The sequence below is a fragment of the Sturnira hondurensis genome, unplaced genomic scaffold (assembly GCF_014824575.4).
Source record: "Sturnira hondurensis isolate 20B ecotype Veracruz unplaced genomic scaffold, ASM1482457v3 Scaffold0021214, whole genome shotgun sequence".
NCBI lineage: Eukaryota > Metazoa > Chordata > Mammalia > Chiroptera > Phyllostomidae > Sturnira > Sturnira hondurensis.
Window position 1 is genome coordinate 9,397,013 of NW_028093845.1, and position 519,994 is coordinate 9,917,006.

Consider the following 519,994-nt stretch of genomic DNA (forward strand, 5'->3'; position numbering starts at 1 on the left):
AATGTTTAAAGATATCCTGGAGGTTCCTAAGTCTCTCCTCATCCATACTTTCTTAACACACTCAGAAAACAAGGGTTTCCTACAGTCTCCCAGGAGTGATTAAGAAGGATCTCTGAGATAAGAGAATATCTCCAAGATGAAGGGAACTGCATGCAGCTTTTCTTTACCTTCTGCTTAATGTACATCCTTATCCAAAACTTGTCCTAGCTGTTAGCGTTAGAAAGAAAAAAACCATTAGCATATGTTCTATAATTTTGTAGGACTAATTTTTAATCTTGCATTTTATTACTTTTTGAATATAATCTTTATTGTATTTTTATAGTTGTTTGCTTCATTAGAAAAAGTTATTGGAATCAGAATAAAATGTCCTAAATTAACAAAATCAACACTAGTAAAAAAGGCTTTTTTCATTTATAATTTATGTCTGTTTATATGTTTACTTATAGCTTAACCTGCATTTCCATAAAAGAATTTGAGGCATATGTTTACAACCAGGAGATAGAAGAAAACTATGTAAGGCCGTGTGTGAAGGTGTGACATGTGTCACATGATCTGATCTTTCCTGTTGGTGCTGAATCTGTACCTCGCATTCATAACCTGAAAAGCATTATGATGTTGCCAATACCTCTGTCTCCAGTCATGTTTGCAGTATATACTCCCCTAATTAAAAAAAAAAGTCAAAACAAAAAGAAATACACATCTGGTATCATTAACAGTGCCTTTATTTACAAAGAATTATTTTTATTTGGTTGTTTGGAAAACCACTAACATTTTTCACTTTAGAAAACATTAAATAATAAACAAGATGTTATACAGTACTTTGGATAACTTCTTTCATCAGTTTAGTGCAATGTATTATTGGCACCTAAAAGTGAAATTTTCAATCTTTCCCCCTTTCATCTTCAATCATGCAGTTAACAGGACCAAAAAAGATAACAAATTAAAAAGACTCTAAGGCCATATTTTCTGGCCCCTACTCAAAGGCTCACTGATTTATACTCCCCTCCTGCCCCGCCTCCACCAAGTTAAACGACAAGAGGTATACATACTATTATACATATTGTTCTAAAAACATTATCATTGTGGAACTTGGGAGATTCAATTGATAAGAGAAACTGAATCAGACCAGCTGGTGAAGGGAAGGGCCTGGCTGGGCCTGGCACTCTCCATGGGCACCCGGGGTCAGCTGCCACACACTCTGGAGAGACCGCACCAGTGGACAGGCTCTGTACAGTCTGTTGTTACAGTCTTTTTAAAAATCTTGAGTATCATCCATTGGCAAGTGAAAGGGTTATACTTATTCAAGAAAAAAAATAAACACCACCACATTAGGACATTGAGATACTAAAACATCTGTTTATTATACTCTCTTTTTGGAATAAATATATATATATGTTTTTTCTTCTTTTTTGTTTTAATACTGCTAGGTTTGCCATAAAGGGAGAGACATTCTAGTGAGCCCAGCATTTGGTGGATTTCCCCCTTTTTGATTCCTCTCCCTTGGGGAGCCAAAGAGAAAGACGCCTAAATTAAATCTCGGCCTACTCCGAAGGGCCCAGTGCTGCAGATTCTCATTACGTGGTAATGTACCAAAACATCTTCCGGGAGGTTCTGTACTCTACCTTGAACATCATCAACCACCTGAAACAAAGTTTTATCTGATTTTTTAAAAGCCTCCAACAAGAGAGTGAGACAAAGTCACACTCCTTTATAAGGGATTCTAACTTAACCACTGTCCCTGCCAGAAAGCGCTCCCTCACGCTGCAGTCTAAGCCTGCTCGCTCTCATTCTATTCTTAGTGCATGTGGAGAGCAGCTGGCCACCATCCTGCCTGAACCAGCCCTCCGTGCACTTGAACACCAGCAACGATCTGCCCCCAGTCTTCTCTTCTCCAGGCCGAATAATCCCAGTCCCTTTCATTTTCCACCACAGATCTTTTTTCCAACCCTTTAATCATCTTTGTGATTCCTGGCAAAAGTAGCAGAAAATATTTTGATTACTTAATCAGAAATGAGGAAAAGCCTCAGTAGTAAGTTGCATTTTAAAAGTTATATACTTTTCTTATAAAGTTAAAATACTCAAGGAGGAAATATATTAGTTGAAGGTTCTTAGATCTTAGAATTCCAACCTTGTCCCATTGTTCTAGTGCATAATGGATCCTGTCCCAACACATTCAATACCTCAAAGCGTGTGGCCTGCTTCCTGTCCCACCCCGGCATGACAGCATGAAAGTTATCAGCTAGCTGCCTAAGTTTATACTGATTTAAAATTAGTAAGAAACTCTGTTCCAACGGGGCTGTTCCCATGCTTCTCCTCGCCCTGTTTCCTTAAACAGACTCTTTCCTCTGAAACAGCCAGAACTTTTACCAAGCTTCTTACAGTCACCAGAGGACCAGGCTCTCACGGGGGGAAGCTGTTGGTTTAAAGGTGTAACCGGAAACAGTTTCATACACTAATGTCAGCTTCTGGTCTACCTAAGTAAATGGTTTCTTCTCCTTCGTAGGGATCAAGCTCAAGTTCATTCAAACATTCATCCCTTCACTGCCACAACCTGACACTGCTTCAAATTCATCTTACTCCAATATAAGATCACAGAACGGGGCAACATTTCACCATGTATTTTTTAATTCAAAAGATCACAAGCTGCCTTTTCTCTTGCAACTAGAGTCTGTCTGTAAATATTAGGAACACGTAACCACTTAATATCAATAGCACATTTACACAAAACACAATACTACTAACAAAGAATTACGTGCCCACTTTACATAATTGTCTTTAAAAGAAAAATACAGATAACAAGAGTAAATGCATTTTCATATGTTGTGTACCCTTTCTTTATAAAGGGAATGGCAGGACAAGCGTTCAGGTCAGTCCAGGGAAGAGGAGAACCCAGTTTCACAAGCACATGGTACCACGTGTCTTTGGGGAAGTCAGTACTACTCAGGGCACAACACTGAACAGATAGCAAAATGCCACTTGCACAAATTTCTTTTGAAAACGTCTCCCGTTACTTGCTGCAAGGAACACCTCGTAACCAGGATGAAGGATGGCGTAGGCCACACATGCTGAAGGCCGGTTCCTAAAGGTCACACCCAAAGATGGACTGCATGGGTCCGCTGGTGCCCCTTCCATTCCAAGGAGAGTGTCACTTGTTCATTGGGATTGCACAGAAGCAGGCCGACAAGATGAGGGTCAGGGACCACTTTCTCTGACACACCCTTCTCCTAGGCCTGATCAAAGGGAGGAGAAGACAGGAGGTGACGATCGAAAAAAGAAGAGGGAGCAACATAGGAGTTCATCGCTAGTTGTGGAGTCGCGCGTGTTCTTCAGAGCAGTGGCCTTTTCTCAAGCTCACATCATCCAATCCAATCTCCCCGGTGTGACCACGCCTTTTTTCGCCTTTGAAGATGACCTAGGGAGAGAAGGCACACACCAGTCAGGCCTCTGCTGCCCTTCCCAATGCCTGCTTAGTTAGCAATATAAGGGCAAACTCCCCCAAAACTAAATAGTAAACTTACTTAACAGAAGGAAAGACTACAGAACAGTATCACCTGAGGCTTCCCATCTGGTAAAAACTTAGGTCAACTGTTATTACTCAGAATCGGTTATCCTTTAAAAGCCATTCTAAACTATGGACTACTTCACTTTAGGAATGCTTATGATGTGGACAGTTCTGCCCAGGATCCCCAAGGTCAGAGGCAAACAGTGTGAGGGAGTGTGAAGGTGCAGAAGTTGAGACCCAGAGGTCTCGAGGACACAGTCCTGCAGCCCGATGCGTCCCAACTCCTCCACCGGGTTCATACAGCTTTGCTGCAAAACAGAAGAGAATCAAACTCCATCATCTAACCACAGGGTTGTTTTTTGTGTGTGAAGACCAAGGACTTTCACTATCCTTGCATTTTATCTTTTATAGCATCCTTGCTCCTTTGTGGGGGTTCGGGTGAGGGTGGGCGGTGGAGGGATCCAGCCAATAGGAGGAAGGACTCGCGGACGTGCTGGGGGGAGGGGGACGGGGGACTAAATGGCAATGTAAAAAATAAAAAATGAAAGCTAAAAATAAAACAAAAGAAACCAGTCTCTTCTGTGAATTGAAATGACTTATCTTGTTTTTATTTCTCTAAAAATATGAATACTAAGAAAATTTTTAAGAAAAATCAGAGTAAGAAATCCAAGACTCTGATAAAAGCTGTATTAATGCAGGCTACGTTTTCTTTCTAGAAGAGTTTCTAGAAACTATACCTATAGACATAGATGCAGAATATAATGGTAAAAGTTTTATAGGCATCAACATAAAGAAGACACTTTTTCCAAATAATCATTTCGGTGAGGTGTTACAGATGCCCTGATTGGTACATATGACTTGATTACTTAAGATAAAATTTATATACTCAATCAAAGCTTTTCCCACATCCTGTCTTACTTAATAAGGCAAAGAGGGAAAAATGGAATTTAAAGAAACATTTTGGTACAAAAAACACTTTAGGGTAACTCGTGGTCAGAGTTTGAAGTATAAGGAGATACTCTTTGAAGTTTCTCTTAATGTTTTTACTTTTTCAGTTATTTTTTTTTTACTAGAAGTAGGGGATCTACCCTAGTAGGGTGGTGGGAGCGGTGGTCATGGGTTGTAATGAAGAGTTACAAAGATGCAAAAAGTGATTAAAGAAAGAGGCAGGAATGGGATCATCATATCCAGAAAAAACACTACCTTTTGTCTGAGCCCGAGTTAGTGAAGGGAACAAGACTTCTTCCAGTTCAGACCCCAGTTCTCCTATAACAGGGAAAGCTCCCAGTTTTCCTTCTACTCACACTCTTGACATCAGCCCCTCGCAGGGTGATCTGCGTTCGCCTCCAGCCACGGCCACCGTTTCTTCCCCACAGCGCTGCTCCGTGGGCACCGTGCTTTCTCACAAACACCTGGAGTGCGCCAGAGTGCAGCCCAGTCACCTTGTGCCTGAATGACAGGCACAGGTCCCCTGAATGCATGAGGTGGCCGAGTGGTAGCACCAAGCGAGCAGCTTTTCCCCCTGGGCCCTTGGCTGCTGAGACGGTCAGATACTGTCCACCTGCAATGGGAAAAGCAGGGCCGTGGGTGTACGTGCGGACATCCCTTGAAGGACAAAAGTATGGACAGGAGTTTCACTTTTTTTTGTTTGCTTAAATAAACTTCAGACTGTGACAGTCATTTGTGAAGAATTTCAGATTACTGAAGAAGAAAAATATGACTTCTTTCTATGCCTGTCTCAAATTCCACAGTTTTGTGTTTACAGAAAACATGCGCTCATGTGCTAATGGAGAGGATGAGCTATGCCAGAGACACACAGCAATTAGGAGCCCGAACACTGCCAACACTGCCGGCGGAATATGATCAGGCACAGACAGGCAGGCACAGACACACGCCTTCACCACCCCAGATCCTCCCCAAGTGATGATTATGTTGTCGGGCTGGCTGGCTGGCCGACGGGGCGGGGGACGCGGAGTTGCCCAGAGAATCTCCTAGGTGGATAATTAACCTCCAGGAAGCAGGGCAGGTGGTGGTTTAAAGGGACCTAAATCTGTTTATTATCTCTTCTGATTTCCTTTTAAATCGAGAGAGAAAACAGCCCTTTAAGAATGCCAGAGCTTCCTATGCCTCTCCCACCAAAAGCACCTCACCCCAGGAAAAGGCAGAGGTGCTCTGGAAAGCCTCCAGTTTCCGGGAGCATCAGTTTTATTTGAAGATAAGTAGTTTGCAATGTTTTTATATTGTAACAACTAGCTAATACCTAATGTAATATAATACACATGAACACAAAATGTTAATAAAACGGTCACTTTAGGCAGGTCCCTTTGTCCTCAGATCCTTTGGGCTATAGAGTTTGCCTTTTCTGTTGTTAGATAAGCTGCCATTCAGGGGAAGACAAGTGGGAGCAGCAGGGAGTGGGGAAAAGCTGCTTCTCAAGGGGGAAAGTTGTAGGCAGTATTTTGAAACTCAATCCAATACAAACAACATTCCTCTCAGGCTGTTTTCCTGTGGCCAACTGAAAAACACCCCGTGTTTCAACACTGATTTAGCTACAGGAAAATGGGGCTAGAACGCTGAACACATGCATCTGTTCTGGTAGCAACCCCACTTATTTTTCAATGAAAAGACAACCATTTTTCTTCTTAGATGTACTCTCTATCAGACATGATTAAGGTTTGGGGTGCCCTCCTATTTTTCAAGTGAGGTCTCTTCCAAGTGCTCTCAGAGCAGCCACAGGACTGAAGAGGGGATTTCTGGACACATTTCTTGACTAGGCAGAGCCGAGGGCTCTGTGACGGCATCCCATGGATGCTGCTCACAAGTCTATGAAGCGAACGAAGGCTTTGAGAGGTGAAGTCACCCAAGGTGTTACCCAGAGGCTGCAGGAGGAAGGTCTGAGTTCAGAGCTGACTGGCCCGCTATTCAGCACTTGCTACCCTCTGATTGGATCATTGGTTTGTAAGCTCCTCTCCCTGCACCCCCCTGAGATGTTTACTCTTTGATGTCAGAACCAACCGTTCCCCCAAGTCACCCCATTTCACTCCTGGTACATGGTAGGAGCTCAATGCTGTTTGTTGTAAAAAATGATCTTCTAAGAATTCAGAAAAAAAAACTTCCAAGGAAATAGGTCCGTGAGTCATATACTTGAATCATCAACAACTAACACAATTTCTTATCGTCATCCCACTACCCACATCCTCCCAAATTAATCCAAATGGTATTTTAGGCCAAAATACTTAGATGGATTTTATATGTCTCCCCATAAGTTAGCTTTTGAATCATCATGGGTATTTTGGCTAAGACTAAGATATAAGGTTATTACAGCTAACCTGCAAGTTTAAAGAAAACAAGGATTATCTTCAGTCTCTGTGGAATGTATACTAATGTCACTGCCAGACGCTGCCTGCGAGGGAGGAAACCTAACAAACTGAGGCACCCTGATCAAAGAGTCGACCCTAAAAAGCAACGCGTGTCAGAGAGGCCACGGTTGCTATTGCTCCATGAAGCGGCTCTGTGAATGCTTATTCGGTGTTATGACTTGCTTTTTTATAAATATCTTCAGCCATTTTTCTGTGTCAACAAATAGACATTTTTCATAGCTTCAACTATGCCATTAACAATTTAGCCATTTTTTTTTTGCTGAAGAACATTTAAGTTGTTTCCAAATTTTCGCTCCAAGATAACACTATAAAGTAGTAAGACAAGCCAAAAAATATTTGTGACACATGAAAATGGACTATGTTTCCTTTTGACACAGAGCTTACAAACCAACAATAAAGAGACACAAAAGACAAATACAAAGCATCTCAGAAAAAAATGGCTTAAAATGTGAAAAGATGGTCAAATTTTCACAATTAAATAAGTTAAAATGAGATGACTTTTTAAAAATATTTATTTATTTATCTTTAGAGAGGAAGGGAAGGAGAGAGGGAGAGAAATATCAATGTATGGTTGCCTCTTGTGAGTTCCCTGCTGGGAACTGGCCTGCAACCCAGGCATGTTCCCTGACTGGGAATCGAATTGTGATCGTGTGGTTCGCAGGCCCGCGCTCAATCCACTGAGCTACACCAGCCAGGGCAAAATGAGATGACTTTTTACTGATAAGCTTGGCAAAGATTTTTAAAAACAGTTGGATAAGATCTATTGTTGGGATGGCCGTTAAACATTTATTTGTGGATGTTTAAACTGGTATAACCATCATGGAGGGCAAGTCAGTGAAACCTATCAGAATTCAAGTGCAAGTTCCCTCTGATTTGGTGACCCACATCTAGGAATTTATTCCTACAGACATATTCTATTCAAATGTACATGAAGTGACATGTACATAAGGTTTTCACTGTAGTATTGTCCAAACTGCCAAAAGGCTGGAAATGACTCAGATGTTCCCCAGAGATGGCTGGTTAACTGCAAGGGCACATCTGAGGAATGATGGATGGAGTGACAGTCACGGAGACGAGTGAGGGTGTCCTGTATGACTGCATAGGACCGTCTTCAACAGCAATGGATGATGCTATTTTAATGGTCACTCTGGGACAGGCACTGCTTTCAATGCTTTACATATGTTGAATAGATACTTCTGATTATCTCCCTTTAAATAACTTGCTCAAGGTCAAAGCTAGTGAGCAGTGGTGCTGGGTTTCAGCCCAGGCATTTTGGTTTCAATGTCTTGTTCTTCATGTGAACTCTTAGGATAACATCCTTAAGTGACAAAAGCAAGGCATGTAAGAGGGTACACAATATTTGGAAAGCAGCCCCGATCCACTGCTTCTTCTCCAGAATAAACATGCTGGCTTTGCTTCCTGTCTTTAGCTTTGAGACATCTCTCCATCCAGGTCATTCTGTATGACCTGCATTTATCTCTATTCTTCTCAGACCAGAAAGAACCCACCAAAGTGGAGTTTCCATTCTGTACAAAATAGCCTATTTCTAGGGAAATAACCCAGCTTGTTGACAGCAACCACACAGGGTTCACTTACTGGTTTTTTAATTCACTAAAAATCCAGTCTTTCACACTTACTGCCGAGGCACTTTTTCCCCTCCCATGGCTGAGTAAGTGGTGTCCAGACCACGAGCCACGCTCAGGATTCATCCCCATTAGATTCCGTCCTCTTAAATGAGGCCCGACGATGTGATATGTGCAGCTGATTGTGTCAGCACTTCTCTGGCTTCGAGCTCTTCACAGCTCGGGGAGAACGTCTTAATAACCACGGCCAACATGCAGTCCATCCACGTTGCCTATGAAAACCCAGGACAGCAGCCCCAGAGCCATCACCGCGAGCTCTCTCCAGTCACGTCCAGGCAGCCACCACTTCCTTCCTGTGTGTTCTGCATGGTCACAGCCAAATCGCCACTTTCAACTTTTTTTGCCTGACATTTTAATTTCCAATTTTCTCATTTTTCCATCAGAGGGGAAATGGGTCCCAACAAATTTAAACATTCACAAATGAGGTGAATAATAAAAAGAGTTGAAAAGTACTAAATCGATCCTATAAAATAGTATGCGAATTCTAAAAATCAAGTATTTATCTACATAGACTTTCTACATGGATCTGTGACAAATTCTTCTGAGCTGATTTAGCATGAATTACTCTCTCCAGTGTACCTTACTTGAAAGAGTTATTCACTGTGACCGTGAACATGCATGGCTGCTCACGATCCTTCATTTGGTAGAAACTGCTCCAGGTGAGCAGCCAGGCCAGCCCACAGGGTGGAGACCAGCTAATTGGGGCCTGCACTCTACCACCAGAGACTTGGGTCAGGCTGTGGGGGAGTGAACACCCCGAATCCTGCTGATGTCCTGGACACTGAACGGCCTGGGAGGCTGCATGGGCAGCCCAGGGAGGTCTGGGCATGAAGTCTGCTCCTTCGCTCTGTGGACTTAGGAAATTTATGTAAACTCTGGGCCTCGGTATTTCCTTTGCAAAATAAAAACAATACTACTTGCTTCACAGGGTGGATAATAGGATAGTAAATAAAATTAGTGAGATGATGAATGACTCAAGACTATAGTAGGCATTAAATAAATGCTGGTTTCTAATTCACAGATATATGTGACACTAATAATAATGCTGTCCCAATAGCCACAGTGATGTAAAGTACAGCATAGGGAATATAGTCAATAATATTATAATAACTATGTATGGTGCCAGGTGGGCACTAGAATTATTGAAGTGATCACTTTGTAAATTATCTAATTATCTACTGCTACGCTGTACAGCTGAAACTAATGTAAAATAATAGGGAATGTCAACTAATTGAAGAATTAACATTTAAAACTATATAGCCCTGGCCGGATAGCTCAGCTGGTTTAGAGCGTTGTCTGGATACACCAAAGTTGCAGATTCGATCTCCGGTCAGGACACATAGAAGAGGCAGCCAAAGAACGCATGAACTAAGTGCAACAACAACTCGGTGTTTCTCTCCCTCTGAAATCAGTAACTACATCTGCCTGTCACAGCAACGTCGTGCTGCTCAGAGCAGCCCTCAATGCACGAGAGCTAACAGCAGAGCAAGAACGAGGGGGGCTGGCTCTCTTCTGTGTCTGCATGTTGTTAATTATTGTACAGCTAAGATACATCTAAAAAAAAACCATCTGAATCTGAAGAATATTCGTATTTTTGAAAGCTTACCTCAAATGTTTATTATAAAAGATCTGATATTTCAATCTTGGGGGATGTCATGAAATATTTTAGTCTAATATTGTATTTTAATACCTTGCTACTCAAAATGTCCATCAAGGATCAGCAGCGCAGTGTTTCCAAGAAGCTTGTCAGAAATGCGTCCAAACCTACGCTTTAACCAGGCCCCCAGCTGAATTGTACAAATGCTGAAGTTTGAGAATCACTGGTTTAACAGAGCGTATCCTCTCTTAAGTAAACTTTTGAGTGTTTTGTGTTCTTGTATATAATACCTGGGATGCTATTAAGAACTAGGCTTTTCGTGAACAACATACTTTTTAGTTAACAGTATACCTTTTCTTCACGTCGTGTCTCCTTCATTTCTAAATTTAAAACCAGGAGTGTAAAAAGGAAAAAAAAAAGAAACCAGACTCCTCATCCTTCCATGAAGTTGACATCATCCATAAAAGATTTAATTACTTAGGGGAGGGAAAAAACCAACAATATGTAGCTTTGCTTTCTGGAACAAGAAAACAAAACAGCTTGTAAGTATTAAAACCTCCAAGTGTGAAATTTAAAAGCCTATTAATTTTCCAAGGAACTATGTCTAAATCCACCTTACGAAGAACATTCTCTAGGAATAAGTAGTGGTAATTTAGAACTAATTTCTCCAACATCCAAATTAGATTAAATTTTTTTTCAGAGAGGAATTCACAACCTCACAGAAATGTCAGTCTCCTTCAACTGTGTCTCAAATATTTAAAAAAAAAAAAAGATGCGAAGGAAAATAGACTGTGGCTTCTACCATGGCTGATACTTCTCTTATGTTTGGGAACAAGGCACTACAAGTGAGATAAAATAGGTGAGAATAAGTCCACTTGTTTTATTTACCAAGCTTTTTGAGAGGTACTTACTGGCCTTTTAATGAACTACTCGTCTTACCATAGTACCATCCTTGTTGACAGTTAACATTTTTAGTTCCCTTAACAAATGGAGTATATGAAGGCTGGACAAGCTGTTCCTTTGCCCTCTTTATTAGGGAAACACAGAGATGAGATGGTACACTTGGTTAGCAGCACCAGGGTCTCCCTCCAGGATCAGATCGAGGGGTCCTTGAGTTACGTCACCGGTCTTACCTGCCGGGTCCCTCACTGGTTCCCAGTGCAGGTCACTGTCTTTTTCCCTGATCCACCCGCAAAGCCCATGGTCAAAACTGCAACTGTGTATGAGGACACCTGTGAGGAAAAGGCCAGAAAGACAAGTAAACCACAGACTGACAACAGCATGTATTTGTTAACAAGGTTATCTGGACGCGTGCTCTCTCCCGTCCGCACTGAACTAACCCGCCAGAACTCCTCTCCCGGAGATGGGAAGGAAACCGCATGGATCCTTCCTCAGCACAATCATGCCCATGTGCTGGAAAAACACAGCACACGAATGTTGCCAAGTTATGACCTTGTTACATCATCGCTTATACAATATGATTTCCTCCCCAGAGTTTCTATTAAATGCAGCTTAATATATTTTTAAAAAGATAATGATGACTCAGTTATTTGTGCCCAGCTGACTAAACTGCAGAGGAAATCAAGTTGTATAAAAAAAATCTAAAATTCTCCCAGGTGCAACCTCACAATTTCCAATGTAAAAGTTAGTTTCATGAAAAAAAGGGAAATAATACAATGCCACTCTAATGGTACTAAGAATAGAAGTGTCTACCTGGATCATCCTTTGCTTCATCCTCCGCACTGACTCCTCTTTCAATTTCAAACATTTCAAACACGTCATTTGAAGGGTGCCGTGGGACTGAAAGAGAGGGAGATGTTTTGATGAGGTTTTGACAAGGAGACATTACCTTTAATGGGGGCAGGGGAGAAAAACCTGGGCATTTGCTCATCTGAAAGAAGACAAACTACTTAACTACACTTCACATGAAGATTCACAAAGTTTGTTCTACAGTGATGTATACTGGAATATATATCTAGGTACAAATAAAACATGGTTTTCAAAAGTTTCTAATACTCAACATAAAATATATTAAAAGGCCTTTGTCTGGAAAATACATTTTAAAAGAGCTAACGGTTACAAATAAAATATTCATCTCTATGAAATTCAAAATTTCATCTCTATGAAAGACACACTATGAACTCTAGATTAGGGATATTTTCACTGAAATGCCAGGTTTGGCTTTCCGACCACAGCTTTGACCCCCCTCCAGCGAGCACTGCGTACTGGTGCATGCCAACCTGGGTCTCTTACCAGGCCCTGCCTTGCTTAAGCAGATGCCCTGGCTCCTCTAAGGTCAAATCCAAAGGCCTTGCTTCAGCATTTACAATCCCACCCCTCCTACCCCCAAGCGCACAAACCCATCATTTATGTTCAGTCTCCGACCCTGTCCCCAGTTCGAGACGCTCTTCCTGCTAATTAACCTGCCAAACTTCCCCTCTTCGTTCATGCCCCCGTGCAAACATCACTGCCTGTGTGAACACTTTCGTGCCCAGGCAAATTAAATTCTTCCCCCTCTAACTCATAAACTCCTGTGTCCACACCTCGATTCCACTTTTTCATAGATTTGCAGTTATTTACATACATGTGAGTCATACATGTGAGTCCTTCTGCCAGTCCCTGAGGTCCCAGAGAGCATCAGTCATGTCTTATTCACATGGCATTCCCACAGCATGAGCGAGTGTTCACTGAACAAAGCTGAAGATTTTGTCAAGAAACCCATGGAGTCTGGTCCACCCTTTTCCTCATGGAAACAAGTGGGGCAGAGCTTAAGTAGACCCTTTTTAAAATGTGGCTGAATTTAAATCATTAGCTTTTCATTCCTTTAATGTGTATTTGATTACCACCCATATGCCAAGCGCTGTGGGAGGCGGCGGAGGCGGGGTGAAAGGGGTGAGCAGGACCAACAAGGACCTGGCCCTTTGGAGCCTGCACGCTAACAGGAGGGGCAGACATGAGCTCGAAGCTCAGTGAACCCGAGGATTCTCACTGTTGGTAAGGGCCAGGGAGGCAAACACCAGATGATGGCACAGGGAGTGGCTCGGGTGAGACTTGAGAGTGTGGGAGCCATGGTGGGGGTGGGGGATTCTCGGCCAAAGACCAGGGAATACTCCCTTTTCTTCGACAGAACTTGAATGAATTATCTATTTTTATAAGGCAGAGAGTGAAAGATGTAGAACACCAAGCCACGGATATTAATCAAAAGGGTTCTTTTTCCATACTGTTCCTATTATTTTTAGCAAGGATTTTAAATGATCAATTCTACAATATTTACACTGATATTTTTTAAGCTTACTGCTTTCAAGTTTTTTCCTGCTTGTTTCACAAGTCCAGCCAGAAAAGCCCCTCCCACACACTCACTCATTCCCAGCCTGTGAGGGACAGAGAAGAGAAGCCAACTCAGAGAGAAGCTCTCGGCCACAACCTGATTGATCCCAGGTGCTCTAGGGCTGAGGCTTCTGCCTTCCTTCTTTCACACCCAGATGACTGACAGCAAAGACATCCAATTACGGCTTTTCTTTCTTTCTTTGGGCCTCTGAGAGGGTGACTGCCTTTTATCTACCAGAAATACTACAAAGTTGTAGGCAAGCATGCTTCATTTCTGATAACAACGGAAGTTAGAAAAACTCTATAGAATCATCATTTTATTTTCCCTTAATCTTGTAATTTATGCAGATTGTGTCTGGGTGGGAATAGCTCAAATCTTAAAGTGCCATATTTCGGGGATATTATGAGAGTTTGTCAGCTCCCTTTTTTTCCACGTGAAGAACTGTCAGAGGGCAAATGGGTCTTGGTGCAGGGAGATGAAGGAGGTCGTCTCCACAGAAGCTCCTTCTGCATGGAGAGAGGAAGAACATGGAGCCTTCCAAGCAAAGTCTTGGGATGGGGGAAGGGCGAGCACGTCAGGCCTCCGTGCCAAGGAAAGTGCCCAGAACAGTTGGGGAAAGGTGTTCACAGTGGCTGGAGGATTTGAAAACAGCAATCCAACGACTTAGTCATCTAACAACTTGCAAAGTGTCAGATGGTTCATTAGTCTTTTAAGCACTGGGATTCCCAGAACTATTGATTCAGCGGCGGATGATCATACACACCTTCACTTTAATTCACTGGGAAGCACTCCCAGGAATTTAGACTTGCAATGCTCTGCAGCTATTGGGTCTTACAACTGGGTGTGTTCTACTCTGTAAGAGTTCGTGTAATTAACTCTTTCCCATACACACCAGTTTGGATTGCTAACAGCGTCCCACTGCTGTGTCAGGAGAAAATACTAAGTGAAATAAGCAGTGGGAACAAAATCAAGCAGTTTGATCTCCCCTGGGTATGAGAGAAACGGACAAACCAAACATTTGGACGGGAAAAAAGAATGGTAAAAAATGCACCAATGTGCTGCCCTGGCCGGTGTGGCTCAGTTGGTTGAAGCACCGACCCGTAACCAAAGAGCTGCAGGTTCGATTCCTCAGGCCACATGCCTAGGTTGCGGGTTCAGTCCCCTGTACAGACACTCACCATCCCCAGTCCAGGTGTGGGCGAGCCCCAGCCCAGGCTACGGGTGGAGGGCACTGGAGTGAAGGGAAGCACAGTGGGTCTATGCTTCCCTCTCACAGTGATGTCTCTCTCTCCCTTCTGCTCTCCCTCCTCTCTCTCCAAAAAGCAATAAAAATGTCCTTGGGTAACAATTCAATCAATACATATAAATACACCAAAATGCTAAGAGTGGTAGTCTGATTATTGAAAAGGAAAGTGATATTTTGTCATTTGGTGGGGGGGGGGGTTGTGCTATCTTTTATGATTCTAAATTTTAAAGATTATTTAGAAAAAGAATTTCTATTATGGAAGAAACTTACCCTAAAATACTGAAAGCGAAGAGAGCTCCTTCGGGACGCATGTCCGTGCCCACCCCCAGCAGCTGTGTCTGCTGCCTGTGTTTGACTGCTCAGGGGGGCTCTGGACAGAGAGTTGATAGCGGTTGTTAAACATGAGGCTGTGAAACTAAAATGCATTTGTGTAATTTGAAAATACTCTTTAATCCAGAGAGCTAGTTGAATCAATGCAGAAAATTTTAATTAAAATAAATGACTAGCCATGCCCGAGAACACAAGTATAAGTAGGATAGAGGCTGATACCTGATTTTCCTCCTCATCCTTCCCTGCATCATATTTTGGCTAATAGCCAATTTAAACACATCTACATATATTTTATAAAAACAAATGCATATTAACTCTTCTCTGTGGTTGGACCATGAATTCTCGGAATTAGAATGGTATAATTCCAGAGATTAAAAAAATGGTGAGGAATCTACCAATACAGTTCCTCTCTTCAGCCACGCCCCTTGTCCCACCCACAGGCTAATGCCATCAATCAAGAAAGCGGCTTCCACGCATACCAGGCCCTGGGCTAAGAGCATGTCCTAAAGCAAAGCGCATACTCTTCTTGCCTTCATAGGATCTACCTTCCAGACGTGAAGCCAGACATCTAACCATTTCCCCAGGAAATGAATGCTTTAAATGTGAGGTAGAGGAAGCCATGAGAGCACAGGGGTGAGAAGAAAGGGGGCTGGCTGGCTGGCTGGGTTAGCAGAGGGGACTGAAGCCTGAAAACCTCTTTGAGGTGCTGCTTACAGGGTGGGTGGGTCACTGCGAGCTGGCCCCCTGGAGGATGATGGGGTGTGGGGCTGAATCCTCACCGCAGGAGTGCAGCTCTCGGGAGAAGAAAGGCACTGATTGACTGAGGCAGGCAGTCTGCTGGGCCTCTTAAAGCCCTGTAAAGATTTTGGACTCTGTTCTGGGAGAAACTGGAAGCCTCTGGAAGATTTTAACAGAGGAGTGCCAAGACGAGGTACACCATTCTGGCTGTGGTGTGGAGAATGGACAGGAGGAAGAGGGTGTCAGAGGACAGTTATAACCAAACATGACTTCAAGAATTAGTCTTGAAAACACGTATTGCCTATGGGTTTTTTTTCCATTGGCCAATGTTTTCACCTACTAAAAAACACCCGTTGCACACTGTTTCTTACAACCTTCTGCATGAAGGGACAAGGGACAGGGTATATAGGCAATGAAGGAGCCAGCTGGGTAAAAGTGGAGTGGGGATGGTTTTAGGGACCCAGGATGCTTCCTAATGCCTGGGAGCTCTGGGGCCTGCAAGAAGAATTGGCCAAAGCAAATAAGCAGAAAACTTAAAAGAAAGTCTGGCCCAGCACTTGCTATTAAATATATTTTCCCCATGAATATGATCATATTAATATATGACCTGAGTTCATAAATGAGGTTTCCCAAATGGTCAGTTGTATATTTTACTCAAAAAGTGCTAAGAGTAAGCACAGTGAGGTGAATGTAAATATTATCACAGGCCCCTCCCAGGGCGAGCCCACTACCACTGGGCAGCTGGGAAGCACTGTTACTAAAAGGGAGGCCTGCAAATTCTGTTTCTGTTCTCCGGGACTCTGTGACGTGACCCAGGCTGGTCTGGCATTTGCTGTTGAACTAAAAGGTTACAGATAACAGTGTTCTAAATTCTCTGCTTCGAAGTTTAATTCCTCCAAAGAGAAGGACCCACATTCCTCATTTTCTGACAGCACATTCTGGTGGCGAAACCCGGGGAGTTTTAGAGACTATAGTGTGGGGATGAACGACAAAAGTTTTATGAAGCAGCTTTGCTGCTCTCTTCCTCCCCGCTTTCCCCCTCTTTCCTTCTCCCACTTCCCCCTCTCCTCTCTTCCCTGCCCCCACTTCACCTCTCAAGATGAAGAACATATGTACTAAAGCTTTAAATGACCAGAGAGAAGCAAACAAAAGGGACTGGAAAAGAGTTTCTGAAATTTCCTTAACCACATTAGAGAAAATTCCTAGCTATCTACCGATTACAAGCACAACAGGAAAAGGGTGCTGAGCTCCACAGAAATAAGCCCTGTTTGCCAAAGCCTTCATCCACAAGAGACTCTAAGGAGTCCAAAAAACACCTGTGGGTGGAGGGTAGGTAGCAGAGCTGGCGAACAGTGCCACTGGAGAACAGTGGCACATGGACACAGCCATGCAGTACTGAGCCCAGTCTTTGCGACTCTCCCGTTTCTCCTTCAGTGAAGTTTCAGAACTGCCTCAAGTACTGCCCAGGAGAACAGAACATCTAAAAGATGGTTCTTCTGCAGGTATGAACATAGAGATGATTACACAACTCTTCCAGATTAAGGGAGCAGTTTCTCTCTTCTAAGCCAAAGCGAACCTTAGAGGTTCGCTTCTGCCAGGACCGCGTCCTGCACACCAGAACGCAGGTGGCAAGCAGAGCCCGGCGGGTCTGCTGGCACTGGGCGCAGCGTGGTCACCTGGGGTGTTCCAGAATCTGCCTGTGGAATGTCGGGGACAAGAGTCAGTGCCCTCAGGCCAAAAGAATCCCTTTAAAGGAAGAAAGGGGGCTTTGATTGCTGGTATTTGTTGGACCCATCATATAACTTCTGAACATTGTCTCTGAAAAGGCTGTTGTCATTATTTGTACAGCAAAGAAGTTGCGGAGATGGTGCCTTTAACACCACAGCTATTCACACATTACTAAAAACACCCAAACTAAGGACAGCCCACTTATTTGGTCATAAGAAAGGATATATGAACTTACAGCTTTCTATTTTCATCTTGTCTGCTTACCTAATAGCTTGTACTTGCAAATCAGCTTGTTTCAAAAGGACCTGGTTAGCCAAAATTAACATTAAAATCCAAATGAACCATAATAAAAAACATCCGAAAAATATAAGCATTTAGAATGACACAAAATAGGGCTGTGTTCTTCTGAGGTAAGTAGGAAATGCTATCATTACCATTTAAGTGGATTCAACAATGTAAGCGGAAGTCGTAATAGCTAGAACGCCCTGAGTCCTTATTATATGCCAAGTACTGGGGTAGGAGTTCTCGGTGTGCTCTCTCACCTAATTTCACAACATCCCAACGAGGCAGATGCTGTTATTATCCCCACGTCCAAATGAGGAAACAAAGGCACAGAAAGACTTAGTGACATGACTAGTATAGCAGAGTGACTATGAGCACGATACTTTTCATTACAACACTGCAGACAAATGTGCATACAACTTAAAAAAAATCTCATTTCTGCCTTTGGTCACATTCACCAAAAACTCAATTTATACTTTCCAGAGAGAACAATATTTTTTGCCAGGCACTACAGGATCCAATTAAAATATAAATCAAAAATCTTGAAAATGTTCAGAATTCACAGCACCAGATCCTGACCTATAAGCATTGCCAACTCAGTCCTTCAAAACACTAGCAGAAATCTAATCTTCAGGGCGATGACAGGCATCTGTTCAGGGTCTCTGTGGGCTTTGCTGTTTACTAGAAAGCAAACTAGTTTGAAGACCTCTCCGAACCCTCAGCAGAAACAATCTTTTTACTCATCACCGCCGAGAATCAGAAAAGAGACTGTATTTCCGGGACTAAGAACAATGTAATCACATCAGCCACAAACTCTTGTCAAATCTGCTGAAGGGCAATGAGAGACAGAACCTGTGGACAGCATGCTTGCAGCAAAGCAGCCGTCAGTGAAGAGTAAATGACGCTCTCCTTCCTGCACGGCAGTTGGAATTTCAACACGTCCTCCTGATTCAGGAAAACCTAGCAACACTGAGTCTGGTGTCCGAGAGGGCCGCTCCTGAGAACATCTGATACATGTTACATTATATTCTGTAAATAGCCTTTATCTGCAACACCATTTTCACTTTCTATGAGCCCGATGCCACACGGTACATTTTAGGAACAATTGCTACATTTAAAAAGTCTCACAGATGGCTAATCCTGTCTCCATTGAGGAGGACCCAGTTCTACTGGGTCTGGGCTGCCATTATGGTTCTTACAGCCCTGCTGTTCAAAATGGGGCGGGCAGGTCAGAGGCGGGACCTGTGAGCTTGTTCGACATGTGGAGTCGCGGGCCCCATGACAGCCTCACTGGGTGGGAGGTTTCCTTTTCACAAGACCCACACAGCACAGACGGAGCAATACTTCCCCAGACAGTCTGATGTAGTGTACATGTTGCAGTAATTAGGAACCTACACTTCAGGTCAGCGGTCTCCACCCTTTTCGGCACCAGGGACTGGTTTCGGGGAAGACAATTTTTCTGGGGAGGCGGGAGTGGGGGGCAGAGCTTAGGCTCTCACCTGTGCTCACCTCTGGCAGTGCATGAGCGGGGTGGAGTGGGGACAGGAGGCGGAGATCAGGTGAGGTTTTCCCACTGGTTCCTAACAGGCTGCTGACCCAGACTGGCCCCGGGGTTGGGAGCCGTGTTTCAGATAAGCATCCTAAATTACCTCGGTTTAAATGGGCTATGACAACACTGACAAAAATCTGCTTCATGGTCCAACTGATATCATATTCCTTGTAGTAATCTGAGCTTCCCCGCTAAAACCGGGCACTCCTGACACTGGAGTGCAAAGAAAAATTTGAGAGGTTCAAAATAGAAGTTAATAAAATCTTCAATGAATTTTTATTTTTATTTGTTTTTTGAACCCTAATCCTAGCAATAGTCCTTACCCTAATTTTGTTTCTTTTCTTTTTGTTTTTTTTTTTCCCTAAATTCTTACTGAGGACATGTTCGTTGACCCTAGAGAGAGGGAAGGGAGAATACAGAGAGGAGAGAAACACCGATATGAGAGAGGAACACTGACTGGATACCTCTTGTGCACGGCAACCTAGGCAGGCAGGCCTGTGCCCTGACCAGGACTCAAACCTGCTACATTCTGGTCTACAATGATGCTGTAAACATCTGAGCAACAACGGCCAGGGCCTTTTATAAATTTTTAAAGCCAGTATGTTGTTTTTAAATAAAATGAACATGATTAAGAATTAGAATCTATTAGTGTACTTTTTCAGAAAAACACACAAACACACTGCTGGAGAGAGTGGGATTCAAGTACCACGGGCCCCTCTCCCAAGGAATTAGTGCCGTACTGAACTACTGTGACTAATGGCAGTGCAGATGGGAAGATTAAAAAAATACCAACTCAGCATGAGGGAAGCAAAAAGACAATGAAAATCACCCCAAATATCATAAACTGGATAGACCCATGGTTACCATTTTGGTCTCTCTTCTTCCAGACTTTCAAATTCATTCAGACATATGTAGGCATGCATTTTATACCGAAATGGGGTCAAATGGAATATACAAATGGAATATTTTGTGTATTCTTTTAACCTAACATTTTTAGATTACATACTTGATAGATCAGAAGGAACACTCTATAAAGTGCATGACTACATAACCACTGTGCTGCACACCCCAAACGAATATAGAATGATATTAAATGTCAAATGAAAGTACTAATATCCATTTTTTAAAAAAAATCCATTGACTAGAATACCAATCTTCAAAAAGAAGGAAGAAAGGGAGGAAGAGAGTGAGGGGAAAATGGTGGAAGCATAATTAAAAAAAAAGCTCTCCAGAGTATAAAAATAAGTAACAATCAGAAAAGAATATATGTTTTAATTCTTAAAAATAGATGAATGCATTATTATAATAAACTAGGTTTTATATGGAAAATATAATTATATGATAACAATTTTTTATTTAAAAGGTTATGAGTGATCAATCTATTCACTCATCGCTTGGTTCCAGAAATAGTGTTTAAGCGCCAGTCATGTGCCAGGCATTATTCTAGGTTCGGGAAATGTACCAGTGAAGAAAATACATAAAGATCCCTGTCTCAAAAGCTTAGATACTAGTAAGGAAAGACACAGATAGACATAAATAAGTGAACAGTGCAGTATATCAGAAGGTGATTAATACTATTTAAAAAAAGAAGAAAGAGTAAAGAGCAGTGAGTTCAGGTGTGCTGCTGGTGGTTGGGGAGGTCGCAGTACTGAATGAGGTGGCAGTCAGGGTAGCCTCACTGATAAGCTGAGGTCTGTGTGAGGAGGTGAGAAAGTGAGCCAAGCTCATAGCTGAGGGGGGGGGCGCTGTTCAGGAAGAGGGAACAGCTGGAGTGCAAGCCCTTAGCTGGGAGAAGTGTGAGGAGCAGTGCGGAGACCGGAGTAGCTGGAGTGAAGTGAATAAGCAGAGTGCTAGGAAGTGAGACCAGTTAGGACTCTGTGAGACAATGGCGGGGCTTAAGCTCTTCCTAAACGAAGTGTCGCTAATGTAGAACTTGGAACACTGACATCTCACTGAACTTTCAAAATCTCATTCTGGCTGCTGAGTTGAGCAGAGACCACAGAAAAAGGCAAAGGTGGAAGCAGGAAGAAGCTGTTCTTCCCTATAATTCTGAAATTCAAAAGCTGTTTCTGTAGCACATTAGTGCAGTAACACACTAGTAGGTGGCAAAGCTCACCTACACTTAACCTAACCTCAGGGTCTTGAGTAGCCAAATTATTGTAAGTATTCATGTGTTTCACTGCAGAAACACAGACATGTATCAGTTATCTCATATATATATGTGTGTGTATATATATATATATATATATATACATACACACACATCTGATATGCAGTTTATCATATATCGTATATGATTTTATATATATATATATATATATATATATATATGCAGCTTCTTTTCTAAAATCTAAAAAATGCTCTATTGCACAATTCATATGGATCAAGGAATTGGGGCGTGTCCTCCAAGGCAGGAACAGCTTGGGCCAGGGTGGCAGCATTGGAGATGGCAAGCAGTGGGCACAATTTCGATATAATTTAAAGTCAAGGCTAATAGGGTTTTCTACAGACTGGATGTGGGTACAAGAAGATGACTCTGAGTTCGTTGGCTGTAGGATGACAGCACTGTGTCTCGGGGAGTGAAAGGCCATGGGTAGAATGTGCCTGGGATGACGGGGCGGCACAACGCAGCCAGGCGTCTGAACATCTAGTTTCACCCAACAGGGGAGGTCTCCTAGGCAGGAGACACGCGAGTCTGCAATCTGGGGAGACGTCTGGGCTGGAGTTATAGTCTTGTTACGATTTTTTCTTCCTTTTAGAATATCTTTAGTTTTTTCTCCAGAGAACAATAACATGCACACACTATAAAGAAAAGCACCATTTAACAATCTCTTCCCTTAAAATAATGTGTCTTTCAATGTAATGAAAAACGTCATTATTGAAGTGTGGGACTATCCGGAGCTAGACAGTGTCTGTAATTAACATCACCTGAAAGTTCATGAAATGAGGAGAGCCAAATTTTATTCTCAGACCCGTGTGGCAAATAAAAACATCTTAAATTCATCATGCCAGAAGTGAAGAAAATACTAAATAAAGAAATGGTGTTGAGCTAAAATAGTGATCAGGTTTCTTTCTGTTTTCCTGGCGAATTAACACCAGTTTTTGTCCTAAATTAAAAACCTGGAACACTTAGTTTCTTCAGAAGATACCCTACACTCACAAGACAGCGAATTAAGAAATTAAGAAGTGTCCGAAGTATCCCCATCCATGCTCGTGTTCACCAGCAGCTGGAGCCGAAGGGGAAATGCGAGGGGGTATACCTTCTGGCAGGAGTGACCAAAGGCAGCAGTGCTCTCCGTGGCACGCAACGGCCGTGGCACAGGATCAGGGCAGTTCTTTCCCAGGGCCTATCTTTAGGGTCCCACTCTCTTACAACGAGTGCCCCAACGTCACTGAACTCCACGTTTCCCCAATTTTACCCTGCTACATTCTGTTGGTGAACTTCAGTGTTATTTTTCATGCATATGAATGTTGGTATGGAGAAGAAAATTGGGGAGAGACCTTTTAAAAAAGAAAACATTCAAAGATTCAGAAAAGAGTGTTGATATCTATGTCAGACTAACTTTTTATATTAAATAGCCAAGTTTTTATGACCCTCCCTTAAGCAGCAGAATAATATAAATACTCTACTTCAGCAATCATTAATAAAGGATTATTTTAATAATAATATTAAATTATATTTAATTTATAATTAAATATTACAATTATAATATTATTATAATTACTGTGTGATCAGTAATTATAATTCCACTGTGTGATCACAAAGAAATAATGAAAGAATGGAGTGAGAAAAAGAGAGACAGGAGAGAGAGAGAGAGAGAGAGGGAGGGGAAGAAGGTAGAGAGAAGGGGGAAGACACAAAAAAGAAAAGGTGTGAGGATAAAAATTACAAAAAATGTGCTTTTCAAAAATAAAAGATACGTGCATATAAAATATATGATCAGATCTACCATCTAATCCATCTAAAAACTGTACCAAAACATACACAATTACAGCTATATCAAAATTAGAGAATATCAATTTCCTGTTAAATTGAGTCGCATATAAAGAAAAAAAAGCTTTCTCTCTTGAAAAATTACAAATGTTAGCATTCTTTTCTTATCAAAACCTGGTGAAAATTTGCAACTGTTCAATCTAAAAGGGGCAAAGTTTAGTTCCATCATGGGGGAATGGGGAAAGAAAAAGAAGAAACTAGTAACGTTGAAAGGAAAAGAGAAGGAGTAAATGCAAAAGTAGGTAAGAATAAACAATGTGAAATGTGACAAATGGAAAACTACAGGGAACAGATAAAGTGGTAACATTCCAAATTTTGGTCTGGTAATAAAGGAACAACCTTGTCTTCCTTCAAAGCTTGCTTGTTGCCTGTAGCCTTTGTCTCCATTGGTGGCATCACCGTTTACCCAGTCACCCATTAAAAAGCTGGGATCTTTTTTTAAATATTTTATTTATTTATTTTTAGAGAGAGGGGAAGGGAAGGGGAAAGAGTGGGAGAGAAACATCAATGTGTGGTTGCCTCTCATGTGTCCCCTGCTGGGGACCTGGCCTTCAACCGAGGCATGTGCCCTGACGGGGAATCGAACCAGTGACCCTTTGCTTCACAGGCCCACACTCAATCCACTGAGCTATACCAGCCAGGGAAAAGCTGGGATCTTTAATCTAGCTCCATTCCAGATCTAGCCACCAGTTTTCAGAAAGTACAGGGATAGCTGCGCAGTTTTTCTCAATGATCCCTAACTCAACCCTCCAGTGTGCTGGTAGTTTATCGCATACACCATGCTTCGTCCTACCACCGTGCCTGTGTCGTACTGTCCCTGTGAAACCTAATGCCTCCCTTTCCACATACTCTTTGCCCCATTTCACTCACAAAGCTCCCCACACCAAATAGTCCCTGCCCCCCAACTCACTAGGTCCCCTCCTCTCTACTCCCAGAATGTCCAGCACAAATCTCTTTCACTAACAAAGTACCACAGTTACCTTCTGGGTGACTGCCTCTTCTACCAGACTGGAACCCTTTCTGTTTTATTTATGTCAGCTCAATGCATAATACAGGCCCTGGCCTTCTAAAACTCAGTAAAAATGTTTACTGTAAATGAATGGACAGTTAAAGTTAAATGGCATGTGATACAGTAAGTCCTCTACCTCTGAGAGTTTTCATGCAAATCTGAATATGTTAGGAGATTCTCATCTGGATAGGAGATGTGATCTACTATATGACTGTGATAGTCTCTCCATTTGTTCACACATTCTTATTTGCCCAACCCTCTGACTTTTATTTAGCCCTTTATAATATTTAACAGTGTGGGTATATGACTCATGCTTTGTACAGCATGGCCTGTGGCTAAGATGTCATCATAAAGAGCAACATCATAAAAATGTGCTAACACAAAAGACAAAGCAGCCCTGAGAAAAAAGAACAAAATGTTAGGCATCACAATTCCTAATTTCAAACTATACTATAAACTATAGTAATCAAAACTGTATGATATTGGGAGAAAAAAGACAGAAGAGACCAGTGGAACATAATTGAGGGTCCAGAAATAAACCCAAGAATATATGGTCAACTAATTTGATAGGGAAAGGAAGAATATTTGATGGAGTATAGTGGAAAATTGGATAATCATGCAAAAGTATAAAACTAGCCCTGGCTGGTGTAGCTCAACGGATTGAGCACAGCCTGTGAACCAAGGGGTTGCCAGTTCGATTCCCAGTCAGGGCACATGCCTGGGTCGCAGGCCAGGTCTCTGGTACCAGGCACGTGAGTGGCAACCACACATTGATATTTCTCTCCTTCTTTTCCCCTCTCTCTAAAAATGAATAAAGAAAGTCTGGCAAAGGAAATAGACTTCCAGGAAATCCAGGAAGCTCAGAGAGTCCCAAAGAAGGTGGACCCAAGAAGGAACACACCAAGGCACATCGTAATTACATTAGCCAAGATGAAAATGAAGGAGAGACTTCTAGAAGCAGCAAGAGATAAGGGGACAGTCACCTACAAAGGAGTGCCCATCAGACTGTCAGCGGATTTCTTAAAAGAGACCTTACAGGCAAAAAGGGGCTGGAAAGAAGTATTCCAAGTCATGAAATCCAAAGACCTACAGCCAAGACTGCTCTATCCAGCAAATCTTTCATTTAGAATGGAAGGACAGATAAAGTGCTTCTCAGATAAGGTCAAATTCCAGGAGTTCATTATCACCAAGCCCTTATTATATGAAATGTTAAAGGGACTTATCTAAGAAAAAGAAGATAAAAAATATGAACAGTGAAAGGACAGCAAACTCATAGTTACTAACAACCAAACCTAAAACAAAAGCAAACTAAGAGGACAGCTAGATCAGGAGTGAAACCATAGAAATGAAGAACACATGGAGGGTTAGCAACAGGGGGGTGGGAGGGGAAGAAGGGGGGAGAAGGCACAGAAAATAAGTAGCATAGATGGTAGGTAGAAAATAGACAGCGGGGAGGGCAGGAACACTATGGGAAATACAGAATCTAAAGAACTTGTGACACATGGACATTAATGAAAGGGGGGAATGGTGGGGGGGGTGTGCAGGGTGGAGGGGAGTGAAGGGGGGACTAGAACAACTGTAATGGCATAATCAATAGAATATATTAGTTTAAAATATGTAAAACTAGACCCCTATCTTATGCCACTCACAAAAAATTAGCTGAAATAGATTAAAGACTTGGACATAAGACCTGAAAACAAAGGTGAAAAAGCTCCTTGGCATGGGTCTTAGTAATGATATTTTGGAGATAACACACAAAGTACAGCAACAAAATAAAAAATAAACAAGTGAACTACATCGAACTAAAAACCTTCTGCATAACAACAACAAAATGAAAAGTCAACAAGCCCTGCCTGTTGTAGCTAAATGGATTGGGTGTCATCCCACAAACTGAGAGGTCACCAGTTCGATTCCCAGTCAGGGCACAGGCCTGGGTTGTGGGCCAGGTCCCTGGTTGGGGGCGTGCAAGAGGCAACCGATTGGTGTTTCTCTCACACACTGATGTTTCTCTCCCTCTCTTTCTCCCTCCCTTGTCCTATCTCCAAAAATAAATGAATGAAATCATAAAAAAATAAAAAGACAACCTATAAAATAGGAAAAAGACCTGCAAACAATATATCTGGTAAGGGGTTAATATCTAAAATGTACAGGGAACTCATACAACTCACTAGCAAAAAAATAATAATAATCAACTAAAAATGGGTAAAGAACCTGGATAGACATGTGTCTGAAGAAGATATGATGAACAATAGGTATCTGAAAAGATGCTCAACATCACTAATTATTAGGGAAATAAAAATCAAACCCACAGTGAGATATCATCTCATATGTAGCAACAAAAAGACAAGTGGTAACAGATGTGAAGAGAAAAAAAAGAACCCTCATGCAATGTTGGCAGGATTGAAAACTGGTACAGCCACTACAGGAAATAGTATGGAGGTGCCTCCGAAAATTAAAGGGAGCTACCGTAGGATCCGAGAATCCTATTTCTGAAAACATATCCAAAGGAAATGAAGGCACGATGTCAGGGAGATACCTGCATCCCATGTCCCCAGCAGCATTATTTACAATAGCCAAGACAGGGAAACAACCAAAGTGTCCAGTGATGGATAAATGGGTACAGAAAACATGGTATATATAGAGATAGAGTTTATACAATGAAACACTATTCAGCCATAAAAAGAAGGAAATTCTGCCATTTGTAACAACACAGATGAACTTTAGGGGCATTATGTTAAGTGAAACAAGTAGAAAAGAAAGACAAATACTGTAAGATCTCATTCATATGTGGAATCTAAAAAAGAAAACATAGGAAAAGAGACCATATTTGTGGTTAACAGAAGGAACCAGGGGAGGAAGAATGGATGAAGGCGGTCCAAAGGTACAGACTTCCAGTTAGAAATAAGCACTAGGGATGGAATGTACAACATGGTGATTATGGTGAACATCAATGCTTGGTACATAGGGAAGTTAAGAGAGTAAATCCCAAGAAAAAGCTTTTCTTTTCTTTTATATTTATATGAGGTGATGGATGGTAACTACAGTTATTGTGGTAATCATATCACGACATATGTAAGTCAAACCATTATGCTGTATACCGTAAACTTATACAGGGCCGTATGCCAATCATATCTCAACAACACTGATAAAATCTCAAGAAGTATGCAAACGTCTGTACAACTTACTGAATACATCTCCTCTGGGTTTCTGAGGATCTGTCTGTATCCTGTTGTCAACCGTCACCTCTCCTAGAAACGTGGTGGCAGCTGGCGCTGTAGTCGTCGGTCTGAGGACTGGTCTTTCCGGGGTGGGTGGCGGTGCAGGGGTTCTGAGCTCTGTGGGTGGGGGTGGGGGTGGAGGTGGGGTAGGCCATGCTGTTGGCTTTGGTGTAGGTCTTGTTGTTGGCTTAAAAGTGGGCCTGTTAGTAACGACAGGAGGGATGTATGGTGTCTTCTGAGGCCATCTAGTACTTCCGACGTCAGGAATCCAATTACTGTGTCCTCCATCACCCTTTGAAATGGTACCATTTCCCTTTGGTCTATGAATTGGACCTGAAGGTTCAATCATGACTTTGGGAATATCTAAAAAAGTCAAAAGGTTTCAGTTAGTATTGAACCATCTCTTCCCCCCAAAGGTAAAACATCAAATTATAAAAAAAACAAACATATCAAAATATGTGCCAATGATGCTTGCTTTTCACATTTAGAATATTCCCCATCTGTAAGTCATGCTGTTTTCTAAATAACAAATATGCACATATATGACTCTGATACACATTCAACCAATTGATGGGTGAATACAAAAATTATATTTGTTTCTATAATGAATATGTATTATTTGAAACAAAAATTTGTAAAGTGGAAACAAATGGCAATCGATATTTTTAAAAATGCAGAGATATTATAAACTTTTTTTAAATGAGACATTTTTATAGAAAGTCTTTGTTAAGTATCCCTATGGTATATCTACATTATAAAATCAAGTTTAGAATTGTCTAAAGACTAATTTCTCTTCTTTACAAATATTTGACTCATATAAAACATTGTTATTCAATTTTCTGCATATTGTTTTAGTTGGTTTTTCTTTCCTGTTATTAATTTATATAATAGCTTTTTTAAAAATAAATTTTAAGGGGTCACCAAGATCAGCTGTGGAATACCTTGCCTTGATTATCTTCACCCAAAGAAATGAATATTTAATCTACTTGGAGTGATATACTCCTTGAGCAGCACAAATACATGACCTTCCAAAAATCCTTAGTCCACATGATTTTATGCCCCATGATTTTCAGGAAATATTTTACTCCATAAATTTAACAAAGTCTTGTTACATAAAATATATGCTAAATTATGGCTTTGGTTTGTGAAACTTTCATCTTGGAGGTTATTTTTTTCACATTTATCTACTAATACACACATACTACAAACAGAGCTTATAAAAACTGAAGAAAGCAAAACAGTACTAAATACAGGGAAAATAGATATATATGGAAAATTTTTAGAATAGGAGGAATAATAAAACAGGGGAACCAAAAATGTGGAATATATTCAGATTATCCCACCATCGTAATCTAATGCTAATGTCAAATGAACAATTTATTTCTAATTTTAAGAAAGGCAAGTTCTCTGGGAGGAATCTAAAATTCCTTGCCAGCTAAAGGAAAGCTGCTGAGAAATTTTAGCCAAGGAACTGAATGCTTTCAAGAATAGATTGTATTACTGAGTCTTTAAATTTTTTAAAGATTTTATTTATTTATCTTTAGATGGGAAGGGAAGGAGAGAGGGAGAGAAACTTCAATGTCTGGTTGCCTCTCATGCATCCCCTGCTGGGAACTGGCCTGCAACCCAGGCATGTGCCCTGACCGGGAATCGAACTGCAATCTTTTGGTTCACAGGCCCACGCTCAATCCACTGAGCTATACCGGCCAAGGCCCTTACTGAGTCTTTAATTTAAAAAATACTTGAACGAGTGACTTTATTGTTTGTAGAAAGCAAAGACTAATGTAAGCAGTTATGAAAATTGTACTTCTTTGATAAATTAAATGTGCTCCTCATCTCCCCTCAGCTCGGAGCTGGGAGACCAGCGTTACTCACACACGCAGCTCAGCCCGTCGCCGTGGTACCCTTCTTTACACTTGCACTTGTAGGACCCGTGCACATTGAAACAGCGCGCAGAGCTGCTGCAGTGGTGCTGACCAAGGGAGCACTCGTCTATATCTGTATCGGGGTATAGGAAAGGAAGAGCTTTATTTGTTAGATACATATGAAGGCATCACAATATACAGAGAGTTTCAAACACATTTTTTTGCCATGTGAATGTCCATGTAAAATTGTCAGGTAAACAGAAGAAGTCAAGTCCCTGTGTACCCGGAACTACTAGCGGTTGAACTGGACTTCTGTCTGCTCGATGCCAGCACCCTCCCCATCCCCCATCCCACGCATCAGCACAATGAAGAGGCCTTTCTACCCCATAGGAAGAGACGGCAAAATGCAATGACTGGGGTTCATTACCATGGCATTGGTATTTGCCTCCGATGTACATGAGGTCGAAGCCTGTGTGACACTTGCAGACGTAACTCCCGAAAGTGTTGACACACTGCCTAAACCGAGGGCAGGAGGCCCTTCCAGAAGCACATTCATCAACATCTAGAAACACAAGGCAGTTGTAGTTTAGGTGGAGCGACAACATGTTCCGATGGAGCATATTTTAAGATAAATAACTACACAGAGTTCCCTCGTGGCACACAGTGACGCTTCATAAATATCAGCCAGCTGTTGCCCCCAGAGGCACCATAAATTCCACAGCGCCACCCTTCACGCCATCGTCCCAGCCCAGGCTGCAGGCTCCTCCCCCACCACATCTCAGCACGCACTGCTCCTGCATCCGCCCAACTGCCTGAACCAAAGCATAAGTGATCCTTTACAGCCCTATTTCTCTTCACCCTAAACCATCAGGCCCAGTTAATTCTATCTCTGAAAAATCATTTGAATTTGTCTCCTCTTCTCTTCACCCACAGCCACTACCCTCGTCTAACCTGCCATCGCCCAGGACTCCTAACCTGATCTTTTTTCTCTGCCCATCTCCAAAGCATTCCCACCCACCCGTCGAAGTGATTTCATCACAGCACAAAATGGATTAGCATTATGCCTAAAACTCTTGTACTGTTTCTACTTGCTTTTTGGACGGAATCCTCACTCCTCGTCACATCCTTGAAGGCTCTGTAATAAACAGCCCCCACCTACCTCACTGGTTGTATCTCAAGCCACCACCCCCAGACTCCCACTTTGTTCTTCGTCACCTTGGCCTTCCTTCTTTCAGGACCCCAGGCAGGTCTTGTTGCCCACAGTGCCTGCATCGTTTCTGCCTGCTTGCTTGATTCCTCACATGGCCAATGGTCCAGGTCATAGCTTAAGGCTTTCCTGGTCCATTATTTTCTAAAATAGACTCTTGTTACTTTCTCCTGTAAGTCTTCATACTTAAAATTGTTTGTAATGTTATTGTTTTTTGTCTGCCCCATTAGAATATCAATTTTGTGAGGATCAAAATCTTGTCAGCTTTGTCCATTACTGCATATCCTGGCACTTAGCACAGTGCCTGGAATATAGGAAGTAACCAATAAAGTCTCTTGAATCACCAAATACCCCCATTCATTGAGTATTCACTACATGCTGGGTACCATGTTAAGCTGTTTCCATATTTGAGCCCCTTTAATATTCAAAATAGTTCAATGGGACATTACTCTCATTTTAAAGATGAGGAGATTCAAGGTCAAAGACAGGAAGTCTCTTACCTAGGTTACATATCATGTATATGGCAGAGGAACCCTGACTTCTGGGGCTCAGTGGGTTGGGCTTCATCCCACAAAGTGAAAGGTCACCAGTTCGACCCCTGGGCACATGACTGGGTCGCAGGCCCAGTTCCCAGTTGGGGTGTGTGTGAGAGGCAACCAATTGATATTTCTCTCACACATGGATGTTTCTCTTCCTCTTTTCCTCTCTCCCTTCCCCCCCTCTAAAAACAAATACATAAAATCTTTTTTAAAAGTATATGGTAGAGGCCACTTCGAAACCAGAGCCCTGCCTCTTAATGACAATCCTATACTACCTTCCTAATCTACAGGGGTAAAAAGTCTCCTGAGTGCAATATATACAATCTAGCCCCAGGTGCCTTTTCAGCTTTATCAGTCATTGCCCCTTACATGCCAGAAATGCCGAGTTCTTGTTTCCCTGAACACTGGGCTCCGTCCAACTTCAATGCCTTTGCACATGTGGTTCCCCTTGCCTGAAGCTTTCTCCTGCCCCCCCATTTTTAGAAAAAATAAGATTTCCATGGTCCATTCACAGACAGAGGTCCTCTTTTAAGACACCTGACAGCTTCTGAAGGACAGCTAATCACCTGATGCAAGCAACGGCCTTTATTTCTCACTCCCTTCACCTTTCCCTTTCCTCCTTTTCCGAGAGAGACTGCGGACAGAGACACTGGGTTTATAACTCACCCACACAGGTCCGCCCATCAGGAGCCAGCTGCAGACCAGGAGAGGGGCACTGGCACCGAACCTGTCCTTTGGTGACATCACAGCCGTACTGGCAGTTGGCCATGGAGCACGTCAGGGCACCTGGAATGAGTGCAACCGGCTGACTCAGGTTCAACAACGGAAATAACTGTCTCTAACTTGTCCTGAGATCTGTGTCACTTGGCCGGCAATGAAGACAAAAGGCCTCACTCATTCAACAGTCTAACAAAAGTCAAAAAACAGGGAGAGAGACGGAAAGGCTCTCCTCCTCCAGGGATGAAGAAGATTCAGGAGCGAACCAGCCCTGTTATCATCTGGGGCCGGCCTCGAACGCATTTGAGGACTTCAAAGGCAAGGGTAACACTTCATCTCACATAGATTATTCGGAAATGTTTCCAGTGGCCAAGGAGAGTGGAAAATGAAGGCATGTTTCCAGACTGCACATGCTAAGTGCTGATGGTAAGTGAAACATCCACCCGATTGTCTCAGCCTCACCTTAACTTTCCCGAGGGACAGCAGAACTCCCACTGAGCTGCGCAATGTTACAGTTTCCCAGCATCGCTGTCTCACATTGTTAAGCATGGACCACCTCACTTTAAAATGTTCCATGCTAAATATGCAATGCTAAATAAAATTAGCTAACCTTTTTCATTTTATAAAACGCAACCCAGTTAGTCATAACTAATCATTAACTGACTGATAATTAGCTAATTCAACTGATAATTCTATAAAAATGAAAATCAAGCCATCAATTGCTGGATATCCTATCAACACAACCTCAATGCAATGTTCAGCCCTTGGAGAATTTCAGGGCATCATCTGTCTAATAACAAAACCAAATGCTAGCAGGAGACACTGTGTATTTCTTTCCTACAAAGACACAGATGGAATCTACTTTTATGTTACTAAAATAATTTAATTTTTTTCCATTTGAAGTAGTTTTTTAAGAAAAGGGACATAAGTTAGTCCTTAGACTATATAATAAAATGCAACAATGAGGGGAGAAGGAATTTGTGAGCAGTTTATAATTGATCAGCAAGTATAATGGAATCTCTACCAGCCAACAGTTTACAGTCCATCTTTATGGACAGCTCACAGTCCTGAAATAATCACTAATGTTCTTTTTCTAGCTGGAATAGCTCTATGCTCACATTGATGAAAGGGAAACACATTAGAAAACACACTTACTTTTGTTATTCTTCTTCTAAAATCACATCCAAATCAATTTAAGACTAACGCCCATGATAAAAAGAAATGCTAGCCATCGAAAAGGGACAGCTCCTATTTTGATTTTCCATTCCTTAGGGACACATACTCTGCCCCCATACACACAGTTACATCCATCCTGTTCTGGGGAGGGCCTGGGAGGCCACTTTCATTTTCAAACTACCAGACCACAACATGAGAGACACCAAGCCCAAAGCACTCAGAAAACAGTCCGGATTCTTGACCTACTCGAGCAGGACCCGTCCGGCATGAGCATGTACCCGTTGAGACAGTAGCACTTGTAGCTGCCGTACGTGTTCATGCACCTGTGCTTGCAGGGACGCGGCTTCAGGCCACACTCGTTCAGATCTGAAAAGAGTGGAAGTTGAAGCCGAATAACTTTGAAACCTCTGCACAAAGGTAAACCATTAAAAATACTTCTCTGTATTGAAAAATGAAGGAGAAAAGTAGCTCAAGCTACACTAGCCAGTCATTTATACCAGAGAGAGAGAGCCTGTTCACACTGTCTTAATTTTAATACTGTTATGCCAGAGGTGACCAAGTTTTTTTTTTCCTTTCAGAGGTGACCAATAGCCTAATTACAATGAAGAGGCTGTATGAATTTCTGGAGCTTAAATTATATAGTAAATGGGATCTGTGCCCACTAAAGCCAGTTAGAATACACTGTGCCTGCTTCCTCATCCCTAGAAACAGCAGCATCCTGACTCCTCATGGTGCTGAACCTCAAGGTCAGACTTCAGTGCCCTCAAAATATCTGGGGTCTACCACCGGAGTCCCTCCTGACAATGTGTTCTTCCTCTACTGATTTCTTCCTCTTTCTGTTTAAAGAAGACACCAGAAAGTATCTGGATTTTAACATTAGACTGCTTTGATGTTCCCAAAATAAAGCTATCTTTTCAGAGGACCAAAGCTACTTGAATTAGAATGATCACAAATTATGGTTTTTCTTGTTCAGTCTTATAGATTATATACTGATCTAATATTAAAGAAGAAAATTTAAAAAATGCTTCAACATATTTTCATTCATTTGGTAGTTAAGAAGGACATATGAGAACACTAATGAGTAATACATAATTGACTATCACTATGTAGTTTAGGATAGTTGATTTAAATATCAATATGAAATGAACTAACACATTGCACATTATGAGAATTTTTCAACTCAAGTTGAACACTGCCTCAAGTGAACATAAAACCCAGAATGACATGTAAGTACTTCAACAATAATGCCCCAAATATAGACTTCACTAAAAAGAAATATAACCACATGTTTATTTGGACCTGCCAGCATGATTTAATTATCTATTAACCTACGTCATGGAAGAAGAAATATGGATAAATCTAGTTGCAAGTTCTCTTTAAATCTAATCAAATATAAACCTGACTTGCTGTTTATTAGAAATCTACATATTTCACTTAATTAAATCACCAAGTTACCTTGTTTTCTAAAATGTCTAAATTACTGAATCCAAAATTTAAAGAATATTTTACTGACTTCCCAGCTTGGTCTTTTTTCCTAACCTTAACCCATCTGGAAGCGGATCCCCAGCTGGGTGAAGTCCTAGAATATTGAATAATAAACATTTGTCATTTCCTATGCTTTATTCAATTTTATACTTTATTTTGTCTTGCCCAGTCAGGGGTATACAACACAGAATCACATTTTAAGATAAATCAAAATAATTTCCTCAAAGAAGGTGCTCTGCAGATTAGTCTCATCAAAATTTGATTTCTTCCTCTGTTAAATGAAGTAAAAAATTTAAACCAAGAAGGAAAGACAAAGAAATTCACTCCACTTCTCATACTCTTCTACTTTGTATTTCAATGTTTATTAAAAATTAAAATCAGAAAACTCTTTTCTCATGTTCTGGGAGGAGTGGAGTACCCTTGCTAATATTTCCCTGCCAATTCACACCTGGCTTTAACAAAGCCCTAATATTCTAGCATGTAGTTTTAAAATCTGAGCACACTGTTAGAGAAAGCCTTTGTGTTTTAAACATATTTCTGCACCAAGCGAAAATAAAGTAGTACAGTACAACAAAACAACACAGTTAGACTGATTTCTATATCTCAAGGGAAGGATACTGATGGATATAAAACATGCCAATTAAGAACCCTTAGGTTTGCACTGGCTGATGTGGCTCAGTGGATTAAGTGCCAGCCTGCGAACTGAAAGGTCATTGGTTCAATTCCCAGCCAGAGCACATGCCTGGGTTGTGGGCCAGGTCCCCAGTCGGGGATGTGCAAGAGGCAACTGATGGATATTTCTCTCACACATTCATGTTTCTTTCCTTCTCCTCTCTCCCTTCCCCTCTCTCTAAAAGTAAATAAATAAAATCTTTTTTAAAAAGAAGAAACCTGGGTTTATTTTAAAGAGCCACAAAAACTTCTATAGTCTTGTGGAGGGGAACTGGTCAGATATTTGTAGCTCCAGGCAGCTTGCATACAAAGAGTATTTATGCTGATGGACATTTCTTCAGACATTATTTCCTTCAGACAAAGGAAAAATGTGCATAATTGAGTGGGTAAATGTAGGGACATTTGTTGACTCTTTTACTGGTATGAAATTGACATGTAAGTATCCAAATACGTTGGAAGCAATCTGAGAAAGCTGTACTCTACCAGCTGCTGATGGAGTGGCTGATTCTGCTTGACAGGCCACTGGGGTTGATGGTCCCAGAACGGCCATTACTGTCCCACCTGCCACAGGCATCTGTCTCCTAAAACCTTCACAATAACCCTTACAAAACCCACTGCAGAAATTATAAAATAAGATCCCACCATCCACGATTATCAGTATTCACCAAATATCAGACTTTTGCTCAAGCAGAAAACTCCAAAAGATTAGAAGAGCCTAATATTCTGTTGATGAACTTCTTTTTCAATTTTCAACAGGTTTCTATGCTATGATTATTATACCTTATTTTCCCATGGATCTAATGCCTTATATAATTGAGTTAATATTGGCTGCTTCCAAAATCTCTTGGACTACAGAACCAGTAACACTTATATTACTGTCAAATTAAGTCAGAAATGCAAAAGTGACACTCTACAGTAAGTGGAACAATATAAAAAACATAAAAAGTCTCCTTGATCACATTTTAGAAATCAATCTTAAAAGTTGACAAAAGAACCTAAGAAAACAATCTTTCATGTTTTTATTTTAAATTTATTTTAGTCCTGCTCTTTCTCTAGGAATTTGCAGTATAATATAAATAGAAAATTTATAGCAAAAATTAATGAGCTGTCATGCACCTATCTTACCATACAAATAATAGAACTTTACAATTAAACCACTTACATTCAAATGCTTTAATTATTAAGTATACAATTCTTAAAGAGCATCTATAAGTCAGGAGTATATTTAAGCAGGTTGATGGATTCAGGAGCTTGGGGGAGGTAAGAGGGACAAAGGACCTGGTCCAGAACAAAAATGCAAGCTGCATAGCATTATACTGACACTTCAGGGGAAAAAGAGATTCAGAAATTTTATTAGCATGCAGACACTGAAAAGTAGCTTGAAAATTTGCAAGAGATTCATGGAATTAGACAACCCAATGGATTTTTTTTTTTTAGGGAAAAAAACTTCATTTGTTTAATGCACTTACAGACTTTTTTTTCCTTTGAGGCTTAAACTGGACAATATCTCAGAAGCCTAAGTTTTTACATTTTATCTGACCAAAGCAGAGGTCACAGGGAAAGAGATGTCACTATGTCAGCTGCCATAACTTTTACACTTTAGAGACAGCAGTGACACATGACTGAAATTAGTCCCTGGCCCTATTCTTTGTGCAGAAGAAACACAAATGAATCAAGGTCCCTTTGAGCAGAGAGTATGTCTAATTTATAGAGTTTGAATTCCATTCTATGTTCCTAAATCTGTCAGAGAGGAGGAAAAAAGGTGTTCAGAAGAACTGTGAAATCATGCTGCCCACTAACCTTCCTACAACGCTTTTCCAGCACAACGAAGACACTGATATTTCTGGTGTTTCTATTCTCACACAAGCCCTCCAGAGAAATAGGGCAGGAATTACTTTCCCCCTATTACTGATTGTTCTACTAACACCCAGAGGTTTTAAATGACTTGCTTACCTAAGGGCTGTAGTGGAACCAGAACTTAGGCCTTCTAATGTTAGAGAATGTGGCACGAAAGGAAGCTAAGATACGCTTTCATTTCTGGTAACCAGAACTCTACACGCTTTATCTGGTGGTGAAGAGGATTGATCCCATCTAAAATCTACTTAGAAAAAGCCATCAGAACCTCATTTCGGTTGCTTTGATATTCCTGACTTCACCTACGCATGAAAACAAAAGTTCTTCTGCTATCCTGTTTTCGGAAAACACTTTGAAACCCGGAGAAGAAGAAAAGCCACGATACTCGAGGCAGTGAAAGGACAGCGAGGCTCCAGGCTTTTTAGGGCACAGAGAGTCAGCACGGGCAACAGTCCCCCTGCTTGTTTCACATGCACATGGAGCGGAGGCGGGGCCCCCGGGGGGATGGGCGGGGCGGGGGGCGGAGCTCGTCTTCAGGACATTTGCGAGAAGTGACGAAAGTGCAGGAAGCCGTGCAGGTGGGAGGCGCAGGCCCCCTGAGATAGTGCAGGCTCACCCCTTGAAGGCAAACTTGTGGCTTGGTGGTCCTGGGGTTGGGAAAGAGGCTGCTCACTGCCTCGGTCGTGAGGAGTTGGGTAGGAGCGTTCGTCTTCACACCAGGAAGAAGGTAATAAGAGTCAACTTTGAACTGCTGTCATTTTTAGCCCTAAAAATCTTTATAAGTATATATTAAACAATTGCATAAAGTTGGTGGGGTTCAAAAAGAATGCTTTAGATAGAGATATTTTACAAAAAATTAGTTTCCAGTTCTTCCAGTTTCTCCATTTTTTAAATTTCTATTTCCCTGCAAATTTATCACTGTCATCTTTCTTCCCAAGAACACACACACCGTACAAGTCAACAATCCATCATTCTCTCATAAATTAAAAATAGGAACAGCAAAAAAAGGGATGGTCACTTTTAAAAGCATGATTTTAGTTATCAACAAAGATGGAAAACTAAAATAAACAGATTATATAAGTATTGATTATGACCAACCTGCTCTGTTTCAGGTCACTAAAGTCTTAACCGACCAACCTAAGACTTTATTCTTATTATTATGTGTACAATAGTTTAAAATACTCCAAAATTGCATGAAAAGTTATGACTTGCATAAATATATTATTTAAATAAATAGCATGATCAATGTTCCACTTAAATGTAAGAGCTTATGTTACATTTAGGTCACACTTAATTAGAAAATAAAGAGAAAGAAAGAAAGAAAGAGAGAGAGAGAAAGAAATGTTCCCATGCTTACCTTACCAAATATTGTCAGATGGGTAAGACGGAAGGATAGAGAGACAAAGGGGCAGTTATATCCTATTTCAAGACTATTATATGAGTAATAGTTAAAATTCCAAATTAGAGGAACATTGGTTTTGGGGGTTAAAATCACACAGCCTTCAAAAAGCAAGGCTGTAAGAAACTACCTGAGTATTACAGTTAAAGCACGTAGGCTGCTGGACATAAAAAAGTGATCCGCTCTCAGGTTTAACTTGTCCACCAGAGTTTACTGTCTGATTATGTGCTACAGGACTCTAATTATGTTCTTGGGATAAGGAATTCAGCATATGAAACACAAACCATGTCAACACATTAGTAACTGATACTTATGAATTGTTTCTTCTCAACTCATTACAAAGCACACCATAAATTCAAAAGAATATCTTGCATTCCTGAAAAAAATGCCATGATATATTAAAAATAATTCCCTAGTCGGGAAATTATAAAAAGATTATTATCTATAATAGTATCCTTTCTTGGCTGAGGGGAAAGGGGACTTGTAGGGGTACAGTGATTCGAGGAGGGAGAAAATATACAAGAATAAAATCACCAGAAAAAGTAAGGTGGACAAAAACAAAACCACCCAATCGTGTGTTAGAATTTTACCTACTCCGAAAGGTAGGTACTGCGTGTGTTATAGAATAATTTAATGACCAGTCTATGCCGATGATATTACACGTGCTCCATTTATAGCAAATCCAGAAGATGACTCAGTGGGGAGCCGCCAAGAGCAGATTACACGTATCTTGTGACAGGCTGTTAAATCGAGCCAGTTCCAAAGCGGGCCTGCCCTGCTATGCTGGCTGTTCCCCAGGCCGCTCTGAAAGCACCCAAGTGCTTGTCATTTACTCAAGCTGTTCACTCAGCCAAGCAAGTTTCCTGGGAGTGATTTCTTCAAGTACACAATTAGCAGCAGTATTTTTTTAGCAGATACTTGCCTTATACCCAAACCTGCTTTTTAATCAAACGCTACTATCCGGCTCTGCAAAATTACTTCAAAGGACCTCTTTTTTTTGACATTTCTCTCCTCAAGAAACCGGAAGCCTGTTTGCTTTCCCGTGTCTCTAAGGCACGGTTTCCACTTTATTACAATATATGGTCCAAATAAAATGTCTAAGTTAATTTGTGATGTAGATATAGAACAGATATAGACAACCCGCTGTAACATTTGGGGGGTCTCTTGACAGCTCTCCGACTGAGGCAGCTCATCCATGGCAGTGTCTCTCACCTGACAAATTCACAGTCCATGGGTTCGGAGACCAAGGCACTAGAAAACTCCACAGAACTCTTTCAAGAGCATGTGGCTCTCAGGACCAAGAACCATGACATGTAACAATCACTCAATAAATATTTAATGTGCACTGGTCGTGTGCAAGTTTAGTGGTTGTTTTCAGGGGCTCCACAAAGGACTTCTGCTCTCAAAGAACATAAGCATTTCCATCAGGAAGTGGCCAGATGGCTGTTTTGGTCAGGAAGGCAACAAGACAGTGAATTAAAACACACAGGTTTACTGTGAGCTGGAGTTTTCTGTTCAAGTTGGATCTGAAATTACATTTTCAGTGTCAACACTATTTTTGCAAGTGTAAAATCCCATTTTGCTACTAAAGAAATCCTTTGCCCCTAAGGAATATCATTTTGGGAGGCCAGATTTCAACTCAGTACATTTCAAGTTTTCTTCAGAGAAACAGGTATGTGCTACTGGAAAAACTGGTTTTCTGAACATAAGAGATACCCAGACATGAATCCTTGTTCCAATAATAGTGTATATGAAGCATATTAAAGTTGATGAAACTGTAAATAAACTCAACTGCACTTCTCTGCAATTCAACTTAGCTTCTTTTAATAATCTTCTTTGTATAAATTCCTGGCATCGGGACAAGCTTTATGGTGCTGACATAGTAATGAGACCTCTGCTGGTTTATGCTCATCACTTCAAAAAAGACGCATGCTGGGACTCCGAGAGGAACACCAGTAACTCAGTAGTCAGAACCGAACATGCTGCTACTTGAAAACTTAGATGGGAGAATGAAGATCAAATGGATTTTTAAAAGAGTAAACTAAGATAATAAGAACCCCATTTATTTTTTTTTACAAATACTACCCAGGTAAGTTAGAGAAATCCCAAGGTGGAAAATGTTATTAGAGAAGGAGCATTGGAAAAAACTCAGTTATCAATCAAATAGCAGATCATCTAGAAGACACGTTAGAGTGACAGTTTGTCCGACCACTGGACACGTCACCTTTCACGAACATGGCCTTCCTCTGACAGTGCAGGAACCACTGTACACATACCTTCAAACACCAGTGTTCCGGATTGTTCTGAAAACTGTTTCTACAAATCACCAGTCTACATGGCATACCTCCAGGGGTATCAGATATTGAAGAACAAGAGTATTTCAACAATAACATTTCTTTATCAGGTGAGGTCAGGTAAGTATCTGTGAGACAGTCAGACCCCCGTATGATTGTTTCATTCGACATTTAAAACAATGGGGAGCATTACTTTAAGTAATAAATAAAGCATTACCCTCTTATCCTTGTATCTTTCTAGTGAAATCTAACCATAGCTTTTCTTTTCTTTTTTTTTTTAAGATTTTATTTATTTATCTTTAGAGGGGAAGAGAAGGAGAGAGGGAGAGAAACAACAATGTGTGGTTGCCTTTTGTGCGTCCCCTGCTGGGAACTGGCCTGCAGGGAACTGGCCTGCAACCCAGGCATGTGCCCTCACTGGGAATCGAACCTCGATTGCCTGAGTCGCAGGCCCGTGCTCAATCCACTGAGCTACACCAGCCAGGAGCTTTTCTTAATTATAATAAATGCTCTACCTCCTGACATTGTTGTAATGATGAAAACAGATTATATATATATAAAATACCTGGGGCACTGTTAGTGACAAATAAAAGTTTGCTCTTATAAGCAACTGATCAATTAAAAGTAACTTACTAAGTTAATCGAAATCTTTATTTCTGAGAGGAACATTGCAAACTGCTCAACAGTTAAAGGAAATTTAATCACAAAACTGAAGGGCTCAGAGTTTGAAGGGACCTCGAAATTTCATATCAAATTTCCTACCCGACGTTGAGTATTAAAGCATTTTCATCTAACTGGTCCAAGCAGCCCAGCACTTTGTGGAGGCTTCCCCACCCTTTCTTTAGTAGATGAACAGGGAGTAACAGGATGTGAGACTTCTAACATTACTGATGCTGCAATTCTCTTTTTCAAAATGCATTTTAATTATTAGCAGTAAATATGAGGATGAAATTCATTTAATTGTCCCTCCATGAAATAGACTTTAAAAGATGTACCATTATTGTATTTGTATCTTTCAGCAAATGGCAGCTCAATCATGTAGAATAATAATCCTAGGAAAGTGGTTGGGCATGAGAACATTGTTACACCAGGCAGGAATGGAGGGGGGCCCTGATTCTTTACATGTGTCACACTGTCCCCTACCTTGATTGCAGGTTTTCCCGGCATATCCAGGATGACACTTGCACTTGTTTGGTCCGACACATTCACCGTGTTTGCACTGTGGTTGGCACACCGCTGTGACAAGAGAATACCGTGCATTACTTCTAGCTCAGCAGCACATCAGACATATAGTATCAATGTCACGTGCTAGATTAATAATAAAAAATCCCTAAGGATTTACAAAAGAGTAGCAGAAATATACAGAAACACTGTGTCCTGGAGGTGAGTATGTATTCTAGACACTGTCTAGAATACACACTCACACACATGTACTGTATATCGGTGTGCACATGTGTGTATCGCTTTGGGCTGGAAAATTTGCTAACTTGAGCACGATGCTCTAATAGTCAGAAGAACATGTAAAACTATGCATGAACATAACTGATGCTTGCCAATAGTGATAAACTGACAATGACCTATACTCATCTTTTCAAACTCATTTCCTCAAACGCACTTCAAAAAGGTGTTCTTAATCCAAAGAGAGTGTTTAACTCTGGATAAATTGTTTGAACTCCAGATAAATTTCCAATTAAATAATAACATACTATTTTCTTGGAAATAGTATTTCTAAGAATTAAATAGTTCAAAATAAAATTAACATTAAAGCTCAGTATTTTTGGAATTTCAACTTAAGAACACCTCCGTTGCATTGCTCTACCTTAACCTTAGGGGCATCGCAATTGCTCATCAGTTTCTAACGGCTTTCCTAGGGCCTATCCCAGCAAATAAAAAGATCTATCTTACATTTACTCTCTTCCATCAACTCAAGTCTGTCTTTCCTCAAGACCCCCAAATGCTAAGAAATTGTCCCACAAAGCTTTCCCAGTCTTTGATTCCTGCGAAGATACCGTTTAGAATTTTTTGTTCGCGTTACTGGTTCTCCACGGGGCAGGGGAGTTCTGCCCCCATGGATATTGGGTACAAATGGGGACATTCTGGTTGTCACCCTGGGGAGAGGGTGCTCCTGGCACCGAGTTAGGTAGACTACAGGAATACTGCCACACAAGCAACAATGCTGGGATGGTGCCCTGACCCCGCCCCCTCCAAATTATCCAGCCCAAACTGTGACGGTGCCAGACTGAGAAACCTTGCTCTGAACAAAACACGTGCACCGTGCTCTACCAGACACTAAAACGGACGAGAAAGCACTGTACGGTGTGGGCACTGCTATCAGAGGGCTTACAGTCCAGACGGAGACAAAACAGGCATGTTTTTAACTGAAGGCAACATTTATTTATGAGCAAAATAGGTAAATTTTGAGGTAAATAGAGAAATTTGTAAAGAAATCTTCACACACACATATCCATATAGATTTTTACAGAAAGCCTTACAGAAGAGACTTTAGTTGTATCCTGAAGCATGGGCAGACAAAAAAGGAAGAAGACCATCCTAAGGAAGGCGACATTTATTCAGGGGACACTCGGAGGCGTGTCAAGCAAAACAAGGGAGGGTATGTGCTCGTCGAAGAGTGAGAAGTAGACAGGCATAGGTGAGAGGCATCAGACGATGATGTTCCCTTGATTTCTGAGGAATGTACACTCTGTCTATAGGAAATGGAAACTTGATCACCATCCGTAGAACTAACTGATAAAAACCAACATGCCGGGATTATTAGCCTGATAGCAATATGTAGAAAGGACTAGAAAGAGTCTGGGTGATATGAAGAAGGCACGATACGTTTTTGCGACAGGAAGAGATGGGCTTCAGTAGCCACTGAGTGATGAGCTGGCGCATCTTGAAGACAAAGGGAACGGGGTCAGTAGTGACTCTGAGTTCTCAAGTCCCTGGCACCGGATCCTTCCCACACAGGCCCGGGCTGTTCTCTGTCCTGGGATGTGCTCCCAGTTTTGGACAATTCTCTCATATGCCTGTGAAACTGACATGCATATTATTTTTGGTGCTTTCTACATTTCCTCACTTAACCCTCACTAACCCTTCCTTCGCCTGGACTCCATAGGCTTGTTTGCCAATTTTACTTTCCGGCCTTTCTCCCCTATTTGCCACTCCACCTGGACCCTGTGCCACTACCAATCCTTGCCCAGGGCTGCTCAGATAGGATGTAATTTAAAAACTTGCCGAAATAAAGGCTGAGAAGAGTAAAAAGTGTAAACGGCAGAGAAAATGTGCTTGGAAAAGTCTTAAAATCTGATGATGTTAGACATTTCATAAAATTCAAAGAAAAACAATTTTTCAGCACTGTGAGAAAAAATAAACTATCTAGGAGTACCTTCCAATATAATTTTTCAGTCAACTGTACACCTTGTAGATGGTTCAGATGCAGTTTTTAACACAAGTCCCAGCAATAAGTCACTTTAAAATGTCATTCCCTGGTTCTCTCACTAAGAAATGCAAGTCAAAAAGAATTTTTTCAAACTTAAAAAAGATGTGCCCTAAATCTTAACAAGTACATATCAACTTACAAAAGGTACAGCCTGAGTGAATCAAGTAGCACTGAGGCACCCAGACTGCCATATTCCAGAAAAAAAGAGGAACTATCTCAAAATCAGTAAATGTAAGTCAAGGAAATCACTCCCCAAAATAAACAGAACTTGAAAATATGTCCACATGAAAAAGGCAGTTTAGAAAGCACCAGTTAAAAACATGGAAAAGTTTACTTGAAGAGGACACTCTGAAATAATGGGACCTGTGGTGCCCTGGGCCTCATGGCCTTCTGACCCCCGACCAGCTGGAGGACTATCCATTCATAGTGCTTTCAGGGACTTTGTAGAAACAGAAGTTTTTATTGTCCCCCTCCCTTTCTCGCTGTTAGTTCTCAGTGGAGCGCCCTAATCTCGGGACATCAAATGCACACACATTCCAAGAGGCCAAGGCTGTTGTTAATGTGTCTTACCTGTTTAGAGAGGCAGTATTTTCAAACTGCTGTTTGCACATCTGGCCAACATCTATTCACTGAAGTAACCAGCGACACGTTTATTAGTCAACGGCTATTAAGTGGGATAGGATACACATAATGTTGACATACGCAGTTGTTTCCTCTTACAAAATAAATGCCCTTAAAGTGCACAAAAGTACTTACTCCTACTATCTTGCCAGCATTAGGTGTGCAATGAAATTTAATAAATATGCATTGAATATTTGTTATATCTAATATATTCTACTAGCCAGTGTAACAAAATAGTCACAGAGGATATGAAAAATTAACTATGGAACTATAATATATTGGCCAAAACTTAAGAGCTGTGATACAGAGATGAGATCATGGAGAGGGGGAGGGGCAGGTAATAACAGTCTACAGGTTAGGAAATGTAATCTGAGCAATACCTTAGAGGTAGGAGGCAGAGACACTAGGGAGGCAAAGCCTTTGACAAAAGAAGCAAAATAAAGGGGAAGGACAATGAAGCAGGTTCCCAGTGAGTGCCAAGTTTTCTTGTTAAGCTGCGTGCGATGTGACGTGCTTGTAACAGTGACGAGAGCAAAAGACGGGCTAGAAAGATCATACAGGGCAGAAAGATACTGCTGAGTGCTCACCAGTTTCTGTTTTTCTCCTCTCCTTTCAGATAGAATGTCTGTCTTTCTGTCTCTCTGTCTCTCCCTCTGTGCATGGGGAATGAGTTGGCAATGGAATCTGCATTCCTCATCCTACCTGGCGGATGCGGGTAGCCGAGTGACTAAATTCTGGTCAGTCGTGTGTGAACAGAAGTTACTGGGTGGGACATTTGCAAGGCTAATTAAAAAGGTCCTGACTAGGATGCTTCCTCTGTTTTCTTGCCTGCAATAGATAAATCACGGTGTGCCACAGAAGCCACTCTGTGACCCTAAGGTAATCTTAAGAATGAAAAAAGGGCAAGAAATCCCAATATTAACCTCAAGTAGCAATCCTAGCAAGGTGGGGCACTGTGCCTGGTGTCACTGTTATTTGCAGCCAAATGCAATTCCTAACAGACTGTCCTTGAGCACAAGGCTGTGGAATCTGAACTCTTTATTAAGCCAGAAAACATTTATTCTGAACACAAACTTAGCATGGAAATGTTATGAGCAGATCTGAGTACAGAAATACAACTTGTCAAATTTATTTTATAGTTATAATGCCACAAAATTATAGAAGCCTCTAAAAACCTTCCTTTCTGCAGTTAAAGAATTAGATTAGAAAATCCACGTATATCCATACGGAGACTAGTGAAAAATGATTCCCGACCTCTGTGTAAACTGGCCCTCCTTCAATAACCTGCCATATTTTGCCATGTATAATGCACATGCACGTTTCTGGCCCAAATTTTTAGGGAAAAAAATTTCATTTTAATTTTTTATTTTAATTATTTATTTATTTCTTTACTTATTTATAGAAACAAAACTGATTATCATATTCCACCAGGGTATTATTTTGTGTAAGGATATTGCTCTTGCTTTCTAGAGTTATACTTTTAACACATAAGCATAAATAAAAGAATTAAGGACATGTATATAGATACAGAATTAGTACTGCCCATGTATAATGCCCATCCTTATTTCTCCCTCAAAACTTTGGGCAAAAACCGAGCATTAATACACGGCAAAATACGGTACTCCACGGTGATGTGAGCTCTCGGTAGCTAGCCAGCACACACCCACCTTACAACCTGCTGGGAGTAGTAAGCCAGGAAAAAGAACAGAGTAAATGCTCCCTTCTAGTTGTCTGTTTTAGAGTGTTCCTCCAAAAACACCCAAAATAGATTCGGAGGAAATAACATGGAGTGCTCCTCCGACCAGCACACTGGCCAGGGACAAGGACTGGGGGCCGTGTTTGATTGGCCTGTCGCCCCAAGTGATTTAGCAGCTCCGTAAAATAAGTCAGGAGAGGACCATAGCTAGTCAACGAATGACAGATTTTCTTACCCCCGAACTGAATGCCAGGATGCAACCAAAACAGGCAAATCACACTAAAAATTTACTAACATTCCTCCCGCATAATCTCCAAAGTGCCCTTAATATAACCTCTGAGTTGTTACTTTAACTAGAAAAAGAAACAAGTCTCAACTGGCAAAGCAAACAGAGCTCCATAAAGTCACATGTCCAAGCCTCTTCTATTTGCAATCTAATAAAATTTCACTCCTAAAAATTCATCCTAATGGATATAACTGGGGTTCTGAGAGTTGGACGTTTTCATACTGATGTAAGTGGTGAGTTATCAAATTAAGTTAGTGGGCAATTAGATACACATCAGATACACACAATACTTTTTTTGTAAACTAGCCACACTGGGAGGCAAGGGCCAACATTTGAAACCATATGGACATGTTGAGATGCCCAGGCAGATCACGGCTCGGGAAGGTGACAATGGGGAAGCCCACTCGACCTCACGTGTTGTTAGTAACTTGAGAAGGGTTTTCGTACAGTGAACAAGATTGTCCTTAGAGTCCTAAGAGTCACTTGTAATTGTGGCAGTCTACATCATGTTGCTATTCATACCTAGCCCCACTGAAAGCAGAACAAAGGAGCCTGTCCTCCAGGGTCTGTGGTTTAGAAACAGAGGTGACATTGAAGTTTGCAAGGGCGGGGCAGAAGAGTGAGTGGTCACAACAGTAGGAGATTTCAGAGAGGCCTCCTTACATCTAACAAGTTTCAGAGAACGCAGATATGGACAAACACATTTGAGGCAAACAAGAACATACAATGAGAAATCTCTTTTTCAAAGAGCAGCTGACCTTGGAAGAGAGAGAGTTGCTAAACGAAGCGTGAAACAACCCACTGGTGGATTCACGGACCTGGATGGAATGGAGGCAGAGTTTGCAGGGCTCCCTGAGAAGGGGCCTCGGGCCACCCCAGATCGTAGGTACAAGACATTCCAGAGGAAGGGATCCTACAGATTCCTGGGTCTCCAGAAGGAGACAACCCTCCAGCTTTCCTAACAGCCTGTATTCTAGTGCTGATTATCCTATTTTCAAATCTAAATTCCTGCTGCAGTATAAACTGAAATACAAGTGCCTCTGATTGTTATCACTCTAAAACAGTATCCATTAAATGCTCTCATGAATACATAACTCAAAACTATTTTATATGACTGATTAAATTTATCTTCACCATATCAGTATACAGCAGGAGACCCACATTTTCCTCATTTTACCAGCAGACCAGTGAAAACACAGAAGGTTAAGTGACTTGCTGATTCCAGTAAAAATTGCTTAGCCCGGTTCCACAGTCAACCAACTAGTTCAGATAAAGGCCTGAAGCCCAGCAATCTGAGCAGCTTGGAAAGGAGAGTGAGGTTATAGTAAAACACTAGGCAGGAAAGGATGAGACCGCTAGAGAATGTCAGTGGTAATTAACGGCATAATGGTATTAAAGCTACATGTCCAGGAAAGAAAAGTTGCAGTTAAGGACACAATCTACAATTTAAGGAAATTAGAGTAACTGCCAGAAATATTTCAGCACAAAATAATCTCTTTCTCCCTTGCTTGTTTTGTACCAAATCAAAAATAAAGTGTGTAATTGCTATCTCTTCTGAAGTATGGCTATATCTATGACTTTTTTTGCTGTCACATTTTATTTCACATTATTATTATTAAGAACTTAAACTATTTTTGAACTATAGTCAAATATTAAGCCGACCAATCGATTATTTAGATCATGAAGTTAAAATAAATGAGGGTTTCTGGTCTAATTGTCTTCCAAGAGCGGCCTGATAATGACTTAGTTTATTTTTCTTTTTGGGAACATCCAAATCAGACACATTCCAGTTCACACTCCTTAACTTTTAACTCCTGAGTAGCCCAGGAAAACGAGTGCCTGTATCTGCATCTTTGTATCTCAAAGCAACTTTTAATGGGTGGCCCAAAACATTTGTTTGGGTTTTTTCTGTAAGATGTCTCCAGTAGCACTTGGTTGTCTTTAACTTCATTCAAAACAATTTTGCTAGATTGTATCGTGACGGCGGTCATATCAGGGTGGATTTAAAAAAGCATCAAAATTGGTGAACTTCTGTGTATCCATTTTAATATTGAAGAAGGAAGAATACGTAACATTTTCAGCATATCATGCTTTATTATTTCAAGGAAAGCAAAAACACAAGTGAAACACAAAGAAAAGATTTGTGCAGTGTATGGAGAAGGTGCTGTGACTGATCGAACGTGTCAAAAGTGGTTTGCAAAGTTTCGTGCTGGAGATTTCTCACTGGACGATGCTCCATGGTTGGGCAGACCAGTTGAAGTTGACAGCAAACAAATCAAGATGTTAATTGAGAATAATTGAGAATGTTATACCATCCAAGAGATAGCCAACATACTCAAAATATCCAAATCAGTAAAGTCATTGATCAAAGTGAAAAATGTGTCTTTTACTTTGTGGAAGAAACCATAAGACTTTTTGGCCACCCCAATATTTATCAAAATTAAGCCCTATTCCTCTCTACTGAAAAATCTTCTTCTGAAGTGTTGTCATTTTCAATTTCCTTGGAAATTTAATTTTCTTTCTGTTTCCGTTGTGATATGAGTGGAATTTGTATTCATGCCCAATGAGGCTTTAAGAACACATAAGAAAATGTCAATACTTCTTTGGAAGTGCGAAGTAGCTTTTTGTTTAAGTTGGTAACAGCACCAATGAGCACACTTCGCACCCACACCTTTGTTTCTAAATACTATTCCGCAGCGAAAGAAATCAGGGCTGGAGTAGGGAGGCTGAAATATCTACTGTGATAAAAAGCAAGAATGCATTCAAACAATAATGAAAATAAGCCAAAAGGTCATAGGAGCTGGCTTGGAGGTGTTCCTACTGGCCAATTTGGGATAATTTGAGCACCAAGAAATATATTTTTTATAGGACTTAAATAAAAAAAAGAATCCACTGGTACAAAGTGATTCGAAAAGAAGAGGGCAGAGCTCCTCTTCACAGAAGGATGCCAGGGAACACGTGAAGGAATGACAGAATTTCAATGACACAATTTTACAACCGCCACTGAAACAACTGATCGATCAAAAAAGATCTATCAGGAGTTAAAAATTTCACTGATTGTAAGTTTACTGGAAAAAAGGATGCTCAGTTTCAATGCATCATCTCACAGATTACTTACTACTAATAAAAAGAAGTCACCTTTTAGTGGAAAAATCTGGTGGACAGAACTTGAATCATGTGATCAAACTCAACATCACCAATAACAGAACAGACTGGCATTATGTACAATGGGAGGGTCATAACATATGATCACCTATGTAACATGCTTTAAAAAAAGGAATCACCTGACTCTAATGATGATGAAGCCACAGACAAACTTAGATTGTGAAACATTCCACCTGTGACTCTTCAAAAATGTCACTGTCGGGAAGAAAAAAGGTGGTAGAACGGTTCTGCACTGAAGGAGACAGAACAGGAATGCCAAGTAAACGCAACATGAGATCTTTGATTGTCTCTCAATCAGAAAGAAAAAAGCATGAAACTAATTACTGGGACAATTGGGGAAACCTAAATATGGACTGTAGGTTACATAATACTTGTGTATCCACATGATCTTTCTTAAGTTTGATAATGTACTGTGGTTTGCATGTAAATGCCCTTGTTCTCACGGGTGCATGCTGAAGTATTCAGGCATGAAGTCCCATTACGTCTGCAAGTTACTCTCAGATGGTTCAGATAGACAGATAGACAGACAAATAGAAAGAAGGACAGAAAGCAAGCAGATGTGTAATATGTTAACATCTGCAGATGAAGAGTATAGGGTATTCACCTGCCACTCTTCTGTGGATTTGGAAATTTTCAAATATAAAAATGAGAAAAATTTGTAAACACAAGAAGGACAGAAGGTGTACCTTGGCAAAGACTACTGCTGGTGGGCTGTCCACTCCTCGGTGCACCCTGGGCACGAGGTGAGGGGCACAGCGGCTGGAGTGGGACTGCTGGGGCCCTGGCTCTGCCTCGTCGGACACATGTGGCCTGGGCAGGCCGCCTACTTTTGCTCTGCTCTAACATTGAACCAGGTGAAGTTGCCAGCACAGCTATTTTTTTTCAAAAATTGTCAACCCACATATTGCATATAGAGCTTACATACAATTGTGTTGAAAAGATTAAATAAAAAAATCTATTTAAAACAGTACCTGTCTCATATTAAGACTTCAAGAAAATGCCAGTTATAATGAGATTTAGAAGAATGATGAGAGAAAAAGCTCCAGTATTTAACACACCATATTAAGAACTGGGGTATAAAAATCAGTAAGATATCTCATCCTCGAGTAGGTAAATGAGATAAGGAGAGACAGAAGTAAACACAGATGTCCTAACAGGACATAAAAAGGGTGCATATGAGAAGGTGATCAGGTATCTAGATTTAAGAGCCAGAAGAGGGCCCTGACTGGTGTGGCTCAGTGGATTGAGCACCGGCCTGTAAACCAAAGGGTCACCAGTTTGATTCCCAGTCAGGGCACATGCCTGGGTTGCAGGCCAGGTGCCCAGTAAGAAGCAACCACACATTGATGTTTCTTTCCCTCTCTTTCTTCCTCCTTTCCCCTCTCTCTGAAAATAAATAAAATATTTTTTTAAAAAGAGCCAGAAAAGGTATTAGAAAAAACAGCAGTGCCAAAACATTTTTCCCCAGAAAAGCAAATTTACAACACATCTGTTTTCATCATGTAAGAATTTCTTAGGATATAATAAAATATATTAAAGTACTCCTTTTAGTTAAAAATTATCATATTTGTTTTAGCTGAAGATATGGTGCTCCAATTTTGAGCAGGTTTACTGGGCAATCATCAAAACGAGCAAGAAAAATTCTAATGTGACCATCATTACTTCTTTCAGCAACCAGAATCTCTATGTTTGAAGGAGTCACTGATACAATGAACTGAGCCATATATTAACTTTCAAAAAATAGAATCATTTTGTGACTGTGCATACACTTGTACGATGTGAAGCAACTGTCAGTCTGGTATACTGTTTTTTCAAAAAAAAACCATTAATTCATGAAGTGTTTTAAATGTATCTTACCAAGAACCTTAAATAAAAAACTGGAAGCAACCTAAATGTCCTTCGGTACAGGATCAGTTAAATAAATGACAGCACGATGGCCTTCTTGCTCCCACTCTGGTCCTCAGCAGGCCTACACTACCACTGAAGGGCCTTGACCATGGTTTTACCACGCCATTCTCCTCCTCACCCTCACTAGCTCTTCTTCATGTTCACTCAGCTCATCACAGGAGATCAATGTCCCAGCACGGCATTCAACACTGCATTTCAGGATCTGAGTCCCACCCTCCCCACCAGGCTCATCTCCAGTCACATCTACAAACACACCAACAAACAGAAGTTCTCAAAAATAACACCCTCTCTAATACCTCCGAACGTTTACATGGAATGCCATTCTTCCCCTTGTCTGCCAAACTAACACCTAGACAGGCTTCCATATTAGGCTTAAACATTACCATCTCCACGATCTGCATTGGCCCTGCATTCTGAGATGGAAGCCCTCCCTCAGTGCTCTCAGAAGCCTCTGTGTACCCCTGTCATATATTATTCATATATGTTTATATTCATAGGTACATACACCATACCTTATTATCACAGTTATTTTTCTTATCTAGCTCCCTCACTAGACTTTGAGCTAAGTACATAGCCCTTGCTCTGAAATTCTGAAATAGTGTACTGTCTCTTGACAAAGACAAATATGGCAGGTGTACAAGGTATTTAAAGAATATAGAAGAAGGAATTTCTCTGCAGAGAGGAAGGAGTAGGGAAAATGTCAGGAAAGGCTTGCCAATGGAAATATGAGCTGAATCTTAAAGGATGAGCAAAACTTCGCCCTGTGGATGGGCAAAGGGCCTTTTCATCAGAATGAGCAGAAGGGGATGAAGCAGCAGAACATCTGGGAATACAGCCCAGTCCCTGTGACTGGGTCCATGTAGCACACAATAGTCCTTCAAAGATAAGGCAGTTGTGGGCCTGGACAGCTTCGTACTCCGAGAATCAGGATTCTACCCGTAACTGTGAACAGCCAATGGACTGTAAGCTACAGATGACACAATCAGATTACATTTCATGTGTTTCAAGCATGTAAATTTATTTTTTGGTAGAATTTTAATCAAGATTAAGATCTATGATATGTAATAAGGCTATAAGATAGGCAAACTCATATTAATTTTCTTAATAGCTTATCTTTTCTGTAAAGCCCAATCTGCTTATTAAGATTGCATCTTCATCTTTTTTATCTCTTTTATAAAGAAGTATGTGTGTGGTCCTTCCACCTTCAAAAGTATACTGAACTGAACCGGACTAGGCATTGCAGAAGCTATTGCACTGGATATAAGGATGTGTAGGACACGGCCCCAGCTTCACAGAACTCTCGGTCTAGCAGAACAAATGGCACAGACCCACAGAGAAGCAGGCTGTGGAGCAGCGTGAGATACACTCCACGTCAGTGTCCCAACTAAATGTAGAGAAAGGAGAGGAGACTCCCTTCTGCTGACATAAGGGAGGCAGAGGGGAGGAGGTGGAATTTCAGATGGGACTTCAGTCAGGGCTGATTTTCAGTATGTTCAGTTAAGAGAGAATACAAGCTTCACAAAAATGTGGTCATTCATTCCTAACAATTATTCACGTTGGCGTTGAACCCAATCATGTATCAGACTCTCGACGTCACAGTCACAGAGCACTTCCATGTACCACATCCACCCCTGAGGTCAGCATCTGCATGTTCTTCTCTGCACTCTAGCTCACCCAGTAGTAACACACTGCAAGTTGGAAGTTGGACAACACACTGGTGGTGGAGTGAGGACTCCACAACCATCATCACCACAACTCAGTCCACAACTGAGTGTGAACTAAGAGGAGCCAGTTAAAGACCCTATGAGATAAGCCTCTTATCTACATCCTATCAAAGACAATACCACTATCCAGAAAGGTAAGGTGCGTTTCTCAAAAAGCACAGTTCATGGCAGGAGTCAAGTCTCTTGGTCTCCAGAGTCCACACTCCCATCCCTGTGCTGACGTATGCCTCTCCATCCTTTCTCTTTAGTGACTTTCAACCATTTTCCTTCTCTCTGTTCCCGCCACTACTTCTTAAGATAAAAACCTAATTTCTCCCCAGGTTTACCATAATAACCTCTAGCTCCAAGTTTTAAATGGCTTTTCTCTAAATTATCACTCGAGAAAACATTCAGAGATGGACCCTGGGATCTCAAAGGCCTACAGGCCCTACAGGCATTTGCCCTGAAGACATGAGCCGTGTGGTGAAATGCCCCACTGTCCCTTCCCAGTGGGGCAGCTGCTGAGCGACTCCAACCCAACTCCTTGCTGCAATGCAGAGCTACCGATTTTTCATAAAGCCTGACATCTACCCTGGGAACTGTTTCAAAAACTGTTACAATACTCTGAGCAGAACCAAATCCACCTATATACCAGATCTGACCCATTAGCCCCAGCTTATAAATTATGAAGTATAAATTTGATTATATAATGTCCCTGCTTACTCTATAGCTCTGAGATAAAGGCTGGGCTACTCAAGATGACTCTGGAGGCCTTCCTTAGGTCAACCCATCCCTACTTCTCCCACAGCCCTCTCAGCAGACACCCTGCACACACACACACACACACATACACACACACAGTGCTGGATTAGAGGTCTTACATTTCCTGGAATGGGCCCCTCACTCTGGCTCCTGAAGTTTTAATGCATTTTTCTCTCTGGTCAGGGTGCTCTTCATGTGACTTATCCCTCAAGATTAAGCCAGGCCACCGGTCCTTCATTCCTGGTCTGGGCTACAGACACACATCCCCCGCCCCCCCTCCCAGAGGTATGCTCTTGCAGGGTCCTGTCTCAAAACACACCTGTACTGAAACACATCTCTCATCAGCTTTGTCATCATCTGTGGGCCTTCAACGCTGACCATAAGTGCATGAATGCCCACAGCTTCACCTTATTGATGTGTCTGTAGTGGATGGCCCAGGGTCACACAGGTAACAGCACTCAAGATGTATCTGTTGAATGAATAAATCAGCTAAACACCACTAAGAGTATGCAATCTTCCTTGATCCTCTCCAGATGGAAGTGATTCTTCCTCTGAACAACCTGAACTCTTTATCTCTAACTCTTTCCTGTTTTAGAATCCGGGAAGGAATGAGAACCATCTCACCAAATCAGCTCCTTGCAAGCAAGAGTCTAAGTTTTACTAACCTTTGCCTCTCTCCCAACACCTGCCTTAACTCCTTGCCTCCAGTAAGCTCTCAAAAGCTTGTCAGATGAATCATAGTAACTCTAAAGGTAATTCAGCAATTCAATCCCAGTTCCTGCAGTTCCCTTTCCCTTGGTGACCAAAACCATACCACCCTCTGAGGTTTGCAAATGGATACTGGAGAAGTGGGAAAGGAACAGTTCAAAAGCACAGACAGCTATCCAACCAAAGTTCACATTGTAGAAATGAACAATTTGAGAATCTTTTTTTACTTCCAATTAATTATGTTCAAAAGATGGGCAAGGTAAACAAAATGTGTTTAAAACTATGCTACAGTATGGATGCTGCGATGGACCCTAGTAAACACTGTTCAGAGTTCATCTGCATTCTCTACATTGACCACACAGTAGTAACAGCAAACGTTTACCCAGAGCTATTGTGCAAGAGGTAAGCAGAGGCAGAAACCATCTTGCAAAGGGGGGGTTAAGGGACAAGGAATTGTGGCTCAGGAAAGTTAAATAAAATATCTAGTATCTCATGGTTGGTGACAGCAACAGGCCCTGTACCCAGATCTGTTGGTGACAAAGCCCACATTCCACTCTCTATGGCGCTGTCTCCCTAACTCAGCCCTAGCTCCGCGGGTTAATTCTGTGACTGTGTTACTATGAGATACCTACACTTTGACTCCTTAAGTCTCCCTGAAGAAATTCCTTAACTTTTATTTCTAGCCCTATCCGTTTTTATTCCCAAATGTTGTTATGAAAATCCTCTCTCTCCTCTATCAGGTGAAAGTAAGTTGTCTTCTTGGCACCAGTTTCATTAAACAGAATTTCAAATATTTCACCAAAATTTTCCACTGAAGTGTCTTTAGGGTGATTTGTCAAGTGACATTATTCACTTCCGGAACCCTTTAAGTAACAAAAGAATGGCATGAATACTGTAGGTGCTATTACAACATCTTATATCTTTTATACAATAAAAATACTTCTTACCTGGACTTTTCCATGAAGAATTAATATGAATACAATTCCCTCAGGTTAATGATAGGCTGGTGTTAGTAATTTCATTTGGTGAACTTTGGTATTTTTATTTTTTTATTTGCTTCTTTAAGTATTAAAAATATAAACTGTCCTTTAGGTTAGAAGGAAGGTCAAGTTATTAGATTCACAAAAGAGGAGAAAGAAATTACAAACTGAAAGGGAAAAGTTTAATATAATAACTGAACTAAAATTAACAGCATCATATGAACAAAAAAATCTCTGAGGAATATCATTTTCTCCCCCAAAAAGCAATTCAAAAAAACACAAATAAGGTTAAATTTTATTAATTTTGTGAAGTTATTATTTAGAAGTTATGCCTTTCAAGCACATATTAGCCAAAATATTTCAAGAAATATATTCATCTAACCTTTGAGCTGGCACCTTATCCTGGCTATTCTCTGCCTTAAGACGTAGAAAGCTGCAAAACAAATGTCCAAAAAAAGAAATTCCAGATCTTTTCTCTGTAAGGAGGCGGGACTTGGGTATTTATCAACTTGTTACATTCCCGGAGACTTACACATATTCAACTTTCAGTGTTTTTCTGAAACAAAAAAAAAATTCTAGGACATGTTTAAAATAGTAATATTTTAGTCATCATTTGGTCATTAGAAAACATTTTGTAGCAAAAATATTAACGAATAATTGAGTTGTGCTATTCTTTCATAGTCCAAATTCTAAATTAAAATATTGCAGACCTTCTGTAATGCTGTACCTTCTAATCCAATTTTTCATTTTCAGAATATTAATTTTGGGTTCCAAGAGACAGTATCCTTTTATTTAAATGGGTATTGGACAAAGTATCTGAAAAAAATTAAAACTTTTGATCAATCAGTAACCAGTGCTAATAACTTTTAAATGGATACATCTTTACTTACCTGTTTCTTACATACTGTAGGTTCCCTTTTTTTCTTCAACTTTGGGGAAAGAAATAATAAGGTCTGTTTTTTTCCTTTCCTTCCACAGCATTTTCTTCTTGCATGGCTGCTTTGGTTGTCAATAGCAACAAAAATTACCCTGAAAGCTCAGCCACTTCAATTGAAGATACATAAATAACCCAGTTTAATGAAAGTAAAAGGAAGAAATTTGACACACGAATAATAATGGTCGGCGTTCGACCACAGCCTAGAGACCCTAGAGGTAAGGGAGAAGATGATTTCATTACTTCTCTTCGAGATTAACATCTTCCCTCTTTCAAGCATAAAATACTCACTTGAACTTTTTATTTTTGTATTTATTTGTATAATTTAAAATTAGGTGGATGGAATGTTCTTTCAGGTAATAACCAGAAGAAAAAAATTCTAAGAACAATTTGATTCAGAGAAAGTAGTAATTTAAGTATCAACCCAGAATGACTGCTCTGTACTTTAAAAGGCACACACAACATTTACTTGTTAGAACTTTTGTTCACGTTGGTTAGGTTGTAAGAAATTAATGTTTTTCTTTGAATTGTTGTTGTTAACTTCAAATGAATTCACCATACCTTGATGTGGATACATTTCTTAAAAAGAGAATAATGAAACATATCAGGCACAATCTAAGTAAAAAGCTGAAAGTAAATCAAAACATAAACTAAAAATTAAATTCTAGATCATATGTTAAAGAAAACTATTTGTAACAATGGTTATATATGAAAAGGTAAAAATATAAAAGGATACCGTTTCTTTAGTACTCTTCAATTGCCAATTTTGAATAATCTAATTTATGAAGAAAAATATATCAAAGGATTTTAAACAAAGATGAAACAACTCAATAAAGAATAGCAGACATCATTATTTTCTAAGTAGCTGCATTAGTGCCAACAGCCAAACAGTTCTGTGTAGTTTATTTTCACTTTACAGGATCTTAAAGTTGCATCACATTTCTCCTCCTTAACGTAAGTCAGCCTTGACACACCCAGATTTAATGAGTTTTATGCTATTGACATCTATATCCATTAGTAAGACTCTCAACGTGACATTTTCACCAATGTTCCCTATTTTAGCATTTGCATCTTAAAACTATACAAAACTACATTTTAAATCAAAGGAAAGTTACACCTGGAATAGATTATTTCCAGGAAGTTTCTGGGGTCTATTTTCTATTGACACATAAGGAAATATTCATAGGCAACCATCACCACCATTTTGTGTGAAAGTTGCCAAAAATAAATGTCCTTCATATATTTTTCTGGGGTTCAGCACTGTGAGGAGCGCTAAAATAGGATTCATTAGTAGCACCTAATATAGAAGATTCTGCCCCATTTTCTCCTAATAATGTTTCTCCACGGGCAGTGTAAAACGGCCATGGCAGTAAATACACGCAACGTTGCTGGTCAGCCCGCTCCATCAGTTTACAGACTTAGATCCCTTTCCTACCACCGGCGCAGGGCTGCTGCTTATATCCATTGGAGCCCTCACAGTGACATGCGCAAGTCACTGAGGGTTCTCTGGGAGATTAGCTCAGTTAAAAATAATAAGCACTCTGGCGATTTCATGAAACCGGGACTAATATAAACCAGAGAGACAAAATTATTCGGGGATCACTCCTTGCCTGCTAAACACAGGTTTATAGATTTGGAGTCAAGCCTGGGCTTTCGACAGTGTTAAAGAAAAGGGGTGAGAAACCCCAAGGAACTGAGACCACTTGTGCCCCAAACGTATGCCTATCCATTGGCGTCAAGTTTAATTTACTGTAGAGGACTCTAAAACTGCCGCAATGTTAGGCCTATCACAACCTGTGAAAAGGAAATAATAAAGTGCTTCGGGCTGAGGTAACTGATCCAGTTAAGGCATAACTCAGCCAGGAGTTACACGGCCTCTAAAGCACAAGGCGCATTACACATGCCCCTCCTTCCAGGTGACCAATGCCAGGCGCATGCGCTGAGGGAAAGGTCCACCCTGACACTCTACATCTACCTCTTATTGTCAAAAGAGTTAGTGCCGGCCTGGCAAACACTATTCACAGACAACTGTTCAGCTCTGTACATTTGTAACACCACCAGGCAGGACAACAGATCCCAAGCAGAGCATTTGGAGTAGGAATTTGGATGGTCCCAACTTGTTTTAAAATTTACTTATTGTTCAAGTACAGTTTTCTCTTTTACTCCCATCCCAGCCCACCCCGCCCCTAGTGCTCCCGACCTCCCTCCCATTGCCACCCCCCCCCCCCCCGCGCACCTTAGTTTTTGTCCATGTGTCCTTTATACTTGTTCCTGTGAATCCTTCCCCCTTTCCCCTGAAATTCTCTCCCCTCTCCCCTCTGGTCCCTGTCAGCCTGTTCTGTATTTCAGTGTCTTTGGTTATATTTTGGTTGCTTGTTTGTTTTGTTATTTAGGTTCCTGTTAAAGGTGAGATCATATGGTATTTGTTTTTCACCACCTGGCTTATTTCACTCAGCATAATGCTTTTCCAGTTCCATCCACGCTGTTGCAAAGGATAGGATCTCCTAATCCACTACCCTGCACAGTAAGTATTAAAGCTGTAGAATTCACCAGACTTTAACAGAGATTAGAAAACAGAACTTTTCGCAAGTCTACAAAGTATTCCTTTGTAAATTTATGTTCTGTTCTTTCAATTTTATTGTTTCAAAAATAATTCTGCCTTATTTAGGAAAATAAACTATACATGAAAATGTCTTCATTCTTGGACATACATAGACATCAAGATACAATACATCTTTTCGTTCATCAATGACTTTAAAATTCAACCCAAGGGACAAAGGACCTTGAACCATTCATTACCCAGTAGAAACTATTACCAGTAGGTATATATGATAGAAAATCAATCGTAAACACCCACATACATTAAAAAAACACAATTAAGTGTGAGTTGCAATTTGTGTTTTTCTATTGTTTGCTATTTGTTGAAATGTAAGCATATGGCAGATAATTACCAAGTACCTACAAAATCTTAACACTGAAGTAAAATAGGAGGTACTGAGCTTTAAAACCATATTTTCAGTGGCAGGAATCTTATATTTGAAAAGCCTACGCATGAAGTTTTTCATAAATTTAGCAACATACACTTTTGACTATTTAGGGATCTTTCATAGAAACTGATTTTGAGAACTCCAATTTATGAAAACAAGGCTAAAAATTTTGAAAAACAACATTGTTTTTGGCAAAGTAACCCTAAATCCAGAAATTCCTAATTGTTTTTTCCTTTGTGTACATTAGCACAAATTTAAACCGTGATGACATATTTTCTAAAACTTCAGAATAAGACAATAATGCCTACAAAAGGTATTATTGTATACCTACAATAATAGGTATTGTATACCTACAATAATACCTAACCTTTTGATATGATGTTACAATAGGAAAACAATGTTTTGAAGAATTTATATCATTGATCTACAGTAGTGATTTTCAATTTTTTCATCTCGTGGCACACATAAACTAATTACTAAAATTCTGTGGCACACCAAAAATGTGTTATATTTTTTGCTGATCTGTCAAAAAATTGGTATAATTTTTTAAAATATTTATTTATTTATTTTTAGAGAGAGGGGAAGGGAAGGAGAAAGCGTGGGAGAGAAACATCAATGTGTGGTTGCCTCTCATGTGTCCCCTACTGGGGACCTGGCCTGCAACCCAGGCATGCGCCCTGACTGGGAATGGAACCAGCGACCCTTTGCTTCACAGGCCCATGCTCAACCCACTGAGCTACACCAGCCAGGGCAAAATTGGTATACTTTTGATTCATTCACACCAGATAACTATTGTTGTGTTGGCTGTTGTCATTCTCTTATTTGACAATCTAAGGGAAAAAATGTCAGGGTCCCTGACTAAATAGTGAGGTACTGCATGTTTTAAACATTTTTGCAGCACACTCATTGAAAATCACTGGTCTTAAAGAATGGTTAAAGAGATATTGACCAAATGAAGTGTTCGCCTTTAAAATTTAGTTGATTATCCACATACAAATCACTTAGTAGCAAATTCTTGATCTCAAACTGGCTCTCCCCTGGCATCTAGTACCTACCAGGGCTGTCTCCAGCTTTTAGGTAATGTATGGCAGGAAGTGAGGGCTTCTCATAAAATACAACTAGGAAAAAACTGTTTCTTCCCCAAATCTACCACCATATTCTAAAGCTAAAAAACTGTGTTGATTATTCATATTTTTTCTCCCATGAGAGTTAAGAGTAACAAATTGACTTAACAATGTTTCATCAGACTGAGTTAAAACTAAAATTCCTGAGAGAATCTAAGAATATGGAATGAACATATCGATATCTGACACTATTTTACTACACATATTAATACCTAACACTTTATCATATCTAGCTGTTAATGTACTCCTGATGCTTGCTTTACTAGAAATTTTATTATGAATTCTATTATGACCACAATTTTCTCTTTAATTATGCACTAGTAGTAATTAAATGATAAAATCAGAAAACTTTAAATAAAACTTTAGTGTACTAAAATGGAAAATTTCTTTACATTTAATACTTCTTAACAAAACTCTATGTCTTGTTACACACGAATTTTTTAGTAAATAGGTATATATTCTGCAACTTATTTGCCCTAGTAGATACTGAGATGCACTGACAATCATATTAGGCCTATGCTATCAGTATTTTTCTATGGCTGTTCAGTGATTAATATCACTTTAAAATTTTTTCAAGCCAAATTATCTTGGCTACGTCTTTGAGAACTGATCATTTATTTGTTTCCACGAAGAAGTGAAAGACCCTAGCCCTGCCAATGTACAATCCTCATCTCCCCTTCAGGTTGATAAGGGGCCAACACTCTTGGACAGGGTGACTCTTGGTTGGTGCTGAGCATCTAGAGCATGTGAGCATCGGAGGTTCGGGTTCCAGTGCCCCGGGGGCTTCAGGAGTGGATGGAATCAGCCCCTCCTCACAACACAGTGAAGAGGAGTTAAGTTTGGGTTTGGATGGGGACCAGATGAATACTTGCCACAGGCTCTGCGTTGGGTCTATTCATGTATAAGTGGCTTTTTTAGAGCAGCCCTCCATGAAACCCAGGAGAACTAGGGTAACAACTAAGGGTCAGGTGGGCTCCTCTGCATGTCTGTGACAATCAGGGGCTTTGGGAAAATGAGCACTGGTCAAGACTTTGTTTCTCCGGGGCTCACCAGGCCTTACTCCAGGTAACAGCATACACGGGATACATTATGCGTGAAAGCAGTGCTGTGCCTCACCTCTTACCCCAAGCCATGATTTCCATGGAATAGGAACATAGCAAAATGGTGATGAGCTAACATATGGATATCCAGCAAATATGAAAATAATAAACCATACAAAACTATATGAAAATTTTCCCCATTGCTTTCTTTGCAGCGCCTCATACTGGATCCTAGGAGACACCTATCTGCACTCCATTCTCAATGTGTCTACATACTGACTCCATCCGTTGATTGACTAGGGATGATCTTCAAAATATAGACTAAAAAGCAAAAATATATGGACCGGTCTTTAATTAATAATACAATAGATTCAGGAGTTAGAGATCTTAACTTGAAACTGTCCTATCTAACCTGGAAAGCTCCATAAAGCCCTAAAACAGTTTACCCATCACAGCTAAATATTCTGGCCTAGATCCACCTGAGGCATCAGAAAGCTAAGTGCATAGATAGTGCTTCTTAAGCTGCATGCAGAACAGCCTTCTGTAAACGGTACTTCTAGAGTGAGGGCCTCATCTGAGGCTGGAGGATCTCCTATGAAACAGCTTCACGAGCCAACCCTGGCCTCATGGTAGAAATGTCACTGTAGCCCCTTCCACTCTGTCACTCACTCCCACTCCACGAAGGACCCCCTGAAAGTCTTCTCTCAGAACTATATGTGGGAAAGGCCTTCATTTCCCCAAATAAATGCTTCACTTTATCCTTAAAAACAACATGAATTACATAAGAAATAACACTTCTCTTTCTTCTTTGGCTACCAGAAGTGAAGAGCCAAATTACAAAACAGATTGAGGATCCTGTGGCACATATACCTGTATTTTATAACTCTCTTCCCGACCTCTTACCTTTTATTCTGTCCTTTCTTTTTTCCCCCCACTAAACCCCGTTAATTCTAATTTCCTTTTTCATTGCATGCATTCCTGAAAGACACGTCACATCCTTCCCCACGTTAGGTAGAACATAAAGAAATTCAAACACTGTAATCAATTCTATTTACCTCTCAAGGTACCTTCTAAGAAATCAAAAATAGAAAGTGACTGAACAGAGGGTTTCCACTTTGCAATATTATCCATTATTTAATCTCCATGAAGTTGCATATTTTATTTTTTTAATTGATTTCCATACTTTTTAAAAGATTTTTTATTTACTTATCTTTAGAGAGGAAGGGAAGGAGAAAGGGAGAGAAACATTAATGTATGGTTGCCTCTCGTGGATCCCCTGCTGGGAACTGGCCTGCAACCCAGGCATGTGCCCTGACTGGGAATCGAACCGTGATCCTGTGGTTTGCAGGCCCATACTCAATCCACTGAGCTACACCAGCCAGGACTGAAGTTGCATATTTTATATAAAAATTATAAAAAATAAAATGAGAGCTCTTTAATTATGGTACTTACATAAAAATAGGATGTCTCTGGAAATCTCTCACATCTAAATGTATATAACAGTAATGATGAATCTGCAGATATTCACTGCAGCATATTTCATAAAAACAAAATAACTGAAAACCACCTAGTCAGGGCACACGCCTGGGTTGCAGGCCAGTTCCCAGCAGGGGACGCATGAGAGGCAACCATACATTGATACTTCTCTCCCTCTCTCCTTCTCCTCCCCTCTAAAGGTAAGTGAATAAAATTTTTTAAAAAGAAAAAGTATGCTCCTACAGTTTTAAAGTCAATTTTTAAATCACATTTTGAACATTTTATTTATTGATTTCTTAGAGAGAAGGGAAGGGAGGGCGAAAAAGGAGAGAAGCATTGATTGGCCGCCTCTCCAATGTGTCCTGACCAGGGACCAGACGCTCCACCCAGGCATGGGCCGTGACCCCGGGAACCGAATCAGTGACCCTTTGACTGCGGGATGATGCCCAACCAACTGAGCCACACCAACTAGGCCTAAAGTCACTTTTTAAAAGTATTTTAGTACAAAAAATATTTTACTATTTCCTGAAAATCATTTTATCCTAACAGGTGCCCCCCAAAACATTCAGATAACAAAATTCTACATAATCCTCCCTAATAGGTCATGGGCCGAGTGAAAAAGCAAACAGCATCTACACAGGCATAAAAACTATGGCTGGCCTATAAAAAAGAATAAAACGTCAATGAACTAAGCAACTCATAAAAAACAGTTTTGAGTCTTTCTTAAATATAAAAGCAATTCTCATCCATAAAAAATACAAAACTTTTATGTAAGAAGCCAAGTAGAAACCCTGGCAAATGGACAAACCTCACCCCACCCCCCAGTGTCAGCCAGGTGCCTCTGGCCCAAGAGGAAACAGGTGGAAAATGGGGGTAAGTGGCCCTTCACTAACTTGTCAGAGAGGGTTGAAGGAAAGAGCAGAGACTAGAGAATCCTTGAATTAAGCAACAGATTAGATTCCCGATAAAAGGTGGCCAGAGCCTTATGTCAGAATTGCAATCCAGTCTTTCCTATTACCCACGTACTGCCAAGCAAGAAACTACTGGCCAATTGGTTAGAGTTGGACCACATAGAAAAAAACTGATCTTGCAGAAATACTAGAACACATGCAAAACAACATTTTTAGGTGCTCTAAGTTGCTTATTTTAGAATTTCTAGTATGAATAAAAGATTACAATCAACGTAACTGTCCATATAGCCCTGGCTGGCGTAGCTCAGTGGATTGAGCTCGGGCCTGCAAACCAGATGATCGCGGTTCGATTCCCAGTCAGGGCACATGCCTGGGTTGCAAATCGGTTCCTTGCAGGCTAACTACCAGCAGGGGATGCACAAAAAGGCAACCATACATTGATGTTTCTCTCCCTCTCTCCTTCCCCTCTAAAAATAAATAAATAAATAAAATCTTAAAAAAATAAAAAACGTAACTGTCCATGGATAAAAAACTGGTTAAACAATGACAGCATAGCCATACAATGGGCTGCTATAATCCATACAAAAGTGAGCAGGCTCTTCATGTGCTGGTGATAAAGTCTTTTAAGATGTACAGTTATAAAAAAATAAGCACGGCACAGAATGGTGTATATACAGTGTGCTTTTATTTGTACAGAAGGGGTGGGGAAGGAGATGTGTAGGAATTTACCTATAAGTGTGTAAAATATTTCTAAAAGGTATACAAAGAAATTATAATACCCATTGCTTTGAGGTGGAATATTTAAGGATATAAATTCATTTTCTCTACAAAATAAATATTTTAAAACATCACTGAAAAAATTTTAAAACCTGCACAAAATTGGTGGGAAAGGGGCACAAGTACCTGTGTGTGGTGGTGGGGGAGGAGGAGAAGATAATGAGAACTAGGCCATTAGAACCCTTCTCTCCTTCCCTTTCATCCCCCCCCATGATGAAGGCCCAGCCTTGCAGTTGCTTCCATTACCCACTGAAGATGCTGCACGGTATCACTCACCATTGTTACTATGTACGGTGCCAATTGGGCTGGGTAGCCCCTTTGTACAGTGTATGATTATCTAACCACCATGCTGTATACCCGAAACTAATACAAAGTAATTCGTATTATAAACTATCATAAAAATAGAATAAAAACAGGAAAATATATATAACATGAATTCTACAGATAAAAAGCACCATAAGAAATGTTGCCCATTACACGTGCTATAATGGGGAAAAGGGGGAAGCACACCTATAGTTTTCAAAGCTTATCAAAAAGTTTCCAACTGGAAAACCAGGGTCATTTGTGGGCCCAGATATGGCAGGTGTTTGAGGGCAAATCCAGCAGCTGAATTTGGAGCGACTGGAGTGCTTCCCTTTACTGGGCCTGACCTCCCATCTCGGGAGGTACTGAGATTTTTAACCCACAGAGGTTAAAACCTACCCAGATTGACTTTATGAAGTGATCTTAGGAAATTAGTAGGTCTTAATAGTACTATATAAAGCTGAGTTCTAATGGAGGCAAAGAATGAAGGAACGAAGTAATTTGTGGTAAATTTAACTTTCAACACTGCACATGCTCAAAAACTACTTGCTTAAAAAGGTCAAACTTCTTCAACGCTGATTTACGTCTGGAATTTGCATTCCACGACCACTTGAAGTTACCTGAAGTACATGATGTTCTTAAATAGCCTTGCAGAAAGTGGTGGTTGAATAATCTTAACCAAAAATTTCACTCTCTTGCAGAGGGGTCAAGCAGGGAGAGGAGGAATTGGAGGAAGGTGGTCAAAAGGTATAAACTTCTGGTTATAAGATAAAGAGGTACTAAGGACTCGGTTACAACATGATGGTAATATGTAACACTGCTATAGGATATACACGACAGTTGTTAAGAGAAAAGATCCTAAGAATTCTCATCACAAGAAAAAATGTTTTCTTTTGTATCTACCATGTGAGATGATAGATACTAACTTATTGTGGTAGTCATTTCACAACATATGGAAACCAAATCATTATGTTGTATACCTTAAACTTATATGGTGCTATATGTCAATTATTTTAATAGACTGAGGGGAAACTACTGAAATTGAACTAAAAATGAAACAAAACCAAACTTCCTAAGGGTATGGAGATTTGGAAACTCAAAACACTTCTATGATTGTCCACCACCTTGCTTTTATTCCTACCTCAAAAAAAGCAGTTTCTGCATTCTCACCCCCAAATTAGAGGAGGAAGTTGATCAACAGTAAGATAGTGAAGCCTACTCAGCTGCATTAAGGAGGCCCGGGACCTTCCGGCAACCTTAAACACGCCTCTGGGCAGCACAACCCACCTTGAGACTCCCAGTTACCCCTGGAGTGCATGTGACTACACAGGTATAAAAAAGCTTCATCTATAAAGTACCAACTTGTGTTCCATGGAGACTGCCACGGCCGTTGATTGCAAATAAAAAGCAATTCATTAGATGGAACGTCTTAGATGGGGATCAATATATATGGCCTTCAAAGCTGATTCCAACATTCCTTATTTACTGTTTGTTAAAGAACATGTTCAAAATCTAAACAATCTAAGGTATAATCTACATGAATTTGTGACTAGGGGCAGGGACTCAATGGCCAGTATAGGGAGCAAAAATTAATAAATCATGTTCCATTGACAAGACTGAGTTTCTGAGGCAAGATACAAGACAAGAAGGAAATGGAACATGAAGTTTAAATGTTTCATTTTTCCAAATCAAAACTCTCTGCTTTTCGTTTGAAATACAGAAAGAATTCAACAATTTGCTAGTCATTCTTCCCAGTGATCCACAATCATTAGCCAGTAATATAGACAATCCAACTGAAATTGTTTGATAACTCCAAAGTGGCTTTAGAACGGATTACTGTTTCTCAGTCCCTATTTTGAACTAATCTGTAAATTCACCTAATGTTGATAAGAACACAAACATTTCACTTTACATGGCAATTGGACATTTGTAGTCTTTATTAACTACAAGGAGAGGCAGAAGAAAATGAGGTTTAAAGCTAATGAAGCCAAATCAAACTCTAGATGTCAGTTTCAGACCTTTCCAAAATCTCCAGAGGAACACAAAAACATCCGCGTTTTGCCTGGTGTTAAGTAAATTGATGCAAAACCACCCTGATTTACATAATTTCCTTCAGAAACCACAAATTGCTCGCGGACAGCCGAAGAACGCAGAAACCGAATCGCTTTGTTGAAACCTGGAACTAGTGGTATTTTGAGTTCTCCACTCCTCTATAAGGCTTGTCAACAGAACTGCTGTTGCCAGAGCCGCAAATACGGCCAAACCCCCAAGGAAACAGACAACCATATAAAAACGCCACATCTAGATCCTATTATACTCCTCTACACACGATGGAATCTTAGAAATCTACTGGCAAAATAAGAAAACTGCAGATGAGAAATGTTAAACAGCTCATCGGGTGGAGAAGCCAGGGCTGGCCTCATTCGTCCCCATTTGTCCAGTGCTTTTAGTCCAGTGCTTGGAATTGCTTCCAAGGCACACACAGCTTTCTAAAATAAAACACACAAACCCTGAGAAATCTTGAAGACAGAGAGCTCCACTTGGCTGGAGTAGAAAAATTGTTAAAATCACAAAAATGAAGTGTTCCTTAATGTGACAGGAAAGTTAAGGAATAGAATAATTACAGAGCAAGAAACAAATATTTTGTGGCAATCGGAGTGATTAGGTGCTGTGTACTTCACATAGGTCACCATCAGTGTGTTAGGAACATATGAAGAAACTTTATAATAAGGAGCCATATCAATAGTTAATAAGGCCCAAGACAATTAGAAAAATCAAGTTTGGAATCCTCAATATGTGGAGATCCGTTTATAAGTCAAGAATACAAAGCAAAGAACCGAAAGACAGAAAGCAAGATGGGGTATGACCTCTAAAAGAACTATGAAAACACAACCTGCCTATTTCTGGAATAGGTCACGGCTTCCCAGCTGGCGGGAATGTTGGGGTGGAGTACTGGGTGGCACAGGCAGGAAGCAGGAGGACAGCTCCTATTTCTGCCTGGGTAGCATCTCTGATCTTTCCTTCCTCAGGTCCAGATGGGAGGACGGGAAGTCTGGCTAAATGTAGCTTTGTGGCCAGACACAAGGAGCCAAGGGCAGAGGCTAAACAAGGCACTATAGTGCCCTGCAGCAGTGTGGGCCTCTCCAAACAAGTCAATGAAAAGGGGTAGCAGCAAGCAGAAATAAAATGCAGCCTGTTTTGTGTAAATACATATGAGGTCTGTCCAGAAGGTATCCAGCCATATAATATGAAAAGCAAAGGCATTTACTAAAGAAGATACAAGATACAAGAAACACTGTACATAGAACAGTGATGCCTCAGTCCCCTTCAGAGTAGGCACCTTGGGACCTCACACAGTTCTTCCAATTACCATCAGCTGCCCCATCATATTTTCTTGAATCTTACGGATGGTCTGAAATCTCTTCCCTTTCAAAGGTAATTTTAGTTTGGGGGAAAAGTCCGAAGTCACAGGGTGCCAAATCTGAGCTGTCAGGAGGCTGAGTCACCTGAGTTATTTGATGTTTCACCAAAATACTCTGCACGAGATGTGATGCGTGAATGGCACATTGTCATGATGAAGCTGCCAATCACCAGTTGTCCATAGCTGTAGCCTTCTTAATCATCCCAATAGTTTCCACCAAAAAATGTCCAAGCCTAATGCAAAATTTGGTGCACATTCATTGCTACTCGCTCAGTCATTTTGAATGTGACAGCCACACAGTTCACATGCTCACCCAATGGCATCTATTGCCCCCAGTGACTAGTTCAGTGAAGTCATCATTGTTCATGCATGCGCATTCCAGTCCACTCTCCTTGGCTGCCAGGTTACATTGATGTTGTACAAACCATTCTCATTCTATTGATAATGGCTGGAATTTTTCTGGACAGACTCGGCATATTTAATCCCATGAATATTGAATCAAAACATCTCACATATGTTCAACCAAATGGAATAAACACTGACCACAGGGTCCCAGCACTAGGGCACAAGATCTGATAAGTGGTATTCAATACATCAAGGCAACAGCCTCCCCAGCACACACGCACATCTTCTAAGTAGAAGAGTCGGACCTTTTGCCATCTTTCAGCCACACTGGAAGAAGATAAGTTGTCTTGGGCCACACATTAAATACACAAACACTAAAAAAACCCCAATGAGCCAAAAAAGAGGTTTTAAGTAAATGTACAATTTAGTATTGGGTAACAATCAAAGCCATCCCAGGCTACAGGTTGGACAACCCTGTAGGGATACATTGGGGGGTCCTGGGTACAGGTAGAAATAGCTTCCTTTTGTTTTGCTGTGTTGATTTGAAGGAAAATTCCAAAGCAAGTCATTCAGAGAAACAAGAAGCTGGGTACCCTTGATAAGAAAGGGAGAATGAAAATATACTCAACCTCACTAGCCATGAGAGAGATGCAAGCTAAAACCACAATGAAATATCACCTCACACTGGTCAGAATGGCCATCATAAACAAATCAACAAACAAGTGGTGGTGAGATTGTGGAGAAAAGGCAACCCTCGTGCACTGTTGGTGGGAATGCAGACTGGTGCAGCACTGTGGAAAACGGTTTGGAATTTCCTCAAAAAACTAAAAATGGGACTGCCTTTTGACCCAATGATTCCATTGCTGGGAATACACCCTAAGAATCCCGAAACACTGATTCAGAAAAACCTAGGCACCCCTATATTCATAGCAGTACAATTTATAATAGGCAAGTTCTGGAAACAGCCTAAGTGCCCATCAGCAGATTAATGGATTAAAAAACTGTGGTACGTTCACACAGTGGAATTCTATGCATTGGAAAGAAGGAGAATCACTATCTTTTGCAACCGCATGGATAGAACTGGAGACTATTATGTTAAGTGAAATAAGCCAGTTGGTGAAAGACAAATACCATATGACCCCACTTGTAAGAAGAATCTAATGAACAAAATTAATCAACGACCAAAACAGACCCAGAGATGTGGAAACAGGGGACGGACTGACAGAGGAAAGGGGTACGGGGGCAAATGGTAGAAAGAAGGGGAAGGGACTGGTCAAAGAACGTGTATGAATGATCCGTGGTCATGGACAACAGTGTGGGGATTGACCGTGGGAGTGGGGGGTGGGCTAGTAGGAAGAGGGCAAAAGGGGGAAATTGAGATTATTGTAACAGAATAAACAAGAATAAGTGAATAAATAAATAAAATGGAAAAAGTGAAAAAGGGAGAATGCTCCTTAGAAGAAAGAACACTGAGATTATCTAACTAAAGGCCAGAAAGGCAAAAACACTTTTCACATAAAATTTCTCAGAAGCTCTTTGGAATTTTTATAAGTAATCCATTACCAGATGTAACTGTTAAAAAAAACAGCAAATGCATTTTCCTTGAATAAATATAGTGACAAATATTTTAATTTCACAAAGACTTGCTTTAAAAACTAATCAGAAGTTTTCCATGTGTCCCTAAAAATCCTCTATCAGGGCAGTTCTTCCCACTTTGAGCTGACCTCTCGCCCCTGCGTTCCTCTACCTGTTTATAGCAAAACAAAGATGGTAGGTTCTCTGATAAGAGACATTTGGACCATCTGAGATTCTGGAAAAATAAAACACACACAAGGAACATCCATCTTTGAATGCCTTTTTACAACTNAAAACTAATCAGAAGTTTTCCATGTGTCCCTAAAAATCCTCTATCAGGGCAGTTCTTCCCACTTTGAGCTGACCTCTCGCCCCTGCGTTCCTCTACTTGTTTATAGCAAAACAAAGATGGTAGGTTCTCTGATAAGAGACATTTGGACCATCTGAGATTCTGGAAAAATAAAACACACACAAGGAACATCCATCTTTGAATGCCTTTTTACAACTTTGCCATCTACATTATTAATGGTAAAGATCCATCTGGTCCTTTGTAATTTAAAGGCACTTTATTTTATTGCAACAAAGAAGCGTGGGACTATTTTTTATTTTGGCAGTATAAATGCAAAATTCATATATCATGCCTAGAGAACAAAGACTCTGAGAGCATGGGCACAGCCCATCCCACAGCACTGTTTCAACAGCAGTATTCCTTTGCATTTTCTTAATTTCACTGAACACATATGTAGTATTTGCTGTGTGCCAGGAGTAATGTTAAGTGCTTTAGAGATAATTATTTAAGCATCACTATGGTCATACCTATGAGGTATACCTATGAGGTAGCACACTATTTCAGATCCAGTTTAGAAATGAGGAAAATAAAGCGCAGAGAGACTGAATGACTTGCTCAAGGTCACACAGCTAGTAAGTGGCAGAACTCAATTGAATCCAGATAGACATGCTCCAGAGTCCCTGTTCCCCTCCAATATTCTGGTCCACAAACTGTCACCAAATCTAAACAAAGATTAATTGTGATTTGTGCAGATCATCTAACACATTTTTATAACATTACCATTTCAATAATTAACTCATGCCATGTTGCAGCTTTCTCAGATTCTTATGGAATAACAAGAAGGAAAAGGTAAATACACCCAAATACTATATCTGATCACTTTAAATCTTTTGGGAACAAAAGGAAGGTATAGAAAATAATAAAATAGCACCCTGTATTTGTTGAGAAAGCTACTGTGCAAAAAGCGATACTTAGCAGGTTTAAATTCTGTAATGCCCCTGAAACTTTGAAAGGTCTTTACATTCAGAATCTCCAAGCTGGTGTATATTAGAGAAAATTTAACGACATGGCAAAAAGACACAGAACAGCTCCGCAAGGTTCTTTCTGAGGCATGTCTCTAAGAGATAGCGTTTTCTCCGTGCAATTCCTAGCACTTCTGGCAGAGAACTACGCACGGCTCTCCCCCTGCCCACTGCTCTGGCACTCGGCCTTGAGGGCAGGTGCACACCATTGTGCGCAGGGCTTTCTGCCAGCGCAGCCTTGTCCTGGCAGAGGTTGGGGGACTGTACCCACCCCAAAGCACTTCGTCACTTCCTTTGAGAGAGTCCTGAAAAGGCAGCAAAGAAGGAGGAAACTATCTCCATTCCTGCAAAGAAAGCACTCATTTTTCACCTGGGTAAGATGACCGTGTTGGGCCAAGAAAAGGGTCCTCTCTTTGCCATTTGATTTTCAAAGCCTGATTGAGCTTCAAATTCCACACCGGTGGCCTCCAGCTGTGCAAATACTTCTAAGGCAAAACTGGCATTAGACTATATCCCACCAGGTACCATTCTTCCTTTTGACCATCTTCCCTTAAAAAGTGTTGAATCAACTAAGTAGTGTGTATGTATGCATGCGTGCCTGCTGGTGGTAGTGGTGGGCGAGGGCGGGCAGGGTGCACAGCAGCTTTGCCAACTTCTCTTGTTTACTAGAAATTGGAGTTGCCACCATCTCCCTTTACAATGGAATGCAGTGGCCCGGCTGTGCAAAAAGCCGGGCCCAATGGCTGGCAGGTAGCAGGTAGGCCAACAGTAGTCCCCTTTACCACTCCATTCCCAACCACAGATGTCAGCCTGCACCTGGAATTACAAAGTCAACCTGTAACTGTCCCTCTGTTCCTCTCTTTCCTTCAGAAAGTTCAGAATAGACAACACATCCAATTCTCAAAGACTGAAATAGCTGAGGGAACGCCTAACTTTTTGGAACTTAAATTTACTCTATTCCTCTCCCTACCAACACATCTCTAAAACAGGCCCCTCCCCTTCCAGCCACAGCTTTGTTAACTACAGCTCTCTATTCCTCTAAGGCCCTTTCTTACTAGTAGTAAAACACTTGGATATAGAGAACCTGCTTTCACTCCCACCATCTCAACAGACTTGCCAACCTGGTACTCTAAAGATGCTCCTGAAATTGACTTAGTTATTTGGGGGGGTTGTTTTTGTTTTTCTTTTTCTTTTTTGGTAGGAGGAGTGAGGTAAAATTGAGATCCAGATAAAATTCTGGAAACAAATTTCTCAAACTTCTCTGATGTGGCTTTGATTTTCATTATAAAAGGTATCCATTTGTGATCACGGAAAAGGTAAAAACTCGGTGTTCTAACTTGACACTTATTATATAATTAATTATAGAGCTTAAAAATATGTATTTTTTGGAGGTGTCATTTGATTATACTGGGTGGTCCCTTTAGAACACAGTCAATACAACCGAACTTCATAAACCAAAGATTTACAAATAGGCCTCTTTACACAACAGCTATGGTAAGGATTTTATAAGTGCTATAAGGTTCAGAGTGTACTTAGTGTAAATACAGTCTAGACTCATTATCTTATCCCCATCTCTGAGCCTGGGGCAAAGAAAAGAATGAGCATGATGAGAAAACAGAAGCTGGAGATACTGGGGACAGATGCTGAAATGAGCATCCTGTGAGTAACAAAACCAGCTCCTTACTACATACAGGCGGCTCACTTTGGAAAGAGGCAGAATAAGGAGCTGGGGACTGTACCTGAAAACTCCCATGTCAGAGCCACCCCATCAAGCCATGCTTGCAATGAGCCCTCCAGTGTGCAGAGTGAGGCCCCGAATGAGGGTGAAGAGCCCCACCTCCCAGGGAGCTGCAGTCCCCAGGGTGGTGATACTCACGCTGACACTGTCCCCAGGACCGGCGGGCCCAGCCCCAGCAGCAGTCAATCCTCCCACCATAACGACACAGGCCAACTGATGACACCATTTGCCTGGGCCACCTATCAAACAAAAAGATGTCACATGAATAAAAACACTTTTGAAAGTAAAAGTAATTTCCTCTTTGTTATTATTTTAGAAAAAAATTAAATCGCATTCAACTTTCTATGAAGTCTTTCATGCCTGCACACATTTAAGGATAAAACGCCTTTGGGGAAATAGTTCTGCTGTGATCTAATTTCAAGTTTCAGACAATTAAACACACACACAACACACGGGAGCAGGGCAAAAAAAGAGGGAAGATCCTTTCTTAAATGGAAATAGCACCTGCTCAAACCAAGACTCTCAAGACTGCCACTCACAGGGTGGTTTCCAAAGCTTGAGATAAAACAGATTCCTCAAAGACCCACACCTACTGGGGAGGGGGAACACAGTTTTGACTGATTCATCATAAACTGAAAAGTAATAAGACATGTCAAAGTGGAAAGAAAAAAATTGCCTTACATAAAAGGTAGATGTGCGAAGGGGTGGAAGGGGGGAGTTTCCTCAAAATCAAATGAAACAGAACTTTTTGTGAACATGACTCTGGCAGAAAATGTTCCCAGAAAAAAATGTACTAGAAAAAGAAGTCTCAGTAAAACCAAGGGAGTCTAAAGCATAGCTAACATCTCAAGTGTTCTTGTGGTTTGAAACTTTCCTGGATCAACAATTCATGTTATCTTCCTCTGTAATGTAAATAAGGACTAAAGAAAATATTCGATTTCAGGGTTCTGATTCATCCACCAGATTCCACTTTAGTACCTTATTTGGTGAATTGTTTTCCTGTTTAGATACCTAGATGAGCCCCCCCTCAGAGGATCACTATTTTCACTGGCTCCTTTAGACATCTTTCTAAAGCTACATTAAAATCTTATGCTTAATCACGTGATGCAGTTCTTGCTGCAAATCTGCGTGTGCAAAAAATGAACAACATACTCGAATGTGGGAGATAACTGCTTCAAAAAGTAATATAGCTTTTGGCTGCTACCCTGAGTCTCCACTAACCATTTATTTTCTTTTATCTCCCCTCTCCCATGCCCTTGAGCCCAAAGAACAAAATAACCCCGAACTTTCTATTTCCTCCAACCAGGTGGTAAACAAGCCGTTGAGCTCCACTGGTTCCCTTCCACTGCCCTCCAGGTACAAGAAAGATAATCAATCAATCGTGGAATTGATTCGTTCCAGGATTGCCAGTAAAACAGGTGCGGTAGTCTTTAGGGCCCTGCAGGGAGGTAATTGGGGAGTAGGGGTCGCCGGAAGAGGGCAGCAGGATAGCGGTGTGACCCAGGTGAGGACTCTTCATGACGCCTCCTGCCGAGTGCGCCCGCAGCAGCGATCTGCGCTCGGGGCAAGTCTGGTGTTTAACTGCCCGGAGGTGGAGTAACCCAGCACGCCCTCCCGACGCACGCACACACACACACACACACACACACACACACTCGCGGAGCGCACCAAGGTGGAGTAACCCAGCACGCCCTCCCGGCGCGCGCGCGCACACACAAGCACACGCACACACACACACTCGCGGAGCGCACCAGGCGGCGCGGCGGTAGGAAGAGCCGAGTGACAGCGGAGACGGAGTCTAGTTGTTGGAACCTGTCTGAGCACGCCGTGGTCGGGCTCGCCCGAGGTCTCGGGGGTGGCTGTGAGTGTGTATGCGCGCGCGCACACACTTACACACCTTAGTCGTCATTTTGCGTCTTTCTAGAAAATCAAGTGGAAAGGCAAAGAGGTTTCCCCTGGAAGCCCAGTGGCTTCCTCATCGCCACCCTCGGTGTGAGCGGCCCTGAGAGCTCCAAGCCCGGAGGCGACCCGGGCCACTGGGAAGTTTCCCCACAGAAGAGCCGTCTAAATCAGGAGCGAGAGTTTCCCGGCCAAGGGATGTCCCGCGCGTCACCTCAGAGGCGAGATGCCGGGCTCCAGATTCCCTTCGCCCCCAGCCCGAATTCCCCAGCCGGGAGCCGCGGCGGGGTCCCCCCGGGGGTAGAGAGCCCCTCAACGACCCTCCTCCCGTCGAGGCGACGCGGTGGCCGGGCTTCCGCGACCGCGCCACCACGCCGGCAGAGGGACCTCAGGATTTCAGGTGATTAACGTGGGAAAGAAGGCGAAAGACAGGTCGCGCTGGGGCCAACTCACCTCCCGTCGAATTCAGCGGCCGCGGGCAGGTAGAGAGAGGACCCGAGCACCAGCGCCAGGAGGAGATCCATGTCAGGCGGCCAGGCCTGGCGGCGGCGCGGCTACACGTGGGGACCAGGTTGGGGTACTCCGCGCGGAGTGAAGGCGCGCTCGCCTTCTTGTTTCCCCCAGGAGCTGCGGCCACCCGGCTGCTACTGCCACCCTCGGAGGAGAGCGAAGCGGCGCGCCACGGGATCAGGTCTGCTGCACAGCGCCCGGAGCCCCTCCGGCTCCCTCCCTGCGAGGGAGGCGCTGCAGGGGGAACCGCGCCGCCTGCGGGGAGGGGCGGGGGCGCGCGTGCGCTCCACTCGCAGCCCTCCGGGCCCCGGGCAAGGGGTAAGGGCGCCTGGCTGGGCTGCGGGAAGCTCACGGGCGGGGGTGCTCCGAAAGGCAGAGTCTCTTGGGGGCCAGCCAAGCTGGGCAAGCGCCAGGCTGGGAGGAACGCTGTGCGCCTGGCCTGGACGAGTAAAGCAGGGTGCTCAACAAGAAAGGGTAAGCCTGAGACAGAAAAAAAAAAGAAAGAAAGAAAGAAAAGGAAAGGACTGGAGCTTAGTCTGCGGATTCCGCCCCAACAGGTGATGAACACCGGGAAGAGCCACAGCTTTCACCCGACAGCCGAGAAGTCCAAGACCAGAGAGGTTTATGGGGCTGGAACCGAGCAGCGTCTGCATTTAGCGAAACCACAGCAAGACTTGGGCAAATTAGCCAAAGGAAACCCCAGAAGTTTGCTTCTCGTACAGAGTTGGCAAAGGCATATTTTTTTATTTTGTAACCAACCGAAATAAACGTTTGGCTCTCCAGTCGAGTTTTGAAGAAGAAACGTGCAGACTTCCCGTCCCTGCCAGCTCAGCTCCCAAGGCATTCGGATAGCGACGGGTGCCCCTCCAGGAGCACGTGCCCGCCAGAGAGGAAAGGCTGCTACTACTTAGCAGCCTTGTGGTGACTGATCCGGCAGAGATCTTTTAGAAACCATCTTAATCAACCATTGCTCTGTTGTGGCAGAGGAAAACATACTGTACTAAAGAACTGCGCTCAAATGAAAACACGCAACCAGCATTCTAAAATGCACATTTAAAACATAAGTCCAATTGAGTCACCCCTCTTCCCAAAACCTACCCCTGCAAGACTCCCCAGGGCAGTGATCTGCCTTCTCCCAAACCTCTCAAATCCTCTCTCTCTTCTCCCAATCCTTGGCTACCTTGCCTTTCTAGAACATTCCAGTCATGCCCCTGCCTTAGGGCCACTGACCTATACCATTACTTCTCCCTGGACTCAGATGTCTGCCGGGCTCCCATTGTCACTTCATTCTGCCTTTGCTCAAATGTCACCTCTTTGAGGAGACCAGCCTTGAACACCCTATTTAGAACTGCAGCCTGGCCCCCTTCTGCTGCCTCCTGCCTGTTCCATTTCGTTTTTTCTCTTACCACTAATCCAGTAGTTTCCTATATAATTTGCTTATTTCTTTTTTGTAGGTTTTATTTCCGCTACAGTGCAAGCTCTACAAGGACATGTTTCTTTGTTTAGTGCATAAAACAGTGCCTGGTGAGTTGTAAGTACTCGCCAACATTTATTGAATGGATTTGTTACATTACAAACTACCCCCCCCCGTCTTTATTTACTCTCTGAGGTTTCTCAACATCAAAATTTTAGTGGAGAGCTCTGTGGCAGAGTGACCTCACTTTCCTGATCTCTTAGTGTGTATAAAAACAGGAATTTTCTTTGAGAGAGGAGAAAATAAAGGTTTTAACTCAAACGACTCTTTGATTTCCAAGTTGTTTTCTGTTAGCCAAACAAGTTTCTATTTTAATCTCAGGAAATATCCATGCCAATTCAGGCTTGGGACATTATTTTAGGCAAACAGCTTGGTGTCATCCATTTCAGATCTTTCTAATGAAGTCCAAAAATGTAAGAGTCAAAATATTTTTTTTGCAGAAAATCAAATTTTTGTAAGTGAAATGTGGTCTTGGCTCCAGGCTCCAGTGGCTACTCCTCAGCCATTTTCTTTGTTTATTGGTTCCTGGGTTGAATTTGCAAATATGCCTCACCAGAGCAATGGTGATTAGGGTAAAGGGGCCAATCCACAGGCTGAAAACTGGCAATAGAAGGAAAGGAAGAACAGTGGTGAGTGAAAACAGAACTACTTACTCTCTGGAATAAAAGAGCAATGCCCCATCTGCATGCCTCTTGTTTTTCCATATCTTTTCTTTGGCCTAGAAAACACTCCATTCGTCTTCCTTCTTCATTTGGACACTCTCCACTTACCCTTTTGGGTCCAAGCTTCGCTGACACCAGGGAAGCCCTTTGATTCTTTGCTTGCTTGAAAATTCTGTGGTACTTGTTTCTACAACCTTATGCATTTCCTGGAGTAACTCTCATTAAAAATATATTTCATTGATTATACTATTACAGTTGTCCCAATTTTTCCTCTTTTCCCCTCTCCACCTGGTCCTAACTAACCATTCCTTCCAGCAAGTCCTCCTTAGTCCATGTTCATGGGTCTTGCATACACATTCTTTGGTTTCTCCATTTCCTATACTGTACTTTACACCCCCATGTCTATCATGTATCTACCGTTTTGCACCTCTTAATCCCTGCACCTTTCCCCCCATTATGCCCCTTTCTCCTCCCAACTGCTACTCCTCCAAATGATCTCTGTATCTATGGTTCTCTTTCTGTTCTCTTGTTTGCTTAGCTTGTTGATAGTTGTGAATTTCCTGCCATTTTAATGCTCAGAGTTTTTATCTTCTTTTCTTAAATAAGTAAATCCTTCTAACATTTCATATAATAGTGTCTTGGTGATGATCCACTCCTTTACCTTTTCCTTGTCTGGGAAGCACTTTATCTGTCCTTCCATTCTGAATGATAGCTTTGCTGGATAGAGTCATCTAGGTTGTAGGTCCTTGCTTTTCATCACTTTGAATACTTCTTGCCATTCCCTGCTAGACTACAAAATTTCTTTTGAGAAATCAGCTGACAGTCTAATGGGGACTCCTTTGTAGGTAACTGTCTCCTTTTCTCTGGCTGCTTTTAAAATTCTTTATCTTTAACCTTTGGCATTGTAATTATGATGTGTCTTGGTGTGGTCCTCTTTGGGTCCATCTTGTTTGGGCTCTCTGTGCTTCCTGGTCTTGCATGTCTATTTCCTTTACCAAATTAGGGAAGTTTTCTTTTATTACTTTTATCAAACAAGTTTTCAGTCTCTTGCTCTTTCTCTTCTTTTTCTATCACCCCTATGATTTGAATGTTGGTACATTTGAAGTTGTCCCAGAGGCGTCTTAGCCTATCTTTGGGGAGGGAGGTTTGGATTCCTTTTCCTTCTTACTGTTCTGATTGAATGGTTTTTCTTTTCTCCTTTATGCTCCAAATCATCAATTTGGTTCTCAGCTTCATCCTCTCCACTGTTGGTTCCCTGTAAATTTTTCTTTATTTCACTTAGTGTGACCTTCATTTCTGCTTGGGCCTTTTTTTTGTGCTGTTGAAGTACCCAGTGAGTTCATTGAGCATCCTGATAACCAGTGTTTTGAGTGTTGCATCTGATAGATTGTGTATCTCTATTTTGTTTAGTTCTTTTTCTGGAGTTTTGTTCTGTTCTTTCATTTGAATCATATTTCTTTGTTCCCTCATTTTGGCCGTCTCCCTGTGTTTGTTTCTATGTATTAGGTAGAGCTTCTTTGACTCCCGGATTTAGTAACATGTCTGATTATAGAAAAGGGCACCCATAAATTGGATAGGACAGAGCCTTAGGTAATCACCAGGGCATGGCAACTTGTGTGAACCAGGTTGATGGAGTCTCAGATTTGGTGTCCCCACTCTATGGCTCTGTGTGGGGGAGGGCTCAGAAAAGGGACAGTGGTCACTGCCTGGCCACTAGAGTTCTGTCTTGGAGGAAGCTCTCCCTGGCACTTGCCCTGATGCCAGGCACTTCAGTTTCTCCCCATATGCTCCTGGTGCCCTTCCAGCTGCTGCCCCAGTGCTGGAGCCCAGAGGGAATGAGTCTGTGTAAGTCCTAAGTCCATTGTGGGCTCTTTAGGAGGAGACACCTGAGAATCCCACAGTTTCTTCTGCTGCCCCAACCCCCACTGGTTTTCATAGCCCGAAGTTATAGGGGCTTACCTTCCTGGCACTGGAACCCTGGGTTGGGTGGTCTAGTGTGGAGCTAGTATCCTTTGTTCTTGAGGTATGCTTCCCGATTTTTTATCTACCACATGTGGGTGTGGGACCACCTATTCTGAGTCTCTGCATCTTCTCGCCTCCTGCCCATCTGGATGAATGTGATTTCTTTAATTCCTTGGTTGTCAGACTTCCATACAGCTTGATTTTCCTATGATTCTGGGTGATAGTTGTTTTGTAATTAAGTTGTAATTTTTACTGTGGTTGTGGGAGGAGATGAGCCCTGTTTACCTACACCTGTGCCTCCCCTGGAGTAACTCTTAATGAATTGTTGTTGTTGCTTCTGTGCCACTCAGGGGTCCCATGAAACACTAATCTGACCAACAGGCAGGCAAGGGCAGTTGTCACTCTGTCCCTGTGCCCAGCCCAATGCCAGGTACAAGGCTTAAAATCAGCAAATATTAAATAGATTGGCTTAGACTGGACTGAATCTGCCTGGTGAGCTTTAGCTTCTCCCTTGAGTGATCTCTCCCTAATTATATCAGTTTTTGTTGAATCATGGGATGAGGAGACTCTAAATAAATTCCAAGCTCCGTCTGGTTAATATGCTGCAGTTTCGACCACCAGTGATCATTCCAAAACAGACGTGGAGTTCCCGTGGTAGTGACATTTCACTGCCTGGCTTAAAAACAACCAACAAAGATCCAGCTCAAAACAACTTGCTTTCAGCAACGTCCATACTCTTCTAGTAGGACAACCTTTTGTTTAGGTTTTGTACGAGGTAATGCCATCTTGCAAGTAGTAATCTCAATTTTCTTTCACACAAATAATCATCTATCACTGGTCACAATATAATACAGATAAACAACAGCATGAAGCCAAACACAACGTCCAATACTTGGGGATTAGAAGCTCTCAACTATTTGGCGTTTTTTCCCCAAAAAATGTTTATTGAGAACCTGCAATGCATTGGCCATTTCTAAGTGCTAGGACTTCGGCTGGGACCAAGACCAAGTTGAGTCCTGAAAGAGTTTGTATTGCAGTGGGGCAGCAAACCAGAAAGCACTACAGGGTAAAAGGGTAAAGAGAAGGTATAGGAAGGGTAAGATGATAGAAAGTGATGGGGTATGATTTTAGGCGCAGTGATTTGGTCACTCCTGGGGAGGTGATACTTGAGCAAAGACTGAAGGTAATGAGGGTGTGAGGTGGGGGTGGTGTCCAGGCAGGAGGGTGAGAGGTGAATTTTCTCTCTTAGCCATTGTCATGCTAACCATTAAGCGAGCTCTTACTCCCCATCTCATCTTGCAGTGGTGACCCAGATCACCACTGGGATAGGACTACTGCTTTAAAAGCTCTCATTAAGAAAAGAGAAGGACGAGGAACATGTGGCTGCTCATTCACAACAAAGGCCTGACTCCCAGCTAAGCAAGAACGAGGGAGCTTCTCTGCTCTGCCAGCAGAGGAGGCACCTGGGTCAGACAGGCCGGTTGCCCCTGCTTCTACCACCTGGTCCATTAATCTTGCAAAGCCTCATCAGAAGTCTCTGTAGGAGAATATGCTTTCCTTGGGGACTGTATATTATATACAGTTCTTTGCCTGCTGGTACAATTTTGAAGTCCTGAGTGTTGCTTTAAGGAGCTAACAGAGATAGGCATTTTCAGGCGAGACTCATAGTTTCTGTGAGTGCCAGGTATCTTTAAAACCCTAATAGGCTTTTGATCTAATTGCTTCCAGTCAGTTCTTTGTGCAGATAACCATACCCAAAGTCTTTTCTGATCCTAGTTTTTAAGCCTGCTTTATTTCCTTGCTTCCATATGCCCATACCTTACTCTTTCATCTTAATGGAGGCCACCTTGAGGCTAGCTGAAATAATAGGGTTGTTCACGAGGGCAACACCCTGACTCTGATCCTTGCCATAAGGTTTGGATCCCTTTAACTATATCAATGTTTAGGACATAAAAACAGTGTCTTTTTCAATTCTGGGACACCCAGAGTTTCTGGATATTCTCATTTTCTCCTGGTTCTGCTTGCAAAGCAGCTAGTTCTTGCCTGAACTCATCTCTTTCTTAAAAGCAACAAGGATCAGCCAACAGTTTCATTTTTTACAACAATACTCACTTTATCTGGATATATGTTGTGCCTTCCAAATGATCATAGATAATGATTTTATAAAATAGCATGAGTGTTACAAGCTTTCCAGCTCATATACAGCAGCTATAATTATACCACAATTAGACCATATCATTCCATCAAAGAACAGATCATTTCAATGCTATTTAAACTCTTCTAAAATATGAAAAGAGGAATGCTTAGAAACTATTCCTAAGAAGTCATTGCTATCTAAACCTGAAATAAATAGCCTTCTTGTCTGTGGGACATGCACACACGCACACAGCTCATTTCCAGTATGTGTATCAATACAGAAGCTCTAAATAAAAGATCAGCAAGTGTAATTTAGGGATGTATTAGAAGAACCCATTATAATCAAGCTGACAGAAAACCTTTATGTGGGTAAAGGGTTAACAAAACCCCTTCCCCTTCTACCGGAGAATGTGACCTGATGTTAACTTTCTAGCTCTGTTCCCCTGGCAACCTGATAAGGTGGTTTGTGAACTATGTTTCGGATAAAAATGGACCCCTGATTGATAAACTGCACTTAGACAAGGAGAGCCAAACACACCTGATAGCAAACCAGAGCACTGGATCAACCCGAGTCAAGGGACTCTTGTATGCAGAGACCTGGGGCACTATGCCTATGGTGCCGTCACCAGAGACGCTGATGCTGGCTCCGGAGGAGCATGAGGTTGTTAGCCAGAGCAGTCTCTCTCTCACCTGTTTCTCATCTTGCACCTGGGCTGTTCTGTAGTTCGAGGAGTTCCAGTTGAGCACTTGAGGTTGCTGTTCCAGCAAACTGTTGTCCGTGTCCTGTGTCCTCCTGAGTGAACAGATGCCGGATGTAGCCATTATTGTCTTGTGAGCTTGAATGTTCTGAATGTTTTCTTCACCCTAAGAAGACCTGAGGTTTTCACAGACTCTATGATCCGCTGATTCTATTGATTCCTGATTTAAAAAAAAACTATTGATAACATAAAAAGATGTATATCTCAAATTAAAAGCTAAAATAATGTATAATGTGATCACTGGGGGAATTATTAATGTCAGGAATGAGATGAGAATGCCATATCACTACTTTTTATTTTATAATGTTTTAGAAATATTTGATGCAATTAGTTGAGGGGGAAAAAGTGAATTTTTCAAAGTAAGAGGTAAAGTACTCTAAGAGGATATGCTTATGTAATTAGAATAGCCAAATAATAATTAAAAATGTATTGGGAAAATATAAGAACATTCATTAAGATAGCTACAAAAATTGGTGATTTAAGTATGAGGGGGGACCCCAAAGCAAAATTTATTTATTAAAAATTGTGTATTTATTCTTACATGTTTAAACTTCAGTCACCTTCAAAGTGCTCTCCATCTGATGCAATACACCTGTCAATAAGTTTTTTCCAATGCTCAAAACAATTTTTGAACTTGTTGATTTTGATGCCTTTTAGTGCTTCTACCATTTTGTTTGTTTGTTTGTTTGTTTTACTTGTTCCACATCCGCAAAATGTTTCCCTTTGAGGACTTTTTTCATCCAGGGAAACAAACACCATCACTCTAGGTGGGTGGGGCACAGGGGTCAGGCCGTTTTGTTGTTGTTGTCTTTTGTTTTTACTGAAACACTCAGCGTGATGTGGACAGATGTGCTCGAAAATCACCCATCATGAAATGGGCAAGGGTGTTGAAAGAGTCTTCAAAAAATGTTTAATGAAGCCAAACACAGCCTCTTATGACAATGCCAGCTGGCACACGGATACAGATGGGTTCCTAGAACACTCACCTAGTTGGGGGAAGCCTGTACTACAAGGGCTCCCCGCTCCAGAAAATAATTTCAGTTTTGGGGGGATGTCCCCTTATCTATTAACACACACCTATATGAAAAAGTTAAGGTACAATTTAAAAATTATCAATTTAAAAGATTGATCTTCTACTTCTTTGCTGGCTTTGTCTTTATATACTGAAGGTCTTGGTCTTTCCGGTTCAGTACAGCACACATGAGAAACCAGTCATGCACTCACATGAGTGAGTCCAGGCACAACTAATAATTCTGCCAAAGACGATGGAAGATTACATTTAAGGCTGTGATTCTTATAGAATCACCTGAAGAACGGAAATAGGCACCAATGACTGACCAACAAATTAGAAAGCAATTTCAAGTGTTATAAAATAGAGTTCTATTTTAGTCTCCTACCTTTCGGCCATTTAAAAGTTGTATTTTAGCCCTGGCTGGTGTGGCTCAGTGGACTGAGTACTGGCCTGCAAACCAAAAGATCACCAGTTCGATTTCCAGTCAGGAAACATGCGTGGGTTGTGGGCCAGGTGTCCAGTAGGGGATACTTGAGAGGCAACCACACACTGATGTTTCCCTCTCTTTCTCCGTCCCTTCCCCTCTGCCTAAAAATAAATAAATAAATAATCTTTAATTTTTTAAAAATTGTATTTTAATGCTCCGATGCAAAGTTTAAAGAAATTTTCATGTTTTATGCATAAAGGTAGAAAGCTTATTCAATGTTGACAGTAAGTTTTTAGTACTACAAAACACTAGCTAGCTGCTTTAACACATTACCCCCAATACCTTTGACTTAACACAATACAAATTCCTTTTGTTAGTGCAAAACTGAATGCAGGTTGGAGGGCTCTCCTAAGGGATACATTACCAATTGTCTATTCAGGGATCTGGGCTCCTTCCATCCTGTGGTCTGTCTTCTGGAATTCTCAGGTAGCCATGTGGACAGAGCAGAGAGACCGTGACAGCAGACCTGAGATTTTTGGCATTCTACTCCCTACTCACAGGGCTTCAACTGAATTGCAAGAAGAACTGCAAAATTTATTTTTCCAGTGTGCCAAAGAGGAACATGACAACTTCTAATTGAATACCCAGTACTATCTTTGCCATGGCCTCAAGAAACCAGTGAACGTATTGTTTTTTTACTGCTAGAGAGAAATCTTCACACAATTGACATCACTAAAGAAAGTCATTGTCTTTGAAAATCATTCTTTGAAATTCACTTAGCCAATGAGTTTCATCCAACAGCAACTCAATAATATCTTCTTTGGGAATTCTTTGCATATGCCTAGTCTAGCACACGGTACATGTAGTAAGAACTCAGCAAGCCCTGATTGCCTCCTCAGGCAAAGTTTTACTGCTGGGGTGAAATGCTTCTCTACCAAGGATTTTATGTGTCAAGAGCAGGTGACTGCAACATTTGCATTAACATTTCCATGCCTAAACCAGCTCCGACATGTTGTGTTTGTATCACTCATCTCAACTGAGCTTTCATCAAAGTATTTTTAGCAAATTCAAAGTTGCCTAAAATACCCTTGCATCCCACTGCCATATGGGAGATGAGATAGCTCAACTTTCACCTTTCATATTAAAGTCCCAACCTACTCTTCTGGCCTCTGGACCACGGGTGTGCTCTCAAACATCATGGAGAACCAGTTCTGTAGGCAACGCTTCCGTGCTTAGAAAAATCATTGTTAAAATAGATATTTATGGAAGCCAGTTCTAGAGAGGGGTTGTATATCCATCAGGTCCTCCGGATTTCCCAAACATAAACCCTGGATCGAGTTAGTCTGTTGAAACTCAACTTAGAACCAGAAAGAGCCTTTCCTTACTGAGTTGGACTTCCAGCTTTTATGAACTTGTTATAAGATAAAACAAAATAAGAGCTGCTCCTGCACATTTTGGAGGATTGTCGTATATGTTATCTGATATATCTATCTTGATCCATAAAGTAGTTTCTTACACAATTCAGGGCAAAGGAAAAATATATCTTTGAAAAAAATTTGTGTCTCTTATTTTCCAAATTCAATAACTTACTTTATTGAATTTCTTTTTAAAAATCAGCTGCCAGAAAACTACGGAGATATTAAAAGTTGAGCAGTTGCCGGGGTTAATAAGAGAGAGGGATACCCGGGGAGAGTACAGAGGATTTTTAGGGCAGTGGAACTCTTCAGTATTGCACTACGATGATGGGTACATGACATCCCACTTTTGTCAGAACGCCTGGAGTGCACAACACCAAGAGTGAACTCTAATGGAGACTGTGCACTTGGGTGGTTCTCAGGTATCAGTGCTGGTTCATCAGCCATAAGAAATGTGCCCCTCTGACAGGGGGTGTGGGTAGTGGGGACAAGGGGTACACAGGAAACCTCTGTCCCTTCAACTCAGTTTTCCTAGGAACCTAAAATTTCTCTAAAAAATAAAGTCTATTGAAAGTGCTTTGTAAGAAGAAATAATACATGTATTTTGTCAATACACTTTTTCAAATTTGTATTTTGTATGGCAGTTGTGTTTGTTACTTACTTAAAATTAAGGACAATTTATATATGTGACATATAATATATAAAATTATATGCAATATGATATATAACATGTTACATATAATGTATAAATATATAAATGTGCATATACAATGTATATAAGTATATATATATAAGTATTTTAAAGCATCTAACAGGAAGCACAGAGTTAAATTCTGCCATGAGAGTTACTTTAACTCTTAGGGTAGTGAGTTAGACTGTGTGCTCTTTTTCTGCTTTCACTGGCCCTGATTTTCTCTTTCTGTTTCATTATCTGAGGTGTTGTGTATAATAAGAAATATACATTTGGTCTTTGTCATGCTTCCTGGCACAGGGCTCCTAAAACCCTTGTAGTTTCCTGAATGATCCAGGTGCGAGGAACATCTTGGGTTATTTGTAAGAAGCCTGTTTCAAACATACCTGAGTTTAAATTGAGGTGACTCCTGATGGGCCTAGTAGCTCCTGATAGGGGCTGACTGCCAGAGGAAGCAATCACGGGATTAGGGGGTTGGAACTTTCAGCCCCACCCTGAGAGTTTAGAGGAATTATTAATTCCAATGATCAGTTTCAGTCACCAATGGCCAATGATTTAATCAGTCATGCCTGTTCAATGAAACCTCCATAAAATCCCTGAAGGGCTGAGTTCAGACAGATTCCAGGTTGGCAAACACATCCATGTGAGAAAAGATAGGAGTGGGACTGGACTCCATCTTGACTGAAAGAATTCCATCTCGGAGGCCCGATTATGACTTTTTGCTTTCAATAAAATTCCATGGTTGAAATTAGCCTAACTGCATTCTTGAAGGACAATAACATCCTCTCTTTCTCTGTTGTTTTTTGTTTCTTCTTTCTTTTTTTTTTCTTTGTCTTCTTCAAGCAAACCCTTTAACATGTGCTGCAGACTGGTTTGGTGTTAACAAACTCTAGCTTTTTCTTGTCCGGGAAGCTCCTATTTCTCCTTCATTTTGAATGATAGCCTCGCTGGGTAAAGTAGCTTGGTTGTAGGTGCTTGCTTTTCATCACCTTGAATGTTTCACTCCACTCCCTTACAATCTGAAATGCGTCTGTTGAGTAAATCTCACAACAGCCTAACTAGTGCTCCTCTATAGGTAACTACCATAATGCACATCCGCATGTTTGGCCCAAAGTTTCAGGAAAAAATATTTCTTTAAAGTTTCAGTTCAATATTTATTTATTTATATTTAGGTACTTGTGTTTCACATTATAAAGAAATTTTAGCATTTATTTTGAACATATTATGATACAATAAATTGTACATAACAAATAATTACAAAACACAAGAAAAGATACAAGATATTTCAGGTACTACCTATGTATAATGTGCATCCTTACTTTTCCCTCAAAAATTTGGGCAAAAAAAATGCACATTATACATAGCAAAATATGGTACCTGTTTTTCTCTCGCAGCTTTTAGGACTGTCTCCTTGTCTTTAAGCCTCATCACTTTAATTATGATGTATCTGAGTGTAGGCCTCTTTGGGTCTAACTTGTTTGGGATTCTCTGAGTTTCCTGGACTTGTGTATTTATTTCCTTGACCAAATTAGGGAAGTTTTCAGACATCATTTCTTCAAACAGTTTCTCCATCCCTTGCTCCCCCTCTTCCTCTGGTACTCCCATGATGCAGATGTTGTTACACTTCATGTTGTCCAAAATTTGTCTTAAGCTCTCCTCATTTTTAAAATTCCTTTTTCTTTTTCTGATTTGCCTAGGTGTTTTTATCTACTTTGTCTTCTTCCAAATTACTGATTTGATCCTTGGCTCAGTTAACCTACTGTTTATTTCTTCTAGTGTATTATTTATTTCAGATACTGCATTCTTTATTTCTGACTAGCTCTTTTTTATGGTTTCTGTCTTTTTTTCATGCTGTTGAGTATCCTTATAATCATTACTCTAAACTCTCTATCTGAAAAATTGCTTATATCCATTTCATCTAGTTCTTCTTCTGGATATTTCTCTTGTCCTTTTGTTTGGGGTCTGTTCCTTTATCTTCCCATTTGGGCTGGTTTGTTTTTTTCTGCCTTGGCTGCTACACTAATCAGTTATTAAACTAATCAGTTGTTAAACTAATCAAGCTATAATCACAACCTGCTTAAGCTCCACAGGGTGAGGCAGAGGAATTCCTGAAGGAGGAGCTACTGCTTCCCCTCAGGCTGATGCCACTTGGAAAAGAGTGCTTTGTCTGAGAAAGATGGCTCCTGCAGTATGGGGGATGACTCAGCACATGGATCCTGGTGGCTGCTCCTTCAGTTCTCTCCCCAGAGCCACAAACCCCAGTCATCCCTCAAGCATCTCTAGTCTACTCCGCACTCCCTCTGCCAGAATTCAGGTTAAGTGGCTGCAAACAAAATTTTGTGCATCGGCCCTTTAAGACACTCTCTGCATCTCCAACCATATCTCCCTGTCAGACAGAACCCTGCTTCTTTTCACAGCTGGATGTTATTTGAGTTCCTTTCTGACTCAGTGCTATAGGCTGGGAGCCCAGCTTAGGGTTTAGACCCCACACTTCTCAGGGGGAACACTGCTGGCCACTGAAATATCACTCTGAAACTTCAGCTGCTGTCTGTGGGAGCCCAGCCAGCCCTCTTGTGTCTCTGCCCTCCCTACCAATCTCCTTGTGGTGAAGTGGTTTCTTCTGTCTGTCCTAGATTATAAGGCTTCTCTCTAGCTACCATTCAATTGGTTATTCAGATGTTCCTCTACAATTTAATTGTAATTCCAGATTGCTCCTGGGAGGAGGTTAGTGTGGCTTCCACTTTCTCCTCTGCTATCTGGGATCTACATGTCCTTTCTTAACATTATGCTCTGCAAATTTGTTGTTTTGTCAATTAAAGGGTGACTAGAATATTTGCACAAGTGTTGATCTACAGGCCTTTGGAGTTGTGCAATGACCATGGAAAGCATCTTGTGACTATCCTGGGATCAACTGCTGCTACATGGTGATCATAGGACAACTGACCTCATCCTGATTCCCAAACACTACACCCCCCCTAAGGGCCCTACGCAAGCCATCCACAGGAGCCCCTTGGGGAGCTCAATTTCTATTTTCTGGTTGACTTCCTTGGCCACAAGCTCTGTTCATTAAACTCTATCTGCTTGAACTTGTACTGAGTTCAGTGCTCATTTCTATGACATTGAGACTGAAGAAGCTGGCATTCAAAGTTCAGTCACACATGTACCAGGAGGGTGGTGGCCTGGAGTGGGCATGGAAGCGCTTCACCCCTTCCCACCTATGTTGGCCTATACGTCTCTTCTATTGGCTGTTCCTGAATCGAAGCCATTACAGTGAACTGGTAACGGTAAGTAAAGTGTTTTCCTGAGTTCAGTGAGTTATTTTGGCAAGTGTTGCAGCTGATGGGAGTGCCAAGAACCACTGACTTACAGCTGGTCCGTTAGAAGTACCAGTGACAATCTGAGGCTTGTGACTGGTGTCTGAAGTGGGAACAGTCTTAGGGACTGAGTCCTTTACCTGAACTAACTCTGAGCAGTTGGTGTCCTAATTATTAAAATTGTAGGATACCCAGCTGGTGTCCTCAGAGAGAGGGAGAATTGCTTGGTGTAGAAAATCCACACATTTGGCTTCAGAAAATGTTATGAATTGGAAGTAACAGAGTTTTGTTGTTTTTATTTTATATTGTCATTTGTTGAGGTTTTTCCCAAGTCCATTTTGGAAAAAAGCAGGGCTAAAATAAATCCAGTAAAGAACAAGATGGAAAGATAGTCTCCCAATTATTAACTTTTAGAGTTTATCTAAAAAAGCTGTAGCTTAGTTGATTGTTTGTTGTTTTAGTATTTCCCATTAAGGTTTTTTTTTTCTCAATGCTTCTAACATTGAGTTCTGTTCTCCAGAAAAATCTTTAAATTTCTAATTGTATTATCTTTCCTATATGTGTTTAACTACATTCTTTATGACAGTTCACTTTTGCCCCCTCTGTTCAAACAATAAAAACTGTCTCCCATAGAATAGTCTTTTTCTAAATGAAGATGCAAAATATAGTTCTAAGACCTCAAAACTCCTTATTGAAAAGTTCCTGATGTATAACTTAAACCAGTTAAGACTACATTAACTTTGTTCCAGGAAGAAAAACAGGACACCATACTATACAGAGCTTAAACTATATGGTTTATTGAATGAACAAGGCCTTACTTTCCAGTGCAAATAAACTGAAATGTAAAATGCATTGAAACTGAACAGTTGGAGGATATTGGTAGATTAATGTTTTTGATTACAGAGTATTTTCAACTCTGGTAAATGTGCATAGTAACATAATTAATCTGTAAAATAATCTGTCAAGAAATTAAATCACTTTGGAAGTATTATGTCATTTTTCTAAATGCATGTCTAGGGATACAGTATGGTTTGGAAAAGCTTTACTTAAGGCAAGACCAATGCAGGATGGCACTTAGAGTGGGTCAGACTTCAAACTTCATCTCACTCTGATGAGTAATATCCTCAGCTCCGACTGACCCTCCCAGAATCTCAGTCACCACTTCTATTACACAGAAATACTAATAACATATTGTGTATACACAGTTTTCTATATACTGTATTAATGATGTTTGACATTATGAAAAGCCATTCTATCTGGAGAGGGATTGCCCCTTCCCGGGCTAGTTCATTCTTAGGGCAAAGGGCCCAGCCTGAGGCAAGGCATTGATATGCAAATTAACCAATCCTTTTCTATCAGGCCTGTGCATCTCAGAGGCAATGTTCCCCTGCCTTCATCAATCCAGGGTGGGGTACCAGACAACTAGGGACACCCCTATAGACCAAAGTAGCCAACCCTCAACTATTTACTTTGCCCTGCCTTGCTTTTCCCACAAAACCTAAGTGTCTCCTACCCTGCTCCCTCCTGTCTCCTGCCTCATGTCCACCCTGTCATTCTCCCTGTGACCCTGCAGGTGCACCTGCCTTTTGTGTCAGGGCCGTGTGAGTATATTAAATGTTTCTTGAGCCTCTCCCTCCATCTCCTTTTATGGCCACATCTGAATGGTCGTCTCATAAAAGAATGTATAACAACAAAGGTGTCTTGAAGAGTCACTGTGAAAATATAGTGAGTTAAAACCTAATGCAATCATATGATGCCTGGTACCAAGAAAACATTCAGTTAATGGTAGCTGTTCAAAGTCTAACAGAGGAGGTGTACTTCGACATGTATGATCTGGATAGTGGACCATGCTCTGGCATATCTGAATATAAAGCCATGAGATGTCTGTACCTCTGCCTCTTTCCACTGCAGCTGAGATAGGAAAAAATGCTGGACTGCGGCTGCATTCTTATGGATTTTGTGTTTGTTTGTTTGTTTGTTTGTTTTTGCCAGAGGGACTGCCTGTCTCTTACTGTGATGGAGGCTGGAAGTAGGGGCTCCTGTCTTTCAACAACACGTATGAATTCTGAATAGCAGTAAATACCAACAGAACGGCCAATTTGAGCTGAGAGAGGGGGGGATTCATCTGGACAGGAGACGTAAAGCATTTATTATTCATAATGAAATAAAGATGTAAGTGACACATACCCACTCAAAGAAAGGAAAAGAAATCCCTGACTGGATGTGACACCCAGGCTCGGTGTTGAGGGGCAGTGCCCAACACTCCCTGCCGGATGGGAGAGGTCTTCCCAGCTCCTGGCCATCCTTGGGGCAATCGGCTCAGATTTTTTCACAGACCAGAACAGAGATATTTTATCAATAAATAATTTAACAGGTGCCTATTGCATAACTCTATGTATAATGTTACTGTATTACATCTAAATCCTAGCCAATTTTCCTGGCTGTGATTGAAGCCAGTTTCACCCCTGTAGTCATTTAGTTTGGTGTTGGTTTCTCAAAAAACATAAAACAGATTATTGTCACTTTGTAGTTGCCCTTTAAAGGGTAATAAATCAATCTTTTTCTCATCAGAAGTAACCCTAGGGTGGGCTGGGAGAAGGATGAAAACCTAAAAGTTCAGAAATAAAGGCTCTCAAGGACTGTTGAAACGTTCTGACAACTCAGAAATCTCTGAAAAGATTTCTCAAGGTACTGAAAATATGATTTACAATGTAAAGAATGTGTTGGCCTTGCCATCTGGGTAAAGGTTTGGATCTCTTTAAGAGTGTTTTACAGCTTTCTCATTGACATGCCCAGGGCATTAAAACCTATTTTCCCACTAAAAGTTTGTTTGCAAGCTCTTTGGAACTCTCATTTATTTTATAGAAATCTGCTTGCTCCTTAAAATATGAAAAGTAAGGTCATCAGATATGCAACAGAAACATACGCAGAAGTTCTGCTTCTGGCCTTGATGGATGAGGATATTATGAAGTAAGCTTTTCTTCGAAAACCAGAAAAGCTATCGAGATGGAAAAGAGCCAGGTTTGTGGGTTCCAGAGACGAAAGCACAGGGGAGCATAGAGAATTGAACCTGAAATTGTCCTGCTTTTCTTCAGTCAACTGCTGATTGAAACATGGGAGCTTAGAGGTAGGCTCCTGAGCAAAGCTTTCAATAGATGCTTGGATCAGGGTAAGGAAAATTAAAGCCCAGAGCTCGCTAAGGAGGATGGGACCTGGGGAACTCCCCAGGTGTTCAGCTGGAGCTCTGAAGCAGTAAACCCAAGGAGGAGGGGCCTGCTGGACACTGACCAGCCCTCGCAAACGTCAGGGCCTGAGGGACTAGGTGATTTGTGTCTGCTACTTTCTCTGACCCACCTGCTTGCCAGAGGCAAAAAGAACTCTCTCTCGAGGAAAGTAACATCATCTATAGCCACATATTATCTCTAAATGTTTTATCTCAATGTCTGGCAATCACTTAAAAGGTATGTAGGGTAAGTGTAGGCAGCCTGGCTTCCTCACCCAGGTGCTGGGTAACTAAGGGAAGCAGTGTTCCCATAGCCTTGGAGGGGTCTGATAACCAGTGTTCTCATAGCCTTGAGACTGGGTCCGATAAATGGTTCCCATAACACAAAGTGGGCTTGCGTGTGCAAAATTATGTTATGTAATGTTCTGGCTGAAAGCTGGCTTTGCTTGCCTCCAGTACTTAAGCAGGTAGAGATCCCTGCTGGCTGCCATGACATGTGCCGTGCTGGGGAGCAAGGGGCACAAAGTGTGCCAGGCAGAGACTGCAGGGAGACACGCAGCTTGCAGAGTGCATGGCTCGCCCACTTGTGAATAAAGGCATGTCAGACATCCCAATGGCCCTGTGAGTATTCTTCCATCTGCGTGAATACCATGAACTTGTCTGGCCTTGAACGGTCGCAACACAACTGTCAAGCTGTCAAGCATATAAAATGAAATTGAAAGAAAAGCAGAAGATAATAGAAACAGGTTCGTAGAGAATTTAGATGTTGGAATTAGTCAACATAATTTTTAAAATTATGATAAATATATTTAAGAAATTAAAAGGCAAGATTGAATATTTGGGGAGAGAATGGAAAATTAAAATAAAAATTTTTAAAAGATGTCTGCAGAGAAAACCATACCTAGACAATGCCTGTGAAACCAAGGACAAAATCTTAAAGCACGATAGAGAAAAAAAAAAAAGTGTGCCGGCTCTTCCTACTTCCTTCCCCAGGGCGGTGCTTGAAGAGGAAGGTGTTGTGTGGGAGACTGTATACAACAGGGGCAACTGGACCGTGGTTTGCTTTACTCTGTGTTTCTACTGGCAGTTACTTCAGGGAAATTGAGTCAGCATTCCCCATGTTCAACATTCTTAGACCACTTACTTAATGACGATATGTAATCAGGTGGTACCTACACCTGCTATGCACTGTATATATAATTAACTTTGAGTGCTTACGGTGTGGTATGCCCTGTGTTATGACACCCAACTTTAGATGAGCAAACCAAAGACTTAGAGACGTTAAATAATTCGGCTAAGGTTATGAGGCTACTAGGATGTAAAGCCCCATTCAAGGTCCTTGCTCCTAACCCTCTGTCATCCAGTGGACAGAGTAAAGGACCCTGGGAGGATTCTAACTCAGCTTTCTGCTGACCCTCATGCTTCCAAGCCTCATGCCTAGTGACTTGCTCAAATAACACTAATAACAACACTAATGGTTATAGGGGACTGTTCCACGTGGCACTGAGGAATGTAGCCCAGCCCTTGATTTGGAAAACTGTTGGGCGTGAGGTCAACACATAAGATCCACACCAATGGATAGGTTCTTCCATGGGGAATGAAGCCTGCATTATACCTAGGCTGCTATAAGACTTGCTTTTGCTAAAACTCCCTCACCCTGAATTGAGATAGAAAATGCTTACTGCATATCTTGAAAGTAATTTCCTAAAATCTATGCTAAGCCTCCCAAGGATGAATGTAACCAGTTCAACCACTTTTCCCTTTGCATTTGCAAATATCCTTCTTTTCTGATGTAATTAGCAACATCCTCTCCTTTGTTTTCTATAAAAGGTAACCACCTAAAGCAAACCTGTGCATAGTAAATGAGGACCATGCTCAATGTAATATGCCCAGAAAACCAATTTCACATCCTTTCTGTGAGGTAGGAACCAGTATTATCCCATTTTACATATTAAAACACTGAGTCTCAGAGTGGTTACCTAACTTGTAAGGTCACACAGCTACTAAGCAGTGGAGCTGGGGTCCCAAACTAGGCAGTTTGGCTTCAGAGCCTGTCCGTAACCACTGCATTTGCTGCTCCCACTACATATTGTCCATTAACAAAGGAGGTCACGGCAGAGAGAATGGTCTGTGTCCACCAGGACGAGCTTGGGAGCATCCTAACTGTGCCCAGGAGCATCCTAATTGTGCCCTTTAACACAGTGCCCAGCTTGGTTGTGAAAGACCATATTTGTAGAGATGTCAGGAAAAAGCAAATGATCATGTAGGAAATGTAAATCTATTCCATTTGGCTCTAAGGACATTTTCCCAAACCTATGCTGTCACTTATTTTCTCCACAAGGTGGATTCTTAACTCATCTACTGACCTCAACTGTTTTTCCGGTTATTTTTTATTACCCTATTCTTGTATCCTCTCAAATTCATTTGACTCTTACCTTATCCCTTAGCTTAAGAAGGTAAATAAATTAGCTTTATATCAGAAGTAATCCTCTGCTGAGGCCCAAATAAGTTGAGGTTTAACAAAAATGCTAAGTGTGCAGGGTGGAGGGGAATGAAGAGGGGGAGGGGAATAGAACAACTATAATGGTATAATCAATAAAATATATTTTTAAAAACTGCTAAAGCCACCAGAGCTTGTTTGGCAGTGTTTAGAAGGAGAAAATCACCGTGGAAAGAACAGGCCTACTGCTTGGGGGAGATGGGAAATGTTACCAGGAAGAAAGTAAAGCCATTCAACTGCTACCATCCTTCTTCATGAAGAAAACAGAAGCATCTTCACATTGAAAAGAGCAGGGTGAATGTTAAATGGGTCATAAACTTTACAACTCACACTCAGCAAAGGAGTTGAATTACAAAATATGATGGTCTGATTCTCCCGAAGGCCATATATATTTAATCCAATACTGTAATTAACATCCAGTTTTAAATGTCGGCAGTCTCAGAAGAAGGAATCCACAAATCTTCAGTGGAAGTATTTCAAAGATGTCATTATCAAATACTCCTTTGCTTTAAATGGAGTTAGACGCATAGAATCTCTAAAAAATAATATGGTTTTGCCCTGCCTTGTGGCTCATTCAGTTGCAAGGAACAGAAACCCACTCTTGGTACTTCAGTAAAAAAGCATTTATTATACAGCAGCTCCTGGTCAGATGTAAGATAGGGAGGACAGCCAAGCCCCACAGAGAATCAGACCTGCAAACTGAAAAGTCTAAGAGCTATCAGCTTTTTTTCTGGGGCCATATGTTCTCTTGTCCATGTTTTTCTGTTTCCCCTGCTTTGCCTAGCCCCACTCACAGACCCGTTCTCACTGCCTGCCCTCACGCACATGGTCCTCAAACACTGTCACGGTCTCTTCTCTGAAAGAACATTGCAGCTCTAGTGACAGCCACCACCTGACTCACAGCCTATGTCTCTCAGTTAACATCTGAAGAGAAAAGTAGTCAGGTTGGTCTGATTCAGGAATCAGGTGCCCACCTTCTTACTAACCAAAGAGGGTTGGGTTTATTTGGTATAAACATGGGAAGGACCCACAGCTGATGCTGGAGTTGGGCCAGAGAGAGGTGTGTTCTGAAAAAAGCGAGAATAAGAAATCTGGACCCAGTTTTTCAGTGTCCTGATATCTTTAGCATATCTTTAATGGTGACCAAGGACAAATTGAAATATTGAACAGAATTTAGGAGAAAGCCATTAAAGGGGAAAATGGACGTTTAATATATATGTAAATTATTTTCTACTCAGTGAGTTTTAAGCTCATAAATTACTCTTCACCAATGAAGTGAAATTGAAAAATTGAGATAAAAACTTTTAGTGACACATTTGAACATGAACCAAATGTTTTTAGGTCAAACACCAATAAAGTTTGTATCTAAGATCGACATAATGGGATGCATTAGCCAGATAATATTCAATTCAGAGTCATGCAATAAATAATTATTAATATATGATTTTAAAGCAAAATGCCTCTTTATTATGTTGTAGCTTGACTTAGACTGTGAAAAATTTCAGGCGAGTCATCAGAGGATAGCAGTTTTCATTTTCCTCTGACACCTTCACCTAACTGGCTTGGAGTTGGCTTCTAAATCAGAGCAAATCCCAGATCAAAAGTTAATAGAGATCCGAGTTGGTGGCAGACTATGTGGATGTTACAGTTACCTCTATCCAGGACCAAACTGGAGTTGTAGCTAGAATATAGGGAATCGACCTGAATAACCAATGAAAGACTAGCTTAAGATGAACCTTATAACCAAGGATTTACAGAAGAAGGCACATGGAGACTGGTAAAAAGGGCAGAGAAAAGGGCTGTGCCCACTCCCAAGGGCAGCAGCTGAGGTTCTGGAGGGATATCTCAGCTGAAAAGGTTTCCCCTGAGAAGCAAAGAGTCTCAACCCCAAGCCAGCCTCCCCAGCCCAGAGCAAAAGAGCTGGGAAAAGACCTTGGCTGTGAAAAGCAGCAGGGATTCTTTCTGCCAGGGAGAGACAAGTGTCTTCTGAAGATACAGTGCCCTCTTAAAGAGCCAACACACAAAATCTTATTCACAGCCCCTTGCCCTGAGCTTCGCTGGATAGAAGGTGAAGTAAACTAGAGTCTATAGTCACGTGGAGAAAGACTGGGGTTTGTGGCTTTGGGGAGAGAGCTGAAGGGGCTGCCACCAGGATTCCTGTGCTTAGTCCCTCTTCCACACTGAAGACACCATCTTTTTGGGTGGATCCCTCACCTTCTTATGCCATCAACCTGGAGGATTGCAAAATTCCCATCCTCTGGACTCCCTGTCACCCCAACCTGTGGAGCTTACACCCTCCTGAGGAGTCAGCTACGTGGACCAGGGTGTAGGGGTCAAGGAAGACTCAGTGGGTGTCAGTGTCTGAGTTGTGCAGCTTTGGGGCAGGAGCCATTCCTCCCACTTTCCCCTCCAATGAACCTGACCAGGGGTATGACCCTCACAGAGGAGATCCACTAGCCTCAGCCTCCAGGCTCCCAGTGGCCCTATCCTTTGGACTCTCAGCTGCCCCACCCTGCTGAGCTCCATCTCCTTGCAGAATCTGGGACAGACTGAGTTATACAGCTTAAGGTGGGGACTATTTTTCCTTTGCACAATGACCAGTGCAGAACCTTCCCTTCACACAGCAAAATCTTGGCCTGTTTGGGTGTGATAAACTGCTGTCCTCACCCTCATGACTCCCTGACACTCTGCCCCACCACAAAGGTGTGTGGGCACCTGGAAGGGCATCAGCCAAAGTTGGTAGACCCTGGGATTTTGCTGAGTGGCCTAAGACCCAACACTGACACCCAGTTTCTATATCAAGCTGGCAAACACTATTTGCTCCTACCTCATGACTCACTGAAAACCTACCTCTTAGAACTTGAGTTCTGTCAGAGGGGCTTCTGTTGGCTGAGCATAACGGGCAGCCTGCAAGAGAAGGCAGGTGGAGGTGGATCTTAGGGTACCTTGGGCAATTTGCTGATCCACCCCCAGGCCCATTGCTGGTGGAAGTCAGCCATGGGGTGTAGCTTGGTTCTTCCCACACACATCAAGGCCCAGCAGAGGCAGACACAAAGTTTGGATTGCTTTGGAAATCCAAAAAGCATGTCCAGGGTCAGTTATAAGCAGCATCTGACACTGACCTACACCAGAGTCCCTCCCAAGACACCCCAGAACAGACAAACACAGTGACCAGTTCAGTTGATATCAGAGCAGGATCCAATTAGCTTTGTAAGTGGCGTATCCAAAAGGAGATCTTATCAGGCTCCAGACCCAGCTGAGGCAAAATCCATTCATGCGCTCAGCACCTGCGCAGCAGCTCACACTCTGTGGTTAGGGTTGATTCTCACAAACAGTCAGCCTGAAGGTTCTCCCCAAACAAATGGACCAATAGTAATCAAGATTCAATTACAACAGGAGGGCTAACATAACCAACACAAGCGACATTTCTGGCACACCCAGTTCAGGTGATCAAGGAGACTGCTCCACTGGGTCCCATAGGACCTACTACATAAAGCTGCCCTACCAAGACTGGGAGACATAGCAAATTAGGATTCTACCTAATATATAGAAACAAGCACAAAGAGGCAGCCAAAATGGGGAGACAAAGAAATATATCTCAAATGAACAAAACAGGGGAAATTTCGAGAAAAAGAGCAATATGAAATGGAAGCAAGAAATTTACCAGATACAGAGTTCAAAAATATTCTTATGAGGTTGCTCAAGGAATTTAGTGAAAACTTCAACAGCATGAAAAAGGACATAGAAACCGTAAAAAAGAACCTGTAAGAAATGAAGAATACAATATCTGAAATGAAGATATCTGAAATGAAGAATACACTAAAAGGTATAAAAAGTAGGTTAGATGAAGCAGAGGATTGAGTCAGAAGCAAAAATAAAAAAGGATTTGAAAAAATAACAATAGTTTAAAGGATCTTTTCAACAACATAAAGCAGAATAATATCCATATCACAGGCGTACCAAGAGAACAAAGAGAGCAAAAGATAAAGAACCTATTTGAAGAAATGATTGCTGAAAATTCCCTAACCTTGTGAAGGAAAAACACACAGAGTTCAGGAAGTGTAGAGTCCAAAACAAGATGAACCAAAGGAGGCCCACATCAAATACATAATTAAAATAGCAAATTGTAGTTATGATTAAATTTAAGATTGTCTGCTGATTTTTCATTTCAGGCTGAGCAATTTCTCAGAAACCTTTCAGGCCAGAAGGGATTAGCATGAAATAATCAAAGGAATGAAAAGCAAGGATTTACAACCAAGACTACTTTACCCAGCAAAACTATCATTTATAGTTGAAGGAGAAATTAAGAGCTTCCCAGATGAGAAAAGTCTAAAGGAGCTCATTACCATGAAAACAATATTAGAGGAAATCTTAAAGAATCTTATTTAAGTAGAAGAAGAAAAACAGAGGGGCATTGTTATAGAGAATTAAATGACAATAACTATGTACCTATCAATAATCACTTTACAGGCAAATAGCGTAAATGCTCCAACCAAGAAGACATAAGGTAGCTGAATGGATATAAAAACAAGACCTGTGCATATGCTCTCTACAAGAGACCCATCTAAGAACAAAGAGACACACAGATGAACAGTAAAGGGATGAAAAAAGATATTCATGCGAATGGAAATGCAAAACAAAAGCTGTGCATTGCATTACTTATATCAGATAAAATAGACTTTAAAGCAGACAGGACATAATGATAAAGGGAGCAATCCAACATGATGATATTATAAACATTTATGTACTCAACATAGGAGCATCCAAATCTATAAAGCATATATTGATGGACATAAAGGGAGAAATTGACAATAATACAGTCATAGTAGATTATTTGAATACCTCATTGATATCAATGGATAGATCTTGCAGACAGAAAATCGACAAAGAAACNTTTAAAGCAAATGCTATAGTAAGAGACAAATAAGGACAGGACATAATGATAAAGGGAGCAATCCAACATGATGATATTATAAACATTTATGTACTCAACATAGGAGCATCCAAATCTATAAAGCATATATTGATGGACATAAAGGGAGAAATTGACAATAATACAGTCATAGTAGATTATTTGAATACCTCATTGATATCAATGGATAGATCTTGCAGACAGAAAATCGACAAAGAAACAGCAACCTTAAATGACACACTAGAGCACATGGATTTAACTGAAATCTTCAGAGAATTTCACTTCAAAGCAGCAGGATATATACTCTTTACAAGTGCACATGGAACATTTTCTAGGATATACCACATTAGGACACAAAACAAGACCTAATAAATTTAAGAAGTTTGTAACAATATGGAGCATCTTCTCTGACCATAATTGTATGAAACTAAAAATCAATCACAAGGAAAAAAACCCTGAAAAACACACAGAGATATGGAGGTTAAAACACATGTTACTAAACAATGAATGGGAAATCAAGAGATACCTTGAAACAAATGAAAACAAGAACACAACAACTGGAAATCTGTGGGACACAGGAAAAGCAGCCCTGAGAGGGAAATTCATAGCATTACAAGCCTACCCCATGAAAAAAAGAAAAATTTCAAATAAACAACGTAACTATTTGAAATGTATGTGATCTTATTAAGCAATGTCACCCTAATAAATTTAATTTAAAATAAATAAATAAGTAAATACATATGACAATTTAACTTTACCCTTAAAAATACTAGAAAAATAGCCAAAAAGGAAGCCCAAAGTGAGAAGAAGGAAGGAAATAATAAAAATCAGAGCAGAAATAAATGAAATACATTCTAAAAAAAATCCCAAGAAATCAATGAAACAATGGGTTGGTTCTTTGAAAAGATAAACAAGATAGACAATTTTTTGACAGACTCATTAAGAAAAAAAGAGAGAGGACCCAAATAAATAAAATAAATGAAAGAGAAAAACTAATACAAAGAATTGTAAGAATTATTGCAAACAACTGTATGCCAACAATTTGGATAATCTGAACAAAAGGGTAAATTCCTAGAACATACAATTTTCCAAAACTGAATTAGAAAGCTTCAGAGAATCTGAAAACAACAATTACTACTAGTGAAATTGAAGAAGTAATAAAAAAACTCCAAACAAACAAAAATCCTGGAACAAATGGCTTCATAGGAGATTTTTGCCAAACATTCTGAGAACTAAAACTTATCCTTCTCAAACTTTTTCAGAAAGTTCAAGAGGAAGGAAGACTTCCAAGCTCATTTCACAAGACCAGCATTATGCTAACACCAAAACCAGACAAGGACACTACAAAGAAAGAAAATTATAGGCCAATATCCCTGATGAACATAGATGCTAAAATCGTAAACAAAATATTAGCAAACTAGATATTTGCAAAATATCAGCAAATAATTGAAAAGGTCATTAACTACGATCAAGTAAGATTTATTTTGGGTTACAAGGTTGGTATAGTATCCTCAAATCGATAAATGTGATACACCACATAAACAAAATGAAGGATAAAAATCACATGATTGTATCAATAGAACCAGAAAATTTTTATGGTAAAATCCAGCACCAAATTATGATAAAGACTCTCAGCAAAGTGGAAATAGAGAAAACATACCTCAGCATAACAAAGACCATATATGACAAACCCATAGCTAACATCATACTTGACAAAGCAAAAACTAAAAGTGTATCCCTTAAGATCAAGGCTAAGGCAGGGATGTCCACTTTTACCTCTCTTATTCCACGTAATGCTGGAAGTACTAGCTGCAGCAATCAAAGAAGAAGAAATAAAGGTATCCAAATTGAAAAGGAAGAAGTAAAACTTATTAATTGCAGAGAACACTATACTGTATATGGAGGATCTTAAGGATTTCACCAAAGAACTACTAGAACTGATAAATGAGTTCAGTAAAGTAGAAGGATACAAAATAAATATCCAGAAATTGTTTGCATTTTTATGCATCAACAATGAACTATCGGAAAGGGCAACTACAAAAACAATTCCATTTACAATCACATAAAAAAAAACCCCTAGGAATAAATTTGACCAGGAATATAAGAAAACTTTACTTGGAAAATTATAAGATACTGAAGAAGTTACAAATAAGTGGAAGCACATACTGTGTTCATGGACGGGAAGAAAGAACATCATTAAAATATGCATGTTACCCAAAGCAATCTTTAGATTCAACACAATTCCTATCAAGACACCAATGTTGTATTTCACAGAACTAGAACAAATATTCTAAAATTTTTATGGAACCATAAAAGACCTAAATGGCCACAGAAATCTTGAGAAAGAACAAAGTTGGAGGAATTGTACTACCTGGTATCAGACAATATTACAAGATCATAGTAATCAAAGCAGCATGGTACTGGCATAAAAACAGACACACAAATCAGTGAATGAGAATACAGAGCCCAGGAAAAAGCCATATCTTTATGGCCAATTAATATTTGACAAAGAAGCCAAGAACATACAATGGAGTTAAGACAATCTACTCAATCAATGGTTTTGGGGAAATTGGATAGACACATAATAAAATGAAAGAAAGAAAAGAAACAAGACCACCTTCTTACATGATATATAAGAATAAACCCAAAATGGATTAAATAGTGAAATGTTAGACTTGAAACCATAAAAACCCTGGAAGAAAACATAGGCAGTAAAACCTCAGAAATTTCTTTTAGCAATATTTTTTCTGATATATCTACTAAGGTAAGGAAAACAAAAACAAAATTAACTGGTGAAACTACATCATACTAAAATTTTTTGTGCAACAAAGAAAACAATTGATAAAATGAAAAGACAACCCACTGAATGAGAGAACATAGTGATTCATCTGGTCAGGAGTTAATACCAAAATTTATAAATAACTTATATGACACCCAAAACAAAATAAATAAATAAACAAACAAAAACAAGCAATCCAGTTAAAATCTGGCAAAGGACCTGAATAAGTACTTGTCCAAAGGGAACAATCAGAAGGCCAGTAGACATAGGAAAAGATGCTTCCTCAACAGCACTAATCATCAGGGAAATACAAACTAAAACCACAATGAGCTATCACCTCACACTTGTCCGAATGGCTGTCATTAGTAAATCAACAAACAAGTGTTGGAGAGAATGTGGGGAAAGGGAAGCCTCTTGCACTGTTGCTGGGAATGCAGACTGGTGCCACCACTATGGAAAATAGCACGGAGTTTCCTCACAAAATTAAAAATGAAGCTTCTGTGTGACCCAATGATTCCCCTTCTGGTAATATGTCCAAAGAAACCTGAAATGCTGATTCAAAAGAATATATGCACCCTTTGATCATTGCAGCATTCTTTATAATAGCCAAGATTTGGAAGCAGCCCAAGTGCCCATCAGTAGATGAAAAGATAAAAAAGCATTGTGTATCAGGGGAATCTTACCCTTTGTGACAGCTTGAGTGTACCTGGAAAGTGCTATGCTAAGTGAAATAAGCCAGCCAGAAAAAAAGAAATACCCACTTAAATGCGGAATCTAATGAACAAAATAAACTAGTCATAGAGCAGAGTCATAGTCACAGTGAACAAACAGAGCTGTTAAAAGTGAGCGAGGCTGTGGAACTGAGTGAAAAAGGTGAAGTGATTAAGAAAAAACAACCCCTCAAACCCACAGACACAGACAACAGTATGGCAATTACCAGAGGGAATCCGGGGTGGAGGGAGGTAGGAGAAGGTAGACAGGACAAATGCTGACAGTTGGTGACACAAAATACAGTAGACAGATGCTGGGGTATAGAGTTGTACACCTGAAACCTATATAGTTTTATTAGCCAATGGCACCCCAATAAATTCAGTAAAAAGTAAAAAAAAAAAAGGTTCTTAGAGAGGCAGCTTTTGGTGCCATCATATCTCTGAACAAAATCGAAGGTGAGAGTCAAGTCCTCACTCTGTCCAGACATTGGAGGCAGACAGAAGGAGTGTCAGGGACTGTAATCACCTGTCTTGACTTCACCTTTCCAGGGCCGTCTGTTCAGGATCAGAATTTATCTCTAGCAGTGGAATAGTTGATTAGCAAAATATTCTCATTTTAATAAAATATTGATATAATCGTTTTTAAATTAAAATGTATGATATGCAACCTTTTAAATATTAGAACGTTTACATCAATTTTAAAAATAAATGACATTTTTAAATATATTTTATTGATTATACCATTACAGTTGTTCTATTCCCCCCCCTTCATTCCCCTCCACCCGCACACTCCCTCCCCCACCATTCTCCCCCCCTTAGTTTATAACCACGTGTCTCAGGTTCTTTAGATTCTATATTTCCCCCACTATTCTCGCCCTCCCCCCTATCTATTTTCTACCTACCATCTATGCTATTTTCTGTGCCTTCTCCCCCCTTCTCCTCCTCCCACTCCCCTGTTGATAACCCTCCATGTGATCTTCATTTCTATGGTTCCACTCCTGATCTAGCTGTCCTCTTGGTTTGCTTTTGTTTTAGGTGTGGTTGTTAATAACTGTGTGTTTGCTGTCCTTTCACTGTTAATATTTTTCATCTTCTTTTTCTTATATAAGTCCCTTTAGCATTTCATATAATAAGGGCTTGGTGATGATGAACTCCTTGAACTTGACCTTATCTGAGAAGCACTTTATCTGTCCTTCCATTCTAAATGAAAGTTTTGCTGGATAAAGCAATCTTGGCTGTAGGTCTTTGGATTTCATGACTTGGAATACTTCTTTCCAGCCCCTTCTTGCCTGTAAGGTCTCTTTTGAGAAATCCGCTGACAGTCTGATGGGTACTCCTTTGTAGGTGACTGTCCCCTTATCCCTTGCTGCTTCTAGGATTCTCTCCTTCATTTTAGTCTTGGCTAATGTAATTATGATGTGCCTTGGTGTGTTCCTTCTTGGGTCCAACTTCTTTGGGACTCTCTGAGCTTCCTGGATTTCCTGGAAGTCTATTTCCTTTGCCAGACTGGGGAAGTTCTCCTTTATTATTTGTTCAAATAAGTTTTCCACTCGTGGCTGTTTCTTTCCCCCTTCTGGTACCCCTATAATCCGGATGTTGGAACGTTTAAAGATGTCCTGGAGGTTCCTAAGCCTCTCCTCATTTTTTTGAATTCTCATTTCTTCATTCCTTTCTGGTGGGATGTTTTGTTCTTCCTTCTGGTCCATTCCATTGATTTGAGTCCCAGTTTCCTTTCCATCACTATTGGTTTCCCAGTGCATCTCCCTTCATTTCAATTAGTTTAGCCTTCATATGTTCCTCTTATTTGTGACTATGTTCCTCTAATTTGTGACTATAATCTACCAGTTCTGTGAGCATACTGATAAATAGTGTCTTGAATTGTGCTTCAGAGAGGCTGGCAATTTCTCAGTCACTTAGAGTTATTGGCTCTGGGACTTTGAGTTCTTCTTGGACCATCTTTTGGGCTGTTCGTGCCTGTTCCGTAGCAGGATCAGAGCCCTAAAGTGTTCACTAGAACAGGGCAACTCAGTCGCTGGGTTGTGACGTTGTATGTGGGGGCGGGGTCAAAGAGGGACAGTGGCTTCCCGTCGGCTGCCTGCCGCCGCGCCAGAGCCACCACCGTCACCAGGCCCACAAGTTTCGTTCCACTGCACTCGAGTGTGCCACCGCCGTCAGCCCTCCACCACTGGGTTCGCCCCCTGGGGCCTGTGTGGTCCGTCTCACTGTGCGCGAATGCGCAACCGCGGTCAGTCTGCCCCACACCCCGACTGGTTCCGGGCTGCCTGCGTGCCTAGGTCGGGGGATCTGTCCTGTTGGACGCAGCTCCGCAGCTGGCTCTGCCTCTCTTACCGTCCCCGTTGTATGGTTCATAGTTGTCGGACTCCCATATAATTCCGTTTTCTGGTCTTTGGGTGTGTCCTAGTTCTCCAAACCTTTGTTGTGTTCAAACTTGGTTGTGGGAGAAGGCACAGTGTTTCCACCTATGCCTCCATCTTGGCGGAAATCTCTAAATGACATTTTTCTTACTTAAGAAAAATCATTTGAAAATGTAGTTGCAGGTACTTTTGATAGTTTTGAACTTGGATTTTTTTTAGTTTTGCAGGTGTAATTAAAGTTAAATTTTTAAATTTTTGCCATTATTTTGATTTTTATTCTGTTTGAAGCATGTATGATTGATTTTTTCTATTGAAATCCAGTTTCCATGTCACTAATGTAACTGTATTTTTTTAAGTTTGATTCCTTTAACGTTAAATTTATGTGTGTAACTGGGTAATTGTAATTTTTAGCAGAAAAAGCTTTAAAATACATATGGCTCTGGGCCCTGGCTGGCATAGCTCAGTGGATTGAGTGCGGGCCTGCGAACCAGATGATCGTGGTTCGATTCCCAGTCAGGGCACATGCCTGGGTTGCAGGCCAGTTCCCAGCAGGGGATGCAGGAGAAGCAACTATACATTGATGTTTCTCTTCCTCTCTCCTTCCCTTCCCCTCTAAAGATAAATAAATAAAATATTTTAAAAAATAAAAATAAATAAAATACATATGGCTCTAACACTTAAGGTTATCTTTTTAAAATCCAACTCTAGTTTTTTCAAGAGGGGAAAGAAAATGTATCTGTAATTGATTGGACATTAACACCAAATATAACCTTATTGCTTGGCCTTGATTTGCAGGGAGGGCAAGAAAGCTGGACAACTAAGCAGAATTTTTCATTTGCTTTTCCAGGAAAAAGAACCACCCTGGTAATTCATATTATCTATGGTTTTCAGATGAGGAACCTGAGACCTAGAGAGGTTAACTCTCCCAAGGTCACACGTCGGGGTAGAGTCTGGTTTCTAGTTCCAGTTCCCAAATCCATGCTATTTGTCCCACCCTGCAGCCTGATGGTTTCACAGACTATAGAGTTATAGCACATATTGCCAGGGCAGGAAAAAGTGTGTGCTTGAGTTAGTACACTGCAATTCAATTTGATGGCTCCATTTGAGGAGCATGCTTGGGTGTGGGGTGGGGAAAGAGATTAGCTCATCCCATCATTGCAAAATTATACTCTCTGTTACCTTATGACAACCCACTTTCTTCTGTAAAATGGGAGAAAATAGCTGATAATATATTGTCTATAGAGCCTTGTGCCCTAAACTCTCAAGAGATTTGAATTATTATAGCTAAAGGAAACAAAAGATGTAGTGTGATTACATGACTATAGCAACATAAAAACTATTCTCCTTCTGAGTGTTCTAAGGTTGGTAGTATTAAAGTTAGGGTAAAAGAAATGTTATTTTATATTTGGGGATTCTGGAGATTTTCTTACTGGGAAAATGCCTCAAAGTCATTTATACTCAGCTGACTGGGTAAAGACTGAGGCTAAGAATACATATATTACAGCATCTTCTCTGAAGTTAAGGCAAAGAGTTATGGCTGGAACTAGGTAAAAGCAGGGCATTCAAATGTCCTCTCAACCAAAATGTAACATATAAGTCACCACTGAAGTATTACATGAGACCCAGGAGGCTGGTGGTAGGAAATGCCTTACTCAGCATGCTGCAGGCAAGGCATTTGAGCTAGAGAACCAGTTTTTCCTTTGCTGCTCAGAGCCTAGCTCTAAGTTCTCCTGGTTACCCTCTCCTTTTAAGTAAAATCCCCTAGAGAGAGTGTGTGCACATCTACTTTTGTTAGAGGATGAAAAGCGGCTTTAGAGATGGCAAAGGCGCTGATGTAGAAGCTATGTGGAAAGAGTTCAAATACTGCTTTTCCCTTCCATGTTGACAGAAACAAATATTTTGAAGTTAATTTATAATTTTGTATCTATGATTTTAAGTAGTGAAGTTATCTAAACTGACAACTCAAATATTCTATATGTGTTTCTAGCTATTTCAATCATCTGAACCTCAAAAAGTTGATTTTCACAGGTGAGCAAAAAATCGGGAGAAGAAGCAACTCATGGAAACGTGGAATCCCATCATTCACCATTAGAAGATTGATTTTTAAGCTCTATTGGTTCAAATGTTTATTTCTATCTCTCAGTAAATCTTTCAAAGGGAAAATGATGAGAAAGGACTCTAAGAAAGATGATTATGATCATTTATTATTTAAGATGATTAAAGCCACAGGTAAATGAATTAGAGAAGTGAAGATCTGGACGGAAGCACGTTGTAGTACGGGGAGTTGGGGGGAAAGTGAGGCTTTCACGAACTTCAGCCAAGAAAAACCCAACCAGTCTCGGCAATGAAAGAGGTGTAGAGGATGGCATTAGAAATGCATGAAGAGAACGTGACCCCAAATTCAAGGACTGTTACTGGGGGAAGGTTTACAGCAGTGGCAGCACTAACACCCACCCAGCTCTCCTTCCCTTGGTCCTGGTTCTTCACGTGTCTGTGCAATTGAATATTGCTGACGGGGATGGGCGTGTCAGCTTCTCCTAACCAAGTAGGTTGTTACTTCCCCATGTAGTAGTATCGGAGTACCAATTTCTGCTTGATCTCTATGCCCTCACTTGAGAGAGATAAGAAGCCTGAGACATTAGAGATCTAAGGAGAAATGGGAGGAAGTGATGCATTCTCTGGCTAGACTAGGCTTCAGAAAACCGCACAAGCACATTCTGAATGAGGACTATAAACTTTCTCATTGTCTGACAGTTGTGAAATTGATGCTAGTGTCAATTGGGCTGTACAGATAAAGGTCCTTTTATGGGGAAACTCCACTGAGCACATTAGCTGACGTTCTTTGATGCTTCAAGTCTTCTTCCTCTTCTGGGTCAACATATCTACCTGGTAGAAATATCTACTGACTCATATTAGCCCCAGAGAGTGGAGGAAACTCTTCATTCATACTCTGCTGCTTTAGAAAGAACTGTGGGGAATGAAATAAATCACAACAGACATACTAAACTTCTCCCCTACAAACTCACACTTATGAGACCCATATGTACATTGTTTGGGAGGAATACAGTGCACACAAATAGTTTGGAAAGAAGCAAAGTTTGGCATTAAAATTCAGAGTTAGCTACCTGCACAGATGTTCCAAGTGATGGCATGTATATGTGTGTATGTCAGTGGGAAGGGCTCTGGGGTAGGTACTGTGGGCCAGTGAGACAGGTGCTGTTAGAAACATTATGGCTCTTAGCTTTCCCCAGATAAATATACCAGTTATTCAGAAATGCAATTAAGAATTAAATTTGTTGCTTTATAATTTTGAAAGTATTATTAAAACAAATTAAAGCAGCTCAAAAGCATATAAAATTAAAATGTTCATAGCAGCACAACTTACAATAGCCAAGTGCTGGAAGCAACCTAGCTGCCCATCAATAACTGAATGGATCAAAAAACTATGGTTCATTTACACAATGGAATTCTATGCAGCAGAAAGAAAGAAGGAGCTCCTACCCTTTGCCACAGCATGGATGGAACTGGAAAGCATTATGCTGAGCGAAATAAGCCAGGTGTTGAAAGACAAATACCATATGATCTCACCTTTAACAGGAACCTAAACAACAAAACAAACAAACAAGCAAAATATAACCAAAGACACTGAAATAGAGAACAGGCTGACAGTGACCAGAAGGGAGAGGGGAGGGAATTTCAGGGGAAAAAGAGAAGGGTTTTCAGGAACAAGTATAAAGGACACATGGACAAAAACAATGGGGGGTGGTGGAAATGGGAGGGAGGTGGGGAGGGGTGGGGGAAGGTGGGCTGGGATGGGAGTAAAAGGCAGAAAACTGTACGTGAACAATTAAAATAAAAATAAAATTAACTAACTAATTAATTAATTAAAAGCAAAAAAATAAAAATAAGACACTCTTCTCCCTTCCTGTACCCCCAATCTACTCCCCAGAAGTAACTATATCAGTCAGGAATGCTTTGCCTAAGTTATCAAGAACCCTTGCTAATAGAGGCAATTGTTAATTCCCATGAAGTTCAAAGGAAGGTGGTGTCGGAGTTGGTTTCATAGTTTGTGACATAATCCAGAAGTTACCCCCCATTCACAGTATGCCAGCAACAAACACGCCCCACTGTCACAGGGTGGCTAATGCAGCTTCAGGCAGCACATTTTTCAAATAAAAGGTTCCTGTACAGGAAGGAAAGGGGGGAAAGAGCTTCTACTCATGCACATCTTTACTTTCTGATATGGGGAAGCCTCCCAGGGTCCTAAGCAAACTTCCCCTATTGCTCTTTCCCCAGGCAAGAACTGACTCCAATTCCTGGTCCCACTGTGGGCAAAAGAGAATGAGGCCACTGTGCCTGGTTTGGGTCGATCACAGCTCATCCCCTGGGAGCAGTTGTGTGGCTGCCTGAACAAAACCAGTGTCCTGTTGACAAAAAAGAAGGGGATGGCTATTGGGTAGGCAACTGCCAGTGATGGCCACAACCCGAACAACTCACTGTGTCTTAATGTGTGCTCAAAATTTCCTGTATATATTTAAGTAAATATAGAAGTACTATATAACGTATCATATATGTACTATATTTATGTATATATGCAAATACACACAACATTCACCCATGACACTTGGCTAAGCATTTTTTTAGATAAATGAAGTACTCTGTACATAATGCTTAACACGTAACTACTACACAGTCAATTCTTTACCCAGGCTAATTACCATTATATTTTCTGTTGTAATTATTACTTGTAGTCTTTGACACAACATATGCCTTTTTTCCTTATTTTTTATAATTTTATCCTCACCTGAAGACATGCTTATTGACTTTAGAGAGAGGGGGAGGGAGGGAGAGAGAGGGGGAGAGAGAAACATTGATGTGAGAGGGGAACATCAATCAGTTGCCTCTCACATGCACCCTGACAGGGGACTAACCCACAACCTAGGTGTGTGTCCTGGTTGGAAATCTAACCCACAGCCTTTTGGTTTACAGGACGATGCTCCCACCAACTGAGCCACACCAGCCACTTTTTAAAAGAATGAGGATTCTTTTTAAAACATACACCATTTTTAAAAAGAATGAGGAGTATTTTCTACCAGATACTTTACCAGTACCTTTAAAACAACATGCCAGCAATTTTGTCTTGGTCTAGTGAATACTCTTGAAGGGAGGATGTTGGCTGCAAAGCTCCTTTAGAGAGAGATAAGAACTACCATGGTCAGCAGTACATTCTGTTTTAACATAGTGAAATAATTTTGTGAATAACAGCGAGGTGACTAAGTGTTTACTTTCCGATGATTATCAACCACAAATATTTTCTAATCATGTTAATATGCAGGCAGAAGGAAGCAGGTTAAGTATTAAATATTTCTGGTGTATTTGCACAAACTATCATGTTAGCAAGAGAATTTTGTAGTATTGACAGACTTTTGAGAAGAAAAAAATAACTCTGCTGCTATTTGCCTAATTTATGCTGCACAGAGGAGAGGAGAGTTATTTGAGAAATTCTCATGGAAGAAAGGAACAATACAGATATTTTAAGTAAAAGCAAAGCACTTCAAGTATTTGACATAATTGGATGGAAGCCTGTGGGAGAAAAAGGGGGCGGAAGAGGGAAGTCTGCTTAGTTACCCCCGAAATAGGATCCTAACCAGGGTCTCAGGTAGGTGAGTGTCCAGGTGGGTCTGGCTTCAGATTCCCTTTCAGCTGATCTCTAGTAGTCCTCAAGGCCTATTTACAAAATGGCTTGTCTTTAAGGCAAAAGCTCTACCTTTTAGTCCCCTTTTCTATTGTTTCTCATCATCTGTCCTAAAATGTGTTGCTAAGTATAAAAATATTAGGGGTGTAAATATAATAACAAGTTATTTAATCTCTCAGTCTTCATGTTCTTCCATTTTTAACACCAGTGGGTTGGATTAGATGATAGCTAAAGTCCCTAGATCTAAAATTCTAAGTTACAGGTCAGTGTTTCCAGAAGTGATTAGTCATCAGAATTACCTGAAAATATTTCTAAAAATAGTTCCCTGAATGAGCCCTGCCTTCAGACATTCTGATTCGTTCATTCAACTAATGATTATCCAGGACCTAGCGTTGGAGACGGGCACTGATGACGACCAGAGCAGGCACAGACCCATCCTGCCCCAGACTCTGCAGGACTGAGATTGAATCCAGTAATATTTTTCGAATATCACTCTCCAGGCAATTTTGATAACTGAACAGTTTAAAGAAACAATATTTTACACCAAATGCAAAGTAGAGGCTTTTCTGAGAGTTTTCATTTTATTTGGGATGAACTCAGCTTTACACTCTAGAAATGCACCCATTTTTTTACTGAAACAAATTTTGTCAGCTTCTCTAAAACATATACAGGGTGGGGGAAAATAGGTTTCCAGTTGTTTATGTGAAAAACAATACAATAATCAATAAATAGTAATATAAGAATAACCTATTTTGCATATTCACAACTGTTCACTTACTTTCCTCCCATTCTGTGTATGTGTGTGTATAACATTTATACATATGTAAAACATATATGCCTAGCTTAGATCGAAATATAAATGTTAATAAGAAAAAACACACACTTAACAGATGTAGCGTGCTGGTATTGGGTGAGGTTTTCACAAATTAGCATTGATGGTTGATGCATTAACTATGGAAATCTGCACAAAGAAAAGAAAGAAAACAATATTTGATTTGAAAGATTGAGAGTTAAAGTTCATATTGCTTATGTGATTTTCTCCTGGAGGAATTTTAAAGTCTCACATACTTTAATGTTCAAAAGTGAAACTTGCCGAGATTTACGAACAGACATTTTATGCTTGCTAGAGTTATCTTCCTCTAAATAATTCCAGACTGAGAATTTACCAGAGTGAAATAAATGAAAGAATCCCTATTTTTAGGCCACCAAATTATAAACACAAAGACAGTTTTACCTCTAAGAATAGCCAACCCTTAATTGTTTGATTGGTAAGTTAGACCATTTATCGTAAGTTTTTACCCCCATTAAAACCGACATTTCTGTTGGGCCAGTGAAAATTAAAAGGTGCCATTCAAAGCATCCCATGTCTGTTCATCTGTAGTCCCTCCGTGTCCATCAGAGTTCCAGTAGTTGGTTCAAAAGAAGACATCTTATTTGTTGCAGGGACCACAGGCAGGTATGGGCTGGTTGAAGGGAATGAAGAAGTCATGTGACTAAGAGACTAGCTGGTGTAGGAAGCAGGTAAACAGTCTTGGATGTAGTAGGTAGGACAAGAGGAGGACACTGTAGAGCAGAATAAAACCACAGAGGAAGGGCCCCTCAGAAGGAACTGTGGCTGTTAAGGTGCACAGACTACCAGAGGTCTCTTCCAGCAGGCTGCAGGGAGTAAATAACTTGTCCTTCTTTCCCTTTCTTTCTACCTTCCTATTTTTTGTGATCTCCTGTGAATGCTTCCCCCGTGTCAAGCTTACTGGGGGCAGAGCAAGAACATGTATCGGAATGCATGGACAGTGTAGGAAAAACCCCAGACTCTCTACATGACACTCTCTGAAAAGATAATTTATAGTGGGTGTGTAAAACTGTGCTCCCCATTCTTTGTACGTAGACTACTTACCCTGTGAATCCATGACTGTTTTTAAATCTTAACTCTGCTTTTAGTTGCAAACGACCTTTTATTTCCTATGTTTTTAACTAAATTCTAGCTGCAAGAATTACATGATTTTATGTTGCCTCCTCCTCTAATCAGTTACGACATGCTGAGTAGTAAATTGTAAGCAAGGAGCCAGCTCTAATACAAAAAAGATATTTTGGATTAGCTGTAAACTGCTCCTCTACTTTAATAAGGATTATCCAGAACTTGACTTTGACGATTAAAATAATAGGATTGAGATGCGATTCAGCTTCTGTGTGCATTGCCTCTTATAGTGGGAGTGGGCTGTGTGGTTGCAGGACCTCTATCCTTAGCATGGGTGTGGGCCCAAGTCAACTCGCACACTTCCTGAATACCTGTGTAATTGAAAATGACAAAATACCTCTTATAAATTCAGCAACAAAAAGTAACTATTGTTAATGGTGCTGCAAACCTGGATGAATAATTGGCTTTGAGCTGCTGCAAGATGAAGACAACAGCAGGTCAAATGTCAGTGTCTAAAGGAGGACACCAATGTCGGGCTAGCAGCCCCTCATGTGGTTTTGCAGACCGTTACCCAGAAGGGATGCCACCCACTTCGAGAAGCACAATGTTGTTGCCAGGATCATACAATTTTCAAATGCAGGTACCTAAAAGGACTAAAGGCAATCTGACCCAGGATGATAGATGGAGATCATATAAATGATTTCCATGTCCAGAAAGCAGTATGTCTTCCCCGAGAAAACACTTTACAAAGAGAGCATTAGAACATTAAAAAACTATGGTACATATACACAATGGAATTTTATGCTGCAGAAAGGAAGAAGGAGCTCCTACCCTTTGCAACATCATGGATGGAACTGGAAAGCATTATGCTGAGCGAAATAAGCCAGGCAGTGAAAGACAAATACCATATGATCTCACCTTTAACAGGAATCTAAACAACAAAGCAAACAAGCAAGCAAAATGTAACCAAAGACACTGAAATACAGAACGTGCTGACAGGGTCTAGAGGGGAGAGGGGAGAGAATCACAGGGGAAAAGGGGAAGTAGTCACATGAACAAGTATAAAGGACACATGAACAATAAATAAGGTGGGGTGCAGAGATGGGAGGGAGGTGGGGAGCACTGGGGGGGCAGGGCTGAGAATACAAGAAAGAAAACTGTATTTGAACAAGAGTTAAATAAAAAAAATTAAAAAAAAGAACATTAGTATCCAAGAGAAATACACTAGTTACTAGTTTTCAAAGGGTGCTTCATACATTCATGATTTTACAGTTGAAAAGCTAAATTTTCTGATTTTATTTCCTTTTCTCATGTGCCAATGAAGGTGTAAGCAGGGGATGGGCAGTGAAAACAGCCATTCAATTAGATTCATACATAATATGTGTTCATACATACACTCAGTGGTGTACACATTCAACTTTCTCAGGTGTTCAGCTGTTGCAGGCCTTCCAGAATGTGGATCAATTTCAACAGATTCTTGACCATCTTTGAAGCATTTGTGCTACATTTTTACTTGCACTGCACTCATTGTATTGTCCCCAAAAGCCTTCTGAATCATCTGAATAGTTTCTGTGACAGAATTTGCAAGCTTAACACAAAATTTGCTGCAGATTCATTGTTCTACTTGCTCAGTCATTTTGAATGTGATGGCCACACAGTACACATGCTCAGTCAATGGCGTCTACCACCCCTACTGACTAGTACAGTGAAGTCATCATTGTTCACACATGCGCATTCCAATTCACCCTCCTTGGCTGCCAGGTTTCATCAATGCCACGCAAACTCTTCTCAGTATATTAATAATATTTTTTCTTGACAGATCTTCATAGCTGTTTGAGATACTGATTCTGTTTTCTTCAGATACATGCCCAGAAGTGGATTGCTGAATGCTGTGGTAGTTCTATTTTAGTTTTTTGATGAACCATTACACTACTTCCCATAGGGGTTGAATCATTTTACATTCTCACCAAGAGTGTACAAGGGTTTCAGTTTTTCCACATCTTTTTAAAATAGTAATCATCCTAACAGGTGTGAGGTGATATTTCAGGGTGTTTGGTCCTTTTTTTAAACTGTGAGTTTTTAAAACATTTTATTTATTTGTTTTTAGAAAGAGGGAAAGGGAAGGAGAAAGAGAGGGAGAGAAACATAAGTGTGTGGTTGCCTCTTATGCATCCCCTACTGGGGACCTGACCCACAACCCAGGAGTGTGCCCTGACTAGGAATTGAACCAGCAACACCTTTGGTTCACAGGCTCAATCCACTGAGCTACACCAGCCAGGTGAACTGTTAATTTTTTCTAACTCATTCCACAAGCCTTTAAAAGAGCAAATAAAAAGCATTCACCTGAAGCATTAGTTCTTAATACATTTTTGGTCTTATTAGTTCTTAATACATTTAATAAAAGACCTCTTTGAGAATCTAATAAAAGCTGGAGGACCATCTTACCAGTAAAACACACACATGCAATGAATAATACAAATTGTTTCTTGGAATGATGGATCCCATATACCAATTTGCAAACCCCAGTTTAAGATTACTTGCCTTAGATTAAGGTATTCCCGATACCTACTGATTTCCTTTAGGGATTGGGAAGCTTTCACTGTAAAAAGCAAGAGAGTTCATATTTTCATTTGGGGGCCAGTATCTATTAAAACCACTCAACTCTGCATTTGCAGTGCAAAAATAGCCACAGAAAATACATTAAGAATATGAGCATGGCTGTATCCCAGTAAAACTTCATTTGCAAAAACAGGCCATAGGCTGGCTTTGGCCCTTGGGCTATCATTTGGCAATCCATGAATTGATTCTTTCAAAAAATTAAATAAATTGCAGTGGTTGTGAACTGGGAAATGCTTGAACACACACACACACACGGAAGGCCATAGGCATACACTGTAGAGGAGTAGCAGCTGCTAGATCCCCTTTCCTCTGGCGTTCCTAGGATAAGAAACCGTGGAGACGACCCTCCTTTCCCTTCACATTGGATAATAATCCTTAATTTGCATTTGATGGCAAATGGTGTCTTTGTTTTATTGTTGTTCAATTACAGTTGTCCCCATTTTCCTCCCAGCTCTCCCCTGCCCTACCTACGCCCAACCTTCCACATTCAATCCTGCCTTCTCCTGTTGTCTTTGTCCATGGGTCCTTTATATATACTCCTTAACTTGATCTTTCCTCTTCTTTCCCCTGATATTCCATTACTCCTCCCACTCTGGTTACTGTCAGTTTGTTCTTTATTTCTTTGTCTCTGGCTCTATTTTGCTCACTTGTTTGTTTTGTCGATTAGGTTCCACTTAGAAGTGAGATCACATTGTATTTGTCTTTTACTGCCTGGCTTACTTCACTTGGCATAATATTCTCCAGTTCCACCTATACTGTCACAAAGGGTAGGAGTTCCTTCTTTATTACTGCTGCGTAGTATTCCATTGTATAAATGTACTACAGTTTTTGATCCACTCATTTACTGATGGGCAGTTAGGCTGTTTCCAACACTTGGCTATTGTAAATAATACTGCTATGAAAATAGGGGTGCATTGGTTTTTTAAAAATTGGTTTCAGGATTCTTCGGGTATAATCACAACAGTGGAATCACTGAGTCAAAAGGCAGTTCCATATTTAGTTTTTTGAAGAAATTCCATACTGTTTTCAACAGTGGCTGCACCAGTCTGCATTCCCACCAACAGTGTACTAGGGTTCCCTTTTCTCCAATTCTTTCCTAGCACTTCTTTGTTGCTCTGTTTATGCTGGCCATTCTCACTGGTATGAAGTGGTATCTCATTGTGGTTTTAATCTGCATTTCTCTGATGGCTAGTGGTGTTGAGCATCCGTTCATATGTCTCTGGGCCATCTGTATGTCCTCCTTGGAGAAGTGTCTGTTCAAATCCTTTGCCCATTTTTCAATTGGGTTGTTTGTCTTCCTGCAGTGGAGTTGCGTGAGGTCTTGATATATATTAAAGATCAAACCCTTGGTGTTTTCTTTTAGTTGTTTTGGACATCATTAGAGCCATCCATTAGTGTTTCCTACCAGTGCATTTTAATTTATGATTGGGGAGAGAGGAAAACACTCCAGATGTAGCATTCATTTCTCTGTACCTGCATTCCACCATGTCTTTTTTAGAACAACAAGCCTCCTTAAATAACCTGTTCAAAGTTTTATATATTGCTTACTTTCCATTATTGTGTTTTTAAAATTTGTTCTTCAAAAGCACAAAATAAGAGCAATATGACTATAAATTCTATACAATATGTGTCTATACATTTTAAAAATCATTGGAGACAGATGGACAAAACCAAAGGAGGGTAGGATTGAGAGTGGGAAATGGGGGTGGCTGGATTGGGGGAGAATGGGGGCAGGATAGAGACAACTGTACTTGAACAACAATGAAAAATGTGAAAAAAAAAACAAAACATGACAGAGGCAACATGAAAGAAAAGAAATGGGGAAAACAATGAAAGACATGACTTCTTGAAAATTCAGGATGTTTCTCTTGTTCCTGAAGACTTAAGCATCCATTGTTCCAGTACAATAATGATAATACTGAACACAATAATAAGGTATATTTATTGAGGACTTAAAAAAGTCACTAGAAAAAAAGTTTGTAAGCAATTTGCTGGTAGCTGCCTGCAAGCTTTCATGAAAAGTAAATACTGTCAGACTAACCTGATCTACTGGGATGAAAGTCTCAGGTATCAAGAAAAAAGATAGTTCTAATTTTTCTTGGTTCTAGGAAAGTTAGGTGGTTTAGTTATATGAGGCAATAAATTCAGAGAATGTGGTCCAGACAGCATAATTTTTAGTTGAGAATACAAATTGCTAGAGGGTCAAAAAATAATGCAAGGTGTTTTTCAAATTCAGTTAGGAACTTAGATTTTTTTAAAAAAGTTTGTATCACCAACTTAAAAAAATCAATCCATAAAATGCCTTAGAAAAATACATCTTAGAAGAGCAATTCAAGAAGAAATGGAGAATCTTAATATACCAATAATCATCAAAGAAATTTAATAAGCAGCTTGAAACTGAACCCCTATTATCCTGTCTCCAGTATACTCCATGGTTTTACAGGCCAGTGAACCAAGAATTTGAGAAAGAAAATACCTATGTTGTGGAAACAGTTCTAAGAGAATAGAAAAAGCAATTTTCCTCTCAGTTAATGGTTGTAGAATAGCCTTGATCTTGATGCCTAAATCAGGTTGGGATAAGTATAGAAAAAGACAATCATTCCTCACTGGTGTGGCTGAGCTGGTTGGGCCTCGTACCATGGACTGAAGGGCTGCAGGTTCATTCCCTGTCAGGGCACATGCCTGAGTTGTGGGTTTGGTCCATTTGGGTTGCCTATGAGAGGCAACTGATCAATGTAGCATTGATGTTTCTCTACCTCTTTCTCCTCCCCCCCCTCTAAAAAAAAAACCTCCTTTAAAAAAGAAAGCCACAATCACATGGCAATAACATGTATGGGGAAAATGATAAAATTAAAAATAAAATGTTAGTAGTCCTGGCTGGTGTAGCTCAGTGGATGGAGCATGGGCCTGCAAACTAAGAGGTTGCGGTTGGATTCCCAGTCAGGGCACATGCCTGGGTTACAGGCCACAGGGGACGCTCAAGAGGCAAGCATACAATGATATTTCTCTCCCTCTCTCCTTTCCTTCCCCTCTAAAGATAAATAAATAAAATCTTTAAAAAGAACACTCAGAACTAATTTACTATTTAAATAAATAAATAAATACATACATAAAATGTTAGTATCTGCAAAAAATCCTATCTTGAGCAATTCCAGATTTTCCCAGGAATATGAAGACAAGTTAACAGTAAAATATATATTAATAAAAGTATCCTTATTAAAATGTAAAAAGAGAAAACTCAGATGATCTCCTCAGTGGACATAGAAAAAAACATTTTCTAAAATCAGAAATCTATACATGATAAATTTGGAATTGCAGGGAACCACCTTGTTCACACATACCTTGTTCAGAAATAAAAAGACTGAAACACTGTGAAGATGTTACTTCTTCCCTAAACAGTATCTACATTCAATACAGTTCCAATAAAGTCCTAAGGGCAGGAATAGCCAAGGTTATTTTGAGGGAAACAACAAGGCAGTGTTATCTCTGCCAGACATAAAAACTTAGACAACTTTAGGTAATTAACAGAGTAATTGGCATTAATTATTCTGTTCAGATTACTTACTTCCATAATGTATCCATGATGGAAATTGGACTAGGTTGGGAAAGGAGCCTTAGAAATATACAAAGATTTAAGAAATAAGACTGAGAAGGAAAAATTAAAAGTTTTCAGTCTGATGATAATTCTAACACTACTATACAAACAATAATAAAGAACACTCTGGTTAAAAGTTATGCTTTTACAGTATACTCAAATTTAAAACAAGACAAGTCAGTTCATAGCTATTGTTCCTTTCCCGTGATGTAATCACCCGAGATGCATTTTAAATGTAGCATGGAGAATTTGACTCAAATAAAAGTTCTTTGAGGTGAAATATGAAAAATACACTGAAGATTTACTGAGGAAGAAGGTAAAATCTCTTACTCTGTATGTCTTAAAATCATATTAACTTTAATCTTTCAAAAACTGGGGATTTAATTTATTAAAGGTGTTGGAATTCATAATTTGTCTACAGAAACTATTTCTAGCTATGTAATTCTAAAAATAATGTGAAGATGCTTTCTTATGATGAGATTCAGGGGGGAATCAAGCTATATTAATTTATATGCATTGTTTTCACTTCCCCAAATACACATACAGGTGCTGTCCCAAAGTAACTGTCTGCTATTAATTCAGCAGAAACATGCTATCCACATAGTCATTTAAAATCCCACTCAATGAATACCCTTGTTATCACCCTGGGTTGTGGCAATTCTAAACTCAAGATATAACAAGAGAAGAACAGTTGTCATTTACCCAGGAATGTACTTATATATTTTTAGTCTCATTAAATTCAAAGTAAATTGTGGAATGATGTTATGAAGGATCTAATATAAATGATAGGTTTCAATAAAATATTTAACTGAGATGACTATTAAAAATTTGCAGTTAATCTGGTTATGTACAAAATTCACCTTTATTACCTTTATAGGTATATATATCGTCACCTCCTGGTTGGTTATGTATATAAATTATAGGTTTTTCCTAATTACTGAGTACATCTTAAGGGATGTGATTGTTTTTCTCAAATGAAATGTGTGCTGAATTCCAAAATTGCACTGGGCTCTCTATTATTATTCTCAGATCATTGAGCTAGCTAGTTTATAAAAAGAAGAAAACAGCATACAGAAAAAATTGTCTTTGGGACTTCAAGGCCCCACATATGGTCCCCTTCTGATGGAAATGCATGCAGATGGTGAGCAATGATCTGTGACTGAGCCCAGTTGTCAGAAATGTGAAGAGCGAGCTTCCCTTTTCTCATGGAAGCAGCTCTAGTGACAGAGAAATGGCACCTCCTTATGGATTGCACCTTGGACTGTTTTATTTCTTTAGTGTTGATTCAGTGTGACTTACTCAACAAATATTTACAAAGCACCTCTCTTGAGCCATGTCCTATGCTGGGACAGGTTTACAATGGTAAATATCAAACTAATGTTTGTTGAGTACCTTATTTTCTTACTTTAGCTTAAGCATTTTGCCCTTTCTTCCATGGAAAGGGACAATCATTTGCCATTATCTTCTTACACTAAACAAAATAGACATAAGCATCCCATCGGGTACAGAGTTCAAAACACTGGTTATTTAGATGCTCAAGGAATTCATTGGGTACTTCAACAGCATAAAAAAGACACGGGCTGAAGATAAGTTACACTAAGTTAACTAAAGAAAAATTTATAAGAACCAACAGCAGAGTGGATGAAGCCAAGAATCAAATCAATGATTTGGAACATAAGGAAGAAAACATTCAATCAGAACACCAAAAAGGAGAAAGAATCCAAAAATATGAGGATAGGCTAAGGAGCCTCTGGGAGTACTTCAAAGGTATCGACATTCAAATCATAGGGGTGCTGGAAAGAGAAGATAAAGAGCAAGAAATTGAAAACTTATTTAAAAAGATAGTGAGAAAATTTCCCTAATTTGGTGAAGAAAATAGATATACGAGTCCAGGAAGCAGAGAGAGTCCTAAACAAGAAGGACCCAAATAGGGCCACACCAAGACATATCATAATTAAAATGATAAAGATTAAAGATAAAGAGAGAATCTTAAAAGCAACAAGAGAAAAGCAGAGAGTTACCTTCAAAGGAGTTTCCATAAGACTGCCAGCTGACTTCTCAAAAGAAACCTTGAAGACAAGAAGGGGCTGAAAAGAAGTATTCAAAGTGGTGAAAAGCAAGGACCTACTACCTAGACTACTCTGCCCAGCAAAGCAATCATTTGGAATGGAAAGGCAGATAAAGTGCTCCCTAGATAGCATCAAGTTAAAGAAGTTCATCATCACTGAACCCTTATTATACGTAATGTTAAAGGACTTATCTAAGAAAAAAGAAGATAAAAACCATGAACGTTAAAATGGCAATAAATTCTCAACTATGAACAATTGAATCTAAAAAACAAATAAGCGAACAAGCAAAACAAAAACAGAATCATAGATGTGGAGATATTTGGAGAATTATCAGATGGGAGGGGGAAGGGGGAAAATGGGAAAAAAGGTGCAGGATTAAGAAACACAAATTGCTAGGTACAGAATAAATAGGACTGTAAAATATAGTATAAGATGCATTTATATGCATGACCCATGGATGCTGGTGGGAATGGGGAGTACTGGGTGGTGGTGGGCAAAGGAGGAAATACTGGGACAACTGCAATCTCATAATCAATTACATATAGATATAGATATATAGATATGTAAATATATAGAGATATAGGGCCAAGCAGAAGCAACACCTGCTTGAGTGTGGTTGGCAGGATAATAAGATGGGTGTAATAACTTATATTTTTAGGTTGAATGTTTCACCTGAAATGTCATTTAGCATGCTTGTGTGATATTGTTACATTACAGAATCACATTGTTATGATTGTGTAATAAAAGAGTTTGTAATAAAAAAGGGGCATTACTTATTCTGGATGCCATATATATATAATTTCTCTAATACTCTATAGTAATAAAAGATCCTTTGAGTGTTTTTTTGGAATTTTCTGCCCCAAAGTGTGAGGCGTCTACAGAGCAATGACAGGAAATGCCTGTGGCACATGTGTCCCTTGCCTCTGATCTCTGATGAACCCAGTATAATGCCCTACGCCAGGGCGTTAGCACTCAGAGTCCATTTCTAAACTGAAAGACGCGGTGGCCTTTTCTTTCTGCCCCCTTCGGCCTTCTCTTCCTGTTCTCCCTCTTCTCTCCCATTTTTAGCTACATTGTTGGTGGTATATTTTATTATTGTTTGCAGTTATCGGCAACCGCCCCTCACCATAGTTATACATCCCACCCTGTTGGTCTCAGGAGGGGCTGTGTAACTTACTTGCCAACAGAATGGGGGATGTGAAGTGCATCACATCCGAGCAGAATCCGTGCGAGCTAGGAAGTTTGCAGTGTCTGTTTTTCCTTTGCCGTGAGATCAGCTATGTTTCTGATAGAGGTTGTTCGGTCAGTTGTGACTATAACATGGAGTAGAGTCATAGCTAACTTGGATGGATATATAAATATTAAGATTATATATACATAACTGTATATTATATAATTATATATATATATAATGATGCCTGGAAAAGTCCAGTCATTGTTAATATAATGAGAATGATTTGCATGACATAATATAACCTGTCAGCCAAGGAGAGAGGATTGGAATGCACATACATGAACAATGACAAGTTCACTGTACTCATCAGTGGTGGTGATAGATGCTGTGGAGTGAGCATGTGTACTATGTGGCTGTTGCTTTCAAAATAGCCAAGTTGAGCAATGAATCTACATCAAATTTTGCATTAAGCTTGGACATTCCTCCATGGAAACTATTTGGGTGATTCAGAAGGCTGCAGCTATGAGTAACTAGTGATTGGCAGCTTTGCCACGAACTTTTTGGCAAAATATCAAATCATCCAGGTGACTCAGCCTCCTTATAGTCCAGATTTGGTGCCCTGTGACTTCAACATTTTCCCCAAATTAAAATCATGTTTGAAAGGGAAGAGATTTCATACCACCCATGAGATTCAGGAAAATATGATGGGGCAGCTGATGGTAATTGGAACTGTGGGAGGTCCCAAGGTGCCTACTTTGAAGGGGACTGAAGTATCATTGTCCTATGTACAATGTTTCTTGTAACTTGTGTCTTTATTTTTCATAATGCATTGCTGGATATCTTCTAGGCAGGCCATCTGTGTGTGTGTGTGTGTGTGTGTGTGTGTGTGTGTGTGTGTGTGGAGAGAGAGAGAGAGAGAGAGAGAGAAGGAGAAACACACCTTTCTGTGTAGAACTTCAGAAGGCACAGAGATTCTGTCACCCTAACCTATCATACATATCCCAGCAAGATTGCTGCAGAGCCTGAATTCAAATATCAGCTGTGCCAATCACTGAGTTTAAATCTGAGTCTGCTCTTACTATGAAACATTGGCTTTAGTTTCTATAAAATGGGATTACTAATGGCATCCAACTCATATAGATTATGAAGATTAAATGGTTTTAAAAGACAAAATGAGTTATTACTTATAAAGTGGTTAGAATAATGCTTAGCAAATGTTAAAAACTGTATTAGTGTTTGTTAAATTAATTCATGCGTGTGTCTGTGTGTATATGTATGTAGAGCAAAGCCTAGGAAGGTATACAACAAAGTATTAACAGTGATTTAACATTTCTTCCTCTTTGTTTACCCACATCTAGTTTTTCTTCAATACATAGGTATTTTTGATATAACTTGAAAAAAATTATTTAAAAAACTCCCAACTACCATGCATATAGAGTCTGTTTTTTAAAAAGTGTAAGTTAAAATGCATTTCTTTATTATGATTTCATTATATCACTTCCACAGGAACATACCTGTAATTTTGTTATAAAAATCAATAGAAACACTGTATCAGTAACTGGAAGTTCTATTAATGGCAATTTTCTTGAACCATGGAGTGGGTAACACCTGCAGCCAAAATCTTGAGAATGAGATGAAATGTTTAATTATTCATATGTTATTTTGCATGTGTGCTCTGAAAATATTTTGATTTCTAACATCGTTGAAACTTGTCTCCCTAAATAAAATAAAGTTGCTTACTCATTAATAATTATACCCTTGCATCTGTGAGCTAGACTCCAAAGTCAATGAAAGACGAGTCTTGGCTTCTAGTATTACAGCCTTGGGGAGACAACAGCGAGGAGCAGCTTTGCTTTTGATGGGCAAGGGTAGGGGTGAGACCAGGTCATTTGCTGGGGTTGCTGTCATTGCAACAAACTTTTGCTGCCTGCATCCAACACCTTTTATTTGTCCTGCAGAGAAGAAGCCTTGGCAAGAATATACACAGAAAAATCATGATCCAAAAGCAACCAGGAACACCCACATCTACGACTAGCCACAGCCGTCACAGCTGGAGCTTTCCCTGCCTGAGACAAGGATTGGAGAACAGCGGGGTCACTTCCTTTTTTATTCTCTATATCCACTATATGGGCTTTTTTTCAGGGAGGAGTGTTGGGATTACCTGGGTAGTATGCAGAAGACTCCTCAGGATGGTCACATTCTTTAACAAGTACCCCAGGGGAGCTAGAAAAGGCTTTCATCAGAAGATACTGAAGACTGAATGAGAGTGAGCTGGTCAGAGGGGAGAGAGGAGGCTTACTCTGGTTGTGGAGACAATATGTATAAAGCTCAAGGTAATAGCATTAAAACTATCAAATAATAGTACATAAAACTAAATATCTACTTTGAATATTATGAAAGTAATTAAATAAAAACTAAATACATGGTAAGATACCTTATGTTCCTGGATTTTAACACTCAATGTTATTAATATGTTTATTTTTCCCAAATTGATCCAAAGATTCCAGGCAATACCCAAAATCCCAGCAGGATTTATTTTATGTATTTAAGAAATTGATCATTAAATCTTACAAATTCTATGGATATATAATGGGTCTAGAGTAGCCAAAACAATCCGAAAAACAAAAAATAGTTTTGTTTTTTTTCTTTGAAAACAAACTACCTAATTTTAAGATTAATTATACAACTGCAGAGATCAAATGGATTAATGGAACAGACTGGCAAATTCAGAAATAGACCCATACATATAAAAGAACCTGATTTTCAACCTAGGTGCCAAGTCAATCCAATGGGAAGAAAAAGGGTTTTTAAATAAATGGTGCCAAAACAATTGTATGTTCCTCAAAACCTACCTCCCTCTGTATGTGAATATGGGATAAATCATAGCCCTAAATGCAAAAAGCTAGAACCACAGTTTCTTTTTTTTACTCAATGTTTTATTGTTCTATTACAGTTGTCCCAATTTTCCTCTGTTGTTTTCGCTTGCGCCATCCAGTCCCCACTCTCTCGGGCAATCCCCACCCTCTTCTCCATGTCCATGGGTCATTCATACATGTTCTTCCACTAGTCCCTTCCCTTCTTTTTACCCTCCTCCCCCTCCCTCATCCCCTCTGGTCACTGTCAGTCTGTTCCTTGTTTCCACGCCTCTGGTTCTATTTTGCCTGTTCGTTTGTGTTCTTCATTAGGTTACACTTGTAGGTGAGATCACATGGTATTCGTCTTTCACTGCCTGGCTTATTTCACTCAGCATAATGCTTTCCAGTTCCATCCATGCTGTGGCAAAAAGTAGGCGCTCCTTCTTTCTTTCTACTATGTAATATTCCATTGTGTAAATGTACCACAATTGTTTGATCTACTCATTACTGATGGGCAGTTAGGCTGTTTCCAACACTTGGCTATTGTAAATAATACTGCTATGAACATAGAGGTGCACAAGAGTTTTTGAATTGGTTTCAGGATTCTTCGAGGATAAATTACAGCAGCAGAATTGCTGGGTCAAAAGGCAGTTCCATCTTTAGCTTTCTGAGGAAATTCCATCCTGTTTTCCACAGTGGCTGTACCAGTCTCCATTCCCACCTAACAGCGCACTAGGGTTTCCTTTCTCCACATTCTCACCAGCGCTTGTTGTTTGTGTCTTTGTTTATGATGGCCATTCTGATCAATGTGAGGTGGTACCTCATTGTGGTTTTAATCCGCATCTCTCTGATGGCTAGTGATGCTGAGCATCCTTTCATATGCCTCTGGGCCCTCCGTGTGCCTGGTTGGATCATTTTTTATTTTGATGATGTTTTCTTTGGCCATGGAAAGGCTTTTTTGTTTGATATAGTTCCATTTGTTTTATTATTTTTTCCTTATGTGCCTTGCCCTAGGAGATAGATATATCAGTGAAAATATTGCTGTGTGGAATAGCTGAAATTTTACTTCCTATGTTTTCCTCTAAGACTTTTATAGTACAAGGCTTATATTTAAGTCTTTTATCCACCTTAAGTTTATTCTGGTATATAGTAAGTTGGTAGTCTAGTTTCATTTTTTTTTTGCATGTACCTGTCTTCCAACACCATTCATTGAAGAGATTACTTTTACTCCATTTTCTTGCTCCTCCCCCTTTGTCAAATATTAACTGACCATGGAGACATGGACTTATTTCTCAGCTCTTTATTCTATTCCATAGATCTATGTGTCTGTTCTTATGTCAGTACCAAGCTATTTTGATCACAATGGCCTTGTAATACAGTTTGATATCAGGTAGTGTGATCCCTTCTACTTTATTCTTCTTTCTCAAGATTGCTGAAGCTATTCAGGGTTGTTTTGGGTTCCATATAAATTTTTGAAATATTTGTTCTAGATCTATGAAATATATCATTTGGTATTTTGATAAGGATTACATTGAATCTATAAATTGCTTTGGGTAGCATGAATGTTTTAATGATATCAATCCTTCCAATCCATTAACAGTATATACTTCCATTTATCTGTATCTCCCTTTATTTCTCTCTTCAGTGTCTGTAATCTCCTTGCTCTCCTGAACTTGATGCTCTTGGGATGCCTTTTATATCACTTCGGTTGGCTCTCTGGATGTGCGTGGGTTTTGATTGTTGTTGGGTGGTTCTTTGGTGGGTCCTTCCCTCTGCCTGGCTGACTGAGAGTCACACTGCGCACCATGTCTTGTGTGCTGTTGTGAAGCTGCTGCCAGAACAAAACCAAACAACCCAGGAAACAAACCCACACCTGCATGCATAATCTCCACTCACAAATACACTCCAAACCCAGAAAATGAGCAAATGTTAATAAAGGTATAAAGAGGTTAAGACCACTATAAGGAAGGAAGAATGAATGTGAGATGAGTAACTGAAATAAAAGTGATTTTTGAGAAGGTAGAGGAAGGAGAAATAATAAGAGAATGGCGATGAAAGAAACAAAAGAAAATTTACACTCTAAATAATAAAGAGATGGAAGAAGGCAGAATGGAGTGAGAGAAGGGAAGCATATAGTATTAGTTTTAATAAAAAAATGTTAAAAGACATAGTGAAACAAACAGGAACCAAGTTGGAGAAAAAGATCCACCACAGCAATAGCAACAACAAATGACCAAAGGTTGATATAAGTGGAATGGGGATAAGAAGAAAAAAAGAAAAGCTTCTGAGCTGTCTAGAGGAAACAAAGGTGATTTTGAGAGGATAGAGAAAGAAGAAACACTAAGAATGAGGAATTAAAACCAGGCTAAGACAGAGAAAAATTAAAATTTAAAATGAAAAAAAGAAAGAGCAGGAAGAAGGTAAGATTGGGTAGGAGAGGGGAATGGTAAAATTTGGATTGCAATGACAAAAATAGTGAGTATCTAGAAATAAAACTGTAGAAATGCAACAACCATCACCGCATCAATAACCAGCAAAGACTGATAAAGGTGGAGAGAGAATAAGGGTATTTTAAGAATGTGAAAAAGAATATGAAATGACTCATGACAAGAAAAATAGTATGGGGAGATCGGAGGGAAGAGAAATAGTAAGAGTGCGGAATGGAAACAACTGGTAGCAAGAGAAAAACAAATTTTAAAACAAAAAAAAGAAGAGGAAGCAAGAAGGCAAAATGGAGTAAGAGAAGAGCAAAATATGAGATTTGAAATAAAGTAAAATATAAAAACTAGTGACATAATAGACCCAAACTTGAAGGAAAAAGTGAATATTAAAAGGCTATGCAAGAGAGAAGATAATGCAAATCATGAGGAAGACCGAGGTAGAATTCGTCTCAGTAGAATTCAGTGTTCGTCACTGTCTTCTCTTCCTGGATCCGCCCCTGGTGATGTCAGGTGGTGTCCTAGTCTGGCCCTAGGCAGCCTGTTCAAAGGCTGCAAGTGATCCACAGTCTGTGGCTGTCTCCTTCAGATTTGGCTGTCCCCCACTGTTTTGCCCTGATGGCTTTCCATCAGCCCAGGGCCCAGGAAAGGTTCGTTTAATGACCTAAGAGGACTGCCAGTATCTCCTCCTCCTGCCTCCAGAGGAAGCCTCTGGTGAGATTGGGAGGGTGGGAACCATGGGTCGCCCCCAGGGGCCACTGTTCAGTCTTCATGGATAGGGTTGGAGTATTTCCCTGTCCTCTTGCCGTATATCTTGGTCTGTCCCAGATTCTTCCCAGTAATGTATGGCTTCTGGTGAATTCACTGTCGGTTTCCTGTGAGGGGCCAGTCTGTTTAAAAAGGGCAGCTCTTTCCTGCTTGGCTCTGACAGCAGCTCTGTCTGAACACCAAGGAAAGACAGGGCCCCCCTTCTTACTCCTGTCTCTAATCTCTGCTCTGCTGGTTTCAGTGGCTCAGAGTGCAAGGAACACTCATGGTGTCTGGTAAAGGGCCTTTTCAGAGCTTTTTCTTCTTTCCCCTGTGGAAATGCTCCTGACCCTGGCCTCACCAATCTACAGAGCCTGTACTCCTGCAGGTGGAGGTTTGGCTCCTCGGTCTGTAAGGGGGCAAGCCTGTCTGGCTGTGGCAAATCTCAGGTGCTCAGCTCCTGGCAGTCCAGTCTCAACCTGCTGCTCTCTTGCAGAAGGCTCAGGCCCACACTCACCACTCTGTATAGTCCCCTGCTCACCAGCTGTGCTGGGTTGGGTCCCACCGTCCCTTCAGTGTGACTCTATCTCTCTGAGTTCTTAGTCAGCAGAGCTGCTGTGCATGCACATATGTGCACGTGAGCACTGGGTCCGTGACAAGTCTTGAGTCTTGCCTGGGCTCCTCTTTTAAAATGGTTTCTAAAAAAGAAAAAAAAAGACTTAATGTGGAGTCCCCATGCTACAGCACCAGGCCCTGTGGAGCCTGATCTCCATGCACTCCGCCTCCTCAAAAATCACAGTCTCTCTCAGTCAGGGCTGGCCACCACCTGCCACAGCTTTCCACAGTTTTAGATAGCTTCTCTCTGGATCCTTCCCGAATGGCACTGGGAAGAGTGCTTCAGTGATACATGGAGCAGTGGTGCGGTGCTCTCCAGTCTCCCTCCAGAGATTCCCAGCTTTGGGAGGGCCTGCTCCTTCCGCACTGTTTCTGCAGCCAGCACCTCCCTGCCATCTCTCTCCGCCCCCCAGCTCTGGGCTCCTGAGGTGATCTGCAGCCACTCTGAATCTGTGCAGCCAGAAGTGCCAGGCTGGCCAGCAGTGGCGGCAGTTGCTCCACTAGGAGAGCCCAGGCACCCGCTCCTGAGTGTCCTGCAGGCGGGCAGGATCTTACCCACTCTCACACACTCCCCGCACTCATCCATGCACGCGTTCACTCACACACCCTCTCACTCATTCTCTGCTGGATCTTCCAGGTGATTGCCCTGTGGTTTAGCTGCAAGATGGGTCTGGTCTGGGAGCAAATGGACAGAGCTTTCAGCTACTCTGCAGCCACCTTGGATCCCTCTAGAACCATGAAGTTTTATAAGAAAATACAGGAAGGACCTTCATAAACTTAGCATAGGTAAAGGTTTATTAGAGAGGACACACAAACATATTTATGATAAAAAGATATAAATTAGGTTTTCTGAAAACTAAAGCATTTATTAGGAAAATGAGTAGGTAAGCCACAGGCCGGGAAAAATTTTTTCAACACATATACCTGACAAGGCCTCATACCCAGGACATATAAAGAAACCCTTATAGATTAACAATAAAAACACCCGATGGACCTAATTTTACAAATGAGCAAAATACCTGAATGACACTTTATAAATGATGAGTGACTATCACTACTCATCAGGGAATAGAAAATTAAAACCACGACGGAACACCATGTCACACCAAAGAAGACTGACACTATCATATGTTGGAGACAGGGTGTGGGAACTGGCACTCTCATATGTTGCTGGTGAGAACAGAAAATGCTAAAACCACTTTGGAAAATTGTTTAGCAACTGACATTCCTTTATTTAATGACCCAGCAGTTCCACTACTAGGTATTTATTCAAGAGAAATGAAAACATATATCCACAAAAGACTTGTACAAGAATATTCTTATGCCTCATTTATAATATCTTCAAAGTGGAAACAACCCAAATGAATACCAATAGGAGAGTGGATAAACACATTTTAATATATTTATGTAATGGACTACTATGTAGGAATAAGAAGAAATTATTGATACATATAACAATGTGAATACTTTTCAAAAAATAATGTTGAGCAAAAGCAGCCAGACACAAAAGACTATATACTAAATGAGCTGATTTATCTGAAGGACAAAAACAGGCCAACCAGATGCAGCGTGATAGAAATCAGACAGTGGTTACCGCCTTTGGGGTGAAGGATACTGAACTGAAAGGAACGTGAAACAAGTTTCCAGGCTGATGGAAATAGTCTGCATTTTATTTCTGATGGTGGTTGCATGGGTGCGTACAGTTGTCAAAAACTCAATCTGAACACTTAAAATTTGTTATTTTGTTGTCTGTAAATTATACTCTAATTAAAAAAAAAGAAAGCCCAGGATAAAAGAGCATAGTGTGTTTATAAGGTACAAATGACTAAAATACTCAAGGCTGATGATTAATTCTTTTCTCAATTTTTATCCCAGAAAACAAGTGTTCAGTGTCCCCCACCCCACCTTCCATAAATTATTTGTGTATTTTAACCCACAGTGATAAAAGATTTATTTATTAAAGTCCTCCCTCCTCATGGTATGTCATATGGGGTTGACATTATCAAAACTGATGAAATATATCTTATCTCAAATGGAATAACCTTGGACATATAAAAATTAATTAGCAGATCGTGAGAGAAGACATGCCGTCTGTCTTTAAAAACTTTGGCCAGTGGAATATGATTTGGATAAAGATAACTACTCAAATAAGCTCACATATTCTGTATTCCTTGCACCTCTGATTTATACTCAATAAGTTATGACCCCACATAATATGCTTGATACCTGAAAACAAATCCTGTGACCATACATTATATGATGATATAAATAACCTGACTAATTCATTACTCTTTCTCTTCTGGGTGATATTCTCCCACAGGCAAGGCATTGTGTCTACTGCAATTCCTCTTGTATCCTTATAAGGCTCTGGGTAGAGTCTTGAAAACAATGGATCTGCAATAATTATTTACTGAATGTATTTACTGATTAGTTAGAATTTATGTCCAAATTACATGTGCCCATAACGGGAAACTGACTGCAATTATTTTATAATGTCTTCATATAAAATGTCTGAAGCACAGGTGATCTCATTAGGTAATTTATGGGATATATATATATATATATATAAGATTTTATTTATTTATTTTTAGAGAGGGGAAGGGAGAGAGAAGAGAAACATTAATGTGTGGCTGACTCTCGAGCGCCCCCTACTGGAGATCTGGCCGGAAATCCAGGCATGTGCGCTGACTGGGAACTGAACCAGTTACCTTTTGATTCTCAGGCTAGCACTCAAACCACTGAGCCACACCAGCCAGGGCTTATAGGAACTATATTTAAATGGAGTGTATAAAATGATCCATAGTCCAACTCACTTCAACTTAAAAGTTTAACCATACTGTTATTACCTGACTAGATTTTTTCTTAAAAATATAGAAAAAGTACAATTCTTAGAAATATAAAAACAAACAACTCTACAGAGTCTAGTTTTGGTCTCCACTGGAGTATCTCAGTGATTATAAAGGCTGCAAGTTCATTGTTTTGAGTTGAACACCACATTGGCCAGATCAGAAAAGCTGTGAACTGAGAAGGAAATTGTTATTCCACTGATGGAAACTCCACTAGAGAGTATCATTCTCCTGGCAGCTGAGACGCCGGGGTTCTCACTGTGAACACCAGTGGTCTTTTAATCACACATTATAAAAGCATTTCGATGCTTTGCAGGCAGCTTTTCTTCAAAGATTTTCCTGCTGCTTTCCTTCCTGAGCACAATGGGTTCAAGATGGCTAATGCTGTTTCCTAGTTATGCCAAGAACCTCCTGAATGCCACTGGGCTTTCATCATGAAGACAAATGGCGAAACATCAAATACTCATTCTAAATGGGGACTCCCACGATCATGTTATTTTTGGGAGAGCAGCTCTCTGGCTCCATGGATATCACTTGAACGGAGTAGCCGTGTTCTTCAGCAGCTCTCGCTCGGTCCAGGTCCACCAGGCACATGCACTGTTTCCCTGAAATAGAGACAGCGGTATCATGAGACCATGTTCAGCTAACTGTGCCGTTTCAGGTTGTTTAAGGGACTGTGACAAAAGTCTATAGGAATATGGAGAATGTTATTTGCCCCCAATTTAATTCCTATTAAATTGGGAATGCTGTTTAGCTTCAATTTAATTCCCAATGAGCATGAAGAAAAAAAAATTACAAATAGATAACATTTCAAAGATTTTTTCTGCTAGTAATTTAAAGAATGTCAACCTTCTAAAATGTATTTATACATAAATCTCAAGTAAAAACTACAGACTCTATTTCCCACTATGGTTAAAAATCCATGTATTGACTTTTTCTCTGTCATGCACTTTGAAAACACAATATCTGTAATAGTGTAAAAAATTATATCTGTCTCTAAGAATATCTAAAATGACATGCAAACAAAGGGACATCTGAGAGAATGTTGCATTTTGCATCTGGAGTTTTTAGGACAATAATGAAGTGAGAAATAGAAAATATTTGCGAAAGTTCTCAATTGTGTGCCGATTATTTCGGTGGATGAGTAATGCTGATTGTAGCATAATCTTAATTTTCAGAGCTCCTGTACCCCTATGAAATAGTGGTATTCAATTTTCTCTGTAATCTTTGGAAAACAAGAGGAAACCTGACTGGCAAGCAAAGCAGCTAACTTGTGTTCTTTTCACAAATGCAAGCTTTTATTTCAAAAGTAGCTCAGGAAAAGAAAATGATTTGAGGTCGAATATATTCAAAGCTATGGCTTTTATACTTTAACTTCCTTAAATTCAATATATAAACTTCTTCCTCTTGGAAGAAGTTTACTGACTCCATATAAATTCATTCGTTCCATTTTTCTTCAATAGTTATAGCAATATGTAAACATTATTTCTAAATGACTTATTTAAATGATAGCAGAAACGGCTACATTAAGACAGTTTCAGAAGTGAAGACAGAACATTGAAATAGAAAAGGCCTTCTATTTCAAAAGACAAAAGAATCCTCACAGAATAACATTGGAAGGTGAAATCAGTAGGTAGGAATTGGTACCAAGAGGTTCAGATTTAAAATATTTTGTATATTTTCCTTAAAAGGATCATGCCAAAAAAAGATGAACTGGCTTAGAGTGATATAGAAAGAGATGTCTAGAATTCCATTTAGGCTACATCAGCCCCTGTTCCACAGCCATATAGCTAACATTTTTTTCCCTTAAAATATCATTCCTCTTTTAAGACAGCTGTAAATGCACCCCATCCCCATCTACTTTTCCATTTAAAATGAAACATTCTCTGTCAGATGGGATGCTCTACATTCCTTCAGTCCCCACCCTAGGTTTACACTGCAGCTCACTTAGCCTTGGCTTTGATCCCAGTCCAGTTAATTTTTCTTTTACATTACTTAGAAGAATCTCATGTTTTCACATATTGAAGCAGTGTCTTTACAACTAAAATCCAGTTGTTGGAAGTCTATCTTTTGGGAGCTTCCTAAAATGTTCACAGAACAAAACTGACCTGTGTGAAGTATAGATGTAGACATGTGATGGGACATGCCTTTGGACCGGACATTCCCTCCTTTCATGCCAGTGATCACGCCAAGTGCTTCTCATCCTCAACTAGCAACTTCCCTTCCAGCCATTCCCTTCTGGTTTAATGCCTAAAACATCACCCATGTACACCTCCATCCATCACACCAATTATGTCTCAGAGTGCAGTGAAGTTGTATCCAGTGTACCAGTATTTTGCTGTGTATAATACATATTTTTGCCCAAATTGTTGAGGGAAAAAATAAGGATGCGTATTATACATGGGCAGTGCTAATTCTGTATCTATACAAATGTTTTCAATCTTTTATTTATGCTTATGTGTTAAAAGGGTAACTCTAGAAAGCAATAACAATATCCACATGTAAAATAATACCCCAGAATATGATAATCAGTTTTGTTTCTAAATAGACATCAATCAATAAATAATTGAATTAAAAGTTTAAAACAAAAAAATTTCCTGAAAGTTTGGGCCAAAAATGTGGATGCACATTATACAGGACAAAATATGGTAATTTGATATGTATGTAAATTATAGCTCTCTGTATATTTGATTGTACATCAAATGTACATTCAACTAATTCGAAATGTTGCAAATGGGAAAAGGAGGAAGAGGGAAAGAGAATGAAAGGGAGAGAGTTGCAGGCAGAAAAGAAGCTTTTTCCACGTGTTTATGCCCCAGAGTGTGAGAAGGAAATGACTTGTTCCTTCAGCCTCAAGTTTCAAAACTCTCTCTAACTGTGAGTATCCTTCTATGCTGACTTTGATTTTAGAGTTTAAAGGTAACTAGTTCTCTTATAACATGGTCCCTGAGTAAAAGCTAATGACCACATTTAGTGCTCAGCCAAAGAAATAGTGATCTATTTTCCAGACCAGGATGGTCTTCAATGTGGGGCTTTTCTAAATAATTTTTAAGGCTAGTTTTCGCTCTGCTCAGTCATTTTAAGCCCTAATTTTGGAGCCTGGTTTTCCAATGATGTGATTCCATCACTGGTGGGCACGGCAAAGGTGGGTAAGAGCTTCGTGTCTGGAATCAAATAGTCTGAGCTCACAGTGTGGCTCCACCGCACCAGCTGAAGGGTCCTGGCCATGCTTTTGACCCAGTTCTCCTCTCTGTCTGATACAAATAATAGCATGTACATACTATTGTATGTACACATACAAATACTAGCACCCCATAACTATTTTTATAAGAATTTACTGAGATAATGGGCGGAAGGTATTCATCTCAGTTGCTTAAATGTTCAATAACTGTTAGCTGCTGTTATCCTTCTAAAAGTCATTTCTTTTTCTAAAGCAAACTCTTAGATTAATTTTTTAGTTAAACTTGAAATGCAATGGTAGGTCTTTCAATTTAGGTAATATTTAATATTATAAATGTCAAATATATTGGTCTATGATTAATAATACACAAGTATACTTTTTTCCAAGAAAGAAAACATTATCATCCTAGTTTATAAGTTTTTAATGCACTAATTTGGGTATGCATGGTTGACTTTTCCATCTTTATTATTTTCTTATGTGGCTTTTGATAGGTCCTTCAGTCTGTTTACAACATAATCATTCTCCTCAATGTACAAACACTGAAAATGCATTTAATTTAAAAGTAATGTTAACAAAAATGGAATAAAGTGTTGTCATTGTTACAAAGCCCTTTTCAATAAGGATTAAGTTTTCGGGGGAAAATTGAACTTTACTTTCTTCCTGATAGATGGACCGGCCCTTTCCACACAGAGCTGGTGCATTCGCCCCCAGGCATCTCCCACATAATCTACGGAACAGCTGCAGTGGAAACACACACCTACAAGCCTCCTCGGGGCTGGGAGCTGGACAGCTGTCTGATCTGCAAATCTGCACAGAGTCATGTGTTCCTAAAAGAAAAAGCAACAGAAAGTGGGCTTATTTTAATCTTTTGCTTTAACATTATAAGAAATTAAGGAAATTGCCTCGTTTTTCTGGAGTTCTACATCGATTAGTTGAATAAATTGCTGCACAAATTGTTTCATATAAGCAAATTTTCAGAAAATGGTGCTCAGTATCTTTTTTTCTCTCTGAATAGACAGCTCTTCAGATGTAGTTCACACGAACAGGTGCATGGAAGATCCCCAGGGCCATTTAACAGTTGATTTTGGCAGAAATAGAGTTACAATTTGTGATTATAACACGTGACACCAAGAGAGCTAAAATTTATTTACATTTTTCCTTTAATAAAATTGGAATCCAAGAAGACATTCTAAGTGGCTTTCCTTCTCACTACCAGAGGGAACGGAAATACTGTAGAAGGTCACTGTTCGTGGCTTCTGCCATCCTCTGGACACCCAGCAGAGTTCTGGTTGCTGTGCTGCTCTTCCCGACTGTCCTTTAACTCAGTCCCTTTAGAAGAGAGCAGGCTGGCTCTCTCACTTCCTCTCACTCCAAAAGGCTGCACCAGTGTATTTATTTCTGCTTTAAGAGGAACCATAGAGTAGCCCTCAGGGAATGGGAGGGAGATATTATATTATTGCTTCTTAACAATTTTAGGAAAGATTGTGTTAATAATAATAATAATAAGAAGAAGAAGAAGAAGAAGAAGAAGAAGAAGAAGACGACAGCTTTACAGGATGAGAGCTGATAAATCTGCACAGCACTGTTAAATCTGCAGGTGGACAAAGGTGAGTGATTTGTTGCTATCAAGACGCCGACAGGGCTCCCGTGACAGCTGTTCACTCAGAGCAGCTGCAGTTTCTAAGTGTGTAAATGATCTCACCTGTCAGCTTGGCCAGTGGGTTGAACTCAGATTCATCACTTGTCTCTTGGTCTTTTGAACATTCATTTTGCAGCCTCCATTTTTAAATAACGTAACTAAGATGACTGCGTAATGCTGAATCTTCTTCAAGGGTTAACTTTTTCTCAATTTTAATGTACTGTGAAAAATGCTTTAGGACTCATTATAAATTTTAGTGGCAATGTGTAGGGTACTAATGAAATAACTAAGTTTAAATAAATAACTTTTATTAAGCTTTCATACACTGGCATCATGAAGGGGCAGAAAAATAATTTAGAATTATATAATATGAAGGAAAGGCAAGAAAAAAGTATGCCCATTGTCCTTGTGGTATTTTTTAATTAAAGCTCACTTGAAATATAGATAATATTGAGGCACTCACAACCTCAGATAATGTCTGTTTCTCTCTTGTCCTGGTAAGTCCCATCCAAGCACAAATTATTGGAATTATTTGTGAGTGTGTTCTTCCCTATAGAAGTTAAATTCTGAAAGGGGGAGACACACAGTAGGTATTCAGGAAATGTTTGCGGGCCAGTTGTATGTGGAGAAGAACATTTCCTAAGTGACTCTCAAGATATTTGGCACTAAGTCCATGTAGTTCTGTCTGCTAGCCCACCCACCATAGTTAAGTTAGGAAACACTGAGATACCAACTTGCTACAGTATTCAAGAAGACCTCTCTATAGAGCATTTACAGTTAAGACCCCCACAATGAGGCTGGTGGCCAAGCAGCTTTGAGGGGTTTGGGAGAAAGAGGAGATAGAGATGAACTGGGTCCCAGAGAGTTTTCTGCTCTCTGGAAGAGCCTGGTGTCCTGTCTCTTTTGATTCCAGAATTTTTTTCTTTTCTAAGCAGTGGGGACTGGGACTGTGGTACCTGACCTCATCACTCTAGGTTTTTCCCATAAATTCTCTCAGAGTTGGCTTTACCTAGCATCACTCAAGGAGGCATTAAAAACAAGCGTCTAGTTTTTATTTATTTTCTATTTAGTTTCAATTCATTTTCTACTTTGTCAGCAGGGCCTTGAGATAGAAAGGTGAGGTGTTTTGAATGTTATGAAAATAAAGCTCCCAGGATCTTAATATTCCTCTCAAAATCTCATAGTTCCTTAGGATATGAAAACTTAAATCTAGTGGGCAAAGATGAGAAAAGCCCTGGTTTGAATAAAAGCATGAACATGAAAATTTCTCTTTTCTCTACAGTTCTCTCTGTACATGGATGTGTGGAGGTGGGGGCTAGGAGAGATGAGGGTAGGAGACAGAATTGGGGTGGGCATTTAAGAAGGGGAGGCGAAGGAGATATAGGTGCCAATGTGGGAGAATGAACATTTTTAGGTCACTATACTTTGCTATTTTAGCCCTGGCTGGTGTATCTCAGTGGATTGAGCTCGGGCCTGCAAACCACACGATCGTGGTTCGATTCCCAGTCAGGGCACATGCCTGGGTTGCAGGCCAGTTCCCAGCAGAGGACTCACGAGAGGCAACCATTCATTGATATTTCTCTCCTTCTCTCCTTCCCTTCCTCTCTAAAGATAAAGAAATAAAATCTNTTTATTATGATAATAAATGTTGTGATAAACATTAGCTTTAGTTCTTTTGTTTCTCCTCTTACTTTTAAAAGTAAAACATGGCCCTGGCTGGTGTAGCTCAGTGGATTGAGCGCTGGCCTTCGAACCAGAGGATCGTGGTTCGATTCGATTCCCAGTCAGGGCACACGCCTGGGTTGCAGGCCGGTTCCCTGCAGGCCAACTCCCAGCAGGGGATGCACGAAAGGCAACCATCATTGATATTTCTCTCCTTCTCTCCTTCCCTTCCTCTCTAAAGATAAAGAAATAAAATCTTAAAAAAAAAATAAAAGTATACTTCACTATTTCACTTTTGAAAAGGGAAGAGAGTAAAATTCCTAGAAGACAAGGGCTGGTATACAAAATGATACTAGACATTTTTGGTAGGTGTGTACAAGAATTGCAATTAACCAAACTAAAAATCCAAACTAAGTTATTAAATTTTAATAGGATTATTTGTGTATTTCTCTCATATATTATCATTTCCTAGATTTTATTATGCCATGCATCAATCATTTAATTAGTTGGCAGTATGTTCGGAGAGGGGGAAACCGTTTTGCTCGGGTGGGCAACTCAGAAACTCAGAACTGTGTCACGTGCAGGAAGTCAGCTCTGTGTATCCCCTGTGTCTCCGCGTCTGTGAGCAGAGGCACTGCCTTTGCTCCCGATCAGAGGCTGGCAAACTATGGCGTACTGGCCAAACCCAGCCTATGACCCAATTTTGTATGGCTCAAAAGCTGAGATTTTTTAAATTACATTTTAAAGGGTTGTAAACATACAACAAAGAGAAAAGACAATATAGAATATGAGGGAGATTTGTAAGTGTCTGGCAAAACCTAAACTATTACCTGTTACCAAAAATTTTGTCTCTGCTCTGGATTATCGTTTCAAAGATATTTGAAGAGCAAACTGCCTTGGAAACTATAAAGTGTCTTCCTCTGGAAGAACGAGCAGGCACACTTACTTAAAGATTAAATCTTAAAACATTTGGGTTTCCTAAGCTCGGGTTTCCTCTCCCGTAATGCAACTCTCTGTGTATGTAGGTGTCACCAGGCTCTTTTTGACCTGCCCTGTAGCAACTGGGGCTGGGGAAGTCAGCACCAGTCTGGCTTCTCCTATCACAGTAAGCAATAGCAGGGTTTGCCTCTGACTCAGGAGTCCCTGTCTTCTGTCAGCGCCCATGGATCTGTCTGTGGAAGGCTAACTAGTTGGCTTGCACATAGGGTGAACTTTCTAGAGGGTAAACCCTCTAGAAAGTCTTGTCAGCTACTTGAAGAGTAATCTTGATTTCAGAAAGAAAATCCACATTAAATGTTCATGAGTAATTCAAATATAATTAGAAACTGCATGCTCCATTAGAAATCCGAGAGGAAAAAATATAAAGAAGAGATGACAAGTATATTATAGGAATACATATCTAGATGTTTAAAGGTTACCTTGTATGATAAAGTTTTCTTAAATTGTTCACTGAAATAGAAAAGAAAAACAAATTAGTCATCATTTTAAATACCACATATTCACAGTAGAAATAGTCTTGAAGGAACTAAATCACAAACAAATAGATATATTTTATATGAAGAGTATATAATGCTATCCTGAACTAAAAACTCTGACAGTTTGAAATGTCTTTATAAAAAGGCAAAAGCATACCATCAGTATGTTATTAATTAAAAACATTCCTTTCAAAGATTGTTTACACTCTCAGAGAAGCACAATCATTTTTTTCCTCTTCCCATCATGAGTGCACACAGATTCAATCTGTTTTACAGTGTGGGTTTTATTGTTATTCAGGCATGGAGGGTCCAACAGATCAGGAGAGGACCACCATTAAAAAGATAGTTTGCTCCTCACTGTTTCGAAAAGGAGGGGCCTGTCATGCCACATGGGGCCACATGGGGAAGTGCCAGGGGGTCAGGAGGCAGAGGGAAGGCACCTTTACTGCAGATTCCCTGGGAAGGAGTGGCAAGGCCGGCGGCCGGGTGGGTGCACAAGCTTAGGATTGATTAGTGTGAGCAACGTGGGGAGTCTCTGGGGGGCAGGGGCTGTGCCTGTTTATCTGGTGTCTGGCCCTGGTTCTCCAATAACAAAGGGGGCCCATGTAAACTTACAGAGGTGTGATAAAGTAGGCAGATATTCAGACTTTGAAATCAGATAAGTGAGACTGCAGGCTAAACAACTCAGATTAGCATTCTTAAAAAAATTCCTAGCACTAGACTGAAATTCTTTGGTGGGTTATAAAATATGCATTTTATCTAAGTAGGTTTAGAATAAAATGAAATTTCAACTATTGAATAAGCCTCAAGTTATAGTTTATTTTTGGCTTCTCCATAGTTCCTTTGGTTTTTCTTCCAATTAGTTGCAAATTGTAGTGGAGAACAAAATGATTAAAGGCAAAGAATAAGAAGGCTATTATCTGTACTTTTAACTGTAAATTACTTAGATGGATGCTTTTAAGTATACATACTAATGACAAATAAATTACAAGGTTCCTAAAAAGTTACAATGCAAATGATGTCTTTTTTCTGATACATTATAGGACAGACTTTCCAAAACTAACACGTTTAATCGATTCTATAGTTAAAATGATCAGCATGATTCTCAGTAACTACGTCTCAGGGAATGAAATGTCATAAACACGGAGAGAATGGTCCCCCAATAAACCGAGTTAAAGTGATGAGAATTAAAACGGCTGCAGAACTTGCAGATTAATCATCACCACCCATGGGCAGTACTTTAAAAAGCTGCTATTACTGTACCTAACAACGACCTACATTTATTGAGTGCTTAACCCTATGCTGCTTCTGAGTGCTTTACATTATATCATTCAATTCCCACAAAAACCTTGGAGTAATTTGCTGTTATAAGCCCCATCTTGTAGATGAGAAAATGCAGCCAAAAAAGAGTTTAAGTGAATTGCTGGAGGTGAGACAGCGTATCCAAGAATGAGGAGCCAATGTGTGCCCCAGGTGGAGTACTTCTGGGTCCTAAGCCCTGAACTACTATACCTACTGTCTCTTGTGGGTAGTGATTTCCATTCAGAAGTACATAGAGAAGTGCTAAAGCTGTTATACTTCTAGCCATCTGACTCCTAGGTGGACTTGATTCTAAATTTCAGCAGGAGCTGGACCCAGGAGAAAAACCAAGGGCAGAGAGGAGATCCTCTCTTCCTCCCCTAATTTATATCCAATACTTGCCCTTATGGGAAGAGGAAATGAGCTCGAACCTGAAATCTCATTGTAACTTTATATCAAAAGAGTTCTGTGCATTGGTTTAATCCCCACATTGCTACCTTAGGTAGAACACTTTCACCTTTTTGGAAAATTGAACTTGGAGGTATTCTGAATGAAACCATAACAGCAAGGGCAGGTGACAAAGGCAGCCCGTGTTTTTACGCAGAGCTCGATCACCATGTCAGTTGCGACCCCACAAGCATGCAGAGCCACCTGGAAAACAAAACCAGACTTTACAACTCGGTTCTTTCCAAACAGTGCTATTTTAACATCTTTTAAAAAGATACTTTATGTGAGGACTGACCCTCAAGAGGTTTCAAGTTACCATAATATTATTCCATAATAGTTCTCATTTGGATATACCAGTGAACTAGTTAGCTATTCATATTAATTTAAAATATTAAGCAAGGTTGAAAAATTACAAATGGAATAACAAAATTACAAATGCAAATGAAACATAAGATTAATTTCATGGAGAATCTGAAATTATGTTTAGTACGGAAAATAAAATACGTATGCATTTCTCAACTACTGCTCTTGCTTTTATGAATTTAGTTCAGTTGTAGCATTGTTGCAAGAACACTAGACTGAAATCAGAATTTCTTCTAGTCTAGAACTCTAGTTAGCTGTCTGAGACTGGGCTACTAAAAATTTGATTTTGGGGGCCTTAGTCACCTCAACTATTAACTATGGTTAACATGACTGATGCAAAGATAAAATAAAGATGTAACTGAAGACACTTTCTCAAAAGCTGTATAAATATAATCTAATTAGTGCTTTGTAAAAAGTACTAAATCATTTACATAGCATATTTTCATATTAATATTATAACCATTCATAGCATTAAATGACTAATTACATGAACTACTTTCAATGGTTTAATTAAAAAATAAAATTAAAATTAAAATTAAAATTGAAGACATGACTGAGGCTTCAATAATTCATGACAAGAAAGATAATTCTATAAGTAATTTTAAGTAACAGGTGCACAAAGACAAAGAAATATGGATCAAATGAAAGAACAGAGCAAAACTCCAGAAAAAGAACTAAGTGACCAGGAGATAGACAACCTATAAGATGCAGAGTTCAAAACACTGGTCATCAGGATGCTCACAGAAATGGTTGAGTATGGTTGCAAAATAGAGAAAAAGTGAAGGCTATGCAAAGTGAAATAAAGGAAAATTTACAGGGAACTAACAGTGATGGGAAGGAAACTGGACCTGAAATCAATGGTTTGGAGCAAAAGAATTAAATAAACATTCAACCAGAACAGAATGAAGAAACAAGAATTCAAAAAAATGAGGGGAGAATAAAAAGACTCCAGGACAATTTTAAATGTTCCAACACCTGAATCATAGGGGTGTCGGAAGGAGAATAGGAAGAGCAAGAAATTGAAAACTTATTTGAAAAAATAATGAAGGAGAACTTCCCTAATCTGGTAAAGGAAATAGACTTCCAGGAAGACCAGGAAGCTCAGAGAATCCCAAAGAAGTTAGACCCAAAAAATCACATACCAAAGCACATCATAAATTCATTATTCAAGATGAAAGATAAGGAGAGAATCTTAAAAGCAGCAAGAGAAAAGGAAATAGTTTCTTACAAAGGTGTCCTCATAAGACTATCCGCTGATTTCTCAAAAGAAACCTTACAGGCAAGAAGGGACTGGAAAGAAGTATTCCAAGTTGTGAAAGGCAATCACTTACATCCAAGATTACCCTATCCAGAAATGCTATCATTTAGAATGGAAGAGCAGATAAAGTGCTTCCCAGACAAGGTAAAGTTAAAGGAATTCATTATCCCCAAGTCCTTATTATATGAAATGTTAAAGACACTTATCTAAGAAAAAGAAGATGATCAAAAATATGAACAATAAAATGACAACAAACTCACAACTATCAACAACTGAACCTAAAAATCAAAAACTAAACAAACAACTAGAACAGGAACAGAATCACAGAAATGGAGACCACATGGAGGGTTATCAGCAGGGAAGGGAAGTGGGGAGAATGGGGGGGGAGAAGATACAGGGAATAAGAAGCATAATTGGTAGGCACAAAATAGACAGGGAGAGATTCAGAATAGTATAGGAAATGGAGAAGTCAAAGAACCTGTATGTACAGCCCATGGACGTGAACTAAAGGGGTGGGGGATGCTGAAGGGATGAAGTTGCAGGGCGGAGGGACAACAAAGGGGAGAAAAAACTGGGACTACTATAATAGCATAATCAATAAAATACACTTTAAAAAGTAAAAAATGATTTTAAAGTGTTTTTAAATCAAATTCATTAAATCTATACTGTATTACAAAATAAAGTAGACTATTTTGAAAATGATTGGATAAACAAAAAAATAGGAGTGTATGAAGGAGAATCAGATGCAGGGATCCTGAAAGATGAAACAGTTTGTCAAAAAAAAAAAAAAGCCCACATTTCCAGTTTATTTTGTATAGAATCAAATTGTATTACATTATAATTGTCCTTTCTAGGGAAAGATCTCTCAACATTAGGGTAGGCAAGAGCATTTAGGGTGGAGAGAAGATTTTCTGGAAATTTCTGAATGTGAAATAGTAAAAGCCAGATTCCCCTTTTGAACTAGAAAACCAAAAACAATGCTGTATTGGGAAGAGAAAAGCAAGACCTCTGCTCTTAGTCCTTTCCCTGAATTCTCTCCTCCTTCTAAGCTTACACCAACTACGTAAAATCAACCATTCCTTGTGATTGCTGTCAACCCACAGTTTTTTGTTTCACTCCGAAAGTGGAGCCTGGAGAGCCTGCTGTCCAGGGGAGGCAGCAGCAACTACAGAGTAGCTGAGAGAATACAAAACATTGATTTCTCATCTGACCCTCTTATTTGATCAGCTTTGCAAGGAAAAATAAGAATAGTTCTTATTTTCGTGAGTAGCTGGGAAAAATCTCACAGTAAAAATGGTAAATGTGTTTTTCTCTGGAGGGAGAGAAAAGAGAACCAACACTCACTGAGGGCCCTTTATGTACTGGTGCTATGCTGAGTGATTGCATGCAAATCTTTCTATGCATCTTTCTATGTTAACAACAGCCCCAAAGGATTTTATTACCTCCATTTCAGAAGTGAGAAAACTAGGGGTCTGGGGAATTAAGCAAGTACCCACAAAAGCAGCACTTGAGAAGCAGGACCCTGACCCCAGGCACTAATTACACAGGCTGCTTTCCCACACAACCCTCCTAGGCTCTTACAGAAAAGTTTAGACAATTTACTTTCTTTTCTTTTCATTATGTTTTATTGATTATGCTATTACAGTTGCCCCAATTTTTCCCCCTTTGCCCCACTCCACTAAGCACCCCCACTCCCTCAAGCAATCCCCACTGTTCAGGTCCATGGGTCATCCGTATAAGTTCTTGGCTACTCCATTTCCTATACTGTACTTAACAGCCCCATGGCTATTCTGTAAGTGCCTATTTGAACTTCTTAATCACTTTACCTCTTCACTCATTCCCCCACAACCTCCTCCTATTTGGCAACCATCAAAACACTCTTCATACCCATAATTCTGTCTTAGTACTGCTTGCTTAGTTTCTTTTCTTTTTTAGATTCAATTGTTGATAGATATGTATTTATTACCATTTTATAGTTCATAGATTTGATCTACTTTTTCTTAAATTATAACATTAACATTTCATATAATATAATATTTATAAAATTCCCTTTAACATTTCATATAATAATGATTTGATAATGATGAACTCCTTTACTTTTTTCTTGTCTGGGAAGCTCTTTTTTCTACCCTTCCATTCTAAATGATAGCTTTGCTGGGTACAGCAATCTTGGTTGTAAGTCCTTGCTTTTCATGACTTTAAATATTTCTTGCCAATCCCCTCTGGTGTGCAAATTTTCTTTTCAGAAATCAGCTGACACTGTATGGGAACTCTGCTGTGGGTAACTAACTGCTTTTGTTTTGCTGCTTTTAAGATTCTCTCTTTATATTTAAGACACTACAAAGAAAGAAAATTAGAGGCCAATATCCCTGATGAACATAGATGGTAAAACCCTCAATAAAATATTAGCAAACCAAACACAGCAATGCATCAAAAAAATCATACACCATGATAAAGTGGGATTTATTCCAGGAATGCAAGTTTGGTATAACATTTGCAAATAAAAAAATGTGATCCATCACATAAACAAAATGAAGAATAAATGTCACATGATCATATCAGTAGATTCATAAAAAGCATTTGATAAAATCCAACACCAATTTATGATAAAAATTCTCAGCAAAATGGGAATAGAGGGAACATACCTAAACATAAAAAAGGCCATATATGACAAACCTATTGCCAGCATCATACTCAATGGGCAAAAACTACAAGTGCTTCCTTTATGATTGGGAGCAAGACATAGATGTTTGCTTTCAACACTTTCGTTCAACATAGTACTGGAAATCCTAGCCACAGCAATCAGACAAGAGGGAAAAATAAAAGGCATCCAAATTGGAAAGGGAGAAGTAAAACTGTCTTTATTCACATAAAACATGATACTGCACATAGAGAAACCCAAAGATTCCACTAAGAAACTAGTCAAACTGATAAGTGATAAATTCAGCAAAGTAGCAGGATATACAATTAATATCCAGAAATCAGTTGCATTTTATATGCCAATAATAAACTAACAGAAAAGGAAACTAAAAAAATAATCCCATTCACAATTACTTCAAAAATAATTAAATACCCAGTAATAAAATTAACCAAGACCCACAAAAGACCCAGTAATAAACCAAGACCCAGTTAAATACCCAGTAATAAAATTAAAAGACCCATACTTGGAAAACATAAAACACTAAAGAAAGAAACTGAAGAAAATAAAAATAAGTGAAAGCACACACTGTGTTCATGGATAGGAAGAATTAACATCATAAAAATGTCCACATTATCCACAGCAATCTACAGATTCAGTGCAACACCTATCAAGATTCCAATGACATATCTCACAGAACTAGAACAAATATTTCAAAAATATATATGAAACCACAAAAGGTCCTGCATAGCAACAGTGATCCTAGAAAGAAGAACGAAGCTAGAGGAATCACAGTACCTAATACCAAACCCTAATGCAGCCATAGTAATCAAAACAACCTGGTACTGGCATAAAAACAAACATATAGATGAATGAAACAGAATGGAGAACCCAGTAATAAATGTACAACTTTATAGTCAATTAATATTTAATAGAGGAAGCAAGCACATACAATGGGCTAAAGATAGCTTATTCAATAAATGATGTGGGAAAATTGGACAGATGTGCAGAAAAATGAAACTAGACCACCTTCTTACATCACACACAAGAATACATTCAAAATGGATCAAAGACTTAAATGTCAGAACTGAAACCATAAAAATCCTTGAAGAAAATATAGACAGCAAAATCTCAGACATTGCTCATAGAAATTTTTTATTGGATATATCTCCTCAAGCAAAAGAAACAAAAGAGAAAAATAAGCAAATGGGACTACATTATTCCAAAAAGTTTTTGCACAGCAAAGGAAAACATCAACAAAATAAAAAGACAACCTGTGGAATGGAAGAACATATTCCCCAATATACCCGATAAAGGCTTAATATTCAAAATTAAAAAGCACTTAGAAAATTCAACACACACAAAAAACCCAGTTAAGAAATGGGCAGCCCTGGCTGGTGTAGCTCAGTGGATTGAGCACAGGCCTGTGAAGCAAAGGGTTGCTGATTCCATTCCCGGTCAGGGCACATGCTTGGGTTGTGGGCCAGCTACTCTGGGGGACACGTGAGAGGCAACCACACATTGATGTTTCTCTCCCACTTTCTCCTTCCCTTCCCCTCTCTCTAAAAATAAATAAATAAAATATTTAAAAAAAAGAAATGGGCAAAAATCTGAATAGACACTTCTCCAAAGAGGACATACAGATGACCAATAGACATATTAAACAATGTTCAACATCACTAGTCATTAAAGAAATGCAAATTAAAACCATAATGAGATACCATTTCACACCTGTCAGAATGGCTATTATCAATAAATCAATAAACAAGTTCTGGCGAGGATCTGAAGAAAGGGAAGCCTGATTGCACTGTTGGTGGGAATACAGACTGGTGCAGACACTGTGGAAAGCAGTCTGGAGATGCCTCAAAAAATTAAAAACGGATCTGCTTTTTCACCCAGAAATCCCATTTCTGGGAATATATCTGAAGGAACCCCAAGCACTAATTCAAAAGAACAAAAGCACTCCAATGTTCAGTGCAGCATTATTTATAATTGCTAAGATAGGGAAGTAGCCCAAGTGTCCATCAGTAGATGAATGGATAAAACAACTATAGGACATTTACATAATTCAATTCTACTCAGCTGTAAAATAGGAGAAAATTTTACCCATTGTAACAGTATGGATGGACCTACAGAACATTATGCTAAATGAAATAAGCCAGTCAGAGGAAGACAAATACTATATGATTTCACTCATATGTGGAATCTAATGAACAAATCTAAGAAGCAAAACAGACAGATTCATAGATGGAAAGCAGGTGACAGCTAGTGGGGGTGGGGTTTGGGGGTGGAGGGATTATGCAAAAGGAAAAAGGACTCATGGACTTAGATAACAGTGTGGGGACTATGCAGAGAGAGGGGTATAAGGGACTAAATGGTAATGGAAAAATACAATAAGCATTAATTTAAAAAATATTCTTTATCTTTAACCTTTGGCATTTTAATTATGAGGTGTCTTGGAGTGGGCCTCTTTGCACCCATATTGTTTGGGACTCTCTGTGCTTCCTGGACTTGTATGTCTACTTCCTTCACAAAGTTAGAGAAGTTTTCTTTCATTATTTTTTGAATAGATTTGCAATTTCTTGCTCTTTCTCTTCTCCTTCTGGAATCCCTATGATACGAATGTTGGACCTCTTGAAGTTGTCCTAGAGGCTGCTTACACTATCCTTGTTGTTTTTGGATTTTTTTCTTCCTGTTGTTCTGATTGGTTGCTTTTTGGTTCTTTATGTTCCAGATCATTGATTTGATTCCCAGCTTCATCTACTCTATGGTTGTTTCCCTATAAATTGTCCCTTCTTTCAATTAGTGTATCCTTCTTTTCTGACTGGATCTTTTTCATGCTGTTGAGGTCCTCACTAAGTTTCTTGAGCATCTTTATAGCCAGTGTTTTGAACTCTGCATCTGATAAATTGCTTATCTCCATTTGCTTTTTTCTGGAGTTTTGGGCCATGTTTCTTTGTCTCCTCATTTTGGCAGGTTCACTGTGTTTGTTTCTATTAGGGAGAGCTGCTATGACTTCCTTCTTTGTAGCATGGCCTAATGTGGTAGGTGTTCTCTAGGGTACAGTGGCTAACCACTCCTATTGCCCAAGCTGAGTACTTTGGGTGTGCTCTTTGTGTGGTCTCAGTACACCTTCTTCTTGTAGTTGAGCCTTGATTGCTGTTGGCAGGTCAATGGGAGGGATTTACCCAGGCCAGTCAGCTGCAAGGATTGGCTGTGACTACTGACCACCAACCTCCACCCTCCATGGAGAATCAGCTATGCAGGGATGGGAAGTGGTGCTCTGATGTGGTCTTTAGCTGTCTACTAGGTGCACAGGCTCTGGGGTTTTTTGGGTGATACACCCAAGTTCAGCCCCCACCTATATTCTATCCAGGGCTACCCTGCATGGGCTATAAAGCAATCTGAGATGGCTCCTACTTGTGCTGGTCTTGGAGACTACCAGGTGGAGCCAAGCTATGAATCAAGGCTGACTACTTCTAGTGCCCGGCCTGTGGCCACTTGTAGCAAGAGGTATGGGGACTGAGGCTCACTGAGGTCAGCTGTTGCTTATTTGATATGAGTTAGGAATTGTGAAGCATGAGCCAAGACCATCCATTCATACAGAAAACTCTCCGTTAATAGCTTGGTTGGCCCATAAATTGGGTGGGATGAAGTCTCAAGTGATCTTCAGAGCAGGACACATAGTATTAGCCAGGTTAATGGAGTCTCAGATGGGCACCAGACTGCTGGCTCCGTGGCTCTATGGAGGGAAGGAGGGGGAAATAGCCTTTGCCTGCTTTTCTGTCTGGGAGAAAACTTCCCTCCAGTTCTTGCCTTGATGCCAGACACTTCGGTTCTTCCTTGTATGCCACTGGTGCCTTTCAAGCTGCTACCCTGGTGCTGGAACTCAGAGGAAGTGGGTCTGAGTAGGTGAGGCTGTGTGTGGGGGTTCTTTAAGGAGAACTGCTTGGGACTCCAGATGTTTCTTCCACTGACTTCATGTTTGCAGCCAGAAGTTATAGAGACTTATTTTCCTGACACTGGAACCCTGGGCTAGGGGGCCTGGTGTGGGACTTGAACTCCTTTCTCCTGAGATATCCCTCTGGAATTTTTATCCACTGCACATGGATGTGGGACTAGCCTGTTTCATGTTTGTGCCTCTCCTACCAGTGTGGGTGGATGTAGTTTCTTTAATTCTGTAGTTGTCAGAATTCCATTCCACTCAATCTCTGACGTGATTTCTGGGTGATGGTTGTTCTATAATTTAGTTGTAATTTTGATGTGGTTGTGTGAGGAGGTGAGCCATGTTTACCTACGCTGCTATCTTGACTGAAGTTCAACACTTCACTTTTCTGTATTTCTCTTTACTTATGTTCACATTACCATTGCAATATACAAGAGAGTGAGTTTATTTCCCTCATTTAAACAAAACGTCTAAATCTAAGCATTATTTACATGATGAATTTTAGGTCTAAAAGATTTTTTTATTTTTCAAGTACAGTTGTCTCCATCTTTCCCCCACTACTCCCCCCACCCCACTCACCCCTACCTCCCACCCTTGAGCCCACCTCCATTTGGCTTCTAAAAGATCTTATTGCATCACGTGCTCCTAATTTCCATTGTTATCAAATGCAGGTCAGAAATAACAGGACAATAATGAAGAGATATTGATCAATGAAACCATGTTAATATGAAAATTTAACATACAACAAAGGCAGTACTTCCCACCACCAGGGAAAACATGGACTTTTAAAAAGACATGTTGAATTAACCTGATCGGTATATAAAAAATAAAATTAGATCCTTTCTTTTCACTACACATAACAAATTTTAAATGGATTAGAGGTTTAAAATAAAAAAAAATAAGTAAATTCCTCCATGACTTAGGGGAGCGGAAATACTTTCCTAACTACGTCTGAAAATCAGCATACAATAAGGGGGAAGGTTAATAAATTTGACAAAATAAAAAAAATTTAAAGCCCTTTAAAATGGCAAAACTCCCCCAAAACTACATGTAAAAACCCAAACAACAAAGTGAGAAAAAGATTTGTGATTTACAGCATAAACAAAGTGTTAATATCCCTAATGTATAATAAGTTACTAATAGAGAAAAAGCCCAATAATCTGATAGAAAAGTGGGCAAGAGGTTTGGACAGTTCCCAAACAAAAATATACAAACAGGCCTTAAACCAAAATCTTTTAATACCACTCAAATTAAGAGACATAAGTATTTAGACATAAATATCAAGTATTAAGATATCACTTATCACCTATTAAAATAATAAAAATTCTAAAAATTGATGCCAGTGTATGGGTCAGGCTTTGGGGAAACAAAAATGCCCCATCCTTATAAGGAGGGTTTTGGTAATATTCAGCAAAATTACACATGTAATTTGTGATCTCACTTCCAAAAATGTATTCACGGGACACAATGGCAAAAACATAAAAGATTTATTCATTGAGGCAATATTTAAAATAACAACAAAATGAAAACTAGGCAATTTTCTACATATAAGGGGGCTGACAAATAAACATAATAAAGTACTCTGCAGTTCTAAACAGAGCTGAGGAGTATATTTATACATGGCTGTGGAAGATATTATTAATAAAAAAACAATGTTAAAAAACTCTCAACTACTTGCAGTAATCATAGTGCTTTTTTAGAGCTCTAATATATTGTGAGCTAAAACAAGAAATATGCTGATGTCATTAGGAAATAGATGTTTTTTAGCATAAGGGAAAGAAATATACAATAAATAAATGAGGCTAAGTTCAAATTCCATCATCCCGAATTTACATTGGCAGTATCAGTATGAACCTATGATGATTTTGTTAAAAAAAAAGTATTGCTTAGCTCAGATTACTGAGAAGCCTAGAAATAAAGACCAAACCAGTAGCAATGACTGTTCCTAGTACTTAGATTGTGGTAATCATTTTCCTTTCAAAGAATTTAGAGCTCCACGGAGAAATGGCTGATGAGGCAGGAAATACACAAGGTGAGCTGGAACAGCTTGTTGCAGGGAAAGCATAGATGCTCTCAGTACCACTGAAGCCTCATCAAAAAGACTCAGGGGCCAACCCCAACAGGCTCCCACTGAACAAAGATGGGGGGTATTTGAACATCAGTGATAATAGATTGAAGTATTTCAAGTATTAAACTGATGAGTCAATAATCAAACTGAAAAATACTAACTGGTTACTTCTGGTAGATAACCAACTCAGTTTGAAACTTGGAAAATATAAGAAAAGAAACAAGTTTTATCTGGCATTTCCTATGTGAACTACATCTCAGTATAACCAAACAGTTGGTAAAGAAAAGTAAATTAAGGCAGAATGACACAAGTAGAAGAATATTATCATTTCATAATGCTTACTGATGACAGAGCTAGGGGCGATGGTCAGGGATGCTGCTAATGTCACAGTGGCCAGCCAGAGGTAAGTGCCTGCACCACCACCTTGGATGTTGTCTTACCCCAAAGTGAACCTGATCAGATTACACCACTACACTCAATATCCAACTACCAATTCCTGGGTGATATAGGGAAAAAGTTCATATGTGAAACAACACCAGGGGCATGCAATCAGCAAAACTCACACTGTGGAAAACTCTAAAGGAGAAATGGCATGGTTATGTACACACATAAACTGCAAGAAAAAAAAGAGACAGCGATGATGGGGTAGTCAGGATGGTTATTCAAAGATGTTCACACTCTAGTATTTAGAACTTATCAACACGGCAAAAAAAAGGACTTTTTTTTTGTAGATGTAAGATTAAGCACCTTAAAACAGCATGATTATTCTGGATTACATAGGTGGACTCAATCTAGTCACAAGAGGCCTTAAAATATAGAACTTTCTGGCCCTGGCTGGTGTAGCTCAGTGGATTGAGCATAGGCTGCAAAACAGAGGGTTGCCAGTTCGATTCTCAGTCAGGGCACATGCCTGGGTTGCAGGCCAGGCCCTGAGTATGGGGTGTGCAAGAGGCAACCACACATTGATGTTTCTCTCCCTCTCTTTCTCCCCTTTCCCCACTCTAAAAGTAAATAAATAAAATCTTTAAAATATATACATTCAAATTAATTTAAAAAAATAGAACTTTTTCAGGCAGGAAGCAGGAGAGATGAGACTGAAGGAAAAGCAAGAGACTGGAAGCCTGAGGAGGACCTGATGCCCTAATGCTGGCTTTCCAGGACTGCTGGAGGCTGGGAGCCAGGGAACGGGGACAGCTCTATAGCAGCTGACAAGGGAGCAGAGACCTCAGTCCTACAACCACCTGGAAATGAACAACCTGAATGATCCTGGAAGTGGATTCTCCCACCAGAAAAAAAGCCAAACCAAGCCAACGCCTGACTTTGACCTAATGCCACCTGGAACAGAGAGACTAATTGAGCCCACCTTGATTTCTAACCTATAGGACTGAGATAATTAATTTGTGTTATTACATACTGCCAGATTTTTGGTCATTTGTTACAATAGAAATAGAACACCGATGCAGATGAAAACCTATCAATTTTAAGCCTTAAGATTCACATTATCTATTTAAATTTTTATATCTTATGGTAATTCTTACTAAAAGAAATACGCTGTAAAAAATCATCAAACACCTGATATAGAGAATTTCTGCAGGAATGTGGAGTTGAGTGATCTTGTCCAGGAATTTGTTAGTCTTTCTTTTTAATCACGACGGTCTATAATTACTGCTTTAGTTCTAGAAACTGCACAATTCATTCATTCATCATCCATCCATTCATTCATTCAACAACCACTGGGAATTTTCTGTGTATCAATATTATGAAAGTGGCTGGGAATACAAAAGTCAAAAATATGGTTCCTTTTCGATGCTCTATTAATAGTAATGATTGAATCCAAACTACTTAATACATTAATTCACTCAATGTGGAAATTGTTTAAATTTAAAAAACTCATGGAGTTATTTCCTGTGCCTAATGTGTGTGACTCGCTGGGGGTATAAGGGAATGTGAAACACTGCACACCACTCAACTTTTTGTTTCTGTGTGTATGACCACCCTAGATATCTCATATCGGTGGAATCATACAGTATCTATCTTTTTATGACTGGCTTATTTCACTTAGCATAATGTCCCTAAGGTTCATTCACATTGCAGCATATGATTGGATTTCCTTCTTTTAAAAGGCTGAGTAATATTCTGTGTTCCTGCATACGTACACTGCACTTTGCTTATCCATTCATCTGTCCATGGACACTGGGTTGTTCCCACCTCTTGGCTAATGTGAATAGTGCTGCTATGAGCATGAGTGTGCAAATATCTATTTTAAGGTGAGGAAATCGAGGCCCAGAAAGGTTAAGTAATTTGTTTCTCCTCATACAACATATTAAGGATCCTAACTCAGTTTCGGGCCTCCATTCTAAATACTCTACAAATACATTTTCGGTCATTTTATTCATCTCACTTGTCCAACTAAATATCTTTGGAAATTAGAGCATGATAGGGAATGAGCATGTATTCAGGATTGATTAGATGTCAAAATCTTTTACATAGATTTTTTTCCTTGACTTCATCATTTAATTTCCCCCCTTAATTTAATACTGTAAGTAGCTCTTATCATCTTCATTTACAACAACACCTCCAAGATCACCTAGCTAGAAAGCATTCCAGATGATTTCTAAGTCTGATTTAAAAGCTCACACTCTTTCCATTATATCATGAATGCAATGTCTTTCAACCAGCATCTTTGGAGCTGGAAGGAACCTTACAGACCATCTTTTTTAAATTAAGGATCTCTCTTAGGATCACCATTGCCTTATGAGAAAAAGGAATGAAATACATGTTCGTTGCACACAAAGAAAATGCCAAAATAAAAAAGATAAGTCTATATTTTTCTTAAAACATTCTAATCCACAGTATTATATGAAATCTAATTTCTAAAGTATATTTATTTATTTATATTTTAAAAAATTATTTACTTATTTTTAATCTTCACCTGAGGACATGCTTTTATTGATTTTACAGAGAGAAAGATGGGGGGAGGAGCAGGAGGAGGGGAGGGAGATGGGGGCAGAGAGAGAGAGAGAGAGAGAGAGAAAGACATCAAATGGCCACCTCCCATACATGCTGTGACCAAGGATCAAGCCCACACCTAGGCATGTGCCATAACTAGGAATCGAACTCACACCATTTGGTGCACCTGATGACGCTCCAACCAAGTGAGCCACCTGGCCAGGCTCTAATTATCTTTCAAGCATTGGACCCAGAAAATTTGTAACATAATACACACATGATAGATTTATTAATATAATACACACTAGATAGATTTGACAACTGTAGAAAGATAAGAAAACATCAACTATGAATACATAATGAAGACTAATGTGCTAGGGGAAAACACATTTAACCAATCTTTAGCTGACATCATAGCAAATCAGTGTTTCTCTGACTGACCCATGGAATTCAGAACTGTGGTCTCAATAAGTTTCTTAATATCTACCCCTTTCTCTGTATGTACAGCAAATTCTAATAAAATATAAAAATTAAGGCTATAAACTTATTGATTGGCCAAGGTCATCCATATTCCAAAGTAAATGTATTTTATATCCAGATATATGCTGCAGAATTCATGGTCTATAAATTAAGGGCCTTTCCCTTATATTTTCTTCAATTAGTATGTACATCATAAAGGTTCCAGATACAATACTTATTCTATAATGTAAGTTAGCAAAATAAAACTGAACAGCCAAAGAACTCCAATCCACACCTTTGTTATATGTAGTAGTAAATAAATGAAATTAACATCACTCATTCTCATATAGTCTTTCAACTGGCAGCCTCTAGACAAGGCAAGACTCTAGCTAAGCTGATGCAACATCTTTTCATTCTTAGGGATGAAAAAAATATATGTTGATGCTTCTCTAAGAGAATATATTAATAAATAAATATTCATTAATAATTAATAAATGCTGATAAAAACATGTTACTTTAAATATAAGGCACATTTTAAAATATAATAAACCTATATTTTATTCATACCCCAAAACTAAGTTTGTGTTAGATGTATTTATGACTCTGATTTTCCCTGCGATTCATTTAACATTTGTTATCCTTTGTTTCTAGCCCTAAGCATGCACATAGATATTATTATTCCCTATTTTACAAAATGGCTAAGTGGCTGGTGCAAGGTGACAAGTGATGAAGCCAAGATTTAGACTCTGTCTGACACCAAGCTTTATTCTAGTTCATGTTCCCATTTACTCCCTTGTATATGCTGTCCACTGCTGAGTTAAGTGTGCTGCACATTTTTTAAAAAACGCCCAAGACTTTCCCTACCTGCTCTTGCATTGGCTAACACTTGTTTCTTTTTCTTATTTACTCTTGCTCTTCCTTGGTGCTACCAAGGTGACAGCCATCTCCTACTTGGCATCATGGCTTCCCTCACACCCGCTGTGAAACCCAAGACTGTCACAAAGAGGACCAAGAAGTTCATCTGACACTGGTGTGTTAAAATTAAGCGGAACTGGCAGAAACCCAGAGGCATTGACAATAGGGTGCACAGGAGACTCAAGGGCCAGATCGTAGATCGTTATGCCCAACATTGGTTATGGGAGCAACAAGAAAACAAAGCACATGCTGCCCAGTGGATTTCAGAAGTTCCTGGTCCACAACATCAAGGAGATTGAAGCGTGTTGATGTGCAATAAATCTGTGTTGAGATTACTCATATCTCCTCAAAGAACCACAAAGCCATTGTGGAAAGAGCAGCCCAGTTGCCCATCTGAGTCACCAATCCCAATGCCAGGATGCACAGTGAAGAAAAGGAATACACTGATTGTGCACACATTGTATTTGTGTTAACAAAAAACATACAATTCTGGGGAAAAAACTTTCTTTCCAATTCCTATTTCTTTGCCTTTGTTTTTGTTCTGTTTTTTTTCAGATAATGTTCTACATTTCATTTTTTCGATTTCTACTTTTATATATATATATTTATATTTTTAATTCTCAAAAAGTTCTCTGATAGTTCACTTCATTTTTTATTCAACCCTTGTTTCATCAATGCATTATCTTTTCTGATCTCTCCCTGAATCGGAAGATCCTTTTTCATGTTTGTTGCTTTGGTTTCTATCTTCTATTTTAGAAGTTTTCCACATTTGATACTCCTTGGCTACCAATTCATATTAAGGAGCAAATCACTAAAAGTTCATTGGAAGCTCTGAATGAAAGGTTTGAAGACTTGAGGGCTTCACCAGTGTTTGATCAGGTGACCAGCTGGTTTCTGTTTCGATTACAGCTATCGTATCTGTAATTCTTTTCTCTGGGAACAGTTCTGATTCTGCAGAGGAGGATCTTTTAATCCATTTGATTAAGGAGATGATTCTAGCTTCTGAAGTTCTCGGATTAAGAGCAAATGGCAGCATGGGGAGGGAGATGTTTCCTATTGTTTGGTATGCAGATCCTCACGTCGTTCTCGTTCACAGTGCAGTGCACCGCCCTTGCCCTCCTTTGCGCCTCATATCCCTCTACATGGTCCAGTGTCTTCATAGAACACACTTGCAGGTTCTGTGGGAGTCGGGGAGAAACAGTTACTTGTCCACACAGGATGGGGGTGAGAATCTGGGTCCCAAATCTTTTTAATTAAATGTGATTCCAGCCCCTTTTCATCCCCTTTCTCTGTGGTTTCTGTTATCCTGAATTCCTGAAATTTTCTGGGATTCTGTGAGAGCAAAGTGACTTCTGATAGCCTCTTGCCAATCCCTCTCCCCATGTGCTTAATTTTGATCTTCATCTTCTTTATATAATAAGTTATCATTTTTCTTCCATCTGCTTTCTGCCTTCAGATACTGTGGTTCAAGTAACAGAGTGTTGAATGTAATTTCATTAATGATAGACAGCAATTTTTCTGGTTCTTGTTATTTGGGGGTATGATCTTTCTTGGGAAGAAGGGGGTTAAAATGTCTCTATCCACCCTCTTTACCTGGAAGTCCCCCATTTGCCTTAATAATTTTTCTAAATCATGTTTGCAGAATATATAATTTCTCAAGCTACTTATCTTTTTAAAAGGATTATATAAATTACCCATCAAAAGGGTTACTTAATTACATTCTATAATTGCATTAGCATCTTCTAATCATACACTAACATACATAAATAGAAATGAGCTCATAATTAAGCAATCAGCCTTGATAAATCATAATCATATTAAAATTTCTATGGGTAAAACAGAAAAAATTAAATACAGATAACTTGAAAATAAACTGTTCTGAGATATATATATACACGTATATATATGTGTGTCTCAGATCTGATATATATTTGTGTATATGTGTGTATATATCTTCTTTTTCTTTTCTCTTTTTTTAATCCTTCTGAGGACATGCTTATTGATTTTAGAGAGTGGGAGAAACAGAAAGGGAGAAATTTCGATGTGAGAGAGAAAAATTGATCAGTTGCCTCTTGTATGCTCCCTGACAATAGACTCAACCTGCAACCTAGGCATGTGCTATGACCAGGAATCGAACCTGTGACTTTCACTTTACAGGCCGATGCTCCAACCAGCTGAGCTATACTGGCCAGGGCAGTTTTGATATATGTATTGTCAATATAAAAATATTCAGTCTACTGTTAAAATCAATACCTTATTCCCTGGTTGAGGTCACTGTATATTTATTTCATTTCACTTATGTTATTTCATGTTTTAAATAATATTTATTTTTAAAAGCTAACAAGTGCATATAATAGGAAACTGAAAAACACAAGAAGCAAGGAAAAAAGTCATCCACAACCACAAGCAGTTTACAGTTCAACATGTCCTCAGTCTCCTATGTATCTACACAACTAAGCTTCCATTTTTGTGTAGTTTAGATTGTAAAGTTATAAATCATGCTTTTTTCACACATCAGGAATATTTACCATTTCAAAGTCTCAAAACCATATGAGTATGGCTGTATTTTATTGCTGGAATTATTCAACTAAAACATTTTGGATGGCAGGTTGCTTAGCACTGACAGTTTGTTTTTTTAATGCAAAGCATATTTTTCATAGTAATGGCCCTTTCTGTAATCTTACCTGACAACAATGTTTGTGCAATATTGAGAGCAGAGGTATTGATAAACATTGTAAATTAGGTCTTAAAAGTATAATCCAGTAAAATAAGTTTTCACAATAATGAGGATTATTTATCCCACACTAGCCAAGAAGGCAATAATAAACCTCCTTTAAAAAAATAGCCTTAAAAAGTCTACTTTTTAAAAGTCTCTCAACTCTCCACTCCTCTGGCAACCACCAGTTTGTTCTATGTATTTTTGAATCTCTTTCTCTTTTATTTGTTCATTTATTTCATTTTTTTTTTAGATTCCACACATAAGTAAAATCATATGGTATTTGTCTTTCTCTGTCTGATGTATTTTACTTAGCATACCCTCTAGTTTCAACTGTGTTATAAAAAATGGCAAGATTTCACCTTGATTTATGGCTGACTAGTACCTGACTAGTACCTTATTGTATGTACAGACCAAATTTTGATCATTTCATCAATTGACAAACAGGTTGCTTCCATATCTTGGCTACTGCAAATAATGCTTCAATAAACACAGAGGTGCATATATCTTTTCAAATTAGCGTTGTGGATTTCTTCCAGTAAATACCCAGAAATAAGATTGCTGGATTGCATGGTAGTTGTATTTTCAATTTTTTGAGGAATCTGCCTACTGTTTTCCATAGTGGTTGTACCAATTCACATTCCCACCAACAGTGCATGAAGGTCACCTTTTCTCCACAAGCTCCCCAACATGTATTGTTTGTTGTCTTTTTTTTTTTATAACAGCCTGTTGGACAGAAGTGAGGTGATATCTCACTGTAATTTTAATTTGAATTTCCCTGATTAGTGATGTTGAGTGTCTTTTCATATGCCTATTAGCCATCTGAATGTTTTCTTTGGAGAAATGTCTATTCAGGTTCTCTGTCCATTTTCTATTGGATTGCTTATTTTTGGATATTTACTTGTAGAGGTCTTTATATATTTTGGATATTAACCCATTATTTGATATATCTTTTGTAAATATCTTCTTCCATTCAGTACATTGCTTTTTTAAAAAAATATTTTATTTATTTATTTATCTTTAGAGGGGAAGGGAAGGAGAGAGGGAGAGAAATATCAATGTATGGTTGCCTCTCGTGCGTCCCCCGCTGGGAACTGGCCTGCAGCCCAGGCATGTGCCCTGACTGGGAATCGAACCTCGGTTGTTTGGTTTGCAGGCCTGCGCTCAATCCACTGAGCTACACCAGCCAGGGTGCTTTATTTTTTTTTTAAATGATTTCCTTCACTGTGCAAAAAAACTTTCTGGTTTGATGTCCCATTTATTTCTATTTTGTTTCCCTTGCCTGAAAAGACAGATCAAAAAAATATTGCTAAGGCCAACATCAAAGAGTTTTCTACATATATTTTCTTCTAAGATTTTACAATTTCAGGTATTATATTTAAGTTTTTAATCCATTATGAGTTTATTTTTATATACTGTATAAGAAAGTGGTCTAGTTTCATTATTTTGCCTGTAGCTGTCCAGTTTTCCAATACCATTTATAAAAGACTGTGTTTTCCCCATTTATATTCTTGATTCCTTTATCATGGATTAATTGACCATATAAGCAGGATTTATATCCGGGCTCTCTATGCTCTTTCACTGATTTATGTGTCTGTTTTTGTGTCAGTATCATACTGTTCTAATTACTATTTCTATATAATATAGTTTGACATCAGAAAGCATGATGCCTCCAGCTTTGTTCTTCTTTCTCAAGATAGCTTTGGCTATTTAGAGTCTTTTGTGGTTTCATAAAAATTTTAGGGTTGTTTGCTCTAGTTCTGCAAAAACTGTCATTCTTATTTTGATAAGAATTACATTGAATTTGTAGCTTGTTTTGTAGTATGGACATTTGAAAAATATTAATTCTTCTACTACATGAGCACAGGGTATATCTTTCCAAGTATTTATGTTGTCTCTAATTTCTTTAGTGTCATATTTTTCAGAGTAAAAGTCTTTCACATCCTTGGTTAAATTTATTCCCATATTTTATCCTTATTGAGGCTTATTTTAAATGGGGTTATTTTCTTAATTTGTCTTTCTGATAGTTTCTTATTAATGTATAAAAATGCAACATAGTTCAGTTTATTAATTTTGTATCCTGCAACTTGGCTAAATTTATTTATTAGTTCTAACAGTGTTGGTGGAGCTTAGGGTTTTCTGTATATAGATGGTATATATTATACCACCTGCATATAGTGACAGTTTTACTTCTTTCTTTCCAATTTGGATGCCCTTTATTTCTTTTTCTTGTCTAATTGCTATGGCTAGGACTTTAAATACTATTTTGACTACAAGCAGGAAGAGTGGACATCCTTGCCCTGCCCAGTGGCTCAGTTGGTTTGGTATTGTCCTGCAAAGCAAAAGGTCGCCAGTTTGATTTTCAGTCTAGGGTATGGGTTTGGTCCCTGAATAGGGCACATACAAGAGGCAAACAATTGATGTTTCTCTCTCACATTGATGTTTCTCTCTCTGTCTTTCTCCCTCCTCTCCCCTATCTAAAAATAAATAAATACAATATTTTAATAAGAGTGGGTATCTTTGTTTTGTTTCCAATTTTAGAGGAAAAGCTTTTAGTTTTTCAGCACTGAGTACGATGTTTGTTATGTGTTATAAAAGGTGTTTATTATGTTGAGTTATGTTCTCCCTATATCCACTTTGTTGAGAGTTTTCTGTGGGAGGGCATACACAAACATTCAACATATAAAACACAATTCAGGGTCATACAGCTGCATATATTGAAGCTGAAATGAAAAACACCTTCTTGGATGAATTTTACTTTTGAAAGCCTTTTATATTTTTCTCAGGACATTAAGAGTTATTATAATCAAAATCAGAATTAATCAATTAAAAGGTACTTATATAATAATAAAATACTTGTTTTAAAAGAAATCACACATATAATATTTAAATACTATATATATCTTATATGTGCAGAATTCTTTTAGATATAGTAATCCTTCTGACCCTATTAGCCTTTTTTTGGCTAAATAAGCTAACTATAAAATATTAAACATAAATATTTATTTCTTCTCTGTTGCTTATATTATTATGAATATAAAAGTAATAACATTAAATTTGGAATATTTTGAGAATACTGAAAATAATAAAGAACAACATTATTATACAGTGTATAGAGCTAGCCACCTTTAAAAAATACATATTAGCAAAATTTCTTCCCATGCTTACATTGCAGTTTCTACATGGCTCATAACACACTGCAGAGTAAGAAGAGAAGAGGCTCAACAAGCTGAGTATTTCCTAAGTGCCAGACAACCTGCTAAGTGCATTACATATATGGTATCAACATGTTATGAACCATGTATTTCCATTTAATAGATAGAAATACTAGGACTAGTTAGTTGCCCAAGGTCATATAGCCAGTAAGTAGCTGTTTGTGTGTTCAGAAAGGACCAAGCTGTGTGCCAAGGCCAGCTTTTACTTGCACTGTGGTTGGGGAAGGGTCAGCTAAAGTCTCAAAGCTCCAGGAGATCCACCCACACCAGCAGACTTTGTTTCACTTAATCACTGACACAGCCTCTAGCATTACTCCTCAGCAGCCCGGCTTAAGCTTTACCAGGTAGGTCAAGAGAGACTGCTGTGATTGGGGTTATTGCTTCCTCTAGTGCTGATGCTGCATGGAAGGGAGTGCTTTGCCCAAGAAAGATGGCTTCTGTAGTATGGGGAAGGACTTATCATAGAGGTCCTGGCTGACCCTTCAGTTCTCTCCCCAGATTCTACTCATGGGTCTCTAGTCTGTTCTGCCCTCACTGTGCTGGAGAGCCCAGGGTAAGTGGCTACAAAGAAAATTTTCTGTTGGCTCTTTAAGAGGCTCTCTACATATCTAGCCTTCTCTCCCTGTTGGACAGTAACCCCACTACTTTTCATAGCCAGATGGTATTTGTGTTCCTTTTCTGGTTTGGTGCTTTAGGCTGGGAACCCCAACGTGGGGGTTAGACCTCATTTTTCTCAGGGGGAGTCCCCCAGGCTCCTGAAATATCCCTTTGGAACTTCAGCTGCCGCCTATGGGAGTCCTGCCAGCCTTCTTGTACCTCCACACTTCCTACCAGTCTCGTGGTGCTGGTGTGGTTTCTGCCGTCTGTCCTTGGTTATAAGGCTTCTCTCCAGCTAGTGCTCAGTTGGTTATGCAGGATGACTTCTCTACAATTTAGTTGTAATTCCAGTTTGGTCCCAGGAGGAGGTTAGTGTAGCTTCCACCTACTCTTCTGCCATCTTGCATCTTTCATTATTTTATTTAGCATTGTAACTAATTTTTCATATCTTTAGCAAATCATTGCAAATATCATATAAATAAAAATTTTAAAGCTATTGTGTGACTAATTCCATCTCATTGAAACCTTGTAGTCAATGGATAACAATATTTCAAAAATCTTTGCAAACTTTAGAGCAAAAATGAAATATTGTTATTCAAATTGAAATGTATTTGGGTCAGACCAGTATGGCTCAGTTGGGCATCCTCCTACAAAGCAAAGGTCCCCAGTCAGGGCACATGCCTGGTTGCAGGTTCAGTCCCCAGTGGGGGCACATATGGGAGGCAACCAATCTACATTTTTCTCTCACATTGGTGTTTCTCTCCCTCTCTCTCTCCCCATCCTAAATAAATAAATAAATAAATATTTTAAGAAACAAATTAAAATGTATTTGGTTACTAGAGACTTTGAATGTTTTTATATGCTTATTAAGAATTTGTATTTCTAAAGAAATATATTTCTCAAATAAGCACAATGTAAATCAGAAACTACAAAGGGGCTGTTTGGAACAAACACAGTTATTACCTCATTGATTCTCATTCTCATTATAAGAGGGAGGTACATTAGGTGAGGGTGCTGGAAAACATTGTGGAAAGATCAGAAAATATTTACATTTCTTTCATTTTTTCAAATAAAGTAGTTTAACAAAATTAGTAAGCCTATCCATTTTTGCCTGATATGATTTGTTGTACTAATGGAGACACAAGTAATAATTAGTATTTTTGTCTTAAATATAAATTATTTGTTTATAATTCCTAAAGATAATTGGATCTAAGACTTTAAAATTTCCTCCTTAGAATCTTATTTGCACCATTAATTTTTACATCTAAACAAAAAGAGTAAGAGAAAAAAGTATTTACTAAATAAACATAATTGCCATCTAAACCCTTATTTGGAATATCACAAAATCAGGGATTAATGCAGTTTTTAAAAAAAATATTTTATGGATTATGCTGTTACAGTTGTCCCATTTCCCCCCTTCATTTCCCTCCACCCTGCACACCTTCTCCCACCCACATTCCCCGCCTTTAGTTCATGTCCATGTGTCTTAAGTTCTTTAGCTTTTACATTTCTCATACTATTCTTGCCTATTTTCTGCCTACCATCTATGCTACTTATTCTCTGTAACTTTCCCCCCATCTCCTCCTCCCACTCCCCTGTTGCTAACCCTCCATGTGATCTCCATTTCTGTGGTTCTGTTCCTATTCTAGTTGTTTCCTTAGTTTTTTATTTTAGGTGTGGTTGTTAATAATTGTGAGTTTGCTGTCATTTTACTGTACATATTTTTATCCTCTTTTCCTTAAATAAGTCCCTTTAACATTTCATAAAATAAGGACTTGATGATGATGAACTCCTTCAACTTGACCTTATCTCAGAAGCACTTTATCTGTCCTTCCATTCTAAATGAAAGTTTTGCTGGATAAAGCAATCTTGGATGTAGATCCTTGTCTTTCATGACCTGGAATACTTCTTTCCAGCCCCTTCTTGCCTGTAAGGTCTCTTTTGAGAAATCAACCGACAGTCTGATAGGAAGTCCTTTGTAGGTAACTCTCCTTCATTTTAATCTTGGCTAATGTAATTATGATGTGCCTTGGTGTGTTCCTCCTTGGGTCCACCTTCTTTGGGACTCTCTGAGCTTCCTGGATTTTCTGGAAGTCTATTTCCTTTGCCAGATTGGGGAAGTTCTCCTTTATTATTTGTTCAAATAAGTGTTCCACTTGCTGCTGTTCCTCTTCCCCTTCTGGTACCCCTATAATCCGGATGTTGGAACGTTTAAAGATGTCCTGAAGGTTCCTAAGCCTCTCCTCATTTTTTTGAATTCTCATTTCTTCATTCTTTTCTGTTTGGTCATTTTTGTCTTCCTCTGGTCCACTCCCTTGATTTGAGTCCCAGTTTCCTTTCCATCACTATTGGTTCTCTGTGCATTTTCCTTCATTTCACTTAGTGTAGTCTTCATTTGTTCATCTAATTTGTGACTAAAATCAACCAGTTCTGTGAGCATCCTGATCACCAGTGTTTGGAACTGTGCGTCTGATAGGTTGGCTAATTCTTGGTCACTTAGAAGTATTGGCTCTGGGGCTTTGAGCTGTTCTCCTTGAGCCATAATGTTTTGGTCTGTTCCTTCCTGTTACGTATGAGGGGCGGAGCCTTAAGTGTTCACCAGGGCAGTGCAACCCAGGTCGCTGGGTTGTAACACTGTATTTGGGGGCAGGGTCCAAGAGGGAACAATGGCAATTTCCCCGCTCACTGTTGTACCTCAGTTCCTTCCGTTGCCTCCCCCAAGCAAACTGGGCTTTTCTGGTGCTGATTCCCAAGTGGGTGGGCTTGTGTGCATTTTAGGACCCTGCGGGTCTCTCCAACATACTCTCCTATGAGGCTTGGAGTCTCTCCCTGCGCCTCATCACCCACAGGTGTTTTCAATCCATGTTTTGACGCTTTATTTCCCAGTGCTAGGACCCTGGGTTGCATGGTCCATCTCACTCCCCAGTTATCTGTGCGTGAATGTGGGACCACTGCCTAGTCAGCCAGCCACCTTGCACATGATGCCCCACTTCTCAATCACCGCTTGGCTGGATCTGCCCATTGCCACCCTACACCCGGGGTCTGCCAACCGCCACATGGGTGCCCAGGTTCTGCCCGGTGCTGGCTTGCGTGCCCAGTGTCACCACTTCCTGTGCCGCAACCCCTCTCCACTGGGTCGCTCGACTCTGCCCTGCTTACCAGTCTGAATGAATGTATCTATTTTAACTCCTTGGTTGTTGGACTTCCATACAGTTCAATTTTCTCTCAGGTTGGTTGTTATTTTGTTTCTAAATTGTTGTTGTCCTTATTATGGTTGAGAAGGCACAGTGTGTCTACCTACGCCTCCATCTTGGCCAGAAGTCCCCGGTTTAGTGCAGTTTTGATGCATTTCCAATACCTGGCTATTCTGATTTCCTCTCTAGCTGCACTACTTTCATTAGAACCTATTCAATACAAGAGTTGGAGTCACTGATGCATTCAGCTTGATTTATCCAGTGACAATACCTCAGTTATTGTCCCAGGGCACATCATTTTCTTGACAGTAAATCTAATTTTGGTTTAATGCTCCTCGAAGTAAGAGGAGCATTATATATATTTTCTATATATCCGGACAAGGACAAAGATAATTATGAAAGTAAAAGAAATCATGGATATATTATTATAAAATATAGAAACAATATCACTTCTAAAAGATATTTACATTTTTAGTTGTTGTTAGTAAATTATGACTTTGAAGTTTACAAGAACATGCCACAGTGATTTACTATCTATAAGTTACAGAAAGAAGAAGACACTTATGGTTATAAACTTTGGATTTTGTGATTTGAGGTGAGTAAACAGGCAGCAATGCTGTGCTACCTTATACATTCTGCCTGGTGTCCCATGACATAGGCACTGTCTTAGGGACTCATTTAATGGGAGAAGCTTTACTCTTTACCGCCATGTTTCTGTACAACTTAAGCTGCACGTAGATATACATTTAACTTGAGTTTACTGGATTAGATGTCTACATTTTCCTGAATTTCCTTATGAAGAGTTACCTCATTAATAGTTTTCTTAAAGTTCACTTTTCTTTTTATGGGCTCGAAAGAACCAATCTAGATCATGTCTACAAAGGACTTTTTAGGTTGTAAAAACTAACAAGACGCCCCAGAATTTTCCAACAGTTGATACTTCAGAAATTACCTTCATTGGACAAAAAATCATAAGTACTACAAAAAGTCTGAGCTTCTGAAACTGGACAAGAGTTCCAGCTAGAGAAGCATACTGTGTGTGTTATGTTCACATATGCAGCTGAACATGCACAATAGCACAACCTTCCTGGAAAGTGATTTGGCAAATATATTAAAAGTCTTAAACATTTTGATACGTAAGATATCCACCACTGTATTATAACAATTACATTGTAATGACATGAAAAGGGGAAAGGATTAATTGCTATGAAAAATTTTGTGAATTAAAGCAGGATCAATATAGTATAATCTCAACGATGTTAACATGTGTGTAAGTATGCATTTGTATGTGTGCATAAATATCTGAAGAGCAAAGATTTGGGGCAGGTATCCCTATTCATCTTTTGGTAATGGACGTATCAGTGGTTCTTCCTAATATTATTATGTGTTTTTCTCTAGTGAGCATATAGTCCTATAATAATCAGGAAAATGATTTAAAACAAATGTAAGGGACAGCAGCAACACTGATGTCTTGGTGAAACTCAAATTCCACTACAGCACACAATCTTGGATTTAAATGAGCTGCAAAATCACGCATCTTAGGTCTTTTTAGTAATGTCAAATAATACTTTGGTTTTAAGGCTATAGGAATATGATTAATATATTTTCTGTCTCTTAGAAGCTACAAATACATGCAGATATCAAATCCTAGCAAAAGTAAATATTACCTAATGGTAACTCTGGTTATCTACACATTACTAATATGTGTTTTTCATTATCTTCTTTGTTTTTCTTTTCTTTCACTGTCTCTGGAAAATGCAGAATAAATCAAGAGAAGTCATCTTCATTAGCATTCATTCATTCACGCCTTCAATGAATAGCTATATTTTAAGCCCTTGCTGTGTGTCGAACATTGTTTTTGGGAATGGGATTCTGCAGTGAGGAAAATAAAGTTCTTGTGTGGTTGAGGCACAAATGTTATCTCTGTCATGTAATGGCGAAGTTTTATAAATAAAATAATATCACTGGTATGCTGAGCTGTATAGATAATAGAAAACAAAAATTATAAATTTCTTTGTTTAGAAAAGAATATAAAAATATATCTTTTTCAGGCGTGTCTAACCTTTTGGTGTCTCTGGGCCACAATGGAAAAAGAAGAGTTGTCTTGGGCCACATAATCACACAAAATACACTGTGACACATAATCACAAAAAAATCTCATACTGTTTTAAGTAAGTTTAGAAATTTTGGGGGGGGCCACATTCACAGCCATCCTGGGCTAAACTGTGGCCCATGGACCACAGGTTGGACACCCCTGCTATCGGAGGCATAAAATTTTTCTTATTTATTTAACCAAGGAAATTGAAATTGCTCATTACTTACCCCAATATTAAACATTCCTGCAAAATACTCCATATTTGCTTGAATAAACCAAATGTTGCTTAGACCTAGCTCATCACTTCTCCTCTTAGCACGAATTAATGATAATTCCTTGTTTTCTATTAATGTAACCTAGATTTCACCGAGGAAACAAAGCATATTCAGGTGCATGGTTCAGACATTAGGGCAAAGTATTACTATTGTATTTCATAGCTTTATTAATATAGAATATATTACATTGACCCCTAACCTGTGCCGAGAAGTATGTCAGATAATCTGGTACAACAATGAACAAGGTCCTTGAACTCTTAAAAGCTTATAGTTGTAGTGATGTAAGTGAAACCAGCAATTACAATACAGTGATAAGCACTTAATAAAAGAAATATAATATGTTATAGAGCACCTAAACTTGCTGACTAAGCAGGTTTTAGTCAATTAATGTGGAAAAGTAGTCTATTAACTAAGGCTTGAACACTGAGTAGAAATTAGCTGGGGCACTGAAGGAGTGTTCCCAGCAGAGAGAGAAACGTATATGAAGGCTCAAGGTGGGAAACGTACTGAAAGTTTGAAGAACTGAGAACACAGGTATAGTTGGGGCACAGTATGTGATGGTGGGGAGTGGGGGGCAAGGTATAGAAGGTGGACACCAGGCTGGAGAGGCAAAAGGAGCCAGATCGTGGGGGATGGGAGAAGTTCCCCGCTGCAATGTATAGTATGAATTGATGGGGGTGAGGCAGAAGGCGGTGCAACCATTAGGAGTCTCTCCAATAACCTAGGCCAATGCAGATTGGAAAGGATCATTGGTTTGGATGGAGAAAAGTGGTCTGCACTGAGTCACTTTCATCACTATCTTCCTAGTTCTACCCAAATTTTGTCCTCATGCTTATCTTTATAGAAAAATCCTGGGTCCCTTTGTATAAAAAAGCCTGTCCAAGTGTACTTGGTGTCAAAGGCTCCCCCCTCTTTATTTTAGCCAAGACTTGCCCTTTTCAGTCGGAATGTCCGTTTCCAGGGTAACTGTTAGGGAGGGGAGAAAAGTCGGCATGTCCCTGATGCTGTTTCTCCAGGATTCTAGTCTGTGAGCTTTCTTCCTCTTCCTACAACCACATTGTTGCTTTTCTAAATAATAAAACAGACACCTGTCTGTTTCTCTCTGGGGTCCTTATTTACTTGACTCCTCATTTTCTAAGAGGGTAAAAGAGTTACAGCATCCCTCCAACTGCCATCATTCTGCGGCACGTCATTTGCACCCGTCTCTGAGTTCTTCCACATTTTCCTCCTGGGAGTGGAGTCAGACTGTAATTATTCTGCATCTTTTAGAGGCAAAGAATGTGCCCAAGTTCAATTGCAATTTTTTGAAAAAAAAGACATCAAATTCTAGATGTTTATATTTAAAGGTCACTGTAAAAAAAATTATGTAATATGGCAGAAGACTAAAAATAGCCCAAACTTCTAACACATGGCGGCAAAGATTGCATAAATTAGGGTGCACTTCCTTGAAAACACATCATGTGGTCATGTTTTAATGAAAATATTTACAACACTTATGATACAGTCTTGACTGAAAGCAGAAAAGTAAAACTGTATTTACACTTTTAGAATTTGCAACAATAAGTGTCCTCAAGGGCAGTGACAGTGAGAACACGGAGAAAGTCATTTGATTGATCAGTGTGGTAAGATTTTTTTTAACATTGTTATTGTTGTTATAATTTTGATGCAATGAATAAAAATAAGGTTACCGAGGAAATATGCTCAACAGGTTTCAGAAACCAGAATTTCTAGTGTAAATTATGTTGAAAATTAAACTGGTTTTTATCATTATTCTATTTAGCAGTGGAATGGTGATTTACTTTCAAAAGTATTTTAAAATATACCTCTTTTATAAAAGTTGAAAATCATTGTGATCCTACTTTACATTTTTTTCTTAAGATTCTGAATCTTAGAAATGTATTTCAAAGAAAAAAGAAAACGTGCATCCCACATAGGTGACCTGGGAGGATGATCACAAGCTCAGAGAGCAGGGCTAAGCCAGAGTCAGCTAACTGAATCAGGCAGTTTTCCCACATTTGCTTTCATCTCCAAACCAGACGTTACCTGGCATAACGGCAGCATATGAGCAAGCACAATCCCAACATGGCCCTGGAGGAAGCAGGAAAGGAAACAAGTTAAAGTTGGTCCCTAAGGCTTCTGCGATTTCTGAGACAACAATCTTGCCAAGTAAAAGCATGGCCTTGAATGTAATATAAAGTCACACAGTCTTGGGGAAGCTAGAGAGAATATGGAGAGATATCATACCCCACCGCTGCAGAAATCCACAATTCTGTCACCAGGCTTGGCCTGATTTGCCACCACATACACAAGGTTGTTCAGCTGCTGTTGCTTCCTCAAAGCTCGGTCACTGGACATTTTACCTGGGAAAGACGAGAGAGGGAGAAATGAAACGTGTATTGGGCAGGACTGAGAAGGTCCTGGTAGAATAGACTGCCAGCATCCAGGAAGAGGGATGAATAGATAAATGAATTACAAATTCCATATCATCTGCTATGAGAAGACTAGAGTCCTGGAACCCAGAAATGAACTCTAATTTGCTTACTTTTACTTTTAGTCATATCTAACTGTTCTTTCAATAGCCACTGGCAGAAAATCTATTAAAAAAAGTGTTGTAAAGAGAGAAAACAGTAAATGAAACATTAAGTTCAGAGTCACAAAGTAACTGTTCAATAAATATTTATTGGATGAAATGAAAACAGCAATGGTCTCTTTGTTCTATGCCTCTCAGAGACCTATTGGAAGAATTATCTAATTTCAGCACATTGCTTAAGCCTCCTTAGGGAAATGAGATCTATAATAAATAAAAACTTAAAAAAAATTTAACTGGCCTATCCTTAATCTCAATTCTTCTGGTTAGGATACTTGGAACATAGGCGTCACATTGAAATATATCAATGGTTATTATATTAAGAGAGAAAATGGATTTTCTCATTTCTGCTTTGAAGCTTTTTCCTCATGAGTCAGACACAGAAATTTAATGCAATTAGAGATTAAAGATAGGCATTTCCAAGTATGAAATGCCTTGGGCCTAACAGCATGAAAACATCTGAACTTTCAAAAGCCATTAGTCAAGCCCATGAATACATCTTCAGAAGAATGAATGAAATTAATTGTTTTTACATGTTTCAAATGTATTTTGTTGTAAGGGCAAGAGTAAGAAAATGTAAGAGAGCAGATTTCAGTGATATAGATTAAAAACCCAGATAATCTTTTTCACTTGATCAAATATTATTTACAGATACCAAGGTTTCCCTGCCCCATTGTCACAGAAAAATAGCATGTTTTTTCCTATTCTTCTCTTTTCTGTTTTTCTCCTTTCTAATGTTACTAAAATAAGAACACTGTGAAACTTTTATTTTAGGAAAGAATAGAAAATAGGGATAAAAATCTATATAAGAGAAAAAGACCCATGCTCTCAGAAGTCAGAGGTATATTTTTATATATGTTCTTCTATTCATGCCCTTAAATTCAGATTCTTTTAGAAAGCACATATATACTAGAAATCATTCCAGGTCTATGCATTTGTTTTTATACTATATGCTTTAATAATAGTTACATAGTATTTCATTCCCTGTATATATTGTACTTGTGTAATAAATTTCTTATTTCAGTGACGTGGTCACCATCATGCCACTGAATTCTTGTGCACATTCTCACTTACTTAGCATGGCTGGATGTGAATGTCAAACATGCAGAGCTTTTAAATCAATAGCTTGGCAACTCCATTTGTGAAGATAATTTCATGTAGCTCTAAAAAGAATTATTTTCATTTTTCTTTAATAATGTAATTGTTAAAAATTTAAACTCAGAGTAAGTGAAAGCCTCTGTCATCCGACCCCTGTGGATAACCATTCAGAAGAGATTTATGACAATTTTCAAGCACATGGCAAAGCTGAAAGAATGAACACCCCTATAAACTCTGGGTAGATGCTGCCCTCAACAAATTACTATGCTTGGTTTATCGCACTTGTATTTATCTATCCATGCATTCATATATCAAACTTATTTTTTATGGCAATACAGTCTTGCCTTGGAGGAGAAAGAATATGAACAAGAACAAGGAGGAGGTGGGGGGTCAGAATGCAAAAATGGAAAAGTGCTTTGAGCCCCTTGGGAGGGCTAGGGTCACAAATGCCACTGTGACGTGAGCCACCACCCAGCAAGGTGTGAGCACAAAGCGTTTCAGTCTTTGTTCTGTTTGTAGATTTCTTAACATTCTTCATAGGGATTTTCATAATAGAAAGTCAAAGGGAATTATCTTTTGTTAAGAACAGGAAACAAGAAAATTTATTTAACAGAATATCTAACAAGCTCTCTACTGTATTTCTACTTATTTAGAATTACCTGACTTTCTTAAGTCGGCTTCAAGAGCAAATGTTGATGAAGCTCTGTTTTTCTTGCTGACTATATCTTTGCATGTAAAGAATCCCTGATGAAATGAAGGCTGAAGGCAAAGAGCACTTTTCAGGGCTGTGTTTAAATAAAGAGACTATTGAGCTTCATGTACTATTCACAGAGTAAGCGAAAAATGATGCTCAGATACTTTATGGAAAAACTGCCTCTAATAAAACACTCCTCCCCGCTGTTCCAGTTTCATAAATGTTATGAAGCTCCTAGGAGCATGAACATTGAACAAAGTAAGAAAGTGGTAGGCTTTAATTAAAAATGAAATCCTACTATTGGTTTATATCCAATATTCTTGTACCTAAGACACCACATACAAGTATAAATTATAATCTATTTTTAGCTTGACTAAAAATTATCAAATGTTTTAATACAAATGACTTCATCTGTTCTGCGATGTAACTCTCCCACGCTGAAGTCTTCTTGCCCGATTCAAGGTAGGAGGAACCTGATGATTTGGACAACTTTTCTTTGCGCCAGAAGAAAGTACAAAGGTAAAGAAGCCAACTTTTAAGCTAAGAAAGAGCCATATTAGAAAACTAGCATTTTTGATCAGTTTGAAGTATCAGATGAGGCAAAACAAAACAAAAGAAAAACCATGGATGGAAACTGTGCACATGTCTAGCCAGGACATGCACTCAGCCTAATAAATTATCAAGAAGCAAAGCCTCTTAATTTTTTGTCTTTTAGTCTGAACCACCCAAGTAGCATGAATGTTATAACTTACTGGGGAAAGAAAGAGAGTCAGGCACTTTTATACACATTAGACTTCATCACGGAAGTCTCTGCTCTGCTTGAAGAAGAACTTTTGACTTCTTGGCAAAAAAAAAAAAAAAAAAGCCTCTAAAGCTCTGGGTCCTTTTGGTTTGCCAATCTCATCTTCTACTACCCTGCCATCTAATACGTATATCCATCCCTCGTGCTCCAGTTTTGTAAAGAATAGACAGAGAAAGAACAACAACATATGATCTCACATGTGGAATCTAAGAGAACAGGTTGGTGGTTGTAGCAATGGGAGGTGGGTAAAATGGGTGAAGGAAGTCAAAAAGCATAAACATCCAGTTATAAAATCAGTTAAGTTATGGGGATGCAATAATACTATATTCCATTTATGAAAGTTGCTAAGAAAGTATATCTTTCTTAAGTTCTCATAATGAGTCCTGGCTGGTGTGGTTCAGTGGAGTGAGAGCCGGCCTGATAACCAAAGGGTCGCTGGTTTGATTCTCAGTTGAGGCACATGCCTGGGTTGTGGGCCAGGTCCCCAGTCGGGGTCAGGCAAGAAGCAACTGCACATTGATGCTTCTCTCCATCTCTTTCTCCCTCCCTTCCCCTCTCTCTAAAAATAAATAAATAAAATCTTCTTAAAAAGCTTATCTGTAAATCTTATATTAAAAATTCTCATAATGAGAAAAATATAAACTGTGTATGGTGACAGGCGTTAACTTATTATGATGATTATTTTGCAGTGGTCCCCAATGTTTTAGGCACCAGGGATGGGTGGAGTGGGGCAGGAAACTCAGGAGAGCTTCCCTGGTTCTCTCTCACCTGGCCGGGGTTGGGGGGAGGAGACAGGAAATGGAACTCAGACAAGCTTGGCTGGGAGCCTGGTTCATAGCAGGCCATGGTACCTGTCCATAGCCCGGAGGGTGGGGACCCTTGTTTTATAATATATATAAATATTGAATTGTTATATGGTATAACTGAAACTAATAAATGTTAATTATATCTCAACTTAAAAACAAGAAAATATCAAATGATACTTAGGCACAATTAATTATAATATATTACAGAGAGAACCATTAGGTAAAATTGTTTCTGTCTCCCTGAAACAAATATAGATGATTTTCCTCCCTGGAACTACATAAACCTGGGTCCAGTTAAAGAGTATTAGGCGAGTGGGATCCAAGAAGGCGAAGGGGTGGGTGGAAGCTACACTAACCACGTCCCAGGACCGACCTGTAATTACAACTAAATTGCAGAGAAGTCATCCTGAGTAACCAACTGAACACTGGCTGGAGAGAACCTTATAACCACGGTCAGACATAAAGGGTACTAGGGGACTGATAGGCATGTAACAGGTGTTCAATAGAAGTTTCATGAAAGAATTTTCTCTGTAATCATGTCCAGTTGCATTTCAAGGCAGTAGGCTAACTTTTGAAGGTACTAAGTATGAAACAAGCTAGACGTGAATGCTTTGCCTATATTTGTTGAGACTTTAAAAATAAGTCAATATGAAACAGTGTTTTAGGTGGGAATTAAAAAGTTTCTGAAAATTTTTGTGAGGAAATAAGAAAGCAGCTGTTTTAAAAGTTTCATCAACAGCTAGAAAGGCAGAACAAAATTCCTAAAAAAATTTCTGAAAAGATACATGAACCTAAAGCAGCAACATAAAGCTTACACTTTAGGTTAAGGCAACTTTGTTTTAAACTTTGGAGATGAGTTCTTAGAAACACTAAAAACTTATAATAATTCCCTTGGTTCAATGTTTTTACAGCTGGTTGTAGGCTAGCACCATTAACCCTCTTAGCCGGGCTGACTCAACGGGCAGTATTCTCGCAACAGTAGATACTAACCTCTGATATGTTCCTTCCTGTGCTCCCCAACCCCCCCATTATTCACACATCCCATAATTCAGTCTAGGAAATCAACTAACAACAGTGTAACAGTGTGATGGTATTTTTCACCCTGATAGTTTTGTTCTACACATTATTTAAGCATTCAATAATTTTTACTGAAAACCCAAAATGCTAAAAGAAACCAATTCACTACTTTGCAAATTGAAGAATAATGGCTTCACAAATATCCTTCTCAATCAGTCATTCAGCCAATAAATCAACCAACCAACTTGACCTACACAGAACTGTTCTAGGCAATGTTAAAGACACAAACACTTATAATGCTTGGTTTCTGTCTTTAATAAAATTACATCTTGTTTAATTAGTATAAAGTATTATATTATATTATATTAATTATATAGAGCTCAGAAAGTATATCTTACTAATAATACTGTATGCTATATTTATAATGAAAATTTAACAACCATAACTTTTAAAAAAGTTATCTGTATGTTTTCACCAAAGCTTCTGAAATGAGAGATCATAATTTGTGTTTATAGGATGCTTTGCAATGTACTAAGCACTTGAATATTCGATATACCATCTACCCTCAGAACTCTGTCAGGACCCCGGAGTGGATAACACTTTCCCCATTTTACAAATGAGGACACTGGACGGTAAAGAGGCGCTCAGCCTTGGCACTTGCTCAGAGAGACGCGCACAGCTGGTAAGTGGAGAAGCTGGGACTCTCACCAAGGATTTCTAACCAGGTTCAGTCTTCTTTCCAATATGATCTGCTATTTCTTAAACAGCTGATTGATTAATTGCAATTCCAGGACTTCAGTGTTTGTGCCTTTTTTATTTGTGAGAGGTAAAGAAACTGAGGTGCTTTCTGACAGGAAAGTAAGGGATTTCCCTAGTAATCACATCTTGGAGGAAAAAAATTAATTCTTCAGAATCAGTCATAAAACACATTTTACTTCAGGTTTTCACCTAAGTAAAATTTCCAAGAGCAGGCCTACCAGTATGAAGGATTAACTTGAGTTTTGAACTCAACGTTTTGCAATGTATCTCTAATGCATTATTCGGAAGTCTCACAGGTCACCCTGTTTAGCGGACTGACCTTTGGGTGTCATCCTTTCTAGAAGAGACCATTTCCCCACCTGGTGACTATCAGCAACCTTTTTTATTTTACAGAAGAGTGACATGGAAAGGTGGGGCAACCGATCTGTTGAAAATCAGATTATCTAGGAAGAAAGAAATAAAAGTAGATTGGGAAGATCTTTCATGTGACAATACTGCAGACACTGACTAGAAATGGCGTGTTCTTTACCCCCTCATACCTAATTCTAGAGCATCTTTGAACAAGCCAATAACTAAAAGATATTTAGGGAAAGTGGGGGACCAAAGGTAAGAAAAGTGTAGTCATATTACTTGCCCAAACAAAACTTCTGCTTTGTTTACAGAACAGTTTAGATGCAATGAATAATGGAAATTTAAAAACCTTCTTTTTATTTTATTTTATTTTATTTTATTTTATTTTTATTTAACTCTTGTTCAAGTACAGTTTTCTTTCTTGTATTCCCAGCCCTGCCCCCGCCCAGTGCTCCCCACCTCCCTCCCATCTCTGCCCCCCACCTTAGTTATTGTCCATGTGTCCTTTATACTTGTTCGTGTGAGTCCTTCCCCTTTTCCCCTGTGACCTTTCCCCTGTAACCTTCTTATTCTTGCATGCTTTGTCTCTAAGATCAATTAAACATTCTGAATTCAGAATGCCAGATCCAAAGTTAATCAAATTCATATATTTTCGTTTCACTCAAATACTATTTATACCACACAAAGCAAACATTACTTTGCTCTAGAATTTGGTTTCAAAAGAAAGTTCACAATATCTCACAAGGTGCCCACAAGACCAAATTGAAATGCTTTGTTTGGAACAACAATGCTAACTCCGGAAAATAGTTTAGGTATTTCTTTCTTTCTTTCTTTCTCTTTTAGGGACTTGAGTTAACAATAAGGTATAATATTTTAGTAGTTTCATTTAATTTTTTGAGATATTCAGATATTCAAGTAATCCTCAATTTGACTTCCAGTTTGGTGTGGTTCACAGTATGTAGGTTAAATGGTGTATCCAGTAGCTCAAAATGATGAGTGCCAGCTTTTCCAGAGTAAGTTATTTTTAAAGCATATTTATTGATTATGCTGTTACAGTTGTTTCAATTTTCCCACCCTTTGCCATACTCTACCCGGTGCCCCCCTTTTCTCTAGCAATCCCCCTTAGTTCATGTCTGTGGGTCATGCATGTAAGTTCTTTGGTTTCTCCATTTCCTATACTATTCTTAACCTCCCCCTCTCTATTTTATACCTACCATTTATGCTTCTTATTCCCTGTATCTTTTCTCCCATTCTCTCCATTCCCCTCCTCACTGATAACCCTCCAGATAAGCTCCGTACCTATGATTTTGTTCCTGTTTTGGTTGTTTGCTTTTGTTTGTGTTTTTCAGTTATTGATAGCTGTGTTTGTTGTCACTTTAATGTTCCTAGTTTTTACCTTCTTCTTTTTCTTAAATAAGTCTCTTTAACATTTCATATAATAGGGGCTTGGTGATGATGAACTCCTTTAGCTTTACCTTGTCTGGGAAGTACTTTATCTGCCCTTCCATTCTAAATGATAGCTTTGCTGGATAGAGTAACCTCTAGGTTATAGGTCTTTGCTTTTCGTCACTTGGAATAATACTTCTTGCCAGTCCTGTCTAGCCTGCAAAGTTTCTTTTGAGAAATCAGTTGATAGTCTTATGGGAACTCCTTTGTAGGTAATGCTCTTCTTTCCCCTTACTGCTTTTAAGATTCTCTCTTCAGACAATTTAATGACAAGGAGTCTTGGAGTGGGCCTCTTTGGGTCTGACTTGACTGGGACTCTCTGTGCTTCCTGGACTTGCATTTCTATTTCTTTCACCAAATTAGGGAAGTTTCATTATTTTTTCAAATAAGTTTTTAATTTCTTGCTTTTCCTCTTCTCCCTCTGGCATCCCTATGATTTGGATGTTGGCATGTTTGGAAATGTCCTGGAGTCTTCTTATTCTCCCCTCATTTCTTTGAATTGTTGTCTCCTCATTCTGTTTTGGTTGACTGTTTATTTCTTCCTTATGTTTCAATTCATTGATTTGAATCCCAGTTTCCTCCCCTTTACTGTTGGTTCCCTATGGATTATTCTTTATTTCACTTAGTGAGGCTTCATTTCCTCCCTTATATTTTTGCCATACTCAGTGAGATCTCTAAGCATCCTTACCACCAGTGTTTTAAATTCTGCATCTGCCAGGTTGGCTGTCTCCATTTTGCTTAGCTCTTTTTCTAGAGTTTTGATCTGTTCTTTTACTTGGGTCATATTTCTTTGTCTCCTTAACTTGGTGTCCTCTCTGTGTTTGTTTCTGTGTATTAGGTAGGGGTGCTTTGACTCTCTGTCTTGGCACACCTGTTATGTTGTATGGGGTAGAGCCTTAGGTAGTCACCAGGGCAGAGCAACCCACTTCAGCACTTTGTGGCTTTGTATTTGGGGGAGGGGTCAGAAAGAAGGCATTGCCACTGCCTGACTGCTAGAGGCTTTTTCCATACTTTCCCCACTTCCAGTCACTTAAGCAACTGGTGCTCCTCTAGCTGTTACCCTGGTGGTGATTTCTAGAATGGGTGGGTTTACGTGCATTCTAAGATTGTGTGGGCCCTTTAAATGGACTCTCCTGAGAGACCTGCAGTTTCTTTCACTACCCCAAATCCCACTGGTTTTTACAGCCAGGAGTCATGAGACTTTATTTTCCCAACACTGGAACCCTGGGCTATGCAGTCAGGCCTGTGGCTCACTCCCCAGGTATCCCTAATCTGAGACTGCCGATCACCACTGCAGCCTAATTGCTGCTGCCTCACCACTGCCACACCACATCCTCTTTGCTCTGGCTCCTTGTCTCTGCCCCTCCTACCCATCTGGATGAATGTGTCTTCTTTAATTCCTTGGTTGTTGGACTTCTATACAGTTTGACTTTCTGACAGTTCTAGACGTTTTTTGCTTTGAGGTTAGTTGTAATCCTTCTTATGGTTGTGCAAGGAGGTGAAGCATGTCTGCCCACACCGCCATATTGACCAGAAATCTCAAGTGATTTTTATTTTTATTTATTTATTTTTAGTATTTTTTATTGTTGTTCAAGTACAGTTTTCTGCCTTTTCCTCCACCCCTACCCAGTACCCCAGCCATTCTCACCTCCCTCCCCTGTTTCTATCCCTCCTTGTTATTATCCATGTGTCCTTTATAATTGTTCCTGTAAATGCTTCACCCTTTTCCCCTATAATCCCCACCTCCTTTTCCTCTGGTTACTGTCAGCCTGCTCTCAATTTTAGTGTCTTTGGTTGTATTTTGCTTGCTTATTCATTTTGTTGATTAGGTTCCTGTTAAAGGTGAGATCATATAGTATTTGTCTTTCACTGCCTAGCTTATTTCACTTAGCATAATGTTTTCCAGTTCCATCTATGCTGTTGCAAAGGGTAGGAGCTCCTTCTTTCTTTCTGCTGCATAGAATTCCATTGTGTAAATGAACCATTGCTTTTTGATCCATTCATTTACTGATGGGCACCTAGGTTGCTTTCAGCATCAAGTGATTTTTAAAAATAGCTTCTTTTGTGCACATTATTCTAATTTCTACTATTATTTGACCACATTTTTTCTTGTTTGATTTTAATGTATTTTAATTAAATAAATGAAAATGGTGAATATCTAAGGTAACATAGCCCCAAATTCTTTGATAATATTAATATTGTTAATATCTGGTACACCCATAAAGAGCTATGTCTATTCCTTTGAATCTCAGCTCTAGGACTACTTGGTTAGTGTTCTACAGCACGGCACTGCCTGTTTCTGGCAGCTTCCACTTCCTGTATTTTGAGAGTCTTGCTCTTAGAACACAGCACCAATGTTTCAGGAAGGCAAGCTTCCCCAGCTAATGCTGTGAGAACAGGCAAGCTTTCCCACCAAGCCATACCTAAGTATAAGTAGCAGATTTGTGAGTAAAATCAGTGATTGCTTTTAAAGGCACTAAGCTTTGCAGAGGTTATTTATACAGCAATAGATCATCACAACGACATCCCACCATTCGCTTGTAAGTATTGTCATCCTGGAGTAGCATTTATTGGGACACCTACCTACATTCGAAGTAGTGGATACTATGACAATAACCAAAATAGAGAATCGTTGTTTCACCTAAGAGCTAACTATCCAAGGCAGAGGTATTCATTATAAGTTACATGGCATCATATAAACCTCAGAAGCAGTCCTAAATTCTAGTCCTACTGTTCCTTTTCTCTTTTTAATGGTCCTAAACCTTATGGGTCCAAGTATAAGGAATATTGAGGTTCAACAACAAGAGATGGTGGAAAGAAAAAGACTATGGGAACAAACCCAGCTATAGGCCTAGTAAGGGATGAGGACAGTGATCCAAATTAGTATTCAAAAGGGACCCAATTGGGACAAGATTTCTTATCCACACAGGTCAAGCAACAGTAGTCTACAGCAATGATCCAACCAGTAGGGAAAAGGGAAAGCGAGAACTAAAAAGCACCAAGAAAAGGAAAGTTGTACCAACAGGGACATGCAGGTGGCCAGAGCTTATTCTAAGTCACAAGAGATGACAGTTCTAAAAGAGCAAGAGGCTACACTGCAACTGCCCCAGTTTGGAGGTCTGAGATCCAGGACATGTGGACCCATCCTTCCGGGGCCTAAGAAGGGCAGGAAAAGGCAAGAGTGACCATTTTTTTCCCTAAACTGGCTCTTTGACTCTCGCTCCCTTTCTCTGATTCTTTCGTTATAACCTCTGCAGAGTAATTCATTTGTTAGCAAATATTTTTTCAGCATATATCTGCCCCGGCCTGATCATGGTGCTAAGGCACGATGGAGAACAAGGGAGATGCTTACATTTCAACGAAGGGGATTCGCCAACAAAAATTAAATCAAGTGATTAATTCTACAGAGAACATTCAAATAAAATGACGTGGTTGAGATGGACAGTGAATATTTTAGGTCAAGTAGTCAGGAAACCCTCATTGAGCAGGTAAGAAAACTGAGATCTAAATAAGAAGTGCCTTGCCCTGGCTGGTGTAGCTCAGGGGATTGAGCGCGGGCCTGCGAACCATAGGATCACAGTTCGATTCCCAGTCAGGGCACATGCCTGGGTTGCAGGCCAGTTCCCAGCAGGGGACTCACGAGAGCAACCATACATTGATATTTCTCTTCTTTTCTCCTTCCCTCTTTAAAGTCTAAGCTGTGAAGACACTGAAATATTAGTATTAATTGAACTTTGGCCATAACCAAAAGGAACACTTGCCCTGAATATACAATAACCAGCAAGACAAATCCTGAACAACATATTTTTACTAAATGAAAACCACTGCAGGTACATATGCTTCAACTCCAGTGCTAAAGATAAATAAATAAAAAATCTTAAAAAAACAAAAAAATTACCCTATAGTGTTTTAAATAAATAAATAAACAAACAAACAAACAAATAAGAAGTGCCTATGCAGTCTCTGTTGGAGCAGAGCTAGTGATGGTGGAGAAAAGGAATTATAATTGTATGTTTTATCCCCCTCACTCACATACATAAAGTCACTGAATGGATGTATACCTACTTGCTGGCATCAGCACTACTAAATAATTACTACGCACGAAGCATGTTTTGTTATGATTACAATCCTTTGTCCCAGGGTTGGCGCTGCTGCTGCATTGCCAGACGAATTGCCTTGGTCACGTGTTTACTCCACGGTGGAGTCAGGGTTGGAATCTGCCCAGTCCTACTCCAGGGCCTGTATTCCTCTCTGCCACCCCAGGAGTCACAAACCCTTCTCAGTAAAATAGTTTTGAACAGGCCCCAAATATATGTGGGACTATTAATTTGTGTGTTACACATGAATACAGTTTACTGTATCTTTTGGAAAAAAAATAATAGAACTTTTTTCTATTTTAGTGTGTACTATGCTTCCTCTCCTGCGTGGCATCCAGGTATGTTTCACCTGTATTTCTGACCCCAGTGAAATTTTCATCACTACTGAATATCATTCTTTTGTATTTTGATAACACACTTCATTCTGATCAACACAAAAGGCATGCAAAAGCCAGTTTTTCCGGGAAATTCATGTGGTGGAAGCACCGGAGTCAAAGTGTATGTACCTGCAGTGGTTTTCATTCAGTAAAAATACGTTGTTCAGGATTTGTCTTGCTGGTTATATTGTGTGTTCAGGGCAAGTGTTCCTTTTGGTTATAGCCAAAGTTCAATTAATACTAATATTTCAGTGTCTTCACAGCTTAGACTTCCAAGTGCAAAAGTCAATAGTTTCTTTTTCCTTTTTAATCCTTGAGGATATGTCCATTGACTTTTGAGGGGAGAGAGAGTGAGAGCAAGAGCGAAGAGAGAAAGAGAGAGAGAGCGATTGATGTGAGAAACCTGGATAAGTTGGCTCCCACACACCCTCCAACCGGGGATTGAGTCTGCAGCCTAGGTATGTGCCCTGACAGGAATCGAACCCACGACATTTTGGTGTGTGGGACAATGTTCCAACCAACTGAGCCACCCCAGCCAGGGCCTCAGTTCTTTCTTATTATTTCTCATTTTACTACTGCAGTCATATTTGAACTAAATACTCTGCCTTATAGTCTCACCCTTTCATGCCCATTCTTTTAAAAATGCAAATGTGTTTGTGCTACTTTCCTTCTTAAAAGTCTTCAATGGCTCCCCACCTCCGATAGAATAGATTTAAAAAACCGAGACTTTATTGTCTGGCTCAGATCACCTCCTTCAACCCTTTGGTCCCACATTCTCAGGGTTCTCTGGCCAGAATAACCACCAGTTAGCCTCCAAACACACCATGCCCTATCATCTTTCTGATGATTTAAACATTGCTTTGTCGGGAATACCACTGTCCCAGGAACTCCAATTGTTTGTGGAACACTAGCCCCCCAAAGCATAAAGAGATATTGGGAGGGAAAAAATCTCAGTTTAGAAACACAGTATTTCCAAAAATTGCTTGGCAACTAATGCTGCAACTAACTCTCTTTAGAAAATATTTTAGGAACTCTCTTTAGGAAGCATCGCTTTATCCTATCTTAAAAATGCCTACTTGTCCTTCCTTCACCTTCACTTCCAGTGAGTGCAGGGAACTGACAAACACACAGGTCAGATTCTTTAAACTACAACCATTTCACCTCAGAACAACCGTATTTCCCAGGGACCTCCAGAAAATACTTAACATAAAAATCCAGTCATGTGCTGGTTAGACTCATGTTGATGAATCAACAATGAAAAGAAACAAGAGGCATCAAAAGCATTTTTTCTTGAATGTTAGTTATAAAAGCTATGTTTTAAAGCTCAAAAGCATTAGCTATCATTATATTTCTTCTTGAATATTGTGTTAGTCCTTCCATATCCATGGGGAATATGTTCCAAGACCCCCTGGGGAAGGTAAAACCTCAGAGAGTATTGGACCCCATACATAGTATGTTTTTTTCCTATACATACATACCTATGATAAAGTTCTTTTTATAAGTTTGGCACACTAAGAGATAAACAACGATAACTATAATAAAATAGAACAATCACAATAATACACTACAGTGAAAGTTATATGAATATAGTTTCTGTCTCTCTCAAAATACCTTATTTCGCAGATGGAGAATTCATTCTTACCATGAATCTTAGCAACCTCAGCATATGATTTTTTTCTTACAAAGTGGAGAACTGTCACCCTTTCATGTAAATGAAGTACTTAATGGCTTCTCTTTGGTATGTATGAGTTGCTAGCATCACTGCTCTCATGCTTTGGGGTCATTTGAGTAAAATAAGGGTTCCTGGGACATTGCACTGAGACACCACAACAGTGGGTCTGCCGAGAGAGCCGGCTACTAAGTGACTGAGGGCTCACAGGCAGGTAGTATATCTGGCTTCCACGTGCTGGGCAAAGGGCTGGTTCACATCCCAGCTGAATGGAGCAGAACAGCAAGACATTTCATCACACTACTCAGAATGTGTGCAATTTAAAACTTATGAATTGTTTATTTCTGGAATTTTCCATTTAATGATTTTGGACTGTGGTTGACCATGGGTAACTGGAACCAGAAACTGAATAGAAAGTGAATAAAAACTGAAATAGAAAGTGAAACCACAAACAAGGGGGGCCTACTCTAAGCCGGAAAAAAATAAGTGACATATTAAATGTAAATGTTTGAAATATTTGAGGAACATAAAGTCATAATCACTGTTGGCCACAGTTAATTTAGATGCAATGTTAATTACATACTAAAACAGCTAATTGCTTATGAGAACTCTTGAAGGTAATACTTAAAATTTAACTTTTCCTGAATAGCCAGTGAAATATACAACACAAATTAGTATCTGATATAAATTAGTACATGATATAAATTAGTACACAATATAAATTAGTATACAATGTAACCTAAATATCTTCATATGAATAACCCTAAAATCTACCATCTAATGTTCAGAACACACACGTGGTAGCAAAGGGCATTTATCAGTAACACCGACATATCTGCATGCCCACAAAACAAACAGGCATGGAAATTTCTTCACTCTTTAAAACAGAAATGCACATCTTGGTCACTTGTGACACCAGCTAAAATTAGATTTTAAGTCTTATCTATTTTTTCTCATTATATAAAGCTCATATATATGATAGACAGAGAAACCAAACATATATTAAAAAACACCAGGAGATGGTAGTCAAAATTTTCCTCTATTTCCATTAATCTTGTAAACATGTGATTAGTTTTTAATTTCAAACTGATAAAAGAATCCAGAACTTTCTCCCTTTATAAGCTATTTAGAAAACAGGTAGGCTTCCTAGAAAATTATACAGGAGATTAAAATAAATACTGTTGTACTGACAGGCTTTAAGATTTATAAATGAATGATTCAGTAAGAAACTCCAGGATTTTATTTACAAGAAAAAAAAAATAGGTTAAGCTATGAGAATTTTAGTTGCCTTTTAAGGAATCATATCTAAACATTGAGAAAGACATATTAGGATTAGCAGTAAGAAGAAACAAAACTATAAATGACACATTAAAATTTATACAACCCACAAAAACATACTTTCTTTGCTAAAGTATACTATAAAACAATGTTTCAAGAGGAAAGGAGAGCAGTTATTAAACTAAAGCTTTTACTGGTGGTGGAAATACATCATTTTCTTTTCACTGATAATAGAATAATAAGAGGAATTCCAACCGACAATTAACACATATTTATTAGGTGCCCAGTAAGTGCTAAGCGCTGCTCGAAGGGCTGGGGCACAGCATTGTCCGGTTCCACCAAACACACATCTGAGTGAGGCAGACAGATGACACACACAAAACAAACATGCACTGCATTGGGCCAAGCATAAAGAAACAGAGAAGGGACACAACGCGTGAGGGAGGGGAGGCTTATTTCCAACAGGATATCTGAGGGGTCTTTCCGATAAGGTGACATTTGAGATATGAATGGAGCGATGTGCTCATATATGGATTATCTTGGAAAAGAGTTTTCCAGACAAAGACTGTTAGAGCAAATTGAGTTAGTAAATAGGAGAAGAGAAGGTCAAGGAAGTAGCCAGCAGCCAGAGTATGCAAGGCTTTAGAATCTGCATAAGAACTTTGAACTTTATTTTAATTAGATGGATTTTGTAACATTATTTAACTTTATAAAAAGATTTCTATAGGCAAGCAAGTATAGAAATCTGGCCAGGGCTGCAGTAGTCAAGGCCAGACTGGAGAGTCAGTCACTCAGATTAAAATAGAGCAACAGAAGTTGTGAGAAGGGGTTAGGTTTAGTATATGAGAAAAAAGTCCAGCCATTATTAATATAACGAGAATGGTCTGCATGACTTCCATGTAACCTGGCAGCCAAGGAGAGTGGACTGGAATGTGCATGAGGTTAACAACAATGACTTCCCTGTACTAGTCAGTGGGGGCAGGAGACTCCACTGAGTGAGCACGTGTACTGTGCGGCCATCACATTGAAAACTACTGAGCAAGCAGAGCAATGAATCTGCATCAGATTTTGCATTAAGCTTGAACCTTCCTTTATGGAAATTGTTCAGATGATTCAGAAGGCTTTTGAGAACAATGCAATGAGTGCAGTACAAATAAAAGTGTGGCACAACATTTTCAAAGATGGTCAAGAATCTGTTGAAAGTGTTTCATGTTCCGGAAGGCCTGCAACAAGCAGAACACTTAACATGTTGACTGCCTATGGGCTGTGATCAATCAAGATTGGCAAGCCAGGTGACTCAGCCCCGCTACAGCCCAGATTTATCACCCTGGGACTTCTGGCTTTCCCCCAAACTGGGGAAAAGCCCCACCTTTGAAAGGGAAGATATATCAGATCATCAGTGAGATTCAGGAAAATACAATGGGGCAGCTGATGGTGATTGGAAGAACTATGTGAGGTCCCAAGGTACCTAGTTTGAAGGGGACTGAGGCGTCATTGTCCTATGCACATTGTTTCCTGTATCTTGTAACTTGTTCAGTAAATGTCTCTATTTTTCATATCATATGGCAGGACACTTTTTGGACAGGCTTTGTATATATTAAAAGTAAAGCTGACAAAATATTCTGAAGAACTGGATGTAGAGGGTAATGACAGAGGTCAAACGTGACTCCAGAAGTTTAGGCCTGAGCAATCAGAAGAACCAAAGTGCCACAGGCTGAGTTGTCGTAGAGGTATGACCACTAAGTCCTGAGGTTTTTCCATGTTTACAGATTTGGAAGCCGAGGAAGAACCAAAAAAGGAGGCCAGTAAGGACTCATTCTATTGGTTTCTCAGAGGCCAAATAAAGAATGTATTTCAAGGAGAAGAGGTTGATTGATTTTGTCAAACGCAGTTGATACTTGTAGGAAAATACGGACTGAGACTTGCCCATTAGATTTAGTAGATGAAGTTGAAGTTGAAGTAGATGAAGGTGATCTTGACAACAGCAGTTTGGTGGGCATGATGAAGAAGAAGTCTGATCATCATGAGTTTGAAAGAGAAGAATAACAAGGAATCATAGAAACAGAAAATCATCATTTTATGATGACCATAGTAGTTATTGGTTTGGGTATGAATCATCGATGGATGCTAAAACCACTGGTGAAACACTACTGGGGAACAAGACAGTTTCAGAATAGCTTACCAGAGATGGTTTATTATTACAAAGGAAAATCAGTATTTTTACAATAGAAAAGTCTGAGAGATAACATCTTAACCAACTGATCAAACTTATCATGAATAATGTATCAAATTGGTATCTTGTACCTGCTAAGGTGTATGCAGAGGCGAACAATGTCAACCCTGCAGTATGCTTGCCAAAAATGTTTATGAGTCATTTTATGGTAGACTTGCCAGCAGTTTAACCTCTCTCTAGTAGAGGAAACAGATAAATCCAAATTGAGGACATTCCGCAAAATATTCAGCTTAAATTCTTTAAAAATAAAGCCAATGACATAAAAGTAAAAAAAAATATTTAAAGGCTAGGATTCTAGGTTAAAAGCAGCTAAAGTCATATGATAAATAAAGCAATGCGTCATCCTTAATAGAAAGTGAATATTAAAAGACAGAGAGAGCATTATTGAACAATCAGGAGAAATTGAATATGGTCAGTAAATTTGATACCATTATTATCTTAATGTCAAATTCCCTGTAATTATTGGATTTTTGGTTTATAGGGAAATGTACTTGCATTTACAAGTGCACAGATGTCTTCTTCAGACATCTGTGAGGAAGTATGTTGGGGTGACATGTCACAATGTCTGCAAGGAACTCTTAAGTGACTCAGGAAAAATAAATGTATTAAAGAGATAAAGTGAGTAAAACAAATTAGTAAAATCTGGTGAATCTATATGATGTTAGACGGGTATTCATTGTACACTTGTGCAACTTAAAAAATGTTTTGATGTTTCTCTCCCTCTCTTTCTCCCTCCTTTCCCTCTCTCTAAAAATAAATAAATAAATCTTAAAAAAATAGGTTTGCAAGTTTAAAAAAATATTGGGCGGAGAGTGGAGAAAGAGAAGATGGAAACACAGACTTTTATCACATACTGCTTTTAAAGGGGATGGGTAAATGGATGGCAGCTGCAGGACCAAGTCAGATAAAAGAGAATTTCTAACAAATGAAAGATAATTTAGCATTTTTGCTATCACATAGGCATGATCCAAGAGAAAAAGAAAAACTACTGGGAGCTCGAGGGGATGAGAGGCAGTGCTCAGTGAAAGGTGTGGGCTGAAATAGGATACGGCAGGGGACCTGTAGGGTGTGGGTGTAGAAGCTGGTATGTTGGTACATTTGCTGATGGAAGTGTGTAGAAGTGTTTTGATTGTTTTTATTTTTATTTTATTTTATTTTTTAAAGATTTTATTTATTTATTTATCTTTAGAGGGGAAGGAGAGAGGGAGAGAAACATCAATGTATGGTTGCCTTTCGTGCATCCCCTGCTGGAGGCTCACCTGCAGGAAACCGGCCTGCAACCCAGGCATGTGCCCTGACTGGGAATAGAACTGCAATCCTCTGGTTTGCAGGCCTGTGCTCAATCCACTGAGCTACACCAGCCAGGGCCTGACTGTTTTTATTTTTAACCCATGAATTATTGGAGAAAATACTGGAAATCTGAAGAGAAAAGATAATATGAAATGTTTATATTTGCTTTGTTGACTCAGAAAATCTTACACAAGGTTTAGCAGTACTAAGGACTCGCTTCATTTAAAAAAATCTATGAAATTATAAAGATGGAAGAAATTTTAGAATTCTTTGTCTAATTCAGACATTATATAAGCAAAAAATGGAGACTCAGATATCCTAGTATAATTGATAATTGAGAGTGGAAAACCAGATAATGTAGAGTTAATGAACATGGTTACCTGGCCAAAAACAACAATAATATTAGAATACGAACCATGCATTGGAATTCTCCTACTGGCATTACCATGCTAAATATGTTGTATACATTATTGCTTATACTGAAAACTATTTATGTAAGATGATATAAAAGGTACACATTTTATCTTTCATTTTCCACAGGAATAAAAGAGGTTCCCAAAATTTAGATAGTACCCCCAAAGTCACATTGCTGTTTCCATGAATGAATGAAATTTACATTTGTACTACAGTCATCACAAACTATTTTAAAGTATTCTTAGAAAATTTCAAACTCCTGTATCTTATCCAAGTCTGTAACTGGCCCTATAGCTTCTTGTACCTAATACATTTTCTAATGTGTTTATTGAATCAAACGCTTCAGTAACCTGAAGCCTTTTAAGAACCCTGAAACTATTCTGGTGATGGTGCTGATTGTCAGATATTTACCCTTAAATAGGAGAGGTGAATGAAGGAGAGGTGAATGAAGAAGGAACAGCAGTGAATAGTATGTAAAATCAACCTAAGTTTCTTCATTGATTAAATACACAGTGAAGCAAACTGGTCTCAGTGCTGACTGATATGAAAATATGTCTAACAGACACAATGGGAAAATTTCTAAGAAAACAATGTTTCATACCTATATGAACAATAAGGCCTTTTACATACTGAGAGGCAAGGGAGAGGAGGCAGAAGGAAAGGGTCTGAATTAACTAATATTTTATAAATTCTCATATAACAAGGGAGAGCTTAAAGAGTAAAACTTTCATTGCTTCACTTTAGTGCAGTGCCAGACTTTTAATCCCTTCCTGACCTATTTTCATCCAGCACTGAAAAGGGTACATTGTTTGATTTGGGTATTAGCTTTTAAGAAGATTAGTTTCCAGGAAAAGTAAAGCATTTTGCATATAAAGAAGGGACCCTCAGACAAGGCATCAGAGTGTACTCTGTTCCAAACCACCTGTTAAAAGTAGGAAGCAAAATAGAACAAATTTCATTCCTTTCCAAAATTACAGATGAAATTGAAAATCATTTTGTATGCAAAAAATATTTCTCAATGAGAAATATTCGTCTTACAGAGTTTTTATCACAGGGAAGCTAAATCCATTTTTTCATAAGCAAGGAGTAAAAATAGATTTTTCTTCTTAATCATGGATGTCAATCTGCATTAGATTATTAATTATGGATTATAATGCAATTAATATACAAACTGAGGAAATACATCAAGCTTCTTAAATCTTCATGTGCTTTAATTTTTCTCAGAGACTTCTGACTTCAACTTAACCCTTCACAAAAATTTGTCTATTCCAAGTGGGTAGAGATTTTTTTCTCAGTTCTAATAGTTCTAACACCTCTTTCATTACAAATATGTTGTAATATTCTCCTTAACCACACTGAAATGAAATTCAAAGACAATACAGTTTACCTACCTATGTAATCAAATAAAATAATCACTCAGCTATAATATAAGTGAGAAAAAAATAAATATTCTAGAATAGAATAGTACAGTAAGATAGGTACTTAGTCATAATTCCTAGAGAATCAAAATGCCCCCACATATTTCTAAAATAGCCTCAGGGCTTAACATTAAATAATTGAGTTGGCCAAAACATTCATGTGGTTTTTTTCCATTAAATAGAAGACACATTTTTCATTTTCTTTCTTCTTTTAAACATTTTTAAATTGTTGTTCACATACAGTTTTCTGCCTCCCCCCTTCCCTACCACCCCACCCCCTCCCCACCTCCCTCCCCTGTTTCTACCCCCACTTTGTTATTGTCCATGTGTCCTTTATACTTGTTCTTGTAAACCCTTCACCCTTTTCCCCCATTATCCTCTCCCCTCTCTTTCCTGTGGTTACTGTCAGCCTGTTCTCGATTTCAATGTCTTTGGCTATACTTTGATAGCCAAAGGTTCCTGTTAAAGGTGAGATTATATGACATTTGTCTTTCACCGCCTGGCTTATTTCACTTAGCATAATGCTCTCTAGTTCTACCCATATTATTGCAAAAGGTAGGAGCTCCTTCTTTCTTTCTGTTGCATAGAATTCCATTGTGTAAATGTACCATAGTTTTTTGATCCATTCATTTACTGATGGGAACTTAGGTTGCTTCCAGCACTTGGTTATTATAAATTGTGCTGCCGTGAACACTGGGGTGCATAGGTTTTTTTAATTGGTGTTTCAGGGTTATTAGGATATAATCCTAGCAGTGGAATTGCCTGGTCTTTTGACATTTTTTTTATTTAATTTTTTAAATTTAATTCTCGTTCAAGTACAGTTTTCTGTCTTACATTCCCATCCCCGCCCACCCCCCAGTGCTTCCCACCTCCCTCCCATTTCCACTTCCCACCTTAGTTATTGTCCATGTGTCCTTTATACTTGTTCATGTGAATCCTTCCCCTTTTCCCCTGTGATTCTCTCCACTCTCCCCTCTGCTCCCTGTCAGCCATTTTCACCAATAACTTTATTGAGTTGGATATTTCAAGTATGTCAGCTATCTCCCACATGGAAAATGTTAACTATTCTCAATTAATGTCTCAATTTGTTTGCTATCAACTTCAACTGGTCTACCAGACTGTGGAGTGTCATTCACTAAGAAACCGCCTGCATGAAACTTCATAAACCACTGTTGACACATTTGATCAGTCACAGCACCTTCTCCATACACTGCACAAATCTCTTTCGTTTTGATATTTCAGTTACATTTTTACCTTTCTTGAAATAATAAAAATAATAAAGCATAATATGCTGAAATGTTTATTTTCTTCCATTTTAAATATTAAAATGGCTACACAAAAATTCACTAATTTTGATACATTTTTAAGTTCAGTTGATATGACAGCTGTCACAATATAATCTAACAAAATCATTTTGAATGAAGTTAATGACAAAACTAAGCACTTCTAGAGCCATTTTATGAAAAAAACAAAACTTTTTGGCCAATTCAATACAATGACTTATAAATTCTCTGAATTAGGTGAGACTCTCCCTAAAGTTTAATGCAATGTTTTGTTCCTGGAATTTTGTTCTTACTAGTCCACAAAGCACCATAAAATTTAGGAAGATGGGCTTTGATTTTATCATAATTTATGTGATTTCACTTCTACTTTAAAAATTCTCCCTTGTAAAAGTCATCTTATGTACACTAGTACCTACCATTCCAACATCTAGGAATTTCTTTAGGTAAACAAATAAATATTATTTAAAAATGAGCTTCCTTATATAGCCATCCGGTTATTTTTATGTTTCTTTGTTAAGAGTAACAGTGACACATCATCTGTCTGATATCTTTGGAAATTTTTCTCATAAATAAAAATTTCTAGATAACTGAAAACAACCCGCTTAAGAACCAACATTTTTGTTATTAAATATTTCATACATATAAATTTATTTTACATGTTATAAATAGTAATATTCATCATAAAATTAATACAGATTATCCAATACCCAGTTTAAGAAGTAGAACATTACTGGTACTTTTGAAGTCCTGTGTATTGGTCCTTCCCCAATGGCACCACCTCTATGTTGCGCTGCCCTGAGACGGCAATTCTGAATTGTGTTTAGCATGATGTTGGTTTTCTTTATAACTTTACCCCATAGATATACAGACATCTAAAACTATACTATTTAGTTTTGAATCTTTTTAAATTTTTGATAAATTGAATCATATTGTATACATTTATTGCAACTTGCAGTTTCATTGTAAGATTCACTCATGTAGATATATTAACCTCAATTTTACTTTTACTACTGTATTTCATTGTAAAGCTATAATATAGTTCATCTGTTTTCTTGTTGATAGTCATTTGGAATATTTCAATATTTTTGCAATTACAAACAACTGAAAACATTTCTACTATTTTGAAATTTCTTAAGTTGGTTGTATATTTGTTAGCTTTCTTTTGAAAAGTTGGAAACAGTTTAATCATTCCTTAATTAATCCAAGGCATATTTATGAATATCAATTATATATGCAATACAATATTATAATACCCTCAGAGATTATAGAGATGTATATTATAATTTTTACTAGAATTAGTCAATTCAGTCTGCCTTTTATCATTCTCTCTCACTCTCTCTAGCTATTGGCAAGAATCTTCTTGCTGCTACAGTGTTTATTCTAACATTCCCTATTTTCAATATCTTCCCTGTAGACCTGGAGCCTAGCCAATGATATTTGAGTATAGTGCCAAAAAGGAGAAAAATAGATTGTGACTGAAGGGCCCAATGGGAGCTTTTCTCAAGGGAATGTGTACTGTCATGAGATAAAATGGTATTATGGAAGAAACAAAGATTTTGGTATTTCAGGTCTGGCTCAGACATTTATTAGCTGTCTGACCTTGTCAAGTTACCCAATCTTTCTGAGTATTTGCTTTCTCATCTGTAAAATGCACATAATAATCCTATCTGATAGGACTATTGTGAGAAATAAATCACACAGTAGCAGAGTTCCAGCTAAGCTGCTGCTGGCTTTCAGTTTAAATATAGACTGGTTCTTCACATCTACTCAGTTTGCATTGAAGGGTAGTGTTTGCCCAATACTTCAAGAGACCAGAGACTTCTTGGCTTACCTCCTGGTTCACAGATGTGTTCTACGTGGTTCGAGACTCACTACTTTTATGGAGGGACAGTATTATTACAACTTTAAAAAAAATCATGGCAGGTATCTCATTATAAAGGATAAAAAGCAGAATTACCACTTCAGAAAAACTGAATTACGACTTAAGAAAACTTCTCAAATGAGAAAAGGGGCAAAGAGAAAAGAGTTAAAAAGAAGAAATATGAGGAATGTGGTGAAGTACAAAGAAAAGTCCATTTATGGGCAACCAGTGTTCTTGAAGAGAAGACCAGAATAAAGGGAAAGAAAATTTTATTCCAAGAAACTGTCTTGAGGGCACAAAACTTTCCTAGGCAGAAAACAGACATCAATTATAGTTGAAAGAATTCACCTGCTATGGCAAAATTAATGAAAGGTCTACTGCCCTTTCTGAGGGGAAAAAAAAAACTGAACTTAAATACACAGAACTTGGTCAGATGGAACACTTCCAGTGTGATGGCATAAAAGTGGGATAACTGGTTATCTACTTAGATAAGAAAGAGGTTTGCCTCCGATTTCTCTATAGCATTACATGACACATACAACAGGGCAAAATTTTCAGAGTTTTGGCAGAAGAGAGTTGTGGCTTAATAATTCTTTTTTAAAATATATTTTATTGATTATGTTATTACAGTTGTCCCATTTTTTAATCCCCTTTACTCCTCTCTGCCCTGTACCCGCCTCCCACCATCATTCCTGCACTTTAGTTCATGTCCATGGGTTGTACATACAAGTTCTTTGGCTTCTCCATTTCCTGTACTATTTTTAACCTCCTCCTGTCTATTTTGTATCCACCATTTATGCTTTTTATTCCCTGTACCTTTTCCTGCTTTCTCCCTCCTCCCCTTCCCCTCTGATAATCCTCCATGTGATCTCTATTTCTGTGAATCTGTTCCTGTTCTACTTTGCTTAGTTCATTTTTGTTTTTGTTTTTTTCATGTTTGGTTGTTGATAGTTGTGTTTGTTGTCATTTTACTGTTTGTATTTTTCAACTTCACCTTTTCCTTTTTTAAAGATTTTATTTATTTATTTTTAGAGAAAAGGTGGGAGAAACAGAGGGAGAAAAACATCAATATGTGGTTGCCTCTCACACGCTCCCAGCTGGGGACCTGGCCTGCCACCCAGGCGTGTGACCTGACTAGGAATGAACTGGTGACCCTTTGGTTTTCAGGCCAGTGCTCAATCCACTGAGCCACATGAGCCCAGGTGATCTTCTTTTTCTTAGATAAGTCCCTTTAACATTTCATATAATAAGAGCTTGGTGATGATGAACTCCTTTAACCTGACCTTATCTGGGAAGCACTTTATCTGCCCTTCCATTCTGAATGATAGCTTTGCTGGATAGGGTAATCTTGGATGTGGGTCTTTGCCTTTCATGACTTGGAATACTTCTTTCCAGCCCCTTTTTGCATGCAAGGTTTCTTTTGAAAAATCAGTTGATAGTCATGGGTGCTCCTTTGCAGGTAACTGTCTCCTTTTTACTCTGGCTGCTTTGAAGATTCTCTCCTTATCTTTCACCTTGGGTAATGTAATTATGATGTGCTTTGGGGTGTGCTTCCTTAGATCCAACTTTTTTTAGACTCTGAGATTCCTGAACTTCCTGGAAGTCTATTTCTTTTGCCAGATTGGGGAAGTTTTCCTTCAGTATTTTTTCAAATAAGTTTTCCATTTCTTGCTCTTCCTATCCTTCTGCTATCCCTATGATTCGGATGTTGGAACATTTAACGTTGTCCTGGAGGTTCTTAAGCCTCTCCTCGTTTTTTTTGAATTCTTGTATCTTCATTCTGTTCTGCTTGAATGTTTATTTATTCCTTCTACTCTAAACCATTGATTTGAGTCCCGGTTTCCTTCTCTTCACTGCTGGTTCCTTGTACATTCTTCTTTATTTCACTTTTCATAGCCTTCACTTTTTCCTTTATTTTGCGACCATACTTAACCATTTCTTTGAGCATCCTGATTAACAATATTTTGAACTGTGCATCTGATCGGTTGGCTATCTCTTCAACCCTTAGTTGTATTTTTTCTGGAGTTCTGATCTGTTCTTTCATTTGGATCATATTTTTGTCTTGGCATACCTGTTACATAGTGAGGGGTACAGCCTTAGGTATTCCCCAGGGTGGAGGAACCCACATTGCTGCATTGTGGCACTGTGTGTGGGGGAGGAGACCAAGAAGTAACAATGCCTCTTGCTCAGCTCTTAGCCAGCTTTCAGTCACTTCCCTCACTACCCACAAGCAAATTGCACATTTCTGGTGCTGATTCCCATGTGGGTGGTTTTGTGTACATTCTAGGACCCTGTGGGTCTCTCCAATGAACTCTCCTGTGAGGCTGGGAGTTTACTCTGCTGCCTCAACCCTCACAGGTTTTGATAGTCAGAGGTTTTGAGGCTTTATTTCCCTGCACTGGAACCCTGGGTCATGTAGTCTTGCTCCCCAGTTATTCCTCCCAGTTGATCTGCATGCAAGTGTGGGACTACCTGGTCTGCCGGGTACCACCTTGCTGCAAGTCTTCTCCACCCCAGCTGCCCATCTTCCGCCCTCCCACCAGTCTAGATGAATGTTTCTTCTTTAACTCCTTGGTTGTCAGACTTTTATACAGTTCAATTTTCTGAAAATTTTGGTTATTTTTTGTTTTTAAATTTGTTATTGTCCTTTGTTGTTTATGCAAGGAGGCAAAGTGTATCTACCTATGCCTCCATTTTTACATGGCTACATTTACTTATGAAGGCATTAGAACTTCTCTAATATGCAAATATTTAGAAAATATACTCACCCTCTCTGAGGCAATTAAGAAACAAAGAAATCAATATCATTATATGTCAGATTCTAACTATTCTAAATAGTTTTAATATATTCACTCTTTTTGTCCTCGCAACACTATCTTCCTTCTACAACTGTGAAAATTATTCTCATTTTATAGTTGGGTATGTCCTTCCTTATCCCCATTTTACAACTGATAAGATAGCATGTTCATAAGAGTTCATTAACTTGCCCAAAGTCACATAGCTAGTAAGTACAAAAAAGAGGGACCAGAAACCACGTCTGCTAGACTTCATAAATTTGACTTTATAAGCACCCATGGAAGCACTCTTGGGAGAGAGCATTTTAAAAAGACGAGATAGAAAAGTAAACATAGGGGGAAAGATGGGGGGAGGGTGTAGTCAAGGAACATGTATAAAGTCCCCATGATAATAATGCACAACAGGATGGGGCTGACTGAGGGAGTGGGGGCGGTGGGTGAGGCAGGGGAGAGCAAGGGGAAAAATTGGGACAACTATAATTGAACAGTAATGTACATAAATAAATAAATAAGTAAATAAATATACACAATAAAAACTTGTGCATAAAAATTAAAATAAAAACCAAGACGAAATTTTTCAAAACATTTTTCAGAGTGCAAGTAAGTAAAAGTAGTGACCTTATTGAACACTTCTCAATATCAAAAAAAAGTAAATTATTCAAGGAAATGATAGCTGATTTTATGTAATCTTGGTGTGGATAATCTTTCTAAATCTGACATTAAGAGCTTACTTTTAATTTTATTTGCTTATATTTTTATTCCCAACACAACCACCCATTTTTCTTTTTGTTTAGAAAAAAATCTGAGAACGTGACAGGCTCTCTGCAACATAAAAGTGAATCAAATAGGCCTGGCTGGTGTAGCTCAGTGGATTGAGCACGGGCCTGCAAATCACAGGATCGTGGTTTGATTCCCAGTCAGGCCACATGCCTGGGCTGCAGGCCAGTTCCCAGCAGGGGACTCACAAGAAGCAACCATACATTGATATTTCTCTCCTTCCCTTCCTCTCTAAAGACAAATAAATAAAATCTTTAAAAAAAGTGAATCAAATAATGTATTGATAAACTTTATACAGAAGTCTTATAACTGTATAATAGATAACTATTTACTTCTTAATTCAACTTTATAAAATTAGAGCCTTACTGTTATTTTATTACATTAAGAAATTTTAAAGAAGAAAAAAATCACCTTTCATCCCTTTACCCAAAAATCCTAACACAATTCATTTAACAAGGTTTGTACTCATTCATTTAGATATTTCTAAGACCTAGACTGAAATGAAAAATGAAATAGCTGATTCTTATATTCACAGATTCTGTATTTGGATATTTCCTTACTTACTAAAATTTATTTGTAACATCAAAATCAGTACTTGTGGTATTTTTTTAGTCATTAGTGGACATGCACAAAGCAGCAAAAATATGAGTGGCCTGATACATTAGTTCCCCACTGAGGTTAAACAAGGCGGTACTCTGCCTTCTAGTTTTAGCACTCATACTGTAGACAAGTGTTCTTTTCATGGTCTATTTAGCCATGCTTTTTTAATATGTTCATGTTTCACTGGTGATTTTGCTGTTTAAAATGGTTGCCAAGGATATTGCTGAAGTATTGCCTTGTGTTCCTAAGTACAAGAAGGTTGTGATATGCCTTATAGCAAAAATATATGTTAGATCAGCTTCGTTCAATTGTGCATAGCCATGCTGTTTGCTAAGTTGGTGTTAGTGAGTCAACAATATATATCAAATAAGGTGTCTTGAAAAAGAGACACCCATAAAGCTAGCATTGAGCAGTTGTTGGAAACATGACTAGAGTCTTGCAGGAACCAAATCCTATATTTGCACACCAGCAAAGGTGCAGTACTTTCCAATTCAGTTTTCTCAGTGACCTTACAGAACATAACTACCATGAATAATGGGAATAACCATATTTATGGAGCAAACCTTATGCATCAATAGCAACTGGTGTCATTTTAAAAAACATTCCCTTCCACGCTTTGCCTTTGTGTGGAATAATTTATGATAATTTAGCATTTTGTGTGATGTGAGTTTGCAAAAGTCATTATTTTACTTTATGAGAGTGAAACTGATATCTATCATTTTTTCTTCATGCCCATACCTAGAAAAAATTTCAAACTCAAGATTCTTAAAGCCTAGAAATGTCCCCAAGACATCTTAGTGACATTAAGCAAAAGTTACTAAGTGGTATTTGTAAGTTTTTATATAATGTCACAAAAGAGGAACTTACCACCTTTAGTGGAACCCACTTCAATTGTTGGTCTCTCTTGCTTCCAACTGAAATGTATTTCACTAGCATTTATTTTATTTCTACCATGGACCAGGCACTGTGCTCTGTCCTAGAAGTCACAAAAGATGAATATGATACACTCAACTTCCTTGGGGTCTCAGTGTGCGGAAAACAGAATATGGGAATAAGCAAGTAAACAGACCATTGTAGTACACTGTGGTAAGTCCTAAAACACAGCTACACAAGAGTGTTGGTAAAGCATATATGAGAACTGCTCTCCTCTGGGTGTGTGTGTGGTGGGGAGGGTGGCAGGCAGTAGGAAGGAGCAAGAGAAAAGGAGGGAAATCTGGGAATGACTTCAGAGGATGATTAAACCTGAGCAAGTGATAGCTGGACAGAAAAGTGCTGGAAGGGATAGAGAAGACATGAAGAATTTGAGAAATGTTTGCAAAGTAGAATGGTTAAAAGAGAATGAGCGATAGTTAAAAACCAAACATCACCCTCACGTTTATGGATTGAGAAATTAAGGAAATGTTAACACTGATCTCTCGATTAAGATAGAAGAGAAAGTTTTGAGATCCTCTCAAAATCTTCTTTCTAAATTATTTGTTTTCTATATTTTGATACATTGCTTTTCTGTGCATAAATATTTACAATTTGCTGCATCCCAGTAGACAGAAAGACAGAGCACGGGAGTGGAACTGAGGAAATGAAAAAAGGAAAGGATGAGTTCAGCATTGGGCATGTCCAATTTTTGGTAGAGTGGTACCTGCAGCTAGAGGACCTTCAGAACACTCTTGGAGTCAGGAGCTCAGGAGAAAAGTGAATTGGGAACTTAGAAGCACAAGTGGTGACTGAAGCCACAGAAGATGAAGTGGCCAGGGAGGTGAGATTTAGAGAAGAGACTGGAAGACAGACCCTAGGTGATGCAAATTAAAGAGCAGGGAGAGGAAGACCATCACCAAAGAAGACTGAGGTGAAGTTACAGCCAAGACAGCATGCTGACACAGATGCAAGAGCCAGGGCTAGGATGGTTATCAAGGAGGGGCCAATAGTGATAAATAAATACTGCAGGGACGTTTAGTGAGTTAGGGACTGAACTGTGTTCAATGAATTTGACAGAGGAGAGGTCACTCTAGAGAGATGATTCTAGGCAGCTTAGTTTCAGTAAAGTGACATAGAAAGCTAGCGGACTATAGAATCTGAGTACATGAAACACGAGAAAGTAAAGACACAGGGCAGACCCCACTTTCAAAGAGCTAAGCTTTGAAACCAAAGTGGCATCATGGGAAAGAAGAGGATTGAAAGTAAAGACATTTCAGGAAATTATAGGGATGGCATTATGAGCCTATTTGATGGGATTAGCCTGGAACAGGAGACATTCTTTCTGAGCTGAGAATGACATGAAGTTGAGGGGGTTCCTGTTTCCAACGTGTTAATCTCATGTTCTGTACTCTTAGCAAACTTTCTTCAGAATTCCCTTCCTAAAGTACAGTATCCTAAGACAACTATCCTCATGTGGTACTACCCCAGTTATGTTTTTTACACATTCTAAAAGAAACAGAGAGAGTAGAAAAGTAAAAGACAAGAAATAAGTTGAAGTAGTGGGAAAGAATACGAGAGTTACATTCTCTAGCAAACTACCTAATAAGGACATCTGAGTACCAAACTCCCCAGAAATGTGCTGCTGTCTGTGAACCTATACTGACAAATCAGGTCTCCTTCACACACACACACACACACACACACACACACACACACACACCCTTCTTCTCTTGCCACCCTGTTCTAACTCCCCTCTATACATTGATCAGTCTATCGGAGGCTCCGGGAACCCCCTGCTCTGGCCTGAACTGGATCAGCACAGTGGGCTGTAGGAACTTCTCAGGAGCCAATCCTCTTCTGGGATGGCTGACAAGCACCCCACTGTATGCAGATGTAACTATAAGACACATAACTGTAGCCCCCAAATTCAAATTAAAATAGTCAACCCAACTTGTCAGTCAGTTGCAAAAAATACCCATATACAAATATTTGGCTTTAAAAAATTGACAAATAATTTTTAAAAATGTTTTAGCAGTGCATGGGCCTAGCACTACAAGGGTGTTGTTGTCTGGCTTAAGGGTTACCAGTTTGTGACCTTTAAACCACAAAACAAAAGTAAACAGGTAGGAACGAGGGCAAGAAATCGCCACCAATCTAGCAAAACTCAGAAAAGGAGTAAACTAAACATAGTAAGAAACCATGAAGAATAAAAGAAAAAGATGATTTAAGACCAGTCATAGTAAATGTTATATTTGGCTACCATTATAGTAATATTAATAATAATAAAGTCAAAAATTCAACTACAATAAAATGATATGGGAAAAATAAAAAGATGGATAACAATATTCCAGGTAAAAAGGTGGGAAAAAGAAATGAGTTGCAATATTAATATCATGTAAAAGAATTCAAGGCTAGCCCTGGCTGGTGTAGCTCAGTGGATTGAGTGCGGGCCTATGAACCAAAGGCTCGTGGTTAGATTCCCAGTCAGGGCACATGCCTGGGTTGCAGGCCGCTTTCCCAGCAGGGGACACATGAGAGGCAACCATACATTGATGTTTCTCTCCCTCTCTCCTTCCCTTCCCCTTTAAAGATAAATGAATAAAATTTTTTAAAAAAGAATTCAAGGCTAAAACAATCAGCACACTAATAAAACGTAGACTACTGGGATGCATCAAATTGTAAATATTTATGCACAGAAAAGCAATGTATCAAAATATAGAAAACAAATAATTTAGAAAGAAGATTTTGAGAAACCATTATCAAAGTGGATGCTCTAATACACATTTCAAAATTCAATCAACAAAATACAATTTAGAGGACTGAGTGTTAGAATAATGAACAGGGCAAACTGTCTATAGATATTTGTTTGTATGTGTCACACATAGGCAATTTGCTGGGGCCGAGAAACAAATGTCAACCTAAGTGTTTGACTTCCTACTCAGCTCCAGCCACTCACTGCCAGGGGAATTACAGGCCTAATGATTCTAGGTGTTTCAAAAGAATCTAAGATATTTTATTTATATACACATACACATAAATTTTGTGTCTGGCATAGATGTGATACACATTTTAAATGCACATGCACATTTACAAAATTGACTGTGTGCTGAATTAGATATTATCTTTTTATTTTTTATTGTTGTTCAATTACATCCCCATTTCCCCCCATTACTCTTCCCTGCCCTAACCACCCCCCACCTCCCACATTCAATCGCCCTCCACCACTGTCTTTGTCCTTAGGTCCTTTATACGTGATCCTTGACTTGATCCTTTCCCTTCTTTCCCTTGTTATCCCCCTCTCTCCTCCCCTCTGGTCTGTTAGTTTGTTCCTTATTTCCACATCTCTGGTTCTATTTTCCTCACTTGTTTGTTTTGTTGACTAGATTCCACTTATAGATGAGATAATATGATATTTGTCTTTCACTGCCTGGCTTATTTTACTTAGCATAATGCTCTCCAGTTCCATCCATGCTGTAGCAAAACTTCCCTTCTTTCCTTCTGCTATGTAGTATTCCATTGTGTAAATGTACCACAGTGTTTTGATCCACTCATTTACTGTTGGACACTTAGGTTCCTTCTAGCACTTGACTATTGTAAATTGCACTGCTATGAACAGGGGTACATAGGTTCTTTTGAATTGGTGTTTCAGGATTATTAGAGTACAATCACAGCAGTGGAACTGCTGGGAAAAAAGCAGTTCCATCTTTAGCTTTTTGAGGAAATTCCATACTGTTTTCAACAGTGGTTACACCAGTCTGCATTCCTACCAACAGTGTATTGGGGTTCCTTTTTCTCCACAACACTGCCAGCACTTGTTTGTTGATTTGTTTATGATGGCCATTCTGATTGGTATGAGGTGATATCTCATTGTGGTTTTAATTTGCATATCTCTGATGGCTAGCGATGTTGAACATCCTTTCGTATGTCTCTGGGCCCTCTGTATGTCCTCCTTGGAGAAGTGCCTGTTTAGGTCCTTTGTCCATTTTTTAGTTGGATTCTTTGTCTTCCTGGTGTGGAGTCATGTGAGTTCTTTATATATTTTGGAGATCAAACCCTTGTCTGAGGTATCATTGGCAAATATATTTTTCCATATGGTTTGGTCCTTTTTCATTTTGCTGGTGTTTTCTTTAGCCATGCAGAAACTTTTTAATTTGATGTAGTCCAATTTGTTTATTTTTTCCCTTTATATACATTGCTCTAGGGGACATATTGGTGAAAATACTGCTGTGTGAAATATCTAAAATTTTCCTGCCTATGTTCTCCTGTAGGACTTTTATGGTGTCATGACTTATATTTAAGTCTACAGCCAACATCATACTCAATGGGCAAGAACTAAAAGCTTTCCCACTAAGATCAGGAACAAGACAAGTGTGTCTGCTTTCACCACTTCTACCAACATAGTATCAGAGGTTCTAGCCACAGTGTTCAGACAAGAAAAATAAATAAAAGGCATGCAGATTGGAATGAATTAGATATTCACATCACAATTCAATAAAAACTGTCATAAAGTCTCAAAACAAACAAACACTAAATACCTGGAAACATAAAATACTTCATAAATAACTCTAGATAAAAATATTAATCAAAATTGAACAATGTACTGTTAAGAAACAACTAACAATAAGAGCACTATGTCAAACTTATGCAATATAGTCAAAGCAGGTCTCAGAAAAGAAGTCTAGGCAGAAATGCCCACATGCAGGCCAGGATGTCTACAAATGCAGCCCAACATAAAATTGTAAATTTACTTAAAATATTATGAAATTTTTGTGATTATGTGTCATAATTTATTTAATGTGTGGCCCAAGCCAACTCTTCTTCTTCCAGTGTGGCCCAGAGGTGCCAAAAATTTGGACACTCCTTGCTAGAGCTTTGTTAGAAATTCATGTACTAGAAAACAAGAAGCTTGAAAACATGAATGACTTATATATTTGATCAAAGAAATCAAGTAGTTACAACCACAATATATTCACAAGAAAATAATAAGAGAAGGGCAGAAATAATAAACTAAAAACAAGGGGACACAATAGAAATAAAAAATAATCCAACTCAAATTTTGGAAATGTGAAAGATTCCATTTTTTTTCCATATGACTATACTTTGCTAGTGAGGATATAGTTATCAATATAAGATATTCTATATTCTACAGATTTATTAGACACTTGAACAGTTTAGAAAAAAAGCACACTAAAGATATTAAAATGAATGGGTTTTTTAAGAAGACTTTTTTGAGCAGTTTCAGGTTCACAGCAAGTTGAGCAGAAACCATAGAGTTCTCATCCACCATCTGCCCCTCCCCCTGCACAGCCTCCTCCACTATCAACATCCCCCGCCAGAGAGGGGTGTTTGTTACAGGTGATGAACCCACACCGACAGGTCATTATCACTCGAAGTCCATAATTTACATTAAGGTTCACTCAGAAGTGTTGTACATTCTATGTACAATGTATGCACATTGTACATTTTAACAAATGTATACTGAGGCATATCCACAATTGCACTATCACACAGAATAGTCTCCCTGCCCTAAAAATCCTCTGTGCTCCACCTACTCGCCCTTTCTTCCCCTGAGACACCTCTTGTCAATCACTGATCTCTGTGCTGTCTCTGTGGTTTTACCTTTTCAGAACTTCATCCAATTGTGTTTTTAGTGTCATATATTTCATGAACATGAAATACTATATTATATTAATATATTGTATTACTATATTTATACTATTAATTTATTAAAGAGCAGTTAATATTATATTTATCTACTTTATATAGATTAACAGACATTATTATACAGATGAATAAAGATTAAAATATTTTATGAGCTGCTAATTTTCTGTATATTTCTCACATCCCCAGAGCATATACAGACAAGTCATTTTTTGACAGGGAGGGAAAAGTAGCTCATTTCTCTCCATACCAAATTACCCCACAAACACAGTTTCATAAGAACTCAACATATCTTCTAAAATTCTTCCACAGTAAAGTTAATTCTATTTAAATCCAAAATAGGGGCAGCATATGTTTCCAGGATCCAAGCTTTACAGCATTGTAATGTAATGGGCAAAACCTTGCTTAGTGAGCACTTAGTCCAACTTCAAAAAAATAAAATAAAAAGAGCACAGCATAGCACTGTCAGGGTGGGCTTCACCGTGCACTCACATAATTGATACAGATAAAAACTATCCAGAAACCCATTATCCCCTCTTACTGGCTTGTGGAAATGAGAGTTAGATTCTGTCCCACGTGGGTAAGCGTCGGGACTGAAAAGCAAGATTATGTAGTGTGCTGAGATTTGAGATAGAAGCTGCACGTGGTAAAATGCATCCCCTTAAATATGCAGGTAAGACATAGATATCGTGCTAGGAACAATAAATATGAAATAGAAGTTGAGTTTAAAATGAAGGCAAACATTTATTTGCAACTCAATTCAATAACACCAAAATAGTGTATGTGTTGGAATGAACTCTATTGGTTCTTCCCCCTCTGCTCTCTCCTTTACTTTTTCTTTCCGATATTTGTTAAGCTGCTAACCAGTAAGACAAGTACCATCTCTGATCAAGGTGCTTACAGTCTAATTAAAATATATTGTACTTCAAAATTTTCTTTTTCATTTTTTTACCTTTTTTTATTGTTGTTCAAGTACAGTTGTCTCCATTTTCCACCCTCTCCAGTCAAACCCACTTCCCACCCTTGATCCTTAGGTCCAGCAAGCCTACTTTGGGATATATCTTCTTAAAAAATGAAAGCACTTATATATAATGATGTATGTATAAGGGAGTTTATTACAATATGGGTTTTTTTTAAAGATTTTATTTATTTATTTATCTTTAGAGGAGAAGGAGAAAAGGAGAGAAACATCAATGTATGGTTGCCTTTCGTGCGTCCCCTGCTGGGAATTGGCCTGCAAGGAACTGACCTGCAACCCAGGCATGTGCCCTGACTGGGAATCGAACCGCGATCCTCTGGTTTGCAGGCCCGCGCTCGATCCACTGAGCTACACCAGCCAGGGCTACAATATGGTTTTTAAGGGGAAAAATCAATTAGACATCACATAAATAAAAGCACATCATAGCATAATGTGTACAATGTGATCTTGTTTTTGTAAAATAAAGATCATGGGTTTTATGAAAAATAAAATAAAATATATTGTACTTACAACTATGATAACAGAAATACTACTGAGAACCAAAGGAGCTCCTAGGAGAGTCAACACCCAAAGACAGGGTGAAGGGGAAGGAAGGATATTTCAGGCATGGAGCCCAAAACAGTTCATTATAGGTAAAGCACAGAGAGTATGGGGAATGATGAGAAAGTTAGGCAGGAACACATACAGAAGCCACTTTAAGGAAGCAGGACTTTATCTAAAGGCAACAGGAAGGCATTGAAGGATTTTAAAGCAGGGGAATGACGTATCCAGATTTGTGTTTTTAAGAATTGTTCCAGATGTGAAGTAGAGAATGAACCTGTTGCAAAAATTCTCATGAGACACGATGGTGGCCTACAACAGGGGAGTGACAAAGGACATGGGATATGAAAGGGCTTGAAAGATATAACTCAAAAACCAAACCAACCGCGAGATGCAGTGATTATGCGGACGGGGTTGAGTCAATGAGAGGAATGGGGACTCAAGGATAACAATTATGTTTCTCTAGTATCACCATGTGCCAAGAACTCTGTGCTTTGCACACACTGTCTCGTGTCAACCTGATGAGGCAGCTGTGATTACAGATCATTTGTCACAGGCTCACAGAGTCTCCCAACTTGTGTGGGATCTGGCAAGGGGCAGGAGGAAAAACGGTTTACAGAATTAGGGTTCTCAAAAAATGGTTTGAAAATCAAAATGGTTTGAATAGATCGTTGAGAAAATTGGTACGAGGAGCCAGTGCCATGGAAACTGGTACTTGGTCTAGAGTTCAAAGATCTGGCTGATAATACAAAATTGAGAGATTCATGAACTGAAGCCATGAAAGTGAATACAGAGAGAAAGCAGCTTGAGAAGTAAAGAGGGCCAAGCACAGCAGCCTGTGAGGGAGGAGCCCTCGAGAGACATCTAGAAGGAACCATGGGGGAGGCACCAGAAAACAGAGAAGAGCGACATCACTGAAGCAAAGGTCAACCCCATTGCAATGAGTCACTTGTTTCTGAAAGGCCAGGTATACTATTGATTTTTTTGGTCTTGGTGAAATCAGTTTTGGTACAAATTCTTATTGCCTGGTGAAAGATCTATTAAAGAAAGGGAAAATCTTGATAGGGTGGCCTTAGATGTAAGAATGCTGTATTTTGGCTTATATATTTGTATTACAATTCTCATGAGACTGCTTTAATGATGGGCTCCTTCAGAGCAGGGCTGATGTGTAAACTTGAAGTGTGAGCAGGTGTGCAATGCAGAGATTTTTCCTGAGGACTTGACAAGTTAAACTTATGAAAGGATATTTCATTTAGAAATTTTACCATAAAAGAACCTATGTCTTTAAAACCATAATGAGGTCAGTAAGGGAGCTGCAGCTCCCATGAGTCAGAGCAAAATTAATATGAAAAGACAAATAATTTTGTGTTTAATTTTTTCCATATAGTCCCTACTTCCTTTTATTGTACCTTCTTTGGCAGTGATCACTACTTCAATATTTTTGTATTTTTCTTAGGACAGAATAAGTAATGCTCCAGAGATGAGACAAGCAGCCGTCTTGTCAACATAAGAAGTAAAGTAGTTGCCCAAGGCAAATCTCAAATGTGGGCCACTGAGTCCTGTATCACACGGGTTCCAGTGGTATCCAGAGGAGGGGGGCTGCAAGCCATCTGACCCATGTAATATATTTAGGGGGCGGGGCTTTTATCTCATCTACAAGTACTGGGATGAGATCTTTCCAACCAGAGTTCAGCCTATGAAGTGGACATTGTACAGCAGGCACAAGGCTTGGTGTACAAAATAGAGCCTGATTCCACAGATTTTTACCCTTCCTTTGATCTTCTGTCTGTCGTCTTGCTTATGCACATACCCAGTTAAGCAAATATATTTTATATGAATTGGGTGTTAGAGTTAGTTCTAATAAGATATATTGAAACAGACTAAAAAGCTACTAGATACTCTTTAAAACCCAAAGCATAATTAGGCTCTGAGAATATGTATGCTAGCTTTTAGTCACTGTATTCATAAACAAAAGGTACTTTTGGGAGAGTCTGTGAGATTACAAAGAGTTTAAGACTTAAATATGAAAGATGCTAATAAGTGAAAAAAATTAGGATATGTATTTTGTCTGTATGACTGCATCATATGCAAATAAGAAGACTGGAAAGATGATGCACACATGTGATTGGTTGTTTGATTTGCATAGTATTTTCTCTTCAGAAAGTTTTCTGTTATACTGTTATGTCACTTTCCTAATTTTAAAATAAAATAAAACCTGACATATATCTTTAAAAAGAAAATATTTTTTTGGAAAGCATACAAAATAGCAGCTAAGCTTAATTTTTGAGCTGACTGTAGAAGGTCTTGGATAATAACTTCCACAATATTTTTATCACGTGTCTACCAATTATACCATATATGAATTTAGCTCCCTCATGAGAATTTTCTCCCCTGAAAATATAGTGACATCTGGTTTGGGTCAGCGATACCTGTGTAAATTAATTCCCATCTGTTCTCACTCTTCCTCCCCATGTTAACTATGATTTTGTCTATTTTCTATTTTATCTTGTTCTGTGTTATCTAAAATTAACTTGGAGAGGAAAAAAGACTACATGAAAATAAATTTTAGAAGTTACTTAAAAGGTGGGAGGGCATTTTCATATAGAGTTGATTGCCAGAATTTTTATTCTGTTTTCTAGCAAGGATTAGGGGGTTGTCAAAGAAAAAGTGGGCATTTTCTACAACACAGTGATAATGCAGCGAATCTGAGACAAGACTCTTTTAACCCTGAAACCACCCAGTGTCAGAACTAACTTTGCAACTGATAATCACCAACAACCATGATTTTCTTTTTCTGGGAGGAAGAGGCTAACATTGTGTCTCTTAACGTTTTTTTTTTTCAATTTAATATGGGGATTTAAAAATATAAACAAAATTAGAGAGAATAGCACAATAAAATTCTATGATATTTATTACCCAGCTTCAATAAATAGCACTATTTTTCAAATCTTATTCTCTCTATTCCCAACCTGAATTTCTCTCTTGGCGTGATCTTAAGGAAAGTCTGCGACAACCATATTATTTCAACTCTAAATACTTCAGTATGTATTTGTAACAGATAAGGTCTTACTTTCTTTTATTTTTTAGCATAATCAGTAACATGACCAATAAAGTTAGCAATAATTTCTTAATATCGCCTATTATTCAGTTTGTGGGCAATTACCTCAACTGTCTCAAAAATATATTTTTTTGCAGATAACTTACTTGAATGGACAGCTAAATAAGTTCTTTATATTGACTGAATCAGTATGTGTCTCATATACTTTGTTCTGTAACAGTTACCCCTTTTCCCATTCAATTTTTTTTCCTCACAAAAGTGGCTTTCCCTATTCAATTTTTATTCTGGATATTTTTAACTGACTTCTAATAAAAATGAATCATAGTTGGCCCTCCGTGTCCATAGACTCAGAACCCACAGTCAGAGAGGGCTGGCTAAGGGACTGGAGCACCCTCCAATTTGTGTATGAGCAGGGCGGAGGGGCGTCCTGGAAGCAATCCCTGAGGCCACCTAGGGATGATGTACACTGCTAAGAGAAATCAATGGACAATAACATCCCTTCCTTCTGCCATTCAGGCTTTCTAGTTCCCTGCCTCTTTCAGTACTAGTTTGTTGATCAGTTGGCATGAAACTGATTTGTCATCCAGAGAAGAAACAAAGACAAAATTTCAAACTATCATCAAATTCTCATACCTTTTGAGGTTGTTGTTCTCCAGAGGTTAACAATGGAGGTACTATACAGAAATTTTCTCAAGAACAGTGGAGTTGGAGCAAAGCTCTGAATTCCAAAGTAAAGACCTATGTGGAGGGGAAATGCTATTTTTCAACATCTCTTCATCTTTTCTTGCCCTATTTTATCAAGTTACTAGGCAGATTGAAAGAGGAATGCTCAGGGATCCCTGTGAGAAAAACATTCAAAATATATTTTTATGCTTGTATACATTTTGATCAGAATGAAAGCTTAGTAAATAAGCTAATAAAATACAAGGAACCCTTACTAAGACTCAGGAAAATTACAGAAGTCTGGTATGAGTATATACTAAATAAATAACAGATATCTCATTGCTATTTGTTGTTACAGGTCAGTGATGATTTAACACCAATTAATTGGTAGTGGCTGATCAGAAGAGGGTAAAGGTTTGATAAGAACTTAAAGTCTAACATATGGTAAGGAATTAATACACACCAGTGCTACTCTTTCATCAGTGCTACTCATCAGTGCTTTTATACAAAATAGTCATCATAAACTTAGCTATTTTAACAGCTTCTCATTTAGTGTTATATACTTTAAGATTTATTGAAACTGACAAAGTCTATTTCATGAAAACTGGGGGATATTCTTGTTCATATAAACAAGCTTTTGAGTGTTCGTGTGCCTGTGTCACCTCTGCCCACAAAACCGCCTGCAGGGCTAAGCATCAGGATAACTAGAATATGGTAGAGAAAACTTAGGAAGCTGATTTCTTGCTTTCCTTGTAGTACTAGGTTCACAAGTATTGCTGTGTTATGTAGGTCACTTTAAAAGAGATTTACAAGGGATCTTGTGGGCTATCTGGCCCAATCTCATTCTCAGTGCAGGGAAACCCTGTTGGATGTGATAAGGATACCTTATACTTAAGACTTCAGTTTTGATACTAAAGTAAATTTATATTAGCTTAGTTTGTTATAGTTCACAGGCATTATCTTGTTCAGTATTTCCAATAGTTCTATGAGAGTAGTATTAGGATGTCTATTTTACAGATGTAAAGCTGAAGCTAAGAGAAATAAAGGGGCTGGCCTGATTCACACAGTGAATTCACACGGTGGAGAAGAATGCCATGCCTCAAATTCTTCTAGATTCTTATTTTATGTTATTTGTACAACACAGCTGCAACTTTAAAAAATTAATGCACCAATCATTTCAAGTTACGTAAGGTAGGAAAACTATGGTTGATGAGAAAAATTATGCAAGTTTACAGCCTTGCCCAAGGTTACACCACTAATGAGCAGAGCTGGAGTAGGACATGGACTTTCTGTCTTCTACGATATTCTTTCTGCCACAGCAGTATGCGTTTGTCCGAAAGTTCTGATTTTGGAAGTTTTCCTTTTCCTAGGAAAAATATATTTAATACTTGACTCTTTGGGAAATAATTAAAATTATTTCACTTGCCTCATGCAGTTGAGTCTTTAACATACTCCATATTTATGAGTCATATTTTATCCTTAGAAAAGATACACATTAACTTCTACATTAACATAGATATTAAGATATACACTAATATAACCATTAAAGTCACTTCAGCAATTAAACTGTTAGAAGGGGAAGAAGTGAAACTATAAATAGCTGGGAGTGCTTTGAGCACAAAGCTGAATATTTATTTGACATTTTATTGAAATCTGAAAATTGAATAGAGACAAAAATATCCTGAAAATGTACTTGGTGTTGTACAGTGTTTAGAAATAGAAGCTATTTAACCCTGTTTTTTAAACAATTTTAATATGTATCTAGCATAATCCTCATTCTAAAGCTGAATCCTGAGCAAAACCAGGGAGCTGAACACTCTGGGGTGAAATATCCAGAGTCAGGGAACAGAGAGCCCACTAGGAGGTGAAATGCCAGGCATTCCTCTTAGGGGCTGATTGAAACACAAAATAAGCCCCGATTGTCTTTGTCAGGCAAAACCCAGTGAGTCTTCACACCAATCTATCGGATACCTTACATTACTGTATTTCATGTACTTCTTGACCTGACTTTGAGGTACTGATCTGTTCAGCAGCCTGACTCTGTGCCAGTACTCTTTAATATGCCCCTATTCTAAACTCTTACATATTTACTGCGATTGATTCCTCCATGGAGATGCTTCTGACTCTGACACCAGATTGCTTCCTGAACCCCTGGCTTCAAAGGAAGAGGTCGAGCCTGTTCCCTGATCACCCAGGCTTTTACTTTAAAGCATTCACAAAGATAAACCATTTTAGGTTACGGTTCCCCAAGGGACTACTGCATGTTCTTAGCAGTATTGTAAGATATTTTAACTTTTGGAAGGAAGCACAGCTCTACTGAGTACCTATTTGTTGGACTCCACACAAACTATGTTGGATGAGATCGTTCACAGATTCAACAGATTACACTACATTTACTTCATTGGTCTAGGGGAGCTGTGAAGAAATTACAGACACACTAAAGGTGAAAGCTTAAAATACTCTTTTGCTATATATGCTTGGACAACTGTATTTATTCATTCAACCTATAAATATTAAAATATCTACAATGTTTCAGGAGCTACTTTTTCAGTTCTGGGAATCCAGTAGTGAAGAGAGAGCATCTGCTTTCATGGTGCATGTGTTCTTATTAGGAGAGTAGACACAACAGACGATTTTAATAATGGAAAAGAGCTATGAACGATTAGACTGGAAGGAGTGAGTTTGGACAGGGTAGTCAGGAATGTCTCTCAGAAGTAACTTTTGCACTGAGAAATATCACAGGCAAGAGAGAGTCATTCAGAGCATTTAAAAAAAAATACCTCTTGCTCATCAACAACCAAATAGTTCTATATCTTAGTTTTTCAGACTTCACAGATGTATCACAGCAATGGTTGACTTCTGTTTTTGTCATGGACTGGTTTTTAAGCCATAAAATAATAATCACCTCACTTTTCCTAAATGATAGAATGGTACTTGAGTAGAGCCATAACAAGCCATTGTCTGCTAGGTATATACTAGCTAGCCATGCTTTATTTCAGGGGTAATGTAATGGGGTACAGCCAGGCCCCCCACAAGTCTGACGGGGGGGTGGGAGACATGGAGCTACTGAGAGTTACTTTGCATATCAGTAACAGCAGACTAGTCTTCCAGCCTGAGTGGAGCCAGGAAAGAATGCATGACTTAGACCCATGATGCAAGTAGGAGGCAGCTCTCCTTACTGTGCCTGTATGAGTGTTGAGACGGTTTGCTCTGCTCCAGGGGGCCATGCCTGCCCAGATTTACCATGGCAGCCAAGAAAGGTAGAAAACACAGGAATGCTGGCAGTTGTGGCTGATTGTGGGAGGAGTCAGAAATGGAGTTATGGAGGAGGTTATAGGCTGATATTTAAACTAAAGGCACGCCACCATGTGGGAAGGAAGGAAAAAGATGAAAAGACTGTAGCTGGTGGGCCATGAGGAGGTGCCACGTGGTTTTGGATTAAGAACTGGAAATCAGGGCGACACAGCTGATGGTGCTAGGGGCTGAGGGAGACCTGCCCAGCCAAGCACAATTACTGGGAGGAACCCGGAGTCTAGCCAAGCTTCGGACTTCTATTTCTTTTCCTGAGGTATGGTAGCCCTGACTGACATGACTAGGCAAAGGGGAAGACAGGACTGTGTGTGTGTTTATGAGTGTTTTAAAGGAACTTTGGGATTTTAATGGCATCATTCCACCATTACTCAAAACCTGTATAACTTTTGAATAAGTAGTTCCTTTCCTTTTCACCAAACTCCGGCATTGAGAGCCACAATTCCTAACACCTGGCGATGGGCAAGATGAACCATAGTACAGAAAGACCCCTGGGGAGGGGGCTTGTTTCCGTAAAAGTATCTGAGCTCCCCCCACAGGTTGTTTTTGTAACAATAAGACAAAAAGAATGATTGGATGTTGGTTATTATCCAACATCCTTTTGAACTTCCCTTTGAACTAACAACTTCTCCACGAATGTAAAATTTTGAAGGCAGTGGTGATAATCTGTGTGGCTTATTTCCTCATACACCTTTTTACGAACCACAGGATGGGTGTGTCTTCTCTGTACTCCACTCCCCACCCCTCTCTAGGGTTTATTCCCCAGCATGTGCTAAGAATAGCACCACCACTGGATCCCAGCACACTATTACTCATGTCTTTCACATTTAAAAATGACATCAATACCCCTATTTGGCTTTAACATATTTCATTTTAACCGTGATATAATTTAGGTAAGGATTTGTACAGCATACTACTGTTTATATCTATTATTGTCTTAAAAATGGGAGTTTATGATAGAAGCACTCAACAAAGAAATCCAGGTCTAGTCATGAGTTTTGAAGGCTTAGTTGGGAGATTCTAAGTTCCCCCTTACAGCCAGGCTTCTGTACTTGGCACAGATTTCCAGTGAGTAGAAACACAAGTCAGTAATGATGTTACACTACATTTCCCTCTCTGCATTTCCCCCCTCTTGCAATGTAAGTACTCTCATGGGTTGGAGGAAATTAAAAGTAATTTCTCCTCTCAAAGAGTAAGCATTATCGTGTCTGTCAACTACTTCAGCATGACTAAAAGGCAAAACATGGTGAGCTGGGAATGGAGAAGTCAGAGAGCTGACTTCGCTTTGCCACTTACAAACTGTGTGAGTTTGGGTACTTCACTTATCTGGTCTCTGTAGTAGGCAGCTTCCAAGACAACTCCCAGTGATCCCTCCTCTGGGTATTCACACCCTTCTGTAACCCCTTCCCCTTGCGTGGGCTGAAATAAGTGACTCCTTCCAATGAACAGAATATATCAAAGGTAACAAGACAGCACTGTTACCATAAAACAGTCAGTCAGAGCGCCGGGGGGTTTCCCCCATCGGCAAAGATGGAGGCAGGAGAATGTTCTTATGCTGAGTACCAGATTGGGGATGAGAGAAGGGGAAGGCAGTGTGCCATAGAAGTCAAAATGGCTCAGGAAAAAGTGCTGGACCCAAGAGGCCTGTCAGTCTAGCCTGGGAAAAGAAGGGATTGGTTGGGAGCTGGATCTACCTGAAGTTCACAAAATTTGGGAAGTTGATTGGTCATTTTGAGAAAGCACCTGGCCAGTCCCACACTGAAGCTAGTGTAATCCCGGGGAAACAAAGCAGCTGCCTCTCTCTGGCTCACAGCCTGCACTAGTGTGGTGTGCTCACCTGTTCTCTCAAGGGGCTTTTGCAGCCATGTGGCCATGGCCTCCAGGAGGGAGCTTCTCACTCTCTCTTGCCTACTTGGTGATGCACTAGAGTCTAGTGACTAGACTGTGCGTTCGTGTGCTCTCTTGCCTGGGAGCATGTGACCATGTGGCCCAAGCAACCACATGGCCCATGGCTATGTGGGCTCCACACACAGGCTCCAAGAGGGGGCCTGAAATGGACAGTGGCCAGGAACAAGCAAAGCTACCTGGATGGGGAGTAAAACAACGTAGCAGCCATCTGCGGGCTCCAGGGACTTATACTTCAACATGGAGCGGGAACTCTGGGCCTGGGCTTTTGTCTTGGCCAGAGGACAGCTGGACTTTTCCCATGGCAGAAAGAGGAGGCAGTGTTTGAGATGGGAGTCCACCATTCTCCCAGGTCGTGTCAGCACCTGAATAAAGAAAACCTCTTTCCTTTTGCACCAGCATCTGCCTCACAAGTTCAGCTTTCACTCTGACAGGCAGCTGAACCCGTTTTTGTTCAGTTACTGTACTTCGAAATTTAAGTCAGAAAAAGACTGATTTCCCTTTTCAGCTTGCTCTCTCCCTGGCTTGCTCTGAGGGGAGTGAGCTGCCGTGCTCCATCAGCCCCTCAATGAGGATGCCTGTGGGAAGCATTGCTTCCAGCCAAGAGTGGTGAGTACATGAGACCCTCATTTTAATAGTGCTTGAGAACTTAGTTCTGCAACAGACATACAAATGGGCTTGGAAGGGAAACCTGAGTCCAGCTTGAGGTGAAACCGTGACCCAGCTGACACAGGAATTGCAGCCTCGTGAGAGGCTCTGAGTCAGAGGACCCAGCTAAGCTTTGCCAGGATTCCCGAACCATGGAAAGTGTGAATTAATGAGTGTTAACTCTTTTAAGACACTAAGTTTTGGGGTGAAGCAGTTACAGCTAGTATAATCTCTGGGGTTTTTTTGTTAAAAATGTTTAGGTTAAATGAATTTTTGAGTCTCTTTCTAGCTCTCAGTAACAATGAATATGTAGCAAACACAGAAAGAGAAATCACACATTGACACGCGAACTCCAACTTCATGTTGTTAGAGTAAAACTCACAGTTCAGAAACCCATGGTATTTTGAAGATTCAATATGTGTTCATTTGCCCTTTGAGATGCTATGGCCCAAGTCTGCTTTAGTAGCAACACTGTAATTAAGAAGAATAACTTGAAAAAAACTTTTCCTTATAAAGTATGTATTGTTAATGGGAAAATCTATAAAGGCTAATTAAATAGCCCAAATTCACATTCGTCAGCTTCAGGAATTTGACGTTTGGTTTAAGGAATACAACAGGTTTGATAGCCATTGCATTTTTAAAAAGTCAGAAATGATATAAGAAATATACTTATTTTATTACTATAAATGTTAACAATGTACGAAATGTCTGTTAGCTATTGCCAAATCCAAGATATATTTTGTCAAACGAAATGTCTGTGTTGTACCTGAATTTATTTTATTCCAAAGCACTTGCTCAAAATAGTATTTGCATACAGCATGTGATAAACTGAAAATGTATATTTTAAATTTAAGGAAACTACCAATTTTTTTTAAACTGGGTAAAACCATCAATAGTGGAGATAAAATGAAATCATTAAAAAATACTCAGAATATACAAAAGCAGTAGAAAAACAGGAAAAGAGAAGCAACAAAGACCAGATGGGGAAAACAAAAAACAACTCAGGGAAGTGGCAGATTTATATCTAAAACTCTTTTTAGACACCCTTAAAATACGTAGAGAAAAGAGATCAGCATCGCGAAACCAGTGGGTCAGAGGTGAGAGAAGGGGCGTTAGCCCTCCCCCTGCCATTTTTTAACTATGTGACCTTGGAAAAGCAGTTTGATTACCTGTGAAACAGGAACGTTGAAATCAATGTTGGCAATTTCCACTTATAATATTCTATGGATTTAATGAGAATGTATGACCTGTAACTTCTAAATCCCTAAAAATATGAAATAAATGGTGATACAATTCATGGGTTATTCTTATAAAGTACACATAAAGCTATGAGCAAATGATTTATGACCAATAATCCAGAGGGAAAAAGAAATCAAAACTGTATATACAGAATCATTACTAATACAAAGTAAAGAAACAAGAAAGCAAGTAACAACAATAACACAACTCTGCACACACCTAAAACCACAAAGCACTGTCAAGAAATTCCCAAATTTTACAAGATAGCAGTTATTTTTTTCCTTTCATTTTGCTAAGATTTTTAGTCAATAAGTAAATGTATGTGAAGATTATATCCTAAAGTTTCAAATGTTTAGTTTTTAATATGTAATAACGGTACAAAAAAGAGTACTTTACGTAATATCTATAGTTCTGTTTTGCAAACAAAACTTCAAGACATCTCTCTCTTCCAAGGAGAAAGAAAATCTTCCAAATAATCCTCTTTTATTGAATGTTTCTCACTCACACATGTCTTTTCTATCCACATCCTTCCAGAGGGACTCTGAGGTGCGTTTTCCTGACTGAACGCATTCCCAGCCTGTGAGAGGACCTGCAGAACAGTTTCCCAGGTCACCCAAGGAGCCACGCAGCTTCTCCCTGCCTGGCCCCTGGCATCTTTTCACTCTATTCTGTAATCCCTGAAGCAGAATTTCTCAAAAAGCCATGCTCCCCAGGCCTGCCAGGTCAGAATCATCTACAGTCACCTATATTAATGCAAAATCGGAAGTCAAACCTGGGCCTACTGATTCATTAATTCCTAGGAATGGAGCCTGAAAGTGTGTGCTTTAACAAGTCTCCTGGGTAAGTGTTAGGCTAACAAGGACTGTAAACTCAGTTCTCAGAGGGTGGCCCCTGGAGCAGCAGCACTGGCAATCTCTGCAAAGGGGTTGGATGCAAACTGTCAGGCCCCACCGGAGACCCACCGCCCCAGAAATTCCGGGCTTGGGAACCCAGAAGTCTGTGTTTTAAAGAAAACTCTTGATGAAACTGGTGCACACAAAAGTATATGAACCATTGCTCTAAGGACATCACCTCCAAGATTTTTTGAACACTTACTCCTTATCATAAAAAGAAAATATTTTAAGCATTTTCCCAGTTTTTAACATACATATTTACATACATATTATTGATAATTAATATGTCGCATATATCACAGGTGGACATTCATGGTTCATAAGTTTTTATGTGAATATATGATTTCATATCTTGTGGGCATATAGATAATAATGGAATTGCTGGGTCATATTATTATGTTTATTTAACCTTTTGAGGAACTAACAAACTGCTCACCAGAATAGGTGCACCATTTTATGTTCTTGACAGCAGTGCATGGGAACGCCAATTTTTCCATCTACTCACCAACACTTGCCATTGTGTGTGTTTTTTGTTTGTAGCCATTTATAATGTTAGGTGGGAAGTGGCATCTTTGTGGTTTTGATTTGCACTTCCCTCATGGCTAACAATGTGAGCATGTTTTCATGAGCTCATTGGTCATTCATGTGTCTTCTTTTGAAGAAATGTCTACTCAGATCCTTTGCCTATTTTTTCTTTGTATGTTTTTAAATTGGGTTATTTGTCATTTTATTATTGAAATAATAGTTATGTCTGTATTCTAGATACAAGTCCCTTATCAGAGATATTATTTACAGTAATATTTTCCATCACGTGGGTTGTCTTTTGAACTTTTTATGCATTCTAATAAGCACACGTTTTAAAATTCTGATTATGTACAGATTACCTATTTTTGTTGTTGTTGCCTGTGATTTTGTTGTATTTTGAAGGCTTTGTATATTTCAGGCTCATAACTATTTAAGCCTATGTTTTCTACAAAAAGTTTTATAGTTTTAGGTTTTACTTTTATACTTTCACTCTATTTTGAGTAAGTTTTGAATATGATGTATTATAGCAGTTACTTTATTCTTTTAATGGTATTATAAATAGAATTGTTTTTAATGTCATTTCAGATTTTATATTGCTAATATATAAAAACATAACTGACTTTTGAAAATACCCTGAAACATTGGTGAAATTGGTTTTTAGTTCTAATAGTTTTTTTAGTGGATTTCTTAAGATTTTCAATATAGAAGATCACGTCATTTGCAAATAGAGATGTTTTTTCTTCTTCCTTTCTACTCTGGGTGTCTTTTTAGTTCTTTTTCTTCCTAATTATTCTGGTAAGAGAAACATATCTTTGTCCTATTCCTGATCTTAAGAGAAAAACATTCAGACTTTCATCATTAAGGATGATGCTAATAGTTAAGTTTTTTGTGTAGTCTTTTAATAGGTTAAGAAAGTTCCTTTCTTTTCCTAGTTTGCTGAGTATTTTATCATAAATCAGTATTGAATTTGTCAAATGCCTTTCTATGTGCATATCTGTTGGGACAATTTGAGTGTCAAAATAAATAATTACAATAATGGAGTATAATCCATTGAATACAGTACAAAGCTGTGACCCATTCAGACAAAAATAAGTGTGATTGTTGTGTTGTGTTCTATTGATATAGTGTATTACATCCATTGACTTTTGGACACTAAACCAAACTTGCCTTCTTGTGGGGCAGGTTGGGGGATGAATGCACCTGGTTATGACATACAATTCTTTTTAAAATCCTTTGCTGGGTTTGGTTAGCTAGTATTTTGAGAATTTTCACTTCTATATCTATATTTGTCTGTTTTCTTGCTTGTAATGACTCGACAGCAGGTTTACTCTAAAAGTGTTAAGAGTTAGCACTTCGAAACTTTCTGTGTATGCTAGGAATAAGCAAACATAGAATACAAGTGCGAACATGGGAGAATTAGAACGAACTAGATGCTACAACCAGAATCCTGCTAGTGGATTAGAAGTGGAAATACATTTGTTTGATCCAATTATATAGGTGCACACGCATAAACTGATACACATTTGTGTCCTAGCACTGCCCACTGAGAAGGCCGAGAATCACTGGTATTAAAGGGCTCAAACGATAATGGGGGCAGGTCAAAATGCTGTACAAATCAGTTTAGAGGGACTCCTATTGGCAAGATCTTAGACAATTTGAGTATGAAGTAAGTAATGACATTAATGAAATACAATTAATTAAACAATAATAATCTAGAAATTCATATTGATATAAATAAGAGAAGAATAATAAATAAGTGAACAAATGGGAGAGGAGAAGTCTTTTTCTTAATTTGACAATTAATAAATATGAAAGAAATGATAAGCATTAGAATATCACCAGTTTGTAAACACTATAGTAATTAACAGTAATTGATTCAGACAAGAATTGTCAATGGATGCTACATAAAATGTGATGAAGAACAGGGTACATAGTCTCAAAGTCCTGCCCTACAAATTATTTATTAATTACAAAGGGAAAACCTGGTTTACAGTAGAGAAACCTGGTATGTTCTATCTTAACCAGGCAATCAATATCCCCATTACCATAATGGATAAACTGAAATCATGTGACTTTTCATGTGGCACATTACTTCTATGGGATTCCTGCCCCAAATCTATAATCAAAATCTAGTTATGAAGAAATGTCAAACAACTCTAAATTTATGAAACTGTCACTCAAAATAATTTGCCTGATCTCTTTAAAAAAAGTCTCCTCAAAAAAAAAGGTCAAGTTTATAAATGATAAAGAAAAGTCTAGTAATCCTTCAGATGAAAGGAAATTAAGAAAACATGAATATTAAATACAACATGATCCTGGACTACATCCTAAATCAGATGAAAGTATAAAAAACATTATTGGAATGACTGATGAAATTTGAATATAGGCTATTGGGATAATAGTATTGTATCAATGTAAAAATTCCTGATTTTGATTTTTATACTGTGGCTAAATTAGAGAATCTTAGGACTAAAGGGGCAAAATGTCCACAACTTACTGTAACCAGTCCAAGAAAAAAACACAGTCCTATGTAAACAAACAGAATCAGGGAAAAAAAGGAGGGTAAAGATGTGAGCATGAAGGACAAGGCGAATGTGGCAAAACTTAAGCAGTTTGTGAATCTAGATTTTTTTGCCCTATTTTTGAAGCTTCTGTAAAATTAAATTATACTAAAATTAAAAAGATTTAAAGCACACATGTCAACAACAACACAAATGTGAATTTTACCAAGAACATGCCAAGAAATTTAATTTCACAAACTATACCTATCTTGCTAAGGCAATAGGAAACTGCTTTTTGTTTTGTAAAACCAAAAGGTTCTATGTAACAGAGTGAGGTTTAAAAAATGAATAATAAAAAAGCTAACACTGCCCCATTTCAGAAAGCTGTTTGTTTTAAAGGGTAAAAAGAAAAAGTTCAATTTCCTGAAGACATAATCTAGTATTATCTACACCAGGTGCAATATCCATCCAATCTCATCCAAATAAATCAGACCAAACTTGTGCCACTGAGAATAAAAAGGTCAAAATTTGAACAAATTGTTCATCTCAAACAGAGAGAAAGAATGTGAAAAGTGCTCTGTACAAATAAGGTGAAATTATGTTCTGGCACAGTTGCTATTAACAGTGAGATGGCTTTGACATTAAAGAAAAAAATTTACCTGAGGTTAGGCCAAAACAGTACTGTTATTTTTTTATATACAGCAAAAATACAATAAGTCTTTTCATATGACTTAAAATTAGAAATCTGAAATAAATTATTGTGTGTTTACTAAAACAAAAGATCTATTAAGACTCTGAAGCAATCATAATTCCTATCATGAAGCCACAAATGACTTTTTTTCGTTCTCCTTTTTTTCCATCTCCTTTTTTTCTTTCTCTTCCTATGTACCTCATTTTTTCTCTCTCTCTCATCAACTACCCTGCCTGTGCAAGCTTACCATAACCATCACTCAGCACTGCCTGTGCCACTCAGAGCCACAGGAGTTGCTGACCTTGCACATGGCATGCACCTGAAGTGGACGTTTATTCTGACAGGGCATTTAAATAAGGCAAAGCATCTCTCAAAGCATCCCACTGACACACAGATCCTGCAGGGAAGAGTCTCTGAGCTTCAGACGGTGAACTGCCCCCCTGGTGAGATGTTACACACCTTACAGAAACACTGGGGCCCTGAGAAGGGGCATTTTGACTTGGAGCTGCTTTCCCCAAACTTGTATTAGCCTTGTCAAAGAAAAAAGTTAAAATTTTTGAGAAACTATGAGACAGGTTTATAAATAAAAAAACTGAAAATTTAGATTTCATCTTTAACTATCTTACCAAAAATACATTTGTGTTTTAGTTCTTTTCTTCCCTTAGCAACAGAAGTATTTTTACTCTGCCCTGTTTGTTCTATTTCGATTGTGCTCCAGAATACTCCTTAAGAACGCTAGTAGGTCCATAGAGCCATTTCTAATATATAATCTTTATTATATTTTCTCCATTACCACTTAGTCCCCTTGTACACCCCTCCCCTATCCTGTTGTCCATGTCCATGTGTCCTTTTTATTTTTTGCTCAATCCCTCTACCCCCTACCTTCCCACCCCCACTAGTTGTCATCTGTTCTCCATCTATGAGTTGGTCTCTGTTTTGCTTATAAAGCCATTTTTTAACTTCAAAATAAAAAAAATAAAACTTAAGAAACTCAAACAAAATCAAAATCTCATGATAAAATAAAACACCACCAAGTAATGTTAACATTTCCCTTTCATTCTCTTTCTCAAAAAATATCCAAATAGTGGCCGAGAAGAAAAAGTAAAGTTAGGCAATATGCAAGATATTTTATATTTTATTTTACTTAGTGATGTGAGAAAAATATATTTCTTCAGGCTGAGAAATCTCACGTTTGAAGAATTTAGGTAATTTACCTGATTGTACAGCTGGGAAATGGCTTGCTTAAAAGCAAACATTATGCTTGCATGTCTTCTCCTGCCTTCCTGGAATTTTTCTACTAATACTACAGTAACATAATAGCTTGACTTTTCAAATAAACTAGGAGGAAAATAATTCTAGAAATGAATAAAAATTTCTAAAATGAACTTTAGAGATATATACTGTACTTTCAGACTCTGCCAAATTAATCCACATGTAATCTGACAAATTGAGCAATTTCATAAGTCAAATAAAAATGGTAAAAAATTAAAATTATTGAAAGGTGTGTTCAGATTTGTGTTAAGTGTATGAATCACTTTTAATTAATTGTATGAATTAATTTATAAAAGTTTTTATTAAAGGGCGTGGTGATACCTGTAACAGGAACCTGATCGACAAAACAAACAAGCAAGCAAAATACAACCTAAGACACTGAAATTGAAAACAGGCTGTCAGTGACCAGAGGGGAGAGGGAAAGGGATTACAGGTGAAAAGGGTGAAGGGTTTGCAGGAACAATTATAAAGGACATACGGGTAACAATAAGGGAAAATGGAAACAGGGAGGGCTGGGGTGGTGGGGAGGGGTGGGGGGAAACGGCAGAAAACTGTACTTGAACAACAATAAAAATATTTTTAAAAAGGGGGGGTGATAACAGTACAAAGTTTTCTCCTTTGATGCCCATAACATCTTCTTCAGTGATAGCTATGCTAACTCAACTATTTTATCCACTTTTCTCTGCCCAATCAGCATTTACATCACTCAGACTTCTTGTTACCAGCTGGGAAACAGGACGGTAAAATTTCCTAGAAGCTTTATCCCAGCAATCTGGTTACTAGCCAGATAACAGTAGTAGCACATATGTTCACTCAGCCAGGAAAAATTTTCCAGAGCATCATGAAGGGAGGTCTTAGGGGAAAGCAGTGCGCCAATGAACACAGCCCGTGGATATCGTAAGACAGCTCTTCCTCAGCCTGGGCAGCTCAGCCCAAATTCCCTGCAGCGCCCATCAATTTCACACCTTGCCGTCTAGAGCAGGTTGCTGTTAATAAGCCACAGGCCAGCAATGTGGGTGTCTTTGAAGCACCCCTGGGTGTGTCCATCATGGGAAATGGCAGAAACACATTCTGTGCGGCTTTTGTTAAGTAAGGTTGATCAGTCATTATTATTAACATGTATTTGTTGGCAAGAGACAATATGGAACAGGTAATTAGATCCAACATCTGTGCAGCAGGTTTTGCATTCAGGCAGTCCTTTTTTCTCTTCAGAGTGGAAAATAAGTAAAAAAGAAAGATCGGGTTTCAGAGTCTGAGGATTATGTATTTATTTATATAAAGAGCACCACTGATTTAAAATTAATTCTGACGTAACAGAAAACTTCCCTTGAATGTCTGAAAAGCTAACCAATACTAGGTGCATATCAGCAGGAGACGCCTCCATTCTTTCCCTGTCAGTGGCCCCCAACTTCAGTGGCAAAATTTGGCAAAACTAAATCTCTCAAACCTCCCAAGCTCTTTCTTTGTATCTCAAAAACAAATTTTAAAAAACTTGGTAAAAAGCTCTATTTCATCTCAAACCCATGTTATCATTTATTGCCACAGATAGTAAATTTCTTACTAAAGGGTCTCTTTTCTGTATTTACCTTCTTCGAGCCATAAGTACACTTGACAAATTGCCGTAATCTGACAGGGAACATTGCGGGGGAAGTGCCGTTCCATGGTGAATAGGCCAGAAAGTGAAAAACATGAAGTAAAAATAAGAGAATTCAGAAATGTAAATTTGCAAATATTCTGAAGAATTATAACAGTATATTTTTCCAAGCTAATATTTATCTTTTAGGATTTTTGTCCTCTTGACATAATGTACTGAGAAGAAAATAATATCACTTCTAATGTTTCTGCTCTAAGTACATCACCTGAATGTACTTATTTTAAAAAATCAGACAAGTCCAAATTGAGGGACATTCATCAAAGTGACTGGCCTGTGTTTTTCAAAGATGTCAAGGTCAAGACAGACTAAGACTGAGGAGGTATTCCAGATTAAAGGAGAAATGGAAAGATATGGTAACCAAATGCAATCCATAACATGGGATTTTTCTGTGGCTGCCAAGATCATTATTAGGACAAATGGAAAAATCTTAATAAGGGCTATGGTATTGTATCAATGTTAACTTTCTGGTTTTGATATTTGTTTTTGGTTACTTAAGGAAATGTCCTTGCTTTTTCTCATTTTTGAGAAAACACACTCAGATGCATGAGGAGTAAACAATGGGCATCATGTGGGAAAAGGGTAGATAAGAATTCTTAGTATTATTCTTGCAACTTTTCTAAGTTTGGAAAAGTTAACAAAATAAAAAATTTAAAGAGAATGTAAGGAAAACTCTTCTTTATGTTGCCACAGATAATGCTATAATTAAAAACATATATTTAATGCAAATAAAGTCAGCTTAGCCTTCACATAATATCCCTTGATTGTTTTCCCATATCAAGCAGTTTGCAGCTGTTGTAAGCTCTCACCTAAATAGCTCTCTCTCAAATTGAGCTAAACCAGTGGGGAACAATGGCATGATAATCCTTAACAGCTGATAATTTAAAAATCATTTGTGAAGTATTGTCTCATTAATTCAAACAGGAAGAATAATATATAGCTGAAATAAACAATATTTTAAAATAAGTGCTATCTTATTTTACTTTCTAACATATTGCAAACATAAATAAAAGGATCTGTTGCCATGCAGAGGTCTTCCAAGCTACTGAGAAAGAATGTGTATCACACACACACACACACACACACACACACACGAGTTTTTGTTATTTAACATGTAGTCTACATATATAGATTGTTAAAATAACAGCTAATATTTACTAAATTTCTACTACACCAGTACTTTAGGTGCATTTATTCTGAAAAATAACTCACAAAGTAGGTCCTATTATCATTAATACTAAGCTAAGTTAGCACTTATCTTGAACTGCATGCTATTCTCTCAGCTTCAAATGACCTTGTAAACTCATCTCTACTCATCAAAATCATACCTCAGATGTGAAAGTTCAAATGCCAACTATAATCAAGGCTTCATCAGTCCCATGATCAAAATTAATTACTCCCTCTTCTGAGTTTCGATAAGCCCTTATGAAACAGGATTCACACAAACTTCTCTAAAAGTATATATTAAACTCATTGCATTCAAGACACTGAGTTATTTCCAAAGTCACATGGTAGAAAAAGACTTAAAATAATTTTAATTATATAAAAAACAATGATATCATTATGAAGATGTTGAAATACTGGACACATCAATGTGCCAAGCAGGGTATTAAGTTCTTCACAGAAATGGTCTCATTTTAGCCCTATGACCATCCTATAAAGAATTCATTATTAACATTGCCCTTCTGCAGATGTGGAAACTGAAACTTAGAGAGAATGTGTGACTTGCCTGAGTGGGCATAACTGGTAGAAGGACAGAGCCTGGTCTACCCGACTCTAAAGCATATGCTTTTAAGTTACCTCTTTGAGGGTGACAGACTAGTGGAGAAGAAAACATGCCTCTAAGTAAATTATAGTACAAGGTGAAATTGTAATGTTCCATAAAAAGAGAAGGCAGAAGTTGAGAAAAGACTTCTAGGAAACATCTGAGTAGTAAAAGATAAATAAATATGTGAGCAACAGAGGAAACCATTCCAAACTGGCAGTGATGGAGAGATGTGAGGAATTCTGGGAATGAACATGAGAAACAGAAACTAGTTATGCTTGGAAGGCCCAATATTCTGCATAAGGGAAATTAACATTAGAAAGATAAGCATATTTACCAGTTACGAAGGTTAAACAAAAATTATAAGCGTTTGAACTTCCCCTCTGATGTGAAATGCATATATTCAGAATCAATTCAGTATCTCTAGATCTAAGAATGTATCAGACACAGAAATGCATCAACACATTTTTGTTTAACAAGTATTTAGTAGGCTTTTAGTAAATGGTAATTCACAATAATCCCAATGCATAAAGAAAGCTATTCACATTTTAGTCTCTTCTAACTCCAATACAGAGGCTAGATTTGATCAGTTATACATTATGAAGATTAATCTGGTAAGAACCTTAGACTGGGTTGGAGAGAATTAAAGAGCATAGATTGGGGAAGCAATTAGAAAGTGAAATGACTGTAGCATTTCAGAGATGGGTGGACCCATATGAAGAATACATATGGTCCAAGAATACATACATATACAAAATTTCCCTATCCTAGACATGAAGAAACCAAGCAAGAAAAATAAAATCAGAATCTTTAAGATCGTAAGTGGCAGATGGTTAAGTTTTTGTCAAGTAATTCTCAGAAAGGGACTCTGTGGGGAAACACTAAAGTAGAACAGTGCTCGGTAGAAAAGAAATATAAAAAAGAAAACAGAGAAAGAACATGTGTGAACTTTTAAGTCCTGCCTGGGCGTCATATTTAGTTCACTTTGTCACTCTGAGGTTAAGTTAAAATGGACTTTCACACAAACTTTTTCCCCCTTGGCAATCTTTGTTATGCTTTGTAAAAAATAAAAAAGCATTGAAGGATACAATTTCTGAACTGAAGAACACAGTGGAAGGAATCAAAAGCAGGATCGATGAAACAGAAGATCCCATCAGTGAGGACAGAGTAGAAAGAATCTCCCAGACAAAGAAAAGCAAAAGAGGCTCAGAAAGAATGAGGAGGGATTAAGAGAAATGCAAGACAATATGAAATGTAATAATATCCAAATAATAGGAATACCATAAGGAGAAGAGGAAGAACAAGGGATAGAAAAACTATTTGAAAAAATAATGAGGGAAAATTTCCCTAATTTGATAAGAGAAAAAATCACACAAATCCAGGAATTACAGAGAGTCCTAATCAAGAGGAACCCAAAAAGGCCCACTTCAAGACACATCATCATTAAAATGGCAAAATTCCAAGCTAGAGACAGAATCTTAGAGGCAGCAAGGGAGAAAAATGAAGTAACATACAAGGGAGCCCCAATAAGGTTAGCTATTGACTTCTCAATGTAAACACTTCAAGCAAGAAGAGAATGGCAAGAAATATTCCAAGTAATGAGAACCAGAGGCCTGCAACCAAGGCTACTTTACCCAGAAAGGCTCTCAATCAAGATAGAAGGCCAAATAAAGAGCTTCCAAGACAAAAAAAAAGTCTAAAAGAATATGCCTCCACCAAACCAGCTCTGCAAGAGATACTAAAAGGACTTCTCTAAGGAAAGGAAGAAAAAGAGAGAGACAGAGAGGAACACAGGTATGAAAATGGCAATGAATAAGTACCTATCAATAATAACATTAAACGTAAATGGAATAAATGCTCCAATCAAAAGATACAGAATAGCTGAATGGATAAGAAAGAATGACCCACACATATGCTATCTACAAGAAACCCACCTCAGGAAAAAAGACCTACACAGACTAAAAGTGAAAGGATGGAAACAAATTTTCCAAGCAAACAGACAAGAAAAAAAAGCCAGGGTAGCAACTCTTATCAGACAAAATAGACTTCAAAAAAGGGCCATAAAGAGAGACCCAGAAGGTCACTTCATAACACTCAAGGGAAGAATCCACCAGGAAGACATTAACATCATAAATATATATGCACCCAACATAGGAGCACCCAAATATATACAGAAAATCTTAGAGGATTTCAAGAAAGATATTGACAGTAACACAATTATAGTAGGGGATTTTAATACCTCACTATCAAAAATGGACAGATCTTCCAAACAAAATATCAACAAAGATGTTGTGGCATTGAACAATGCCCTAGATGAAATGGACTTAACTGATATATATATAGGGCCCTTCATCCCAAAGAAGCTAAATACACATTCTTTTCAAATGCACACGGAACATTTTCCAAGATAGACCACATGATAGGACACAAAACGAGACTCAACAAATTTAGGAAAATAGAAATCATACCAAGCATTTTCTCCGACCACAAGGGACTGAAACTGGAAATCAACCCCAAAGGAAAAAAACCCAAACACTCAAAATCATGGAGATTGAATGGCATGCTATTTATTAAACAATGAATGGGTCAAAAATGAAATTAGGGAAGAAATCAAAAAGTTTCTGGAAACAAATAAAAATGAACTCACAACAACCCAAAACTTACGGAACATGGCTAAGGCAGTCCTGAGAGGGAAGTTCATAGCAATACAGGCTTACCTAAAAAAGATAGAAACATTTCAAACAAACAAACTAACCCTACGCCTGCAAGAACTCAAGGAACAACAACAAAGACAGCCCAGAGCGAGTAGAAGGAAGGAAATAAGCAAGATCAGAGCAGAATTAAATGACATAGAGACTAAAAGCACAATTCTAAGGATCAATGAATCCAGGAGTTGGTTTTTTTAAAAGATAAACAAAATAGACAAACCTTTATGTAGGCTCATCAAGAAAAGGAGAGGACCCAAATAAACACAATCAGAAATGAAAGAGGAGAGATTACAACTGATACCACAGAAATAGAAGGGATTGTAAGAAATTACTATGAAGAACTGTATGCCAAGAAATTTGAAAACCTAGGTGAAATGGACAAATTTCTAGAAAAATATATTCTTCCAAAACTCAGTGAAGAAGAAGCAGAAAGCCTGACAGGCCAGTAACAGCAGATGAAGTTAAAGCAGTAATCAAAAAACTCCCATCACACAAAAGCCCTGGACCAGATGGTTTCACAGGAGAATTCTACAAAGCACTTAAGGAAGGGCTAACCCCTATTCTTCACAGACTATTCCAAAAAAATCCAAAATGATGGAAAACTCCCCAACTCTTTTTATGAGGCCAGCATCATCCTAATTCCAAAACCAGATAGAGACACAAGAAAGAAAGAAAACTTCAGACCAATATCGCTGATGAACAATGATGCTAAAATCCTCAACAAAATACTAGCAAATCACATCCAACAATACATTATAAAGATCATACACCATGACCAAGTGGGATTCATCCCAAGGATGTAAGGATGGTTCAATATACGCAAATCAATAAATGTAATACACCACATAAATAAAAGCAAAGACAAAAATCACATGATCATATCAATAGACACGGAAAAAGCTTTTGATAAGATACAACACCCATTTATGATAAAACACTCAGCAAAGTGGGAATAGAGGGAGCATTCCTCAATATAATAACGGCCATATATGAAAGACCTACAGCCAACATCATACTCAATGGGCAAAAACTAAAATCTTTTCCACTAAGATCAGGAACAAGACAAGGTTGTCCACTTTCACCACTTCTATTCCATATAATATTGGAAGTTTTAGCCACAGCGATCAGACAAGAAAAGGAAATAAAAGGCATCCAAATCGGAAAGGAGGAAACAAAACTGTCATTGTTTGCAGATGACATGATAGTGTATATGGAAAATCCTATAGACTCTACCCCAAAACTGCTCGACCTACTAAATGAATTTGGCAAAAGAGTAGCTTACAAAGTCAATATTCATAAATCAAAGGCATTTTTATATACTAACAATGAATCAGCAGAAGCAGAAATCAAGAAAAAAATCCCATTTGATATAGTAAAAACAAAATAAAATATCTGGGAATAAACCTAACCAAGGAGGTAAAAGACCTGTATGCAGAAAACTACACAACACTGAAGAAAGAAATCAAGGAAGACACAAGCAAATGGAAACATATACTGTGTTCATGGATTGGCAGAATTAATATCATCAAAATGTCCATACTACCCAAAGCAATTTACAGATTCAATGCAATACCTATTAAAGTACCAATGGCATATTTCAGAGACATAGAACAAAAACTTCAAAAATTTATATGGAACCATAAACAACCCTGAATAGCAGCCACAATTTTGAGAAAGAAGGACAAAGTAGGAGGGATCACAATACCTGACATCAAACTGTATTACAAGGCCACTGTAATCAAAACAGCCTGGTACTGGCATAAAAATAGGCACATAGACCAATGGAACAGAACAGAGAGCCCAGAATTAAACCCAACTCTCTACAGTCAATTAAAATTTGACAAAGGAGGCAATGACATAAAATGGAGTAAAAATAGCCCCTTCAACAAATGGTGTTGGGAGAACTGGACAGCTACATGCAAAAAAAATGAAACTTGAGCATACACCAAAATAAATTCAAGGTGGATAAAGGACTTAAATATAAGCCGTGACACCATTTAAGTCCTAGAGGAGAACACTGGCAGGAAAATATCAGATATTTCACTCAGCAACATTTTTACTGATACGTCCCCTAGAGCAAGGAATATAAAGGAAAGAATAAACAAATGGGATCTCATCAAAATAAAAAGCTTCTGCGCAGCTAAAGAAAACAGCATTAAGATAAAAAGAGATCCAACTGTTTGGGAAAACATATTTGCCAATGATACCTCAGACAAAGGTTTAATCTCCAAAATATACAAAGAACTTACTCGACTCAACTCTAAGAAGACAAGCAACCCAATTAAAAAATAGGCAAAGGACTTGAACAGACACTTCTCCAAAAAGGACATACAGAGGATCCAGAGACACATGAAAAGATGCTCAATATCACTAGGTATCAGAGAGATGCAAATTAAAACCACAATGAGATACCACCTTACACCGGTCAGAATGGCCATCATAAACAAAGCAACAAACAACAAGTATTGGAGGGGTTGTGGGGAAAAGGGGACCCTAGTTCACTGTTGGTGGGATTGCGAACTGATACAACCACTATGGAAACAGTATGGAATTTTCTAAGAAAACTAAAAATGGATGTGCCTTTTGACCCAGCAATTCCACTATTAGGAGTATATCCTAAGAACCCTGAAGCACCAATCCAAAAGAACCTATGCACCCCAATGTTCATAGCAGCACAATTTACAATAGCCAAGAGTTGGAAGCAACCTAGATGCCCATCAGTAAATGAATGGATCAAAAAACTATGGTACATTTACACAATGGAATTCTATGCAGCAGAAAGAAAGGAGCTACTACCCTTTGCAACAGCATGGATGGAGCTGGAAAGCATTATGCTGAGTGAAATATGCCAGGTGGTGAAAGACAAATACCATATGATCTCGCCTTTAATAGGAACTTAAACAACAAAACAAACAAGCAAGCAAAATATGACCAAAAACACTGAAATTCAGAACAGGCTGACAGGGACCAGAGGGGAGACAGGAGAGAATTTCAGGGGAAAAGTGGAAGGATTCACAGAAACTAGTATAAAGGACACATGGAGAAAAACTAAGGGGGGTGGAAATGGGAGGGAGGTGGGGAGCACAGGGTGGGTGGGCTGGGATGGGAGTCGGGGATGGAAAACTGTACTTGAACAAGAATTAAATTAATTAATTAATTAATTAATTAAATAAAATAACTTTCTGATTGTAAAAGTTGCATATACATACCAGTGGAATAAAATTTGAAAAACCAACCAACCAACCAGCCAAACAAATGGACAATCAACTATGAAATTCACAAACCAGAGACAGCTAGTACTAAAAATTTGGAGAGATGAACCAATAACAATTCTGGGGAGTCTACAAAGAGAAAATAACTGCAGCAAAGGCCCAGAGATACACAATCACATGGGACCTTCAGGGATCTGAGAACAGCAACCTAGAATACAAGTCTGGGGAAGATAGGGAGATGGTGGAACATTAGGCTACCGCAGATAATAAACTGCACATTCGAACTGTGGTTTCATAGAATGTGGTCACCAAGGGCACAGTTATTTAACCCATGCATTTCTGGCTGAGTCCTTCACCATCAAAAGCCCGTGGTTCACAGGCCACTTCTCTGTGGACCTCAATTTAAGATGACTTTCTCATGGCAGGAAGTAACAATTGGCTGTATACAATGTGTTCAAAAATAACTTGCAATTAATTTCTCTACTTAAATAGAAAAGATTGATAATAAAATTTGATTTTAATTACTTGGTATAAATCCTCTCCATATATCTTTAGTAAGTGTAAAATAATTTCCTCAAATAAAAATATTTTTAAAAATGTGTGTTTTTATACTTTGTGCTTTTTTGCTTTATATTTGTTTTATAGATTATATGAGCATAATATACTTAACTTGCTCATGAGAAGAATAAGTCATAAATAATACTTTATAACAGCCAATGGTAGAGAAAAATATTAACCATGTTAACATTTAAGTAAAAATCAGCATATCTTAGACATTTTATATATCTTACAAATGCTAATTATATAATTATAAATTTAGTTTAGAGCTTACTATCTAATATTTTCAGAATAAGAAATAAAAGCTTTTACAGGGAGATCAATTAAGTCTTTTATTAGTGTAAGCCTTCAGTATAAAAAAGATGTTTTATTTTGCTTTTAAAACTTAAGATATTTTCTGCTGTTAGTAAACATGCAAAAATATAACAGGAGTCCTGAGCATCTCTAAGATCCTTTCTAAGTTTAAAAAAAATTTGCACAACTACAGAATGCTAAGAACTATTTTTCAGAACCACAATAACACAATAGCCCATACTATGTGTAAAAATACAAACAGACTTAAGCATGTAAAAGCTATTATGCTATTTTCTATCAGAATACTTAAATTTCTCATTTGTAAATAAATGTTTTAAGTTCAAAGAAAAAGGTAAAGAGCTACAGCATTCTCTTATAAAAAGAAAAAACTTTCATCATTTTATCTAATCTTATTATGTGTTCAAATTTTTATAAAATATAAGACCAAAGTTCAAGAAATTAACTACTTGGTGTTTGAAAAAGTGACATCCCATCCTTTGGTTCTAAGGGAGTAGAAGATAAATTACAAAGGATGCTGTTACTGTGAACTGCCAAAGGAACCAGCCAGGCTGAATGTTCAGCAAATGTTCTTTAGGGGATCATTCAGGCGTTTGATTCCAGTCCACCACCTAGGCCACATGACCTAAGGACAGAAACAAGGCTTGTGGCTTTTTTTTTTTCATATTCAGCTTTTGTCTGTCTTCTTCAATCCACAATCTTAGCAAAGTTGTTAGAAGAATATTCAAGAATGGAAATAAACTACCCATGGAAAAAATGTATTTACTCAGTAAACATGAAAAATATATTCACCATCCTCATAATCAAAGAGCCAACAACTGAAAATCAGTTAATTAAACCGGGCAAGAAGATTTTTTAATGATGCTATTCCAACATAGACAAAAGCCACTAAAATTGATCGTATTGTATGTTGATACTAGTATATTGGGACAGTGTTGTAGAAAAGCAATCTAGTAATAAGTAACAAGGGCCATAAATCTGTTCATGCTTTTGGCATAGTAATCTATTTTCTGAGTATGTAACTTTTAAAATAATAATTAACACACTATGGGAGAAAGGATATATGCATAAACATAGTCACTGTAAAGTAATTTATAACAGCAAAATGTCAAATGCAACCAACCTCAATGTGCAACCAGAAGAAAATGGTGAAATAAATCATGGTATGTCTATTCAATGAGAACATGAGAGAAGACGTAGGTTTTCTTTAAATCCTGAAACTCGTTCTATGAGTCCATATGCAAAATGTGATTTATAACAGTACATTGTTATATAGGAGTCATGGATAAAATAAAATCAATCAAATGAGAATAAACAGATGTCTTAGTATCTGCACCAATTATTTGCTTGTTTGGTATTAGATCCATTCCCTGCCTACTGTACTGGCTCTATTCTCTATAGCAGGGAACTACATTCTGTTTCCCATGATCTCTAGCACTAGCATTTTTGACAAGTGGCAACGGCAGAAGACTGGATGGTAGGAAGAGGAGAAGCCAGAGCATTGCTTCTCTCCCCTCCCTGTTTCTACATGTGTCTCCAGCAGCAGCTGAACTTCCTCTGTGGCTTCAGCTCACCCAGACAGTCCTCCTCTCCATGGCTTCACTTTTGCCAAGGGACCCCATCTCCTGGGTCCTAACAACACTACTGCCTGCTCCCATCAGCTTCCAGTTATTGCTGTTCTCTGGGACAAGTCACCACCCCCGTGTTTGGCTTCTACAGCCTAACTAATACTCTGTATTAAATTCTTTGTTCATAACAGACAAATTTTTTTCTGAAAGGATCTTGAACAAATCAAATAAATGAATTCAATAAATCTCCAATTACTGCAAAAGGGACAAAGATGGTTGATGACAATGAACACATCAAGATAATGATTTGCATCACAGTGTGTTTGCATCTGATCCTCACTGGACTCTGGCTTTCAAGCAGGCCAACCCCAACAATATAGCAAATCACCGGGATTCCTTATTTGAGCTGTTTCCAGACTTGGAAGAAACTAGAGCACTCTCTAAATGCAGGTGTATATTTTGTAGAGTTTTCTTCTGGTCTTTGAGTGTGTGGTAATGGTTAACACTTCATAGAAAAGCTCTGCTAAAAATACAATACATAGTTACAGTCTAAGTAAATTATTAGAAATTCACACACAACATTACCACATTCTGAGATAATATTGGTGGAATTAGAGTTTTGACTTCTTAAGCAAACAGTTATCCAAATTATTGGTAGTGACCCATGAGTCTATTTAGTGAGGTAATAATGGTATAGATGGCCATGACTATAATTTTAAAAAAATAAATGAGAACAGAATATAAGAATGTAAAATAACAGAAAATATCAAGGTGCATTGCTAATAAGAGGGTAAGATTTGTAACATCAACTGCTTTCAGTTATACAGTACGTGTATACCGTACATGGTTGTATATACGGTACGTGTATACCTTACAGTTTGTGATAGACAATCTAGTATGATATATAGGTCACATTTTAAGATTTTTTACACTTTATTTTAATTGTTGACACTATTACAGATTTCCCCATTTATCTCCCTTTGTCACCTTCCCCTTCTTTTGTCCAGTCCTCCCTCCTCCCTTGACTCTGACAGCTGGCGGTCTGTTCCATGTGCCCATGACTGCTTCTACTTTCTTCGTCAGTTTATTTTTTATTAGATTCCACATGTAAGTGAGGTCATATGGTATTTGTCTTTCACTGACTGGCGTGTTTCACTTAGCACAACAAGCTCTGGGTCCATCCATGCTGCCTCAAAAGGTAGAATTTTTGAAAGTCACCACATTAGTATATTCATTGCCTAAATTTAAGAGATATGAAGTGATTACAAAACACCTCAAAGTTTTCTCTCAGTGGGATTAAAGAAACATATTCTCATGTCATGGGTCTTAATTATTTAAAAGGTCATGACTACAAAAGAGCCTAACACTCCTTTGTTAACATTAAAATTACTGATTATGAGACTATCATCAGTAGAATCTGGCAGTTCACCCATGTTACTGATGCTAGAAGTTATATTGAATTGTGTTCCCCCAAACTTCATACGCTGAAGGCCTAACCCCACAATGTGACTGTGTTTGGAGAATGGGCCTTCAAAGAGGTGATTAAGGTGGAACGAGGTAATAAAGGTGAGGCCCTAATCTGACAGGACCAGTGTCTACATCAGAAGAGAAAGAGACACAGGGCAGCTGACAGAGGAAAAGGCCCTGTGAGACACAGTGGGAAGCAGGCTGACTACAAGCCAGGAAGTAAGGCCTCACCTGGAACCAACGATGTAGGCACCTTGAGCTTGGACTAATTGACTCCAGAAATGTGAGAATATAAAATTCTGTTATTAAAGCTACCCACTTTGTGGTATTTTGGTTTTGGCAGTCTGAGAAGACTAATACAGTAATTACCCCATATCTTTCTCTGAACCTGTTTATACCCACTCATGAATGAACAAATTATTATACAGTTTAAAATAAGTAATGTCAACTGGAGAGATGTACAATAGTACAAATTGGCAGTTGTAAAAAATTATATTTAGCATATCTGAGTCACAGGTACAATAGGAACAAGATAAGTCAAAGATACTAAAATTCTAAATTTTTACTTTTTGATACATTGTCTTTTCTCTATAAAAATTCTTTCACTTTTTCACTTGATAATTAATGCATATACAAGTAAATAACTAGGTGACTGGCAGATACTGTATGTATACTTCATAGGCACACTGTTAAATTCCTAAAGTGATTCCTGTCCTAATTCTCTTTTCATTATAGCCCACCCCTTTCAGTTTTATCGCTCCCAGGAAAAAAGTTATTTGAGCGATGAGACGTAAAGAATATATGTGAGCAACCAAATCCACACAACTCTGACACTAGAAATATGTGAAGGCTTCTTTTTTTTTCAGCCAATAATGATTCTAACGTAACTTCAATCAGTGACCCTTGAAAGCAATGGAGTCACAACTGGGAAAAAAATTATTACTAAACCTTTATTTTTAATTCAAGGAAAATAAAAACATTAACAAAGTCTTGGAATGGTTTGGAATGGGAGAAATGTGGTCAGAAAACTCAAAAGAGTGCAACTCCAATTCTGAGTTCTAATGCAGCATACAGTTCTCTGGCACATCTCAGATTACACATTTTGGTCTTCTAGAAATACCCAAATAACTTTGTTATATTTATAACTGCTCCTTTGATAACACATGATAAAGTGCATGGTACAGAAGAACAAAGGAAATCGACATGCAGTCTATTATGTGTGAGCAGAGGGGCAGCGTACTGTAGCTGGTTATGACGGTCTGGCTCCAGAGGCCGTGTTTGATCATCACTGCTTCCAATCCAGGCCTGCATTTGCTAGCTGTGGAAGCTTGCACCCTTAACCTAATCGGTACTTTAGTTTTTCCATCTGTGTATTAGAGATAGTAACAGTGCACACAGCACTAGGTTGTCACATCAATTATATGAGTTAATATTAAGACAGTGCACATACTACTTTATCAATATTTTTTAAACATTTTAATTTATTTATCTTTAGAGGGGAAGGGAAGGAGAGAGGGAGAGAAGTATCAATGTATGGTTGCCTCTCGTGTGTCCCCCGCTGGGAATTGGCTTACAACCCAGGCATGTGCCCTGACTGGAAATCGAACCAGGGTCCTTTGGTTCGCAGGAATCCACTGAGCTACACCAGCCAGGGCTATAAATATTTTTTAAAACACATATATAAATGCTAGCTGAAAGCAAAATGCTCAACTCTTAAGTTCTGAAGTATAATTATTCCCTTTTCTTTTTTATTTATTTGTTTTATGGTGAACTAACAGTGAAGGGCTTTATAAAAAACAATGTGGAGGGAGGAATCTTAATATCCTGTGTATCCATAAATACTGATCTGCTTACGTAAAATTTTCAAGTTGAGGGGCCTTCTACAATAAAAGAGGAAGTTGTAACAGATTTGATACTGTACCAACATTTTGATGTTGGTCCATAGGTTTATCTTATTCACCAACGGAGATATTAAAGGGAGATATCTTATTAAACAAGGGAGATATCACGCTAGATATTTAACAGATAGTTATTCTTAAGCTCACTTAACTTTAGAACAGATATATGTGTGTATGTGTGTGTGTATCCATAGATATTTCATTGAGATATAACTGACATATAGCACTATATTGATTTTAGGTACACTTCATAATGACTTGATGTTTATATATATTGCAAAATGATCCCCACAATAAGTCTAGTTAACATCTGCAATGATACATAGCTAGAAAAAAGTTTTTTCTTTTAGTGAGAACTTCTAACATTACTCTTTCAGAAACTTTCAAATATGCAATACAGTATTATTAACTATAGCCACCATGCTATACATTAAATCCCCATAACTTACTTATTTTAATACTGGAAGTTTGTACCTAGAATACATATTTTTAATAAGACAGATATGCTTGTCTGGGATGCATTAAGTTTGTTCTTAACTGCAAACAGCTGAAGTGCCTAACCTTCTAAAACATAAAACTTCTTTTTATTTAGAAACATGCAGGAAAGAGTGAAATAGAAGACATTGCTCAATAGATATTACAGTCAAGAATAAAAACATTCAGGCAAATTCAAACAACCTTATCTGAAATGAAAGCATGAATCAATTTAGAACTGAGAATTTTTCAAATCTCCTGTGGGTCTGTAAGTGAAAATAGCAAAAAGTTCATCTACAGAAACTGGTCACTGTAAATGGCAACCCGGCGCTCTGAAATGTCAATTTCACACTGCACTGAGCATATCCTAGGAAACACGACTGAACTGCTGTTTGCAAAAACGTCAGCACCTGCTACTACACTCCGTGAAGTAATAGATTAGCTAGGTCAGGAACAAAAGTGCACCCACGTGGACCTACTCACTCCAGAATCACTTTCCATCTCTTTCACTGTTTATCATTTTTAAATCAGACGTGTTAATTGATCTGGAAAAAGCAACTAATCCCAAGTAAACTGTAGTTTGGCTTGGTATGAGTAAGTCTTCAGAATAACCTAAAAGAGCAGGTGGGGGAGAACTGAGTTAGAAAATACTCATCTAGAATTTCGGAGTGACAGCCGAATATATAACCTATTGCCACCACGTGCCACTCACCTGTGCTCTTCAGTCAGGTGCCCACCACGGGCGCTGACAGTCCCAATCTGCATTATCTACTAGGTGATAAAAATTATTCAGGAGAGGACTGAATATTTTCCATACGAAAAATTCCTTTGAGAAAACACTTGAAACCTGGCAGGGACTGAAGACACCTCCAATCTGACAACAAAGCAGAAGAAGGTGTTGCTGTCTTACTCAGAACTTCTCAGGAATTCTCCCTCAGGGAGTGGGGCTGGGGGCACTCCGCACTACCCAGTCCCTCTCTGACATGAGTAAATGAGGTCTGTCAGTTCCTGAAGTAGACAGCAACTCCAGAAATAGAATTTTCAAATTCAGGCAGATTTAATTGAGGGTGATAAAGCACACAGATGTAAATCAGTGACTTAGATTTAAAGCACACAAAGAGGCGAATGGACCATTAAAAAGTAATCGGTAGAATTCTTCCCACATGCTTTTAGTCAAGTTTCTTTCCATGGTCCAGGGGTGTCCAACCGTTTGGCATCTCTGGGCCACACCGGAAAAAGAAGAATTGTCTTGGGCCACACATTAAACACACAAACGAAGGCTGATAAGCCAAAAAAAAAAAAAAAGGCTTTAAGTAAATCTACTATTTTGTCCTGGGCTGCGCTCATAGCCAGGCAGGGCTGCAGGCTGGACATACCTGGACAGGCCCACATTGCTACAAACAACAGAACAAGCCCGCGAGCAGTCAACTGCACACCAACATCAGGCTTTTATTACATCTTGAAAATAATGGTGGTCAAAGAAGACAGTCTATAAAAAGGCTGTAGCCCTTTGGTAAAAGGCAACATGCAGAGTCAAATAACAGTTTGCTGAATCAAAAAGCCAGACATTCTTTATATTCAATAAATACAGCAAATACAGAAAGTTTGCTGCAGCCTTCTCTCAAGGAAAGTTGATCTATTCTGTTGTTGTCATTTAATTCACAAGTCACTGGTCTCTGGTACTTACACTCTAGAATGTCACTACTGTCCACAGCGCCGGAAAATTAATAGATTTTATCAGTACTGATGTTCTCCCCAGGAAGTTTATTTTCAGGAAATAATATGTAAAAGTATGAAGTGCCATATAAAATTATTAGTTGCTATTTGTCCTTATGAAGATTTCTGAAACAATTGAAAATGTTTTTAAGTCAAAACAAAATAGGAACCCAGTCTCCACCCACACAAAATGCTACAAAAAATTGGCCTTTATTATGAACAAAGAAAAAAAGCATAATTATGACCTGAAAGGTTCTCAAAGAGCTGACGCCACTTGACCAATCCACTATCCACCCGTAGTGGGCATTACGTCATAAAACTAGCTTTCTTCCATTTTAAATTCCCATTCCATATGCATTCTCTCTAGTCATTAGTGTTGTTCTCTCTCAATAAAACACTTCAGGTTCTTCTTTCTTTTCATCTAAAGTCTACTTAGTTTCAAGGTCATATTCAGGACTTGTTTGACATCTTTCTCAACCACAAACATTATCTTTCCTTTCTAGCCTTTTACAATACCTACTACTTCAGTCTTTCCAATTCAGTGATCTCTTAAATCACAGAAATTATGTTCCTAAAATGTAGTACAGTAGTTGCCAAAACCTAGCTGGTAAGATCAAAGTCTCATAACATAAGGGAGTAAAAAGTTATGCTTTTAATTCTATGTTCCTCCAAAAGAATGCTCTAGAAGGCATGTATTTCAAAACAATACAGATTTATTGGAGATATCTCCTCCTGTGGGTTTCAATTAGGAAACCCTACTGCTGAAGCAGATTCTCTAAGGTTAATGTTAGGAGCTATAATCTCTTGAAGCAGTCCTTACTACCTTGGAATTCTTGTCCTCACCATCCCCCTGCCTCCAGTTTTTTTCCCCCAAATCTTAGCAGAACACTTGGGCTATTAACTGGCCAAATTACTAGGCTGCATTAGAGCTTTCTGAATTGGTCTTCTTCATACTGTGAAAGTAGAGAACACACTGGCAGAGCTTCACAGACCACGGAGGTGGCTGGGATACAAGTATAAGACTGAGTTATCTCAAAACACTGGTTTTGAAGGGTTCATGTTTGCATGTCACTGATCATTCCATTGAAAAAATAAATCTCACTGTAGTAAGTCCATTTATGTTATAGCTTTGTATAGCTGTTCACAGATATTACTATTTTCAGTAAACTTAAAAAAAAACTGATCTTAGAGATAATCCTTAACTTATTTTCTTTTTCTAGGACACTCAGTAGTGAGTTTCAGTATTATATTTTCAACTCCCATTGCCTCTCACACTGTTTTCACCCTACAATTCATTCATTATTTCATTTAAGTATTCATTCATGCCTTCTTTGTGCTGGCCACTCAGCCAGGTACAAGTAAGACCTCCATGCTCTCAAGAAGCTCAGTCTATTGGGGAATGGGATGGGGAGGAGAGAAAGCACCTGGTAAGGGAATCTCCTTCTTTAATGAAAGTAGAAACCACTATGAACACTTAACCCTCAAGGACTAAGGGACAACTGGATTGAGTGTCCTCTACTTTGTCCCCTTAAGCTTTCCCTTTCAGGTGGGGCTGACTGAAATGGCCACATCTACCTTTATTCTGCCTTCATGGGGTATATTAGCTTCCACACATCTTTCTTGGGCTCCCATGCGCACAATGGAGAACACATTGGTCGTTTAAAAAGACTTTGCTAAATAGTTATGGTAGAACAAATAGCAAGTTAATAAAATAAAATACATGCAGCTTAAAAGTAATCTCAGATATCTGATCTCACTATTCTTAGCTGACTTCCAGAGCTTACAGGCTCTGTGTCATTATTGCTCAGCATTTCTGAGACGGTCACCCTTTTAGGAACCTAGACGGACTGCCCACTTCTGCTATGGTTTTCTACATACAAAATGGAACTAAAACATAAAGCCTGAGTTACTTCTCAGCTTGAAGAAAAACATGTTAACTAAATAAAAAAGGCAAACAATACTCTAAGAAAAATATTTTAGCAAGTGAACATAAGAGTAATATATTTATCTTATTAAGGAACTCATTCAAGTTGACAAAAACAGATATAAGCAAAATAAATGCAAATATTCAATCCTTCTATAATAAAATAATACAAAATAAAACAAGTTATCCCTATTAGCCTGTAAAAATTACCAACAATTGTGATGCCACCAGTGAAGGCGGCAGTGAAGCAGGGTCTCCTGAAGTTTCCTGAGGGTAAAATAAACTAGTTAAAACCCCTTTGGAAATTCATGTAGCTATATGTATCATAAGCAACAAAAGTGGTCATGTCCTTTGACCTTGTCATCTCTCTTCTGGAAAGTAATTCAAAGTTTCGGAAAAGCTATGAGCAGGATGTTTTCATTGCAGTGTTATTACTCTGTAATGGTTGAGAACAACTTTATATTCAACTGCAGATAATTAAGCAAAATGTATTAAATCTTCTTTTGAAATTTTTATGACACCATTAGAAATAAGGTAGTTATCCAAGGCAGTTAGCCTTATCAGGGTGGCTGAGGTCGTTGGAGTGTCATCCTGTACACCAAAAGATTTTGGACTTGAGATCCCTGGGCAAGGCACATCCCTAGGTTGTGGGTTTGATCCCGTCGGGCTGCACACAGGAAGCTACCAATCCATGTTTCTCTCTCAACACCAATGGTTTTTTTTTCCCTCTCTCTCCCTTCCTCTCTCTCCAAAATTAATGAATGTATCTTCAGGTGAGGATTTTCTAAAAACAACCAGTTATATTAGTAGGTGGTTGTATTGTTTCAAGGTTTTTTTAAAATTAATTTTTGTCAGAAGCAAACACTATAAGTATGTGAAGTAAGTGAATTCTTTAATATGGTTTGGTTAAATGCCAAGTGCTAGCACACTGATAAATATATATATGAAAAATATTAAAGATCCAATAAAAATATTTATAAAGCTAGAATATGCTTAAACTAATTACAGTTTATTGCTTTCTAAAAGGAAGAAAATTCTGCATTTTTGTTCATATAATTTTCTTTAAAAATTAGAAACTTTTACATTCTGTAGGTATTAAAACTTAACAAAGGCCTTTCACTATTAGAAAATCAAGGGAATGTAGCTCTTTGGGAAATACCGTGTATTTTGTCAAGGGTAATGCACACTTTTTTGCCCAGATTTGAGGGGAAAATAAGGATGCACATTATACATGGATAGTACCTAAAATACCTTGTATCTTTTCCTGTGTGTTTTTTTCCTTTTTTTCCTGTGTTTTATAATTTTTGTCGCATAATATTTCTTGTACCATAATATCCTAAAAAATACATGCTGAAATTCCTTTACAATATAAAAAACAAGTATCCAAACACAAATAAATAATTGAATAAGAAAATTAAAATGAAAGATTTTTTTCCCCTGAACATTAGGGCCAAGAACATGGGTGCGCATTATCCACGGGAGTGCACTACGCACAGCAAAGTATAGTAGGTTGGGTGCAATCTAGCGTTTACAATTGAATATTATTATAAACAGATGCAGCAGAAAAGCCTGGCTGGCACTGATCATTCCTACTCCTTAATATAGAGATATAAAAGGCCTTAGCAATGACTTAAATAAAATAAATACAACCGTTGTGGTTTAAGTGTCTACTCACTTTTGCTAACAACAGAAGCTACATGAGAGAGAAGAGACCTAGAATGCAAGGAGATCATTTACATGAGAAATGAATAAAATTTGCTGTTCACAAGCAAGATTTTTAATTTCAGAGCAAGCATTGTGATCAAGAGTCCCTGGGATGTGAGCAGAATTTGAAGAGATGCCCATAATGCCCCGTGCTTACCTTCAGTAGAACACAGGGGCAGTCCACAAGGAAACAATTGGTATAATATGACCAGACAGTATTGACAGCATAGTGAAAAGAATAAGGTAAGGAAACTGCTGAAAATGTTAAAAGTAAGCATATTCAACAATGAAAGGTAGAATTCATCTTGAGGATGGAAATTCTTAATGTGAGTTACATATGCTGCTTTTAATTGTAATCATATGAGTTTCAAATTTTAAGCCTCCTCAACTGACTCCAAAAGATAGAGAGCAACTCTAGGACATGAGAAAAATTACATTAAACAGTAACTTTCTATAATAGGTATAGCCATTGAAAGTAATTTTCAGGCAATTATGGTATGGTGTGAAATAAGTTTTGTGGGACAAACTACTATTCCAAAATATTTCCTCTAGTATGAGAAAAGCCCACCCCCAGGTTAATAAATTTCAAATTTTATTAACTTTGCTAAGATAGTAGCAATACAAATCAGTGTAGCTTCCCAGCCAAGATCTGCACAGATGCTGTACGGGGTGACTGAGGCATGATTACAAAGCAGAGATGATGGAGAGCTCAAGTTCTGGACTCAGCTGACTGACAGACAGTGTGTCTTGACTGTTACATGACTCACGTTGCTTACCCTCTCCATGAGCCTCCAATTTTCATATTCTAGATGATCTTTAGTTTGACACCTCTCTGCCCTGAAAGTTGACCTGTATGGCTACATCAACAGGCTTCTTCGCCCCCTGGCATCTGGAAGGGTTTGGTCCGTGAGAAGCCCCAGCAGGTTAGATAGATAGAGAGTGGGTACTGGTGAAGGAGAATGAGGGCAGGGTATATTTCCTCTCATTCTCACCCCTACAGTCACCTGAGGCTGCCTCCATCTCTTGCCTGAAGGTTACTACCTCTCTCAAAGCAGCTTAATATGCTGGACTTGCCTTTCTTTTGCCTCTTCGAGTCCAGCCAGGCCTAGAGATGGAAACAGCTCTGTAGCTACTAACCCCAGGTTCCCTGCCTTTTCCTTTTACGGTTCAAGACACCCTGACCACAACTTTGTGATATCTCTTTACATGCAAATCCTCCTGAAATTACCCCAATTTTTATTGTTGTTCAATTCCATTTATCCCCATTTTCCCCCATTACTCTCCCCTGCCCCACTCCCTCCCTCCCTCCCACATTCAATTCCACCCCACCCCCCACTGTCTTGGTCCTTGGTCCTTTATACACGTTCACTGACTGGATCCTTCCCCTTTTCTCTCCCGTTACTGAAAAGATCCCAATTTGAATGTACCATTTTTTCCTACTGGGAATCTGACTCATTTAATCACTTTTACAGGAGTTTGATCAGGTGTAAGTCAGAATCTAGTATGTAGTATCTAAGTAGCTATGTAAATTTATCAATGAGATTTAAAGTCACTTGAAAGAAACTTACCCAAAGTTCATCTTATAAACAAAGAAAATTATTTTAAAATATCTCATTGGCTAGGTCATAGATTAATACAACAATTACATGATTTTATAGTAAACCATCCAGATGAAAGCAGATAGGCATGACTGGAAAATAATTATCTAAGTAATTTTCTGCAGTGCTGCCTTTGGCAGCTTTTCTTTCCTTTCTTACTTTTTCTGAAAAACAAAGTGTGAAAAAGTCCCCAAAGGCATAAAACTATGTAATCAATACAGCTCTCAATAAAAGATGGGGGTGGCCCTATCCAACCTCCACTTCCCCCGAGCCCCACAGTGTTGGATGTCTGGTTTTCAGGTGTGCACATGGCCACAAGATCACCTCTGATTTTCATTGCAATAGCCATGTCAGAGTAAAGCTGTCATGTGACAAATTTGTTTTTAAGATAAAGAGTTGTGCTGGGAATTGAACTTAACTTAGTTTTATAAAATATTTGCTATGTAATCATGTGCAAAATTTTGAGGGTTTTTTTTTCCCTAGGAAGCACATAAGTTTGCACTTACGTGCACAGAATACAGTCAACTTTCTAATATAATCACTTGCTTCAACACAAAAACTAATTGAATAATTTCACACAAATAAGTATTAAAATTCACACTTAGAAACATTATGCTACTGATTACTAATATTGTATACTTATGCAATTTAAATAATAACAGTTTTCTATTTCTGACTATGTTTTTGTCCCATGGTTAAGGATATTTTTTTTTAATTCTTAAGACTATTCAATCGTGAACAACTGTATTATTGCAGAACCTGTGAGCTATTGTAATTGCATAGCTATTAGGGAAATTTCCTTGCTTCAGGTGGCTCTCCAATAGGCCTAATTAAATAAAAATAATGACTGGGCTTGGGTGCTGAGAGCAGCTGGTCCACAGTACTGAATACCACAGTCCATTGTATAGTCAGGCTTATTTTAATCATCAATGTCCAGAATAGCAGGGAGAATGACAATTTAAATTGAATGAATACTAATTAGTTTTCATTAGCAGAAAAATAAGGATCCACATCACTAGTTTTCCCTCTGTCTCCTACATGTGATTATGAATGTTTTTAATAAAAAATAATTCCAGAAAGTTTAGCAATATCAAGAGTTGTTAAGCTGAGCCCTGGCAGAGTAGTTCAGTTGCTCAGTTGGTTAGAGCATCATCCTGACATGCCAGGGCTGCAGGTTCGATCCCAGTCAGGGCACAATCACTGAGTGCATAGATAAGTGGAATAACAAATCGATGTCTCTCTCTCTCTCTCTCTGTGTGTGTGTGTGTCTTTCTCCTACCCTCTCTAAAATCAATCAATAAAAAATTAATTTAAAAAATTTTAAAGTGTTTGTAAGTTTAAAGACTAAGTTACTTAGTGTGAAATACTGAAAAGTATCATGGAAAGGCAATCCAGGAGCTAAATTATATGAGGAAACACCTCTTTGCAAACATGCAAAGTGGAATTAATACAGGGCTGGTTTTGCATTAAGTATAAACAGAAGTCACCTTCAGGGCTTTTGGAGCAGTTATATATGGTTTCCACATAACTCTGCAAATAGGTAGCTGCAAGTGCTTTGGGTTGTTTGTCCATTTGCCTTCACCAGAAATGATGTTAAAGGCTGGAACAAACCACTTTAGTGCAGATATCTTTGTTTTAGAGAAAAGGTTTTTTCCCGTTCTTCTCTGGCTGACACAAACAGTAAGGTTTGTTCCACTGAAAATGGGCACTTAGTGAAAATTCAACCATTAATATTTAATGTAAATCTCTGAATGTTCATCTGTAGCAGCCTTGTTCTAAAATATCAAGCCCTGTTTTTGTGGCATCCAATCACTGTGATCACTGGAATGGTTGGAAAAACTAATAAAGAAAGAAAGGTGAAGGAAATTCTTAGGAAAAGTCTTATCTCAAACTGGGTGCCAATCCCAGTCCTACGAGATGGGCGATGAGAAACACAGCAGCCCCAGAAGGACCCTCGCTCAGGTCTGCTCACCAGAAAGGCCTCGCTGAATTACCACGGCCCCGCCCCAACTGCATTTCAACACAACTGAGGAAATGAGAGCCCTCGCCCAGTGCTGGTTCTCAGAACTAAGTGTTTTGTTACATGAATCTTCTTTCAACCTTTGGAAGCAATGCATTCTCTGAGACACACTAACACTTAACAGTATTCACTCTTGAATCAATGATTCAGGTTTCTTATTAGGAAATTCGCAATATTCTTAAAACTAAACCTTGGTAACTTCAAACTTGCCTAGTGATATAATAAATGATTGAGCAGAGTTAGGAATAGACCCAAATATCCTTAATTGTTCAATAAATTCTCAATTCTTCATTTGTATACAGGCAGAAACATTCCAAATACTTATTACACCCTATACATAACCTAATTGAAATAAACTTCACATAAATTCATATAATCATGTAGACACTTCTCATGTCAAATGCTTTTATTTTGCTTTAAAGAGCAATACTCTTAGAAGATTCTACGTAATACATGCTAGATAACTAGCCATTAAAACCTTTCCTGGTAATGTCACCAAGAGCCCTGCTTACAAAGTGCTTAGAAACCTGGTCTACAAGTACAGTTCCTGAAGTCTAACCCTAGAGGGTGGAGCAAAGCACAGCCTAATGCTGGGTAGCAAATCTAACTAATCTAACAAATCTAACTCCAAGAGAGAGAAAAAACAGACTTTTAGCTTTTTGTCTTTAATCACATGCCAGAGTTAAATATACTTTAAAAAATGTAAAGGCATTGTATTTTTCCAAGAAGATAATCTGGTTCCATGGATTAAAAGCAGAAGAAAGCAGAAAAAAACAGCCCAGTAAGCCCAGTGCCATGTGGGTTTAAGTACCAACACTGGGAGACCATTTTACCAGTGCTCCACGTAGCAAAGAACTGCTGCCCTATGGTAGAGATGGGTCCTGTACTTATTTTAGTCTTGAAGGCTTTGAAGTAATTAAATTTGAATATAATTTTGTTACCCGCTTTAGGTCTTTTGGCAAGACCTAAATTGGGTTCTAGATTTAGTTAGCAGCACAATGTTATAGAACTGTGTCATTTCCACACCTGAGCTGATGTCAAGTTCAAAATAAACTCATTCACTCAACCATTTTGAAAGAGCAAAACACTCAGTTCTACCTTTCAGGACTTTGACATGCAAATATATAACTGAAGTTGGACACTGCTCAGCTTTCAGTATGAAAGAACTTTTTCTACTTCCCATGAATACAACATTCACATTACCACAACATAGAGGGTGCGCAAAGTAGGTTTACAGTTGTCCATATGGAAAATAATACAATAATGAATAAATGAAAATACAAGAACAAACTCTGTTTCTGGTACTCAGAACTGTAAACCTTCCTTTGCACAGCACTATGTATAACACTGAGACATTCTCAATGAGTCTTAGTTTTCTCTAGAGAGCAGGGGCCCCAGAGCAAACTATCAGCCGAGATTAACAGCTATTCTTAGACCATACTAATCACTATTTTGAAACAATGTTGATCTAAAGAAACTTAAATCATGCTATGTCAATTTGACTTTCTTAATTTTTCTGGGTGTTGGAGAATTGCAACTTATGAAATGAACTACTAAAAGTGAAAATAAGTGTTTATCTATATATATCTGCTTTACATTGCTATTCTTTACAAAGGAAATATATTAAGATATTTTTGAAGTTCTTACCTTGGATCAAACTATCATTCAATTTGTAAGTGATTTCCAGATTTCTGATAAATATTTTTGAAAAGAGCTGAGAAAATTTTCAATATTCTTTACTTTCTTGATTTTTTATCATATTTCTATTTCTATTGTATTTTTAAACATTTTACTTCTCAACAATTATAAACTCACAAAAAGTTGCAAAATAGTCTGTAGAGACCCCTGAAACCTTCACCTAGTTTCCCTGATGATGACATTTTATATAACTGTAGTATAATATTAAAACAAGACCTCAACAACACAGGCGTGTTATTTCTGCACAGTTAGAACTACAGTAGCATCACTACTCCTCGACAACCATTAATCTTCTCTCCACCTCTCTGGTTTTATCATTTTGAGAGTGTTAAACAAATGCAACCATACAGTATAGGTAATATTTTGAGATGGCTTTTTTCATTAATCATAATGCCCTGGAGATCTCTTGAAATTGTTACAAGTATCAATAGTTCATTTTTTTAATTGCTGAACAGTATTCTATAGCATGGACACACCAGAACTTGTTTAATCATTCACCCATAAAAGACACTGGCTTGTTTCTAGTTTGAGGCTATTAAGAATAAAGTTTCTATGAACATTCATATGCAGGGTTTTTTTTATAGGAATATGTCTTCACTTCTCTGGGGTAAATGCCCAGCTGTGCAATTGCTCAGTCTTCTGGCAACTGTGCAGTTTTGTAAGAAAGTGCTATTTCACATTTCTATCAGCACTGTATCAACGACTCAGTTTCTCAACAGTCTCATCAACACTTGGTGCTGTTACTTTTTTATTTTAGCCATCCTACTAGGTGTATACTATATCTCCCTAGTTTAATTTACACTTCCCTGACAGTTAAGAAGTAGAAAACTTTTTTCATGTGCACATGTGCCAACTGTATCTTCTTTGGTACAGTGTCTGTTTGTGTCTTTTGCCCACTTTCTAATCAGATTCTTCTTTTTACTGTCGACTTCTCAGAGTTCTTTATACATTCCAGATCCCAGCAAGTCCTGTATCAGATTTGCATACATTTATGACTTGAAAAAATTTTCTTCTAGTCTTTAACTTGTTTTATCGTACTCTTAACAGACTCTTTGTGAGAAAACAGTTTTCATTTTGATCAAATCCAATTTATCAAGACTTTTTAAAAAGACTCTACTTTTGGTGTCATATGCAAAAACGTTTTCTATCCCCAGCTCTTAAAGCCAGTCTACACTTTTTTTACATTGTCTACTAAATTTTTACAGTTTTAAATTTTACATTTAAATCCATGATCCATTTTGAGTTAGCTTTTATATAAGGTTTGGAATTTAGATATTTATTTACTGGGTCTGATAGATACAGAAATATTTGTTGAAAAGACTGTCTTTCTTTTGTTAAGTTGCTTTTATGATATTTTATTTTATTTTATTTTTTAAATTTTTTAATTTAATTCTTGTTCAAGTACAGCTTTCTGTCTTATATTCCCAACCTTGCCTGCCCCCCGCCCCATGCTCCCCGCCTCCCTCCCCTTTCCACTCCCCACCCCTAGTTATTGTCCATGTGTCCTTTATAGTTGTTCATGTGAGTCCATCCCCTTTTCCCCTATGATGATATTTTATAGGTTATATATTCTGTTCTATTAGTCTATGTCTGTCTCCCCAGTTACTATAGATATACAGTAAGTCTTAACATTGAGTAGAGTGATTCTAATTTATTATTCTTTTTAAAATTATTTTTATACAAAAAGTTTAGAATAAACCTGTGTAGATCTACAAAAATATGTTGTTGAGATTTTGATAGATACTGTATTAAACCTAGAGATAAACTCAAGGAAAATTTGATTAAATTATTTAAGTGCTACTTCATATGAGATTTTAAAAGATTTAAGATTTTTAAGGTTTAAATTTTAAAAAGGCTTAAATACCTAAAGAACAAAGTATTATTTCTATACAATTAACATAAAAGTGTATACTTCATGGTTCCTTTTTATTTAAACATCTAACATTTCATATGAAGACACTTTAAACATTTTAAAATTTCACATGAATAAAGCAACACTGAAAACCAAAAATATAAACTAAAAAGAAACCATCCACAAAAAAAGTCAGCAAACTGAGAGAAGATATTTGCATACAATACCTCAAAGAATGAGCTAATATCTAAAATATATAAATAACTGATACATCTGAACAACAACAACAAAAACAATACTAAAAAATGGGCAGAGGACCAAACAAACACTTTCCCCAAGAAGATAGACAAATGGCCAACAGTATGTAAAATAATGCTCAACTTCGCTGTCAGGAAAATGCAAATCAAAATAAAAATGAAATACCACCTCATACCTGTTAGAATGCCTATTATCAACAAGATAAGAAATAACAACTGTTAGAGAGGTTGTGGAGAAAATGTAATTCTCATACACCGCTAATGAGAATGTAAATTCAAACAGCCACTTTGGAAAACAGTATGGAGATTCCTCAGAAAATTAAGAATAAAGCTACCATATGATTTAGCAATCCCTCTTCTGGGCAAATATCTCCAAATTTAAAAATGTTTATTCATAAAGATACATGCACACCTAATTTTCATTGTAGCAGCACACACAGTGACAACCTAGGAAACAACCTACATGTTTTTTGATAGATTTTTAGATGAAGAAGATTCCATTTTATACAATGGAATACTGAGTATTCCATTTGTATTCCATTTATACAATGTATGAGTATACAATGTACTCATACTCATTGTATGAGTATTCCATTTATACAATGGAATACTATGCAATCATAAGAAAGGATAACATTGCCATTTGCAACAAACGGATGGATCTTGACCATATCATGCTAAGTGAAATAAGTCAGATAGAAAAGGACAAGAACCATATAATTTCACTCACATGTGGGATATAAAACAAAAACCAACACAGGCATAAAGAAACCAGACAAACTCATAGACACAGACAACATATGGGTGGTCACCAGAGGGGACAGTTGGTTGGGAGGAGGACAAGGAGGGTAAAGGGAGTCAAATTTATAGCGGTGAAGAGAAACCAAACCGTAGGTGGTAAGCAAACAATGCGACGCACAGACGATGTATTACAGAACTGCACACTTGAAACTATGTAATGTTACTAATATCATCCCAATAAACCTAATAAATAAATAAAAAAAGAAAAATACCTTTCTACTAGTTGCCTACCTCTTTATGTTACCTTCCTCTTCAATAAAGATCACAACATAGTACATTACTTCTTTAATGAAAAAATTCACCCAATGATTACTCCCTAACACTTGTATAAAAATATTCTTATTGCCAGTACTCTCTTGATTTCCAAGTATAATTAATTAGTATTGTACAAAAGACCAGCATTTTTATACAAGGAATGTCTAACACTATAGTAATTAGAAAAATTTTTCTATTAAAATTCTACCCACCTCTCCCCCAGTTTCAATTCATTCTACTATTCGTCTCACTGACTTCTCTAACTTTCTACTAGGACATGAGTTTTACATGTGGTCTGCTCTGTATCATTCATATACATAATACAATAATATAGTACACACATTATCTTTCTATCACCTCTCTATCGATCCATCATCTATCTGCGTGCCCGTGTGTGTGTGTTGGCACTGAATCACAAGTCCCACTAAGCCTATAACAAACTAGTCCTTCCTAATCTTCTTATTGTTTAAACCATATAATACAAATTCTGTTTATATATACTATCTTCTAGAGGCTTTTAGTTTCAGATTAAAATGCAATTTAGATAAAAGATTCTGTTACTTTTTGGTAAAGCACCAAAATGCTTGCAAAAACCTCATCCTTGTAAAAAGGGGAAATAGTTATAAGTGTGTAGAGTTTTGAGTCAAATATGGTCAGGTTTTGGATTACACAGCTAAATATAACTTAGAGAAATGAAAAACATTTATGTTTAAAATTTTTCCCCCAGAAAAGTGAAGAATAGAGAAACTTTTGATCTCATTCTCTTTGTGTGCTTTTAGTATTTTGCCAAAATCCTTCAAAATATAACAGCTTATAACATAAAGTTATTCAGTATAAATAAAAGAATGCTGGGCAGATTATATTCTTACACTTTTCACCAGAGGACAACTTATTAAAAGTTAAGAAGACAAATATGTAATTTTTGAGTCTTCTCTAGTGTGGTAAGCTAGAAAAAATAGGACTCTGAGACTTGTATTCCAGAAAAAAAAATTATTTTTATTTACATTATTAAGATACTTGTACTTCCATTTATGTTTGCTAGCATAATTAACTTGAAGTGGAAGTTTCCATTGTTACCAAATGGTTCAAAGGCATGTACATGCTCTAATATTTGATGTACCTCATTCTAAAAACCAAAAAAAATTCTTTTTAGGTTATAGAGAAAAATTTCAGAGAACTTTAATCTTGTTGTTGATCTCATTTTTATGGCAAAAGTCTGAAATTAAAACAGCCAAATCATGCACTCTGTCAGTTACATCGTTTGGTCCCCAAAGCAGCAGCAGCAGCATTAGCTGGATACTTCTTAGAAAAGCAAATTCGGGGCCCCATCTCAGACCACCTGAGGAGCTCTGGGGTTGGGCCCAGCAATCTGGTTTACCAAGCATTCCAAATAATTGTGACGGATGTCCTAGTTTGAAAAGCAATGGTTTAGGAGAATGAAGCATCCTTACACCCTGCCTACTCCCTAAAACAAGCCTTTATGTTTTAGATTTCCCAAAGGAGGGCACTACTTATATTGTGGGTGAGACAATTCCTGTTACGGTGAACTTTTAGCATCCTAGCCTTATGGAACAAATAGCAACACATAATGCTATTTACCATGTCCCGCAGGGCTGGTAAGAAGATGGTTAAGAAATAAATCACTGTTGGGGAGCAGGCTCAGGTTAGTCCTTCCACTGTCCACCTTACGTCCAACTCTCTCCAAAGACCTTGACCATGTTCTTCCCTTGCTTACCCAAATCCCTTCTGCTGGAGAGGAAACAGAGGTGATCTTGTTGGCTTATGGAGTGTGCAACCGGAGGGTGGGGTGAGGGCACAGACTTTGCATGAGGCCAATTGTTATATCATATATCACTATCTTGTTTTCTATATTTCCCTAATGTTAAAGATCAATTCATTCTTTCCAACCCCAAATGTCATACAGAACGTGAATAGAGGAAAACTGTATTATTTATATGAAAGATCCTTACCAGGATAAAGTTTTAAATGTTGAAAAGTTGATAAAAAGAAAATGTCTTGATACTAAGAGAGCATAATATGCCACTAGAATTGAAAAAGTATGCATTTCCTTAGAACCATAAAGTCAATCAATGATTTATATAAAAGGTAAAAGGTATTTATATAAAAGGTATTTTACTTATCCATAGTAAATACATTATGGATAAGTAAAACATGTGGTACTTGTAAAATTCTATTTTAATTCTATTAGAATAATTCTTATTCTAATTACTCCTACATGTCTATCACAAGCAAATAGAATGTACTGGGTTTAAAGCCCTCTAGAAGGGAGAGATCTTACAATCTCCTCCTAGTAAAACTCTTCCATTAAATATGTTTCTTTTTATCTCAACTAATAAGTATATGCTCTATACCAGGTAGCAGAGGGCAAGGGTAAATAGGCAGTGAAGTTCAAGGTTTTTGTGCACTACCTCAATATCAGTCTCCATCAGAGGTGGGGCTCTCACATAGCNTAAAGTCAATCAATGATTTATATAAAAGGTATTAGGACATGCCAGTTTATAATTCTTATTCTAATTACTCCTACATGTCTATCACAAGCAAATAGAATGTACTGGGTTTAAAGCCCTCTAGAAGGGAGAGATCTTACAATCTCCTCCTAGTAAAACTCTTCCATTAAATATGTTTCTTTTTATCTCAACTAATAAGTATATGCTCTATACCGGGTAGCAGAGGGCAAGGGTAAATAGGCAGTGAAGTTCAAGGTTTTTGTGCACTACCTCAATATCAGTCTCCATCAAAGGTGGGGCTCTCACATAGCTCAAAAGCAAATCCAAGGGCTTGAATGTACCTAATTAGGCCACATTTCTAAAACAGTGAAACTTTTGACTATAAGAATAAAACAGATTGTAACTATAACAACAACTAAGCCTCTTATTGTCTCCTTTATTTTCTATAAGGTCATCTTCTGACTCTCCCCTCTCCTCTATGACTGACATGATTCTTCCGGGCTAGGAGCAACTCCTAAGACAAGAATCTGCCACCTAAAAACTACCGGAGAACAGAGAGGACCATAGGGACACATTGTGTTAAGTGAGTGGCTCTACTCTAGAGCTTAAGGCAAAAGACTAGATCCATTTTCATCTTCATGCCCAGAAGGCAAACAGTCATGGGGCAAAACAGAGTTGCCTATTAACGAAAGGGAATCCTCAGGCTCACACATTATTTACCCTAGCTAATTAGAGTAGGAAATCACTGTTATTTGAGGACAAATAGTGGAGTATACAACTGCCTAGATCATCTCAGGCAGTAGGAGACTGTTGGTTGGAGATTTTCTATCAGTGGACATGATTAATATAACAAAAACCCTTTGTGCCTCGCTTTTATCATTTCTCTTATACAGAATCATCTGATCATGGCTATCTACATAAGAACTGTGCTTGAACAAGAATTAAATTTAAAAAAATAAAATATAGAATGTTGTTGTCTAACAACAACAACAACAACAACAAAGAACTGTGACTATATCCCCTCAATTCAAACACGAAAATCACTGCAAACAATCTAGCATTCAACTTAGCAGTTGTGTTTTTCATAGAGAAAATACAGTGATTCTGAATATAGCAATTTTGAAATTATTGCTCATATATTGTAGAACTGGACAAGTAAGCAAATACATGGGCTCACATGTAAGCCCACTTCATGTTATGGGAACAGTTTATTGGACCCAGCCTCAAGGCTATGAGAACACTGGTTAGCAGACCCCTCCAAGGCTATGGAAACACTGCTTCCCTTAGTTACACAGCCCCTGGGCCAGGAAGCCAGACTGCCTCCACTTACCCTATGGTATAAACTCATGTTGTTCAATATATATAGATAACAGATATAGATATATAATAATCAGTTATTTTAGCCTGTTAAATTTATATGAGACAAAGAATTTTAAAAGTTATTTGTTTAAAACAGAAACTTGGAAAGATTAAAAAAGATCTATAGTCTCAACTCAATTTAATAAAAATGTACTAAGTACTTATATAGAGAGAAATTCTGTGTTCAAAGAGTTCAGTCTATTGGAAAAGAAAAACATGCATATAAGTAATCATAGTGTAAGAGAAGCACACTGTGAGTACTAAAAATGAAGCATAAAAGAGTGCTAAGGGAATGTTGGAAGGGAGTAATGAACTTTGACTACTGTATTAGTATTATTTAACATTTACTATTAACTAGGCACTGTACTAAGTGCTTTATATACAGGGTGGGGCAAAGTAGGCTTATGGTGGCTCATATGGAAAATAATACAATAATTTATAAATAATAATACAAGAAAAAATTCTGTTTCATGGAGTCACAACTATAAACCTATTTTTATCCCACCCTGTATTAATTCATTGACTACACCAACAAACTCATAAAAAAGGCAGTATTATCCCCATTCTCCTGATGAGGCAATTGAGGCATAGAGAGGTTGAGAATTGGGTGCAGGTTATGTAGCTAGTTAGCAGTCCAGGTTTTAAACACAGGCAGGCAGACTTCATAGCCCATGAAGAAGGCTCAGTGAAGGAAGCAGTGTCTGAGTGATCCTTAAGAGATGAGCACAGTTTCAAAAGGATGGAAAGTAGAAAGAAGAATATGCAAAGCTGGAGGAAAAACAAAAGTGAACATATAAGATAGTAAGTATGGGTCATAAAAGGAAAAGATTGGAATGTTTGGGAAATGATATGTAAGATGTAGACAGAAAAATGGATAAGAGCAGAGGATAGAAAATTAGACAAGCTTAGGAAATATATTAGACTCCGTAATGAGTATTAACACAGCTTCTGTTAGTAAAGAGAATGATTTTTTACAATCTTGATGAAATTCAATGAATTCCACAAAAAGAGTCAGTCTTTGCAATAGCCAAATGAACCAAGTGCAAAAATAGTTTACCACAATTCAGTTGCTCCTAAAAGAAAGTACCAGAAGATGAATCATGACTTTCATGGTGACCTCCATACCCCCAAGTATAATAATTTCATTTCACAAAAATCCTATTACCGTGTGATATTTAATGCCAGAACTGAAAACAGAAAGTAAAAATGCCATAATTCTGGCTTAGTTTAACAAGACTATAATTTTTTAAGAAACAGTAAATGAAATGTGAGTACACTGTGTCTCTCTTATGTGATAACTTCACCTGTTTCATATCTATACAAAAAAGATGATCCATTTATAAGAATATAATGAGTGATTAATTCCATAAACCCCATATGCACTTCTAACCAGTAAAACAACCAGCCATAAATGATTAATGTCATATTCCTGAGTCAATTGATTGCTCATATAAATAAGTAAAAATGTTATTTTGGCCTCATAGTAAATACATTATGGATAAGTAAAACATGTGGTACTTGTAAAATTCTATTTTAATTCCTTTATAAATATTAATGAAAGGCTGATTTTTATGTAATAAGCTATAGGTTTAATCTGTTCAAAAATCTATACTATAATTAAAGAGTATATAAAATCCAATTACAAAGAGAATGAATACTTAATCTTTTCAAAATGTTTTCAAACATTTTAAGTTTTCAAAATGTCAAAAATATTTATAATTAGCCCTGGCTGGTATGGCTCAGTAGATTGAGTGCTGGCCTGTGAACCAAAGGGTCACCAGTTGGATTCCTACTCAGGGCACCTGCCTGGGTTGTGAGTCAGGTCCCCAACAGGGGAAGCGCCAGAGGCAACCACACATTGATGTTTCCCTCCCTCTCTTTCTACCTCCCTTACCCCTCTCTAAAAATAAATAAATAAAATCTTTAAAATATATTTATAATTAAAACATTAGCAGTCATTAGTTGCTATTTTCCATATATTTAATAAAAGACCAAAAATAAATTTTATTTTATATAATATCTTTGATATAGAGTCTTTAACTGACCAGCATAATCTTTTCCCATTCTGAAAGATTCTAAAATATTTCTTTGATCGAGAGAACAGAATGGATCAGTGAGATTCAGGCAACATTAGGAAGTGTCATAGAAGAGGGTAAGAAAGGCATATGATTACAAAGAACATTTGAAAATGAAGTTATATTTGGCTTAGTACAAAAGTAAAAAACACATGAACAATTAAATGTATAGAACACTGAGATATAAAAAAGTTCCCCACATAAAAATACTTAATATGATACTTAAGTTTCAACAGTCATCCTTTACATGTCTAACTGGATTCCCAAGAGTAAGAAAAATCTGTAAGAGCTTTGAAAAGGGTAAGGAACTGAAAAGCGGTGCAATAACCTTGAACTGATACCACAGCTGCCTGGAGGGTATTTGCTAATAATAGGGATCTAGGCTTTGACAGTAAGACAAAGAGAAGCTAGTCCTTGATTCCTACCCAGCATAGTGAGAACTGAAGCTAATATCACCACAAACAGAAACTTCGAGTTCCTTATGTATTTTGGAGATCAAACCCTTGTTGGAGATATCATTTGCAAATATGTTTTTCCATACAGTTGGTTCTCTTTTCATTTTAATGCTGTTTTCTTTAGCCATGCAGAAGCTTTTTATTTTGATAAGACTCCATTTGTTTATTCCCCTTGCTCTAGGGGACAGACGGTGAAAATATTACTGTGTGGAATATTTGAGATTTTCCTGCCTGTGTTCTCTCCTCTAGGACTTTTATGGTGTCAGAACTTATATTTAAGTCTTTTATCCTCCTTGAATTTATTTTTGTGAATGGTGTAAGTGGTGATCAAATTTCTTTCTTTTTTTGCATGTAGCTGTCCAGCTCTCCCAACACCACCTGTTGAAAAGGATATTTTTACTCCATTTTATGGTCCTGCTCCCTTCGCTGAATATTAATTGACCATACAGACTCTATTCCAGGAAGATGAACAACCCAATTAAAAATGGGCAAAGGACTTGAACAAACACTTCTTCAGAAAGGACATACAGAGGGCCCAGAGACATATCAAAAGATGCTCAGCATCACTAGCCATCAGAGAGATGCAAATTAAAACCACAATGAGATATCACTTCACACTGATCAGATGGCTATCATAAACAAATCAACAAACAAGTGTTGGAGAAGATGTGGAGAAAAGGGAACCCTAGTGCACTATTGATGGGAATGCAGACTGCTGCAGCCACTATGGAAAACACTATGGAATTTCCTCAGAAAACTAAAAGTGGAACTGCCTTTTGACCCAGCAATTCCACTGCTGGGATCATACCCTAAGAACCCTGAAACACCAATTCAAAAGTACCTATGCACCCCAATGTTCATAGCAGCACAACTTACAATAGCCAAGAGTTGGAAGCAACCTAGATGCCCATCAGTAAATGAATGGATCGAAAAAACATGGTACATTTACACAATGGAATTCTATGCAGCAGAAAGAAAGAAGGAACTCCTACCCTTTGCAACAGCATGGATGGAACTGGAGAGCATTATGCTAAGTGAAATAAGCCAGGCAATGAAAGACAAATGCCATAGGATCTCACCTATAAGTGGAACCTAATCAATAAAATGAACAAGCAAGTGAAATATAACCAGAGACAGTGAAATTAAGAACAAACTGACAGTAAACAGAGGACAGGAGGGAGGGGATACTGGGGGAGAAACTGGGGAGGGTTTTCAGAAACTTGTATAAAGGATACATGGAAAAAAACAAAGGTGGGTAGGGATCAAAGGTGGGATGGCTGGGGTTGGGGGGAATGGTAAGGGGAAAATGGAGACAACTGTACTTAAACAACAATAAAAAAGTTAAAAAAGATGTAAACAAACCAAAAAATAGGTGAGGTTTTTGTAATGTTAGGTTCTACCTTGATAAAGTTCTTTAAAAAAAAGAAAGAAAAGAAACCTTGAAAACTTATATTCCCTATGAAAAGGTATATTTTAAAAAATCTACTGAACAGCAAAAGAAAACGATAGTAACCTGTTCATTTAAACCTCAGGTCCTAATAGAAAAGGCTGAAGGAATTTCAGGCTGAAAAATTAATGCTGAATGGTCTTAAATTCTAATACCTTGAGATCCCCAGCAAAGCAAATATAAATCCTTTCTATGACAATTTGCTCTTTTTTACACTTATTATGATGTTATTTTTATATTAATTTTATTTTTCAAATTAATCTTTTTTCAGCCTTTTTGTTGATGTATAGTTCTGCAAGTTTTCATACATGTATAGGTTCATATAAATACTACCACAATCAGGGTATAGAATAGTTCCTTCATCCCCAAACATCTTTTTGTGTGCTTATTCATCATCTGCATATTCATTTTGTTTTTTCAAATATATTTTATTTCACTTCATTTCATTTCATTTTATTTATCATTGGTCAAGCACAGTGTCTCCACTTTCCCCCCACCCCCACCCCCTTACTTCTCACACCCAATCCTACCCACCTTTGGCTTTGCCTCTGGGTCCTTTATCTTTGTTCCTTGACAACCTTCCTTTTCTTTCTCCCATTATCCCCCTCTCCTAACCCCACAAAACCCAATAAGATTCCAACAGTTTTAGGTAACCTAAAATGAACGCACAATTTTAAATTACAAGATAACAGGAAAATGAGAAACAAGGAATAAAGTCAACAGAAATAACAAATAGCAGAATTAGATTTGACTTCGTCTGTTAGATTTGAATCCAACACAGGATTCCTCTGCTAGGAGCATGTTCTAGGAACCCATCTGTATCAGTGTACCAGCTGGTGTTGTAAGAGGGTGTGTTCAGCTTCAGTGAATATTTTTTGAAAGACTATTTCAAGACTATTTGCCCATTTCGTGACAGGCAATTTACAAGCGTACCTGTCCATACTACACTGAGTGTTCTATAGTTTTTGATCAAGAACAGCATGACCCCATACCCCATCCTCCCTATTCACCCAATCTCACTGCAAGTCACTGTTTTCGTTGTTTCTCTGGTTTAAAACAGTCCTCAGAAGAAAACATTTTGCCATGGTGGGAGAGGTGAAACAAAAAAATGGCAGGAGCTCTGAATGGTATCAAAATCAGCAAGTTGGAAAACTGTTTTGAGCAGCAGGGGAAAAAGTCTCGATAGGTGTGTTGCACCAAATGGAGAGTGGTTTGAAGGTGACTCATTTAAACATGTAAGAACACACAATTTTTTTGTGAATAAATTCCAGTTATTAGGGGTTCCCTCTCATACATACTATAAAATCACTGTTCAGAAAGTTATAAAAAGAAGAATTAAAATATGAGCAAGGAAAACATTATTAAAAACAAACCAAATATAATTTCTAGCAATGAAAAATATATTTACCTAAAAGCCTAACTATAATTATATATTTTTTCAAAGAATGTTTTAAATATTGGGGAAAATAATTATGGAGTAATTATTAGATGATCAAGGCATTTTTTAATGTTTATTATGTGTGATAATTACATGGTGATTATTTTACATGTAAATATTTTTTAGCTGTGTGTACTATATAGTATAACATGTTCTCTGGGTTTGGCTTCAAAATACTTCATCGAAGTAAAAAAGGAGTAAATGAAACAACTGTTAGATACATGTGAGAATATGAAATCTGAGTGATATGTACATGAGAAATTTTTATAACAATAAAATGAAAACTCACTGGATAGGATAGTCAGATTTTTAGATATAACAAAAAAAGAGAATTAGAAAATTAGGAGATGTATTTGAAATATCCATATTGAGTGAAATTTAAAGGTGAAAGAAGAAAGACAGAAAGAGACTCACCTTCCTTTGGGCTCAGTGCTGCGGGAAGATGGTCCCAGTCGAGGGTCCAGGCAGGGCACGGGTGCGGAGAGAACACTGCTTCAATGCCTTTCTCCTGGAAAGGAAATGGGTCCTTTACAAACTGAGGAATTAATAAAATTCTATTACATTCTACAAAGCCTAATTTCTATTTTCTATACTAAGTTCATAAATACGAACAATCAACAGGCTTCTTCGGAACATTGTGTTAAATAATAAATATAACACATTGAAATTTTTTGACAGCAGTTATTTTACTATTATTTTTAACACTGAGGTAAAAAAAAGTAATGATACAGTATTTAAAAATTATTACCTGAAAATACATAGAACTAAAGAGCTATCTAGAAATATATTGAGTGTCAAAGAGAAAAGCTACCTGAGGATAAAATTTTATTAAAAAAACCATCCACAAAGGGGTGATATAAAACTGACTCTGCATATATCTATCCATCAATATCTGTGTTTACATATACGGACACTGCCATACCTAGGAGCTATATTTTATAAGACCAAAAAGCCCCATTTCAATGTACATCCCAATAGATCGATCCTCCATACCAATCTCTTATGAGTGCCAGCCATGTCTCTAGAAAGGGATTCCTTTGGATTAACCAGTTGCCAACATATCCAAGGATGAGGACCACTTTTCAACATATCCAAAGATTCTCAGGCTTCTTTCCCGCGTCAAAAGCCGTACATTTCTCTATGGATCAGCAGACAAGTGGCATGGCATATGCGTGATTCCTAGACTCCTTCCAATCAAATTCTGGGTCCACAGCCCACAGAATAAACATCCATAGTTCATGGTTTATTTTGGGTTTTTTGCTTATGAAGTAATACTTTATTTTTTAATTAATCTTTATTGTATACTCGCTCCCCCAGCAATCACCACACTGTTGTCGATGTCCATGAATCCTTTATCCTTTTTGCTCAATCCCTCCACCCCCTAACCTCCACCCCACCACCTGCCCCAGCTGGCATCCCACTCTCCATCAGTGAGTATGTCCCCGTTTTCCTCGTTAGTTCAGTATTTTCATTAGATTCCAAATATAGGTTCGATCATACAGTACTTGTCTTTCTCTGACTGGCTTATTTCACTTGGCATAATGTTCTCCAGGTCCATCCATGCTGTCACAAGGGGTACTTTTTGAAATCTTTGGTCATATCTTATTCAAGAGAAAAATTCCTGAGAATTCTATCATTAACCTGTTCATATGTTAGTTCATGAGATTGCTTTCCTTTGTGAAAACTAGCTGAATTCCTGTCTCACAGGTAATAGTATAAAGATTACTTTTGTTGAGGCAAAGCTATAGCTATAAGGTCTAGAGGTCTAGAGCACTCACTTGCCTCCAGAAACACATACACATTATGTGTCTGGCATCATTTACCTTTCCCCTATCTTCCTTATTTTAGTTTAGCCATATTGAGCTTCTACTTACTCTTCATTTCACCAAACTCATTCTTATTTTAGGGTCTTTTAAGAATACTAGTACATTGACATACAATGCATATGTCATACAATTTACCCCTTTAAAACACTTCATTCAATGGTTTTTAGAATATGCACAGTTGGGCATCCATCACTACCATCTATTTCGAGAACATCTTCATCACCTCAAAAAGAAGCCCCATACCCACCAGCAGACACTCTCCATCCTCCTCCCCTCCTCCACTCAGCTCTCTGCCCTAAAAAACTACTGCTCAACTTGGCTTCTGTAGAGTTCTTTTGAGGAACTTTTTACTGGTGGAATCCTCTGCCTAGAACACTTTCTCCAAAAATCTTCCATTCCTTTAGGTTATCTGCTCAATGTCTTTATCTAACCAGATAAGCCCCTGGACCATCCTACCTAAAAAGGACTCCTCCCCAGTCACCTCCACTCTCTTAGCCTACATTATCTTTTTACAGCACTCATCATTACCTAATGTGTTTTTATTTACTTCCCCCACCGATATGGAAGCAGCAAGAGAACAGTTTGATTTTTTTCTTCATATATCCAATATTCAGACCTGGGCATTGTATTTAGTAGACACATGTATATTTTTTTGAACTGACTGACTAAATGTAAAATTTCTGGAAAATAAGAAAAATTGTGGAGATAGGAATGTGCTAAAACATATGGGGGGGGGGAAAGGTGAGATGTGAGTGTTCCTAAGAAATACTTTATTATTTTATACTTCCATTAGCACTAATTTAACGTGTCTGCAATTAGTACAAAATACTGTGACTATGCAGCAGTAAAAAGTTACTGTGTAATTAAAATCAATATTCTGATAATATATGAATTTAATATATTTACTGCCTTTCAAAAATAAGTCAAGAGAGAAATCTAGTAGTAAGTAGCAAAAATAATTCCCTGTTGAAAAATTTTTTATCATATCTATATTATATCAACAACCAAATTTGAGTTAATGAGTTAAATAAAATTTTTAAATTATTTTCATATTTGAGCATTCCTTTTTTCCAAATTATAAATGTATGGCCACAATTTTTATACAACTACAAGATTTAAAATAAAAATGAATCATGCAGAATGACTACTATACTCTCATGACTTACAAATGCAGAAATTTCTACCATTCAGTTTAATGACTATTGAAGCCAGTGTAGGGGCAAAGCTGAGATCAGCAACCGAGTCACCTGGTCCGTAGGGTTGTCTTTGCTCCCAAGTCAGTGACAGAGTGGCAGAGGTACTAAGGCAAACCCATTCACTAGAAATGTGAAACTTGCTGACAGATGAGTCAGGCTCAATGGTTCTCCATCAGCTTATGAAAACGTTCTTAGAACTACATTTAAATCTAAGAATTTGCAGACCCGACCTTCCTTCCTTTCCTACTCCTGCACTGGGGTCAAACCCACAACATGACTGACGGCTCCCCAGGCTCCTCACAGGTGTTTTCTTCAGCAGGCCCCTTGCACATCGAACTCAACCTTGGACTCTAACTCTTCTTGGAGGACCTGAACTAACGAATCATCCGTAAGTTAAAAATTCAATATTCCTTTGCATTTTTATATTGGTACAAAATGACTTATTTTTATAATTGATTATTAACTTTTTCTGAATTTAAATTTAAGTAATCTTCCTCTGTTTTAAATATTTTAAGTGTATTAAATGTAAAAGTCTTTCCTATTATCATTTTACTGCTGGGAAAGCACAGATCGAAGTCTGAATTACTAATCTTTCTTTCAAGACTCAGTATGAGTATAAACTAAAAGCATAAATTTTTGGTTTGTTAAAAATTTTTAATTTTAGTAGTTTAATACAAAGCAGATTACTCTCCTGATGATTACTGATTTAAGAACACTCCAGGAGTGAACAGTATAACCGTCTGATCAAGGCACGTCAATCTTGGGACATGCCTTGGTAGCTTCTAAAATCAACTATATACTGTAATGCTCTTTTATTGTTCCATCACTAGGCTAACACAGCTTAGCTAAAGAAATAAGGAACTGGTGTCATTACTAAAATCACCTCATGCTTTTCTAAATCTGCAAATTTTGTTAATTATAAAACTCAAATAATTCCTAACCTAAGTAGAAAAATATAATGAATAATTTTTCAAATTCAACTCAGATGAACAGCTCAAATTACTTCATGAATTCTCTATTCAAATAAATCTCCAAATAGTCTAGTTAAAAGCAGAAGAGTTTTGAGGTGTCTCGAATGACAGAGAAGAGAAAGTCTATCGGTGAAAACTTTTACAATTAGTACTACTAGAAACAAATTGTGCTGCAAAGAGAGAAAACTATAAGTTTTACAATCAAAGAATAAAATAAAAATAAAATGCAAAGAATTAAAAAATCTTAAATTTAGAAAAATTCTTAGAAATTAAATAGAGATATTCATCTTCATATTTCTTTATTTAAGTCACCATTTCAAAATTTTAAAAAACCCTTAGAACCAAATCTTTGCAACAGAAAACCATTAGGTAAAACAATAAACTTGACCAGGTGTTATATGACCTCGGTGTCTTGAATATTTTTTAAAAAACACTGTTTAGAAATATACATGTCCTTGGAGTCATAGGACTCCAAGGACACATAACATTAAAAATCTTCCGTTTACTATATCTCATATAAATGCAAAGGGTTAGTAGAAATACTAGTTGGTCAAAAGTGATATAAGTTAGCTACAAATAAAATTTATAACAAATAACATCAATGAAAGAAATGATTACAGGTTAGGGTAATAATATCACATGGAATTTTTCAAAGAAAATTTTAATGAAAACAAATGAAGTACCATTAACTTGGTCATAGTGGGTCTTGGTCCTCCTATAAACAAAGGTTCATTTTGCTCCTCTACACCTGGGGCCTCATTTAAATTTGGATGTGGCTCATCTGAGGTGCTCGGCAACTCTGGTAATTGGAAAAAGTGGATCCCACACTGAGAAGCTGCTGTTTTTACTCTTGGCACTTCCTGAATCCTCTGGTACCAAGCGGCTAGCAGTGGAAATTCTACCAGCTTTTCAGAAAGTTTCTTGCAGATAATTAACTAGGCAGGAAAAGAACAAAGCATATTATTATATTTTTTGTTTATGACAGCTATATTGAAGTAACTTCACATACATAAAATTTACATATATTAACTGTATAGTTCAGACAATGAACTTTAGTAAATTTGTACAGTTGTACAACCTCCACCATAATCTAGAACGAGAACACTTGAGTCACACGACAAAGTTCCCTGTGACCACTTACATTAAGTGTCTGCTCCCTCGGTGAGTGGCAGGTAACCACTATTTTACTTACCATGGGCAAATGTGTCTCTGGAATTTCATGTAAATGAAATCATAAAGTACATCTTTTTTTTTATCTAGCATTATGTTCCTGAGATTCATCAAGTAGTTGCATTTATCAGCAGTTTGTTTCTTTTCATTATGATATAGCACATAAAGGCTTTTATTTATTCAAATTAGAATAATTTGAAACCATTACTCCCGATGTAAATTAATATCTTTTTATTTTCTCTTGCTTTCTCCGTAGCACCACCACCAAACTTTAATTTCCTTAAAAATTAGAACATACTTGCTTCTTTGTGAGGCACTGAATGTTGTTTCCATGGAAACAGGTATAATGTCACAAATTATGATTAAAGCTTGTGAATAGATAAGTAAAAAGGTCAAGTTACAGAAAATTTTTACAAACACATCAAGCAATAATCAGTACCAAAGCAGGAGCCAGAAGGCACAGAAAATAAATTTTAAAAATTCCCATATGTACATATCCTTATTCTATTTTACCTGGGCTTTAAGTTTAAGTAAGCACACATAATGACAGGGTATGTTCAACTCATGGCACACAGCGGTGCTTAAAAAATACTGCCTTGCAAAAATAGACTTTTTGTGAATGAACAATTATCAAGGAACCATTTATTACCTTCAAAGAATAATCATGAATTTTCCAACTGCTTTCAATGAGCCATTAGGACATTGGGAAATCCACTTTGATTTTTTTTTAATGAAATAACCTATCAGAAACCAGATGGTGCCCACTTTCACTATTTCTATTCAATGTATTATTGGTATTATTGGGAGTCCTGAGCACATCAGTCAGACAGAACAAAGAAATGAAGGATCATAGCATCATAGCATCATAGCATCTGCTATGATGCTACAGAAAACCCTAAAGACTCTGCCAGAAAACTATTACAACTAATAAGTGACTTCAGTAAAGTTGCAGAATACAGAATCAACGTAAAGAAATCTGTTGCTTTTCTTACACCAATAATAAAAGATTGAAAAAAAATTAAGACAATAATCCCATTTACAATTACAACAAAAAGTATAAAATAGGAATAAATTTAACCAAAGTGGTAAAACACCTGTACTTCGAAAATTATAAGACATTAAAGAAAGAAACTGAACAAGATACAAATAAATAAAAGGGAATACCTTGCTCATGTATTGGAAGGATTATGTTGTTAAACTGTCATCACGATCTAAAATAATATATAGGTTCAATGCTATCTCTATTAAAATACCAATGACAATCTTCTCAAAATTACAACATCCGATCTTAAAATTTATGTGGAATCACCAAAGACCCCTAATAGCCAAACAAATCCTGAGAAAGAATAAAATGGGAGGTATTATGCTCCCTGATATAAACTATACTACAAAGGTACAATAATCAAAACAGTATGGTACTGGCATAAAAACATATATATAAATAAATGGTATGGAATAGAGATCCCAGAAATAGATCTTCATTTATATGGTTAATCAATCTAGAACAAAGGAGGCAAGGATATACAATGGGATAAAGACAGTATCTTTTACAAGTGGTGTTGGCAAAACCAGACAGATACATGCAAAAAAAAAAAAAAAAAAAAAGAAAAAGAAAAGAAATTGGATCACTCTCTTACACCACATAAAAATAAACTTAAAATCGGTTAAAGGCTTAAATGTTAGACCTGAAACCATAAAACTTCTAGAAGAAAATGTAGGCAGTAAACCTTTGACATTGCTCTTACCAACACATTTTTAGATATATCTATCTCCTCAGGCAAGTGAAACAAAAAATAAACAAATGGTACCATATCAAACAACAACAAAAAAAACTGCACAGTGAAGGAAACCATCAACAAAATGATAAAATGATAAATAACCTACCCTATGGAAGAAGATATTCACAAATGATACATTGACATAGGGCCAATATCCAAAATACATAAATAACTCATGCAACACCAAAAAAAAACCCAAAATAAAAAAACCTACAAACAATCCAATTTAAAAATAGGCAGAGCATGTCAACAGACATTTCTCTTAAGAACACACACAGGTGGCCAATAGACATATGAAAAAATGCTCAACATCACTAATTGTCAGAGAAATGCAAATTAAAACCACAATGAAATATAACTTCCCACTTGTTAGAGTGGCTATTATCATAAGTCAACAAATAAGTGCTGATAAGGATGTGGAGAAAAGGGGTTCCTTGTACACTGTTGGTGAAATTGTAAATTAGTGTAGCCACTAAGGAAAGCTGGTTAAAGATCCCTCAAAAAACTAAAAACAGAGTTGCCATATGACCCAGCAATTTCTCTCTGGGTATTTATCTGAAGACAACAAAAACACTAAATAATATATGCACCCCTATGTTCATTGTAGCATTACTAGTAAGAGCCAAGATATGAAAGCAATAACTGATACCTATTAAAAAAAGATATGAAAGCAAACTAAGTGTCCACCATTAGATCAATAGATGAATGGATAAAGAAAGTGGTGCAATGGAATATTATGCAGCAATTAAAAAGAATGGAATCTTGACATTGCAGAAACATGGATGGACCTAGAGGGTATTATGCTTGTGAAGTCAGACAGAGAATGACAAATACCATATTATCTCACCTATATGTGGAGTCTAATAAAAACAAATAAGTAAGTAAACAAAACAGAAACAGACCCATAGATATAGAGTACAAGCTGATGATTGTCAAAGAGAAGGGGATGGGAGGATGTAATAAAAACATGAAATAAAATAGAAAATATGAAAGTGTACTATGAATGTAGTAATATGAATTATATTGTGAACATATTTATATAAAGTATAACATAAAGATGTATATTTGTATGTATATGTTCAATCACCTTGGAAAATATATTATTTATTATGGAAGTAAAATTTGAAAAACAATGTCTGAATGGTGCTCTAGAAGCTAAAAAGTTTATAATTGTCATCAAAACTTTTAATTGCCTCCTTTAAGTGCTAAGGGAGCTGAGCTTAAGCCATTATAAATTAATCAAATAAAAAATGTTCTTATTTCCTTACCTTTCCTTAACTCTCCTTGGTAGTGATTTATTCTTATTTGCTAGATCTATATGGTATCTCTCCTTCCTTCTGAAAATAAGTTGTGATTACATAATAGTAATTCATGTGTAAAAGACATTGAAAGAGTTTCACTCCACAGGACAGATCACCAACCCATGTCCTCAGCATGCCAGGCTGCTCCTACAATATCCAGACAGCTCAGGAGGCACTGAACCACATTCATTCCACTCAAGAAGATATATTTAAGGAAGTTGCTAATGAAAAATATGTGAAATAAAAATGAAATCTGATCCTAAAAAGATATTTTCAAAAACCTACCTGAGTGGTAAGATCAAAGCCATTATAAATACCAGTTATTTAGGGACAAGAAAACAAGAGCACTTATTCTTAAAAATAGCAAAAATTACAGTACCAAGAGTAGAAAATGAAATCCTAGTGGCTTTAAAATAGGGGCAGAAAAACTTGTCTGAATAACAAGAAAAGCAAGATGTTACAGCTATCCAAAATATCTCCCTCTGCATTGCCTTCCTACATTACTTTCCACTCACTTATTATATAAAATATTTTGTACTTATTTTATATCATTTTCTTAGGTCTATTCTTTCAAAATATGTCATAGGTGAGCAGGGTGACAAGCAGGATAAAAAACTTTAAACAACTTATCTAAGTAGAAATATAATCACAGCTTTTTTTACTTACAGATTACAACCAATGGGTTAAAACTGAAAACTCTTAAGGACCTAATACATAGGAGAGAATATGGAAAATATAAATTAACCACTAAAAATGACATCCATGCTTTGTGCAATATGTCAGCCAATAGGGAGATTCTCATTTCTCCTGAATTTTATATCAATGGGGATACTTAAAGAGGTATTTAATATTTTGCTAAAATTTTTATTTCTGCAAGATTTCGCTTTTGCAATAACTAGGTGTTGTACTTTAAAAAAAAACGAATTCAAAGCATTAGAAGTTAAAATGCAGACATTAAATTGTAAGTGTTTGAATTAAAAAAAGATTTCATAACATGGCAACTTCTCTGCATTCCAGGAGAATAATCTTTTACGTAGTTCTGTCAAAGTTTACTGAAAACTTCGCAGAGGAGAGGGTTTGGTCAGGCACCTTCCACAGAGAAGTGCTGGGCCAATCAGGGCGTAACACTGCAAAGGCACATCCTCTAAAGAAGAAGAGGAGCTTCGAGCAGGGTTAGACGCAGCACCTCAGTGATTCTACCTGCTACTGCTCGTCTTTGTTATGTTTAGTAAAACTGGGTATTCCCTACAACTCTTTGAACCTCTGGAATTCCAAACCTTGACTTAGCAAAACTGACTGCTCTTTTATATCATTGGCCTTATTCCTGTGATTAAATATCCTGACTTAAGGTTCAGCTCTATGTTTCTGACCCAAACCTGGTAACCTGACCTTGATTCCCGATCAAGAACTTGATCCTAATCATCAGGATTGCACTCCATCACCTCCACATGTGTGAAGGCAAGCATGAAGTCTCAGCATCATAGCCACTGTCTGAATGACAATGACTGCTTCATAACCCAAGATGACTTAAAGGAGGAAAATAAATATAACAAAGATAACATCAAGGCTCTGGCAAAGAAAAATCAATTTCGGAAAGAAAAGGTACAGATCCAGGAAAAACACAAGCAAACAAAAGAAAATATTTTGAGAATTAGTTTACATATAAATGTTGACAGAAGAATTTAATCATAGAATACATGGAAGCGAGAAGGCCAATTGTACAAGTTTTCCTCTATTTGAAATGGAATGAAAACAAGTTTGTCTTTGTAGTAGTGGATAGATTTCCTCAGCTGAAGTAAATGTCCTGCCTGACTGGAGGGGAGGAAAAACCCTCTCAATTAGGAATACTTCAACCTCAATCGACCCTAATCAGGTGACTAGTAGTTAAATGACGCTAAAATCAAATGCAAACTAGTTAAAGATGGATGTCTGAATAATGATCTAAAATTACCTTCAAGCAGGTGCACCCACTTTTTTACGTTTCGTGGGTGTTTGAAAGCAAATACTCATCTTCTCTATCACCTTGTTTTATTTTCTTTGTATCAATTACATTATTTAAGTATGGTATATATGATTTATTTACATGCTCAGTCTGTCTTCTCCTACTAGAACATTAACTCCATGAGGGCTGGACTTAATTTCTCTTGTTCATCACTGTGTTCCTAGTGCCTACAGCAGTGCCTGGCATATGTAGTAGGCTTTCAGTACATTTCTCAGACGAATGAATTAATGGATGTGCCACTTTGGCTCCATTTTCATGAAATTAGAAACAAATATATATTCAAGACGACCAACAACGGTATTTTATGACATATCAAATGATTTCTCTAATGACTGAATTTGGTAAGAGGGAACAAGTCAATCATAAGAGAATTCATAAATCATTTGACAAGAAATAAAAACAGGTATTTTTTCCTCACCCAGCTCTATGGAAAATATTAATACATATGACACTTAAAATACCAATTAACATCTAAACATTCCTGAATCTCTCTTTTACATCTGAAGTTATTTTGGTTTCCAATCTTGTTTTGTTTCCACTTTGAAGAAAAGAGAAATATTCTTGAAGAAAATACCAATTGATTAATACTATCTAACTTAGTGAAGCTCTGGCCTCCAAATATATAGATTTTTCTTAGCAGTCTTTTCTCCTCTGTCAGTAGAGATACCTGAAATCTGGTATCTGATTCCTTAGTAGAGGAAAAGATGAAATACTTCAAAACAGGAAAAATGAAGCTCTTAAAAACCGACCAGAAAGCTGCAGACAGCTATAGATTCCCACGTTTGCTCTAACGTCATTTTTCACCTTGTTTTTTTCTGGCATACAGGGAGGGGGTGAAAAATGGGGGAGTATATACATCTATCAGTTACCACTCTACCAGGAAAGAAAGAAAACTTTCCATGTAGTCTGNCTGAAATCTGAAAAATACCTGATTTCAGATACCTGATACCTGAAATCCTTAGTAGAGGAAAAGGTGAAATACTTCAAAACAGGAAAAATGAAGCTCTTAAAAACCGACCAGAAAGCTGCAGACAGCTATAGATTCCCACGTTTGCTCTAACGTCATTTTTCACCTTGTTTTTTTCTGGCATACAGGGAGGGGGTGAAAAATGGGGGAGTATATACATCTATCAGTTACCACTCTACCAGGAAAGAAAGAAAACTTTCCATGTAGTCTTATGGACAACAGAGGGGCATACAAATGAGAATACAATATTTCTAATTTGATAATACTCAACATAATCAAATTAGTATTTTAAGTGACTACTAAATTATAAAATATAGCTGACGAGATTTTATAGTCCTTTAACAGTGGACTCTCTAATATTAGAAGGCAATCACAACGGCAATTTGAAATTATTATAACATTTTAGCAAATCAGAATTAAAAGTCACAATAATTACTAACATTTATTGACAGCTTACTATGTGCCAAACACTGTTGTCCACAACTCATACAAGTTATCATTAATTCCTCACATGGAACGTTACTATCTCTATGTTATAGATAAGAAAATGGAGACAGATGTTAAGACCTTGCCCAGGAGCATAGGGATAGTAAGAAGTGGACCCGGGATTTAACCCTCAGCAATTTTACACACTGAAGCTTACGGTAATATATCCACTCCAGATGCGCCTTACCAAAAAGTGGTGTATGCAGGGCAACAGCACGATATCTGTCAGAGTGAAGTACAGGCCTTCTGCAAACACATGCTCCAGAGGCGGCAGGTCGGAGGCCTTGGCTTTTCGGACGTGAGAAGGCTCTCTGTTGGGAGTGGCTGGTTCTTCCTGTACTGTGAGCTTTGAGAGTGCCACTTGCAGTTCCAGGCTCCTGCATGAAGAGTCCAAACCTTCAGGTGTTTCCTGTCCACGGACCTTGCTCTTTATTTTTTCCTGAGCAAGGGAAGGCCCCACTCTGGCGGCCTTCTGTTGCTTCAGCTTCTGCCGGCGGAGTTTGTCATCGTTATGCACTCTAACAGGCTCGCTAAGCTTTTTCTCCAGCTGTAGTATTTCTGCAGGGATGGTTGGATGCTGGTCAAAAGATTCTTTGAGAAAGTTCTCAATAGCTAAAGGGATGGTGATTTCACATAGCCTGGTCCACTGACTAACCTACAAAACAGAACAAGAAATGAAATCATTCTTTGCTTTCAATACAGCTTGAAAAGAGAGAACTTTCAACTGGGAGAATTGGTCTTGAGCTAAACCATCCCCGGGCTAGGCTTTTATGCTATGTCAGGACATATTTACGATGCTTCAGAAGTGATGACATCAAATCCTGGAGGTGTAGCATTCCTGTATCTGGAATGCATGCTATCCACCTGTGTCTTCTTACTGAATAAAATCTTACTTTCCAAAGCCTTAAAAGTACAAGCCCCCGCAGCCCCCAAATAAGATAGGTTTCCAAAGCATTGATACTTAAGCTCCTGTTCATATATAAAAGTTCCCTTTAAAAATCTTCGATGTGATTAAAATAAAATATAACAAAGAAGTCATTCTCTAAAATATCTCCAAACCTCATATATTAAAACTTAAATTCTTATTTTTCAATACTGCATTGAAATATTGGCCTACATGATGGGCTACTTTATATTTCACTGGTTACTATAGGTTTTTTTAAGGAAACAAAGTCCTAGTTTCCAGCAGAAAGTTAAAATGTTTAAGTGAATGTGTTATTGCTCTATGGCTTTAAATAACAGAAAAGACACGTTATACTTACTTCAGCACAGGCTTTCAAGCAAGTCTTTTTAAAACCCAGCAGTTCCAAAATCTCTTTCTTTGAGAGGTCTGCTTCGCATGATTTCTGGATTATGTGTCTCAGCACAACAGCAAGTCCTGCTCTACAGAAGTTGTCCGGCGTCTCCACAACTGCAGGTAAACGGCAATTCTGGACTATCGGTGGGAGTTCTTTTCTTGAAATAATCTGTATTTCAACATCTTGGGACAACACACTAAGTAGTGTAACATCCGTACTTTCTCTGGTGAGAACGAAGCAAACTTTAAAGATTTTGCAGTCGCAGTATAATAATAAAAATAAAGTGACAGATGTATGAAGTGGAAAAATGCATCCTTCTACTTGGTGAGAAAAGTCTAGGTATAGACATTCTTCCATAAGACTTTTCTTAATGCCTTTCATGTTCTTCTTTCATTGGATTATCTGAAGCATAAATTGAAGTGGTTATAGGCCTTAGACTGTAAGAATTTAGAAGCTAAAAGATGAATATTTTAAAAGAACACTCTACAAATCAGCAGGGATTTGTGACAGGTAAGATTCAACATGAATTTGTTCCTAGACTGAACAAACGGCTTCCAAAAGAAAGATCTGCCCTCCGCGCTATTAATGAGGCTTAGGGGTGATTTTACACCCATGCCTTTAAAATGAGCAACTCAGTGTGGTGATTGCTGGGGGCAGAGGGGTACAAGGGGACTAAAGAGTAATGCAAAAAATACAATAAAGATTAAATAAAAATAAAATAAAATGAGCAACTCGGGTGCTTTGCAGTAGAGCCCTCCCCATCAAGTACTTTGAGGTGTCATTACAGGAGAGAACAAGAAAGAAATAGGATGGGAAATAAGAAACCATCAAGAAGACTGAGCAGTGTCTTGGGCTAATAGCCCCGAGAAGCTCTGACATAGCTGGTCCTCTCACTCTGTTTCTGACTTATAACCCCGCAACGTAATCATCAGGGGTGATATATTTACTCCCTCATGAGACATGGATTTTCCTAACGTAAGTGGGTTTTCATATATGATCATCTTATAGCTTGCTGAAAAACAAGAGAAAAATAATTGACATTTTCCCATAACTTGTTATTGATAACTGAGATATCTCAAAGCAAACATATCCAAAATCAAGTTCCGTATTCTCTCGCACCCTTAAATCTGCTCCTCACGTATATTTCCCATCTCAGTCAATAGAACACCATTCTTAGAGGTGCTCAGGCCAAACGCCTGGAGAGCCATTGTTAATTATTCCTTTCTTTCACCTCCATAACCAGTCAATTAAAAAGTTATTTTGGTTCTACCTACAATATAGATCTAGAATCTGATTTCCAAACATCCTCACTGCTCCCGCTGTGACCCAAAGCACCATCACCTCTTCTTCAGGTCATAGTGTTCACCTCCTGACATTGCTTCCCAACCTACAGCCCTCCAGTCGTGTCTCAGCGCGGCCACCAGAGTGATCCTGTCAAAACTGAAGAGTATGCCACTTCTCTGCTCAGACCCTCCAATGTCTTCCCATCCCACTCAGAAAAAGGCAAAGTTCCGACAAAGATCTGCGAAGATTCTTCGATCTAATCCTCTTTTTCTGTCTCTGGGTTCATTTCAGCTCTCTTCCAGCCAAAGTGCCTTGTTACTCCCCTAAGATAGTAGGGATATTCCCCCTCAGGGCCTTCCAGTGCCAGGAACATGCCCTCATCTCCTTCAGGCACTTAGTGAAATGTCAACTCTGAGGTGTTCTGGGCTATTACATTTAAATCTTCTTTATAGCACTCATCACTGTTGTAATATGCTATATACTTATTTTGTCTATCCAAACTAAAATGTTCCATGACCAGAAATTTCGTTTTGCTCACTACTATGCCAGAACAGTCTCTGCTATATATAGATATCAAGAAGTATTTGTTGAATGGATGTATAAATGAATATAAACACTTATTTTAAAGATGTAAACATATGCAATTTTGAGGTCAAATTATTGATAGTATCTTCAAGTTACAGTCCTTAAGATCTTTGTCAATTATAACTTCTTGTTTGATTTTCACATTTCCTGGGTCTAAAATTCCCCATGTTCTTATTCATAAATCACAATTCAGAAATTGACACTAGATGGCACTCTTTAAAAGCATTCACCATGGAAACATGTAGTAATAGAAGACGGTATTATTAGAAGAAAAACTATTTTAAAAGCCCTTAAAATATACATGCAACTCTTTCTTTTAAGTACATGTGAAATATTAGTGGACCCTAAACTTTAAGAAAACTTGAACATAATAAATTTCCTTTAATAGTCTAAATTCCTTAGGTTTTTTTTTAATCAAAAGCAAATAGTCAAATATTCTTTAAGCTTTTTGGTCCTCAACTTTTCTATTAAAGAATTAATGATCTATTATAACAAAGGTATGTAGTTAGTAAGATACAATCTTAGAAAACCTCTTGATAATGTAAATTATCATTACTGTTTTATATTTCTTTTATTCAAACCCAGCAGACACACACCATAGTTTGTTGCTCCTTTAAGAGATCACCTATCTGAATTTTTTAGTTTTCTGTAATGATCATCACCATGAATGTTTACAAATGTATTAAATGAATGGAACATTTTTTGCCTGTTGTAGTCTAAAAAAATAAGACTATCTACAGGAAAACTATTTCATGTGATTTAAAAGCAGCTTTTTAACCCATGGAAACCATTTTTCCCCGAGCTTAAGTGCCTTTTTTTTAAACCTAGAACCGACTTAAAATTTTATATTTATATATATATATAGGCCCACAGGCAAAATAAACCAACATTTTCTAGGAAACTGACAGTCTCTCTGAGGGGCTTGCCCCTGTCAGCCTGTTGCTGACTGATTTACCAATCCCCGCGAGTCCTTCTGACAGTGGAATGCTGGAGAAGATCCGGAAGTGCCCCAAGAACCAGATTTAAAACATGATCAGCTTCATTTGCCCAGCAGTGTGGGAAACAGTAATTGTGAGACTGGTCCTAACACTTAAAAGAAAAAAAATAATAAACACACACACACACAGACCTGAAAACAGTATCATATTGTGTTAAAGCTATTCATTTAGAAAATGTAGAAATACTTTTTAAAGTTAAGGTGCATGTATATTTGTCACATTCTAAGGCACATAAGAACCTTGAGAATAGGCTTTTATATATTATATAAACTATTCTCTCCAGCAGCACTTATTATTGCTAAATGTCAATGAGATAGAGTAGCAATAACCTGCCCAGAAGGATATCTAAAAATTAATGAGATGCCTGGGGGAAAAATGCAAAGTACTGTTGATTAACAAAAAAATTTGTTCCAAGATAGATGTTGATGGTTTTTTTTTTCCCTAAAAGATTTAAAATGTTACTTAATGATCTTGAAGTTAAAAAAAAAACAACAAAAAAAAACCCTACTCTCCCTGGGCAATTTCTCCTCACAAAGTACAGATGTAATTTCTAAAATAAATGTTAAGTCTTAACAAACTTATAAAAATTTGATATGTTTTTGGCTTGCAGTGTGTCTTTAATGTTGCAACAGATCAGAACACAGTTTTTGCTTGAAGTTTTCAAATGTAATAGGCAAAGAAACCCTCCTTTTCCTTCTCCATTTCTGCCTAGAGAATTCCTTTGTTCATTAATGTATGTCATGAGCTTTAAAGAGGTAGGCCCTGCAGACTCATCTCCGGGGTCTCCAGAGCTCCGGGGACACCGCCCCTGTTCCTCCGTATTACATTCCTGACAGCACAGAAGGAGTGTCACTTGCTCCTTCTCAGCTTTGACGTGTGCCACCCAGAAACAAAATAAGACAGCAGCACACAAAAACCCAAACTTCGGGAGCGAACGGAGCTGACAGGGTGGGCATCCCTTCGCTGGGCATGTCGGTTTGCTTGGGAATGTTGCAAAGGGAATAAAGAGGTAAGAAGAAAATATTTAAGCTTTGGTCTCATTACTTGGAAATCTTCCAAGGGAGTTTAAACAACCAAAGAAGTCACAGTTTTAATATCTTAGCCATTTCAATGTATTTTTGCATTCTCATTCTAATTAATATATATAGATGTTGATAAATTGAAGCATTTCTTATATAAAAAGGGAAACGCATTTTATAGATGTTTTCTTATATAAAATCCACATGCAGACACACACACACAGAGGGAGAAAATGCAATAAACATACTGAAAATAAGCATATTTCTCCAGAAGCTGAAAAATAAGTTGGAAAGTTTTGTGCTCAAAATTTAAGTCTTGATCTATGGCAACTAAATATAACTTATTTATTTGTTCTCAAATAAGAAAATATCACTGTGCCTGGAATTTGACAGGATCTTAATATGTTAAGTGAACAAATAATAAAATCCTAAATAATATTATGTGCATTTTATTTTCCACCTCCATGTGCTGAGGACCGAGAACTTTCAGACATTACTTCTAATCTTCACAATCCTTAAAAGTACATTTTATTTCTAGTACATGAATGAGAACCATACATAAATCCCCCCCACCCCACAAAGCAAGTGAATCTATAAAGGGATCTTATTTGAAAGCATTCAGGAATTGTTATTTTTCTAATATAAATAGCACTATTTTATAAATTTATAATTTCATAAATTGAAGCATGTTGGAATTTGATTGCAACAGCAATGTCAGGTTCTTACAAATAGTGTCAAACAACAGAGTGTTTTATCTCCCTGTATAATCTCTATGTGGAACATGCTATATGGAAAACTGGGCTGGACTCAAAGGGAGGAGTGAAAACTGGTGGAAGAAATAGCAATAACTTAAGGAATGAAAAATGATGCCATCTCACTGACAGAAATTAGCAATGATTTGAACCAACTTTTAAAAATATATATTTTATTTATTTTTAGAGAGAGAGGGAGAAAGAGAGGGAAACATGGTTGCCTCTCACACTCCCCCAACTGAGGGCCTGGCCTGCAACCCAGGCATGTGCCCTGACTGGGAATCGAACCGACAATCTTTTGGTTCCCAGGCCAGCACTCTTATCTACTAAATCCCACCAGGGAGGGCTGAACTGACTTCTGATGAATGTGAAAGTAGTGCCAAAGCAGAAGGACTGCATTTAAACACTAAGAGGACAAACACCATTACTACAGAATAAATATACAACTTTAATAAAGGTAACAAAGACTGTAATTGTTAAAGATTTTTGCTTATCTTGGTTCAATCAATAATTCAAAGAAGACTGCAGCCAAGAAACCAAGAGAATGCTGAGATGGGAAGGGCAACTATAGAAGAACTAGGGAAAGATCTCCAAAAGCAAAGATGTGTCATTAGAGACCAAGGTTCATATCATCCACACCCTATTATTCCATTACTACCTATGGATATGAAAGTTGAACGGTGAAGAAGGCTAAGGGGAAAAAAATGCATCCACTTGAACTACGGTGTTGAGGGAAAGCTCTAAGAATACCCTGGACCACCAGGAAGATAAATAAGTGGATCTTAGAGCAAATTAACCCTGAAATACAGCTACAGGCAAAAATGACAAAACTGAAGCTGCTCTACTTCAGGCACATAAGGTAGGATTCCTTAGAAAATACACTAATGATAGAGAAAAATAGAAGGCAGCAGGAAAAGAGGAAGACCAAATATGAGATGGATGAATTCCATAGAAGAAACCATAGGTACGAGTCTCCAGCTGAGCAGAGCTATTGAGGACAGGACAGTGGGGACATCACTCATTCACAGGGCCAGCAGGAGTCAGAGCCGACTCGAAGGATTATTACGTATGCAACAACTTTACCATCGTAAAAATCATTAGAAATTATGTTATCTTAAGCAATCACTGGGGGAGAAAAAAACCCTGTTCTAAAGGCAGGGTTACTTAACCATTCTTAGCACTGGATTTGATAATGTCTTCTTCATTGTCTTTATCGGATCCTCCTCAAACCACTTAAGGACCCTTGGCTCAATGCTTTGCTCTATTCTCAATCTACATTCACTCCTTTGAGCACTGGCTTTCAAATGCCACACACGAAGAAATACATTTTATAATGCAACTTATTATAGACCGAATAAAACTGAAACAAAAGAATTATGGAGAAATATCCCACTACATGGGAGATATAGGGTATTTTTTCACTCTGTGCTTCTTTTTCCACTTTTTTTTTTAGTGTTGGTTAGCACTCACTAAACTGATTTTAAGACCTGTTAATGAGCCAACAACTCACAATAACAGCCCTGTTCTCCAGTGCCAGAGGTTTAAATAGCATTTACGACTCCTATATTTCTCACTTATATCCTTTCTCCTGAACATCTGACTCCTGTATCCTGTTTGACATCTCAACTTAGGCATTTTTCTAAACCTGCTCCTCTTACTTTAGTAGTCCAGGCCTCTTGGTAAAAAAAAAGCACACCACCACTCACCTAGATGTCTGGACCTGTAACTCTGAAGTCTCACTCATCTCCTCTCAGTCTCTCTCACAACCTACTATTTCTACCTTTGAAATATGTGCTGAATCCAACTTCTTAGCACCTCCATCACTATCATCTTAGTATCAGTCATCATTAGCTCTTACAAAGACCAGTGCAAAAGCCATTCTTAACTATTTCCTCTAGTCTCCACACAAACAGTGAGTACTCCGATAGTCAGGATAATCCTTCAAAGCATAAATCAGATCATGTTCCATGCTCAGAACTGTCCAACGGCTCCCCAGCACACTTAGACTAAAATCTAAATGTCCTAACAGTCTGTATAGGGCCCACTGTGACCCCAGCTTTCCTTTTTTTCTTGACCTCATCTCCTTCCCTTCCATCCTCTTGTTCACTCATCTCCAGCTTGCTCTCTTTGCTGTTCTTGGAAGATGCCAGGAATATGCACACTTGAGATTTTTTTGTACCTGCTGTTTCCTCTACTTAGAATGCTCTTCTTCAAGATATGCACATCATTTGCTCCTTAATTCAGCTGAGGCCTCAGGATATTAACTCAGAGCAGCCTCTCCTGACAACCTCAATTCCCACCATTCACTAGCCCCTTATCCTCGTCTATTTTACTTCATGAGTATAGCACTTATTACCTCACAGTGCATCTCCAATGCTTAAATTAACCATAGTAAAAACTTAGTTCAAAAAATAAATGAATGAATGTACATAAATGAGTATCGGTAATTACTGTAATGAGTACTATTGAGAACTTTAGTCTTAGCATGGCACAAACCCCATTCTTCTTAACACTATTCTTTCTCTCCCAAAAGAATACATCTATTTTAAGAGCCATCTATTTATTAAAGAACTAAGATCACCTCTGTGAGCTGAACTAGAAGAATGAATAACTAGAATTCATCCAAACATGTAAGTAAAACACAGAGGTTTTTATGTATGTTGATTTTCAGGCAAGAGAACCAGGAATATAACCAGATTCTTTATATGTACTGACTTAGGAAGTCAAATATTTATATACCAATAACTTTAAAATAATGAATAAGAGTCTAAACTCTGGAGCTAGCCAGATTCAAATCCTGGTCTTGATATTCAGAAGCAATATAAAACTTTTCTGTGCCTTAGTTTCCTCATTTATAAAATGGGGACAGTAGTAACAATAATTACCACACAGTGTGCTGTAAAAATAGAACAATGTTTATTATATTAATAAGTCCCTAAATATTGGCTATTACTTTTATAACTTTTCCCCAAAATTGCTCATTCATTGACACTATTAAAATATATAATTGTTTATGGGCAAGCCCTAAGTTATGCTATTTCCAAACTTCTCAGGGAAGGTAAGAGGTTCATGCTGAATTGAAAAGGTACTGCCCCAAATATTGAAAAAAATATTCTCTTAGGCTGAAAGCCTGGTCACAAAATGGTAGAATATAAATGTGATACCCTAAGTTTGCATGTATATAAACTACTTATATTGTACAAAATAAATAGGTCATCACAATTTATAAGCATGAAAAAATTGCAAACTCATTTTTCTTAGATTACAACTTAAATTTAAACCCCTTAAGTTCCTTACTACATCAAACACTCAATGTTATGGAGTTAGCTTGTGCTTTATACATTTCACAAAGTAACACTACTTGGTTGCAAATCTCACCCTATTTTATTACAGTAATATAGATTTTTTTTTAAAAAAGCTTGCCCCTACAGAATTAGGTAGCAGCTAATTACCTTAAATATTAAAGATTAACAAAAAAAAGAAAAAACAGCTATTTCAGTGCTCATCATATTTTGTAATGTGGAAATGCATATCGTTAAGTTCTAGAAAACAAAATCTACAATTAGCTGCTTTCTTAGTTGGGCAAGAAGTGAAAAAAAATGTTTAAAAGTATAAAAGCTCAGTGTAATCTTAATCATAAAGGAAATGTGCCATCTTCTTGAATATCAGGGAATCATTTGTTGCCAAAGATTCATAATGCTTGTAGCTAAGCCAGACCTCATAATTAATAGAGATTTCACAGCATGAAATGCTAACATGTTCAAAACATCAGCAAGCCTGAAATAAAATTACTGAGTCCCTACAACAAATAATACTTGTGTTGGTGTGATCTCGGTGGTTTAAATCTTTGCATTGCGAGTACTAACCATAACAGAATCTAGGAGGCTCCTTTGACAACTTAAGATAAGAACAACATATACTGGAGAACTGTGTGTATACCACAGATGTTTTAGTTGACTGGCAGCAGAATCTGTTAAATTTCAAGGTCTGCTAAATTGTTGCTGTTAGAAAAGCCATTGGCTACTCAGTATTTATTATTATTTCAAATCGCAGATGATACAAAAGCTACAAAGTTAAACACACTTAAAAAAAAAAAACTTGATGGGTCCACCACTGCTGAAATTTGAGCTTTGTTTAAAGCAGGCAAACAATTACAAGTGTTAAATAAAAGAATTGATAAAGTGATTCTCAAATCTGACTTTTTCACTTATTTTTGAAGTGAGACCTATTAAAATGCTGCCTTCAGGTATAACTCAAACACAATTTCCAATGACATGCTTAAGGCAATCCTGAGTAGTGTATATTCCCCACCGGGCGGTTAAAAAAATAAAACAACTCGCATAGATAGCTTCATGGTTTATTAAACATGACAGCAAATCACTCCGTTGTATTTATAACAGACCATTTATTTTATAATATTTAAATGATCATGTTTACAGGTTTAAAATTGTAACATTAGTTCTTGCCAGCTTTTGTTTTTTCCTCCTTTAAACACCTTCTATAGATAAGCTTAGAAAAAAGTAGCAGCCTACCTTCTTTATTAACAATTTAGCACGAGATATATTAAATGCTGGCATTTCCTTGACACTCAAGAACTTACGACAGGAATGAGATCTTGGCAGGGCAAATAAGAGGAAAGCCCTGGCTGAGTGGCTCAGTTGGTTGGAGCTTTGTACAGTACACCAGAAGGTTGCCAGTCCATTCCGGGTCAGAGCACGTGCCTCCGTTGCAGTAGGTCCCGGGTCTGAGCGCCTCCACGAGACAACCTATTCTACCTCTCACATTGACGTTTCTCTCTTACGTCCAATGTTTCTCCCTCTCTCCTTCTCCCCTACTTTCTTTCTAAAATCAATAAACATATCCTCATGTGAACATTTTTTAAAAATCACCTAATCCCCAAACCAGGTAGAGAGATGGCATGGGAAGTACGTGTATTAATTAGCAAACGTTTCTGAAGTCAAAGCAACTTTCATGCAAGTTAAACGCAAACTTTCTACAGAAGTTTAAAACCGAAGTGAAGAAGCGAATGGCCCAAAATGAAACAAGCAAGCCCTATGGAGCAATTGTTAAGCAGTATGCTCAGAAGAGGTGGAGTGGAAAACTAAGTGTCAAAGAAGAAAAAGTTAGAGCGTGAAGCAAGAGGTCTGAAAATTAGCAGCAAAGGGCAAACGACCCCCGCTGACTCCTGCAACTAGAAGCTGCTCCATCCACACCCCCCCCCGCCCCCTCAAGTAGTAGAGGAAGCCCGGAGCCCTCCACCCGCACCCTCGGATGCTATGGGCAATGAGGGCCAGAGAGAGAGAGATCAGGACACTAACTCATGTCCTTGACCTTTCCTTGCATCGTCAGCCCTGTTATCCCCAGATGCAAAGAGTAGGTAGACATTGGCGGTGGGCAGCCACTGAGTCGGCGGCAGCCTGAGCGCCCTCTTTACCTGGTCGCAGGGGCGCGGCCAGGAGGGAGGGTCGTGAACGTGTCAGCGACACGGGCCGCCTGCGCCTTCCCGCCCCGCCCCGCCCCGCCCGAGCTGGGATTCCGAGGCCGCTTCTGGATTCTCCGCGAGCAGAGCACTCGCTGCCAGAAAGGATGCGTGACAAACAACAGACAGCGTGTCTGGGCAACCGCAGCGCCTGCCGTCATTCATAATCCGGCGGACCGGAAAAAGAGGTCACGTCACTTCCTACCGTGTAACAACGAAAACGTCCCCCAGACTGTGCTGCGGCAACTTTTGTTCCCGGCTCTCAGAGGCCGTGGTACCGGGACCAGTTCGGAAGGGGCTACCGGGAAAGAACGGAGTAGCGGGGCGGAGCGGTGAGTTGTGACGAGCGACCCCCCTCCCTGCCGCCGCTGGGAGGCTCGAGACCTCCACGAGGGGTGAGGTGGGAGAGTAGTTCCGTGAACGAGTTTAGTTTCCCCGCTTCTTGTGAAGAAACCTGACTTAAGGGCGGTCGCGTGTCCCAGGCTGACCGCTCTCCTTTTTCAATGAGGGCTCGACTTCCTCCGCGGGTGTTGTGGGATCAGGCACGCGGGCGGAGGGTACGGTCCCAAGGGCTAAGTCCTGGAAACACTGTCTCGGACCCTCCTCACAAGGTTTCGGCGACTTTTCTATACAGCTTGCTGTTTCCGTGTCTTAATCTCCTTTCGGGCTCCCTTTCAGCGACCTTCCCTCGTGCTAGGCCTTTGGTATGCTATGCTTTGAGAAAAAGATAGACATTCCTTTGAGTGACTGCTGTCGCTTTTCAGGTTCTCTGTCACTTGGTTGGTTTGGAATCGGGGTGGGGGTGGGGCTGCTGCCTCTTTAGACGGGTCCCTACGATATCAATATAACCCAGGACCAGAGACTCAGTGGAGGAATGAAAAGGGCAATATCTTCGCAAGGGTGCTTCTTAGAAAGGGTTGCACGATCTTGCAAAGACATAAAGGGCAAAATTTTCTAGAGCCGTTATGAGATGGCAATCCTAATGTTTCACTATGCTTGAATAAGGTCAGTTTCCGTCCGGTCGTGTACGAGCAGATGGAAAAACTTAGGACTTTTTTTTTTAAGATTGGCATATAGGGTTGGGAACGAGATCTAGGGGAAAGCATATATTTATATATGCAGACCCACCCTAGATCGTAGATCTAAACCGAAGATCACTGAACCCTTAATAAGTCTTACTTAAGCAAAAACCGCTTCATTCAATGCACACTTTTGAATGCTTGTTAAGTTCCAAGCACTAGGTACAGTATATAACCGTGAATTTAAAAAAAAAAAAAGTCCCAGCTCTCATGGAGTTTACAGTCTAGTGGATTAATGAATTTAAGCCTGATGAAGGACTGGGAAGAGAGTATTGCAGATAGCAATATTATACAAGTACCCCGTTGTGTAAAAGGTGTTTTTGTTTCACTTTCGCTTTTTTTGATGTTTAGGGGTTTTTTTTTGGGGGGGGGTGATAGTAGGTTTGAGTTTCCTTTTTTAAAATATTTTATTTATGTATTTTTAGAGAGAGGGGAAGGGAGGAAAACAGAGAGGAAGAGAAACATCAATCAGTTGCCTCTTGCATGCCCCCAGCCGCTGAGCTGGTCAGCAACCCAGGCATGTACTCTTACTGAGAATTGAACTGGTGACCTTTTGGTCTGTGCTCGGGACACTGAACCACACCAGCCAGGGCTAATTTCATTCTTCTTAAATGAAATCATTCTTCTTAAGAATTTTCTTAAGAAAGAATCAGGGCTAATTTCATTCTTCTTAAACCACAAGTGGTTTATCCTAGAAAACATTCCTTGTGCACTTGAAAAGTATATATTCTGCTACTTTGGGGCAAAATGCTCTGAAGATATCAGTTAAATCCATTTGAGGCCATTTAAGGCCACTGTCTCTTTGTTGATTTTTCTGTCTGGAAGATCTATCCATTGAAGTCACTGTGGTGTTAAAATCCCCAACTATGACTGTAATTCTGTCTCTCCCTTTATTTTTATCAAGATTTGCTTCACTTATATAGGTACTCCTATGTTGGGTGTGTAAATGTGTACAAGGGTTATATCCTCTTGTTGGACTGTCCCCTTTATCATTATGTACTGTCCTTCTTTGTCTCTTACTATAGCTTTGGTTTTAAACTCTATTTTGTCAGATATAAATAAGTATTGGTGACCCAGCTTTTTTTTCCCTTTCCATTTGCATGAAATATCTTTTTCATCCCTTTACTTTTTGTCTGTGTATCTTTAGATCTGAGGTGGGTTTCTTGGAGGCAGCATATATGTGGGTCGTGTTTTCTTATCCATTCAGGTATTACATGTCTTTGGGCTGTAGCATTTAAGCCATTTACATTTAAGGTAATTATTGATAGGTGTGTATGTAGTGCCATTTTATTGTTAGACTATTTTCCTCTGTTCTTTTTTTCTTCCTATTCTTAAAGCAAGCCCTTTAAAATTTGTTGCAATACTGGTATGGCGCTAACAAACAAATTCCTTTAGCTTTTTCTTGTCTGGGAAGCTCCTTATTTCTCCTTTGATTTTAAATGATACTCTAGCTGGATAAAGTAGCATTGGTTGTAGGTCCTTGCTTTTTATCACCTATTTCACGCCACTCCTTTCTGCCCTGAATTGTTTCCTTTGAGAAATTAGATGATTGTCTAATTAGAGCTCCCTTGTAGGTAAATACCTGCTTTTCTGCTGCAGCTTTTAAGATTCTCTCTTTGTCTTTAAGCCTTGTTATTTTAATTTGGATGTGTCTCTGTACAGGCCTGTTTGGGCCTAACTTGCTTGGGACTGCCTGAGCTTCCTGGATTTGTGTGTCTTTTCCTTCACCAGATTANAGCTGGGTAAAGTAGCATTGGTTGTAGGTCCTTGCTTTTTATCACCTATTTCACGCCACTCCTTTCTGCCCTGAATTGTCTCCTTTGAGAAATTAGATGATTGTCTAATTAGAGCTCCCTTGTAGGTAAATACCTGCTTTTCTGCTGCAGCTTTTAAGATTCTCTCTTTGTCTTTAAGCCTTGTTATTTTAATTTGGATGTGTCTCTGTACAGGCCTGTTTGGGCCTAACTTGCTTGGGACTGCCTGAGCTTCCTGGATTTGTGTGTCTTTTCCTTCACCAGATTAGGGAAGTTCAGTCATTATTTCTTCAAATAGGTTCTTGATCCCTCGCTCACTTTCTTCTCCTGGTATTCCTGTGATGCGAATGTTGTTATGCTTCATGCTGTCCAAAATGTTTCTTAAGGTCTCATGTTTTAAAATTCCTTTTTCCTTTTGCTGCTGTGCTTTGGTATTTTTTTCTACCTTGTCTTCCAAATCAATGATTTTGTCATCTACTTTACTGATCCTCTAACCTACTGTTTATTCCGTCCAGCCTATTATTTATTTCAGAGATTGCATTCTTTATTTCTGATTGGCCCTTTTTATAGTTTTTATGCCTTTTTTCATGCTGTTGAGTATTCTTATAGTGATTACTTTAAACTATCTGATAAATTGCTTGCCTCCATTTTATCTAATTCTTCTGGAGAACTCTCTTGTTCTTTCATTTTGGGGTCTGTTTCTTTGTCTTCCCATTTTGGCTGCTGTGTATTTGTTTCTGTGTGTTAGGTACATCTGCAAAGGCTCTGGTGCATACCTGTGTTAGACACTGCCTATGATTGGCCTGGGCAGCCTGCTTGTAGCTATCAGCAATCAACAACGTGTAACTCCCTCTGCTTGGCCTGTTGTGTGCAGAAAGAATCAGGCTGCCCACCAAGGCAGGCTTTTACCGACACTCAGCCCAGGGGAGGGTCAGCTAAAGTCTCAGAGACCTGCCTTACTTGTTAAACTTAATCAATGATATAGCCTCAAGCTGTACTCATCAGCCAGGCTTAATCTCCACATGATGGGGCTGTTCCTTTTGGAGGGGAGCTGGCACTTGGAGGGGAGTTGTCTGCCTGGAAAGATGGCTCCTGCATTACAGGGAGTGACTTGCAGAGTCATCTGCCTAGATATTGATAGTTGAAAACATGATATATAAGTGTGGACATAAGTAGGTTTATAGTTGTGGGTCCAGGAAACACAGAGTTAATGGAGCTCCTGTAATAATCATAACCTGCTTGTCTTTTTCCATACAAACAAGTATAAACTTACTTTTGCCCCCTCCTGTATATAAGATTACCAAGGAAAAAATTGGTACAAGAACTAATGAAAATGGGCAAGGAGAGATACTTGGGCAGTAGGAAGAACAACAGGGATGAGAAGATGAGCCAGACAATGACTAGTCAGAAATAGAAGAGGAAAACCAGAAAAGCTGAATAGAAAAGAAATGAAGGAGGAGAAAGTTTTTGAAAATGGGAGTAAAAAACATGTGTTAACATGGCCAGCATTTACTGAGTACCTACCATCTGCCAGGCACTCTGCTAGACTTGTGGTAAGACCAGTCTAGTGCTGACCCTCATGGGATTTACATTCCAGTGACAATGACAAGCACTGTTTACATAATTAACAGTGTGGTAACTATTACAAATAACTACAGGATGTTTTGGGACCAGTAAGAATATGTGCAGGAAATGAGACTTGAAGAATGAATAAGATGGGGGATGGGTCACTGGACTGAAGTGCTGGGGTAGAAAAGATAGGTTGAAAGACTTGAAATAAGTTGTGTGGCGACCTCAGAGAGAGTGGGACTAGCTTGAGGTGCTGGGTATCATATAATGGGCATGTACTCGGTGCCAGGTACTGTCATGATTGCTTGCATGTCCAGATCATTTAGGGCATTGGAGACCTTGTTAAGAATCTTGTTCTTTAACCTTTGGACAGTGAGAAGTTTAAGGAGCATTTTAAGCAAATGAGTGATATGAGAAGATTTTGGGGGGGACAAGAGTGGTTGTGGGGAGACTGAATAAGTTACTGCTGTGGGCCTTATAAGGAGGATGGTAGTTCAGTCTAGGGGTGGTAGTGATGAGGATTGAAAAAGGTGGATGAATTTAAGATGTTTGGTGATTGAATGGGGGTGGAGAGTTGAAGAAGTAGGTTTCTGGCTGGAGCATGGTAGGTATCAGCTGAGAAAGGAGTATTAGAGGAAGAACTGGCTGGGAAACAAATCAAGAGCTTACGAGTGGCTCTGTTAGTTATGTTGAGTAGGAGGTACCAGTGACATATCCAACTTGAGCTGGCAATTAAATTTTGAAGAGACACATGGGCTGGAGAGATAAATTTATAATCTCTGGCAAAGGGTGTAGATCAAGTGGTCTAAAGCAGTATTCTCAAACTTTAGAGTGGATCGGAACATATGGAAGGTTTAATACAGATTTCTGGGCCCAAGTCCTAGAATTCAGTGGGTCCAGTGGTGGAGACCAAGGGTTTACATTTCTAACAGGTTCCTAGGTACTGCCTGTGCTGCTTGTCCAGGGGGTACATTTTGAAAAGGTTTCGAATGAGAAGAAGAGATCCAGAACCCAACCTTGAAGAACTTATTTTTGTGTAAGTGCAACAGGAGGAAGCTACCAAGACGACTGAAAAAAAGGAGGAGGAAAAAACAGTGTTTATTATATTTATTGGACTTAGGCTCTGAATACTTTGGTGAGAGCATTTTCATGGAATGCTGGGACAAAGGCCAAATTGCCAAATTGCACAAAATGCAGCATAAGTAGAAGAAATAAAGAGAAAGAGTATAAAATGTAGTCAACTTTCTTAGTATGTTTTGCCCTGAAATGAAGAAGATAGAAGAGGCCTGACTATATTTAAATGTTAATGAAATGACGGCAGTATAAGGAAGGAGATTGTGAGGGTGGGGGTGAAAAGACAGTAAATACAGAATCCACAGCTCAAGATTCCAGAGGGGTAAGAAAGAGATAGATCCAGGTACATGTGGCATTACATGGAGAGCCACCTCCTTATTTATGAGTTGGGAAATAGGAAAGGATGGTTGCAGGTAAGTTTGTAGATAAGGTAGCAGGAAATTGATTGATTTCATCTTTGACAGCATCTATTTTCTCCTTGAATTAGGTGAGGCCATCTACTGAGACAAGCAGTTTCAAAGAAAAGGGAGAAATATAACTGATCTTTCCAGGAAGTGGGAAAGTGAGTTGACTGGAGAAGTGTGATAGGATTGCTAAATTGTACCGAGTACCTAGCTGATACTGTTAACTCAGAAGATACAGAGTGAGTGTTTTATTCTCAACTGCATTTAGAGTAGGGATGTCAAACTCATTTTCACCAGGGGCCACGTCAGTCTCCCAGTTGCCTTCAAAGGGCCAAATGTAATCTTAGGACTGTATAAATGTAACTAACTACTCCTTAACCACGGGCATGGAGCTCAGCACTGCTGCAGGTAGACACAAGGTGCGGGACCGGATAAAACAAGGTTGGAGGGCGCGATTCAGCTTGCAGGCCTTGTGTGTGCCACCTGTCACTCAGAGTTTGGAGGCAGGCAGGGAGAAGGTATTAATGATAGGCTGTAAAGTGTGTGACGCTGTAGGGCTATGGGACATGGGTGCTTAGAGTACTAGAAAGGTCTGTGAAAGGCTGAACCATGGAATGTAAGCCGGGTAGTAAATAAATGGTATACTACAAATAAATCAAAAAGGAAAAAAAGGGATGGAAAAAAAAGAACATTGTTCACTAGAGGAAATTTCTGTTACTGTATGTATTTGCCATAGACAGTTTCTAGTATGAGCTAAGAATTTACTCCCATCCACTCCGCTTCTACCACTTTGCTAGGTTATTGGCATTTTTTAAGTGATAAATATTAATTTTTTGATTGATTGATTTAAGAGAAAGGAAGGCAGGGAGAAAGAGATTGAATCCACAATCTTGGTGTATCAGGACAGTGTTCTAACTGAGCTGCCTGGCTAGTGTGTAATTATTAATTCTATGGCTTTTTAAAAAGCAATACATAAATTTTAATTAAACCAATGTTGCATTAAATTTACTTTAGTTATCTATCTCTATCTTTACATACGCTCCCCACCCAACCTTGTTTTCTGAAATTCTAATCTACAATGAGAATGATATGGTTCTTTTATAGTCAATTTTTATCATAAGGTTTTAGAAGGGAATTGTACAGAAGTAATATGGTGGGTGTAACTCCAGAAAAAATATTTTTGGAGATAATAAAGGAGATAAATTGACAGAGTTATACCACAGTTGCTGACCTCTTTAGGACTTAAGTAAAAAGAAAATAAATTTCTTTCACTACATGTTCATTTGCCAGTAACAAACAAGAGAAGTAATAGAAACCAGGAAAGGCAAGAAAATGGGGAGGATAGTTCCCAACATGCTTTCCTCCCCGATCTCAGTTGATTTTCATTTCTATACTAGGCAGCTTAGTTGTTCTGGTTTCACAAATGATTAGACTGAGGCTCTCCTAGTTCTCTAGGAAAGCCTTGCTCAAGGCTCCATAAGTTACCCTGACTCAAGAGCCTGTCTTTCCTAAAGCAGAAAAACTCAGCCGTCTGTAGGAGCCAGGCTGATATAATCAGTTTACAGTAAAATACGTAAATAAATAGGATAAAACACATCACCATGAGTGCTTTATTTTAGGCCCAACTACTGTTTTCTGTCTGATGAGGGAGAGATGTTGGGCCAAGAAGGTGCCAGTAGGGAGAAAGCAAGAGGAACGGGAAATTGGAGGCCTCTCTAAATTCAAAGTACAGGTGGGAGGGAGTAAAGAGATGAGAAAAGAAAGAAAGACTGGCTTGGTGCCCTAAACAGGTCCCTGGGTCAAAGCGTTGGAGACATGGAGTGATGGAGAGTGTAGTCAAAGTGAGAGTTGATTATAGCTGAAGAGGAGAGTAGTTGTGACAAATTTCAAGTTTTATCAACTGAAGAGGGAGCTCCTTGGTGTTGAAGATCTGAACTGAGTGGAGGAAGTTGAAGAAGATGTGAACGTAGACACCAAAATTACCGGAGATGATGGCAGGGTGGAGAGGAAGATGAGCTTGGTGCAAATATTTTATACGTTAGCCACAGTAAAGATGCAGCTGTGAATTTCGAAGGAAGATGAAGAAAAATGGTGGTCATGGAGTATTTTTCCCAAAGCAGCAATATAGAGTGAGGTCATTGTAGCCCTTTTACTTTCTGAGTAGGAATAAGTCAAAGGAACAGTACTTGAGGGAGAGGTGATTGGAGGTGGGGTGGGGGGAGTAGTTAGAGGTAAACAGACAAAAGGAGTGCTTGGGATAAAAGTGGAAAATATATGTTGGTGGTGAATAGGATCTAGAAGATGATGACCGACCAGCAGTGAAGTTAATGTGGAGAGGGAGAAGGGCTGAACTGAATGAGAGCGCTCAGGGATTTGCATGGGGAAGGTAGTTTGTATCTTAAAGCAGCCATGTTGTAGAGACAGGTATAGGTATATAGAAATGGATATATGTACGTATATAGGAATAGAGAAACCAAAATATGCTAGGCATGCTAAAGCAGTCACCTCCAAACTTTCTCATCACTGATTAAAAAATGTTTGAACACATTTCCATGTATGAGTATTTATCAACTGTATGCATATGCTACTGTAACTGTATATTAACAGTTTATTTTCAATAAAAAATTAAAAAGAAAATCTAATATTTTTTCTCCTTGTATTCCTCTGTGGAGACCACTGGGCTTGAGTGTTAGTAATTTAGGGCTGGGGTGCGAAGCCTGTTTGGTTTTGTGATTGCAGAAACAGAACTGGCTCCAAGGTTCCAGCTGGATGTTGGTGTTGATAACATGACTTCTGTGGTCTTGTAATGGAGTTGCTGGCCCTGGTCACTAGCCTGGATTGTAAACCTTTAATCTCTGATTATGGAAATGCATGACCGTAAATACTTTGCTTCTCCTTTTTAGCACAGAATTTCCATGTTTCTTAATGGTTTTTCTAGGATATTATAAGGAATAGTCTAAGTATCAACCCTTTGGTCAGTATTTCTTAAAACATTGTTCTGGATAAGTAAACGATTATGCCCCTTAGCTATAAAAAGCTAGGTCAATAGAAAGACTAGGCTGTGTTTCCCTCATGTACTCAGGAAGAAAAGCGATTTTACCTTTTTTATTATGGACATTTTAACGGACAGCTGTTTTCTCCTCAGAATATATATAGTGACCAGCTTCATGAATGAATTTAAAAGCGACCTTTCTGCCCTGACTGGTGTGGCTCAGGGGATTGAGCAGCAGCCTGCGAACCACAGGGTCACCAGTTCAATTCCCAGTCAGGGCACATGCCTGAGTTGTGGGCCAGGTCCCCAGCAGGGGGCGTGCAAGAGGCAACCGCACAGTGATGTTTCTCTCCCTTCTGCCCTTCTCCTCTAAAAACATAAATAATATATTTAAAAAAATAAAAGTAACACTTCTGTACCTATTATTATATATAGGTGGTATATGTATTAATACATTCTTAAGAAATGACCAAGGCTGCTTCTCATTTTTTCATAAATTCTTATTAATATAACTGAAGTAGGTTATTTTTCTTCTCATAGGTGATTCATATATTTTAGTAGAGCACAGAATTTGACAACTATTTTGAGGCTATCGGATAGATATTCAATATCTTCTTGAAAACTTAAAAACAAAGCCTAGAGGTTGTGTGTATGTGTGTGTGTGTTATATGTGTGTGTGTGGTATCAAAGTTGGAGAAGCCTTAGGGGGTAAATAGATGGAGAAGGAACAAATAAAATCCATTTATCCATTTTCAGGCTAAGTTCTCATATGCCAAGATTCAACCTAAAGCAAGTTTTAATGGCTTTATAAACCTCTGAAAATGAAAGATTACTGTGCAATTGCTGACAAACCCTGAACTCCAGCAGTGCAAGCATGTTGCATTATTATAACATTAACCTAAAAGACAGAAGAATAGTCCAAGCCATAGAATATTGATCAAATGATTGAACACAAAGTATACATTTTCATTTTAATAATTCCTTGCCTGGAAGAAATTTGAAAAAGTGACAAGGAGAAGCAGAGCCACAGGAATAGCACTGGTATTGGGGCGGGGCGGGGGACGGACGACTCTTTTAATGTTTTGAAATTTCATAAGTCTTTAATGTATTTCTTGTTTTAAGCTCCTTAGGCCACAGAGCATTACCATACTAAGGGTGTGTATATTGTCATATACACACACATAAATTTTATATATGTAAATTTTACATTTATATGTAAGTATATAAATTATCTATAATTTATTTCATTTATTTCTTTATTTATTTTAGGTAGATATGACACCATCCCTTAGAATCCCTGCTTTTTAAAAATAGGTTAAGGTAATTGCCCTGGCTGGTGTGGCTCAGCAGATTGAGTGCCAGCCTGCAAACAAAAGGGGTGACATTTGGATTCCCAGACAGGGCACATGCCTGGGTTGCAGGCCAGGTTCCAGTTAAGGATGTGCAAGAGGCAACCACACATTGATGTTTCTCTCCCTCTCGTTCTCCCTGCCTTCCCCTCTCTCTAGATATAAATAAATAAAATCTTTAAAAAATAGGGTAAGGCATGAGATACCACAATCTAAATGTGATTCAATGAGATTATCATTAGTATGATATTGAGACATGCAAGATTGGAGATGAGAAATAAGGAGACGAAGATCGGAGGCAAAAGCTGCAGCAGTGCCCTTTTATAGGTCGTTACTTAGTGCATCCTCTAACCATTGGCCTCCTGTGATACCCTGCCCCCACATTAGATCTTTTTTCCCCCCATTGTGGAAATAAGGTTTGAGAAGGCATTTTGATATAAAGTAAACTTGACCTGAACACATCAGGTTCATGTGTACTGAACTGTAAGTGTGTATTTTATTTTAATATATATATAAAATCTTGGGCTGTTTTAGTCTAGAATGCAAAAACAATTTATGTTTTATTAACCATACCAAAGAATAGGAAAAAAGCCATCTTTAATTTATTAAATCAACTTGCAATGGCAAGCTCAAGTCAGGAAAATGTTCCTGTGTTTACAGGATAGTAATATTGTATGCTAAAGGAAGGCTAGTTACTTAGTCCAAGTAAGAAATTTTGATAATACCAGAAAAGGGTTTAAAGGATAATGCTTTAATTTTTTAGAAAACTAGCCAGCAACATTGTATTTTAACAAAATGTCTCTTATGGCTAAGTATCACTAGGTCTTAAAAATGAATGAAAATCATACTTTAACATTTTTCTTAGTATCTATTTTCACAAATTTAGATACCTTTTTCTTCACTGGTTCTTCCTTTGGGTTGTGCGGGGTGGTGGTCACTGATATTTTATGAGAGCTGCTCTCCCCGGGGGTGGGGGAATGTTTGCACATATGTAAGTGTGTATTTTAAATTGGAGTTAGGGAGGGTCTTTGTGGCAGCGGGGAGCTTGTCTGACTTTAAAAGTGGATGTGGATACACAGAAAACTAGTAACATTCTTGCTTCAGGGGAAAAGAACTAGATCTGCTAGTCAGTGTTCAGAAAGAAATTTGCTCCTGTCTGTAATAACAGTTTGGATGTTTTAAATTTTGTATCATGTGCACATTACTTGTTATAAACAAAATAACTTACAGATTTACAATTGACACATCTCTAGATTACCCTCCTTTTTTTTTCTTTCAGGTGTTTGTAATGGCTGCTGCTGTGAACTTGGAACTCGATCCCATTTTTTTGAAAGCACTAGGCTTCTTACATTCAAAGAGTAAGGATTCTGCTGAAAAGCTAAAAGCATTACTTGATGAGTCTTTGGCTCGGGGCATTGATTCAAGTTACCGTCCATCTCAAAAGGTACCTAAGTGAATAAAAAACTTAGAGGCAGTATTGTAAGCTCTGTAGTAGTACAGTGTTAATATTTAGACCGTCATAGAAGTCTCTCTGTCAAAGTAATCTTTTCTGTGGCATGCAGGAACTATATTCTTTCATTTTGTTTTCTTCCTTCAAGCTTTTAGAGAACTATACACTATGTAGAAAAGAAAGCTGGGTGTAGGGATATGCTATTCTACTACTTTATCTGTAGAAAACCCACCCGTTTATGATAAATTTTAATTTTAAATTCTTTATTATCATACTATGTTTTTTTTAAGCTGCTGAATGAAACTGCACCTTGTAATTATCTTCTAATGTTTTAGGGGGGAAAATCATGAAGTAGAAGGTCAGGGATTTTGCAGGGAAATGAATTGAATATGTATAGAAAAATTTAAAGGGAAAAAAAGGCATAGATTAACTATGAGATAGCTCCAATCCTGATTATAACAAAGTGACCAAGCACCTTTTTATTAAAAAAAATAGACATTTTGGAACCAGGCACACCTGTTTTAAATCCCAGCTTCCCTCTTTCTAGTTGTGTGGTAGTAGAAACATGTCCTGAACATTTAGTCTGCCCCAGGTGCTTTTCTGAGTGGTACATGTGTATAATTTTAATTGTGATAGGTATTAATTATTTTCCTCATTTTACAGTAAGGAAATGATTGTACATAGTAGCTTCATTTCATTAGCCTCCTTTTCATTATTAGTAAACTGGGGATAATAAGAACTACCTTGCAAAGTTGTGAAAATAAAAGAGATAAAGTATGTAAGTCACCTAGTGCACTGTGAGTGAGGTACACAGTAGGCTCTTAGTGAATGGTAGTTCATGTTATATTCTCTAATATCTTCTAAGGCATTCTTTTAAACCTTTGTAAACTTCTAGCCCTAGAACTCCCAAGTCACATGGGTCTGTGAACCCAGATACCAAACTGAAAAGGGGAGGAAAAAACTAAATGACCACCCAGTCTAAGCCAAAATCTCAAACTCAAGACAGGGCCAAGTGTCAGGAAGGGACCCAAGTAAATAGCCATCTCTTAGCATTAGCTCTGGTACTTTCAAGACTCTTTATTGTGACCTCATTTTTCTGCCATTCTCATTCTGGTCGGTTCAGTGAGTTCAAGCCACCCAAGTTAATACCACTCTACCAAACACACTGCCAAGATCATCCTGTTTCTAAGTATTGGTGTTTTCCAAATGGGAAAACCCTATTATTACTAAAGGAGCGGTATTTTGAGATTCTAAAACAAAAGGAAGTTTATCTATTAAAGTACAAAAAAAATCGTTGTTATTAAAAAGCCTGCTGCCCTTAGGTTTTTAACTGGAAGTTATTTCTCTTGCTCATTTAGAGAAAATACTCATTGGGGGGAAGCATTAGAAAAAGCACAGGTTCATTTAATTTTAGCCTTTGGCTGAACATTTCTATCTCTAGAATTGTGTGAGAATGATTTATAGCAGAGTTTTTCGAACTTCAGCATTCATAAGAATCACCTGGAAGAAGTAGTCTGCTTATAAACACTAATAGCTGGCTTTTTTAGTGTAGTTCCAACATAAAAATTGTTTAATATTTTTATTTATGTAAATAAGTCAAATGTGAAATAATGAAATTAGAACTTAACTCATCCATTGATGACCTGAGCATCTTCTTTGCTGAATTAGATAATAGTTTTAAATACTGCAAGACTGCATCTTCAATTTCTTACGTTGTAGACGCAATGCACTTTTAGGTTTAATCTGAATTATTAACATTTTAACAATGTTAATAATCTATTAATAAATAATTATTATCATTATTAACAATCTGCGTAAAAAGACATTTTTAAAAGTCTACATGAGTCATCACCAAACTTTCTGAAAAGTGTCAAATAGTAAATATTTTAGGTTTTGTGGGCCGGTTGGTCTTTGTCACAGCTATTTAATTCTGCCATGGTTGCGTGAAGGCAGCCATAGATACAGAGAATACATGCATGAGTGAGTGTTTCTGTGCTCAGATATAACCCTATTTATAAAAATAGCCAGATTTATCCTACAGGCTTTAGCTCTCCAACCCCCAGTTTAGATAATCAGCCCACCAGTAAAGCAAGCCTTGCTACCAGTAAGTCTAAAGCCCATTTCTCATTTCTTCCTTTTCTGTGATAATACTCTTCTGTGATAGTACATAAAACCACATGCCAATGTTTTACTTAGAATAGCAGGGAAATACCGTCCTTTGGGAGAAGGGGTGACAATTACAAGGAGCTGCTATATACATAAACTTTTTATACTGTTAATAATGATAGATGCTAAGTATATATATCAGCAAAACTATAAAGTAAGAATAAGGGTTAGAAGTTTGAAACAAAATGAAAGACTAGCCACAGACTTGGGAGAAGATATTTGTAAATCATGAATCTGATAAACGACTTGTGTCAAGAATCTGTGAACTTTTAAACTTAATAAAACAACAACCCCATTTTTAAAAATGGGCCAAAAATTTTATCATTTTACCAAACAAGATATGTGTATGGTATAAGTAAACACTTAAAATGCTCATATCATTAGTCATTAGGGAAATGTAAATTAAATTTACAATAATATACTAATGTATACCTATTAGAATGTCTAAAATTCAAAAGGTCAGGCATACACCTGTGTTGGTGAGGATGTGAAGGACCTGGGGCTCTCAGGTACCCCTGGTGGAAATGTAAAATGGTGTCCCATTGTGAAATATGGCTTGACAGTTTCTTAAAAAGTTAAAAACCTATACCTACCAAGTGATTCAGCCATTCTACTCCAAGACCTGTACTCTAGGGAAGTGAAAGTGTATTCCTACAAAAGACTTGTACATGAACATTCATAACAACTTACTTATAATAGCACCAAACTTCATACAACCCAAATGCCCATCAGTACATAAATGGATAAATGAATTGTGGTGTAGCCACTCAATGCACCGCTATTCAGCAGTGTAAGGTATGAATTGTTGATATGCTCAGCAAGATGGGTGAATTTCAAAATACATATGCCAAGTGAAAGAGGACAAAAAAAGAGCACATGCTGTATGATTCCATTTATATAAATGTCTAGGAAATACAAACTAATCCATAGTTACATAAAGCAGATAGTGGTTGCTTGACCATTGAAGGGCGTAGTTCCTATAGCATGTATACCTCTAGGAGTGATTACAAAGGGCCGCAAGGAAACTTTGGAGGATGATGCTATTGGTTACAGTGTGGTTTCACAGGTATGATTGATCAAATTTTATGTTTTAAATACATACAGTTTATATGTCAGGTTTTTTTCTCCATAAAGCTGTTTAAAGGAAAGGACATGAGTCACAACATGATGTCTTAATTTTCAACTGAAAATTCTTTGGATTTATAATATATTTCTTTATGATATGTTAGCCTAAATATTTAATTACAGGTATGTTTTGGGGTGTTTTTTTTTTTGAAGATTTTATTTATTTATTTTTAGAACAAGGGGAAAGGAAGGAAAAAGAGAAGGAGAAAAACATCAAATGTGTGGTTGATGTTTGCACACCCCTTACTGGGGACCTGGCCTGCAACCCAGGCATGATCCCTGACTGGGAATCGAACTGGCAGCCCTTTGGTTTCCAGGCCTGCGCTTAGTCCACTGAGCTACACCAGGCAGGGCTACAGATATCCTTTTATTTCAACTTTTAGGATGTGGAGCCACCCAAAACTGCAAGCACAAAAACTATTTCTATTAAGCAGGAGCCCAAAACATCATCCAGTCTTCCTTCTGGCAATAATAATGGCAAGGCTCTCACAACTGAAAAGGTAAAGAAGGAAGCTGAAAAGAGACCTGCTGATAAGGTAAGATTTTGTTTTAATCTGGTAAAAATGCAAAGCAAATTAGCCCATCATTGGCAAGAATCAATATTTTGTGCTTACTTCTTTTATGTAATAGTGGTAAAATGTACATAATAATCATTCAGTAAATATATGTTGGTAATTATAGATGTTGGATTGTTTTTGAAAAATGAGTAAATATACAAGTATTTTTAACTGTTTACTGAAGTCATTGTCAGCAAATACTTGGGCCCTAGGACATGTACTAATTTCAAGTATAAACTTGAATCCATGACTCAAATGTTCTAGATGGAACGGATGACAAGAAAAGATAGAAAAGAGTAAAGTAATAAATAAAGATAGAAAGAATAAAGACTAAAGCATAAATGACTAAATGTGAAATTTGTTACAAAATGGCATGTGCCTTAAAAGGACTGCAAGTAATTCTTGGGTTGTTTATTTCAAATGATTTTTGCACATCATCAATTTTTGAGATATTAGCACTTAGTAGTAAATATGTTAAAAATTTTATAATAACTCCTGCCCTTAAGGTGAGATATATGAGTCCCATATGTTTTTATAGTTTTTCTAAATATTTTGGCTATTTATAAACTTTATTGTATTGTTTTCTGTGCTTTTAAATTTATATAAATGCTATTCATATGTATATATGTGTGTGTGTGTGTGTGTGCGAAATTTTTCTATGTTGATACATGTAGATCTGAACATTTCAGCTACCATATAATATCCAGTTCATAAATAAACCAGTTTAGCGACTCCTCAACTAATGAGCAATTAGCTTATTTACCCCCATTCTCTATTATAGAGAAGTTTCAATAAGCTGTTCTATGCTTACCTCTGCACAAGTGGTGATAGCTGCAGTAGGCTGTATCCCTCTGTAAAAGGTGTCGTGGGACACGTACATCTTCCATTTTACCAGGCAAATTGCTATGCAGAGTGGAGGTACAACACCAAATTTGTACTCTCACCAATAAAGTGTAAGAATTCCAAATTCCAGATTATTTAATTTTTGCCAGTGTAACAGGTATATCTATAACTTTTTTATCTTAAAGATAGGAAACAGAATTTGCTTTGAACTAAATATGGTAATATATAAACTTTGGATAGCTTATTATTCTTTTTAATATATTTCATTTGTATTTTTTATTTTTTTCAATTGTAACTTATACTCAGTATTATTTTATATTACTTTCGGTTGTTCGTCATAGTGGTTAGATAACCATGTACTTTATAAAGTGTTCCCCCCAGTATTTCCAGTGCCCACCTGGCACCATACATAGTTATTACAATATTAATGACTGTATTCCCTATGCTCTATTTACATCCCCCTGACTTTTTTAACTACCAATGTATACTTCTCCATCCCTTCCCCTTTTTCATTCAGCCACCAACCCCTCTCCCTGTGACAACCATAATCTGTTCTCTGTATTTATGAGTCTGTTTCTGTTTTGTTCGTTAGATTCTACATGTTGTTCTTTGGGTTCCACATATAAGTGAAATCATATGGTATTTGTGACTGATTTATTATTTCACTTAACATACTACCCTCTGGGTCCATCCATGCTATTGCAAATAGTATGCCATTTTTATGGCTAATATACCATTGTATGTATGTACCATAGTTTTTTTATCCACTTGTCTATTGATGAGCAGTTGGGTTATTTCCATAATTTGACTATTGTAAATAACACTGCAGTGAACATAGGGATGCATATATTCTTTGAACTAATGTTTTGGATTTCTTCAGCTATATACCCAGAAGTGGAGTTGCTGGGTCCTAAGGCAGTTCCATTTTTTATTGTAGGGGGAAACTTCCATGTTTTCCATAGTGGCTGCACCAATCTGTATTCCCACCACAGTGCACAGGGTTCCCTTTTCTCCACATCCTTGCCAGCACTTGTTTTTTGATTTACTGATGATAGGCATTCTGACTGGTGTGAGGTGATACCTCATTGTGGTTTCAATTTGCATTACTTTGATGATTACTGACATTGACCATCTTTTCATATATCTTTGGCCATCTCCATGTCCTCCCTATAAAAGTGTCCATTCAAGTTCTTTGCCCATTTTATCCCTTATCAGATGTGCCATTAGGTGAATATGTTGTCCTGTTCAGTGAGTTGTCTTTATTTTATTAATGATTTCCTTTGCTGTGTAAAAATCTTTTTAGTTTGATACAATCCTGTTGGTTTATTTTTCTTATGTTTCCCTTACCCAAGGAGACATATTAGAAAAATCCATTTTGAGTTTATTCTTCTATTAGCTGTAAGAAGGTGGTCTAGTGTATTTTTTGCATGTATTTGTCTAGTTTTTCCTACGCCATTTATTGAATAGACTGTCTTTACCTTATTGTATGTTCTTGCTTCCTTCGTTAAATGTTAATTGATCATGTAGGCATGGGTTTATTGCTGGGTTCCCTATTCTGTTTCATTTACTTATGTCTATTTTTAGTCCAGTACCATGCTGTTTTGATTACTATGGCTTTGTAGTATAATTTGATATCACATAGTATGATGCCTGTAACTTCCTTTTTCTTTCTCAAGATTGCTGAGGTTGTTTGGGGTCCTTTTGTAGTTCCATATAAATTTTTGGATTATTTGTTCTAGTTCTGTGAAATACTGTTTTGATATGGATTGAATTCAATCTATAGATGGCTTTGGATAATACAATCATTTTAACAGTGTTCACTCTTGCTATCTGTGAGTATGGTATATGATTCCATTTATTTGTATATTCCTCAGTTTCTTTCTGCAGTATCTTAAAATTCTTTGAGTACATGTCTTTAAATCTTTGGTGAAATGTATTTCTTCTTTCTTTCTTTTTTTTTTAATGCAATCGTGAATTGGGATTTTTTTCCTAGTTTCCCTTTCTGATAGTTCATTATTGGTGTATAAAAATGCAACCAATATCTGGATATTTATTTTGTATACTGCTGCTTCACTGAATTTATTCATCAGTTCTTATGGGTTTTTTGGTGGAAGATTTGGGATTCTCTATATTTTCATGTCATCTGCAAATAATGACAGTTTTACTTCTTTCTTTCTCTTGGATGCCTTTTTTTTCTCTTGATTGCTGTGGCTGGGACTTTCAATATTAAGTTTAATAAAAGTGGTGAAAGTGGACATTCTGTCTTGTTCCTGATCTTAAGGAAAATGCTTTTAGTCTTTCCCCATTGATTGATACTAACTGTGGATTTGCCACATATGGCCTTTGCTGTGTCGAGACACACGTCCCCTCTATTTCCACTTTGCTGAGAGTTTTTATAAGTGGGTGCTGAATTTTGTCAGAAACTTTTTTCTGCGTCTATTTATAGAATCATATTTTTATCTTTCATTTTTTTATGCTTAGTAGTTCATAATTTAAAATATTTAAGGTAAAAATAGTCTTAATAATGCTATGGCTTTTCAATTGAAAATGTATCACAGGGGGGAAAAAGGTCAGTGTAAGTAAATTCCTTGAACTTCCAGAATTCTTTAATGGTGAAAGGAGTACAAAAAAAAAAAAAAAAACCAAAAAACAGATATGGACTAAACTGTTCTGATTCATTTATTTGGAAAACTTTGCTGGGTTTCTTTTAACATACTGATTATGAATGTACATATCTTTACTGTGTATATCTGCCCCTAACTTTGTAAAAATATCTATCAAGTGGACTTAGTCATTGCACCTTGTCTGTCTTGTCTCTTAGTTATTTCAAGTTTATTATAACATGTTACTTTCTGATTGGGTACTTTTTATAGATGAAATCAGATACCACGGAAGGAGTTGATATTCCAAAGAAACCTAGATTAGAGAAAACAGAAGCACGGTCCTCTCCCATTACCGTGCAAACCAGCAAGGATTTAGCTATGGCTGACCTTTCCAGTTTTGAGGAGACCAGTGCTGATGATTTTGCCATGGAGATGGGATTGGCCTGTGTTGTTTGTAGGTAAGTTGTATCTTGCTATACATTCTTTTGTTTCTTTCTAAAGAGCAAACAACTAAACAAAAAAAAAGGCAAACCAATTATTGAGTGTTTTTTATTTTGTTTTTATTATTTGTAGGTGGGTAGGAGATAAGTAGATTGTTCCCTGTGAACTGCCCATACAGCAATTTAACTTCTTGACAATTGTTCAACATTTTATTTTCCTGACTGGGGCCCCTTTAATCTGTTATGTTGTACTAATATTTTCTGCATTCTTGGGTTGTAGAGAGAAAGAAATCATTGCTTTATTCTTTAGTGAGGAAGAGTCTATTTAGCAGACTCAAGTTACTTTCATCCTTCTTTTTCAGGAAGTCTGTGTTGCTTTTTTCATCTCCTGAATGATGAGTAATACTTACAAAGTAAACTGCTATATATGACTTCTTAAAACATCATTAAATCTTTTCCTAAGGATAATGGGATGAAATAAATGGGTTGTGCAGGTTACTCTGAGTGTTGTTTTAAAACATTGATACATAGGTATAAAACATAGATAAAGTATGCTTATATACAGCAGTATACACATCTTTAAGGATAAGTGTTTTCAATATTTTCTGGTAGACAGAAGACGGATTTCTGGGTTGTACACCTGAAACTTGTATAATGTAATCAAACAAGTTTACCCCAATAAATCTACTTAAGTTTTTTTGAAAATCAGAATGATTAGATTTTAAGCTTTTTTCATGCCATGGGGTATATTTTTAATTGTTAATGGCTTTCACTGCCTAGCACAACAGAAAAGATTACCATCTTTGTTATAGTTCTCTTCATGAAAATGTTAAATTCTACAATATTAGGGCTGAGTAAATAACTATAAAGTTTTATGCACTTTATTTTTTATTTTTAAGTGATATTGGGATTTTTTTAACTTTTACTTATTTTTAGATAGAGGGGAAAAGAGAGAGGTAAAAGAGAAACATCGATCAGTTGCCTCTCCTATGCACCCTGCCTGGGGACCAAACCCGCAACCCAGGGCGTGTGCCCTGACCGGGAATGGAACCAACAACTGCTTGTTTTGCAGGCCAACACCCACCCAATTGAGCCGCACCAGTCAGGCCAACTTTTGTGAACCTTAGACCCATCCATGTTATATGTACTTCTGAACGGGATCGTTTTTTAGAGCGTCATTGTTTTCACATATATTTACTTCAACCTTTATCTGCTGCAAAGGTTATTATTTTTAAATAAAGAAATAAAGATGCTAAAATAGTAATGGAGAGAGAACTAGTACTATAACCTTCCGTCAAAAAACTTACTATTATACTCTGGTTTCTCTTCAGATCGTATAAATCTTTCGCCTATTACTAAAGAAAGCTTACTATGATGGTCTAAGGTTATGATGATTGCTTTTGTGCTATTGGAATTTATACTTTTTTTGATACACATTTTGCTACGTTCTATTCAATTGATAAAACATTTATGTATGCCCTGTCTGGAGTAGCTCAGTGGATTAAGCATGGGCTGTGAACCAAAGTGTCGCCGGTTTGATTCACAGTCAGGGCACATACCTGGGTTGTGGGCCAACTCCCAACTTGGGGGCACACGAGAGGCAACCACACATTGATGTTTCTCTCTAAGTATAAATAAAAATAAAATCTTAAAAAAACATTTATGTATGGAACACCCTTTGTACAGTCATGTGCTGGGTACCTTATGTTATGTCCAGGTTTCACCTTTAGGCAACTCATATATCAATGGGGAAGATAGATCAACATGTAGGTAACAAATATAAAGGAGTTAATAGAGGTTCAAAGAAGGTGTTATCAAGTCACTTACCTTCTGGGAGAGAAAGAAATAGTGCAAGAGAAAGACAAGGAGAATATTGCCAAATTTTATTACTGAGGCACCTTATATATTTATTAGTGATTGAGCATAACTTAAAAGAAATGAAGTCTTTGTATAGCCTACATCTTAGGGTTTTTTATTTTGCTCTTTTGTTTTCTGGAGTTTTTAGTCATCTTTAACATATCAAACTTTCCCAGAACAACCCTAAAATGGCTTTAAATTGTTTCATTCATTCAAATAAGTGCAATGTTTACTGTGTTATTTTCTTAGGCAAATGACAGTGGCATCTGGTAATCAGTTAGTAGAATGTCAGGAGTGCCATAATCTCTACCACCAAGATTGCCACAAGCCCCAGGTGACAGACAAGGAGGTGAATGACCCTCGCCTCGTGTGGTATTGTGCCCGATGTACCAGACAGATGAAAAGAATGGTAGGAATGGTTTTTGTTGACATGGCTTTTCAAAATAAAAATTTGAACTATTGCAGTATTGAAAAAGTAAATCATTTAAGTTTATTGTTTGTTTGTGTATATTGTATATATATTTGATTTATGTATCTATGCTTAAAGACCAGACTGTAATATGCATTTTTCTCTGTTCAGTTTTTACCTCATTCTAATATAGATAAACAGAATCAAGGCCCATAAAATCTGAATATTTTTACTAGTATTCCAGTGTGTTTCTAAACATTTAAAAATACTATAATGTGCTATGGGAAATTGTGAGAAACAAAGTCCCCGTTTTTGAAGAGTCTGGTAGAAAAATATTAAAAATGTCTATTCCTGAGTGAGCTCAAACCACCAAACTTACAGTTGTGTGCAAGGGCAGTGTTTGTATGTGCATCGCTGTCTTTGTATCTGTGTTTCTCTATTACTTGTTCCTTCTCGTTGTCCTGGAGGGACCACTTGTGCTGCTTTCCCAATGTACTTGCTTTGTGTGCAGCTCACTAAAATAACTGCCTTTAATGTCAGACTGAAACATGATTTCATGTGTTATATTGGATAGTTTTCTAACTTTCATTTAAAAAGTAGATAAATGAGCTTCATCATTTTCCTTTTAAAGAAATCAAGTTGTTATTTACTTTGGTAACTTCTTTAATTCCCCCATCCCTTGTCTTCTGACTTAGATTAGGGACTCTTAATAAGAGCTCTCATGTTTGTTAAATTAATTTCTACATAAATTTTTCTGACCAAATACATCTTTTTAAAGCCATAAGTACTTAGTTAATAGTGCAAAACCAAGATATCTGTTTTACTTTTTAATCAGTTAAATCAGAAATAAGAAATGCTTTTTCTTACTCCTCTGAAAAGTAGTAAATTTTTAGTACTAGTAATACTTTTTCATAGGACATTTCTGTGACAAGGTACAGGTATTTCTGCTCAGCCTGATTTTTATTTAGTTTATTATTTAAAATAACCCTCAAGGACCTCAAGCAAAGTGATTAAGGGTGTGCAGTACAGTGCCTTCCGGGGCACTGACAGATGTAGTCACTAAGAATTAGTAATAGAATAACTAATTGGTGACAGTAATAGTCTTTCTTTATATATCCTTAAAGTTTTATATTTTATTTCAGTGTCTCTTAATAAAGCAGGCACAGTTCTTTTCTAAGTCCCCCACCCCTATTTTTTATTACTTCTTTTACACCAAATCTATATTTATAGTTCTTACTCTTTCTGGAGTGAATTTTGGTAGCTGATCAGGTATCCTTCAGTTACTTTAACACCTCTAAAATTAAAAATGTTTTCTTTTCCACTCAGTTTTGCCCCCAATTGCCTCTGCTTATATCCTCTTCCTCCTTGCACTAATTTCTCCACTAGGTCAGGTTCTATAGTACACATTATTATAGAAAGTCCTAGATAAGAATGTTGTAATAGCGTGTGTCAGGGGCAAAGGTCATTCTTTGGTTCTGTAATTTTCTCTCTACCAGGAAATGGGCTTTGCCTCAGCACTAGGTAAGAGACTCACACGACTTACTGCGGTGGTTCTCAATCCAAGGTAATAACATACCCCTCCTCAGCAGCATTTAGGAATATGTGGTGCTTGTGCTTGCTGCTTTCCTGGCAGTCGTTGCCCTGAATAGAGAATTATGTACATTCTTGAGTGTGTGAGGCAGTCACTCAATGAAAAATTATAGTGCCTTTGTTGAGCAACAGAGTCAGTGGTAATATCCTGATGCTCTCAACTAGTACTACTAACAAACGGCAAAGACTTCTGGGTATTTCTTACTCAACTTCTAAGACGTCTGGGTGAAATAAGAGAAAGCAGAAGATACAGACATGCTCTCTTAGGTGGAGGTCCTTTTAGGGTTTCAGTGGTGACGAATCTTCGTCTGCTAAAGCAGGCACAGCGGTCTTCAGAGTCTAACTGCTGGAATAGTAGATGTGGGTGGAGAGAAGTGTAAATGGAAAGCCATGGTTATAGAACCTGTATTTCTGATTTATTCTGAGGGCTACAGTCTCATAACGTGGTTTTGCAATAGAGAGTAAGATGGCCTTCCTTTTCTGCTGGTAAGAGATGTTTTACCACAGATAATATTCCAGCATTCTTAATAGTGTTTTTGATCTGAATATTACTTCATAAATGATGTTTGAAAGTAGGTGCACTTTCATGTAGAAAGGATGTGATATAAAAATGGAAATGAATTGAGATGTTAAGGACCAAAATTATAAATAATACAGTAAGCCATAGCAAAAGAAGATTCTAGAAGAAGGTACAAACAAGGATAAAACAGTCTATATTCAAACCTCCAGAAATGGGAACAAATTATTAATAAATTTCTTAAATGACCTTATTAGGATTGTCAGAGAAAATGGAAATGCTTGGAGCACTTTTGCCATTTGGTATGGATGTATTCCTTATCCTTTGGATAAGACTCCTTATCCTTTGTAAATAATTACAATGAATAAATAGTAACTATTATTGTCAGCACTCAGCATATTTCAGATACTGTGCTAAACTATTATATAATTGTAATTCATTCCTATAATCCACATTTGAAACAAGCGGTAAAAGTATGTAGTTATAAAACAGGAGAAATTAATTATTGGTCAAAATAAAACTGAATATACTTGTAAAGGAATAGTGAATACAAATTCCTCTTTGATAACATAGAAATTTGTATTTGTGAACTTTCTCTAAGAATTCAGTGTACCTAGTTCTACAGTGCAGAAATACCTCAAAAAGCTTCATCATTTATCACTAATAGGTTTTTTTCTCCTAGTCTGTATTTAAAACCATGTAATTGAACTAAACTACCTTTTAACTTATTCTCAGTTACTCAGAGTCTTAGGCCTGAACCCCAGGAAGAAAACTAGTAAATCTTGGCCCAACCATAATTTTTTTAAAATGTACTTCATTACAGTTACAAATAGTCTGTGATTTTCCTTTGTTAAAAAAACAATTAGGATTGTCTTGTTAAAATTGGTATTTAATCCATCCTAATCTGCATAATTTCTACAGATATTATTATCTTTACTGTTCAGAAACTAATAAAATGTATAAAAACATTAATATGATGATAAAAATAATTCCTGCAAGTCTATATTTTTAGTGTGATCACAATATTTTTTAAAGTTCAACTATAGTTCAACTAAATGAAGAGTACTGTGATAGACTTTTTATTGTCTTTTTCTGTAGTCAAATAAGATTTTGTAACTAATTTAATCCTAATTGATTTTTACAGGCTCAAAAAACTCAGAAACCACCACAGAAACCAGCCCCCACAGTTGTTTCTGTAGCTCCCGCTGTCAAAGACCCACTGGTTAAGAAACCAGAAACGAAACTCAAACAAGAGACAACTTTTCTAGCATTTAAGAGAACAGAAGTCAAGGTATAGTACATTTATTCTTTTAAAGATTATCTAAGATTTCATTTTTATTTTAAATTAGTTGACTAGACAGTAGTAACTTGAAAAAATTAATGAGGAACTTTATATACTAATTGGCCGTATGTTGGAAGATAAGATTGCATTACTATTAATGTTAGGTAGAAAGGGAACATTTATACAGTTATTTAATCTCTGTGCTGTTTCTCCTCTCATCACAATTAGGAACTGTCCATGAGCACTGCAAGTTGGCATTCTTTACCATTTCTATGTAGTCAGACACTTATCTCTGTCAGGAATTTGATTTGAATTCTAAATACCCCTGCCTTCAGGGCCAACAATTTTGCTCCTCATATTACTTGTGCTGATTGGCCCCCTAGCCTTTTCGTCCCTACCCATTGGCTGTTGAAGAAGTTTTCTTGTTTTCTCTAACTTTTTTTCTTTAATTATTGTGAGTTTCTCTGGTACCTACCTCTATACTTAGGGGCCAGATTTATTTACTGAGAGTAGCACTTTTCTCGTTCACAGGTTTGCATCCTTAATTCATAGTACGTTATTTTTAATATCTTGGCATTTTGTCATGGAACAAAATATTTTTGTAGTCTAACTTTATAACAAAATGAATGTTTTTCCTGAGTTACACATTGTAATTTTAAGCAGAGTACCAAAGATGAAAGAAAAAAACATTAGCCCCAAATTTTCAGAGGATGACCCCAGAAAATTCTAAAGTTGACTATATAATTCTCACTGACTGTAAGTAACAAAGATCAAGAACTTTGGGGCAGTGATAAAGAACGTAAATGTGAAGTACTCTTGAGAAAGATACTAATTATTTTCATTTTTGATCATTTTTAAGATTTAATTTACTAGGAAGAGTTGATATCCAAGTGCTATTTATTATTGATTTGTAACATAGAAACGTGGTGAATTGAAATAGAAGAATGATTTATTGAAAATGATTAGAGTTGCTGTGTTCTATAGCTAAGTCACTTTTAGGTAGATTATTATACAAACCTGTTACTACTAAAGTTTATTTTTAGGGAATCCAATATGACATCGTTTTATGGCAGAGCAATTAAGGCCTTGGCTCTCCTGTTTGCTCCGCTTTCGAGGATTTGGTGTGTTTGTGATAAAAGTGAATACATTTTTGTACTTTGTGAAATACCGTTCTCATATAAAGAGCAAATGGCATTCTTACTAGGATAATGGACAAGAAAATGTATATGGTTAAAAAACAGTTGGAAAATTTATGCATTGAAGTAGTAAGGAATTACTTGGTGTCCATCATNAGGAAGAGTTGATATCCAAGTGCTATTTATTATTGATTGGTAACATAGAAACGTGGTGAATTGAAATAGAAGAATGATTTATTGAAAATGATTAGAGTTGCTGTGTTCTATAGCTTAGTCACTTTTAGGTAGATTACTATACAAACCTGTTACTACTAAAGTTTATTTTTAGGCAATCCAATATGACATCGTTTTATGGCAGAGCAATTAAGGCCTTGGCTCTCCTGTTTGCTCCGCTTTCGAGGATTTGGTGTGTTTGTGATAAAAGTGAATACATGTTTGTACTTTGTGAAATACCGTTCTCATATAAAGAGCAAATGGCATTCTTACTAGGATAATGGACAAGAAAATGTATATGGTTAAAAAACAGTTGGAAAATTTATGCATTGAAGTAGTAAGGAATTACTTGGTGTCCATCATTTGTGTTATTTTACACAAGTGTCCTCGTGGTATAGTAAGCCGTCTGCTGTTTGTTCGAAAAGCACTACTGGTAGCAGCAAGCCATTGAACTAAAATGCCATACACACAGAACCCGCTTTCTCATTTGTACTTCATAAGTGTTGGTCTTTTTAATTACTTCAGATGGGTTTTCTTTTGTGAAGTCTGTTGAAAGATGATCTAGCTATATGGTAGATGTTTTATGTTTAACAAAAAGAAAAGGAAAAAAATTTAGATCTTTCAGACTGATCATTGAAAGTTTACTACACCTGTGTCCTTTTGCTTCCTTGACCTTCTCGTTACGTGTATTCACTTCTGTAGATATTCAACTTATGTGGTTTATCTTCTCTGGATAAACTTATAAGTAGTTATTTATGATGTTATTGTAAAAAACCCTATCACTTTCAGAACATGTGAACAAAAATCTAGATTCCTCCTCTTAAAAAGTAAAAATCTCCAAGTATTCTATTTTGATTACTTTTCACATTGGTTAAAACATTCTGCATGTACAGAATGTATTAAAGGCTACTTTATGGAAACTGGATATACTTTAGATATTATAACTACATTTCAAAGTAAGATACTGCTTGTAATGCTTTATTTTTTACCTATGTATAAATTTAACACTTGGGAATCTTCTTAAGAATATGAAGGTAGAAAGAGGGCTAGTGGGCAGTTCAGTTCCTGATTAATTTAAACAGCCCAGATGTGAAGGTGAACAATTACTGTACTTGTGTGAGAGCTGTGTTACTTATGTAGTGACTTTGTTATCTCTGTTAGCTTTTGACTGGCCAAGAAAGTTAATTAGAGAAATTGAAGTGTTAACCTTTACAAATACATTGAGGAGTGAGTCAGACCTTCCCAAAATGGCATTGTACAGCTTATAAAGCTGTGGATAAAAATCCTTTAGACAGAAGCAGGGATACCTTATGTGACGGTTTCAGTGAAAACATGGGCAAGTAGTGAAAATAAAGTCGTGAGACCTTTTTAATGTATCACCGAAGTTGTACAATTCCAAGTAGTTAACATTGCATATCTGTATGTATTTTACAGTACAGTAACTGTTTCTAAGAGTGAATTCTGCTTTTGAAATTATCCATAAGTCATTTGGAACAAAGTCTAAAGAATTAGATGTTTTTACTGAGCTAGATAATACCTTTTGGGGTGAATACAAGTTAAAGCATTAAATCTGATTTTCTGATATGGCTTAAAACTGAATGTAAAAGCAGTTCTCAAAAAGGAACTACATCAGTGGAACAAGAATACGTAGTTAACATTGCATATCTGTATGTATTTTACAGTACAGTAACTATTTCTAAGAGTGAAATCTACTTTTGAAATTATCCATAAGTCATTTGGAACAAAGTCTAAAGAATTAGATGTTTTTACTGAGCTAGATAATACCTTTTTGGGTGAAAACAAGTTAAAGCATTATATCTGAGTTCTCAAAAAGGAACTACATCATTGGAACAAGAATATGGCATTCCCAAATTTCTGCTTTGGAAGTGGTAGATCCCATTAGCTATGGATAAGGTGTTTTTTTTTCTTTTTAATTGTTGTTCCAGTACAGTTTTTTGCCCTTTACCCCCATCCCAGCCCACCTCCCCCCACCGCCGGCCCTCCCCACCTCCCTCCCATCTCCATCCCCCTCTTGTTATTATCCCTGTGTCCTTTATATTAGTTCCCTCAAACCCTTCCTCCCCTTCCCCTGAAATTCTCTCCCCTCTCCCCTCTCCCCTCTCTCCTCTGGTTACTGTCATCCTGTTCTCAATTTCAGTGTCTTTGGTTATATTTATTGATAAGTTTTGTTGTCATTTTTTTTCCAGATCAGTTTTATAAGAACTTAATTTTAATGTTGTGATTTAAATTTCCCAAGTCATTACTTTTGTATAAAAAGTCCAGCAATTAAACTTGTTACGTATTTCAGAATATTATTTTAGGTGTTAATTGTATTTGGCTTTAATGTAATAAATATGTATCTTCTTTTTCATTTTTTAGACATCCCCGGTTATTTCAGGAAATTCTTCTAGTACCAGTGTTTCCTCTTCAGCGACTAGTGGACTGACTGCATGGGCAGCTTTTGCTGCCAAAACTACTTCTGCCGGTCCATCCACAGCAAAATTGAGTTCAACAGCCCAAAACAATAGTGGGAAACCTGCTACCTCATCAGCGAACCAGAAGCCTGTAGGTTTGACTGGCCTGGCAACATCATCCAAAGGTGGAATAGGTTCCAAATTGGGTGCCGGTAACAACACCTCACCCACTGTACCGTTGAAACCACCTCCACCTCTGACTCTGGGCAAAACTGGCCTTAGTCGCTCAGTCAGTTGCGACAATGTTAGCAAGGCCGGTCTCCCTAGTCCAAGTAGTCTAGTTCCAGGAAGCAGCAGCCAACTGAGTGGGAACGGGAACAGTGGGGCATCCGGGCCTAGTGGAAGTACCTCCAGCAAAACCGCCTCAGAGTCCGGCAGCTCTTCCTCGGCATCCCTTAAAGGTCCAACTTCCCAAGAATCACAGCTCAATGCCATGAAGCGATTACAGATGGTCAAGAAGAAAGCTGCCCAGAAGAAGCTCAAGAAGTAGTGTGGTTGAGTGGGTATTAATGTCATGTTACCCTAGAGAGTAAAATCTTACTGTAGGACATAAATTGTAATATACTAACTATAATTTAATAAAAATCTTCATAATGAAATGTCTCTTATTTCTTACCTTAAAATGCTAAATTTTATTTAGAAAGACTTGGACATCTTTATTTTAAATCTCTTTAACAGTTTTGTTTTAACAGTTTCCATGGTATTGGAAAACAGTAATTATAATAGCTAATTCTTGATGAGAACTTCCAGGTTTCCAGAAGACTGAAAGCATATGTAAATTAAAACAAAACAAAACAAAAAAAGCCCGAAGTAGTTTGTGTGTCCTCCAGCAAAGCCCCGAGAATTGATTCTGCTGAGGACGGTGCCTTCCAAGGTGGCAGGAACGGCCCACTATAAAGTGTCCTGCTTCCCCCGAAATCTTCCTCCTAATTAGTGTCAGTCTCCAGCTTCATCTCAATTGATCCCACGCCAGTATGTCATCTCTCTTCAAAATGAATTTTTCATAATTGATTCTTGTTACTCTGTATTGTATCTTTACCTTTTTATCACCTTATATGAACGATCTTTTTCAATAGGTTGTGATCTACCATGCCCTTTTTAAGATTTTTATTTTTTATTTTTAGAGACAGGGGAAGGGAGGGACAAAGAGGGGAGAGAAATATCAATATGAGAGAGAAACACTGATCCATTGCCTCTCATGCGTGCCCCTGCAGGACCAGAACCACAACCCAGGCATGCACCCTGACCGGAAATCAGCCTGGCGACCTCTCATTTTGCCGGACAGCACTCAGCCAACAGCTACACCAGTCAGGGCTACCATGTCCTTGCAATGCAACGCTTTTCTCACATGCCCACATCTCCTTACACTGCCACTGTAGCATGAACATAGTGTACCAGTATGTGTAATAAATTGTAAATTCTGATCTATCCTGATCACAAACATTTCTGAAAATTCTTGAGAAAACTACCCATTAAAGAGTGTGGATGGATAACATCTACTTGTTTATATCCTGATAGCCTCTTCCCATCCCATGAATAATAAGGCTGTTTTATTTTTGCTGCCCCCAAATGTTATAGCATCTTATCTAATTTAAATTAACTTTGTATAAAAGTATTGACATTGTTTTGGAGTATGCACATGTACATTGTTAGCTTGCCTTATTTGCAAGCTAACAAACTAGCCTGCCATTGTTTTATCTATAGATTCTGAAAACAGACATGAGGCTTTCTGGATCATAGAAACCATTTATTACAGCGAAATGCAGCAAGCCATCTTGTCCTTCCTGAGTATCTCATTTCATCCAAAACAGGCAGTCTCACAAATTCCCATATTCACTAGCCTGTAAACTGGAAATCCGAAAATTTCCCATATCCCTTCAAACTCTGATGAGTGCCACTAAATCTTTCTTTTAATCTTTACTATTCATTTATTTATTTACTGAATTTACTGGTATGGGTTTTAAACACACAACTCAATAAAACAGCTGCACACTGCATTATGGTCTGTCACCCAAGTAAAGTCTCTTGGTCCCATTCCTGCCACCTTTGCCCACCTCCACTTCCCCCCACCTGCCTTTCCATCTGGCTGTCACCACACTATTGTGTCTATGTGATAGATAGGGGTTTCTTTGCTTAATTCCTTTACCGCCTTTCAGCCAGTCTCCCAAGCACCCTCTCCTCTGACATCCATCAGTCTGTTCTATGTAATCATGTCTCTGTTTCTGTTTTGTTCATCCACATGTAAGTGAGATCGTATTTGTATTTGTCTTTCTCTGACTGGCTTACGTAATAATCTCCAGGCCCATCCATGCTGTCCCAAAGGTAAGACCTCCCTCTTTCTGTGTGTGCCACTAAATCTTCACTCTGCAGTCTCTAAAATCCTTTCCCCAGTTCCCTACATTTTTATGATACCATTATTCTAAAATATACTAATAAATGATGTAGGTGAAGATAAAGTTTTTTTAAATTAAGCTTGGCCTTTTTATAAGGAGAGATTAAACCTATGTGTGAAATTATGGGACTAAACTATTCATGGTAAATTAGAAATCAAGGCACTGATTCTGAGTTACTTACAAAGTGCAGTAAATATCTATTTACATGTTGAAAATCTGCCTGCAGATGTTTTTGTCTTGACAGATTGCTGTTGAATAAACATCAGCTTGGCATCAGTCTCAAATTTCCTTTAGGGTCAAAAGATTTTATATAAATTATTTGTTTACAGTTCAGGGGCAGTTTCTACTGAACTGGACAAAATGACCCAACACCAGCTCAGGTCAACAACGGTAACAGCTAACGTAGCTTCAGTCCCCATGAAACCTTAAAGCACACACAGTCTGCACATAGGCACTTGAAATGGAAGATGTTATCCCGTGTGTGCTGTATAGACGTGAGAAGCAATTATTTTAATTTCTGCAGTGTTTCAGAGAAGACTGTGAGACTTGTTCGGGAAGTCATTTGCCTTTTGTTGCATACTGCTCTTTTGGAGTACAAATATTTATATTTAGAATTTGTACATATGTATAGGTATTCATACATCTAATAATGTAAAGTTCAGATTGGTATTTTTACACATGTATATCTGGTGGTAGAGTTTAATTGTCTTCAAATAGCTGTTAGACCTTGGTTTTCCTCTATCACTCGGTGAGCTACAAAGGCTTTTTATCTGAGCATGTGATGAAATGGCCAGCTTTACATCAATCGTATTTATCTGGTTATGTATAATTTGTGTTTCTCACTAGAGCTGAAGATGTGTGAGGGCAGGGCCCATGCTCATCTCGCCCACCATGGTATTCCCACCGCGGCCATCAATGAATGTGTATCGGCTCAGTGAATGAATAGACATAATTAGGTGAGCCAGAAAGGACGCTTTTAGGATTGTAAGTTTAAATCCCATTTTAGTAGAAATCTGTTCGGTATCGCTTTTCTTTTTTGCATAGTATGCTTACTGCAAGATTATTTAATCATAGATTTTAGTGACTTTAAAGCAAGGGGGAACAAAGGAAAACATTGAAAGAATATTGGCCCAAAGTCAGGGGACCTGGTTTTGAATTCCTGTCGCTCCATGTAGAAGCTGAGTGATCCTTCGTTTTCTTCTCTGTAAAACATAGATGATTAATGAGATAAAATGGAAGACGCCTGATATTCAAAGGTTAGGTGATTCTGACTCCTAACGATATGTTAGTACTATGTGTTAGCAACTGATATTATAAATTGACCACAGGATATAGGAAATACATCATTTTACAGAAATTTTTATTAATGCAATAATTATAGAAATTATATAAGCAAGTAGAGAAAACCATAAATGCATTAACATACCGTGATGATTTTTAAGATAAGTTAATTTATTAGGAATACATCCTCTAGATTTTTTTAAAACAAGAACAGCTCTATTTGGCAGTACCACATGCTTAAGTGTGACTCGTTTTCCCAAAAATCTAAAGCGAATCTTGCTTCTTTGTAGAGTGTAATATTGTGAAAGCTGTAACTTGGATTCTAGTAACTGGGAGTGAAGATAAGTTATATTGGAATAATTTTGTAGATCACAGAAAATTGAATAACTATGTTTTTATATATTACATAGTATGTATCAGAGGAGAGAGATTTAAAAAAAATAAGACTCCAAACATACTAGCATTCCATGAATAGTAAGATATCCCTGAAAAGTATAAAATCTAATGTCCTTCCAGTCAATTAAATTTAATTGCTTTCTCATCAACTATAATGTAAACATGTATGTCCAATTTAGCTTGAATTTGTGAGGTCTAGAAGCATTCCATTCACTGGGTACCCTTAAGCCATAGTTCCGACAAACAGGATTTAAACAAAATGGGGCCGTTTTTTTGCCATTTTAGAATATAAAGATTTTTCTCTCTTTATTCACATACATTTAAGAGGCTTGTGCAATAGACTGAAAGAAGCTTAGGGAAAGCGAAATGTTTTTAATTCCATGTTTCAATATTGAAAACTAGTATTTATAAATCATCAGAACTATTCATCACAGATAGTGACAGGCACTTAATAGCACCTCTAAATATTCAAATTTTATTTTAGACAAAAATGTGTACTATACCAGTACTTATTTTCTGCAGTGCTGAATTCATATGATTAACAATGTGCATTATACATATCTCTTCTGGAAAAGTCAACCTTCATAGAACTGTTTTATACTAATGAATACTAAAATAAGATTATTTTTCTGAAATATAAGGACTGTTCAAACAGTGGTGTTGTAAGTTCTTTTCATGACTTAAGCACCCATGGTAATTTTGTATTACTGCATTTAAAAAAATAATTTCTAAACTTAATTATGTATATCATTAATTTAGATCACCTATTTAAAATAAGTTCTAGATAATATATATGTGTGTGTGTATATGCACTTACTTGTTTTACAAAAAAAATAGCCATAAAAATTCATTTTGTTTTTGGTAAAAAAAAAAAACCTATTTCAGAGAATTCTTTACTGTACAATAACAATTTAAAAAATGTAGAGAATAATTACATTGGCATATGTCAGTGACAGTTTTATTTTTAAAAACTTTTTGATAATGTACATACACCTTAACTGTCTTGGGATTTTATTTCCCTTGGGTCAAATCAAATGATGCCTAGCCTCAAAATTACAATTATTTGATTTTGAACAACATATTAAAATAATGAGGGTATTATATAATGTAAAAAATAAATTAATAAGTAAAGCCTAAATGCCACATGAAATGTAGGTTGTATTTTTAAAATAGCAACAACGTAGTTTCACAGTAATATACGTTCAGCGTAGGGGTGGGGGATCGCAATGGGTGGCTTCTTACAGCTCTCGCTCAGCGGCTGATGCAGCCATGAGATTAATGATGTGGTTTCTTCATACGTGAGACAGGAAGCATCAATCCTAGGGCCACACAGGGAGACTAAGCTTTTCATATATATTTAGTCAATATTTCAGCCAGAAAAGCAAACATGTTCTACTCGTATAGTTTTCCATTTTGTGGGAAATGTTAAGGCCACAATTTAAATTACATTTACAGGGTGTGGCAAAAGTAGATTTACAGTTGTTCAGATGGAAAATAATACCACAATGAATAAATAATAATATAAGAATAAACTGTTTCAGGTACTCACAACTGTAAACCTACTTTTGCCACACCGTGTGTGTGTGTGCGCACGCGCATAACATTTCCCCACCATCTTGGTTGTTGGGCACGTTCACTGTTTCCAACATTAACAAGTTTGGATTTCCTTTATGCTTTACCCTAGGAAAACTGGATTTACTTATATTTTATTGTTGGATACAAATGTTTCTGTATACAGAAAATGAGAAAAAGTCTATTTTTGGTGCCCAACTCAAAACAAGAAAGTATTTTATGCAAAAATGACTTACCAGGAGAACATTATAAAACCATATTGAGGTAAAGAATTTTAGGAACAATATGGTACTCCCTCTTATCCACAGTTTCACTTGGCCCCATCAAGCTCAGTCCAAAAATATTAAGTGGAAAACCCCAGAAATAAAGAATTTACAAGTTTTAAATCATGCTCCATTTTGAGTAGTGTGGCAAAATCTCACATCATGCAGCTCTGTCCAGCCTGGAACGTGAATCATCCCTTTGTCTGGCGTATTCGCACTGTATACTCTCACTTCCGCTTACTCAGCAAACTTTGAGGTCATCCGTTCCACTGTTGAAGTATCCCAGTGCTTATAGTAGCCCAATGCTGCATCACACTGCCTGTGATGTCCTCCACCTCACTTGATCTCACCATCTACCAGGGATGTCCAACCTTTTGGCATCTCTGGGCCACACTGGAAGAAGAGTTGTCCTGGGCCACACATTAAATACATTGTGACACACAATCACAAAAAAGTCTCATAATGTTTTAGGTAAATTTAGGATTCTGTGTTGGGCCACATTCATAGCCGTCCTGAGCCACGTGAGGATTGTGGGCCGCAGGTTGGACATCCCTTCTAGACATTTTCTAATCTTACATCATCACAAGAAGAATAAGTGTATTACAACAAGATATTTTGAAGGAGAGACCACATTCACATAACTTATCACAGTATATTGTTATAAATGTTCTAGTTGATTATTAGTTACTATTGTTAATCTCTTACTGTGTCTAATTTATAAATTGAACTTTATTACAGGTATGTACTTGTATATATAGGAGAAAACATAATATGTATAGGCTTTGGATACTATCCAAAGTTTCAGGCATCCCCTGGGGTCTTGTAACATGTCCCCTGTGGGTAACAGAGGACTACTCTCTCATAAAATAGAATGTTTTCTGTCATGTAAGTGTCTCATGAATATCTGTGGTGGCACATGTCACACATGTATGTTACAGTCAGCAACCCTCTGAAAAGCATAACTCTTTGTTATTTGACAAATAACAAATTTTGTTATTTGTCATCCTCAGGGGTATATGCAACAGTACGTATTATACAAATAAAATATTTTAAGTAATTTTAATTTTAATCTTAAAATTTGATGTCATATTAGCACAATTTATGTGGACAATGAAAGTCTGCCTTATTTTGGTTCTAAAAGAAAACTAAGTGGAATTTAATTTAATGTTATTTTTTTCCACTCAATAGAAGCGTCTTTAGTTCAATAAAATATCTCAACAAAATATTCCTGACACTTTAGGGACAGCTCTGAGCAATTCCCAAATTAAAGTTCTGTGTTCCAGGACATTGTGTCCTAGCAAAAATGTTCACCTCAGTGCCTGCCTTGTTGAAATACCAATTGTCAACTAAAAATATTTGCAGCTTGGCTCTGAGCATGGAACACACATTCCCCATTTATTATCCAAATAACGGAGTGATCCAAAATATTTCCTCATTAAAATATCATTAGCAATCATGTAGGATAGTTTTTAAACAAGTATGCTTTCAAAAATGTTTAAGCAAAACAATAAAAATAAATAAACCCAGATATTTCATTTCCTCTAGGCCAGTATCATGGAAGTTTTTATAGTCCTTGATTGCAAAAACTTCTCAGTACTTAAACATGGACCTGAGAGAGGAATGGGCCTCATCACTGTCCATTATTTGCCTCACTGAGTGCTCTGGGATAGCAAATGTGTACACCCGTAGTGGGTTAGCACCGTGCAGTGTCTAGGAGTGTGGACCCCAGGATCAGACCTCAGTTTGAAGTCCTGCCCTGCCACTTACTAAAGGTGGGGCTTGGGCTAACTTCGCCTCTTAGGGCCATGGTTTCCTCATGATGTTGTATCCAATACGTTACCACATATAAATCCTATCAAACAATGTCTGGCCTTTGATATGCATTTGGTAAATGTTAACTTGTTTTCATTATTTTGTTATTCAGTTTTTTTCATTCAAAACATACAGAAAGAGAGGCTTGACATCAGACTTTTAGTTGGCTATTAACTATCAGTTCCTATTGTTGTGTGTATTCAGTATACTCCCTGATTCATGCATATATGGTAGAAAATCCATACCACATAGCACACATAAATGTGTGTAAACCATGTAATGAATATGGTGTATATGTGTACATGTGCATGCCTGTGCAACAGACAGACATGAAAAACAGAACATTTCGAGGCAAAATACATAATACAGAAAAATAAAAAACAGTAAATTGAAAACACCTTGTCCTTAAGGCCAACTTTTCATGATGGTAAAGAACACACTCAACATATTTCCATTTTTAAGCAGTTCATAGTTGCAGCTTGGGCTGTCTCGGTTTGTTTAGTGTTTCCTTCAACATATATTCATAACACATTTTGAATAATCTTGGTAGGAAGCACAGCCTCCTTTAAAACCTGATGCAGTACCAGTTCGTGTAGTTTGGAGGTTTCTTGATTTCTAGGCCAACGTTGTAATGTCAGCCCTATGAGGTAGTCAATCAGCAACCTGTCAGAAAATGGGTCAAAAGGCTTATTTCCTTAAGCATAAGTCATCTTCCCAAGGTAGTTAGCTGGCACATATCCTTTTTGCCCTTGAGCTTCAGCTAACCACCACTCTTTATTGCCACTTAGGTCGCAGAATCTAAGTATATGGACTCGTTGGTATTCCTGAAGGCTAAGTTCATGGTTACTTCGTGCTTCAAAGGCGTGAACTGCATAGAAAATCTACACAAAGAAGCAAATGACATAATTAGAAGCAGAACCTAAAAATGTCGACAGACACAGTAAAGATTCCCAAGCTTTGAGAAGGAATGCGAGCTTTCTTTTTTTCTAAAGGGACATTTCCCCGACTTCCGCTAGATGTATTTTGTGAAAGTGTGGTCCACATAAGGATTGAGTGAAATAGGCATTTTTAGTGTCCTGTTGGGAGGGGTCTAAACTGTGCTGGAAGGCAGTTTGTCAGTTTCCATTAGAAGATTTTTTAACATTAATTTCTTATTCAGTAATAGCTGTTAGAATCTCTCCCACAGAAATAGAAACATTGACACATTTTGGCACAATACTGTTACTGCAATAGCCAGTTACAGGGTGAAAAGTGGGAGGGAAGGGAAAATTGCACTGAAGCTTCAGCAAGAGAATGAATTCTAGCCCATACACTAAGGAAATCTGTAGAAATTAAAAATCACTAATAACATGGGAAAATAATTATAAAACAGTAATTTATGTCTCAAAAAAAGGCATAAAATCAGGTGTACAATATAAGTCTAATATTGTTAGATTTTCTGGTAGAATTAGAGGTGATTTTTATTTTTACTTATTTGTTTTCTTATTTTCCAACTATACATAATGACAATGTATTAAATTTATAACATTCAAAATATTTTAAGTGACCTAGAAGAACCTAGTAAAACACATTTCAGTCAAAAAAATTTTGTCTAACATCAAAAGAATACTACATAAATATTAGAAGCATAAGAAGTCCCTAATAAGCCTTCAGTCCCTCTTCCACTAAAATTGTAAGACTGTTAATAAAAATGTTTAGTTATGGTATAAGATTAACCAATCAACTAATACATTGATTTACTCATTTAGTCAGAATTTATTAAGTATTTATTATGCACCAGATACTATGTTGTCAGAGAAGTTGTAACCCAGCTAGGAAAAACAAATATTTTACAACAAAGGCACACACAAAAACAAAACAAAACAAAAACACACCCTACACGCACAGGTGATATATCAGCATATCAGCTAATTGTGAGCTGGGCTGTGGAATAAGAAGTCTTTTATAGGTCACAAAGTTGATAACAGGGCTGAATATATCATTCAAGGTACAGAGACGAATACATGCAAACAGTATACGGGAAAGGCACGCAGATTAACTTTCTCAAAATTGAGGGTCAATGTAAGACAGGAGATAATGAGAAATAGGTGATTTTGTGGAGCAGGAAAGTGACTGGGACTATAGTTACAATTTAAGTTGTTCTTTAAATCTTCACCTGTTATTTAACTTTCGGTGAAACTCGAATAGCATTGATTTGTGTTTTGTCTCAACAACTCTAGCATGAGCTTCACCTCAAGGAGAGGAACCACATTTCAACTTCTCTCCGTGGACCACATTCTGGTGGTACACAGTAATGATTCAAATATTTGACTTGAAAGTTAGGCCAAAAGGCTTGGATATCATACAAGAACATATAAGAGGTCATACTGTATCATACAAGATACACAGAAGGCAGATTGTTGGACCTGGCTTATTTGGTAATTTAAAAAGTAAAGAAAACAAAAATGTTTTCTTTAGGTGCCATAAATTTTTGAGCAATGGAGTAACAGCAAAAATATCTACCTCTTACAGGGCTCATGACAATTTACATATCAAATGTGCTTTATCCTCAACAGCCCTGTGAACTGTGACTTGGAGAAGCAATGACATGCTCTCTGGATCACAGAGCCAGTGGGTGTTGCTAGGACCGTATCTTCCAACTCCAAATTCTGCGCTTGGTTCAGTTCTCATAAAAATTTAGGAACCAAACCCTTGTTCTAGCAAAGATATGCAGAGTGTATTCTTGTGAAACGTGACTGGACTCTCCAAAATGTTGCTGTTTCATTGTTGTTTAGAAAGTGAAGACACTGAGAAGATCTACAAGAGCAAAGTGGAGGATCTGATTTGCAAAAGCACTCAGAAATGTAACATACCATCCTAACATGACGTGTGAAAATAATCTGTAACAGCCTACATTAGCAGTTGTTAGCCATCTTTTGTAATTATTACACACCATTTTTATACATATTTGTAATTTTTATACATATTATGCAGTTTGAATCACCTACTAATATATTATTCCTAAACATAGTCGATCAATAAACAATGCCGGGGGGGGGGAGGTTACAATACCTACCACCCCCCCCAACAGTTGAAAATCCATGTATAACTTTTTATTCCCACCAAAACTTTACTGATAGCCTACCTTTGACCAGAAATCTTAACATAAATAGTCATTAACAAATATTTTATATGTTTTATGTTTATACACAGCATTTTTATAATAAGCTGAACTAGTGAAAAGAAAATGTTAAGAAAATCATAAGGAAGAGAAAATACATTTTCTCTATTTATTAAAAAAATCTGTGTCTAAATGGACATGCACATTTTTAACCAGTTTTGTTCAAGGGTCAACTCTACTTTGTGATTCTTTCTTTTTGGCACATATTCTCTTGAAGGGAATATATAAAATCTTCCACTTAGATCTATTTGGTCTGAAATTAGAGCTTATATTTTAAAGACTAAATATAGATTCTCATAAAGTTGTAAATTTAAACTACACAATTATAAGGTATACTTTCAATATTTTAAATGCTTGTGATCCAAAGTTAACTTAAGATGAGCCGTTTTCAGTTTTTGTATAATATGTTTATGTCTCCATTTAACATGAAATAGATACTCAAAATAGATACTCAAAATAGAAATATACCTACTTTTAATGAGACAACAGTTTGTAACATTAGACTATGAGTTAGAAGTTCCAACGTCTTGTGGATTTAAGAGTTAAAGGGTTTATTTTTAAATATTTTAATTATTCTAGGATGTATCTTTCTAATTTTCTATGCTAATATGTTTTGGTCCAGATACATTAAAATTTTATTAAGCCATAATTGTCTGCTTTTTTTCCTTGGCATTTCTTAAAATATATTTTTATTGGTTGCTTCTTTTTAAAGCTCTGGTTCATTTTATGCACAATATTCTATGAATGCTATCCAGTCCCCCCACAGCACTTACTTAATTTTTTTATAATACTCTGTATTGTTGCATTATTGACTCCCAGCCAATTCATTACCCCGTCGTTAGCACCACCAGATATTTCCCAGTTCAGCATTTCCGTGTTCTGTACTTGTGCATTTAATTATTCCTCCCCTAGTGACCACCTTACCTGTCTTCTCTGCATCTCATTTTGTTAATTTCATCCCAGTTCTTTGATTAACAACAAAAAAATCATAATGTTTTAATATACCTTTGCAAAACTAAAAAAAAACTTATAAACCACTATTCACAATATTATACAGAGATCAGGGAGCCAAAATAGTTACACTGAATTTTTGTAAATGTTCATTTTTCTCTCTTACTCTCCAGGGGCAGGCTTTCATATTCTTTAGTTAACAATTATGTATAGTTATTACTCAAGTAATTTTTACTTTAAAAACCAATTTTAAATAAAGGTAGGCAAAATTAAACAAAGAAATCAACTGCTATTAATGCTTTTCCTTCATTCCTTGCTTCCTGCCTTCCTGCCTTCATTTTTTACTTTGTCTTTTTTTTTTCTACCTACCTCCATGAAATGGTAATAAACATGCAATTAGAGTACACATAAATTTTTCAACCTGCTTTTTCACTTGAAAAAATATTTTAAAATCTTTCCATGTCATTAAAGCTTTCACAATCATCACTTTAACAGCTACTTAAACACACTGTGCTCCAGCTTGCTGACTTCTGAAGCACTTTCTAAACAATAACATACTAGAGCTATTGCTACTATTATTGTAAATAGGTGAAAATATAAAGATGAAGGAGCAGACAGTGAATGTAGAATTAGCAAAAACAACTAACTTTTAAGGAGTCAAAAATTATGTCCTTAGTATGACTTATGTGGAAAAAGGAAAGAGCACTTAACTTCCCTCTAGAACTGGGTTTTAGCCAGTATGAAACCTGGTTCTTTTGAGAAGCACCAAAGACTGCATGGCAGCAGCCCAACATCCTGCTAGCCACACGAGGCATCTTAGAGGCCGCGGTAAGCAGAATTCAAAGGCGGAACCCAAGATTACCCCTTCCTGTTAAACACCTCTGTAATTTACAATCCCCATGGTGAATATGACGTGCATTCCTGTGATTAAGTCACATCATATGGAGAACGTAAAGGGGTTTTGCAGAAGTGCCTAATTTGATCCCTAATTAGTTGGCTTTCAGTTAGGTAAAGATTATCCGAGTAGCCTGACATAATGAGAGTGCATTAAAAGAGAGTCTAGGCCTTCTCTGAAGGGAGAGATCTGAAGCCAGAGAGATGCTCACCTGCTGGCCCTGAAGAAGCAAACAACCATGTGGTGAACTGCTACAGAGATCACCACATGCAAGGATCTGAGAGCAGCCTCTAGGTGTTGAATTTTGTCCTTGGCTGATGTCCAGCGAGAAAATAGAGGCCTCCATCCTGCTGGCGCTGAATTCAGCCAAGGACTACGAACTTGGAAGAGAACCCCAAGTTTCAAAAAGGGCACAGTGTGGCCAGTCCAGGTTGCAGCTACGTGAGATGTTAAGCAGGGTGCCCAGCTAACCAACCTGTGCTTGGGTTGCTGCCCCCGGCACTGGTGGGGCCACACAGGTATGTCGTTTCAAGCTACTTAGTTTGTGATCATTTGTTATGCAGCACAGAAAACTAATACAATGCATGGTGTTGCTATTTGATGAGCAAAAGGGAACAGTACCTTACAACGGGAAGGCATGTTTGTTTGACTGGTATGCTTTTTGATATAGCACAGAGTAGCTAGGAAAGAAGCTGAGAAGTAAAAAAATTAAGTCTTTTACTGTAAATCAGTCCTGCCAGACTGGGACTATCCATTAGTTCATCCCATTATCCTACAGAGCCTCTGAATTATCATTCAAGAGAGCTTCCAAACATTCAGACAAAGTCCCTGCTTTCCATGTGGAATGCGCAGGGAGGGCTCTGAATGAGCTGGTCCTGGGGCCCCGATGAGTGCAGTGACCAGCCCTCCCGATTACACCTGGCCCAGTGTCTCATCTAGTAGGCACTCTCTGTCACGAAGAAAAGTTTCCCACTATAGGTGCTAAGTTACATTTTTACCCTACGTGTAAGACTCCTGATCCACTGTAACTGTCCTATAATATACTGGAGGCTCCTTATCCAATAACTTTTCTTCTTCCTTGAGTGGAAAAGTGGGTAAACAACTTAAGGCTCTAGAGCAGCGATTTCTAACCTAATTTTTAAATAGAGTTTCTCTTGGAAAATCTAGGGAAAGATATGGACTACTTTTACCCTCGTTACACTCATGAGCACACTATTTGCAGCATGTTTGAGGAGATTTGTGAAACCTCCCAAATCCCATTCATAGACTTTTTTCTTTTTTGAGTTCTTTCAGCTTAACACTAAGTTCTTTACACTAAGCTTAAAAACAGCTTAGTGTAAAAAAATCACAGAGCCACTAGATATTAATTCAGTAGGAACCTGTGTGTTTCTGATTGACTTTTAGGCCCCGCAGAACCCTCTGGCTGTCAAGCACAGGCCAAGGCTACCCATCCGTCTGTACTTCCTGGCAGGATTCACTACATCCATCCATAAGGCTCCATTACAGCCAATAACACCCCTCCCACCTTGGAAATGTGCTATTGCAGTTCTGGAGGGGAGCAGAAGTTTTGCTGCCATGGTAGGAAAGGGTAGGGAAAGAATTGCTGACCCAAAGTGTCAGCCAATTAAGCCAGTACAGGTTTCAGTTGATATTCCTAATAATAATATATAACCCAGAACAAAAGTCTAAATAGCCACACAGAAAATTGCTTTGTAGGGCAACTCAAATGTGCACATTACAATATACAGTGTATTCTCACTGTTCACGAAGACAATACAATTTATTCCCACTTTTCTTTTTTTTAAATAATTTTTTAATTTAATTCTTGTTCAAGTACAGCTTTCTGTCATATTCCCAACCCTGCCCACCCCCCGCCCCATGCTCCCCACCTCCCTCCCATTTGAACCCCCCACCCTTAGTTATTGTCCATGTGTCCTTTATATTTGTTCATGTGAGTCCATTCCCTTTTCCCCTATGATTCTCTCCCCTCTCCCCTCTGGACCCTGTTAGCCTGTTCCATAATTGAGTGTCATTGGTCATATTTTGCTTGCTTGTTTGTTTTGTTTAGATCCCTGTTAACGGTGATATCATATGGTATTTGTCTTTCACCGCCTGGCTTATTTCACTCAGCATAATGCTTTCCAGTTCCATCCATGATGTTGCAAAGGGTAGTAGTTCCTTCTTCCTTTCTGCAGCATAGAATTCCATTGTGTAGATGTACCATAGTTTTTTGATCCATTCATTTACTGACGGGCACCTAGGTTGCTTCCAACTCTTGGCTATTGTAAATTGTGCTGCTATGAACATTGGGGTGCATAGGTTCTTTGGGATTGGTGTTTTAGGGTTCTTAGGATACAATCCCAGCAGTGGAATTGCTGGGTCAAAAGGCAAGTCCAATTTTAGTTTTCTGAGAAAATTCCATACTGTTTTCCATAATGGTTGTACCAGTCTGCAATCCCACCAACAGTGGACCAGAGTCCCCTTTTCCCCACACCCTCTCCAACATTTGTTGTTTATTGCTTTGTTTATGATAGCCATTCTCACCGGTGTAAAGTGGTATCTCATTGTAGTTTTAATTTGCATCTCTCTGATAGCTAGTGATATTGAGCATCTTTTCATGTGTCTCTGGATCCTCTGTATGTCCTCCTTGCAGAAGTGTCTGTTCAAGTCCTTTCCCCATTTTTTAATTGGGTTAGTTGTCTTCTTAGAGTGAAGTCGTGTGAGTTCTTTGTATATTTTGGAGATTAAACCTTTGTCTGAGGTATCATTGGCAAATATGTTTTCCCATACAGTTGGTTGTCTTTTTATTTTAATGCTGTTTTCTTTAGCTGCGCAGAAGCTTTTTATTTTGATGAGATCCCATTTGTTTATTCTTTCCTTTATAGTCCTTGCTCTAGGGGACATATCAGTAAAAATGTTGCTGCGTGAAATATCTGAGATTTTCCTGCCAATGTTCTCCTCTAGGACTTTAATGGTGTCATGGCTTATATTTAAGTCTTTTATCCACCTTGAATTTATTTTGGTGTATGATGTAAGTTGGTGCTCGAGTTTCATTTTTTTGCATGTAGCTGTCCAGTTCTCCCAACACCATTTGTTGAAGAGGCTATCTTTACCCCATTTTATGATACTGCCCCCTTTGTCGAATATTAATTGACTGTAGAGAGTTGGGTTTATTTCTGGGTTCTCTATTCTGTTCCATTGGTCTATGTGCCTGTTTTTATGCCAGTACCAGGCTGTTTTGATTACAGTGGCCTTGTAATACAGTTTGATATCAGGTATTGTGATCCCTCCTACTTTGTTCTTCTTTCTTAACATTGCAGCTGCTATTCGGGGTCTTTTATGGTTCCATATAAATTTTTGAAGTGTTTGTTCTATGTCTGTGAAATATGCCATTGGTACTTTAATAGGTATTGCATTGAATCTGTAAATTGCTTTGGGTAGTATGGACATTTTGATGATGTTAATTCTTCCAATCCATGAACACGGTATATGTTTCCATTTGTTTGTGTCTTCCTTGATTTCTTTCTTCAGTGTTGTGTAGTTTTCTGCATACAGGTCTTTTACCTCCTTGGTTAGGTTTATTCCCAGATATTTTATTTTTGTTTTTGCTATATCAAATGGGATTTTTTTCTTGATTTCTTCTTCTGCTGCTTCATTGTTGGTATGCAAAAATGCCTTTGATTTCTGGATATTGACTTTGTATCCCACTGTTTTGCCAAATTCATTTATTAGTTCCAGCAGTTTTTTGGTAGAGGCTATAGGATTTTCCATGTACACGATCATGTCATCTGCAAACAATGCCAGATGACATTTGTTTCCTCCTTTCCGATTTGGATGCCTTTTATTTCCTTTTCTTGTCTGATCGCTGTGGCTAGAACTTCTAATACTATATTGAATAGAAGTGGTGAAAGTGGGCAACCTTGTCTTGTTCCTGATCTTAGTGGAAAAGCTTTTAGTTTCTGTCCATTGAGTATGATGTTGGCTGTAGGTCTTTCATATATGGCCTTTATTATGTTGAGGAATGCTCCCTCTATTCCCATTTTTCTGAGTACCTTTATCATAAATGGGTGTTGAACCTTATCAAAAGCTTTTTCCGCATCTATTGATATGACCATGTGATTTTTGTGTTTGCTTTTGTTTATATGGTGTATTACATTTATTTGCACTTTTCAATTGCTCTACAGGGACCTCTACAGTGTTTGGTCACTTAGACTCTCAGACCAAACTCATGGGAGGGTAACCATTTTCATCCCTCCACACTTTCTAAGAGCCAACAGAACAGAAACATCAACCCCATGGCAAGGTTCAGGAAGGTCGGATAGGCTTTCCCTCTGTTTCCAAGGGATGGACAGCAGTTGTATGGTGAGGGCAGTAAAAAATACCAGCCGTCTTCATCTACTGGCTGCAACTAAGGGAAATATTCCTATGCAGCCTTTTCTTCTTCTCTTCCTTGTACTGAGGTTTCCAACAAGTGTCCTCTCTTCAGCTTGTATTAACTTTATGGGGCAGACTTTGCCCACACACAGGAGCAACCTGCCATTTGGGCTGAGTTATTTCAACTCAGAGGGAATACAGGGGATTCTATGTGGCCAGGGAGCCAAGCTGCATATTTTCTAACCTAACTACATTAGTAACAATGCTAATATTTATATTCCTGACATCAGGCTCTATTTTCAGTTGGTTCCAAATTGAGAGGAAAAGAAAAGAACAAATAGCACTTTATGGAGAGATACCATCAATATACTTTCTGTTTTGAGCAAAAGAAAATGACTTCATTCTTTTCCTTTTGGTAAGGGAAACTTTTAATGGACAGATTGATAGGTTTACTCAAAGCCTTACTTTGCAGCTGGTAGTAACTGGATGTAGTTTTAGACTACAAATTCCACGCTGAACGAACCTAAGTGAGGTACTCACTCTAAAAGTAAAGCCAAGTTAGGACCCAAACTCAACATCAAGCCTGCTTTTGGGTGTCTTGCCAAATATGGTCCTCAAATTTCTTTGTAGGTTATTGGGATAAGGCAAGGTCTGCCAGGACGTTTAATTAAGTATATAGATTTCACTGATTCATGCATCCACTGGTATTATAATGCGGTATTCGATATTATAGAAACACTGAAGAAACTAAACATCTAAAGAAGCAATAGAAAAATTGTGTTTTGAAGGCTTAGGACCAAGACAGGAAAGTGATAAGAACACCAGTAGTTTCCAGAGAAGTTAAGAATCAGTTATGACTGGGAGAAAATGTTTGCAAATTTTATACATGGTAAAGAACTGCAGCCAGACTATAAAAGGAACCCTTGCATCAAATAATAGGAGGCAAATGACTCCATTTAAAAACAGATAAATATTTGAAAAGACAGTTCACCAAAGAAGATAGAGAAATGGCCAATAAGTACATGGAAGATACTCAACATGAGTCATATAGGGAAATGCAAGTTAGATCCAGAGTGAGATACCACCTGATTCCCGCTAAGATGGTTATAATAAAAAACACAGAAAGTAAGGCAACAATATGAAGAAACTGTAACCCACAATCCTCATACATTGCTACTGGGTATGTAAAATCAGGCAGTCACATTGAATGACAATCCGTCAGTTTCTTAAAAAGTCAAGCATGAATTTACTATACCAGCAAACAATTCCACTGCAAGGTATCTACTTGAGAGAAATTAAATTCACACAAGGCCCTGCACGCAAATGTTGATAGCAGAGTTATTCATAACAGGAATTATCCAAAATGTTCATCAGCTTTTAGTGGATGAACAATATGTGCTGTCTCCATAGAATAAAACACTATTAGATAATAAAAGCAAGAAAGTACATATACATACTATAGCATAGATGACTTTCAAAAAATTATGCTAAGTGAAGGAAGCCAGATGCAGAAGACCACATATTGCATGATTCCATTAGTATGAAATACAGAGAAAAGGCAAATCTGTGAAGGAAAAAAATAGATTGATGACTCTCTGGGGCTGGGAGTGGGGAAGAAGAGCAACTGCAAATGGATGCGGAGGATCTTCCGCACACAGGGAGTGTTCTGAAGTTGGGTTGAGGGGGTGGCCGCACAACCCTGGTGATAACACTGAGAGAGGCTGAAGTGCATACTCAGCATTGGTTAATTTTATGCGATGTAAGTAAGACCTTACATGAACCTGCTTTTTTAAAATAAAGATTTTTTTTAAGCATCACTCATGAGTTAGATGGCAATCCTTGTGTTGTCAACGAAAGAAACTGGATAAAATATTTTTTGGAGAGTAGTATGGCAATGTCTATCAAGATTTTAAATATACACATCCTTTGATATTCTAATATAATTAGAAATTTGCCTTACACACATATTCATATATGTGCAAAAAATAGATGAGCACAGGTCTCGCCTAAAATACTGTTTGAAATTTTAAAAATGCCAGATATTCTAAATGTCTGTTATTAGGGTAATAGCTTTACAAATTATGATACATCCACAAAAAGAAATGCTGTGCAGATTTGCCTTTCCAATTAAGGTAGATATTTAAGTACTGTTGTCTCAAATACATTTAGTGAAAAAATGTAGCGCATGTGTGTTCCTACTCACATATGTGTTTGCATGTGTGGTGCATGTGTGTTCCCAGTCACATGTGTGTTTGTATATGCACAATGTCTGGAAAGATATGCCTGAATATTGTTTCCGAATGAGAATATTGTTTCTGAATCTGGGAGAATAAAGACCTTTACTTATAATTTATATATATAATCTTTCTACTTTTTAAATTTTTCACAAATAACATGTATTATCCTCGTAAAAAACAAAATTAATAAAAAGCCACCATAGAAAAAAGCAAGTTAGAAAAAGCAATTAGTTGGTCACCAGTTGGGGATTAACAGTTAAATGGACCGACACTCTCTGGGGTCGAAGAAAGGAAGCCTACATTATAGTTAAACTGATTACTTTGCAAAAGGATCATCCCAACAGCCTTTGCATTGATGCAGTGAGGCAAAAGTAGCTCTTACCATTGCAGTATATAGTATATATTATTACACAAAATTTAAAATGTCCAATTCATAGATAACAATGGAAATATTGCTCTCAGAAGAGTCAGGAACAACTCTCCACATGCTGCTGGCAATCTGTTCAGTGCCAGCTGTTTCCCCTGGAGTACACCCAAACCACCTTCACTGGCAACATATCCCAGCAGGGCAGTAACAGTCACACTGCTGTTTACTGAGTGTCCACTCTGCCCTGCGTACTTCCCATGCACACCTTATCTCCAATCCTCACATCAGTCTGCAAACTAGGAATTACTGTCCTCTTTCCCGCATTCGAGGAAACAGTCTCAGAGAATGAACTCCTTGCAAAAACTTGCAGACAGTAAGTGCTAATACAGTTAGGTCTTCCTGATGTCGAACCTGATGCTTGTATACCAAGTCTTAAAGTACGAGAGAGCCCCATCAGCAAGAACATCATTCATGATTTGAACAGCCCAGCATTTTTACCTCAAGGTTGAAATTCTTACCTGTTCGTCTACCTCTTGAAAACTGTCAACATCAGTGCCGTTTGCCTCAAACTTTCCACCTGTGCCACTGAGAGATGAGCTGCTGTCACTTATGCTACCTTCCGGGGTGCTCGTGACACTGTCCCTAGCTGGCCGCGCAGACACAAAGAGGCTGATGTTATCAAAATCATCATCGAAGGACTTGCTCTCATCACCCTCCTTCTGTACTTTGGCTGGATTGTAGGGTTTCAGGAAGGAAGAGTACACATATCCTCTCATAACTGGGCAGGAATAAAAAGAAAGAAGAAACAAGGTCATTTGTGTACACCTGCCAGCGTCTGCGTGTAGAGAAGCACACACAAGTCCCGGGAGGACCGCAAGCAGAGGAGACGTGGCAGTTCCGTGCACCTTAGGCAGAACACTTACTTCCTGTGTCGACAAGCCACCTGCTCGTACTCCCCGACGGATCTTTCTGCTCCACCACAGCCACCAACTCCCCCTCTAGAAGGTTGATGTCGTGCTCTTGTGTGGCATTGCACTTGCGCTTAGCCTGGTAGAGTTCCTCTGTACTGTACACAGATAGAAGCTTGGAGCGGTGGGTGTCAGTCTGATGTGGCACTTCTGGCTGGGAGAAATAAGGAGACACTTTGGTTTAAATAGATGTATAATCAAATCCTCACTGGGTTGATAAATACTCTGGAAATGTTTTAAATGTTGAAGCCACACAGAGATTTGGGGTTATTTCAGTGTTGAGGCCCAGATTGGGTTATCATTGTGAAGTATTCAGGTGGGTTACACAGTGGAAAAAAATCTGTGGTAAAATCTTAGCACATGAGGGCAGTGTTGTAGAGAAGAAAGACAATTCAATGAAAATAAAAAGGCAGAGGTTCTAATCCCTCTTACATGTTGGACAAATTTTAGGTTTTTGTCATACTCTAGACAGTCCCTTGCATATTAAGCACTCGATAAGTAATATTTAATTAAGTAACTCATACATGAGCATGTCTTTTGAGGGGGAAAATAACACCAGAAAATAACACCTCTAGAGAGAGGTCAGGAGGTCTGGCTCCATCCCAGCTCTGCTGCTTAGTGACTTTGAGAAAGCCTTATTTGGAGAAAAATGAAAATTTTAAACTATATAGTTTTACTCCTTAAAATTATATTCATGTATTCAACAAATATTCATAGAGTGTCTACTTTATACCAGGGCACCATTTTAGTTGCTTGGAATACATTATATATACAAAGTAGAGAAAAATCTATAACCTTACAGAGTTCACAGAGAATAGAAATGGACAAAAAAAAAAAGTCTGTATAAAATAAGCCTGTAGCCCTGGCTGGTGTGGCTCAGTGAATGGAGGGCCAGCCTTCAAACCAAAGGTTCAATTCCCAGCTGGAGCACATGCCTGGGTTGCAGGCCAGGTTCCCAGTGGGGGGGTGCATTAGAGACAACCACACATTGATGTTTCCCTTTCTTTATTTCTCCCTCCCTCCCACTCTGTTTAAAAATAAAAAAATAAAATCTTTTTAAAAATTTAAAATAAGCTGTAATGGGAGGATATTACAATAAAATAAGCAATATGGAAAATAATATATTATGATTTTTAAAAGGCAAAGAATTGACAGCCATCACTGCCATGAATGTCACTGAACTCACCGGAATTTGCCCCGGCTTCTTCTTTTCAAAACTAAGTTTCCTCTCAATAAATGTGGCACTGTTATCCTTTACAAAATTCAGATTTTGAACTTTGTCTAGTACTTTAGTCTGCATTTCAGCGATGTTTGAAACCAACAGTGGTACCTATGGGTAGAAATAATATGGCATTGTTCCCAGGCAACTACTTAACCATTTAGGCACCTAATTTAGGAGAGCTGTGAAGGGCAGTTGAGAAAGTACACGATAGCTCCACAGTGAAAAATTACTCCAATGTTAGAACTTCCAGATAAAAGTGGTCTCATTCTCTGTCTCCAGAAATCCTATTAAAATGATAGAGATAATTTTTAAAGATTTAAGCCTAATAAAAGGAGAACAGAAAAAGGAAATAGCAATAATTTTTTTTTAGAAGCTCAGGAACTGATGGCAATAGTCACCTCTCATGTGCTGCAGTGGGATAGTGTGACGTTGAAAGAGGATAAGTCGTTTTAAAACAAATCAGAGAATTTTTTGACGTGCTTTCCACCAAGAGGCGGGTGGAATCCATGTCCCTTTCCCTCAGAACTGGGTGGGCCTCTACTCTCACCTCCATGAGGAGAATGCTGAAATGAATAGAACAATGGAAACGGTGCTGTCTGACTTCCAAAATCAAGCTAAAAAAGATCATGCAACATCTGCCTGTTTCTCTCGGGACACTCACCCTTGGGAGACTTTCATCACCATAGAAGAAGTCAAGTTGCGTTATGCCATGATATCAAAAGCCCATGTTGAGATACCAGAGAGGAGAGAAGGTGAGAGGGGGTGTATGGAGCCCCAGTATTCCAGGCCCCAGTGGTTTGACTCCTCTCGTCATCCCATCCTCAGCCTCCAAAGGCCTGAGTAAGTCTCTGTGACGACTTGAGCCCAGCTGTTATTTGACTGCAACCTCATGAGTGACACTGAGAATGACGATTGGAGCCCAGTGAACCCCCAGAACCGTGAGAGGCAATGATAGTAAATGACTACCAGTTGTTTCCCACCACCACATTCGGCGTAATTTGTTTCGTAGTTATGGACAATTGGAGCTGTTATGAAGCAGTCGGATCCCCAGATGCTCTCATATTTCAGCGGAGCTCGGTGATTGCCTCTTCCCTCCCCTTCCCCCCACCCCAGGATCTGGTAATACACTGCTGCACAGCTATGCGGTGGACAGGTATAAAAATGTAAAAGGGGTGACGCAGCTCTGTGTACGGACATGGACGCCTCCTCGGGATGTTAAAAGGCAAGTTGCTAGTTTTGTGTAGAAAGTAACAGTATGTATTAGAATGTACTTTTAATGTCATACAGGAGTGCTGGCTTCGGCGGCACATACACTAAAATTGGAACAGTACAGAGAAGGTTAGCCTGGCCCCTGTGCAAAGATGACAGGCAAATTCATGAAGTATTCCGTATTTTTTAACATTTAAGTCTTTAATCCATTTAAAATGTATTCTTGTGTGTGGCATAAGAAGGTGGTCTAATTTCATTTTTTGCATGTATCTGTTCAATTTTCCCAACACTGTTTATTGAATAAACTATCTTTAGCCCATTAAAAATAAATTTTAGCCCTGGCTGGTGTAGCTCAGCGGATTGAGCACAAGCCTGCGAACCAGAGGATCGCCGTTCGGTTCCCAGTCAGGGCTCATGCCTGGGTTGCAGACCGGTTCCCTGCAGGCCACCCTCAGCAGGGGACACACCAAAGGCAACCATACATCGATGTTTCTCTCCCCCTCTCCTTTCCCCTCTAAAGATAAATAAATAAAATCTTTAAAAAAATAAAAATAAAAAAAATAAATTTAAAAAATGTCATATAGGAGCCACAGGTGGGTAAAAATAAATGAATAATCATGGGGATGGGAGCAGGAGATGGGGTAGCTGGGAGACACGAGTGGGCGCTTATATATTTTTACATAGTTTTGCCTTTTCAACCATGTAAATGTAACACCTGATGATTCCATATAATTTAATTCAAAGGAAAAGTTGAAAGTTAGATACACAATAAAAAATAGATACAATTTTTCCAAATGCCCATTAACTATCTAGCTAGCTGAATGAGAACCAATACACTTGAAACGAAAAAAACAAGAAAGCAAACTGACTTTTAAAGTTGACCTTAGGTTGTAAATATCTTTCTTCCTTTTCAGGAAATAATTATAAAACCATATCCTAATGCAGTGATTTTCAGCCAGTGTACCATGGCACACTGGTGTGCTGCAAGCATGTTTAAAACAGGCAACACCTGACTGTGTAGTCAGGGGGCACTGACCTCTTCTCCCTTAGATTGTCAAATAAAATGACAACAGCCAACACAACAATAGCCATTAGTGTAAATGAATCAAAATTATACTAATTTTTTAAGATCAGCAAAATATATATATATTTTTGGTGTGCTTCAGAATTTTAGTAATTACATTTATGTGTGCCATGAGATGAAGAAGGTTGAACATGGCCATCCTAAATGGAAAGCTAACTGAGATGTGAGCACATATTCATGCACACACACCTGGGCTTCTCTTCTTTGGAGGAACACAAAAGCAAAGGACAACTAGTTTGTCAATCACCCTACTTCTGTCATTATACTGCGATGGCCTCCTTTTTGGGTCCACATCTTAGTCATGGTTAACACTGGAAAACTATTGAATGAGAAAAGAATGCAAAATATAAATTGAGAAGCTGAAACACAGCATCAGACAGGTGGAGCGAAATTGGTTTCATCGGCAAGAGGAGCAAAGCGCAAAGTTGGAAAAGTAATCTCCAAAGCAAACTGCAAGTGGGGAAGTTATAGCAAACCCGGATTAGGAAACTCTCTTTTAGCTTCCTATGGAGGATAGAGAGAAGAAGCAGAAGGCTATTTGGCTTCAGTTAAAGTGAAAACCACACAGCGCACCGCAATGGCGCAGACTCTGAACACGGCCGATTTGCATGGATGCGGTTTCTGATGGAGCCGCAGCCCCAGGTGGCTGGGTGCTGGCGCTGCGCTTACCGGCACCACGGTGGAATAAAGCCGCTGTACCCCCAGCGCCAGGTCCCTGAGGAGGGTGATGAAACTGCACAGACAGTTCCACAGGATCTTCCGCGCGGCCTGGTTGAACACCTGGAGCTCTTCCACGAGCTGGGCGTTGAGGGCCTCGTACTCTTTCCTGGCCAAGTCCGACTCTTCTCCTGCTGCCCCCTGCAGGTAGCTGTTGTAGTCCAGCAGTTTGTCATAGCGTTTCTGGATGAGCTTGTGAGGCCCTGGGAACAGGGACAGCAGGGCTGCCAGGGGCGTCAGGACGAGCTTCTGTAAATGAGCTGCCTGCCAAAGGAGGAAACAAACGGTCCTGTCACAGTGCATCCTCGTGGTTATCAGTGGGCTCACTCCTCCGGGCAGGAGCACAGGGGAGACAGGGAAGTGTCTAGCCACGTTCAAAGAGGACGTGATCATTTCTCCATCTAGCTAATCTGTTCAAGGACTTCAAACAGCGGTGTAGACTCTAACATTGAATCTGAAGGATGAGAAGGAAGAAGAATATATAAAAGTTGAAGCCTGCACACCCCAAATATGTTTCGCCTTTTTCTCTACAGCTGCTGTTTTTTTCATTGGGATCACCTCCTTCCACACTTTCCCGTTCCCCTTCTTTCTCATCCCAGAGCCAGCACCCAGGGGGCGGGGGGGGGGGGGGATCGCGGGGGGAGGTGATCTCTACCCTTTGACTGCCAAGACTGTAGGCCTGGCCGGGTAGCTCAGTTGGTTAGAACATCTACTGGATAGGCCAGGGTTGCATTCAGTGTTCTGTTCCTTTTACATGTGCCCTCATTTTGTGGCTACTCTGGCTTGGTAGTGGAATTGTATCCCTTTTACAGATAGTACCCCCCTTGTTATAGGTATTTTGCTCCTGTGATAGAAATGACCACAGAGTATTGCTTCCTCTTTAAATGCAGCGAAGGATTAAGCTGATGCTGACTGTGTCCTAAAGTGTTACGTTTTTAAGTCTGAGTCATTAAAAAGGAACTTAACGTTCATGCCCAATCCCATGCTAGAACCTGAGCACCTTGCATCCTCTACAGCTCCTTCCTCCCCTTCTAGTTCTGAAGGGCACTTGCATCCTGTTTGCTGACCACCAACTTGCCCCTCTGTCATACATGCTTGGGTTTTGTGACTATGTTATGGCCATTTGGAAGCAAGTTTCCTTCTGTGCCCCCAAAGATATCCTAGGGTACCAGATCTGAGCAGCAGCTGCTATTAACAGACTTAAATGAACTCATGGGAAATCTAGAAGAGGAGAGACACCGGTCTCTTATTGGTGCTAGCAATGGCCACCCCAGATTAAATTTGATGTCTAATTTATTAAGTAATCCATATATACTTGCAGACTGCTAAATGAGTCCTTTGAGTAAAGAATCTGTTTACTCTTCTGGGACAAACTCCTGTGTTTGGGATGTGCCTGGACTCTATGGGTGGTCTAGTTACATTATTACATTACAATTACATATGTGTCCTGTGAGCCATAGACATGAACAAATTCACCTGTGCACAGAAATCATAGTTGGAACAAATAAAAATTTATTTTATTTTAATATTTTCCCTATACAAAATGTACAGATAAGCATCTTCTATGGTTAGGTAAAAACTGCTGTGCCTTCAGATAGATGTTTGATTTTTAAGTAGAGTTTAAATATACATTATCTGTAAAAAGTTACTTTTATGTTGAATTTCCTGATAATCACTTAAAATTATCCTAATTTATCATCTTGTTGTTTTATGCAAGATAAGAAAGGACACCTTTCTTCTGTCAGATTCAGGAGCATTCTTAATGAGAAAGAAGCTATAAACCATGTTTTTACGTGGTGCTCAATAAATACTTATTGACTTAGTTATTGAATTAGAAGTAAAATAAAGAGCAAACCCTTATGGGCTTTTCCAAAACCTGCTCTGTGTAATTAAGCCCAGAAAATGCATAAGAACTGGCCACAGTATTTCCATTTAATATATGTCATAAAACTTCTCTCCCTCCCTCCATCTCTCATTCATCTGATCTATCATCTTAGTCAGATGTAATCCTGACTTTCTATTTTCCTGTGCCGGGAAAGCAAGATGCTTCTTGGTGTTTTCTACTGTTGTGGAGGCTCTATCACTTCCTAGGACTTGGAAATATGTGGGGCTGTTCAATGGATGTCATGACCCGAGACGGAAGGACATTACTGAGATTTAGAGCCGGCCAGGCCAGGCATGCTGAACTGCCTTCAATACAGGGCCACTCAGTGAAGATCTGTCTGACCCCAAATGCCAATAATGCGAACACAAAAATGCCACTTTCCAGGACCTTCCGGGTGATGAAGGAGACTATGATATATTTTATATATAATACTTAAAATGCTCTTATGAAATAACAATACCTCTGGAGCACAAGATGCTAAATTAAAAATAGTATTAGTCAGACTAGCTTACCTCACAAATATTTTCTTGGTTCAAGTATGTCTTTATGATTCCCAAACTATGTTTTATGTGTCTGTATATTTTATAGAACCCTTAGAAAGCAAGTATTTACCCCAGAACAGGAGACATAATATATGACTCTTACGTGAACGTGCTTTCCCAGTAAAAAGGCTTTACTTTGGAGTCTACAGTATGTTAATAAAAGCCACACCTTTGGAGAGGGTATTTGTGGCTCCTGTAAGGACTCCAGGTTTTTCCAGAGACTCCATTAAGAAAAACCACAACTTTCTCACTTAGTAAGTCCTTGCTCTATCACAGGCAGACTTCAGAAAGTGTTGATTTTAGTGGCACAGACACACCCCCAAGAAACACAATCTGGGGCTCCCTTAAATTTTTATTATAGTGAAATCTTTGTCAGTCCACTTTAAAACACTTAATGATAAAATCTCTTGTTTTAAATACACCAATTTTTTACATTAGTATTTGCTTTAGTGCATGTTTTATTTCTAACTTCAGACAAGTGGGTGAAAAGCAGTTTTTCCTTTATACCTATTATTTAATTTGCATTTCTCTAGGAAGATAAATGACTCACAAAGTCATCGCAGGGATTCGAGGCATGACTCAGGGCCTCCGAGTGGCCCCTCTCCTCCTCGCCCTTGGTGCAGGAAATCTCCCGGAGCTCCTTTACACTCTGCAGAGGTGAGCCCACTGCCTCCTGAAACCCAAAACCAAAGTCACACAAAGGGCAAAGCTCTGAAGTCAGTACGAGTTCACGCATCCCAGACGGACACGTCATCATCAGAGCTCTCCATTCCCACTGAGAGGTGTGAAGGGAAAAAGAGGGGAAAAAACTCATGAACACTTTGTACAGTCAGGTGACTTGTTACGAGCTATTCCTCACTTTCCACCATGCCTCACGCTGCTCCGGATGGCACTCCCTTTTATGAAATTGCCCCATGGGCTATGCTTCAGCATTCAATTCTTACAGATGCCTCATTTTTAAAAAATCACTCCTCTTTGAAGCATGTCTTCAGTTTCCCTTAGTGGATGTGATGCTCTTTTTAAGAGAAGATGCTCACATTGTTGTTAAAACAGTCAGTGTAAATGGAAGACTTCCCTGTAGATGTTCCCAAGAGGCATTTGCTCCTTAAAATGTGTAACTCCTTAAAATGCATAACTCCTTAAAATGTGTACTCCTTAAAAAGTGTCCCACTGTCCTCTGAGTAAAATATGTACCAAAAGCAGGGTTCCCACCGTCCTCTGGCTGCTAAAGATCAGTTTTGGTTTTCTTTTCACAGAAGGTAGTGCTTTAGGAAGAGACTAATAAACCTAAGTGTAAAAGCAAGCTTTGCATCAGTTAATGAATAAGAAAAGAATTTGGCTTTTTGGTTACATAGCATGGAACCTTGTCACAAAATGATTGTGTGCCTGTCAATTCTCTGGGGCTGTGATAATTCATCTAAATATGCAAACATTAGATTCCAAAGACAGATATTGAAGAGAAAAACTGGAAAACGGGATGGGGACCATTTATTAACTGGCCTACATGCACTTCTGCTCACCATCTCTGTTGCATAGTTATGATAACTGTCGGGATATTGTTTCTTCTATGAGAGCCATTAGAACGAACTCCAGGCTGGCATGCCCAAGGAATAGAATTACACTGTACTCCAACTGCTTTGTTTAAGTCTGCTTCTCAACAAGGGCAGCAAAACCTTGCGGTGGATGGGAAAGTTATGGGGTATTTTTGACATTTACTACGGTGGTGTGAGAGCATTTGCATATTTTAATTTGCATCATGATGTTAGAATTTATTTTCATTTATACTGATTTTCTGTTATGTATGCCTACCTACCTAAGGTTGAATTACCTATCAATTTTTTCCAGACCTGTAAAGGGGGCGTTACAAAATGCTGGTTGTAAAACACACCGAGGTGCTCAGAACTGTGATCGCACACTTTTCGGGGGGTCAGCTGCTGGGGAGCATACAGCTAAATCTAAACCCAGACCCAGATGTGGGCTGGGTTTCTGAAAAGGCCTGTATGTGATGCACTTTTTACTTTATAACTTCTAATTTTATTTTATGTCCCTCTTCGATTAACTTTTTTCTTTCAGTTCTAGTCTTAAATTTGCGAGTATGTGTTTTGGGTACTGGGAAGAGATGGGCTAGAATAGTCAAACGAAATAAACAAAGGAAATGTCTGCCTTGTCTGCAGTTACTGAACTCCTCTCCAGGAAAACATGCTGACAACTCACGCCCATCACACAACAGCAAACACCCCACAGTCGGGCAACTGGGGTGGAGAAGGGTTGAGCAGATAAGGGAACAGAGGACAAAATCTGCACCTTTATATTGGCTTTCCTCACCAGCAGCTGGCCGTCCCCCTGATTTGATGCAGTAGGCGTCATCATAAACGAGTGAACAGTCACATTTGCTCTTCGTGGTGACCACGGACATCAGTACCTAATAGTAGAAACACTGAAGACAGCTGTATCTCCCCTACCTGTACATGTTGAAGACAGAACGAAATGTTCTTCACACAGTGCCTCACGGTCTTTTCTAAAGATCTAAAGAGCTTTTCTTCTCTATTAAAGGTGTTGTCTTTCACCTAAAATATAGATGAAATTATGTATTTTTATGACTCAAGTGGATCTGATAGTTAAAGAAAAATATCTCAGACTGTATTGGCCCAGCACATCACCAGCACTCTACCTGTTAAGATGAAAGAAAACCTTTCACGATCACGGGACTCCCCATGGGCCAGCACAGGGCACGGCTGACAGGCAGCAAAAGCACAGGACACAGCTCCCTTCGCTGATGAGTTCTCACAGAGCTTCCCCTGTGTCCCAGGAGTGTGGAACATGAAACTTCTCTCCGTTGTTTTCAAGGGCATGTATGAGGCATGAACCCTTAAATTATGTTACATTTGTGGGCTTACAAAATAATGAGTAAAAATAAAGTGGAAATAAAAATAAAAGTTTGATCTATTGACTGGAATTTCTAGTTTTGCTGCTGTGACTCATTCCAATTGACTCCACAGTGGTTATTCAGAAAATTTTCTCAGGTTCCTGGCAAAAGAAATGTGATCGTTCTTTAGGAACTCAAAGGTGAAAGATGATCATCTTAGCAAAATGAGCCCTCTGTTAAGGAAACTGAGTAGTCCAGACGGTGATCACGTGTGTCCCGTTATTTTTCTGTTATCTCACATGTTCAGCATTCAGAAAAATATAGTTGTTATATGTTGTGGCAGTTTCTGGGCACACACACTATAGCTCAATGGCGAGAAGTGTTTCTTGGCGATTACAATGGCTGTGCCAGGTCAGAAACAGGCCTCTGCTGGCAGAATCTGTGTGAACACACAAACGTTTCACGTTTGGTGAGTATTCTGCAGTTTGGTGCTGGATGCTAACCGTAACTGTCTTCGGCTCACACATTTGTTAATTTAAGAGAGTTGACCTTAGAGCTGACTGGATAGAAAATGGTGACATTTTTATTTTTAAACCCCTTAATATTGTTTATCTAAAATTCTTGTTTAAATGGGCAGCATAGTTCTTTGTAACCCACTCAAAATTTAACCTCTTTGCTTCTTGAGGATGTCTATGCTCTCACTCAATTTTATGTGCATGACAATAGGCTAGAGTAGGTTTTTTTATAATGCAGTTTTCAAAAATTCATCACCAGCTATTTGTGCAGTATTTCTTGGCTAGAACCCAGATGATGTCTAAAGTAAGAGACTCGAGGATCACACTCTGAGAAATAGAACTCATGTCTACTTCTCTGGAGTCAGGCCACGCTGCTTTGTTTTGCCGGAATATGCTGCTGTCCCTTTTCTGCCTTGACAAATTCTGTTTATTTTTTAAGAACTTGCTCAACTGTCACCCTCTCGGTGAATCCTCCCTGGTTCATTATTTAAGCTACTCTCTCCATTAGTGGATCCCAAGCATTTGAGATAAAGCATTTTTATCTTAATTATAATAACTAACCTTGATTAAACATTACATCCCAGACACTCTGCTAAAATCTGTCTTCTATTGTCTCATTTTACTTCTGATACAACCCCATGGGATAGGTGCCGCGTTGAATGCCATTTTGGAGTCAAGAAATAGGTGTCAGGAGGTATGGCAGAGATTGTTAATGTTTCCCCGTTTACTGGTGGAACCCACGCCTCTAGTCTGAGGAAGACACACACTGGCCCTGTCGGTCACGACCGGTTCCAGGTTCCTTGGCAGCCGGCTCTGTCCTGGAAAGTGGGTTTGGGTAAGTAAGATGTAAGCAAAAGGGACGCATTCCATTGTTGAATCTCAGCTTTTTAACACCATCCTGGGGACTTGAATGAAGACCTGGCAGTAACCCAGCTTCCACCGGGAAGATGAAGACAATATGTTTAGGAAACTGCAAAGCACAAAACTGGGGAGAACTGGCTTTCTGAAGCGTGTCATGAGGAAGAGCCCATCTGGACTCACATCTCAAGACTATTATAAGAGAGAAAGGAATAAACGATGAGCTGTGTCAAGCTTATGCTCTGGAGTCGCTTGGTGACAGAAGCTTGGCCTTTCTCCTAACTAATATAGGAAGTTAAAGAAACTCGCCCATGTTAATAGGCGGGACCAGGATTCAAAGCCAACTCATCGGAATTCAGAACCTCTTTGTACTCTCAGTCTCTACACCGTGCCTGGCACCTGAGAGTCCAATACATGTATGATGAATTGAATCGAATCTTCCTCCTGGGCAACAGTTTTATCTGAACTTCACCAAATAGCTCCCTTGAGCTGCTGACAAATGCAAAATTGACTGATTCGAGATTTATCTCTTCTACAGTCCAGCCAATGCAGCTGATTTTCTGATTACCAGTGAGAAGCTTCATTGCTGACAGGACATCCTTTCAAAATATTAGGGGGGAAATCTAATTAATATCCCTCCAGGCCATTTTGACCATAATTCACTTTCAGTCCGCAGTTGAAAAATACCAGGAGCTGATGATAAATATGTTAAGGAATGTAACATCTTTCATAAAAGCCTGCCCAGAATTAAGATCAGTCTACTGTTTCACAGTAGAATCATCTTAAATCAGAAGCAACATTTTAAAGAGGAGGGGAGAATTCTTTGCACACACTTCTGCATGCCTCTGGAAGCTATGGTCTCTTCTCAAATGAATCCCCAGTTCAGTTTTATCACTGCTTTCTTTAGTTGAAACGTCTTGATTTTCCTTTCCCTGACCTATGACCACACACTGGGAATGTCCCAAACATCCCACATGGCAGCTCCACATTGAGAGGAGAGGCCTGGAGTTACCCCCTTTATGCAACGGGCCCACTGAGTTCCTGGAAGAATATAAAGAAGTAACCAAAAGAATAATAAGAAGCATGTGTTCCAAGAAAGTCCATATGGATATGGTACGGGAAAGTCATTGTGGCCAGAGAGAAAACAGCAACAAGCCTTGGACAAAGAGCGTTATGCTCATAAGTCCTGGACAGGGGCATCGCCACATGTGGTGCAGGGCCACAGAGGGGTCACTAGGTCTTGGTCAGGTGTCAAGACAGATCAAGGACAGAGTCAAAGCTGGAGTCTTTGTTGGGGCAGGGTGAGCAGTTCAGGACTGACTGGTCTGAATAAGTCTCCTGGGCTTGGGGACAGCTGGTGGCCTCTGAGTGCTCTGAGTGCTCCGACCCTGGCATTTAGGGCAGAGGAACGCCGGTGTGTGGATTCTGTAAGGAGGTGGTTGGGACTCTAGGTTCTGGATCGGTTGGTTTGCACATGAAAGAAGTGATCCCAGCTGAGCCTGTGGCCATCTCTAAGAACAGGCTAGCCCTAGGCTGGGCTGTCTCCTCAGTCAGCAGGCCTTTTAAAGATGTCAAAAAATCAGACAATACAGAAAGTAAAAGACCTGATTCGTACACCATGCATAAAGGCGTTATATCCACATGAGGTGTAAGGATTCTGCACATTAAAAGGTAAATAAGAATTCAAGGCAATGCTATAAAATAATGGTGATGACAATGACGAGGATGATGATACCAGCATATACTTTGAGTGCTTGCCCACCTGTGTTGGGTATACTCTTTGTATGCATCACTCCATTTAATCCTCGCAACCACACCATATGTAGGTCTTAGTATAATTCCCCAGTTCACAGAATATTATACAGAATTTAACTCATGTCCCTAAAGACAAAAATTAAGTGACTGGGGTGAAATTCAATTTCAGATTGAAATTGTCCAGATCTAGACAATTTAAAAGATTTTGTTCTCAATATCTGCCTGGAAATAGTGGCAAATATTAACAGTGCCACAGCCGGGATACACTCAGGAAGTTCATTAGACACCTAGAGGAGGAAGAGGCCGCTTGGAGCTCAGTGGTGGGAGAGCTGCAAAGACAATAGGAAAAGCAGAAAGGAGAACAGAGCCACTAGAGAGTGAGGTAAATGCTATCTCTAGTTCAAATTAAGAACCTTTGTTAGAGAAGTTAACATAATAAGGGATGAAATCAGTACCACTGTATTCTGCCCTGTGTAATGTGTACATTTTTGCCCAAATTTTTGTAAGAAAAATAAGGATGTGCATTATACATGGTGTAATGATCACATACCATTGGTGTAATAATGCACATAATAATCCCACATATAAAGTGCATTAAACATGTGTGTGCATTATACATGGCAAAATAGGGTATATAGGATCTAAAGAATCGTCTTACCCACATTTGGTTAGAAGTCCACTGTATTACCACCACCAGACCAGGAATTTCCTACCTTGCGATTCTTAAAGTGTGTCCAACTGATCACATACTCCAGGGTTATTTAGTTTCAAAACCCTTGGAGTCTTTGTAAAAATATAGACGTCTAGATTGCCCCCTTGAACCAGATGGAACCCCCAAGTCTTCTAGCAACCTACTCAGCTAATTATTATGCAAATTAAACCCTGAGAGCCTTTGCTAACCCATCTGTTATGTATTAGGGGTTGGGGTGAATGTGGTTCAAGTTTTGCTCACGCAAAGAAATTACCCAGTAATATAATGTATATCTCGGGGGTGGGGAGGGGTAGATGTAGTGGAGAAGGGGTAGGAAAATATCACAATAGTGTGTTCACCTAGACACTTTTTACTGTAGGTGAAAGAAAGATAAGATGAACATCAAGGGAACCTTAAAGGAAAGGGGGATTTTTCCAAAGCAGAAGTAAAAGGTGAAAAATTTACTCAATCTGATGTTTGCCAATGACACACTGGAAAAGGGGTTGATCTCCAAAATATATAAAGAACTTATCTGACTCAACACAAGGAAGACAAATAATCCAATTAAAAATCATCAAAGCACCTGAACAAACACTTCTCCAAGGAGGGCATACAGAGGGCCCAGAGACACATGAAAAGATGCTCAACATCACTAGCCATCAGAGAGATGCAAATTAAAGCCATAATGAGATATCACCATACATTTATCAGAAGCGCCATTATAAACAAATCAACAAACAACAAGCCCTGGTGAGGATGTGGAAAGAAAGGGAAAACTAGGGCACTCTTGGTGGGAACGCAGACTGGTGCAGCCACTGTGGAAAACAGCATGGAACTTCCTCAAAAAACTAAAAGGGGAACTGCCTTTTGACCCAGTGATTCCACTGCTGGGATCATACCCTAAGAATCCCAAAACACCAATTCAAAAGAACCTATGTACCCCTATGTTCATAGCAGGGCTATTTACAATAGCCAAGTGCTGGAAACAGCCTAACCGCCCATCAGTAGACAACTGGCTCAAAACACTGTGGTACATTTACACAATGGAATCTATGTAGCAGAAAGAAGGAAGGAATTTTTACTTTTGCGACAGCATGAATGGAACTGGAGAGCATTATGCTAAGTGAGATAAGCCAGGTGGTGAGGGACAAATACCATTTGATCTCACTTTTAAGAGGAATATAACCAGTAAAATAAACTAACAAGCAAAATAGAACCAGAGACATGGAAATAAAGAACAAACTGACAGTGGCCAGAGGGGAGGGGAATAATGGTGGAAAGAAGGGGAAGGGACTAGTCAAAGAACATCTATGACCGACCCACGAACATGGGCAACAGGGTGGGGACTGACCGTGGGAGTGGGGCGGGGGGTTAGATGGGGTGGAGGAGGGCAAAGGGGGAAAATTGGAACAACCGTAACAGAATAACAATACAGTTTTTTGAAACTTTGCACATTTACTAAAAACTGTTCGTAAATGAATTGTTCTTATAAGGATGAGTTTTGCAATATGTTAATTAAAACTCAATACAGCTGTTAAAATGAAAACACAAAAAGCAGAGGTAAGACAGGGATGAAAGGAGCCCATTGCTCTGGGTGAGACTATGTGCTGCTCGGTGGTGTCAGGACTCCAGGGACATCCCTTGCTGAGCCCCATCCTATGTACATCTCTCTCTTTGCCTGAAGTACAACAGCTAAGATAGTGTCAAACCCACCTCACTCTATTTTCCTCAAAAGTGGGGAGAGAGAGAGAAACAGCATAAGAGCATTGGGCAATCACCTTGATTCTCGGTGTTCCAGAAACAGCTGTGTAATGGCAAGACAAAATGTAACAAGATATCGGCGTTCATGTTCCCCAGGAAAATGTACGTGGCCCCAAAGAGAAATTACCTGTGATTCTCCTCTGGTCAGAATCTTTAGATAATTTGTCATTCGCTTTGATTTCTTGCTAATTGAATGAATATTTAGTTTAGACAATTTATCTTTAAATGTTTCATCCTCATCATTCTTCTTGTATTTTAGAACTGAAACAAAAGAATGCAATGATACAGCTGGACATGTGCAGCATAGAAAGTGTGCTTCATCCAAAGTATACAGGATTAATATTTATATTTAATGTAAAATGTGCATGATTTTTGGCTCTCCGCAGCAAACGCAATACGTTCCAGCCCCACTGCCCGGTCCTAACTCCAGCCACCCACCCCAGCCTCCTCAGACACTCTGCTGTCCAAGGCTGTGAGCTCCTCAAAGCCCAAGGTTCACTTATCTCCCACGATGAAGAAATCCAGATACCAAATAAAACCTCTTCCTCTCTTCTCAGATACGATATGTGCCATCTGCAGTCTCTAGAATAAAGCATTGAGACCTAACTCGTGAGGGGACATCCAACCTAAGGAGACAGCCAGTCCTAGAGGAGCTTTCCATTAGGAAGGAGATTTGGGGTAAACTGAGTCACCCTCTGAGCTTTACTTTTTTTAACTTAAAAAGCATTTTTACTTCTCATATTGTTCAAATGTTAAATATTCCTAACATTCTTTTTGGTAAGGGTCTGGAGAGATGAGCAATCTTATATACTGTTGGTGAGGATTAAACTAACATAGTTTTTATACAGAACAATTTGGTGGAAAGTTAAAAAATAAAATATTTGTAGTCTAGGACCTGGGCGTGCACACACAGTAATCTGTATTCCATAAGCTTACAAAGTTTGGTTTGCTACGGCACTCTTTTTTCTAACGGCAAAATGTTGGAAACAAGCTAAACATTTATCCTAGAAGAATAGTTTACTAAATTATGACTTACCCAGAAGTGGAATACTATGGAACAATTAAAAAGAAGGCCATATTAACTGAAAGAATGTTCATGATCTATGATTTCCTGTTACTGAAACCCCAACAGACTGTAGTACATCGTCCATGTCGCAGGAAGGAATGAGAGGAGAAGAGAGTGAGAGAGAAGAGAAAAAAAGCTAGAGAAAGTCTGAAGAACACTTGGTAAAATCTTACCTATGCAAACTAGAATCATGGGAAAGGAAAAGTTTTTCTCTTTCAAACTGAAATATTTTAAGCAAACAAAAAAAGAAAAAGAATATAGCATCTATTATCTATCTCCTAGCTTTGTCAAATCCTAATTTTGCCTTTTTTTCAATTAAAAAAATCACATAACAGGTGAAGCTTCTCTCAACTCCATCTTCAATCTCTACAGAGAATTGTGATTCTAAATAATGGGCTTGCTACATTTGCATCTGCTTTCATGCCTTTATTGACATGTATGCAGTTGTATAATACATAGTGTTATTTTGAATGATGTAAATCTTTAGAAAAATGGGGCCAAATGTATATATTCTTTTGTCACGTGATACTTTACTGTTAAAAAAGCTCAGCATTGTTTTGATTTATCCAATTGATACATATACTTTAATTAATGTTTGTAATTTTATGTTCTCAAGATATCACAGTATATAATATACAGTTTATTTATTATCTGAATAAATACACAAACCATTTTCTTGTCTCCCTTTCTTTTTTTTTGCTATTGTAAACAATACTAGTTACCAGTACACCTCTCTATGGACATATAGGCAAACGTTTCTCAAATATCTAGAGACTGGTTTTCCTAGTCTTCGTTGTATGAATCTTCAGCTTCACTACGTGTTGCCAAATTGTTCTCTAAACTGGTGATTCCAATTTGCATTCTTACCAGGAGATTGAAACTCAGCACTAACATTATCCATCAGAAATCTTTTTGCTAATCTGGTAGGCTGGGAATAATATGTCATTGTGATTTTAATTTGTATTTCCCTGATTATTAGTGAAGCTTAGCATTTAAAAACTTATTGGTCTTCTGGAGAATATTATGCTAAATGAAATAAGCCAGTCGGAGAAAGACAAATACCATATGATCTCACTTGTACCCGGAATCTAAAGAACAAAGTAATTTAACAAACAAAGAAACAGAAACATAGATACATAGAACAGACGGACGGCTGTCAGAAGGGAGAGGGATTGGATGGCTGGGTGAAAAAAAGGTGAAGGGATTAAGCAAAAATGTATATGTATATATAATCTGTATAATCACACACAGACACAGACAACAGTGTGGTGATGGCCAGAGGGAAGAGGGGTGGGGGGAGTGGAAGAGGGCAAAGGGGGATAGAAGGGGAAGGAAAAAGACTTTCTTTTGGGTGATGGATACATGATGCAATGTGCGGATGGTGTTTTGTTGATTTGAAACCTGTGTGGTTTTGTTAACGAGCGTCACCCCAATAAACTCAATAAAGAAAACCGTATTGCTCTTATTGTAAACTACTTATTTCTATTATCAACTTTTTGTATTAAAATGTTTTTATTATTAAGAAACTATAGAAGGCTGTTGTGAATGTTAGTTTAGCTGCTCCCTAGTCCCCAGAGCCTGTCTTGTGTGTTGGCTTTATTCTGTCCAGGCCCAAGACGGCTGCCAGTATCCTAAGGTGTCAGTGTGAACACAAGGACAAAATGTTTCTATTACTGATTTAATATCAATAGTTATATTGTAGATAGTAACCCTGTGTCCGTGGGCTGGCTTTTCATTTTGTTTATGGTGCCTTTTCTCTACTACTTTCACTTTTTACCCTATACCCTTCTTTATAATTCGAAGTTATTAATGCAAATACAATTTTTACATTAAAAATTAGAAAATAAAAATAACAAACATAAATGAAGTGGTTGGAGCACTCAGCTCCAAAGCCCTGCTGTTGCTTCAGTGTTGAGTTGAGATTGCATGTTAGAAGTGCACAGCTAATTAAAAATCAAGGGAACATTGCCACCTAGGGCAGACCCATCACCTCTGCCAATGCCCTGTTCACCCTGATGACGGGAACTGAGAACTGTGCCTTAGGTTTTGAAATCTACATTCTACTTATGACACCAATTTTACATCTCAGCTAACAAAGAGTTACCAATAATTTGTTGATTTGAGAAAAAATATGTACTCGCTCCCTTCAATGGAACAATTACTGCCCCCAAATCACCATTCTTTGTGTGCCAGACAGAACCAGGCAGGCTGGGGCGTTAGCGGGGCCCCTCACGGCGTCTGCTGCTTTCACCGCTTTTTGGCTCTCACTCCCCACTGCTCCAGCTCCCCAGCCTTCCTGTGTGTCCTTCTTACCCCGCACAGTGACAGGGACAGGAGGACTGTATGCGGTGGGTATCTTCAGCCCACAGTATGTACTCAGGCATACAATGGTCACAGGGCTGAGTATAGACCTGTTTGATTTTTTTTAATGGTCATTTTTTTTGTACTTCATGATCTTCTGAACCCAGAGGGCAAGACAAAGCCACACTCTCTTCCCCAGCTTCCAACTGGAGACGTCAAATGATCACGATTGCTACAACTGCTCTAAGTGCTCAGACATTCCGAGTCACAGAAAGGGAACAGGCCAGTTGTGGGGAGTACCCACCCAGTTCATGACATCGCTTCTTACCTAAATCTTTCCGTCGTTTGAGTTCATTGATGTTTACGTTAATGTCTTTGACTGCAGCGAAGGCGTCCTCCAGTGCTCTGAAGTCTGGGTGGGAGGGAGGGGTGGAGTTGCGAAGTTCGCACAGTAACAGGGGGTATTTCGTCACACGCTGAATGGGTTTGATCAGCAAGGAGCCCATGTTGGTTAAATTTGGTTTGCCTCTACAACAGAGAAAAACACTGTCGGTTTCATAAACACTTGTCTTAGTATCTTCTCTCAAGTTTTGTGATTTTTTTGATTACTCCTGAAACATTCGCTTCCTCACCTGGTCCATTTGGCTAAGCACAGTTTCTAAATGAAAGGCAGAGCTGTGAATGACAAAGAAGCAAGGCTGAACAACCCTACTGCTAAACAAAACCTACAAAAAAACAAGCGAGTATATCTGTCCACAAAAGGGCCTCAAAAAGCATGATTACCATCCATGTTCCATGTAAAGGTTTGGGTTTTTTTTAATAACAGGCTTTATAATAATACTGGAAAACAAACAATTTCAGAATGCATTTTCCAACGACAACCAAGAGAACGCTTTTTACTGATTGTGTTTTTGTGATTATTAGTGAGGAAAGGAAACTCACTATTCAAAAATTTAAACAAATAACTTAAGTATAGTCAAAAGAAAGCATTGTCGTCTCTCTTCTCCCAAACTGAGAAGTAGCATTTATATTGTTTCAGAGGTTCTGTCAGTCACCAAGAGAGATTTATAACAAATGCAATTGTTCTCTAAATACCATCACTATCCTTAATTATTGATATCATGTGATAACTTTCCATGACTTTTTGTGTGGAATTGTTCTTAGCTAGCAAATCTTTAAAGGGCCCACAAAAGGGAACTCATGCCGGACTTCAAGCCTGGTCATGACATTGTCCAAGCCACTGTCACTAGTTTTTCAGCCAGGTGCAATAGTTTCTAAAAGTCTCTTTATGCAAAGAGACAAGTGAAGAGACATTGTAAAAGAAAAATGGATGCCAATCATACTTTGAGTTCCTTATGGCGCACAGACGTATTTATTTGTTTCCCTTTAGGTTTTTACTTAGTAGCTAGCAAACACAGGAACTTTTCATGTCCCAACAGATGGATTTTTCATTCTTCAATTAGTATTTTTAAGTACTCATATGAATGGACAACAGATCACATAACTGGAAAAATGAAATGAATCTGAAAAAACACTGAACGAAATTAGAAAAGCTGCCTCAATAGATGAGATCTGAAGGCACCTCAGAGACTGTCTAATTGAATTCTTCGTTTAGAAAATGAGAAACTAAGAAACGTCACCACGTATACGTGCTCTCTCTCACACACACACACACACACACACACACATACACACTGTCACATCTTCCCGTTTTGTTTTTATTACAGCACACACCACTATCTGAACTCGCCTTCTGCTTACCAGTCTTTGCTCACTTTCTCTGTCACCACTGTTATCTCCAGCACGACATCTAGTATTCTCTCAGTGAATATTTGTAGACTGAAGTGGTAGGTTTCTTAGACATGTGATGTGTTTTTGTTTTATGCTGAACTTACCTACCCCCACCCGACCCCCAATTTCCAATGGTCCCAATAACTGAGGAATTTTCTTCAGGTGCTGAGCAAACGCTGACATTGTAGTAGAAACAAGAACTGAATGAGACCAAAAGGTAGTGTTTTTAAAAGAAAAACCAAAATAAAAAAGGTTTTCGAGGGTGTAAAGAGTTGCTTTATGTGATGTATCTGGTACTTTCTATCCATTTGCACCCAATCTACTAAGGAGGGGGGAAGCGGGGTGGGGGATGGGGGGTGAAGAAGGAATCAGGGTGAGAGGCAGAGAGAGATGTTATTGGTTTCCAAGAGGACTGGATGAAGCAGGTGGAAAAACTGTAAATATTATGAATACTGAAAAATAATAAGTAAATCAAATGATTCAAGCAAATAAAACTCCATTTTAATATGGCGGTTTTTCTGTGTGGCCCACTGTTGCATGTGTGTATGTGTGTATTTTATTTAAAGAAAATCCCTAAATATATTAAATGATACCCTTGATCTTTGAGCTGCCTTCCTTTCTTCTTTATTAAGATCTGTCAAAAACCAAACTAAGCCCTTTAGGTGGCGTCAAAGTTCTCTTCTTTTCCTGTTATGTTTCAAACGACAATAATAACTGTGATAAGTCGATTACTGTTTGTCTTAAAAGTATCACAAATGCAAGTATTACAAAGGTTCTCTCAACAACAAGAAATCTCCCAGACACTTGTCTTCAGACACGCACTTTGGACAGCTGCCCAAGTGATGATCGATGTGTCGATGCCCGCATCAACCACACAGACAAGCAATATGCAGACGAGTAGAGGATGTGGTATAAGGACACTCCAGGCATCCAGTGCCAAATCTCACCCATCTAATCCCTCCCCACAGAATTCAGTTCCGATAACTTCAAGGCAGATGAGTCTTATGGGTGATACAACCCAGCTCAGCCAAGCGGCCGATCACCACATGCCTCCCCTCAGAAAGTAACCAAATGTGTAACAATTCCCCATACATATTGGACTGAAAACTAAGGTGGTTATTAATTTGTAATCCTGTTTCATCTCCATTGTCTTATTGAGAATATTTTGGCAAGTATTTAGTACCATAAGTAGCTGAGCTAATCTCATTATGAATTATTATTGGGACTTTACAAAGTCAAGTAAACACAGCTGGCTTTGTTTTAGCAGCATCCAGTTTGGCTATAAAGACACTTCACATCAAGTACAAGAAAACAGTTTCACAATGAAACTAGAAATGATATTTATGCAATGTAAAAACCACGGTGGAAAGCACATGAAGTCAGATATTCAGCACCGAGGCTGAATACATTTGTATTTCTTAATTAGAGGTAGAAAATGAGAGAAAGGAAAAATAATCATGTGATTATTGATCATGTTACTTTGAATTTTCTCTATTTTATGACCATAAGTATTCTAAATTTAATAATTTACTGTAGTCACAAACCAATGGCACAACATTGATTTTTCAATGTAATCCCCCTTTAAAACCGTATGTTTCTACAAATAGTGAGCAAAGAACTGTTGCCATAAATTAAAAGTAGCTTTGACAATAAATACAGAACTATCAATAAACTTTAGACAATGTAAAGGAGATGAGTGAATAATTGATGTAGCAGGCCAGAGAGAATCAATAATATGGAGAGGAAATAATTTAATAACCCTTCCAAAAGTTTATTAATTAGAATTCCCAAGAGCCATTGTCGTGGAGAGGGAGGGAGATGGGGATTACAGTAAGAAGGGACTAGTTGAAAACCTGTTTAACAAACAGCCTTTATTTGCTACACAAATAAAAGGCTTCATCTGGGAGACTAGGAAAGACGTCTTGGAAATGAAAGGATGCTAACAGAAATAAAAACTCATAAGTGTTGGAGAAAATATTGAGGAAAAGTAGTGAGGAACTTTCTAGAGAGAAGAGTAAAAATACAAAGGGCTTGAAAATAAAAATACAGAAAATTAGACACCTGTTCCGGGAAGGCCAATACCAAAGCAAACAGAGTCCGAGAAAGAAACAACAGAGAAGAGAATCATCGGTGAAGTGACTGGAGGAAAGGACCCGAGTTAGCAGGAGGAGAGAACTCACTGAGTGTCCAGAGCAGTGGGTGAAATGGAATTACACCTTGGAATTCACGACAAATGAGACTTTGGGGGACAAAGAGAAGATCCCACAATCCTCCAGAGAGACAGATAAACAAGCAGGTACCACCAAATGATTAGGTATCAGAAAAAGCTTCAGATATTTTGTAGCAACACTGAAAACTAGAAAACAATGACAAATCACCATGAAAATCTGAAGATGAATGATTCTCCATTTAGAATTCAGTAGTTCAGAATTCAAACTCTAAATTAAGTGTGAGGGTAAAATAAAGGTATTTTGATTATAAAAGTTCTTAAAATGTCACTTCCCATGCATTCTTTGATGAATAGAAGGAACTATTGAAGGACACACTCAGCCAAAACCAGGAAACAGGCAGAGAATCTCCACGATGATGGGAGGGGGTCCCTGAGGGACAGGTGTCTCCAGTGTCCCCAGTCCAAACTCAACAGGTCAGAAGGCTCTGGGAGAAACTTTTTAAAAAAGATTTTATTTATTCATTTATTTAGACAGAGGGGAAAGGAGGGAGAAAGAGAAGGAGAGAAACATCAATGTGAGGTTGCCTGTCATGCAGCCTGCACTGGGGAACCTGGCCTGCAACCCAGGCATGTGCTTTGACTGGGAATCGAACAGGAGACCCATCAGTTTGCAGGCCTGCACTCAATTCACTGAGCTGCACCAGCCAGAGCTGGAAGAAACTTTTTTAGGGGGTTGAAATTGGTAGCATATACAGTGTATCTGGCCGTCTTGAAATATGATAAGAAGTGAGTTTGGCCTCAATGATTAGCACAAAGAAAATGAAAAAAAAAGATAATAGCTTCCAGAAAAACAAGTAATATTTTATTCTAACATTTAACTCTAAAAAGAAATTTACTAAGAATACACACACATAATAATTCAAACACTGATTATTGCTCTAATCCAAATTATAGTGTAACAACATGAGGAGAATGGAGAGCTAGGAAGAATGTGCGAGTGTGTGTGGGGGGGGGGGTGGGGAGATGGGGTAGGAAAGAGAAATGAATTATTGTCTTCTACTTGGAGGAGTCACTCCAAAACAGGGCGTTGGTTTTACCTGAAAAGGTAAAACCAAACACGTCTTTAGAGTCGGGAAGATAAATTCCAAAATAATCAAGTAAAAGACGTGCAAATGCTTGTGTTCTCGCGAGGAACGTTTAGCGGCAGGTAGGAGAGAAGAGCACTGCTATTTTTCTTAAATCCCGCAGAACGGTTGGGCTTTTAAAACCTTGGTATGTATATATTAATGAAAGAGAAACTTTAAAAGAAGGAAATGTGCATTCAAACAATACATTCCTGCTTTGGCCTACGACTGTGCCATGTGTTGCAAAGATACAAATATTAATTGTATCTCCTCCTGGCAAGTAATAGATAAACGGACAACTCATATATAGATAGTGAGGATATAAATTAGTTCACCTTTTCTGAAACTTTCTGGTAATAAGTATGAGATGCCCTTTGGTCTAGTAATCCCACTTTTAGAAATTTATCCCAGGAAAATAATCAAATTATACTACAGAGATCATGTATAAGAATGAACACACAGCAATAATCTCTATAAGGCAGAAAGACACAATGCAAGTATCTCTAAGGGGTTGGTAAACTAAGCGACGGTGGGGTGTATGTACATCAGATAGACTATTACGCAGCCACAGAGCAACAGGGATTTGTGCTTCCTGTGCAGAAAGATGTCTGGGATGCCCAGATGAGTGAAGTGACATGTTGATGTAGAAGAGGAACATAGGAAAGAAGAACAAAAAGAAAGAAAAAAATAAGAAATGCATATACAGTAATCCTATTTTAGTTAACATGTATATGTAGAGAAAAAATTACAGTAAAGTCAGAAACTTCACACTGTAACAATGTTACGGTAGTTAACTCTAGAATGTGACTACTCATGTCTTTATTGTCCTGATTTTAATTTTCTATATATTGCAGCGTTTCTTCAGTAGTCTTAAAAATACAAAGCTCAAAAGAGAGAGAGAGAGAAAATAACTTACAAATATTTTGCAATAACTAGAAATCCAGAGATCCAAAGTTAGAATAACTGGTCTGATGGAGAGTACATACAGAAAAGTTTAGAAACCTTAAAAACCCAATACTGCATTTCTGGAGATAGTTAAATTTAGAATAGGCATGTCTTTGTTGCTTTGGAATGTGGGATTATATCAGATGATTTTTTTTGTGGAGAGTGACTTTTCGTGAGAGATTCTGTGATTCTTGTCACTAATACTGTCTTCGATGTCTGCATAAGATTATAATTCAAAGTAATCATTTTAGAAGTTATAAATATCTTCAGTTTTCTCTATATTTAAAATGTACTTAGAAAGATTAAAAACAGAAAATTTTCAGTTTTCATAAGGAAGGCATTGTTTTCAAGCCATTAAAACACACGCCCCTCCTAAATGCACTGTTGGCTGCAACCAGACCTTAGCAGCTAAGGAGCCAAACAATGACACAGCACTTGACATTGCCTTTTACCCTTTGCAGCTTGTGTGCCTCATGACCCCAGTGAGAGAAACAGGAAAGATGATAGCTCAGGGCACACTGGGCTTTGATGTTCATCCAGCCTCACGCTGTGAATTCTCTTCCTCTTTTTTAGTTCTTGATGTATAGAATAGGCTAGAGATGACATACACAGCTTGCTGACTCCCACACCGCAGGACCGCTGCAAGAAAACTGGCGCAATTTTCTCAAGCAAATATTTCAATAAAATGTACTGTTTGTTGTAGGTATTTTGTACGGAGCAGCATGTGCATGTGAACTGTGCTACAGAGAAAGAATTTTATCTCTCTCCTCTGAATATCTCCCTTTCTCTCTCTCTCTATCCCTCACCTTTCTCTCTCATAAAGACCTGAGCTTTAAGAAAAAGAACCTAGGCAGAATTTGAAGCATACGAAGTTCCTCTTTAGTCATCCAGCTATGTGACTCTCCAGTCCTAGGAACAATGATGCCAGGGACACAGGTTTTTACAATGAGATGGCAGTCCCTACTCTCATCGCATCCTTATCAACTATCAGTGAAGAGAAGCCCCACAGGCCCTGGTGTGTGGAAGCCCCAGAAGGCCCTCTTCTCCTGTTGCGCACATCTTCAAATTCAGGTGATCCCTGGTCTGGGCACTCATTGAACAACCTACGCATGTCTGTCTGTACTGTAGGATTTTGTCCTTTTGAAAGAAAAGACTTGTAAAGTGAGAGAACTGGATGCTTATTTGGTATGTCAGAACTAACTTCTCATCCTGGCTTAGACCACAGGAGTCCTGGGTGGTGCCTGATTCTTCCACTCCACTTCTGGAGTTCGTTCTTTCCTCATGGTTGTTCTGCACCAAAGCATGAATGACAGGTATTTACAGGTTAAATTAATGTAATTTTTAATGTGTAAATGTTGTGTTCCTTAATGTCAAGTTTCCAGAGTAGGGCCCACATACACATACACGCAAACACACACAGACTGGGAACTCAGGACTTAGGCAGTTAAGGACTACCTCCCTTAACATTTTGGACCATGCTGAACCAGGCACGTGCTTTTTCAAGTCCTATAAGTTTGAGTTTGTGTTACCTCCATGGCATCCTTCCAATATTAGTCAGACTAAGCCTGCTTTTCTTATGTAAGAGTGGGTATCTTCCAAAGTATGTGCATGTGTGTGCTGTTTTTGTAAGACAACTAATATAGTTTTAGGGACTGACTCTCTCATCTTACTATTTCATTTTCATGTTAGATGTGTGGATGTGGTTTTTTTCTTTGTAAATCATACAAAAGTCCAAATGAGAAGAAATACAATATTTCACTCTGATGCATAAGGAGTCCTTTCTTTTGTACATTCACATATGGCACCTTCAAAAACCATTAAGGTATTAATCTGAGATGTTTTTAAGACTAATGTTGTTCTCAGGAAACTGGTTTGGACACATAAAGATTCCTAAATGTATGTGTGATGAGAAGTTCCTAAGAGTTCTTGGTACCAGAAAATGGGTGATTTAAGTAAATTATATTCCAGGATTCTTCTAAAAGTTTAGTAAAGTACATGTCATAAGAACTTAATATATACGATTATCTCAGACAAATTGGAAATAAGTGCACCAATAATGTCTATTGCAAATGCCTTCAAAATCTTGATTTATGTATTAAAAACAATAAACATAATTATAAAAACTAAAAATCCTGATTTGTACAGAAATATTCAACAGCTCTTCTTCATGATTTTTACATTTGATTTTTATTATTAAAATAAAAGTACTTACTCTTGAATGTATATTTTCCTGTAAGAGAGGGGGGGAGAAATAAATTTATGTAAATCCACCTATTTGAGGTAATATGCAAGCATTATACAAATTTTCAAATGTTATTGCATAAAATAGTTCTAAATCATTTTCATGAATATTTTATAGAATTGATCTCATTATTTTATGATCATACCCTTAACACTTTATTTTAGTATCTATTCACCATTTTTGTTTTATACTATAAATTATAAAATTAAAAACTGAGATTATAGTTAATAAATTTCCATAAGTTGAAAAAGGATTTAAAGGTCAACTTTTGTATATTTTTTTTAAAGATTCTATTAAACATAATAATAGGAGAAACCGAGATTATAAGACTACAAAGAAAAGTATGATTGACTTGCAGAAAAGAACTATGCTCTGTAATATCTTTGTATATAGTGTGATGCAGATTATAAACAATTTACCTATTCAATGAGAGAATTCCACAGAAACTTTCACCAGGTATTGTCAGCTTTCGTGCCTTCCCATTGCTCAAGTAAATCTGAAATCCTTCTAAGGCAGTGTGCTCTGCCTCTCCTTTCAGCTCCTCTCTACTCCCTTTCCTGCGGATGCCCTTCTCTCTCATCCGTGGCACCACGCAGGACTCCTAGCTCTTTGTACAGAAGCAGGACAGGCCCCTAGACAGGCTCCTGCCTGGAGGTCTTTGCACGCACAGTGCCACCTGATTGCTCTCCCTCCAGATAAAGCTCACTCCTTATCTCCTTTTGTTCATTGCTCAAATGTCCCTTCCCTGGGAAGACTTCCCTGACCAACCTTTAAAAAATTGTATCCCGCTTCCCACTGTACTCTTTATCCTCACTTTCTGCTTTATTTCTCTTCATTTTGCTTTATCATTTTTTAATATGCTCTAGATTTCTTCAGTCTATTGTCTACTTTGCCATCCCCTATCCCAATAACGGCAAGAATTTATGTCTACTTTGTTCTCTGCTGTAGCCCCAGGACCTGGAAAAGTGACTGGCTCATGGCAGGAGCCTCAAACATACTTGTCAAATTAATTAATTAACAATGAAAAAGTATGACTCATTCAAGTTAAATTTCAGGAATAAGGGTAATGAAGTTTTTCTCTAAAAGTCTCATGTGGTTATAGAGAAGTAAAGTAATAACTGGAGTCAATAATGTGAGCACCTTCATCTCTAGTTTTCAGTCTTTTGGAATGCAGTGAATATTTTCAAGATAGAAAAAAATTAACAACATCCCATAATATATGGTATTTTCATATTCGATGATTGTGAAAAATTCAATGATAAATTCCTATGCTGAATTTTCATTAACTTAAAATAACTCTTTTACTTCAATGAAAGAAATTGCGTCATTAACCCCTTGTCCAATGTTTCCTTCCATTCATTTCCTTTGGGTTCACATTCTTTCCCCAATTTCTATTCCCTTCTAATGAAGAATTGTATTTTTCCAGTATGCACTGTGGATCATACATCAGAAAATTTAGTGGAGAAGTTGACTAAAAATAAAAATGCAATTTTCTATGGCAACAAACAAATGAACCATGTGATCATTTCAGAACCAAAACACATACTTTGAGTTAAAAGAAAAGATTGTTCTTTTTACTCCTAGAGAAGACATAAAAAAATTTTTCCCTTCTATTTCATTTATATCAAATAAAATAAAACCTAGGTATTATAGTAGAAGTTAAAGGCTGTGTTTAATATAAGTATAACATTTTTTAAAGGGACCTGAGAGATCTTCAACAGGTTTTCCCTGTTGGCATGGTGAAAGAGAGGCAATATATTGTAACTGCTCCTCTTTATTTGCACATTATTGTTTTTTTTTTAATCTCTCTTTTAGGATAAAAGTTTTCCAGAAGTTAATCTCAACCAAGGACAATTCAGGAGGAAGTTAAATTGTGTTCATTTACCCTTTTATGGGATAAACTAACTCAATATATTCACAGCTCCATCTCCTACACTCGTGGGCTCATTATAATTTGACTAATAATTTTAAAAAGCTTTTATGTGGCTATTCTTTAAGGATTACAGTGTTTGTTCAAATGTGATGCCACATAACAAAGAACTGAAAGAATTTCCAAAAGTGATTTTTCTCAATTACAATAGTATTAAGAAGTACAAAATGTGGTAACCAAATTGAAATCTATTCTTTAAGAGTTTGTGTTGGGTGAACTTGTAGCTTCCTCCCTGAATGGAGAAGCTTTGGCAGAAATAGGAGCAGCTAAAGTGCCCAGATGACTGTAAGTCAGAAGTTTTCCTTCTATGGCTGATGGGCTTAGTTGGGAAGAAAAATGTAGATAAATTTATAACAACTAGACATGCAGCTAGAAATGTGTCTTTCAGCTACCACAAAATTTGGAAAAGTCCCTTCATTCTTTTTCTATTACAAAAATAAACAGATCTCTAGGGCCTCTGAAAAGCAGCAGGGATCTGGCAGTATTTATAACTAGAAAAAACAGAAAAGGGAGGCAGCAGACAGGCCATTCTAATTATAGTTGCACTGGCATTGATAGCTATTCTATTTTTCACTTTTCTCATACAGATGAAGAAACCTTAACTGACCCCAAAGAGGCTGAGTAACTAGATCTTTAGCAAATAAATTGCATAAATTTAAAGGCTGCATTAATATGGTATTTCCTGTAATCGTAGAGGTCACTGATGCGACGTGTAAACACTCCTTGCTGAACAAGTAAAAACTTGCAGATTTCCAATCCATACTCCACAGAGGCAGATGCAGTACTGTGCTTCTATACAGTTTCAGTCTTTTCTTTCTTAAGGTCTCCAGGCCCTGAAACTACTGCATAGATTATAGCTGTGGAGGGGGAGACCCATGCACTTCAGGGAAAACAGTGAGAGAGAACAGCAGACAATTCTCTCAAAGTAGTTTTTGAGTGTGTACCCACAGTCACCTAAGGGTGCTTTTTTGTGTGCTGATTCCTGACTTGGACCCTCAAACATTCTTTTTTTTTTTGGTCTGGAGCAGAGTTTATGAATCTTCACTTTTAATATGCATCCCTGGGTAATTTGATGCAGGGGAACACACACACCTAGAAACACTGACCTAATGTTTTAAAGGGATTCAAAATCATTTTCTGGATACAAATATTATTTTTCTCTCTTCAAAGATTCTGAGCTTTAAAGAATAGCCAAACATCATGAGTTCACATTTGTTATAAAAGCAAATAATCTCTCTACCCTCTTCTTGGAAATTAGTCCAGAACCTTACAGCGATAGCTTCTGGTGTGTTATTTAAATTAACTCTGGCATTTTAATTAAACTTTTGGGATGGTTTAGTTTATTTACCCAATTAGAAGATGTGTTCCTAGGAGGCAAGAACTCTGCATATACATATATGTATGTATGTGTGTGTATATATATATATGTATATATATATACACATATGCATTTTTAAATGTTTTCAACATTATCTAGCAATCTTAATAAATATTTATTTAGTAAGGCACCAGTAAACTTAATTAATTTTGGTTAAAATGCAACCTAAGTTGCTTTAAAATCCTCTTTAACTTTGGAAGCATGAAGTCAGTCACTTCTCTCGCAGATGTTGCTCCAGACCCACTTACTCAACCATCTCCTGCACCGGAGATAGTGGGGGCCACACCTCATGTGCACGGGTGATGGGCAGCTGTGCACCTGGCCCTGGTATTTAGCCACAAGGAAAAGGCAGAGCCACAGGAATAGCTGTGACTGATGACTTGGTGAGGGAAACCAAGCCCTTGGGCGTTCTGGACTCTCTCTGACCTATAAACCGGTTTGAAAACCTGTTTCTCAGAATTTAAAGCTTAGCTCAGTTGAGGTCAGTAGTGTCGTAATGTCAATAATTCTACTGCTCTCAGCTTTCAGCTTTCAGATCAGTACAATTCATCTTTCACTTTACGTTCATGAAAAGGCAGCTTTTAGGAAAATAACTAACTTAAGCTATTTTATTCTGATTTTCTTTTTCTTAAAAAAAACCATTCTGCCAATATTACTTCCTTTGGATTTTGTGCTTCCTAAACCTTAGTGACTTGCAGTGCCTGAAATTGTTTCCTAAAATCAGACTGGTGCTGAATAGACACGATTCGGGACGTCACCAGGGCAATAATTGGAGGCGTTCAGAAAAAGATCAAATAAACCACTGGGTGTGAAAGCAATTTTCAGTGATTTGGACTTCATAAAGTTGAAAATTGCCTCTGTCTTTAGTTCCTTTTTAAAGGTTATGGTATGGAGCTCGACTTGAATATTTTGACAGGGTCAGTTTCTTTCTCTTAGGAGCCAAAGTTCAGTGAATAATAAACTAATGTCCGTTCCCTCCGATTCCTGTCAGCTGTTAAGGGCACAGGCCAAAATAGTGACCTATGCCCTCCTCCCGTGTGGAACGCCATTCCTGGCGTGGGAGTTATACTGATTATCTAGGTGTTAGCTGTTGCCTTACTATAGGACTTTTCACTTTCATTCTGGGTCCAGAGTTCCTATAGACTGGGTCTAACTTTTATTTATTTTTGTGTTTTCAGCACCCAGAATGGTGCTTGCTACAGCACAAGCACTTAAATAAATTTTTGTGAATTAGAAACTTAAATATATGTATGTATCTTTTCCACAGCATGGGCATGAAAAATGGTTAAAGAAGGGTAATAACTTGGTGACCAGTAGAGGGCAATGAAGTTAGTTTTTAACATTTCTTCTGGCTGAGTTTAAACCCACTTTCAGCCCCAGTTCTCTCCTGGGAAGACTTTCTCTGGAGGAGACTCCTTTAGTCTCCTGATTTCACTGTAATTCAGCTACCAGAACTCTTGTATTCCACCGGGACCCCCATGTTGGCCTCTATTCTGTGGTATACAAGGGGGGTGTACCAGAGGGTCCAACAGGTTGGTGTGCATTGATTTATACATCACAGCTCTCTCTGTTTGGGTAATTCTTGGTCTCATCAAAACCATTCGACAATAGGTAATTCTGAGAAATGAAAGACCACAACAGAACCACTGGGTAAGATGTGGACTAGGGCAAGCATTTTGGCTTTAAGTTCCATGCGGTAGAAAATGATATATACAGTGAGATACCAATTCCATTCAAAAGAATCACCCTAAACACATGTCCATATATATGCATATAGATAAGATCAAAATGAAATGCAAACTATGGTTATTAATACATGCTTTAGTGAGAAATTAATACATGGAATAGCAAGAGCTGTTATTCATGTTTTTCATAATTTTCTTAAGTTAGTTATTTTCCAGATTTTTATAGTGGATAAAAATTTCTTCTAGATAAAAATGTATATATTATGTAGCACCACCCAGGAACAATTCAGGAAGGCATGACTAATGTTCCTGAAACAGACTCTGGCAGGGCCTGGCCTGTGTTCCCACTCTCCCCTCTGGGCGGAGGTGGGGGCAATTCAGAGAGCCATGGACCGCGCACTGACTCATTACTGCTCGCACTCCAGGGCTCTCCATGCCATGCCCCGTCTCCCCTCTTCCTTGATCTCTGTGGAGCAGGTAAGCAACAGCAGCTTTAAGGAGGGACTTTTCTTCCCCATTTCACTTTTTGATATTGCATTTTTCTATTTCTACAGAGCCCGGTATTTTTTTTTTCCTGTGTTATTTTTAGTTATCCTCACAGGAGGGAAAGAAGTCAATCAGGGTTTCTGGCGCATCAGCTTTTCATAAAGGGAACGCAACGCAGAGCTTTCCGCCAGGCTCATAAAACCTAGGATTTACGTGAGATCTTTCATCCACATCCAGTTAAAATGTCCCCTGCCAGGCAACTGTGAACACACAGAAATCATCCTTTGAAAGGCCTTACTTTAAGGACTGGATGCAGAGGCTCAAATGTTGCTTCAACTCCTCCTCCTTTTCATAGGACTCCAGTACACTGTGCGCTTTGTCATGGTGATAGCAGTAGGTTTTATAAATATCTTCCAGTGGCCCTTTAATCTGCAAGAATACTTCACCTGATAAATGTAAAACAAAGGCAAAATGACATCAAGTCAGACCCAACTGGGCCTTCACACATTTATTATTCAGCAATGTTGACTAGTGTAGTTAAAAGTTGGATGGGTTCCATTTTATCCCTGGGGTTATCAGACAGGGTGGAAGATATTAAGTGACCTTCCCCCCTCTTCCCCTGTTTCCTTCCTCTTTTTGCTCTCCCTCCTGTATTCCCTCCCCTCCCTCCCTTTCTTTTATAAAATGAAGGATAAAGAGCTTAAGGGATATAGGCAGCAAATGAAAGCTGGGTTTCTCAGAAGTGACTTTGCACTTGGCTGCAAAGTTACTTCTGCACTTGGTGTGCAGGAGCCTGGCTGAGGGTAGCATTTTAGAATGAGTCCCTCTGGGTTTGGCTCAGGCTGTGCTACAGACTTGGACAGGTTAAGACTTGGACAATTTATATATACTCTCTGAATCTATTTCCTCACCTATAAAATAGGAACAATAATAGGTACATCTTCCTAAGGTCATTAAAACTAAAGAGATAGTGTATGTGAAGTTCAGAGTATAGTATGTACATAGTGAATGCTCAAAGTGAAACAGTTATTGCTAATTTATTAAAATATTGGAAGTCAGATTTGAGGCCCTAAGTAAATTATTTTTTCATTAACATTTCCTGAGGTTATCTGAAAGACAAGCAATAGAGTTCAAAGAAATAAAGTACTTCCTTCTACGTGATAGTAAAAAGACTTGGGCATTATTTCTGGTAAAATAATGGATATAATAAATAACATTATTTCAATAATACTATTAACACAGGTTCTCAGGGTATCCAAACTTTTGGCATCTCTGAGCCACACTGGAAGAAGAAGAGTTGTCCTGGGCCACACATTAAATACACAAACAGTAACAAAAGCTGATGAGCAAAAAAAGGTTCTAAGAAAATTTAAGATTTTGTGTTGGGCCACATTCATAGCCATCATGAGCTGCACGGAGCCCGCGGGCTGCGGGTTGGACACCCCTGGATGACTGTCTTTTCATAAAACAACTTGAGTGTCTAATTGTGTCTAAGCATTTAAGCAATTATTTTGATAGGATGATAAAACTAAGTCTGTGACTGGCGGCTCACGGAGACACTGAAGAAAACTTTGAATTAAGCACCCACTCCTTCCCTTAAAAATGTGTATTAAGCACCTACTACCCACCCCTGCACCGTGTTAAAAGAATTCACAATACACACCAAAATATGTAATAGGGTCTGCTCTCAAAAGCACTGCAGGTCTGGATTTAATGATGATTGAGGAAGAGTTGGTTGGCAGTGATATGAACATCCTAATCTGGACAAGTCATTCTTCCTCCAGAAATACAAATGCTCTTTAGATTTTTAACATGTTTTGCACACAATAACTGCTCAACTCCCTATGTACATAGGCAGATAAGAAGTAATTTATCTTTATTACATAAGAATAGAAAAATATGAGCTTAAAGAAATACACGATTTTCCCAAAGTCTTAGCAACGAGAACCTAAATTTCCAGTCCAGTGCTGTACACTTGTGTTAGTGGAAGAATCAATGTGAGTAGTGTGATTATAGGTGGGTAGGCAATGTGCTTTTTTATTTCATGTTCTCAAATTGTCATTGATCTCATGTCATTTGTTGGCAAAGCCAGAAGTACATCCACACTTCTCTCATTGTCTTGTTAGGCTTCAGCCCTCCACACATCGGAGCCTTGCTGGGCCCTGTGCAATGGGATGCAGTTGGAAAGAGTCAGAAATCACTGTCATGTAGGGCTGCGCGGTAGCTTTGGGAACAGCTTTAAAAAAATTCTTTGAGCCTCGATTATATCATTTATAAACTGGGAGTAAGTGATAGTAACTCTGGTAATGAATTTGAGAATTAAAGGGGATGTGGGTGTAAACAGTGCCCAGCACTGAGGAGTCGTTCAGTGAATATCACTTCTCTCTTAATGTTGCTTTACTATCTCTAGAATTAAAACACCAGTACTTTTCTAACTTATATCCAGCCTCCAGCCAATAAATGAGAGGGGTTTTTTCCTTTTCATTATATGGGATTTCCCTATGATTATAGTTAGACTCTGTGTGTGGGCATATGTGTCTGTGTGCGTCTGTGTATGTGTTTTACCGGTGCCTTTTTTGGACTTGTTCAGAACCTCAGCAACTGTGAGGATCTTCAGAACTGAAGGGATGAGGAATTCTTGTTTTGTTCTGGAGATTATACTGAGCTGATCCCTCTAGCATTATAAGTCTTGTAGATCCGTCCTTCAAAACAGTGACACAAACAATAGGAAATAGGGTAGTTATAAGAAGAGAAAATAAAATAGAATAGTGACTAAATTTAAGGTTGGTATAAGATGAAGAGAGCTTCCCCGTGAGAGAGCCAGGTGGCGGATGGGAGAGAGGACCATGGCTGGGTGAGGGAGTCAAGGGCTGGAGTTGGCCTTGAGGTTCAGGCTCAGTGGACACTCAGGAGCAAGTCAAGGAGAGAGGAGCTGAATTCACACAGCCCACCATGAGATGAAGCTGTAAATATGTATGTTCGCTACAAAGCTGCTTAGATACAAGGAAAGAAGGCAGTGAAGACCCTCTCATAAACCCACAATAGGATCAAGTCAGAGAGTCAAAAAACAAAGGACGAAGACATTTATCTTACACACAATAAAACTATTAATTGTAAATTCCTTTGTATTTTCTTCAGCAGAAGTGGTCTCATTTGAAAGAATTTATATCTCCCCAACAGCAGAGTCAAAATTTTACTCTTTTCCAAGTAAAATTCTGTTGGGGCTCTAATAATAATTATTAAAGTCAAAAGACATTTAAGTACTCTAATTGAAAGTTATTTATTCACCCAAAGGCCAAGTATAACACTGGCAGGCAGAACATTTGATTTTCCTCCCAGCCTTACCAATGTATTCTGCTTTATAATAGTGCAGATGAAGGGATGTGTCTTGCAGCAAAAAAAAAAAAAATCTGTTTCCATGGTAACATAACTCTCAGCTGCATTTCTTCAGCGGTGAAGGGCAGCTGCTCTATCTAATGTAGGTGAGTTTGAAGGGATGATTAGAAGTGGCGAAGGGACCAGTGAAGGTAATTTTACTTCTCGCTGCCTGTCACAAAGACCCCAGAATCCTATAAAATAAATATAACTATCATGTGCTTCTTTTTAGAAAATTCTGCAACCTGGCTTTCTGCACTAGCTGACACAGAAAAGGCTAAAGAAAAAGAATGCACCCTTTTTAAATGTTCTTAGTTACCTCCTTTAAAAACAAGTCCCAAGAATATTGAACTCACGTTACATCCCGGTGTCACTACTCCTGTGGTGCACCTTGTGCCCCTCACTAATGCACATGTATCCATGTCCTCTTGATGGCTCCCCTCTCCTTTGCTTCCAGACCCTCATCTCCATGTCTAGGATGTGCTGTGCCTTATAACGAGGCCTCTGAATTATTCTGAGCCCACTCCAAGATGAACATCTCCTGCAGGTAATAATCCAGGGTAAACCAATGATATTCCAGCAATCTCCTTGTCCTAGGCTTTTTTTTAGGAAAATGGCATACGAGGGCAGGAAGGAGTTATAGTCTCCTTATTTGGCAATAACTCAATGAGTGATGATTATGCACCGAGCACTTTGGTAGCTACTATAGATGTGAAAATCCAGCACTCCCCTCAGGTGACTTCTGAAGGGAAAGTATATGTCAATAGAGATATAAAACACAGCGGGTCGAGAATTCTGCTCTTGAGGATCTTGAGCTATTTCCCTAAGAGTCTGCACTTGAAATAGGGGCTATGAGTGAGGCACGTTGAGGGAGCAAGATCTGTTCAGAAGCTGCAAGCCGTCCCATATGGCTGCCGATACCAAGCCTGTGGGGACGGTCCAGAAGGGGCTGTATCAGTGGGCAGCCGCCAGATCCTGGAGGACCTTGTGTATCCAGGAGGAGCTTGTGTATCCAGGAGGAGCTTGTGTATCCAGGAGGAGCTGGAGCTTCCGCCTGGAGGTAATGGAGAAACCTGATGGGTGGGCAGCAGACTAATATGAGTGGATTGCCTGTGTTTCAGAAACATCCCTCTAGGAGTTAGCCATACGAGAGACAGAATTTAGAAAAGGAGTTAGGGGGGCTGAAAAAGAGAAACCATTTGAAAGGCTTCGATAATAACGTATGAAATTACTAATGAGGGCTAAAATAGGAAGTCATAGTAGTGAAGAGAGGGTACTGTGATATCAACTGCCTGGTTTCAAGTCCAGGTTCTACTGTTTACTCTTGTAACGTTTGGGAAACTGCCTTGACTGCTCTGTTTCTTACTTTCCTCATCTGTAAATTGGAACAGCGACAACAGAAGGGCTGTTTGAGAGTTAAATGAGTTAAAATATGTAATGAGTTTCTATCAGCCGCTAGCATATGCAAATGCTCAACAGACATTCGTTACAACCACCAAAGCAAAATCAGGGAGGGTGGGAACGAGGGAAGGGAAATGGACAGTAAGTGCACGTGAGAGATGAAAAGGGTAAGTCCAGGTATGTGTCTCGGGAATCGCATCTCGGTGACCCCATGGATAGACAGAAGTGACAAGATAAGGGGGGAGTTTAGGTGGAAAGACATGGTTTACTTGTAGATGTACTGAGTTTGAGTCACCTACAGTATATTCTAGTGAAGAAGTCCTTTGTGGAGATGGACACATGAGTCTGGGATTCTGGGCAAAAGGTTTGGGAAAGAGATGTAAAACTTGGGTGGTAGAAGTTATGAATCTGACACGGTCACACAGGAAAGTTCACAGGCTGAGAAGAGAATGCTGGGGAGCACGAACACTGAAGGGAGCCTAGAAGAGAAAGAGTCTGCCGACAAGTGTGAGAAGGCACAGGCAGAGAGAAGAACACTAGGATTGGTGTCGGCACAGCCAAGGGCAAAGTGGTGAGAAAGACTGCAAAGAAACTGCTGGTAAAAAGCCTGCTCTTGTCTCCCAATGGATATGTACAAAATGAAACAATGTGTGTGAAATGAAATCATGGGATGTAGCTAGAAGTCCCTGGGAAGGCCTTCCTTCTGCCCCGCCCCCTGCCCCAATGAAAAAATCCTGGGAAGAGGTGGTTTTGTTCTTATTTCCTGCAGGAAGCGTGATTGGCAGCAGAGTAGTCATCTTGAGGCCACGAGACCAAATGCCACACGTCAAATACAACGAAGGAAAGAGCTGCAAGGAGACAGCAGGCGGCTGCCCCAGGCATGAACTATTGAATTATAGATTTCTTGTTTTCCAAGGGAAGACAGCCGTTTTTAGTTAAGTCCTTTTGCTGAGGTTCCTGTTCCAAGCAGGAAAGCGCAGCCCTCCCTGACCCTCCCGGTTTGTCCTGTGCTGCTGCAGCACCGGGAACAGAGCCAGAGTTAAGGCAGAGCTTCTTCCCCCACAGGCAGTGTGCTCTTGGGCTACTGTGCACCTTCAAGTCTGCACCTCTGCCCTTTTTGCTTCCTGGTGGTTGGGGAAGTATTCAGGGACTTGGAGAACTCTTACACTCGTAGAATTTAGGATTTTATCCCCATGTGTTTTTGTGAAGCATTTGAATTTGACTTTTCACATCTCCATCCACATGGGACTGCACAGAGAGTGCGCTGACCTCCACCAGCCAACTCCACCAGCAGATCACCCTAGCACTTACCATTCTCCTCAGAGAGAAGAACTGTAGGACTTATGACTAAGCCACCCTACTTTTATTTTTATTACGAGAAATAAGTTCTAATAGTCCTAGGACCCATGTCGACCTCAATCATGGGCCTGGAGGTCCAGCCTCCCCACAGTGTCCTGGTGCCTGCTGCTGCTGATGTTCTCTTTCCTGTGTAGATACATGTCCTTGACCCTGAAGCCTTGTGCTCATTTTTTCTCCTATTCTCTGAGGCCGGTAGTTTGCCTGTTACTGGAATAAAATGCCCTGGCCTTCCAGCTGCCGCATGTGGGTCTACCCCTGCGAGGCTCATATGTTTCAGTGTGCAGGACCCTCCAAACCTGTCCTAGGTGGACAGAACACCCTGGGGCAAGCACCCATCTGTGTCCTGAGTAAAACATACACAATATAACAGTAATACGACTAGAAAAATTGTGCAGGTGAGCTACTTTGTGGCACTTCCCACACAGCATCACAGCGTGAACAGTTGTAACCCATGCTCTTCTCAAAAAATCTGCTAACAGCTCAGGTTCCTGTTTCAGGCACATACAAGACACGCTGCCTTAGGAGAACAGAGCACTGGTATGGGACCACCGGACAGCAGCTACTACACCTTCAAAGATCAGAAACCTCTCTCTCAATTGTCTTTCTCAGGATAAACTCACCCTCAGGAAAGGCCTATGACAAATTGCACTTCTTTTCCCAAAGGCTTCTTCCAGCTCTGCTTCTAGCCCAGCATACAAGAAGCAGGCACATAAGGTAAACTTCTAAGTATTTATAACTTAGCCTTTTCTTTAATGTTTTGGAACATGACAACATTGTTGCAAATGCATAAGGGGGGCGCAAGCCCTGTTTTGCTGATCTATTGCTACGTAGCAAAGAACTCTAGAACTTGGTGCATTAAAACAACTGCATTGATTTTTCTCTTGGGAGTCTGTGGGTTGGCAAGGATCAGCTGAGTGGCTCACCTGCTCCCTTTGATGTCTGCTGGGGCCATAGTCATCTGAGGGCTTCACCAGCTAGATGGTCCAAGATGGCTCATTCACCAGTCTGGTGCCTCACCACGGAAGGCTGGCCTCAGCTGTGATACTGAAACAACTGGGCCACATTCTTACTCTGCGTACTTTCAGGTCCAATCTCTCTTCACATGACCTCTCTGTGTAGTCCAGCAGGTTAGCTGGACTTCTTAAATGTCACGTTCCCCAAATCACAAAAGTAAAAACTGCCAACCTTTCTTAAGGCTTAGGTCCTATCACTGCCACAGGAGTCGGAGGCGCTTTTTAAAGTCAGTATGGGACTAGACCACATTGCAGTGTGATGACCAGCCAGCTTGGTCCCCAGAGGGCCATCTTTGGAAAGTGGCTACTGCAATTGCTATACACTCTATTAAGTGTGGAAATGATATTCAACGTGTTAAATCACCCTTCAGAGAAGAATATGTCTTGCCTTATTAGATATATGAGTCATCAAGATGCATAGATATTGGGAGCATTTAGAAACCACACACAGCCAGTGAATCCAATTTGTTTGAAAAACATGATCAGGATCTCTGGGGGGAAATTCACACTTTATTCACTTTATGTTACGTACATAAAAATCAAGCTTTGCAAATAGGTAAACTTAATATTCTCAGGATAACAACATGCAAGTAATACTATGTACTGCATGTTTATTAAGGATAGGAGCTGGGCTATCATTACTCATACACGATTTCATTTAACCCCTACGGGCACTCTGTGGGGTAGCTAATACAGCCTCAGATTTCAAGAAAAATTGAAGTTCAATGAGACTTTGCAAGTTGCCTAAGATTGCCTGTCGAGTGAGCCAGGATGCAAACTGAAGTCAACCAGATATAGAAACTCTTGCATTCTTAAACTCTATGCTATCCTCTTACTGGTTTTGTCCTTGCTCATGATTTTCTTAAATTGTTACAGACTGATCTTCAATTTAAACGGAAACAAGAGCCACATCTCATAGCCCCATCTCTGAAGATCTAGAACCCATTTCCTATTTAGACAGCGTGCTTCAGTCAAGATTCTACAATCCAGGTTCCATCTTGACATGATAGTGCAGACAGGTCCCCGGAGCTCTCATCTCTACAAACATAGGCCTCATCCAAACACCAAGGTTACTGTTGAGTGAAATCCTCCTGATTTATCTCCCCTTGATGCTAGAGCTGTGACTCGCAAACTCTCATTCACGCCATCTAAGGACAGAGAAATAGGACACCTGGTGTTTTTTCATTTTGTGGTAACATGATTTTGGAGTTAAGGAATGAGTGTGTGTTGTGAAGGGTAAGAGCTTTGGTGGAAGGAGTTTTATTGAAAGGCATTGAGTGGTGGAAATTGCCACTGAACTGCATGGACACAGCTGCTATGTGTGGGTGGTGGAGCCCTCCTAGGCACAATGCTCGGCCACATTGGATTGCTGTGCTGTTTAAGTATTCCCCATACTTTCCTGCCTGGAGGCCTTCATGCCATTTGTCATTTAGAAAGTCATTTGTCCCAATATCCACCTTTCTAAATCCTTCAAGTCTCAGCATAAAACATACCTTCCAAATCAACCTTTTTTCTCATCATCTGAGTTGAGTTCATCTCTTCTCAGTGAAATTGTATTACTTAACTATGGCTGCAGATCCTCCCCAAATCACCTCGAAATGGAAAGGCTTAAAACAAGACTGTCTGCTCACAATTCTCTGGGCTGACAATTTGAGAAGGGCCCAGCTGGGATGGCATGTTCTGTGTGTGTGGGGGGGGGGGGGGGGGGGTGTTTAGTTNGGGTTATTCATGTGCTTGCAATCTGTGGCTGGAGGCCAGCTGGCTGAGGAGGGCTTTACTCACAGGTCCAAGGTCTTGATTGGAACAAATGGGTAAAATGAGCCATCTCTCTCCTTCTGCAGACAGTGGATGTCACAATGCTGTTGTAGAACATCATTTTTGCCACATTTTATTGGCCAAAGCAAGTCACAAGGCTAGCTTGGATATAAAAGGCCAGGGGGTGAAAATAGGACTCCAACCCTTTATTTTTCATATATAGCCTTTCTGTTTTAATTATAATCTTCTTCAAGTTGCAATTCATAATTAGTAAGTTTAAAACTGTGGCTACCTTTAATTGTTTTCTCTGTAAACCATAATATTTAAACACAGTTTCAAACTATTTTTATACTTATAGAAAAGTTGCAAATACAATACCAATAGCTTCCAAATATTTTTCACCCAGCTTCCCTGATGCTAACATCTTGCATAACCATAGTACAATTGTCAGAAAAAGGAAATGAAGTTTGCTTCAATACTACTAACTAAAGTAAACACCTCATTCAAATTTCTTTTTTTAATTAATTTTTTATTTTTGAATTTACTTTATTATTGTTCAATTACAGTTGCCTGCATTTTCCCCCGCTACTCCCCCCTACCCAGGCCAATCCCACCTCCCTCCCTTGCTTCCACCCTCCCCCTTGGTTTTGTCCATGTGTCCTTTATAGAGATGTTCCTGAGAACCCTTCTTCCCTCTGTCCCCTTCCCCCTCCCCTCTGGCTATTGTTAGATTGTTCTTGATTTCAATGTCTCTGGTTGTATTTTGTTTGCTTTTTTTCTTTTGTTGATTATGCTTTAGTTAAAGGTGAGATCATATGGTATTTGTCCCTCACCACCTGGCTATTTCACTTAGCATAATGCTCTCCAGTTCCATCCATGCTGTCGAAAAGGGTAGGAGCTCCTTCTTTCTCTCGGCTATGTATTATTCCATTGTGTAAATGTGTCATAGTTTTTTGATCCACTCATTTACTGATGGGCACTTAGGCTGCTTCATCTGCACTTAGTGTTCCTTCACTATTCCTTAGTGTTCCTTCACTATTCCTTAGTGTTCCTTCACTATTCTAGAATCTACCCAGGTTCCCCTTGCATTTACTTACTACTTGGTGGAACTAATTAGACTCCTGCAACCTTTAAAAGACTATACCTTCTCAGCCTTTAATGACTTTGACATTTTAGAAAAGTACTGATCAGTTATTTTGTTGAGTGGCCCTCATGTGAGTTTGCTGGTATCTAATGTTTTCTCATGATTGCACATACTTTGGGCAAAGGTACCACAGATATGATATCACATCCCCCTTGCATATCCCAAGTTCACTCTGTAACTGTGTGTCCTTTCCTAGTATTGTGACCTTGATCACTTGAATAAAGTCTTTTCTGTCTGGCTTCTTACTGTGAACTTCCCACCTACCTTTCCCTTTGAGTTTAATCATTACTTAGGAGATACTGGGAAGACTACAAAAAGCATGTATGTCCTCAAACTTTCAACCACTACATCTAGCACTGATCAATGGATTTTTGTCTGCAATAATTATGACTATAGTGTTTGCCTGATGGTATTTCTATTTCCCTCTTTCCTTCTACATTTATTCATTGAAATCTACTGTAAGGGAGATCTTTCCTATCTCTTTGTTTATTTATATTAGTATGGGCTCAATATTTATTTTATCCTATGAGTTAAAATCTAATACTAGCTTTATTTCTTTTGCTGTTAAATATGTAAATCCTAATATTTTTCATTAGGAAAATACTCCCCGGTGAGCCCAAAGGCCCCTAATAAGCTCAGATAATTCTACTAAGTGGGAGATATTAACATTATGATTATAAATCTCTATGTTGAAATGTGTAAATATTTGGGTGCAAATATCTTCACAGATAATGCCTTTGCCTCCATTTGTATTCTTTTAGTTTTTTGTTTTTGTGAAATAAGCTTTTATTTAGGGTTTACGCAATATAGATATTGCAAAACCTGGTGCAGGATATAATTTTATATTATTAAATAGGAACTCTATTAACAGCTTCTTTCCATAAGTCAGGTTTTCCAAGATATAATTACAGAATTTCAGAATTAAATATTTCATACAATATGAACTCCTATTGTTTAATTTTTTTAGTTAATTCTTTGTTTTTGTAAAGGTAAATTTTTGTGTCTCCCATTTGCATTTTTTTCAATAATTGCAATTGTAAAGATCGAAAAGCTGAAATTACTCTTTTTCTTTGTGTGTTGACTATTTCACCCAATATACTTCAAATGATCTTCAACAAAATGTAATTTCTACAAGCTGATTAGTAACCAGTAGCTAAGAAACTGTACTGTTATGCATAAGATTATTTTTTAAATTAACATCAACTCTATCCTCCAAATACCACATGTAGCTCACTCTAACTCTGTGCATCTAAAGCCAGGTATGAGTTTTGACTCGTTACCACTTCAGCTAATAGGATAGTACAGCTTTACTGCATGTGCACCATTGCCTATCCCAGTACATTTCTGCTCGATGGATTTCTTTTTATAGTAAAAACATTATTTCACTGTCAAGCTGAGCGCCATCAAAATATATATTTGTATTATTATCTGAGTCACAGTTTACTTTTTAAAGTTATAGTAGTCTTTACAATAAGGTCATAAAATTCACCTTTGACACAGTCAACTTCCAAAAGCTTTTCTTTGATTCTGTAAATTGAATGAAACACTTTTCAACTTTTATTGGAATTAATTGATTTTCTATTTGATTCATTGGATCACACCGTTATAAAACTGTCATAATGGAACTGTTTGCAAATTCTTCTACTTACGATGCCAACGCATTAAGAGCCATTGCTTTATATTGCTCACAGGCCCAAGGAAATCAATTTAAGGTAACTGTCACTTGACCTAAATGAAGTCAAGCTACATGCATTAGATCATGTGCATTTGGGCTTGAAGGTGCAGGTCAGATTTCAACAAGGGGGGTCCGTGTTGAGAAGATTCAAAGTGGAAGTAGCAACAGGAACAAAAAGCATGGAGAGCAAGTGACAAATGCCAAGGATGTTTTAAAATAAGGGGCACCGTTTTTTAAAACAGTGACGATTTTTTGATGCTGCTGCTTCTCCAGCAGATTTCTGTCTTCTGCTTATCTATGGTCAGTGATAGCAGTAAGAATCCCATGTGGATGGTGAGTATTTTGTGTGTTGTATGTTTATCGTCAACTTTTCTTGAGAAACAGAACCTCGATACTTCATTTTATTAAACATGTGTACGTTAAACCCCTGTTTCTGAATTGGTCTATTGCAAGGTAAAATAGGTATAGATTTCATAGACAATAACATGTTATGGATTTACATCAGATGTAAGCTACTGGAGCAGCAGCAGCCAGATGCTCTGCAGCAGGGCAGCTCAGCCTCTACCTCCCACACATGCTACACTGTCTAGTCTTTCGTTCTCTGCAGTCCCACTAAACCCATCGACTATCCTGGTGATTTGATGCCTCTCACAGGTCCTGGCACGTGCCACCCAGCATGGGCCATGACAGACCAAGTGGACGGCAGGATCTGTAGCATCATATATATCTCCTAGCCTCAGCAGGACAGGTTGCAGTTAGCTGCTGCGAGCTGCCCATGTTCCAACGTCAGCATTTTACCAGCCAATGCCCTGCATGCTCTCCTTTAAAGGAAGTTGTGAGTTTCCTTGAAACTAGGAAGGATGGAAGAGGAGAGATGGGCTGTCTTTCAGCATTTATGTTGCTGTGAGAACTCCAGCAAATGCACCTGACTCTTATGCTCTACTAGGAGACACTGTATCAGAAATTGAAGTACAGTGTAGAGGTTTTACCAGGTCTCTTGAAACACAGCTAGCAATAATGATCCTTCTTTAAAAAGGAGAAAATCAGGGCAAATGCTAAACTGGACTGGATGATTGAACAAGAGGCTAAAATTAGGATGTTCTCAGCAAGTCAGGTTACACATCTCCTTAAACCTGGAGTTGTCTTTGACTCCAGCGCATGTGGCCAAATGAATCTTTTTTATGCTTTCGCCCATGCTTCTCTTGAACCTGGCCCTTATTTCTAATTCTTACTGTTTCCACCTTAGCCTAGATGCCTGTCACCATATACCTGTGTTATACCTGCTATCCATTGGTGTAGGACTCCTTTTCTCCTATCCATTCTCTTCATACCTCCCATAGTTTTCTTTCTCCAGAAACTTTTGTGCCTCATCACACCCTTGCTGAAAAAACTTTTAGCGGTTCCTACAGAGTAAATTCCAAACTTTGATTCCTAGTATGGTCTGTCCCTATCCTATACTTCCAGGTTCATTTTTCATTCTCCCTTCACATAAGTCCTTCACTGCAGCTTCCCTTGGTCACTCCCCATTTCCGGAACACGTTGGCATTTGCCATCCACACCCATGTTCATGCTGTACTCCTACTTAGTCTTCCCAACCTGCACCTCCCTTGTTGAAATCTGACCTACACCTCTAAGCCCAAGTAATATCTTCAAGAATCTTTTTCTGATTCTCCATTTAGAAATATTCTCTTTATCTTCTGAGGGTCTGCAGCTGTGTAGAAACTACTTAGTTTCTGATGGTATATTATACAAATATCTTCAATTCAAGGAGCTGTTTGCCTGCTTGTGAAGGATGGAGATGAACTCTTTCATCTGTTGGTACCCGACACTGTGAACATGCTGCTGCTAACAACTATCCACTAAGTGAATTAATAAATGAATGGCTAATAAATCCAAACTAAAGATGTAATGAATAGAATTTTCCCTCTAGAAAATATTTTTACAATGTATTGGAAACTATATTTGTCAACAACCCAGGCTGCTATAGCAAAATGACAAGGACTGGGTGGCCTACACAACAGATATTTCTTTCCCACAGTTCTGGAGGCTGGGAAGGTGCCAGAGGATTCGATTTCCAGTGAGGACCTCCTTTCCTGGCTTGCAGAAGGCCATCTTCTTATTGTATTCTCACATGGTGGAGAGGGACCGAGAGAGGGAACTCTGCTCTCTCTCCACTCACTAGTAGGACACTGATCCCTCCACAGGGGAGCCCCCCTTATGACCTCATCTAACCCTAAATCACGTCAGAAAAGCCCCACCTTTCAGCACCATCACTTTGGGGGTTTAGGGCTTCAACAAATACATTTTGGGGGAACACCAACTCAGTATACAATGAGGATATTTAATTACAAAAAGTGATTGAATTTCAAACCTTTCTGTGGGAGAATCTTTTTGAGTGAATTGGCATTTTGGTCTGTGAAATACTACACATAGCCAGATTGAGTCACCTCTCATGGAAGATCAGCCTTGCTTATTAATCTTTGGGTCACCCATAAATACGAAACAAGATCAATATCATACCATTTTTATAACTCTATTTCCATGAACAAATAAAGACATAATGAATAAAGACATAAGGTGTGAAGGTGTATTTGTGTCTCTGTGCCCGTCCTCAACAAAAAGATCTACGTCACACATATAACAGCAGCTTTTTATGGGAAGGCAGTGTCGTTGTATGCATATATTACCCTGTGTGCTCCTAAACTGTCTTAATATTTTTGTAATGAGCATATATTGCATATTATGTGTGAAATAAAAAAGGATAAAAATGGTTTTAAAATATTCTTGGCCTATTTGGTGCTATGCATTTGAGATCTTGATGTGATAACTGCCTTCACAGATTTCACACACAATGTTCCTTTGCAACTCCCAAGAAATGAAAAGAATAAAAATTTGGCTTAACACATTTCCAATGATATCTCTATTTTTTTCAAAAATCTTACCAGAGTAAGAAAGTAATCTATGGGTATTTGGGAGTGAAAACATATATAAAAAGAAAATAATATAGAAAAAAAGAAAAGCATGGAAAAAGTTGAACTTGTTGTCTTATGAATCATATAAACCCTTCACACACAAAAAATTTATAACCCCAAAAATCAATGGATTTGTAGGCATAAATCTAAAAAACGATGTGACTAAAATCAATAAGGCTATTAAAGTATTTAAATATTTAATTCTTTAAGGATCAAGTGCTAGTCATAAAATAAAATGAAAACATCTGGAAGGCAAAGAGTTTGAAAGATTAAAAACTAAAAAGCAAATGGTTGTGCTTACACTGAGAGACTTCAGCAAATGGATATAAACCCATTTCAAAATAAATACTGAGTTTGTATAATTACAATGAGCCTGAAGATGGGTTTAGCATTAATATATCTCCTGGGAAATTTGGTGAGTCAGAAATATAAAACCAAAGCAAATGGAGGCTATTGAAATATTACTTCCTGTTGCATTGTAGGAGAACAAACATACCGATGACTTGCATGGCCGGTTCCACGTCTGCCGTGGCCTCTTCCAACAATGACAGCAGCTTGGCGGATATCTGGTGCACGGATTCAATGTTGCTAAATAAGCTATCCACATCCAGCCCATCAATCTAAAAAACAAGTACAAACACTGAACAGCAGCTGATGGAGAGAGACACATTGTATTTAGGATGTTTTCCCTTGCTAAACAGTGAGCATTTCATATGACAGCTCAGCTGCTTTTGTCCACCATTTCTGTAAACACCCTTATTTAGGATTTCTAGAGGAAATGTGCAGCTTTTCATGCAAGAAATTGGGATGTGCACCTGTTACCTCTGTCTTTTTCTTTGTTTTAACTCAGTTGTGTGTGTGTGTGTGTGTGTGTGTGTGGAGTGTACATCTACATATTCCTATAAGAACCAGAGTGTGAAGAAGTGAGCCAGCTAATTGGTACCTCCATGAACTGCCCTCTACGAGGGTATGTACCTGTGTATATGGATTTAGAATACTTTACTGCTTACACAGCAGAAGCCAGGTCTTAATCTAGGCAAGTAACTATTTTCAAAGCTGTTTTAAAACCACAGATGTTCTCAAATTGATGACAAGTAGATGTGCTAAGTTGCTTCCTGATTATTTTTAAAAAGAAATATGAATAGGAATCTTCACCAAACATATTCTGCTAATTAAAGATTCATCGTGTTTTGCAACTTCATGCACATGCTCAAAAACCAGTGTAATCATTCCTAGGTCTTATAGCTGGTATTTATAATAATTTACCTATTCATTCACCCATCCGTTTATTAAGTATTTCCTGAGGACATTCTATGTTCCAAGAATTGTAATAGAAGCCAGTCTGTCAGAGGCAGTGGAATGATGGCCAACTATCCTAGGCAATCTAAGTGAGGTGTGGTGATATACATACTTTTACTCAAAAGCTTTTACTCAAAAGCTTTCTCTTGAGTTTAAGTCAGATCTTTCATAATCAAGCAGTGTCCAGTTGGGTCATAACAGATTGGTACAGGCCCCACTGCACTGCAACAGGGCATAGGAGTAGGTACCTCTTCCCCACGGTGTACCATGCATGAGGTCGTTGGAAAAAAAGTCCCCCAAAATCAAATCATGGAGGTGGTTCAAAAGTGAAAAGCAGCGCTCAAAAACCCAAGACAGCAAAATTAGGAATCAGAGGGAGACAAAGTTGAGCTAAGGATCAGAAAACAAGAGGCTGAAAAATTCAGGGAAATTGGCAACAGGAACATAGAGTAAGAGACAGACTCAGAGGAATTCTGAAGATGAGGTCTAACAACTGCAGCTCCTTTCTCACGCTCTCAGCATCAGGCTCACTAGGTGTGCCAGGTCCGTTTAGAGGGGAGAAGGGGGGGCAAGCACTCATCTTTTATCTTGTCCTTTTTGACACTGACCCACCCATCGTTCCCCGTATGGGACATGGATAATATTTTGATAAGGAGATTCTGTTATCAAACATAGAAGCATGACCTTATGTTGCATATTCTTTAAAATTTGGTGACTATGTCAGTTATTTCTTATGCAATATGGTCTGGCTGTATACATTTCTTTGAGCCATTTTGGGAAATTCTTCACCTTTCCATTACCGGTCTTGTTCTAGAAAAACCTTCCAGCCTCATTTGTAATCAGATTCCATGTGATCATATGTAATGGGTTTGTTTCAATGTAGCACAATGCTATACAACTTTTTTCTATTTTTATGTATTCTGAACTTATCGTTATCTCTGTAGTGCATCATTATATTGCAATTATTACTGGCTCTTAGGGTCTTTAATCCAGTATCTCACAAAATGTTCCTTTGTGAAGCAGGCACTTAAACAGGACAAGGTATATGTGGCCCTTCTGCTTGAAATCTATGATATTTAATATTATAAAAACATCTAAAAAGCAGATAACAGTTGTATGGCTCTTTTCTTAATAATTTTAAATGACTCAAATGTTCCATATTTCTGAGTACTACTGATTGAATGAATCATTCTAAGGAATTGCTTTATGCATTGCTTATTAATTAAATTAAAAAGATGTATCTTAGACTAGTGCAAAATATTTTCTAAAAGTTGTGTATGAATCAAATTTTGGTAGATTGAGTTATTTTAGATGTACTATCTACATGTTTCTCAAAATCATCTTTTGAAAAGAATCCTTCTAAAGTCTAAAATTTCAGCCCTAATTTACTTGCTTTGTAAGATAAAAGATTAGATGTAATTCATATGGTGAATTATTTCATTTTGTTGTGAAAAATTGACTCTGAGAAACTGGAAGTGCTTCATACCTACTATTGCATACATCATTCCAACTTCTCTGTGAACTATGAACCATTTTGGAGATGTGGAAACTCAGGCAGAGTGAGGAATGTGCTGTGCTTAAAATTAGGAAGATCAGAAAGGAACCAGAACCGGAACTGACCGTTTAGTGCTATGCCTGAGCACATTACCAGAAAACACTATTAATGTAATACTTTGCCAGCTCTATCTGGATTTTTTTTTTGCTTGTTCCTGAGTGTTCATTAAGTTGTCACTTCTACAATTTATTTCTCAAGGGGGGAATCTTGCATATCTGTCTAATTTAGATTTTAAATTCATCTAGCAAGGAACTAATTCTATATCTACCTATAATCTTAGCTCAATACAACAAACACTATATAATAAAAACATGGCTTTTAATTTCACTTCGGTATGAAAGACAGAAAAGACAAAAACATCAGTTGGTTTAGTTTCCACCTCCAGGATCACCACAGGCCCTGGGGATTCTGCCTCGTAACATGAATTCACATTCAACCGCTGCTGTGCCAGTGAACAAACAAAGGTTTGGTCCAAATAAGCTTTTAAAACTGGTAGATGATTTTATAATTATTGATATGAATACAAAGAATCATTTGTGTACATTTATTAAACATTTACTAGGAAGAGGCAATGGTCTAAGAGTTCAAGTTATGTTTTAAGTGAATTAAAATTTTGTTTTTTTGAAAGAAGATTTAGTCTAAGCATACATTATTCTAAGCAAAGTCAGTATATAATAATTCAAGTGCATAAAACAGAAAATGAAAGGTCAGTGTTTCTGGTGAGAATTTAATTCTTTCCATTTCATGAGCATTCATCACAACTTCTCTTTCATGTAGCAAGTTCCCATTACATATAAATAATTGCTGAACTTACAGTTGTATGCATGCAAAACTTCCCAGGTAAAAATGTCTAAGTAAAGGAAAACATCTATAAACCTTTGCCAATTCAGAGACTGTTGTCATTGCTATAAAATTACTTTGCACCCAACAAGCACCATACCCACGCACTGTTTTCAAAATATCCCTTGCATTTCCCAGCACTCATATCCTAGCCCAAGCTCTTCCCATTTCTCACAAATGCTTTGCCCTCATATTATTTCACAACGTTCTACCCATCCGAAATGGAATGTGGTAATGGTAGTGTTTGTCCATTAGTTTCACACATGTCTCTGACCTGTCTGTTGCATTTTGGGGGGAAACTATTCCCCAGCTCTATGTCATCTAGTGAAACCGTCGGTCATGCTGTCCTGTGCCCTATCCTACTCCCTACAGTGACGAGCAGTATGAGACATAGCTGGCCACACATTTTAGCTTAGAATGGGCAGGTCCCCAAGCAGAGCCAACGATACTCTTCACTGGTTTTTAATACACGGTTGTTGGGAAAGAGAAAGGTCTGGACTGTAAACCCTAATTATGTAAAGCTCATGTCTTCAGAAGTCATCTTTGTGGGAAGCTTGAACGTGACAAAATCAACAGTGAGAAGGAAGCTAAGCCTGTCAGCATCATCTTAGTTTCTGGACTTCCCTTATTCATAGCAAGACATCCTATTACAGAAGTTGATAAAATGCCTTTTTATTTAATCTAGTTTAAATTTTATTTGTTACCTACAAATAATAAAGTACTGTTACACTTTTCCTTATTTCTAGCCAAAAATCTTACTTCCTCTAAGAAACCTTTCCTGCTCCCTGGAAATTAACCTCTCCCTCTTCTGACCTACCATGACTTTGCTTCTGACCTACCAATTACTCACTGAATTGCTTGTATTGAAGAGATATATGTATACACATGAGACATTATTAATTAATCTGTCTTTGTGTAAAAACTGTGAGATCCTCTACCACATTGGTCTTTGTGTATTATTTGAATACCCCACTGTGTCTAATACGGTGCTGGGCCCACATGTAGTTACTCAATAAAATTTTGATAATTTGTAGTGATTGCTATAAATCGTATGGTCTGTTTATGCTGCGGGTAACCATCAATAAAATGCTCCTTGTAATCACTCTACTGGGCTCCAAAAAGCAAGCATGCAGAGATCAAAAGTGGTTTAGAGAAAGAAATCAAAATCACCTAATTTGGTTGTTCAAAATATCACATTAAGGGGGTATTTTATAATTTTCTACTTAATTTTATCTACAAAGACAAACTGTTGTGCTTAGTTTGGCCAACAGTGTATATAGAAAATTTGCTGACAAAGGCCAAACTTTCCCTTTAGTTCACACTTGGGAAACCCTTGTTTATTGTTCTCTGTTTAATGAGCTCTCGGGCACACAGCCTACCTGAGTCACAGGGAGGAGCAACCAGACGTTCTTAGGTGTGCTGTGTACCTCCAACCAGAAACACTTTTAAAAGTGAACACCTTTAAAAGAAGTCTGCGAACAATATTTTTTAATAAACTACTATCATAAAAGTCACTAGTGTTTATTGTAGAAAATTAAAGATGGATAAATAAGAAAGAAAATGTGATGCTCATAATTCTACCACACAGCAATGATCACTGATATTTTGAGATGTGTCCTGAAAAATTGTTTTTCTCTCTCCATGTGTGTATATAAAGAGTTATATGCTTCAAATAATGTTTCAAAATTTAGGTATTTGTTTAAACAGCATAACATGGACATCTTTTCATGTCATTAATCTTCCTCAGTTGCACTGTTTTCAATGTCAACATTATGTAGAAATACTCTACTTAACTACATCTTGGAAGACTAGATAAATTGCCATTTTCACTACTATGAGCAGCTCTCCTGGCTAAAACCTTGTTCACACCTTTGTTTATTTCTGTATGATAAATTTCATAAAGATAATTATTATCAGTGTTTCTTTAGGCTCTCAAAAAGTCTGTCAAGTTATAGCAGCAATTAGAAACATTGTTTTTCTTCCAGTAAACAATTAATTTAAAACCCTCAGCTGGGTATTACTGCTCTGACCTCAACTTGGAAATTTATTGTTAGGCTTCTAATTGACAATCAGAATCTCATGCCCTTAAAGTGCCAGATACAGACACAGGACATACATATGACTTAGAAAACAGAAGAAAATAAATAGCATCATTTTTGACTGCCATGGTGATTTCCACCAACCAAATGCTTCTCTGGAAATTGTTTCTGAAAAAGACTTCAGCGTTTCTATTTGGTGTGGTTTGGCAGTAAATCTAGGTTCAATGTGGGGTCCAATTCTAGACTTTATATAGAATTGATACACAGGAAACCCACCTTGGGTAGCATCTGACTCAGTCTAGCAGAACGTTGATCCATCTACCCCATTCCAGAAGCCAGTTCCATAAGCTGTGGTGGGAGGGAATCCACAGTTCCATTGGGTACTGCTATCTAGAAGGGGTTGATTCCACAGCATTATGAGGCCTGGCTGTGTTCCCTAAATTAGTGTGCTTCTATTGTTCATGCTGACACTGTGGAAGTCCAGTGGCATAAAGACTGTAACTGTAATGAGTAAGGTGAGAGTAGGAGAAAGTTGAACAATTATTTTAAAAAACTGCAAGCAGTGGAGACCCAATGGAAGTATTGAGAGGGAAGCACCAGGACTTTGTCTCACAAGGGAAATGCTTATGAGACGAAAATTGCAGCAAGTGGAAAAGCATGTTGGCAGAAGTTCCTGGCAACCAAAGGCCACAATAATTATCTAATTACTATGGCATTTACTCAGTTGGTTTCTAGACTACAAAGCTTGTCAGAGTAAACTGGCCATTATTTCATCAGGTTTCACAAAACTACTGATTTGTATGTGTGAAAATTCCTACTGTGAAACTAGATTGCGCACTGGCAAATTGAGTCAAACTACAAGTTGAATCAATCTCACTGCTAGACAGCAAGACTTTTAATTAATATTGTGGCTAAATGTCCAAGTTACCTGGTAACTGCCCGGAAATGGTCCAGGCCAGCAGACGTTAATGAGGACAGGCCTATATCACGGCAGAGGTGTCAATCCCTTTAGAAAGTAAGGTTGGGATCCTGGGGCAGGCCTGTGCAAGAGGAAGAGCAGAGCCAACAGGGGTGATTAAAGGCCAGATCAGCAACTGTGGTTAGATTTAGAAGCTCCTGAGGTTGCTGAGAAAGAGGAGTGAGAGGGTGGAGGTCTCTGAACTTTGTTTGATTAATAATTAAAAAGTGAAGTGCTTATATTAATATCCTTGAATAAAAGGTGGATAGTGACCAGGGTCCTGCCTTTGTCTCTCTTCTCCACCCTGACACAAGGACAGGAAGAAAAGAAGTTGCATGGTGGGGGTTGGGGGTGGTGTGCAGGTTCGCTATCCTTTCCTCCTCAGGATCTTATAGGAAATACTCAGAAGACAAATAGTACTGCTAGGAACAGTCCTGTGAGCTGAAGATCCAGTCATTTTGTGATCCTTCAGAAACTCTAAAAAAAAAAAGTAGAAAATAAGCAAGGGATTTGAGGACTGGAACAAGTGAGATTGTAAGAAAAATATACACATTGTTATGTGACCAAGTCAACTAAAAATTGTATTTAAGGTCTCTAGGCTGAACACAATAAACAAAGTAAACATTTACGTGCTCTGATCACTTTAGTGCATGCTGCCTGTGTGTGTGTGTGTGTGTGTGCACATGTGTGTGAGCAGGTGTGTGTGCATGTGTGTGTTGTTCTTTCTTTTTCATGCATTCTTAAACTCAGATCCTATTAAGTGTAAAAAGCAACCAGGCAAAAACCAATCATCTGAATAAATAAAACTCTCAACCTTCAATTATTTTCTTTAAATAGATATCCAAAAAAAACAAGTGGTATTAGAAATTTCTTGCTCAACATTTACCAATTATTTTTTCCACTTTGTAACACATTTTACAAAGTTCTAATTTTTAATAATACAACCAAAGACTAAGAAAGTCTCAGACTCACTAAAAATAATTTTGAAATAATTTTAGGAGAGACTTCTAAAAGAAAAAAAACCACAACATTACTTGAGATAATACATGTAGGGAGAAAAGACAAGTGAGACAAAGGTGTGAAAAGAATGTGATGGGCAGATGTATAATGGTGGCCTGGTGTAAAGCAGGATGTAGGGACACGGCTGTATGGCAGAGCAAACACTCATGAAGTCTATCTGTCATACATGCTGTAGTTTCCAAGAGCTTAGTCATTCTGATACAGGGGTATCTGGGGACATTGTTGGGGAGAGGGGAGGGACCCCAAGCCCATGCAGGAGAGCCCGAGCACCAGGGAAGGAAGGGCTCAAAATGCCAGAGGCCCTGAGACAGTTTCAGAACTGCAGCACGGTGCGTTATAGATTTTCAGACCTCCAGGTAACGGGTAAACAAAACAGCATGTCACGTGACACAGCAGGAGGAAACCTGCACAGAGTTTGCGCAGGTTGAAGAGGTCACAGCGATGTGTGTACAGTGGAAATTAACGTGGCAGCACCGGGAGCGGCACACCTTCTAGTCTAGCCCCACTGGATTGGCTAGAAAGTGGGATGTTTCTGGAGCGCATAGAACTTTGGGGCCAGAGATTTAAGTAGAGGGCAGGCAGAGTCTCACCCCTACTGGGGCCTTTTGCAGTCCTGGACATAGGCTGGCTCGTGCCAAAGCTGAATTCGGCACGCTGGGCTGCACCCAAGGACATGTCCTTACAGAATGAACCTGTGGGGGTCCAGAGACTGTTAGGAAAACAAACCCCTCCCCGGGGTCTTTGTGTACTATGGTTCATCTTGCCTGCCGCAAGGTGTTAGGAACTGTGGCTCTCAGTGCCAGAGCTGGTGAAAAGGAAATGAGCTATTTATTAAAAAGTTACACAGCTTTAGAGTAAAGGTGGAATGTCCCTGTTAAAATCCCAATGTCCCTTTAAAACACCCACAAACACACACAGTACTGCCTCCCCTTGTCCAATCTCAGGAAAAGAAATAGAAGTCTGTAGCTTGGCTAGACTCCCAGTTTCTCCCAATAACTACTCGGCTGAGCAGGTCTCCCCACAGTTCCCAGCACCATCAGCTGTGTCGCCCTGATTTCTAGTTCTTGATCCAAGACCACGTGGCACCTCCGCATGGCCCACCAGCAAGAGTCCTTTCACTCCTTTCCTTCCCACATGGTCTCACATTGTCCCCGTCCCAAGTCCTGCTTTGTCTCCATTATCCCTCATCCCACATGGGGGGCCACCTTTAGTTTAAATCCCAGCCTGGAACCTCCTCCATAACCCCCTTTTCCAGCTCCTCCCACAGTCAGTCCAGGCAGGTGTGGCTCTGTGTCGTGGAGCAAACCATTCCCAAGCTCTGGTGCTCGCACTAAGGGGAGCTGCCTCCCAGTTACATCAGGGGTCAAAGTCACTCCCATCTCTCTAGCTAGACTTGTTGATACGCAAAATAACTGTTTTTGCATATAGATATGAAGACTAGTCTGCTGTTGCTGATATGCAAAATAACCCTCAATGGCCTTGCTCCATAAGTCCCTATCCCCTAGCCAGACTTGTGGGGATAGGGACATCCTATATTCCCAGGCACCCCAAGTTCTGGACCCCATTACAAATCTCCCCTTTGGGGAGTCCTGGGGCCTCCCAGCCTACACCCTGTTACAATGTGCCCTTGGCAACAGCCCACAGGGTGCTGTGGTTCCACACTGCACGGATGGTCCCAGACTTTACCCTTTCACTTCCTCTGAGATCAGCTCTTGGATGCAGGGGACAGACTGCTTGCCTGCCCTGGAGGGTTGTGGGGGACCAGCAGACTCGGAGGCTGGGCCACACAGATGGAGCCCCTGCATGACCTGCCACAATGATCTGCGATGGCCCCAAGTCCCAACATGGGAAGTTGCAGGGAGGAAATCGCAGTGCTGGCTCCACAAGTGTGCACTCCAGGGAGGGACCTGAAGCTGGAGCGCCATCCGTGTAGCAGCCTTGGGCTCCAGAAGGACAGATAAGGATGGAGCGGGGTTGGTGGATGCTGCCTCTGGTTCTGGGCACGACTGGGTTCTTTCTGTGTTTTGTGGGAAGAGATTGGCTTGGAGTCAAGGAGTCCCCTGTTCTTCCAAATTGGGCCTTTTTTTCTTCCCCTTCAATCTTTGTTTTCCCTCTTCAATGCCTGTGTTTGGTGGTGGGCAGCCAAATATCATTCTGCTCAGTAACAATTCCACTATTTGCATTCCCACACCTTCTCCCTCAGGCATCTCACTTATTTTTGGCATTTTGATCACCATATCTAGATTAATCATGACAGGGCTTAAAATTTCCACTGGTTTTCCATCCCCAGCACTCAAAGTTGGTACTTTCATCAGGGTGTTCTCCACGGCCTTAGCTCTCACACTGACCTTGCCCTGTCTCCAGCAACTTGGATATCCTATCCTGTTTCCTTCCTCAGGCGATCTCCCTGGAATCCAATAATGAGAGTAAAAATACAACAGAAGGTTAAAATCAAATACCCCCTGCCTCCATTTTACCTGGAGTGTCAATTTCTTAAGTTATCAGATTCCACAGTGAGTACGAGATGGTTTGCTATATGCAGAACCTGAAACGGCAAATCTCAGGGAACTGTGTTAAAATCACCAATGTGGGCCTCATGCCTGAGAAACTTAAAGGAAAATGGGGGCTAACTTGGGACCAACTTGCACTCCCTCAGGCTTTCGGGGCAAATGATGCATGGATCCCCTTGGATCAGATGTGGTCCTTAAGAGGGAGTGGGCTTGGGTAAGCTCATCCCTGATTTTGCCTTCAGCACTGAAGGGCAGAATGTGGAGGTAAGCCCTGATGTCTAGGAGCTGAGCAGAGAATTGCAAGCCACCATCTGGAATACAGATATAGTCTGGATCAAGTAACTTCAGGAGGGGATGCCCCACCCCTCAACTGGTCTCCTTAGCCCCATCACCACTGTCACAGAAATTTAAACACACACCCCAGGGAAGCACCCATAAGAGAGTTACACTATTCCATTTGGAAGGCCCACAGAATGTAAAGCCAGCCTATGATGGACAAAGTCCAAGTGGACCTACCCTCTCCCTCAACTTGCCTCCCATCCATCCTTCCAAGGGTCAGAAGCTGGCTGGTGACCTGGTTTCTGGGAATGAGGAAGGGTAGCATCAGGGAGAGAGACAGGAAGAAACCACCCACACTCCCTCCCCCCACAGCAGGTTTCCTGGTGAAGCTGGCCTGACCGGAGGGAGAGTTGATGCCAAAATCAGAGTAGAAATCAATATCTCGGACTGACATTCTCAATTTCTGAAATGAGACTGTTTTGTAAGAGAAAAAAAGTCATGGCCTGCCAGAGTTTTCATTCAGAGGCCGGAGAGTATTTTCCCACCACTAAGTTTAGTTATGCTCCTGAAAGCATTGCGTCACACTCCGAATCCTGAGGACCACACAGACAAAGGAAGGAAGCAACGTGAGTGTTGATTTTAGAAAGCGGAGCCCGTCCCCACCACATTTTTGAATTGCTAGTAATTTCTCACTTTCCTCCCTCGTGAGAAACTGTCCCTTGGTTAGAAACCCAAGGTGTCCAGCCCAGTGTCCCTAAGCCACCTGATTTCCAGAACACACTCAAACTTCAGCGGAGTTTGAATTTCACAGGCTATGCCCAGAATGTTGGAAAAGGTATGAGTCCTGCAGAGGGGGAAGGTCCTTGCATCCCTTATATTAACAGCATCACCAAATTCTGGACTCCAAATCTCAGGGTCACTCCTCTGTAATGTAATTATACATGTAAGGTTACTCCTCTGTCACCCTGACCTCAGATGCCGATAGTTTAACTACACCAGTTTCAACATTCGGTGAGCCATTTTTGTTGCTCCATGAAAACTCCATTCATTTGTACTTTGTGCCTCTGAGAGAGCTTTTAAACTCATCTTCATTCCCTATTCCCCATATTAGCTTACCTAACACTTTCAGTTTTCCAAAAAGGGAAGTTGAATGGGATTTGCAACCCAATGATAACTTCCCCTCCTTTAAAACATTCAGTTCCTCCCAGTTGCTGACAGAAAAGACCCCAGACTCCTCACACTGACAGTGCTGTCTGGTCAAGACCTTGTTTCACTCCAATTATTTTTATTCTTATGAGAACCACCTGCACCAATCTAAAGCAATGGCTTGTTCTTGGACTTGCCACACACTGGCTCACTTGCGCCATTGGCTCCTGTGTCCTCTGCTCAGCACTGCTGCCCTGAGTCGGCCTTCCCCTAACCAGGGTTTCCCAGGGGCAAGCCTGTCCCTTCTTCTGGACTTCCCAGACTGCTTACCTACCTGAGCCATCCATAAACAGTCAGTAGTTATTTCTGCTCATGTCCCAGACACTGGAGATACAGCAGTGAGGAAATTAGACAAAACTCTGTTTCATAAAGGAGACAAGTAACTAAAATAAATAAGCAAAATATATAGCATGCAAATATAGGATGAAAGGTGATAGGGACAAAATCCAGCAGGGAAGGGGGAGGGGAGATATGGGGGAAGCTGCAGGATGGGGGCCTCACCACATCCCCTCGGTACTAAACATTCCTGTGCACAGCCAAGGCCTGCCCTGCACGCAGGTTTGGTTCTCTCCTTAAAGGCATCTGTGACCACAGACGCCTACTACTCTGTCTACACGCAGGGCAGTCTAGAGTGTCAGGGATGAATGCTTCCGGGAGCCCCCCTCAATCAATGTCTAGTGGGAGCTGGTGGATGAGTGCCCCTCACGTGAGGTGTATCTGTACAGAGTCCTAGGGCTCCCAGTGGGATATCAGCTTCATTTGGTCACAGGGGTAATCTGCTCGTGAATGTACCCCCGCTTGTCTTCCTTTCTTTCTCTCTTACTTCCCCATTTCTTTACTAATGTTCCAAGGGATCATCTTCTAAAAAACTGACTTGCTTGTAAATGCTTCTATCTGAATCTGTTTACAACTCGGTATGAGAGAGAGTGAGGTGGTCAAGGAACGTTTAACTGAGTAAAAGTTTGAAGGAGGTGAAGGAACAAGCTGTGACGTTATCTTAGGGAAGAACGGTCAAGGTGAAAAAAAAAAAACATCAAGAGCAAAGTTCTTGAAACAGCAGTGTTCTTGGCTTGTTCTCAAAAGACTGAGAGGCCAGAATGCAAAAATGGGTGATCTTGAAGAGAATGGGAGACTGCTCATGCTGGACCTCACAGATCATCGTAAGGATGCTAGGTTTTAGTCAGAGCAAGATGAGAAGCCGTTGGAAGGCACTGAGTAGAAGAGGGACATGATCTGGTGGACACATATGTTTCAATCACTCTGGTTTTTTTGGTTGAGACAAGGGTGGGAGAAAAGAGATGGGTCATGGGGCAGGTGCAATAACCTAGGTGGTTACTGATGGCTTCTTGCATCAGAGTAGCAGTAATAAAGGAAGCTAACAGTGGTCTCATTATGGATCAACTGTGCAGGCAGAGCTAATAGAATTTGCTGAAGTAAGAAAGAATGCAAGGGCAGCAAATTTTAAGCAGGAAATTAGGAGCTCAGTTGAGGACATGCTAAAGTTGAGAGGACTTAAGGACAACCAAATAAAGATTAGAGTGGAAAATTGGATATAAGTAAAGCAGGATTTCAGGGAAAATGTCTAGACTGGATATAAAAACAATTTAACTATTAACACATGGATAGAAATTAAAGGCATGAAAGCTGATCAGATTCTCAACAGAATGAATATAGATGAAAGGGAGAAGAGGGCCACAGACTGATCCCTGATCTACTTGAGTGTTTAGACATGAGGATCAGCCAGCACAGGAGGCTGAGAAGGAGCAGCTGGAGTAGTAGGATGGAGACCGGGGGACGTGGAGTCATGAAAGATGGAAAAGAAAGTTATTCTTTCAAGTGCCATTAACAGGTCAGGAAAGTGAGTGCCTTCTTCTGCTAATGTTTGAAGTAATTGTTCGCTGCATAACTGATTAGCATAACTAATCACCAGCTGCCTTCTGTCACCATCATTTTTAACATTGCCTTGAAATATATATTTGATTGTTATTTGGATTTTATGTGTTTATGTGTCATTTTCTTGACCAGATTATAAACCATTCTAAGGAAGGACCATGACATAAATTTCCTTGATTCCCACACAGAACTCAGCAGAGGCATTCATTGTGTAGAGCAGACACTTGACAAATATTTAATCCTTTAATTTGGATATTCAACTGAAATATCACATGAAACACTGCCTTGTCAGTCTCTCTGGAAGTGATCTGTCCCTTCTGTGAACTCTAGTTGCACTTATTTTCTGCACTTAACAATACTCCTTTGCATTACAAGTTATCTTTTCATAACTCTGAGCCTTGTCACCTTTAACTAGGGATTCAGAATCTTTGGTGGCAAGGAATGAGTTTTGTATATTTTTTAAGATTTTATTTATTTATCTTTAGAGGGGAAGGGAAGGAGAGAGGGAGAGAAACATCAGTGTGTGTATGGTTGCCTCTCGTGAGTCCCCTGCTGGGAACTGGCCTGCAACCCAGGTATGTGCCCTGACTGGGAATCGAACCTTGACCGTTTGGCTCGCAGGCCCACACTCAATCCACTGAGCTACACCAGCCAGGGCAGTTTTGTATGTTTTTACATGAAACTCACTTTCACTAAAATGGCCAAGAATGAATCAATTAACTCATGTAATTTTCAACCTTGTCCATATTTAAAGTGCCTTAACTAAGTGATTATTAATAAATATCTGTGCCCCCACCACGTGCTTCCTTTCTGACCCAGTGTGTACTCTCCGTAGTCTGAGATTTGGGCAGCGCACCGGCACGCACAGCTATGTTGCTCTGTGCTGGAGCCCAGCTGTCACCCCACTAGAGAGGTTTATGGAGTTATCACAACAATCGCAGACACTGAAACTGGTTGTTCATCTTCATGAATGAAAGCAAATTAAAGCAGTGGTTTATGCATCTCAGTTCCAAGAAGGAGGTGATGAGCCAAAGACTGTGTGACCTGGGCTATAGGGATGCCGTTCCTGGATATTAAAATAAGATTCATGTATCACATTCCTCTTGTTCAGTTCTGGGCACACTGACTCCTGTAACTGAACTAAAAAATGCATTAATTTATCTCCTCATTTGGCCCAGCAGGCTTTGATCTGGACTACAGGTTATAAAAATTAGAGAAAACTGAAGTTGTCCTAAAATGGAGCTTATGGGGGTCTTATAAAAGGAATAACATGGAGAAAAGTTTCCATTGTAAAACTTCAATTCAAAAAATGATAAAAAGGAATCCCTTAATTTTTAGGTGAAGCTTTCTAAACAAGCAAAATAAGAGACTGCTAGTAATAAACAGAACTTTCCTATGATAGAATATCGATGTGTCACTTCCATACCCAACTAAATGTGAATCTAATTTGACAGCAAACATGTCTTCTAGCACGACAGAACAGAAAGGTCCTCCCAGGGGACATGGGAATGGGAATGAAGAGCAATGATATGGTGTCAGAACTTAACACAGAGGTTAGTTAGAAGTTATATATCGTGATTGGCAGTACCACTACTTCTGTGTTTTTTTATTTTTTTTTTAATATTTTATTTATTTATTTTTTAGAGAGAGGGGAAGGGAAGGAGAAAGACTGGGAGAGAAACATCAGTGTGTGGTTGCCTCTCATGTGTCCCCCACTGGGGACCTGGCCTGCAACCCAGGCATGTGCCCTGACTGGGAATCGAACCAGTAGCCCTTTACTTCACAGGCCTGTGCTCAATCCACTGAGCTACACCAGCCAGGGCTGATTTTTATTTTTAAATTTAACATTTTGCAGCTAAAATTTCTAACCCATAAGAACTACCCTTATTGATAAATTCTAAAAAGTAAAGAAAACTTCACTGAGATTTTTTCCTGACTTTTCTAATGTGATTTTGAGTATCTGAATTTATCACAAAAGAATAATGACCAGATTATGCAATATATTCTAGGATTCCTCATAGGAAGTGAAAATTAAGACTTTGATTTAAAAAGACAATCAAACATGGAGTTCTAACTTGGCATGTGATCATGAGATTCTCCATTGTGATGTGATCTTATTAACCATGAAAATTATAAGTTTTAAAGATTGAAGAATGTATGTATATATACACACGCAAATTTTTTTTAATTTTTTTAACTTTTGTTCAAGTACAGTTTTCTTTCTTGTATTCCCAGCCCTGCCCCCACCCAGTGCTCCCCACCTCCCTCCCATCTCCGCCCCCCACCTTAGTTATTGTCCATATGTCCTTCATACTTATTCATGTGAGTCCATCCCCTTTTCCCCTGTGATTCTCTCCCCTCTACCCTCTGGACCCTGTCAGCATGTTCTGTATTTCAGTGTCTTTGATTACATTTTGCTTGCTTGTTTGTTTTGTTGTTTAGATTCCTGTTAAAGGTGATATCATATGGTATTTGTCTTTCACTGCCTGGCTTATTTCACTCAGCATAATGCTTTCCAGTTCCATCCATGATGTTGCAAAGGGTACGAGCTCCTTCTTCCTTTCTGCAGCATAGAATTCCATTGTGTAAATGTACCAAAGTTTTTTGATCCAGTCATTGACCAATGGGCATTTAGGTTGCTTCCAACTTTTGGCTATTGTAAATTGTGCTGCTATGCACATTGGGGTGCATAGGTTCTTTGGGATTGGTGTTTTAGGGTTCTTAGGATACAATCCCAGCAGTGGAATTGCTGGGTCAAAAGGCAAGTCCAATTTTAGTTTTCTGAGAAAATTCCATACTGTTTTCCATAATGGTTGTACCAGTCTGCAATCCCACCAACAGTGGACCAGAGTCCCCTTTTCCCCACACCCTCTCCAACATTTGTTGTTTATTTCTTTGTTTATGATAGCCATTCTGACTGGTGTAAAGTGGTATCTCATTGTGGTTTTAATTTGCATCTCTCTGATAGCTAGTGATATTAAGCATCTTTTCATGTGTCTCTGGATCCTCTGTATGTCCTCCTTGGCGAAGTGTCTGTTCAAGTCCTTTGCCCATTTTTTAATTGGGTTGCTCGTCTTCTTTGAGTAGAGTCGTGTGAGTTCTTTGTGTATTTTGGAGATTAAACCTTTGTCTGAGGTGTCATTGGCAAATATGTTTTCCCAAACTGTTGCTTCTCTTTTAATCTTGATACTGTTTTCCTTGGCCATGCAGAAGCTTTTAAGTTTGATGAGATCCCATTCGTTTATTCTTTCCGTTATGTTCCTTGTTCTAGGGGACGTATCAGTAAAAATATTGCTGCGTGGACTATCTGAGGTTTTCCTGCCAATGCTTTCCTCTAGGACTTTAATGGTTTCCCGGCTTATATTTAAGTCTTTTATCCACCTTGAATTTATTTTGGTGTATGGATACACACACAAATATTTAAATCAAACTTCCAGCAGAAGCTGCCCAGAAAATCGGAAAGCAGGGTACAGACAGGACTTTTTGGTCACTATGTTAAATAAAAATCTGAGAAATCAAAGCATTCCTGCCCACTAACATTGAGAAGTGGTAAACAAAAAATGACTCAGAAGAGATGCACTCGGGTAACGGTATTAGCAGATGCTATGGTGATGACTGTATGTATGGCTTTTGCTTTCATATTGTCGCCCTGGCCATGCTCTCTGCACTCATGAACTTTGTGAAGTCCTATGACTAAGGAGTCTGATCTCCGGAACTGCTGGACTCTCGGGGGAAGAGACTAGACTAAGTAGAAGGTGAAGTAGACCCAGGACTCAGTTGACTTTTTCCTGGTTTGTTTTAGAGTCTACAAAGATTTCCGATATTCCATGAACACCGTGAGAAAGAGCCAAAATATACAGGAGATTATCACGCACTGTTACTTCTAAACAACCTAATGGGCATCTTTATACTAGAAACATTGTGTTTACCTCTCAGAGATCACAATAAGAAGAGAATTAATTAGAAAATTTCAGAGAGTAAACAAGGTAAAACATCAGAGGAAGTGTTTTTATCCTTATATTTAAAAATCGTATGTGTATTTAAAAGCATAATTTTGTTAATGAGAGAAACAAAGGGAGATAGAGAAAATAGGGCCTTATATTTTTATTTAAACTTTTTATTTTGAAATAGTTGTAAATCAACATGCACTTTTTGCCCAGTTTCCCCTCGTTGCAGTATTTTACACAAGTATAATATGTGTGCATTGCACTTTGATGTGGTAGTGTAGAGTGTATCTTGAATAGAGTATGGCAACTGTTTGCATAAAAATATAAACATGTCTGTGAGAAGCATCTAGATGCCACTTGGGTCAGGGCAATTTCATGGAGGACACAGGACTGTAGAAAGTTGTGGACTTTAAGAAAGTTATGGTCAGTAAACCAAAGTGGAATATGTCTGAGGCCCAGAATACAATCTGAAAATTTTACAAGTTAACAGAGACATGAAAAATAACTGAGTGATTCTATGAGACCAGAATTACCCTTATAGCAAAACCAGAGAAAGATATTAAAAGAAAAGAAAACTATATCAACACTCTCATCTCTCATCAACATCTCTCAAAACTGATGTAAAAATCCTCAATAAATATAAGCAAATCTAATACAACAATGTGTAAAAGTAATTATACAACTTGACCAAGTGTGTTTTACTGAGGTATGTAAGTCTATTCAACATCCAAAAATCAATTAATGTAATTTACCTCATCAACAGACTAAAATGGAAAAGTCACATGGTCACATTAATAGATGCAGAAAAAGCATTTGCAAAATCCAACACTCATTCATGATAAAAAACTCTCAATAAACTAGGGATTGAGTGGAACCTTCTCGTCTTGATGAAGAATAGCTATGGAAAACCTTCAGCTAACATAATACTTAATAGTGAGAAACTTGAAGCTTTCTCATAAAATTGAGTACAAGGATATCCTGTCTCCTACCCCTTTTCAACACTGTAATGGAGGTTCTTTACAGTAAGACAAGAAAGGGAAATAAAAGTATATAGATTGGAAATATAATTGTCTTTGCAGGTGACATGATTGTCTATGTAAAAAATGGAATTATTGGTAGCCAGGTGGCTCAGCTGATTTGAGCATCATCTCCTGCACCAAGAATAAGGTCACAGGTTTGATTCCCAGTCAGTGCACATCCTTAGGTTATGTGTTTGATTCCCATTTAGGATGAATACAGGAGGCAACCAACGGATGTCTCACTTTCTCTCTCTCTTTCTCTCACTCTTTCCCTTCTGCTCTCTCTAAAACCAATAAACATACCCTCAGATGAGAATTACAAAAACTGAATCAACAACAAATCTCCTAGAACTAGTAAGTAATTATGCTAAGGTTGCAGAATACAAGGTTAATATACAAAATTCAATCTTTTATATACCAACAATGAATAGGTGGAATTTGAAATTAAAAACAATATCATTTGCGTTAATACAGCCCCCAAAGTGAAATACTTAAGTAAAAATCTAACCAAATATGTAGAAGACCAATTGAGGGAAACTGCAAAAATATGATGAAAGAAACCAAAGAGAAACTAAAAAAATAGAAAGAGATTCTATGTTCATGGATAGGAAGACACAATATTGTTAAGATGGCAGTTCTTCACAACTTGAAGAACCATTGTTTCATTGCAATCGCAATCAAAATCTCCACAAATTATTTTCTGAATTTTGACAAACTGATTCTAAAGTCTGTAGGAAGGGGCAAAGGACTCATAAGAGCCAACACAATATTGAAAGGGGAAAACAGAGTTGGAAAATTATCATTACTTGAATTCAAGACTTACTACACATTTAATCACAATAGTATGGTATTGGTGAAAGAATAGACAAATACACCAGTGGAACAGAACAAAGAGTCCAAAATCGACCTACACAGTCCACTGAAAAAAAGCAAAGACAATAAATGGAGCAATAAATCTTCACAATAAATATTGCAGGAACAACAGGCATTCACACGCAAAAAAAACAACAACTCTAGATACAGACCTAACACACTTCACAAAACTTAACTCATAAGAAATCACAGAAGTAAACATAAAATGCAAAACTGTAAAAAATTCTAGAAGATAGCAAAGAGGAAGACCTAGATGACCCTGGGTACAGCAATGACTTTCTTCACACAACACCAAAGGCATAATGCTTTAATAAATGATTAATAACTAGGACTTTATTAAAAGTAGAAACTTCCCTATGAAAGACTCTGTCAAGAGAATGAGAATACAAGGCACAGACTGGGGGAAAATATTTGCAAAATATACATCTGATAAAGGACTGTTATCCAAAGAAATCTTAAAGTTCAACGATAAGAACACAAACAAGTAGGCCAACAACTTTAACAGGTACCTCACTAAATAAGTTATACAGATGGCAAATAAACATATGACGAGATTCCCCACATCAAATTCCATGAGAGAAATCCAAATTAAAATAACTATAAAATACCAATGTACCTAGAATGTCCAAAATTCAGAACACTGGCCATACCTAATGCTGGTGAGTTTGTGGAGTAACAAGAACTCTCATTCCTGGCTGGTGGGCATATGAAATAATACAGCCACTTTGGAAGACAGTTTGCCAGCTTCTTAAAACTAAACATACTCTTACCATGTGCTACTTGCTTTTTACCTTCATGTACTGAATACGTATGTCCACAAACAACTGCAAGCGGACGTTTACAGCAGCTTTCTTTGTAACTGCCAAAACTTCGAAGCAACCATGATATCCTTCATTAGGTGAAGGATAAATAAACTGTGGTACATCCAGACAAGAGGATATTCTTTAGCACTAAAAGGAAAATCCATGAGCTATGGACTTTGGATGACAATGATGTGTCAATGTAGGCTCATCAGTTGTGAACAAACTTAGCATTCTGGTGGGGACATCGGTAATGGGGGAGGCTATGCGTGTACAGGGAGGGCCAAGGAGTATATGGGAAATTTCTGTACCGTCCTCCTCAACTTTACAGTGAACCTAAAAGTACGTTAAAAATGTAAAGTCTTTAAAAAAGTGTAGCTGGATGATGGGGGAAAAAGAGAAAAAATTGAATAGTTGTTCATTAAACAAAAAGGAATGACTATTATTTCTGAAACAGCAAAAGTCTTTTTAGTGACAGTGATGGAGAAGATAATTTTGACAAGAGGCTTTCTCTGACACTTTAAAATTCATGACAGGAGATATTTGATCACCCAGGTTTTTCTCTATTTGTTATAAAGGCAAAGTTTTAGTAAACAGCTTTAAGAAGTTGAATTTATCTATCAATCCATTTATGTATCTTTCTATATGAAAGCAAGGTGTATTTTAATACTAGATGTTTTTTAAAATAGTAGGTGTATGTTAATACTGTATTTAATTACTAAATGTAACATTTCTGTCTTGGTTCTTTTATCTTGTATTTCCATGAACTTCTGTAACTATAATTCTGTCCTTTGTTCGGTGAAAGTAGCAAAACTTCCTTACATCTCATGTCTGGATTTCTCCTATGGCGAAAGGAAAGCCTGCGTACTGCGGGCTGGGAGGGGAGACTCAGACAGAACTGAGAATAATTCAGAGAGTGAGTCCAAGGAGCAAACCCAACTCAGGAGCCAAGCCAGCAATCCAGCTGCTGCCCAGCTGCTGGGCACTGACTGCTGAGGGCGCCTCCACACAGCAGGGCAGCCAGGGGAAGATGCTGACAAAGAAGCCAGCTTTGAGGTTCAGTGCAGGCAAGGAAACGCCCAACCAGAGGGCAGGAAACGAAAGACTGAGAAATTCCCTGAAGGTGTGCTGAAGCTACACTTCATACAGGACAGCAGGGGGCTCACTCTGCTGAGGAGGGTGGCAACTGAAACGCAGAAAACTCCAAGGGGATATAAAATCACTCACTGGAACACTATTTAGTCATAAGAAAAGGTGACATACTGCCGTCATGGGTGGGCCCTAAGAATATCATGCTAAGTAAAATAAGTCAGACAAAGTCAAGAACCATAGGATTTCACCCATATGTGAGATTGTAATAGTGGGGAATTGTGACCCACTCCATCATTCTTTGGACAATGTTTCTTTCTCTAAGTGCTGACTCTGGATAATACGTAGCTTGTAGATAAACAGCGTATTTGTATCAGAATCCTATCAGGAATTAACTTCAACAAACACAGACTCCAACCTTCAAGCATCCCAGATCCTGGAGAGCTGCTGACCTTCAACTGCGGAACCAGGACGATGTAAAGCCAGTGTGACAAGAGGCCAGGAGGACGAAGGCAGGAAGATTAAACCAGGATGACACACGCCAGCCCATCACTTGCCTTATTGGAATGGACTGTGCTCGTCTGTATGTAGAGAACTTTTCAACTTCCTCCCTTGATCTCCTTGCTCTGAGTTCACCCTCCCTCTTTATAAAAACCTCTGCCTCCACTGAGATGCTGAGATGGGCTTTGAGACAAGAGTCTCCCATCTTCCAGATGGCCAGCCTGTGAATAAACCACTGTTCTTTACATCAGCACCTGCATCTCAAGTGTCAGTTTAAATAGTCCCAAGCAGCTGGACCTGCGTTTGGTTACAGGATATAAAACTGAAAGCCACAATAAACAAACAAGAAAAACAAGCAAACAAAAACTCATAGACACAGATAACAGTATGGCAATTACCAGAGGGAAGGACGATGAGGAGAGCAGTAAAGGATAAAGGGGTTCAAATATATATGACTGAAGAAGATTGACTCTGGGTGGTGGGCACAAATGCAATACAAATGATGTATCATAGAAATGTACACCTGAAACCTACATAATTTAATTAACCCATGTCATCCCTATAAAGGCCTGAAAAATACATTGTAGGGTTATAGGTTCTCAATATAATGGAGAAGCCTGCTCTGCTTTGTTTTGTATAGCCCTGGTGATATAAATTTAATTTAAAAAAGAAAATACTGTTTTTGATCTGTGATTGGTTGAATTTGCAGAAATAAACCCCAAGTATATGGAGGGCTGACTGTATATTTATAGAAAAACCCACGTATAAATGGGGAATGGCCCTCTTTGTGTAATAAGCAGATTTCACGGTATTACAGTATTGGAACACTGGTTTCACTATTACAATGCATTTACGTCGCCCTCCTCTCTACTGAGGTTGATAGGACAGTTGCCGTAGCAACTTCACTCAGTTTAGGGGTGGGGGCCGGAAGCTGCAGGCCCTGGGCTCTGTGACCCACTTTTCTTCCTTTGGAAAAAGAGTCTGTCCCCCTAATTCCTTCTCCTTCGAGTTCCCCTATTCCCAGGCAGACCTCATGCACTCTGGACCCCGAGTGAGAAGTTTGGTAGGGTGTCAGTACCGTGTGCTGTCTGACACGGTACTGACACAGGTGTGGGAACAGTTGCTAGACTGTCCCTGCCATCACGACACTGGGACGCCCCACGGCTGACTTGGACTCGCACGATAACACTGGTGGGCACCGCTTTCCACGTGGGGCTTTGCATTCAGAGAGCAGTAATACTGTTCTCCTCAAATTGATGGTCTCTCGATAAATAAAAGAAAATGTTTTTTCAAAAATATTTTTCCACCTGGCTGGTGTGGTTCAAGTGACTGGAGTGTCATTCCATAACCGGAAGGTTGCAGGTTTGATTCCCGGTCAGGGAATGTGCCTAGAATGTGGGTTTGATTCCCCATCTGGGCAAATACAATCCCTGGTCCAGGTGCATACAGAAAGCAACCAATTGATGCTTCTCTCTTGCATCAACGTTTCTCAAATCAATAAAAAAATGTCCTTGGGGGAAAGGATAAAAATAAAGAAAATATTTTTCCATTTAAATTTATATTTGTTGTCTATGGTTAAAAATGAAACATAAATATATTTTTAGAGAAAAAAGATTTCATAATGGTCTATTTGGTATGATTCCAATTTCACAAATACTTGGGTGTGTATATGCCTAGACAAAAAAAACAAATTATTTACAGCATTCATTTCAGAGTGGTAAAGCTAGTGATTGTTGGGGACCACTTTGTGTGGTTTCTGAGACTGTAGCCCTGAAAGAGCAAGCCCTAAAAGGGGCTAGTAAGTCTGCCTGGAAAACCAGGTAAAAACGCAGGTGGCAGACATGACTTGACTCTAACACTGAGGGTTCCCATGGGAATCAGGCCTGAAAAATACATTGTAGGGTTACAGGTTCTCAATATAATGGAGAAGCCTGCTCTGCTTTGTTTTGTATAGCCCTGGTGATATAAACAGGATATTTAAGCTCAAGGCATAAGGACTAAACTCCTTATTTTATGAAACATGTCTTAAAGACCCTCTGGCATCAACAGACCCTGACCTGGGACAGATCTCTGTGTTCCTTCAATTGTCGTCTATAGATAATACCTGTTTTTGTATGACCATGACCTTTTGACATTTATGAGCTATGCATGTATGATATATACACCTACACATACCATTCCCAGGAAAGCCATTTGGGAGGAGGGCTCGGGGAGTTCCCCACTAAAGGGAGTTGCCATCCCCTTTCCCCCTGGAACAGCAAGACTGTGTCTGGGATGGGAGGAGCGTGCTGCTGGACGGAGCTCCTCCCACAAGTGATTATTTTCTTCTATAGGTTCTTCTAATAAAACATTTACAAAATCATTGTCTTACAGCTTACCTAGAACAAACAGAACATTTCTATTGAACTCTTGCTGGCACAAAGTCACAAGTGCCCTTTGTGGGAGGGCACGTTTATTGTTGCCCTTTTTATCAGCAAACACAAAATGTCAACTGTAATGCACAGACCAAACATGAGCAAATTCAAAACAAATATATATATATATATATATAATTTTATTGTGTAAATAAAAATCTCCCAAGTGTCCATTCAGACATACATGGTTCCACGTGGAGCCCCTTGGAAAGCTGCCCAGGAGCTGGAGCGAAGTCTGCCCCAGGAGAAGGAAACTGGGTGGGTGGCTGTAGGACACTATGATCTCCTACATAGTGGGAGGTCTTGGTACTTTCCCGTTATGTGAATTTCGTAAGTTAAAAAGAAATAACTTTTAAACAGAAAAAACATATAAATTCCTCTAAGTACTTTTTCCAATCAGCTTTTGGTCCTTTCCTTATACATAAAACCCTTTCCCATTGCTAGATTAGATTGACACGGTTTTTATTTATTTTGACTCACTGCCAAAAACGCAGTGTCTCTTATTGCTCTGTTTGGATAATAAATAACTAGAACTCATTTTCCCACCAAATGTTTCAACACTGAATGTTGTGGAAAACTTTTTGCCTCCTTTGCACAACATCTCACAATGCTGCTATTAAAGATGATGCAAGTGCTGAGTTTGGCCCTGCTTTCATTAAGGTGAAGGTTTGTTTATAGAAAAGCCTTGAAGTTAAGATCAAGGTTTGTGAACGGCACAGTTATCAGGCAGACACTACGGCTGGACACTCACTTTACACTGGTTCATTCATGCGGGCACAGATAAGCCCAGCACTTTTCTCAGCTTTCAACTTCCTCCTTCTAACTTTCATTTCTATGAACTGACTTGTTTCTTCTGGGAATGAAAAGACTCGGCGGCAGCACAAGGAGCAAGCTGGCCTCTCAGCGGCAGGAAAGACGTGCGCCAGGAAAAGGCACGGACCAGACGACTCCCCCATTCTCTCCCAGCCTAGCAACTACTCACTTAGGTTGTCTCAGGCTTGGCTAAGCTTGACCTGCAGATTGTTCCCTGGTTGCATGAGCACTGTATGTGTTAATTCATATGTTGACACTCACTGATGACAGGTGACTTATGGGCAAGGGCCCTGGTATTTAAATAGGAGGGAAATGAGGATATGAAGGAGGTAATGAACATGTTAAAGGTGGTGAAGTTAGTGTTCTGGTGGCATCAATAACTACCTCAGCACTCATATACCGTTTACAGTAGTTATATGAGTTCCTGAACATTGATTTACCTAGTCAAAGGTTAAGAGCATTAAGAAGTGGGAAAAATTGGATGGGACTGAGGCATCTGAGAAACCTTGACTCAATCGCTGTTTCGGTGGTGGTGGGGACTAATCGGTTAGGAGACTGGAAGTGCTGCCGCAAGGAGGAGGGCAGCGTCCCTGGAGATAGCCAGATGGAAAGAAGTGCCAGATACGAAACGTCAACAAGCTACAAACAATCTTAATATAACAACGCAGGGATATGAGTTACGATTCTGAGAATTGTACTTCAAAACACTGAGAACAAAAGTTAAACTATCTGGCATCATGATGGAAACATTCTATTTTACATGGTCTGTATAGGAGACCGTTTTGTGTGGCGTGGGCCCAGCTCCCACTTGGTGATGCATGGGACCCACGTCCATGGATAGGTTCTCCCGTGGGGAATCAGGCCTGCATTGGACCTAGGCCACTTTGAGACTTGCTTTTTGCTAAAACTCCCTCACCCTGAATTGAGGCAGAAAACATTTACTGCATATCTTTAAATTAACTTCCTAAAATCTATGCTAAACCTTCCAAGGATGAGTGTAACCAGTTCATCCACCTTTCCCTTTGCATTTGCAAATATCCTTCTTCTGTGATGTGATGAGCAGCATCCTCTCCTTTGTTTTCTGTAAAAGGTAACCACCTAAAGCAAACCTGTGCATAGTAAATGAGGACCATCATTTAATGTGCCCAGAAAAGCAATAAAAGCCTGTCAAGTCAAAGGCTGAGGCTTTTCTCCTCTTGAGAGAGAAGCTGTGCTGTCCCTTTTCCTCCACAGGACTCGGTAGTCCGTGTGAATTTGTCATGCCTCATGCACAATGTCGCGGACCCAGCAAGCCGGGATCCGCATCAGGTCTGAATCCCGAATTCTGGGAATTGCTCATAAGAGTTACATAGAAAGAAAAAGGAAGAAGAAAAACAACAAAAACAAAAGTTAGAGAGCCTATGTAAGAGTAGAGCTCAACAATGACATTTACACTGATGGAGCCAATTTAGCTCACCTGTGTAGTATGTGGTTTAAAACTGAAAACACTTTTATAGTGAATGAACTTCTTATTTTATTTGATATAAAAATGGATTATGAATTCAAAGGAAAACATTTTCTTATATACTTAGTCTTTTTTATGATGATCATTAGCTCCTCACAGGAATAAATTTTTGGCAAAATGTGACTACTTTGAAACATATCTTAGTCACATATACTTTTATACATATTAAATGTCTTATACTCAAGTCAAAAAAAGAGCAGTTAGAGAGAGTATAAACAATTATTTTTGTTCCTGTTTTTGTTTTTAGATAGCAGATAATGAAGATGGAATGATCCAATATGGAGGACATTGGCAGGAAGGAAACCCTTGAGTAAGTCTGGGGCTAAATCCACTGCATTTGTTAGGGAAGAAGTGAGAAGAGCAGAAGCCATTAGCCAGGTTGCAGGGGTAGAGATTCAGGTTGGTTGGCAGATTTGGAGTCAAGAGTGTGTGCATTTTATTTTTCTCAATAAAAGGGTGGGAAAGGCTGTTAGTCGAGCGTTAGGAAATAAAAAAGAGTGAGGTGTGAGGAGAAAGAAGATGTGAAAGAATCCCTTCAGAGACATCACTAAGGGTCCCACTTGAAGAAAATGGCCTTGAATTTTAAAAGAGATTGGTTCGGATGCCAGGGTAATGGTGTAAAGTGGCAGAAAATTGGATTTCATCAAGGGTGTGCATTTTCAGGCAAGTACATGGAGAGAGAGAGAGAAAAGGATATTGGATTCATCTTCCAGGACTGATTTTAATGGACTCGTGGAAATTAAACCAGGTGTGGGCTGGATGAACAATGAAAAAGTTGGGGTGAGGTCAATGGCTTGGAGGTCCTGGTGGCATCAAATAATTTTTGGAGACAGAGTTCCAGTGGAAGTGGGGTGAAAGGAAGGTACAGGGGTCGAGGACCAGTAAGCCTGAAACTCTGATTTTGAGAAGGTAGAGTTATTGGTGATGGCAGTTTAAGGGGGTGGCCCTGGAGTGAGTAACTGAGACAGGTTTGAGGAAAGGTGACTGGATAGGAACAAGGCAAGAAACTGACTGAGAGACAAAGAGGCTGTAGGGACCGTTTGCCTAAATATTGAAATTAACAAAAATGTATGTCTGAACTATGGAGAGAGAGAGAGAGAGATGAGGGAAGGGAAGGGAAGGGAGGGGAANAGAAGCCATTAGCCAGGTTGCAGGGGTAGAGATTCAGGTTGGTTGGCAGATTTGGAGTCAAGAGTGTGTGCATTTTATTTTTCTCAATAAAAGGGTGGGAAAGGCTGTTAGTCGAGCATTAGGAAATAAAAAAAGAGTGAGGTGTGAGGAGAAAGAAGATGTGAAAAAATCCCTTCAGAGACATCACTGAGGGTCCCACTTGAAGAAAATGGCCTTGAATTTTAAAAGAGATTGGTTCGGATGCCAGGGTAATGGTGTAAAGTGGCAGAAAATTGGACTTCATCAAGGGTGTGCATTTTCAGGCAAGTACATGGAAAGAGAGAGAGAGAAAAGGATATTGGATTCATCTTCCAGGACTGATTTGAATGGACTCATGGAAATTAAACCAGGTGTGGGCTGGATGAACAGTGGAAAAGTGGGGGTGAGGTCAATGGCTTGGAGGTCCTGGTGGCATCAAATAATTTTTGGAGACAGAGTTCCAGTGGCAGTGGGGTGAAAGGAGGGTACAGGGGTCGAGCACCAGTAAGCCTGAAACTCTGATTTTGAGAAGGTGAAGTTATTGGTGATGGCAGTTTGAGGGGGTGGCCCTGGAGTGAGTGACTCAGACGGGTTTGAGGAAAGGTGACTGGGTAGGAACAAGGCAAGAAATTGACTGAGCGACAAAGAGGCTGTGGGGACCGTTTGCCTAAATATTGAACTTAACTAAAATGTATGTCTGAACTATGGAGAGAGAGAGAGAGATGAGGGAAGGATGAGGAGAGGGAGAGGGGAGAAAGAAGAGAAGAGAAGAGAAGAGAAGAGAAGAGAAGAGAAGAGAAGAGAAGAGAAGAGAAGAGAAGAGAAGAGAAGAGAAGAGAAGAGAAGAGAAGAGAAGAGAAGGGATGGGAACAGTGGGCTGTATTCTGAACTTCCCAAAGGGTAGGAGCGACTGGGGGGAAGGCACCACAGGAAGGGCGGATGGCGGTAGGCTCTGATGCCATGTACAGTTAAAATTAGCATTTGAAGAGATGTGCAAATGAAAATGTTGTTGATAATCATTAATACCTGCCAGAAAAGAGGTTACATCAGATGCAGCTAGTTTGTATTAAATAAAACACACCAAAATGATTTTGTGTACTTAGCAATGACACTAGAAAGCAGATATTTATCATGACTATAAATGTTATTCTTAATGTTACAGAATTCATAAGAAATGTCCAATTTCAGGGTGTTGTCAGTTACCTTCTAACCTGAGAACTGTGCGAGGGTTAAGTGAGAATACTGACCAGGTGTTTGGGAGGGGACCTGACGGGCAGCACGCACCTAATGAAGGGGCATGAGGGAGGAAAACGGAGCATGACTTTCTAGGAAGGAGAAATTCTGAATCAGTTTTGCCCCCTTTTTATACATTGTCCTAGACCAGAATACAACCTTTATATCAAAGATTCTTTTATATACACCATGGTGTACCTTGGCGTATACTGGTTTTTCCTAATTTGCACTTCCTAATTTTTTTTAACATTTCTGAGAAGAGACTTTTGTTAAAAAATATAAACTGTGCTTCTGGATTTTATAAGTACTTGGGGAGAGAGTGGATAATTGATGTTGGGGCAACTGGCTAGCAGCATTTTTATAATTACGGGTACATGTTAATATGCCCAATGCAAAAACAAATGAATAAACCTTAAACAAGGTTTTTTACTTTTTTAATTTTAAACAAGTTTAGAAGGCAAAAGGCAAACAGAAAATTAGCTGCAGCATGTAGGGTAGAAAAGAATATTCTTAATAAAAAAGAGGTTTTGCCAAACAATAAGAAAAAGACAAGCCCTAATTTCTTTAAAGCACCAAAGACATCATTATGAATAAGGGTTGAATATAGAAGCAGCTAATGAATGCATATGAAGATATTTTTCAGAGGAAATCAAAAGAACCTGGTCTTCATGGTTTATAAAATCAACAATGCCCAGCTGCACGAGGCAGACAGAGAATCGGCCCTCACAATCACTGTTAATGGGAATGAAAATTAAAACAGTATCAACTTTTTGGATATCAGTTGGCAATTTTTATCAAAATCCTAACTGTGCATGTCTTTGACCTAGCCATCTGCTTTAGGAATTTATTCTAAGGACATGAGGTGACAGCATCCAAAACATAGTGTGTTTCAGCATCAGCAACAGTAGAAAGACATGGAAAAGTGAGAGTAGTCATAAAAATGCGTGTCCTAAGTATGCAATTGCTAAATGAAACGACTGTGTTGCAAGATAGCATGTGTGCTTTAGATTACATTTATGTAGAAATATGTCTAAAAGAATGGTAATTATCTCAGAGTAGTGAAATTTCTGGTAATCTTCCCCTTCTAGTTTATGTTTTGTATGTTGAATTGTGTATGAGGACCCCTCACAACCCTGTGATGAGACCCACTCCTCCTGTCTTTGCTCTCCTCTGCCTGGAACACCCTTTACCCCCTTCAGTTCTTTGCTCAAATGCCCCCCATTAGAAAGGTCTGCACTTGCCCCTCTATTTGAAATAGAAACACCACTCCTCTGTTCCAATGCTCCATCCCTCATTCCCTGTGCTAGTTTCCTCTGCTGTACTTAACACCATCTAATTTTTTTTAAATTTTTCTTTATTGATTGTTTATTGTCTGACTCTTCCCCTCCACCACTGGAAACTAAACCTCACAAGGGCGTGACTTGGTTTTTGTACTAAACTGTAACCCCAGTGCTGGGAACAGGGCAAATCAAGACTCCATAAATACATGGTGAATGGACAAAAATACCCACATGTGTATGTGTGTGGGAGTGTGCACACTTGAGCGTGTGTACACAGGGATGTGTGAATCGAGCACCCATTACCCTCACTCTAATTCTCTACAAGAAATCCCTTGAAAAGCCTCAATTTAAAAAGGAGGAGAATGACTAACTTTTAAGCACTTCAAGTTTTGCCTGGGGCCAACCCGACTAAAGAGAAAATGTTTACCTTACTTTCAGGTTAATTTTTATGTTGAATTTTACAGTACTTCAATATTGATAGTCATGAGTTTAATTGAGCTAAAGGATGATACTTTAACTGAGCTATCCACATACGGGAAAAGAAAAACACATACTTTTCTTGCCTGAATCCTTGATCATCTTTGAATCACACTAAGTGCTTTGTTCCCAAACTGCTGAAAACTTGATGTTCGTATGTTGTTAGCGGTTCCATGGGAATCCGGGAAAGAACACATAGAAATTTCAAAGTGTCAAAAATTTGAATTTCCCCCCACCCCCCCCATGTTTGCAAGCACAGTTTCCTTGGCCAAAAGGATAGACTCTGGGTGTCCCTCTGCGGACACAGAAAGTGTGAGGCTGGCGATGCCTCTGTCTGCCCCCGCAAACCCGGACCCAGGGAAAAGGGCCCGTGTCCCCACCCACGGTGCAGCAGGTGCTGCCACCGACAGACTCGGGTGCTTTGATTTCATGAAGTTGGTGGTCCTATTTAGGGTGGGGAGTGGGGTTCAAAATTGCCTTTACCTGTTTATTTCTCAAGGGCTGGACCACTTCCGTAATGCACAGCTCTAGATCTTTGAGATAGTCCTTCTCCGTCTGTATCAGCTCCGTGATGATTTTCGACCGCTTTGCCATCATTCTGCGCATCTGATGCTCCTCCTCCTGTGTTGGGGTCTCAGCCGCAGGACACCCGGCCGGTGGAGTCATCTTTTCTGTGAAGTGGAAACATGTACCTGTGAGTACATGGCGTTCTAGAGTACTCCAGAGGGCGAGGCATTCTGCTGAGGCTGTTCTTTCCTTGCACACAAGCCACGTCAGGGTTAGTTGCTGTGTGCAAGGGAAAATGCTCACAGTGTTGTCGAGGTGTGTTCTGAGGACTCGAAGACGTGTGGTCCTTCCCTCTGAAGTCGGAATCCTATGAAAATACGAGCGTGAAGGGACGCAAGAACGAACTACTTTGGACATCAGTTAGATGATATTGGACTGCCACGCTTTTTCTTTGAAATACCTCATTGTTAGAGTTTTAGGGTTTAAACTGATCTTCAAGCTAGAGGTAAAAGGTATAAAAACACAGTTGACAACTTCTTCCGGATACGATTACTTTTAAAAAATTAAAAAAATACATTGTTGACATATGATATTGTATTATTTTCAGGTAAACAACATAGTGACTAGATGTTAATATACTTTACAAAGTGATGCCACAGTAGGTCTAGTAATCATATTACCATATAGTTATTACGATATTATTATCTATATTCCCTGTGCTGTACATTACATCTCTGTGACTTCCTGTATAATCGGCAGTTCACACTTCTCAATCCCCTTCACCCGTTGCCCATCACCAAACCCTTCCTATCTTTAAACCATCAATTTTTCTCAGTATCACAAGTATCCACGAGTTTGCTTCTTTGTTTTATTTGATTTTTACATTCTGCATATAAGTGAAATCACATGCTATTTGCATTTCTCTGTCTAACTTATTTTATTTAGCATAATACCTTCTAGGTCCATCCATATTAACACAAATGGCAAGATTTCACTTCATTCTTTTTTATGGCTGAATAATAGTATGGCTGAAATTTTATATATATAATCATTTTTTTTTTTTAGAGAAAATGTTTTTAAAGATTTTATTTATTTATTTATTTTTAGAGGGGAAGGAGAGAGGGAGAGAAACATCAATGTATGGTTGCCTTTTGTGTGTCCCCTGCTGGTAGTTAGCCTGCAAGGAACCGGCCTGCAACCCAGGCATGTGCCCTGACTGGTAATCGAACTGCGATCGTCTGGTTCGCAGGCCCGCACTCAATCCACTGAGCTACGCCAGCCAGGGCTATATATAATCATTTTTACCCATTCATCTATCAGTGGACACCTAGATTGCGTCTATAGCTTGGTTGTGGTAAACAATGCTGCAAAGAACCTATGGGTGCCAGCATCTTTTCAAATTAGTGTTTTCGATTTCTTTGGATAAATAGCTAGAAGTGGGGTTGCTGTGTCAGACAGTACTATTTTTGATTTTTGGAGAGACCTACATAGTGTTTTTCACAGTGGCTGCACCACTTCAAAATTCCACCCACAGTACACCAGGGTTCTTTTCTCTCCACATCGTCACCAACACTCATTCTTTATTGTTTTTTTGATAATAGTAATTCTGACAGGTGTGGGGTCATATCTCTTTGTGGCTTTGACATGCATTTCCCTCAGTGGTGTTGAGCATCTTTTCATGTGTCTGTTGACCATCCATATGTCCTCTTTGGAGAAATGTCTATTAAAGTCTTTGGCCCATTTTTAAACCACACTGTTTCCATTTTTGGTATTGAGTTGTATGAATTCTTAACATACTTTGGATTTTAACCCCTTATCAGATATATCGCTTGCAAATTTCTTCTGCCATTCAGTAGGTTGCCTTGTTATTTTGTTGATGGTTTCCCCCATGGTGCAGAAGCTTTTGAGTGTGACTCAGTCTAATGTGTTTATTTTTGCTTTCCTTGCCTGTGCCCTAGGAGATATATCTAAAAAATGTTGGAAGACTGATGTCAATGAGTTTACTGCCTGTGTTTTCTTTGAGAAGTTTTATGATTTCAGGTCTTACATTTAAGTCTTTAACCCATTTTGAGTTTATTTTTGTATATGGTGTGAGAAAATGGTCTAGTTTCATTTGTGTGTGTGTGTGTGATCTTGAATACACACAAAAACATTTGCTTTTTAAATGTAGGAACAATTTTTAATTAGTAAGTAGAATGAACACCTTCCAAATTTGATCCCATTATTAAAACTAATTGTCCCCCATCAAAGTGGATAATATGCAAACCTCCCTAAAATGGAAAACAATTGCAAATGACTGGGATCTGTCTTTCAAATCACAATCAGAATCCATGAAAAGTGAAGTAGTAGTGGATTAAGTAAATATCAGCTATGGTTTTTTTGTATGTGTTATCTTTAATACTATGTATATCTTGTTATCTCAAAATTCTTGAACTGCCAAACAGAACATTTTAATTAAGAAATGCTGATGCTGAAGAGATGTTAAGATAAATGAGAAGCCTCATATGCAGCCAAGGGTTTATGTGAAGTATACCATAAGAAGGCTAAATAGTTTCAAGGATGAGCTTCCTACAGCAACATGAAACATTGAGAGCCACAAACTAGGGCACAAATGAAGTTAGAACGGTGACAGAGAGCAGGGCAGTATGTGCATGTGTAAATAAATTTGCTTTAAACTCAAGGTCATCACAAACTTAATTTTTATTTTAGACTCTGCAGTTGCAGATGTAATTGTATTTCCTTTAAAGCTAATGTGATTTTAGTAACTGATAGGTTAGACATCTTCAATGCTGACACCACTTCCTGAGAATGTAGAGCTTTACAAAAGGGTTTATAAAAACTGTAAGGAGAAAAAGTGCACAGGTCACAGTGTATGGAAAAAAGGATATTCTCTTAGATGTCTCCAGAAACAAAAGCTAAGAAAATTGGAGAAACTTTACAGTAGAGGAGTTAATGGTTCTGTGTGCAAGGACTGTGCCAAGAATGTGAAGAGACACTGCAAAAGCAAAATGAGTAGTGAGTACTACTCTTTCTCTGGCCTACTAATTTCCAGAGGTCCCGTAGAGGCTCAGTAATCAAATACGAGTGGAGAATACCGTGAAGGTCATTCCAGTGTTAGTTGGAAGGTGTACCAGTTGATCTTTGGACAATCCTGATGTGCAGGTAAGTATATTTCTGGACCATTTGCCTGTAGTTATCCTTTCTCCATCAGGAAAGAAATTGGATTTGACGGGTACTCTCTGAGAGCACATACTTCTACAAGATGTGGGCCATTCAGTGCCAGAGAAGTAATCCACTAGAGTTATAAAAGAAAAGTAGATCAATATAAAAAAAGAATGAATGCATGAAATGTTCATCCAAATGCAAGCAATGTTATGCTTGCTTTTGGATGCTTCTAATTTATAGTATTTTTATTGGAGAGTAGACAACGTCTGCCTATCAGCACCCTAAATGTGAAAGTAAGAGTTACCATCAGGTATCATTATTATGAGTTATTTTGGATATAAAAAAGGAAGGCAGGTCACTGGGGAGGGGGCATGAAGTGAGCAGGCTGTATATACCACAGGACCTCCTCCCTGAGCCTCCTTTCATCTGTTTTCTTCTAAAAGGATGAGAACTGGATGACAGAGCTCAGAGGAGGAGTAACTTTTTTAAATTTATTTTTTCTCTTGGGATATGTGAAGTAGCTCATACATACACACAAAAACACCTCATTAATATGGAGTTGACAAACCAGTGTCGATGGTATTCAATTATTGGTTAATATTACCTTGACAATAAAAGGGACACTATTGAAACACTGTTCAGACTGATGTCTATTTTTGCAAGTTCTAGTCTTTGTGCCTTATAAAATGTATCTATCAATGATCTGGGGGGCTATCAATCAGAAGTGTGTCCCCCTGATCTCTGGGGAGGAAATACCCCTACAATACATTTTCAGATTTCTTTAGTTCTAAATATAAGACTCAATTACTATTTTAAATTAATTTATTTCACAGATTTCCCCTTGAAAACTTTAAAATGTGCTACATCAAATTTCATCAATTAAAACTTGCTTAGGTTTTCTAATGCTGCTCAAGAACTTGTTGAGCTACAACTGGGGGCAGTGGTAGCTGAAATAAAGTGTTGGTCATGGTATTCAACTTCAGAAACTTTCCCCCTTGGGTATGAACACAGCTTCAGAGAATTTACAGTTGAGCAAACAAAATATTTTTGTTCTTTTGACTCAAGTTCATTGCAGGAACAAAGACTTGACTTGCATCATTTTATGGTCAGGTCTGTAAATACTTCCTATGTTGGCACTTCTTAAACCAACAAACTTTGCAACACATTGTGGGTAGAAGTTTTGTTTTTAGAAGATCCTCCCTACCTTTAAAACTTTTACCTTTTAGTTATACTATGACTTTAATTAATACGTGAATATTACCAAGATGTATCACTCAACTCTGTCCCTCTGTCGAGTCCTCCCGTGCAGCCATGTTGTCATTTGTGTGTGTGTGTCAAGCTCTCCCCTCACCAGCCAGATCTGAAGCTACATTAGCCTGGAGATCTCTCCTGGCTCTACCCTGAGGACTCTCTGAAGCCCTCTCTTCCCAATGCACTCATGCCCTGAGGCTCTTTCTTTTTGTGGCAACCAGCCTGGGCTCCCATATTGTAGTTTTTCCTAACAAACAAACAAACAAACAAACAAACAAAAAAAAAACTCTGGTCAAACTCAGTGAGTACCAGCGATATACAGGGACAAACTGAATTGTGTGGCTTCAGTGTGCGAGCTAAAGGGACAGTGCCATTTTCTGTGTCAGCCCTCCCCTGACAGAGCCAAATCTGATTCTGCATTAGCCTGATGTACTCCATTATCTCCACCCTGTTGACTCCCTCAGACCTAGCCTCACCCAACTCATGTTCTGCCCAAGGCTCTTTCAGTGGCTGAGCCTAAAGGGCAGCTGGCAGGCAGCAGAAAGTCTCAGAGTGCCTTGAATCTTTTGTTAACCTTCCCCAGGCTTGAAACTGGTGGCAGCTGGTCTCAGTTCATAGTATGGCTCATCCCATGCACATCCAAGCCGAGCACAGGCAGCTCACCAACTGCAGATCATTTTGGATGTCCTAGCAGGTAGCCTTGGGCCAGTCTCAGGCGGCTCTGACATTGGTCTGCACCTGACACTGTTCTAAGAGGGCCCAGAACTAACAGACCCAATGGTGAGCATCATAGGACAACAGGATACCACCCAATGAGCTCCACAAGCAGCACACCTAAAGGGGCGTCTTGGTAGGCAACAGATTTTGCTTGCGCTACTCCTGCTCCGTGGGGGCAGCCCCCACATTGCAGTTCCTACAATGTGGTCATAGCAAATCCTCACAATCAACGTGATCATGCCAACAGCAATCAAAGCACAGTTAAAGCACAGTTACAACACAGGAGAACACACACAGTTCACACAAAGGACAGTCCTGGAGCATCTGACTCAGGTGATCCAGGAGACTGTGCCACTGGACCCCACAGGACACCTACTATATAAGGTCAACCTGCCAAGACTGGGAAACATAACAAATCTACCTAACACATGGAAACAAACACAAAGAGGCAGCCAAAGTGAGGAGGCAAAGAAACATGCCTCAAATGTTAAAAAAAATCTTCAGAGAAAGAGCTAAATGAAATTGAAGCAGACAGTTCACAGAGTACAAAACACTGTGCTCAAGTATAAAGATGCTCAAGGAACTTAGAATTTCAACAAAGAGACAGTAAGCATAAAAAGGACATCAAAACCATAAAAAAAGAACCAATCCAAATGAAGAATACACTAGAAGTAATCAAGAGCTTATTAGATGAAGCAGGGGGTTGAATCAGTCATTTGGAATATAAGGTAGCAAAAAACACCTATTCAGAAGAGCAAAAGAGAAAAGTAATTAGAAAACAGAATAGTGTAAGGGAGTTCTGGGACATCATCAAGCATAATGACATCCACATCATAGGGGTACCAGAGAGAGAAGAAAGTGAGCAAGGGATTGTGAACTTATTTAAAGAAATAATGACTGTAAAACTCTTTAACCTGTTGAAGAAACAAGACACACAAGTGCAGGAAGCACAGACATTCCCAATAAGGTGAGCTGAAAAGGGCCACACCAAGAAACATCATAATTAAAATGCCAAATGTTAAAAGACAAAGAGAGAATCTTAAAAGCAGCAACAGAGAGACACTTGGTTATCTACAAGAGAGCTCCCATTAGAAGGTCAATCTCTTTTCCCAAAAGAAAATTTGTAGGCCAGAAGGGACTGGCACAAAATGTTCAAAGCGATGTAAAGCAAAGAATTACTACAAAGACTATTCTACCCAGCAAGGCCATCATTTAAAATGGAAGGAAAGATAAAGAGCTTCCCAAACAAGAAAAGGCTAAATGAGTTCATCACCACTAAACCAGTATTACAAGAAATCTTAAAAGGATTTTTTAAGAAGAAAAAAGAATAACATAAATATAAAGAATAAAATGCTGCCCTGTGTGGTGTGGCTCAGTGGACTGAGTATGGGCCTCGGAACCAAAGGGTTGCCAGTTTGATTCCCAGTCAGGGCACATGCTTGGGTTGCAGGCCAGTTCAGGTCCCCAACAAGGGGTGGACAAGATGCAACCACACATTGATGTTTCTCTCCCTCTTTTTCTCCCTTCTCCTCCATCTAAAATAAAATCTAAAAAAAAAAGAATAAAATGGCAATAACTATGTACCTATCAATAATTACTTTAAAAGTAAGTGGAATGCCTTAATCAAAAGCCTGGGGTGGCTGAATGAATAAAAAAAACAAAACTCATGCATTCATACATATGCTGCCTACAATCCACTTCAGATAGAAAGACACAGACTGAAAGTAAAGGAATGAAAAAAGAAATTTCTTGCAAATAGAAAGGAAAGAAACAACTTGGGTAGCAATTCTCTATCAGACAAAATAGCGTTTAAACTAAAGGCTGTAATAGGAGACAAAATATATTTCATAGTGATAAAAGAATCAACCCCAAAAGAGAGTATAACTCTTACATTTATGTACCCAACATAAGAGTATTCAAATATACCAATCAAATCTAGATGAACATAAAAGGAGGAATCAACAGCACTACAGTCATAGTACAGAACTTTAATGTCCCATAGACATCAGTGGAGAGGTAGTCCAGACAGAAAATCAACAAGGAAAGGGTGGCCCTAAATGACAATACCACCAGATAGATTTAATTGATAATTGTAGAGCATTTCACACAAAAATAGAATATATGTTCTTTTCAAGTGTATATGAAACATTTTCTAGGATAGAGCACATGTTAAGACACAAAATAAATCTCATTAAACTTAAAAAGTTTGAAATTATATGAAGCATCTCCTCCAACCACAATTGTATAAAACTAGAAAGCAATTACAAGAAGAAAATGGAAAAGCACACAAACACCTGGATGCTAAATAACATGCTATTAACTGACCTCCCAGTATGTACCACAGGCTGTGTTCTTACACTGTACAGGAAGAGGAGGCAGAGTAAACCCACCCCATATACACCTCAGCCGAGGCCCTTTGTCTGGTCTGTATTGTGAACAGGGGCACATGGAAAAAATGTAAATAACATGCTATTAACTAATGAGTGAATTAATAATTCAATCAAGGAAGAAATCAAAAGCTACATTGAGACAAATGAAAATGAACACACAACAATCCAAAATCAATGGGACACACAAAAGTGGTCTTAAGAGGAAAAATTCTCAGCAATAGGCTGACCTCAGAAAACAAGAAAAAATTCAAATACCTAATATACCTTTGGACTTAAAGGAACTAGATAAAAACAGCAAACAAGGCCCAGAGTAGGTAGAAGGAAGGAAATAATAAAGATCAGAGTGGGAATAAATGAAGTAGATGCTAAAAAATTATGAAAGATCTATGAAACAAAGAACTGGTTCTTTGAAAAAGTAAACAAAATTGACAAACTGTTAACCAGACTCATCAAGAAGAAAAGAAAGAGGACTAAGTAAATAAAATCAGAAATGAAAGAGAAGTGTCAACTGACACCATAGAAATACAAAGGATTTTAAGAAAATACTACAAACTCTGATGTGCCAACAAATTGGAAAATCAGGAAGAGATGATAAATTCCTAGAAACATACAATATTACAAGACTAAATCTGGAAGAAACAAAATCTGAACACACTGATTACTACCAATGAAATAGAAATAGTAATTTAAAAAAAAAACCTCTCAACTATCCAAAGTCCTAGACCAGATAGCTTCACAGGTGAATTTTACCAAACATTCAGAGAAGAATTAACAGCTATCTTTCTCAAGCTATTCCAACAAATTCAAGAAAAGGGAAGGTTCCCAAGTTCATTTTGCAAAGCCAGAATTACTCTGATTTCAAAACCAGGCAAAGACATTACAAAAAATTATAGGCCAATATTTGTGATTGGCCTATAATTCAGCAACACATTACAAAGAGCATACACCATGATCAAGTGGGATTTATTCCTGAGATGCAAGGCTGGTTCAATATCCACAAACCACATAAACAAAATGAAAGATAGAAATCATATAATCATATAAGTGGATGTTGAAAAAACCTTCGATAAAATCCAACATCCATTACAATAAAAAACTCCTGGCAAAGTGGCTATGGAGGGGGAAGAACATAATATTGTAAAGGCCGTATAAGAAAAACCTAAATTTAACATCATCCTTAATTAAGAAAATATAAAATTGTTTTCTTCAAGGAATAAGAAGAGGTTTTCTACTTTCATCATTTTTGTCAATATAGTATTGAATGTCCTGGTCACAGCAATTAGACAAGAAAAACCAATAAAAGGCACCCAAATTAGAAAGGAAGAAGTACAATTGTCATTATTTATACATGACATGCTTCTGTATATACAGAACATTAAGAACTGATAAAAATTAAACAGGATACAAATAATATTCAGAAATTGGTTGCATTTTTATACACCAACAATAGACTATTAGAAAGAGCAATTAAGAAAATAATCTCACTTAAACTCACGTCAAAAATAAAATAAAATACTTCAGATTAAACTTACCCAAAGTGTCAAAAAATTAGTACTCAGAAACATATAGGACACTCAAGGAAGAAATTGAAGAGAATAGAAATAAATAAAAGCGTATGTTATGCTTATGGACAAAAGAATTAACATTGTTAAAATGTCCATATTTCCCAAAGCTATTTATAGATTCACTGAAGTCCTTGTCCAAATATCAATGGCATTTTCCATGAAATAGAACAATTTATTCAAAAATTTATATGAAACCACAAAAGACTTTGAAGAGCCATAGCAATTGAGAAAGATCGATGTTGGAAGTATCATCCTACCTAATATCAAACTATACGACAAGGCTATAGGAATCAAATGGCATTATATCTGCATGACACATGATCAATAGAAAAAAATAGAGAGGCCAGAAATAAGCCCATGTATACATGATTAATTAATATAAAACAAAGAGGCAAGAATATGCAATGGGGTAAGAAAGTCTATTCATTAAATGGTGTTGGGAAAACTGAACAAATACAAGTGAAAAAAAAATGAAACAACCACCTTCTTTTACCATATACAAGAATGAACTCAAAATAGAATAAAGACTAAATGTAAGACCTGAAATTGTAAACCTCCTAGAAGAAAACATAGAAAACTCTCTGATATTGCTCTTACTAATATGCTTTTTTCTAATATCTAATCTCCTTGGGCAAGGGAAACAAACAAACAAAAAAAACAAAAACCAAATGTGACCACATCAAACTAAAGTTTTTGCACAGCAAAGGAAACCATCGATGAAACAAAACAACTATTTACTGAATGGAAAAAGATATATTCAAAATTTACAAAGAAGACATACAACACAACAATCCCCCCCAACAATCCTATTTATAAATGAGCAGGAGACTTGAATCAACACTTCTTCAAAGCAGACATACAATGGCCAAGGGATGTAGGAAAGCTGCTCGATGTCAATAATTATCAGAGAAGTGCAGGTTAAAGCCACAATGAGATAATACCTGACACCTGTCAGAATAGTATTGTCAATAAATCAACAAACAAATGCCGGAAGGGACTTGAAAGAAAGGGAATCCTGTACACAGCTGGTGGGATTGTAAATCAGTGCCACTACTGTGGTAAACAGTGTGGAGATTACTCAAAAAATTAAAAATAGAAATGCCTTATGATCCAGCAATGCTACTTCTGGGACAGACTACTTCTACGTCTACACAGGTGGACAAAAGTAAGTTAAATTACCAGCCATCATTACCTACAAGAAAAATCGTAAGTACAGATACAAAATAACAATAAGAAGACAAATAATAGAAATAAATAATACAATTAATAAATAAGTAGTAATACAAGAATAAACCGTGTTTTGTGTACTCACAACTCTAAACCTATTTTTGCTCACTCCTGTATATCCAAAGAGATGCAAAATACTAATTTGAAAAGATATATACATCTCTATGTTCATTGCAGTGTTACTTATAATGGCCAAGATACAGGAGCAACCCGTTATATGGTTACACTTATATATGGAAACTAAAGAACAAACAAATGAACAACAACAACAACAAAAAACAGAAACAAACTCATAGATACAGTGAACAAACTGATGAGTGAAAAAGGTGACGAGAGTAAGAAGTTACAAAATAGTCACAGGATTGTAGAATGCAGTATAGGCCATATGGTTAATAATATTATAAGAAGTATGCATGGTGCCAGGTGGGCACTAGAATTACCAGGGAGATCAATTTGTAAATTTTCTAATTGGCTAACCACTAGGCTGTCTACCTGAAACAAATATAAACTAAAATTTAAATCTAAGATAAAGCCCCAGTGAAAAAATTAGATCAGCGGCTGTCTGGGGCTGGGGGTCAGAGCTGACGGCAGAATCGTGAGAAAACCTAGAGTGTTAGAAACACTCCTGTGTGTTGATTGTGGTGCTGTTTACACCACTGAGTACAATTACAAAATTCAAACTCTACATGCAAATGGGTGAATTGTATTATATGTAAATTACACCACAATAGGCAGTGGAGAAGGAATTCATAAAGCAAATACTGTTTTCTAACAAATAACAAAATAACAGGAACCTTCTCAGTTTTAAATAAACAATGATGCATTTCCAGCAGAGCAAAAAAAAAAGACAAGCAAAGAAAAGAAAAGGCCAACTTTTCATCCTGAAAATGAAGCCTGAAGACATCTTTGCAGGAAGGTGGTCCTGAAAGCCTCCAGTGGCCTTTAGGCTGAGACCGCTTTGTCAACACCGTATCCTGCCTCTTAGGCCTCAGCCACTTGTCCGACTCCTGGATCTCGGCAGTCTCTCCAATCACTTACGCCTTACACGAGAGACTGCTTGGGAACCAATTTCTGAACATCAGGGGTCCACATGCTGGACATTAATGGTCCTGATTCATTTCTAGTACTGATGTGCTTTCTCTGGTTTCTGTAACTGGAATTCTTGATCGCTGTGGTAGGCAGAATCATTGCCCTTCCCCCTTAAGGATGTCCACATTCTGATCCTCAGACTGGTGACTGTCACCTCACATGGCAAAACAGACTGTCAGTGTGGTTAGGGTTATAGACTCTGAGGTGGGGAGATTATTCTGTGTCATCCAAGGGGACCCAATCTGATCACATGAGCCCTTAAAAGAGGAAGGGGACAGCAGAGAACAGGAAAGATGAAAAGTGAGAGGGACTGAACCCACCATTTTTTTGTTGTGAAGGCAGAGGAAGGAAGCTAAGAGCCACGGAACACGAGAAGCCTTTGGAAGCTGAGAGCAGCCTTTGGCTGCCAGCCAGCAAGGAAGTAGGTTCCAACAGCCAGAAAAAGTGAGGAATGGATTCTCCCCCCTGATCCTCTAGAAAGGAGCACAATGGCACTTTGATTCAACCGACACTTTGCTTTCTGCGAGTGAGACTCTAAACAGAGTCCCAGCCAAGCCCTCTAGGCTTCTGACCTATGGAAACCATGAGATAATAGATTTGTGTGGTTTTAAACACTGAATTGTGGTGATTTGTTATAGCAGTAACAGGAAGCTAATATCCCCACACATTGAAGAGATTGCCAGTTGGACTTTTCCCTTCAATATAGTTTTTTGTTTTTGCTCAATGTTTTGGATCCCTATACAGGCCAAAAAAAAAAATCACACTTAGAATATCAGTGCAGGGTTGGACAAAGTTTTCAATTAGATAAACAATAAACCAGGCACTCCTTGTGGTTTGATGCATTAGCACCTTGAATTTAGGTTAATAATGTCCTGAGCAGCCACACAACAGCCGGAGTGGCAGTTCCAGCTGTGGCAGTGTCTCCAAGGGCCGTGGCAGTGACCGCAGTGAACAGAAGGAATCCCCGCTGTGAAAGAAGGCAGGCCACTCAAGGTATATTTCATGAGTCATGAGAAAGGAATCTTAACCTGCCTGATAGAGATCCAGAGACATATAAAAATGCCAGATAAAGCATTTTGAAAAAAATTCAAGGAATGATGAGCCTTCAAAAAATGTGCACGAAATCCTCTGAGGGCAGGTAGCAGGCTCTGAATGTAGTCCACGTAATGAAGTGAAGCTGAAACCACCAATGTTTCTGGAGGCTTCAGCAGACACTGGTAGACTAGGGAGATGGGAACTTCCTGTGCCTGCAATGCGGAGACAGGACCTGGTAGAGACAGGACCTGGTAGAGACATGACCTGGGCAAGATGTCTAAGTGTCAAGGAGCCTATTAGAGTAAGAGCCTAAGAGAGGAGCAGGAAAGAAAACACACCCAGGGAAAGGTGAACTAGTAAAAATAATGTTCCAAAGGGAGAGACATTAAAAAAATTGTCTGTCTCAGCCATGTCTCTGGGTGGTAATAGAAAAAAGGGCAGGTGGAGGCTTACTAATTCTGGGACACTAATTGGCTCTCCTATGGGATTGGGAACTGAATTCACTGAACATGGAACAAATCATTATTAAGGGCTTCCTATGAGCCTCAGAGTGTTGTAGGGGCTGGGACTACAGCAGTTTAAAAACATGAATAACAAATACTGTTCCTCGTGGAACTTAAATTCCTGTGGGGGAATAAGAACATAAACAAAATAAATGTTATTTTGTGTACTAACAGGTGATAAGTGAGTGGTATGGAAAAAAGTAGAGCTGTGGGTGCTACTAGGACATGCTCAAAAGGAGAGCAATTTAAATGACAGGGAAGTCCTCAAGCTAAACAGACTTGAAATGTGAGGAAAAGTCTTGCAGAAGAACCAGCTGGTGGAAAGCTTTAAGATGAGAGTGTGTGTGGCCTGTTCAAGGATCAGGAAAGAGGCCAGTGTGGCTGAGGTGTGAGGTACAGGGGGAAAGAGGAGGAGAGGAGTTAAGTGGACTGGAAGAGTGGGCAGCTTGGGAGACCTTGCGGAGGTCTGTAAGCAATTTAAACTTTCAAGCATCTTTGTAGCGTGGCAGAGAAGGTAAAGGCATTGATGAACGTTTGATGTTTTAAAATGAAGAATGCATGTTAAAATGTTAAGGTCAACCATAAAAATTTTTTTAAAAAGTATACAAATTTTCAAAATCAATACAGACAAAAATATAATGAAGGGGAGGAAGCAATTCAAAAGAAGAAAAAAATGAAAAGAGAGGAACAAATACTAGGTAGTAGATACAAATATATTGAGTAATCATAATAAATTAAATGACCAGATTACCAAACTAAATTAAATAAAAGCTATGTGCTATTTACAAGTAAGTGAACATAAATGCATAGAAAGTTTTAAAGTGAAAAGTAAAAAATACATACTAAGCAAATATAAATTTTTTAAAAAATGTGGGAAGCTTTTTGTATCAGACAAAATCAACTTCAAGGCAAAAGTAAAAGTGGACAATATATAATAATAAATTGTCAATGCAGAAGAGAGAAAAATTCTGTGTGTTGAATAACATGTTTCAAACAAGTGAAACAAAAAGTAAGAGTTGTAAGCAGAATTTAACAAATCATCTGTAATTATGCAATAATTCAATTGTACATATAACATATAAAAATTGGCACTCAAAGTTAGAGATTTCACCTTCTTTTTAAAAAACATGTAACATTTATGAGAATATTTTGGGCCATAAAATTTCAAAAAATCAGGGATCCAAGATGATGGCAGGTTGGTGGAAGCTAAATAAGTTTGTTACCACAAAATCAGTATTCCAACAAGTGTTAAAGGGCTTGTTTTAAGAAGAAGAAAAGAAAATGGAAAAAAAAAACAAAAATAATTAAAAAATAACATGGCAATAAATCTGTATCTATCAATAATCACTTTAAATGTAAATGGCTTAAATGCTCCAATCAAAAAATATAGGTTAGCTGAAAAAATAAGAAAACAAGATATATATATATATGCATATATATATATAGAGAGAGAGAGAGAGAGATACATGCACACATACACATACACTGTCTTCAAGAGACCACTCCATAACAAAAGATTCACACAGACTAAAAGTAAAGGAATGGAAAAACAAATTCATGAAAATGAAAAGAAAAACAAAAGCTGAGGTAGCAATATTTATATCCAACAAAATATACTCTAAGACTGAGGCTATAACAAGAGACAAAGGACACTACAAAATGATAAAGGGAAAAATCCAACAAAAGGATATAGCCCTAGTAAACATGTATGCACTCAACATAGGAGCACCTAAATATGTAAAGCAAATCTTGATGGACATAAAGGGGAAGATTGACAGAAATATAATCATAGTGGGGATTTTAATACCCCCTTATCTTCAATAGATAGTACTTTCTGACAGAAAACCAACAAAGAGATGATGATGGCCTTAAATAATGCACTAGATCCAATGGATTTAATTGACATCTTCAGAGCACTTTACCCTAAACAATAGAATATACATATTTTTAAGTACACATGGAATGTTTTCTAGGATATACCACATGTTGGGACACAAAACAAGTCTTAATAAATTTAAGAGGATTGAAATTATATCAAGCATCTTCTCTGATATAATGCTAGGAAAGTAGAAATCAATCACAAGCAGAAAAATACTGAACTGAAAAATACACAAAGACATAGGAGCTTAATAACATATTATTCAACAATGAATGAATTAATAATGAGACCAAGGAAGAAATCAATAAGTATCTTGAGAAAAATCAAACTGAGAACACAATAATCCGAAATCTGTGGGACACTGGGAAAGCAATCCTAAAAGGGAAATTCATAGCATTACAGGTCTATCTCAAGAAACAAAAAAAACTCAAGTAAACAACTGGAAAAGAATAAAATCAATGCCCAAAGTGAGTAGAAGGAAGGAAATAATAAAGATCAGAGCAAAAATAAATGAAATAGAAACTAAAAAACAATACAACAGTTGAATGAATCTAAGCTGGCTTTCTAAGAAGATAACAAGATTGACAAAACTTTAACCAGATTCATCTGAAAAAAAAAAAGAGAGGACCTAAATAAGTAAAAGCAGAAATGAAAGAGGAGGAATAACAACTGGCACCAAAGAAATACAACAGATTTTTAAAAAATATATTACAAACAACAATTTGCTAACAAACTGGACAACATGGATAAGTGCCTAGAAACATACAATCTTCCAAAACTAAATCAGGAAGAATCAGATAATTTGAATAGGCAAATTACAACTAGTGGAATTAAACAGTAATTTAAAAAAAAAACTCCAAAAAACAGAAGCCCTGGACCGGATAGCTTCACAGATGATTTATACGAAACATTCCAAGAAGAACTAAGACCTATTTTCTCAAACTATTGAAAACCTTCAAGAGGAGGGAAGACTCCCAAGCTCATTTTATGAGGCCAGTATTATCCTACTATCAAAACAAAGACACTACAAAGACAGAAAAGTATAGGCCAGTATTCCTGATGAACATAGATGCTAAAATCCCCAACAAAATATTAGCAAATCAAATACAGCAATGCATCAAAAACATCATATATCATAATATAGCGGGATTTATTCTGCGTATACAAGGTTGTTATAATATTTGCAAATCAATAAATGTGATATACCACATAAACAGAATAAAGAACAAAACTACATGATCATATCAGTAGATGAAGAAAAAGTGTTTTATAAAATTTACCACCCATTTATTATCAAAACTCTCAGCAAAGTGGGAATACAGGGAACATTTCTCAAAATAATAAAGGCCATGCATGACAAAACCACCGTCAGCATCATACGCAGTGAGCAAAAACTACAAGCATTCCCCTTAAAATTGGGAAAAATATAGGGATGTCTGCTTTCACCTCTCTCTTCAACATAGTACTGGAAATCCTAGCCACAGCAATCAGACCAGAAAAAGAAATAAAGGGCATCCAAACTGGAAAGAAAAAGTACAATTGTCTTTATTTGCAGATGACATGATACTGTTCATAGAGAACCACAAAGATTCTACCAAGAAACTGCTAGAACTGATAAATGAATTCAGTAAAGTAGTAGCATATAGAATTAATATCTAGAAATCAGTTGCATTTTAAATGCTAATAATGAACTAACAGAAAGGGAAATCAAGAAAACAATCCCATTTACAATTGCTTTTAAAAAATAAAATGCCTAAGAATAAAATTAACTAAGAATTTTTAAAACCTGTACTTGAAAAATATGACACTAAAGAAAAAAATTGAAGAAGATACAAATAAGTGGAAGCAGATACCCTGTTCATAGGTAAGAAGAATTAACATCATTAAAATATCCATACTACCCAAAACAATCTATACATTCAGTGTAATCTCTATTAAGATTCCAATGACATATTTCACAGAATCAGAACAAATATTTCAAAAAAATGTATATGGAATGACAAAAGGCCCTGCATAGCAACAACGATCCTGTGAAAAAGAACAAAGTTGGAGGAATCATGCTACCTAATATCAAACTACACTATAAGGCTGTAGTAATCAAAAGAATCTGGGACTGGCATAAAAACAGACACATGGATCTGTAGAACAGAACAGGGAACCAAGAAATAAACCCACACCTTTATAGTCAATTAATATTCAAAAGAGGAAGCAAGCACCTATGGTGGGCTGAAGATAGTTTATTCAATAAATGGTGTTGAGAAAATTGGACAGATGTGAGCAGAAAAATAAAACTAGACCACCTTCTTATACCACACACAAGAATAAATTCAAAATAGATTAAAAAATTAAATGTTAGATCCAAACAATAAAAATCCTAAAAGAAAACATAGGCAGCAAAATCTCAGACACTATTCATAACAATTTTTTTAATCAGATATGTCTCCCCAGGCCAGGGAAACAAAAGAAAAAATAAATAAATTTGACTATATCAAACTAAAAAGTTTTTGCACAACAAAGGAAATCATCAATAAAATGAAAAGACAACACTGAATGGGAGAACATATTTGCCTATGACATATCTAATAAGAAGTTAATATCCAAAATTTATAAAAAACATATATAACTCAACACCAAAACAACAAACAATCCAAGTAAAAAAATGGGCAAAATACCTGGATATATGCTTCTCCAAAAAGGNTATATCAAACTAAAAAGTTTTTGCACAACAAAGGAAATCATCAATAAAATGAAAAGACAACACTGAATGGGAGAACATATCTGCCTATGACATATCTAATAAGAAGTTAATATCCAAAATTTATAAAAAACATATATAACTCAACACCAAAACAACAAACAATCCAAGTAAAAAAATGGGCAAAATACCTGGATATATGCTTCTCCAAAAAGGACATACAGATGGCCAATAGACATGAAAAGATGGTCAATATCTCTAATCATGAGAGAATTGCAAATGAGATATCACCTCACAGCTATCAGAATGTCCATGATCACATAAATCAAAAAACAAAAAATGCTGGAGAGGATGTAGAGAAACGGAAACCCTCCTGCACTGTTGGTGGGAATGCAGACTGGTGCAGCCACTGTGGAAAGCAGTATGGAGATACCTCAAAAAATTAATAATGGAACTGCTTTATGAACCAGTGACTTCACTTCTGGGAATTTATCCAAACGAGAAACTTGAAACAATAATTCAAAAGAATGTATGCACTCCTATATTCATTGCAGCATTATTTACAATAGCCAAGAGTTGGCATCATCCAAAGGGCCTATCAGGATTAGACAGCGTTTGTACATTTACACAATGGAATACCACTCAGCCAGGAGAAAGAAGAAAGATTTACCCTTTGTGGCAGTGTGGATGGACATGGAGAACATTATGTTAAGAGAAATAAGCCAGTCAGAGAAAGACAAATACCATATGATTTCAATCATTGGAGTCTAATCAACAACCTGAACTAGCCAGATACACAGTCATAGAGAACAGGCAGACAGCTTTGGGGACGGGGGGTTGGGGAGGGATCAAGGAAAAAAGAAAACAGTCTCATGGACACGGACAACAATGTGGTGATTGTGGGAAGGGGTGGGTGAGATGGAAGAGGGTATGAAGGTGATAAATAGTAATGGAAAAATAGAATAAATACAAACTATTAAAATCTTTCAAAGAATCAGTATATGAGTCACAACTAAATATCATTACATTAGAAATAAATAACAAAAATAAAATATAAAGGCTCATTGTTTTGGAAAAAGCTTCTAAATAATTAATGGGGCATAGAAGAATTCACATAAATAGAAGATATTTAGTCTGAAGAAAAATATTACATACATACGAAATGTAGCTAAAGCATTTCTTATAGAAAATTTAGCCTTAAATTTATACATAAGAAGCAAAGCCAGGCTGAAAATTAATGATGTAAGACTCGAACTAAAGAAGTAAAATAGGAAAGTAGGAAAATGCAATAAACCAAAAGTAAATTAAGAACAAAACTTAGTAAAATAAAATAGAACTTCCACTCAGTCTTCAAATAATTTCCACAGATAGAGTACAAGGTTTATGAGATCACACACACACACAATGTCCTAAAACACACAAAGAAAGGAGGTGTCATGAGACAGACATGGACAAGATATAGCACAATTATACCCACAAAGTCTTAAGAAATTGCAGTTATTAGACAGATATTAAAAAATATACTTAATACATCTAATGAAACAAAGAAAGGTATGAAATTATAAGCAAGATACAAGAAGCCATACAAATGACCAAGTAGATTTAAAAAATAAATAAAATACAACTTCGGCAAATAAAACTCATAATAATTAAAATTTTCAACCAGTGGAATAAAAACTCAATAGAAGAGTAAAATAGTAAATTATACAAAGCTGAAAGCTGAATTAATGAATTGAGTCAAATAAATTATACAGAATGCAATAACAAGAAGTGAAGATGTAAAATATGCACCATAGGTTAGGAGACATAGAGAACTGAATGAGAAAGTCTAACACGTGTTTAACTGGAGTTCTACAGGGTACAATAGAGAATGTAAGAGAAAGGCAGTATTTGAAGCATTAATAGCTTAGGATTTCTCAGAATTTTTGAAAGACATTAATCATCACAATTAAAAATTATAATGATTCCAAACAAGATAGAAAAAGTTAGAAAAGCATGTCCAGACATAGCATTTTAAAATTTTAATACAATGAGAATAAATAGAAGATTTTAAGACTAGGTGATAGAAAGGACAAGTTACCCACAGAGAAGTAACAATTAGATTCATTCCTGCCTTCTCAACAGAAGCCACTGGATAGACCAATGAATAATTACCTTCAGAGGTCTGAGAGAACATAACTGCCACCCTCTTACAATTGCATGCCTAGAAAATCTTTCTCAAAAATGATGGGAAAATAAATACAGTTTTAGCAAAAGAAGTTTACTATCAAAAGATCCTCATTAAAAGTACAGTCCACCCTTGAACAATGTGAGGGTGAGAGATGCTGACCACCCCTGCAGTCGGAAACCTGTGTGTAAGTTTTGACTCCCCCCAAATTTAGCTGTCTTTGGTTCCAGGACACCTGTGGGACTAAATTCTTCGGATGCTAAAGTTCCTGTATACATGTGGCAGATCAATGCATACAATCGGCCCTCCAAACGTCAATCAAAGGTAATACAGGTTTGGGCCCTGCCTGGGTGGCTCCGGTGGTTAGAGCATCATCCTGAAGCACCAAGGTTGCGGGTTCCATCCTGGGTCAGAGCAGGTACTAGAGTCGCCAGTGAGCACATAAATAAGCGGAACAGCATCTCTCGCTCTCTTTCCCTCTCTCATATCAATAAATAAAAAATTAAATAGTTATAGAGGTTTTTATTGAAAAATTCTGCTTATAAGTGAACCTGCATAATTCAAACCTGTTCTTCAAGGATCCGCTGTAATTCTAAAGGATGTCCCTAGCTCAGAGGGCAAATGATACCAAACAGAGATTGAAATTCATAGAGAAGTAGGACAGAAATGAAGAGGGAAAGATAAGTCGCATGGAAGGTTAATCCAGGAAGAAGGATCCCTGAACAGGTAAAGAGAAATAAAAAATGTGTAAAGCAATAATTGATGAAACTGAATTTCTAGCCTTGAAATACTTAGTCGTTTTTCACATAAAAAGGGCAGCACAATGTAAAAAGGAGCACCCCTAAGCATATTCTGGATAAATGTCTAGATTCCATGGATAAAGAGAAACTCTTACTAGCTTCCTGAAAGAAAATATGGTGGCAAGGCTAGGACTTCAGTTAAATTTCTTATGTGTAACATTTGATGCTAGGAGACATTGAAATAACATATAAAAAATTCTGAGAGAAACAGATTTTCATTGCCCTCTATATTTTAGAATAGATGACTACCACTTTCAAATACAAGAGAAAGTAGCCCTTGTCACCTTTCTGAAAGCAGTACCTAGTAAGAATTCTGGTCAATACATAGGATCCAAACATCTCCGGATAGTGAATGACCAGACACATAAGAAGCAGTGGCAGAGACTCCTTCCGTCCAAACTCCTGATGAAAACATTCAATAAATAACAGGATCCTGCTCAAAAGTTTAGAAATCTCAGAGCTTTCAGCAACAGAGCTTCTGGAGGGAACAGGGATAGGCAAATATTCACCACAGTGCCTAAAGAAGAAGCAGGGGCTTGGAGGAGCTGAGAGGGAAGACCAGAGACCAGCCATTGCTTTAGCTGCCCAAAAGAGGATCTGATGTAACTTGAGGAAGGTAGAGGAGAGTGAAGAGTTAGAGCTGGTATTTTACAGAGACAGACCTAATGCCAGAGATAAAAGAGAACTTCAATCGATAGGAACCTAGTGACACTGTGAAACGGATGCAAACAGAACAACAGACATACAAAGTCCTTCTGAGTCTATTACATATTTCCCCAAATTTTAACACTTATTATAGTAGCTGAAAAAAGAGAGGAAGAAAGTTCCAATGTCAGAAGCAAGTCATGTTTTAAAATTCAAAATGGTTTTGAATTGGGTTTGGAGTGCAAGACAATTTTTTAAAAAGACACCTTCTCTTCTTTAAAAAAAAAAAAAAGAAGCCTTATGAGAGTTTTAAAGATCACATAGAAAGGAAAGCTTAAAAACGAGGAGTTGAAGTATAAATACAGTAAACAGCATAACTGAATACATCTTTGTTCCAAATTTTACTCTGGCGATGGAATGACCTTCCTAGTTAATCACATCCTTGTGTCCCATGGGCCGCGGGCTATAGATCGTGCGCTGCACGTATGACTAATGCACTTTCACTCGGCGTCTTTCTATCAGGCACCACATGTCTGCCGCATCTAATTTCCTGGGGAAAATGTTATTTCAAGGTAATGTGTATAATAAAAATGTTCTCTTGGTGTCACAACAATATTATTTCTCTTCTGACAGCATTGTTAGTATCCACATTGATTAATACTCACCTGCCAACGCAAATGGGGACATATGTTGTGGATAAGAATAGCCGTGCGTGCCTTCTCACTCCTATAAAACATAAAGGCTCAAGTGGCTTCTTGATGGAATTCAACCAAAAAGATCAAATATGTTGCTATAGAAGCAGCAGTTGCCCTTAAGACTATGATTCTAATTTCAGTAATTTTGGTAATGTTTTTCTCTTATAGAAACATATGTTTTCCCCCGCCCTGTTTTTTATGGTGGTAAAATATATCTAATATAAAATTTGCCATGTCAGCTATTTTTAAGTGTACAGTTCATCAGCATTTAGTATATTCACACTGTTGTACAACCATCACAACTACCCATCTCCAAACTGTTTTCATCTTTGCAAACAAAAACTTCACAGCCATTAGATGCCAACTCTGTTTCCTCTTCTCCCCAGCTTCCGGCAGCCATGATTCCACTCTTGGTCTCTGTGAATTCGGCTACTCTAGGTACTTAGTCACCTAAGTGAAATCAGAATATATGTCCTTGTGTGACTGGCTGTTTTTCTCAAGGTTCATCCTCGTGTGCATGTGACAGTTTCCTTCCTTTTAAAGGCTGAGTAATATTTCATTGTATGGGTATACCACATTTTGCTTATAGAAGCACATATTCTTAAAATTATTTTCATATTGAAGCATCATACACTACAACTGCAATTATGGTGATTATAATATATTGTGATAGCCTATAGTAAGAGCAACATTATCAAGTACCTATTATGTACGTTTTTAAAGAAAGAAATATATGTCATCTTTAGCAGAGATTTTCACTGGGTATGCCACAAGAATTTTTAAAATAGGCAATACCTGACTATTTAGTCAGGGGCACTGACCTATTTTCCCTTAGATTGTCAAATGAAATAAAGACAACAGCCAAGGCAACAATAGCCATCTGATGTGAATGAATCAAAATTATACCTATTTTTTTGCCAGATGAGCAAAAAAATATATTTTCTGTTGTGCCACAGCATTTTAGTAGTTAGTTTTTGTGTGCCATGAGATGAAAAGTGTTGAAAATCACTGATCTGTAGTCTTTGTCACAACACTAAAAATGAGATATGACTCTAATTTTAGAGATGAGGAAACTGAACACAACAAATGCAAGTAAAACTTACCCAGAGACTCACACAGTACTCAGGTAGCTGGGGTTCAAGTCAGGTGTGCTTAGCTCTGAGGCCTGGGCGCTCTCCTCCCCCCACCTGACTGCCTAGGCTATGACCAGGGGACACTGTGTTACATGTAATGTAATCGTGCTGGACAGGCAGATGCGCACTTTAATTCTGACCCAGCCACTCCCCAGCTCTGTGACCATGATCAAACCATCTGGCTTCACTACGCGGCTTCGTCTGTAGAAGGGGAATAAGAACAACAGTGATGGTGATGATAATAAGAGCTATCATTTTGCAGTACTTTGTGTGTGCACTAAACAATTGAGCTGGTCTTATATTAGCTCTTGGAAACTTCATGAAAACACTACAAGGTAGCTATTTCATTTACACACAAAGGACCTGAAATACACAGAGATTAAAGCCCAAGGTCACACCACAGGAAACAGATTCAAACCGGAGCCAGTCTGGCCCCTAAACTTGCCTTTTAACCAGTACTCACTGCTGGAAGGTGGTGAGAAGCGAAAAATAAAAGCATGCAAATTGCTAATGCAGTGTCTGACACACAGAAACCTCTCAAAAATGTCAGTCTTTATTTTTAAGGCCGTGATTCACTTGCCATTTTTCTATCTCTGGTTCTGAATGGCTGCACCTGCTTTTCCTCTTTCTTCCCTTGGAACATTCCCAAGGGTTGGGGGAGAGACTGAGCAGCCACCACAAAATTGCCCTCCTTGGGTCTGGACCTGCTCTAAGAAAAAGCAGAAAACAGCAAGGACTTCTACAAAGTCATTTCAATACCAGGCTGAATTAAGATAAGGTGGGGATATCACTCCTGCATGCTGTTTGGCATAATACTAACGCCCAAACTTTAAAAACCTGATTCTTTCCCATTTACCCTGAAGCTAAATCACCAATGTGAATAAGTTTCTGAGAAATTCACTGTAAATGTTGTGCTTCTCACTGAAAGAGCAAGAAGATGACTAAAATATTATATAAGTCCTGCTAACGTACAGAGCTTATTATTATGTATTTTTAAAATTCTAGATTTTTTACTTATTTCATGTTCCCTAGATATTATTTATTAGTGACTACCAATAAATAATCACAGATTTTGATTTCTATAATTATATTAAAATCTCGCTAGTATCTTAATAAATAAGAGAGTTAAAGCTTTCATATACCGAGCTTAAGATTTGGCTTAATGCCTTGCTTAACAACACCCACCCTCACACCCATCCCCCCCATTACCTGCAGAACTAGGCAGGCATGCACACACCACTCAACATTTATTTATTGAGCAACCTGAAAAACCACTTGACTGTGGAGCACACAGTGTAATATAATGTAAAATATCTATTTTTGCTGATCTGGCCTTGAACTAATTCATAATTTCATTACAACCACAAATATGTTTATAATTAAATAATAACCCAAAATATCAAAATTTGAAATTTACAAATTCTATGGTTTTTAGCGTTAAAGAAACTTCACGTCTATTGTAACATCAATTTTTAAAAGTTTGTGTTGGGCTTCAGCTGGTGCTATGGTTTGTGTTGGATGGAGAGTAACAAATAAAATAGCGGCCCTTATGGTTAAGAGAGGTGTGTGCTCGAAGCAAAGACATGTTATTAAAGTCACAGGATAAATCAATACTTTCATTCCCTTCTAAGACGTTCCAACTGATAGCTATGTGCTATCCACTTAGTGATTAAGTTGCATGTTTTCCAAGAATTAGTTGTGTTCCACAGCAGACATGATTATGCCAGTAACGCTTCTTACTGTAACTACTTAACTTAATTAAACTCACATTCATTAATATTTCCATGAAAACTGCTTTAATGATTTTGAGATGATTTGATAAAATCAAGTAGCCAAAATGCTGCTCTATTAGGAGAGAAAATTATTCTAGAAAGAGCTCTAATCAAATTGTTTTCAAATTTAAAATATGAATCAATATTTAAAACTGGTGTGCAAAAACACACAATAAATTGTGATCTAAGCTTAGCATAGCACAGCCTCTGAGGTCAGGCTCGCTGGAGAAGGGACACCTCATTGAAACCTGAAAGAGCAACAGCTTTCAGGGAGGAGGGAGAGCGCCCTGAGCCGAGGAAGCAGCCCGCTGAAGGCTTTGTGGTGAAAAAGGTTTGAAAAAGCTGTAGTGTGATTGAAGGACAAATGCAAGAGTGTGTGGTAAGGGAGAGAGCCTAGGAAAATGATCAGGATTCAGATTGCGAAGGTGTAATTTAGAAATCTAGAGTTTTTTAAACAACAGGAAAGCAATGAGGACATTTTCAACAAGAGTGACAGGGTCAGATTCTCTTCCTACGATCACTTTGGTTCTGTAGAAACAGATCTCATGGAAGGGGGTGGAAAGGAAGGCTGAAGGACAGGAGACAGTGAAGTGGCCATGACCATGGGCAGTCTAGTTGCAAGGGAAAGTTAAGTTTAGTCGAGTCGCCAAGAAAAGAGAGGGAACTAATCAGATCGAGGAAAATTTAGGAGACAAAATGAGCATGAACAATCAGTGTAGGGGGTAAAGGACATGGAAAGTCAAAGCTGACCCTCAGATTTTTGACTTTTAACAGAGTGGTGCCATTAAAGAAATAGGGAACAATGGGGAGCTGCAGACAGAGGAGGTTAGGTGAAAAGGTCTACCCAGTTCCACCTCATTGGATAAAAGAGGAAGCTAATTTCTAGAGAAGGTCAAGTCTTTTAGCTAAAGTAAAAGAGTCAAAAATTGAGTTTGGATTTGACGATGATCCTCTGCCTGGGCTACCTGCCCCCCTTTAACCATATAGTATAAACACTACCCATTATTCTATTTAGGGTTTTATTCCAGACAGATTGGTACCAAACACCCAGATATGATTATAAATGTTTTTTCATCCCTTTCCCTGACACATTTCATGTCCGCCCCCTATAAACCTAAAAACCTTGGCTTAGCATTACCCTGAACCTTACTGACTTAAGTTTCACACGGTAAAATCTTTTATCAGTTTCAGTGGAAAGCCGACCCCCAGAAAGATGAATGGAGCAGGCCTTCCGTGAAGTAGGTTGAAAGTAATTGCGTGTCAGACAGGTTTTGGCGAGGAGCCAGTGAAGTATTAAGTGGAAATATGAAGGAGCAGACCCTCCTCTGCTCTGAATTTGAACGCTCAAACTCTGGGGCAGGGAAATATTTTATCTTTGTTTGAAGGGCGTGTGATTTATTTTCCCTGACTGTTAATTGCTGCAGAAAGTAGAGAAGTGGATTACAAAAGAGAATTCAACAAAGCTTCCCTGGCTTGAAAAATAGTTTTGTTTTTTTTTTAAATTGGTTTGAAATGACAGGCCCCTGTCGTGATTGGCATAGTGGCTCCAAAACAAGTAGGAGCTAAATCAGTGGATCTTTCTGGAAATGTCTTCATTTAAAATCTTCAGCAGAAGAAGAGGAGTGAACGAGGACGAATTTAAAGCCCTGAATAGAAAGGTGACTTTTACTGGTAAAGTCCTCTTTGTATTTAATTTTTTTGTTGTAACTGTGCTATTGTCAAGAAGGCAAATTTTTTTGACTGGATAAAAACACCTACCCTGATTTTATTCGTTTGCTCACTCACTTAACAAACATTTTGTGCCAGGCATTGTTCTAAATCACTAGTTCTCAAGGATGTTCGTCAATGTCTGGAGTGATTTGGGTTGTAATAATTGGGGGTGGGGTGCAGCTGGTATTTAGTAGGTAGGCATGAAGGGTGCTGCTGATATGCTCCAATGGACAGAACAATACCCTGCAACACAGAAGTATGTAGCCTGAAATATTTGTAGCGTGATATTGAGAAATCCTCTTCTGAAGGCTAGCAATATAACAATGGAAAAAAAACAAAGAAAAACTTTAGCTTCCCTAAAACTTATATTTTAGTGACAGACGAGAAACAATAAACTGATTAATAAGGAAATATACGGCATGCCAGACAGCGATAAAGCACTATGAAAAAATAAATAAAGCAGGTGGTAGTTAATGGTTGCTACAGTGAATAGGGAAGTCAGGGAAGGCTTCACTAACAAGGTGACTTTTGAGCAGAACCTAGAGAGAACCAAGTCATACTTAGGGCAGAGGGAGGACTGATCCTATCACCACCTTCATTAATACAGCAGTTTACCAATCAGGCATGGCATTAGGGTAAAAACGAATTTGTTCACAAATTTTCTGTGACTCACTGTTTTGTCCCTCTATCTGTTTTCACCAAGAGTTTAATGCTGGTTTAGATACAGGAACAGAACATTCTTCAACTTTTATGTATTTTAGACCAGTGAGAAACAGGGTTGGCTTTCCTCACAAACAATAAAAACAGACTCTTTTAATATAGCTTAGCCACTGCGGGACACAGATTCCAAACAGCATTCACAAATAGTGAGCCAGGCACCGTGTATTCAATATACATGAACGTGGTTTAGAAGTGTGTCATATATGAGCACAGGGCACACACAGTGAATGTACGAATAGGATCTTATTACACATGATATCATCTGGGGATAGTAAAAGTGATCAGGGTCTAAACATAAACGTAGACATGGAGAAGGTTATTTTGAAAATAAAATCAAATTGTGGGTTGAATACTTGGAATGATTATTTTGATTGTTGTTAATTTGTACATACTTATAGGAATATACAACAAATAAAGTTGCAGTACATAAGTTTTTCTGATTTTAATTTAGAATAAAACTAAATTTAAATTCTATCCTAATTATCCTAAATTAAAATCTTATTTGATTAATGATTCATTAAAAGAAAAATTTAACTACAGCTATATGTGATTATATGCTACATATGAAAAATCAAATCCATAAAAAATTTCACTTGCAACTGTAATGTAATAAAATATACACAAAGACACAGAGACTAAATAACATGTTATTAAACAATGAATGAGTCAACAATGAGATCAAGGAAGGAATCAAAAGATACCTTGAAATAAATAAACATAAAAACACAGCAACCCCAAAATCCCTGGGGCAAAGGGAAAGCAGTCCCAAGAAGGAAATTCAAGCATTACAGACCTATCTCAAGAAACAAGCAAGATCTCAAATAAACAATCTAACATCATACTTAAAAAAAAAAACAAAACTTGAGAACAATAAAGCCTAAAGTGAGCAGAAAGAAGGAAATAATCAAGATCAGAGTGGAAATTTTTTAAAACGAGTCTAAAAATATAAAAGATCTATGAAACCAAAAGCTGATTCTTTGAGAAGATAAGCAGGATGGACAAACCTTTAACCAGACTCAGCAAAAAGAAAAGACAAAGGACCCAAATAAATAAAATCAGAAGTAAAAGAAGTAACAACGCACACTGTACAAGTACAAAGAATGTTCAGAAAAATCCTATAAACAACTATTTGCCAACAAATTGTACAATCTGGCTGAAATGTATAAATTTCCACAAACATACAATATTCCAATAATGAAGCAAAAAGGAACAAAAAATCTGAACAAACTAATTATTACCAATGAAATTGAAAGTATAATAAAAAAAGAAACTCTCAACAAACAAAAGTCCTGGACTGGATGGCCTTACAGGTGAATTTTACCAAATATTCAAAGAATTAGCATTTATTCTCCAAAAAAATTAAGAGGAGAGAAGACTCCCAAGTTTATTTACAAAGATAGAATTACTCTGATTCCAAAAGCAGACAAAAACATTAAAAAAATAAAAATTATAGGCCAATATCCATGAGGAACATAGATGCCATAATCCTCGAAGAACCATTAGCAAATTCAAATTCAGTTGTACATTAAAAAGATCATATACCATGAACAAATGGGATTTGTTCCCAGGATGCAATTTTGGTTCAATATCCGAAGATCAATTAATGTGCTATACCATATAAACAAAATGAAGAATAAAAATCATATGATCATATAAATAGATGAAGAATAAAACATTTGAAAAATTCACAATTCGTTTATGATAAGAAATAATCAGCAAAGTGGGAATAGAGGGAACAGACCACAGCATAATAAAGGCCGTATATGACAGACCCACAGCCAACATCATACTCAACAGGCAAGAACTAGAACTGGAAGACCCAGCCACAGCCATCAGACCAGAAGAAATATAAAGCACTCAAACTGGAAAGAAAGAAGTAAAACTGTCATTTTTTTGTAAATGACATAATACTGTATATAGAGAACCCTAAAGATTTCATTAAAAACTACTAGAACTGATACATGAATTCAGTAAAGTAGCAGGATCCAAATAAATATCCGGCAATCAGTTGCATTTTTTATACACCAATAATGATCTGTCAGAAAGGGAAACTAAGAAAATAGTCCCATTCACAATTGCTTCAGAATGAATAAAATACATAGGAATAAATTTAACCAAGGATGTAAAAGACCTGTACTTGGAAAATTATGAGACACTGGCAAAAGAAATTGAAGGAGATATAAATAAGTGCAAACATATACTGTGTTCATGGATAGGGAGAGTTAACAACATTAAAGTGTTCACACTGCCCAAAGAAATCTGTAGATCAAATGCAATGTCTATAAAGATACCAATGGCAGATCTCAAAAAAACTAGAAAAATATTTCAAAAATTTATATAGCAGAAGAAATACAAACTAACCACAGCAAGCTTTAGAAAAAACAAAGTTGGAGGAATCATGCTGCCTGATATCAGACTATACTACAAGGTCATAGTAAACAAAACAGCATTATACTGGCATAAAAGCAGTCACATGGATCAGTAGAATGGAGGAGAAAGTCCAAAAATGAACCCACAACTTTATTTTCAATTACTAATTGACAAAGGAGGTAAAAACATACAATAGGGTAATGACAATCCATTCAATAAATGGTGTTGGGAATATTGGTCTGATATGTGCAAAAAATGAAACTAAACCACCTTCTTACACTGTACACAAGAAATGAACTCAAAATGGAATAAAGACTTAAATGTAAGATTAAAAACCATAAATTCTCAAAGAAAGCATAGACAGTAAAATCTCAGACATTTCTCATAGCAATATTTTTTCTGATATATCTCCTCGAGCAAGGGAAATAGTAGAAAAATAAAGAAATGGGCCCTGGCTGGCGTAGCTCAGTGAATTAAGCACAGGCCTGCGAACCACACAATCGCGGTTCGACTCCCAGTCAGGGCACATGCCTGGGTTGCAGGCCAGTTCCCAGCAGGGGACTCACAAGAAGCAACCATACATTGATATTTCTCTCCCTCTCTCCTTCCCTTCCCCTCTTAAGGTAAATAAATAAAATCTTTAAAAAAAAAAAAGAAATGGGACTACATCAAACTAAAAAAAATTTGCACAGCAAAGGAAACCATCAACAAAATGAAAAAACAACCCTCTGAATGGGATAAAATATTCACCAATGACATATCTGTTAAGTGGGTTAATGACCAAAATTTACAAAAAACTTATACAGCTCAACAACCAAATTACATAGTGAAAAATGGGCAAAGGACCTGAATATGCACTTCTCCAAGAACATAAAGATGGACAATGAGCATATAAACAGATGCTCAATGTTACTAATCATCAGGGAAACGCAAATTAAAACCACAATGAGATACCACCTGACACCTGTCAAAGTGTCTGTCATCAGGAAATCAACAAATGACAAATGTTAGTGAGCATGTGCAGAAAAAGGAACCATCATCCACTGTTGTTGGGAATGCCGACTGGTGCAGCTGCTGTGGGAAGCAGTATGGAGTTTCCTTAAAAAATTAAAAACAAAATTACCTTCAGACCCAGCCATCACACTTCTGGGACTATATCTGAAAATACCCAAAACACTAAATCAAAAGAACACAAGCACCCCTATGTCCATTGCAGTGAACAAATATGGAAGAAGCCCAAGTGTCCATCAGTAGATGCGTGCATTAAAAAAAGTGGGACATTTACACAATGGAATACTACTTGAGCATAAAAAAGAAGAAAATCTTATATCTTTGACAGCATTGGATGGACCTAGAGAGTATTATGCCAAATGGAAAAGCCAGTCATGGAAAGACAAATACCATATGATTTCACTTATATGAGCAGTCTGATCAACAAAATTTAAAGTAACAAACAAAATAAAAACAGACTCCTAGATCCAGGAAAGAGACTGATAGCTGTCAGAGGAGAGGGAGTTTGGGGGCTGGGGGAAAAGGTAAGGGATTAAGAAAAAACAAACAAACTAACTAACTAACAAGCTAACTAAAAAAAAAAAAAAAACAACCTTCATACACACAGACAACAGTATGGCGATTACCAAGGATAAAAAAAAGTGGGAGGAGGTAGATGAAGATAAAGGGGAAATAAATGGTTATGAAAGGAGACTTGACTTCCGGTGATGAACACAATACAATACACAGATGATGTATTATGTAATTGTACATTTGAAACCTATCCAATTTCATTAACCAATGTCACCCCAATAAACTTCAATAATTTTTTATTGTATTTCAAGATTCAGATTTTAGCTGTCTTGACATTTTAGAGGTAAAATTAAGCTTTTTCTCATCACAATTCTTTATAGCTTTTTGTCTCTAATATAATAACCATTAATGTGTGGTGGCTACAGTGATGAGCTAACCGGTTCCATTCCAGGAATAAAGGACTTACTGTCCCAGCTTCTGGGAGCGCCACCAGCAGACAGGGTCTTTTTAGCAATTGCCTCAGATATGAGCATCTCCCAAGTAATACCCTCTTTCCAAGATGCATCCATACAGCAACTTGAGCAGCGATATAAGGTCCTTCAGACCATTGGGGACAACTCTAAAGGAGCTTCAGAAATGACATTAGAGCTGGCTAGATCACTGAGGCCACATCACAGTGCAACCTCTCCCTCTGCCTCCTAATCCTATGTCCTTCCTTTCTCTTCCCCAGTCATAAGAATACTCCCTAATATGACTCCGCTTATGACTCCTACATTCTCATCTCCTTCTAAGAATCTGCAACCCAGGAATCCAACCTACAACTTTATAACAGGCACCTACAATGTTTCTAGAATTACTGGTTCACTGCCTGTCCCATTCGATTGGCTGGGTTTGCTTCTGATTTATTTTTATATTCTCAAGTTATAGTCAACAGTTGACACATATGAATGCCTAGCAAATGCTGATCAAATACATTCATTAAAATTGAGATGTCATATTGTTTGGCCAAGAAATTCTTTCTTTTTTCTTGTTTAATTAAATTTATTTATGTATATTTTCTCCCTCTTTACAAAAAAAATAATTTAGAGCAGTTAACCCCAGAGTTGATTATAATTAAACAGTGAGAAAGTGGAAATGACAGAATGTAAAGGAAAATGCACCTTTAATATAATATAAATATACCAGTCACAAGGATCAATATAGTTGTAATTTTTCAATGAATATCTTTTTGTCATTGAGTTAAGTAGTGACTGAGCATCTACTATGAACCAGGCATTGTTTAGTGGTAAAATAAGTCTCTCCCAAGTCATACCCTCTTTCCAAGATGCATCCATCCCAAGGAGAATTACATTCAAATAGACAAGAGAGACAAAAAATAGAATAAAATAGGACAATTTCAGAAAATAAGTGGCATAAAGACCCCTGAAGGGGATCAGAACATAACATCCCAAAATATAATACTTTGGCCTATTGACTATTTTGAAAGACTGAGAAACAGCAGATTCAAGAAGGGCTCTCTGCCCTCATCCTTTCTACCTAAAAGCAAGACAAAAAATTTCCTGTGATAAAATACCCCTGTATCAGGAAGAGGGGAACATTGGTATCACTGGACATGGGAAGCTGACATCAAGATGAGTCTGTACAAGTGAACCTAAGGTAGCCCTTATCTTCTAGGAGTCCCCTCCACCCCAGATTTCTTATTCACTTTTCTGCAATTGAACAACTTTTTGTCTTGTCACATCTCCACAATTCATCACTCACTCTGTGTTAAAATGGTATAAAAGCCCCTGGGTCTAATTGTTTCTTTATTTGGGCAACATTTCTTTGTCTCCTCACACCCGTTACTCTGTAAAGGTCAAAGCCTTAGGTGTTCACCAGGGCAGAGCAACCCTCTTCACTGTGTTGTGACGCTGTATGTGGGGCATGGGTCAGAGAGGGAACAACGCTGCTTCCTCAGCTCTAAGCTGGCTTTCAGTCACTTTCCCCAAAATGCACAAGCATGTTAGGCCCTTCTGCTGCCGATTCCTCAGGTAGGTGGGTTTGTATACATTCTAGGATTCCATGGGCTGATCCAGTGGATTCTCCTGTGAGTCTGGGAGTTTCTCCCACTGCTGAAACCCCCACAGATTTTTATAGCCAGAGGTTTTAAAGCTTTCTTTTCCTCTGGAGCCCTGGGTTTGAAGGTCTGTTTTGCTCTCCAGTTTATCAAAACTCCAAAAATATAACTAAGTGGTGAAGGGACAGCCAACTTATCAAACGCAGAATTCAACACACTGGTAATCAGGATGCTCACAGAAATAGTTGAGTATGGTCACAAAATAGAGGGAAAAGTGGAGGCTATGCAAAGTGAAATAAAGAAAAATATATAGGGAACCAAAAGTGCTGGGAAGGAAACTGGGACACAAATCACGATTTGGAGCAGAAGGGAGAAATGAACATTCAACTAGAGCAGAATGAAGAAACAAGTATTCCCAAAAATGAGGAGAGGCTTAGGAATCTCCAGGACAACTGTAAATATTCCAACATCGAAATCATAGGGATGCCAGAAAAAGAAGAGAAAGAGCAAGAAATTAAACACTTATTTGAACAAATAATGAAGGAGAAGTTCCCCAATCTGGCAAAGGAAATAGACTTCCACAAAGTCCAGGAAGCTCAGAGAGTCCCAAAGAAGTTGGACCCAAGAAGGAACACACCAAGGCACATCATCATTACATTATCCAAGATTAAAGATAAGGAGAGAATCTTAAAAGCAGCAGGAAAAAAGGAGACAGTTACCTGCAAAGGAGTGCCCTTAAGACTGTCAGCTAATTTCTCCAAAGAAATCTTGCAGGCAAAAAGAGGCTGGAAAGAAATATTCAAAACCATGAAAGGCAAGGACCTATATCCAAGATTACTCAACCCAGCAAAGCTATCATTTAGAATGGAAAGGCAAGTAAAGGACTTCTAAGATAAGGTCAAGTTAAAGGAGTTCATCATCACCAAGCACTTATTATATATGAAATGCTAAAGGGAATTATATAAGAAACAGAAGAAAATCAAAAGTACAAACAGTAAAATGATAACAAGCTCACAACTGTCAACAACTAAAAACAAAAACTGAAACAAAAATAAACTAAGCAAACAACTAGAACGAGAAGAGAATCACAGAAATGGAGATCACATGGAGGATTACCAGTGGGGGGCGGGGCAGTGAGGGAGAGGGAAAAGGTACAGGGAATAAGAAACATAAATCGTAAGTACAAAGTAGACAGGGGGGATTAAGAATAGTACAGGAAATAGAGAAGCCAAAGAACTCATATGTATGACCTGCGGACGTGAACTAAGGTGGAGGGAATGTGAGTGGCAGGGGGTGTGCAGGGTGGAGGAGAATAAAGTGGAGAAAAAAATAGGACAACTATACCAGAATAATCAATAAAATAAATTTTGAAAATATAATTGTTTCTTCAGGATTTTTACTTCTTTCTTTCAAGTCCTGCATGCCACGTAAAAATATTAACATCAAATAATATGCATATGCTTTTTTCCTTGTTCATCTTTCTTCTGTCAGTTCAACTCCCAGGTCTCAGCCACAGAACCTTAGAGGACAAAGGGAAAGATTTCCTCCCCAAGCACTCCAGGTGAGATAGTTAGAAAGCCCTCGCCAAGCAGGTGAGTGAGCAGAAACCTTAAAGATGAGAATCCATCCTCCCTGAGATTTGGGGGAAGAGACTTTAAGGCAGGGAAAACAGCTATTATAAAGTCCAGGTATTAGTTACAAATTTGAGCCTAAGCAACAAACAACTAAATACAGTAAATCGCTTGTTTTTATTTGGAAGGGGGATGTATTCGAATTCTTAGGAGAAAATGACAGGGGATCTCTGGACTTGAAGATTTTAGCCTTAGCTGATAGGCTTAAGCTACTAATGTCTGTGGAAGGCTGTTGTTCCAGGAACTGGAACGCATGACAATGTGATTCCAGAAGGTGACAAGCAATTCAACCAGTGTGCCCCAGGGGGGTCTGCAAGTGATGGAGATGGTGTCTGAGACACTGTGTTCCAGGGAGGGGACATCTGTGACTCAGATAAAGAATTGTTGATCAACAGATAAAGAAGGATCAGAAAAAATCTCTGCTGGGCTGCAATTCTTATCCAATTAACTTTTTTCAAATCCTTTTCCCTACCCTTTCTTCTCCTTATAAAAACATCGGCTGGAAAGGAGGTGTCTAGATGGTTTTTGAGGGTTCATAACCCACTGTCTTCACAGATAGCCAGCCATCTGAATAAAGCACCCACAAAGATTCATTCCTTGTCTTTACTATTTGGTTCCCGTAGTGGCAGGCAGCACGAACACCAACCTTTCTGGTTTCAAAACCAAAGTTTTTCCTTGAAAAAAACTGGGTGGCCCTAAGAGAGGCAAACAATGTCTTCGACTATTTCACAGCAGACAAAGCAGAAATCTGTGACAGCTTTTGGCAGTGACACTGGAGACCTAAGGTTAAGCAGCATTCAAGAGAGACAATTCCCGTGAGGGCTGCGCTGACTCAGTGTACTTAGAGCGGTAGCAGGTTGACGTGACCTCTAAATGTTCTTCTCTAAGTAAGGGCTGGATGTCAGGCAGTCAAGATTCCCTTGTCCATCAAAGGCCTCAGTGCCAGGATTTTATTAATTTATTCTGCCATTCATTAATCAAGAAAGAAATTGTTCAAAACAACCTAGGACTAAGGGTTTTAATCATAACACTCTTTTTTCCTGCTGCATTTAAGACTCACAATTTAGGCTGACTCCAAAGAATTCCATTGAACTATCCCCTGCTTGAATAAAGAGCTGCTTGTTCCCAGTATATGATCCCATCCTTGTCACCTGCGCATGCTCACACCACCTCCACGGCCTCTCTCCACCCCACACCCACTGCTGTAGAATAGGGCTCTCTGGTTTGAGGATATATATTAGGTTTCACAGACATGAAATTAGAGAAATAGCATCAAGATATTCAAACAAAGTGGGAAAAAGACATCATTAAGCCATCACTATAGAAGCAGGTTTACTCAACTTCGTAATTTTATTTTCTGACAATGAAACACACACACACCCCATTGTTAAACAGCAATGCTCTGTCAGGAAAATGTTACAATCATTCAAAAAATGTATATTCCAAAGAGAAAAAATTAGGCAGGTTAAGGTTTATATTAATGATAGAGTGATGCCATTATAAAACATGCTGCAACCATTCCATTCCTTCGACTTCTTACAAACCACAAAGATAAAACACCTGCTACGTCGATGAATTAGATGCATTTTATTTTGCAAATGTTTACAGCAACTGAGTTCAAATCCAAGTTCTACCACCTGAGGGGTTCAGGACATGCCACCGCCCAATCTGCCACTTTGGTATGCTGATTATTTTGAGCTGAGGACACTGGAAAAAGAACAGATGCAGGTAGAGGCATTCGCAGCCCTCCTCTCTCTGTGTAGAGACGGATCTTCTGAGAGGAAAGTGGTTGCCATGAATCCCCTTCCCTAGGTTTTCAGCAGCCAAGGAGTGACCGTTGGTCACAAGAGAGGACCCTGGAAGTCATCAGCACAACTAGACCAACTTTGTCACAAATCGTGACTCCCGTCAGTTCTGCTAAAGGCCTACTCATGTTTCCTAAAATTCTGTACTCACCCTTAAGTGGCCTATATTCCCCCTGCCACTTTCCTGGTTAAGATGGTAACTAAACTCTCACCTATCAGCACTCTGAGGGATTCACTTTGTTGCCCTCCGATGCCCCCAGGCATGTCATGATAAAAATTAATACCCTTGTGTACCTTTTCTCCTGTTAAGCTGCCTGTGGTCAGTTCATTTCATAGACCCAGCTATCAATCCTAGGAGGGTACAAGGAAAGTCTTTTCTTCACTACTCACCTATTTTTTAAACTATAAAACCAGGACTGATAAGGTTTTGGGATTAAATATCAATGTGTCAAAGCCCCAGGGCCAGCATTGTACACAGTAGGTGACAGGCACTCAGTCTCTCCCTTCCCTTTCTTTCCAGCTCACTTTCCACAACCTAGTGAAGGACAATGTCCTGAACACAGGTTACAGCCCGAACCATCCACAGGCAGCCTCCCTTGAGTGTACAAATGGAGGCCAGCCTACCACGACTACACAATTGAACATTGTAAATAAAGCTGGCAAGGTGTCAAGTAAAATGTCCTTCCCTTCTATCTTCATGTACATACCTTCAAACAATCTGGAAAACCAAGTTCAAATTTTATTTCACAAGTTCCTCAAAATCTGGCGGGAGGCCCTGGGGCCCATGCACCCCTGCCCAGGCCTCAGGCCTGTATCCTGACTCTTTCCCACCCACGGGGGCCTGGTAGGCAGGGTGTTAACCCAGCATGACTAATATCCAGACACACCTCCAAAAAGCAACTGCTGTCTGCCTGGGGAAAATGGGACTGGGAAGAGGTCCCAGAGGCCTTGGAGCCTGTTGGACCAAAAAATTCAGTGATACTAGGCACCCTGAACTTAGGAATTCAAGTCTAGGAATGAGGGCACGGGTCCCTGGTTGTCGGCAACCCTGGCACCAAGGACTCCCAACCTACCCAGTGGAGAGGGGTCTGCAGAGGGACACTCCAAAGCACAACCTCAAGCCAAATTTTGTCTGGTTCTAACAGAGATCTTGCTTATAGGCCTAGCAATTCTTGCAATAACTCCCACCTTCGCCAGGAAATCAATACCCACAAAAATACTGAAGTTATTTGTGTGGCATCAGATAAAAGTAATTCTGGCCTTCTCCAGTATAGTTCAATTGGTTGGAGCATCATCCCATAGACAGAAAGTTTGTGGGTTTGATTCCCAGACAGGCACATGGGTAGGCTGTGGGTTCAGCCCCCAGCTGGGGCACATGAGAAAGACAACCAACCAATGTTTCTCTCTCGAATTAATGTTTCAGTCCCATCCTCTCTCTCCCTCTTTCTTTCCCCACCCTCTGAAATTGATAAACATGTCCTCAGGTGAGGATTTTTTTAAAATGAAAGACAAAGTAATTCTGTAAAAAGAAGCTTTTTTTTCTTTCTTGTTTCAATAGAAACAAAGATGAATGCATCCTGAGTGCTTTTCTCCCACCCATCTTTTTCCCAGTGATGTCACTGTTTTAAGGTATATTTCTAATCATGTTTATAGAAAAAAAATTTCCTATTACAATGTGGCCATAGTGAAATAACTTAATTTCTGGGACTCACACTTCTTTTGATTCATGTGGCAAAACTGTAAATAACTTTACTGAAAAAGAAGGGAAGTGTAATATCATGCTTCTTTTTGGTTTCTATGCATGTGACAAGACAAAAATACTAGCTTTAAAAGTGCCTTGCTGTTTATAAATATTTGCCCTTTAAACTATGCAATACACCTCATCTGTATTGGTGTCACATTACTGACCCAAGTTCTTCCCATCTCATTGAAGGGTGCCAGGAGGCACAAAAAGGGGACAGACTGACTTTATACTGAAAGAACAGACAGGAACAAAGAGGGCTTGTGGCACCGGGATGGAAGCCTGCACAGGCGGCCGGACAACCATTTTGTTTCACCCTTCATTAGGCCGGAACAAAGCTCACCAAATCTTCCCGTGTTAGCCCCTCCTGCTCACTTACTGATCAGTATGTTTCCTTAAAAATCATAATTTACCTAAGTGGTCGCATAATCTTACATGTCTAATTTTTTATTTGAGTCACTTTATACTACACTGTAAAATACATTATTCTGTGTGAAGTTCACGTGGTCCTGTGGTTCCTTATGGTGATCATGGTAAGAAAACTTCAGGTTTTCATAAAACAACCATTCAGTCATTTCTTAATGAGAATGATATGATAGCCTTTGAAAAAATAAAGCACCACAGGCCTATTATAAATTAGGGATATGATTTTTTGACTTGTATTATCAGTAACAATGATGATATTTTACCCATTTACTCTTGGTCTTTCGTCTGCTACTTAATAAGCAAAAATATGCATTGGACAAAAAAAATTAACCAGAGGCTTAGTGTGGACACTGTCAGGGTGGCTTAAACAACAAGCATTTATTTCTCACAGTTCTGGAGGTTTGGAAGTCCAAGGTCAAGGTGCCAGCAGATCCAATGTCTGGTAAGGGTACCTCACATCACAGAGGGAAAGGAAACAAGTTCTCTCACGTCTCTCCTTACAAGAGCACTAATGACATTCATGAGCACTCCACCATCATGAGCTAATTACCTTCCGAAGGCCCCACTTCCTGTGACCATCACACTCAGGATTGGGCTTCCATATATGAACTGGGGCAAAGAGGGGGGGACATACACATTCACCCCATAGCATCTATAATGTCAGTAATATCAATTATGTAGGGTTTTTAGAAAGGGCTGCTGATTATTAATCAATCAACTTTTTATAAAAGCTGTTAATGTTTACAGAAATATGTCTGAACTATACATACAACTACATGTATATCTACATACATACATCAGATCGTCTGCATATACACAGACACACTTGTGCATAACTGTTTAAATCAGGCAAATTTCAAATGTGAAATTCACACATGTAATCGTACACAAAATCATTTCCTCAAAAAAGCAGTTTAACAACTCAGCCACTAAATTTCTCCTGGTTCGATCACTTCCTTTGCCTCCTGTTAAAATGGCAATTAGTAGTTGAGCTGGATAGAAACTAAAATAATGTGCTCACATTCTGAATGGAAGGAGAAGAATGGACAGAGGTACGGTCTGGTATGCTCTGAAAGGGAGGTCAGGAATTAGGTAGGCTTCCACTAAGAATTATTTGTTATGTAGATGATTCTGTACATTTTAGACTCTGCTATAGTTCTTTTTACTAGAGAATCATCTTTATTAATGGACATCTCTGTCCTCACATGTAAAAATACATGGGATTCTTCATTCAGGGTTTGATGCCTTTCCTCACACTGATTTCCAGCCTAAACCAGGTCATTCCAATCATTCACTCTATTTAGAAGTGACCAAGTGCTTGCTGTGTGCTGCGGATGATTCTAAACACAGAGATGGAACGGTTAGCAAGATGGATAGGGTATCTTTCATGGAATGGGGAGATGAGAGATGGGAGAAGAAATGAAACTTAGTATTAGGCAATAAACAAGGAAACAAGCAAAATTTCAGACAAAGATAAGTACAACTAAGAGGTTAAAACACGCTTCTTTCCCCACTCTGCCCCATCTCCCTTATCCTCCCCTTATCATCTGTGAGTGTTTTCTCACCACTTTTTCCACTGAACCCTGAGTAAACTATTCCCTCCTCTTGTGGACTTACTGATCTCCCCACCACTGCCATCCTTTCACTTTATTACATTTGTTTACCCATCTTATCTTTCTCGGTGAGACTTTATGTCCCTGTAGAGTAAAGGTCAGAATTTTTTTTCATAATGATTTTGTAGTAGTAATTCCTGGCATATATTTTGGTTTTGCTTACCATATAACATTTTCAATAAATTAACTAAACAAATCTGTTGGAGAAATAAAGAAAGCACTAATGATGAGGGAACTCAAGAGTTGAAAAGTTTTTTTAGCTTAGTTGTATAGTTAACAGGCTTAGTAATTAATGCATATAAAAAGCTATTGTTCCAGGAACTGGAATGTATAGATGGACCTACCCAGACTCCAGGAGACCCACAGGGAATTCTACCTTTGTGCCCCAGGAGGACTGCAAGCAGTCAAGATGGTATCGGAGCCACTGTGCTCCAGGGACGGAATGTCTGCTGACCAGGACACAGACGCAGAATCACTGGTCAACAGATAAAGGGATGCTAGGAAAACCACAGGACTGCAGCTTTTATCTGACTATCCATTTTCCCTAAATTCCTAACCTCTTATGTGCTTTTTTCCTAAATTCTAATCCCCTACCTACACTCTTCTCCTTACAAAAAAGTTCAGCTTGAGATGAGACGTACAATGGTCTTTTGGGGTGTATAACCTACTGTCTTCTCAGATTGCTGGTTATTTTAATAAAGTGCCCATAATAAGTCAACCCTTGTCTCTACTTATTGATTCTGGTAGTGACAGGCAGCATGAATGCTGACTTTTCCAGTTTCACCAACAGCAGGCTATCATTGTACAATTTGTGGCTTAGTAGGAATGACTATGTGGTTACACGTATAATTCACATATGTTGTGTATGTGATTATAATTTTCTATAAAGATTTTCTGATATTCTTATTACAACCATGTTCTATTATTTAATCTAATAGCTTTCACCCAGTGTACCATCTTTTTTAAAAAATAGAATTTCAGATTCATACTACCAAAATGATGTCTGTCACAAATTGACTTGAACAGGTATATAGTAAGAATTAAGAGGTGACCCCAAGGGCACTGGAGAAAGATCTTATATTTCCCAGAACCCAAAGAACTTGCTGACAACGGACTAAATAATTTGAGGCTGCCATACAGTATTAGAAAGAGGGCTGTGACCTCACAACGGCTTCCAGCAATCCTTCTGAGGGCTGTAACCAGCTCAGTCTTTATTCAGTGCCTCTCAGGGAACTACCAGTTCTAAGGTAGACAGAGGAAAAACTCTTGACATTGCGACAATAAAGAGTTTCTTAAGGTGATTAGAACTCATCTGCATGGTAGTGGGTATAGGAGGACCAACGTGCAAACCCACAGAACTGATTGCTTTGAACATTAATGAGGAAATGCCTTCTGTTGTTGCCAAAGCAGTTAGAAAAGAATCGTATTAAATGCTCTATTACTCCTCAGCTATTACGCTTGGATTTGACTAAGAGTTACATCTAAAAAATGTCCCGTATCAGGAGGCCATCTATATCTACAGCTCCGATGTGCTCCTGTACAATCCCTGACGGTTTTTCTCCAGCATAGGCAGTTCTAAGAACATGGCTTCACTCCTGCGTCTTTTCTTTGACCTTCAAAGGCAGGATCCATCAGAGCACAGGACAATCACAAATCCAAAGGAGGGCACAAAAAGCCTGAGGTTTCCTGCCGAGTAACTTAAAACCGTTAGCTGTATTTTATGGTCCAGACTTACGTTTTTAGTTAGGTTTAGGAAGTGAATAGTAAAAAGTATTTCCTATTTTTTTATTTTGTGAATGGAATATCTGAACCAAAGAGATCCTGGATCAGTGAGACCCAGACAGATGAAACCGGTTCTTAGGGACGAAGCAATGGGCTTTTCCTAAATTGCCATGTGTGGTCACTTCATCGAAGGACAGAAAATAGTTGAAATGGATTAGTAGAAAAAAATTAGATTAATAGAGGATAAATCTTGTTCTACCATTACAGCACTCATTAGTTTTAGTTCTTAAAACTAAAAGTAATTACTGTTTATTGAGCACATACCTTGTGTCAGCCAATATACTAGGTGTTTCATGTGATTATCTAAATTCATTCTCTTAATGATACAATGTGGCAGCAATTCTCATTTTCACAGATGGAGAAACTGAAGCTCAGAAGAGATAGGATTAAAAACCAATGCAGATGACTTTAAAATTTGCATTCTTCCCAATATGTCAATTGCCTTGAGAACAATTTCAAAGATGCCCCTCCCCATTTATAAAAGTGTCATTGAAGAGTAAGACTAAACTCTGCATTTTAATTATGAGCTATCAGGATTTTAAAAAAGTATTAACCAAGGGGAAGAATCTTCACAGATTTAATTAAAAATGCACTTATTTACTTTGCATAACTAAGTTCACACATATTGTTGATGAAAGAGACCAGCTGAGTACAAGCTTGCCCCTTTAGGTGTTCCAGCCTCCTTGCAGTTTTTCAGTCCAGAGCAATGCTTTTGGTGGAATTTTGAAAACTCAAACACAAACGTGGTCAAGGAGGCAGAGAGAGGTTTGGGGATCACATAACAGGGACGTCAGTGGATATTGACAACATGGCAGAATTTCAATCTCAAAATAAAGTTTTCTAGAACAGGTGACCTTCAGGAGAAAGGGAGAAAAAAGAGAGAGAGTACATGGGAAGAGCTGGAGAAATTCAAGGCCTGAAGCAGAGAATGTGTTATAATAACTGTGTCAAATGATCTCATAGCCATGACAAAAAAACCGAAGTTATTTCTTCAAAAGTGATTCAATCTAAGCATGCTAAACATCTATTACTGTATTTGGATGGTATTCGATTCACTCTAAAGGAATGAACACCTAAGTGATTTTCAACAAATTCTGTTATGCCATCCTGCTAACAACAGTTTTTATTTTTCACAGACATGATTATAGCTTCATGCCCCTATTTAATCACAGTTCAGTGCAATTACCTAGGTAGATCTCATGGTGTGACATCTAACACCTCTCTATTGAGATGAATTCTCTTTTGTAGATTTCAAAATCATTTGCTTTCTAGTGCTTCCCATTTCTTAAATTGACTGAAGGAGGGGGAAAGGAGGGGGAAAGAGAGCAGAAACAAAATATTACTCTCATCAGGAAAAAATATAATATTAAGAATAACTCAGAAGTGGCTCTTTAAATATTGAAGCACATAATAATAACTTGTTCTAATAACTTATGAGTTACATTTACTTTCATTTTTATTTTTTCTAATTTTCCTCTTAGAGAGAAGATAGCATTTGATCTCCTCCTCTGCCTTAAGTGTTTTCTTTGCAAATGGAAGAGTAGGAGAAAAAAAGCTGGGAAGCAGGAACCTGGGACAGTTGCTTTCTTGTGGGTTACCTTGTAGTTTCTGGTTGTATTCGGTCCTGTCAGACTGGCTCCTCCTCAGGGTGCCAGACTGGTCCCCAGAAGCACTGCTCCCAACCACAGTGTCTGTCTTCCTTCTCTCCAGCATATAGAGCCGGGGCCTCAAGAAGGTCAAGTTCTTCCTCTTGGTGCCCACATTTTCTTTCCCAGTGGCTTCTTCGGGCTCCATCTGAGGCAAAGATCAGCTTCAGGGGTTTTGCAGGGTATGGCTGGTTGTTGCTAAAGTGCCTCAGGGTGAGAGTTAAAGCCACCAGAGTGTCAAGTTTAACTGCCCCCTTCCAACTACACAGCTTCACTTCAGGGTTACCTGGCTGTGACTGCCACCTGTACGGAGTCCCAGAGCCCCACCCCAATGAGGTCATTCCTTTTTTATACCTAGAATCCAACAGGGGAAGTTGCCACCTGTTACCTGAGAGACCTGCAGCACAGAGCTAGGCAAAGCAGGGACTGTGCTGTCACATGCTACTGAGGCAAACAAAAATCCCATTGTGTGGGGAGAGAGCTGGGGGAGGAGGAAAAGGAAAGAGAAGAAGGTGAGGCTGGGAGGAAGGGAAATACACCAGAGTGTAAGCTGCGGCCGATGGGTTTCATGTGTGCCTGTGGGGGTGCACAGGTGTGCTCAGGGCTCTGTGTTGAGGTCTGTTGCCTGGAGGCAGATGCCGGCTTGTGTGTGACCTTTAGTCACTCGTGTGTGACCACAGAGTTAGTGTGAGGCTAAGAGAACTTGTGTTTATATCACAAGAGTGGATACAGAATCGTTTTTAAGGATCGTTGTGCACACTGAATCATGAATACCCAAACACTATTTACTTAAAAATATACTCGCCAACCCCCCTTTCCGCATTCCTGAGGAAACAAGGATGTGAATTTGAGGGAGGTCTGTCTGTGGGCATGAGTAGAAAAGAGAATATCCAAAGAGGCTGCCGGGTGTCATCTTGATTTCTCCCCTCCTGGTGTTGCCCCTGCCTGAAATACATCCATTATGGTCCCAGCCCTGTCCTTCTGAGTCCTGGTCTGTAGGAAAACAAGCAACTTGTCAGGACGTGATTTCTGTTCCAGCTTTTCCCCATCCCTTTTGCAAAAGGAGTGACAAAAAAGGCAGCTCACCTTGGGAAAATAAGAGGAAAAATATTTGAAACTGAGAAGAGACATGTAGAAAGTAGAAAGGACAGAGGGCAAGGACTGGGAGAGAAAGACAAATAGTGATGGGTCTTTCATTAATTTTTTAGAGTTGTTTTTTCCTTGTACTCACTGAGATTTCTCAAGGGGAGACTGTAAGAAGCTCTGGGGATGTGCTGAGGGGTTTGTATGTCCTCGTTAAATAGAAGAAAGACCCTGAGGAGGAAAACAGGCTATTTTTTCTTGTAAAGAGACAGCCAAAAGTCAGCTTTGTGCTACCCATTCTGAATCACGGTTAACTCTTGTTAGACAAGGTTTAAACACGAGAGGGAAAAAAAGATGAAAACCATTTTTCCAATTCAGGCTATGTGGGCTGCAAACAATTCACATAATTACCTTAAAAGATAAATGGCAAAATTTCATCCACTATAAAAACATTTATATATAGCTTGGCATATTGAACCACTTTTATTGAGAACAATTGACAGTCTTTTTAAAACAAGCTCTTCAAATTACATTAAATAAATGCTTTCTAAAGGGACATTCACCACTAAGATGAAAAATTAGCTTTTTTGATTAATGTTTAAAATGTCTAAATTGTATTTTAGTATTACATATGCATATGTGTACATAATATGTGTGTATTCACTGGTTACTAACAGACCTATATTATTAGACATAATACTACTAGAAAACTGTACAATTAAAACTACAGGACTTATAAAAATATGGGATTAGAGACACAGCACTCAAAAACTTCGTGGGACAGAGCCCTGGCCGAGGGCTCACTTTGTTGCAGCACCACACTGCACACCAAAACGTTGGGTATGATTCCCAGTCAGGGCGCACACTTAGATTGTGGGTCCAGGCATGCACGGGAGGCAACTGATCACTGTTCTCCCTACGCTCCTTTCTCTCTCTCTCAAAATCAATAAACATACCCCTGGGTAAGGATTAAAAACATACACAGGTATGAAAAAACAGATAGAAAACCAAAAAAAAAAAATGATAGCATAGCTTTACATGTGATAATCAGTTAAGAAATACATAAATATTACAATAAATATGAAACTTAACTTTGAAAAAGAACCGAAGTTTAAAAAATAAAATTAAAAGGTTAAAATTTAAAAAATAACTGAAGGCATCTTATAGAAGTCATAGGGTCATAGCTTCTGAGGGAAGTGACGGAAGAGGTATTTGAAATCAGAGGATGGAAGTGCATAGTGTCAGAAGTGGGCGGGGGGGGGGCGGGGCTAGGACCTCTGGCAGTAACCTGCAGTTGCTGGAAACCTGGGGGGGGCGTACATGCCTGAGTGTTGTGTACTCTTTGTGGCCCAGCACTTTTCTTTATTTACCGAGTGTTTCTAGTGGACAAAATCACAATAAGGAAATGTGAAAAACAGTTCATGCTGGTTGAAATAAATTTGTGTTTTCAAAATAAGCATTAGAGTGTAACCGACTGTAGTGACTTTATCATATTTTGATTTTCATTATTGAAGAAGATACATAGCATAGCTACTAGGAATTCAGTAGTGAATCTATATCTTATTTATTCACAATAATTTCTAGATCATCTTTAACAATAATAGATACAGCCTTTTAATCTATCTTTAAATCAATCAATAAATGGGGTGGTCACTGTTAGTTGTTTCCTACCACCTTTTCGCTCATGCCATGCCTTGCCAACAGAGCCCTATTTTGTTCAAGGCAGCGTTAAGCTTGCCCAATCACAATGCTAACTTTATTTTCCATTTTCACAGTCTCTCTTGTCGCTAGGGTGTCCATGTAATCCCAGTCCTGGTAAATGGGGCCCTATGGTAGTCTGTGATAATGGGAAGGGGAGTACTGATTGTAGGAAAGCTTTGCTTCTCTAATAAAAGGTGTAGTAACAGCTGGCTTCACCCACCCCTTTTTGGCCAGGCTTGATCATAAGTACAATACATAGAACAGTTACAGCCACTCTGGGTCCATAAGAGAAGACCAAGGGAAGCATGGGCTCTGATACCACTGAGCTACTGAACCAATACCAGCAGCCACCCACCTGTAGACTTCTCAATATCAGGGTAAAATAAACCTTTCCTACTAAAGCCATTTTTGTCAATACATTTCTAAAGAATACAGCAAACAGTTTCACACATGTGTGTGTGTATATGTATCAGTTCATAGTTCTTTCAGCTTATCTCTTTAACACCTTCTAAGACAATGTGTTCAGAATCACCAGCACAAAATCAAACCGGCTGGGTTAGAGAGATTTTGTGTTTTGTTACTGAGGCATCTTGATAGATAGAATATGAGTGAGACTGAAAGAATAAGACCTCTAATTTGTCTGTTTTATATTTTATTGCCGAGGTACAAACACCTTTCAATACAAGGATTCTACATTGCCTAAATAAATAAAATATCAATATTAAGACACCCACTTAAATTAATTCTACTATGAGTAGAGGACAAGCAGTTCCTGGTTCATTATTTTTAAAAAGCACTGGACAGTGAATCCAAGACCCAGTTTTAGTTTTGGCTGTGATATAAACCAGTTTCATGACATGTGACATATTCTCTAGTTCCTAATATCTTCCTTTGTAAAGTGTAAGAGTGAATTAGTCATTAGTAGTCAGTGAATATTTTCAGTTCTCCACTTAGGCACACAGGAACATTGCAATGCCCTGCACTGTTTCATTTAGGTGTGGTCATGTAACTTGCTTTGGCCAAAGAAACTGATTAAACATGATATATGTTACTTCTGGGAAACTGTTAAGGATCCGTGTGTGCTTAGCTATGGCTTTCTTTCCCTCACCCATGGTGACTGGCACAAGTCCACAGTGGCTCCTTCACCAGGACGAGTCACAGAAGTGCATGACTCAGATTAGAGTCCCCAGCCACGCCATAATGGTTGCACAGTTTGAGAAGAAAGAATTCTTTGCTGCTTTAAGCCTGTAAGATTTGGAACTTTTTTATTGCTTCAGAATAACCTGACCTATCCTTATTAATGTAGGATGTAGACTGAATAATATGTAAATCTTGTTCAAGTTTTGCATTATATGATTTCCGGATTCTAATACCCAGGGTACTATTGGGTAAAATCCTAATTTCAAACAAAAAATTACAACTCCTGATCAGTCATGAATAAATTGAATTGGGGAAGGAAAAGAACTCATTAAAAGTTAGGAGCTAACAGGAGTCTAGACAAAACGTGCTTGGCCTAGGGTAGTGGTGGTATGGATGGAGAAAAGTTGAGAAGTTCAAATCATTTGAAAAGTTGAAACAGAAATGTTATGACCAAAATGGAGGCATAGGTAGAAGCACTTCACTTCCTCGCACAACCAAAAGAAGGATAACAACAAATTTAAACATAAAAAAAAACAACCAAAACTGCCAGAAAATAAAACTGTATGGAACTCTAACAACCAAAGAATTAAAGAAACATTCACCCAGACTGGTGGAAGGAGTGGAGATGGACAGCCAGGCAGAAAAGACAGGTGGCGATGCTGCAGACAGCACACGTGAGGCAGGGGCTGACACACCTTGCAGTCCCACATTCTCACGTGGATGAGCTGGGAGGAACAACTAGGGAGTGAGACCAAGAAACCCAGGGTTTCAGCATGGGAAATAAAGACTAGAAACCTCTGGCTGTAAAAACCTGTGGGGGGTTGCAAAGGTCGGAGAAACTCCCAGTATCAAAGGAGAATCCACTGGAGAGACTCACAGGGTCCTAGAATATACACAAACTCACCCATCCAGGAATCAGTACCTGGAAGGGCACGGTCCACTTGTGGGAAGTGAGAGAAGTGATGGAAACTGGGGCAAGAACTGAGCAAGCAGCATTGTTCCCTCTCTGACCCCTCCCCCACAGATAGCACCACAATGCAGCAGTGTGGGTTGCCCCAGCCTGGTAAATACCCCTTACAACCTAACAGTATGTGCCAAGACCAAGACATATAGCCCAAATGAAAGAACAGAACAAAACTCAAACACTTATTTGAAAACATAATGAAGGAGAATTTTCCTAATCTGGCAAAGGAAATAGAGTTGCGGGGAGTCGAGGAAGCTCAGAGAGTCCCCAGAAAGTTGGACACAAGGAAGCACATACCAAGGCGCATCAAAATTATACTACCCAAGATGAAAGATAAGGAGAGAATCTTAAAAGTGGCAAGAGAAAATGAAACAGTTATCTATAAAGAAATTCCCATAAGACTATCAGCTGATTTCTCAAAAGAAACCTTGCAGGTAAGAAGGGGCTGGAAAGAAGTAATCGAGGTTGTGAGTGGTAATGGACCTACCTCCAAGATGACTCTGTCCACCAAAGCTACCATTTAGAATGGAAGAACAAATTCAGCGCTTCCCAGATAAGGTCAAGCTAAAAAAGTTCATCATTGCCAAGCTCTTGTTATATGAAATATTAAAGGGACTTATCTAAGAAACTGAAGAAGATAAAAAATATGAACAGTGAAAAGACAACAAGCTCACAACTCTCAACAACTGAATCTAAAATAATACAAAAACAAAAGCAAACTAAGCAAACAACTAGAACAGGAACAGAATCACAGAAATGGAGTTCACGTGGAGGGTTATCAGTGGAGAGGGGGAGAGGGGAGAATGAGGGTAAATGGGAGAAGCATAATTAGTAGGAATAAAACGGATAGGAGGAGGTTAAGAATAGTATGGGAAATGGAGAAGCCAAAGAACTTGTATATATGACCCATGGACATGAACAAAGAAGGAGAGAATGCTGGAGGGTGGGTGGGGTGCAAGGTGGAGAGAAATAAAAGGGAGAAAAAATTGGGACAACTATAATAGCATAATCAATAAAATATAGTTTGAAAAAACAGAGCAGATTCTTACATCATCTATTACATAGTAGACTGACTGTTCTCTAAAACACAAAGTTGCTGTTTTTTAAAATGAATAAACAAATATTTAAGGATTGCTTTCACGTGAATGCAAGTCAAGAAACATTTGTTGCAGAATTTTTAGCTTGTTGCAATGAAAAATTTATAAGTTGAGGCTAGTAAATGAGCATGTTCTTATTAAAAACGAAAACAAAGTTGAAATAAAACTTTTGTATGCTTTGATAGAGAATGAGTAAAAGAGAAAGAAAGGATAAATCTCAGGATTTAAACCTGAATAAACGGGAAGGTATTTGTCTTGCATGCTAAGAGAGGAAGAAAGGATAAGAGGAACAATACGTCTGGTGGGGTTGTCAAGAATCCGATTTTGGGCACATTCAAGTTAAGATGCTTATAGGCTATTCAAAGAAAGGTCAAACAGCCTTTGCATTGATCAATTTGGAGTCACTATTTAGAGTTTGCTAAAATATTGGAAGTTGTCAGAATATACATAATATCTAAAGCCATGGATGAATGAGACCATTTAGGAAGGTAATATACCCCGAAGAGAAGGGCCAAAGTCAGACTTTGAAGAATTCTAAGTTTAGAGATGGCGCTGAAGCAAACCCAGCCGAGAAGGCAGATGAGACAACCCAGCAGCTGTCAGAGCGGGCAAAGCAGGAGCACAGGCGCCCCAGAAGTCTGGAAGCAAGTTTCATAGGAGAGTTTGGCTGAGACGCCAAAGGAAATGAAATTAGAAAATAATTACTTGAATTTGGCACAATGTTGGTCATTTATAAACACCTATCAAAAGTCATTTAAATAAAGTTGTAGAGGTAGATACCAGCATGGGAGGGATTTCATTAAAGGAGGTAAAATGTTGATACGTGGGAAATATTTGCAATAATATGTTATTATTGAGAAATTACTCTATGTAAGGATTAAACCTACTTAAAGTAATGAGGAAGGCAGAATCATACCCATAATTTACAGATAGGGAAACAGGTTCAGAGAAGCTGAGCAGTTTCCCCAATACCACACAACTAGGGAATGAGGGAGTGAGGACTCAGAAGCAAGCCCTCTGGTGGTGAAGCCTGTGGTCTCAGCCACTCTGCTGGTGCCAAGTGCCTGGCATACAGCAAGGGCGCCGCAAATGTACTTTTCTCCTCTCTACCAAAGGCATCTTGGAACAATGCCCCATTACCTATCCTGTATTCTTGGGATAGATCCGAGGGGTTTAACATTTTATCTGGCATCTCAAGTGATTTTTATGCACAATTAAACTTGGGGAATTCCTGTAAGCATTCTTCTTGTTTTCAGCGACTCTCTATTCCAATTTATCTTACCTAATGTCTCTTCAATTTCCTTTCTAAACCATAAATCAGATCATGTCATTCTTCAGATTAAAAACCTTGATGTATTGCTTCCCACCCCATGTAGAAGGGAATCCAAATATACTTTAAGCCTCAATTAGACTGCCTTTTTTCATTTTATTAATACATTACTTAAAATTCTAGTTAATTGCTGAGTAACAAATCACCCCCAAAACTCGGCCGTTTAAAGAAATAATTATCACTGCACTAATAACTCTCACAGATTCTGTGGGCTAGGAATTCAGGAAAGGCTCAGCTAAGCACCTCTGACTCAGGTATCTCAGGCATATTTGTGGGCAGATGTTGGCTGGAGCTGAAATAGCACACAGCTGGAAGAGCTGTTGTGAGTTGACTAGGCATCTTACCCTCTTGGTAGTTTTAGGGCCTCTCTGATCTCTCCACATAAGCTTGGGCTTCCTTCATAACATGAAGCCTGGGCGGGGTCAGACTGCTTACCTGGGCTCAGAGTTCCAAAGGAGAGTGTCCCAGTAGAACCAGGAAGGATCCCTATCAGCTTTTACACCTTGCCCCACAGTGTCACTTCCACCATAACCTCAAAACACCCAGACTCAAGGCAAGGGAACATAGACCCCCCCCCCATCTGCTAAATGGGAGGTCTTCTTATAACAGCACCAAAGTCCTGTTATAAGAAGAGCTTACAGAGTGGGAGAAATTGCCATGGCTATCTTCAGAGAATGCAAAGTGACTCATACATACATTACATACTCTATAGTCTGTTCTTTTTGAGGATTGATTTTTTTTCTCAATCTATTTCTTTCACTTGGAATAGCCCTTTCCATCCTATGAAATCCTAATGATCCTTCAAGACCCAGCTCAAATGTCCCCTCCTCTATGGTATTTCCCTCTTGTCCCCGGAGAACAATCACTCACTCCCTCCTCTGAAATCACAGAGCAGCACACCTCTGTTATAGCAAAGAGACACATTAGATTATGAGTGCTCAATGCTGTTTGCTTTTGAAGTCCTGGTGACTAGCAATAGGAGATCAATAGATGTACGTGGTTGTGGGGGTCAGACACAGCAGCTTATGGTCTTGTGCAGCCTACCAATATATGGGAAGAGTCTTAGGTGTGAGTTGCAGTATTTTTTTCTCTCTTGCTGATTAGACAGACAAATGACCTCCTTTTCCTGGAAAAGGAGAATATATATCTAGAAACAAAAAAGAACATCAGAAATACTACTTCCTCAAAGATGAGGTCATTAATGCATTTGTAAGATGACCATAACGCCAGCTTTGAGGGCTCCCTATTCAACTATAAATTGTTCACAGTGGCCCTGCTATCTCGTAGCTGTGTTTTTATATCCACTGCTATGCTTCCTGAAAGCAACAATTTTGGTTAATGCACTGACCAAGCAGCAGCATAATAATCCTGTCAGCAAACAATGGATGGCAGCTGAGGCTTGGAAGGAGGTAAACCTTCCAATGTTTTTATCCTCTTGACTGAAGTAATTTTAACACTGACATATGATTATATTTGGGCCTTTGCCTGCACTATAATGAATCATCTATTACAAGATTTTCAAGGTTGTTGTGGGGAAATTTATCTTAGAAAGGGGAAGAACCTTTGTAAGTGCTTGGAATAGCCTGGCTATGATCAAAACTAGCTACATAAGCAAAAAATAAAAAGTGCCATTGGAATCTTTGAAAACCATCAATTCAGTGATGCCAGCATCTGAGTCAGAACATTGGATGCAATTTCTGATAGTTCATGATCTTCCAGAATTCATTTAACAGTTATTCCCGCAGAACGGCAACTGGGTCACAGCTGATACTGGAGGTGAACTATTCTCATTTTCCAGGGAGAATCTAGAAGATTTTTGTTTTTGCCTCCTCTCTCCAATTATTCCCATCTTTATATACTAAAATTTGGCCTAATGCTGTTTAGAGCTTCTAAGTGTGAGATAGAACTATAGATACTTTTTATTTTGTTGTATGCATTCAGCTCCTGTTCCTTTTATCATAATTATGAATAATTCAGAAACACTTATTGAAACATAAAATTTTAATATTATGGTTGAATAGTTAAATGTATACAGTACCACGTGTTCTGTGTCGGACTCTTACGCTGCAGACTCATAACGTGGGCACAAAATGATCCTAGGCAGCAAAATTAAAAGAAATGGTCCTTTGTTGTTCTCTCTTCAAGGCATATTCTCTTTTGTTTTGCTGGGTTCTCATTTGTGCTGAAACCTGTTTGCTTTGAGAACTCAGTGCATTGACTCCAGGTAGATGCTTTTCCAGTTTGGAGGTGAAAGGCAGTAGATGTAGATGACTAGGACAAAGAGTGTATTTTTAGTAAATGCAGCAACAGTTCATTCATGTAAATCACTTAAGCTATGGAACATTTTTTAATTTATTTATTAGAGAGAGGGGACAGGAGAAAGAGTGGGAGAGAAACACCAATGCGTGGTTGCCTCTCATGTGTCCTCCACTGGGGACCCGGCCTGCAACCCAGGCATGTGCTCCGATTGGGAATCAAACCGGCGACCCTTCGCTCCACAGGCCCGTGTCCAATCCACTGAGCTACACCAGGCAGGGCTCTATGAAGCCTTTTTAATGAAGTGAGTGACTTTAAAAAGCACATGGGACACTGAACTCCTGAGAGACATTAGCCTCGTGAATTCTGAGATTTCTCTATGAATCTCCGAGTTCTCGCTTGGAGTGTGATAAATCACTCAGCCTCTCTGGCTCAGTGTCTTCACCTTTCAAGGCTGAGATTCAGACGGGTCTCACCATTTTTGTAGAGCTATTTTTCTACTCCTTCAGGGGATATTATTAAATTCGAAATTATAGTATCCAAAGCAATTCTAACTAGGTCAGGTTGCACTTGGTGTAACAAACAACAGCAGAAAATCTACACCCTTTTCCAGCCATCCTCTGGGCTTGCAAAACTTGGTTAGGCTGCTAGAAGTGAGTGTAGCTGGAAAGGGCTTAGGCATCTGGGAGAGTTAGTTTCATATCCATTTGTGGTCCACACACTCAAAAACTTCGTAGAGTTGAAGCAGTGTGTATATGATTTTACCTCACTCAACCCACAGGAAAATTTGAATAATAATTTTAGTAGTGAAGTTTTAATTATTTATTTAAAATATTGTGATTAATAGCTAATAAAATAATACCTAAATTACTCTTATAAAAAAACTAGAGAGACATAACCTTGTTCCACTTTGCTCACAGACAAAGTTTCCCCTGGAGCTACTGTTTTCTTGTTAAACCAAGAAATATTCATGGTTCCTCCCCACTTGCTACTCAAATATTTTCCCTAACAGAATATATAACATATGTTTTTTTAAAGATTTTATTTATTAATTTGGGAGAGGGGAAGAGAGGGAGAAAAAGAGAAACATCAAGTTGTGGCTGACTCAAGAGTGCCCCCTATTGAGGACCTGGCCCACACCCCAGGCATGTGCCCTGACTGGAAATCCAATCAGCAACCCTCTGGTTCTCGGTCCAGCCCCAATCCACTAAGCCACACCAGCCAGGGATTGGCTGATTGACTGATTGATGGATTGATTTAAAAGAGGATATTTAACATATGGTTTTTATGACAACAATTGTATTTATGCACCTATAAGTTCACCCTGGACCTAGGCATATATGGACAGTGGCACTGGAGGGAGAATAGGAGGAATTTTGCTTTCTTACTTTAAACATTTCACGTTGGACATCTTCAAACAATCTACCAGTTACTAAGTTATTTATAGTACTAAATTCTCCCCGTCAAAATACAGTCTCCTCTTCAAAACAGTAAATTGAGCAGCATTAAGAATAGCTTCCATTTATAGAGCATCTACCATGTGCCTGTCCTTTGCATACTGTGCAGTTCATGCAAACCTCAGAACAACCCAGTGAGGCAAATCTTGCCATCCCTGTCATAGAGCTGCAGGCCTGAGTTGGAAAGGCGGTATACAACTTCATTCAGGATCACGTGGTAGGGGGCAGAAGTGAGATTCCAGCCCAGGTGTGTCAGGCTCTTAAACCCGTGTCCTCCCATCAAAGCACACTTTTTCCACAAGAAAAGGTAGTCTCTGCTTTTCGTATAGTTTCTGAATGAATGACTGCAGAAGAAAATCATTCCTGACTGTAACAGCCGGTGAATATTGAGCTACATTTTCAGCTTTAACTTGCGTATTTCACATTTTAGGGAACAGGTTGAAAAAGCTTATAAGATTCTGATATGTCATACAGCTGGCTAGTGGCAAACCCAGAAATGGAATGAAGCCTCTTCCCCCCTTACTGAAACGTGTCAGTTGTTAATCCAGAAGTGGCCTCTCATCCAATTCATTGCTACAAGCTGGGACATGGTTTGGATAGATTCTGGTAGGCAAATAAATAGTTCATTTTGTGGGCCTTCTTCACAGGCACATTTCTCTCTAACTTTCCTTGAGAAAACGTGTATGTGGATTAGGAGTAACTCAGAGCAACCAGAAACAAACTAAAAACAAACATGCTATTTGCTTTTAAATACACCACATTCTGTCCTTACACTGGTGTAAATATTATATAAAAAAGTGTGCAGACCAATTTGGGGTGGAATTATAAGGCTGGAAATCCAGAACTGTAAAGAAACAAAAAGGTTTTAGAATAGAAGTAGGTTAAAAAATAGAAGGAAATTTTAGAAGGCAGTAATAAGAGAAATTCAGTGAAACCATAAAAGGCAAGAAGTAGAAACAGTTCAGAGAGACTCTTTGCTAAGATTACATGCATCCCCAAAGAGGAATTTCTGCAAGGAAATTCAACAAGCAGACTCTGTGACAGTATAATGTTTAATCCAGTGAAAGGCAGACTACGGGAGAGCCGTTTTCACCTACTATCACGGAAAGCAGCTTCTTCTACCCAGGAGGAATCTTGACTCCTCTGATTATGAGAGAAACTCTTAGTATACAATCATGGCAAGATCATGACTGTGTGTGCTAGAATGATGGATAGAACAACACATTTGATGATTTAGAAAAAGTCACAAGAAAGCCATATGTAATGAGAAACTCTTTTTAAAAGATTTGTATTTATTTATTTTTAGAGGGGAAAGGAAGGAGAGAGGGAGAGAAATATCAATGTATGGTTGCCTTGTGTGCGTCCCCCGCTGGGAACTGGCCTGCAACCCAGGCATGTGCCCTGACTGGGAATCGAACCCTAATCCTCTGGTTCACAGGCCCATACTCAGTCCACTGAGCTACACCATCCAGGGCTGTAATTAGAAACTCTTGACGAGTTGAATTAACCAAAATGTATATATGTATTACTCTATCTTACCACTTTTACCGATACTAATTTTTATTATAATTTCAAGAAATTATTTATGCCACTTAAATCATTTATTCTGAGGGTAAAAAAGATGAAAAGCGAAGTCACTAAATTGGCCAGTGAATAGTCATTGAGTGTCGGCTGTCTGCCAGGCACAGTATTCTTGGCCTGGGAGCAGGCAAGGAACAGACCACAGTTTCTCAGAATTTCGATCTAGTTGGGGGCTGCCAAAATGAACTCAGGCAGCAATTATGTGGTGAAATACTTTGTATTTCTTCTGACTTAAGTGACATTTGGAGAGTGTTGTGACCTTGCTTTTCATCCTTAACTATCAATCCAAAAATTAACCCTGGTGTGGCAATTCTAAACCTTTATATTTCCCTGAAAAGTATATACTGAACACACGCAATTTGTTAACATTTTGTCTTATTCAGTCTTTTACCTCATCACCAAAGTGCTCTCTTTAGCAGACTGCCTCAGTGGTTCCCCATTGACAATCATTAAATCCGAGAAAAACATAAGAGTTCAGGGTGGTCTCCTGTGAATTTCTTAAGGGCTACTATATTTGACTAGAACAACACAGGTGTTTGCATCTCTGACCCCACACAGTCGAAAATCCATGAACAACTTTTGACTCCCCCTAATCTTAACTACTAAATAGCCTGCTGTTGACCAGAAGCCTTGGTAGTGGCATAAACAGTCAGTTAACACATATTTTGTAGGTTATGTACATTATATGCTTTTTTATTACAAAAAGTAAGCTAGAAAAATATATTTATAGTACTATACACATTTATTGAAAAAAATCCATGTATAAGTGGACCCATGTGGGTCAAACTTGCACTGTTCAAGGGTCACCTGCATATGGTTTCCTCCAGACATACTCAGGTAAGGTCTATGGTGACTTGAAATATTCATGTTAAACTGGTTCTTTCTATGTCTCTCTGGCCCACCTTCACAGAAGGGCTGAAGGCTTCCTGAAATGTCACTCTCTCTGTAAACTGGTGACTTTGATTGTATTATTTTACATTTTCTAGTGCATTCTGCCAAAGTTTATATCTCGATTGAAATTTTAGTCTTTCTCAATTAATAAAACATCCACTTATTGTGTATTTCTTTAGATAAATTTACTTCTATAACTGATTTACTCATTACTTGTAGATTGTTCAATTTAATGTTTAGAAAACCTCTGTGTTTTAAGAAGACTCTGTATCTGAGAAGTGAACTGAACAGTTTACACAAAGATATTGTAATTAATGCTGCAGTGAACACAGTGGTGCATATATTCTTTAAAATTAGGGTTTTGGTTTTCTTCAAATATATACCCAGAAGTGGAATTGCTAGATCATAGGCAGTTCCATTTTTATTTTTAAATAAATGTTTATAGCGTTTTCTGTAATGACTGTAGCAATGTGCATTTTCTCCAACATTGCATGATAGAGTTTCCTTTTCTCCAAATCTTTGCCAACACTTGTTTTGATTTTTTGGTGAGAGCCAGTCTGATAGGGGTGAGGTGAAGATATCTCATTGTGGCTTTAATGATTAGTGATGTGGAGAACCCTTTCATGTGTCTATTGGCCATCTGTATGCCCTCTCTGGAGAAGTGTCTATTCAGGTAATCTGGCCATTTTTAAATTGGATTTTTTACTTTTTTTGTGTTGAGTTGAATAAATTCTTTATAAATTTTGGGTATTGACCCCTTAGCATGTGTATCATTGGAAAAAATCTTCTCCCATCAGTAAGTTGTCTCTTTGTTTGTTGATGGTTTTCTTTGCATTGCAAAAACTCTTTTAATCTGCTGTTCATTTGTTTATTTTTTGTTTCCCTTACTTGTGGATATATGTCAAAAATATTGCTAACAAAAATGTCAGCGATTTTACCATCCATGTTTTCTTCTAGAAGTTTTGTGATTTGAGGTCTTAATTTCTAATTCACTTTGAGTTTATTCTTGCTTATGATATAAGAAGGTGGTCTAGTTTTATTTTTGTGTGTGTGTATTTGCCCAATTTTTCCTACACTATTTATTGAATAGAGAGCAGGGGGACAGTGACCAGAGGGGAAAGGGGAGGGAATTTCAGGGGAAATAGGGGAGGGATTTAGAGGAACCTATATAAAGGATACATGGACGACAACTGAGAAGGGTGGAAATGGGAGGGAGGGGTGGAGTACAGGGGGGTGGGATGGGATGGGAGTAATAGACAGAAAACTGTACTTGAAAAATAATTAAATAAATTTTAAAAAAGAATAGACTGTTTTTACCCCATCACATGTTCTTGCTTCCTTTGTCAAATATTAATTGACCATAAAGACATAGGTTTATTTCTGGGCTTCTGTTCCACTGATTATATGTCTGTGTATATGCCAGTACCATGCTGTTTTGATTAGTGTGGCTGTGTGGTATAGTCTGATGCCAGGTAGCATAATTCCTCTAACTTTGTTCTTCTTTCTAAAGCTTGCTGTTTATTTCGGGTCTTTTGCGGTTCCATTTAAATTTTTGGAATATTTGTTCTACTTCTGTGAAATATACTATTAGTATCTTGATAGAAATTATGTTGAATCTGTTGATTGCTTTGGGTAGTATGGAAAATTTTAATGTTAATTCTTTCTATCCATAAGCATGTTATATATTTCCATGTATTTGTATCTTCTTCATTTTCTTGCTTTCAATTTCTTTGCTGTTCATCCAGCAATCTCCCCAGAGCTACACAACCCAGCTTCTCTCTGTGCAACCCTATTGAAGAGAGCACCTGGGCTTCCAGCAGTCTCCATCCTTATCCTGATGAAGGGAATTCCTACTGATTTTCACAGCCAGCTGTTATGTGGGTTTCTCTTTGTAGCACTGCTATTTGGCTGGGGAGCTCAGCGTGAAGTACAGAGCCCTCACTCCTCATGGGAGACCTTTGCAACTGAAATAGTCCTTAAGATTCTCAACCACTGTACGTGGGTCAGGGCCAGGCCTTTTTTGCATCTCCACCCTTCCTACCAGTCTGGACGCGACTTCTTCTCTATGTCCTTTTCTACAAGATTTCTTCTTCCCAGCTAGTCTTTAAATAGTTAGCCAGGTTGATTGTTCTACAATTTAGTTTTCATTTTGATATGGCCCTGGGAGGAAGGGAGTGTAACTTCTACCTACTCCACCATCATCTTGGATCCCTCCTATCTATTTCTTATCTTCTATCTATTTGTGCTTCATTCTGGCAAATTTGTTCAAAGTTTGCTTCCAGCTTACAAATTCTCTCTTCAAACATATCTAACTTGCTATTAAACTCATCTGAGTTTAAACGGAGTTGTGAGTGAGTATTTTTTATTTTTCATATAGTTTAATGTATTTTAATGGCAAACTTGCAGGAACCGACAGAAGACAGACAATGTTAAAAACATACCTGCATGTAGGACAACTCAGTTAGAAAATATAGTAAATGGATGGAATCTACTGTATGATAAAAATGTTACAAACACCTTTTGGTTGCCATCAATAAGAAATTTACTTGTTTTTCAAAAATCCAAATGCTGGCATTGTCCAGAAAAAAATTAACAGGTTTATTTGTATTGTTATAAAGTTGAACTACTTGAAACTTGTTCACTGAAACACCTTGACTAGTATTAATGCTTTATGTCCCTGCATTTATATTTTAAAAATTCACACACAAATGAAAATGGAAAAACTGCCAATACCTGATTTCTGTCCCCTATTTTTCACCTGCAATCATATACTTAGGTATCTTTCGACTCCATGGAAAAAAAGATCTAAAATTCAGAACACCAATAATAGGAAGAAGAGAATTTTTTTAAAGAGTGAAATGTTTCTCATCATAGTGGATTCTTAAGCACATTCTCCACGTATGCGGTGTGTTAGTTGGATGTCTTTTGGCATAATTGTTACACGTTTGGCACACAGGATAGCACTCCAGGATAGCACACTCCTGTGCGCTATCCTCTATGGAGAGCACACAGGTTGGTGTCTTCCAAAAGGCCAACCAGAGAGGCTTCACCTGCCTCCTGGAAGCACCCACAGCTGCACTCTCCAAGTGCAGATCTGTTTTGAAGTCCTGAGCAATTTCTCACACCAGATACTGAAAGGGAAATTTGTGAATCCGAAGTTCAGATAATGTAAAATTTCACAGAGTGCCACAGTCCCAGGCCTGGAAGGACGAGGTTTCTTCACTCCTCCGGGAGAGGGCGGAGGGCTTTGGTAGCTGGTTGCTCCCTCTGTGCTTTACCCCTGGTCGATTTGCCGGCAGTCTGCTTTGTACGAGCCATGGTATAGGGGCCTCTTACCCCCCTTCTCCTTCAGTGGGAGCTCAGAGAGCTGGAGGAGGTGCTGGCATTAGAGAACAATAGCAGCTGCCAACCATTTTTTATTTCTAAGAAATAATTTTCACTCATCAAATCTGCTGTCTTTTAAAAGTAGGGTCTCATTCTTTTATCAAATTTTAAATCCTGTTTAAATAGTTTTAATAATTTTAAGCCTAGTTATTTTTGTCCTATTTTAACTTTTTCTACTATCTGCAATTCCTAAGTTTGTTCTCAAGGCTCATTTCCTTTTATGATTTATTTTAGACTCTGAGCTTATTTTTAGTGGCTTTTTTTTTTGTACAAAATCTTGGTTGAAATGTGTTCTTTTACTAGGTGAAATAGCCGGTCAGAGAAAGACAAGCACCGTATGACTTCACTTATACATGGAATCTAATGAACAAAATGAACTAATGAGCAAAATGAAGGCAGACTCGCAGACAGAGTAGGCTAACAGCTCTCCAGTGGTGGAGTGCTGGGCAGGGCTGCAGGCAGTGGAAGGGTAGAACAATAAAGAAAAAAGAAGAAACTCACAAACACAACCCTGTGGTGATTGCCAGGGGGAGAAGACAGAGAAGGTGGAGGAGGGTGAAGTGGGAATACATAATAATGGGCGGAGACTTGACGCATCGCAGTGAACTCACAGCACAGTACATACATGATGTATTGCAGAAAAGTGCCCCTGAAACCGGTATAATTTTGTTAACCCAGGTCACCCCAATTAATTCAATAAAGTCCGTTTTTTGTGGTATATGAGTTAGACTCATTTTATTTTTTTAATTGTTGTTCAGTTACAGTTGCCCTGCCTCTTTCCCCATTGCTCTCCCCTGCCCCGCCACCCACATTCCCACAATCAGTCCTCTACCCATTGTCCGTGCCCACGAGTCCTCTATTTGTGCTTCTTGGCTTGCCCCTCTCCCTCCTTTCCCCTGTTACCCACTTACTCTCTCCCTTCTGGTCACTGTCAGTTTGTTCTTTATTTTCATGTCTCTGGGTCTATTTTTCTCACTTGTTTATTTTGTTGATTAGGTGCACTTATAGGTGAGATCACATGGTATTTGTCTTTCACTGCCTGGCTTGTTTCACTTGGCATAATGCTCTCCAGATCCATCCATGCTCCTTCTTTCCCTCTGTTGTGTAGAATTCCATTGTGTAAATGTACCGTAGTTGTTTGATCCACTCACTTACTGATGGGCACTTAGGTTGCTTCCAACACTTGACTACTGTAAATTGTGCTGTTATGAACATTGGGGTGCACAGGTTCTTTTGAATTGGTGTTTCGGGATTCTTAGGGTATAATTCTAGCAGTGGAACTGCTGGGTTAAAAGAAAGCTCATTTTTAGTTTTCTGAGGAAATTTCATACTGTTTTCCACAGTGGCTGTATCAGTCTGCATTCCCACCAACAGTGTACTAGGGTTCCCTTTTCTCCACATCCTCACCAGTACTTGTTTGTTGATTTGGTTACAATGGCCATTCTGACTGGTGTGAAGTGGTATCTCATTGTGGTTTTAATTTGCATCTCTCTGATGGCTAGTGATGCTGAGCATCCTTTCATATGTCTATGGGCTCTCTGTATATCCTCCTTGAAGAAGTGTCTGTTCAAGTCCTTTGCTCATTTTTAAATTACGTGCTTTGTCTTCCTGGAGTGGAGTTGTGTGAGTTCTTTATATATTTTGGAGATTAAACCCTTGTCGAGGTATCATTGGCAAATATGTTTTCCCATATGGTTGGGTCCCTTTCCATTTTGTTGATGTTTTCTTTAGCTGTGCATAAGCTTTTTAATTTGATGTAGCCCCATTTATTTATTCTTTTCTTTATATCCCTTTCCCTAGGGGAAATATCAGTGAAAATATTGCTGCATGGAATATCTGAGATTTTCTGGCCTACATTCTTCTCTAGGACTCTTATGGTGTCACAACTTATATTTAAGTCTTTTACCCATCTTGAGTTTATAAACACAATAAAGTGTGTTCTTAATTATAGAAACTTCTTCAGGTACTTTTGTATGCTATCTTAATGATTTTATTTATGACTACATCTGTTACTACTAAAAAATACATTTTGGTCAATAATATGTTATTTTGCTACTCTAGGCTCCCCAGGAGTGGCAGTATTGGGGAGAAATTTTTGTGTTAATAACTTATCTTGCAGGTGTGCAAACTTCCTATGTATTTTCATTTTAAATATAAATCCAGAAATGCACGTGAGAGTAGAGCAGGGATTACACATTCAAAAGGGAGACTTTTTCCTCGTCACTTGGAGCCCCGGTGAAAACATGAATTCACTTGTTAAATAAGCATTCATTAAGTCCCTGCTCATAGCAGTGAATTAAACAACCAAAGTTTCTGCTCTCACGAAAGTTATGTTTTGGTGGAAAGTTTGCACTGGTGAGGAAATTTTTCTAGTGCCCTAGTAGGATTCTCAGTTTCAACATTTTACCTTCATTGGGCCCATGGCATTTCCCATCCCATAGGGCTATTAAAATTCATACCTCAATTACCAACACTAGTAATATTTAGGTTAACCTTACCACTTTACTGTGCCCTCTTTGTTTTTGGCAAGTAGGTACTTTATTTGTTAACTTGGCTATGCATTGCAAAATGAATATGTAATATTGCACTCATCATTTCCACGTGTTTGGAGGCAGAGAGAATTACAATATCTAGTCTACCACATTGCAAGAGACATTTTCCCAGATCACTAATGCTTCAGCCAAACCTCTCTTTCCCCAAGCACACCAAACTCATTTATGCCAAAAGTGGAAATTTACTTGCTTATTTTTTCTTATCTTTTAGCCTGCAGTCAAATGTCATTCTCCATAGACACTTTCCTGGATGACTTTGAAGATTTTCTATCTCATTCACCAACTCTTTATTTATAACTTCATTGCTATATGAAATTATTGTGTTTATTTATCTATTTGCTTGTTCATCAGGCTTCTGTACCGCCAAGAAAGCAGGGGTGTTTTCTGTCTTGTTTACCACTATTACTACAGGTTCAGGCTGTCACTGCCTTGATTCAGAACAAATCTTAGTGTCCCAATTGGCAGGATGACCTAATATTTAGTTGTATTTGTCCCTGCTTGCTAATAAATGTTGCTTCATGAAATTTGAGTGTATGTGTGTGTGTGTGTGCATGTGATAGATTTTGGTGTAAGATGGGATACAAAAGGAAAAACCCACCACCAAGTATGACTTTTAATGAAGACTTTCAATTTTAATTGTAGATGATGGACTTTGTAAGGAGGAAGGTACAGAGTAAATGACAGCAGAAAGAAGGATTTAAGACAAAATCTGAGAGGTGGGGCATTCCACAAGATATGTTGTCCAGACTCTTAAGCAAGCAAGAGTCTAGTAAATGCTGGAGTTAGTATCCTCAGTGGTGATGCTTCAGGCTTGATCACTCAGTGGCAACACATCCGGTCATTGGTTCTTATATTCTGTTTGTTTTATGCAGGTAATAAGCTAACTGAATCTTGCCACCAGAGCCTCCGGTAAACCTTTAATACAACATGTGTTTGAAGCCCCCAAAGTGGAGATAGACTAGATATACCCAATTTTACACAAGTTGTAATTGTTTTTGCCTGATTTCTAATAAATGTTATTTAAGAAAATGTATGTATGCGATAGAATTTGGTGTGGGACCTGTGTTTGTTATAAACCTTCTTACCTCTAGTTATCAGTTACTGTGGAAACTACAAGAAGGAGTCTAATAGTTTTAGAATTTGATTACTAAATTGCCTTTAAGGTAATTTAAAGTGACATAAAAGGTTTTTAAACAGACAATATTGGGTACATATAGCTCTACCAGTGAATATATAACCCTCATAGTAGTTAATACTTTTCCAAAAATATATGTATTTTTAATATTTTATTTATTTATTTTTAGAAAGAAGGGAAGGGGAGGAGAGAGTGGGAGAGAAACATCAATGTGTGGTTGCCTCTCATGTGTCCCTTGCTGGGGACCTGGCCTGCAACCCAGGCATGTGCCCTGACTGGGAATCGAACCAGCAACCTTTTGCTTCACAGGGCCGTGCTCAATCCACTGAGCTACACCAGCCAGGGCCAAAAGTATATTGTTTATATTAAATCCAAATCAATGCCTTTCTTTTAGTCAGAAAAAGCTTATCTGAAACACATTTGTTGAGTTCTTAAATCTCATTTCATATTAAAATATAATTTTTAATTTTATAAATTTCTTATTTGGGATGATATATTCCCTGGAGTATGGTCCCCAAGCTCTCTTTTCCTCTCATTAATAATGTAGAGGAAAACATTGTTTTAAGTGTAAATGAAATGGAGAAGAAAATGTTTAGACTGGTGACATTTCTTTCTCTTCAACTTGTGACTTGAGGACATATTCTCCACATATTTGTTCACAAAAGAACAAGCAAAGAAATAGATTTGAATATGAATTCAAAAGAAAAAAATAAGTATTATCTAAAATATCATCTGATTTGAGTCCTGACCAAAAGCATTGATGGTCATTGGTCCAATTATGAAAGCTCAAGACAGAATAGAAATAGATGATCATTCCTAAAAGTTGGTGGCTCAGCCTCCCACTTTTTTGAAAACTTCTATCTGTAAAGAACAACTTCCAAAGTTCTCGTTTTTGTCAGTCTAAGCATTGCAAACAAAAGAAGGATGTCCCTACTGTGACTAAAGGACTTCTAGAAAACAATGGCTTCAAACTGGCACCGAAACTGTGAGTCCTGAGACCATATGACAATTTTTTGTCTGTCTGTCTTTCTTTCTTTCTATGTATGTATGTATGTATGTATGTATCATCTATCATCTATTTTTGGTGTAGGGTGGAGGTGAGGGCAAGGATTTATTCCCAAGTAAAAATTCCTGTGTACCCATTGTGTAAAAGAAATGTGAGTAAAATGGGTCTCTAAGACAGGCTAAATTTTTATTATTTTTTAATTGGTGGAAGAGATCCCATCACTGTAGAATACTAGGAACACACCCTCAGAATCCTATGGATTTGATTCAGAACTGTCACACATTGACTAAGTTGTTAGGAAGATTTGAAGATACCGACTCTTGTAGCCGAGATTTAGGAACCCTGCTGGAGAACAATTGTAAGAGCTTTTATTGCTTGTCACAGGAAGCTGCTATCTCACCTTTTCATTTAGTATATTGCATCCCCCCAAATGAAAATAGTTATCCCATAAGTAGACAATTGAATAAAAGAGAATCAAAACATAAACAGTTTCTATGCTTCTTTTTGTATTAGATGGCACAGATTCTATGGAAATGTATTACTAGTTAACATTTATTGAGCACTTACTATGCAAGGCACTCTAAATACTTCTTGTGGACCATGGTCCTTCAAGAAACAGTTTCAGCAACTCTTCTTGTTTTATAGAGAGGGAGTCATTTCCCAACATTATCAATAGTAAGTGATGGAGAAGGAATTCAAAGTGGGGTATAAGTTTCTAATCATCCTGCTACATACAGACAACATTATTGAAAAAAACATTTCTCTTTTTAAAGAAATTGTGTTATAGCTGTTCTGGCCTAAATAATTTCATTAACTTCTAATGATTAGGGTCCCTCCTTCACTATCCATGAGACACTGATACATAGTCAATGACAAGTAAATATGGTTATTACTATAATTTCCAACAGATAAAAAAGTCATATGCTCAATGATCACATATTTCTCATAGTTGTAAGAAGAAAATTCCTTTAAAAAGCTAGAATTTTACTTTAAGATCAGAACAGGGACTACTACAAACATGACACACTTTACTAGCCTATTTCTATGCGACATGATTGACATAGCAAAGGCCACTTTGATCAATGAATGCTAGTCTGTACCTGGAGACTACACTATGGTAGCAAAGAGTATGCTGCAAAAAAATAATCCTGAAACCAGCATTAACCCAATCTCAATTACCCATCACAAGAAGCTCTTAGAGTTCACCCACAGCAAAATATTTTAATACAAAACCTGTGCTGTTTTTAAAAGTTGTTCACTTAAAAGGGAGAAAAAATATTTGAAATTTTGACTCCAAGAAGTATTCAAATAAACCAAACTAGAGGTGAAATATTATAAATTCATTAAACTATCAATACAGCTGCTTAGATTATTATTTTTCTTTGTGTGTGTGTGTTTATTTTTACTCTATTTTATTTATCTTATTTTATTTTTGATATATTTAATTATTGTTCAAGTGCAGTTTTCTGTCTTATATTTTTCTTATGATTAGGAAATAAGACGTGTTCATTATGGGTAGTATTGAAAATATAGGAAAGGGTAATAAAAGAAAAATTACATGTAATTCCAAAACCTAAAAAGAATACTGTTTTTCTTTCATGAAAGTGTATCCTTTTGTGATTTCTCTATCTCTATATGAATATTTCTATACAAGTATAAGGCCATATTTCACAGACTTTTTGACTATTAAGAATATGAAAGAGTGGGTATGTGTCACAGATTACATTTGTATAACTAGTTGTCACAAGTTAGCATTTAGATATTTTTATAGTTTTATTATAGATAATATGACATTAAATATCCTCCTACCTAAATGCTTGCGTGCGTGCTTTTTTTTCATCTTTCTATAAATTAGAGTGGTCTTTCAGAAAACTAAAATACTCCAGAAACACTAGTCTGTTAACCCAGAGACATTTTATACATCACTTGTTTATACTCAAGAGTTACAGGGCATCCTTCCTCTACATTCTGAGTAGTTGTGTGTGCCTTAACTTACTTCCTGTTGTTTAATGGGTCATTTTTTTTTATTACAAAAATGAAAGAGAGTGTCAGGAAGCAGTTTATTGAGAGGAAAAAGAAAGAATAAAAAAGGGAACAGTTTTGTTGTGCCTGATTCTTTCCCTCCTGCTGTCTGCTTCTCCTAGAATACTTGGCCACGCCTGGTCTACAAAAATAACCCTTATTCAGCCCCTAAATTTACAGTCGACTGTAAATTACCTCCCCGGGAAGCTTTCCATCATCTCCTTATGTGTATGCATGATTCTATGTGTGTGCTCTCTTAGGCACTTTTTACAAATTATGGTTCTTCCCTTTACATACATTATAATAGGTTTGACATCGCTGTAATAATATTTTGTAGCTCTGACTTGTCCTCTGGAAAGGACTCAAAGGCAAGGATTGTGATCAATTCATCTCTGCATCTCTGGTGACTAAGAGAGAGCTCGTATGTAAAAATTACTCTATGAATGTTTACAGAGTGAATGAATAAGTGAATGGCAAAGTCTACCATTTCTAAAAACACCCTATATTTACTGATAGTTAGAGACTAGGAGAAAAATTTATTGCCTGAAGGGGCAGACCTGTGGAAAAAGTAAAGAAAAAAAAAGAAAAGAAAAAGAGTTCTATAACTACAATCATAAATTGGCTCTGCAATGGCTCTCATTGTCTGTGACCAAGGAGCTGATACACAACCTGCTCAATTAAACAGGCACAACGCAAACTTTAGTAATACAAATAAAATCCATCAAATTATCAAATTTATGGAGGTTTTAAACCTAGGTAAATAGTTGTTTTTCTGGGTTCTTTGGACAAATTTGTTTTTTCCTTTCACAAAGAAAGCAAAGAACAGCAAACACTAGGAGCCTAAAATTCCCCTGTATCTCTTGTGCCTGCCAAGCTTGAGAGTGTTCCCTTGATTGCAGGCAACAGTACATTGCACAGGCCTGTGGGTACTAGGGGGACCAGGCCCGTCAATACTTTCTTGGAGAAACCATGCACTGTGGTTTTGTGTTTGTAGGTGAGCTATATTAATAAAATTATGTAAATACAGCTTTCCCTAATACTTTTTAATGATTTTGCTATTTGTTTTTTAAAATGACTTATCATGGTTGAAACAAAGGGTCAGTTCATACTATTTCTTCGGTCACTGAAAATTTTGCCATACCTGCCATTAAAATTCCAGGAAAATGTGACTTATCATCAGTAAGATTCCTTCTCCAAATGTTGGGTAGAAGGGACAGTGAGGATTCAGTGGAGGCAAAAAAGTCTCCCTTTCTCTTCTCCTTTAAAGCCAAGCACCACACTGTCATAAAGAGATGAAAAATCTCCATTGAAGACACACAGATACAGACACACCATCTAACACAATAGTACTTAATAAAAACTGAGGAGGCATGAAAAGGGAGAGTCATAGTCTAATGCAAGATGAGTTTTATACCGTGTTATTCTATCCTTTCCTTTTTGCACTTTATGCATGTCTGTATTATTTGAACTTGTTGCAAGGAATATAGGTATATTACATTGATAATGAAAAAAGATCCAAAGATGTAAAAATAAAATAAGACAAATAATAAACTGGGAGAAAATCCATTACAAATGTAAAAATGAATTAAGATCTTTAATAATATCTTAATGGAGGGAGTTTAAGCAAGTGGATGAGAGAGGCACCAACACCTCCATAATAAAATATGAGCAAATATTACTGAACAGAAATGGGGGTTCTGCTGCTTGCTACCACCCTCCAGGCAAATTCTGGAGGCAGAGGTTTGGTTGAAAAAGGAAGAAGTTGTTTATTCAAAAGCTACACAAGAGTGTAGCTTGGAATAAGCTTGGAAGAGTGACAGGCTTCTGTCACAGAGCTGATCCCCTTTAGAACATCCAGAGTAAAACCTCTCCATCCTCAGCCAGATCAGTCCAATGTGCACCTGGAGTTTCTTCTCCCATTTAAAATGCCATCCTTTAAGACTGTACTTTCAGGGATCATTTCCACAGTTCATTAAAATACCGCCCTTTGTGAAACCACAGGTGGCCACTGCAGGATCACCCAAGCTGCTTAGCTCTTTACTGCAGTCTGCCCGCCAGCCCACAACACTAGCCACCTCTGCTTCCCACACCAGGCGTCTGGAGCCTGCCGCCCGGCCGTGCGGTTGCCAGGTCCTTCCAGTCAGCAAGCGCTCCTGCCCCAACATTCACCTGTCGACACCAGAGGAATAGAAGGGGCAGTCTCTGCCCTCCCTCCATTTAAATCCGAGTGCAAACTCCCCTGTGCTCGGGTCCAACTCCCCAGCCAATCCCATCCTTTTCCCGGGCTGGACTGACAGGTTCCAGTTCAGCAGCACAGTACCCGCCCCTTTCTGCCCGGCTCTCGAAGGGAGTGGGAGGGCTTTTTCCTCTGTCAGTCATTCTCGCTGGTGTGCACTGACTCCCTGCAGAGCCTCCTCCTTCCGAGTTTTTGTCCCGAGGTAGGGAGCTCTGCCATCACGTGAGCTGCTCTAGCTCGCCTACCACTGCCTCAGGCAACCTCCTCTGACTGGTCCCGGCGCTCTCTCGGGTCTGGCCGGGTCGTCTGGAGAGACCTGCCTGTATCTCAAAGGTCATGAACAAGCAGAATTCACAGACAAGGAATGGGAAATAGGCGTTCTTCTGTGACTGCATTCCGTTTAACCTTTCTTCTCAATAAATAGTGAAGTAAACTTTCTAAAATATAATCATATTTATCCTCCTGCTGTAAAAGGGGTTCCTATTTTTTTTAAAGATTTTATTTATTTATTTATCTTTAGAGGGGAAGGAGAGAGGGAGAGAAACATCAATGTATGGTTGCCTTTTGTGCGCCCCCTGCTGGGAGTTGGCCTGCAGGGAACTGGACTACAACCCAGGCATGTGCCCTGACTGGGAATCGAACCGCAATCCTCTGGTTCGCAGGCCTGTGCTCAATCCACTGAGCTACACCAGCCAGGGCAAGGGGTTCCTATTTTTAAAAATTGTTGTAAGAAAAAGAAAGTCATTGTACTATGATTGCAGAGAATTTTCATTAGAAAGCAGTCTCTGGTGATCACTAAAGATTATTTTCAGAGGAGTGAAATGACATGTCAGATTTCAGGGCCTTAAAGAGGTAATTGTGGCAAAACAACCGCAAAATAAAACATGGGCCCTACATTCAAGAAGCTTCTCAATGAAAGGGGGTGAGACATTATGGCCCGGAGGTGAAATGGCTATTGATCTATCCCCACGTCTGATAGCTACTGACTGATGATCTTGTTTGGACTTCTTAGCTACACCTTAGTGTGGCTTTATGCTTTTTTGGAGGGATCATCCATTTAACTCATAATTATGGAAAATTTGGAAAGTCCAGATAAGCATAAGGAAATGTTTTTTTAAAAAGACATGGTCCCACGTATGTGTCCAAGTGAGTGTTAACCCCCAGAAACAGGAGAGGCAGTTTAGGGGATTCTCCTGCTCCAACTCCTGTAGGACATCTTTATTTCTTAAAGATGTGTACAAGGTACTGTGTTGTTCTATAAATTTAAGAAAAATGTAAGGTCTCTTTTCATTTTCTGCTACTCATATCCCTTTCTATCCAAATCAGTAGTGTTTCTGCCAGACAATTCTCTTAAAAATATTCTGTCTCCCATCAATCTTATTGGGCTTTGCCTCATTAGACAAACGTCATTCACACAATCATTTTCAGATAAGCTTCTGCTAAGACTGCTTAGAAACAATATTATATGCTTCTTAAAATCCTACTATTTGACAAAATTTTTGTCCTTAAAGTTTTCTGTGGTTTTACCACAGAAAGCACAGTGTGCTTGTATTACTTAGTAATGGGAATGTGGGGAATTGCTCAGAAGAATTAGGTGAATAAGATTGAAGAGAGTCTGACCATTGAAACTCAATCAGAATTTACATTTCTCTTGAGAAAAAAGTAACAGCTTCGAAGTTTATTAGAGAGAAATAAATCAAGAATAAGTGAGCCTGACTCAACCGTGTTCCAGGTGAGGATAAGATAAAGATATTTTTAGGTGCATGGCCATTGCTACAGGATGTTCTTCAAGAGGAAGACATAAACTGGAAGAATGGAGAGGCAATAAAACAAAAATTGTCAGAATAGAAATAAGCAAAGTATTTTATAAATCTTATAAAATTCATTATAAAAATGATAACTTGTTCAAACGTTCAATGGTAAAAATGGTACCACAATAACAAAGAAGCTAAGAGGAGTGTTGAGTGGTTAACTAAAACATGTTAAAGTCTCCTTTTCTGAAGGAAAATAGAAATACTGAATAACTTTGGAATTTATTGAAATAATATCTATTTGAGTTTACTAATTAAAAGTGTAAGGGTAAGCCCTGGCTGGTGTAGCTCAATGGATTGAGCGCAGGCCTGCGAACCGGAGTATCGGAGTATCGTGGTTCCATTCCCAGTCAGGGCACATGCCTGGGTTGCAGGCCAGTTCCCAGCAGGGGACTCACGAGGGGCAACCATACATTGATATTTCTCTCCCTTCCCTTCTAAAAGCTAAATAAATTTAAATTTTTTTTAAAGTGTAAGGGTAATTACTATAAGCACATAATTGAATCTATATATTTGAAGCCAAGAGAGGAAAAATATAAAAGACTATAAAACTTTATTAATATAACAGAAGGTAAGGGAATTTTTAAAATGAAACAAAGATTAGATATGGTAAACAGATCAGTAAGATAATGAATAAAACTAAGGAGTGCATCAGTACTCAAAAGGTATTAAAATATAAATTTACCTATTAAGGGATAGAAATTATTACCTAGTTACTAGAAAAGAATTGCTACAAGCTCCCTATAGGATGCATACTTGGAAAAAAGTACCAATAACAAATAGCGATTGATTATAGAGGAGTTCAAATAGATATACATCAACTAAATTCTAATCAAAAGAGAAATGATGAACATCTGTCTCTGGCAATTTGCAGTTTAGATAACTTGTTATTATTCTACTACAAAATATCTGGAAATGTTTGATAAAAGATTAAAAACATCTTTTTAAATTTCTGGCTTGGTTTACAAGAAAGAAAGATAAATACTCAGGAGCTTTAAAGAAAGAAATAAGGAATAAAATGCTCATGGACCAATCACCAATCTCAGTAGCAGTAACTAAGGGTCTTGGGATTCGATCAGGTAAAAAACTTCAAGAAAGGAGGGGTGGTATGAATGTTGGAAACTCTCTCCTGCCCATCACCCTACTTAGTGCTGGAAACCAGAAGAGCTATACCCATAGGCACACGGGGACAACCACAAAGCTGATCTGTCTTGGCCAAGACTCTGAAATGGAATTTTCAAAGTTTCCTTTGCAAAACTGAAATCCCAGTTTATCCTCAAATGAAGCTGGAATTAAGCTTACTATATTTTTCAGACCATAAGACGCACATAGGTTTTAGAGGAAAATAGAAAAAAATGAAGCAGAAAATGTGGTAAAATATTTAATAACACAAATAACATAATATTTCACCAATGTGAATGTAAAGTTACATTCGGACTATAAGATGCACCCCCATTTTCCTTCCAAATTTGAGGGGTGCATCTTATAGTCTAAAAAGCACAGTACTCCCAAACTGAGAAATTAACATAAAAACTGGATCCAGATGGCAATATACTGGGTGATCAAACAGGAACAAATATAAGGTCTCTCTGGCAGTACTTTCCACATAGGACTTCCAGGCATGCCTTATTTCAGAGGAAATCAGTCTTTTCACTGATTTTTCCAGTTCAACTCTCTCTAGTACCCAGAACCAAGCAATCCTTCAACTCCACCAGGACCTATGACTCATTGATCTATCACATTTTTCCAATTCAACATCCCCTGAATATCACAATCACTCCTCTTATTACCTAGCTTAAATTCATGGGCAGGCATTACAACTAGGTATACAATGTCAATTCCACTGTCTGTCTCTGTTTTTATGGTTTTTACTGGGCAGAACAACGATTCTGCTTAAACTCACTTTTCTTTGCACCTACACACTATATAGCTGAGCATGGCTGAATATAACACTGAGCACAGAATGGTTCCCACCTTAAATCTGTGACCTTGAATCTCAAGGGGACCCTTAGTACTGCCAAGAAATCAAACTGCACAATGCTAGTCCAGTCTCCATTCTTTTGCTCTCTGACGCCGAGCTCTGTACTTCTTCACTCTTCCAACCCTCAGCACCTTCTCCCCACTTCTTTCAGATGATAACCTTGCTTCCTATCTCTCTGAAAGAGTTGTGGCTTCAACACATTCTATAAACTTACATATCATATCTATTCACCCTTATCAAATTATCAGACTTCCTTCTCCAATTGTAGACGCAAGATTTATGTGCCTTGACCTGGACTAGACCTTCAGATTGTGCTGTAGACACCAGCCCCTCCTGATTACTTGAAGATGCCACTTCAGCAATTTTTCCTTCCCTCTTCCACATCATTATTTTTTTCTTTCTTCAAATTCACCTTGAGTAACAAACATGCTATCACTCATTTTGTAAAATACATGATAAAAGTATCTGAGTATATATTACAAAATATCCAAAAGCACGTACATCAAAACAAAGCTTATATCGCCTGGGGGTGAGATTATTATATATTCTTTTCTTTTAGAACAACTTTCTTTTATTTTTTATATTCCATTTTTAAAATATTTTATTTATTTATTTTGAGAGAAGGAAAGGGTGGGACAAAGAAAGGGAGAGAAACATCAATGTGTGGTTGTCTCTCACGCACACCCTATTGGAGACCTGGACTGCAACCCAGGCATGTGCCCTGACCAGGAATCAGACTGGTGACCCTTTGCTTCGTAGTCTGGCACTTATTCCACTGGGCTGCAACAGCCAGGGCAACATTTTCAATTATGCACATTCAACATTATGTATTTTATAGTGGGCATGTTACAATTTTGCTACAAAAATATTTTTCTTATAACATGTATAAATGTTATTTTACATATTTTAAAATATATAATACATATTTTTCAAAATATGAATGCTATTGAATAATTCATCAATATATTTACCTAAGACTTCACTAACAGATGACAGACTGACTCAAAATTGTTTAAAAGTTTAAATAATTACCAGGCTTGTGGATCCGCAGTCAATGTGTTCAGTATTAGTAGGGCCATAGTAGCAACTTCTACAGGAAGGGACGAAGGCCATAACAATAGCATATGGAAGAACGGTGGTTTTCTGGGGAAGCTGAATGGCTGGTGAATGTGAAGGACATGGCAGATGCTATGTAAGGCTGATGCTCAGCATGCCACATTGTGCTTTTTAAGTTCCTAAGGCTTATTGGATGATTCTCAAAATGCGTAAAAACTCAGCACCAATCAGCTTCTGTAGTTCTCTCGGATCATTACTGGTGACCTGTCTATCCTGCAACAAATGAAAAGAAATATAGTATTTAATAATGCATATAACCGAAAATCAAAACTGGCTGAGTACCCCTCCATCCCTGCATAAAAAAAACCAACACAAAAAATTTTCTTTCTTTTTTCCTCTTTTATCAATCTTTGATTTACTGGGTAGAGCTGAAAATCTAAAGATGAATAATATGTGAAGATGCCATTTGGGAACATGAACACTAGATGAGAAGCCAAACAAACAAATAAAGAAACAGAAACATAATTGTAATACATTGAAATACAGTCAGTTAAAGCAGAGTATAAGCACTGTGAGGAGTGCTGAAAAATAAAGCTGGCCTTCTCTCTGTTTAAGGGTGGAGATTACGTGTCACTTTTAGGTAGATCTTTATTCTGTAACAAAACACTTAATAAGGTTGTCCCGTAGTTATATAAGTTCAGGTGAATACACTTGGGGGAGCTGGAGTTTTGAACTTTCTATGAAGGGATCAAAAAGATATTGTCGATTGTACAACAATGAGGAAAACTGGGTACAGAAATAGCACGGGGGAGTCACCGTAAGCGGGGAGACTGCGTACCTGCTACAAACCTACACCGCAGCACCTGTTTGGCACTGAACTTCTATGAGCTTTTATCAAAGCTCACAGTGGTTGAGCTTTGATAAAACAATATCTGAGACTGGACATAAACTAAAAAATGATAACATGGGTGCCCAACTTTGGTCCTACAATGCACCTGAGAAGGACATCCTTGCAGTGTATGTCAAATTGACAAAACAGGTCTTCAAGGGGTGACAGCATGAGCTGATTAGAAGAAACAGTCTGAGTGGCTCAGGGTATGGACTACACAGATCTCTGAAGTCCACGGACAGTTAGGGGTAAGAGAGGTTGATAAGCATTTGGGGACTTGGGAATTGAGTGGAGTTCAAACAATGGCAGCAAATGGTGGCTGGATAATAAGGAGATAGTACAAACTGTATTACAAGGCCACTGTAATTAAAACAGCCTGGTACTGGCATAAAAACAGGCACATAGACCAATGGAATAGAACAGAGAGCCCAGAAATAAACCCAAGTCTCTACAGTCCATTAATATTCAACAAAGGGGCCAGCAACATAAAATAAACTAAAAATAGCCTCTTCAACAAATGGTGTTGGAAGAAGTGGACAGCTACATGCAAAAAAATGAAACTCGAGCACCAACTTACACCATACACCAAAATAAATTCAAGGTGGATAATAGACTTAAATATAAGCCGTGACACCATTAAAGTTCTAGAAGAGAACATTGGCAGGAAAATATCAGATATTTCACACAGCAACATTTTTACTGATATGTCCCCTAGAGCAAGGGACATAAAGGAAAGAATAAACAAATGGGATCTCATCAAAATTAAAAGCTTTTGCATGGCTAAAGAAAACGATATTAAAATAAAAAGAGAACCAACTATATAGGAAAACATGTTTGCCAATGATACCTCAGACAAAGGTTTAATCTCCAAAATACACAAAGAACTTATACAACTCCATTCTAAGAAGACAAGCAACCCAATTAAAAAGTGGGCAAATGACTTGAACAGACATTTCTCCAAGGAGGGCATACAGAAGATCCAGAGACACATGAAAAGATGCTCAGTATCGCTAGCTATCAGAGAGATGTAAATTGAAACCACACTGAGATACCACTTTACATCCATCAGAATGGCCATCATAAACAAAGCAACAAACAACAAGTATTGGACAGGTTGTGGGGAAAAGGGTCCTAATCCATTGTTGGTGGGATTGCAGACTGGTACAACCACTATGGAAAACAGAGTGGAATTTTCTAAGAAAACTAAAATTGGACCTGCCTTTTGACCTAGCAATTCCACTGCTAGGATTATATCCTAAGAACTCTAAAACATGAATCCAAAGAACATATGCACCCCAATGTTCATAACAGCACAATTCACGATAGTCAAGAGTTGGAAGCAAACTAGGTGCCCATCAGTAAATGAATGGATCCAAAAACTATGGTACATATACACAATGGAATTCTATGCAGCAGAAAGAAAGAAGGAGCTCCTACCCTTTGCAACATCATGGATGGAACTGGAAAGCATGATGCTGAGTGAAATAAGCCAGGTGTTGAAAGACAAATACCATATGATCTCACCTCTAACAGGAAGCTAAACAACAAAACAAACAATCAAGCAAAATATAACCAAAGACACTGAAATAGAGAACAGGTGGACAATGACCAGAGGGGAGAGGAGAGGGAATTTCAGGGGGAAAGGGGAAGGATTTACAGGAACTAGTATAAACTACACATGGACAACAACTAAGAAGGGTGGAAATGGGAGGGAGGGGAGAGCACAAGGGGGTGGGATAGGATGGGAGTAAAAGACAGAAAACTGTACTTGTACAAGAATTACATTTTTAAAAAAGGAGATAGTAGTGGAGTGAAAAGTGTTTTGGACTATGAGTCAATAAACTGGAGATTGAATATTACTTTTTTCATTATGTTAAATTAATTAAATAAGGAGGACATCAAACTGAGGTGGCTTTAATGTCTCAGTGGTCTATTTAAGCAAATCAAACTTAAACCTAAATTCCTCAAGGTTAAGAACTTGAAACCTAAGGAAGGCTAATCACAAACAGCCAACTATCCTTTTCAAAGTAAAGCAGCTGCTTAATCTACAGCCAATCAAATAATCCCCTTGCTTTGCTTTGGCTTCTTCTCTGTAACAGTCTTTCCCACAGTACCTGTGGGTTAGGGCACTTCTAACAACTTCCAGTTTAGCACCTTCTGAGTTGAATAAATTTCAACTCAAATAGACTCTTAAACATTTTTATATGCCTCCGTTTATTTTTAAAAATATCAGTATACCAATTTAAAGATGATGGAATAGAAGCTCAGGAAGTTAACTTAGTCATCCATTGATATCCAGCTTCTAAATGGGTTAAAATTCAAAGTGCTGAACAACCCAGCTGACATTTCTTACTACATGTATCCAACTGTCTTCCTGACATATCTTTGTGAGGTCTAACAAGCATCTTATTATAAACTGGACTGGACAACAGAGAGCTTTGGATTTCTCAGCCTGCCCTCCAAACTCACTTTCCCACCCTCAATTATGATTTCATCCTATGCGTCCAGTAGTTCAGGCTCCAAACTTAAGAGGCATTTGTCATCAAAGAGGACACACAGATGGCCAATAGACATATGTATGGATGCTAAACTAACCATCAAAGAAATGCAAATTGAAATTACAGTGATATATCACTTTGTGCCTGTTAGAATGGTTATCACGAACAAATCAACAAACAAGTTCTGATGAGGATGTGGAGAAAAGAGAACCCTAGTGCACTGTTGGTGGGAATGCAGACTGGTGCAGCCACTGTGGAAAACAGTGTAGGGGACCGGTTTGTCTTGGCCTGGCAAATATGTCTCAGCTCTGTCTGGACAACCTACAGAAGCGAAGTGGTAGGCAGGAGCCAGACCTTCAAACCGAGTTTTCCCATGGGAATCAGGCCTATAAAATGCTTACAGATTGTTCTAGCTTGCTCTTGCTAAGACTCCCTCACCCTGGTCTAAAGCAAAGATGTGTATTGTCTATCTTCAAGGTAATTTCCAAAGCCTGTGTGAGCTCTCCCAAGGACAGAGCTAATCAGCTCATGGCCATCCCCCTTTGCATGTTATTTTTATTTCCTTGATTGTACCTAGAATGTAGATAATAATATTCTATGTGATAGATAATAAATCTTTCTTTGATGTAAGACCCCAGGAAAATAATAAAAGCCTGTCTAGGGAAGGGTNGTCTAAAGCAACAGATGTGTATTGTCTACCTTCAAGGTAATTTCCAAAGCCTGTGTGAGCTCTCCCAAGGACAGAGCTAATCAGCTCATGGCCATCCCCCTTTGCATGTTATTTTTATTTCCTTGATTGTACCTAGAATGTAGATAATAATATTCTATGTGATAGATAATAAATCTTTCTTTGATGTAAGACCCCAGGAAAATAATAAAAGCCTGTCTAGGGAAGGGTTGTGACGCTCCCCTCTTAAGGGAGTGGCCGAGGCATCCAGAGACACTCTCCCCTTGAGAGAATAGTCGTACCTGTTCCCTTTTTCCACACAGGATTATTGTGGCCTGTACATTGATTTTTGCCATCAGCCACAACAGGCGGACTCTGCTGGACAGGGTCCACCACAAAACAGTATGGAGTTACCTCGGAAAATTAAAAGTAAATAGCAATCCTCAGCAATCCTACTTTTGGGAATATACTTGAAGAAACCCAAAACACTAATTCAAAAGCATGTATGTTTCCCTATGTTCACTGCAGCATTGTCCACAAGAGCCAAGATCTGGAAACAGCCCCAGTGCCCAGGTGACAGCAGGGATGGACCTGGAGAGCATCACAGTCAGTGAAATAAGGCAGCCAAAAAACGACAAATACCATGTGATCTCACTTATATGTGGAAGCTAATGAAAAAATAATAATTTAACAAATAAAATAAAGCCAAAGCATAGATACATAGGACAGACTGACACCTGTCGGTGGGGGAGGTTGAGGGAACTGGACAAAAAAAGGTCAAGGGAAAGGGGGGCTGGGAGGAATGGAAGTAGGCCAAGGGGGGGTCAGCAGGGATGGAAGGAGACTACACTGGGTGATGAGAGCACAATGCAGTGTGCAGGTGATATTTTGTTGAGTTGTAGACTAGAGTTGTATGGTTCTATGAATCGATGTCACCCCAATAAATTCAATAAAAAGGAGCCATCCTTGACTTCTGTCTTCATTATACACCTCCATCTAATTCATTAGCAGCTTCTATAATAAGCTCTATCTCCAAAATGTATCCTGCCATTGATACCATTCCACCATTAGTTTTTGCCCTGACTGTGGCAACAGCCTCTAAACTGGCCTTCTGTCAAGACAAATCTTTAAATAGTGGCATGTCATGTACTTCCAAGAACTCTTGCCTTTTTAATAGTCCGTCCTCCAAAGCCAAAGTGAGTTTTCGAACTGTGATTCAGATCATGCCATACCTTAGTTTAAAATGCCCCAGTGCCTTCCCTTTACAATCAGAAACAAATCCACTGTCCTTGCCCAGTGGATTGGGATGACTGCCAGCTTACTCCCCCCACCCCTCCTCCTCTCCTTTGTTTCCTACCCTTCAGGCAGATTGGCCTCTGCCTCTTAAACACTTTCCTTCTCAAGGACTTGGCATTTGCTTTCTCTTATGCTTAGAATGCTCTTCTCCCTGATCTCCACAGGTCTGCACCCTGCTTATCGTTCAAGTCTAAATTCAAATGTAATTGCAAAACGGTGTCTACCATAGGTAAAGCAGCCTCTTCACTCACTCTGACAGCATTTCCACATGTAACTTCTTCTTAGCTCTTATCACTTCTTGAAATCTCCCAAAATTAAGAGCTCGTTGAAGACACTTGATACACTTCAATATACTACTGCCTAGAATGGTGCTTGTGCACATTTGGTGTTTAATACATATTTTTCAATTGACTGTATTCATGGGTTATTTTCATTCTAAGGTAGGCTTTTCAGAAGTAATGAACAAACTAGTAAGACAATAGTACATTTTCTAATTGATAGTAAATATAAGAAAACCTTTGTTAAACTAATACCTATGGGTATTCTGATTAGGTTGCCCGTGATTGTTCAAAAGTAGAAAAAATTGTAATATATCTCTCAAGTTGCTACTCAGCATCATATTAATACTTATACGTTTTCATAAAGCCCTACAGTGTCAAAAATTAATCACAACTGTGTGGAAACTTCCACTAATTGAAAAGCTGGGATCTTTCATTCCAAAGTCAAGGCCTGGAACACTAAAAGCAACAATTCCTGAGACTATTCTCTCAGTGTCCTGAGTGAAATACTATGTTTACACATTGTACTTAAAACAGTTCACTAAAATTATTCATTTTTTCTCATACTTCATTCTCATAAGAGGTTAGATTGAGCAAAAAGTTGTCATTTTATTGAATAGAAACAAATGAAATGGAAGTTGTTACAGCAATTACTGCTGCTATGAACTAAGCCAGCTCATATTCTTAACAGATTCTCTAGATTCTTGAGACAGTCTCTGAGTCTGGATACATCATATCCTTTTCACACCTTCTTTATTGTGCTGAATTTCAGCGTGATACTATGCAGCTTCTGCTCGCGACAATACAAGGTTGTGTTTGGCAGTAGTAGGAAATGGGAGGAGAAGGGCAAGGCTGGACCAAGTGCTGGAGGCCTAAGGACCTAGCCATGCTAAGAAGCCCAGACTGTCTTGTGAGGGTTTATGTCTTAGGAGAAAAAAGAAGGAGACAAAGTAGAAAAGGGAAAGAAGAGAAAGGAAAGGGCTCCTTTTTGCCTGTTTGTTCATTCTAGCTGCTATCCAGTTTCTCATTTGCTGCCAAATTTCTCAAGTGAGTCCTCTCTATTGCTAAAGCAGGACATTGGCTATTTCCGCAGTTTTGTGAGGCTCCAACCTTGAAAACAAAATGCATTATTATCCATAAATTATGAAAATAGATACCAGACTCTTTCTTCAGAACCAAGGAGTGACTCAGAAGAGCTGGTCCAATTTGGTGATTGATCCTTAGTCTACCTGGCAGGTGTTTTGAGGGGTAGCTTGAAAATTCACGGAGATGGGTAAGTAAGACTTCTTTAGAGAAAGAATTATGAGAGCCTAAATACATAAGCAAACAATGATCAGGCCCTATATGTCAAAAGAACGCTGATCTATATCCTCTGTAGCAACCACCCAGGGAAGCCAAACCACAGTTTCTGTTGCATTTGGTTAGAACAGTTAGCACTTGGCCAACAATGGCCAACTTCCCTGTTTTTTGGTCTCCACTTTCAACTGAGAACCAGCCAGAAAAAGCCAAGTACGCTCCTCAAACATATCACATAAGATATCCTGCTTCTAATGAGCTCCCTTCCAGCTTCTCCGTGTCAACAATCTCCAATCAGAACACACCTGAAGGCTTTTCTTCCTTCATATTCTAGGGCTTCTCCACTCCCCCGACAGCCTTTGAGTCAATACAGGTTGTGGTGCTGCCTCCCCTGCTATACCAGGATCTGAATAAGCACTGTAGCTCCAGTTCTCATTTAGGCTGGTGCCTTCATTTATTTCGAAAGTGCTATGACGGCTCTCCTCCCCTCTACCCAGTGAACAGAACAGGGGTGCTTCCCCCAACCTACAGCCAAGGGCCCTGGGGACTAACATTCTGTCCAGTTTCAACAAATTTCTGAAAGGGAGCCTGGCCAAAGGGACTTGTGAGAGCTGAGAAAAAAAGACAGGGCTCCGTTGGGACAATTTAGTAGGGCAGGGGACATGCAAATGCCACATGCCCTGAGTGTGGACCACCTGGGCTGTCTGTAAAAGGGATTCTCCCGACAGGGCTTCTGGGGGCATCCACCCTAAAAGAAGTTTTATTAAAACCCTCGAAATACCCAGTGAGAGGAAACATCAACTTTTTGATAAAGCAAATGGCAAAAACTATACAAGCTAAATAACAACATTTCTGCCATTCATCTTTTCCTCTCCTCTTGCCATCTATAGAACAGCCATAGGTAGCATAGTGAGTATGAGAGACATGAACAAAACTTATTTTACAAATTTGGATTATTATTTCAAATAATATCATTATTGGATTATTATTTTTATTCCAACAATTTTTTTCAAGGGCTTCTGAAAGAATTGCTGAGACAACTACCCTACATTTTCTCTGCCATGGCTGATGACACTCTCCTTGGTTAAATTATGAGTAAAGAAGCCTTCTATGAATTATTAAACATTTAATGTTAGAGATAAATTTGACCAGTCCACTGTCCTCCATTGAGCTGTAGTTTTAGTGCAATACTCCTCTCAAACTGTGATTCCACTTTGCAGAGGCCTGTTTGAAGACCACAGATTCTATCCGGAGACCCAGTCCTAACACAGTCTGAGGGCCAATAATGGCCCTCTTTCTTAATTCTGCAGGCTTGAGCACTAAAGGGGTTTCTTTACGGTTGTCAAATATGCTCATTTGCCCTAACCCTGACTGTGCCCTTCTAAAGAGTCCCTTCTTTAAACTGTCCTCAGTAACCCTGTTTGAGCCTGTCATCCTTTTGCCACTAAAACTGTCACTGTAAACCATAAAAAAGCAACTCCAATCATAGCATTTAAAACTCCATAGTTAGGCCCTGGCTGGTGTGGCTCAGTGGACTGAGTGCCGGCCTGCGAACTAAAGGGTTGCCTGTTCGATTCCCAGTCAGGGCATATGCCTGGGTTGTGGACCAACTCCGTAGTTGACTTTTCTTCTAAGTAATAGAAGCCAGGAAAGTTAGCAGTCCAGGGCCAGTATGGTAGTTTTGTAGTGGTCAGTAGGTTTCGGTGTCAGGGTTCCATCATTCTCCTTCACCACATAAGCACCGGCGGCCAAATGGCTACCAGAACACTGACCACCACTTCTACTCTGTAGGCAGCAGGAAGGAGAGCAAAAAGCGTTCACTCCAGTCATTTTAAGAAGCCCTTCAGGAAGTCTCCTCTGATACTTCTGTTTTCGCCACATTGTCTAGACCTTCATCACATGGTCATGCCTAGCTAGCTTCGAGAGAGTCTGGGAACCAATTTTTCTAGTTGGGTTCATTGTAACTCCCAAATAAATCTGAGGTTTGGTCATTAGAGAACTGGAAAGTGGTTACTGAGTTATTTAGTTCCAAGCCTCTACCACCATAAGCTAGTTACATAATACAAAAAAAATATATAATAATAACAACCCTGGCTGGTGTGGCTCAGTGGATTGAGCGCCAGACTGCAAAGCAGAGGGTCGCTGGTTCGATTCCCAGTCAGAGTACATGCCTGGGTTGCAGGCCAGGTTTTCTGGTGTGGGGAGCGAAAGAGGCAACCACACATTGATGTTTGGGAGGGAGGGGGGAGCATGGGGGGTGGGATGGGATGGGAGTAATAGACAGAAAACTGTACTTGAAAAATAATTAAATAAAAATATTGGGGGAAAAAGAGAAAAATAATAATAATAACAGGGGTCTGAGAAAAGGAGGGAGCAAAGGTGGGTGGTAGGCAATGTGAAAGGTGGACAAGGCTAGAAGTAAGTGGGGAAATGGGCCCCTTAGTATTCCCTGTATTTGTCAGTGTGTCACTGTTATGCCCCTTCTGACCTAATAAAATATTATTTATCTCAGCATACAACTTTCTAAAAGCTACTTGCTGAGGACTTCTATCGAAAATAACCAGAAGGAAGGAAATGCATGTATACAGGTCTGAAAAGAAGTAGCTATAAAACACAAGAATATTGCCAATTTCCATTTCAACAACTTTGGTAATGTTGAGTCATTCTGCAGTCTTATCAAATGACACAACAGCAGATTTTCTTTCTTTTTTAAAAGATCTTATTTATTTATCTTTAGACGGGAAGGGAAGGAGAGAGGGAGAGAAATATCAATGTATGGTTGCCTCTTGTGCGCCCCCTGCTGGGAACTGGCCTGCAACCCAGGCATGTGCCCTGACTGGGAATCAAACTGGTGACCCCTTCCGTCACTAGGCTCAACCTACTGAGCCACACCAGGAAGGGCTGAAAACTGTGTCTTATGTACAGTGTATTTGGACATATTTGCCACATATTTTCTTTCCAAAGTTCCCCTCATGAGTTAGTCACTAAAACAGCATTGCTCTGGATGTCATTATGTTAAAAGCAAAAGCAAAACTGACAAAAAAAAACAAACCTACCACCTTTAAATTGTTCTTAGTCTCTCAACTAAGGAACAAGTTTAGAACTATGTAAAAATTGTAAATTTGGTTTTTACATTGAAATATTTATTTTAACACCATCCTGGTGACTGGCTTCTTGAATGAACTGATAAACACAATATAGTATAATTTAGTTCACCGAGTACTACTCAGTACTGAAAATCTTGTATCTGTCTTCCCAGGGAATTTTACTCTCTTTGAGTTTGTTGCAATTAATTTGTTATTTGCTAAATATAAGCTAATTTCATTGTGCTTTATTTTTTAAACTAATATTCTAGCTTGTAGGAGACCATTCTGCGTGGTGTGGGTCCAGCCCCCAGTGGCAAACATTTACTGCAAAGTAACTTCCTAAAATCCATGCTAAACCTTCCCAGGACCAGTGTAACCAGTTCAACCACTTTTGCCCTTTTCATTTGCAAATATCCTTCTTCTGTGATATAATTAGCAGCATTGGCTCATTTGTCTTCTGTAAAAGGTAACCACCTAAAATGAACCTGTGCATAGTAAGTGAGGACCATCATGTAATGTGTGGAGAAACCCAACAAAGGCTGATCACGGTCACGGCAGGGGCCTTGGCTTTTGCACCCCTTGAGAGAAAAGCCATGCTGTCCCTTTTCCTCCACTGGACTCGGTAGTCCCTGTGAATGTCTCATTTCATCCATAATGACACGGACACTGCAGGCGGGTGTCCGCATCACTAGCTTAGTTTCCCTTTGCTATCCTGATGGATTCCGTGTTGTCATTAGAAAATACACCTTTTAAGTTATGTCACAATTTTGACACCTAAAATTCCATTATAATTCACTTCCCTCTCCACAATTTACCTTGTATTATTCATTTAACAAGTATTTACCAAATTTCTACTCTATGCCAAGCTCTGTGCTGGAAGGTAGGTGTTTAATCTTAAGCTTTATATATTGCCTGGCGCTAGACAGGGTGGGGCAAAAATAGGTTTACAGTGGTGAGTACTCAAAACAGAGTTGATTCTCATATCATTATTTATTAATTATTGTATTATTTTACAAGCGAACAACTGTAAACCTACTCTTGCCCCATTCTGTATATGTTTGTGGGTGATTACAAGTCTTGATGGTCAGGGTTCTTTTGTGTATGGAAACAACCACAAGTATTTATACTTTGCTTAATTTTTAGCTTATGACATTCATACACTTTACTTACTAAATATACATTGATGGTAAATTTGATTAACCAACTGTGCTTTAAAAAGATAAAAAGCAATTCCACATTTAGCATGACTGAACATCTTAGCGGCAGGTAAAATATATACAAATATAAAGACTATACTATGCTATTACATATTCCTTTACCTATGTTCTAAAATATTAACATTACATGTTGTATTAATATTGTCAATATTTTTGTTATTGTACAGTGGTTTTTTTTCTAGATTTAATTCTGTGTCTTCCTAAATTTTAAATAGTATTTCCAAGGGTGGCAATCTTTCCTGACAGAAAAGGTTAACAGGCTTTTTCAAACTAACCATGGTCATAGGATCTGGGTTATTGATTAATGGTATTGGATAGAGAATTGGATGTACAGTTTGGTTGTTTCTTGCAAACAGATTAAAAATTAAAAAATGGTTATCAGGCTATTTCCTCTTATGCTTAAACAACATACTTTGAAAGTCTCCTTTTGTTGGTAATGTCATCTATGTCTTGTCATTATAATGTGTTGACCTGGTCTGTTAGCATTATTACAACTTTTTTTATTCCTTACAAGTATTTTATTATTATTTGTAGGGTCACATAACAGTTTCATCTCTTAAGAGATGCAAGAACAGGACCATACATTTCTCTTTAAGACATTTTACTAACTTAAATTCTGTTGAACACTTCTGCTTGGTAGTATTGTGCTCATTGCTGTTAGATGCACTTTGACCTGATATAATATGTGACTCTGGGGACTAATTAGTTCTCTCTGTTATTGATACAATTTGTACCTTTCATGGACTATATAAAAATTGTCGAACTCTTTACTGAACTGTTGCACCATTTTACATTGCCTCCAGTAATGCGTGAGATTTTTAATTGCATCCTCTCCAAAACTTAAAACTGTCAGGCTTTCTAATTTTAGCCATTTCGCTGGGCATGAACTAGTACCCCATTGTGGTTATGACTTCCTTTCTCCTGATGAGTAGTGATATGATTCATCGTTTCATGTGCTCATTACATATTTGTATATTTTCTTTTGTAAAGTATCTGTTCATACTGATTGCAATTATTTATCTTACTATTAATATGGTGCAAAAATTCTGTACTTCGAATTCAAATCTTTTGTTAAAAATGTGTAATGTGAATATGTTCTCCACTCTGTACCTAATTTTTTTAATTTTGTGAGCACCAATTCATCACTTTTATGTCGTTAGAACTCTATATCATTTTGTTTCCTTCATGGTTCTAAGAGAGCAGGGATATACCAAGGTGTAATACTAGGGGGGTTTTTTTATAAGTACCTGTTATGGCTATTGAACTTTAATTGAAAAGAGGAAGGGTAAAGTGGATGTCAGCAGGTTTACTGGAGATTTTTCTCTACAAAATATTCTGGTCCCTCCATCTCATGCTACCCTAAAAAAAAAACAAAGGGCACAGTCCATATAAATGTTCAGATTCTGATGGGGAGGTTTTGTTATAAGAAGGTCATTGACAGCACAGACTTGGCAGTCATAGCCAGCCCGTGAGTACAGGTGTGGTGAGAATCTTCTAAACTGGGATCAGCAGTGGAAGCCCTTGGGAAGCAGGGATCGATAACCTTCCTATGTTTCCTTTCTTGCCCATGGCCTCCTATATAGGATTCTTTTTTAAATGGCTGTATGAGGAGTGCTCAATCCACTTAAGTCCCTGTGATAAGGGGCCGGGAAGAACTGATGAGGCCATCTGAATGCAAATGAACCCCCAAGCCATTCTACAAAAATTGAGAATATTTTTCTATATGATTTAATATTCTACTTGAACAGAAATTGTAAATGTAAAGACCCCATATACGGAGATCCTCAAACCTCCTAAAATTCTAAGCAAACTTTCTTGTGTCTTGTTCACTTTGGAGGGCAGGGGCCTATAACTTGAAACAGGTTTTGAAATGGGCCTGCGACTCAAAAATGTCTGAACTCAAAGGACACTGAAAGAAGCCTCAATGCCACTTTCTGGCATTAAGAATTCTATGAGCCTCAACACAAATTCGCCTACTGCTAAATTATTATTAAGAGTCTATTTTGTGTCAGACATTGTTTGAATCACCAAAGCCCTGTTGCACTCTTCCCTGTTGGTAGAATGCCTCACCGCAGTCAAAGGGGTTGGTTTTCAGTAAAGTGAAGAGATGATGAAAGTCGTGTACTGAGTTTTTTCCAGTTACAGTTGACATTCAGCATTATATTATGAACGTCAAGTTTTTGATCGTGTGCCAATAGAAAGGAGTAAGTAGCACAACAAATGTGCGGCAAGTGGATAGACGCCTGCAGTAAAACATAAGACAGGGTCTTATGCAAGACGTGTGGAAAAATCTAGCTCCTGTGGAGCAACACTATTAGCTCACTCCCCAAAAACACTTAGCCTGAGTAACAAGAATGAAGAAACTCATGGTTGTATAAATATTAATACCTCCCTCTTTCTGTCCCTAGAATTCTCCCGAGCAGTGAGGTTAGTTCTGTAGAAGTGGTGATGGAGATGGTGTTCATGGCTTCCAGACTGCAAGAGCAAATCTCAGGGCTGTTGAGAGGCACCCATTCCTATTTGGGGAACTAAATTTGATACAGATGTAATTCTATACCCATGGCTCTCTATCTCCACCCCTTACTATAAAATGAGTCAAAACCCGAGCAAGCAGAATTCCAGGGACTAGGGTTAAGTAATTTCTTTTCTACTTGGTCAGCAGGCTCCTCAGATGGGTTTGGGGTGCTAGAAAGAGATACAAACATATATTTTCCTCCCACAGGCACTGCTGGCTGAGAAGGAAAAGTCAAAAGATGGCTCAGGTGTCTGAGTAACAAAACTGCTTACCCATTAGTTTTGTTTTGAGTGATGATTGGTGTCTTGGTCCGTTTGGGCTCCTGTAACAAAATGCCACAGACTGGGTGGCTTGTAAATAACGGAAATTTATTCTCACTATTCTGGAGGTGGGGAAGTCTGAGACCGAGGGGGCAGGATGGTTGCATTCTGGTGAAGGCCCTCTTCCTGCTCCATGCCCGGGCCTGTCACTATGTCCTCGCAGGGTGAAGGTGCTGGCAGGCTCTCTGGGGCTGCTTTTATAGAAGCACTCATTTCATCCACGAGGGCTTCCCAACTTAATGACTTAAGCACTACCCAACGGCCCCACCTCCTAATACGATCCCATCGGGCATGAGGATTTCAACATATGAATTACAGGGAACACAAACATTCAGATCACAGTGATTAGTAACTTTTGGAAGAGTGCATATTATCATGAAAACTTTTCCAAAAAATTAGAGGAACTAAACAAAAAAAATAGTGAAGGGGTTAAAATAAAGAATGATTTCAACACTACTGGGGGGTGAGGAACTCAGTAGATAAATAATTCTTCTCTTCTGAAATGAGATGCTGATGATAAACGGGGGTCTTAGGGTTCGTGTTAGTTTACATGATATGTGGAGTGATCCCTAAGCATAAGAGAATTGTGACAGGGGATCAAGGTTAGGGCTCGGAACACAATTAACCCTCACACCGCTTGTTTGAATCAAAGACAGCTACTGTCTCTCTAGGACACTAGGACTCTTGCTTGTAAGTGACAGAAATGTCCCAAAGGCTTAAGCAATGAAACAGGGGGTGTTGAAAGGGTTCTGGGGAAGCTCCCAGAACTAAGGCAAGATTCAACAATCACCTTTTGGAAAGGCACGGATTAGAGCAGCTCCCCGAATTTTACTCACTGGAAGCAAGGATTTGAATGCCGTTAAAACTCTCCGTGCCTCTCGCTTCTGCTTCTCATAGTTGCAGACAGGTTTCTCCATGTTGTTGAGGGGTGAGACGTAGTGTAGAATGTACCGTGTGGAGGCTCTGGACTCCCATTTATCACTTGCTGCTTCAGTTTTAATAATCCCAAAGAAGGACTCTGTTCAGTCTAGCTTGAGTTATGAGCCCATGTTTAGCTTCCCCTGGCAATGGAGACAAAATCACACTGCTTCCATTGGACCATATGCTAGAGAGGAAATGGGGAAAGATGACTTTAGCTGCCCAAACAGAGGAGCATCGGAGACTGACTACTGGGGAAACCACCGCGAGCCAGGTGATTACGCCAGTTAATGTTTGCTACATTTTTTTCCTGAAGAACTTCCATACGTTTCTCTGACTGGAAGAACCTTACATTTTCAGGCTGAGGTAATTATTATACTGAGAAAGAATGGCAGAAATCTCTTTCAGGGTCCTAAATAAACAGCTGAAGATATAATAACTATAAAACCTGAGTTTTAGACTATCCCAGAACGGGCTCTCAGAGAAAAGTCCCATTCTACTCACAGCAGAAGGGGACAGGAAAGTCGGGTTTGAGTCACTAAAGGCCTGAACACTACATTATCTTGTCTTCACCCATCTCTTGGAGAGAACTAACCAGGGTGGTGAATATTTCCTCAGAGGAAAATGATATTTAAAAATTGCTTGTTATTTATAACCTCTGTTTTCCTAAGAAGGGGGTAGGGTGGGAGTGAAGTCTGAAAGTGTAGAGGCGTTTGTTACCTGTCACTCTTGATAGTTGGGGGTATAGGAGCTTATCACTTGGGAATTTTCTCCACAATTACTAGGTAAAAGAAAAGACAATTTTTTCTTTTCTTTTCTTTTCTTTTCAGTGTATTTATGTAGCAAGATGCATCTTCTAGTACACAATCCATTCTGTTGAAATATGTGTAACTTACACTCTGAGGTATATGCATAGATAGATAAGTGTAATCTACTTAAGTACAATAGGCAGAAGACACCATTCACTGATTTCATTTCTTTCTGTAATGAAAGGGACTTTGAACCTGATAAACAGAACTAATAGTGTATATCACATATAGAGAGAGATTTGTTATGATGGATTGGCTCATTCAATCACGGAGAAGTGATTCAATCACAGAAACTGAGAAGTCCCATGGTCTGCCCTGTGCCAGGTGACCTCAGGAAAGTTTGGGGTGTGGCTCCACCCTGAACTCAAAGGCCTGAGAACCAGCAGAGAGCCAGGAGGATGGTGCAAGTTCCTGTCCCGGAGTGAGTGCCCAAGAACTAAGAGCACCAGTGTCCCAGGGCAGGAGAAGACAACATCCCAGCTCAAACAGAGAAAGCAAATTTGTCCTCCCGTTACCTTTCTGCTTTATTCAGACCCTCCGTGGGTTAGACGATGCCCAACCACGCCGGTGAGGGCACGTTCTTTACTCAGTCTGCTGATTCACACGCTGATCTCTTCCAGGAGCAGCCTCATAGACACACCCAGAAATAATGTTCTACCAACTATCTGGGAAACTTTTAGCCCAGCCAGGTTGACACACAAAATTAACCATCATAAGGCCTAGTCAAGGGTTTTCAGCAAAGGTATCTCAGAAAAGGAAGAAAAATCCCAGGTTTCACTAACTTGTCAAAATGCATTACCAAGAAAGGCCCATTACTGCGCTGTATAACACTTGAGCTGAAAGTGGATGTCAGTAGAAAGTAGTGTTAGGCTGTTTACAATCATGGGTTATACATTAAGCATATGGATATTAGATAATGTACTCGCTGATGATTACTGACATTTTTTGAATCAGTAAAAAGATGTTACTATATGTTGTACTTTTACCATACACTAGCCACTTTGCTAAATGGTTTGTATGCATACTGGCTAAGGAACTGTTATATCACTACTTCTACCTGTTCTGGGGATAATGCCCTTTCTAATGAAATCTGCTACCCTCCTCTCTGTTGTGTAGTGTATTCAGGAGACCAGGTCCCCTAGCCCCAGGTGGTTGGTTCAGAATAGGCCTCTTCACTGAGAACTTTTAATTGAGGATCAGAGAGAATAAAATACTGGGAAACACAAAGCCTCAAACTCTGGAGCAGATAGTAGCTGTGGTTCTACTATACTGAGGAAGCTGGTAAGGAAGAATAAAACCAAAATACCAACAAAAATAGGTTTAAATCAGGAAAGAACAGGAGAAAGAATCCTGGTGTTATTTAAAGAAATGAATTTTGATTGTTCTTGAGGACTGGTTGTATCTTGTGGCTCAATATTTTCTGCAATTGCACGACATATCTTGTCAAATAATTTCTATTTTTGCTTAGATTAGTTTGAATTGTCATCGTGTCACTTGTAACAAAAAGCACAGAGCTAACAGTTTTGGGCAATAAGCCTTAGTTCTTTATTTAATTATTTATTACAAAAGAAGAACCCAAGTTTAAATAGGCTCAAATCTTGCCCCGGTCAAGCAGCTGTGAATGGCACGGGTAGGAGTCACACTTCAGCTGACTCCAGCTACACCTTCCAAAACACAGGACTGGTGAACTATGGCTGCGAGAAGACTGATTTTAGAACTCGGGCATGTGTTCTTACTTAGAGAGGATACGTGTGTTGCTTACTTGCAGAGGATATATGTTTTTCAAAGAAGGTTATTGTATCAGTTACTCATCACTGCAAAGCAAATCACCCCAAAACTCAATTGCTTAAAAGAGTAACAATTTATTATTTTTTATGTACCTGCAGGTTGGGCTCACTTGGGACAGTCACTCGCCTGTCTGGTCCTCCATGTCACCGGTCCTCCTTGGAGCACATGCCATGGAGACGGCAGGGACACAGAGAACCAACCCGGACATGGAGTGCTATCTTATGCCTCTAATTGAGCTACATTGGCTTATATCCTTTGGGCTGAAAGAAGTCATGTAGCTGAATCGACAGTCAGGGGAGTGGTCAAATGTACACTGCCTTGGGAAACTTCAGAGATACATGGGAAAAGACATAGAAACAAAAGGAATGAAGAATTGAGGTCATTAATTCAACCTATCATACAGACAAGTACAGCACATTTTGGACTATTCTTGGTGATAGTATTCTGGTTGACTCTTATTGTGGATTAGGAACTCTGAGAAGGCTCACCTGTGTAGTCTGCCTCATTCAGTTCCTCATGCCGTTGCAGTCAGGCTATGGTTGCGGCTGGAACAGAGAGAGTCCTGAAGCAGCAGGGGGCTGGCTAGATCCCTTGCTTTCATAGTCTTACCAAGTGGGCTTTCTAGTATAGGCTAGTTTGGGTTTCCTCACAGCAGGGCAGCCTTGGGGCACATGGACTGCTTAGTTTAAATGAAAAGTATGAAGAGCAAATAATCTAGCTCATGAAGTTGAAGCTAGCCTTGGAAATTACATAACTTTACGTCTCTCATTGCATTCTATCAGTTACAGTTCAAGGAGAGGAATATTGGACCTATAGAAATAGAGTGATGGTTTTTATGTTTTAGAACATATAAACTGCCATAGATAGTAAAATGGAGCATAAAATGGATCTGCATTCTAGCAGGTTTGCCAATTCCTGGCCATGTAACTTTAAACATATTTATCTGACCTGGCAATGCTGTCCCATACTAGGCATCACATAAACAGCAAACGAAGAAATGAATGACGTGGAGACTTGTTCAGCCTTCAATTTCCTCCCCTATATGTAAGTAATAATACCTAAGGAACTCATGAGGAATAAATGAGATGACAAACTTGAAGGTACTTTGAAAAAGCAACCATCTGTGGGTGTTCTTACTAAAAAAAAACAACTAAAAATCATTCGGAGCAGGGGAAGGACCTATGGCCTCACTGAGTAATAAAACTTAAGGGGTCTTAAATGAGATATTGTTACGATATGATGAGACTAATATTTCTTAAGTGGCCTGTGACTTGATCTGGAGGGCATTTCCAAAAAGAATATTACTAAAAGTGTTTTGAATGAAGGCAGGGAAATCTAAATAACTGCATGACATCTACAAATGAAGGGAAAGTATTCATTAAAAAATAGGATTAAATACTTTATCACTATTTCTCTTGGCCAATGTCTGAGAAAAGGCCCAATCTTCATTTCCGGGATGGGGAAATTTGAATTTTACTGGTGATCACATGAAAGAAAAGCTAACAGAAATGAAGCAAAATATTATATTTACAGCTAAGGATCAACTGTAGATTTCCCAAAGTCGTAAGAAAAGCGCTTTGATTCATTCACCTCTGTATCTTCTTAAGGCTGAGTTATTTGATATAATTCTTACTTATATATATTTTTCTTGTGATCTCTGAGATTGCGATTATGAAGTTTTTTTAGGTATCATTTCTGAAGTTTTACTTACAAAAATAGATGATTTCGTAGTCACTGAAGCAAAAAAAAAAAAAGAAGGAAAGTGATTTTGGCAAATGGGGCTAACCAATTGCTAGCATTTTCTTTCCTAAAGATGCGTGATAGAAGTTGGGCTTCTCTAAGGAAATCTCATGTATCCCTGATAAGTCCATGGCACGGTGACCTCAAAGCCAGCCTGCAAGAGTCTGAGCAGACCAGTTAGGTAATTTTGGTATTATTTTCACTTACAGGACAACTTAAGGGAAAAATGTTTTAAAAGAGAGAACATACCAAAAAAGATCAAAAAATAAAATTACATATAATAAATAATACTCCACACATGTTATATTTATGTTATAATAGGATAGATCTATTTTATTATTAGTATACGTACTAGAATTAGGTCAGAGCTTTTATAAGTATACATACTAGAATTATACATTCTGATTGTTTACTGACCTAGAAAGATCATTAAAGACTGTTGCATACCTCTCCGTTTCTCCTCAAACCTGAAAGGCAGTTTCAGGTTTATAATCTGGTGGTTCATAATTCGCTTCATTTCGTGGCCTCAGTCTCTTTTCCATTACCCTCTTCCTCTCCCCTTTGCCCCTCTTCAAATGAGGCCAAAGTCAGTCCTAGATGACCCAGACAGCCCACAAGTCCTTGCTGATTGGGCTACTGACTCATCCTGCAGAGGAGGAGGCTCTGTCTTCAGTATCAGCCTGCAGGCAGTTACGAACCCGGATTGGATTTCTATAACGTCTGATGAACACAGGACCCAGAAATCACTCTGATAAGTGAAGCTGGTTTCCATAGCATGGGCCGGTTGCACAATTGCTGCTCCTTGATCCAGGTCCTTAGACAGTACAGACTCTAAGCTCTGGACTCCTCCGGTGGAGCTTCTAATCTGAGACCCAGATGCGGCTCAGGAGAGTCATTTATTCCATAAAATTTGCAGCTCCAATTAGGGCTACCACCATGAAGGTCCTGATTCAAAGTATGTTAATTAAAATATACTTCTTTGTGTTACCGGTGTTACTATTTATTTCATTTTTGTTATAGAAAAGTTATTTTAAAGAATCCAATAGTATCTCTGAAAAATTATATTTTATATCTAGTGGGTTAGAAGGTAAGGCAAAAAAGACACAGTAAGCTAGCATCACCAATGTTATCCTCAACTAAAGTTTGTTCATATGTGCTGTATCACATGAGGCACCAATGAGCACATAAGTCATGTAATTTTGATACTTTATAATAAAAGCTTATTTATAATAAACTTTTTACTTAAAAAGTTTATTTTACTTTAAAATAAACTCTTCAATAACAGAGACATAACTAAAACATGCTTCAACAGATTGGCAGATATCGATTTTCCTAATAAAAAATTTAAAATGTATATAATAATTAGTTTTTGAAAGTGTACAAACATTTTAATTTTTCCTTACTTGGTGCCCAAAGATATAGACCAGTGTGGTTTTATAGCCTCCAAATTACAGCCCCGCCCACCTTTCTAACTTCCTTCCATTTTATCTTCAACTCATTCCTTCTCAGCTTCACAGTTCTGCTTAATTGCTTTTCTTCTCCAAATCCAGTTTTCTTTGTTTTTCATCTTAGACTGTCCTATCTTCCCGTGTGCTGGATTTTTTCCTTCCTCCACCCTGAAACTCTTTTTTCTCTTTTCCCAGCTTCTCTACCATTTCTATTTTCCCACCGTTTTTGCTGCCATTCCCGATATCGCTGTATCTTGTTTGGATTCTCCTAGTGGCCTCCTAATCAGACCCCTTGGTGCTATACTTTCACCCCTCTAGTTTATTGGCCACACACAAACCAAGGTGATAGTTATAAAACAGAAGCTGAATCATAGCGCACCCTGCTTAAACCCCCTTGTTGGGTTCCCATTGTATATAGGATAAATTCCAAAATTCTCAAAATGTCTCATAAGGCTCTGCCTACTGCTTTCCTGTTACTCACTGTGATCCACTCAGTGTGGACTGCGTTATGTCCTATCTTCCTCCTTTGCTTTTTTCTGAAGGGGGAAGAGATCAGAGTTGTGGTGATTCTTCTTCTTCTTTTTTAAGACTTTTAAAATGTATTTTTAGAGAGGGGGGAAGGGAGGGAGAAAGAGAGGGAGAGAAACACCATTGTGTGGTTGCCTCTCACGCTCCCCCCTACTGGGGACCTGGCCCACAACCCAGGCATGTGCCCTGACTGGGAATCGAACCAGTGACTCTTTGGTTCAAAGGCCAGCACTCAGTCCACTAAGCCACACCATCCAGGGTGTGATTCTTAATGAGCCTCTTAGGCTCATATAAAAAGAGACTGTCCCTATAGGGTTTAGATGAAGCACTAAAATGATAAGTGATTGGAGGGCTCAGAAAATGCCTAGCCATACTGGGGGGCATCACTTTTGCTTGGGAAATCATCTAAGGCCTTTTTTAAATACTAAAATAATACATGCTTTCTGTTACAACAATTAAAAAACATAAAAGTAAGCTTCAGAGATGTCCCTCCAGATTTTTCTCTACATTAGCAAATATGTAAACACAGGTATGTTCTTTTTTGGACAAATATTGTAATTTCTCTCCCAGAAACAGCTGAGCCTGAGAATAAGGGCTAGAAACTGAGATGTGTTTATGATGAACCTCTGTAGAAATCTGCTTTTCCCCTGGACTGTGAAGACATTCCCTTGAATCACTCCATCTAATACTTTAATTTTGCCCCCTACCGGCCTCCACCCAGTATGCACAGTCACCTTTGTTACTGCAGACTTGGGTATGCCACCTTACAGGGCTGCTCCTGCCCCGAGGAAGCTGTCCCACAGTGTGAGGGACCACTGCCCAGGAGTCCCAGGATGAGCAGCCGTGTAACTGCACTTTTGCGTACTATGGGTGATACGAGTTGTTCGATTTTTGCCAATGCCCAATGAAACAAAAGACATCTCATCCTAGTTTGGATTTTCCTTATTGCTAATGCTTGAGCATATTTTATATATTTATTGATAACATGTAATTCTGTGAGTTGCCTATTTTTGTCTTCTACTCACTTTGTCAATGGGTTACTGCTCTTTTCATGAATTTGTTAAGGTTTTTTATAACAATTGAATGGTGTGATGGACACAGAGCTACGCCAGGCCCAGCCCCTTCAAGGAGAGGCTTGCTGCCTGCACTACAGGGAGTGCGGAGAGGACAGAGCCTTCCACACTCAGGCCCTTCAGGCATGGCAGTCAACGGCAGAGCTACCTTGCCCAAGTCCGCACCATTGCCCTAGCAGCCTACGTCAGTGACCGATGTGATGGATGGAAGAAAGGTTACAAAGGTCTAGCCTTTCTGGCCCATTAGAGGACAATTCTAACAGGCCATACATTGTAGGAAATATTTTTCAGAAAATATGTTTTAAGCAACTATTGCCTCAGGACCTTTGCAAATTCTCTTCTTATGCCGTTTTCCAGCGGCTGTCTCCTACTTCTCCTTTAGGTATCAGTTAAAACGCCAGACCCATACGAGTTCTTCCCAATCTTCAGTTTAAACCAAGTCTCCCTGTTATTTTCTGTGATAGCTTCCAATATTTTTCATCACAGCATTTATTTCAGTTTTTGTTCCTATCAATAAATCTAAGTGCTTATTTAACACCTGAGTTCTTCACCAGATACTAAACACCATGAGAACAAATAATTTTCTAAGTTTTATCATTTTATACGCAGTTACTGATACACAGTTCCTGGTACATAGTGGATTTCTAGTAAATATTAGTTAAATGAAGGACTAAGTAAGGGAGGGAGGGAAAGGACCAGTTCTCTTTCTAAAAACATGATTTCCAAACAAGGGAAATGCCTCAGCTATTGAGTTTCTAACAGAAGCATCAACAACAGAAATTATAAAACTATCCTGCATTCTTTTCTGGTGCTTTGAAATTCTTTTGTGCTGGGGACATGGGGATTGATGTAAATTAATCCTGTCCCTTATTTCTTTCAATGGGTTACTCGAAACTTATTTCAAGGAATTGTCTTTGGAACCCACAGTCCTTTTGAATCCAATTTGAAAATCATCATTCCATAAAATTAGCATGGTATAAAAGAGGAAAAAAACAGAAGTTCTATGGTTAAACCATTTAAAGACAAAATTAATTTCCATTGCTCAAGGCCTAAAAGGAGGAATCTAGAAAGTGGGCAGAAAAAAATGGGTCGTCTCATTAACTTTTGTTCAGGACCTATTATTACCAATTTATAGCTCACCCTTGAATTGGATTAGAATATTACCATGATCACTATATTTATAATATTACAAGGGATTTATAATGTGTCATTTGGAGCTGAAATTCCTCATGATTATTTTAGCCTTCAAGCAGTAATAACACTTAATCAAGCAAAACTTCTGTTTTTTTCATGCCATTTAACAATGTGTAGTTAAATCACATGTGATTCTTGTGTGATGGATAAATTTTATTACATCCAATTTAGTAACAGAAAGATGAAAAGCTTAATACCAAATGAATAATGCACATCATTGGAGCTTGGTTAAACACAACTTGATTATCTTCTATTTTTAAGAGGTCCATGGACCTCAGGATGGGGGTTTGTTTTCACATACATAGTCCTTCAGAAAAGAGCTGCTACATGCTAATGACAACTTTTTTTTTTTTCAGACGAAAAAAGAATAAAACTAACTTCTCATCTTTCAAGCAATTTTGTCTCTGTGTGCTGGGTGAGTTTGCTTTCTGGATTATCTGTTTCTTCGAAACTTGGATCAACCTCTCTTAAAACAGGGAAGAAGGACGTTTTAAAAAAGAAATTGAGGACAGACTGATCTCTTATCTGCTCTTCAATCAGGACAGTCTTAAAGAAGACTCCAAGACAAAGGAGAAAGATTATATGCCTCTCCCTTCACTAGGTGTTTGCCACCAGGGCTTCTGTGGTAGAATTTAGGGGATCATTGACCTTGGATTTTTAAAAGGATTACATCTTTATTTTTATTTACTTCTAACTAAAATTTAGCATTTTTAAATGTAAGCAACAAACTCTCCAGTAGTGTTCACGGTTTCTGTGATTTTTGTCTCTAATATAAATGGTATATAATTGTCATATCATTTTCCCAATGTCACAGATGCCTCTAAACAGTTTTTACACTCATCGCTACGTCAAAACTATGGCCGTTGTTAGGTCTCCTGCTAGATCTAGTGCCGTAACGCCTCTGTGAAGAAGCAAGTATGTTTTAGGTCACAATGTCTTTTTAAAAAAATATTGGGTTGGCCAAAAAGTCCATTGTGCTTTTTCCGTATGATGGCTCTAGTAGTGCTTAGTTCTCTTTAACATCACTAGAAACAATTTTCTTAGATTGTATTGTGAGAGCTGTCATATGCATGTACATTAAAAAATGATCAAAATTGGTGAATTTTTGTGCAGCCAGCCATTTTACTATTGAAGATGGAAGAAGATCCACAGCACTTTCAGTGTATTATGCTTTATTATTTCTAGAAATGTGAAAATGTAGCTGAAATGCAAACACAAAAAGGTTTGTGCAGTATGTGGAGAAGGTGCTGTGATGGGTAAAACATGTCAAGAGTGTTTTGTGAAGTCTCTTGGTACTATTGACATTTTGGCCAAATAATTCTGTGCTCTGGGGCTGTCACTGGAAGATGTGGAGTGGCACTCCCAGCCTCTACCCACTAGAAGCTAATAGCAGGAGATAGCTGACACAGTAAAAATTTCTAAACAAATAAATATCTTGGTGAAAATGAAAAATGTGTTTTCCTATTTTACAGAAAAAATGTAATGAAGTTTTTGGCCAACCCAATGTTTTTTGCACATATAGGTGAACGTAATTGGTTTCCTCTTTCATCGTGTAGTTTATTCTATGCATTTACAAATACTATTTTGACAGCAGTTCGCAGGTCTCGGATGACTGCTAACGGGGCTAATGGAATAAAAATGGTCTGGAACCCCTGAACGGTTATATTCAACGCTATCAGGTCGAACTTTTCCCTTTTAAAAAAGTTGGAGTGAAATTTCCATGACATACAATGAACCATCTCAGAGTGTGCAATTCAGGGTCATCTGTGCAATCACAATTATGTGGAACCAGCACCTCTGTAGTTTCAAAGCATCCGTCACCCCAGACGAACACCCCACACCCTGTAAGTGATCACTCCCATTCTTCCCGCCCCTTCCCAGGGCAACACGAATCCTCCTTCTGTCTCTCTGGGTTTGCCTGTTCTGGGTAGCCCATATAAAAAAATCATACAACGTGTGACCTTCTGTGTCTGGCGTCTTTTATTAGCATAATGCTTTTCATGGCCACCCAAACTGTAGAGTGTATACAAACTTCAGTTCTTTTTATGGCTAAATAATATACCAGAACTTGTTTACCCAACTCGACAACCAAAGGGCCAACAACCCAATTACACAACGGTCAATGAACTAGAACAGATTTTTATTTTCCCAAAGAAGATATACGAATGACCAAAAATCAGAGGAAAAGATGTCCAAATGCATTGGTCATTAAGGAAATACAAATGAAATCCACAAGATGCGGCTACACACCCACAAGGATGACTGCGATATTTTTAAGAAACAAGTGTGAGCAAGGGTGTGGAGACCAGGGAACCCTGGCACGTCGCTGGTGGGAGGGTGAAGTAGTGCAGTTTCTGTGGAAGACAATTTCGGGTTTCCAGGAGTTAATTGCCATAAAACCCAGGACAAATTAAAACATATCCGCACAGAAACTTACACAGCAATGTCCACAGCACTATTATTTACAGCAGCCGAAAGACAGAAACCACCCAAATGTTTATCAGTGGGCGAATGAATAAACTAAACTTCCCTTTTAGGAAGAAATTTTCTGTAACAGCACCTTTGCTCTTCCGAAATGGAACTGGTCACAAAATCTACTACACTGGTCATTTAAAACAAAAATCAATATAATGCCTAACGATCATAGAAAGCCATAGAACAAAAGTGATGCATAATTAAATAACTAAAGCTGTATTTCAATAATGCAAATGCTCAGGCACCAGAACTTGAGACCCATGGAGCAGTCGCCCGTTTGCCTTCCTGTTCAGAGTAAGCATGACCTCAGAGCTCTCAGGGCTGACTGACACTGTTAGAGACCCAAATGCCAGGAGCATATGAAAACACCGCCCGACATACTTTGTGTCCTATGCAAAATGGTGCTAGCATTCAGGCCGAGATCACTTTTAAAACACAGATTCTTCAGACATTCTCAAATGTCTAGTGTGACATTTGAGATCAATACAGTACATGAGGCAACACTGCCGCGTCGTGTGTGGTGTGTGGTGTGAGATGCACAACATCCCTGACCCCTACCCACTAACTGGCAGTGATGCCCCTCCGTCGCTGTGACGCCTGAAACACCCGGGCAATTTCAAGAATGCCTCCTTTGGCACAGTACTGTTCCTTTAAGAACACGTGACCTGAAGTTTATACTCTCGGGATCTTTAAATTTCTTTGCATTTTCATGTTTAATTATCCTTAAAATTAAATGCATGTGCGTATTCTATGATACAGTGTTTAAATATATGCGTAACTCTCCTGTATCCACACTGCTGGAGGGAGGCAGTCTCAGCAAAACGGCATCTTCCTGAAAATGCAAGTTGAACTCCAAAAATGCCAGTGGGTAACACAGAAGTCGCTGTAAGCTTCAAAGGAAGTCTTAGGAGAAAAGTTACGTTTTACCACACACAATAAGACTTCTTTAAAATCCATTTTAAATCTATTTTTTTTCACAAAGTGTTTCTTTTTCCCCAAATATCTCTTTCTGCTTTTCCAGTCAGTCAGCTTCAGAGGTTTGCACAACTCGTTCCACCAGACAAAACAATGAGGACGCAATAAAATCTGGTGACCAAGTTTTCTGGATGGCCACCCCCACAGCTCCCAGACACACGCGGACCCTTGAAAGAGTTTTCCTGGCCTGTTTTTGGTCCTTTTATGGCAGAACAAGGTGGTTTACACCTGGGATTTCGTACTTAAGGCCTCTGAGCTTTAGCAACAGACTTACTGACACGGGGGCCTTTGACTCGTGCTCACTCGGTAGCCCTGCCCCTGCTCCTGTCCCTGCCTCCCCCCAAGCCCTCTCTTCTTCCGATGGCTGGAGTCGCTGCAGGGTCGACGCCCCGCAGCTGAGAATCTGCTTTGAAACAAATCGATTTGTTCTCATGGACTCTTCGGAGAGTGAAAATTTAGAGAAAGAACTTGGAAACAATGTCATTTAAAAAAGTAAAACAAAAGCCATAGTTTGCTGATAGGCATCTCAAAGGCTGTGCCGACAGACCGAGGCTGCAGAGACCCACCGCTGGCTCTGCGTCAGGGCGGAGGGGGCAGACGTACTTGAAACGTCTTTTTTGCTTGGACCGAACGGATAACATACTTTTTCATTCAAAATACCCAGAATTATGTTCTTGTGTTTGAGTTGACAAATCTTTTCAAGAATTTTCACAAAACATCCTGCTGAATTACCATACAGGTATGTATCTGGCAGATACATAGGAGACCTATGAAGTGTAAAGTGAAAAATGACTACAGGTGAACTATTATTGCCTCATTTAGAAAGTTGCCCTATGTTGAGAAGACTTTAAAGCGAGAGCCAAAATTAGTTGCTATTTAATAGCTGCATATGTGGGAAATTAAAAAAAATTTTATTTATCATGTATTTTTAGAGAGAGGGAAAGGGAAGGAGAAAGAGGGAGAGAAACATTGACAGGTTCCCTCTCTTACTCACCCTCACTGAGGACTGAACTCGTAACCCAGCCATGTCTCCTACCCGAGAATTAAACTGGTAAACTTTTGCTTTGCAGAATAATGCCCAACACATTGAGCAACCCAGTCAGGGCAGGAGATTTTTTTTATATATTTCAAATTACTCATTTAGTAACTGGGTAAAAAGAACTGCTGAGAATTTAAGCCTTTTCTCCAAGTTTAGTGGACTTAGAGCGATGAAGTAGGTGAGTAAAATTTTATAAAATACAAATTAGATAGGATATTTGCTTAAAAATAAAATGATCCCAAATTTTCTCAATAATAATAAAGAATATTATGCTAGAATGTACAAAAGTGAAACTGAGCATGGCATGCCCCCGGGGGAACCTGCTTCCACCGAAGATACCCTGACGAGTGATTTTGTAGACTAGGCTGCAGAAGCAGTGTGGTACACCTACGCTAAGGCAACAGCAATGCCAGTTCAGAGCGAAGGTGAGTTATGAACACAGCATCTAAAGGCACTAATGACACTCTTATAGGCACTATTAGAAAGTTAAAAAAACATGATTCTCATTAGATGATAAAGGAAAAAACAGTGAGTACAAGAGAAAATAAATGAGATGGTTCTTAAATTTAAATTACAATAGTAGATATTGTTTCAAAAGTTGCTGAGGTGTTAAGTCTCTCGGTGTTAAATCACTTTTGTTTCATTGGCTTTATTTTTCAGAGCAGTTTTAGGTTCACAGACAAACTGAGCAGAAGGTACAGAGGCTTCCTTCATATGCTCCGCCCCCCCCCCGCCCCCGCACATGGAGCCTCCCCCGCTGCAATATCCTCACCAGAGTGGTACATTTGTGACTATCAAACTTTCATCGATACAACATTGCTACCTAAATTCCTCAGTTTGCATTGCAGCTCACTCTCTGTGTTGTACATTGTATGGGCCTTAATAAATGTATGACATGTTCTTATCATCACAGTGCTTTCACTGCCCTAAAAATCTGTGTTCTGCCTATTCACCCCTCCCAACCTTCAATCTCTGATAATCATTGACATTTTTGCCGTCTGCATAGTTACATTTTCTTCAGAATTCATACAGTTGGAATCATACATTAGATAGCTTTATCCGGTTGTTTTTGCATTTAAAGTTTCTGCGTGTCTTTTCATAGCTTGATAGCTCATTTCTTTTTTAGCACTGAGTAATATTCCATTGTCTGGATAAACCACAGTTAATTTAGCCAATAATCTACTGAAGGGCATCTTGGTTGCTTCCTCGTTTTGACACTTATGAATAAAGCTGCTATAAACATCCATGTGCAGGTTTTTGTGTGGACATAAGTTTCCCTGACCTTTTGGTAAGTTGCTGGATCATAAGGTTAACAGTATGTTTAGTTTTGCCAAGAGTGCAAAACTTACTTCCAAAGTGGCTGTAGCATTTCTCATACCCATCAGTGATTAATGAGAGTTCCTACTGCTTCACATCCTGGAAGCATTTGGTGTTGTCTGTGCTTTGGACTCGGGCTATTCTGAGAGGTGCAATGGTAGCTCATTGTTTCCATTGTCATTCCCTAATGACATATGGTGTGGAGCATCCTTTCATATGTTTATTTGCCATCTATATATTTTGTTTTGTCAGGTGTCTGTTAAGATTTTTTCTCCATTTTTTAATCAGGTTGTTTTCTTATTGTTGAGGTTCTTTGGAAACCAATTCTTTACTAGATATGTGTTTTGCAAAGATGTTTCTGCCTTTTGTTTTAATATTTCAACTAAAATTTCTCTTTCAATACCTTTTTAACTGTCTTTTAGAGCTGAACTTAATACGTATTTTTCCTTACAAGTACTTTCTTACATTAAAAACTTTATAAGTAACAATTCATGCACTATTTTTACAGCATTTTCAAATGAAAGTACGTAGGCAATAAAGAGGAAGTCTTCAATTAGAATTTCTCCTAAGATATTTTCTTATGCAAGAAGAAAAAAATCAAAATCAAGTTCAAGTGGGAGAACCAGAAAGCAAAAACAAAAAATACTTTTTATGGCTTATATAAAATAGATGTTTTTTTCTCTCTTATGAAAAAGTCCAAAGGTAAGTATTCTGGATGTGAAAGACACTCTGCTCCACAGAGCCCTCTGGGATCTAAGCCTCTTTCAGCTCAGAGCTCCAGTCACCAGAGGGCAGCCCTCATCTTCATGGACAAGGCTGCTTCCAAGCTGTGGGAAGCAGAATGCAGGAGAGGATGAAGAAGAGGTAAAGGGTAAGCTAACATCTGCCCTGCCTTCAACTTTATTGAGGTAGAATTAACATACAACGGTGTATAAGTTTAAGGTATACAATGCGATGCTTTGATGCATATATCTACATATTGCAAAATTATGCCATGAGGTGTGTTTTCACCTCCATCACCTGACATAATGACTGCTCTGTGTGTGTGTGTGTGAGAGAGAGAGAGAGAGAGAGAGGGAGAGATGAGGACTTTTAAGAACTACTTTCTTAGCAATTTTCAAGAATGCAATATGGATTGTTAATTGTGGTCACTGTAACTGAAAATTTGTACCCTCTGGGCAGGATCTCCCCATTTCCAAAATTCATTTGCTATAACTGAAAGGGGAGTATTGACACTGGGGGGAAAACAAACATTCTGTCTCTTTGCAATCTTTCTCACTATCTTGTTCTTTCTTTCATTTACCCATTTTTAAATAGGGTTGCTTGAGGACTTCCGCCAAGATGGAGGCATAGGTGGAAACACTGTGCCTTCTCCCACAACCAAGTTTGAATACAACAAAGGTTTGGAGAAACAAAGACACAACCAAAGGACAGAAAATTGAATTATACGGAAGTCCGACTACATCTAACCATTCAACGGGACGGTAAGAGGGGCGGAGCCAGCAGCGAGCAGGGTCGGGCAGGACAGGGCCCCCGACCCAGGCGCGCAGGCAGACGGGAACCAGTTGGGGTGCGGGGCAGACCTCGGGCACATATTCGCGCACAGTGAGACAGACCACGCAGGCCCCAGGGGGCGAGGGCTGACGGCAGTGGCACACTCACGTGCAGTGGGACGAAATGCATGGGCCCGGTGACGGCAGCAACTGCGGCTCCGGTGAGGGCCGTGGCGGCAGGCGGCGGACAGGACGCCATAGTCCCTCTTCGACCCCGCCCCCACATACAGCGTCACAACCCAGCGACTTAGTTGCCCTTCAGCACCGGTGAGGGCCAGGGCGGCAGGCGGCAGACGGGACGCCAGAGTCCCTCTTTGACCCCGCACCCACATACAGCGTCACAACCCAGCGACTTAGTTGCCCTGCAATACCAGTGAGAGCCATTGTCCCTCTTTGACCCTGCCCCCACCTACAACGTCACAACCCAGCGACTGAGTTGCCCTGTTCTAGTGAACACTTTAGGGCTCTGATCCTGCTATGGAACAGGCACAAACAACCCGAAAGATGGCACAAGAAGAACTCAAAGTCCCAGAGCCAATAACTCTAAGCGACCGAGAAATTGCCAGCCTCTCAGAAGCACAATTCAGGACACTATTTATCAGGATGCTCACAGAACTGGTTGATTATAGTCACAAATTAGAGGAACAAAGTTACAAATTAGAGGAACGTGTGAGGGCTGGACTGATTGAAATGAAGGGAGATGCACAGGAAACCAATAGTGATGGAAAGGAAACGGGGACTCAAATCAATGGAATGGACCAGAAGGAAGAACAAAACATCCCACCAGAAAGGAATGAAGAAATGAGAATTCAAAAAAATGAGGAGAGGCTTAGGAACCTCCAGGACATCTTTAAACGTTCCAACATCCGAATTATAGGGGTACCAGAAGGGGGAAAGAAACAGCCACGAGTGGAAAACGTATTTGAACAAATAATAAAGGAGAACTTCCCCAGTCTGGCAAAGGAAATAGACTTCCAGGAAATCCAGGAAGCTCAGAGAGTCCCAAAGAAGTTGGACCCAAGAAGGAACACACCAAGGCACAT

At 38.6% G+C, this 519,994-nt stretch overlaps 4 protein-coding genes, 2 non-coding genes and 1 pseudogene across 11 annotated transcripts; 4 read left to right on the forward strand and 3 right to left on the reverse strand.

The window, feature by feature from the left end:
* Positions 1–1,395: 1,395 nt before the first annotated feature.
* Positions 1,396–76,721, reverse strand: NPNT (nephronectin). 4 transcript variants are annotated; one of them, XM_037031863.1, is made up of 14 exons: positions 76,318–76,721; positions 74,104–74,204; positions 56,406–56,456; positions 41,896–41,988; positions 37,676–37,768; positions 33,295–33,414; positions 31,822–31,941; positions 29,837–29,971; positions 29,420–29,542; positions 27,512–27,907; positions 11,836–11,922; positions 11,256–11,354; positions 4,807–5,063; positions 1,396–3,412 (listed from the first exon to the last, which is right to left on the reverse strand). In XM_037031863.1, the coding sequence occupies exons 1-14, from the start codon at positions 76,386–76,388 to the stop codon at positions 3,302–3,304; spliced, it is 1,857 nt and encodes a 618-aa protein (XP_036887758.1). In that variant the 5' UTR covers positions 76,389–76,721; the 3' UTR covers positions 1,396–3,301. The 4 variants fall into 4 exon arrangements, with proteins under 4 accessions (XP_036887758.1, XP_036887759.1, XP_036887760.1 ...); XM_037031864.1 differs by lacking the exon at positions 56,406–56,456 and having other exon boundaries at positions 76,318–76,718; XM_037031865.1 differs by lacking the exon at positions 37,676–37,768 and having other exon boundaries at positions 76,318–76,718.
* A 56,401-nt stretch (positions 76,722–133,122) lies between these two features.
* GSTCD (glutathione S-transferase C-terminal domain containing) lies at positions 133,123–286,099 on the reverse strand. 3 transcript variants are annotated; one of them, XM_037031850.1, is made up of 12 exons: positions 285,879–286,099; positions 275,771–276,208; positions 274,696–275,163; positions 267,488–267,739; positions 263,226–263,319; positions 171,928–172,043; positions 171,727–171,771; positions 169,636–169,764; positions 143,066–143,199; positions 141,193–141,223; positions 137,231–137,300; positions 133,123–133,897 (listed from the first exon to the last, which is right to left on the reverse strand). In XM_037031850.1, the coding sequence occupies exons 2-12, from the start codon at positions 276,185–276,187 to the stop codon at positions 133,761–133,763; spliced, it is 1,893 nt and encodes a 630-aa protein (XP_036887745.1). In that variant the 5' UTR covers positions 276,188–276,208; positions 285,879–286,099; the 3' UTR covers positions 133,123–133,760. The 3 variants fall into 3 exon arrangements, with proteins under 3 accessions (XP_036887745.1, XP_036887746.1, XP_036887747.1); XM_037031851.1 differs by lacking the exon at positions 169,636–169,764; XM_037031852.1 differs by lacking the exon at positions 137,231–137,300.
* LOC118977131 (60S ribosomal protein L32-like) lies at positions 157,636–158,515 on the forward strand (annotated as a pseudogene).
* A 65-nt stretch (positions 286,100–286,164) lies between the features above and the next one.
* On the forward strand, positions 286,165–315,405 carry INTS12 (integrator complex subunit 12). The gene is made up of 7 exons (XM_037031853.1): positions 286,165–286,255; positions 297,424–297,588; positions 301,269–301,421; positions 305,159–305,346; positions 307,435–307,594; positions 310,846–310,992; positions 314,712–315,405. The coding sequence occupies exons 2-7, from the start codon at positions 297,433–297,435 to the stop codon at positions 315,294–315,296; spliced, it is 1,389 nt and encodes a 462-aa protein (XP_036887748.1). The 5' UTR covers positions 286,165–286,255; positions 297,424–297,432; the 3' UTR covers positions 315,297–315,405.
* Positions 315,406–321,144: 5,739 nt separating this feature from the next.
* Positions 321,145–457,659, reverse strand: ARHGEF38 (Rho guanine nucleotide exchange factor 38). The gene is made up of 14 exons (XM_037031911.1): positions 457,302–457,659; positions 413,574–413,761; positions 382,889–383,012; positions 367,997–368,144; positions 362,190–362,207; positions 354,276–354,475; positions 350,708–350,841; positions 344,597–344,701; positions 342,685–342,807; positions 339,660–339,971; positions 336,662–336,805; positions 335,431–335,629; positions 335,026–335,285; positions 321,145–323,404 (listed from the first exon to the last, which is right to left on the reverse strand). The coding sequence occupies exons 1-14, from the start codon at positions 457,495–457,497 to the stop codon at positions 323,219–323,221; spliced, it is 2,337 nt and encodes a 778-aa protein (XP_036887806.1). The 5' UTR covers positions 457,498–457,659; the 3' UTR covers positions 321,145–323,218.
* Positions 337,987–338,093, forward strand: LOC118977189 (U6 spliceosomal RNA). Its single transcript, XR_005064469.1, has one exon. It is a non-coding gene; the product is annotated as a U6 spliceosomal RNA (small nuclear RNA).
* On the forward strand, positions 421,053–421,180 carry LOC118977199 (small nucleolar RNA SNORA51). Its single transcript, XR_005064477.1, has one exon. It is a non-coding gene; the product is annotated as a small nucleolar RNA SNORA51 (small nucleolar RNA).
* Positions 457,660–519,994: the final 62,335 nt, after the last annotated feature.

Bases quoted from the DNA above. Each gene is read 5' to 3' on its own strand.
- GSTCD (XM_037031850.1), bottom strand. From the start codon at position 276,187: ATGAAAGGCATTAAGAAAAGTCTTATGGAAGAATGTCTATACCTAGAC. The intron at 263,320-267,487 runs GTACTTCATTTG...TTTCCTTTCCAG, and splicing joins CCACTATGACCAAGTTAATG to GAGAAAGGCATTGAAGCAGT. The intron at 141,224-143,065 runs GTGAAAGTGTTC...TTTCTATTTCAG, and splicing joins AAGTTCAATTTTCCAAAAAG to TGAACAATTTAAGAAAACTT.
- NPNT (XM_037031863.1), bottom strand. From the start codon at position 76,388: ATGGATCTCCTCCTGGCGCTGGTGCTCGGGTCCTCTCTCTACCTGCCC. The intron at 37,769-41,895 runs GTAGGGGACAGT...CCTGGTGTGAAG, and splicing joins CGGGAAAACCTGCAATCAAG to ACGAACGCTCCTACCCAACT. The intron at 11,355-11,835 runs GTAGACACTTCT...TTTTCCTCACAG, and splicing joins TGAAGCAAAGGATGATCCAG to GTGTCCTCATACACAGTTGC.
- ARHGEF38 (XM_037031911.1), bottom strand. From the start codon at position 457,497: ATGGAGCCCGAAGAAGCCACTGGGAAAGAAAATGTGGGCACCAAGAGG. The intron at 336,806-339,659 runs GTAAGCGCAGCG...TTCTACCCATAG, and splicing joins TTTATTCCACCGTGGTGCCG to GTACCACTGTTGGTTTCAAA. The intron at 335,286-335,430 runs GTAAGTGTTCTG...ATTCCTGCCCAG, and splicing joins GTGGCTTGTCGACACAGGAA to TTATGAGAGGATATGTGTAC.
- INTS12 (XM_037031853.1), top strand. From the start codon at position 297,433: ATGGCTGCTGCTGTGAACTTGGAACTCGATCCCATTTTTTTGAAAGCA. The intron at 297,589-301,268 runs GTACCTAAGTGA...TTCAACTTTTAG, and splicing joins GTTACCGTCCATCTCAAAAG to GATGTGGAGCCACCCAAAAC. The intron at 305,347-307,434 runs GTAAGTTGTATC...TTATTTTCTTAG, and splicing joins TTGGCCTGTGTTGTTTGTAG to GCAAATGACAGTGGCATCTG.